This window comes from Phocoena phocoena, chromosome 6 (genome assembly GCF_963924675.1).
Source record: "Phocoena phocoena chromosome 6, mPhoPho1.1, whole genome shotgun sequence".
Lineage (NCBI taxonomy): Eukaryota > Metazoa > Chordata > Mammalia > Artiodactyla > Phocoenidae > Phocoena > Phocoena phocoena.
Genome location: NC_089224.1, coordinates 92,075,304 through 92,636,713, shown reverse-complemented (window position 1 = coordinate 92,636,713; position 561,410 = coordinate 92,075,304). Strand labels below are relative to the sequence as shown.

Sequence of the window (561,410 nt, the reverse complement as noted above, 5' to 3'; positions counted from 1 at the left end):
TTCAGATATATATATATATATATATACACATATATATGTATATATTCTTTTTCCTATTCTTTTCCATTATGGGTTATTACAGGATATTGAATATAGTTCCTTGTGCTATACAGTAGGACCTTGTCGTTTATCCATTCTATATATAATAGTTTGCATCTGTTAACCCAAATTCCCAATCCATCCCTCCCCCACGCCCCCTCCCCTTTGGCAACCACAAGTCTGTTCGCTATGTCAGTGAGTCTGTTTCTGCTCGTTTGTGTCATATTTTAGATTTTGCATGTAAGTGATATGTGATATTTGTCTTTCTTTGTCTGACTTCAATTAGTATGATAAGTATGATAATCTCTAGGTTCATCCATGTTGCTGCAAGGGCATTATTTCATTTTTATGGCTGAGTAGTATTCCATTGTACATATACCACATCTTCTTTATCCATTCATCTGTCGATGGACATTTAGGTTGTTTCCATGTCCTGGCTATTGTAAATAGGCTGCTATGAGCATAGGGGTGCATGTATCTTTTCGAATTGTAGTTTTTTCCAGATATATGCCCAGGAATGGGATTGCTGGATCAGACGGCAACTCTGTTTTTAGTTTTTTGAGGAACCTCCGTACTGTTTTCCATAGTGGCTGTACTAATTTACAGAACAATGTTATTTTTTAAATCTCCAGTACTAAATATATTCATAGTGAATTCTTAAATTTCTTAAAGAAGAAATAAGGGTGTTTGTCCAGCATTACTTAAAGCATATCTGTTTCAAACCAACTATAACCAGTTCTGTAGTGAACCATTAAATGCTTCCCTTTAAACCAGAAATAAAGCAGAAAGGCTATCCCCACTGATCTTGAACATTATTCTGTGAGTTCTAGCCAAAGTAATAATACATAAATTTATAAATAAAGGGTATAAAAATGAGAAAATTAAGAGTCACAATTTTCGTTTTGGCAGAAAACACGAAGATATACCTTCTAAGATAAAAACCAAAGGCATGAAAATCTATTAGAAACACTCAGTCCCGTAAACTGGATGGTTACAAGATAGAAAAATAGTTTTCCTGCTTGTCATTTATAAATAGAAAGTACAGTGAGAAAGATCCTATTCAAAATAAATATACATATATAAGTAAGAAATCTATGTGACCTCAAGGAAGAATATTATAAAATTGTATCTATAAACATTTATAAATGCAAAAATAATGAGAAGCATGCCATCTCCTGGATGAGAGAACAACATGTCTTAAAGATGTTGATTTTTACCAAATAAAATTATAGTCGTAACGTAATTCCAATCACGCTTAATATATTGGATTTTGGGGGGGAACATGACCAAATTATTTACTCTAATGTTCATTAAGAAGAAAAAAATGGAAAATTAAAATATTTTAAAGAAAAATAATGAAAAGGACCATCTTTACTAAAAATCAAAGCATAATAAAAAGCTGCAGTAATTAAAATAGTGCATGCTGGATCAAGAAACAGGAAAGCATCAATATGAAAGTCTGTACCTACTAGTTTAAATATTCTATTTAAAAACTCAGAAGTCATGAAGAAAACATCAACAACCAGTGGAATTTTTGTTGTAAAATATTAGAAAGTAAGAGAGTGACTGGCATTAGACAATGGGTAAAAATTTGAAAATCTTTTAATTTGTATTCTCACCACATAAAAATAAATTCAAGGTGGATTGGGGAGTTAAATATTGATATTAAAACCATAAGATGGTTTTTAGAATTAATTTTTCTCAAAAATTTAAAGGCTTAAAAGAACCTTCTAAGGACTTCCCTGGTGGTGCAGTGGTTGGGAATCTGCCTGCCAATGCAGGGGACACGGGTTTGAGCCCTGGTCTGGGAGGATCCCACATGCCACAGAACAACTGAGCCTGTGCACCACAACTACTGAGCCTCTACTCTAGAGCCCGTGAGCCACAACTGCTGAACCCACGTGCCACAACTGCTAAAGCCCGCCTGCCTAGAGCCCGTGCTCCGCAACAAGAGAGGCCACTGCAATGAGAGGCCCGCACACCTCAACAAAGAGTAGCACGCGCTCGCCGCAACTAGGGAAAGCCCGCGCGCAGCAACAAAGACCCCAATGCAACCATAAATAAATAAATAAATAAATAAATGTATCAAAAAATTATAAAAAGAACCTTCGGAACCTAGAAGTTACAGAAAAATTACAGTAGGAATAATAAACAGATTTGATAGCATAAATAGAAAGTTTGGGCTGTCATTCAGAAGATGATAATCAAAATGGAAAGATGGAATTCCCTGGTGGTCCAGTGGTTAGGACTCTGCACTTTCACTGCCAAGAGTGTGGGTTGGATCAATGAGGAGCTAAGATCCCACAAGCCACGCAGCCAAAAAAAAAAAAAAGATAAAATGGAAAGAAAATTTTTTATGACAGACCAAGTACGAACATTTTATTATAATGTCTTTATTATATAAATTGAAAAAAAAACTTACGGAACTCCAGAACACAGACAGCTCACCAAAGAAATGCCATATATTCATATTTGTGTGAGAAAAAGTACAACCTCACAAATATGGAGAAAACATTTTGTTTACCAGATTAGCAGTGACTTTTTTTTAATGTTAATAAACAATGCTGGCAAATGTGCGGTAAAATAGGAAGTTTTATATATTGTCAGTGAGAGTGTAAATTGGTATAATTTAGAAAGCACTATGATGATCTATATCCCTAAAAGTATTTTTATATGCCTTGAGCTAATATACACAAGTTTTAGACATAATAAATTTCATCACAACGTTATTATTGCTGAAAATGTGGACATGGATAAAAGGCCCAACAATAAAGAACTCTAAACTATGCTACCTCAAGCACATTTCTAAATCATATATTATACCAGCCTTCAAAAAGATAACGCAGTAACATGGAAAATGTATGCGGTGTAAAGTTAAGTGAGGAAAAAAGCAGGATATAAAATTTTCCATACTCATATGATTGAAAACCTACAAAAATAATACAAAGTGAGGATGAGAAGGAAAATGCCCAAGGTCACAGGTTTATGAGTATTGGAACTTAAATTAAAACTCAGATATGCTGGCCCCAAATATCTGTTTTCACTGTATTCAAACACTTATTCTCTACTTTGGAATATCCACGTGGCAAACATAAAATAGTTAATGATAACAGATACAAACAAATTCAACAATCCATGTTTTTTTACCACAAGAATCAAAAAATTGTCCAACTGTAGTAAAGTTACTCCTACTGTATATCATAGGAATGTCAAGTACTAGAAGCCATTTGATCATTTCAGTAGATGTAGGAAAAGCTTTCAGAAAAATTTAATATCTATTCTTAATAAAATCTCTAAAACTCAGACTAGAAGGATACTTCTCTACTGTAGTAAAGCTTTTCCTTTTCAAACAAATACCCATCATGCTTAATGCTCTGCTGTAAGAAGCAGTAGAAGCTGAATGGCAAATTAACTAAAGCCAGTGGGTTAAGGCGTACTATGGCCAAATAGATGTTAAGTTCCTGTGGTTCCTCAAAAAAGACAAAGGATGTAGCAAAACCAAACAGGGTCGAAAGGAGACAAAAAAACAAAGACTGACATGAAGCTTGGGAACCTTGAAAATATTATGCTCAGTGAAAGAAGCCAGACACAAAAAGCCATGTATTATATGCTTCCATCTATGTGAAATGCCCAGAATAGGCAAATCTATAGAGACAGAAGATGAGGGAGGAGAGAATGAAGAGTAATTGCTAATAGGTACAGGACTGATGAAGTATTCTACAATTTGATAGTGGTGATAGTTGCACAACTTTATAAATAGTATGCTAAAAACCACTGACGTATACACTTTAAATTTTTTTAATAAAATTTTAAAGGACCCACAAAAGAAATATATTTAACTACAAAACTGTGGAAGCTTCTCTCACAAGTTGACATTTGACACAGGGCTTCCGTGGTGGCACAGTGTTAAGGATCTGCCTGCCGATGCAGGGGACACGGATTCGAGCCCTGGTCCAGGAAGATCCCACATACCACAGAGCAACTAAGCCCGTGTGCCACAAATACTGAGCCTATGCTCTAGAGCCTGCAAGCCACAACTACTGAGCCCGAGTGCCACAACTACTGAAGCCTGCGCACCTAGAGCCCGTGCTCCACAACAAGAAAAGCCACCCAATGAGAAGCCCGCGCACCGCAACGAAGAGTAGCCCCCGCTCGCAGCAACTAGAGAAAGCCCGCGTGCAGCAACAAAGACCCATAAATAAATAAATTTATTCTAAAAAAAAATTTAAAGCCCGCATGCAGCAACAAAGACCCATAAATAAATTTTAATTTATTTAAAAAATTTTTTAACACAAACTGCATTGTAAAACCAAGCAGAAACATGCATGACAAAATAGTAATATTCTAAAATATCATGATTTAACAGATAGCCATAAGAAAACATTTTGTTTTGGGCAGAGATACGAACAGGCAACTCACTAGAGAAGAAATATGGGTAGAAAATGAGCAGTTTCACTAATGATAAAAGAAATGATGAAAATTTTTCACCTACCCACTTGGCAGGGGTTTTGGTAGTGGTGGTAGCAGTGATGGTAGTGTTTATTTTAATGACTATATGCAGCTGGCTACTAGATAAAACCATTTTCTTGAACATTTGTAGGGAGTACAAACTAGTACAACCTTTCTTCCAAACAACTGGCAACCTGAATCGAAAAAATTTTTAATGTGAACACATGCCTTTTACTTCAGTAATTTCTTGCCCGAAACACAAGCTCATTAAAAAAAAAAAATCTAACCTAGGGACAAATATTTATGCACAAAGATAATTGTCACAGCATTTTTTGTTTTTGTTTTTTTGCAGTACGCGGGCCTCTCACTGTTGCGGCCTGTCCCGTCGCGGAGCAACAGGCTCCGGACGCACAGGCCCAGCGGCCATGGCCCACGGGCCCAGCCGCTCCGCGGCATGTGGGATCCTCCCGGATCCGGGCACGAACCCGTGTCCCCTGCATCGGCAGGCGGACTCCCAACCACTGCGCCACCAGGGAAGCCCATCACAGCATTTTTAATATTAAAAATCAGCAACAAATTATATGATGAAAAATCCTGGAATTCGTTATGGAATTCATGGTATTGGTTATGGAATTCATAGGGTTAAATATTACGAAGCCATTAAATATTACATTTACAGAGTTTTAATAACAGAAAAAATCATGGCATAATGTTCAGTGGAAAACAGTATATAAAATGTATTTATAATGTGCTCTTAATTGCCTAGAAATGCATATGCAATATGCATAGAAAGAGATTTACCTAACTTTGTTAATAATGATTTTCCCTAAGACGTGGAACTATGGGTGATTTTTATCTCATCCAAATTTTCCCTTTATTTCTGACAATTTTCAATGAAAATATATTAGTTTTACATTCATAAATATACTTTCATATTCATACAAAATAATCTTAAACTTGTAAAAATGAGTTGAAGTAAAAGCCCCACATGAATGAGTATATCATCTTTCCGTTTACCCTAATTAATCTGGCATATGCATTGGCATGTATAAGTTTAAAGATTGTGCCTCCATATAATTTTGTTTAAACACTCCTTCAGGAATCTTTAGAGTTCAGATCAAGATGATTAATAGTTTAACATAAAAGTGGAAACTGTTCCCAAGAGGAAATATGAGTCATGAGCTACTTGTATACACCAAAGGAAAATATCTGCTGATGATCAAATTAAGGAACCGAAATTAATTATTGAAACTCTCAGTGTATTTATACAGTATATCTTTGTGCTTTATGCTCCAGTGAACATAAGAGCCGGACACTTAGAATACCTGAAATTTACCAGCCAAGTTACATCAGAATTACTTTGTTATGCTTCCTTAACAACCAACCTAGCAGCAGCAGTATTTTTTGTTTGAAGGGATTATACCTAATTACTCATGATTCTCTCCTAACTCTGACCTAAAAGCAGTGATAGTAACCTCAGACCTTCTTCCCCTAATTATCTTACCAACCAGCCATTAAAGGTCACCTGGGCTCAAAGTGTCGCGTTGGATGGAGCCTGAAAGAAACGCACTGTTTTGAAAATAATAAAAAAGCCGCAAACATATTGTAAGGTCCACATGTCTTCAGCTGGTCTACAGCTACATATTCCAGCCACAGTAATCAGCAGGCAAAATCACTTAAAATATATGATCCTTGGTGGAATACTTCTGGGCTGTTAAATTTTGTGCACGCAGCCAAGCTGCTTTAAAGAGACACACATAGGGCTTCCCTGGTGGCGCAGTGGTTGAGAGTCCGCCTGCCGATTCAGGGCACACGGGTTCGTGCCCCGGTCCGGGAGGTTCCCGCATGCCGCGGAGCGGCTGGGCCCGTGAGCCATGGCCGCTGAGCCTGCGCGTCCGGAGCCTGTGCTCTGCAACGGGAGGGGCCATGGCGGTGAGAGGCCCGCGTACCGCAAAAAAAAAAAAAAAAAAGACACACATAGACCAAGGCTGTTGGGATGTCTGTAAGCGTTGCGGTACAGACTGCTGTCCCCTTCTCTTCAGAGGAAATGCTGATCACACCCACTCCTCATAGAAATCACTTTCTAGTGTGTTCGCTCCACCCGCATGATTCCTGACCGGTCTAATTACACACCTGATCCTCGCCCTCCTAAATCATTAAGATTCTTCCTTTCATTATGTCCACTGAATCTTTTACTTTCCCAGCAGTGTTCAAGATTGTTTATACTTCTCTAAGTCAAAGTGTATTCAGTCAGCAAGGGTAATAAAGACTAACTGACAAACTAGAAAAACCTGAAAGAACGGAGCAAAGTGAGGACCACAAAAAAAGTAGCAAGAACCACCCATATGCATTTCTCAATTACACCACATTCTTCAAAAGAATCTAAATCCTTTATTGAGAACCTATGAAATATACAGTCAAAGGGGAAATATTTCCAAACTGTTTTTGCACACCTTATAGTTTGTATTGTGCTTTGTCATTTAAAATGTATTTTCTCCTACGTTGTCTCATAAAGTTGTGAGAATTGAAAGTCATGTGGATGCCTAGTATTTAGCAATGGCTGGATAAATATCAGTGTCCCTCCTCTTCTCAGCCCCTCCGCAGCCCATCTCAGCTAATTCTGCAAAGCTCCCTCTTTACACTTAAGAAAACTGAGGTAGGGAAGCAGTGCCTACAAGATCTAGAAATTACTGCCCAACACCTAAGTCCAAGGCTAAGGTTCAGAGTAACCAACCACAGCACACTTTCTAGAAAACAAACCTTAGCTAGAATATGGCTGGCATTCTCAACCCTCAGTAAGCTTTATTGACTAGGGTCCTTTATTATTACAGCCTACGTTTCTGAGGTTTGCAAAAGGAAATGTTCCTAATCACAAAGCAGCCTTGGTTTTTGTAAGTGTCCCATCAAGTAACTCCAGGCTGTGTTTGTGTTCCATAAGTCATAATTGCAACATTGAGGGGACCTCATGACGAATGGCTTTCAGCTCTCTGAATATCCACGGGCTCATCTTGAAGCCTTTGCACAAGCCATTTCCTTTATCTGAGTCACTTTCCTCTGCTCCTTGTTCTCCCCTCACCCCACCATCATCACCACTTGTTCTGAGCCCTCAGATGCTGTTGACTTTGTTCTAAACCCCTCTGCCTCCACCCCAAGGTCAACTTATATAGGACATGAGGAGAATGAGCTCTGCCCTTTCTCATTCCAAGATTCCTTCTAGTCAACAATGCCAATGAGTAGAACAGACAGGGTGTTTGTGGGTGTGGTTGTGAAAGAAGTGTTTAAGATTCAGAAGGAGAAGCAACAGGTGAGGTATATCTAGAAGCTGTATTACACACACACATACACACACCCCACAGACCTTTTGATCCCTATCAAAATAGTTCACGATCTTGGTCTCAAGTCACTGCCCAGCTTGCTACACTTGAACTTTGAGCAGACCCCAAACTTCAGAAATGGACCCCAGAAGCCTGTAAGCATGGTGTCACAGGAGCATGCATACACTTTAACAGTGTAGACTCTTGCTTGCTAAGGTGTCTCCTATCAAACTAAAAATAGAACAGGCACAGAGCTCCAGTTGATTCCTCACGGCACAGGCTGCCAAGATGATCAAACTCTGATAACCGCAACAAGTGGATTGAGGGGGGCAACTGGAAGGCCCACCCACTCATCTGTATTCTTGGTCTCATGTACATCATTATATGAATATTTGGCTAGTTTTACAGTAAACTGAAGGAAAACAAATCTAGCCAACTCACAGTCACAATCATCCTGGTCCCTAAGAAACAGAACCAGTCCTTGTGTGTTCTCTCCTCATTTCACCTCTGATATAGAGCACACTTTAATCTACTAACTCAGCTCCTTTTCTGTATACTGCTAAACTTGACGCTTTTTCTCTCTCCTGTGGAGTAGATTCCCCTTCTTATTTTTCCCGTGACCAATAGTTGCCCCCCACTGTGGTTCTGAGGTTAGCCTGTAGCATTTAGTTATCATTTGTCTGTCTCCCTCCCTCTGTGAAGACAGAAGTTATATCTTATTTATCAATATATCCTTGGTGATATTTGCCATATAGTAGGTGCTCAATAAATACTAAGGAAAGAATGCAATAGTAAGTACTTGTGGGGAAGAAACAAAAAAAGTATTTAGGGGGATATAATATTTTAGATAATGTGTGTGTATGTGTCTGTGTGTGTGTATATATATATATAAAATACATATATATCTACATATATATACACACACACACACATATATAATTTTTCCTCAGAGGCAAACAACCAAATTTCTCAATCCTGTTTTCATAATCCGCCTTTCCAAAGTCAAAGACAAAAGAAATCTAAAAGGTGAAAATGATGATAGTTACCTTGAATGCTGGATTGATTCAGAGCATGTTGAGAGGAGCCCAGCATCCTTAACGGTTGGTGTCCTGATGAGGTTTTGGAAGACATTTGATAGTGACAAAAGTTCTTCCATTAAAAGCATGTTTATTAATCAGGAAAAATTAGACATAAACTAGGTATTAGGTGAATATTTGGAATTGTTAATTTCATTGGTTGGCATAATGACATTTTAATTATTTTTTAAGGCTTGGTAGTTTATATAGCCCCACCAAAGTATTTACCAATAAATTATATGCATGCTTGGATTTGCTTTCAAGTACTCCAGAAAAAAAAAAAAAAAGTGGGGAGAGGTAGGTATAGCTAAGGCAAGAACAGCGGAACGTTGCTAATAGCTGAAGCGGAGTTAGGGGTACTTGGGAGTTCATTATACTCATTATACTCCCCTCTCTACTTTTGTGTGTGTTTAAAATTTTCCACAGTCAAAAAATGTGTTTATATCACATTCAATAAATGTGATTCTATTTATTCTATGCTATTATCTATCTATGCTGTTATCTATATATTCTATGCTATTCTCTGATGAATCTTGTGTTTGATATTCAGGAGTCTTGTAGTAAATGCATTGCTGTTCGATCCACAAACAGACAAATGCATGGTATTTTAGAAACCCATGATCTGAAATTACAGAGTAAGATGTGTCCCTTCTTAAAAAAAAAAATGTAGCTGACTAATTCTCAGGCTCAGTTTCCTTATTAATATGTAAGATGCGTGAACTTAATTGCTTCATCCTCTGGGCTGTGTAGCACTTCGTAAACATGTCTATTAAAGCACTTTTATCTTTATATCATGGCTAATTTATGTCTGACTCTCCTTAATGGCAAGATTTAGTTCTTATTTATGGGTACAGTGATTAAAAGCACAAGCTCTGGAATTCAACTGCCCACGTTCAAATGCTCGTCCCTTCCCTTACGAGCCCCGTGAGTTGGACAAGGTGCCTCCTGTCCTCATCTGCATAATGAAAAGGATAAGACCTACTCCAGTTGTTGTGAAGACTGAGTCTCACAAACAAGTAGGTACTCACACAATTTACTGAGTCCATTTTTCTCAATCAAGTACATTTAATCCTTGTGAGTTTCATTACTACGCTTATAGTCCCTGAGACTGTAATCCAGGCTCTTTTATCTCCTAATCCCATATTCTCTCCAGGCAACTGGGCTAGACTAGAGGAAACCTCACAACAATACTGAAAGCCGGGCCCTTCAGAGGGAAGTGCAGGCAACGTTAACCCCAATGCAACATTGCTGATGCTTTAGACAGGTGAATGAGACATTCTGTGGATCTTATGGATTTGATGCCTAGATGGCCCCAAATCTCTCCCACTAAAGAAAGGACAATATTAGGACGTATATATATGTAGATGTGTGTATATATATGTGTGTGTGTGTATGTGTGTGTAACTGAATCACTTTGCTGTACAGCAGAAATTAATACAACGTAAATCAACTATACTTCAGTGAAATAATTTTTTTTAAAAAAAGAAGGGACAGTACTAAGATAAGGGCACTGTCAGCACTTGGAAGTGGAGTTGAAAAGCTTATAAATAAAATAAAATTTAAAACTTAAAAAAAAAAAAAAAAAGCACTGTTATCCTTGGTCTCTTGTGCTATGCTATCAATTTGCCAAGACAATCAGTTTTCCTATTACCACCCGGCACCCCTGCTACCAACATACCACCAGTGACCCTCCCCACTTAATTCTACCAGCTTGGTGTTCAGGATTCTGAGCCAGGTATCATAACAAGGCCCTGAGAACTAATAAACTCTTGGCCAGAGTTGCCTTACCACATCCCCGGATAGTATAACAGTGTTTGGGTAACAGTTAAAGTTAGACTTACATAGAAACCACAGTATTCAAAAGTTAGGATATTAAACATGCTTCATTCATTCAAAATATATATTTTTTAATATCTCCAAAATAGGAATGCCTCTTAACAATGGCATTGCATGATACAGTTGGCAGTTTACTAGTATACCTTGCCATCATCGTATCTTAGATTCATGATCAAATGAAATCTTCAGCTCCTGGCATTGTATCAATATAACGTTTGACATATGGAAACTTACAGGCTTAGGTGAATTAGTGCCCAAAGCTCTAGAGGTATTTTCTGAGTCTATGAAATTTCTTATTGAGTCTCTGTGTTCTCTAAACCCTGGTATTTCTAACAAAAAATAAACATCAAGATAGAAGGAAAACATGTGAGCTCTTTGAAACCCTGAACTTTGGTTTGAGAGAGGCTCTTTCCTAAGCACCATTGTTTGTATGAGTCATGGTGGAAGGTCTCTCTAGGTTCTGACCACTCCCCGCCCTGGCACCCTCCCCCAACAATTTCTGTCGGTTTTCCTAACAGCTGAGTGGAGTCTATGGGGAAAACTAGTTGGCTAAATCCACCATCTTTCCCCCTAAGATGCCACTCACAAAGTCATTCCCTTTCACATACTTGGAGTACCTTCTCCGCCCAGTAACAGCCTTGTCACCAAGTTCCTGGGTGATTCACATAAGCACGCACTGGAGGGCTTGTCTGTTTGGCAGTAGTACCTGGACTACACCCCTCTACCCTGAATAGGAACACTTGGTCTTCCTATTGCTGATACGATCATTTTCCCCTTTTCTCTTGGTGTGCTGACCTTCGACTTCATATTCCTCTTTCCCAGAAAAAGTGCCTTTCCTTAAATCAGCTTCTGCAGTAACAATCACAGCCAATCTGTCCTCTTAACAGCACAACTCCCCACAAGGTTGTTGTCACTGGAAGGGATAAGGACCTTAGTGAAGTTCTTAAGGTCCTTAGGGGATCTCTTTATCTTTAGATTTTAAAAATGAAGCTCAGGGCTTCCCTGGTGGCGCAGTGGTTGAGAGTCTGCCTGCCGATGCAGGGGACACGGGTTCGTGCCCCTGTCCGGGGAGATCCCACATGCCGCAGAGCGGCTGGGCCCGTGAGCCATGGCTGCTGAGCCTGCGCGTCCGGAGCCTGTGCTCCGCAGCGGGAGAGGCCACAGCAGTGAGAGGCCCGCGTACCGCAAAAAAAAAAAAAAAGGAAGCTCAGGGCTGAGGGACTTACCCAGAGTGACATCATCATTGGCAATAGAGTGAAGAATAGAATCTTGGCCACTGCCACTAGGGAATATGTACTTCTGCCCTCTGTTTAGATTCTCTACAACTGCAGTCTTTTTTTTTTTGGCCGTGCCATGCAGCTTGAGGGATCTTACTTCCCCGACCTGGGATTGAACCCTGGCCCTCAGCAGTGAAAACACAGAGTCCTAACCACTGGACAGCCAGGGAATTCCCTCTCCAACTGCAGTCTTTTTGTGTATGTGTGTGTGAAATTAGAAAACTATTTATAGTAGGATTCATACACTTGATATATAAAAATGTTCACATTAGTCAATAAGAAAACCCTAAAACTCTAGTGAACGCAGTGAGACATTCACTGAAGAGTAAATACAACTGGCCAATTAACAAATTAGCCGTACTAAAGTTAATTAAAACAACAAGGTGAGTATTTGTTTAGCCTGTTAAATAAACAGATTAAAGATAAAAATATTAGCCGGAGCCATGAGGCTCCAACTGCAGTCTTAAGAAGAGCAGGTAGATTGCAGAACTCGAGAGCTATCATCCTCTTCATAGTCTATCTGGATTACCGTAAAAGGGTGTGAGAATGCAGTGGACATCACTATTATCACCCAGACTGTGGTGACTTAATAGATGCAGCAATGTGGTTGGAAAATGGAGCTTGGCTTGCGTTTGACTCTATGTAAGACCAAGAACGAATCGATTGTCCACATCAAAGAGTGGAGGGTGTTTGGAAAGGGTTAAAGCAAGTCCCACACTATCGCCTCGGCACCCTTACCTCAACCAGGCAATAGGTCCCTCATCTTTGGCCCCTTAAATGCCTTTGCCATTTGAGGATCTTCCCTGGCTGGATTCGTTCATCAACATTCTTTCATTACAGTAAAATTGTATAACATGAACTTGGGAATGTATTCTCCTCCCCGTGCTGTTGAAGATCTTGGCTACATTCCTTCCTGAGCAAAAATACACAAGAACACACACACGCGCACACACACACACACACACACACACATGCACGCACGCACGCGATCCAAGAAGATTCAGTACTTTTGTCTCAAATACAGGTGATAAAATGAAAACTTAACAGAGTTAGTGATAGGAGATAGGGGTAAAAAGAATCAGGTATTTGTGTCTCTTAGTCTAACTATCTGGTCCCCTTATCTAGAGAAGTGTAAGGCCTCCCCACCCAGACCTTCATGAGCTCCCCTCTTAGATGTTCCCTAACATGGTGGAGAGAGGCCCAATCTAAACCTTCCCTTCTCTCCTTTTATCATTTTTTTCCTCCAGAAGTCCCACCTCTCTGTCCCCATTGCCAGACACTGTCCCTTCTCCAGAAGGTGTAAAGTCCTAAGACCCTTCATGTGTACTGTGAATATTTACAATCGCCAGCTAAGCTGTTTTCTCCTTCATCTTTTGAAAGTGCTGGATATAGCAGTAGGAGCAGTTTTCAGCTTCCAAGTAGGGAAGGAGGACATCTTGACTAAAAGCCTAATTTCTCCAAGCACTGACTTGGAAAAAAGGTGATAAATCTGATCTCACTCTATCCAGCCAACGTAAAAGAACTAATTTAACCTGGTGGCATTCAGCAAGAAAGCCTCCTCTGAGGGTGTGCTGGGTCCAGCTTTTGTTTTTTGGAAGCTCATGAAAACACTCTACTTGTATATTGTAGATGTTTTTTCTACTGAGCATCTATTGCTGTTGTAAAACCTCTAGCTCACCCCTCCCTAATGTGTTCTCAACCATTTCTGGGGGTCCTGAAACTACCTTACAGTTTTTCCAAATTAGTAACATCTGTCATTCTTTTTCTCTTGGGCTCTGATTCCTTAAAATGAGACATCTCTGGAATGTACATTGTGAAATTCCTTTGGAAAGTTGCTGCCTTCTTCCTTCCCATCACGAGGTATCCATGGCCCCCAAGGTTGACCTGCGCCCATCACACTGGCTTGTAATACTCTACTAAAGAGGAAAAGTTCCTTTTCCCACACACCCATTGTTGCAATAATCTAACATGATGATTGCCAGATAGCACTGCTCACATTGCCAACATCTTATGAAAATTGTGTGTGAAATCCCGTTCTTTTGTGACAAAATTCCCCAGGGTAGGTCAGAGGACCATTCTCTGAGACTCTGCCCCCCAAATCCTCCTGTCTCTCTACTCCCAGTTACTCCTAACCTGCTCCCAAGCCTTCCTCCAATTAGCCCAATTACATAAAGCCTTGGGTTCTATTTTGAAACCTTCAATTTATCTAGTTTCAAATTTTTGAAACTGGTACTATAATCTCCTAGGCCTGGCTGCATTGGCTTTTCTCTGTGTCTTGTCTTTATCTCTTGGGGGAGGAGGATGGAGGGAAGAAAGGAAGGCATCCAGGGATAGGGCGATCGGTGTGGATCAAGCACCAAACTGTTTTCAAGTGACAAGGCTGGGTGACTGACTAAATTTTGTAGCAATGGAAGCTTCTTACAAGGTGTTTTTGTCCCAGAATTGTTCATATTGGGCAAGCTAGAAATTGCAGACCATGTGCCTTTCCTAAATCCTGTAGACCGTGTAGCACATTGTGGTAGAGTTCTCAAATTAGATCATGGGCATATGTCAAATAAGCATCAACGAAAAGAATGACAGTGGGAAAGGTCTAAGGAGTCACAGGTGATTGAACTATATACCTGATCATCCAATAGCTTCTAGAAAAATGGACTCACGTACACTGAAATCTACCTCTTCTATGCCTCCCACATACTCCTTTTACTCCCTGTACAAAAGCATGGTTTGAAAGCCAAAACAAACGTGCTTTTTGCCCCAGTATAGGTGCCCAGTAATGTTTGCTCAGTGTTAAATGAATGGCAATAACAATCTCATGGATTTGTGGAGCAATTCATAGCTTTCAAAGCCAGATTCCACATATAATCTCACTGGATCCTCACAACAACTCAGTATGGCAGGCAGACCAAGTTGTCTTAGCCTCATTTTATAGATCGGCAGTTCTCAAACTTGTGTAGGTTTGGAGCAATCAGAGGTCATGGTGCCCTCTGAGGAATCATGTGAGCTACTGACATTTTAAATTACATAGTAACTGATTATAGATTCTGGGCAGCAATGTCCGACTATAGGCCAGGCAGAAGCCATGTGGGCTGTTGGTGGAGTAGGTGCGGGGGTGGGGGGAAGCAGAATGGTTCTGGAAGGCAAAAGCGGGGACTTTTCTACTAAGGTGATCTGAAGGCTTTTTAGGGATAAATTCAAGGAGAAAGATGAGGAACCTAAGCTAGGCAATGCAAGAGGTTCAGAGTTACAGGCATGAAAACGTGGGTTCCTGTTGGTTTCGTGATGTTCAAACAGAGAACCAAAATTAGCCAAAGTCACCTTATACTCTGATGAGATGGGCTGAATCACACTGGAGGGCTCTTCTCTGAGACCTAGATGAAGGGTAAGGGAGGTTTGACCCTTTTCCTCCTTTTACATGAACTGATCTTAGGGACCTCCCATGTGAAGAGCCCCTATTAGAGTTTGTCCTGCACGGAACTTGGGGAGAGTGGAAGGAAGCTAAGACCACCTGTAAGTCAGAGCGCGTGAACGATAGTCACAACTGGACTCCCCATCCGAGGACTGATGGACCAAAAACAACAACAATGCTTGGATTCCCCTTGGGAGTTATCATAGAGAAAAATGATGAGGACAGAGTCTCTTGGGGGTTAGTTATGGTGAGTTGAGCAGAAAAAGGTTATCCTGCAGTCCACACAGTACGAGAAAATGTTCCCATTTTGATCGGTGGTATTACTATTTCTTTTGGTATAAGGCTCACAACGGTAGCATTCTCTTACTCTTTCTTGTCCCTTATAGACCTAGAGTATATGGAAATGACAAATATCTATTGAGCCAGTGCCAGCTTGTCGATTTTACATATGGAGAAACTGTTGCCTTCTGCTCTGTTGCCACTCTTGTAAAACTCCTCATTCTATCATGGATGAATTTCTGCAATTCCCAACATGCTTCTCTGAATCAGTGTCTGCCACTAGCCTGTACAGCGTTTGTTACCAATCCATCCTAAAGCATGTCTTTCCCCCATCACTGTCCCTGCTCAAGAGCCCTTAATGTTTCTTCTAAGTTGCTTATTGACCTCAAACTCCTCTCTTTAAAGTCCCTGCATAATCTGACCACAGTCTACTTATCCAATCTTAGTTTTCTTACACCTCATCTCCAACCTGCTCTACATAGGGGGGGTTCAATGTTCAACATTCAACTTTCATACAACTCACATTTCCACATGTCATATATTAACACTCTATTGTCCTCCATGTGCAAAGGCTATTTTTTTTTGCTTTTTTTTTTTAATTGAAGTAAAATTGATTTACAATATTGTGTTACTTTCAGGTATACAACAAAGTGATTCAGTTATATTTTTTTTCACATTCTTTTCCATTATAGGTTATTATAAGATATTGAGTATAGTTCCCTGTGCTATACACTTGTTGGTTATCTTTTTTTGTTTCCATTTACTCTTTCATTTTTTTTGACATTTTTATTGGAGTATAATTGCTTTACAATGTTCTGTTAGTTTCTGCTGTATAACAAAGTGAATCAGCTATACGTATACATATATCCCATATCCCCCCCCTCTTGAATCTCCCTCCCACCCTCCCTATCCCACCCTCTAGGTGGTCACAAAGCACCAAGCTTATCTCGCTGTGCTATGCGGCTGCTTCCCACTAGCTGTTTTACATTTGGTAGTGTATATATGTCCATGCCACTCTCTCACTTCATCCCAGCTTACTCTTCCCCCTCCCTGTGTCCTCAAGTCCATTCTCTATGTCTGCATCTTTATTCCTGTCCTGGCCCTAGGTTCGTCAGAAACGTTTTTTTTTTTTTAGATTCCATATATATGTGTTAGCATAGGGTATTTGTTTTTCTCTTTCTGACTTACTTCACTCTGTATGACAGACTCTAGGTCCATCCACCTCACTACAAATAACTCAATTTCGTTTCTTTTTATGGCTGAGTAATATTCCATTGTATATATGTGCCACATCTTCTTTATCCATTCATCGGTCGATGGACACTTAGGTTGCTTCCATGACCTGGCTATTGTAAATAGAGCTGCAATGAACATTGTGGTACATGACTCTTTTTGAATTATGGTTTTCTCAGGGTATATGCCCAGTAGTGGGATTGCTGGGTCATATGGTGGTTCTATTTTTGGTTTTTAAGAAACCTCCATACTGTTCTCCATAGTGGCTCTATCAGTTTACACTCCCGCCAACAGTGCAAGAGGGTTCCCTTTTGTCCACACCTGCTCCAGTATTTATCGTTTGTAGATATTTTGATGATGGCCATTCTGACCGGTGTGAGGTGATACCTCATGGTAGTTTTGATTTGCATTTCTCTAATGATTAGCGATGCTGAGCATCCTTTCATGTGTTTGTTGGCAATCTGTATGTCTACTTTGGAGAAATGTCTATTTAGGTCTTCCGCCCATTTGTGGATTGGGTTGTTTGTTTTTTTGTTATTGAGCTGCATGAGCTGCTTATAAATTTTGGAGATTAATCCTTTGTCAGTTGCTTCATTTGCAAATATTTTCTCCCATTCTGAGGGTTGTCTTTTGGTCTTGTTTATGGTTTCCTTTGCTGTGCAAAAGCTTTGAAGTTTCATTAGGTCCCATTTGTTTATTTTTGGTTTTATTTCCATTTCTCTAGGAGGTGGGTCAAAAAGGATCCTGCTGTGATTTATGTCGTTATTGTAGGTCTTTCCTTCTCTTCTGTTTCCTGCCTAGAGAAGTTCCTTTAGCATTTGTTGTAAAGCTGGTTTGGTGGTACTGAATTCTCTTAGCTTTTGCTTGTCTGTAAAGGTGTTAATTTCTCCGCTAAATCTGAATGAGATCCTTGCTGGGTAGAGTAGTCTTGGTTGCAGGCTATTCTCCTTCATCACTTTCAGTATGTCCTGCCACTCCCTTCTGGCTTGTAGGGTTTCTGCTGAGAGATCAGCTGTTAACCTTATGGGGATTCCCTTGTGTGTTATTTGTTGTTTTTCCCTTGCTGCTTTTAATATGCTTTCTTTGTATTTAATTTTTGACAGTTTGATTAATATGTGTCTTGGCGTGCTTCTCCTTGGATTTATCCTGTATGTGACTCTGTGCTTCCTGGACTTGATTAACTATTTCCTTTCCCATATTAGGGAAGTTTTCAACTATAATCTCTTCAAATATTTTCTCAATCCCTTTCTTTTTCTCTTCTTCTTCTGGGACCCCTATAATTCAAATATTGGTGCATTTAATGTTGTCCCAGAGGTCTCTGAGACTGTCCTCAATTCTTTTCATTCTTTTTTCTTTATTCTGCTCCCTAGCAGTTATTTCTACCATTTTATCTTCCAGCTCACTTCATTCTTCTGCCTCAGTTATTCTGTTATTGATTCCTTCTATAGTATTTTTAATTTCAGTTATTGTGTTGTTCATCACTGTTAGTTTGCTCTTTAGTTCTTCTAGATCCTTGTTAAATCTTTCTTGGGTTTTCTCCATTCTTTTTCAAGATTTTGGGTCATCTTTACTCTCATTACTCTGAATTCTTTTTCAGGTAGGTTGCCTATTTCGTCTCCATTTATTTTGGTCTGTTAGGTTTGTACCTTGCTTCTTCGTCTATAACATTTTTTTTGTCGTTTCTTTTTTTTTTTTTTTTTTTTTTTTGATGGGTTGGGCTGTATTGCTGTCTTACTGGTTGTTGGCCTTTGACATCCAGCACTGGAGTTTGCAAGCAGTTGGATAGAGCTGGGTCTTGGTGCTGAGATTAGGACCTCCAGGAGGCCTCACTCTGATTAATATTCCCTGAGGTCTGAGGTTCTCTGTTATCTGTTTTATATATAGTAGTGTGTTTATGTTAATCCCGAACTCCTAATTTATCTCTCTCCCACCCCTTTCCCCTTTGGTAACCAAAATTTGTTATGTTTGTGGGTCTATTTCTCTTTTGTATATGAGTTCATTTATATCATTTTTGGTTTATAGGTCACATATAAGTGATATCATATTGTAACAGGGAAGAGCCAAATCTGACTACATGTTAGACCTGTTTCTTTTACTTTAACATTTGCTTTCCACTGCTTTTGTTCACTCAGAGGATACTGTCTATACATAATGGCCTACTTTGGGGAACCCTGCCCCTCTGCCTGAATGTTAAACCAGAGTGCCTTTGTTCAGGGAAACATCCAGACCCTGTCCACCTGTGGATGGCTACAAGAAAGAAGAAATTAACCCATCCCCTCCCCGAGGCTGGCCATTCCAGGTGATATTTGCCAAACTTACGGCCTTTTTACTTCACTTCCTCATCTCCTCCCCATCTCTGTGCTATAAAAGAAACTGGCATCCAAACCCCGATAAGATGGTTATTTTGAGACTTCAGTGTGCCTTCGTCTCAGTCTGCTGGCTTTCCAAATACAGTCGTATTCCTTGCTCGACACCTCGTCTCCAGTTTATTGGCCTGTCGTGCAGCAGGCAGAGTGAGCTTGTACTCCATAACAATATGATATTTCTCTTCCTCTGTCTGGGTAACTTCACTAAGTATGATAATCTTGGACTTCCCTGGGGGCACAGTGGTTAAGAATCTGCCTGCCAGTGCAGGGGACACGGGTTCAACCCCTGGTCTGGAAAGATCCCACATGCCACGGAGCAACAAAGCCTGTGCACCACAACTACTGAGCCTGCGCTCTAGAGCCCATGAGCCACAAGTACTGAGCCCGCGTGCCACAACTACTGAAGACCACGTGCCTAGAGCCCATGCTCTGCAGCAAGAGAAGCCACCTAATGAGAAGCCTGCACACTATAACAAAGAGTAGCACCCACTCACTGCTACTAGAGAAAGCCCGCGCACAGCAACGAAGACCCAATGCAGCCAAAAGTAAATATATAAATTTATTTTTTAGAAGTCTTAAAAAAAAGAGTATGATAATCTCTAGATCCATCCATGTTGCTACAGATGGCATTATTTCATTCTTTTTATGGCTGAGTAATATTCTGTCGTATATATATGTACCACATCTTCTTTATCCATTCATCTGTTGATGGACATTTAGGTTGCTTCCATGTCTTGGCTGTGGTAAATAGTGCTGCAGTGAACATTGGGATGGATGTATCCTTTCAAATTATGGTTTTCTCTGGATATATGCCCAGGAGTGGGATTGCTGGGTCATATGGTAGCTCTATTTTTAGTTTTTTAAGGAGCTGTTTTTTATATAACTTAACAGCAATGATTTTTTTCCAGACTTTTTTTTTCTTTTTCTTATTGAAGTATAGTTGATTTACAATGTTGTGTTAGTTTCAAGTGAACAGCAAAGTGATTCATTGATATATATGTGTATATATGTATGTATATATATATATATTCTTTTTCAGATTCTTTTCCATTATAGGTTATTATAAGATATTGAATATAGTTCCCTGTTCTATACGGTAAGTCCTTTATCTATTTCATATATAGTAGTATGTATCTGTTAATCCCAAATTCCTAATCTATCCCTGCCCCCCCTTTTTTTCATACCTAAGAAAAGCTTCCAGTGGACAAGTAATATTAGCTTTTATATTTTAATTAAATGTGTAATAAACAAAAGTGGGTCTGGTGCAAGAATAAAAACACAAATCACTGGGTGAAAAACAGAAATGCTTAAACATTGCCATGCCAGATATTATCTCAACAGGTTGTATAGGAAACATCACAAAGCAACAGAGGTAGATTGATGTCCCATAAACTGAATCGAGGAAAATGTACGTATATCCTCATCTCTTCCCTCAACAACAAAATAAATAGTGAAAATATTAAAGAGTAAAATGTTCATGGATAAAATGGGGGAAGAATATATGTAATATTTTATTTGTGTGGGGGGGTACATCCTTTATCCTTTCTGTATTTTGATTGTCCTAGGTTTTTATAATGTGTTTTGATCATTACAGAAAAGGTTTAAAAAGTAAAGTTACTTTTTGTTATTAGGAAAAATATGACTATACATTAATAACCATAAAAGGAGAGGATCTTTTCAAGTATGCAATCAATGGAAAAATGACAAAAGACATGATCAACAGATTTGGCTAAAAAAATTAATTTCTGTGACTAAAAATTTATTAATTACCAAAAAACTTAAAATATAAAGAGACTCTCACAAATTGAAAATCAGACCTCCTGGGCTTCCCTGGTGGCGCAGTGGTTCAGAGTCCGCCTGCCGATGCAGGGGACGCGGGTTCGTGCCCCGGTCCGGGAGGATCCCACATGCCGCGGAGCAGCTGGGCCCGTGAGCCATGGCCGCTGAGCCTGCGCGTCCGGAGCCTGTGCTCCGCAACGGGAGAGGCCACAGCAGTGAGAGGCCCGCGTATCGCAAAAAAAAAAAAAAAAAAAAAATCAGACCTCCTAATAAAAAATTAAATACTAAGTAATTTTATAAAAAATAGAAATATGTTCAACCATATTAGTAATCAAGGAAATACAAATTAAAACTATAATAATATAACAGCTTTCCTATCAATTTAACAAAGAATAATTAAAGTCATAAAAATCAATGCTAACGCTGGTGATGGTATGGCAAGGTGAGCAAGTTCAAGGATGTGCTGGTGTCTGTAAATCGGCGCAAGCACTCAAGAAGGAAGTTTGCATCAAGATCACTAAAAATAGTAAATTCCTAGGAAGTTACTCTCAGAAAATAAGAGTTTCCACAATTACTTATTGGAGAGACACGCATCACAGTTTTCTGTGATGTTGTTTTGTGATTAAGTTTGTAAAGAGCATGAGAAAAAAGCCAGTTAAAACACAATGCACCCAAATGATAGAATGGTATGCAACAATTACGAATCAAGTGGGTCTGAGTTCATTAGATAATGGGAAAATGCCCCTGTCATAACATTAAGGGAGGGAGCAAAATGCAAATTCATGTAATAATAAAATGGTGATTTGCTTAAACTAAGTAACATCTCTGTGTGTATAACATCAAAATATAAACAGTGGTGATAATACAGTCTTGGAAATAGTATCTCAGTTAATTATTTTTCTACTTTCCTGTTCTCAGTATTTTGAAATGTTTTTATAATAAAAGCAATCAGGAAGACACAATTAACTATAGATTTTTTACAAGAAGCCTTGGAGGCTGTGGGGGGACTGTAAGCCACCTGTGGCCATGAGAGAAGTAAATGAAGACTCAAGTGTTTTCTAATATAAAGAAAACAAAGGGACCTTTCAGTAGGAAAGAAGCAATGACGCAGCTTTAGTCAATTCTCGTCCTTGGTGCTTCCCTGAGCCTCGGTTTATCCGAGGGCACGCTGAGGTCCTTTTCCTGTGTTTACAGAATGTTTGCTGATTCAAGCAGATCGTTTTCTAAACTGACTCACATGTAACATCTCCCTCACTCCAAGTGACAGGCATTTCCCTGACCTCAGTCTGTGTTCCAGCTCTTTCCATGCCTGAAGGAAAATCCAAGGACTTTTAGGATCCGAATCTAAGAAGTTTGGGGTAACGATGTACGTACTTTTCCTTACTGTTACCACAGTGCATACGTATCTCACAGCCGTGCACTGCAGCCACAGCCCACAAAAGCCAGAGGCATGAGTTTGCCCCAGGCTGGCAGAAATTGCCCCATGGCACAGTTTCATTCACTTCCCTGAAGGTGCGTTGTAGGGATTGGGTGGTGCTTGAGGATGGCCCTTTTCTGTTTTGGTCTTTCTGTGAGTCCTTGGCCTCTTGCCTTTCTTTTTCTCCCCACTATCTGAGCTGTGTACTATTCATACTACACGCCATTGTGACTCCTCCCCCATAACCTTGAGCCAGTGCCAAGTGCCTTTCAAATAATAGAGCTCCTTCCTGCTCTGTCCCATAGACTAGCCGTCGACCCAGGGACCTAGCGGAGTTTTGCTTCCTACTAGTAAAGGGATCACTGAAGGTTATATTCCCATCTCAATGCTGAAATGCCAAGCAAATGTGCTTGTTTATTTTGAATAAGCATTTTTCCTGGTAAATGACTCACTTCTGAATGTTGCAGTTGCCCTTGATGTCTGGGAAGAGCAGTTTTTGCATTTTTCATCAATATCACAAGGCTGATCTTCAGCCGATACGTGCAGGTATGGCCAGTTGAACCAGCTGTTAAATTATGGGAATGTATAATGGCTGATAAGTAGCCTCTGCCCTCATGTCCCACCTCACTGAGGCTGTCCCAGTCCTTCCCCTCGGACGCTCTGGACCTCCCCCAATCTAGCAACTGAAAGGGTTAATACCGGGCCAGGCACGCAGCTGATCTGATGCACAGCTGCTGTCCATTTGGACTGATCAGTGCTGGAGTCACTCAGGGTGTGAGTTGGTTTTGGTTTTTTTTGGTGTTTTGTTTTTGGCCGCACCACACGGCTTGTGGGATGTTAGTTCCCCGACCAGGGATTGAACCAGGACCCTCAGCAGTGAAAGCGCAGAGTCCTAACTACTGGACCGCCAGGGAATTCCCAGTGTGGGAGATATTTTGACTGATGCTCCTGCATCATTATGGTGTTGAAGGCGTGATACACCAGACTGACATAAATCAATCCAGTTGTTAGCAAAAAACGTCTTGCCTCGCTGGTTCTCTAACGTGAACGCCCAGCAGAATCACCTGGAGGGCTAGTTTAAACGCGCACATCTGGGTCCCGCCCTCAGAGATTCTGATTCAGTAGGTCCAGGATGGGGCCTGAGAATTTGCGTTTCTCACAATTCCCAGGCAAGGCTGAAGCTGAAGCTCCCAGTCCTCTGTTCCACAGGCAGCTCCCTGATAGAAACGGATCTCTAGAGCAGCACTTCTCCAACACCAGTATGCATAAGAATCACCTGGGGAATCTTGTAATACAGATTCTTATTCAGTGCATCTGGGATAGAGCCTGAAATTCTGGGATAAAGCCTGAAATTCTGCTTTTCTCTCAAGCCCCCAGGTGATTCCACTATCTATGACCTTGAATAACAAGGTCTTCTAAAGGGAATTCATGCTTCTCATCCACATAATGAAAGTCTTCCTTATAAATCCTTTATTCTCTCTGTATACAATTCCCTTCTCGGCCTCCTTCTTTCATTTCTTATTCTTTGCTGTTGTTGTAGTTCCTGTAGCTGCTTTCATTTTTTTCTTTTAACAAATTCGCAGGTGATGCTGATACTGTTAGTCTGTGAGCATACTAAGTAGTAACACCTCAAAAGTGGCTGTAATTCTAGACCTCGGTTGCAGAGCACTTCAGAACAGCCCCTTCTTCCTCTCATACGAATTCTCGAACTTCCCCCTCTCACCACTCAACTAAAGCCTAAACGGACACGAAGAGGAAGATATCACCCACCGGAGTCTTTGGTAAGAGAGAATAAACTGGCTTTTTTTCTTTAGGGTAAGACTAATAGTGATCTGCGTTTTGTACTAAATCGTTCTCTAGCTGCTTCTATGGTCCTTCACATTTTGGCGCGTCTCTGTAAGTTCTGAGGTGGATTACAAGTCATGTGTGTGAATGATTTATCTCTTTATTCTTATTTTTTAGTTATTCTTTTAAAAATTGTTTTCACTTGGCCTCTTTTGCTCGTCCTCTCTCCCGCTTTGTTTTCTCCCATTCTCTCTTTACTTTTCTTCCCACTCTCTGTTTTTTTCTTGCCAATGTCTTCAAGATTTCAAATTCCCAACCGACTCTCCGGATTCCACCCCTGAATAATTTTTTTTTTTTTTAATGCAACCCTGACTTCTCAAAAAGAGACTCCACCCAGACTGTTCTGGAGCTTCATGATTCCAACGATGAGATCAGAAATGAGTCTAGGAAAATTACGTGTGAGTGCGTGTCGGAGAAACAAAGAAAGCAGTCAAGTGTAAAAGGAAAGGCTCAAGTGCCCTTTTCTAGAAAATACTTGACTAGGAGCTTTTTATCCAGGACTAGAAATTGCCCTGCTTACCAACTAAGCACTTTCTCTGCAAAACATAAAAAAGATGTCTGTTTTTATGAACTTGGTCATTTCCTGGACTTTAATGGCGCTTTTCCTGGACTTTAATAGCACTTGATTCCAGTTGGATATAAACAGACTTCTGTGATCCATCGGCTTGTACCCTCCCTGCCCGTGGGCTGGGCACGCTGCTGAGCAGCTAATTCTGTGGAAAAGTCTACAAGCCCTAGTGCCGGAAGGCAGAAATCCTGGCCCAGGCTTGCTCCACTTCTGGGAACCCAGGGACATGGCAGGAGTTTGTTGGTTAAGTAGCTGTGCCTGAGAGTTAATTCTGTACCATCTCCTTTCCAAATGCAGTGGAGAGAAGTTCAAGAAGATCTATATTCCATAAGGAAAAGAATAGTAGAGATGATGGATAGCTTCTGATGCAAAGGAAAAAAAGGAATGCACTGCATTCGGTTCATCCAGTACTAAGTAGCTTTCCAAGGGACCTGCAGATTCCAGCTGACCCTGTGTTCCTCCCTATCTGACAGGTGACCCAGACTTGAATTCTAAATTGATTCCGGCTAGGATAAGTTATCTAAGCTGGCTGCACCTCGATTATCTCATCTGTAGAGTGAACACAATCACCTTAACTAACAGGGTATTTGCAAAATAACATAAATGACATTGATGCCAAGAATGGAGCCCACACTTCAAAACAATGGTTCTCAACCTAGGGCTTGGAAGATGTTCAATATGCATCAACATCTACCTTTCCTTCTTGAATGAAAAAGACAGAAAAGAAGAAGGAGAGGCAATGATAGGATCTTCAGTGGATAACCATGAATAAAATTCCTGGCTGTGATGGTAGAAGCATCAAAATGAGCAGTCTCAAACTCAAATGCCAGTAGAAGCCGGGCAAGTAATATTAATAAGCAAAGCACCCCAGGGACAAAGAAAAAAGAATACAGCAGACAGTGGCAAGACAATAGCAATGCTTCAAATATCTGTTATCGTGGTAGAAGACAAATAGCTGCACACCCACAAGAAAAAGGGCTTCTTGCCACTCCACCTTGGGTTCTTGAAGCAATGGAAGATGATGGGGACGGGACTCAGCTGGAAAGGGCAATGCCCCCTCCAGAGGGGCAGCCACTGCTCTCCACCTGACAGTTATCATGTGACACAAAATGAAAGGCCCAGCATTGCCAGATCTTAGGACTCTTTGCAAGATAAGTAAGAGGCTCTGTTGATTCCTAAAATATTCCATTTGACCAGTGTTGGCCAACCCTATGGTATGATCAACATAGTGGGCCCTCAGAGGCTTGTGGACATTAGGTTACAACCTATGTTGCTTCTCCTTTTTAGAGCTCTGTCAGCTCAGAAGGGAGCACATTGGGTTGCGGTTTGCTTTCCGTTCGCTAAGAGGTAAGAAAACCCTTTCAGAAGTAGAAACTTGGAAAGCCAGAATGGTGCATGCCTTTACTGGCTTCAGCTAGGAGCTGTACCCACTTCACTAGACTTCTTTATATCTGCTAATTATCATCATATCCCTAAGAGGTGAGCGCTATCTCCATTTCACAGATGAGGAAATAGAAGATTAGATAAGCAGTAATTTGCTCAAGAGCTCACAGTAGCAGCACTCAGGTCTGACACCAAGTTGTTTTATCCAAGTTTAGTGCCTCTCATATACCGTAAAGTGGAATAATAACATTTGTCTGAGTCTAAAGCTCATTTTCCTTCCACCTTCTCCCTTGATAAATATTAAGCAGTTAGGGAGGCTCAGATAGGAACTTAAATGACTGGAATGCCAGTTGGTAAATAGTTATTTCAGAGCATTAATGACTATTTTGAGTCTGGACACATTGCAGGCCAGAAATTAGATTCCTCAATCCTGAAGTTAGATTTTGCTCTACTATTGGCGTGCCTTGTTTGAGAGATTTTTAAACACCAGTGACAATGTTGAGTCATAGTTCTTGCGGTTTGACCCAAGTGGAGAAATTTCTGTAATACTGTATCTGAGTGTTTACCAGGTAAGTATTAGAAATTCCAGCTTAATTCAGTTTCAACTGTAAAGGAATTTGCTGTCTGTGGAAACAAACGTCAGGCTTAGATAGCACTTCCAGCAACATTTCATCCAGTGGACCAAACCAAAAACCCAGGTTTCCTCTCTGTCACCTCACTGCTTTCTGAAACATTGGTCTTAAAAACTGGGTTCCTGTGTGTTTTATAACAGCTGCCAGCCAGCATCTTGTTTACATCCAGATGAAGAAAGAGGAAATTTCAGTAACTGTCACAAGGGCTAGGAATTGCTTTCTTGTTCTCTCGTGATTAACCCTTGGCCTAAAGATAGAATTGTTGGTTGGATTAAGATCATCAGGGTGGAACCCTGGACTTAGATGAATCCCATACAAACCACATAGCTGCTGTAAAATGGAGGAGGGATAAATTCACCCACAGAAAAATCCGTGTATTTTTGGTAGAAAGTGGAAGAAATGGGTGCTGGGAAACAACAAAAAACAACTTGGCCGAGGCTGTACGAGAAATATTCATAGCTCTTCATCTAACACACACTAAAAAGAAAGGCAGCTAATTCGTTCCTGAGAGACCTGAATGGAGGAGTGGAAAAAACCGAAAGAATGATTTTGCTGGTTTTGTTTTATTGTAGAATTCTGCAGTTTCTTACTTTGTGGTGATGGCTGGTGTTGTTGCTCTGAGGAAGGTCTGAGGAACATTGGTTCTGGCCATGTTTGGGTTTTCTTCTGACATTAAATTCTGAAAAATAACAAATCCTCATGTGCAGAGTTTGGCAAGCTGCTGCTATCTTTGTAAGGCCCAGCAGCTAAAAATGTTTACTTTTTTAAAAGATTTAAAAACAAAGAATATGAACCAAAGACTGCATGTGGTCCATAAAGCCCCCAAATATTATCTGGTTCTTGACAGAAAAAGTTGGCCAAACCCTGGTCCAGTCCATGAAAGTGAAGTTTCATTACTTCCTAAATAATTAGAGCAAAAATAACAAAGTTTAGGGAATCTGTGACTCATAAAACCAAATGTACAAGAAACATTATTATAGGATTAGGCTTTAGTATCTTTCTCAACTGCAAACTAATCCCTTCAAAATCCTAAATGAAAATAACTTTCATCTATTTAATATTACTTTGCTTATTTCTCATTTGGTGGTTGCCAGGGCTGGGGAAGGGAGGGGGTGCATGGAAATAGGTAGTAGAAGATTAACAAGAGACAGACACGTTTTTGACTCTGCCCACAAGGCCAGCAGTTGGCTGATTTTTGGCTGACCACACACTGACTAACTAGTCATAGCATCAAAATGAAATTAGCTCCATGTCTGCCAAAGTTCCAGATTCTAAGATGTCATGTTCAATGATGTCATAGAGAAGGTACCCTTATATTCTGGCTAGGATCCTGTAGTTGATAGGAGACAGCTACAGTCAGCCAACTGAACCAACAGGAGAGTTTTGTCAGCAATTCCCAGGTGTAAATCATGGTGCAGAATATTAGAGACATGGCAAGTATTTATTTGGCTTCAAGGAGTATTTCAAAAGAGACATCTTGAGAGCAGATCTGATAAATTTTAAGGAATATTTCCTCCATCCAGTACTCCTTCATTGCTCTGCAGCAAGAGGAGATTTTTATTTTTTAATGCTTGTTCTTCATGTTGTTTCTTGAGGGATGGCACTCTCTAGAGAGTAGCCAAGAGTAAAATTGATCAAAAAGAGTTTTATCCCTTCCTCCATCTCATTTCTTGCTCTGACTCTAGCTGGATCCAGGCCAGCTCCTAACATAGCCCATCCTGTACCTGATCCCACCAATTTTACCGTAGTTGTACCTGGAAAATTTTATGGAAGTAAAATAGTCCACATATTTCTCTTATCCCAGGAAAGAGAACAGAACCCCTAGACATGCCTATAGAATGGACCAGGGGCATTAACAAGTGTTTAGGTGGTATTTCATAAAATCACTTTCCATCCATTGTCCAATGGTACTGCCACAACAAATCTCAATGCATATATGGGCCAGGGATAATTCTTTATGTAAAGAAAATTGCCTCTAAAAGAGTGGTTAACAGCCTACATCCTTTAGGGGTAGAGCAGGCATTTAGCATCCAGACATTCTGATGTGACCACATTACAGGAGGACCAGGAGCTGGAGGGAAGGGGGACATGTAGGGACGGGGTCGTCCCTCCACTAGCACCCTCAGAATTAGACTTTTGACACTTTTGCCAAATGTGCCTGTATGTAAGATCACAAATATGAGAGCGACCAGATTGAAAGAAGGCATTGCCATGTACCTTTGACATAAAAAAATGTTTTAAAAATAGCACACACTTGCTGATGATTTTGGTAATTATTCTTTTTTTGGTTTTTCTGGGAGTCTCATAGAGTAGCTTGGAGTCTCACTCATCCTCTGAGAAGCCCTCTCCATCTCCTCCTCAGAGACCTATTCTGAGGGCCTACTGTCTCCTTTATGTCTTTATTCAAATGTCACATCGAGGTGGACCTTGGCCACCCCGACTGTGATTGTAATCCAGCACGCATCCTTCCCTCCTGTTTCTTTATTCTCCTTTTTTCTTTATTAGCACTGATCACAAATTTACTATATATTTTACTTATTAATCTTACCATTGGCTTCCCCACCAAATGTAAGCTCCATGAAGGCAGTGGGTAGAATGTTTTGGTTTTTGTCTGATGCTGTATCCTAGCAGCGTGTCCAGTAGCTGGCATAGAGTGGGCCTCAATAGGTACATGTGGGATCACTATGCATACCATGGGAGTATTACCTTCAGAGAACTTAGCCAAGTCAGATTCATTGGACCAGGTAATCCATTTTACAGCCTAACAACTACTGAGAAGTGAAGACATGTATGCTTTTGAGGATGGCATCTACCTTATAACTTCAGAAGCAAGTGAGAAGTGGAGGCTTGGCATGGCTTTTTGAAAAGTTAGTCACCCCTCTCTTGGAGGAATATTGGTAAAGGAAGAGCATGTCTTCTTTGAGTCATCCGTTTCACTTCTTGAAAGTAAATCAAATGGCAATGTAATTGTCAAGACTCCCCTATTATAAAGTATATGCCATCTGTATGGAATAAACCCCATCCCTATTTCCAGTGCTAGGCCCTGATTGATTTAACTCAATTAGTGATCCCATCCCTCCATATTAATTAGTGGTCCAGGTATAAGCACATGATGGCATTTGGGCCAGAGAGAGGAAGAGTGAGCCCCGTTACTATAAAGAACTCAGGAGACGATTTTGTATAGTGGTTAAGGAAATGGACTCTGGGGTCAAGCTTACTAGGTTAGCAATCCCAACTACACCACTCACCAGCTGGTTGACCATGAGAAAGTTAATCAATGTTAGTTTTTCCATTTGTGAAATTGGGATAATAATAATATCCACTGCATAGGGTGGTTGTAGAGATTAAGGAAGAGAATACCAAGCACAGAGTAAATTAGATACTCTTGGTAGAATTCCAGTGAGAAAAGGAAAAATAAATCTTGAACAGAACGCTGTGTATTAGCAGATCATTCATTAATCAACTAAATGCTCTATGAGCACTTACCATGTGCCAGTTAGGGGCCATGGAGGCACAGAAGTGAGTCAGGATTGAGTTCTGTAGGGACTTGTTGGAAAGACAAGCCGTGCATGAAATAACTAGTGTAGGACATTGTTCACAAAGCAATAAAGCATAGATACCATGATCTGAGGTCCCAGGAGGGAAAATCTTACTTTACTTAGATGATACAGACAGTTGGTAGAAAAAATTCACTTAAGACCTTCAGCAAGAAGCATGTCTAATCCTTAAATGTATGGTTTTAACTATATCTTTAATAATGATCAGCCCACCCCCCACAAAACCAAACCAAACAAAAACAAGAAATGATTCAAGTTATTAGATTAGCTCTCCTTTAGATTTCTCTGTTAATGCATGTTTACATCCTTGTTTAAAAAATCAAATATAGGTGTCCACCTTGAACACCCATTCATCCCCACCTTCCACCCCTCATCTCTCACTATCCAATCTCAGTCTCTCCCCAGAGGTATCCAACCATTACCAACCACCATTACCAACCCATCTGGTAAATAGAATCCTAACCTTTTTGTGTGGGTTTATCATCACTTATGTATACTTAGAAAGATAAATATATATATATATATATATATGCCCTCAGGGACATTTAGGAAAGGTTGGGTCCCCTGGAGAACAATGGGGTGGGGCCCCATAACTAAGCTGTCATTTTATTCTCTGAGAGACATTATGAGATGTAGTGATTGTGCACATTTCCTCATTTATGCTCTGGTCTCAGGATGAATTAAAAGCACTTTTGAAATCTGCCGAAAACAAACTTGTAGTAATTGAATTTTCAGCAAAGTGGTGTGGTCCTTGCAAAAGAATGTATCCTCTTTTTCATGTAAGTATCATCAGTGTCTATTTCACAATTTTAGAAGGAATTTAAAGTTCTCAAATAGTTTTCCCAATAAATCTTAAAAGTTTTGCCTTTACGAGCCATTATGGAATCATAGCTTCCCCCCCACTTGGTGCCTACTTCTTTTTTTATTATTATTTAAAATTTTTTTCAATTTTATTTAAGTATAGTTGATTTACAGTGTTGTGTTAGTTTCAGGCACACAGCACAATGATTTGGACAGATAGATAGATAGATAGATTGGTAGGGATAGAGATATTCTTTTTCAGATTCTTTTCCCTTACAAGTTACAAAATATTGAGTATAGATCCCTGTGCTACACAGTAGGTCCTTGTTTGTTAACTATTTTATGTATAGCAGTGTGTATGTGTTAATAGCAACCTCCTAATTTATCCCTACCCCCCTTTCCCCTTTAGTAACCATAAGTTTGTTTTAAAATGACTGTACTACCCAAGGCAATCTATAGATTCAGTGCAATCCTCATCAAATTACTAATGGCTTTTTTCACAGAACCAGAACAAAATTTTTTTTTTAATTTCTATGGAAACACAACTAGCCAATAGCAATCTTGAGAAAGAAAAACAGAGTTGGAGGAATCAGGCTCCCTGACTTCAGACTTCACTAACAAAGCCATAGTAATCAAAGCAGTATGGTACTGGCAGAAAAACAGACATATGTAGATCAATCGAATAAGATAGAAAGCCCAGAAATAAATCTACGCCCCTATGGTCAGTTAATCTATGACAAAGGAGGCAAGAATATACAACGGACAAAAGACCGTCCTTTTAGTAAATGGTGCTGGGAAAACTGGACAGCCACATGTAAAAGAATGAAATTAGAACAGTCATTAGCACCATATACAAAAATAAACTCAAAATGGATTAAAGACCTAAATGTAAGACCAGATACTATAAAACTTCTAGAGGAAAACGTAGGCAGAACACTCTTTGACGTAAATCACAGCAGTATCTTTTTAGATCTGTCTCCTAAAGTAATGGAAATAAAAACAAAAAGAAACAAATGGGACCTAATTAAACTTAAAATCTTTTGCACAGAATCGTAGTTTTTTGAAGCATCCTGATTAACCTGAATATAATACAGTGAGATCTAATTAGATCATTAGTATACACACCAGAAAATTAATATTACTTGTCTATGGATAATTCTGCAAGGATCATCAAAAGGTGCGAAAGAGTACAATTGTACAAAGGAATGGATTATTCATAATAATGACATCTTACCTAAGTTCCAGAATTCAGAACTTCCAAATATTGGAATAGATACAGATGAACATGATACTTGTTTTTAACTATAATATAAAAGAATAAACTGCTCCCAATCCTTCAACCCTATTATCAGAACAAATCCTATGTCTCACATATTCCTTTCATATCTGATCTCCTTTATAAAATATCTTAGTAAAATATTCCACTTAGTTGTAATCGTGTACTTATATTCAGATCTTTTTCCATATACACATTTGTTCATGTTTTTATCAAGTTTTTAGATTATAATTTTCATGTCTATACAATGTTTCATCTAGTTAATTTTCCTATTACCCCATTTAAGAGTTTTCACCATTGAGGGATGGGGAGGGAGGTGTGTAACATGCAGCGGAAAGAAACTCAGGGCATTTTCTTTTCATTTCTCCTTATTGCACAGATGTTTCACATTTATGGTCCATCTTATGAAATCTATTCCTTCAAATATAAAATTTGGACTTCTCTACACAACTGAAAATACTCTGGTTTATTTTCAGCAAGATTTCTAACATTTCAACTTTTTTGACTTAAACTCTTCAATCTACCTGAATTCATTCTAACCACAATCACAACCTTTGATATTTAATTTAAAAGAAACATATTCAGGGCTTCCCTGGTGGCGCAGTGGTTGAGAGTCCGCCTGCCGATGCAGGGGACACGGGTTCGTGCCCCGGTCTGGGAAGATCCCACATGCCGCGGAGCGGCTGGGCCCGTGAGCCATGGCCGCTGAGCCTGCGCGTCCGGAGCCTGTGCTCCGCAATGGGAGAGGCCACAACAGTGAGAGGCATATTCAAATAGAGAAATTGGCTACATGACATCTCAACATCTATTCTCTGCCGAAAATTCTTAGAATATTTTCATATCTGGCAGGCCCCTCTATTCAGACACTTAAACTTAGAGTCTCCAAAGTTTAGCTTCAGGAGTATAACTACCTCACCTGCCACAAAGTCAAAGCTGATCAAATTTCAATGGCCAATGAGGCATTTTAATCTCGGGCTTGGTAGCCCCTTTCTCCCTTCATACTTTCGGGCCCTGAAGGTGGTAAGGGCTCTGCCACTGTTGTGTCTAGACTCTCACAGCTCCTCAACACCCATCTCTAACTTTACAGTTATTTATAGTTGGCCCTTTGGTGATAAATGTCCCCAAGTTATCCTAATTTGAATGTGCCATCTGTTTTCTGTTGGGATCCAGACTAATGCACACACAGTTTTTAAATTTGGGTGTATCCACACTGTGAAATACTATTCAGATGATAAAAACAATCAAGTAGACCCACACATAATGAAGGAATTACCTCCAAGACAACAATAGAATTAAGTAAAAAGAGAACAATATAGGAAAATTTATACAGTATGGTCCCATTTATGTAAAACAGATACATATACATATGTGTGTATGTATATATCAACATATATACATATATATTATATGTAGACAAAGGGGAGCAGAAGATGCATATCAAACAAGTTTTTTTTTTTTTTTCTGTGAGAGGGAGTGAAAACTGGGGGAGGATTGAAAATGGGAAAAGTTCATGCTTTGCTTTATTTTTCTTGTAATGTTTGAACTTTTTCAAGAGAAGGTATTCATCATGTGTCATTTATTAAAAACTCATTGTACATAATGGAGTTGGAGGAAATGCTTTTCTTACTCTAGGGCACTTTATCGGAGATCAGAGTAGAAACAGAAACCAAATTAGACTGAAAAGGATTTTAATACGAGGAGTTAAATGCTCATAAAATCATTACAAGACTGGATGAATGGGCTCCAGAGTGGAACCCCATGAATGACTCAAAAGCACAGCAGACCCACCTGAGGGGATCCTAACTTTACCAATATCAGATGTGAGAAGAGATGGGAAGCCACTACTGGGAGAAAACAAACAAACAAAAAACAAACAGAAAAACAGCAGTCGGGGAGTCAGAATCAGAATCTGGAAGCTGATGTCGGGGCACTGGATCCCTCAGCATAGCTGCCGCCTCCAGCACGATTACCCTCCCACACCCCAGTCGTGCTTTCCAGCAGCACATCCAAAGATGAAAAGAAAGTAGCTCTGTCTCACTTCTGCCTTCCAAGTCTTGCCTTCATGCATCTCACTGGTGAAACCAATTTGCGTCCAGAACTCTAGCTGCAAGGGAATCCAAGGAAACTTTACCTTTTCCCTTTTCCAGGCTCTGCAGGAAGGTGGAATGGAAGTGAGCTGGCTATACCATTACTCTAGGTGGGGAAGAGTTCAAGACATTTTCAGGGGCTTCCCTGGTGGCACAGTGGTTAAGAATCCACCTGCCAATGCAGGGGACAGGGGTTCGAGCCCTGGTCTGGGAAGATCCCACATGCTGCAGAGCAACTAAGCCAGTGCACCACAACTACTGAGCCTGTGCTCTAGAGCCCGTGAGCCACAACTACTGAGCCTGTGCCACAACTACTGAAGCCTGTGTGCCTAGAGCCTGTGCTCTGCAACAAGAGAAGCCACCGCAATGAGAAGCCAGCGCACCGCAACGAAGACCCAACACAGCCATAAATAAATAAAATTTAGTTAATTAATTTTTTTTAAAAAGACCTTTTCAGACACACAAAAACTAAAAGTTGACAACCCAGAGTCTCTGCTAAAGGATGTATGGCAAGAAGAAAAAAAGTAAATCATAAGCAAATGTGGATTTTAAGAAGTGATTTAAAACTTTAAGTCTTGAGTAAATTCCACAGTCCCATTTGATCTGGGCCTTGATGATTAAGAGCAGGGGTCAGGAACCTTTTCTGTAAAGGTTAAAGACAGTATTTTCAGGTTTGCAGGTTATATGGTCTATGTCATATATACTCAGCTTTGATCTTGTAGCACAAAAGCAGGCAATGGCAATACACGAATGGGCAAACATGTTCCAATAAAACTTTATTTATGAGACCATGTGGAGATCTGGATTTGGTCTATAGGGCAAAGTTTGATGACTCTGGGCTAAGAGGATCACCTGGCATAGAACCCCAAAAAGGACATTTCTGGAAAAGGGGAGGTTATAAATTTGTTGAGAAATTGCATGGTGTGATCGTGGGAAGGCAAGTACTCTGTGAGGCTAACTTACAGTGTTTGCAGCGGAAGTAGCAACACACGAGCCTTGAAAAGGAAGCTGAGCCCAGATGGAGAAGGCCCTTGTGTTATAACTTAATGAGTTGCTGTAGAGTCAAAATAGAAGAACGTTTAAAAAGGTTTTGCCATGATCAAATGTGGGTTTTTGGAAAATACTTTTGGCAATGTTGTATAAGAATGGGTTGGAAAGACTGAGGCAGGTAACCCAAGGTGAACAACAATGTTAATGATGAGTTTACCAAAACTAGGGCAGTGGTTTGGGGAGAAAAAAGGAAAGGTCAAATTCAGGAGACAGTTTAGAGTTAAGAGCAAACAGAACAGGTGACCAGATGGTAACATTATATGGGAGGAAGAACAGAGCAGAAGGAAGAATTTTTGTTGAGGGCAGAGGAGGGTCCTAGGTAGATGGAGTGGGATAGTGAGGGAAGGCAGTGTTCACAAGGGAACCCCAGTCTAGCAAGGAACCTGTACGATGTCTTCCGACTACTACTCAATACAAAACTACTATAACCCTGTCCATTTCCTGTCAGACTTGGGAGACTCTGAAAACTTCCTAAATAGAACCTGACCCTGAAATCAGATGTCCACGTAAGTCAAACCCATTGCCCCGCCTGACTGCTACTGGAGAACACCCATGTATCTTGAAACTTGAAAAGTGCAAGTCAATTTCCCCAGAATTCTTGGGCAACACCATCTTCCTGCCAGGCGTGGAGATGCTGCCAGTCAAAATCAGCATCTTTTTTTATCTGCAAAGTACTCCAAGATACCAAAGACCTTCGTGTTTATTATCCAAGAGTTTTCCCCCAATTTCATCATCTTGATGAGCCACTGAAGAAAGAACTCCCACTTGGGGCACATTTCATGGACAAACAACCAGAGAGAATCCCTACAACAGAACTCTGCACCTAATGTCCACCTAATCAGTCCATGTCATGCTGCTTCCTGCTTGTCCACGGGAGCAGCCACCAGTGACAGCTCCATCCGTTGTTGTCTCCACTTGGCCAAACTCTGGACACTTCACACCACCATTGAAGAGAGGTTTCATTTGAAACAGGTCAATGGAAATGCTTGAGATATGATGTTAATGCAAACAAATCAGTATGCTATTAAGTGCCCTTAAAGAATGAACATAGCTGTTGGGAAAAAAGAAAATCCGAGGAGCTGACATTTACAGGCTGCTTCTGCATCCACTACCCCATACCCATTACCAACACCACTGTCACCACCGCTGTCAAAGATGCTTTGGAACATCTGGAACAGAAGCAGGAGAGTTGTTTTTCCCTCCTCCCATTTTCCATTTTCTTGCAAATGCTTCCCACTGGCAGAACCTAACAGGAAGACAGCTGGCAGAGGATTCTGCAAAATCTAGTTTTGATACATAGCAGAACACAGACTTTAGACTCTGGTTCTGCCGTTGATCTTTGCTTGACCTTGGCAGCATCCAACTTTGACTTTGGTGCTTGAGGTTCTAGGCAGTAGTGCAATGCCAGAATGATGCTTAGCTCTCTTGATCAACCTTTTTGTTCGGTTTTGTTTTTGCTAAAAGACATTGCTAGTGTGTGATTTAATATTAACATTAAGCTAATGAGGAATTTTTTACTCTTTTACTTCGAAGGAAATGTCTGTGCAATACCGAAACGTCATGTTTGCTAGTGTGGATGTGGACAATGCTCGGGTAAGAATCTTAAATCCTTCCTTGTAGATATGTAAAATCCAACGCGATGTCATTGAGAGTGCTGTCTCAGTGATTATATAAGCAATTTAAAGTGTGATGAGTGGGCTTCCCTGGTGGCGCAGTGGTTGAGAGTCCGCCTGCCGATGCAGGGGACACGGGTTCGTGCCCGGGAACGGGAAGATCCCACGTGCCACGGAGCGGCTGGGCCCGTGAGCCATGGCCGCTGGGCCTGCATGTCCGGACCCTGTGCTCCGCAACGGGAGAGGCCACAACAGAGAGAGGCCCGCGTACCGCAAAAACAAACAAACAAACAAATATATATATAAGTGTGAGGAACTGTAGTAAACTCCCCCATAACGTTCTTGTATATTTCGTATTTTTTTTTTAAAAGACAATAAACATGTGGCTCTCCTGCTGCCCCCCGCCTTCCCATACTATGGCAGAATTCACTAATCAAGCCTAATATTCTTCACCACTTGCTCTGGACTCTGCCCCACAATCCTGCTCAGTAGAGTTGCTCTAGACAGACAATACCAGTTGGTTGAAGTTGAGCTCAAAGTGAAAACTGATTTTCACCCCTATAATAGATTATTATTCAATTTCTAAAACCTAACTCAATGCATTACAGACATTTTAACATAACTTGCTTTCCCCTTGCTATACCGTATGCTTTTTGTGGGTTTTTTCAAACACCACAAGGAATTCCAGGAAATCCTTCCTCACCCCCCCACAAATATAATGTCCTCAATCAAAATGTGCTTACTGATACACACAATTACAAAATTATTCTTCCTAACATTTGTTCACTTATAATGAGGAAAAGTACCAATAACAAGTGGCCTGTGCATACATTGGATTGAATTTGAGCTTTAGAATTTAAAAAATCTACTATTCACCCATCCTGCCCTTTAATAGTTTTGTGACCTCTTACCAGTTAACCTCTATAAACTTCACTTTCTCTGTATGTAAAACAAGGTAATAATTAACGGAATATGATAAGATAGAAGGCACAAAATATATGACATACTACCCAGAACATAATAAATGTTCCATTTTTCCATTTCCTTCAACTTTCATTAAAGTGTGACCGTGTGTGATTCTCCTTTAAGATGAATCATGTACTATGCATTCAGAATACACAGCTAGGGTTATTATCTCTTTGTCTTCTTCATATTCAGAGTTGTGCACCTATCACTACAGTCAATTTTAGAAAGTGTTCACAACTCCAGAAAGAAACACTGTTCCCTTCAGCAGTCACCTCCCTGCCCCGATCCCTCCATCCACCACCTCAACCCTAAGCAACCATAAGTCTGCATTGTCTCTAGATTTGCTTATTCTAGCCATTTCATATAAATGGAATTATAGAATATGTGTTCTTTTGTGATGGGCTTCTTTCACTTAACATAAGCTTGCAGGATTCATCCATGATGTGGCATGTATCCATACAATATATTACCTTTTTTTTAATCCATTCATCCTACGATAGACATTCGGGTTGTTTGCAACTTTTCGCTATTATGTCTAATACTGGCATAAACATTTATGTATACATTTTCATTTCTTTTGACTATATATCTAGAAGTGGAATTGTTGGGTCATATGGTAACTCTTTATTTAACTTATTGAAGCACTGACAAATTGTCTTTGAAACAGCTGCACTATTTTACATTCCCACCAGCAATGTATGAGGGTTCTGATCTCTCCATACCCTCAGCAACATGTGTTATTATTTTCTTTTTTGATTACAGCTGTTTGTCTCTTAAGGTGAAACAAAATGCACAGTTTTCTTTTCTAATAGTAATGTGTTCATTGTTGTCATTGCTGTGGTCATGAAAATGATAATGTAGTGGGGGTGGCAGGGGAGAGGTTTTGATCCTGTGGGTGGCTAATTTTCTTTTGACTCAAACAAAATAAACAGAAAGTGGTATTTGAAATCAGATTGTAATGGATTAGAGCAATTGGAATGCTAACATATTTTCTTGTCTCTTGGCTCCAAATCTTTCACAAAGATGGGCAGTGAAGAGGCATAAGGCTTAAAAGAAAGAAATATGCAAGCCTTACTTAAAATGCAAGACATTATATCACCCCATGTCTCAAGTGTGAGTTATAAAGAGACCTTTACCCGTTCTTATTTTTTACAATATGCTCTTTCCATATTGGATTCCACTGGCTCCCTTCTGCCGTCTTTCACAAGCTCTTTTAAATAGAGCTCATTTTGTCCTTCAGTCCATTCTGTTTTGGCCCCCATCTCTCACCCGTCTCCTAGAGCTCTTGAAGGAGAAAGCTCAGGAAGGCTGGAAACAGTCATTTTTTTCTACTGTAACATTCCTGGAAGCTTTGAGGATATATTAGAAAAGTTCTTGGCAAGAGAATCTGTAATGTATCAGCTGTCCCTGGGCTCTCAGACATGCCTCCTGAGACGTCACTAAGTACCACTGTTGGTCCAGAGAGAGGATACCAAAACTGTGACTTCATGCTACTTCTTTCATTTTCCAGGAGTTGGCCCAAATTTATCACATCAAAGCAATACCCACATTTCAGATGTTCAAGCAAGCCCAGAAGGTATGTTTCTATGGTAACTGGCAGATTGAAATAGATTATACAGCCATCAGAGTCTTAAAAAAAAAAAGGCCTGGGGTGTCCTGGATGGACGAAACAACTGTATTTATTTTCAATCTTAGCAATGTAATTCTTAGTTTCTGAACTTTACATATTGGCAAGGGGTAAAAAAAAAAGCATGAATCGTGATAAATCTCCCCATTCAGACCATTTGAGGTGTCCCAATCCATATGAAATACCCCACTATTATCCCTCTCTGGGGCCGAACCATCAAAAAAGAACCTTATAACAAGGGGCATGATGAAATTCTCTCACAAATATATACACGTTTTTCACACTTGGGCAAACATCAATCAAAAGCTATTACAAGGTTAAATAGCCTAGTGGTTGACCAGGCAGGTTCTGGGCTCCGATTTCTTTGGTTCAAAAACCAGTTCTTCCACTTCCCAACAGTTTACTTAATAACCTCTTGGTACCTTAGTTTGCCTATCTGTAAAAACATGGATGGTAAAAAGTTTCCCCCTCCGTAGTGAAAATGAAATGAATTAACATGACTAAACTTTTTAGACCCATCCTGACACACGAGTATGTTGTGTTAATTACCTCGAAGATATTAATGGAATGGAATGCCTCAAATACTTGGTGTGTGATGAAACTAGTAATTACATATATGGCTGGGAGCACGGACACTTGTGTGTACCTTTTGAAAGGTGATTTTGCAACACACTTAAGACGAACACACTGTTCATTCCCTTTCACACATTATCCCATTCTTGGGAATTTTTGCTAATGAAATACCTCATGGAAAAATAAATGGCTAAGTGCATAGTAATTGTAGCATTATTTCTAACAAAATATGGAAGCAAGGTAAATGTTTTTTTTTAGTAGAGTGGCTAAGTGATTTATGATACATCTAGTCTATGAAACAGTATGCAATTAAAAAGGGTTATGGACAGAAAAGAAGCAGATTCACAGATAAAGAAAACAAACTACTGGTGGCGGGGGAAGCAGTATAGGGGTGGGGGAGTGGGAGGTACAAACTATTGGTTGTGACAGGCTCAAGGATGTATTGTACAACATGGGGAATATAGCCAATATTGTGTAATAATTATAAATGGAAAGTAACCTTTCAAAATTGTAAAAAATGTTTTTAATTGTTTTAAATGATTGAGCTAAAAGATTAAATAAATAAATAAAAAGAGTTATGAAGAATATATGTAAAGTAAAAAACATTCATACTTAAACTTTGTAAAGATTATATCTGCAGTACAGAGAATGAGAGCATTTGATATGCTAGCTGTAGAATTTTATCTTCGTTTTCTATTTGTGTGTATTTGCTGTAACATAATTGAAGCAATAGATTTTTTTTTTTTTTTTTTTGGCTGCGTTGGGTCTTTGTTGCTGCACGCGGGCTTTCTCTAGTTGCCGTGAGCAGGGGCTACTCTGTTGCGTTGTGTGGCCTCTCATCGCGGTGGTTTCTCTTGTTGCAGAGCACGGGCTCTAGGCACGCGGACTTCAGTAGTTGTGGCATGTGGGCTCAGTAGCATGTGGCTCGTGGGCTCTAGAGCGCAGTCTCAGTAGTTGTGGCACACGGGCTTAATTGCTCTGTGACATGTGGCATCTTCCTGGACCAGGAATCAAACCCGTGTCCCCTGCATTGACAGGTGGATTCTTAACCACTGTGCCACCATGGAAGTCCCAAAGCAATAGATTTAAATAATTTTTCCCCAAAAAAATGACACTACCTATTTCCTCTCTTGAGGTTTTACTTGAAAATTGAAACCGTTTCATGTGGGCATTCTTTTTTTTTTAACAACTTTATTGCAGTATAATTGCTTTACAATGCTGTGTTATTTTCTGCTTTATAACAAAGTGAATCAGCTATACATATACATATATCCCCATATCTCCACCCTCTTACATCTCCTTCCCACCCTCCCTATCCCACCCCTCTAGGTGGTCACAAAGCACCCAGCTGATCCCCCTGTGCTATGCAGCTGCTTCCCACTGGCGATCTACTTTACATTTGGTAGTATATATAAGTCCACGCCACTCTCTCACTTTGTCCCAGCATACGCTTTCTCGTCCCCGTGTCCTCAAGTCCATTCTCTCTCTCTTTTTTTTTTCTTTTTTTTTTTTTAGGATCCATGTATATGTGTTAGCATACGGTATTTGTTATTCTCTTTCTGACTTACTTCATTCTGTATGACAGACTCTAGGTCCATCCACCTCACTACAAATAACTCAATTTCGTTTCTTTTTATGGCTGAGTAATATTCCATTGTATATATGTGCCACATCTTCTTTATCCATTCATCTGTCGACGGACACTTAGGCTGTTTCCATGTGCTGGTTATTGTAAATAGAGCTGCAGAGAACATTGTGGTACATGACTCTTTTTGAATTATGGTTTTCTCAGGGTATATGCCCAGTAGTGGGATTGCTGGGTCGTATGGTAGTTCTATTTTTCATTTTTTAAGGAACCTCCATACTGTTCTCCATAGCGGCTCTATCAATTTACTTTCCCACCAACAGTGCAAGAGGCTTCCCTTTTCTCCATACCCTCTCCAGCATTTATTGTTTGTAGATTTTTTGATGATGGCCATTCTGACTGGTGTGAGGTGATACCTCATTTTTGTTTTGATTTGCATTTCTCTAATGATTAGTGATGTTGACCATTCTTTCATGTGTTTGTTGGCAATCTGTATATCTTCTTTGGAGAAATGTCTGTTTAGATCTTCTGCCCATTTTTGGATTGGGTTGTTTGTTTTTTTGAATATCGAGCTGCATGACCTGCTTATAAATTTTGGAGATTAATCCTTTGTCAGTTGCTTCATTTGCAAATATTTTCTCCCATTCTGAGCATTGTCCTTTCATCTTGTGTATGGTTTCCTTTGCTGTGCACAAGCTTTTAAGTTTCATTAGGTCCCATTTGTTTATTTTTGTTTTTATTTCCATTTCTCTAGGAGGTGGATCAAAAAGGATCATGCTGCGTTTTATGTCATAGAGTGTTCTGCATATGTTTTCCTCTAAGAATTTTATAGTGTCTGGCCCTACATTTAGGTCTTTAATCTATTTTGAGTTTACTTTTGTGTATGGTGTTAGGGAGTGTTCTAATTTCATTCTTTTACATGTAGCTGTCCAGTTTTCCCAGCACCACTTATTGAAGAGGCTGTCATATTTCCATTGTATATTCTTGCCTCCTTTATCAAAGATAAGGTGACGATATGTGTGTGGGTTATCTCTGTGCTATCTATCCTGTTCCATTGATCTATATTTCTGTTTTTGTGCCAGTACCATACTGTCTTGATTACTGTAGCTTTGTAGTACAGTCTGAAGTCAGGAGCCTGTTTCCTCCAGCTCCATTTTTCTTGCTCAAGATTACTTTGGCTATTTGGGGTCTTTTGTGTTTCCATACAAATTGTGAAATTTTTTGTTCTTGTTCTGTGAAAAATGCCATTGGTAGTTTGATAGGGATTGCATTGAATCTGTAGATTGCTTTGGGTAGTATAGTCATTTTCACAATGTTGATTCTTCCAATCCAAGAACATGGTATATCTCTCCATCTGTTGGTATCATCTTTAATTTCTTTCATCAGTGTCTTATCGATTTTTGCATACAGGTCTTTTGTCTCCTTAGGTAGGTTTATTCCTAGGTCTTTTATTCTTTTTGTTGCAATGGTAAATGGGAGTGTTTCCTTAATTTCTCTTTCAGATTTTTTATCATTAATGTATAGGAATGTAAGAGATTTCTGTGCATTCATTTTGTATCCTGCTACTTTACCAAATTCATTGATTAGGTCTAGTAGTTTTCTGGTAACGTCTTTAGGATTCCCTATGTATAGTATCATGTCATCTGCAAACAGTGACAGCTTTACTTCTTTTCCGATTTGGATTCCTTTTATTTCTTTTCCTTCTCTGATTGCTGTGGCTAAAACTTCCAAAACTATGTTGAATAAGAGTGGTGAGAGTGGGCAACCTTGTCTTGTTGCTGATCTTAGTGGAAGTGGTTTCAGTTTTTCACCATTGAGAATGATGTTGGCTGTGGGTTTGTCATATATGGCCTTTATTATGTTGAGGTAATTTCCCTCTATGCCTACTTTCTGGAGGGTTTTATCATAAATGGGTGTTGAATTCTGTCAAAAGTTTTTTCTGCATCTATTGAGATGATCATATGGCTTTTATCCTTCAGTTTCTTAATATGGTGTATCACATTGATTGATATGCATTTATTGAAGAATCTTTGCATTCCTGGGACAAACCCCACTTGATCATGGTGTATGATCCTTTTAATGTGCTGTTGGATTCTGTTGGCTAGTATTTTGTTGAGGATTTTTGCATCTATGTTCATCAGTGATATTGACCTATAGTTTTCTTCCTTTGTGACGTGTTTGTCTGGTTTTGGTATCAGGGTGATGGTGGCCTCATAGAACGAGTTTGGGAGTGTTCCTCCTTCTGCTATAGTTTGGAAGAGTTTGAGAAGTATAGGTGTTAGCTCCTCTCTGAATGTTTGATAGAAATCTCCAATGAAGACATCTGGCCCTGGGCTTTTGTTTGTTGGAAGATTTTTAATCACAGTCTCAATTTCAGTGCGTGTGCTTGGTTTGTTTATATTTTCTATTTCTTCCTGGTTCAGTCTCGGAAGGTTGTGCTTTGCAGAGAATTTGTCCATTTCTTCCAGGTTGTGCATTTTATTGGCATGTAGTTGCTTCTAGTAATCATTCATGATCCTTTGTATTTCTGCAGTGTCAGTTGTTACTTCTCCTTTTCCATTTCTAATTCTGTTGATTTGAGTCTTTTCCCTTTTTTTCTTGATGAGTCTGGCTAATCGTTTATTAATTTTGTTTATCTTCTCAAAGAACCAGATTTTACTTTTATTGATCTTTGTTATCATTTCCTTCATTTCATTTTCATTTGTTTCTGATCTGATCTTTATGATTTCTTTCCTTCTGCTAACTTTGGGGTTTTTTGTTCTTTCTCTAATTGTTAGGTGTAAGGTTAGGTTGTTTATTAGAGATGTTTCTTGTTTCTTAAGGTAGGATTGTATTGCTGTAAACTTCCCCCTTAGAACTGCTTTTGCTGCAACCCATAGGTTTTGGGTCGTTGTGTTTTCGTTGTCATTTGTTTCTAGGAACTTTTTGATTTCTTCAGTGATCTCTTGGTTATTCAGTAGCATATTGTTTAGCCTCCATGTGCTTGTAATTTTTTTCCTGTAATTTGTATCTAGTCTCATAGCATTGTGGTCAGAAAAGATACTTGATATGATTTCAATTCTTGTAAACTTCCCAAGGCTTGATTTGTGACCCAAGATACGATCTATCCTGGAGAATGTACCATGAGCACTTGAGAAGAAAGTGTATTCTGTTGTTTTTAGGTGGAATGTCCTATAAATATCAATTAAGTCTATCTTATTGTCATTTAAAGCTTGTGTTTCCTTATTTATTTTCATTATGGATGATCTGTCCATTGGTGAAAGTGGGGTGTTAAAGTCCCCTACTATGATTGTGTCACTGTCGATTTCCCCCTTTATGGCTGTTAGCATTTGCCTTATGTATTGAGGTGCTCCTTTTTTGGGTGCATAAATGTTTACCATTGTTATATTTTCTTCTTGGATTGATCCCTTGATTATTATGTAGTGTCCTTCTTTACCTCTTGTAATAGTCTTTATTTAAAATCTATTTTCTCTTGTATGAGAATTGCTACTCCAGCTTTCTTTCGATTTCCATTTGCATGGAATATCTTTTTCCATCCCCTCAGTTTCTGTCTGTATGTGTCCCTAGGTCTGAGATGGGTCTCTTGTAGACAGCATATATACGGGTCTTGTTTTTGCATCCATTCAGCCAGTCTGTGTCTCTTGGTTGGAGCATTTAAGCCATTTACATTTAAGGTAGTTATCGATATGTATGTTCCTATTACCATTTTCTTAATTGTTTGGGGTTTGTTATTGTAGGTCTTTTCCTTCTCTTGTGTTTCCTGCCTAGTAAAGTTCCTTTAGCATTTGTTGTAAAGCTGGTTTGCTGGTGCTGAATTCTCTTAGCTTTTGCTTGTCTGTAAAGGTTTTAATTTCTCTGTCAAATCTGAATGAGATCCTTGCTGAGTAGAGTAATCTTGGTTGTAGGCTTTTCCCTTTCATCACTTTAAATATGTCCCGCCACTCCCTTGTGGCTTGCAGAGTTTCTGCTGAAAGATCAGCTGTTAACCTTATGGGGATTCCCTTGTGTGTTATTTGTTGTTTTTCCCTTGCTGCTTTTAATATTTTCTCTTTGTATTTAATTTTTGATAGTTTGATTAATACGTGTCTTGGAGTGCTTCTCCTTGGGTTTATCCTGTATCAGACTCTCTGCACTTCCTGGACTTGATTAACTATTTCCTTTCCGATATTAGGGAAGTTTTGAACTGAAATCTCTTCAAATATTTTCTCAGTCCCTTTTTTTTCTCTTCTTCTTCTGGGACCCCTATAATTTGCATGTTGATGCATTTAATGTTGTCCCAGAGGTCTCTGAGAGTGTCCTCAATTCTTTTCATTCTTTTTTCTTTATTCTCCTCTGCAGTAGTTATTTCCACTATTTTATCTTCCGGGTCACTTGTCTGTTCTCTGCCTCAGTTATTCCACTATCGATTCCTTCTAGAGAACTTTTAATTTCATTTATTGTGTTGTTCATCATTGTTTGTTTGCTCGTTAGTTCTTCTAGGTCCTTGTTAAACGTTTCTTGTATTTTTTCCATTCTATTTCCAAGATTATGGATCATCTTTACTGTCATTCCTCTGAATTCTTTTTCAGGTAGACTGCCTATTTCCTCTTCATTTGTTAGGTCTGGTGGGTTTTTACCTTGCTCCTTCATCTGCTGTGTGTTTCTCTGTCTTCTCATTTTGCTTACCTTACTGTGTTTGGGGTCTCCTTTTCGTAGGCTGCAGGTTCATATTTCCTTTGTTTTTGGTGTCTGCCCCCAGTGGCTAAGGTTGTTTCAGTGGGTTGTGTAGGCTTCCTGGTAGAGGGGACTAGTGCCTGTGTTCTGGTGGATGAGGCTGGATCTTGTCTTTCTGGTTGGCAGGTCCATGTCTGGTGGTGTGTTTTGGGGTGCCTGTGACCTTATCATGATTTTAGGCAGTCTCTCTGCTAATGGGTGGGGTTGTGTTCCTGTCTTGCTAGTTGTTTGGCATGGGTGTCCAACACTGTAGCTTGCTGGTCGTTGAGTGGAGCTGGGTCTTAGCATTGAGATAGAGATCTCTGGGAGAGCTTTCGCCACTTGATATTACGTGGAACTGGGAGGTCTCTGGTGCATCAGTGTCCTGAACTCAGCTCTCCCACCTCAGAGGCACAGGCCTGACACCCGGCTGGAGCACCAAGGCCCTGTCGGCCACAGGGTTCAGAAGAAAGGGGAAAAAACGAAAGAAAGAAAATAATAAAATAAAATAAAGTTATTAAAATAAAAAATAATTATTAAAAATAAATAGTTAAAAAGTAATAAAAAAAGAAGAAAAAAAAAAAGGAAAGAGAGAGCAACCAAACCAAAAACAAATCCACCAATGATAACAAGCGCTAAAAACTATACTAAAGAAAAACAAAAAACTGACAGACAGAACCCTAGGACAAATGGTAAAAGCAAAGCTATACAGGCAAAATCACACAAAGAAGCATACACATACACCCTCACAAAAAGAGAAAAAGGAAAAATATATCTATATCATTGCTCCCAAAGTCCACTGCATCAATTTGGGATGATTCGTTGTCTATTCAGATATTCCAGAGATGCAGGGTACATCACGTTGATTGTGGAGATTTAATCCGCTGCTCCTGAGGCTGCTGGGAGAGATTTCCCTTTCTCCTCTGTTTGCACAGCTCCTGGGGTCCAGCACTGGATTTGACCCCGCCTCTGCGTATAGGTCCCCTGAGTGCGTCTGTTCTTTGCTCAGACAGGACGGGGTTAAAGGAGCAGCTGATTCGGGGGCTCTGGCTCACTCAGGCCGGGGTGGAGGGAGGGGTACGGAGTGTGGGGCGAGCCTGTGGCGGCAGAGGCCGGCGTGACGTTGCACCAGCCTGAGGCGCCGTGTGTTCTCCCGGGGAAGTTGTCCCTGGATCCCGGGACCCTGGCAGTGGTGGGCTGCACAGGCTCCCGGGAGCGGAGGTGTGGATAGTGACCTGTGCTCGCACACAGGCTTCTTGGTGGCTGCTGCAGCAGCCTTAGTGTCTCATGCCCGTCTCTGGGGTCTGTGCTGATAGCCGTGGCTCACACCCGTCTCTGGAGCTCCTTTAAGCGGTGCTCTGAATCCCCTCTCCTCAGGCACACTGAAACAATGGTCTCTTGCCTCTTAGGCAGCTCCGGACTTTTTCCTGGACTCCCTCCCGGCTAGCCATTGTGCACTAGCCCTTTCAGGCAGTGTTCACACAGCCAACCCCAGTCCTCTCCCCGCGGTCTGACCTCCGAAGCCGGAGCCTCAGCTCCCAGCCCCCGCCCACCCCGGCAGGTGAGCAGACAAGCCCCTCGGGCTGGTGAGTGCTGGTCGGCACTGATCCTCTGTGCGGGAATCTCTCCACTTTGCCCTCTGTACCCCGGTTGCTGCGCTCTCCTCCGTGGCTCCGAAGCTTCCCCCCTGCCACCCCCATCTCCTCCAGTGAAGGGGCTTCCTAGTGTGTGGAAATTTTTCCTCCTTCACAGCTCCCTCCCCGAGGTGCAGGTCCCGTCCCTATTCTTTTGTCTCTGTTTTTTCTTTTTTCTTTTGCCCTACCCATGTATGTGGGGAGTTTCTTGCATTTTGGGAAGTCTGAGGTCTTCTGCCAGCCTTCAGTAGGTGTTCTGTAGGAGTTGTTCCACATGTAGATGTATTTCTGATGTATTTGTGGGGAGGAAGGTGCTCTCCACATCTTACTCTTCCGCCATCTTGAAGGTCTCCAACATATGTATTTTTAACTACCTCCACCTACATGGTCAAATGGTTTGTGTGTCATCTTTTATTATCTTCTCCTTCTCTTCCATCAGAGAAATGAAGATGCTTCCTCGTTTGAAGTCAATTCCATCCATCTCTTGATTGCATCCCTCCCTTCTGTGCCAGGCCTATATTCCTCATTGATCCTTTTTCAAACCTGGTGTTTGGACCCTTGTTGTTTTTGCCACCCAGCTACCATTCCCTATTAGTAGTTCTCTGATTTTCCTCCAGGGAACCAAGCCCTTTCTAGTTCTTAGTCCACGTACTTCCTAGGGCTCTATCTCTAGGTCTAGACAAATCAGTGAACTCCATCCCCATCAAGAATGGACCCTTCATTCCATTCAAGCCAATCCAAGCCCAACCAGAGCTAATTCCAGAGCTTTGCTTAAGCAGCTAGGTAAAAGCCTCTTCTTTTGATTGTACTAAACTTGAACTTGGAAAGATATGATGCTGAAGCTATTACATAGCTGGCTTGCCACCATAGGGAACCTAAAAATGAAAGCTCCATATAGAGGAAAGCAGAGTCAGGCCAACAGGTGCCCATGGCATTGATTGAACCCTGAATCTATCCATGCCTGAAACCTGAACTACCCCCCATAAATTCTGCAGTTATGTAAACCTTGGGTTGCTTTTTCTGTCTTTTGCAACCAAAACATTTCTTTTTTTTTCTTAAAATCAGAAAGATGATTTTAATCTTATTTCTCAATAAAATAATAACATACATTTGTAAAGCAAACAATTTTAAGAATATTTCTCTAAAAGCTTTCTGGAATTCCTAAAGGAAATTCATCTATTTTAGAAAGAAAATTCCAAGGAATTATGGAAAACAACATAAAATTATCAAGTAGCCTCCTCCCCCTACAACACACAGTAATCATTCTGGTACAAAGCACTTTTTTTTTTTTTTATACAGCAGTTTCTTATTAGTCATCAATTTTATACACATCAGTGTATACATGTCAACCCCAATCGCCCAATTCATCACACCACCACCACGACCCCCCCGCAGCTTCCCCCCCCTTGGTGTCCACACATTTGTTCTCTACATCTGTGTCTCAATTTCTACCCTGAAATCCGGTTCATTTGTACCATGTCTCTAGGTTCCACATATATGCATTAATATACGATATTTGTTTTTCTCTTTCTGACTTACTTCACTCTGTATGACAGTCTCTAGACCCATCTACGTCTCTACAAATGACCAACTTTCATTCCTTTTTATGGCTGAGTAATATTCCATTGTAATATGAGCCACATCTTCTTTATCCATTCATCTGTCGATGGGCATTTAGGTTGCTTCCATGACATGCCTACTGCAAATAGAGCTGCAGTGAACACTGGAGTGCATGTGTCTTTCTGAATTATGGTTTTCTCTGGGTATATGCCCAGTAGTGGGATTGCTGGATCATATGGTAATTCTATTTTTAGTTTTTTAAGGAACCTCCATACTGTTCTCCATAGTGGCTGTATCAGTTTACATTCCCACCAACGGTGCAAGAGGGTTCCCTTTTCTCCACACCCTCTCCAGCATTTGTTGTTTATAGATTTTCTGATGAAGCCCATTCTAACCGGTGTGAGGTGATACCATATTGTAGTTTTGATTTGCATTTCTCTAATAATTAGTGATGTTGAGCAGCTTTTCATGTGCTTCTTGGCCATCTGTATATCTTCTTTGGAGAAATGTCTACTTAGGTCTTCTGCCCGTTTTTGGATTGGGTTGTTTGTTCTTTGAATATCGAGCTGCATGAGCTGTTTATAAATTTTGGAGATTAATCCTTTGTCCGTTGATTCGTTTGCAGATTTTTCACCCATTCTGAGGGTTGTCTTTTCGTCTTGTTTATGGTTTCCTTTGCTGTGCAAAAGCTTTTAAGTTTCATTAGGTCCCCTTTGTTGATTTTTGTTTTTATTTCCATTTCTCTAGGAGGTGGATCAAAAAAGATTTTGCTGTGATTTATGTCAAACAGTGTTCTTCCTATGTTTTCTGCTAAGAGTTTTATAGTGCCCAGTCTTACATTTACGTCTCAAATCCATTTTGATTTTATTTTAGTGTATGGTGTTAGGGAGTATTCTAATTTCATTCTTTTATATGTAGCTGTCCAGTTTTCCCAGCACCACTTATTGAAGAGGCTGTCTTTTCTCCATTGTATATCCTTGCCTTCTTTGTCAAGATTAGTTTACCGTAGGTGCGTGAGTTTACCTCTGGGCTTTCTATCTTGTTCCATTGACCTTTGTTTCTCTTTTTGTGCCAGTACCATATTATCTTGATTACTGTAGCTTTGTAGTATAGTCTGAAGTCAGAGAGTCTGATTCCTCCAGCTCCGGTTTTTTCCCTCAATACTGCTTTGGCTATCCGGGGTCTTCTGTGTCTCCATATAAATTTTTAGATTTTTTGTCCTAGTTCCATAAAAAATACCATTGGTAATTTGATAGAGATTGCATTCAATCTGTAGATTGCTTTGGGTAGTATAGTCATTTTCACAGTATTGATTCTTCCAATCCAAGAACATGGTATATCTCTCCATCTGTTGGTATCATCTTTAATTTCTTTCATCAGTGTCTTATAGTTTTCTGCATACAGGTCTTTTGTCTCCCTAGGTAGGTTTATTCCTAGGTATTTTATTCTTTTTGTTGCAATGGTAATTGGGAGTGTTTCCTTAATTTTTCTTTCAGATATTTCATCATTAGTGTATAGGAATGCAAGAGATTGCTGCGCATTAATTTTGTATCCTGCTCCTTTACCAAATTCATTGATTAGCTCTAGTAGTTTTCTGGTAGCATCTTTAGGATTCTCTGTGTATAGTATCATGTCATCTGCAAACAGTGACAGCTTTACTTCTTCCCTTCTGGTTTGGATTCCTTTTACTTCTTTTCCTTCTCTGATTGCTGTGGCTAAAACTTCCAAAACTATGTTGAATAATAGTGGTGAGAGTGGACATCCTTGTGTTGTTCCTGATCTTAGAGGAAGTGTTTTCAGTTTTTCACCATTGAGAATGATGTTTGCTGTGGGTTTGTCATATATGGCCTTTATTATGTTGAGGTAATTTCCCTCTATGCCCACTTTCTGGAGAGTTTTTATCATAAATGGGTGTTGAATTCTGTCAAAAGCTTTTTCTGCATCTATTGAGATGATCATATGGTTTTTCTTCTTGAGTTTGTTAATATAGTGTATCAAATTGATTGATTTACATATATTAAAGAATCCTTGCATCCCTGGGATAAATCCCACTTGATCATGGTGTATGATCCTTTTAATGTGTTGTTGGATTCTGTTTGCCAGTATTTTGTTGAAGATTTTTGCATCTACATTCATCAGTGATATTGGTCTGTAATTTTCTTTTTTTGTAGTGTCTTTGTCTGGTTTTGGTATCAGGGTGATGATGGCCTCATAGAATGAGTTTGGGAGTGTTCCTTCCTCCGCAATTTTTTGGAAGAGTTTGAGAAGGATGGGTGTTAGCTCTTCTCTAAATATTTGATAGAATTCACCTGTGAAGCCATCTGGTCCTGGACTTCTGTTTGTTGGAAGATTTTTATTCATAGTTTCAATTCCATTACTTGTGATTTGTCTGTTCATATTTTCTATTTCTTTCTGTTTCAGTCTTGGAAGATTATACCTTTCTAAGAATTTGTCCATTTCTTCCAGGTTGTCCATTTTATTGGCATAGAGTTCCTTTTGGTAGTCTCTTAGGATGCTTTGTATATCTGTGGTGTCTGATGTAACTTCTCCTTTTTCTTTTCTAATTTTATTGATTTGAGTCTTCTCCCTCTTTTTCTTGATGAGTCTGGCTAATTGTTTATCTTCTAAGAATAAAATTCTTCTTCTAAGAATTTTGTTTATCTTCTCAAAGAACCAGCTTTTAGTTTTATTGATCTTTGCTATTGTTCTCTTTGTTTCTATTTCATTTATTTCTGCTCTGATCTTTATGTTTTCTTTCCTTCTGCTAACTTAGGGTTCTGTTTGTTCTTCTTTCTCTAGTTCCTTTAGGTGTAAGGTTAGATTACTTATTTGAGATTTTTCTTGTTTCTTGATGTAGGCTTGTATAGCTATAAACTTTCCTCTTAAAACTGCTTTTGCTGCATCCCACAGGGTTTGGATTGTCATGTTTTCATTGTCATTTGTCTCTAGGTATTTTTTTATTTCCTCTTTGATTTCTTCAGTGGTCTGTTGGTTATTTAGTAACGTAGCGTTTAGCCTCCATGTGTTTGTGTTTTTTACTTTTTTCCCCCTGTAATTCATTTCTTTTTTTTTTTTTTTTTTTTTATGCGTTACGCGGGCCTCTCACTGTTGTGGCCTCTCCCGTTGCGGAGGACAGGCTCCGGACGCGCAGGCTCAGCGGCCATGGCTCACGGGCCCAGCCGCTCCGCGGCATGTGGGATCTTCCCAGACCGGGGCACGAACCCGTGTCCCCTGCATCGGCAGGCGGACTCTCAACCACTGCGCCACCAGGGAAGCCCTGTAATTCATTTCTAATCTCATAGTGTTGTGGTCAGCAAAGGTGCTTGATATGATTTCAGTTTTCTTAAATTTACTGAGGCTTGATTTGTGACCCAAGATGTGATCTGTCCTGGAGAATATTCCATGCGCACTTGAGAAGAAAGTGTAATCTGCTGGTTTTGGATGAAATGTCCTATAAATATAATTAAATCTATCTGGTCTACTGTGTCATTTAAAGCTTCTGTTTCCTTATTTATTTTCATTTGGGGTGATCAGTCCATTGCTGTATATGAGGTGTTAAAGTCCTCCACTATTATTGTGTTACTGTCGATTTCCTCTTTTACAGCTGTTAGCAGTTGCCTTATGTATTGAGGTGCTCCTATGTTGGGTGCATATATATTTATAATTGTTATATCTTCTTCTTGGTTTGATCCCTTGATCATTATGTAGTGTCCTTGTCTCTTATAACATTCTTTGTTTTAAAGTCTATTTTATGTGTTATGAGTATAGCTACTCCAGCTTTCTTTTGATGTCCATTTGCATGGAATATCTTTTTCTATCCCCTCACTTTCAGTCTGTATGTGTCCCTAGGTCTGAAGTGGGCTCTTGTAGACAGCATATATACGGGTCTTGTTTTCGTATCCATTCAGCAGGCCTGTGTCTTTTGGTTGGAGCATTTAATCCGTTCACGTTTAAGGTAGTTCTCGATATGTATGTTTCTAAGACCATTTTCTTAATTGTTTTGGGTTGGTTTTTGTAGGTCCTTTTCTTCTCTTGTGTTTCCCACTTAGAGAAGTGCCTTTAGCATTTGTTGTAGAGCTGGTTTGGTGGTGCTGAATTCTCTTAGCTTTTGCCTGTCTGTAAAGCTTTTGATTTCTCCATAGAATCTGAATGAGATCCTTGCCAGGTTGAGTAATCTTGGTTGTAGATTCTTCCCTTTCACTCTTTAAGTGTATCATGCCACTCCCTTCTGGCTTGTAGAGTTTCTGCTGAGAAATCAACTGTTAACCTTATGGGAGTTCCCTTGTATGTTATTTGTCATTTTCCCCTTGCTGCTTTCAATAATTTTTCTTTGTCTTTAATCGTTGCTAATTTGATTACTATGTGTCTTGGCGTGTTTCTCCTTGGGTTTATCCTGTACGGGACTTGCTGTGCTTCCTCGACTTGGGTGGCTATTTCCTTTCCCATGTTAAGGAAGTTTTCTGCTATAATCTCTTCAAATATTTTCTCTGGTCCTCTCTCTCTCTCATCTCCTTCTGGGACCCCTATAATGTGAATGTTGTTGCATTTAATGTTGTCCCAGAGGTCTCTTAGGCTGTCTTCATTTCTTTTCATTCTTTTTTCTTTATTCTGTTCTGCAGCAGTGAATTCCACCATTCTGTCTTCCAGATCACTTATTCGTTCTTCTGCCTCAGTTATTCTGCTATTGATTCCTTCTAGTGTAGTTTTCATTTCAGTTATTGTATTGTTCATCTCTGTTTGTTCTTTAATTCGTCTAGGTCTTTGTTAAACATTTCTTGCATCTTCTCCATCTTTGCCTCCATTGTTTTTCTGAGGTCCTGGATCTTCTTCACTATCATTATTCTGAATTCTTTTTCTGGAAGGTTGCCTATCTCCACTTCATTTTGTTGTTTTTCTGGGGTTTTATCTTGTTCCTTCATATGGTACATAGCCCTCTGCCTTTTCATCTTGTCTGTTTTTCTGTGAATGTGGTTTTTGTTCCACAGGCTGCAGGACTGTAGTTCTTCTTGCTTCTGCTGTCTGTCCTCTGGTGGATGAGGCTGTCTAAGAGGCTTGTTGCAACCAAAACATTTCTAATGAATATATCTGATGTTCTCTCAGACTGCTCTCTTTTATTTATTTTTTTTTACTTTTTTTCGGTACACAGGCCTCTCACTGTTGTGGCCTCTCCCATTGCGGAGCACAGGCTCTGGACGTGCAGGCTCAGCGGCCATGGCTCACGGGCCCAGCTGCTCCGTGGCATGTGGGATCTTCCCGGACCAGGGCACGAACCCGTGTCCCCTGCATCGGCAGGCAGACTCTCAACCACTGCGCCACCAGGGAAGCCCTGCTCTCTTTTATTTTGTGGTCTAATTCGTGAAATTGGATATATTTACTGCTTCCAATTCTCATTTTCTACTCATTCCCTCACCCACTCTTGAAAGTCACCAAGAACCTTCCAGCACCTAGTTTAAAAAGCCATTTCTCAATCCTGCTCTTCCTTGATTACACAAGTGTCATTAACTAATCAGCTTCTATATTCTAGAAACTTCCTCCTTTTTTGGCTTCTATTGCTGATTCATCCCCAAGTTCTTCTGGCTTCTTTGTCTCCTGCCGTTCTCAAATATAAGTGTTTCCCAAGGCTCTGTCTTTTTTCCATTTTACCTCTCTCCCTTAGTAATTTCACCCCCACTTCTAGTTCTAGCTGTGAATACCTTTAACTTAAACAGTAGCCCTCCTCACCCCCAAGTTCACGCCAAAGCTTTGTTCTCTTTTCCAAATAAATCCTTGCTCCATGTATGTCATTCCCTTATTTAAAAGTTGATACCTGTCCCCCTCCATTGCCTTCAGAATCAAGACTAGACCCTTGTATTCAAGTCTGACTTTAAAATTTCTCCCTAATTTTGATCCAATCTACCTTTCCAAGCCCATTTTTGTTTGACTCAGATCTTAACTTCATGTAGTTTTCTCATATTCTTCTAAGCACTTGGAGTTGTTCATGTCTGATTTGAAACCCCAGGGCCTAGGAGAATCCCCCATCAATAGAAAATATTTATTTTGTGTTTGACTAATGAGGGAGTGAACAAATGAATGAATGAGCAAACAAGTGAAGCCTTCTGTCTTTCCCCTGCATCCCCCCGCAGCTTTGCCTCCCCTTCCGATTTTGTCCTCATATTAATCTGACTCAGAAGAAGTTTCTGTCCAGCTCAGAATAGCTTTCTGGTTTCATCCTTTCTGCAGAAGATATTGCTTAATGGCTCAAAGGTTGTTCTCTGTCTTATGAAACAAAATTTTGTGTTCTCAGTTGATTATGTGTCTAGGCTCTCGAGCAAATCCATAGCTATGCTTTTGATATAAGGCTTGGCCCTGCTTAGTCTCAGTTCTCTCTGGAGGTGTAAGAGCCCTCACTTGTAGGTGGAGAGACCTCCTATAATCAAGTATTTCTTAACTTGTGTCTACAGGGTATGGATCCTTTTGAATTAATGGAATACAATGCCTGTATTCTAGGGATCATGAAGGATCTCAAATTTGAATTTTATGCCAACTAGCTAATGGAAAATAAAATCAACTGAATTGATGACAATGGCCATTAAACTGATCTACCTCCCTGTAGTCTAATTCCAGAGTCATCCAGCAAGCCTCTTAGTATAACATGGATATCCATGTCCCAAGAAATTTTCTTGAGAATGGAATTTTTCGTTGAATAGCGTTAACTTAGCATGGCGGTTATAGAGTTATTTTTTTTTAAAAAGAAAACTTGAGATTATTTATGTCATAATATCAAATGAGTCTACTTCTAAATTTCATTTGTAGTTATATGTAATCATATCTCCAGAAGGATTCATACCTGGATCAATTTAGATATCATTTGAAAACCTGTGGAAAAGATTTGTAATGGTTGTTCCATTTGACAAAGAATATCAATCTTCAGTGCAAAAGACAAAGGCACAAAAAAAGGAGGTGGGAGAGGTAATAAAGACACAGTATTACAAATCTTTTACCTCTTTGGACTCCACCCCCAGAATTGGGTAACTGAACAGCCCTGTAGGGCTTCTGCAAGGTCCCCATTTCTAACCATTACATCCAGAGCTGCAGGCAAACTTTGAGACCTCTGAAATTCCCCTCAGGCTCTACCTGTTAGTGGTTTGCTCTGGAAAATCATTGGAACCAGAGGAAGTTTGGGGTGGCCAAGCCAAAAGACTAGTCCCTGTGAATTTCCCTCCTCTCTCAATAGAATTGACTATGAAGGCTGCCAGTGACGTTCACTGTTTCCCTGGGAATAGAGAAAAGTTAAATACACTTCTTTGAGAGCACTTCTATAAATGTGCTCCTCTCTTTCTTCTGGGATGGCACAACTGAAAATTGGCGTATTGAAGCAGTTAAATACTATTTATCTAGTATTAAAAAAAACCCTAGAATCTAGCTTCGATGGAGTAATGTTATAAGAAATGTCTACACTTATGGTAAAACATCTGGCAACAAGCCACTGTCCATTAATGCCTTTTAAAATGTACACTGTCTAAAAAGCCTTGTGATAGTTCCTTATAGAACATAGAGTTAGGAGAACGTAGAGTTAGGAGAATGTTTGCCTCCCTTGAAAATATGATCAGCTTCCTCTCATTAGATCAGAAGACTTAGGGAATCCCTTGGGTTTCTGTTTCCATCACTGCCAAAAATCTCAGGATTACCTCCTCTACTCAAATACAATAGCCCCCTTACCTGCAGTTTCCTGGCATTTCCTAACTGCCGTCTCCACACTGGATCATCCTTTAATGGTTCTGTTATTTTATCTTGGCCTTGAGTCTAGCTCATTTCAAATATTCGCAAAATGCATAGACTATAAACAAAATAAAACATTAAACACCTAAAACAAATAAAGCTACATAATCATGACCTAGGGTCATGGTGGATGATGGGCCTTCCCTGGTGCTGGAAGTTTTCATGCAGAGGTTAGATGAACATCTGGCTGGGATGCGCTATAAACAACAGCTATAATTATTTCACAGTTTTAGGGCAAAGGACAGCCAAAACAAATTCTAGGTAATAAATAAGGTGAGTTTGTTCCTTCCTGCTGTATTCCTTAGTGTTTTCATCTAGGACATCACAACATGTTCCAGTAAGATTCATTGTGGTTAAAAAAAGAAAACAAAAGAAAAAGAAAACAAAATGTGCATTCCTGTGGTGTCTGTCAGATGGGGCATCCAAAACCTTGGCTGATTTTTGTAACCAGAATAATACACTATATGCTATTATGAGTAGTTCATAAATTTGGTTTATAGGCCCTCTTAAAATCTGTAGACCCTCTTAAAATCCAGTGGAGACTATAAACTCTCTCTCTCTCTAGAAAAATATACGTATAAACTGAAATGTGTATGTAATGCCTAGGGTATTCAATGAGCCTCTGAAGCCCATCAGTAGATTCTCTATGTGCATTACGTTACTTCTAGCTAAAGTTGGTATGTCTATGTAGAGGAAAGGAAGACTAAAAAAGATTTAGCAAGTCTTGGCCAACTGCTTAAATATGGGCCAACTCTCAAAAGTTGCCTCCCTCTTTTCATTTTTTGATATGAGCGTAAGATGGTTTCCTAAAGCAGTTAGGAAAGATGGCAGTGATGGGATATGAGTACATAGATGCTAATACATGAGTTATTCAAAAATGAATAATTCGGAAGAACTGAGCTCTCATATGGAGTGAGAAGAAGCTCTTGCCCTTTTATGTGTATAAATCGCAGGGCTCCAGCTGAGGTCATGGAAGTCATTTCCAACAAGCACCCTCCTTGAAGTTGGTACAGCGATAAAAAGAATCCAAAGTAGGTGACACCATCAAGTGCTAGAAAGAGGACAGGCTTGGAAGCAGAGGTCCCGTATGCAGTGTCTTCAAGGGCCAGGCGGGGACAATAGGTGACACAGTAGGAAGTGAGGAGGATGGTGGTCCCTGGAGAATCACCCTCCCAAGTGCTCACTGTTCAAGTGCATTAAAAAACAGTGTTTGACACACACACACACACACACACACCCGCAAAAGAGTGTCTGCGGCTGGCTTTTGCCATCTCTGGAGCCAGATGATTGTAGGTTGAATTCCAGGTCTGCTTCTTATTAGTGGGGTCCTTGGGAATGTGTCTTAACCACCTTAAGGCTCAGTTTCATTCTTTGTGAAATAGAGACAGTATCATGTGTCTTTGAACTATTGTCATAAAAATTTGTGATGATGTAAATAAAGTGCCCAGCACTAGTCTTTGTACATACTATAAAATGTAGCTATTATTAGAGCCCCAGGATCTAACTGTGCACCTATCTTCCTGAAAATGTATGGGTAAATAGAAATTTAGAAATGAAGGTTGCCAGAGACCTCTAAAGCTCTTTTGAGTAACCATAGTATGCATTTAAGCTAAGTTATCTTAGCATTCAGGAGTTACCTACCAATGGTATTCAACCTTAATGGATTGTTTTAGTTACAGAGGGCTTCTGCATGAGGAGGAAAAGAAAAGAATTCTCATATAGTCTTCAGGGCTCTGAGGGGTGCAGATCCCCAAGAGGGGTTACATATCAGCCCCATAAGCAGCTGATACATTATCAGAGATTAATTGACTGGAGGAGGCAAGAACTAAGTGACATGAAGGGAAAGTCAGAGAAGTACAGCAACTATTTATCACCATTTAGCAACCTTTAGCACCATAGCTAAAGATGCAGCTCTCAGCTTTAGCAACGTACAGGCAGTAATTACTTGTGTACCTCTTTTCTCCAGGGCAGGGATTTGGGTGAGGCAAGTGAGGCAAGATATTGCAGGTGTAGGGTGGAAACCTGTCTTTATTTGAATTTTTTTTTTTTTTTTTTCTGTACATGGGCCTCTCACCGCTGTGGCCTCTCCCGCCGTGGAGCACAGGCTCCGGACGCACAGGCCCAGTGACCATGGCTCATGGTCCCAGCCGCTCCGCAGCATGTGGGATCTTCCCGGACCAGGGCACGAACCCGCGTCCCCCGCATCGGCAGGCGGACTCCCAACCACTGCGCCACCAGGGAAGCCCTATTTGAATTTTTGATGTTTCGTTTATCATGGGTTTTTTGCATTAAATGTTAATACTTTTAAAAATATTTATTAAGATATTATTTATCGTAATTATTAAGTTTTTGGCATCCCTTAAATTTTCCACCCTAGTCCCAGCCCTGTTCTTCTCTGAATTTTAAATTGTTGAACTAAAGGAGTGTTTCATTCAGTGATTCACAGAAGGATTAACAAGACTCAGCAGCATGTTATATTCATAGCTAAGATTTATTACAGCAGTAAACACAGAGTTAAAGCAGCAGGGAAGAAAGAAGGGTGTTGTTGGAGTCTAGAAAGGTCCAGCACAGAATTCTGATGTCCTTCCTTGTCCAGGGATACTTAGGAGAGTGTTCTCCCTGGCAGTGAACTTCAGGGACATGTGAGGAATGTCTCTGCCTAGGGATGCCTTTTTGATTCTCTGGGTCTGAGTTTTTTTATGTGGGGACTGGTCACATAGATACATCTTGCTGAGCAACCATAGCTACACAACCAGCCATGACAATGGAAACTCAGGACCCCAACAATAAAACTAGGTGCACATCATCATTATTGACGTTTATGCAAAACAACTTGGCAAGCCAGCAATGGCATAGTCCATTGCTCCAGATACATGTCACCAAATCATCCATCACTAACACGAGGAACACTTGGAGGACCACATTACCCACGGGTTGGTGAAGGATCAATTGTGGTTCTCTTGGAGACACGCCAGGAGTGAGCAACCACACCTGCTACATTAACTTTTTTCTCACATGAATTCATGTGGAAAATCAAAATGTCACCTTTATTAAAAGTAGCAGTAGGGCTTCCCTGGTGGCACAGTGGTTGAGAGTCCGCCTGCCAATGCAGGGGACATGGGTTCGTGCCCAGGTCCGGGAAGATCCCACATGCCACGGAGCAGCTGGGCCCGTGAGCCATGGCCGCTGAGCCTGCACATCCAGAGCCTGTGCTCTGCAACGGGAAAGGCCACAACAGTGAGAGGCCCGCGAACTGCAAAAAAAAAAAAAAAAATGTAGCAGTAGTGCTAAATTGTGGTAATTGAAGAACATGGCTTGGATCCATGTCAAAAGATTTCCCACTTGTAGCCTAGACCTTGAGATGACCGCCCCCGCTACGGTAGAATCTGGGGCTGCAGAGGACAAACTTCCCCACCCAGGTGGAGGAGATACTGCTGCTTTTCATAACTATTTAGCCCCAAAAAGGGAGGACAGAGGGTCATAGCTTTCCAGAGCTATCTTTAGAAGGCAGATGTTAGACTCACTTCAAATGTGCTTTGCAGAAGGACAGACCTGTCCCTTGAGCAAACACTCCCAAAAAGGGAGAGGAGGATAGGCATGAGCTCATGCCTTTGTCTAGGCTCAGCTGATAAGCTCACCTTTGAACTTGGGGAGAAGTGAAGGGATATAGGAAACAGGTATATTTTCCCAATAATAGACAGTTAAGCAGATGATCTAATGGAGGCATGAGAACTAGAGTATATGCCATTGAAAGGAATGGCTCCAAAAGTATTTTTATCCCGAAGAACAAAATTCCATCCCACACTTCCAGTTATGGGCAGGATGACATCTAACCTGGCCAGAGTCCAAAATCACTTGTCCTATTCTCAGTGTAGCTTGAGATGAATTCCCACAACATCAGACTCATGCCTCTTATTCCCTTCAACAGAAAACCACATGGTCCTGAGTGACTAACTCTCAGGCAGCTTCAGTTGATGGCATAGAATAAGGGTTGGCAAACTATGGCCCCGGGGCCAAATCTGACTCTCAGTTTTACTGGGACACAGCCGTGCCCATTTGTTTAACTACTTACCTGCAGCTGCCTTCGAACTACAATAGCTGGTTTTGTCGCAGGAAGGGGGACCCCTTCCAGGGCCCGAGAGTGGGCTCTTGTCTAACGCTCGGAAATGAATTGTCCAAGGAGACACACGCGCTGACAAAGCCAGAGACTTTATTGGGAACGGGAACCCGGGTGGACAGCGGCAGGGTAAGGGTACCCAGGAGAACTGCTCTGCCACGTGGCTCACGGTCTCAGGCTTTATGGTAATGGGGTTAGTTTCCGGGTTGTCTCTGGCCAATCATTCTGACTCAGGGTCCTTCCTGGTGATGTGCACATCGCTCAGCCAAGATGGATTCCAGTGAGAAGGATTCTGGAAGGTTGGTGGCACATATAGACTGGCGTCTCCTCTCTCCTTTCGACCTTCTCGAATTCTTCCAGTTGGTGGTAGCTTGTTAGTTCCACGTTCCTTACCAGGACCTCCTGTTGTAAGATAACTCATGCAAGTGGTTACTGTCGTGCCTGGCCAGGACGGACGGTTTTGGTCAGTGGGTCCCCTAACAACTTGGGTAGACTTTTTTTTCTTTTTATAAAAGGAAGTTTATGGCTGCATTATCATTATAAAAAGTGGACTATATTTTTAATGTTATTATATAATTTATAGATTTATATAGAAAAAACTTAGATTTACGTAAAAGTTGCAGATAGTATAGAGAGTTGATTTGAGTAGTTTTGACAGAAACGATATGGCCTACAAAACCTAAAGTGGGTATTATCAGGCCCCTTACAAAAAAAGTTTGTCAACTCCTAACATATAAGAAAAAAGCACTTTAGTCCTTATTTATGCTACCAGTGTGCCAAGAAACAGATGCATAGGCAGTTTCTAAATCTGCTACAGGAAAATGAAAGTGAATTAGTATGTTACTGAAGTCTCACAACTGGAACAAGTTGAGAAAAAGGCCAGCATAGATTAGGGAAAAGTGAGTGAACAGATTGCTTTATATGCTCTTTTCTTGAATGCAAGTACATACAAATTCAAGCTGTTTGAAACAGACTATTTCGAAGGGACTGTGTCATCTTGGTTGGATTTTGCTCAACTCCAAAAACCTTAACTGACCCCCTTGCATTTGCAGAGTCTGCCCTGGGTGTTGTGAAAGTCAAAGAGGAGGTGTACAAATACCTGCAATGTGATGCAGGTGGTTCTAGGGACGGAACGGGTGTGGATGGAGTCAGAGAAGGAAGCCAAGATAGGAACAAACGGTGATTAACACTGTCCACCTCTCAACAGAAGGTTGAGGTACTTTTAAACGTTCTCCTGTTGGACATATCCTTTTCATCTTATTCATCAGTTTTAATGTCTTAATAGACCCTTCCTAAAGAAAAAGAACATCATACTATTTCAAATTATAAACTTGTACATACGTATACTTCCACAGCCATCCTCCAAGAAGTATCTTGTGTGGCTTGGTTTTTGGGCTTTTTGGTTCGTGTTGTGATGGTTGCTATAGCTTGGAGAATTTTGCTGCTGCTGTTGTTGTTTTTAACTCACTACAGAGGTCTGAAAATTGTTGAGCTCTCAAACAGCCGGTCCAAACATAACTTCAGTGTTGACTCAACTAAAATGCATGTCAACTGGCCAACGCATTTTATAGTTATTCTATGAGGACATCACTAGCCAGACTCCTTAATTTATGTTCTCAGAAGTCACTGTCTCTCCAGCCCCTTTGCATTTTCCCAGCGGCAGGAATAAACTCTTTGTAGGTGATTTGAATGTCTTTGGCATACAGAACTGCCTCTGGTTGCCCCTGGGTGGTGGGTAATCAGAGGATGGGGTTCACTTTATTATTCTGTTTTTGTGTATGTTTGAAAATGTCCATGATAAAACTTCAGGGTTGTTTTTTTTTTTTAACTGACTGTTGGCTATAGTTGGTTCTCTAATGCTGGAACAGCCACTCCATATTCCACTGGTCTTTGCAAACTGGAGCTTGTAATTTTCATTAGCAGTCATTGCTAGGGTGGCAGCCATACATGAAAAATGAAGGCATTGAGAAGAACAAGGTAAACACTGCTTCCTAATGCTTCAGAGTGGAGCATGCGCTTGAGAGGTACAGCCAGACATTCAGGTTAAAATGAGAAAATATTTTGAGCAGAAATTGTATGTTAACGGCCTTGCATATATATCCTTTCAGAAGAAAGTTACTTATAAAATAAGCTCTTATCAGTAAGCTGCTCCTTATTTATTAACTACTTTTATTAAACTCCTATATGCAAAGGCCCATGCTAGACAGGGAGACACAATTTGTCTTTGGCAAATTGGACAAAGAAAGAATAAAATAGATAACACCTAATCCCCGAAACTTAACACAGAGTCTTGGACCCGGACCTCAGTGACCAGAAATCAGCATAGTTCAACTCATTTCAGGCCTAACACCATTAATAGAGCACCTACTCTGGGTAAGGTTCTGGGCTAGATACTAAAACTATGGGCGGGGAAATAAAGTACAGTCCCCATCCTTGGTCTAGTGGGGAAGACAGATAACAAAATCAACTCTTTAATCGTGGAATGCACTAGAATAGTGGATACTATGAGATGACAGAGAAGGACTTCAGGGAAGTCTTCAGGAGTTAAATCTTAAAGGATGCTTAAGATTAGCAAGTGATTTAAAGCTGGGAAGAAACAGAGAGTTAAAAAATGTCACAGGTACGGGTCAGGAATTATTTGATAATCATATACACCAGTAGTATAAAATTGTAAAATTATCACTAGAATGTGAGCTCCGTGAGGGGCTTTTGTCTTGTTTTGTTCACCTATGTCTGGCTCATGGTAGGCACTAAGTATTTATTAAATGAATAAATAAATCCAACTATAAAGTGTTGCTAGAGTCCAGAGTTTACGGTAGAGAGTGACAGCGGAGCTAGAAAGGACAAGGTTTAGGAATTCTGGTAAAAAGCTTGGATTTTGGGCTTCCCTGGTGGCGCAGTGGTTGAGAGTCTGCCTGCTGATGCAGGGCACGTGGGTTCGTGCCCCGGTCCGGGAGGATCCCACATGCCGCGGAGCGGCTGGGCCCGTGAGCTATGGCCGCTGAGCCTGCGCGTCCGGAGCCTGTGGAGCTCCGCAACGGGAGAGGCCACAACAGTGAGAGGCCTGCGTACTGCAAAAAAAAAAAAAAAAAAAAGCTTGGATTTTATGATGATGGAGAAACACTCAAGAATTTCACAAAGAAAGCATGATGGGATGTGTGTTTTTGAGCTTCAAGGGGGAGAAGAGACCTCAGGAGCACAGACTGGAGAAAGAGAAACCAATTTGTAAGCTGTCACTAAAACCCAGAGGGAAGTTGATGGGGTAAAAATCCATGGAATTCAGAGACAAGTTTAATGTCACCTAAAGCCACCCGAATGCCTAGCATGAAAAAGACTGGCAATACCAAGTGTTGTCAAGCATGTGGAACAACCAGAACCCTCATCCCCTGCTGGTGGAGTGTACATTGATGCAATCACTTCGAAAAACTGTTGGGTATCTCCTACCAAAGCTGAACTCAGTAATCCCCCTTTCAGGTAGACAGCAGAACCCAACAAGAATGGGTGCTCATTTGCCCCCAGAGATGTCCCCACAAAGTTGTGGAAAAGGATGTTCCTAGCAGCACTCTTGGTCATAGCCAAAATGGATAAACTGTGTTATAGTCGTGCAACAGAATACTAAAAAACGACACTGAAAAATGAATGTATGGCCATTACACAGGTAACTCTCAGAAACATCACATCGAGTGAAAGAAGCCAGACACGGAAGAATACGCACAACATACTGTAGAATTCCATTTATAAAAGTTCAGAAACAGACTAAGCTCAGTGATGGTGAAAAATCCAGAACAGCGTTTGGCTTTGGGCACAGGGTGATGACTGGGAGCGAGGGACTAAAGCTCTATCTGCATCTCGATCTGGACGTGGTTACGCAAGTGGGCTCTCTTTTGTAATAACTCCCCAAACTGTATGCTGACATGTGTGCGATGTTCTGAATATATATGAATGTTTTAAGTGACCTCAGTTTCCTGGCTCAGGTACGAGGGTGGGTGATGGTGCCCTGTACTAGGCTCAATGTATCTAAAAGGAAGAGGAGTCACATTCAACAGTAGCCAAGGCTCTTAGTGCACGTGTGGCTTCTGGCTGCCCAAGTCACAGCACAGGCATGCCACAACCCCGTGGTCATGGAAATCACCCCTCCCTGGAAATCTCCCTTCAGGCCTGTGCCTTCCTATTTCTAATACACTTATAGATTGTGCCACCCCTCTGTGCAGGGCAGTGTCCTCCAAGGAGAGATGCCCATCTTTAGGGGCCCCCAAACTCTCTTTGGCTCCACAATGCTTTTTGGCAGTGGGGGAGATCCTAAGATAAGGAGTCATAATCAGATCCACTAGAGTTATTGCCATAAGAATGACAAAAATATCATCTTCTAGACCACTGGGGGTGTGGAGGACTGTCTAGAATTACATGGTGGTGGTCGTGGGGAAAGACACACCTTGGGAACTTCTCATCCCTTCTTTGCCAGTGCCTTTCTTCTGCTCACCTAGTACGTGTGCCCTTCACAGGAGTCAAGCCACTCCTGAAGCAGAGGAGTAGAGGATAGAGGCTCAGGAGGAATCTTGGACAGAGGGCACAAGGAAGGATAAACGGGAGCCACTGCAAACATAGTACCTTTCCAGCTCCCATGGAGAAAGACAGACTGAGACTGGGGTGAACCCCAAGCCTCTCCCACCCTGTATTCCACCCCAGCATTGGTTAGAGACAAGGGACAAAGTTCCTTTCCAACCAGACTGAGCTGTCTAGAAAGTCCTAATACCCCCAAGCGAAAAAAGTATGCCCAAGCTCCCAACCTCCAGCCTCATGGAGGATGATGCCAAGTCTTCCTTTGCCTCACCTTGGTCAGGAGTTTCCTGGCAATGGGTTCAGTACTTTGGTCAGTTGGCTAAGCTTAGCATCCTTTTCCTGTCCCCAGCCAAGTCTGGTCATTCAGGTGGCCAAGCCCTGCCTATGTTATTGCCAGGACTTCTTGTCTTGGTACCTGCTCTAGCCTGAGAGGAGTATGAAACTCCCTTCATGCCCTAGAGGCGCCAGCCAGCTGCCACTGACTCTTAAGAAAGAGCCTTTTGCAGATCCTTTCTGACACCCTCCTCCGCTGGTGGCCAAGGCCAAGAGAACTATTTATAGAGGAGATGGCTACAAACCAGACAACCCAGATAAATCATGAAATTCTGCACCCACACTTAGGTAACCCTATTCTCAAGAATGAAAAGAACAATTTGCTGTTATAGAAGTGGATCCCTGAGCGAGCCGGTAAGTGAAACGGGATCAAGACAGACGCACAAGAGTGGGGTTTACTTTCAAGGAATAGAACGAACCGTGATGCCCACAGGCACCATGCAGCTATAAGGGGAAGCAGAATCATTAGATGTGGGCGTGGTTTCTTCTCTGTTGCACACTGAGCACTGAAGTTAGTTCTAGACTTTTCTAACCCCTGCCCCCAATGTCCTAACACCATTTCTGGCTGCTGAAACCTCCCTCACTGGAAACTCAAGTCTTCACCCAATCTCAGCCTCATTTTACCCACACTCTTCCTTCTCTCCACCCACCTCATACAACTGGTACTAAACTGACCGTGAATAGTTAAGGGTCTCTAACGTCCATATTTCATCAAACATAAGATGTGCATTGACAGAGGCACGCTTATTTTATCTCCTACTGAAAAGTGTTCCAAATAAAATATACCATCCCCTGCGAAATGCATCCTGATTCAGAGATGTGAGAATTTGAAAAGAAAATGTGCTTCTGTGAATCAATGAACTAAACTACTATTACCTGGGCTAAAGTCAGGGCATGGGAAATCACAAGCCATTTGATTTCGGGGGATCATGTATATGAATTAACAAGCCCTCAAGATCAGTGTATAAACGCTCTGAGAAGTTTCAGTGATGGGGTTTCCTCATTTCCAACAACGTGATATGTTTTAGATCTTAGTTTAGAGGAACATCGTGGAGAATTATATAAATCTGGCAAAAGATTAGCATAAACAATTTTGAAAAGGTGCCAAATAATGAAAACATCAGAAATTTAATGTGTTTAATGTGCGTTTAAAGTATCTTGCAGATGATGGAAATGAGTAGAGGATAAGTTTATAAACAGGAACAAAATTCCTCAAAGCTTCATCTTTGCCGTATTTGAACCGATCAATATTTCACCTTTGTGTATCTGTGAACAGATTTTTGAACTTTGTGGAACTGATGCTAAAAAACTGGAAGAAAAGATTCGAGAACTAATGTAAGCTGATCTCCAAGACAAAACATACTTGCAACGTTTTCAAAGGCCACCGTGAATGCGTTTGTGTTTTTATTTCCAGCAAACATTGTAGTGTTCTGTTGATCTCTCTCCTAATGCTTTACAGGTTGAATTCCATATTGCAATCTCACTGCAAAAATTGTTGGAACTCTTGTGCTATCAGAGATTGTGTCATTTGCATTCTCTCGCTTGGCCTTTCCACTTACTCTGAGCACATTCCTTAGGCAGCGTCCTTCACAGCAGAGGCCCTGCACAGCTAAGTAATACCAGCTCATTGAGAAAGTTTTCCAGAGATTGTGGAAGATGGGATCCACCTCGGCAATCAAGAAACAAATGAATGTCTTATTGGCCTGGTGCACTCCAAATACATAGAGGCCTCTTCCCAACTGAGTCATTGTTTGTAGTACAAAATTCTCCAGTATATCACCTTATATTAGAAATGTGTCATTGGATAAAAGCACCTATAAACAGCTATGCTTACATATATAAAAACTTATTACATGCTAGGCAATATGCCAAGCCTGTAGCCGAAATTCAGCCTCTGTACACTGATACTGAATGGAATCTTGGAGACAGTTTTGGATGAAGTAGAAAAGAATTGCTTTACTGCTTTGCTGGGCAGAGGGGGCCACAGTGGGCTAATGCCCTCAAAACTGTGTGTCCTGACCTGGAGGGGGTAGTGAGGAGTTTTATAGTAAATGGTTCAAAGAGGAGGGCGCGATCAGCTCGTGGACATTCTTCTGACTGCTTGGTGGTGAGGTGACTGGGAGCCAGTATCATCAACCTTCTGATTCCAGCTGCTCTGGGGTCTGCATGCTTGTGGGCACGCAGTAAACTTCTTCCACCTGGTGGCGGTTTCAGTACAGTAAGTCCCTTACATACGAACCTTCAAGTTGTGAACTTTCAAAGACGCAAACGTGAGTTCGCATGTGCAATCACGTAAGTTAGTTCACGTGTCTGGCGTACGTTGTCACGTGCGTGCATCCTCTACAAGTGGTTGTGCTTTTGTGTACTTTACAGAACTGTATAGAGGACAGTAGTACGGTATCTTTATTTCAAGCCCAGGATGACCAGAAGCAAGCGTAAAAGCAGTGGTGATGTAGCTGGTACTACTTTAATTTTCAAGGTACTGTACTGTAAGATTAAACGTTTTCTTTATTTTTGTGTTTGTTATGTATTATTTGTGTGAAAAGCATTATAAACCTATTACAGTACAGTATTCTAAAGCCAGTTGTGTTAGTTGGGCACCAAGGCTAACTTTGTCGGACTTATGAACAAAAGTGGACTTAGGAACACACTTTCGGAACGGAACTCGTTCGTATGTAAGGGACTTATTGTATCTGCAAAACAGCTCATAGATATTGTTATATATATCCCTTGAGCGGGAACCGGGACCTCGTCCCAAGGCCACACTACTGTTTTTTGTTTGTTTGTTTGTTTTTGTTTTTTGCGGTACGCGGGTCTCTCACTGTTGTGGCCTCTCCCGTTGCGGAGCACAGACGCGCAGGCTCAGCGGCCATGGCTCACGGGCCCAACCGCTCCGCAGCATGTGGGATCTGCACGGACGGGGGCATGAACCCGCGTCCCCCGCATCGGCAGGCGGACTCTCAACCACTGCACCACCAGGGAAGCCTCGCACTATTGTTTCTTGACTCCTCCTCCCTTGTCTCCGCATCCCCTCCCTTCCCTGATTAGCAACTATTTGAACCTGCCCCTCGGAACTCAGGGAAGGTCATGGAGGCTGAATGAAGTGTATTTCCTACAAACAAGAAACGGGACACAGAAAGGCTTTTGTGCCCAGGAGGCTCACAGGATCCTGCTCAGTTTCAAGCCTTTTGCATCCATCACCCCGTTTAACCTTTGCAACAATCCTGTAAGTAGCCATGTACTAATAAATGTTTAATTGGCTCTCTGGGAAGAAAAAAGTTCCAGTTTGTAGTGATTGCCAATTTCATTGGTGTAAATACTTGGTAGATTTCAAGCTACCAAATGATGTCACTAAACATGGAGCTGGGAAAAGATGGGCCTAATAGGCTCCTGTGAGCTGCCTAAGATTTAGATCCAGGACACCAGTACCTACAAATGAGGTACTACTTTTATCCCTCTCTTCTTACAGAGAATAGAAGACACGATCTAGTTAAATTGAAACCATGCAACTCAGATTGGGAATTGAACCCACGGGCCGGGACTCAAACCCAGCCAAAACCCAGATTAGGACTTAAACCCATGTTCTTTTAACTGAGACCACACACCTAGCCTCAGAACTTAATGAATTTCAGGTTCTTGATGTCTCATTGGAGAAATAATTCAGTGAGAGACAAAGTGATAGGTAAGAAGTGGATTTATTTAGAGAGAAACACACTCCCCAGACAGAGTGTGGGCCATCTCAGAAGGCAAGAGGCCTTGGGAGAAACACCCTCCACAGACAGAGTGTAGGCCATCTCAGAAGGCCAGAGTGGCACCAGGGTATGGGGTTGTCAGTTTTTATAGGGGTGGATAATTTCATAGGCTAATGAGTGGGAGGAGTATTCCAACTATTTTGGAGAAGGGATTGGGATTTTCAGGAATTGGGTACCGCCCACTTTTTGACCCTTATGGTTGGCCTTGGAACTGTCATGGCGCCTGTGGGTATGTCATTTAGCTTGCTGATGTGTTACAATATGCATATACTGAGGCTGAAGGTCTAGTGGAAATCGACTCGTCTGCCATCTTGGACCCATTTGGTTCTAATCAGTTTATGTCATGTCCTCGGGCTATGTCATTCTTTTAAAGGTTGTGCCCTGCCCCCTTCCATCCTGTTTCAAAATGACTTGCCCAAATTTTCCCAGAAGAATCCAGTGCTTTGAGATTTCCTTCATCTCTTCTCGGGGATTTATAGGAATTTCTTCTCCCTTCAGGAGCGCTGCCCTGGCATGTGGTGAAATGTCTCATTTACATATATCTCAGTAACACAATGTAATACAACTTCCTTTCCTGGGTCCTGTAAAGCACTGGGTTGCTGCATTCCAAGAAAACAGGGATTTGCAGTCTTGCCTCCAACAATGACTAGTCCCTTTACCGGGTCCCAAATGTATATCCTCCTGCTGTGTGTTCAGGCCTTTCTGCATCCACAGTAACTTTTCATTTCAATACTGACAGTGTATTCTTTTAAAAGACATTTTAAACTCAACCTATAGGGCATCAACAAGGCTCCTAAATTGATTCAGGTGACCGCATATGAATAGCTTCGGCCGAGTCTGTGCACACACAGACAGTGACAACCAAGTCAAACCTGCCACCTGGTCCACTGTGATTGTGAGATGCCACTCCTTGTCAGGGGCATCTCAATTTCAAAGATGTTAAAATGTGAAATAATGTGCACCTGGAGTATTCAAGCTCCTTGATCTCACAATTAAATGTTAGCTCAAGAGCAGAAGGTTGGGGGCTTCCCTGGTGGCTAAGTGGCTGAGAGTCCGCCTGCCGATGCAGGAGGCGCGGGTTCGTGCCCCGGTCCAGGAGGATCCCACATGCTGTGGAGCGGCTGGGCCCGTGAGCCATGGCCGCTGAGCCTGCGCGTCCGGAGCCTGTACTCCGCAACGGGAGAGGCCACAACAGTGAGAGGCCCGCGTACCGAAAAAAAAAAAAGAAGTGTCCATACTTTGATAATGGCCTTTCTATTTTGAGAGGAATAGAGAATGGGACATCACTTAATTTCTGCCACCTTGTCTAATGCTGCATTGTGCATTTTTACCAGTGCCATATTTATTTATCAAGCACTAACAGTGTTTTCTAGCTGAGATAGGACCCAATGATGGTTCATAAAATGCAATGTAGTAGGCATTTTCTTAAAACCAAACAAAAAATATCGGAGTATATTTACTGCATTAATGATGAGTATTATTTCGTGAAACACGTTTAGTTATATGTATGTTTATGCTAGGGTCACAATGTAAAATATATTTCTCACCATGGGTTCTGGCGAGTCATGACTGAAAGCCATTGCTATAAGGGTTTCATCTTTGTCAGGGATGACTAGGTATAGGGTTTCTCAACGTGAGGCTCTGGGACCAGGAGCATCACCTGGGAACTTGGTAGAAATGCACATTCTCAGACACCCCCCACTCGCCTCTAGGTACCCTGAATCAAAAGCTGGGTGAGGTTAGGGGGCGATCATGGGAGGAACCCAGCTGATTCTTTTTTTTTTTTTTTTTTTGCGGTACGCAGGCCTCTCACTGTTGTGGCCTCTCCCGTTGCAGAGCACAGGCTCCAGACGCGCAGGCTCAGCGGCCATGGCTCACGGGCCCAGCCGCTCCGCGGCATGTGGGATCTTCCCGGACCGGGTCACGAACCCGTGTACCCCGCATCGGCAAGCGGACTCTCAACCCCTGCGCCACCAGAGAAGCCCCAGATTGTTCTTTTTATTTTTTACTTTGTATTTAATTAAGTAGCTGTTGCAAGAAGGTGTACACGTACTAAATACACCACATTTAGCTAACCTCATTGACCATGGAGACCAGCACTAATCTGTAGTCTTGTTCTTAGCCCAGAAGGCACATCCCCACCGTGAAGCAGCACCCTTGAAATGACACTGAGTTACTTACGTTGACTCCTCTGCATCTTGCCTAGGCCTTCCCACCTTGTTGGTAGACTGAGGAATCCAGTCTGCCGACTGGGTGTACACTCACATTTGAGCCCCACTGATAAAGTCCATCAAAGGATTGTTTTACAAACATGAGTGAGGCCCAACTCTACAGTGAGGGTAATAATCAAACTTTGTACAGCACAGTAACGGTTTTGTGCAGCCGTTCACAGCATTACTTCATTTCTTTCCAAAAATAACCTTGTGAGGCAGAGAAGGCTGATGTTTTTATCCTCATTTTTCTCTCTGAAAAACCTAGGATTGTCCCTGCTTGGATAATAATTTGGTTTTAATTGATTCTTAATATTGAGCTACGCAAAACCATGCAGTACCAAGTGGGCAACAACATCTTGTTAGCTAGAATTCTTATCACTTCACAAACATTCATGGGAAGCTTTAAAACTTCTTTTATAAATGCAAATTAAGCCTTAAAGCAAGCTTGTAAGATAACTGTGAAATTCTGTTTTAACCTGATGGACACCAAAATGACTTTGCTAAATTTAAACTGCATTTCAGTGGAAACCCATGGTCACTGTAGAACCAAAGGGTATCGAGCCTGTTGTTTGTTTGCTGTGATCGTTTTTTGGTTTGTTTTTTTTTAATATTTATTTGGCTGCGTCAGATCTTAGTTGCAGTGCGCAGGCTTCTCTCTAGTCGTGGTGTGGGGGCTCTCTAGTTGTGGAGCGCGAGCACGCAGTTATCCCATGGCATGTGGGATCTTAGTTCCCCGACCAGGGATCAAACCTGCGTCCCTTGCATTGGAAGGTAGATTCTTAACCGCTGGACCACAAGGGAAGTTCCTGCTATGATGGTTGTTAAATAAAGCAAGGAAACACTAAAAACAAACAAACCATCAGGGAGGCATTAGAACCAAAGAGGAATGACAAAAACAATTTGCAACTCTTAGGATCAGTAATGAGGCTTATTAATTTCACACACTATCTCATTTAATCCTCAAGCAAACCTATGATATCAGTAACAGCCCCCTTGGTACCCATGGAAGATTAATTCCAACACCTCCCTCAGATACCAAAATCCATGGATGCTCAAGTCCCTTATATAAAATGGCATGGACTTTGTATATAACCTGCAGACATTCTACTGATACTTTAGATCATGTCTAGATTACTTACATTACCTAAAACAATGTAAATTATATAAATAGATATAAATACAATATAAGTGCTGTGTAAATTGTTGCTTTCATGCAGCAAATTCAAGTTTTGCTGTTTGGAACTTTCTGGAATTTTTAAAAAATATTTTCTACATGTATCTGGTTATATCTGTGGATGCAAGACCCATGAATATGAAGGGCAGACTGTACTGGATTTCTATAAAGCCACTGCTCCCCCAGATGAGCCTTATTCATTTTTCTAAAAACAATGGGGCTTTTCTCCAGAAAACTCCTCCCTCAATGTTGAAAAGCCTGGGTGGGAACTTGTCACCAGGTAAGAATGCAACCTCAGCCAGGATTCCTTAGCCCTAAATTTTCCAAGCTTTTGTCGTTTGCCTGCCAATTTAATTTTCATTTACTTCTCCTATTCACTAGTTGTATATGAATACATTTATTTTGCAACAAATCTTTTTATAAACACACCTTTTTCTAAAATTATTATTGAAAAATAGTTGATTTATATTAGTTTCAGGTATACAGCACAGTGATTCAGATATATACACACACACACACACACACACACACACACATATATATATATATTCGTTTTTAGATTCTTTTCCATTATACGTTATTTATTACAAGATATTGAGTATAGCTCCCTGTGCTATACAGTAGGTCCTTGTTGGTTATCTATTATATATCTGTATATATATATATATATATATGTGTGTGTGTGTGTGTGTGTATATTTTAATCCCAAACTCCTAATTTATCCCTCCCCCGCCCTTTTCCCTTTGGTAACCATAAGTTTGTTTTCTATGTCTGTGAGTCTATTTCCATTTTGTAAATAACTTCGTTTGTATCATTTTTTTAGATTCCACATATAAGTGATATCATATGGTATTTGTCTTTCTCTGTCTGATTTACTTAGTATGATAATCTCTAGGTCCATCCATGTTGCTGCAAATGGCAATATTTCCTTCTTTTTTATGGCTGAGTAGTATTCCATTGTGTATTACATACCACATCTTCTTTATCCATTATCCATTTTTTATCCATCTGTCAACATACCATAAATAGAAGACCAGTATTGTTCTCAGAAGTAAAAAAAAAAAAAACAACAAAAAACTTAATAAGCAAATACATTGAAACAAAATCATTCAATGATGAAATTTGGTATGTGGCCAAAGACTCAAAGGCTGAGTGCTTACTCTCCCCTCCCCTCTCCTCCTCTCTTTTCTTTCTCTCTTCCAACAGGATGAACAAACTATTAGAGAGGTGTTAAAGATAGAATAGCACCAAATTAAGACTTTCTTCTTGAGTGATCAGTATTGAAAGAGAATAAAAAAGGTATCAAGAGGGGGTATATGGAAACTCCCTGTACTTTCTGCTCAATATCTCTTAAACCTAAAACTCTTAAGAAAAAAAGCCTATTAATTTTTTAAGTGTACTCATAAAAATAAAATTAAGAGTTTTAAATTGAACAACAACAAAAAGAACTAACATTCTCCCTGAATGAGTCAAGGCTATTTAATGCTGCATTCCGCATACTACCCCAAATCATCAGAAATTACTACCTGAAATGACCTCTCATGGTCACATGGGTCCATGGCTTCCATTTTGTGAAAATGTAGCCAACGTCTGATTATATGAAAAAATAAGAAGAAAAAGTAGAGACGGGATGGTTTCCTATTGATGGCAGAATGAAATTGTGAATTACTCATCTTTCTGCCAAAGCCCTTCGTGATCTGGCCCTCATGTTCATGTTTGCCCTCCTGCCATTGCCCACAGACCCCAGGCATTATCATTATGTCCAACTCTGTACTCTTCCCTGCATCTGGAATTTCCTCCCCACGTCTCTGCCTGTCAAATCTTCTTCAGGATCACCCAGCACATACACCATTCCTTCAAAATACATGGTGCCTAGTAAAATTTGACTTTCAGGTAAACAAAGGATAATTTTTAGTGTGAGTATGTCCCATGTAGTATTTAACTGGGTGTCCTATATTTTTTATTTGCTAAACCTAGCAGCCCTGTGTTTGTCTCCCGTGAGACTTAGCTTCCTAGGAAAAGGGTGGTAGCTTTCCATCCCTGTGCATGCGGTACCAAGGACATTACCAAGCACTTAGTAGAAGCTTGGTAACTATTAGATGGAGAAATGGCGACATGAATGACTTCTGCCCAAACTCACACAGGAAACCCTAAGATTGCAAATAAGGCTAGGAATACATTTCTATTCCTGCCTAGAAATGCAGGTTTGGAAGAGGGAAAGATAATGTGCTCAAATCTAATACATTCATAATCTACAAACTCGAAGGAGCGAAGCTGTCTACATTGTTCTCTAGCTTGTCTTCAACACATATAATAACAAGTCACAGACTGCTTGGTTTCTGTAGACTTTACAAGTCTATAGTCGGCTCCCACACAGATCACATTATGAGGGTGAGAACTTGGTCTACTGAATCCAAAGCCAGGCATGATAAATAGTAGCCAGAGCCAAGAACAAATCTACTCCATGTTAGGGCCAGTTCTGTCCCTATTATTCAGGTAGGCAATGGATCACCGTGTTTTGCTTTCAAGCCTTCCTGTGAGGGCAGTGTGTGGTGATGGAAGAAATCACAGGCTCTAAAGTCAGATAAACCTGGATTTGCAGTTATGACTCAGCCACTGCCAGGCCAGAGGCCTCTCTGGGGCTCAGTTATCTCATCTGTAAACTGGGCTATCATGGATACCTCCCAAAGGTCAAGGTGAGTACTAAGTGGAATAACGTACATGAGGCGATTGTATGGGACCTGTTCACAGCAAGTGTTCCAGTGAGGATGGGGATAACGATGATGATGTTTTTATTTCTACTGTTCCAGCCAGAATGGAATCTCTTTGAACATATTGAACTGATTTCTTTATTTTCACTTTTTTTTGTATGGTCCAACAGCCTCTAGTACCATATGCAATAAAGATTTTTCATCCTAGAGACGTCAAAAGAGACCAAAGTTTTTTAAATGTTCAGTGTTTTAGGGCCTTTCAAAAATCTGACAGTATTTAACCACAGTAGGGTAGGGAAGGGCCAAAAATTAACCTTTGTAGGTAACTCGTGGACTGCATATCGTCTTTCATAAATCCTTGGTAGACTAAGTCTGGGCAGATAAGAAATACTAGAGAAATAAAGAAGTAGGCACATCCTTCTTAAAATAGTAAACAACAGTTTTGGCATAAAAACTGCCATTCTCACATTTCCTGCCAAGATGTTCTATTGGATGTGTGCCCTAATCACAGGTACCCACCATCCGGAACATACCTCCATGAGGTGATGGTTGCCCTTCTCACCAGCTGCTCAGGAAAATGAGTTCAGAATGATTGATAATCTACTCTCAGCAAATGAATACTTACCATTTAGAAGGACTTCTCCAATCTTTTTTGTTTTCTTTTTTTTTTAACGTCTTTATTGGAGTATAATTGCTTTACAATGTTGTGTTAGTTTCTGCTGTATAACAAAGTGAATCAGCTACACGTATACATATATCCCCATATCCCCTCCCTCTTGTGTGTCCCTCCCACCCTCCCTATCCCACCCCTCTAGGTGGTCACAAAGCACCGAGCTGATCTCCCTGTGCTATGCAGCTGCTTCCCACTAGCTAGCTGTTTTACATTTGGTAGTGTATATATGTCCATGCCACTCTCTCACTTCGTCCCAGCTTCCCCTTCCCCCTCCCCGTGTCCTCAAGTCCATTCTCTAGTAGGTCTGTGTCTTTATTCCCGTCTTACCCCTAGGTTCTTCATCACCTTTTTTTCCCTTAGATTCCATATATATGTGTTAGCATTCGGTATTTGTCTTTCTCTTTCTGACTTATTTCACTCTGTATGACAGACTCTAGGTCCATCCACCTCAGTACAAATAACTCAATTTCGTTTCTTTTTATGGCTGAGTAATATTCTATTGTATATATGTGCCACATCTTCTTTATCCATTCATCTTTCGATGGACACTTAGGTTGCTTCCATGACCTGGCTATTGTAAATAGTGCTGCAGTGAACATTGTGGTACATGACTCTTTCATTTTTCTTCTTTCTTTTTTTGTTTCAATTTTCTTTAGTTTTATTTCCTTTGAATTTTATTTTTTTTATACAGCAGGTTCCTATTAGTTATCTATTTTATACATATTAGTGTATATATGTCAATCTTGATCTCCCAATTCATCACACCACCACCACCACCCCTGCCACTTCACCCCCCTTGGTGTCCATATGTTTGTTCTCTACATCTGTGTCTGTATTTCTGCCCTGCAAACCAGTTCATCTATACCATTTTTCTAGGTTCCACATATGTGCGTTAACATACGGTATTTGTTTTTCTCTTTCTGACTTACTTCACTCTGTATAACAGTCTCTAGATCCATCCACGTCTCTACAAATGACCCAGTTTCATTCCTTTTTATGGCTGAGTAATATTCCATTGTATATATGTGCCACATCTTCTTTATCCATTCATCTGTCAGTGAACATTTAGGTTGCTTCCATGACCTGGCTATTGTAAATAGTGCTGCAATGAACATTGGGGTGCATGTGTCTTTTTTTTTTTAATTTTTATTTTTGGCTGTGTTGGGTCTTCGTTCCTGTGCAAGGGCTTTCTCTAGTTGTGGCAAGTGGGGGCCACTCTTCATCTCGATGTGCGGGCCTCTCACTGTCGTGACCTCTCTTGTTGCGGAGCACAGGCTCCAGACGCGCAGGCTCAGTAGTTGTGGCTCACGGGCCTAGTTGCTCTGCGGCATGTGGGATCTTCCCAGACCAGGGCTCGAACCCATGTCCCCTGCATTAGCAGGCAGATTCTCAACCACTGCACCACCAGGGAAGCCTGCATGTGTCTTTTTGAATTATGGTTTTCTCAGGGTATATGCCCAGTAGTGGGATTGCTAGATCATATGGTAGTTCTATTTTTAGTTTTTTAAGAAACCTCCATACTTTTCTCCATGCCTTCTCCAATCTTAATTCTTATTCATTCCTAGCTTCATTTAACTACAGCTATCATTAAATTTGTATTTCCATATTAAGATACCTTCACTTAAACCTGGCAAATTCCTCATTGACACCTGCCTTTATAACCATGTCTCTCTCTCTCTCTCTCTCTCTCTCTCTCTCTCTCTCACACACACACACACACACACACACAATCATCTTCTTGGAACTCTGTGGCTTTGAACAGTTTACCTGGGATGGAATTTTTTCACCTGTACAATGAGAAGGTTGGAATGGTGTGGTCTCTAAGCTCCCTTTTAGCTCTGTATCCTTAGGATCCTAGCCTTCTGTTTTGTCACTGCATCTCCCTTAGTTGATCCGGAGTCCCACCAACCCCCCGCCCCCCATGCTGAGTCTAAGTCTATGAAAGAATGCATTGGACAAATTCTTTTTTTCTCATCATTTTCACATTCATTTCTAGATCAGCTCTAATGTGTACTCAAGCTGATCCAGGTAACAAAGGATCCCAAGATTGAGGTTTACCTCTTATTAACCAGGAAGTCCACTGACAACTTCTTTCACAAGGCTTGGAGATTGAAAGGGGCCTGACACCTAGGAAACATACAGTAGTTGTTGATTGTGTCATTGCTGTTACTGTTGTTATAACTGCAATGGGCAAAATTAATGTATTGGAATTATTCCAGCCTTGTCTATGCCCTTGATTGAGCATGGCAATGCCCACCCAGCTGCTCTTTTGTGCAGAGAAAGCCAAGATACAGGAAAGGAGAGGAAGAATCAGCTAAGAGTAACAGCCTAGACTGATGAGAGCAGAATTCGATATTTCCCAACTTTTCTCTGTTTTCTTATTCAGTCACCCCATGTGTGTAGTTTGTATGAGGAGCTTGTCCATACTGAATGATTTAAAGGACTCCAGATGCCTTCAGTTACACCAATAGTTATTCATTTCCTTATGGTAAACAGTATCCTCTCCCAGTGGTCTTTAAAATGTGGATATACCCAGGTGGTAAGACATCAAATTCCTAACACTTTTTTTAAGGTAAGTTCTTTGGGGGGAAAAAAGAAAGAAATATCCTGAGAACAGTTTAAAGTTAGAGGTCAGCTAGAGGAAGAGTGTTGGTGAAGTGGGTAAGAGGAAAGGATGCTAAGATGGGGGGACAAGATTCTAGAAAGGTGGGGCAGGGGACAGAGAAGATATGCCCCACTTCATGGTTTCACCTCTGGGCTACTGCCCCTCGTCCACCCCAGATAGTAACAGTTTGTGGAGTCCCTTGGGAGCTGGGTCTGTCACACCTACATCAGAAGAGCTCTGTGCCTGTGGCATGTGTGGCTTCTGACAGCCTCTGGTTGCCCTGTCCTCAGGAGACCCGGCAGAAACAGCCCTAGGACCTTTGGTGAGGAGTCTACTCTGAGGAGATTATTGAGGACCTAGGAAATCACACTGTAACAGGAGAATGATTCTTCTTCTTGAGAGAAGCTGATTTTTACTCTCTGGGCCCTGTGAACCATGAATCTGAGCAGGAGTCCTATAGCAGATGCTGTAATGTCCCCCCAGACCCCCTACACCAAGTGGAGGTCCCCAAACCCCAGTTGTTGTGGTTATTGGCTGATAATGGCTACCAGCTGCCCCACTTCTCCTGAGAATTATCCTTGGCTGATGGGAGCCCTTTGCCCAGGTGGTTATGACCCCTCTAAAGGCAACCCATAGTCAATAAGTAATTTGGGAGTAAAACTATGGTGGGGCTTGCACTCCGGAGCCCACTTCCTATGGATCAGCCAGAGGCTAGCCCTGACCTAAGATTTTGTTTGGCTCCGTCCCTGTCCCTCTCATGCTTGATTCCCTCCCTTACAGGATTTTTTGAATAGAGCACCCTCAATAAATTGTATAAACCCCAATACCTGTCTAGGAACTTGTGCCCTTTACTTCACTGATTCTGAGACACTACCAATAGTAAGGTTATTATGTATCACCAAGAAAGAAAAAATGGTGACACTTAGTATGGGATATGCTTCAGTTCTAAGACATACCGTAATTTCAGTGAAAAAAATATGCATCTTTGAGTTAATTAAGGTATGTTTAATATGTATGATCTCGCTTCATCGCATACATCTCTCTATGCCACATGTTTATATAAAGGCAAATAAACTTTGTTTCAACTATCTTTCTTTACATAATAATTTACAAATCTAGAGAACCATTGCTGTGGTCTGAATGTCTGCTCCACCTCCCCCACCCCCGTCCCCCACCCCCGTCCCCAGTTCATATGTTGAAATCCTAACCCCCAAAGGTAATGCTATTAGGAGATAGGGCTTTTGGGGGGTGATTGTGTCCTGATGGTGGGGCCCTCATCAAAGGGATTAACGGTCTAATAAAAAGAGATCCCACAGAGCTTTCTTCTGCCACATGAGGACACAAAGAAGTCTGCAGCCCAGAAGAGGTCCCTCACCCGACTGTGTCTGCACCCTGATCTTGGACTTCCAGCCTCCAGAACTATGAGAAAGAAATTTCTGTTGTTTACAAGGGCCTCTCACTGTTGTGGCCTCTCCCGTTGCGGAGCACAGGCTCCAGACGCGCAGGCTCAGTGGCCATGGCTCACGGGCCCAGGCGCTCCGCGGCATGTGGGATCTTCCCGGACCGGGGCACGAACCCGTGTCCCCTGCATCGGCAGGGGGACTCTCAACCACTGCGCCACCAGGGAAGCCCTGTGGAATTCTTTTTAATTTAATTTTTATTTTATATTGGAGTATAGTTGATTTACAATGTTGTGTTAGTTTCAGGTGTACAGCTAAGTGATTCAGTTATGCATATACATATATCCATTCTTTTTCAGATTCTTTTCCATATAGGTTATTATTATTAATAACCATATAGGTTATTATAGAATATTGAGTAGAGTTCCCTGTGCTATACAGTTGGTCCTTGTTGATTACCTATTTTATATATAGTAGTGTGTATATGTTATTCCCAAACTCCTAATTTATCCCTCTTCCCCCACCATGTTTCCCCTTTGGTAAGCACAAGTTTGTTTTCAAAGTCTATGTGTCTGTTTCTGTTTTGTAAATAAGTTCATTTGTATCATTTTTCTTTAGATTCCACCTATAAGTGATATCATATTGATATTTGTCTTTCTCTGTCTGACTTACTTCACTTAGTATGATAATCTCCAGGTCCATCCATGTTGCTGCAAAGGGCATTATTTCGTTCTTTTCTACGGCTGAGTGACATTCCAGCACCCTTTAGAGCCAGTTTCTTCCTCTAGCTCCCGAAGAGCAACTGCTTCTGGGCTCTCATTACCATCTGCGACACCTGCAGAGAATTCTAGGCATTAGCCTCCCATTGGTGGTCCGAACTGCTTCCTTCGCCAGGACGATGCACTTATAATGAAGACTTCTTTGCGGCTCAGGGAAAACTGCCACTGTCCTTTCCTGGTTGTCTGCTTCACAGTCTCCCAAGTGCCTATTTTACCAGTAGGATCCATGTAAGTTTTTTCAAGCTTGATCTGTTGTCCTTCTGAAATTAACTCCTCTGAAATAACAGACTGTTTTGGTATTTGGGAAGAATCTGTTGGTTCTTGGTTTTCTGTTTTCAAACGAGTTAGTCTTCACAGTACTCAGGCAGGAAGTTCCCGTCCAAGATGTGGGGTGAAGGGAAGGGGGCCAAAAGAAGAGAGTGTGAGCCCAAGACAGCGGTCTAAATGCTACTGCGTTCAGATCTTAGGTTGTTGTGAGAATTGTGTTCAAAAATTCAAAGTGCATGGTTTATTCATCTAAAATCCTGGGCGCACAATAATGAAGCATCATCATCTCCTGGCAGGTATGACCACCTCTGCCAGGCAGCCTTTAGCCTCAGTGTCCTTCCTTGGACACCTCTGGAAGGACCAGGCCAGCTGGCGTTGCACAGACTAGGCACAGCCCTCAGATGAACTCATTCTTTCATTCATTATAGTAATGGAAACAATCAGGAGCTGGGAGAAATTCAAGCTTTTTCAACTGTGCAACTGGGAAATTACAACTCCCACTAGAACACCAGTACCATGAGGGCAAGGATTTTCATCTGCTTGCTCACCACCATCATCCCAGTGCCTGGGACAGTGCTGGGCACCTAGCAGGTACTCAACACACTTAGTTGAATGATTGTGTGAATAACTCTGCAGATATTTACAAGAGTTAATAATAGGGAGGTGAGAGAATTCACACTGGGGAGGAGATGACTCACAGCTGAGTCAAATGTGAAACAGGCTTTAATCCTATAGTCTCCCCTTTTCTATAACAGCCTTTAAAATGTCCCAGTTTTATGGGGCATTTTAATGGAGATAAACTTAATAAGTTAAAGTTATGTAATTAGTTATACTCAGCTTCTGTTATAATTACTTATTGATCCAAGGCTGCTTATGGAGCACCTGGCAACAATGAAAGAAAAACAGTAGCAGGTGTTTGGACTTAGTTTGTGCTCGCTAACTAATTAGATGAGGAATGTTTTCCCTGGAAACCCTAAGCAGTTCTCATTTGGCTCCAAAATTGAGAGTCGGAACCCAGGGGCTTCAGCCAACTCTGTTTCTCTCTCTCGCTTCTGGACTGGAAGACATTCTAGCATTAAGATGCTTTTGCATATTACTAATGTTATTCATTAGAGGTTGATTCTGTAGTTAAAGTCTCAGCATTCTATTGATGCCAGAGTTTGCACAGTGGAGGGACTGGAGTCAGACTGTTAGAGTTTGAATTGCAGTTCTACATTTACTAGCTGCGTGACCTTGAGCACATTACTTAAATTTTCTGTGCTCCAGTTTCAAAATCTATAAAATGGGGATAATGATGGTATTTACATTACTGGATTATAATGATGATTAAACAAATAAACAACACCTTGGACACAGTAAGTGCTATAAATATTCCTTTAATCATAAAACTACTTGAATTTCTAACACTTTAGTTCCCAGTAAAGATTTTGTTAATAATTGATTATCTGATAATTTAGGCATATGATCGAGGTTGTTATAAACAGGCTTATATTTACACATGCCTAGTAAAAATTAAAAGTGTAACTCCTAAACGAAGGCTGGGTTGTGTTCAAGGATTGATTGGGTGGAGAGGGTCAGCCTGCCAGAGAGATTCACACTGGCTACCTTAAGCAAATGGGGAGGCCTCCAGAATCAAGCCTCAAGAAGGACAGGAATCAGGCATTTCCAGGGATCTCAGGAGGAGGGACCCAAGGGGAATCCCTTTAGGGATGACTCCAATGATTTTCCCTCTTGCATCACTCCCCTTGAGAGCTGAGCTCTTCTAAGAGAGTTTGATTGGCCTGAAGTCAGCTGCCCACCCTTGGGCCTAGTGGTGGGGCAGGTCCTAACAGGATTACAGGGAATGGAGGAGAGAGAGTTACCCAGAGGAAGAGCAGGGTGTCATTACCCAAAGGAATGGGGAGGGTTGCTAGACAGGCCAAAGCAGCAGCTGTCTCCTCCATGAAGAAAGAAGGAGGGAGGGTAATGTTTTCTAAAATACTATTTATGTTTGTCCCGGAGGCCTTTCCAGGAATTTAAATGTATCTCTCTCCCTGAGAGGCTGGCTCATCCTCTCGGGGCATTCATGCAAAAAGAGCAAGAGTCTGGTGATAATCATAAACTACTTCTTTCCCTGGCCTAATGAAGCAGATCTCTAGTTGTTTATGTTGCATTCATTTAAATCTCATCTTTGCCTCACAATTTCATAAGAGCAACAATTCCTAGTTCAATCAAAACACATTATACTAAAAAAAAAAAAAACACATTATACTAAACTCTCAGAATTCAGCAGATGATAAGCTTACAAAAGTGGCTCACGTATTCATGAATCTTTTCCCCAGTCAGGTTGTTTTTGGCTATAAGTGCTAGAACATCCAACTTGAAGTTGCTTAAGCCAGACAAAAATGTATTGATGCACATGGCTGAGTGTCCAGATGTAGGAGAGGTGTCGGTGGTGGGGAGGGATTTCATCCAGTAGTTCTAGCCCTCTCCTCTGCAGTTACCATGATGCCTTCTGCCCTGTTTTCTCCCCATGTTCTTCATCTCAGGCTGGAAGCAAGATGGCTCAGAATTTCCAGGCCTCAAGACTACAAAAAGCAGGGCTTCCCTGGTGGCGCAGTGGTTGAGAGTCCGCCTGCCGATGCAGGGGACACGGGTTCATGCCCCGGTCTGGGAGGATCCCACATGCCGCGGAGCGGCTGGGCCCGTGAGCCATGGCCGCTGGGCCTGCGCGTCCGGAGCCTGTCCTCCGCAACGGGGGAGGCCACAGCAGTGAGAGGCCTGCGTAACGCATAAAAAAAAAAAAAAAAAAAAAAAAAAAAAGACTACAAAAAGCAGTATCTGGAGGGAAAATGAGATCATTGCTTAACGCAGATCTCAGGAATAATGTAACTTTCCCCAGAATCTTCTAGCAAACTTTCCTCTCGTCTCCTTAGCCCAGATTGGGTCACATTCCCAATCCTGAAACGACCCTGGTGGTCAAGCAGATTCCGTCTGCTAACTGGCTTAGACCTGGGTTCTTGAACCAATCAAACTGGCAAAGGGAATTATATTATCATGCCTGGTTCCCAACTCACAGGCCACTAGATGAGAAAAAGAAGGAACGTATGTTAAAAAGAAAATAGGGTAGGCATTTATCTTTTTTTTTCCTCCCCCAATATCTGAGCCTCACTGCTGCCTCACCCCTATGTCTGAGAAATTTAAGGTTTAATGGAGGGCTTCCCTGGTGGCCCAGTGGTTGAGAGTCTGCCTGCCAATGCAGGGGACACGGGTTCGAGCCCTGGTCCAGGAAGATCCCACATGCCACAGTGCAACTGAGCCTGCATGCCACAACTACTGAGCCCACGTGCCACAACTACTGAGCCCATGAGCCACAATTACTGAAGCCCACACGCCTAAAGCCCATCCTCTGCCACAAGAGAAGCCACCGCAATGAGAAGCCTGCACACCGCAACGAAGTGTAGCCCCTGCTCGCTGCAACTAGAGGAAACCTGCACGCAGCAACGAAGACCCAACACAGCCAAAAATAAGTATAAATAAAATGACACCTTCTAAAAAAAGAAAAACAAGATTTAACAGAAGACAGAGGCCACTTTGTGTTAATGTTGGAGACACCATCAGCTTTCTGACTCTCTCTCGGCAAGAGCAGGGACATGTAACTGAGGCTCCACTGATCACACAGAACTGTCTCAGGTTCTTTTCAGAACCTTGTGGCAGAGAGCCAGGCACCTCCTAGAAAATCCATTTGAATGGCAGGTGGTAGCAGGCTTCAGGGACATCAGTGGCCCCAGCAATGGTACATCCAGTGTAGGGTTGCCAGGTTTAGCAAATGAAAATACAAGAGACCCAGTTAAATTCAAATTTCAGATTTCAAAAAAACAGTTTTTCGTATAATTTTTTTTTAGTGTGTGTCCCAAATATTGCATAGGACATACTTATACATAAAAAATTATGCACTGTTTGTTTAAAATTCAACTTTAGCATCCTACGTTTATCCCACAGCCCTAATCCAATGGCATCCAGTTTCCAGGGGCAACCACGTGTTCAGTGGCAATGGCGGAAGGGTCCTCACCAGAGTGGTTTTTGTGGCTTCTTTGGGGTTGTGGTCCAGCCTGCTTATCTCCCTCCCTGGCTCCTGCTCAGTTTCCAAGCCTAGTTCTGCTTCATGACCAGAAATTCTGTGCAAATAAATCATAGCGTGTAAGCTTTGGTTGCTCGCAACTCTGAACCCTGGTAATGCAAACCTCGACATCCACTACAAAAATGTGAACCTGTCCTTTGGCGTTGATGTCAGTACGAAACACAAAGGAAGAATGGAACATTTTTAAGGCAGAAGTAGCATGATACTGCCTTTTTTTTTTTAACATCTTTATTGGAGTATAATTGCTTTACAATGGTGTGTTAGTTTCTGCTTTATAACAAAGTGAAGCAGTTATACATATACATATGTTCCCATATCTCTTCCCTCTTGCGTCTCCCTCCCTCCCACCCTCCCTATCCCACCCCTCTAGGTGGTCACAAAGCACCGAGCTGATCTCCCTGTGCTATGCGGCTGCTTCCCACTAGCTATCTATTTTACGTTTGGTAGTGTATATATGTCCATGCCACTCTCTCACTTTGTCACAGCTTACCCTTCCCCCTCCCCATATCCTCAAGTCCATTCTGCCTTTTGAAGTCTGGGTCTTAGAACACAAGCTTGGCAAGCTTCTTCTTTGTCAGTGGCTTAAGGAATTTCCCAACAATGCCCCCTGCTTCAACTAACCTAAGGGTAAAATAGAAACAATTCTGGAATGTTCAATGACTTTAAAATTAAGGATAACAAAATTCTGGCATAAACAGACAAAAGTCCCTTACTAGAACTTTTCCAATCTTTTAGCCTATCCTGACTAATAAAACAAAACTATTTTCATATATCATAATCTCACTACTACTACGTTTAGCAATAAGAATACAATGAAAACCTGTAGCATGAAAAACGTTATTAATACTTTCTGGCTCCTAAGTTAAACTGTATTCCTATTAACCTTCTTATGTCCCCAGAATAGGACATATTCATGGTCTGGATTCTGTTTGGATTGGGGGCTGATGCTAATTTACCAGCTGTCATTGGGTAGTATAATAAAGCAATTTAATTACACTAATAGTTATAGACTGGAAACACTGCCCTCCTTCCTTCTCTAGATCATGAAAGAAGCATCTTGGTTCCAGGTGGTGACATTTGCTACCCTGCATACATGCCAGGGGACACTGGGGTGCTTGGGCTACTGGCTTATTAAGTGATGATATAGGTCGTTTGCTGAGGTTGAACATGGTGCTTATAAGCTGGGCACAGCCTCTCCAGCCTTTTTCAGCTTCACTCCCTCACAACTGGGACAGCTGGCAAGGCTCTGGAAGCCAAATATGAAGCAAACAGTCTCTTAACAATTGACAATTCCAAACATGAACAGGCTCCCAAAACATAGGGGTGGTGGATTTTTTTTCACATCCAGCAGCCATTCCTTTTTTCTGACATCCCCTGATTCCTACATAGAAAAGTATTGCTCCCACATGATGTGAAATCTAAGAGACACAGTGAAACCAAAGGCTGCCATTCTACTGAAGAAACTGAGGGGGTCCCTGAAGCCTCCTTCTATAGGATTCTACTCCCTCCTGTCCCAGCCTAGCCAAAGGCATAGAGGATGTGACCTCAGCCCGGCCCAATACGTGGCCATGTTGACTGGTCCACTCAATCAGAGCCGACCGGACACAACAAAACCTGGATTGGGACTCCTGAGAAAAAAACATTTTCGCTCTTTTTCACTGAATTTGAAGTGCTAGAAAGTTAGGTTTAGAACTGTAGCAACCAAACTGCTACCACAGTGAAGAGGCTTTTCTGAAAATAGGGCCAATCAGAGGCCAGAAGATCAAAGAGAAACTAGGTCCTGGTAACATCACTTAACCTTCAACAAGTCATAACTGAAGCCAGACCTACCCCTGGAATTGCCGAATTCCCTTTTCTAAGGTCAGAGTGTTCCTGTCACTCGGGACAGAGCTGAAGTGGTATCATTGGTTTTCCCTCCACATGCAAGTGTGAGACTGTCCAGCATGAAGAATAGTCACAGCCAGGCCTCGGACCGAGGCCCTGGATTTCTGGATCACTGTTGGGTGGAGTCTCATCCAGGGTCTCCTGCTGTAACTTCAGGGAAATCACCTCACCTGTCTCTGTCTCCTCCCCATCAAAGGAATGTTCCTACTTGCCCTAGAGACTCATGTGGCCATTGTGGGAAGAGCATTATGGAAGCAACCAATATGGAAAGGCTACAATATTATTTTGTTCTAATATTATAATATTGTATTTGCTTTCCAAGCAATCTGGGAAGCTTTACCAAAAGAAGCAACTCTAGAACCACACTTCTTTGTGTTTTTGTTTTTCCTGAGGGGCATAATTTCTTCCAAAATCATAGAATTTACAAGACCAACTGCCTTTTAGTTTTTAATTTTTAAAATTTTTTTAGTTTTGGGTGCACTGCACAGCTTGCGGGATCTTAGTTCCCTGATCAGGGATTGAACCCGTACCCCTGCAGTGGAAGTGGGGACTCCTAACCACTGGAGTGGCAGGGAAGTCCCTCAAGTGCTTTTTAATTCAGTCATCTTGCTGTTCATTTTTTGCTTCATATTTAAGTGTTTGGTGGTCAGACCACATTTCTGCTAAGAGTTCATGACTTGTTTTCAGGTGGGAATGATTAAAAGTTAAATATAATTGTTATCTGTTTGAGATCTATGAATAATTTTGAGAAAATGTTCAGAAAGTGTTATTTCACAAAACCCTGCCCTGAACTCAAGATCAAATGGTATTGAATTATGGTTTTCTCAGGGTATATGCTGAGTAGTGGGGTTGCTGGGTCATGTGGTAGTTCTATTTTCATTGCAGCACTATTTACAATAGCCAGGACGTGGAAGCAACCTAAATGTCCATCAACAGATGAATGGATAAAGAAGATGTGGCACATGTATACAATGGAATGTTACTCAACCATAAAAAGGAATGAAATTGAGTTATTTGTAGTGATGTGGATGGACCTAGAGTCTGTCATACAGAGTGAAGTAAGTCAGAAAGAGAAAAACAAATACCGTATGCTAACACATATATGTGGAATTTTAAAAAGCAGTACTGATGAACCTAGTGGCAGGGCAGGAATAAAGATGCAGACGTATAGAACGGACTTGAGGGCACAGGGAGGGAAGGGGAAGCTGGGATGAAGTGGGAGAGTAGCATTGACATATATACACTACCAAATGTAAAATGGTTGGCTAGTGGGAAGCAGCCGCATAGCACAGGGAGATCAGCTTGGTGCTTTGTGACCACCTAGAGGGATGGGGTAGGGAGGGTGGGAGGGAGGCTCAAGAGGGAGGGGATATGGGGATATATGTATATATGTAGCTGATTCACTTTGTTGTATAGCAGAAGCTAACAAAACATTTATTCTCCAATAAAGGTGTGAAAAAAAAAGATTAAATGGTATTGAACACTGGTTTGTTTGGTTTGGGGTCAGCAGATGGGGCTGTGCTAGACTATATGTTTAAGTTATCAGATTTCACTAGAAAAACGAATGATTTTCTAAATGTGTTTCCAGAAAAAATGACTAAGTGTGAGTAACACTAAAATAAACTTCCTGTAAATTGCGAGAGGGATACATTGAAGGGGAGAAAAGGCTCAGTGTTTCTACCACTGTTTCTGAATTGTGTTACCATGGAAACTGGTACCATAAAACAGGTCACTTTGTTATTCGACAAAGTATTTATTCGTTTCTGCAATCAAAATAGAAAACAAAAGGGGGTTTGAAGTAAGTACAGATAAAACCCCTATTCCTCAGTCCTTGTATTTCTACAAGGAATTTTGGCTCCTGACAAGGTCTGATCAGAGCTGCACGTCTAAGTCTGTTTTCCATTCTTGTGACCGTAGGCAGTGTTTGCGTTCTATTCAGGGAGCAATGAAAAGATCATTGAAGGGTTGGTTTCAAGCAGAGGTGCGACGTGTACATCAGATGCACATACTGATGTGTAAAGAATGGATCATAGTGGAGCAAGCATGGTAGAAGGGGGATGAGTCACGAGGGTATGGCTGTGGTCCAGGTAAGAGATGAAGTGGTCTGAACCAGGACAGTAGCAGTGAAGTAGAATTGAGGAAGTGCCAAGTGCTTTATTGGAGTAAAGATATCCTTTATGAGCAAAACAAAGGTGACCTCACGTGAATCCAGTAAAAGTTACTACAGTGATTCTTTGGGGTTTTTCATAAGTTTATTTTTGGCTGCGTTGGGTCTTCATTGCTGCCCGTGGCATTTTCTCTGGTTGTGGCGAGCGGGGTCTACTCTTTGCTGCAGTGCGCAAGCTTCTCATTGCGGTGGCTTCTCTTATTGTGGAGCACAGGCTCTAGGCGCGGGGGCTTCAGTAGTTGTGGCGCAGGGGCTCAGTAGTTGTGGCCCACGGGCTTAGTCACGCTGCGGCACGTGGGATCTTCCCGGACCAGGGCTTGAACCCGTGTCCCCTGCATTGGCAGGAGGATTCTTAACCACTGCGTCACCAGGGAAGCCCTGATTCATTTTTAAATATTGTTGTCTCTTCAATTCCCTTTGTTGATAAAGATTCTAATTAAAGACTAACACTATTTTTCTAAGAGGAGAATCATGAGAGAACACAGGCCTCACAAACATAGGCCAAGTGACAAAGATAAACAAAAGGTAAAGGCCGATATAACAGAAAAATCCAACCAATAATGTGTTTACATCTTTGCTTGTGACACCTTGACTGTACCCTCAAAGTTGCCAGCATCGGGAATAATCTTGAATGCACATGTTGGACCACTGAATTACTTCTTTGTAAAGTGATTTCTAAATAGTTCTAGGATTAGACATCCTAGACAATCATGTATTTCAAATGAAGTCTTACTTCTTTTACGTCTTAAGGCTCCAGCCAAGTAAAATTCTTTTATGGCATCAGCCTCTTTCCCTTAAAGGTTATCTGCTGGTAAGGATACTTGTGCATAGTTAGATTGTTAATAGAGTTCCAATGAACGGTGTAGCACACCAGCAGCCATGTAGGTAAGGAGCAGATAATTGAAAATATGTACTCCTGATTGACTGGGGGTTATAGATAAGCAAGTCGTCCTCCCCACAAGAGTCAGGGTCACTTTTACCTCTAGACCAGTTGTTAATGGCACCGGGCAAAGATAATCTACCCACATTTTATCTCTCTACCTCCTGGAGAAACAAAATTTCCAAAGTACAATTAGAGGAACTGGACTCAGCCAGCTTCTGTAGGAAGGGTTTTCATTTCTTTTTCTATAATCTGAAGAGCATATTTATTTATATTAGATGATTTGGTGAAGGCAAAATAGATATCTTTATCCCATTTTTGTTTTATAGTTAAATGGTTTTTAACATATTCACAAAGTTGTATAATCATCACCATTATCTAACTTCAGAACATTTTCAAGACCTCAGAAAGGAACTCCAGGACTTCCCTGGTGACACAGTGGTTGGGAGTCCTCCTGCCAGTGCGGGGGACACGGGTTAGAGCCCCGTTCCAGGAGGATCCCACATGCCGCAGAGCAACTAAGCCTGCGAGCCACAACTACTGAGCCCGTGTGCTGCAGCTGCTGAGGCCCGCACGCCTGGAGCCAGTGCTCCTCAGCGGGAGAGGCCACTGCAGTGACAGGCCTGTGCACCGTGGTGAAGAGTGGCCCCTGCTCGCCACAGCTGGGGAGGGCCTGCACGCAGCAACGAAGACCCAATGCAGCAAAAAATAAATTAATTAAATTTAAAAAAAGAAATGAACTCCATATCCATTAGTAGTCACTCCCCATCTCCTACTCCCCCCACTCCCTGGAACCACTAATGAACTCTATGGATTTGCCTGTTCTGGTCATTTTAGATAAATGGAATCATATACTACATGGCCTTTTCTGTCTGGCTTCTTTCACTTAGCATGTTTTCAAGGTTCAATTTTATTGTGGCATGTATCATAACTTCATTCCATTTTATGGCCAAAAAATATTCTGTTGTGTGGCTATCCCACATTTTATTATTCATTCAAGGTTTTTTGTGTGTATGTATATATTATCAATTTTTTGGGCATATACCTAGGAGCAGAATTGCTAGATTATATAGTAACTCTATGTTTAATTTATTGAAGAACTGCCAAACTGTTTTTCACAGCAGCTGCACCATTTTTCATTTCTACCAGCAGTGTATCAGCATTCCAATTTCTCCACATCCTCACCAACACTTGTTTTAATCTTATTATAGCCATCTTGGTGGGTGTGAAGTAGTATCTCATTGTGGTTTTGATTTGCATATCTGTAATGATTAACAGTGTTGAACATATTTTCATGTGCTTCTTGGCCATTTGTCTATCTTCTTTGGAGAAATGTCTATTCAAATCATTTGCCAATTTTTTTTTTAATGAGCTGTCTTTTTACTGTTGAGTTGTAAGAGTTCTTTATGTATTCTAGATACAAGTCTCATATCAAATACATAATTTACAAATATTTTCTCCCACTGTATGTCTTTTCACTTTCTTGATGGTGTGCTTTGGAGAAAAAAAATTTTAATTTTGAAGAAGTCCAATTTGTCTATTTTTTACATGGTTGCTTGTTCTTTTAGTGTCATCTCTAAGAAATCATTGCCTAATCCAAGGTCACAGAAATGTATACCTATGTTTTCCTCTAAGAGTTTAATAGTTTTAGCTCTTACATTTAGGTCTCTGATCCATTTTGAGTTCATTTTTGTCAATGGTATAAGGTATGGGTCCAATCTCATTCTTTTGCATGTGGATATCCAATTGTCCCAGCACCATTTGCTGAAAATACTGTCCTTCCCCCATAATGGTCTTGCACCCTTGTTGAAAGTCAGTTGACCATAGATTTATGGGTTTATTTCTGGACTCTCAATTTTGTCCTACTGATCTATATGTCTGTCCTTATGCTAGTATGACACTGTTTTGAATACTGTAGCTTTTGTAGTAAGTTTTGAAATTAGAAAGTGTGAGTCCTCCCACTTTGCTCTTGTTTTTCAAGATTCTTTTAGCTATTCTGTGTTTCCTTTGCATTTCCGTATCAATTTTAGGATCAGCTTGTCAACTTCAGCCAAAAAGCACAGTTGGGCTTTTGATAGGGATTGTACTGAATCTATAGATCAATTGGGAAGTATTGACATCTTAATAATATTGTCTTCCAATCCATGAACATGGGATGTCTTTTCATTTGTTTAACTCTTTAATTTCTTTCAATGAGGTTTTGCAGTTTTCACTGTACAGGTGTCACACTTATTATGAAATTATGTCCAAGTAATTCATTCTTTTTGAATTTTATATACTGAGCCTATATCCTGAATCCTTGCTGAACTTACTTGTTCTAATAGTTTTTAGGATCTTTAGGATTTTCTGTATACAAGATCATGTCATTTGCAAATAGAGATAGCTTTAGTTCTTCTTTTCCAATCTGGATGCTTTTTTTTTTCTTGCCTAATTGCTCTGGCTAGAACCTGCAGTACAATGGTGACTAGATGTGGTGAGAGTGGACATCCTTGTTTTTTACCTCATTTGGGGGTGTGAGGAGTCTTACCCTACCTTTCTTCACTGTGGATGGCTCAGACTCTCCCAAGGTGGCCCTTTATAAAGAGTCCACCAGGTTTTACTTGTATTTTTCCCTCAGTGGTTCTCCATGTCTCTGGATTTAGAGTAAGTAGGGTGTGTCACACCAATTAGATTGTACATGTTTAACATCTTATATCCTATATGAAGCCTACTTCATATAAAAGGATATCTACTTTTGCATGCACTGTCTTGGTTAGCCATGCTTACAACTTACATGGTCCAAATTAGAGCACTGCCTAAATGCTTCAATTTATCCCATCTCTGTTGCTTTGTGAGTATTTTAATGTCTTAAGGATGGCTTCTGTGACCAGAAAGGATTATTCAGAGACTACAGTTTAGCTGTTTAAATCAACTTTATTGCGGATAGAGTTTGCACCCATAATAAATAAAATGTACCCATCTTTAGTGCATGGTTCCATGAATTGTAAAAAATGTGTAGATCTATATAATCACCAAAAAGTTTCCCTATGCCTCTCGGCAATCCCCCCACCCCAGCATCATGAAACTGCTAATTTGCTTTCTGTCGCTATAGATTAGTCTTACCTGTTCTAGAACTTCATATGAATAGATTTTTTCACTATGTAGTCTCTTCTGTCTGGTTTCTTCCAACTCAGCATAGTATTTTTGATATTTATCCATTTTATTGTATATATAGTAGTTCTCTTTGCTGCTCAGAAGTATTCTATCATCTGGATATATCACTTCCATTAGTGGTATTAGTAATAGTTTTCACCTGTTGATGAACATTTGGGTTTAGTTTGGGGCTACTGTGAATAAAGTTGCTATGAACATTCATATGCAAGTTTTTGTGTGGATTTGTGTTTTAATTTCCTTTGGGTAAATATCTAGAAGTGGAATTACTGGACCATATGTTAAATGTATGTTTAACTTTACTTTAAAAAGGAAAACAAAACAAATTTACCAAACTGTTTTCCAGTTTTACACTCCTATCAGTAATGTATCAAAATTACTTCCAGTTAATCTACAATCTCACCACCATTTGGTGTTACCAGTCTTTTTAATTTTACCAGTCTAGTGGGTCCAAAGTGGTATCTCACTGTGGTTTTGAAATTCCCTGATGCCTAATGATGTTGAGCATTTTTCTGTTTGCATACTTATTGGTCACTCAGATACCTTCTTTTGAGAAGTGTGTGTTCCAGTTATTGCCATGTTTTTACCAGCTGTTTAACATTGTTTTTCAAAGAGTAGAGGTTTCAAATTTTAATGAAGTGAAATTTATTAGGTTTTTCTTTTATGGTTAGCGATTTCAGTGTCCTAAGAAATATTTGCCCCAAGCTTGCAAAGATTTATTTCCAACATCTTCTAGAAGTTGTATAGTAAATTTTGAGTTATTTTGTTGTATGGTGTGAGGTGAGGGTCAAGTTTCTTCCTTCTTTCCTTTTTTTTTTTTTTTTTTAAATAGAGCCATCCATGGGCTTCTTGGAAAAGGAGAAGGAATCTGGAAGCAGCAAGAGGAGGGGTTTTCCTGACTTCCTGGACCCTGGTGTACATGGAGCCCACACTTGAGAAGAGCAGAAGTTTCAGATAAGGTAAAAGAAACATCTGAGAAGAGGCTAACAATATATCAGTGCTGCTGAATCCAGCTAGTTTCAGCAAGGTACACAGTGAAAGGGTTTGAGAGGGCAGGGAGCGGGGGCGATTGCACCAGATGAAGGGATGTAAAGAGCAGTGGTGTGCAGGCTACTCACAGGGGTTATTATACTGAAGTTTACATTAAAATACTTAGGATTGAAATTGTGGAATGTATTTATATGTATATTAGTTTTTAAAATCTAAACAGTTAACAGTTTAAGTACCTAATCAGGAGTCTACTCCTGGGGTGTTTAAATCAGTATCTGAAAATCCCCAAATAGGAACTGATGTTCTAGAGGGAGTTTCTGCAAACTATTCAAATATCCTTATAGTTAGAGTTCATAAATTAGTATAAGGAATGTTAGATATCTGTCACTGGTGGCATGAGGAAATTCAAGACATGTAGATGGGCTGGCTTGAAAACTGTGCTGATACTTTCTCCCCTTCATTCTGTCTGTAGAATGGGAAGAATTAGATCTATCTCCTAGGGGATGTTGAGAAGAATGATGCAATATACCCAGCTCCAGGCCTGGCACTGAATGACTGTTCGACACTTGTATTTGTTCCTTTTCCTTCTTTACCATTGTATTTTGAGCTCCATCTTCTTTACCATTGTATTTTGAGCTCCCAATTTCATATCACTTACATGTTCACTGTTGTGTCTTCATCTCAACTCTCTTGCTAGACAATTTTTAAGCTTCACTAATTGTTGGCCTCCCTTTGGAGATCCCAAGGCCAAGTTTATCAAATCTTAGTGTACCTAATCACCTGGGACGCTGCTTTAAAATGTAGAGTCCAGGGATATACCTCAAAAGATTGTGATCCTGGGTGTGGTCCAGGAGTCTGTGGTATCATCACATACCTTCAGCTACGCTGAATGAGGCGGTCAGGGTTCATACTTAGAGAAATGGGTGATCTGAGAGAAGCTTGCTCAGAAGCCCTAGAGCTGCATCTTCTTCAAATTCGAGCCTGAACAAAGACAGCAAACCTAGTTTTCCGGTCCCTCAGGGAGCCTCAGACTGAGCTGACCCAGAAACTTGAAGCAAGCTCACCACCCAAGCTCCTCATTTCTGCTTTTCTTGACAACATAGAAATACCGTTTTAGTCTGTCCAAAATGCATTTTCCCTTTCTCTGGTAACCCCCTGGAATTTGCTCACTCCTAGTTGAAATAAATGGTTCAAGCAAGGCTGATTCCCTCCTCTACCCCCAACTCGAGTCAATGAAGGTCAGCCTCCAGGGCACTTACTAGAGCAGGGGAGAAGAGTGCCCTTTCTTCGGGGATACTAAAATGGTAGGGACCTAAGCCTGGAGGGGCTAGTCTTGCATTAGGTGGAGAACCCACTGAGAATGAAACAAGAACTATGGTGCTCCTGTGACAGCTTTAGGCCCCTGGAGTTCCTACTTGTATGAGTTACTAATTCTTTTTGGTTTAAGTCCATTTGAGCTGGAATTTCTCCTTACGACTGAGAGTTCTGACTAATACACAGAACCAACCCCCCAAAGAAAGGCCTTTATATCACCCCCTCTCTATTGCTCTTCTCACCCCTACCTTTCTGCACAAACAGATCCTCCCTCACTGGGCTGTCCCAGCGATTCCCCTGCATTTCACTCTTCCCACAGGATGTTACCTCCTTGCCCCAACTGAAATCCTAAGGACTTGAGTTTCCCATGTCCCTGTAAGCAGGGGACTGTCCTCTTTGAGTAGGGCCAAGTCTAGCCCACTTTTCTTTCACCCTCTGAGGGGGAAAAAAATCCTTTTCCTTTGAGATTCATGTAACCGAGCTCACTGTTCATTGCGAATTTCCTGATAACTTGATTCACTTAGGACTTTGACACCTGTTTTACAGTCTCCCCTTCCACCTCTGCCATCATTCCAGAGGAATGTCACCATCCTATTAATAGCCTGTAAACATAGTTTATATAGCACTTACTGTGTACCAGGCATGGTTCTAAGCACTTTACATATATTTTAGCTCACTTGACCCTTCTAGTAGCACAGGGTATTATTATCCCCATTTTATAGGTGAGGAAACTGAGGCACTGGAAGGCTGTTTAGACTTGTCTAGAGCTACCCAGACACTAAGTGGTAGAGTGGGTATGAGGACAGGGAATCTAATTGCAGAGTCCAGGCTCTTAAAACACATGCTCGCCTGCCAGTTCCCTGTAATTGTAGCATCCCCCATAATCCCCTCTCTACATTGGTCCTGGACATTTGGAAGGTCCTTGAAGAGGAGGTGTCAGCTGAGGGTGGTTTGGATGGCCAATGGAGATCTGTACCTCCGCTTCCTACAGCTCAGATATTTATTGTCATCTCCCATGTAAATGTACCAAGTAATAGGCCCAGAAGCTGGGATGTAAGTTGGGCTGAAGACACAGCAGAAGCAAAGCAAATTTTGTATTGTGCTCCTGGTACCCCGTAAGGCCTCTTCTCTGCCCCACTATTCTTATTCTCTACGGGAAGGTGCTGCATTCAAGCCAGCCCATCCTCCCTCTGTCTAGGACTGTCTTTAGAATGTGTCCCTTGTCTATATCCTTACCCATGGACTGTGTTCCTCAACCTTGTAGAAACTTTGCACAAGAGGTTCAAAACCTGTTTTCCTTCCCTCCTCTCTGTTTGAAAGAGCAGACAGAAGGAAGCCAGGGAGCAGTTTCACCGTCCCAGCCAATCACACCTAGATGAGCTGCATCCAGAGTGCCTCCACCTGAAAACTCATGCCCCGCCCTCTTACCCCAACAGCATTCCACGACTTTCCAGCCTCCTGGCTCTCATTCCAGCTCAACAACTTGCCCATTTCCACTTCCAGCTTCCCTCCTGGCTTCACAATGCCAGCTAACAACCCCCAATCGCCTTCCCCAATCCCCAGTCCTGCCAACACATGACACCAAGCACGACTAATTAGTGCTCACAACAGCTTTAATTATAACTACTTTCTGAGTGCCTGCCATGTGCCAAGCACTCTCCTAATCACTTTACAAGCACTTTACTTAATCCTCAAAACACCACCGCCAGGAGTTAGGGACCATTACGATTCTCATTTTACAGAAAGGAAAACTGAGGCACCGGGAGGTCAACGCCTGCTCAGGGTCACAACTGCGTCACTCTGGCGGGACTTTCAACCCGCATTAGCTGTCTGCTTCGCAGGATCCCAGCCACTTCCCAGCCGTCACTACCGCACTAAAATGCTGTGTCACGCTGGAGCAGCAGGTTCCCCGTTAAAGTGAAAAAAACAGGAAGGAGGGAAGAGAAGAGAACCTTCGCGATAAACTCCGGTAAGGAGGTGGAGGTGCACAAGCAGAAACACTTCCTGGTGATCGTTACTCAGCATTTTGTGGGGTTCGCGGGGCTGGCGGGCAGGGGTGCGACGGGCCTTTCCGAGAAATCGTAGGTGGCCTCTTCTCGAGCCTGGGCGCGTCCGATTAAGGCCTGGCTGGCCCCTTCCCAGGTGACCCTGTAGCTCATTGGGTGGCCTCCGCCCGCCATGCATAGTGCAGGCGCCCTTTACGTCACGCATCCCCACTCCCAGGTGGGGTACAGGTGGGAGGCGCCGAAGGTCTCCAGTCCAGAGGACTCCCAGGAGCTCCGCCCCGCGCCCGCCCCAGCCCTGCCCCTCCGACCCCGCCCCTGCCGGCGGTCCCGCCCCCGTCCGGCCGCATCCGGGAGGCGGGGCGTAGCCCAGACTCCTAGGCGGGCCCTGGAGGCCCCAGCGGGCGCGCCCCCGCCACACTTACGCCGCGCGCGCCCGCCCGCCCCGCCCACCGTTGCTATAAAGGGAAAGCGGGCTGCGCGCTCTCCACGCTTCGTCCGGCGCCTTGGGTCCGCTTCCGTGTATTCCAGTGTAAGGTCGCTAGTCAGACCGCAGCAGCCAAGATGGTGAAGCAGATTGAGAGCAAGGTAAGCTTTCCGGGGCCGGCCAGGGCGCGGCGCGCAGCGCCGGCAGGTGGGGTAGGCGGTGGGCCGGAGGTGGGCAGGCCGCCCCTTCGCATCCCTGGAGGAAGGGGACGCGGCGACTCGGCCTGGGACTGCGAGGAGCCCGGACCTGGGCGCTCCCGGGGCGGTGGAGCGTGCCCTGGAGGGCTAGGTCCGGGTAACCTATGCGCCCGGGGGATGCACGCGCGTGGGGAGCGCCCTGGAGTCCTCTGTTGCGCCTCCGCCCCCTCCCCACCCCAGCCGGGAAACCGCGATTGGGTGAAGGATGGAGGGAGTCTGCCTTTGGCCCCCATTTGTATCCGGACACGGGCCCGGGCAAGGAGGTGGAGGGCTCCTTGGAGAAAGCCGGGGCTTGCTGGCTGCCACTTTCCCCGGGGAGCGGCGTGATCCACCCGCGCTGGGTGCAGTAAGCTCCCTGGGGAGTGGATTTAGGCCGGACACCCCCGGCTGCCTCCAGCACTGCTCGGCCGCAGAGCTGACGCGTGTTGCATCCGCGCGAAGGGAGCGGTTCCGGGCTGGAGACACCCCCCGAACCCTTTCGCTTGTACAAGTCCGGCCCTAGAGGCCCAGGTGGCGTCAAGGAGGTGAAGTCCGGGCCGCGCCCTCGGGACTCCTCCTCCTGCGGCGCAGGGCGTGTTTCCGGCAGCTCTGGCTTTGGAATGACTCAGTCCGCAAGGCTGGGCCCAGGGACCTTCACTGCCCTACCCATCTGTGATTCACCCACGGTGAATTTCGTGGTCGGTGGGTTTCGCTAGAGCCAGGAGTGCCCCTGAGAGCGGCCGCGCCCCGTTGTGTGCTCGTCGGCTTTCTGGTTCTGTCCTTTTAGGAATGCCCAAGACAAAAAGTGTTCCATGTCGAGAGTTATTGCAAACTTAATACCCTCCTGCTTGGAAAACTCAGAGCCTAACAGTGTCTGGTGTACTGTGGCCCCTCAAGGAGTGGATGTTAAATGCTGAGGCACAAAACTGAGTGGGAGAAAACTGATGTTGTTCAAACAGTGGGACGAAACCGTTTACCCTGCGATACCGCCCACCCCAGTAAAGCAGGGGAAAGGCGGGTCGAGTGCCCCGACCTGGTTTAGGTGCTGGGGTTAGCTTTGGAAATGGAAGTTTGTCTGTTAATGGTTCCTTATCTTTTTGTTCCTTTTACAACCAGAAAACATAAAGATCATTGTAGAAAGTTTGGGAAGAGAGATCTTCTATTTCCTAGACGCAACCACAAAATAGTTGAGGTTGTTTTTATTTCCGAGCTGTGTGTTTGTCGTCTAATTTAGCCTGAACACTTTCCGTGTAACTAGAAGCTTTTTGCGATCATTTCAATATCTGAAGACATTGCTGGACATTTGGGCAGTTTTCCACGCTTCAGTGAATGTTTCTGTTCATAAGGCTTTATACAGAGTTCAGGCTGTTTCCTCAGGTTAGGGTCTTGAGTGCAGGGTCAAGGGATGTGAACCTTTTATGACTTATTAACAATCTTTTCATTGGTTGAAAAGAGAGTGCCTTGGGCTTCCCTGGTGGCGCAGTGGTTGAGAATCCGCCTGCCAGTGCAGGAGACATGGGTTCGAGCCCTGGTCCGAGAAGATCCCACATGCCACAGAGCAACTAAGCCCGTGTGCCTCAACTACTGAAGCCAGCACGCCTAGAGCCCATGCTCTGCAACAAGAGAAGCCACCGCAGTGAGAAGCCTGTGCACCACAACGAAGAGGTGCCCCCGCTCGCTGCAACTAGAGAGAAGCCCATGTGCAGCAACGAAGACCCAATGCAGCCAAAAATAAATAAATTTATTTAAAAAAAGAAGAAAAGAAAAGAGAGAGCCTTAATATTGAGTTTTTTCCACATATTTTTATTCAGTGTCTACTGAGTGACAAACAACAGTCTATGAGGGGAGGAGCGGGTGGTCTTCTGCAGAGTCTGGTGACCTCATCAGTAGAACATCTGAAAACCTATGAAAGGAGTGAGAAATCTTTGGTCTATATGAATTGTTTCAGAATCCAAACACTACAAGCAGAAAGTTGGTTCCTGGAGCACATTTCAGTCTTTCCCTATTTTAGTTCTCGTAATTGTGACACCCTCCTCCCCTCATCAATACCAAGAGGTATAAGGGTAACAGGAAATTCATTACCCAGAAAAGCACTATGGCCTGGGGCCCAAAGTCCCTGATAATTAGTTGATGTTCAAAACTATGATCCAGAGTCAATCAAAAGCTAAACTAATGTTTCTTGTAAATTTTGAGTACACTTTAGCTTTTCATCCTGATGGACTTCGTGCCGTGGGCCATCCAAGACAACTCTGAGGTTTTGGTAGTTTAGAGCCACTGGGATCCATTTCAGCTCCAAGTGTGTAAATGGACTATAAAAGTGAGGAGGAAGAAATCAAGTTTTTTGAAGAATGGCCACTGCCATTTCTTTTCTTCTTTTTTTCTAATAGTATTTTATTCATTTAAAAAAATTTTTTAGATTTAATTTTATTTATTTTTTTATACAGCAGGTTCTTTTTTTTTTTGCGGTACGCGGGCCTCTCACTGCCGTGGCCTCTCCCATTGCGGAGCACGGACTCCGGACACGCAGGCCCAGCGGCCATGGCTCACGGGCCCAGCCGCCCTGCGGCACGTTGGATCCTCCCGGACTGGGGCACAAACCTGTGTCCCCTGCATCGGCAGGCGGACTCTCAACCACTGCGCCACCCAGGAAGCCCCAACAGGTTCTTATTAGTCATCAGTTTTATACACATCAGTGTGTACGTGGCAATTCCAGTCGCCCAATTCAGCACACCACAATCCCCATCCCCGTGCCATTTCCCCCCCTTGGTGTCCATACATTTGTTCCCTACATCTGTGTCTCAACTTCTGCCCTGCAAACCGGTTCATCTGTACCATTTTTCTAGGTTCCACATACATGCATTAATGTACAATATTTGTTTTTCTCTTTCTGACTTACTTCACTCTGTATGACAGTCTCTAGATCCATCCATGTCTCAACAAATGACTCAATTTCGATGGGCATTTAGGTTGCTTCCATGACCTGGCTATTGTAAATAGTGCTGCAATGAACATTGGGGTGCATGTGTCTTTCTGAATTATGGTTTTCTCTGGGTATATGCCCAGTAGTGGGATTGCTGGATCCTATGGTAATTCTATTTTTAGTTTCTTAGGAACCTCCATACTGTTCTCCATAGTGGCTGTATCAGTTTACATTCCCACCAACAGTGCAAGGGGTTCCCTTTTCTCCACACCCTCTCCAGCATTTGTTGTTTGTAGATTTTCTGATGATGCCCATTCTAACTGGTGTGAGGTGAAACCTCATTGTAGTTTTGATTTGCATTTCTCTAATAATTAGTGATGTTGAGCAGCTTTTTATGTGCTTCTTGGCCGTCTGTATGTCTTCTTTGGAGAAATGTCTGTTTACGTCTTTTGTCCATTTTTGGATTGGGTTGTTTGTTTCTTTAATATTGAGCTGCATGAGCTGTTTATATATTTTGGAGATTAATCCTTTGTCCATTGATTCGTTTGCAAATACTTTCTCCCATTCTGAGGGTTGTCTTTTCGTCTTGTTTATGGTTTCCTTTGCTGTGCAAAAGCTTTGAAATTTCATTAGGTCCCATTTGTTGATTTTTGTTTTTATTTCCATTACTCTAGGAGGTGGATCAAAAAACATCTTGCTGTGATTTATGTCAAAGAGTGTTCTTCCTATGTTTTCCTCTAAGAGTTTTCTAGTGTCCAGTCTTACATTTAGGTCTCGAATCCATTTTGAGTTTATTTTTGTGTATGGTATTAGGGAGTGTTCTAATTTCCTTCTTTTACATGTAGCTGTCCAGTTTTCCCAGCACCACTTATTGAAGAGACTGTCTTTTCTCCATTGTATATCCTTGCCTCCTTTGTCATAGATTAGTTGACCATAGGTGCATGGGTTTATCGCTGGGCTTTCTATCTTGTTCCATTGATCTATGTTCCTGTTTTTGTGTCAGTACCATATTGTCTTGATTACTGTAGCTTTGTAGTATAGTCTGAAGTCAGGAGTCTGATTCCTTCAGCTCCGTTTTTTTCCCTCAAGACTGCTTTGGCTATTCGGGGTCTTTTGTGTCTCCATACAAATTTTAAGATTTTTTGTTCTAGTTCCGTAAAAAATGCCATTGGTAATTTGATAGGGATTGCATTCAATCTGTAGATTGCTTTGGGCAGTATCGTCATTTTCACAATGTTGATTCTTCCAATCCAAGAACATGGTATATCTCTCCATCTCTTGGTATCATTTTTAATTTCTTTCATCAGTGTCTTATAGTTTTCTGCATACAGGTCTTTTGTCTCCTTAGCTAGGTTTATTCCTAGGTATTTTATTCTTTTTGTTGCAGTGGGAAATGGGAGTGTTTCCTTAATTTCTCTTTTAGATTTTTCATCATTAGTGTATAGGAATGCAAGGGATTTCTGTGCATTAATTTTGTATCCTGCAACTTTACCAAATTCATTGATTAGCTCTAGTAGTTTTCTGGTGGCATTTTTAGAATTCTCTCTATATATAGTATCATGTCATCTGCAAATAGTGACAGTTTTACTTCTTCTTTTCCAATTTGTATTCCTTTTATTTCTTTTCTCTGATGGCTGTGGCTAAAACTTCCAAAACTATGTTGAATAATAGTGGTGAGAGTGGACATCCTTGTGTTGTTCCTGATCTTAGAGGAAATGTTTTCAGTTTTTCACCATTGAGAATGATGTTTGCTGTGGGTTTGTCGTATATGGCCTTTATTATGTTGAGGTAGGTTCCCTCTATGCCCACTTTCTGGAGAGTTTTTATCATAAATGGGTGTTGAATTTTGTCAAAAGCTTTTTCTGCATCTATTGAGATGATCATATGGTTTTTCTTCTTCAATTTGTTAATATGGTGTATTGAATTGATTGATTTACATATATTGAAGAATCCTTGCATCCCTGGGATAAATCTCACTTGATCATGGTGTATGATCCTTTTAATGTGTTGTTGGATTCTGTTTGCTAGTATTTTGTTGAGGATTTTTGCATCTATATTCATCAGTGATATTGGTCTGTAATTTTCTTTTTTTGTAGTGTCTTTGTCTGGTTTTGGTATCAGGGTGATGATGGCCTCATAGAATAAGTTTGGGAGTGTTCCTTCCTCTGCAATTTTTGGAAGAGTTTGAGAAGGATGGGTGTTAGCTCTTCTCTAAATGTTTGATAGAATTCACCCGTGAAGCCATCTGGTCGTGGACTTTTGTTTGTTGGAAGATTTTTAATCACAGTTTCAATTTCATTACTTGTGATTGGTTTGTTCATATTTTCTGTTTCTTCCTGGTTCAGTCTTGGAAGGTTATACCTTTCTAAGAATTTGTCCATTTCTTCCAGGTTGGCCATTTTATTGGCATAGAGTTGCTCGTAGTAGTCTCTTAGGATGCTTTGTATTTCTGCGGTGTCTGTTGTAACTTCTTTTTCGTTTCTAAATTTATTGATTTGAGTCCTCTCCCTCTTTTTCTTGATGAGTCTGGCTAATGGTTTGTCAATTTTGTTTATCTTCTCAAAGAACCAGCTTTTAGTTTTATTGATCCTTGCTATTGTTTTCTTTATTTCTATTTCATTTTTTTCTGCTCTGATCTTTATGATTTCTTTCCTTCTGCTAACTTTGGGTTTTGTTTGTTCTTCTTTCTCTAGTTCCTTCAGGTGTAAGGTTAGATTGTTTGAGATGTTTCTTGTTTCTTGAGTAGGCTTGTATAGCTATAAACTTCCCTCTTAGAACTGCTCTTGCTGCATCCCATAGGTTTTGGATCGTCGTGTTTTCATTGTCATTTGTCTCTAGGTATTTTTAAATTTCCTCTTTGATTTCTTCAGTGATCTCTTGGTTATTTAGTAACGTAGTGTTTAGCCTCCACGTGTTTGTGTTTTTTTACATTTTTTTCCCCTGTAATTCATTTCTAATCTCATAGTGTTGTGGTCAGAAAAGATGCTTGATATGATTTCAGTTTTCTTAAATTTACTGAGGCTTGATTTGTGGCCCAAGGTGTGATCTGTCCTGGAGAATGTTCCATGCGCACTTGAGAAAAAAGTGTAATCTGCTGTTTTTGGATGGAATGTCCTATAAATATCAGTTAAATCTATCTGGTCTATTGTGTCATTTAAAGCTTCTGTTTCCTTATTTATTTTCATTTTGGATGATCAGTCCATTGGTGTAAGTGAGGTGTTAAAGTCCCCCACTATTATTGTGTTAATGTTGATTTCCCCTTTTATGGCTGTTAGCAGTTGCCTTATATATTGAGGTGCTCCTATGTTGGGTGCATATATATTTGTAATTTTTATATCTTCTTTTTGGATTGATCCTTTGATCATTATGTAGTGTCCTTCCTTGTCTCTTGTAACATTCCTTACTTTAAAGTCTATTTTATCTGATATGAGTATAGCTACTCCAGCTTTCTTTTGATTTCCATTTGCATGGAATATCTTTTTCCATCCCCTCACTTTCAGTCTCTGTATGTGTCCCTAGGTCTGAAGTGGGTCTCTTGTAGACAGCATATATATGGGTCTTGTTTTTGTATCCATTCAGCAAGCCTATGTCTTTTGGTTGGAGCATTTAATCCATTCACGTTTAAGGTAATTATTGATATATATGTTCCTATGACCATTTTCTTAATTGTTTTGGGTTTTTTTTGTAGGTCCTTTTCTTCTCCTGTGTTTCCCACTTAGAGAAGTTCCTTTAGCATTTGCTGTAGAGCTGGTTTGGTGGTGCTGAATTCTCTTAGCTTTTGCTTGTCTGTAAAGCTTTTGATTTCTCCATCGAATCTGAATGAGATCCTTGCTGGGTAGAGTAATCTTGGTTGAAGGTTCTTCCCTTTCATCTCTTTAAGTATATCATGCCACTCCCTTCTGGCTTGTAGAGTTCCTGCTGAGAAATCAGCTGTTAACCTTATGGGAGTTCCCTTGTATGTTATTTATCGTTTTTCCCTTGCTGCTTTCAATAAGTTTTCTTTGTCTTTAATTTTTGCCCATTTGATTACTATGTGTCTTGGCGTGTTTCTCCTTGGGTTTATCCTATATGGGACTTGCTGCGCTTCCTGGACTTGGGTGGCTATTTCCTTTCCCATGTTAGGGAAGTTTTTGACTATAATCTCTTCAAATATTTTCTCTGGTCCTTTCTCTCTCTCTTCTCCTTCTGGGACCCCTATAATGTGAATGTTGTTTTGTTTAATGTTGTCCCAGAGGTCTCTTATGCTGTCTTCATTTCTTTTCATTCTTTTTTCTTTGTTCTGCAGCAGTGAATTCCACCATTCTCTCTTCCAGATCACTTATTCGTTTTTCTGCCTCAGTTATTCTGCTATTGACTCCTTCTAGTGTAGTTTTCATTTCAGTTATTGTATTGTTCATCTCTGTTTGTTCTTTAATTTGTCTAGGTCTTTGTTAAACATTTCTTGCATCTTCTTGATCTTTGCCTCCATTCTTTTTCCGAGGTCCTGGATCATCTTCACTATCATTCTGAATTCTTTTTCTGGAAGGTTGCCTATCTCCACTTCATTTAGTTGTTGTTCTGGGGTGTTATCTTGTTCCTTCATATGGTACATAGCCCTCTGCCTTTTCATTTTGTCTGTCTTTCTGTGAATGTGGTTTTTGTTCCACAGGCTGCAGGATTGTTACTCATTTTATATATACGTATTTTAAATTTATTTATTAGTTTTGTCTGTTGGGTCTTTGTTGCTGTGCACAGGCTTTCTCTAGTTGTGTTGAGCAGTGGCTACTCTTCGTTGTGGTGCATGGGCTTCTCATTGCAGTGGCTTCTCTTGTTGCGGAGCACGGGCTCTAGGCGCACAGGCTTCAGTAGTTGTGGCACTTGGGCTCAGTAGTTGTGGCTCACGGGCTCTAGAGTGCAAGCTCAGTAGTTGTGGCGCGCGGGCTTATTTGCTCCTCGGCACATGGGATTTTCCCGGACCAGGGCTTGAACCCATGTACCCTACGTTGGCAGGTGGATTCCTAACCACTGCGCCACCAGGGACGTCCCTGCTGCCTTTTCTTGAACTCCCAACTTTAACACACAGGCACTTTGCTGAATGCTTTTTTACAAACCACTCTTATGCCTGTTGATTACCTTTGGAATGGGTGTGTTTAAGAAAAGAGATGCTAGGTGCTGCTCTTATTTATCTGCCCCAAATACATTGTTTTGTTTTCAGAATGTTTGTGTTAGTGATGGGGACCTTTATCAATCCTCACTGGTAGTTTCTGGGAGCTAGAGATTATGGTTGGCTTCTTAGTCACATAGTATTCAATCATTTTCACACTGATGTCTGTTGTAGGCAAACTTTAGTATCCAGAGGATAGAACTTGTCATGAAGTTCTACATATACCTGGCTCTGTGACTCATGTTCAGTGAAGCCAAAAGTTATTGCTGAAAAATATTCCAGGTTGAGAGTAACCTCACCTGTATTTACTGAGGGCCAACCATGTTTACAAAACCATGGATTCATCTGACCAGACGTTGTCAATCTTTATTTCCCTGTCTTACCTGGATCTTGCAGTAAAGAATGGCTGGTTTGACCTAAAAAAATCACATTAGGGAAGGCTTTGAAGGAAATTCATCTGGAAAAAAATCGGTGATGCTTTGGGAAAACAATTTCTGTACTTCTTACTCTCTGTGTGCACCCTCCACTACACACACACACCTCCCCAGGCCCAAAGGTGTGGTGTGTTTATTTGTATGCAGGTTTGTACCTGCATAACTGAAACGAGTACAGAAGTCATGACCTACCCATTCCAGGAAACACCATTTGTGAATTGTTTTCCCCAATAAACAGGCAGAAATTAGAAATCTAGAGCAGTAACTTCAGAGGAATTCACTTTAGTTTTTTTTTCGTTAACGGTGCATTATTTACTTTCTTCTTTACTTGGACCAAATCTGATCTGATTCTTAGCTTTCAAAGGAGGGGGGGTGGTGGTGCTGGTTTTTAATTAAACCAGTGTGAGTGGCATTTTTCCCCGTGAAGAAAACCGAGACTTCAGATATAGACGTTTGTGTTTTGATTTCTCTTCATGGCCTTGCTTTGGGTCAGCACCAGCTGACTGACTGTGGTTAAAAAAGAGTCGTCCCTTGTTAATTAGAAGGTTAGGTTGCTAGGGTTACAGTATCAAAACCATTGGTAAATTATTCAGGGAGGTTGGTGGTAAGGGATTTCTTGATCATTTCTACTGGTGGAATTTTATTCAACAAGCATGGCTTACGAAAAATAACAAAGAAAATTCCCTTCATAAGGGACTAAAACTTTCATTTGGTCAACAATGAAGGCAGAAATCAACGATAGTATGTATGATCTCAATTCTGGAAACTCCACTAAAAAGAGTATAGGGACATATGCTTAATGTCAACAGTGGGTGTAAGGGTGTGGAGAAGGTTCTTTTCCTTGATATTTATTTTTTTGACCTTTTGGATGTTCTACCATAGACAATATTAGCTTAATCAAAAAGTTTTAGTTTTTAAAATAACTTGTGGTGTTTTAGTTGCAAGATTCTGTGCCTTTGTGACTTATTCAATTGAAGTGTGATTCGTTGGGTCAGTCAATGAGCATTTAGTGAATGTCTACCATATGTTATGCCTAGATTTGATATGGAAACTTTTTTTTATAAATTTATGTTTTTATATTTTTTTGGCTGCGTTGCGTCTTCATTGCTGCTCGCCGGCTTTCTCTAGTTGTGGCCAGCGGGGGCTACTCTTCATTGCGGTGTGCGGGCTTCTCATTGCGGTGGCTTCTCTTGTTGCAGAGCATGGGCTCTGGGCACATGGGCTTCAGTAGTTGTGGCATGCAGGCTCAGTAGTTGTGGCGCACAGGCTTAGTTGCTCCACAGCACGTGGGATCTTCCCAGACCAGGGCTCGAACCCGTGTCCCCTGCATTGGCAGGTGGATTCTTAACCACTGCGCCACCAGGGAAGTCCAGATGTGGAAACATTTTTAGTACAAATGTTTTTATTTTCCTTTCATTTAGCTTGACAATATTTTATATTTATGAAGACATGAATATGGATACCCTGTATACATCATACTTGTTTCATCTCATCAAATAACATCACGCCACAGTAGGATTTCTTCAGACAATTTATTTGCTTTGTTTTCCTTTTTTTATTAAAAAAATAGGCCCTGAAAGCAGAACCTCCAAATTGTTTTGTGTCGCATTTTATCAGGGCTTTTGGAAATAAACGTAACTTAACATCTGCTTTTCTCTTTCCCTTAGTATGCTTTTCAGGAAGCCTTGAACAGTGCAGGAGAGAAACTCGTAGTAGTCGACTTCTCAGCCACGTGGTGTGGGCCTTGCAAAATGATCAAGCCTTTCTTTCATGTAAGTATTCATTAGCCAACTTCTGCTTTTGTAAACTATTTGTGTGTCTGGGGTTGGTGGTCACAAAGCTAGGAAAGCAGGACAGTTAGAGGTTTTGTTGTTGTCGGATCTTTGGTCTAAAAAATCATAGCATAACAGTTTAGGTTTGACACATACAGCCTATTGAAGACAACTTTCAGAAGTTAATTTGGTTGGCTTAAGTGGTTTTGTTTTTCTTCACAGTGAAACATGGGCCCTATTTGAAGTTCAGGAATCAGAGTTGATGTTTCAAGTTATTTTATACCAAGGAGAATTTGATTCAGGGAAAATGTCTTTTATGCTTACCTGTCCCTAAATATTGGGATCTTTAGTCCCTACTTTTAAGTTTCCATTTAAGAATCTTGAGTGTGTTGGCTGCCATTACCCACTGCTAAATCTTTGTGGATTTTTTTTCTACTTTTCTAGTCTCTCTCTGAAAAGTATTCCAACGTAGTGTTCCTCGAAGTAGATGTGGATGACTGTCAGGTATGTGGCTGGAAATGTGGAATAATGTTGAGCTCTTTGCATTGGCCTTTTTCTCTGAATTACACATTGCTTGTTCTCACAAATAAGTAAAACACTAGAATTACAACACTGGAACTACAACCCTAGTTAAAAAGTTTATTTCAAAAGCACGGGTAATTGTGCCAATTATGAGCTTAATCCTAGATGTCAGGAGCTAAGTACATCACATCCTAAAATAAAATGGTTAAGGCATCTGTTACCCATCTTTACTAGTCACCTGTCATTCTAAAAGCCCAAGTAATCTACCTAACATTCTGAGATGCTCAACAAACAGAAATTGAAGAGACCGAACACCAAGATGCCTGATTAGAGAGCTGAGAGAAGAATTGGGAGGAACATTTCAAGATTGGTTTAATTTAACAAATGCTCGTTTAGCACTTGGGACCAGGCGCACTGTTCTTTGTGCATAACAAGTATGGATTCATTTAATCCTTTGTCCTGTCATCATGCCCAGGTTGACCGTGGAGTTACAGTTAGTAAGTAGCAGAGCAGGGATTTAAACGTGTGTGGGCAGGTTTGCTTAGCCCCAGCAGGGCAGGAGTGGGTTAGGGTATGAAGTGGCAACAAAGGTGCTAGACCTGGCTTCCGGTCCTGGCCCAGTGACTTCTGCTCTAGGCTCATTCTCGTATCCCTTGAACCTTGGTTCTTCTATGACCAGATCTTAATACCTGCCCCCACCAACCTTGTAAGGTTGATTACTCACTGAGCAAACATGGAAATCCTGCAAAAGGTCCAGAAGGGTCTATAAAAAGGGTGGGGCCGGGCGTGGGGGAACATATGGCAGTATTTTCTAAGCCTGTGGGCACCTCCCAGTACCACATTGTTTATTCCCAGCACATTTCTCATCTTTCTTTCTTGCCGGACAAGCTCCTTGACTTAAGCTTCACATCCTCTCCAGGAATTCTCCTCTAGTTTACTCCCTTTTATGCCCAGACTAGGTTTGTTCCCTTCCTCTGTGTCCCCCTGGTGTCCTCTGCTCCTCTTTTTCGTGGATTGATGGTTGTCCAGTGGGAGGATCGTGTCCCTTATTAGCTCTGTGGGCTTGGTGAAGTTATCTGTTCTGTGCCTCAGGTTGAGCCTCTGTTAAATGGCAGTTAATCCAGCATCTTAAGGCACTTGTCAGGATCACGTGAGATAAGACCTGTGAAGTGCTTAGAGCAGTGCCTGGCGCACGATAAGCATTCAGTAAGCTTAGTGATTACTGTAATGATCTTTGTGTCTGTCCTTCATTAGTCTGTCAGTTTCTTGGGATCAGGGACCCTGTCTTATTCGCCTTTGTTTCCTCTTTATCAGCACACCTGTCTGACCTGTGGTAGGTGAAGAATCAATGAATTGGTATGGTTGTCAAGTTATTCTGATGTGTCCTGGGTTTTTGGTTTTTTCCAGTACGCGGGCCTCTCACTGTTGTGGCCCCTCCCGTTGCGGAGCACAGGCTCCGGACGCGCAGGCTCAGCGGCCATGGCTCACGGGCCCAGCCACTCCGCAGCATGTGGGATCTTCCCAGACTGGGGCACGAACCCACGTGCCCTGCATCGGCAGGCGGACTCCCAACCACTGCACCACCAGGGAAGCCCTGGGTTTTTGTTTTAAGTAAGAGTAGACAGCATGTGTTTGTGAAAAAACTCTTGCTCCCTATTTTAACCTAACTTATTTTTTTAAATCTCGTCACCTTAGCCAGGTGAAAATGGCACCTGGAAGGGACTAAAGAAACTGGTACTGACCCTATCAGACAACAAGTGAATACATTTTTATTTGGAAGTACTAACATATGCTAGAGGCTGCACTAAGCCCTCTGCCTACATTGTATCATTTCATCCAGGCAGTAACCATGAGAGCTATTTTTTATCAGCATCCCCCCGAACAGATAATGGGACTGCAACACAGAAGGGTAAAAGGCCGATTGAGGGCTTCCCTGGTGGCGCAGTGGTTGAGAGTCCGCCTGCCCATGCAGGGGACACGGGTTCGTGCCCCGATCCAGGAAGATCCCACATGCCACGGAGCCTGCGCGTCCGGAGCCTGTGCTCTGCAACAGGAGAGGCCACAACAGTGAGAGGCCCGCGTACAGCCAAAAAAAAAAAAAAAAGGTCAATTGAGGCAGAGCCTGTGGATTTGGCCCCTGTACGGTGCTGGGTCCAAGACCAATGCTTTCTGCCTCAATCCAAAACCTTTGGGAAGTAGGTGTGCAGAGCAGGCCCAGACTTCAATATGACAGCCCCTCCTTTAGACATGGTTGTCATCCTCATCATCACCCTGAAAGTATGTAGACCTCTAGACCTTGAAGTGACCTTCTTATAAGTTGGGGACCTTTCACTTTCAGCAACGTATGATTTTGTGTGTCGGGGGTGGGTTTTAATACTCTTAATGACAACTATTACACCACCTAAATAGCCTTATCAACCTTTTGCAGCATTAAAAATTGAATTCCAGAACCCTTTGGTCACCCCATACTCATAGCAATAGTCTGTCAGTTCCTACTTACCTGGCCATTCAGCAGAGTTAGCAAGGCAGGTGATTGAAACAATAAGGAGTTCATTATCAATCCATGAGTTGTTTTTCCCCCATGGAATTTATGAATTACATGACTGGATCTTCTTTTTGTTGCTTTGGAACGCTGTAGGTAAAACCATCCCCTGATTTTGGCTCGAAAAGAATCAGATGAGGGGTAAAAATGACATCAGTTCATTATTTTGAGTATTAGATCATATCATTAAAATAGATGGAATAGTTTAGGACTGAATTTGTTTTTATATTTTTAATGCAGATAATTCCTGTCCATGCAGACTCAGGGTACTTAATGTTTATAGTATCTTTGGGGCAAACAACACCTAGTTTTAATAGAAAAATCGCTGAACACTTGGGCTGGAATAGATTATCTTTTAGGTGTAATAGATTCAAATGGACAGTTAGGAGGCATGGACATATAATGTGGTACACACACAAAACAACTGTGTGTGCATAGCGAAGTGTGAATACTACTTTTGAAAATGATAGACTGATCTTATTTCCTTAACAGCAGACTCTACTCCCAGCTCTACAGAGTGTGATACTTATAAGCTCAAAAGAAACAAAGTAACTTAGGCCTGATAGTTTTGCAACCTTTTAGGATGCCATGTGTTTCCATTATGAGAACAGCCAGGAATGAGTTAATAACAGGTGACAACAGCAGATTTTAAAGTTATTTTGGCTATACAGAGTGCTGAGCTAGAAACCAATGAAACAAAAGTTAATAAGGTAAAATGTAGCCTAGTTACAGTTACTAATAAAAACTAATAAAAATCTGAGATGGGCTAAAACTATAGGGATGGAGAACGGAGTGTGGGGGTGGGCTAAGGGGGAGTGTTTGACCACAGAGAAGCTACTGAGGAAGTTTTATGGGAGTGCGGGAAGACTTCTGTATCCTGATTATGGCAGTGTTTATATGACTACACAAGTTCCAGATTGTTTATTTTTTAAAAAATGGCAGGACCTGGGTCTGTCATTAGAGAGTGGCTAGCTTTCTGTTTTTAAATGAGGGAAGTGATAAACTTGAGATCAAGAATGTTTTTAAAACCTCAAAGGTAACTTACTTAATTTTTAAGTGTTCATGCCTTTCAAATCACTACAGGAGTGGGCAAATTGGTCCATAGAACAATAGAAAACAAAAGAAAAAAAGTAACAGAGGCAGTAGAGATCAAATATTAGTTATAGAACTAACCTTTACTGAGGTCCATAAAAGATTTTACTAGATGGGTATATACTGTCTTCCAGGATGTTGACTCGGTATTAAAATTCTAGTTGGTACTCTTAGATTCATCCAACATTTTTGGGAAATTGTTCATAACATTCTGAAATAATGTAGTCAGGAAAATCCTGGAAAGTATTTTGAAAAACTAATTAGGAGGGAAGTCATAGAGGATGGGAAAGAGCAGGCCCCATAAAGTACATTAGCAGCAATAATTAAAACCGTGTGGTGTTGTAACCAGAGTAGGTATGTAGATCCATGGACAAGACTAAAAAGTCCAAAAAAGTAGAATCGAATCTATTAAACCATGTCTTAACAATTAACCATTTGGGGTTAAGATGTTGCATCTCTACCTCATTCTTTACCCCCAGATACAATCTAGAAGAAGTCCAAACATAAAAATTCTAGAAAACACTGGACACGTAGAAGTGATACACTGTCAATCACATTAACTGCCCCAGTTCTTATATTCTCAAGAATTTGATTAACTGTTTTTCTCTGTGGCCATGGCAGAAATGAGCCTGAACAGTTCACTCACAGAACTGGAGTCTCTTTCTAAATCCAACAGAGTACATGCTTTCAGTGACTGGCGTAGGGAAGGGCAGATGGATCCTGTTACATGCAAAGTCTTAAACTGGATGTCAAAAATCATGATACATACTGATAAACTGACACATTCAAATTGGGACGTGGTTTAATCATGTGTATCTAGAGCCCGTAAAGTGAATATTTTCATTCCCTTAGCAATGCTTACTTTCATGGGTGGGGATTGAACCATAGTGTAGAGATGCTTAGGCAAAATCTGAGCCTTTTACATTATCGACCAGCAGATGAGTTAAAATGATCCATCCAATACAGTGACAGCTTTCGGATCATAAAAAGGTGAGATTATACTTACCTAAATAATTAAAATTGAAAATGATCTTCTTAAACCGAGCAACTTTAAGGTTTTTTGCCCTGGGACGCATCTGAATTTATTCACAAGAATGTGCGTAACCTAAAAGCCCAGTGCGGTGGATTCAATTATGGTACAGAATCCTGCGTCACCTTTAAAAAAAAAATCCCTTTCTTACCCAATGAGAGAGAATTCTTAATGCTTTAAAATTTTACCATGTAAAGACTTGACTGCAATTTTTTTCTTTTTTTTGGCTGTGCTGGGTCTTCGTTGCTGCGCGTGGGCTTTCTCTAGTTGCGGCAAGCGGGGGCTACTCTTCATTGTGGTGCGCGGGCTTCTCATTGCAGTGGCTTCTCGTTGCGGAGCACGGGCTCTAGGCGCTCCACAGCATGTGGGATCTTCCCGGACCAGGGCTCAAACCCGTGTCCCCTGCATTGGCAGGCAGATTCTTAACCACTGCACCACCAGGGAATCCCTTGACTGCAATTTTAAGACGTAAAACGTATGAACATGACTTACAAAACACTTCAAGTCTTTCTCAAAGCATTGACACCACTTCTGAGCATTTATCTTGTTTCTAGTTTTTTGTCTTATTTTATTGTAAGTTAGGCAGTTGTACCAATGCAGGAATGCTAAGCTCTGGCTAGGAGAGGTATAAGGCATCCAGAATCTGAGAACGGCAATTAGACTATCATTTCCATTGATTGGGACCCTGTATTTTCTGCTGATAAGGCTTTGGGATTAGCGTTTTCATCTGAAGGTTGTGATCAGTATCCAGGTCCTGTTGTCTTTGGATGTGGAGTATCTTTTTTGGTAGGTTCCAGTCTTTGTCGATGGTTGTTTAACAATGAGTTGTGATGTTGGTGTGCTCGAGAGAGGAGGTGAGCTCAAGGTCCTTGTACTCCTTCTTCCTTACTTATCTCCAGGTCCTGTTTTGCATGCTTTTTATATGTGATGCAGGTCAGTTGCACCCCCAGTACGTTTCTATGATTAGAAGTGGCGGAAAGGGTGGCTCACACTTTCCAGACCACAGCCCTTCCACTGTGGGTACTATAAAAACAAAACTAACACCCACCTCTTTTGAGGCTTCTGCCAGCTGCTTGCATGAAAGATGGTATCCAACTGGTGGCTTCCAAGTGTCAGGAAGAGACAGGGAAGGGACTGCAGTAAACTGCTGCTCTCCAAGTGCTGGGAGGGGCCGGCCCAGTGTTCCCAAATCTTCAAACAATTCAGAGATTTTTTTTTTAAGCATTTACATGAACCAAGTAACATATCTAGACCAGCTTCAGCCCCCTAGACAACCAGTTTCCAACCTTTTAGCTAAACCAGTCCTTCGACCCTTCTAACGTGTCATCTTCTGGTTTCCCGATTACTCCTCCTCGAGGTCCAGAACCTTGACACATGCAGCTCATCATCTTCCTGTCAACGCTCCGCCCGATTTTCCATCCTGGATTCTCAGACTACAAGGGAATTTCTGGAATTGTAAATGGGTACAATTAAAATGTTATGATCTTCATTTGGATGGTCTTATCACAGGTCCTTGGGAATTTCCTTATGACTGTTGCTTTCAGTGAGTACTTAGTGCCTGGAATATGGTAGACATTCAGTACATACTAGCCGTTTTATTGCAGCCATTACTGCCCTTGTGCTTCTTGTTGCCCAGCATTTAAAGAAAAAGTAAAGGTTATCTGGAAACAGCAGTGTCCACCACCCTTCCTGCCCAAACTGGCAACAGGAAACGTGCAATTTCATAAAGATGTAAAACCACACTTTTCTGCTCGTCAGAGGAACAGGTGAAGTTAGTCTGGTGTGCTACCATTGACTGGTGGCTCAATCTAGGAACCGCTCTTTTTTTTTTGGCGGGGGGGGGCAGGCATGCAGCCTGGCATATGGGATCTTAGTTCCCCAACCAGGGATCGAACCCATGCCCCCTACAGTGGAAGCTCGAAGTCTTAACCACCGGACTGCCAGGGAAGTCCTAGGACCACTCCATTTTTAATTCCCATGCCCCTTACTCCCAAATCCCCAACTGGAAGTCACCACAGTGTTTTTAGCTGACCTTCCTTCCTTTCCTGTGAAAGTTCTTTGGTTTCCGTGGTCTGCTTCTCAGAGTTCTGCCTCCGTGGTTGGTGTCCTCCACAGCTTTTGCTGCTTAGTTAGGGCTGTGTGGTTCTTTCTTCACTTCTCTCCTGATCCTCTTTGCAGTGCCAAGCTGATGTATTTGATCCCTAATGTACCTGTTCACTTGAAACTCTTGTCCAAACCAAATCCTTTTCATGGCATTCCCCCCACCAAACCTGGTGTGAACAGGTGTTGAGAGGTAGGGGTTATAAGACAATAACAGAAATACCAGTGTGGAGCTGTCCCTGTAGATCACCATGACTTTATTCTTGAACAAGTCCTTTGTAAATAAGTTTTTCTTCTCCCTAACTCTTGCCTTTATGATCATCATCTATGTACCTCACTCCAGTACAACTGGGAATAATTCGATTAAACAATTTGAGTCACTGTGTAGTATCTGATTCTAGTATCTCTCAAAGGTGAGAGTACGTATTAGTTAGAACTTTAATTGAGAATATAACCAATTTGGCTTTTGTGCTGCCATTGTAGTCCTTGTTTAAGCATATAAAAATTGGCACTGAGTTCTGGGTATATAACAAGAAAAAGAATCTGGTTTTAGATCACAGGTACCAGAGCTCAGCACTCCTCATGGTCTTATTTTTAATCTTCTTTCTACACCTCCTTCCCCCCAGGATGTTGCTTCAGAGTGTGAAGTCAAATGCATGCCAACCTTCCAGTTTTTTAAAAAGGGACAGAAGGTAGGTACATCTGACCTTGAAGAAAACCAGCTGGGTAATTAATAAGAAAGCATGATATATAAAAGAAGAAACTGAAGTGACTTACTCTTCACATTGGGAAGCACATCCCTGTTTTTTCCTTTTAAGAATATTTAAATATGTCATTCTTCAGTAAGTACATAATGTGACATCTCATTGATAATTGATCTTTGCTAAAACTAAAATCACAGGGATTTGGTGATTAATCCCTGTGATTGGTGCTTCATGTTTATATCACAGTGCATTTATCTTTGTTCAGAGGTATTTGTGTAAAAAAAACTGAGTCTTGACTTTTGAGGGGTTTTTGTTTTTGTTTGTTTTTAACTTTAAAGTTAAAGTTAAAAATGTAAATGGATGTAAATTTTAAATACGCTTATACTTCCTCTCCTCCCCAGGCCCGTTCTGTGGTCATATCTGATATACAAAATAGGGATGCAATGCTACATCTAATGGCAATTCAATATTCTCTCAACAGGTGGGTGAATTTTCTGGAGCTAATAAGGAAAAACTTGAAGCCACCATTAATGAATTAATCTAATCATGTTTTCTGAAGACATGACCAGCCTTTGGCTGTTTAAAACTTGTAATTTTTTTTATTTACAAAAAGGAAGGATCAAGTATGAAGACTGTATACCTAACTGCCATCTGATAAGTGATGATAATAAAATATTAACTGTACCCTTTTTAAAACTGTCTGGTGTCTTTGCATAGTTTTCAAAATAAATGAAAACTGGCCATTTGATGATATTTAATGTCCTAGTTATTTTCATATGTTCTTGATCACCTTTTTTTTTTTTTTTTTAACCTTGTAGGCCACTGATGATTGAAGATTTTTCATGTACTTCTAGGAAAATCTTGTTGGAGGCAATGCACAGATAATAGAGTAATATGTTAAAATTCTGTTATTATTTTTGACCTTATGCACAGAGAAAGTATTATTTTTTGTTCTAGCAAGCAGATCTCCTATGCTCTCTGAATGGTCCTCATGACCAAAATTGATGTCTGCCCATGAAGGAATTGTTTAGCCCATGAAGGAATTGTTTATCTCTGGTTTCAGATTCCTGTCCCAAAGGTTACAGTGAGGTGCCAATTTTGCTAATGGTAAAGGAGTTCTATTATCTGTTAGGAATTCTTCGTAGGTGGCTCACAAGGGAGTTCCCGCAAGCATTATTGTGGGAATTTAATTCTCTCAAGTATCTAAGAAACTGGTTTTATAGGCCAGATAGAAGTTCCATTCCAACCTAAGCAGTAAAGAGTGTGGACGTTACTGTTAATTTCATTCAAAGAACACTGTTTCTTGTGTTCTAGACCCAAAGGGCTGGAGGAATGCTTGCAGAAATAGTTTTTAAATTTGTACAGTAAAAAATCAGAATTAAATCATATGCTCCTCGCCATCCTTACATTAATTTAATCTTTGCAACAATCCTATGAAGTAGGCACTGTAATCCCCACTTCCCAGTGAGGAAACCGGCAAAGAGGTTAAGTGACAGCCCCAGCATCACACTAGTCAGTGGAGGATACGAGATTCAAACCAAGTGAGTCTGGAGCCTGAGTGCATGCTCAGCTATTACACTGCTGCTCAGTGTAACAATGTAATAACTAGGTAAAATGATGGGCCCTTAGCTGGGTTTCTTTCCTCATCTGAAAATCAGGATACTGAACTTAGATGAACTTTCAAAATATTAATTGAATGCTTATTATATGCCAGGCACTGTGCTAGGCTAGGGATATAGCTGTGAATAGGACACCCTTCTCATAGAGCTTACATTCTAGAAAGGGGGCAAACTAATGAATAACAGACTGTGGAATATAATATGAGGCCAAAACAAATGGACACAGTAATTGAGACTAATAGGGGCACCTGCTTGGGATGGAACGGTTCTGACAGGAGACTGAGACCTGATGGTGAAAAAAGACTGGCCAGCAAAGAGCCAGGCACTCTACTTCCCAGCAGAGAGAACAGCATGCAGCAAGACCCTGAGTCAGAGAACTTGGTACATTATAGACCCAGCAGAGATGCATGAAATAGAGGCAGACGGTGGCAGCACCCAGTCATCCAAGGCTTGTTCTAGGTGCAAAGGGAAGACATTGAAAGGTAAGCCTGAGGTAACATGCTTGGATATTAAGAGTTCATTTTGGCAGCTGTATTGAAAATGGGTTGGGGAAGGAGGCAAAGAACTAGAAAATCATTTAAGCTTTGGCATTTATCTAGGCCAGAGATGATGATGCCTGTGATTGGTTGATGGTGGGAGAGAGGGAACAAAGTGAGTATGGACTCAACATTTAGGAAAGACAATCCGAGGGACCTCTAGGAGTGGGATTCTAGAGTAAGTACCAGGTTTTTGACTTGAGCAAATGGGTAGTTGGGGTGCCATGTAATGAGTAAGCTAAGGAATTGGGGGGGAGGGGGCAGGTTCTCTTGGGACATATTAAGACATGCTTTGGTGGTGTACATTTAAGATGATGTTATGCAGGCTGTTGGGTACTAGCCTGGACTGGAATAGGAATTTGAAAGATGTAATGTAGATGGCTCTTAAATGTGTGAGATCACCCAGGAAGAGAATCCAGAGTAAAGAGGGCTCAAGACAGCTTGATGAGCTCCCAACATTTAGAGACCAAGTAGATCGGGAACCAACAAAAGAGACATAATGGAAGCCAGAGGGGAAGGAGGAAAACCAAGAGGGTTTTATCCCAAAAGCAAAAAAAAACATTTCAAAAAGGAAGGTGTGTCAACTATCAAATGCTGTTTTGAGACTAAGAAAGATGACAGGAAAACAAAATGGAGAGAGATTGTGACAAAATTCTTATGGAAGGATAGGGATGGAAGCCAGGTTGGTGAGAACTGAAGAGTCAGTGATCAGAAATGACCCAGAAATCACACTTTTCATATCCATCCTAAACAAAGTATCATTTGGAAAGAAAAATGTCCAAGGATGATTGTTGCAGCATTGTTTATAGCAGCACGAAATTGGATCCCCATCAATAGAGAAATAGTTGAATCCAATATGATAAATCCTTTCTAGGTAATTTGAAAGAATTTGAAATAAAATTCCTATTTATGGCAAGACAAGAAAAATCTAAACATAAAAGTTCTCTGCCCGTTGGCCTCCCTCTCTCCTCACTGTGCATTGTGTATCCACATGATGCATTGACCAAACCTCCCCCATCAGCAGGAATACCTGCTCAACCGTAAACAGCAACATTCACCTAGCATCAATAAGACAACTTCTTAAAAGATAATATTTCTTCTTGATCTTGTAAAGGGTCACATGACCTACCACAATGGCACTTAAATCTGGATTATGTAAACTGTCATTAATGCACCAGTTAATGTACAGCCCTCTGTCTCAAAAAACATATAAACTGTCTTGACTTGTAACAGGTGGAAGAGTTCTCAGAGCTTTCTGAGATGCTCTTCCCAGGTTATAATCCTCAAATTTAGCTGGAATAAAATTTTCCAATTTTTCTTAAATTGATTAATTTTTCGTCAACAAGAATAAAGAGTTATTAATACTGAAATAGGAAAATTTCAAAGTCACTGAGTGAAAAAAGTTACAGAATGTGAACAATACAGAACAGTACAATTTTATTTGTGTAAAACACAAGACATGCTAGATACCTCAGTAGGTAAATCTGCGTGTAAATTAACATGAGAAGATCTTGAAGGAAACATTTCTAACCAGAGCAGTGACTTCTGGAGAGGAGGGTAGGTAGAGATTGATGAGTTTTAGTTTTATCCATAAATGTTTGGATTTTTCATAACAAGAATGTACTCATGCATTACTACAAGTTAAAAAAAATAATAGATTGTAAAGACGGGTGTCTGTAAAACTCATGCAAAATTTTCTCTAAAGTACAGCTGAGAGATAATAAACATTTTCTGTATAAGACAGTGGGTTTGCTAGCATGCAAATGGAAATGATACAGAAATAGGGATCAATTTTGTGGGAAAAAGGATTCCTGAAAAGGAATTCTTTGTGTAGTCAAGAAAGAATGGGTGGGGGGAGCTTTCCGGAGACAAGATGGAGGAATAGGAGGACCTTGCGCTCACCTCCTCTCATGGGCACACCAAAATCACAACTGCTGGACAACCATTGATTAAAAAGACTGGAATCGGGGCTTCCGTGGTGGCACAGTGGTTGAGAATCTGCCTGCTAATTCAGGGGACACGGGTTCGAGCCCTGGTCTGGGAGGATCCCACATGCCACAGAGCAGCTAGGTCCGTGAGCCACAACTACTGAGCCTGCGCATCTGGAGCCTGTGCTCCGCAACAAGAGAGCCCACGATAGTGAGAGGCCCGTGCACCGCAATGAAGAGTGGCCCCCGCTTGCCACAACTAGAGAAAGCCCTCGCACAGAAACGAAGACCCAACACAGCCAAGAATTAGTTAATTAATTAATAAACTACCCCCAACATCTTCTTAAAAAAAAAAAAAGACTGGAATCTACCTATAAAAGATATTCTACATCCAAAGACATAAAGAAGAAACCATGAGACAGTAGGAGGGGCGCACTTGCAATATAATCAAATCCCTTACCACCTGGGTGAGCAACCCATGAACTGGAGAATAATTATATCACAGAAGTTCTCCCACAGAAGTGAGAGCTCTGAGTCCCATGCCAGGCTCCCCAGCCTAGGAGTCTGGCAGCAGGAGAAGGAGCCCCTAGAGCATTTGACTTTGAAGGCCAGTGGGGCTTAATTGCAGGAGCTCCACAGGACTGGGGGAAACAGAGATTCCACTCTTGGAGGGTGCACACAGAGTCTCGCACACACTGGGTCCTGGGGCAAAAGCAGTGCTTCCATATGAGCCTGGGCCAGACCTACTTGCTGGTCTTGGAGGGTCTCCTGGGGAGGCAGGGGGCAGCTGTGGCTTCCCTGGGGTCATAAAGGCTGGTGGCAGACATACCAGGGGCCTATGTGAACTCTGGCTGGAGGCAGATTTTGGGTCCTTGGCACCAAGACTTGGCCCCACCTAACAGCCTGTAAACTCCAGTGCTGAGACGCCTCAGGCCAAGCAACCAACTGGGCAGGAATACAGCCCCAGCCATTGGCAGACAGGCTGCCTAAAGACTTCCTGAGCCCACAGCCACCTCTAGACATGCCCCTTGACACAGCCCTGCCCACCAGAGGGTCAAAACCCAGATCTACCCATCAGTGGACAGGCACCAGAAGCAAGGAAACTGAGTCTGCAAACAGGTCAGAACCTACCCTGGTCCCTGCCCCTTGGGTGACCAGAGGGGATTGTACTGCTGGGACACATAGGACATCCCCTATGGAGGGCCACTTCTCCAAGGTTGAGAAATGTAACTAAGCTACTACGTCCATAAGAATCCAAATAGAAATTTATACAAAATGAGAGAGGGCTTCCCTGGTGGCACAGTGGTTGAGAGTCCGCCTGCCGATGCAGGGGACGCGGGTTCGTGCCCCAGTCCAGGAAGATCCCACATGCCATGGAGCGGCTGGGCCCGTAAGCCATGGCTGCTGAGCCTACACGTTGGGAGCCTGTGTTCCGCAGCGGGAGAGGCCACAACAGTGAGAGGCCCACGTACCACAAAAAAAAAAAAAAAAAAAGGAATACATTCTAGATGAAAGAACAGATAAAACCCCAGAAGAACAACTAAGTGAAGTGGAGATAGCCAATCTTTCCGAGAAAGAGTTCAGAGTGATGATTGTAAAGATGATCCAAGAACTTGGGAAAAGAATGGATGCAGAGAGTGAGAAGTAGCAAGAAGTTTTTAGCAAAGAGTTAGAAAATGTAAAGAACCACCAGAGTTGAAAATATAACTGAAATAAATGCACTAGAAGGAATCAATAGCAGAGTAACTGAGGCAGAAGAACAAATCAGTGAGCTGGAAGAGAGTGTTGGAAATCACTATCACAGAACAGAATAAAGAAATAAAGAATGAAAAGGAATGAGAACAGTTTAAGAGACTTATGGGACAATGTCAGACAAACATTCGCGTTATAGGGGTCCCAGAAGAAGAGGGAAAGGGCCTGAGAAAATATATAAAGAGATAACAGCTGAAAACTGCCCTAACACAGGAAAGGAAACAGTCACTTCCACTCAAGTCCAGGAAGCACAGAGAGTCCCATACAGGATAAACCCAAGGAGGAACATGCCAATATACATACTAATCAAGCTGACAAAAATTAAAGACAAAAGAAATACTAAAAGCAACAAAGGAAAAGCAATAACATACAAGGGAATCCCCATAAGAATATCAGCTGATTTTTCAGCAGAAACTCTGCAGGCCAGAAGGGAGTGGCATGGTATATTTAAAGTGATAAAAAGGAAAAACTACAACCAAGAATACTCTACCTAGCAAGGGTCTCATTCAGATTTGACAGAAAATAAAAAGCTTTACAGACAAGCAAAAGCAAAAAGCATTCAGCACCACCAAACCAGCTTCACAACAAATGCTAAAGGAACTTCTCTAAGTGGAAAAGGCCACAACTAGAAACGAAATTACAAAATGGGAAAGCTCCCCAGTAAAGGCAAATGTACAGTAAAGGTAGGAAATCATCCACACACAAATATGATATCAAAACCAGTAATCATGAGAAGAGGAGAGTACAAGTGCAGGATATTTGAAATTCATTTCAAATTAAGACATCCGCAACTTAAAACAATCATGTATTATACATAGACTGCTATTTCAAAACCTCATGGTAACTACAAACAAAAAGTCTATAATAGACATACACATGAAAAAGAAAAAAGAATCCAAACACAACACTAAAAATAGTCATCAAATCACAAAAGAACAAAAGAGAAAAGGAAGAAAGAAGACCTACAAAAACAAATGCAAAACAACAAAATAGCAGTAAGAACATACATATCGATAATTACCTTAAATGTAAATGGATTAAATGCTCCAACCAAAATACATAGACTGGCTGAATGGATACAAAAACAAGACCAGTATATATCAATATGTTGTCTACAAGAGACCCACTTCAGATCTAGAGACACATACAGACTGAAAGTGAGGAGAGGGAAAAAGACATTCCAAGCAAAGGGAAATCAAAAGAAAGCTGAAGTAGCAATACTCATATCCAAAAAAATAGACTTTAAAATGAAGAGTGTGGGGCTTCCCTGGTTGCGCAGTGGTTGAGAGTCTGCCTGCTGATGCAGGGGACACGGGTTCGTGCCCCGGTCCAGGAAGATCCCACGTGCTGTGGAGCAGCTGGGCCCATGAGCCATGGCCGCTGAGCCTGCATGTCCAGAGCCTGTGCTCCACGACGGGAGAGGCCACAACAGTGAGAAGCCCGTGTACCGCAAAAAAAAAAAAAAAAATGAAGAGTGAAGAGACAAAGACTACATAATGATCAAGGGATCAATCCGAGAAGAAGATATAACAATTGTGAATATATATGCACTCAACACAGGAGCACCTCAATATATAAGGCAAATGTTAAAAGACATAAAAGGAGAAATTGACAGTCACACAATCATAGTGGGGGACATTAACACCCCAATTATCAATGGAAAGATAATCCAGGCAGAAAATCAATAAGGAAACACAGACTTTAAATGACAAGTTAGACCAGATGTACTTAATTGACATTTATACATTCCATCTGAAAGCAGAATACACATTCTTTTCAATTGCACACGGAACATTCTCCAGGATAGATCAATGCTGGGCAACAAAGTAAGCCTCGGTAAGTTTAAGAAAATTGAAATCAGATCAAGCATCTTTTCTGACCACAAAGCTATGAGATTAGAAATCAACTAGAAGAAAAAGACTGCAAAAAACAAAAACATGGAGCCTAAACAACATGTTATGAAACAACCAGTGGTTCACTAAAGAAATCAAAAGAGGAAATCAAAAAATACCTAGAGACAAATGAAAATAAAAACATGATGATCCAAAACCTATGGGACACAGCGAAAGCAGTTCTAAGAGGGAAGTTTATAGTGGTACAAGCTTACCTCAGGAAGCAAGAAGAATCTCAAACAACCTAATCTTCACCTAAAACAACTAGAGAAAGAAGAACAAACAAAACCCAAAGTTAGCAGAAGGAAAGAAATCATAAAGATAAGAGCAGAAATAAATGGCATAGAGACCAAGAAAACAATAGAAAAGATCAATGAAACTAAAAGCTGGTTCTTTGAAAAGATAAACAAAATTGATAAAACTTTAGCCAGACTCATCAAGAAAAAAAGGGAGAGGGCTTAAAAAAATAAAATTAGAAACGAAGGAGAAGTTACAACTGACACAACAGAAATAAAAGGACCATAAGAGCCTACTACAAGCAATGATATGCCAGTAAAATGGACAACCTAGAAGAAATGGGCAAATTCTTAAAAAGGTACAATCTTCCAAGACTGAACCAGGAAGAAATAGAAAATATGAACAGACTAATTACAAGTTCTGAAATTGAATCTGTGATTTAAAAACTCCCAAACAAAAGTCCAGGATCAGATGGCTTCACAGGCAAATTCTAACATTTAGAGAGGAGTTATTCCAAAAAAATTGCAGAGGAAAAAACCCTTCTGAACTCATTCTTTGAGGCCACCATAACCATACTGAAACCAGACAAAGATACCACAAAAAAAAAAACAAAAGAAAATTACAGGCCAATATCACTGGTGAACATGGTTATAAAAATCCTCAACAAAACACTAGCAAACTGAATCCAACAATGCATTAAAAGGATGTTACACCATGATCAAGTGGGATTTATCCCAGGGATGCAAGGATTTTTCAATATCCCCAAATCAATCAGTGTGATATACCACATTAACAAACTGAAGAATAAAAACCGTATGGTCCCCTCCACAGATGCAGAAAAAGCATTTGACAAAATTCCACACCCATTTATGATAAAAGCTCTCCAGAAAGTGGGCATAGAGGGAACTTACCCCAACATAATAAATGCCATATATGACAAACCCACAACTAACATCATACTCAGCAGTGAAAAGCTGAAAGCATTTCCTCTAAGATCAAGACAAGGATGTCCACTCTTCCCCCTTTTATTCAAAATAGTTTTGGAAGTCCTAACCACGGCAATCAGAGAAGAAAAAGAAATAAAAGTCATCCAAATTAGATAAGTAGTAGTAAAACTGTCACTGTTTGCAGATGACATGATACTACACATAGAAAATCCTAAAGATGCCACCAGAAAACTACTAATGTTCATCAATGAATTTGGTAAAGTTGCAGGTTACAAAATTAATATACAGAAATCTGTTGCATTGCTATACACTAACAACCAAAGATCAGAAAGAGAAATTAAGGAAACAATCCCATTTACCATAGCATCAAAAAGAATAGAATACCTAGGAATAAACCTATGCAAGAAAGCAAAAGACTTTTCTCTGTAAACTATAAGACACTGATGAAAGAAACTGAAGACAACACAAACAGATGGAAAGATATACTGTGTTCTTGGATTGGATGAATCAATATTGTCAAAATGACGATATTACCCAAGGCAATCTACAGATTCAATGCAATCCCCATCAAATTACCAATGGCATTTTTCACAGAAATGAACAAAAAAAAATTTAATTTGTATGGAAACACAAATAGCCAATAGCAATCTTGAGAAAGAAAAATGGAGCTGGAGGAATCAGGCTCCCTGACTTCAGACTATACTACAAGGCTACAGTCATCAAAACAGTATGATACTGGTACAAAAACAGAAATATAGATCAGTGGAACAGTATAGAAAGCCTAGAAGTAAACCCACACACTTATGGTCAATTAATGTATGACAAAGGAGGCATCTATACAATGGAGGAAAGACAGTCTCTTGTATAAATTGTGCTGGGAAAATTGGACAGCTACATGTAAAAAAAATGAAATTAGAACACTCTTTAACACCACATACAAAAATAAACTCAAAATGGATTAAAGACCTAAATATAAGACAGCTACTATAAAACTCTTAGAGGAAAACATAGGCAGAACACTCTCTGATATAAATCGCAGCAATATCTTTTTTGATCCATCTCCCAGAGTAATGGAAATAAAAACAAACAAATGGGACCTAATTAAACTCAAAAGATTTGCACAGCAAAGGAAACCATAAACAAAATGAAAAGACAACCTACAGAATGGGAGAAAATACTAGCAAATGATGCAACCGACAAAGGATTAGTCTCCAAAATTTACAAACAGCTTATGCAGCTCAATATCAAAAAAACAAACAACCCAATCAATAAAATGGGCAGGGCTTCTCTGGTGGCGCAGTGGTTGAGAGTCCGCCTGCCGATGCAGGGGACACGGGTTCGTGCCCCGGTCCGGGAAGATCCCACATGCCGCGGAGTGGCTGGGCCCATGAGCCATGGCCGCTGAGCCTGCGCGTCCAGAGCCTGTGCTCCACAATGGGAGAGGCCACAGCAGTGAGAGGCCCGCATACCGCAAAAAAAAAAAAAAAAAAATGGGCAGAAGACCTAAATAGACATTTCTCCAAAGAAGACATACAGATGGCCAAGAGGCACATGAAGATATTCAACATCGCCAATTATTAGAGAACTGCAAATCAAAACTACAGTGAGTTATCACTTCACACCAGTCAGAATGGCCATCAACAAAAAATCTATAAACAATAAATGCTGGAGAGGGTGTGGAGAAAAGGGAACTCTCCTACACGGTTGGTGGGAATGTAAGTTGGTGCAGCCACTATGGAAAACAGTATGGAGGTTCCTCAGAAAACTAAAAATAGAATTAACATATGATCCAGCAATCCCACTCTTGGGCATATATCCAGAGAAAAACTTGGTTCAAAAGTACACATGCACCCCAATGTTCATTGCAGCACTGTTTACAATAGCTAAGACATGGAAGTAACCTAAATGTCCATCGACAGATGAATGGATAAAGAAGATGTGATATATATACAATGGAATGTTACTCAGCCATAAAAAAGAATGAAAAATGCCATTTGCAGCAACATGGATGGACCTGGAGATTATCATACTAAGTGAAGTAAGTCAGACAGAGAAAGACAAATATATGATATCACTTATATGCAGAATCTAAAAAAAAATGATACAAATGAATTTTATCTACAAAACAGAAACAGACTCACAGACTTAGAGAATGAACTTATGGTTACCAGGGGGGAAAGCAGGGGGAGGGGTAGACTGGGAGTTTGTGATTGACATGAACACACTGCTATATTTAAAACAGGTAACCAACAAGGATCTACTGTAAAAAAAAAAAAAAAAAAATGCCATCACATGTACTCTTATGAGAAAAAGGCAGAGAGATATGGCACATACACAGAAGAGGAGGCCAGGTGAAGGTAGAGTCAGAAGAAGGAGTGATATGACCAGAGGCAAAAGAATGCTGGCAGCACTGGAAGTTAGCAAGGAACTGAATCTCTCCTGGAACCTTTGTGGGGAGCATGGTGGCCATGCTGATGCCTTGATTTCAGCCCAATTAAACGGATGTTGAACTCCTGGCCTCCAGAACCATGCGAGAATAAATTTCTGTTGTTTTAAGCCAGAAAAATAAACAAACTTAAAAGCTTTTGGACAGCAAAGGAAACCATAAATAAAATGAAAAGACAACCCACAGAATTGGAGTAGATATTTGCAAACAAAGCAACCAACAACGGATTAATCTCTAAAATATACAAACAGTTCATGCAGCTGTATGTCAAAAAAACAAACAACCCAATCAGAAAATTGGCAGAAGATCTAAGAAGACATTTCTCCAAAGAAGACATACAGATGGCCAAAAAGCACATGAAAAGATACTCAACATCACTAATTATCAGAGAAACGCAAATCAAAACTACAGTGAGGTATCACCTCATGCTGGTCAGAATGGCCATCATCAGAAAGTCTGCAAACAATAAATGCTGAAGAGGATGTGGAGAAAAGGGAACCCTCCTACACTGTTGGTGGGTATGTTAATTGGTACAACCACTATGGAGAACAGTATGAAGGTTCCTTAAAAAACTAAAAATAGAGCTACCATATGATCCAGGAATCCCACTCCTGGGCATATATCCATAGAAAACCATAGTTTGAACATATACATGCATCCTAATGTTCACTGCAGCACTATTTACAATAGCCAAGACATGGAAGAAACCTAAATGTCCATTGAAAGATGAATGGATAAAAAGATGTGGTACATATATACAATGGAATATCATTCAGCCATTAAAAATATGAAATAATGCCATTTGCAGCAACATGGAAGGACCTAGAGATTATCATACTAAGTGAAGGCAGACAGGGAAAGACAAATATCATATTACTCATATGTGGAATCTAATTTTTAAAAATGATATAAATGAACTTATTTGCAAAACAGAAACAGACTCACAGACTTTGAAAACAAACTTATCGTTACTAAAGGGGAAATGTGGGGGTTGGAGAGGGATAAATTAGGAGCTTGGGATTAACATACACACACTACTATATATAAAATAGATAACCAGCAAGGACCTACTGCATAGCACAGGGAACTCTACTCAATGTTCTGTAATAACCTTTATGGAAAAAGAATCTGAAAAAGAATGAATATATGTATATATATAACTGAATCACTTTTCTGTACACCTGAAATTAACACAACATAGTAAACCAACTATACTCCAATAAAATTTTTAAAAAAGAAAGTCATGAGGACCTAAATATATGAAGCAAATATAATATATATTTGGGAGAAATAGACAGTAATGCAATAATAGTAGGGAACTTTAATGCCCCACTTATGTCAATGGGTAGAACAGACAGAAAATAAGTTAACGACCTTTAATGACATGTTAGACCAGATAGACCTGACATATAGTAACATTCTATCCACAACAGAATACACATTCTTAAAGGGCACATGGAACATTCTCCAGGATAGATAACATGCTAGGCCACAAACCAAACCTTGTTAAGTTTAAGATTGAAATTATATCAAGCATCTTTTCTGAGCACAATGGTATGAATCCAGAAATCAAATAGCAGAAGAAAACTGGAAAATTTACAAATACATAGAGATTAAATGACATGCTACTGAACACCAGTGGAACAAAGAAAGAGAAATCAAAAACTATCATGAGACAAATGAAAATGGAAATACAACATACCAAAACTTAGGGGACGCAGCAAAAGTAGTTCTAAGATGGAAGTTCATAGTGATAAGGGCCTACCTCAAGAAACAAGAAAAATCGCAAATAACTACACCTCAAATAAAGAATAAATGAAGCCCAGCACTAGTAGAGGGAAGGAAATAAAGAGCAGAAATAAATGAAATAGAGACTGAAATGAAAAAAAGACAATAAGAAAAAAAGAAAAGGAAACCAAGAGCTGGTTCTTTGAAAAGGTAAACTGACAAAACTTTAGGTAAACTCACCAAGAAAAAGAGAACTCAAAATCAGAAATGAAAGAAGAGGCATAACAACTGATGCCACAGAAATATAGAGGATCATAAGAGACTACTTTGAACAATTATACATAAATTGGACAACCTAAGGGAAATGGATAAATTATCAGAAACAAAAAACTTTCCAAGAATTTATCCCAAAAATGGATAAATTCTCAGAAACAAAAAACTTTCCAAAAAACTTTCCAACTTTCCATAGAAAATCTGAACAGACCAATTACTGATAAGGAGATTGAATTATAAATCAAAAACCCCTAACAAGAGTCCAGGACCAGATGGCTTCCCTAGTGAAATCTATGAAACATTCAAAAAAGAAATAATACCAATCCTTCTCAAACTCTTCCAAAAAAGTAGACGAAAACTAATTTTACCCTGATTAGGCCAGCATTACCCTGATACCAAAACCAGAAAAAGACACTACAAGAAAATTACAGACCAACATCCCTGATGAATATAGATGCAAAAATCCTTAACAAAATATTTGCAAACCAAATTCAACAGTGCATAAAAGGATTATACACCATGATCAAGTGGGATTTATTCCAGGGATGCAAGAATGGTTCAACATATGCAAAATCAATGTGATATACCACATTAACAAAATGAAGGATAAAAACATATGATCATCAACAGATGAAGAAAAAGCATTTGACAATATTCAAGATCCATCTATGATAAAAAATTTTCCTAGAAGTGGGTGCAAAGGGAACGTACCTCAATATAATAAAGGCCATATATGACAAGCCCACAGCTAACATTATACTCAGTAGTGAAAAGCTGATCAGGAACAAAACAGAATGCCCACTCTCACCACTTTTATTCAACAGAGTACTGGAAGACCTAGCCAGAGCAATTAGGAAAAAAAAAAAAAAAGTAAAGGGCATCCAAATTGGAAAGGAAGAGGTAAAACTGTCACTATTTGCAGATGACATATTATATAGAGAAAACCCTTAAGACTGGACTAAAAAAACTGTTAGAATAAGTGAATTTAGTAAATTTACAGGATACTAAAACATATGGATCTGTTGCATTTCTGTACACTAAAAAATTATAAGAGAAATTAACAATCCCATTTACATCAAATAGAATAGAATACATAGAAATAAATTTAACCAAGGAAGTAAAAGACCTGTACACTGAGAACTATAAGACACTGATGAAGAAAACTGAAGGCACAAATCAATGAAAAGATATTCTGTGCTAATGGACTGGAAGAATGTTGTTAAATGGAATACTGTACATTTTAACACTACCCAAAGCAATCTACAGATTCAAAGCAATCCCTATCAAAATTCCAATGCCATTTTTCACAGAAATAGAACAGACAATTCTAAAATTTATATGGAAGTACAAAAGACCCCAAAGAGCCAAAACAATCTTGAGAAAGAAGAACAAATCTGGAGGTATCACACTCCCTGATTTCAAACTGTATTACAAAACTATATTAATCAAAACAGTACGGTATTGGCATAAAAATAGACATATAGGGCTTCCCTGGTGGCGCAGTGGTTAAGAATCCTCCTGCCAATGCAGGGGACATGGGTTTGAGCCCTGGTCCAGGAAGATCCCACATGCTGTGGAGCAACTAAGCTCGTGTGCCACAACTACTGAGCCTGTGCTCTAGAGCCCACGAGCCACAACTACTGAAGCCCATGCACCTGGAGCCTGTGCTCCACAACAAGAGAAGCCACCGCAATGAGAATCCTGTGCACCGCAACAAAGAGTAGCCCGCGATTGCCACAACAAGAGAAAGCCCGTGTGCAGCAACGAAGACCCAATGCAGCCAAATTAATTAATTAATTAATTTTTTAAAATCGACATATAGATCAACAGACCATAATAGAAAACCCAGAAATAAACCCATGTGTAAAGATGCATGCAAATTTAAACCAGATTGTGGGTTTGGGAATAGGACGGTGGAATTTCCATCAGATAGTTTCTATTTTCTAAGATGGAAATGGGATGAGAGCAAGTAGGCAATTTTAAGGAAAATGTATGAATTAGTAGTCTTCAAAATGAGGAAGCAGAGCGCAGTTTCTGGGCAGGGTTGAGTGCCCTATGAGAAGTTTGTTAGCATTTCAAAGCCCTGCTCTGTGCCTCTCCAGTCATATTCAGCTGCTTCAGTGCAGGCAATCAAAGGTGGAGAGTCAAGGTACAAGCAGGAATGCGTCTTAGGTGAGTTCAGTAGAGGGAGGATACAAAGGAGTTGGTAGCATTTTCAAAGCATTGATTATACTGGTACAGTACAGAATCAAGCTTAGATGAGTAGAGAAGAGAAACCAGAAAGAAGAGGGTGAAGATGGTGAAAAAGTGATGGGTTTGGGGATGGAAAGGTGGCAGTGGGAGTGACTGAGTAAGCAAACTAAAAAGAAGATGGTGGGCTGAGTGGGACTTAAAAAACAGATTTTAGAGGTAATACATTTTCTAAGGAAGACAAGGGTTAAGGTGACCATCAGAGGGTAGTGAGATGAGAGTAGAGGAAGATGGTCAGAACTCAGTGGGTTAGGGATCTGACACCAGGATATTAGATGCGTTGCTGAGAAGAATATGGGAATAGGAACAGAAAGCATCTTTGTGGTAAACCATCTTCAGTGAATGAAGGGGTGTGATAAGGAGGGTAAGAATGGCATGAATAAGTCTCAAAGGAGTGGGATATTTTGCAAGAAAAAGTGGTTTGTATGGGGGTATTGGGGACAAGTGAAATCCCCAGTCACCTCCTTATCTGAGGTATGTGGGGTATAAAAGGCTGGGAAGGGAGAACCTTTAGGTGATTCCTGTTAAGGAAGGAGGTGATGTTCCAAGAACACACTGAAGATACTGAGAGGGGTCTTGATGTAGATTCCAGGAGGTACCATAAAAGGGACTGGGAGGCAAGGAGAAAGGTTGGGGCAGTCTTTGGTCAGATAGGGGCGTGGCTCTCAATCTAGACAGCACATTGGAATCAACTAGAGAGCTTTAAAGAAAATACGCTGGGTTCAACACCCAGAGATTTTAACTGGTCTTGGGTGTTGCCTGGACACCAGATGATCGGCTGTGCAGCCAAGGTTGAGAATCACCAGTTGAGGAGATGTACGATACAGCCAGGAGACGAAGGGGGACTGGCTGAAGCTCAGACTTCTGGCAGTGATTGTGGTCAATGGGTTTCGTTCTGATAGTCTCTTAGAGTGAGACAGGCAAACACCCAAATTGTTTCAGAAGATCATTAACAGATAGCCTTTTAACTTCAGAAGCATTTTAGGAGATGAACATAAATATCGTGGTCTTTCTTCCTCCCCTTCATAGAGTTTTATAGCTCTTTCCTGCCAACCTCGAGACAAAATCTCATAGTTACTAAGCTTCATTGCTTTACTGCGGACCAGTGGTTAGGATGCTTCATAACTGGATGTATACATTGTTAGCTATTTAAAATATTAAAGATGTTAGTCCTCACTAAAGATTCTATAAAAATCTCAGTAATTGGACAGTACAATTGTCACATAAGATGTTTTCTCCAAAGTGGATAACTAATAAATCTAGAGATAATAGTAAGCACTTTACATTTGTTACCAAACTCATGTAATAATGAAGGTGAATACAAGATTTACACTTCCACAGGATATAGAGTAACTAGAGTCATGAAAAGACGGCAAATAGAGTATTCCATTATGTGGATATCCTGTAACTTATAGTATAGCACACTGGTCTAGAGTTGTTCATGGTCTAGCAGGGGAAAAAGATCAAAACAACTAACCATCTGACTTATCAGGTCATTAAGGGCTCTGGAAAAGAAAGAGTTATTCTGTCTAGGAATTGAGAAAACCCTTAACAAAGGTGGTGGTGTTTGACTAAAGCCCAAGGGAAAGAAAAAGGGCACCCAGGGCATCCCAGAAGTAGCATGGGCTTAGTGGCATGGTGGTAGCTTTGGAGAAGGGCAAGGAATCCAGCTTGAATTTGGAGCAAAGCAACAGATGAAGCCACAAGGGAAGGCTGGGACCTTAAAGGCCTTTGAAATAATTTGGCTTCAAGGTCCTTGCTTCCCAATGTATTTTATGTCACAGTACATGCAAAAACAATACTTGAACAGCCCACTGGGTTAAAGAACAAAGGTTTTGGGGACATCTACGTGTGTCTTAGTTAAATACTAATATTTTTATTTTAAATAATTTTAATACAAAAACCAAACTATTAGGAAGGATATTAAATATCGAATTTGTATAAAACTTCCACAAAAACCATCCTAGTTTAATGTGGAACTTCAAGCTTGTTTTCACGAACTTCTTAAAGGTTCACAGGTGAAATACAAGACACACGTGCAAATATAAATAGAATTATTCTAAATGTATTATTCTGAGATCTGCTCCTTGCACTCAGTTTAATGCTTCTGAGTATCACCCATGTTAATATGCAAAACTGTAGATCATTTGTTTTCCTGACTGTATAGGATTCCATTATACGGCTACACCATAATTTGTCCATTTCACTGTTATGGAACTAGGCTTAGTCTCAGTTTTTATTTATACACAGTGCTGCCATGAACAAAGTTCTTTAAGGTATACGTGTGAAGTGGAATCGCTGGGACATGGAGTGGCGCTTCTCAAACATTTGTGTGCACATGAAATCACCTGGAGATCCTAAGATGCTAATTGCTTCAAGTAGGTCTGAGGCAGGGTCTGGGATTCTGCAGTTCTAACAAGCTCTCAGGTGATGCCAATGCTGTTGACCCATGGACCACACTTTGAGCATGAATTTGCTCAATCTTATTAGATAATGCCAGTTTTACCAGGTACTTACAGGAATAAGAGTTCTTGTTACCCCACATACTCACCAATACTTAGTATTCTCAGATTTTTAAATTTAAATGAGAGTAAATCCAATTTAGTGGCTGTGCAATCACATTTTCTGGTTTTCTTTTGCATTTCCGTGATCTCTAATAATGTTGAGCTCTTTTATTATTATTATTTATGTTTGCCTGCGTTGGTTCTTTGTTGCTGCGTAAAGGCTTTCTCTAGTTGCAGCAAGAGGGGGCTACTCTTCCTTGCCGTGCATGGCCTTCTCATTGCGGTGGCTTCTCATTGCAGAACACGGACTCTAGGTGGGCAGGTTTCAGTAGTTGTGGCTTGCGGGCTCTAGAGCGCAGGCTCAGTAGTTGTGGCACACGGGCTTAGTTGCTCCGCGGCACGTGGGATCTCCCCGAACCAGGGCTCGAACCCGTGTCCCCTGCATTGGCAGGCAGACTCTTAACCACTGCACCACCAGGGAAGTCCCATGTTGAGCGTTTTTAATATGCTTAACGGCTACTCAGATTTTCTCTTTTGTGAAGCACCTGTTAAAGTCTTTTCCCTCTTTTCCCCTCTTTTTCTACTGTTTATTCTTTTTGTTGATTTTTCAGCATTCTTTTTCCATTCTAGATACCAGCTCTTTATTGATTTTATACTGCAAATATGCTCTCAGCTTGTGAATTTTCACCTACTTTGTAGACTTTTTGAGTCAACAGAAGTTCCTAACTGTAATACTGTTGAAAACTTGAGGTCAAGTAGATAATTGCCTTCAATATTGGGGAACTTTTTTTTTGATAGGTTATACTACACATAACAATTCCTATCACGCTTTTTAAAGTTTTCTCTTCATATTATAGCTAGTAACCGTCAACCAGAAACCAAACAAAAAACACTTTAATCACACAAGTAGGCGATAAAACTTTAAACAGTGGAACAACCAACATCTGAAATATTATTTAAAAGAAACACGTCTTCTTCCTCTTTCATTGCACAACACAGTGTTAAAACTTACTGGGATACGCCAAGAGATTTCAAACCCATTTTCATGTCTTCAAGCCGTATCTTTCAAAATGGCAGTGCAACTTATTTCTAGAACACACACGCACAGCTGGAGTAGTCACCCTGTAGCCATGTGGAGGGCGCATCAACCACTATCGTGCAAAAGCATCAAACGCATGTGAAGACAGAGATCTGGGGGCTACTGCTGGCAGCTGGTCCTGCCACCTGCCCCACCCCCACCCCGAGCCTGCATCACACCCCCTTCCCAACTAGCCATACCTTGGGGTTGAGCTTACTGGGCACCTGGGCCATGTTCTCCTTCTGCATCTCAATGGCTACCTCTCTGCAGTGGGCAGTGGCGAACACAGAGTGGAGGAGAAGACAAACGTGACTCAACTCGGGCTACCATCCAAGGAGCCACGGAGACACTACTTATACTGGAGCTCATGGGCCCTCGAGCAGCCTGATTACTGGTGGATCAACGTTTTGTGCCACACCTGTAGCCTGTTTGCCTTCTCTGGGATACAGGCTGGGAAGCTCTGCTTGAGGAAAGAACTCTTAGAAGACTTTAAGGCAGGGCAAAAGGGCCATGGGAGGTAGTGGATGGACTGGAACAGTCATTCTCAACCCCGGCTGCACAGTCAGATTTACTGGGTTGGCTTTCCTGTTATTCTGGAATCTGAGGCCCCACTCCCAGAGAGTCTGATATAATTGCTGTGGGGGAGGCACAGGCATCAGTAAATTTTTAAAAGTTCTCCAGGTGATTTAAATGTGTAGCCGCTAATGAGGATCACGTTAGTATGCCTCAGGGTGGGGATGTTAGTGGGGAATCTACGCTGTGAGAAGCTGGAGGACCCGAAATGCTCCCGTGCATGGAGTTGAGGAGGAGATGCTGGTGTAGACCAGTATTTTCTTAGAGTGTGGTCCTGGGAACTTCTAACAAACACAGATTCCTGGGCTTTACTGATATAATTAGAATTTCTGGGGGTGGGACCCAGTGATTCTGCGTTTTAAATAAGCTCTTTCTAGGCGATTCTTAGAACACTGAAGTTTGAGAAGTGATAGATATTCTGGAGGTAGAACCTACAGGATTCTATCATTACCTACAGGTATGAATATAAAGATGAAAAAACTGACTTTAAGAATTCACCAGAGGGACTTCCCTGGCGGACCAGTGGTTAAGACTTCGCCTTCCAGTGCAGAGGCTGTGGGTTCGATCCCTGGTCAGGAAGCTAAGATCCCACATGCCTCGTGGCCAAAAAATGAAAACATGAAACAGAAGCAATATTGTAACAAATTCAATAAAGACTTTTAAAATGGTCCACATCAAAAAATTTAAAAAAAAAAAAAAAAGGAATTCACCAGAGAGTTAAACACCCCTAAAGAGATATGTGCATGTATTCACCAAAAGGCATGCATTGGAATGAGTCTCAGGGAAACCAGTGAAGAATGTATCTGGCCCCCTTCGGAGAATTAATATACCACTGCTCTTGTAAGCCTCAGATCTCAGTTTGTTTGTGTTGCCACAACCTAAGTGGAGCTGTGACATATTCGGGTCACTGCTCATGGAGGAACTGGGTGTTATTTTAGAGCGCAGGAAGGAGTTGGGTGGAGAAAGCAATAGGTAGGAAAAAACAATAATACGTATAGACTCTTTTTTTTTTTTAACTTGAAGTATAGTTCATTTACAATGTGCTAGTTTCAGGTGTACAGTACAGCTATATATATATATATATATATATATATATATATATATACATATTTTTTCAGGTTCTTTCCCATTATAGGTTATTACAAGATAGTGAATATAGTTCCCTTTGCTATACAGTAGGTCCTTGTTGTTTATCTATTTTATATATAGTAGTGTGTATCTCTTATTAACCCATCAACCCTTCTCAGCCTTGAGGTGGTTGATTCTTCCATTACAAAGTATCATTTACCTGTAAAGCTAGAGATTTCTTCTTCTTGCTCCCCTTTATGTTTCAGTTCTCAGTTCCTGAGGTACTCACAAAATAGTGTAGTGTTTGCCACAGTCGCACATTGTACCCCAGGAACATCTGCAGTATTACAGAATTCATACTGCTCTTGAATGTGTATATAAATATACAGGCTTACAGGTAACATAAGAACTGTGACATTAATGATTGAATCTTTACATTGGCAAGTAGATGGACCTTGACTACTAGGATTGAGCAGTTTTACTTTTTACAAAAATATTTGACAAGATTTAATTACAAATTCAGTAAAAATTTTGCCTTTATTGGATATATTTTTGTCCCTCACTTTTTGGGGCAATTGTGAATATTTAAAGAAAAAAATAATTTTTGAAAACATGAGACCATTCTAATGTTTTACATTTTTTCTTACTCTTAATTTACACTTTTAGATTAAAATATATTCAAATTTTGAATATTTGAGAACTACACATCATTTTAAAATACTTTAGATCATTGAAATCAATACAAGTCAAGGTCATACTAAGGACTTCCCTGGTGGTCCAGAGGTTAAGACTCTGAGCTCCCAATGCAGGGGGCCCGGGTTTGATCCCTGGTCAGGGAACTAGATCCCGCATGCCACAACTAAGAGCCCGCATGCCTCAACTAAGACCTGGAGCAGCCAAATAAATAAATAATTATTTTTTTAAAAAGATCATACTAGAAATAGATAATTAAACAAAAGAAAAAAACTGAAAGGGATAAATAGAAAATTTCTAAATGAGAAGGCTGCTTACATTAAAAACAAACTGGCAACAATAAAGATTAGCAGATTTTATTGAGTATAATCCTGTAAAATTTAGAAATAAGGCATTATAAATTATTTATTAATAAAGATTTAATTATTCATGATAATGAAAATGAATAAGATAATTATTCTTAACAAATCTACACCTTGAACTTCAAGTCAGATTAAATCCTTACAACTTCATGTTATTTGCTAAATGATTCTTTGGCTACTAATTAAAACATTGAGATGGAAAAGAGAATTATTCATGTCAAATGCGTAATTCAGAAGTAGCAAATGTAACCCTGGGCTGCTCCTTGCAAGATAAAATATATCCATGAAACAAGCAAATTGATCAAAAAAGGACAAAACATCTGGAATGTTACTATGTTTGTTGGATAATGATGCTGGAAAGTAACTCCAATGCTTTTGATAGCATAAGATTATTTCTAGCAAAACACAAATGTGCTTCAAATTAATGGTATTGATTTTCCACTGGATAAATATGGTAGAAAATATAGTATTTCATTTAACACCAAGTCTTTCAAACAGAGTGTATTAAGCATGTCTTTTTATTCTGATGTTTTAACATCTGAGGGCTTACTCACCCTGGAGGGATTGCCCCTTCCAAGGCTAGCCAATTCCTAGAGCTAGTACAGGATTTACATCTGAGCATGTAGGACTCACCAGAGCCCACACAACCCGCAGCTTCCTCTATCAGGCTCTCACACTCAGAGTCACTATCCACCTGCCCTCATTATCCCAGCACACACACACAGAAAACGATCATATTAAAAATCTGTAGTGTGTATTCTCATCATGTGTCGCAAGCATGGAAGATTAAGTTTTCCCTGCAACTTCCTCAGCTATGTCTCCCATCAGTACGATATTTGCTCCCACTGGCTGAGAACTGAATACAGGTGTCTTTCTAAAAGTTGGAACAAAGGGGCCTTGCTACCCAGCTGAACCGAGCCCAGAGCTAGGATTCTGGAAAATCCAAACCAAAGGCCTGCCTGTGATGCCAGGTACCAGGCAGTGAGGGACAGCTCCTTTGCCCCAGAACCCGCTGAAATTATTCAAACTAGCCACCCCTAAGCCTATTCACCCTGCCTCTCCGGTTCTTTCCTGTGGAAACCACAATAATGGCTCTCATCTACATTTTCCTCTCACTCTTTATGCCTCCTGACCCTCGTGCTTCCCTGTGTGGCCCTTACATGGCATGGTATGTTCCCTTTTCTTGCAAACTGTGAGTAACAAACTATCTTTCCAACGGTAGACATCTGATATTTTGGCCTCACCATATCCTACTGTAGGAATAATAAAACCTACATTTTTTTTTGGCCACACAGCATGTGGGATCTCAGTTCCCTGAACAGGGATCGAACTGCACTCCCTGCAGGGGAAGCACAGAGTCTTAACCACTGGACCTCCAGGGAAGTCCCAAAACCTACATTTATAAAAAACAGTAAGACAAATGATTACTAGCCAAGATGGAGAATTCAAAATGGAATTTGCAGGTAGAAGAAATGATCATACTTTCAAACAAGAAATTTATATTCAGTTCAATTAGACTATGGCAGGGACAAATGTCATTTCAACTAACAGTTATTAAATGTATTGTTGAACTACTGGAAGAAAACAAGAAAGTTGGGGTGACTATCTCATTCACTTTACACCTATTGTAAAAAGCACAGCTATTGACTACAGTGATGTGGAGATTGAACATTTTCTATATGCTTATTGGCCCCTTTTTTGAAGTACCTGTTTAAGTCTTTTGACTATTTCTGTATTGGATCTCTTTTTCTTACTGATTTATAGTTCTTTATATTTTCTAGATATGTACTTACTGACTGACATTTGTATATCCACTCTATGCTTTGCATTTTTACTTTTAACAGTATCTCCAATAAGAAATCAAGAATTTCTCAATTTTCATACAGTCCATTTTATCAGTAATATCCTTTATTAACAGTAGTTTTCCTGTCCTGATTAAACAATCTTTGTCTTCCCCAAGTAAATAAATATTATTTTATGATGTCTTCTAGAAAATTGATTTTTTTTTTTGTTTTTTTACAGTTGGACCTACAGTTCTTCTAGAATTGAGTTTTTGGTATAATCTGAGGCAGAGGTCAAGATTTATTTGTTTCCCGTAGGATATCCATTTGACCAGACATTGTGTATTAAAAGGATCAACTCTTCTGCTCCCACTGCTCTGCAGTGCCACCTTTGTCATAAACATCTTAAGCTGTTTTATTTCAAGGGAGTTTTCTCTTTTCATATGTTTGTAGGTGGCTTGAAATCTCTTTAATTTAGGTCTACCTTCTGCTTGGACCCCTAAGTGAATTCATATAAGAACTTTTGGGGGGATGTAATTGTTGTCAATAAACAATTACGGGGTGTCTTCAGGTAGTATGTCAATTAGCCTTCAAGCAAAGTACATATTCCAGTTTCTGGATGGACCAAAACTTTTCTCCAGTTTCTTACTCCATGGCTTTTTGCTTCTACAGATGGCAGGTAGGGAGAAGTCAGAGCTATAGATACCTGGTTCTCTCTCTTTCATGGTCACAAACTTCCTAAAGGCCCAAGGGATCTACATTTTAAATCAGAGACCATTTCATTGCTACTCTCATTATCCTTTGACCATTCAATGGAATGTCCACTCTCCCAAGAGATCTGGGCTAAATCTGGGGGCACAGAAGCTAAGTTGAGACTCATGAAAGGCTTATTCCTTCAGGATTCATCAGTGAAGAAGTAAGGAGTCTGCCCAGGTCCATCTCCACCCAGAGCTTCTGAGGAAAAAGAACTAAGCAGCCCAGGACGAACGGAAAAAGAACTTCCCAGGAGGTTGAAGGTTCAGCCAATGTTTAACCTGACTCCAATCCTCAAATGCCCTTGTGTTCTTGGACTCATCCCATTTCCAAATCCACCAAAACACAAAAAGAGCCCATTAGAATATCAAAAAATCAAATTAAATATAAAAAATATCAACAGGAAAATTATGCCAAATTGAGCAACTCTCACCTGGCCAGTTCATGTTGGGTGATTTCCATAAGCCCAGGGGCTGTTAACAAAGCCTCCTGGGATTCAAAAAACAAAACAAAACAAAAAACAGATGCAGTTGAACTGTTTGGTAAAAACAGAAGCAGAGAATGGTAGGACTTTCAGTGACCTTCCTTGGTGTTTAGTGCACACATCTGGATCTGTGCACAAATTAACATGCTATCCAGACACCCAGAGTGTGGGTGAACAACAGCGGAGGCCTGCAACTTGGATAACACAGCCTAAACAGAAACTCATAGTCGGGGTAACAAGAAAGGGCAAAATTTACAGGTGGGACAGCTGTGGGTAAAGTCCCGACTGTAAGTCTGTGAAGTTAGATTTGCTATTTTTCCCTGAATATGTAACAGATCAAGAGTCCAGGCGGCAGTGTAGAGGGCCCAGGCCACACCTGTGTTAAGATCGGGCCAAGGGTGGGATAGGGAGGGTGGGAGGGAGGGAGATGCAAGAGGGAAGAGATATGGGAACATAGGTATATGTATAACTGCTTCACTTTGTTATAAAGCAGAAACTAACACACCATTGTAAAGCAATTATACCCCAATAAAGTTGTTAAAAAAAAAAAAAAGATCGGGTCAAGACCTCAGGCCTACAGTGGATCCCTTCTTTCATGCCCCGCCTCCCCACGCCCCCCTCACTCCCATAGAAATGCACCTCTGCAAACAGACGTGCCAGGAGTGTGAACAATAAAAAGTTTCTCCAAAACTAGGTAGCTCGACAAACAGCCATTTAAATAGTTCCGTCTCATAACTACTGTTGTTTTGAATAGAAAGCAGCGCAATCTCTACGTGGCATTTTGTTAAAATTCAGCAAAGCTATTAACTGCATACGCCTTTTAAAGTAACAATTCTACTTCTAGGTACATGGCCTAGTTATTTTTGCACACACGTGAAATTGTATGCTTTGGGGGGGGGGTGTGTGTGTGCATATCAGCACAAATGTCAATAGAGGATTGTTTTTTAAAGAAATGTACTACATTTTATAAAATAGAATATCAAGCAGCCGAGAACACCCTTTATGTCCTAACATGGAATGAGATCCATGCAATATTGTTAACTGAAATAAGCAAGGTCTTGAGAGAGAGCAGAGAATGTATTTATGTGTATTTGCTACCAAAGTCCTAGTCATGAGAAGTACCAGTTGCCTCTGGGGAGGAGGATGCCTGGAGGATAGGGGTGGGAGGGAAATTTCACTGTTGAAAAGTTTTTTGGATATTGCGTTATGCACAGTATTACTTATTAAATAAATAAATAAAATGTAAATGTAAAAAAAAGTAGTTTATTGGTTCTTGGCCTCGGCTGTACCCCAGCAAGTTGTTTTGGGTTTTTTTTTTTTAATATTTATTTATTTACTTATTTTTGGCTGCATTGGGTCTTCATTGCTGCGCGTGGGTTTTCTCTAGTTGCGGCGAGCGGGGGCTACTCATCATTGCGGTGCGCGGGCTTCTCAATGCGGTGGCTTCTCTTGTTGTGGAGCACGGGCTCTAGGCACACAGGCTTCAGTAGTTGTGGCACGTAGGCTCAGTAGTTGTGGCTCATGGGCTCTAGAGCACAGGCTCAGTAGTTGTGGTGCACAGGCTTAGTTGCTCTGCGGCATGTGGGATCTTCCTGGACCAGGGCTCAAACCCGTGTCCCCTGCATTGGCAGGAGAATTCTTAACCACTGAGCCACCAGGGAAGCCCTAACCTAGTTATTTTTAAAGGAGACTTTTGCTAAAATCAAATGTGGGAGAACATCTAATCTCATATCTCCATTTAAGTCAGGTTTCAATACCATGGATATGGGTTATGGAGTAGTGGAATGAACATGAACTTTGATAGCAAGGTGTGAATTCTGTGCTGCTAGTTATTAGCTGTTTGACTTTGGGTAAGTAACTCAACTTCTCTGAGCCCCGGGGGGATGATAATACCGGTTTCTCAAGAGGTTGCAAAGATGAAATGGGATGGATATTTAAAGCTTCTTTGGGACTTCCCTAGTGGTCCAGTGGTTAAGACTCCGTGCTCCTAATGCAGGGGGCCCGGGTTCGATCCCTGGTCAGGGAACTAGATCCCACATGCCACAACTAAAGACCCCTGTGCCCCAACTTGGATCCAGTGCAGCCAAATAAATACTTTTTTTATTTTAAGCGTCTTTGTTAGGTTCTTTAACACTGGAACTACCTGGGTTAACTCAGGGTTACAGTAAAGATGTTCAGGGAAGATAGGAAAAAGGCAACAGTCACAGCCTCACCTGGACTTGCCTGGGGCTACTGCAATATCTTCGGGATGGGAGGCAGCCCTGGCTGGTCAATAGCAGGAATTCTTCCCTCTGATACTGTCATCCTCAGGGTTCAAATACTTCCCATCTCTTTTCTTTGACTGCAGATTAATTGGCTCTGTCTTGATCTGCTTTGAGGCTGATTAGCTGGACCTATCGCCCTCCTATATGGGGAGGCTTATTCAGTAGAGCTTTTACCCCAGGCCACTTCACAGGCCACTGACTATTTATAGATGGTGTCCAGGGAGGATGGTGAGGTCACATGGCACCAAGCATGCACAAGGAGGCCCTCTGAAGGAAGTTATGGGCATGCGGGGCCCTGTGGCCGGCAAGCGTCTTGCATGGCTTATAGAGCACAGTGCTGGGCATCCCAACCAGCAGGAGAGCTCATTAAACAGCTGCTGAAACATTAAAAACACTTAACCTGAGATTCTCAGTTGCTTGTGTGGCTATGACTCAAAGTCCCCACTAGAGGGCAGGAAACTTCAATTTAAGATGATGGATTTTTTTTAAACAGGTGAATAAACTGGATAAATTATAATAATTATTAGAATAATGAATAATCACAGATAACTTTTATTGTATGCATCCTAAGGACCAGAAACTCCCCTAAACACTTTATACGCATTACGTAATTTATTTGTAGTATTCTTTTCACCTGGTTCTTCTCAGAAATTGTAATAACACAATTGTTAGTTAACTTGTTTTTCATTTCTGTCTCTACCACTGGATTGGAAATTCCATGAAGATAAGGTGTCCTTAGTTTACTGTGCTATACTGATTAGTGAGTCTGAAACATTGTAGTTGGTAAGTACTTTTTTTTTTTTTTTTTTTTTTTTTGCGGTACGTGGGTCTCATCACTGTTGTGGCCTCTCCCGTTGCGGAACACAGGCTCCGAACGCGCAGGCTCAGCGGCCATGGCTCACGGGCCCAGCCGCTCCGCGGCATGTGGGATCTTCCCGGACCGAGGCACGAACCCGTGTCCCCTGCATCGGCAGGCAGACTCTCAACCACTGCGCCACCAGGGAAGCCCGATAAGTAAAGTACTTTTTGAAGGAATAAATATTGAATGAACTGAATCTTGCCCTCAAAAGCAAAGGTGGGGGCTATTATTATAGTACATGGTGTTTTGTCATTAGTAAAATTTTTTAATTTTATAATATCTCTTTTAAGGTATTTAAGGTTAATTATTAAGCGATTGTCCCACAGTGTTCCTTCAATAGCCTTTGTATGTTATATTTTGGGGGAATAATGTTCTTTTATAGGGAGTGATAGGTATTGTCAAAATTAAAATGCATAACATCCTCCTTTAGAAGAACTTGTACTATTCATTTATTATCTTGATTAAAGGTGTTGTAATTATCTGGACCAATTTCTGAATCTGCATTCAACAAGCTTTTACAGTAAAGACTTCATGCCAGGTACTGGTCCAAGGACTTTACATCTTTACAAAGGTGCTGTTATTAGCCCCATGTACAGATGGGAAAACTGAGCACAGAATGAGATTTCACAACTATTAAGTGGCAGAGTCAGGATTCAAACCCAGGTACTCTGGCTGTAGACTCCAGGCACATAATCACTACACTGCATCTACAATTCACTTAATGATTTTATACAACCATTACACTAAGTGGTAATTGCATAGGTAATGTTGGGGCCCAGAGTGGACCACCCCAAAAGTTGCTACAGTGGCATAATGATTATTTTTAATTAAAGTTATTTAAGAAATGGCCAATGCAAGAGGGACACTCTGACCCTCCTCTCTGTCACCCTGAAAGCAGGAAATAAATCTCTCATGTGAAAGGTATACTCCCTGCAGCTGGAGGTAGAAAGATACCTTTATCACCAGAGACAGGAATTCAGGCCAAGAAGCCTGTATAAACAAACCCTGTTACTTCCTTAATTTAGTACCTGAAGCCCAAACTCTGTTTAGTTTATTCACTAGTTGAGCACCCCAAACCTAAATTTCTTTGTCCTGTCAATTCCTCACAAATTTATTGTTTCTTTGTCTAAAAAGTAGAAAAGGTGCCTGCTTTGCCACTTCTTAGGTCCCATTTCTATGAGACCTCTGTCCACACTAACTTCTTCCTTTTTCTCCTGGTAATCTGTCTAGTGTCAGTTTTATTATTAATACAGCCACAAGAGCTCAAGAGGTGTAGAGCGAGGAATGCACCCCCAGCAACAGTAATAATCCTGACAGGCCACATCAAAACAAATTTAGGAAAACTTATGTGCATTTTTCACAATGAACTTTCAATCCATTTGAAGTAACAGTGTTGGGAAAAGAAGGACAAAGACGTCAGAAAATGTCCTTGCCTCCCAAAATCATTTTCTAGACAGGTAGTTATTTTGTCATTACGTGATGAAGAATTATAAACTATAGTCTGCTTTCCAAAAAACCAAACACACAAACCAACTAACATGCAAAGATCAGCCTGCTGTAGGGCAGAGCTCCTGACATATCAACAGAAAAGCCAAATGCAGCACAGGCAGGCGAGGTGCAAACCTTGACTTGTGAACGCGCATGGCCGGCCTTTCCCGGTGTTCCCCAGACCCCCAGGAGCAAAAGGCCCGCCCCAAACGCCGGCACACGCCCGCCCCCCCCCCCCAAGCCTGCGGGGCGAGGCAGGGATTCCAGTGCCGGGAGCCCAGTTAGAAGAAGTGACACATTTCCTCACGGCCCTCCTGTTCTCTTTGTGAACAACAAAATGCGTTTTCTAAGAAGTTAAATGAAACTAAGGATCCAGTTGGTGGCCACTGAACAGAGAAAAGACGGAACAGCAAGTGCACAGTCTCTAAAGTGGAAAAGAATTAAATGTGGTTGAGGACCTGAAAGATGTCAGGTGTAGCTGAAGTACAGTGAACTGGAGGGACTAAGGGGTCAGCAGAGGCCATGCCGCATGGCTGACAGGGTCTTGGTGCTCCGGCCTGAGCCTCTGAGGTGGGAGAGCCGAGTTCAGGACGTTGGACCACCAGAGACCTCCCAGCTCCACGTAATATCAATCGGCAAGAGCTCTCCCAGAGAGCTCCATCTCAATGCTAAGACCCAGCTCCACCCAACAGCCAGCAAGCTCCAGTGCTGGATGCCCCATGCCAAACAACTAGGAGGCCGCCTAAAATCATACTAAGTTCACAGACACCCCAAAACACACCACCAGATGTGGCCCTGTCCACCAGAAAGACAAGATCCAGCCCCACAAATCAGAACACAGGCACTAGACCCCTCCACCAGGAAGCCTACACAACCCACTGAACCAACCTCACCCACTGAGAGCAGACACAAAAAACAACGGGAACTATGAACCTGCAGCCTGCAAAGAGGAAACCCCAAACACAGTAAATAAAACAAAATGAGAAGACAGAGAAATATGCAACAGATAAAGGAACAAAGTAAAAACCCACCAGGCCTAACAAATGAAGAGGATATAGGCAGTCTACCTGAAAAAGAATTCAGAGTAATGATAGTAAAGATGATCCAAAATCTTGGAAATAGAAAGGAGAAAATACAAGAAACGTTTAACAAGGACCTAGAAGAACTAAAGAGCAAACAATGATGAGCAACACAATAAATGAAATTAAAAATTCTCTATGGCTTCCCTGGTGGCGCAGTGGTTGAGAGTCCACCTGCTGATGCAGGGGACACGGGTTCGTGCCCCAGTCTGGGAAGATCCCACATGCCGTGGAGCGGCTGGGCCCCTGAGCCATGGCCGCTGAGCCTGCGCATCCGGAGCCTGTGCTCCACAACGGGAGAGGCCACAACAGTGAGAGGCCCGTGTACCGCAAAAAAAAAAAAATCTCTAGAAGAAATCAATACCAGAATAACTGAGGCAGAAGAATGGATAAGTGACCTAGAAGATAAAATAGTGGAAATAACTACTGCAGAGCAGAAAAGAAAAAAGAGTGAAAAGAATTGAGGGCACTCTCAGAGACTTCTGGGACAAGATTAAATGCACCAGCATTCGAATTATAGGGGTCCAGAAGAAGAAGAGAAAAAGAAAGGTTCTGAGAAAATATATGAAGAGATTATAGTTGAAAACTTCCCTAATATGGGAAAGGAAATAGTCAATCAAGTCCAGAAAGTGCAGAGAGTCCCATACAGGATAAATCCAAGGAGAAATGCACCAAGACACACATTAATCAAACTATCAAAAATTAAATACAAAGAAAAAATATTAAAGGCAGCAAGGGAAAAACAACAAATAACATGCAAGGGAATCCCCATACGGTTAACAGCTGATCTTTCAGCAGAAACTCTGCAAGCCAGAAGCGTGTAGCAGGACATATTTAAAGTGATGAAAGGGAAAACCCTACAACCAAGATTACTCTACCCAGCAAGGATCACATTCAGATTCAATGGAAAAATTAAAACATTTACAGACAAGCAAAAGTTAAGAGAATTCAGCACTACCAAACCAGCTTTAAAACAAATGCTAAAGGAACTTCTCTAGGCAGGAAACACAAGAGAAGGAAAAAACCTACAAAAACAACCCAAAACAATTAAGAAAATGGTAATAGGAACATACATATCAATAATTACCTTAAATGTAAATGGATTACCAAGAGACACATTGGCTGAATGGATGCAAAAACAAGACCCATATATATACTGTCTACAAGAGACCCACTTCAGATCTAGGGACATACAGACTGAAAGTGAGGGGATGGAAAAAGATATTCCATGCAAATGGAAATCAAAAGAAAGCTGGAGTATCAATTCTCACATCAGACAAAATAGACTTTAAAATAAAGACTATTACAAGAGACAAAGAAGGACACTACATAATGATCAAGGGATCAATCCAAGAAGAAGATATAACAATGGTAAATATTTATGTACCCAACATAAGAGCACCTCAATACATAAGGCAAATGTTAACAGCCATAAAAGGGGAAATCGACAGTAATGCAATAATAGGAGGGGACTTTAACACCCCACTTTCACCAATGGACAGGCCATCAAAAATGAAAATAAATAAGGGAACACAAGCTTTAAATGACACATTAAATAAGATGGACTTAATTGATTTTTATAGGGCATTCCATCCAAAAACAACAGAATACACTTTCTTCTCAAGTGCTCATGGAACATTCTCCAGAATAGACCATATCTTCGGTCACAAATCAAGCCTTGGTAAATTTAAGAAAACTGAAATCATATCAAGTATGTTTTCCGACCACAACACTATGAGACGAGATGTCAACTACAGGAAAAAAAACTGTAAAAAATACAAACACATGGAGGCTAAACAATACGCTACTAAATAACCAAGAGATCACTGAAGAAATCAAAGAGGAAATCAAAAAATACCTAGAAACAAATGACAATGAAAACATGATGACACAAAACCTATGGGATGCAGCAAAAGCAGTTCTAAGAGGGAAGTTTATAGCAATACACTCTTACCTCAAGAAACAAGAAAAATCTCAAATAAACAACCTAACCTTACACCTAAAGCAACTAGAGAAAGAAGAACCAAAAAAACTCAAAGTTAGCAGAAGGAAAGAAATCATAAAGATCAGATCAGAAATAAGTGAAAAAGAAATGAAGGAAACGATAGCAAAGATCAATAAAACTAAAAGCTGGTTCTTTGAGAAGATAAACAAAATTGATAAACCATTAGCCAGACTCATCAAGAAAAAAAAGGAGAAGACTCAAATCAATAGAATTAGAAATGATAAAGAAGTAACAACTGGGCTTCCCTGGTGGCGCAGTGGTTGAGAGTCCGCCTGCCGATGCAGGGGACACAGGTTCGTGCCCCGGTCTGGGAGGATCCTACATGCCGCGGAGCGGCTGGGCCCGTGAGCCATGGCCGCTGAGCCTGCGCGTCCGGAGCCTGTCCTCCGCAGCGGGAGAGGCCACAGCAGTGAGAGGCCCGCGTAACGCATAAAAAAAAAAAAAAAAAAAAAAAAAAAGAAACAACTGACACTGCAGAAATACAAAGGATCATGAGTGATTAACAGAAGCAACTACATGCCAATGAAATGTACAACCTGGAAGAAATGGACAAAGTCTTAGAAAAGCACAACCTTCCAAGACTGAATCAGGAAGAAATAGAAACTATAAACAGACCAATCACAAGCACTGAAATTGAAACTGTGATTAAAAATCTTCCAACAAACAGAAGCCGAGGACCAGATGGCTTCATAGGTGAATTCTATCAAACGTTTAGAGAAGATCTAACACCTATCCTTCTCAAACTCTTCCAAAATATAGCAGAGGGAGGAACACTCCCAAACTCATTCTACGAGGTCACCATCACCCAGATACCAAAACCAGACAAAGATGTCACAAAAAAAGAAAACTACAAGCCAGTATCACTGATGAACATAGATGCAAAAATCCTCAACAAAATACTAGCCAACAGAATCCAATAGCACATTAAAAGGATCATACACCATGATCAAGTGGGGTTTATCCCAGGAATGCAAGTATTCTTCAATATACGCAAATCAATTAATGTGATACACCATGTTAACAAATTGAAGGATAAAAACCATATGATAATCTCAGTAGATGTAGAAAAAGCTTTTGAAAAAATTCAACACCCATTTATGATAAAAATCCTCCAGAAGGTAGGCATAGAGGGAACCTACCTCAACATAATAATGGCCATATATGACAAACCCACAGCCAACATCGTTCTCAGTGGTGAAAAACTGAAACCATTTCCTCTAACAAGGTTGCCCACTCTCACCACTATTATTCAACATAGTTTTGGAAGTTTTAGCCACAGCAATCAGAGGAGAAAAAGAAATAAAAGGAATCCAAATCAGAAAAGAAGAAGTAAAACTGTCACTGTTTGCACATGACATGATAATATATGTAGAGAATCCTAAAGATGCTACCAGATAACTACTAGAGCTAATCAATGAATTTGGTAGAGTAGCAGGATACAAAATTAATGCACAGAAATCTCTTGCATTCCTATACACTAACAACGAAAAATCTGAAAGAGAAATTAAGGAAACACTCCCATTTACCATTGCAACAAAAGGAATAAAATATCTAGGAATAAACCTACCTAAGGAGACAAAAGACCTGTATGCAGAAAACTATAAGACACTGATGAAGGAAATTAAAGACGATACAAACAGGTGGAGAGATATACCATGTTCTTGGATTGGAACAATCAACATTGTGAAAATGACTATACTACCCCAAAACAATCTACAGATTCAATGCAATCCCTATCAAGCTACCAATGGCATTTTTCACAGAACTATAACAAAAAAATTCACAGTATGTATGGAAACACAAAAGACCCCGAAGAACCAAAGCAGTCTTGAGAAAGAAAAACGGAGCTGGAGGAATCAGGCTCCTGACTTCAGACTATACTACAAAGCTACAGTAATCAAGACAGTATGGTACTGGCACAAAAACAGAAATAGATAACAATGGAACAGGATAGAAAGCCCAGAGATAAACCCACACACATATTGTCACCTTATCTTTGATAAAGGAGGCAAGAATATACAATGGAGAAAAGATAGCCTCTTCAATAAGTGTTGCTGGGAAAACTGGACAGCTACATGTATAAGAATGAAATTAGAACACTTCCAACACCATACACAAAAATAAACTGAAAATAGATATAAGATCTAAATGTAAGGGCAGACACTATAAAACTCTTAGAGGAAAACATAGGCAGAACATGCTATGACATAAATCACAGCCAGCCCAGGGATAGCTTGTGTTGTTTTAAAAGTTCACCTTAAGGGGCCTTCCCTGGTGGCGCAGTGGTTGAGAGTCTGCCTGCCGATGCAGGGGACACGGGTTCGTGCCCCGGTCCGGGAGGATCCCACATGCCGCGGAGCGGCTGGGCCCGTGAGCCATGGCCGCTGAGCCTGCGCGTCCGGAGCCTGTGCTCCGCAACGGGAGAGGCCCGCGTACCGCAAAAATAAACAAATAAAAAAAAAAAAAAAAAAAAAAAAAAAAAGTTCACCTTAAAATGCTTCCTTCAGAGCCTGTACTTCTAGAAGAATTGACAAAGTTGCCATCACAGCTGGAAGAAAACTGGATCCATTCACAGTCACTCTTCATCAAAGCATGTGTGTCTTAAATTACATTAAAAGTGCTTTGTTGTAAAAATAAACTTAGGTGACTAAATAAAGACTTTTATAATAAAGAGGCTGAGTTTAACTTATAACCTTGTTTTCCAAGTTTCAATGTGAAAAGAAAATAAATACCAGCACTACCAATTAGTCATTCTCCACTTTAAATGCTAAATACTTTCTTGAAATAAAATTATACCTATTTTTTGTTTTAAAGGCATAAAGAATATTCTCAAATGATTTATCTTCCGAGTCTCTTCACATCAGTTACTTGGATATGACTTCTTTTGAATTGTCATCACCAAGCTCATGTTTTTTGAATATTTGTAACATATGAGGTGCACTGGGTGTTTCACGTAGAATACTGCTGAACTAAACTGAAGATCAAACCAATACATAAAATAGTTATAAAAATGCCTTCATGTTATGAGGTAAAAAGGCATGTTTCCTTCCTTGGTGGCCTTTGATGAAAACACAGAGCCGGAAGTTGTGTCAGACAGTGCAGACCTCTTGCATTGCAGAAGAGGAAGTTGCTGAGGTCTGCTCAGGATCTCGGGGACAGATGCAGATTTTCTAACACTGGCCTAGTTAGTCCTCTCTCCATTGTAGCCTTTCTAAAGGAACTTATTCTTTTATATGAAAGGTGCTTTCACAAGGCAACTTGCTATAGGAGGCAGTTGCTAAGATAGGTGAGGGAAGTTCCAAATTCCACTGAAGATACCCTTCAAAGGTTTTTCTTCCCCACTGATGACCTTTTCATTTGGGAAGAAACTGCTGACTATACTTTTCTGTCATAACCATTGTGAAGCCAGATAGCTCTGGCACGTTTTTTTTCTCATCATCATTGTTTCTGTGGTTCAAGATTTCAATATGTGAATTAAAAATAAGTAATACTCAAAAGCACACTGTTCTAAACACTTGTCAGTACACTCAAAAGTAGTGTCGGGGGACTTCCCTGGTGGCGCAGTGGTTAAGAATCCACCTGCCAATGCAGGGGACACGGGTTCGAGCCCTGGTCCGGGAAGATCCCACATGCAGCGGAGCAACTAAGCCTGTGCGCCACAACTACTGAAGCCTGCATGCCTAGAGCCCGTGCTCCGCAACAAGAGAAGCCACTGCAATGAGAAGCCCGCGCACTGAAACGAAGAATAGCCCCCACTTGCTGTAATTAGAGAAAGCCTGCACGCAGCAAAGAAGACCCAACGCAGGAAAAAAAAAAAAAGTAGTGTCGGGCTTCCCTGGTGGTGCAGTGGTTGGGAGCCCACCTGCTAATGCAGGGGATGCAGGTTCGAGCCCTGGTCTGGGAGGATCCCACATGCCGCAGAGCACTGGGCACGTGCACCACGGCTGCCGAGCCTGTGTGCCACAACTACTGAAGCCTTCACACCCGGAGCCCATGCTCTGCAACAAGAGAAGCCCGCACGCAGCAGCGAAGACCCAACGCAGCCAAAAATAAATAAATTTATCTAAAAAAAGAGGTGCTCAATAAATATTTTTTTAAAAAGTAGTGTCATTCATAAAATTCAGCTGGTTGTATTTGAATGCCAATACCATTCTAATTAGGATGTAGTTTTACAGAATAATCTTCAGAAGGAATAGTCCTCACAAGCAGTTGATCAACGGTAACTTTAACTATCAAAGTGTTTCTGTTTAATGGTGAAAGGTAGAATTAGTAAACTGCTGAAGAAATAAGCCGATCTGGTTTTGTACTTTGTTCTTTTAGAAATGCATATAAACTTAATAAAGCCATTGACTTAAATGTTAACAATGACTTAGGTTCTAACTTTAGAAACTGTATTTCCCCTTGCCCCAAATACTATATTCTAAAGATATGGCAAAATTTCAGTATACAATTATGTACTTTGTGAAGGTTGTAAATATCTAAAACAATAAGAGTTCTAAACTGAAAGTGTATTGCTGTGACAAATCTTGAACTGAGCTTTCTCTTTCAGGAGAGAATACAGGAGTTGAGTGTATTGTTTTTATTGGAGATAGTTTTAGACAGTATTAAAGCATCATTTCAACAGGTTAAAAAAAAAATGCAACAGTTTCAGCCAAGGAAGTTTTGCAATGAAAACAACATGCTACAACCATATGACTCAGCGATTCTACTCCTAGGTAGAGTACCCAAAGGGACTGAAAAGAGCTATTCAAAGAAAAACCTGTTCACTGATATTCATAGCAATACTATTCAAAACAGTGCTATTCACAATAGCCAAAATGTCCATCAACAGATGAATGGATAAACAAAAGTGATATATTCATACAACGGAATATTGTTCAAACGTAAAAGGAATGAAGTGCTGATACAGGTTATAGCATGGATGAACTTTGAAAACATTATGCTGAATTGAAAGAAGCCAGGCACCATACATATTGTACGGTTCCATTTTCATGAAATATCCAGAAGAGGAGAATCCTTAGAGACAGAAAGCCGTTTAGTGATCGGGAGGAAATAGGGATATAGGGGAAGGGAGAGTAACTCAGTGGGTATGGGGTTTCTGTTTGGGGTGATGAAATGTTTTGTAACTATCTAGATAGAGGTAATGGTTGTACAACATTGTGAATGTACTAAATGCCACTGAATTGTTCTTTTTTTTTGCGGTACGCAGGCCTTTCACTGTTGTGGCCTCTCCCGTTGCGGAGCACAGGCTCCGGACACACAGGCTCAGCGGCCATGGCTCAAAGGCCTAGCCGCTCCGCGGCATGTGGGATCTTCCTGGACCGGGGCACGAACCCGTGTCCCCTGCATCGGCAGGCAGACTCTCAACCACCGCGCCACCAGGGAAGCCCCTGAATTGTTCATTTATAAAAAGTTTAAAATATGAGTTTTATGCTATGTGAGTTTTACCTCAATAAAAAATACAAATTAAAAAATAAATTTTACCAGTACTTGAAGACTGTAAAATATTCCAGTGAATATTTTGGCGAACCCTACCAAGACGTCTACATTCTTTTGGTTAAAATAAAACCTAGCATCAAAGCACTATCATTTGTTTCAACTGCTCTTCGTATTTACTAAAAAGACAGCAAAGATTTTAAAAAAACTCCCAGAGGGATATAAATACTCAGATACTGATAAGATTTCTTTGAACACTGTAATAGCCCCAGTGGTCTATGGAATAATGAATGCAAAAGATATCTCGGGTGAAAAGAGAGTCTGAATTATGCAACATACATTTAAAAAGCATTCTTTTTATTTTCTTGAGTCTTGAAATTGCTTAGTCATTTAGGAATAACGATGGGTGCCTCATACTATGGATTGCTTTTCTCAACATCCATTTCAGTCCTCTGCTATCTTACAAAGCCTGGGAAGCTTTGAAACAACTACATTTCCCAGACCTCCTTGCAGCTAGGATTCTCTTCACCTAGTATAGGTGCTTTGGGTTCCACCCATCAGATGCATTTTCGAGAATTTTTATTGGCAGAGAGGCAGAATGCATGCATCCATTTTGTAAGTGTGGTTCATGGAAGAGATGGTGTGACTTGAAGTCTAGAAGTTGTCCTGGCAGCTTCCTAATTTAGCAGGTGTTTTCGCAGTTCAGTAGTTTGAGCAACAGTGATATCATATTCAGAGTCAGGATTGTTCTGGTTATCTACTGCTGTGTAATGAACCACCCCCAAACTTAGTGAATTAAAACAACTACTTAGTATTATTACTCGTGCATTTACTGGGCTCAGGTAAGCAATTCTCCATTGGGGTCTCTCATGAAATTACATTTAGATGTTGGCTGGGCTGCAGTTATCTGAAGGCTCGACTCGGCTGGATGTCCAGGGGGCTCACTCACATGGCCGGCAGTTGATACTGGCTACTGGCTGGGAGTTCACCTGGCAATGTTGACTGAAGCACCTACATGCAGCTTATGCAGCTTCTCCATGTTGCTCGGGATGCTCACAGCATGGTCTTTGGGCTTAAAAAGGAGCACCCAAGGGCAAGCATTCCAAAAAGCAGGAAGCCAAAGTCACCAGAAGCTAAGGGTTATGACGAGAACAGGCATCGCATCACTTCTACCACACTCTGTTGGTCAAATGATGTCACACAACCAATCCAGGTTCATGAGGGTGAAAATAAAGACTCCATCTCTTGATGAGGGAGTGGCAAACTCAATTGCAAAAAAGCACGTAGGATGGAAGATATTGTTTATGCCGTCCTTGGAAAACATAATTTGTTACAAGGGTAGAGTGGCTTGCACATAGTCTGGCTCCATAGTCTATGCTCCTAACTCTTAAGCCTTCTCTTAAACTGAAAATTGAAGTTGATTGCAAGTTATCTAGGTGAGAAGCAGGTGCTGCAAATGGTGATCATGCCATGAAAATGGGGACGGAGATGAGGGTAAGCAAAGGAGTATCTTAGAAGATGGAGAGAACAGCACATAGCAAAGCTCCAAGGAGGAACAGACGTGGGGGGCATTCAAGAAAATGAGAGGAAGGCTAACGTGGCAAGAGAACTTTCTCCCCTTGTTCACACTGTGGCCCACCTAGGAGATGATACTCTTTGTATGGGCCATTGGAGTAAGTGGATGAGCTCTTTGTGGTTGGAGGCACCTGCCCTGGGGTCTGTGGGGCTCAATCTTGGGCACACCTGTAATGTATTTGTAGGAAATCTGGTCTAGAATGTAGGGAGCAAGAGGAAAGTCAACCAGGAGACTGGTGTGGTGAGACAGACCCAGGACATGCACAACCTCATAGGCCATGAGAAAGACTTGAATGTTAGTTCGAGGGCGTTGGGAAGCCACTGAAGGATTTTAACTAGGGGGAAGGCGTAAGTCAATTTGCCTTGGGCCTTCAGGAGAACACTGATCACTGAGAAGAGAATAGATGGGAGAGCACGGTATAGAAGCAGGGAGCCAGTTAGGAGGCTGTTGCAGGGGTCTTGGCAAAAGAAACGAGGACAACTGAGACTAAGATGGTGCTGGGGGAGGTGCAGACAAGAGTACGGGTTTGGGATATATTTCAGAGTTGGAACTACCTGGGCTAGAGATGAATTCAATATAAAAGGTGAAGGAGAAAGGATAATAATGTTGCCTCTCTCACATTGTTCTCAAGGGGGATTAAATTTGATTACATACAAGTTCTTCAAAAAGTTAAACATAGATTTACCATATGATCTAGCAATTCCTCTCCTAGATATATATCCAAAAGAACTGAAAGCAAGGATTCACACAAATACTTGTGTATCCATTCTCATAGCAGTATTATTTACAATAGCCAAAATATGGAAACAAGCGAAATGTCTATCAATGGACAAACGGATAAACAAAATGTGTTATATTCATACCACAGAATATTATTCATCCATAAAAAGGAATGACGTACTGATACATGCTCCAACATGGATGAACCTTGAAAACGTCATGCTAAGAGAAATAATCCAGACACAAAGGGAAAAATATTGTACGATTCCACTTACATGAAGTACCAAAAGTAGGCAAATCCATAGAGACAATGCAGAATAGAGGTTACCAGGAACTGGGGGTTGGGGGGTGGAAAGGAATGAAGGGTCATTACTGTTTAAGGGGTAAGGAGTTTCTGTTTGGGACAATGAAGGGTTCTGAAAATACAGAGTGGTGATGGTTGTACAACACTGTGAATCTCCTCAATGCCACTGAATTGTTCAAGTGGTAAATTTCATGTTATGTGTATTTTACCACACAAAAGAATTGATTATGTACATGGAGTAGTTAGCACATACGTGGCCCACAGTTGTCTGGGCTCAGTGAATGAAACTATTGTTTTCACAGGTCTGGCACACACCTGCCTTTTTCAGAGAGGAATCTCTCTCATTCCATAAGGCCGAGAACCTTGAACTTAGGAGTCTGTCTGCCCTGGAGCACTCTTCGACATCCTGAGTCCTTTCCCATCACACCTGGGTCTCCTGTGGACACTGTCCACATGGAACCCCAAGTCACAGTCTACTTAACAGGATGAGGCCGCTCCTCACTGGAACCAGCAAGAAGACATCCCAGGAAGGCCTCCCATCCCTCACCATCTTGCCCTTTTGGTCTTTCTAAGGCTACATCACTAAGCGGTAGAGGTGGGATAATTTCAGAGTGAAATCATTACAGAGAAGAGGAGAAGGTAAAGATCAGGCTATCTTAAGCCTTCCCTGGAGTCTCCAGTGGAAAGAACTCAAAACCTAAGTCCTTCACCATGACAGGATCCACTCGTGTTGCTCACCCACCCCCACATATACCTGGCTCTCCTGGCCTTTGGCTCGCCAACCATCTCCCGTATGGGCTTCTTCAAGTCTCTGAATCTCCGCCCACAAATGATTGGCCTTTATAGTGCCTCCGGTCTGAGTGATTCTCTCTGGAATAGTGCCCTAGTGATTAAGTGACACCTTTGTCACCCAAGTCTTATAGAAGAGCAGGGTCCTTTGAACAGGAGTGGACTTGGATCCTCTAGGCCTAATTTCCTTAAGTTCCCATGAGAGCTGCAGGGAACGTGGTTCCTTTCTTGACTGACCCTGTTAGATTAAACACATGCTTACCTCTCAACACAGACTTTCATTTTCAGGTTCAGTACAGTTTAAACCATACAGAAAAAAGAAAATATTTCTTCAAATAACAGGGCATCTCATCCCTTTCTGGTGTCTGGAACCCCGAGCAAGGTTATTTCTTGCTCCCCTGGTGAGTCCTCCCGAAGCATAAAGCATGTCCTTTCAGTGGTAGCCGTCATCATTTTTCAGGAAGGGCTCCAGCTCAATAACATTTTTCATTTATTTCAGAAGACTCTCTGGAATGGGATACCATTGCCAATGTTTTCTTACGCTATTATTACTGTAATTGCAACATAAGGAAAGGGAAGTTTATTCAATAAGTGCTACTGTACAACTGGACAATTATTTGGAGGAAAAATAGCTAGATTCATGCTTTATCTGAAACTTTCACACTAAAATCAATTCCAAATAGATTAAAGATTTGGGTATTAAAAGAGAGAGAGGAACCATATGAATTAAAGAAGGAATTTAAGCTTCCAAAAGTCAGGCAACCAGCAGTTGGTAGCCTCTCCTGATTCTCATCAGAATACCTACAGAGATACAACCATAGAGCGGGATAACTATCAATATTAAAAGATGAAGACTGATAAAGAAATGCCAAATATAGTAGAAATTGAGTCCAATTTGATGGCAGATGCAACTGGACTAGAATGGAGGGGTCCCTATTGCCTTCAGCTCATGCTAGAGAGGCTCCCTGATTTAAAAAAAAAAAGGATGAAGAAGCTCGGGCTATTTCCCACCATTTATCTCTCAACCAGAGACCCAGGGACTCAGAAATCTGGGCAGCTGGCTCTCTAGAGCAGTGGAGAACGTTAGACACATACCAATCTCCAGATACCACCCCAGACTACGTGACTCAGAATATTTAGGGGAGGCACTCAAGCATGAGTGTTTCTTTTAAAACTCCCAAGGTGGGACTTCCCTGGTGGTGCAGTGGTTAAGAATCCACGTGCCAATGCAGGGGACACGGGTTCGAGCTCTGGTCTGGGAAGATCCCACAGGTCACAGAGCAACTAAGCCTGTGCACCACAACTACTGAGCCTGCGCTCTTGAGCCCGCGAGCCACAACTACTGAGCCTGCATGCCACAACTACTGAAGCCTACGCGCCTAGAGCCCATGCGCTACAACAAGAGAAGCCACCGCAATGAGAAGCCCATGCACTGCAACGAAGAGTAGCCCCCACTTGCCGCAAGTAGAGAAAGTCCACACCGAGCAACGAAAACCCAACACAGCCCCAAAATAAATTAATTAATTAAAAAATAATAAATAAAACTCCCAAGGTGGTCTGAATGTGTGGCCAGATTGAGAACCAGTCTTTTGTGTATATTTCTCAGATACCATTCTATAGGGCAGGAAGGTAATCAAGAGATTCTGTCTCCCCCTTTTGGCCAGTCTGGCTCTTTTGCGACATTTCTTTCCTTCCTTACAGTCTGGGATGCCTCTCTTCACTGTTTCTCCTCCTATCATTTTGATTTCACTTCTTCTGTTTTCAACATTACCTTCTTACTTCTGCCTGCCCCTTAAATATTGGTCTTCCTAGAGCTTGGTATCTTGAAATATCCTCCTAAATTAGAAATTTCATTCAATTCTAAGACTTCAGCTGACACATATGGACTGAAGACTTCAATTCTTATACAGTAGGGTGAACATTTTCACCTTCATAACCCTCTTCCTGGAGTATATACCCTCCCACTGATGGAGCCCTACCCAACCCAAGCCAGGATAACTGCAGAGGTCTTGAGGAGGTGGGGGAAAGAGAGTCTTTTTTTTTTAAATAGTGGCACAGAAGTTATGTTAAAAAGTAGTCTTGTAGAATCCCCACTAGCCTAGACCATTCATCCCCTTTCTCAGTAGTTAGAACATAACGATGGACCAGATGCCAAGAGGAAGAAGTTAGATGCTGGGACAAGAAAGGAGAAAGAAGAAAGTAGAAGTGCATGGAGGAGACCACTCTTCTGCCCATTAAACATGAACTTGAACAAGCTAGTGGGGACTGAAAAGGGAAAAGAAAGCAACTTTGGACCATCTCTCAATTCTCTATATGCGGGACTATCTAATGATAAAACTTTTCCAATAATGAACTGTATCATTTTCACAAACAATGACATCTGCCTCTCTCTACCAAGCTTCTAACTCCCTCCTGATGACCCAACAATCATAGGTACCTCAAACATAACATCTAAAATAAATCCCTCCTCCTCTCCCTTGCCCCAATCTTCTCCTCCCCTGTGCCATCTCTGTGACTGGAACTACCATTTCTCTACCTGATGTGGGTTAAATTGTGTCCCCCCCCCAAATCCATATGTTGAAGTCCTAACCCTAGTACCTCATATGTGACCTTGTTTGGAAATAGGATCATTGCAGATATAAATAGTTGACTTAAGATGAGGTCATTGGAGTGGATCCTAATCCAATATGACTAGTGTCCTTATAAAAAGGGGAAATTTGGGCACAGAGGACATGCACGCAGGGAGAACACCATGTGAATATAAAGGCAAAGATCAGGTGATGCTTTTACAAACCAGGGAAAGCCAAAGGTTGCTAGCAAACCACAAGAAACAAAGTGAGAGGCACGGAACAGATTCCTTCTGCAATGCCCAGAAGGGACCAACCTTGCTGACACCTTGACCTTGGACTTGCAGCCTTCAGAACTCTAAGACAACGAATTTCTGTTGTTTAAGCCAACCAATTTGCGGTACCTTATTACAGCAGTACATACCACCCAACAAAGTATATAGCATATATGTATACGGCGTAAAACACCCAACAGACTTTCACCCTCCATCTCTCATCCAATGTCCTACGGCTAAATACCATCCAGTTATTCTCCAAGATGTCTCCTAAATTCAGCTACTACTGTTTCCACTGCCTCTGTAGATATTTTGGGTAATTGGGTAATTATGTTAGGAGAAGACAGAAAACTTAATCCGCCAGATGGAGCCAGGATAGGCTGAAGCTGGTGTTAAGAGAGAGGGTTTAGGATTCAAAGCGGTTACAGACATGGTGGGGCTAGCAAGCAGAGGGGGAGAGCGCACGTAGCTGTGGGTAAGATAAACACCAACTTAACTGGTTGGGAAATGCTGAGACCACAGAGCCTACGTCAAATGTCAAAGAGGTGGGGCTGGCTAGAGGCCAGGGCTCCCCTGGCTCTGTCCCCGCAGTGACTTTGGGGCTGGGCTTTCTCCTGAGTTACACACTGGGCGGTGAGTGGAGGTCTCAGGGGTACCTTTGCTACTGGGTCTCCCTCTGCCCGGATGCTGGTGCATATTCCTGAGGCTCCAGCTCCTTTTCCAACTGCCAACCGAACAGGCAGGTTTGCTGACAAACATCCTGTTCCAGTTCCAAGGGGTGTGAACCAAGGCGGGCACTTGGCCTCCCCCAGCACTAGCTCCAAGGGGTGTGAACCAAGGCGGGCACTTGGCATCCCCCAACACTAGCTCCAAGGGGTGTGAACCAAGGCGGGCACTTGGCATCCCCCAGCACTAGCTCCAGCTCTGCCAGGAAACAGGAGGCTTCACTGTAGCTCCTGGAATCGTATTCTACACTTTCGGATCAAGCAGTGAAGGACCTGGAATAGGATACTCCTTGGACCCCAAAAGGCTCCGAGCAGCTCTGCTTGTCCTTCTCTCTGTCCCCGGCTCCTCCCCTCACTCCCTGCCCATCAATTTCTCACTTTCACTCCCTCCCTGCCCCCTCCCTCCTCCTGCTGCTCCCCACCCCGTGCTCACTCTTCTCTCCCCCCATTCATCCCCCGCGGCTATCACCTCCTTCCTCCATTCTTAATCCCCTCTTTGCACCCCTTCCTTCCCTCCTCCCCCTCCAACTTTTCCTTCTCTTTCCCGCCCGCTCCCACCCTTCTCCTTCCCCCAATTTCTCCCTCTCCCTCCCTTGCTCTTCTCCTGATCTTTCCACCTTTCTCCGCACTTCCCTCTCCCCCCTCCTCTCCCTGAGCCCTACCACCTCCCCCGCCAGCCCTGCCCATCAGTGTTTGCTTTGCTCCCGGAACCGGATGAAGGGGTTGCCCTGCCCATGCCCTGCCCTGCCCCACTTCTGGCAGCTGGGGTCTCCCTTCATGGCCGACGGCTCTGGGACTCAGGCCCCAGGGAAAGGGCCCCTGCTCAGCATGCAGCTCCTGCGAGCGCAGTACGCAGGCCTGAGACGGCAAAAGAAGGCCCAGGCCCACGTGGTGGTGCTCCCGAAAGGTAAGGCTGGGCAGGTGCTGGGGGCAGAAGGGAAGGGCACGAGGGCCTGGCTGAGCCGTGGGCAGCGCAGGGCCAGGGCTCTGCTGGCCTCCTGGTGGGGAAGGGCAGGGAGGCGGGCTGGCCTGTGCAGGGCCGTTCCGCTGGGGCCTCAAGCCGTGATGTTCCCAACAGCTTGGGCGCTGGCCATAGGAAGCGCAGGGCTCAGGGACCCAGGAAGCACCCAGGCTCCCGGAGCGAGCTCTGCACCCCCTCAAACAGCAGCTGGGGAGGGGCGCTGAGACACAGAAGCCCCACCTCCAGGGGAGCAGCCTCCTTCCTCTGGGAACTCAGACTTATTCCAGGAGGAAGTTAGGAGCACAGGGCTCAGAAAGCAAGCGATGGTCAAATCCCGGCCCTTCATCCTCTAACCGAGAGGGCAAGTCAAGAGAGGTAGGAAGACGCCCTGAAAGGTCAGGGCTGTGCTCTGGGAACTTCTGTGGCTGTTTATACAGTTCAGGACTCACTGAGCAGCCCACCCCACTCTCGGCAAGTCTGGGAAGGAACCAGGGGCCAGAGGGTCCTCACTGTCTGGGACAGGAAGGGCGCTGCCTTGGGCTAAAGGCACCCACCTCTCACAATTTGGGCTGTTGCCAGTGAGTGGGGTCCATTTGAACTGAACTGGCACAGCCGAATAGCCCCCTCTCTCTGCAGGGCAGAAGCTGGGAGTTTCCTAAAGCCCTATTCCATCCTCAAGGGTATTCACTCATTCAGTTACTCAGCAAGCATTAATTAAACTTGTATGGAATGAACGCAGATTTAACACACCTGTGGTTCAGACTCACCCATCCATGTGATGGGTATGCCCCCAGAGACATCTCAAACTCAGCACGCCCCGTAGAATTGACCACCCCCGCCCCACCCCTCCCTGCTGCCCCTTTCTCCTGCATCCTAGAACTCAAGCCTCCCTCCTCCGTGGTCACCCCTTGATGAGTTACGTCATGAGTTACAACAGGGTAATGCGAGGGGGAGTGCTCAGGCTCTGCTTCCCCAGGGAAGACCGCTCACCCGCAGGCTCAGTCAGTCTTTCAGGGCATTTCTAGCAGTTTGCCAGCCCACATTGTTGCTCTAACTGTGAGAAGTAGTGTGCTCTCTGATGGAGTGTTCCTGTACTTGGTCTCTGGAGAAGGGCCTGAACCTGAGTCCCAGCTCTGCCACTGAGCTGCTCTGTGCAGATTTGAACGAGTCATGTACGTTACTGTCACTCAGCTTTCTCGCCTTTCAGCTGGGAATAACTGTAGCCCCCAAAGTAGAGAGAGGGTTGTGGTGGGAACTAAATAAATTCACACGTATAAAGCTCCTTAGGGCTTTCTGTGCTAATTGGCTGAGGACCAGATCCTTACGTCACACGAGTCTGAGTTAGAAGGACACTTGAAGCACTTGGACTGGGTGTGAGGAGTAAGGTGGTTCTCCAGGGAGAAATCAGAGTAAGATGACAAAAATGAGGTGAAAATGATGCTGGGGGAGGGGGCAAAAAAGCAATTTTGCCTGCACATCGGCCACAGGCTGGATGGTGGTGCCGTTCACTGAGACAGAGAATATAGGAGAAAAAGATTTCTGATTAGGAAGAGATGAATTTGTTGGTGAATATGCTGTATTTGAGGGAGTTGTCTGTAAAACTTCCAACCAGCCTGGATCTCAGGAGAGAAGTGTGGGCTGGAGATATAGATTGGGGGCTCATCAACATACTGGTAGTAGTTGAAGCCATGGGCACGGATAAAATTGTGGAGGACCAATGTGTAAATTGATAAGAGGCTAGGATGACAATTAGAGTTCTCCAATACTCAAATACTGAAGGGACAAGCAGAGGAATAGTCAGGGAAGATAGCAGTCAAAATGGTAGCAGACAGATATTAGCCCGAAAAAGGGAATTCACACACGCTGAATCTTGGATGAACCTACGTGAACCTTGAGGACATTATGCTAAGTGAAATAAGCCAGTTACAAAAAGACAAGTGCTGTAATGATCTACTCACATGAGGTACTTGGAGTAGTCAGATTCACAGAGACAGAAAGTAGAATGGTGCTTGCCAGGGTGGGGGAGGTGAAGAGTTGTTGTTTAACGGGTACAGTGTCAGTCTGGGAAAGATGAAAAAGTTCTGGAGATCGGTTGTGCAACAATGTGAATGGACTTAACACTATTGAACTGTACACTTCAAAATGGCTAAGACGGTAAGTTGTATGTTGTGTGTCTTACATTTTTCTTAAACGATAGGAGAAAACCAGGAGATATTAATGCCACGAAGCCAAGCAAGTAGAGGGAGTTTAGGGATCCTCCGTGTCCAGCATAGCAGAGACTCCGGAAGACAGAGTGGCCATCGAGATTGGCTCCCACTAAAACTAGATCTCAGTGTCTTAAGGCACGGGGTTGTATCTGGAAGGGCACGTACTCTGGGAGCTGATTAATGGAAGGAAGCCCTCTGGAATTAGCTTTCTTCCTCCTTAGTGTTATGGAATGAATTTAGGTTCTAGAGATGCAGTGGCAGGTGTTCCGGATTCCTAGCTCTAGAGTTCAAGGGCTTCCTTCTGGCTTTATTGCTTCAACACCATCTCTCCACTCACAGCATGTACTCTGTCACCTAGGGGCCTCCAGCAGGGACAAATGTCAGAATGCTCAAGGGAGCTTCACTGCATTTCAGAGGGAATTCCAGGCTGGCCACAGGTCTCCTTTCTATAGGAAAATGCCTTTCGGTCATTTCTCCAACCCTCAATGCCACCAAGAGTTGACAAGAAACTGTCATGTTCCACAAGGTGGTAAAAAGATGTCCCTGAATATTAGCTCGGGGCTTTGGGACAGCCTGGAGGGGTGGGATGGGGAGAGTGGGAGGGAGGGAGACGCAAGAGGGAAGACGTGTGGGATCATATGTATATGTATGGCTGATTCACTTTGTTATAGGGCAGAGACTAACACACCATTGTAAAGCAATTATACCCCAATAAAGATGATTAAAAAAATAAAAAATAAATAAAAAAAAAAGATGTCCCTGAGAAGGAAGAAAGACATCGGTCTGCCTTCTCATCCCTGAAGCCAGTTCAGGGAAGCAGTAGGTGCTGCATACATGTTCCCAGAACAGTGGCTATGGTTCAGAAAGATAAAGACCAGTCCTCCAAAAGGAACTGCCTCAAAACACAGTTCCCCTCTCCTCTGCCTTGGGTGCTAAACCCATTATCAGAATCCCACAACACAAAACCCTTTCCACCGGTCAGTGTATGTGAATCACACATGTGGGTGAACACATGTTGTGCCCTTGTCCCCATTATTCTTTTAGTCTGAAATGCGAGTTCCCTAGTTCTTCCTAGGGTTCACTCCCTCACTGCAGTCAAAAACTGAAGTCTCCTATTAAATTCTATCACACTCGAATGTTTTTTTCCATAGCATTGATTACCACCAGAAACTTTATTATAGTATGTTTATTTGCTTATTCTTTTTCTCCTCCACTAGACCACATCATGAAGAGGTAGATTTTGTCTCAGTGTTCATTACTGTATTCCCAAGACCTAGAATAAATAATGCCTGGCACATTATCAGGGCCTAATAAATATTTGTTGAATAAATGAATAATTTTGCATGAATATGTGTGTGTGTGTGTGTGTGTGTGTATGTGTGTGTGTTAGAGAGAGATAATGCAGTGTGTTGGGTACCTGGCCTCCTTGATATATTTGGCATGTCCTTCCTTCATCTTGAAAGCTCTGAGACCCCCAAAATGAGAGCCACCCATGTACTTTGCAGTGGTGACCCTGCTGGTACCTTGCTTTCTCAGGAGGGAACATGCCTGCTCCTGCTGAGGCCATGGTCAGTGCTGTTTGGATTAACAAGGAGAGAAGGCATTCACTGTCCCTAGAAGAGGCGGATCTGGAGGCAGAGGAGATGCTGGAGGAGGCTGACAGAGGCTGTCTCCAGGCCCCCGACTCTCCATGGCACACGCACCTAGAGATGCACCGCTCGGTCCAAACCTTCCACCAGGAAACCAGTCATCAAGTAAAGCACAAGGACAAGTTCATGGGGTCTGAGCAAAGGCTCCCAGGCTTGTTTGAAGACACTCAGACGACTCAGCAAGGAGGCACGATCCCAGAGGCAGCCCAGCATGAGTGTCAAGTGGGCGACACCCAAACAAAGGCAGTGGGATCTGGCTTAAACATTGGCGCTCAGGGCCCTCCTCCCATAAAGAAGCCACACAGGTCTGGAAGACCAGCTAACTATCCATTTCCCCAGAGGAAAACTCCCAGGATCTCCCAGGCGGCCCGGAACCTGGGCTTATATGGCCCAGCCTGAAGGTTTCCACCCAAAGGTCTCAACCTTGAGACCATCTATGGCCTCACCTAAGAACTTAGGAGGCAGAAGCACAGCTAGGGCCTCTAGCTGGGAGCAGAACTGGACTACATCAATCGTCGGGATGGTGGGACATGAACTTTGCAGTGGGCACGTAGACTTGTCCTTCAAAAAAAAAAAAAAAGAGAGGTTGCCCAGACCAGACTGCTCACAGCTCAGGATGAAAGAGTGCTGTCTCACCAGTGCAGCCCCATTCTGTTTATATAAGAAGACATTGCTGTGGACATCGACTCAGTCCTTAGAACTAGAGAATTTTAAACGTTAGACAGAGACCCTAGCCAGGGGATGCCTTTGCAGTGCCCTAGAGTCGACAGGCGTGGGCCATCTTGTTTTCAGTAACTTCTGAGGATTTCTCACGTTCTGGAGAAGAGAGGGGCTCTGAGAATTTCCTTTTTCTGGTCGCTATGCCTGGAGGCCAGCTCACTTACAAGTCTCTACATGCATTGGTAGTGACCACACCATTTTAGCTTGAGCCTCCCAAAGTATGGTCACCCTGGGTAAAAAGGGTCAAAACAATCCCACCTACTGTTCTGTGTGTTTAAGTGTCTTTAGGAAGGGTTGGTCATCTCTCCCCTCTCATTGAGACTGCACATTCCGGTCTCATTATAGATTTATTTCCTTTCATCCTTCTCTCTCCGTCCTTTCCTTCCTTCCTTCCTCCCTCCCTCCCTCCCTCCCTCACTTCCTTTTTTCCTATTTGCTCTCTTCTTCCCTTCTTCAATCTCTCTGTGTCTCTCTCTCTCCAAATTAAACACTGCCCATCATTGAAGATGTATAGTAATAGAAGCCTGAAAGAAGAAGATAAAGAAATGTTCCTGCTTGGAAAGTATGTGTTCCTCAAAAGTTGCTGCCTTTTCAGCCAAATTTGTATCATTCAGGTCCTTCCTGGTATATTTTAAACCAAAGACAAAGTGAAGCAGGTATTACTTGGGTGGTGGGGAAGAAATTATCTTACCTGGTTAATGTTTAACTTTAATAAACACACCTAAAGTGACTTTTCCTCATGCCAGATTCTCTCTCTGTAAAGTTTTACCCACATCTTCCTTTTGTTCCCATGGTGATCCAGTCTTGCCCACCCACATCGAGAGATGTTACCTAGGAGTGTCATTTCCTGTCAAAATACGTATGTGCCTTCTCCTTGGGCCATCCCCGAAATTCCCTCCAATTTGGGGATTGTGATTCCTTTTGTGAACAATTAATAAGAGCCAGTTGTTAATTTTTTTTAATAGTCTAATGAAAAACAAGGAAATTTTCTGAAAAAAACTTTTCCTTTGCTTTTGTTTTAAAGAGGCTTCCCAGAAGTAACTCCTCTTTCTACAGTGTATCAATTAGGATAGGCTATGTTTTGCTGAGTAATAAACAACTCCCAAACCTCACACAGAAGCTTTTTTTTTTCCCCACTCATGAAAATTCCACTGTGGATTTGGGCCAACTTCCAGGGCAGCTCTCCTACATTGTTACTAACAATTCAAGCCACTTCAATCTTGTGGCACCACCATATCAATACTGGTTTCCCTAATCACTGTAGCCGAAGAAAGTGCATTAAAAGTCACATACTGGCTCTCACATCACTTTGCTTATGTTTCATTGTCCAAAGCAAGTAACACAGGCGTATCTCCACTTCAAGGGTATGAGGAAGTGCATTCATTTCATGTGCCCACAAGGAGAGAAGGAATGGAAATATGGTATGAGCAGAACTAATGGCTAACACAGGTAGAGAGGGGACAGGTCATAGTACAATATTAGATTTTATTGTGAATACAATAAGTAGCCATTAAGGGATTCACATATGAGACCAAAATGATTGGATTTGCAGTTCAACCAGATGACTCTGGTTGTTCTACGGAGAATGAGTGGATGGTCATGTTAAGAGGCAATGTCAGGGGAAATTACGGCCAGGGGAAGTTCAGTGGGAAAGATGTTGTTAGCTCAAGCAAAAGTGGGAGCAGAATGGTGCTTTGTGAACACCTAGAGGGGTGGGATAGGGAGGGTGGGAGGGAGACGCAAGAGGGAGGAGATATTGGGATATATGTATATGTATAGCTGATTCACTTTGTTATAAAACAGAAACACACCATTGCAAAGCAATTATACTCCAATAAAGATGTTTAAAAAAAAAAGAGTGGGAACAGAAGAAGGGGAAAAAAGTAGACACATTGGAGATAGAAACAATAGGATTTACTGAAGGAAAATTACAAGTTCAGTTTGAAGGATACTGAGTTTGAGGTACTCAGAGACACACCAACAAAGATATCAAATAGGCAAGTGGATAAATGAGACTAGAGTTCTGGGCTAGACATAAGAATTGAAGTGTCATGAGTATGTAGAGGTACTTAGAATGAGAAAGGATGGATTCACCTATGCAGAGAATAGAGAGAAGACCAGGTCCAGAATGAGTCCTGAAAACTCCCAATTTACATAGTTGAAAAATCTCTAAGGATTTTTCCAATTCTTACTGAGAAGAGGTGGGGTCAGGGAGGAGGAGACAGTGAGGGACACTGAAGAAGAGTGACCAGGAGAGAAGGGGAGCCCGGGATGTGGGGTCTCAGACCTCAGAGGCAAGAGACAGTGCAAGACTTTGCCCAGGTCACTCCCCTAACTGCAAACCTTCTACAAATCCCCATTTTCTAGAGTCCACATTCTTCTGTCTGGAGTTGCTTTTCCTGAAGCACTGGCCAGAGTCCAAGAGGCAATGCCGGATATGGGAAAACTTTTCAGCCAAGGGCAGGCCAGTTCAAGTCAGAGCCAGCTGACAGCTACCAAGGCTGAGGGTGTGTTTGCCCCAGAGACAAAGCCTTCTCCTGTGATGGGGTCATTCTCGTGCCTGGGGTGGAGCTGAGGATTAAGTGTTCCCTGTGGTAGAGCTTGAAGGGAGAGGGGCAAGAGGAAGGCTGCTTTTGGATCCTCCCATTCCCTTCCCACAAGGCTGCTTCTGCCAGGAGCATTAGACCAGAGCAATCTATGTTTCTCAATGACACTCACATGCTTCTCCCAACCCATGGGTGGTCAAACCGGTGGGGCAAAGGGCTCAGATTACGTCTGCACCATCACGCCACCCACTCTGATCGTCTCCCCCGACAGGACTGGAGCTAACCACCTTTTCCCACACTCTCCCCAGGGTTGGCAGAAGGTTTTCCTAAACTAGAGAATAACCAGATCACATTGTAAATCCTGCCTCTGGCAGCTTACCTCAGGGTCACCCAGCCTTCCAGCCCACAGTGAGGACCTGCCCCTAGGGCTGCCGTCTTGCTGGGCTTGAAGATAGGTGTACCTGGGCTCCAATCTCAGCACTGCCATTGGTAAACCTGACCCGAGCTGAGTTACTTAACTCTCAGAGCCACAGATTCCCCAGCTGTAAAATGAGGCGATAATAGCCCCTGGGGTGTGGGGCTGAGGAAGGGAGGATCCTTCTCATTAGCTGTCCTTTTTCCTTTTTGTGTTACGCGGTCCTCTCACTACCGTGGCCTCTCCCGTTGCGGAGCACAGGCTCCGGACGCGCAGGCTCAACGGCCACGGCTCACGGGCCCAGCCGCTCCGCGGCATGTGGGATCTTCCCGGACCGGGGCACGAACCGGTGTCCCCTGCATCGGCAGGTGAACTCTCAACCACTGCGCCACCAGGGAAGCCTGACAAATGCTATTTCGACGGAATGGGCATGACCCTTTTTCTTTAGGGATATGAGGCTGGCAGGAGGCTGCCCTTGGGACTGATATTCTCTCCTTGACCAAACTCTAGCTAGGCGCCTCTGAGTCCTTTCTCTCTGACTAGCCCTCAACCTAGAAGACTAGAGCCAACATGAACATGGTTTCTAATAGGTCAAGGCAGCATCCCCAGGATGACCCAAGCCCCCCCTTAAAGAAATCACAACAATGCCAAAAGAATTTGCTATTTTGTTCCAGCCAGCACCTGAAGGAAGATAGGCTCCCTGTCCCCTAGTCTCTGTTGGAGGGTAGGAACCTAATTTTGATAGGTACCAGTTAGCAAACCCGGATGGGTTTCACATGGACCAATCCCACCTTTCCTAGTTTCTGTAATTTTCATCTCCCTGACTTGAGTCCCTACGTGCCTCCCTCCCTACTCCCGCATTCTCCCTTTAAAACACACAGCCACCTCTGTACCAATGGAAGTTTTCAGCTACCTATTGCAATATGCCAGTGATGAAAATCTGTGCTTACCACTTTAAGTAGTGTCCCGCTTCGTTGACCTTTGACCGGACATATTTGTGTAGAGGCGATTCCCTCTTCCCCTATCCACCGAGTGAACACCAGAAGGAGAGGCAGGAAAGTCAAAGAGGTTTTGTTTTTTTTTTAAAGTTGGTAGTATTTGCAAGAAAGGGGGCGGGGCAACACATTATCCCCCAAGTTGGATGATTGTTTGGCAAGTAGGCTTGCCCCAAGAGATGAAGAGAGACCTCGGTGGGAAAATGTCAGTATAGAACCACCAGGAAGATAAGGTGTTAAGGGTAATCACGGCACATAGGTGCAGAAAATGCCGCCCCCCCCACCCCACCCCCGTCCCTGTCCACAGGTCTAAGTTGGGCCAGCAGAGGGCAGATAAGACGGTGGCCACAGACGAAGAGAGATGGACCTCTATGGCAGAGTTTCTCGTCTGCAGGAGCCCGTGGGGGGGCGCCACCTGTCCACACCGAGCCTACAGACCCTCAGCGAGGTCGGTGTAAACGGTCAAGACCAAAGAGACCAAAACTACGCCACAGCCAGTCCACACAAGCTCTCTGTGTCCTTCTAGCCTAAAGCCAAAAAGGTGTGGCGCACAGAAGGGGTAGGGTTGTGTGAGCGAGAAGACCACGCCCCTCTCTCTAACCTTAAAGGTATAAATCAAGGCTGTGCTTGGGGGTGGGGAGGTTGGTGGGATCTGACTTGAATATGCGAGACACTTTTAAATTCGAGTCGTTTCAAGTCTTAAGAACTGGGATGAAAGAGCTTTAATGATGGGGAGTACCTGATAAGTTAGGGAATCAGGCTGCGCTGGCATGAGGGGAGCCTGCCCCCTAGCGGGGATAGATTAGAATTGACAGCCAGGGACTTCCCTGGTGGTCCAGTGGTTAAGACTCCTCGCTCCCAACGCAGGAGGCCCCGGTTCCAAACCTGGTCAGGGAACTGGATTCACATGATGCAGCTAAGAGCCCCCATGCGCAATTAAAGGGCCCGCGTGCCACAACTAAGACCCGGTGCAGCCAAATAAATAAATATTAAAAAAAGGATCCCGCATGCCGCAGAGCGGCTGGGCCCGTGAGCCATGGCCGCTGAGCCTGCGCGTCCGGAGCCTGTGCTCCGCAACGGGAGAGGCCACAGCAGTGGGAGGCCCGCGTGGCGCAAAAAAAAAAAAAAAAAAAAAAAAATAGCATTTGTCTCCCAGCCATCTCCAGCTTCTCAAATGTGGGCGGACATCAGAATCACCTGGAGGGCTTGTTAAACCACTGATGGCTGATCCCCATCCGCTTAGCTTCCCACTCAACAGTTGTGAAGGGGCGGGGCAAGAATTTGCATTTCTAACAGGGTCCCGGGTGATGCCGATGCTGCTGGTCTGGGGAACACACTTTGAGAACCACGGCTCTTGGGACATATGGCTGACCTACAGACCTGGCAGTTCTTAAAATGTGGGGTTCTTTGTGCCTTTGGTTTTCAGCTGTGGATTACCGATTACCATTTGGGGGAAAAGAAGGATTCCATGGGCACCACACCTCTCCTATTGTAGTAGCTATTCAATAATCTACACCCCCCGTCCCTACCTCACCTCCAGGCTGTACTAGACTGAGGGGGGCTGTAGGCAGAGACAGGAGACTATCACCATCCTCAGTATGTCTCAGCTAAGTGAGAGGACTCTGCTTCTGCTTTTCAGTAGGAAATTAATCTTAGAGTAGACCCGCAGTGGGGAGGGAGAATTCCCCTCCAGAAGCTGAGCTGTTGATTGGGTGCAAATACCAAAATCCCCAGCCACTTTTTAATCCAGAGCTTCTCAACATCTGGATTCCAGACAAACACAGGAAATGCGGCATCCTGCCCGAGGGTCCCTCCGGCCCCCTCCGTAAGCATTCAGGCTGCTCGGAAAGCGCCTCCAACACTCCTGCTGCACCAGCTGACCCCAATTTAAGCCACTGGCTAGGAAGAGGGTTTCTTCCACGGTCGCTTGCTCTCCAATAAATTAGGGCTTTGTTAGCACCTCTGTGTGTATATGGAGAGGGGCTCCGCCACCGTGGCCGATGGAGGAGGTTGGTGGAGGGAAGGGCGCTAAGAGTCTAGTTCCTCCCCTCCTTGGGGAGCTAGAGTCAAGTTCTGCCTCTGAATATCACACCGATCCACCGTGTGAGAAACAGTGCCTCACAGGGGCATTGCCATGACCACTACCTAAGATGTCTGGTCTCTTTTTTGACCTTATATATTATTTTGAAAAAAAATTTTTTTTAACTGGGTTTTCTTGGGTTTTGAGAGAGGCGTCGGAAAATTCTTTCAGCTTCTGGACAAATCTGAAATATTTCCTGGTGGTACCTCTAGGATTAGGTCCTTCCTGAGGGGATCCTTCTTCTTTGGGGTGACTGTCCTATTTAAGAACTCTGCATCTCAACTTGTGAGTGGGGTACCCCAGATTGAAGGCCAATAGTTCTAACACGGTTATATAACTTGCTCAAGGTGACACAGCTAGCAAATTGCAAAAGGAGAAGCAAACTCAGGCAGCCACACTCTAAACTCTTAACTCCTATTCAATTAAACAGGGAAGCCATTAGTCGGAGCTGGCTCTAATGCCTGGTTGGCCTGCGGTAGCAAACCAAAATCTATGCCCATAAATGCCTCAAGGTTACAGAATGAAAGCTAAGGGCAACCAGTCACAAGCAGCCAACTAGGCTTTAAGCTACAGCCAATTTCCTTGCTTTGCTTTGGAGTCTTTGCTATAAAAGTCTCTCCCCAGCTCCTGTGGATGGAGTGTGCCTACCATTTCCGGTTTGGTGCAGCTTGATTGGAATCGATTTTTGCTCAAATAAACGAAGGCACATTAAACATTTTAAGAGTTTATCTTTTAACACTACTATGTTAGACCACCTCCTTCTGACTCCTTCCCCTTCATTTATTTCTGTAAGCATCATAGCTGGGAAATCCCCTTCCAGTGCTGATGGTGAAACTGGTGCTTCCATCTGGAGGCCAGAGAGAACTGTTTGACTTTTTCCAAATACTCTTCCTAAAACTAACCTTTCCCCAGCCTTTGAGGCATTGGTTATCCCTACTCTGCAAAAACAGCCCTTTAGGTCACTTCCTTATTGTTGAGAAAGACCCAGTTCACCACCTTCAATTTTTTCCATCTGCATATAAATTCCTAAAGTCTTTTACCGGCTGCAATTGTGTTTCTCCCACACCTAATGAATAATACGCTTCCTAGAAACAGTGTTCAAGGGACTGAACTTTTAATATTATGTCTTGGCCTTGGATTTGTGGCAATTACATTGTTTTCCCCTCAACTTCCATCCAGAAAGATGATGCACCCACTATGTATTAGTAATCCTTTTGTCTCTCCTTTGTTCACTGATGAATCCACCCCCTGAATTCCCAAGTCCAGGACGATAATCAAGACTTGATAGCATGTCAACCCCTTTGTCCTGGTCGAGAAATACTGGGTTGGCCAAAAAGATTCGTTTGGGTTTTTCTATAAGATGTTACAGAAAACCCAAACTTTTTTTCGCCAGCCCAATAGATGCAGGAAAAAGCTGGTGGTGGCAAAACTGCATCTTCTGCCAACCCAAACTCCAAGTGTTTGTAAGATGAGCCTAAGCCAGCCCTCAAAATCAATATCAAGTCCAGATCCAGGTTAGCAAGTCTCCCAGGGCAGGAGCTGCTTCCCTTCCTAAGAAATGCAGGTACTTTTGTTGTTGGTGGGTCCTGAGTGTCAACCAAAAAAAAATTAATAATTATGATAATAATGCAGGAGCCTGCAAATAAGAAAAGGGTTTATATGGGGTCTTAAGAATTGCAGTTTGGGGGCTTCCCTGGTGGCACAGTGGTTGAGAGTCCGCCTGCCGATGCAGGGGACACGGGTTCGTGCCCCGGTCCGGGAAGAAGATTCCACATGCCGTGGAGCGGCTGGGCCTGTGAGCCATGGCCGCTGAGCCTGCGCACCTGGAGCCTGTGCTCCGCAACGGGAGAGGCCACAACAGTGAGAGGCCCGCGTACCACCCAAAAAAATAAATAAATAAAAAGAATTGCAGTTTGGGAGACTGATTCGGGTAACCCCAAAAGAGTGTTCCAAGGTAGAGAAAGAGGCAGGGGCTTATAAAGACCAAAAGCCACAAGGTTAAAAGTTGCCTGGCAACACATGAAAAGATGCTCAACGTTGCTAATTATTAGAAAAATGCAAATCTAAACTACAATGAGGTACCACCTCACACCGTTCAGAATGGCCATCATTTAAAAGTCTACAAATAACAAATGCTGGAGAGAGTGTGGAGAAAATGGAACCCTCCTACACTGTTGGTGGGAGTGTAAATTTGTGCAGCCACTATGGAAAACAGTATGGAGTTTCCTCAGAAAACTAAAAATAGAATTGCCAGTATGACCCAGCAATCCCACTCCTGGGCATATATCTGGAGAAAACTATAATTCGAAAAGATACATGCAACCCAGTGTTCACAGCAGCAGTATTCACAATAGCCAAGACATGAAACAACCTAAATGTCCATCGACAGGTGAATGGATAAAGATGTGGTACATATATACAATGGAATGTTACTCAGCCATAAAAAAGGATGAAATAACGCCATTTGCAGCAACATGGATGGACCTAGAGATCATCATACCAAGTGAAGTAAGTCAGACAAAGACAAATACCATATAATATCGCTTATATGTGGCATCTAAAACATGACACAAATGAACCTATCTATGAAACAGAAACTCACGGATATAGAGAACAGATGTGTGGTTGCTAAGGGGTGTGGGTGTGGGAGGGATGGACCGGGAGTTTGGGATTAGCAGGTGCAAACTATTACATATAGAATGGATAAACAACAAGGTCCTACTGTATAGCATAGGGAACTATATTCAATATCCTGTGATAAGCCATAATGGAAAAGAATATAAAAAATAATTTATACATATGTGTAACAATCACTTTGCTGTACAGCAGAAACTAACACAACATTGTAAATCAACTATACATCCCCCTCCCCCGCCAAAAAAAAAGTTGCCTGGTGAGAATTGTGATTGACTCTGACACAAGTCAGAAAACATTTGTCCTTAAGGAATCACAAGTTGTTTTAGGGTAGGAGTCCTATAAGTAGATAGACTGCCAGGAGTTATTTTAGGGTAAGGGTCTGACATGTACTCTGAGTTTCTGGCAGGTGTTTTGGATAACTTCATCAGGTCAAAAGGTCAGATTCCATACAGGCTGAGCCATGCAACAGTCACACACCTTTCATGGCCTCCCAGCTCCATTTTACAGAGCTCTCTTAGCAATACCGACCCCATTTTGATTTTCTTTTTGCATGAGAGAGCCCGACCTCACTCCCTTCCCAGCCATGGGTTCCTGCCCCTGCCTCAGACTCCACCTGCCCGATTCTCCAGAGCCTTGCTCGCCTCTTAAGGGGCTGCCCACAACATGTGTGGCCACACTCACAACCTGAGGTAGGAGGGAGATTGCCCACCAAATCCCAGACTCCTCTCTGCTGTCCCCTACCACAGCCTGGCAAGATCCATGGGAAGACCCCTGACCAGCCAACTGCCAAGGAGGTGCATGCCAAGGGCGTGCCCAGTCCCCAAAGGGTGTGTGTACCATGGAGCCTCAAGTGCCAAACCCCAGTGAGTTGGACCTTCCACGAGCTGCGAGGCCCCTTTGGCCTCTCTAGCCTGAGGCACATGCCAAGGTCGGCCCTGTTCTCCAAGACAGTCTTCTCAACCCTGCACAAGAGAATCATCAGGAACCTTGGAGAACATTCCATTAAATTACAATCTCTGGAGTAGGGCCTGAGCATTGGTATTCTGTATTTTGCTTTTCGATCAAGGCATAAAATATGAAAAGTACGGGAAGTGCACTAATCTTGTATTTATTTTCATGTATATATATGCTTATTTTCACAAATACAGATATACACACTTACATAATGTAGACCGATATACATTTCCAGCATTCTAGAAAGTTCACTTTAGCCTCTTCCCAGTAATTACAATTTACTTTTTCCTAGCCCTATTTCTTTCCATTTTTTGCCATTGTGAATAAAGCTACTCTCATTATTTTTACAGGTCCTTTGGTGGACATTTGTTTTCATTTCTTTGTTCATTTCCTGCCCTCTTCTTTTTACATTTGCCTGTCTAGGTGGGCTTGTCTTGAGGATGACCATGAAAGCTTCCTCTGGATATGTGAGGTCAGCATTCAGACCCACTGCCTTAGGACCACTCAGACTGCAGATGGGAGGCACTGACTAAGTTGCTCAAGGGGCAGAGTCTGTCCCGAGCACAAGCGGCGCCCATCAGAGTCTTCACGGCCTTTCTCCTTTGGGTCCCACTGTTATTCTACCTGACTTTCCAAGGACAGGGAGCAGGGCCGGGGCACAGTCCCATGTAAGAGGCAGCCGATGCCTATTTGAATCTCACCAGCTCTGCGGGTGGAAAGATGAGGAATGATCTGGTCTCTCAGAAAAAGAAAGTTGACCAGAAGGGCCGTGGTTTCTCTTAACAACACGCAGGCTCAACTGTATCCTCTTGTGCGGTCGAGTTATGGGGAAAGAGAAACCCTTGAACTTCCTCACTAGGAGCTAGCTGTCTGCCTTTCATTGTACCTGAACCAGAAACACTGGTCACCTCCTGTTGGAAGGCTCGCTACTCAGGATTCTTCTAGAGAAGAACTAGATACCACTGCGGATGAGGGCGTGCTCAGGCATTACAATGAGGAACGCTTGCAAGGCAAGGGGGGCTGTAATAGTTTGGGCAAGAAGTTCCTATATTACTCAACCATCAAAAAGAATGAAATAATGCCATTTGCGGCAACATGGATGGACCTAGAGATTATTATACTAAGTGAAGTAAGTCAAAGAGAAAGACAAATATCATATAATATCACTTATATGTGGAATCTAAAAAGTGATACAAATGAACTGATTTACAAGACATAAACAGACTCGCAGACATAGAAAACGAACTTATGGTTACCAAAGGGGAAAGGGGGAAGGAATAAATTAGGAGTCCACGATTAACAGATACACACCACTGTATATAGAACAAACAACAGGGACCTACTGTATAGCACAGGGAACTATATTCAATACCTTGTAATAACCTATAATGGAAAAGAATCTGAAAGAGAATATATAGATATGAATCACTTCGCTGTACACCTGAAAATAACACAAAATTGTAAATCAACTATACTTCAAGAAAAAAAGATTTTTTAAAGCATTAAAAAAAAAAAAAAAAGAAAGAAGTTCCTGAAACCCTCACAGTGGTATTTAGCCAGAAGTGAGGAGGGAGGGCAAAACGTTATTTTCAGAGTGTTTTTCAAGACACTTAAAACAAATTTCAAGATGATTAATTTCAGAGTGGTTTGAGGTCGCCAGTGGCAACCCAGCCAGTCTCCCGTAATCTAGCTCAGCGGTTCCGGAGTGTGTTCTGGGGATCAGAATGTGTCAGAAATGCAACTTCTCAGGCCCCGCCCTTAAACCACTGACTCAGGAAGCCTGCGGGCGAGGCCAGCAGTCTGTTTTAATGAGTCCTCCAGGTGATTCTGATGCAGGCTCACGTGAGAGACCCACTAGTCATGATACAGGTTGTCCCCTGCCTCCATGTATGATCAGTATGGATGGGTCACACTTGGTAGATTTCCTCTTGTAGATTTTTTTTAAGCAAAAATCATCCCTATTAGTGTCCTAAGTATGCGCACAGAGATGAGGAGAATTGCTCACTGGTTCTGGAGAGACTATGCCATTTTGACAAGTTCACTTAGGAACTTTCAGCCCCACTTTCCTATTCTGGTCTAAAGAATGGCAGTCCTATTAGCCTCTGCTGAAGAGGGCAAGGGGTGACGGGGGAGAACAGTTGCCCCCGACAAGCCCCACAGGAAGAGCCTAGAGCCCCCCACCCTGCGTTACAAGAGCCCCCGGGCTGATGGCTGTGAGATGCTGCAGCCTGTTCCCTTGCTGAGTCCAGGCTGGTGTGGTGTGATTAGCAAGCAAGCAGTTACAGAGAGAGCACACCTTTTCCAGGCTCTGAACGCCTCCCGCAAGCGAGACTTACAGGAAAGTCACATGCTTTGTTCTCAAGGAACGTTAAGTAACAACATCGAAACGCACTGAACCGCACAACTCATGGGAAATTGTCACACACAACTTTGTTTGCCTTCTGCAGCCATGGATGAAATTTATGGCTGGGCCTGTTTCTGTTCTGACCCCTCAGAGAAATGGAAAGCGCTCCTGGCCATTCTATGTCACAAAACACGGAATACACCGGCTCAGGTGTAATTTACAAAACAAACAAAAAGTCTGACTTTGTTCAAAAGTAACACGTCTTCCTCAGCAGCCCTGGGCTGGATGTACACAATGGGAGCCGGTGGGAAGCTCCTTGAGTTGCTCTCCCACCTGGGGCTCTAGCTCCTGTCCCAAAATTCCTTCGAAAGTGTCTGTCCTCTCCAGGGTTGGCAGTGGGTAGGGGCTGGGAGGGAGGGAGGGAGGGAGGGAGGGAGGTGAGGAAGGACCTTACTTGATTAATACTGTCATGAGACAGGCAGGGACGGAATTAACCGCCAACACTTTCTCTTTCTTGGTTTTGGAGACTCACCTTCTCATCCCCGGGATCTTCCTTTGACCTGGAGGATGCATCTCTGCTCCAATGGTTGCTTAGGACCAGTCTTCAGCTCCTCGGCAGGCACGGGTAAACCTCCAGCTTCTTTCTGCCGTTTTTCCCTCCCCGCTCCAGGCAGCCCTTGTGTACGGGATCCAAGAAAACCTCACGCCATCCCTCTTGAATGGGAGGCCCATCTCTGCTCCTGGGGAAACAGGCACCATGCTTTGTGCCCACAGTTCAGGAGGGAGGCCAAACTCACACTGCAACCTCTCTTTGCTGTGCTCTTAGGGAAGCTGCCTGCTATAACCTGGAGCCCTTCATAGTTCTCAGGTGTGCTGCATCCCAGTTCCCGTTTCCCCTGCTCTCCAGAGAATGTTTAACAAGCTGTTTGAGGGCTTCTTTAAATCCCTTTTCCCTCAGCTTAAGGAGAAGCAGCCTCCCCTACTCTCTCCTCTTCCAATTGCCAACTCTGGATGTGGGTACCATTAAAAGTTAGGTATGAATACAATGGAATACTACTCAGCCATAAAAAAAGAATGAAATAATGCCATTTGAAGCAACATGGATGGACCTAGAGATTATACTAAGTGCAGTAAGTCAAAGACAAATATCATATGATATAGTTTATATTTGGAATCTTAAAAAAATGATACAAATGAACTTATCTACAGAACAGAAATAGACCCACACAGAAAACAAACTTACAGTTACCAAAGGGGAAAGAGGGGGGAGGAATAAATTAGGAGTTTGGGGTTAACATATACACACTAAAATGTATAAAATATATAATCAAAAAGGACCTACCATATAGCACAGGGAACTATACTCAATATTTTGTAATAACCTATAAGGGATGGGACTTGAAAAGTTCTGACATTAGATAACTTGTACTTGCCTCCACCTGCCCAGTCCTCACTTTCCTCTGCTTGGAGCGGGCTTTGTGCTTTTACCTCTCACTTGCAAGTAAAGAAGATCACCTGAATCCTTTTTGCTAACATTTACAAAACCCAGAGCGTTACTGTTGAGAGCCCTCCTCATTTCCCTCATAACAAGCCTTGCCTTTCCAAGTCGCAGGACTGATTGCCAAGGACCAAGTGCACCTGGCAAGCAGGTCGTTTAGGTGCCATTAAGATTAGGAGCATGAAGGTGCATCAAGAAGATATGTGTTAATTACACATTAATTACCTTAAATGTTCTATTGCTGAAAGGACTCACAGTTCTATTTATACTCAGACCACCTTGTTAAAGGTCAAGGGCGCAATACAGCCACTACAGGAGAGAGAGATGCATCCGAAGGGGTCTGGCGCTCCCAGGCACAGGCTTCTTTGTTCTCCCAGCGCTGAGTGGTACAGGTCTCATGTCACCACCGTCAGCATACAGAAGAAGCACCTGAGAACCAGAAGCCCCAAGTCTACTTGTGGTGGGGGATTTTTATAGTGAGAGCTGGTCCTCTAAGCACATTCCAGATACGTTGCCAGCCTTAAATGTCAAAAGCCCCCGAGTCCACCAATACCAGGTGCATATCATAAACCCACGTATTATTACTAAGCACTGCTGGCAGGCTAGGCTGGCCCATCCCTCCCTGAAACAACTCGTGAACCTACGGGAAAAGAACATCATTTATCTTGAGTTAATGCATTCTACAGTGTCAGCTAAGGGTCACTGGCATGCTCCAGCAGCTCTGGAGATAGGCATGAGGTCATTCCAGACTCGCTGAGATTAACCCAGACTAAGCAACATGGCAGCCAGCAGAATCTTCTTCAGGTCAATCCGTATGGCTCGCAACCAAAGTCAGAGAAACCAGTACAAGTAGAAGCAGCTGCATGACCCTGAGAGGCTCCGAAAAGCCCTCCTCAGCTGCCCTTGAGTGAGATGCAGGTCATGTGACTGAGGGATGTCTGAACACTGTCAGCTTATTTGTATCCGTGAGTGACCATCCTTGTGGCTTCATAGCCCAGGATAAACTCCCCGTTAGTCCCCATTAAGCATGCCAACTCTGCTCCCGTGATGTGCAGGATTTGTGGAACGTGGGTATTCAAGTGATATTTGGGTAGCAAGAGAAGACATGCGTTATCCTTTATGCTAAGATACAGGGGATATCTCGATCCATCCAGAGGACTTTTCAGGACTAATGGACAGTTATTCTATGTTCATCTGTCCTGATAACTATTCTTCTTCCCACAGTTTGTGCAATTGTAAATATGGGAAGAGATAAACCAGACGTGGACTGTGTCATGAGGGAAGATGTGCAAACTTAGTCAAGTTTTAACAGCTTATTCCTTTGGACTTATTGGGTATGGTCACAGTGGAATCGCTAAACTTACTGGGGGTTTTAGAATTATTTTTATTTATTTATTTTGGGGCTGTGTTGGGTTGTCATTGCTGGGTGCAGGCTTTCTCTAGTTGCAGCAAGCAGGGGCTACTCTTTGTTGCTGTGCGCGAGGTTCTCGTTGCGGGGGCTTCTCTTGTTGCAGAGCACAGGCTCTAGGCGTGCGGGCTCAGTAGTTGTGGCACATGGGCTTAGTTGCTCCACGGCATGTGGGATCCTCCCAGACCAGGGCTCAAACCCATGTCTCTTGCGTTGGCAGGCAGATTCCCAACCACTGCGCCACCAGGGAAGCCCCTAGAATTACTATTAATTAATCTCTAGAAGCTGGTCAGCTGTCTGTCCTAATTGATGCAGGGAAGCCACAGCTACTGAGGATCCAGGGAATGGGCACACCTGGGTTTTCAGTAAATGGCTTTACTGCATCTTACCATTTCCTAAGGCTGGACCATGCCCATGACAACAGGTCCTGAGGGTGACAAGGAACAGGATGGAAAGAGTTTGACTCGAAATGAGGCTTAAAACAAACTGCCCCCGGATTTCAAATGCTTCCCCCTTGGGCTGTACTGTGAGAGAGGAATAAACTTCTTCTTTTCAGCCGGTGAATTAATTATTGGCTCACTTCGTTGACATCTACCTGTACCCTACCCGATACAGAAACAGACACCTGGAATTGGGGTGATTCCATAAAATGTGTGAACAGTGAGAGCCAAGGAAAGCAGATGCTTCAGGCTGGAGATTATTTCTATGATGCTCCAGAGCGTTTACATAACTCAGTAGGTATTTGGGAAAACTCAGAGGGCAGACCACATGCCTATGTGCTCAGGGAAGCAGTTGGGAAGAGCCAAAATTGTAGGGTGTGTTGGCTTTTAGTGACAGTGGCTACTTTTAACAGAGACTGTCCACATCCCACTCATATCCCCACACCTTTGCCACTTCAGCATACAAGCCCAATTTTCAGCTGTCATAGTACCATTTCCCTCTTGATGCTGGTCTGTGCTAAAGATGGGCTCTACTAAGAGAACGCAGAGCTGGCCCAGGACAACGACTGGAGGTTTGTTTGCTATTGAATCAAGTTGATGAGAAGTAAAGTTTGGGAGGTCAGAGTACAGGCTTCGGCGCAGAATCCTGCCTGGCTTTGAATCCTCCCCTCACCCCTGATCATGTCACCCAGAGCCAGTTATTCAAACACCCTGAGTGCGAGTTTCCCCATTTGTAAAATGGAGCAGATACTAATAGTAGGTGCCTCAAAAGAGTGTTGTAAAAACTGAAAGAAAGGCCTTCCCTGGTGGCGCAGCGGTTGAGAGTCCGCCTGCCGATGCAGGGGACGCAGGTTCGTGCCCCGGTCCGGGAAGATCCCACATGCCGCGGAGCGGCTGGGCCCGTGAGCCATGGCCGCTGGGCCTGCGTGTCCGGAGCCTGTGCTCCGCGGCGGGAGGGGCCACAGCAGTGAGGGGCCCGCATACAGCCAAAAAAAAAAAAAAAGGAAGGAAATAATCCATGTCAAGTGCTCAGCACAGTACCTGATGCAGAGCTAGCCCTTAAGAACTATGGGCCATGCAGTTCTCTGAAAGATTAAACAGTTACCACATGACCCAGAAATTCCACTCCTAGGTTTAAAGAGAATTGACAACATATGCCAACACAAAAGCTTGCCCATTCAAAGGTCAACTGATGAATGGATAAACAAAATATGGTATATCCATAAAATTGGATATCTTTCGGCAAAAATAAAGCAATGAAACACTAATACATCCTACAAATGGAGGAATCTCAAAAATCTTATGCTAAGTACAAAAGAAGACATATTGTATATGATTATTTATTTGAAATGTCCAGAACCGGCAAATCCATAGAGGCAGAAAGCAGAGCCGTCATTGCCTAGTACTGGGGAGAGGAGGGCTGGGGGAGGGCGAGGGATTGGCAGTGATGGCTAAAAGGGTACAATATTTATTTTGAGGGTGATGAAAGTATTCTAAAATTGGTTGTGGTGATGGTTGCACAACTCTTCAAATATAGTAAGAACCTTTGAATTGTACACTTTAAATGGGAGAACTTTATGGTATATAAATTACATCGTAATAAAACTTTCAAAACAAAAAACTATGGGCCATGAATGGAGGAAGCCTGCAGGTGTATGCTGCCACCTGGTGGCAACCGTCAGTTTTCCACTGAAGTGTAAACGTAAATGAAGAGCCACATTTGACCTCCACGTCTAATCGTGCAAGTGGTGTTTTCATTGTGGGTTTTTTGGAGTAGCTATATGTAGGTCTCAGCAGATTCCTGGCTTGTGTGAAGAGTGGGAAACCTCCTGACGCCCTAGGAAGGTTCTTGGCTGGGGAAGCTGCTTTTACTTTAGAACCACTGCCACCTAGTGGCCACATTCCATACTTGCAGGCAAAGGTGAGCATCTTGAAGTCAACGGAAAACATTGAAAACAGTGAGATGAACTCCACCTGCCCCGTGATCAATGAGGTGATTCTGTACCCTTCGTGTTCATCTTGGGAAGTTCCTTCCTAAATGTCCCCTCGCAAGCTTCTAGCACCCTCTGACTCTCCACTGATGCGAGTCAGTCTTTCTGGCATTTACTAAACATTTAATCACTTGGATATTTTCTCTTGCCCAGAAGAATACAAGTATATGGGTTCCCCAGTGAGAAGGAAAATTAAAAGCATCTAAGACAGTACAGGTGATCACTGGGTGGCCCTATTTAGTAGGCAGATGTGGAAACATTACGTGACCTTGGAAGAGGTTTGTCCCCACAAGCCCAATGTTAAGGAAGAGCTCCCCCAATTCCAGCTGAAACCATCCTAACAAACCCCATTTTAATTTGTTCTCATACACAGAGCTTGACACATAGTCGGCACTCAGTAAGTGCTGACTGAATGCAGGGCTTTAGAGGAAGTGAAGTCTGGAGGTGTGCAGAAGAGGAGTAAATAAGTACTAGGGATGTAAGGTACAAATGATGCATGGAATTTACAAGCTAGGGACAAATGATACGCGGAATTAACAAGCTAGGGATGTAACGAACAAATGATACATGAAATCAACAAGCTAAGAGTAGCTCCTGAGTTCTCATCACAAGGAAAAAATAGATTTTCTCTTTTATCTTGTTTCTATAGGAGATGATGGATGTTCAGTAAACTTACTGTGATAAACATTTCACGATGTATGTAAATCAAATCATTACGCTGTACACCTTAAACTTATACAGTGCTATATGTCAGTTATATCTCAATAACACTGGAAGAAAATAAATAAAATAAAAAAATAAAGGGAGGAAACTGAGCACATCTATACCAACCATTCACCAAGCACTTTACACCTAACATTTAATTCTCATAGCAACTCCGTAAGTCAGGAATCTGACCTTGAGAATGCAAATAATCAAATGTTCCACTGAAAGAGTGGTGGGCCCAAACCTGAGTCCCCTGCCTGATCCCAATGGCTGAACGCTTGTCAGACACTCACACTAAAAATGGAATTGTTCAGAGATACTGGGAAATTGTCTGCAACACAAACTGTACTGTATCACACATTTGGTCTTCCCAGCATCTCTTCTTCCCTTTCCTCTGTCACAGACCTTGGCAACATGGGCGGGCACATGACTTAGGTTGGGTTTTTGTTTTTTGGGGTTTTTTTTTTTTTTTTTTTTTTTTGCTATCTAGGAGGAATCACGATCATCAGAAGAGATGGTCAGAAAGAATCCTGTTATCTCTGATGGCTACCTGCTGTGACAGGTTCATAAGAGCCATTCCAAGCTAAGAAGTATCTTATTAATTAGGCTCTAGCTCCACACTTCTAGGTCCTGTGCATCTTCTAGTCACAGTAGTTTTGTTCTCCACCAATTATTAAATATTCAGGAATTCTGAGAACCGGTTGTTAAACTGTTGGTATCTTGAAAGCAGCCATCACAGGAATATTTACACCACGGAAATTGACAAACACTTATCAGGACAAATGGGGGAAATGCTCATGGCTTCACCTGCCAGAAATAATTTTGTGGTGTGTTTGGCCTTTTGTCCATTCCGGCTCTTGCTCCGTGTGCACCTGTTACAGGTTAGAGCACGCCTCTGGCACCCCCTTGTGGCTTTTCGTCCCTCACTTAACCTAAAAGGTTTACCACCTGGACACGCCATCAGCCTGAGCGTGCAGGCTTCCTCTAGGGCAGAGAGCTAGAGTTCCACAGAAGTAGCAACAAAGCCCCTTTGCAAAGCCCCTCCCTCAGTCACCAACACTGTGCTCTGTCTCCTGGGACCAATGAGATGGGTCAGTTCATCCCCTCAAGGACCTTTACTCATTTCACTTTGATGTTACCCCTAAGAGTTTTCTGAAGGGGATCAGGTCATGAAGCAAGCACATTCCTCCCCTAGTCTACCCCCTATTCTCAACCCTGGCTACACATGAGAAACACCTGAGGAGCTTCTAAAACCAACCCATGTTCTGACCCCCTTTTAGGTAAAATGACCAGAATATCTAGGGGTGAGGTCCAAGCACCAATATCTTTTAAAAAACCCACCCTGGATGACCCTGATGTGCACTGCGGCCAGGGTTCAGAACCACTGGACAGTGGATGCTCAAACCTTGCTCTGTATTAGAGTCCTCTGGGGTGCTTTTAATTTCTATTAATGCCTGGGCTCCAGCCCAGACGAATTGAATCCAAAACGTAAAGCTCTCCAGGTGATGCAGATGGAGTCAGAACTGAGAAGTGCTGCTCTAGACCCAAATCAGAATGACCTCTCCCTTTGCTTCTCATCTTAAATTATGCAACCACGTTATTCAAACATTTGCCGTTGAGTCCTGACACTGTTATCAGCCTACACGATAAGACCTTCTTCCAATACTCTAAAGAAGCCTTTGATCTCACCCTGAAATTAAAAGCCTGAACATACATACTTTCTTCCTTATCTGCTCAGCCCTGGTCAGAGGGTCCTCACTCAAGAGTCTGAGTGAAACCCTGGTCCTGCTTCACCAAGACCCACAAAGTAGTGAGTTGCTGTGCTGGGCAAACACTGCCCCCAAGAAATATTCAAAACCAGCCCCAAACCACATGTGACTGTACCTGCAGCTTATAAATCCTGCATCAATTCCCCAAGTTTTCAAACATAAATGGTATGCTCAGACCCTATTCATTACTTACACTCCAGACCAGTGAGTCTCAAAGCAAGGTCCTTTGGACCAGAAGCAGCATCTCCAGGAAACTAGTTAGAAAATTCTTGGGCTGCGCCCCAGCCCTTATGCATCAGAAACTCGGTATGGGTCCAATTCTGTGTTTAACAAGCCCTCCAAGTGATGCAGGGGTCCTCTCAAATGTTTGACAACAGCTCTCCTCACAGGCAAATCACTGTTACTAGCTGAAGACCACAGCAGAGGCCGAGGCCGAGGTTGTCTAAATGAGAGGGCAGAGAAAAACCAAAGAAGGGGAAGAAAGATTTGTGATTGTACGTCTCTAGGGGACCAACAGATCCACTCCACTTGTTGCAAGCCCACCACCTGTGGACTTGGAGCAAGTCCTCTGGGTAAGTCTACCATCAAGATGAACTGACAGTGAGATTACTGTATCTTGGTGGAATTTTTTTAAAAGTCTATCCGGCAAATGTTCTCTGAGAGAAGGCATCTGAACGCTTGGGTAACGCTTAGAAATTGCTGGTGTGGTACCTCTAGGTATTTCCTGAGGCCCCATTCTTTGCCTTAATGTCATCTTGTACACTTCAAACCTTTTGAATTCTTCCTTTTAATTCCCCATTTGTTTTCTGTCCCGTAGCAGCCCAGTTCTGAATTTTGTGTGGGTTGTGTGCAGGGAGGGCTACAGTCACCACCCTCTTGTGACCCAAGGAGCCCATGATTAAAAGGAGCAACATTCCAAAGGAACCTCATTATTAGTTTCTTTGCCACCAATAAAACCAGGGGAGTTGGTGTGGAATCTAAAAAAAAAAAAAGCTACAAATGAATTCATATACAAAACAGAAACAGACCCACAGACATAGAAAACATGGCTATGGTTACCAAAGGGGAAAGGGGGGAGGGATAAATTAGGAGTTTGAGATTAATATATACACACGACTATATAAAAAATAAACAACAAGGACCTACTGTATAGCACAGGGAATGCTACTCAATATTTTGTAATAACCTATGAGGGAAAAGAATCTGAAAAAAATAGAAATTATGTATAACTGAATCACTCTGCTGTATACCTGAAACTAACACAACACTGTAAATCAACTATACTTCAATTTAAAAAAAAAAGGAAAAAAACCACAGGGCAGTTGAACTAGGGGGTAGTGGCCACAGGCCCCCTCCAGCGCCCCACTGATACTTGACATCGCAGAGCAAAAGGCCTGCATACCTGTCCTCTGCTCAGAGTTTTAAGGCCTCGCATTGGTGGGTTTTCGGGGAGAGCCTCCTCAGTAAGAATCACCCCTAAATTCTTTCTACTCTGACCATATTAGACTCTGCGTACCGCTCTCTTGCGTTTCCAAAGCCCGAGTGCCCACCAAATCTCGGTCCTTTGTATCCTGACTCACCTAGCGCTGCCTGATGTCCCCCAGGTGTTAGCAGTGACTGATGGAAAGAGGACCAGGACGCTGAATCCACAGCCAATCACAGCTCTACTGCTCCTGGCTCCTGGGGGGCACCCCTGGGACAGCAAGATTTCTTCCTGATTAGCTGGTGAGCTGGTGGCCAAATATTGGACTGAATGACTCCTCTCATTCCTTTCAGCCTGAGGCTGTGTGGCCTCCTCGATTCCTTTCCCTGGACTCCGCTTCTGGTTCCTTGATTCCCTCATCCCTGTTTTTTGCTACAGCTTTCATTGTGGTGTGATTTACATACCATAAAATGTACTCGTTTCCAAGTGTACAATTCAGTGATTTTCAGTAAATGTCAAGTTGTGCAATTGTCATCATAATTCAATTTTAGCACATTTTCATCACCCCATTTGCAGTCGCTTCTGGTTCCTTTTTGGCAACAGGGATGCCTCGGTCATCTTCTCCCACCATCTCCTGGGAGAACTGATCCCAAAGGAAAGAGCCCAGAGGGAGTTCATTCAAATAAAGACACTTCTTTGCTGCTGCCACCAAAACCCAGCTCTCCCCCAAGATCTGAGCCCCTGTCACGACCTCGGCCTCGGTCCATGAGAGCCCCTCCTCCTGGAGAGCATAGTGGGAGGAGGTCACCCAGACCCACACACATCATCAGATCTACTGGACCTTGTATGTGAAGTTGCCGACGTGCATTTTTACAGGAAGAGTGGGTAAGAGTAACAGTTGAATCAGAGTGCCCAGGTTCAACTTCAAGCGCTACTGTTTACCAGCCCCATGGCAACCGTTCCCTGACACGTCAAATGGAAATCAACATAGTACACCCCAGGGAATTCCCCAGCAGTCCAGTGGTTAGGACTCAGCGCTCTCACTGCCAGGGGCCCGGGTTTCATCCCTGGTTGCTGGACTTAGGTCTCGCAAGCCACGTGGTACAGCCAAAAATACCCCAACCCCCCAAAAAAACCAGAAGAGTACACCCCATGGAGTCGTAAGAAAGAGATTACATTTGTGGAAATCACGGCAAGTGCCTGTCACATTCTCAGTGCTTCATAAATGTTACCCGTTATCGTTAGAGTTTGATCCAGTTTTCAAAGGGGCCTGTCACCCAACCTAACCCCTTCCCATCAAAATTCAGAACTCTCACCAGAGAGAGACTGCAAGGTGATGCCACACGGAAGAACAGGAGAATACAGTTGGAAAGCCTGGGAGGTTTGGGGTGAGGGAAGATTGGAAGAAGTCCTGTAAGTGGGGATAGAGAAAGAGGCAGCTGGAAAGGAGACCCTAGGAAGAGAGATGGGCCAGCGGGTGGTAAGGAAGGGCAGGAGACTGAAGGTCTGGGTGCAAGTTAGCTCCGGGATGGAGCGGCTGGAGACTGTGGGGCTGGGGGGAGGAAGCTTCCTGATTCACCTGTGGTCTCAGATGCTCTGTGAAGTCCGAAATTCTCTGTTCCTCAGAGGAGAGCCAAATACAGGTGCTGGGAATGGAATGAATAATAAAAATTAGAGCCTAAGAGCCACGTGCAAAGCTTGACCTTTACTGTTTGTCCTACCGTTTGCCCCACCATCTCTTTGACCTTGGAGTCTACCTACCTCAAGAGGCATGTGTATCATTTCTGTGGGTCCTGTCGGAGTTTCCAGGTCTAGCCACGGCAGCTGGAGACAACACGGCCAAAGGAGGCATTGGGAACAGCCTGTCAAAGGTCTGCCCCGCCAGCTAGTACTGCTTTCTTGGTTCCAAATATGCAAGGAGCAGACGTGGCCCCATGGAATTAGAGGCAAGAGCGCTGGCATGCTACCCTCGGGCTGCTCGGTCCTCCAACCTCCCCCGACAGTCAAACAAGTGGCCCTCGTTTACAAAAGCACAACACACACTGGATTTTAATGAGAAAATAATTGTATACTTGCATTGAATGCCTCACAATCACTATAAAACTGAAGCAGGATAGTAACATTGAAGTGGTAACATACACAGGAGAGCCAGATACAGAGTATTATTTTCAAACGCAGTATTGCTGCTTCGTGCCCCCTCCTCCAAAAAAGGAAAAAAAAAAAGTCATTTGGGTAAAGAGGAACACAAAATCAAAATTGGCAGCTCACTCACTGAATGCTTAAAATTCAGGAAATTGGTTCTGTTACTACAACTGGATATAGTCACCATCTCTAAACACTTAGGCTATTTTTTTTTCAATACATAGTTTAATTACATCCATTCCTTAGTTGGAAAAAATGTTTAATTATTTGTCTTCTGAGACGAGTCAACACTGTCTTAGTGTTCCTTGTTATGCCTTGTGTGTGTGTGTGTGTGTGTGTGTGTGTGTGTGTGTGTGTGTTGTGTATATATGTGGGCACTGATCTATATACTGCTTATATGTCACTGTCTAGGGTGGGCAGCATGCATGGGTGTAAAGAGGCAAGGAAACTGCATGTGTCATGCACGTAGGACACAGCCCAGCCTCCTGCCACTGACAGACCCTGTTTCCATAATTTCTGGATGAGAAGGCCAAGGAATGTCAGTCATCAGTTCCAGAGGAAAGTGAACATCTATCAACACTGCGGAACGGAATACTTTCAGGAAAGCTTTTAACATCTACAGAATCTAAGCATCTGTTCAAGCTGAGATTAACAAGCTTGTGTGCTATCTGGGGGCAGGGATGAGCATCGGAGGCCGGGTTTTGGACAAGCCTCTTCTTCTCGATGGATTAGGCACGGATGACGTTCCGCCAGGGGTCTGCTGCATCTTCACAAAGTTAAAGGGGTTCATTTGGGATCCCAGAGCCTAGCACAGTGCTCTGTACAAAGCCATGGCCCAATGTTTCTTAAATGAGTAAAAAACTCAAGAGCACAGAGAAAACCTGGCTCTGCTAAGGGAACTTTAATTTACATTTTAACAGGATGATACGTGAGTGGAACAAGGAAATGGGCAGCAGTCTTCAGAAGGCAGCAGAAGGGAACAAGCAAAGGATGGAGATGCAGGGGCCACAGTTAAACGGTTTTGTGACTGTGAGAGAGTCACGGAAACGCCGCCATTTGTTGCCTATCCAAAGTGCGAACCAAAGGATCCCGGCTCTATAACTCTACATAGTAAGTGTGTCTGGGTCAATCAACGGCAGTCAAAGACCAACTTATCTGCCTCTAAAGCGATTCCAGGAATTGTGTGGCCTCCTAAGCTTTCTTTTCAGCTGCCCATTCTCTTCTCAAATGTAGTTTTAAGGTGGGTACACAGTTTCCTTCAAAACAGAACCAAAAACTTCAGGGAAGTCCTGAGCACTGTTTCCTCTTGCAAAAGATGGGGAGTTCATCTGTATCAAGTCTTTGGTCACTACCAGATCCAGAGTTAGTCCAGAAATCATGAAGCATGTTTCACTTTTTGCGCAACCCACAGAACCGTTCTGTTCTCCAGGCATCCTAGCAGCTCCTGCATCCCTGGGCCACACGACGCTGCTGCCCCGACTGTTTTCATTCCCGTGCCTGTCTTGGGAACGCTGGAAATCCTCAGACAAAGCATCCTTCTTTCCTGGGTGCCCCCATTTCACCTGTCAGGACTCCTCATCTCATTTTCCTGGGAATGTCCGTCTCCATGCCAGCCTCTCCCACCTGAAAATAAATTCCTAACGGCAGGGATCTTATTTGTTTCCTATCCCCAGCGTCCAGCACATTTTGTTGACTATTCGTTCAGAATGTTCAGGAGCACGAACCATATAAAGATGGCGCCAATTATCCATCTGTAGAATTTGGCTTCAAATTGCAAGTTCCCTTGGCAGCTCCAAAGGATCCTTGTAAGTTATCAGAGAGTTCCATTTTTTACTTTGTGTCTACCACTTGCTTACGAATAAACTTTCCCCTAACGTTGACACTAGTCTAATAAAAGAAGATAATGTGCATGGATCTACATACAAATCTGGTGGAACTGCTACTTGTCGGGACAACACATTAGCGCTTATGACATAAAGACATAAAAACAAAAATGAATTTTAGTGAGGTCTGACTTACTTATTGCTTTTTTAAAAACCACAGTTTTAAAACAAAGGGGACGGAAAAAAAGAAGGCTGGTCAGTTTTTTTCTCATGGCCAGAACTAAAAAATTTCTCATCCAGAAATTGAGGGCATTCAATGATTGAATACCCTTATCATATTGCTTTAAATGACAGAAAGAGTAGAGCTGGTGTCCTTTAGCGTATACTAAGCATGGATACAAAGCATGAGAATAAATATGGTACTTTCCTAAATGTCAAATTACAAAACTGCTCAAAACTTTGCCATTGTGACTCATGCAAATACCATGTTAGGTCAACTTAATATTACAAATACTGCATCAGCTCGGAGCCTCTATATCCTTTTCATAAAAAAGAAATTCTCACTCACTCCTGACGCTGGCAAACAGCTTTGGAGGAAGTAAGTGAACACCCTTGTCCCATGATCATCCTGGAATTTTAATCCCCCCACACACACATACACCCTTACTCATGAGCACACATGCGCTTTGCACACATACACAAAGGCATGTGTACACACACACGCACACGCACGCACGCACACCACCTTTAGGATTTGTAGCTGAACCTAAGCCTGCACTTAAGTTCCTATTCTATATTTTTCTCTGTATCATCCTGAAAAATACTGGTTGCTCAGAAAAAATAATCTCTCTAACTTCCTTACTTGCCCACTCTTTCCCCCTCCCTTCTTCTCTGTCTACCTTTCGTGAGCTTTCTTTACTGTCTCTTTCTGATTGATCCAAAGTATCATTCTTCCTACTCCCCTGAAGGTCCACTTTACATATAAAATATAGTTATAAACACCTCTTTATTTCTCAACGTCTACCTCTCTAAGGCAGTTCGCCCTTTTTTCAATTATTACCACTCTAAAAATACCCCTCCCCTCTTGAACCAAGCTGTTCAATGTGTATAGGTTTTATACATGGATATATTCCCCCATCCCATCATAAAAATAGTTGTTGCCCACTAAATATAGTTTTCATATAAAGAAACAGAATTGTGAAAATGTGTTCTCATAAACTGCAGCCCAGTCAATATCATAAGCAGACAAGATCCTAAAGCTAAAATAATCCATTTGGTTTGGCTTTCTCCCCCCTTCCTAAACCTCCTAATGCAGAACAGGTTGTGTTTGCAACATGAAGAAATGTTGTCTTCAAAATATGGACTGCGATCCTTAATTGCTCCCAATTCAAGACAATTAAACGGAATAGACATGGAACCATAGATGCCTCTTCTGGGCAAATAGAGAGAGAAGCATTATTTTATAGCTGCTGGAGTAAATGGGGTTAGTCCAACACCTCTGATGCTATGATGGGTGGAAACCGGTGCAGGTACAGGGAAATATCCTCTGCTGGGTGGATGGCACCAGCTCTGTGGCTTCTCCAAATGGCCACATTACCATTGTTTTCCTCATCACCCAGAGAGGCTAGTCTTGGTTCTGCCTGTAGCAACCATGTCAATTTGCTTGTCACTTCTTTGTCCTTTTGGATCAACTGTGGTCCAAACCCAGGGGATTCTTTGAGTTACAAAAAAAAAAAAAAAATCCTTTCTCTTCTGACTCCCGGGAGTTCGTGTTTGATGGGTGGACTTCTTTTTTCACTTGATTTTTCATCATTGTACATTGCAACTTCTTCTGGTCTGCATAAGGATTGCCGAGTTTGTTTGCACTTTAATAAATATTCTATTAAAATGCTTTGATGTGTTGATTTCTTGGTTTCTTGGGAACCCAAGCACCAAAGAAGCTTCCTGGGTGGAAGGATGTTGACTATTCATTGTCCTCTTCCTCTTGGTTGGCATAGATCCCCGCCTCCCAGCGCAAGGCCAATGCGCTCTTTCTTCGATTAACCCGTGTGGCCTCAAGGACCTGAAGAGAGAGGGAAAAAAATTACGCAGAGTTCATGATTGTTCATTATGAACACAAACCAACTTCCCTGTTTCCTTCCTCCTTTCCCTCTCTCAACAGCATCTAATGAGGGGGAAAGTGGTAAAGCGTCTGGTACAGCTGGGAGGTAGGAGAGACGTGAAAGTAAAGGTGGCGGGGTGGGAGGTTCTGGGTAGCATTCACTTCAGAGCCAAAGTTCACTTTTGACCCATCGTTTTCAGTATAGAGAGACTGAATTTTCCTGAAATGTTCTGCAAGTTTCGTTGAACTAGACCTGACTCTGCACCAAGTTTTTAGATAACGAAGTGGATTGCTACATGCTATATAGATCAGTGCAATCTGATTTCAGTGATCTGTATCTGCACCATCCAATACGGCAGCCATGAGCCACACGTGGCTACTGAGCATTTGAAATATGCCTAGTGTGGCTGAGAAACTAAATATCTGATTTTAACTAATTTTAATTTCAATAGCCTCATGGAAATAGTGACTACCATACTGGACAGCACAGCTATGGACAGTCTTGGTCTCTTCATAAACAAGCAGACGGGAAAGTAATTCCAAACAACTGAACCAGTGTGAATTCATTCCACCAAGCTTTGTGGACCTACATAAGCTGTGATCATATTTGTGCCACAAAAATCTACTTTGGTATAATTACGCTTGAAAGAAGAATTAAGTGAAAAGAAAAAGAGCTTCTCAGGCCACTAAAAAACGGAATCTGAGCATTTTGATGTGACTTCAGGGCCACAGGTGCTGGTAAAGGAAGTGAAAGGTGACAACATCAAGGACAAATAGGCTCACCACCATCGGGGTGAGGCCACCCTCCCTCCAGCTCCCCAGAAGAGTCTGTGGACCCCAGGGGGTATCCTTCGCCAGTCTGCTCCAGCTTGAGTTTGGTCCAGATGACATCCAGATGAATGACATTTAGGTTGCCAACGCAGGAGAAACGGCTCAATTTCATGATACTGCACCGAAAGGAAGCCCCTGCACGCCAACCAGTTAAATGACTGTGACATCAGCTTAGGATGTGCAGTTTCTGAATTTAAGGTCTAGCAGAGCCAACACTAGTTGGTTATCCAACCAACAGGCGATGAAGTCTTTGCTTATTCTGAGAACAATCATTCTGGCAAGGGACAGAGATGCTGGCAACTCCAGAAAAGCAAGGAGAGGCAGGTTTACCGGCAGTGATGGGAGCCCAGACATAAGCAAATTCTGGTCAGATTAAAGGTCTGGGCAGGGAGCGGGCATCTCAACTTGCTTCTCTGCACCTCTGACAAATGCATGGACTTCCCAGAGCAGCAGTGTCTTTCCTCCAGGAAGGCTTCCCCAGTCCTCCTAGCAGGGACGGCTTTGACCGGATGTATAGGACACGACTCAATCATGTCTCCTGAAGGAATGTTCACCAGGAAGCACGTAAGCCATGCCCTAAAGTGTTGGTGTGTAAACATATCATGGTCACCTAGTCAACATCTAAGAATAACAAATCAGTAGGAGGAAAGCATGTTTCCAAGTCTGGTAGAGTTAAACAGTAGAATCTTCTGGTCAAGGCCTGGTAACATGGTACTGGAAGGCAGTAAGGAACTGGAATTGCAAGTCCTGAGCTTTGTTTCCAGCTCTGTGCCTGTCGTTCATGGCATCTTGAGTCTCAACTTCCTTCATCTGTAAAACGGACACAACACCTGCCCTATTTCACAGGCTCTCTCAGGAAGCAATGCAGCCTCTGAAGTCCAGGCAGGTCTCAGTTTAAATCCTAGTAACTATGTGACCTTGGGAAAGTTTATTACCCTGTGCCTCAGTTTCCTTATATGTAAAAAGAGAATAATAAAAACCATAGTACCGAGGTGTCTGAGGAATAAATGAGGCAAATAAATGAGGCAAAGAATCTACCAAAGTTTCCAGGGCATAGCAAATTCTTAAACAATAACTACGTATTTCTCTCATCATGTGAAAGGGCTTTATAAGCAATCAAGTGGTATTCAAACATAAGACGTTTTGACAAGGAGCTCTACATTGTGGTTTGCCTTGCAGACTGTACATACAAACTGAAAGGTTTACATAAGAGCTAAAAATAAATCTAAGGTTCTGAAAAAAATAGTCCCCATCAATTTCAGATGTCCCTTGTCTTGTATTTGGGCCCTATTTTAATTCTCAATCATCCTGAAAATTTTAATTTACTCTGTTCTTTGGGAACCCATTTCAATCCATCTATCCATCCATCTTATAGCTATTTATTGGGTTCCTACCAAGTGTTGGGCACAGGGCTTCATGTTCAGGATAGAACAGTCTCTTCCCTCCTCCAACAGACCTTTTGAAGATTCAAAAAGCCAAGCCCTGGGCTTCCCTGGTGGCGCTGTGGTTGAGAGTCCGCCTGCAGATGCAGGGGACACGGGTTCGTGACCTGGTCCGGGAAGATCCCACATGCCGCGGAGCGGCTGGGCCCGTGAGCCATGGCTGCTGAGCCTGGGCATCCGGAGCCTGTGCTCTGCAACGGGAGAGGCCGCAGCAGTGAGAGGCCCACGTACCGCAAAAAAAAAAAGCCAAGCCCTTGGGGAAGGTATGTGAATGAGCATTTATTCCACAATTAATTCAGAGTACTGTGTGTGAGTGAGTGAGTGTATGTGTGTGTGTGTGTGTGTGTGTGTGTGTGTGAATAAAGGTCTAGCAAATCTAGAACTTTTGTTCTAGATTTCTACATATTAACTTTATTTCCTAAAGTCCATTCCTTTCCTTTCTGGGTTAAAAAAAGCACTTGCCTCTGGGGCTCCGGTAATAGTGAACACTTACATCACAGGTATCACGCATGAACCAGCTACGGGTTTTAATCCTCGCCTCTGTTCTATGGGATTCATACTATGAATTTCACATATGAAGAAGCTGAAGCACAGAGAGTTTTAAAATAATCTAACATCAGTTAGTAGGAGGAAGAGCTAACATTTGAACCCAGAACTCTGGGTGCAGAGTCGATGCTCTGGGCCAGCATGTTCCACGGCTGCTCAGTGGCTGGGGGGAGTATGGAGGAAGCAGCATCAGAAAGGGCAGTAAATACTCTCCATAAGAGTGGAGAGAGAAAACATAAAAAATAATAATAATACAAAGACCTGATTTAAGGTTTTATCGTTTTCACAAATTAAATCAGATTTAGGTCTGGTGGGAGAAAAAGAAAATCAATTCTCTTTGAACAATCCTCTAGTATTAATTTTTCTCTCCAGTGCTTAGGGAATTCAAGTGAATCACTTCAGTTTGAGCAGCAATCAACCTAGATAATTTTATTCTGGGATATAAAACAGAAGACAGATACGTTAAATAACATTTATATTAATATTTTATCCCTCATATCTTCCACTGAAGGCAGACAGAGCCTAGTGTTATCTTCCTTGGATGTATTTGACCAGATTTTCATCAATCTTACATTGACTCCAAGGGGATGTGGGCTCCTAGGGTCTAATTCTTAAACCAGCATTTCCTCACTGAGACCCACAATTAGACACTGAAGAAGGTCCATGTAATGGTATTTTCAATATTCATTTTACAGTTTGTGAAAAAAACCTACTAATAAGCATCAGCTCACGTCTACAGTTAACCATAATTATTTTGCTAAATATGGAGATGTGAAATATATACTGTGCTATAGGTAGCACAGCCAGTTTGAAGAGTAGTTTGCAATAGGTAGTGAATGTGAGGATGGGTAAGCCCTATAACCAGTACTTTTACCCCTAGATATATTTAGAGACTTTCTTCCATAGGTCACACAAAGAGCTGTGTAAAATAACATTCATTGACTCATTGTTTGTAATGGCAAAGAAAAGGTACAACCTACATTTCCATCACTAGAAGAATGAATAAATAGATATGTATTCATTCAATGGAATCCTATATACGGCAATTATAATGAGTGAACTAGAGCCATAAGTATCAACACGGACACATCTAAAAATGATGCAGACAGAATAAAGAGTACAGGATACTACAATATGATATATTTATATAAAGTTCTAAAACATGCAAAACCATTAGATATAATTTATGTACATAGACATACGTAGTACAAGGATAAAAACATGCATGGAAACAATCAACACCAAACTCCAGAAAAATTCCCTCTCAAGAGGGAAAGAAATGGGAGCTGGGAGAAGTAACAAGAGGGCTTGAATGGTATTTGCAATATTAATTTCTTTTTAAAATAGTAAGCAAATATTATGAAATGATAAGAAGGCACAAAGCTGGCTAGGGGGCTTTATTATTTTACTTTGCCATATCCTTGACACATTGGCATGCCAGCTCCATGGCATCAGGGACACTGTTCAGGTGACTGCTGTCTTCTCAGAACCCAGAAAGTGCCTGATGTGTAGTGGCATCTCAATAAATTGTCAACAGGTTAATGAATAAATGATTCTCTACAATTCTGTATATTTACAATAATTCTTTTAAAATAAAAATAATACAATGCTCTAGAAATAAAAAATATAAAAGCCAGTATGCTTTCTCATAGCATATAAATAAGTCAATATATATGTGGAAAAGTAAAAAATATTGTGCTTTTTCTTAGCACAGGTTTGTGAAATCTGTGTGAAGGGAAGTTGTAGGGGAAAGGTGGAGGCTTGGGGGAAATTCAATGCTTAAAGAAGCTTCCAAACCAAAAATACAGGTTTAAAGATGGAGTGGGGGGGGAGAACTGCTTTGGTTCACAGTAGGAATAAGTTATCCCTAAAGTGATGGCATGGAGCTCTCTGGGTTTGTGTTAAGGTAAACAAAGGACTGATCCCAACCGACAGCCCAGTCCTCTTGAGCTGCATGGTTTTCTAACCAGACCAGAGTAGATTTGCTGTCAGCGGCTGAAGAAACAAACAAACAAAAATCCGAACAGCCCATTGGCCGTACCCTCTAGTGCAAACATCTTCCAGATCCATGAGCAAGACAGAATCTTCTCCAACCCAGAGCACAGCACAGCAAAGCACAGCCGCGTGTACCACTGTTGCATGGACGCTAACATTTCAAGGCAATCACCCCATTCAGAAAAGGCAGGGAGAAAACCCCATGAGGAAATGGCAAACCACGACAGCATGCACCTGGGTCAGGCATGCAAGAAGACCAAGACAAACAAGTGGAAAAGTACCTCGGAAGTCACCTTGCAAGACAGTAACTTAGAGGTGTACTGGCAGAGAGGGAAAAACCAGGGTTAGTACATGGCAGAGACACACTCACAAAACGCCCCCCAGCTGGGAACTGGCACCACGCCGGTGAGGGGGGGAGGGGACACAAGAGGGGAGGTAACATCAGGAGACCAGGACACACCCACACGAAGACTTGCTTCATCTGATATTCGTTTATTTAAAAGTCTGTATCTTTTGCAGCAAGTAGATACCCTATTATTCCTCCATAAAAATATCAGATAAGCCATACTTTGTTAATTCAAGATTTGTTGCTTCCATCTTCTGTGCTTTGAATTAACAAGATTCTTTCCCCCCGGGGTTGTATGCAACCAACTGCCCACGAGCAAGATCCTTAAGGGCATTCTGGATTTGTGAGAATCTATGGACAAACAGCCCTTCCCCTACCTGTAGGCGTCTCTGAACCCCAAAGTAGTCTCGTAGTCTGTTGTCCCATGAAAAGAAGGCCCTAACCACAGACAGGGGACGGTTTGGATGCGAGGTTTGCAGAGGCAGATTCTCTGGAGCTGATCTAAGGATGGCACTGCCAAGGGAGACCAAGCAGCCTCCCTCATCACGACCTTGCGGGTCCTAAATAAGTTCCTGAAAGTGTAGTGATTAAGTAGGAACTAAAAGGGTCCTTTAGTTCCTATAAAAGGAAACTAAAAGTCACTACAAGAAAAGCTCAGAGAAAAAATGTCCCGGCTGTGGGTAATGAGTTAGAAGGACTGACTCTGGACAGCCTCCTCCAGAATAGTGGTCATGACCTTGCATTTACACTCACGACTTTAGAGGCACTGATTGGTTTCTGGCATGGTGACCATGCCAAAGAGCCCACTGGACTGGATAGGAGGGATCGTATGTCTGTGATCACTGACTGCTTCTTAGGTACTGCACTTAAAAATCACAGCTCTGGAGCTTCCCTGGTGGCACAGTGGTCGAGAGTCCGCCTGCCGACGCAGGGGACATGGGTTCGTGCCCCGGTCCGGGAAGATCCCACATGCCGCGGAGCGGCTGGGCCCGTGAGCCGTGGCCACTGAGCCTGCGCGTCCGGAGCCTGTGCTCCACAACGGGAGAGGCCACAACAGTGAGAGGCCCGCGTACCGCAAAAAAAAAAAAAAAAAAAAAAAAAAAAAAATCACAGCTCTGTAATGATCAGACAGATGACTGAGGGCTGATAAATGTGGAGTGCTCGTCTCCTTTGCACCTTCCCAGGGCATGTGTGAGAACCCGAGAGAGCTGGGGGCACAAAGCATCACTGATGTTGGCTGAGCTTCCCATACAGCCTGCGGTGGCGGGGGTGGGCACTGGAGCCAGACGGGCTTCCTCCATCCACCCAGTGAGAGTTTGGCTAGAACTCCCAAAGGGTGTCCTGGTCTAGAAGGAAGTGTGTGCCAGGAATTCTTGGAAAAGCAGTGACTGCCAGCCCCCAGCTTGGACTTAGCCCAGGAATCAAAGAGGCCTTCTTTTATTCCAAGACAGGCAGGGAAGGCTGAACGCCCTCCCAGTAACTATTATGGGGGCAAAAGAGAAAGAAAGAGAACACAGGAAAAACCCACCTAGATTGTGTGCTAGGAGGAGGGATGGGGCTCAATGTCCAGGAGGCTGTAATCTGGACTCAGCCCAGCACCCCCTTGACTGAGAAAGGGAAAGCAAATCTACCAAACAAGTTCAAGAGCACCCCTGACTCAAGAACTCATTGTCTTCTGAGGCTCAGGTCAGACTGTGGGGGAGAACTGGCCAGAACAACAGTGGTGCCTCAGTATCCTTCCTTTGCAAGGTACCAAAAAGCCTTACAGGAAACTATGGTTCATCAGGCCATTATGAGCTACATGACTGACCAGAGATGGCATCAGGCCCAGATAAGGGGACATTTCCACTTAAGATAACATTTCCAAATAAAAGAAACCTCCACTAAGAGCAGGACGGTTGCATCTGGGTGGGCAGCGTGTGTGTTGCACAAAAACACCAGGCTGGGGGATGGATGGGGTTGAAGCTCAGACCCCCGACTCCCCTCACCAACCGTGTAGCTGGTGCAGGACTGCATCCACACAGAGTTTTGAAAAACGGTGCCTTTTGCTAATTCTCACAAAGGCCCTGCATAGGCTGGAAAACAGCCCAGGGTAAGGCGTGTGGGTGGAGGTTAGCAATCCTCCTACCCCCAGGTTAGCCAAGGGGCCCCTTAAGAGGTGGAGCCTGGCTCAGCCTTGAGCATGGAGACACTCATCAGGGACCACACCATGCAGAACAAGGAAGCCAGCCCCGGCGGATGAAGACTGTCGCTACTCAAGGGTTATCTCAAGGCCTGAGCTGGGAACAAGGATGGCCGTTTGGGGGTAACCTTTTCAGAAAAGGGGCTTTTTCTGGTTCCTTGTCATTGACTTTGTCACCAACTGCAAAAGGAAGCGAAACATCCACAGGTGACTTCATACGACAGGTGACTTCATACGACTACTATAGTGACTCCTGGGCAGACATTCCCAGAGAGAGATTCATGATTTAATGTTCCATCTTCCATCATTCTCTGAGCCCTCACTGGGCTTCCAGCAGGAGAGAGGCCAGCTAAGAACATGAAAAAGACCACTAAATACTGCACGGTTGTCCCCACCCCACCCCCTGGCAGGGATCCCATGAGCCAGAGGCCTCCCTCCTGTCCTGCAGGTGATATTTTATCAAATGGGAGAGTGGAAGGGCCCTGAACTGGGGACAGGACTCCAGACACCATCGCTGCTCTGGGGCGGAGGGATGCTGTACCTGTTCTGCTGGTGAGGATGAGGTTTTTTTCCCCAGATAGGTTGGTGAAAGCTACTCATGGAAACGGCGGGCACAGTTTCATTTGCCTTCCCTCTCTTTCTCTTTCTCTCCTTCACGCTCACTGACATCATTGTACCCAGTGCATCACTCTGCATACATCCCAATTACCCCACTTTGTCTTTAAGTCTACCTTCTCCTTGGGAAGTACAGCAGATAAGAACGCTTCTCATTCAATTCAGAAAGAGCTTGTTGCTTCCTATGGGTGAACAGGTGGTTAGGTCCTGATCACGCGTGAGGGACTCATAAATGCTGCCCACTGACTTTTTGGAAGGAATATTGGCAGGTGGAAGTGCCGGGTGACACGGGACCCAGGTGAGCCAAGTGAGGTTCATAGAGGGTGGAGGATCTAAGAAGCCACAGCTTGCCCTGGGGACAGTCTACGTGGATGAAGCCAGGAGAGCAGAACTACCAACCTCTGGAGCAGGGAAGCCAGTTACAACACAACTCAAGCTTCAAGCCATCCAGCTGCCCGCTATGACTATCCTTCTGGTATGAGAGACCATTAAAGAAGGGGCCACAGATCAACTAGGAAAAGAGATGAACTCCAACATATTCTCCAGTGATGGATGACGACACAACAGAAAGATCCCCTGAATCAAAAGAACTAAGACAGGTTAACAGGCGGCTCTGAAATGAAGTCTTACTGATGAGCATATATTTGCTTTAGATATATATGGGGGGGGGCGTGTTTTTTCCAGATTTGGGTCTCTTAAAAGAGGATACAGTGGGTTGGATAGAATTTTTTTTTCTGTTCCTAAGAATTTTCAACAGCAACAAACTTGGTTCTCTTGTAATATCAACAACAGTGCAAAACACTTGGCCTTGAATTTGAGATCTGGGGATATTAACAGCTTGATTAGTTAGCAGGTTTCTTTCTTTCCCGAAATGTTAATTTACTTGAGAAAAATAGAGACAGGAGGCTATCACTTCACTGTGTAAGTGAAGGGCAATCAGTATGTTAAAAGGCTGATTCTAGGGCTACCCTGGTGGCGCAGTGGTTGAGAGTCCGCCTGCAGATGCAGGGGACACGGGTTCGTGCCCCGGTCCGGGGAGATCCCACATGCCGTGGAGCGGCTGGGCCCGTGAGCCACGGCCGCTGAGCCTGCGCGTCTGGAGCCTGTGCTCCGCAACGGGAAAGGCCACAACAGTGAGAGGCCTGCGTACCAAAAAAAAAAAGGCTGATTCTAAGCAGCTTCCTTCATGAAAAGGGAAAATCCAACCTGATTGACATTCATCAGGTGGCTGCCTGAGTGTTAGTGTGTCAGCCTCTGCCTATAAAATGAGTAACTTCACTTCTGGGTGTGGTGTTTTCCCCTAACACCTGCACTTCAACACAAAGGGCATGCACAAGAGATACAGAGAGCGTGCTTCCAAATCACTCAGCTGGGTCACAGGCAAGTGGTCCATTGGTTCTTCCCCATCTACACATCCCAGCTAACTTCCACCAAAGCTGCTGATGTATGGTGTGGAATCACTGAAGAAAAGCCCCTTATAGCCCTAAGCTTCAAGGTGGTCACAGACTCCAGAAAATACCTTAAAAGGGCTGAAAAGAAGAGCCAGATAAAGTGACTTCGTGGACAGAAAAGGTCCTACAGGCTCAGAGAAGGAGCCCCGGCAGTTGAAACCCGAGCAGCAGCCATCAAGGGCCAGGCCCATCCCACTGTACAATACAGGGAAAAGCCCAGAAATATGCCAGCCCAACAGAGGAGCTGGGCCAGTATTCCAAGCAATTTAGGCCTCAAACCCAAGTGAGAGGAGACTGAGACACACCAAGTGGGTCATTCAGCTGCCACAGGCGTGTTTGCTTGCTTTCTTTACCACTAAGTGTTCAGTATCTGGCTTCAACTCCAGAAAACCTTTAACTCAGCCAACTTGGATACGAGAGGCAGTGAACCAGCATGGAATTCCTACTGTGCGCCCCATCGCATTCAAGTTTAAGGTGACCAAGTAATTTAGCATCCAAACTGGGGCACTTTTAAGAGGGAAAGGAGATGATGCTATGAATAATTACTCCAGGACAACAGGCATAAACCAGGACTGTCCTGGGTCAACTGGGGAGTATCCTCAACCGAACCAAGCTATTTGGGGGGAGGAGGCAGTTACCTCAATAAATGCTAATGGATTCCAAGGAGGTTGGCACGGACCCCTGAGGCTGATCCCCAGGCTCCTGGCTGTGCAGGCTGTGGACAGCACTGGCTCTTAAGCCGCTTACTGGAGAAAGAAACCGCAGAGTAGACGACTTCCTTTGTGGTTGGCGGGAATGTCACGTGCAAAGTTCTCGGGGTTGAGGGTAGCAGGGTAACTATGTGGTTTTTAACTGTCATTTTAAGTGGCTCTCTCCTGCCAGACTGTACACACCGGCTTGGTAACAGCCCAAAACATACCGTCTTCCGAGCACTGTGTACCATTTATAGGGATCGCCCAGAGCAGACACTGAAGGAATAGCATCGTCATAGTTCTCTAGAGAAATAACATTTCTACAGAACAGGCGAGCGATGGCTGAGATCAGCTCCCCGGTGCCTGCGGGTGATTTCAGGGAGCTTGTGTCCTTCCTCCCGCATTGCCCCTGCGCGGTGTCTTTCTACACACACACCCCACACCTCACGCACTAGCCGTACCAGTAGACTCAAACTAGAACTTGGCAGCCAAAAGACCCACTCTTTGCATGATCAAAGTTTTTGAGAACAAGGCAAAACCCCCAACCCAACTGCAGGCATGTTAAACCACACATTTGAAAATTGGTGCTGGAACCACGGTGCTGGCCAGACAACCGCACACACATCCGTGCCTGAACCGGAGTACCGTACGCCGTACTGAAAGTCACCCTTGGACACGGGAAAGAGGAAAGGAGGCGAAACTTACACTACTATCATCCATTCTCTCGCGCCTTTTAGATTTGTGTGTCTCATAGTCTTCCATGAGGGTCTGCATCAGATTCTTGGGCCGCTGTGATCCGGCAGCCTCTTCGGGGGCTAAGTCAGGCTGCAAGCTGGGACCTTCAGGTGTGGGGGATGGAGGAGGTTGGACTTTCTCTATTTTCCCTGAAACAACATGAAGAGAACACCCTTTCTAAGCTTGTCTGGTCACGACTGCTTTTGAAAAGAAGAGAAGAACACTGGCAAAAAAAGCAACCTCTGACATACTGAGTGGTACCAGAATGATGGTTAAGTGCAGGTCATTTTATTACAGGGATCAACATGCTTAAGGATTAATGTCACAAACCCATCCAACGAAGACCTCAAGGAAACCGGTTTTAAAGTCAGTCAGACCAAAGAGGGCTCTCAGGCACTTTGCAGATATATGCCAGACAGACAGACAGACAGACAGACAGATGCTGGCTCCAGTCGTTTTGGGGACAAGTATTCTATCACAGATCATACAATCAGACTGTCAGAGGTGGCGGTGCCTTTGAACCTTAAAGACCCATTTCTTACAGATAAGGAAAACTTAGGCTCGACAAAGGGAAGGCTGTGTTGGGCTACCAGGAGCTGGCGATGGTATCCAGGTCTCCTGGTCTCCTTCCCTCTTTCTTCTCTATCAAAGGTCACCAATGGTCAGATGACCAGCCTGGGTTTTTTTTATGGACAACACATGTTGTAAAACCTCTGAACGAGAACTAAGCTGTTCTTCCCAGGTCATTCCAGTCTTACACTGGCCAGCTTCATTCTTTACCTTACCTGCCACGGTCCTGAAAGCACTTAGGTTTGAGATCCCGGATCTTAAGGAATGAATGCCAACAACAGCAGCTTCAGTGTTGTAGAAAAGGGGTGCGTCAGACTTGGGAAAGGTGAGGTTTTCATTTTTGAGATGCCATACAGGTATTCTCAGCATGAGAAGATTGGGTCCACAGTCATCCACAGTGGTGTGGTGATGCCAGGCACTGTCACTAAGACCGCCTGCATCCCACCCTCTTGGGAAATGCCTTCTGGCCAATGAAGGAGTGGGTTATATTGCCAGAGCCCCAAACGCACCTCTGAGAAGTACCTTCAGGTGCAACAGTCATGATTTTTCCAACTATGCCCCTTATGGGAGACACAGCTAGGGTCTGCAAACAAGGAATGTGGAGGAAACACACAAAATAAATGGATATTTCAAGCACAAAAGTTCAGAAACCACCAGGGGAGGGTAAAGACCCATTTGACCTCCTCCAGACCCAAGATGAAGACAGCTCATCTTTCTTTGCCTCACTCCCCCCAAGACTGCCTGATGGAGCTGGAATCACAAGTGAAGCCTGGGGTCCATGTCTCTGTGTGGGTGGCTACAGGACTTTACTGGACATAGGTCCTTTGATGGGAGTTGGGAAGCCCCCCGGAGTTCAGGAAGCCCGAGTTTTAATTTCTGCTCTTCCATGAACCAGCCATGAGGTTGGCTGTAGACAATCATGTAATGTTCCCCCTTTAATCTTGAGCTGATCACTTAAGTTCTCCAAGTTTCAACTTCCCTAGCTAGAAAATGAGAATTTGGGGAGAAGTTGTCTTGGAAGTCCATTCTAACTCAAACATTTTGCTATTCTATCAAATACATTTGGCAAGAAGATCAACCTTTATTGATTAAAAAAAAAAAAAGTATATGGCCAGCACATTTGGCAGTTAGGTGGGGAAGTGGTTTTTAATACACAGACACTCCATCTGTAGACCCACCATTACATTAGTGAACTTAGTGAAACTCATTGCTTTGACCTCAATTACCCAGATCATCGATAAAAAGTCTTTTGATATTAACAGTAAGGTTACAAATATTTTAAGGTCTTCAATCTTCAAATTCTCTAGAAACGGTTTCTATTTTTTATTATGGAAATCAGGGAATGCTATCATGACACCTATGGACCCATCAACTATATTAAACATTCATCAAGATTTTACCACCCTTGCTCCATCTGTCCTGCCTGCCTGCCTTCCTCCCAGCCTCCTGTACTAAAATATTTAAAGCAATCTCAGACCTCAGGCAATATTACCCCTGAATACGTAGTGTGTATCTCTAAAAGTTCTGATTGACTTTTATTTTTAACTTTTATTTATTTATTTATTGGTTGCGTTGGGTCTTCATTGCTGCACATGGGCTTTCTCTAGTTGTGGTGAGCGGGGGTTACTCTTCGCTGAGGTGTGCTTGGGCTTCTCGTTGCGGAACAGGGGCTCTAGAGCGCAGGCTCAGTAGCTGTGGCGCACAGGCTGAGTTGCTCTGCGGCATGTGGGATCTTCCCAGACCAGGGCTCGAACCTGTGTCCCCTGCATTGGCAGGTGAATTCTTAACCACTGTGCCACCAGGGAAGTCCCTGATTGACTTTTAAAATGAAGCTTTGAGAAACAATACAGCCCAGTGGTGAGCATGCAGTTCTAGAGCCAGCCTGCTTGGGTTTGAGCTCATTAGTTAGCAGCCAGATACCCTTAGGGCAAGTTACTTGCTTTTTTTTTTTTTTTTTTTTTTTGAAGTTTTTCTATCTCAGTTTCCTAATCTGTAAAATTGGTATGCTGATAGAAGTACCTACCTCATACGGTTGGTACAAGAACTAAATTAATATTTATAAAGTTAATATTTAGAATGGCAAGCATCCAATGAGTCTAGTTAGTATTTCTTTGGAATCTCAAAGAATAATATGTCTACGGAGTAAGAACAAGCAATTTCATGGGAAATTCTGCATAAAAATTTCACAACTCTTCTAAAACTAGAAATAGATACCACATGACCAGGTTGGTCACTTTCTAATTGACCTCTCAAGTGTCCAAATCATCTCTCACCAGCCAATCCTCCAGCATTAAACTTCTAGAAAGCATAGTACATATTCACTGCCTCTAACTTCACCCTTTCACATATACCACCCCTGCCTCATAATACTTTGTTTATACTTCTGGGAAAGCCTTTTTCACATACTGACTGTATCGATCTGGTTGTTTAAGCTTTTCTTCTCAATAAAGCTGTAAAGTCACCTGAAGATAGGGACCATTTCAATCGGCTATGAATCCCCCTAACTCACTCCTAGAGGAGGACCTTGTCTGTCCCGGTCAATGCTGAATCCCACAAGGCAGGAGTTCAGGCTGTTGAATGAATCAGCAAGTCCATTATGAAATATACAGAGCAGCCACTTATTAAATGCTTGTGGACTGGGACAGAATTCCCAGTACAGAATCTGAGGAAAGTGTTTAAATGTCTTCACCAAAGCACATGAAACAAAACAATCTTGGTCTACAGAACCACAGACGCGATAGCTTTGGAGTAATAACAAACACATTTATATGGCATTTCATTGATAGGCTTCATGTCATTTGATCCTTACAACCACCCTAGGATGTAGTCAGGGTGAATGTCATGACATCTCTGAACAATTTAGACCATGGAGGCTCAGACTTAACATCAATCCAAATTACATTAGTTAGTAACAATCAGAGTCAGGTCTGGAACCCAAATTGTGTTGACTGTTGCTAAATTATATAATTGGGTGTGTGCTGAAAGAGAATCGTAAAGAGGGTGAAAAGTTACTATAAAGAAGTGGACATTTCCCGCTCATTTCTTAGTATGCCATTAAAATGAAACCCATCCCCGGAGCAAGTTTTGCCGGTTACAGCCACTAGAGGTCACATGAGTAACAGGAACCAAAGACTAGCTTAGCGGGTCTGGAGCAGTGTCTTCCAAAGAGAAGGTGGCTGAGAGGTCTTGGAGAGAACAGAGGGGTTCAGATAACCAAGGCCACATCAGAGCCTCAGGAGAAGCTGTCACAGGTCTCCAGAGAAAGGGACCCCCAACCCCGGACTTCTGGGCTGGTTGACATCTGGGGAAGTCGGCTTGGCTGGGCTTCTCTACCGTGATCTCCAAGCACCCTGCCTCCAGTACGGTTCCAACCATGACTGGAATTCTCACGCAATCTTAGGAACCACACAGGCCATCAAAAAGCTGGAGAGGGACCTAGCTTGCAGCCTAATCAAGTTTTCCCTTTGATTAGGATGGTGAAAAAACTTCTCGTGCTCTTCCATCAGTAATAGACACTGCAGACACCACCACTGTTTGGGCCATGGGGATCATGACATAAATGTGATGCAAAGCTTGGGAAGTCTGTCTCATCTTTTATGGCCTTGGAAAGCACTTTGAAGTTCCTTGGCCCTGAGGACAAATCTCATTAGAATCCCCAAACAATGATGGTTATCTTTGGTGTTCATTAGCGTGCAACCAGCACTTCCCCAGTACCCCCAGGTCCCATTCCCACTTGTCCCATCAAAACTTGTTCTCATATAAGTCTATTCACCTGGTGAATGACTGAATAGCTGACGGTAGCTGAAAGTGGCCTCTATTTTCAATGATAAACATCCTGCTATCTAGTTTCTCACCTGGGCTGAACACTCTACAAAATAGCTCTCTTGAAGGATCCCAGAAACAACATGAACAGTCAGTGTCATGCAGACCTCAAGGCAGACCTGTGGTGGTCTTGGCCAAGGCCTGGTCCCTGACATTTACAGAGCAGGGAGCAGGGGCAACGTGAGCTTAACTGACATAGGAACCAACAGAAGAAAGCTAGACTGGAATTCAAAGTGGACGGTAGAAAACATACTCGAGTTTACTTCATACATATGATTTTGTACAAACTATTCCATCTAGAGTAATTTTAGACTTAAGCATTTAAAGATGTTTGAGGATAAGCAGCTTCACTTGGCTGGGATGATTCCAAAGCCATGTTTCTAAAATCACGTCCTATTACCTTAGCTTTGTAAGAATACTACTCAATACTGCAAACGGTCAAAAGGTCATTGGTCAAATAAGTTTGAGAAACACTCGACTAAAGAAAGCTTTAACGATAAAACGAGATAGATTTCCTTACCAGGGGACTTCTCTAAGGTTTTAGTGCTAATATGACTGTGAATCTCTAGTTTAGGAATGGGGGTGCAGCGTTTCTCAAATTTATTTAACCACAGAACCTCATTTCATAGAATCCCTATTAATATCTTGAGGAAAACAATTTGGAAAATACTATTCTCTAGTGTATACTAGTTAACCACTAACTACTAACTTATGGGCACAAGTTCAACTAATAAGTATGGGCACAAAGCTTATGTACAAGAACTTTCACAAACTTGTTCGTTTGTTTGCTTATAATTACATATGTGGAAACAACAAAGGCATCTGACTATAAGAGAATGGTCAAATTAGTTGTGGCTTATTCAGATGATGGAGTATTATTTAGCCATTATAAGTCATGTTTTAGTCTCTCAAATTTAGAGGAATAGTTATGGACATGGGAAAATATTCAAAATACATTAAGAGAAAAAGCAGGTTACAAAAGCAGAAATACTGCAGGGGTTTAGGAGTGCAGGCTCCGGAGTTGGACTGCTTGGGTTCAAATCCTAACTCACTACTTATTAGCTGTGTAAAAGAAAACAAAAGTGCACACATGACACGTGGTAAAACTTAGTCAGGATAAGATGAACAGTCTTGTGGTTGGCAGAATAATGGCTTCCACAAAGATGTCCAAACCCTAATCCCCCAAACCTGTGAATATTTACCTTACATGGCAAAAGGACTTTGCGGGTATGATTAAGTTAAAGACTGTGAGATGGGAACACTATCCAAGATTATCCAGTTGGGCTTGGTGTAATCACAAGGGTCCTCATAAAAGAGATGCAGGAGGGTCAGAGAGAGAGAGAGAGAGAGAGAGAGAGAGAAAGAGAGAGAGAGAGATTTGAAGATACTATACTGTTGGCTTTGGATATGGAGGAAGGGGCCACAAGCCAAGGAACGTAGATGGCCTCTAGAACTGGAAAAGGGAGGGAAATGGATTCTCCCCAAGAGCCTCTAGAAGAAACACAGCCCTGCCAAGATCTTGATTTTAGCACAGAACGACACTATTTTAGTCTGTTTGAACTGTCATAACAAAATACCATGGATTGGGTGGCTTAAAAAACAGAAATTATTTTCTCACACTTCTGGAGGCTGGAAGTGTCAGATCAGCATGGGTACCAGCATGGTCAGGTTCTGGTGAGAGCTTTCTTCCTATCATGCAGATGGCTACCTTCCAGCTGTGTCCACACATCACAGAGAGAGAATGAGGTCTCTGGTGCCTTTTCTTATAAGGGCACTAATCCCATCATGAGGGCCCCACTCTCATGACCTCATCTAACCCTTACTATCTCCCAAAGGCCTCATCTCCAAATACCATCACATTGGGGGTTAGGCGTTCAACAACATACTGAATTTGGGAGGGGACACAATTCAGTCCATAGCTGACACATTTCAGATTTCTGACCTCAAGAACTATAAGATAATAAATTTGTGTTGTTTTGAGCCACTATATTTGTGGTGATTTGTTACAGCAGCAATATGAAACTAATATACATGTAGACCCAATGTTATCTTCCAGGCACATGTGTGCATGAGAAAAACTAGGCAGGGAGTAGTTAGGATTATGAATCACTTTGCCTTTTATCTTTATTCTTTACTTTCCAAGTTTTTTTTCTACAATAAGCATGAATTAATTTTAAATTATAAAACAAACCAGAATTTTTTTCTTTTAAGTATTACCACACATGCTAATAAAAGCAGATAAAGCTGGGGCTTTAACCTTCATGGACCAGGCAGATCCAGAAGCCTTTCTGTCTCACCAGGCAGCACACACAGGCCCAGGGGAGCTACTGAGCTGACACCTCCTGGGGGCCTTAGAGAAGCACTGGTCACATTCACTGGTGACTCTCACAGGCAGACTAAGGAGAAGAGTGGGGGAAGCAGAATTTCACTCCAAATTAGTAAATGCTGTCTCCCATGATTAGTGGAAGAAAAAACTAGGAAACATGAATTTGTGTTTCCTGTTTGTTTAAGTAGTTAAGCCACACCTTGTCCAGAGAGAAAAAGCCACGCCTTGACTGCGTTTCTGGATTCTCCAAACAAGATGGATTTCCCTGTGCTGATGGGGGCAGAGAGAAAAACCCGCAATTCTTCCCACCCAAGGGAAACTAGAGCTAGGGCTGCATGTCCTCAGTACACAGCTGCTGCCATCCATGACAGCCCACACCCTCCCTCTATAAGAAGAGGACTAACTTCTAAAAAGCCAAGAGGGTGGATTCCCAGAGTTAAGAAAATTATTTTGGTCAAACATTAGGATTTTGGAGATTATTATATTCTATACACATAGCATCTGACGTCTTAAAAATAAAAGATCCTTTGTTTCTACATTTCTCAAAAGAAAGGAAAAAGCTATCACCCACTCTTATTTAAAAACCAAACCGAACAAAGACGCCCACCAGATAACATGCTTTGGCCCAAGCCCCCTCAATGATCTCCTTTCTTCACGGAGCCTTGGGGTGAGCTTGCAAACATCTAAACGACTCGCAGATCACCAGAAAGAAAGGGGCTCAGACTTGCATTTTAAATTCCATTTCCTCCCAATACAAGGGAATATCCTGCCTGTCAGATCCGGAATCCATGGGCTTGTATGGCTCCAGCTATGACCCACACACCAAGAGCTAGTCCCTGGTCCTTTCATCTCCTCCTTTGAAGGCCCCAGGGGTGGGAGAATGCAATGATACGAATCTTCAGATTATAAGCCTAGCTCAGAAATGAGAAACACCCCTGCCTGGTGACACAAGTCTGAGAAACTTCCAAATATTATTACATCAAGGTACGGTGGGATGTTGGATGAGTTGTCGATATTGGATCATTCCTCTGAACAGAACTGGAAAATGAAAACTGGAGAAGGAAAGAGTTTTGCATCTGCAGGGGAAGCATAGCTTAAGACCAAAAAAAGAAAAAAATTTAATTAAAACAGTAAGGATAAAAATCATGATAAGTAGCAACTGCTCCGCCAAGATCTTTTGGTTAAACACATTTCTACCAACAGTGAGCTCAGCTCTATGAACATTATCACCCCCCTCCCCAAAAAAGAAAATATTTTCACGGTAGTTTGTAATTTCACTGTCACCCTACATGCTTAATAATGGCCTTTGTTTTTTGAAATCACAGCTGACTACTGAAAGCTAATTCTTGAACTCTGATTTTATATGAGAAACTTTAATTCTAAAGAAGTAACTATGAATAAATCTCAGCTAGGACTAGAAAGCAATTTTATAAAAGCATGTTGTATCATTTACATCAGGGCTCCAGTGGCTGCAGAAGAATAACTCATAAGTAACTCTGCTAAGGTTTTCTAGGTCTTTTCTTAGAACAAAAACTGCAGTAACGGGACTTCCCTGGTGGCGCAGTGGTTAAGAATCTGCCTGCTAATGCAAGGGACATAGGTTCTAGCCCTGGTCCGGGAAGATCCCACATGCTGCGGAGCAACTAAGCCCGGGCACCACAACTACTAAGCCTGTGCTCTACAGCCTGTGAGGCACAACTAGTGAGCCCTCGTGCCACAACTACTGAAGCCCGCGCGCCTAGAGCCCGTGCTCCACAACAAAGAGACACCACCGCAATGAGAAGCCCGCACACCGGTCAAGGAAGAGTAGGCCCCACTCGCCGCAACTTAGAGAAAGCCCGTGCAAAGCAACAAAGACCCAATGCAGCCAAAAATAAATGAATTAATTTTTTAAAAACCTGCAATAAAAACAACTCTTATTGGAAGCCTTTTGTGCACCAGGCACTGACTGTACTAACTTACTGATGAGGTTGGTACTATTTTATTCCCGTTTTACTGATGAAGAAACTGAGGTTTAGAGAGGTGAAGTCAGTTAGTTACACAGCTAACAAGCAGTGGAGTCAGGATTCGAACTTCAGATATGAATCCAGAAAAATGACTGCCACATTTAAGCACATGTTTAATTCTCCTTGACCAGCTTTGGTATGAATTTATATTTGAGTAATGAGAAATAAAGACAGAGAGACTTGAGAATACCTGTGATGTCAGATGCATACGACTTTTGGGGAAACCTTTGACCTTTACATTCAAGGTCATGAGAAATAAAATACCATTACATGTAACATGAATGTGTTCTTTGGTGCTCTAATGGCCTGTCCTGTACCCTCTCCCCACCACCACCCCTAGTCCTCCCCCCGTAAGTAGCAAGTAGCTTATTTACAAAGATGAAATGGCTCTGAAACACCAATCTCCCTAGGGAAGCTCACGGCGAGTTGCCATGGTTAGTAAGAGACTGTCATATCCTGCCCTAAACTCCAGCAGTCTCGGGGGCCATCCTGCTCCCAGGCCTGGTTTAGATTAGCTCACATTTCTTACCAGGCGCAGAGCAGGGATCTTACAAGAATTAGGCCCTTTGATCACCTTTTCGTTCTCAGCTCAAGACTGCATGTTACTTTGTATGTAGGTTCACACAGCTGGGCAGTTGAGTCTGAATTTTTGGAAGCAGCTCTCCTAACTTGGAGCATGGGGTAACCAGGCATCGGTAAAGGGCAAGTAACCAGGCCACCATGTGATGTCCCCAGCAAAGCAAGGGACAACCCAGACGCTGTGTGTACCAGAAGACCCAGCGCAATCAGCAGTGACAGCAGACGCTGTTACAACACGGAATGGTAGGAAGTGTTGTTCTTCTCCAAAGTTCTACGTCCCAGAAGCCATGACCATAGGCTTGTCACAGAAGAAAGAGCACAGTCTGTATCTTCTCAGGAGTGAAGGTGATGGGTTTAACCATGACAGTTGCCCTTTTCAAACCACTGAAGGCAATGTCCAGAAAGAACTTTGAATTCTGGAACTTGAGAAGTTCTGACCTCACCGAACACCTTCAACCTTCACCCCTTGCCGAACCCTACTTCGACCTAACCTTTTCTTACCAATTCCTTCCCAAATGGCATGTGTTTTTAAAAATGAACATATTCGCTGGGTTCAGATAAATAAAAATACAGGGAGTTTCTGATCCAAGGCAGAAGGAACAGTCTTAAAGAGCAAAGGAGAACAGCAGAGAGCAGACATGGTGTTCAATGACCACCAGTAGATGCATTTGGCCAGCGTTGGCCCTACTCCACCAAACCTGGTCAGGTAGTGGAGTGAACACTTATCCCCGCGCATCCTCAAATTAAGAAATGGATTCCTTGCTTGAGCTCCCAGTCCTTTCAACGTTTTCAGGCAATGAGCTGTCTCCAGAGTGAATGACTGAGCTTCCTCCTGGGGCATGAACTTTCAGAAAGAATTCACAAAAGCATCCAGGCTAGATGGCTGACGTGGACGATGCCAGTCCCTCGCCATCTGCCCAGATCTTTGGACAGCACCAGCAATTTGACTGTTGTAGTTTGGAGCACTGAAATTAAGTTCTGAAAGCACAGAGGAACCATTAAAACTAAGTTTTATCATAACTTATTTGGCAGCAAAACCCGAGGTGAACCAGCATGAGGTTCTTCTTGGTCTTTATTGATCCCATTTAATAGAACAAACTCTAAGTTTCACAGCAGAAATCGAATTTGATGACAGGTGCAGCCCCAGACTCCACTGGGTGTGTTCAACAATAGTACATGCGTTGCATTGCTTTTCTAAATAATGGTATGGACACTTTACGGCCTTTCTAAAATCAGAAAAATGTGGAATATATCTGGTCTCAAGAGTTTGGGTAATTTGGATTCTATCCTAGATAGCTGTTGGGAGGGTTACATGAGAAAATGAGAAAACTGTGTGTGAATTATAGTACTGGGCTTTAAGGTCTTGGTGAGTTGCAGCTACTGTGATTATACTTCGGTCACCAGAGAATGTTCAAGGAACTTGGCGGTATACATAATCATCTGTAGGATACTCCACGTTCAGCTTTAGAACCTTCACACAGCCAGCTGTGCTCCTATAAGATACGCAATTTGTACCTGCCTGCAGCAAAGGGAAACACTGTACACTCCTGAAGAAGCGCTCTCTCTTACCTGGGCCTGGGAGGGAATCCTTCTGTCAGTCACCCTCACCAACGTCTTCTACTGTGGAGGACTGAGGGCATCTCAAGTGAGACTTGGCCTCATTCAGCTCTAATTCACGTGGAACAAAGGCACCAAGCTCTGAATACTGTGCTGATATAAACATTTTTTTTTTTAATCTAGGAGTTTTCTTTGTGATATTGGGAGATAATGAAGGGAAAATAGACCCAGTCAATAAGCTTTATACTAATGTAATGAACATCACATGTGCAATCAATTCAAACTGACCACAGAAGTCAAAACACCTTGGAAATCTTATTTTTATAAGATGTATAACTAACATATCTTTCCACATATTAAAAGACCTAAACAGACAGGTTATGGGACTCAAGACCCACATGTTTTCCTTGACCGCTGTCCAGAATGTCCCACTGGGCAAATTGTCTGACTTGGTAAATCAACTTGACACCTGGCATGAAAATGCAAACTAGTTCCAAAACCTAAGCTAATCATCACCTAACTAACTGGGTTTCTCCGGCCTGCCTAGAACTTGGAAGTGAAACCAGGATATCTAATAATAGACACAGGCACTAAAGAGAGAACTGTCTGCTGATACCCCTCCTATGAAAAGGCATTTTAACAGGTCTAAAGTGTAACTTCGGTAAAATGTTCGGGTTTTCCTCCCAAACTCATTCCTCAAGGGCGTTTTACAAAAGTGCGTGGGTTACACCTTCAAATCAGGCTTGTGCACCTGCCTAAGTGCTTCTTTTATTCTCTACTTCTAAGTACCATCCAGAGGAGGCCCACGTGTGTTCATTCTTGGGAGCAGGGCCTCTCCCATCACCCAGGGCACTCGTCAAGATGGCGGCCGGCCTTTAGACGTACATAGAAAAAAAGCCGGTGGAATGGACTCAGGAAAGCAGGAAGACTTTTAATTCATCAATTCATGCATGAAGGCAGGACAGCTCGGAGATTTGTGGAGATAATTGCCCCTTGGAAAATCCTCACTGGCTTCCCACTGACCGCAGGATAAAGTCTAAACTCTAAAACCTTTGACATGATTTACATAGCTCTTCACTGTCTGGCTCCAAATCAACTGTCTTTTGTTTTGTTTTAAATCTCTTCCTTTAACCCACCCTAACTTTATTTAGGCACCTCAAACATGCCAAGTTCTCTTCCTCTGTAGGTGCCCTTCCTTCTAACTGGAACGATCTCCCCCACCGCCTGAACCCAACCCAACTCCTTCAACTCAAAACTTAATGATAGTTTCCCAAGAAAGTAAGACTTTCCTTATCCCCCAGTGAGGCGGTCTTCCTTGCTCTGATCTTCCACAGGTCTCCACGCTTCTCTGTTATGAAACTGCCACCTTTCTTTGATGTTTCTGTTACTGAACTATAAGCTCCCTGAGGGCGGGGACTTTATCTGCCTTGTCCACTTCTGTATGAACAAATGCCACACGAACCCTATTTAAGTGGACCTTCTTCTGTTAAAAGTCATGCAAGAACCAACAAGATTCAATTTCCATATAATTTTTCCTAATAAACGGTCTTTGAAAATGATTACATCCTTTTAAAAATAGAAATCTCAGCATCTTCCATCTCGAAAGGCAAGGGAACCAAAAGCAAAAAACAAGTATCTTTTCAACACCTGGGAAATGGTTGGAAAGCACTTCTCTTTCCTTATCACACCTTGGCTCTCAGTGGATTTTATTTGCCTTAAGATTTCAGGATTCCATCATGTCACCAGCATAATTTCTACCAGAGGAGATGTTAAAAATTATATTTTTCACCACCTAATATCAAATTGTCACTCTGTGTCATGCAGTGAGCCAGCTGAGTCACCTCTACTGGCATGAAATGAAGAGTAGTACAATAGGAACTCAGCAACATCTCCATTCACAAAACCAGAGTTGGAGCCAGCAGTTCTGACCCCGGCCATGAAAGGTCCGGTTTGGCTGCTAAGAGTGATATGTCAGCCTCCTTCCTGATCACGAACTTGGAAGCTGGCTGGCTAAGCATTACTCTAAACGTTTCCAGGCATGGATAGAAAAAAATTACCTTTTGCATTCAGCTTCTTTCAATCCAGGTTGTAATTCTGGGAAGCCCTGCCACCTACTTTCAATGTTCTAGAGGTAAATGTGAAGTGAGCCGCACACACGTTATCTATCATGACTGTGGTCAATGTGACAACCAGACCCAAGCAGGGTTCAGACTTGCATGGATGAACTACCATCTTACTAAAGGAGCAGAAAACAAACAAGCCTATGCGGATGGGATATGGGGGAGGAGATCAGCATTAGCATAGGAGGAAGTATGGGAGAAATCGGTATGGGGCTACTGGGATGCTGAAAGCAGACATTAGGACTCTGTCCTGTTTTAAGCCTGGCGGGAAGCATGACGGATCACAGCAGGTCAGGGAACTAGAGGAAACTGTGGAGATGTCTTCATTTTTGTTTGTGTGCTAGAAGTAAAGTATGGAGCAATAAGGTAAGGGGTTTAATTAGAGATGGAGTGAAGAAAACTGAAAATACCACTGAGCATATGCAGTGTAGAGAGGGTTCTATAATGAAATAATATAAAGGGAGGGCTAGGTAAGTGGAGCCAGCTGTAACTGATAAGAGAGCCATGGAATCCTGCCTGCCACGTGAGCAGAAGTTGCTGAGATGCCTGCAGAAACTTCCTCCACCAGTGAGGCTGCAGGTTCTCATGAAGGCCCTTTACAATCACTTACTTGTGAAGCAGGCTCCCCAGACTGGGCTGAATTCAAGTGGTACCAAAACATTTTTTAGGATACCATATGGAAAGCCCAGCTGGCATCTCTGTGCCAAGCCGTCCCACAACAAGACTTTAGAGTGAACTCGACAAGTAAGGATCTTTGGGAAAAGCCAACCAGTCACTGTTCAGCACAGACAAAGAGCCTCTTCTGAAAGTTTTCTTTGCCTCAAACACTCAGCTGGCCATTGCTCCATGACCTGAAGGCATTAAAAAACATATCGAGAGGGGCTGCCCTGGTGGCGCAGTGGTTGAGAGTCCGCCTGCCGATGCAGGGGACACGGGTTCGTGCCCCGGTCCGGGAAGATCCCACATACCGCGGAGCGGCTGGGCCCGTGAGCCATGGCCGCTGAGCCTGCGCGTCCGGAGCCTGTGCTCTGCGACGGGAGAGGCCACAACAGTGAGAGGCCCGCGTACCGCAAAAAAAAAAAAAAAAAAAAGCATATCAAGAAAGTCACCATGCTCTGCCTCTTCCTGCTCCCTTCCCTTTCCTTCCTGAATAATTTAGTCCAAAAGCTATTAGGTGGGGCTGAACAAGATGAGTGTCTGCAGGGAGGGTGGGAGGAACCCCAGTGGTCCAGAGTGGTGTGCTGGAGCCAGAGCAGGGTGGGAAGGGACACGGGTGACCCAGCACAGGATGTTGGAGCCCAAGCTGGGTGAAGAGGGTGTTGGTGACAGGAAACAGCAGTTGCCACCCAGAAAGTGACACTTGAACCCATGTTTGGTGAGGAAAATAGTAGATTGGTTCTATAAGGGGGGAGGGGTTTGATCAAATAATAAATATATCGAGGGTAATAGGAACGAGGTACCTTGTTGTCAAGGAGGAGGTTACAAATACGGAAAGAGAGAAGATGAACCGAGTGGTATTGGAGTAGAATTAAAGGTATCAGGGTGAGCTCATGGTTTTCAAGATAGGTAGGTAGATAGATTGATTAATCAATCAACTGACAGATAGAATGTGTATAGATTCTCTAATTCTGACCATTGAGAGTGCCTGAGAGCAGTGCCTATCCAACAGCAACGAGCACATCAAACACTCAGACTTTGGTTTCTAAATACCACTCTCCACTAAAAGGAACTAAATGCTCTTTGTTGAAAAGGCTGATTTCAGGGTTAGGAAAGTATAAGACGAGATTGGAACATCTTGTGGCACCAGAAAGTAAAGATGTGCCCAAAGAAAAATGGGGACATGTCAAAAGGACACTGAAGTTAGCCTGAAAGGGCTCCTGTGAACTATATTTGAACAATTCAGGATAAAAATAACAACAGAAATGGATTATAACCCACTAAATATAAGAGGAATCCATGAGACCATCTGTCATAGATAGATAGATAGATAGACAGATAGATTTAAAGTCTGAAGAGGAGTGAGATAAAGATTACGTGGTACCAAAGCATCTCACCACAAAATATTTGTTAATTACAAAGGGGAAAAGTAACTATTGTACAGAAACCCTCAATCAAGCGATCAAAATTAGCATCATGTGAAAAAAGTTAACATCTGTCCCCGTAATGGGACAAGCTGACACCACGTACTACCTGACTGGATGCTGTAAGAAGAACAAGCATGAGTTCTGTGGTATTCCTACCAAACACGCATAACCTGAACACAATCATGTGAAGACATCAGGCAAACCCAAACTGAGGGACATTCTACAAAATTGGGGGTGTTCAAGCACCATGTTGGCAATTTACTCTTAATTCAGAATAAAAAAGATATTTGTATTTAACTAGGGAACTTTCCTTTAGCTTTGAGATTATTTCAAATTTAAAAGTTAATAATGGGAAGAGTTAACTTGTGTTATTATACATTTGATGGAAGCCAAGTGTCAATGGGCTTAAGATCTGGATGGACCAAGAGAAATGCCAGTAATTATATGTTAAGGCAAGACTTCTTAAATTATCTCTAGTGAAGGAACAGTTTTTCTGCCCAATCTATTATGGACCATCCATTAAAAAAATACAAAATCCCACACTTTCATTTGAGGACACTATCAAATTGCTCCAAGAGTTTTCAAATGCTTACTCCCTAGGTCTGTACTTCGCATGGATCAGGAATAGTCATGAACTAGCTTGGACCACACCTTGAGCAGCTCTTCTCTTTGGTAGGATGTGTGGTTCCCCAAGTGCCATCATGTCCAAATGAGAAACAAAAATTACTCGTCACGGTGTTATCCCTAATAGTAGCAACAATAATTACCACTGTAATTAACATCAACCATCTATACAAAGTATTCAAGATAGGGACGGTCCAGGCAATGGGAGAAGATTAGAGGACTGTCTTTACATATAGTAACTCAACTTCTCCAAAAGGGTCACAGGACACAAATAGATGCGACCGCCTTGATTCCAAAGTAATTGTTTTATGGTGACTTAAAGAAAGATGTAAGGAAAGACAAATCCATAAAGATCAATTATACAGAAGATGGACCAAAACATCTTCTATGGGTCCATCTGCAACACCAAGCCATTCCTGTCACTGCTGGGAAGACACTCAGCGTTCAGAAGGGGTTAGGAGAAGACATCCCCAAATCAGATAGGTTTGATTTAACTACAGATACTGACATCAATACAGTCCACCCAAGGGCCGACTCTGGGCCACACACAGCCTCTCCCTCAACCAAGAGAGAACAAGTCTCCACAGTAAACCAAGACCACAGCAGAAGGACAAGAAAGGAGCAATCACATCCTTTGGGAAATGGCAAACACCATCTAGGCTCAGGGTTCTTCCAGAGGACACTCTGACACTCCCAATGTGTGTCTCCGAACACTGAAATCCCCGTTCCAGTGTGCCCCTGACACCGATTCCAGCCACACACAGAGGAGGGTCCACATATATACAACCCTGAAAGCTGGAATCAGCAACACCGATTTCTGCAGCATCTGTCTCTGGTCCGTGGCACTCCACTTACCTGGAGCAGTTTTGTAGCACGATGTTCGGGAGGGCAGTGATGGAGCATTCTTTGCCTTGGGGCTCTGGGTACTCTGCAAGACCTGTCTCTGCCTCTTCAGCTCCTCTTCCCTTTCTTGGGCTGCTCGGATCTCTTCTTCGATCATGGACAAAGTCCGCTGCTTCCTGGACCTCAGCTTGAAGGGCCCAACCATCACATCGGACTCTTGAGTGGCCAGGAGTGAGGCTGTGCTTCTCAACTCAGCTGCCTCTGAGTACTTGCTGAAGTAGCTCCCTTCCAGTCTGGTCTCCTCCATGTTTATTGGGCCACTGGTCTGCACTGCCGGCAGTGGCTGGGAGGGCCCCCTTTCCCTGAGCGCCCTGTCTTCAGTAGGCAGAATCTTTGGCAATACATCCCTTTTCTCTTGAACAGGGGAGGACACCTGAGGTGGTTCAAACATGCTCTGAGGCTTCTCTGAGCTGGAAGCCCCAGTTCCAGCTTCCTCCAGACTTGCTTGAGGTCCCTGCTGTTCTGCTCCACCCTTGTTGGTTTCAGACACAGCTCTGTCCACTTGCTCGGCTATGGCTTGTTGAATGGCATTCTGCACCAGGAGACCAGCCTGATATTCCAAGGGGTCATCAACCGATGGAGAGTCTCCCAGCGTGGACGAAGGGGAATAGAAACCATGATCACTGAATGACTTGGAGACACCTTCTCCTCGGCCCTCTGAGGGGTTGTCAGTTTGGGGAGTCTGGGGCAGAGAAAAATCAGCCAGCAAATTTTCCTGGAGGGCATTGGTTGTCTCATTGGAGGCCCCACTGTCACTGATGTTGTCCATGCTGAAGTCATTGGACAGGGTCTCCAGGACGGTGGTATCCTGGGACCTCACCGACAGCTCATCCAAGCCGGAGTCAAGTTCCTCTGGAGTCAAAGAGACATTGACTGACCTTGAAAACTGATCCAAAATCCCAGGTTCGTCATCTTTGACCACGGTGAGGACAGCCCGGGCACTTGTAAACTCGCCATCCTCTGCCCACAGTTTGGATAAGGGCCCGCGTTTGGAGGGCTCACTGTATGGCCCTTCCTTCCCCTGAGGAGCTGTGCTGCCCTGGCCCCCTCCTCCAGCAGACTGGCTCTCCAGGGCACAGGGGGCTTTCTGTGCCTTAGCGGCTGAGGAGTCTTCGGGAGGTCCCCCGACAGAAGCTGGTCTCGAGATGGTCAGTGTCTTGTCTGAGTTGACTGGCCCCAGAGGTCTGTAGAAGGGCTTGATGGAGAAGAGCCTGGGTGTACTCTGGCCCTTGGCCACTGTTTGCCTGGAACTCTCCATCAGCTGGAACTGTTTGCGAGCCGCGGAGAAGTCTATCTGCTCCGTGACGATGTCCTCCTTTGCGCTGTCAGTCACGCTGGAACGTTCTCGGGAGGAGGCAGGGGCCGTGCCGAGCTGCGGCGCGGCCGGCTGCCGCCGTATCAGCAGCTGCTCTTGCTGCGCCCTCCTCTCCTTGCGCTCCTTGTACTTCTTGTGCGACTCCAGATGTTCCTCGTTCAGCTGCTCCTCGATGGTCTTTTCCTGCGGAGGGTTCCACCATTTGGCGGCGATGCCAGGATTCTTTTTCACGGCCTGACTCCGGATGAGTTCTCGCCTCTCCTTTTCCAGCTCCAGCATCTCTTCTGAAGGCCTCACTTTCCTGACGCAGTACTGTTCTTTTTCACTCTCGTCGTCCTCAAAGAGCTTGGAGGGCTTCTTGTCCTCGTGGAAGGCACGCAGCTCGAACTTGGCTTCCTTCTTCAGCGTGGTGAGCGTGAACTCTCCGTCTCGGGAGGAACACCGCGAGCTGGTGGAGGAGCTGGGGCTCACGGGCACCTGCAGGCTGTTCCCCAGCAGGTCTCTGGGCTGGTCGGGGGGGCGGTCGTTGGCTCTTTCACCCTCTGCCATGGTGTCAGAGGTGCTCTGATGGAGCTCCAGGGGAGGGGGAGCCTGCCTGCCAGCCACTCTCTCGGTGGGTTCCGGCTGGACGGCCGTGTGGGCAGGTGGGCTTGGGCTGCCCACCAAGATGGCTGCTCCAGGCTCTGGGGAAGACGTGCCGTTGTAGGTTCCGTCCACAGCAGAATCACAGCAGCTGGCCTCCAGCACCTCGTCTAGATATCGGATCTCTCTGGCCACATCATTATCCAGAGATTCATGGTGATCAGCGAGGAGGCCATTGTGGGGGGGTGAGTAGAAGGGGGAGGGGTGGTCCATGGAATGTGGAGTCGAGGTGATTCCGGGAACACTCTTACATTCTGCAACAGAGACCTCAATTTCCATGTTTTTGCGATCTGGGGGAAGAGGGCTGGTGGCAGGCTCCAGGGGATTGCCACTACAGTTGTCTCTCTCGTTTTTTAGCCGGATATCATCCTCGGAAAGCTCGGGAGCCTTCTGGGAAAAAGAGAAAAAACAGAAGTCAGGGTTAGAGACCACATCGCTTATGGATATGAACTTCAGACATTAACTGATAACTAACTGGAAGGAAAACTGAAACCACAATGACAGGGTCTTTTGAATACAAGTTTCTCTTCTAAAAAATCCTTTATATATTCATTTTGTTGCAGTAATGGGTACCTAAACCTTCTCAATTTTACAGGTTCCGTTTTGTTTACCTGGTGTCCAGAGAACTTTCAATAAATGCTAGTCCCGTTTTTACATTTAAAATTAAATTAGGGGGACTTCCCTGGTGGTCCAGTGGGGAAGACTCTGCGCTCCCAATGAAGGGGGCCTGGGTTCTATCCCTGGTTGTGGAACTATATCACACATACATGCTGCAACTAAGAAGCCTGCATGCCGCAACTAAAAATCCCACATGCTGCAACTAAACATGCCGTAACAAAGATCCCGAGTGCCGTGACTAAGACCCAGTGCAGCCTAAATAAATAATAAAATAAATATTTTTTTAAAGTAAATTAGGATTTGGATCATCTGATGATATTGCTCAAATAATTTCTAAAGTGGGGCGTCCCTGGTGGCACAGTGGTTGAGAGTCCGCCTGCCGATGCAGGGGACACGAGTTCGTGCCCCGGTCCGGGAAGATCCCACACGCCGCAGAGCAGCTGGGCCCGTGAGCCATGGCCGCTGAGCCTGCGCGTCCAGAGCCTGTGCTCTGCAACAGGAGAGGCCACAACAGTGAGAGGCCCGTGTACTGCCAAAAAAATAATAATAATAATTTCTTAAGTGGAAGAGATTATATAGCAATTGTATCAGAATTTTTCAAAAAATTTCATAGCAAATTTCTGCAGAAATGTAAGAGAACTATTTGTATGTCCCCAACTATAAAAAGAAGGTCGTTTGGCAGGAACAAATCTTGAAAACATGATTCTCAGCCAGATGTAATGCAATTATTCTGTAGACAGGAAACTTTTTGAAAATTTTTTCCAAAATAAAATATTGGAAAACAGTAGATCTCTTCATCGGCCCCTTAAGAGCTCCAGTGCCACACTGCCATGGCTGTAATTGACCACGTGCATTACAAACACAGAACCAAAGCCACTGACCACACAGTTCTGTTCTCAAAACAATGCTCCTTGGTTAAGGAGTGAAAAGCTAGCGGATGGGGGCCCCTCCCATCTAGTTCCTAAAATGCTTTGTATGTGACAGCTCCAATTTTGTGTTTAAATAAAAAAACTGTACCTTCTTAATGTTTTCAAATGCATCATATTTTTCATCAGTTATCAATCCCATGTCACTTTACTTGGCATTAGTTAAGATTAATTTTCAAACTCTCGGATTTTTTTTTTTTTTTCATACCAAAGGACTCCGGTTTGTCTCAGATAATTCAGCGGTAAGTTGTGAGCTTAATTTGAGTTCCCCTCAAGGATTTCACTAACACTTTTATCAGCTTTGTTTCAAGTCTCAGGTCTATAGGGTGCCTGGTATTACTGACTTAACACAATGCAAAACTGCAATACGGTATAATTTCCCTTTATTTAAATTTAAACATTGTTAAAGGCTTAGAATTAATATTAAAACACCACCTTAGGATGACTCTCAGGGGGTTAATTTAAAAATCCTTTCAAGGAAAGTGAACAGTTATGGATCTGTTCATAATATCTAGAAAAATGTGGAAGTTCATGCTATGTGCTCTGCATTGCTGTCAGAATGTTGAAAAACTCTCATGGTCGTCCATGAACTGGAAGGTTACCCATGAACTGGGGGTTTCCTTCACTGTGTTTCCCACATTCCTCTTTGACTTAAATCAATCAAGTAATATAAATTCCTTCCTTAGAAATAGGCAACAATAATGAATATTACTTCTTTGTCAGCACCTTCTGGTCTCAAAGGATCTCCCAGCCTTGATCTGGCCTTTGTCAAAGTCTGGTACTTAATATTTATAACTTCCACTCTCTTTATTTTGTTTTTACTTCATTTTTGACCACTGTTAACTAGTGGCTCTTTTGTCTTTAGAATGAACTAAAGAGGCATGGCAAAAATGTTGCTACTGTCCTTCAAAAAAAGTTAACTAAACTTCATTTCGTAGGAGATTCAGTAACTTCAGTAACTTCTATATCATTCAAGAATTACAGGAGGGCTTCCCTGGTGGCGCAGTGGTTGAGAGTCCGCCTGCCGATGCAGGGGACATGCACGGGTTCGTGCCCTGGTCCGGGAAGATCCCACATGCCGCAGAGCGGCTGGGCCCATGAGCCATGGCCGCTGAGCCTGCGCGTCCGGAGCCTGTGCTCCGCAACAGGAGAGGCCACAACAGTGAGAGGCCCCCGTACCGCAAAAAAAAAAAAAAGAATTACAGGAAATTTGAATGCCTAAAACTTACTTTCAGTCTTCAAGAAAACCTAGGTCAAAATTAGCCTACTCCATGGAAAGTTATTAATGGAATAAGCTGACCAACAAAAAGAGACACGGTATTGCTATGGTGAAGTCAGACTACTGAACCACTCCCCAACCCCCGGCCTCATTTGGCCAATGATTCTCTGCTAATATTCTTCATGGGAATAATAGAGCTTTCCTTCTATCTCTTTTGGCTTTTTTTGGGGGGGGGTGGGGGTGGAACAGGAAAATAGTAGGAAGTTGCTGAATTGAAATATGGTTAAAAATCATTGCTCTACTGAAATGGAGAACACTTTTCAATAGTTGACATGAGAGGAAAGAGGGCAATGTAAGGTTAAAAGAAGCTAAAAGGCAAATAATTAATTCTATAGATCATTTAGTCATTGATTCATTCATTAAAAATGCAGGAGGCTTGTTCTGTAGGGCATGGGCATGGCGCAATTAACGGCAACAATAAATTCCAGGAGACAACACCCTTTTTCTTAACAAAAACTGGATTTCCCATACTTCCTAGGAAGCTGTAAGTCTATTTTGGGGTTTACTTAGTCTGGTCAGGTGAAGCGAAAAACTTGCCTATGTTAATGTCTTGTTGCTGATCACAGAGATTGGAGTAACTGACCCTATCTCCACAGCATCCCGGAGAACACTTTGTCAGCACTGTCCCTTTCTCCTGGATGCTTCACAGTCCCAGTGTTGGACGCTGGAGGAGCTGATGCCCTACGGCTTTTTTTTTAAGAACTGAAAAAACGGTATCAACTTTTTCCAAGGATATTTTCTGAACTAGCAACAACTGTCCCAATTCAAAAGTTTAAATATCTGAGAACAGCATTTGATGGTGCATTTTTGCAGTGTCAAGAAAACTAACTTTATCCCTGAGTCAGAAATGATGAGTTGTGTGTGCGATGTGTCAAATATTTAAAAAATGCTAATTACAGGCAAAGTTTGGAGTCCCAGTGTAATCTGAGGTGATTCCTTTCCAATACCTTAAAAAAAAAAATCTAGACACTGGAGGGTATAAACAGGAAAGAGGCTCTCCTTCCTGTTAGTTACGTGGGGCCCCAGCTCCTTTCCACTAATTCAGAAAATTCTTACTGACTCTCGGTTCCATCCACCTCAGGAAGCAGCAGCTCTGAACCCTCATCAGGGTAGAAGTCCTTACAGAGGTAAACAACTCCGCATTGCTGACTTACAGTCCTGCCTCAGAGTTCCTGAGTTTTTGTAAAGTTAGGGAACAATTATAACCAACGAGCAAATTCCTGAGTTCTGTCTCAGCAGGAAGAATTTACCTTCGTGCAGGATGACCTGATGTGATCAAAGCCGCTGTAACTATACCAGGCGAATGAAAGTGGGCTGGGATCCCCACCGTGCGAGGATCTGGCAAGAGTCTGCGTTTGACGTCATTAAATGATGTCATGTTTAAACCAACAAATACTTATTGCTCCCTTTGAAGAGAAGAAAGACCAGAATTTTCTCTGTGTTTCAGATAAGGTAAGCTTGATTCCAGATTCAGACAAAACGCATTCGTTAAATGGATTTTTAAGTCTTTTCTGAAAAAGACTAGGCCCCAATGCAAAAAGCAGGAAGATAATGAAAGAACCAGCAAACTGGGTTTTCGAAGGTCAGAGAAAAACCAGGGTGCTAAGGGGCGGGTGGGAGATCCTTGGATGGCCCCAGCTAACCCTCCAGGTGGAGCCCTAACAATCTGGCACGTAATACCTGCCGGCCTCCTGGCTTCCCAGAATAGCTAACAGCTGGTCAGGATGTCTACCATTTACTTTAAAATACTCAAGCAGACACAATGTAAGATAGCTGTGTGTGTCTGAAATTAGTTTAAATTACATTCCAGGAGCAGACAGCCATCTAATCCGGAGTATATACGCCAAGAGTGTTCATCCAGGATCTAATCAGAAATCCCACCTTCCACAGGTGCCCGCCTTCCTCCCGGAGTTTAGCTCTAACTCCCAAGGGCCCCTGAGGCTTTTATAATGGGCATAATTAAGGTGAGAATAAAAGGTTCAGAGAACTCGAGAGACTTCCCAGGGTCCCCTGGCTAGTAAGTGGCACAGCCAGGACTTGAAGGCCAGTTCTTCCTAATTCTATCCCAGTATCTCAAAAGGTATTCTCAATGACTGGAAGCTTCCAGAACGACAAGGGACATCTTAAGAAGGTGGATGGATCTGAAGAGCATTTACTCGGCTTTCTGGCTGATGGTCTGCACACTTCAACCTCCAGAAATCACGTTAAGATTCACCATTTGGCTTCAGAAGTCAAGGACCCCTTTCCCCTCCTTATTCAGAACGGACAAGAGACAGACTCCCTGGAGACATAGTTTCAGTTCCTACCTTCTGCTCCACCTGCAGGACCCTCCAGCTAGAAATGGAGGTGCTGGCCTCTTGCTCGTTCTGGGAATTTGGCCTCTGAAGGGGGGTCCTCTTCTTCCTCTGATGACACCCCAGAGGCAAAATACTAAATCTCACATCCCAGTCATGGCAATGGACAAGGCTGCAACTCCTCCCCGGCACCAGAGTCGGCAGCACAGGTGGGATTCTAGAAGTCTGTTTGATTTGCCCAGAAAACACATCAGGGCCCTGACGCCTGCCCGGCTTAGGTCATGGATGGCAGTGTGCGGTACCTGGGCCTGCAGCTAGGTGCATCATGCATAGAAAGAACTGGAAGGAAATGCATTCTCCTTAGCAGGTCTGGCTGGGCCCAGGGAAACTCCAGAAAGGTGTCCTTCGCGACAAGGTCAAGCGAGAAGCAGAAGCTTCTGCTCACTTCACGTGTCTGCCGTTTGCCTCTTCCCAACCTCCCTACCCTGCTCTTGACAATGTCTGTCACCAACTTCCCAGTCTCCTAGCCTAAATGCACCGTGTGACCCAAATGATTCAAACGTCAGGCGCCCGCTGCACGAGCAGGTTCCTCTGCTCTGATTAACCCAGATGACTTCCTACTAAAGCCACAATATTTAAATTAGAAATGCGTCTCCCTAGGTAATAGGTGACCTGACCCTTTAATCCAGTTATTTTTAAGTTCCACCAAAAATACAAACTCATCCTTGGCCTACGAACAGGGGCACGGCTATGAAAGAAAACGTCCTTGTAGCTGTTAAACTAAAGCTCTGTTTTTCTTTCTTGTTCTCCCTCTCTTTCCTAACTCGAGTTTTTAGGGCACAACTGCTGTGTTCCACAGGCCACGCATGGCTGTCTCTAGGAAGGTTCGTGCAGGACTCTACTTTCTGGCTGAAGTTTCCATCATGAAGGCAGATGGGAGGACAGGGTGCAACCTGGCAGGGGGATGATGCCTAGACACCTGCAAGATGCCCGCACGGGTCTGCTGAATTTCACCAGCCTTGGAGGGACGGGGTAAAGCCACAGTCGGGAGGTCTGGGCGAGACGGACTCCCCAGACCAAGGGAACCCGAGGAGTGTGGAAAGGGAGCACAGAGGCTGAAAAGGTCAAAGTGCATTCCTGCAAGGAGAGGCGTGTCCTGAGAACCTGTAGAGTGACAAGCCCTGTGCCGGGGCCATGGGAGGTCCCTAGGACTCTGGGGTGGGCCCCACACTGCAGCGAGGGACTTACAGCCTTGGAAGGAGAGAAGACAGATTCACATAAAGATAGCATAGAGCACAGGCAGACGGACTAATACAACATAACTGGAAAGAAATTTCCCACCCTGTTCAGGGTGGCAGATGGTGTAGGCTGAAAAAACTGTATGAAGGAGGCTGGGAGCGCCAGCGTTCCTCAGCAGCTGGCCTGTGGCTCCCCCCCCACCCCCCACCCCTACTAGAGAAGCCGCTGGGACTCTGAGTGGTCCCTTCCACCCACCCCTGTGAAGGCACAGAGAGAGTGGGAATGTCTGAGGATGGCTTGCTTCCTTTGTTGGGCTTTGGGCCTCTGGGCCAGGAAGTGGAGGGGAGTGACCCCAGTGATAACCTGGGCCACATTCCAGTCCCAGGCAGAATTTCCTTCCCACTCCCCAGCAGAGCTTCTTCCGGCCTGTAGAACCAAAGGCTGGTGTTGATCGTGGGAAGCCGGGAGGTGGGCCACTCCCCAAGGAGGCCAGAGACCCTTCCTGGCTGATGAGAGGCAGACCTAAAACCCCCAGCACTCTGGGGCAGTTAAAGCTAAAATTAGACCAGACGGGCTCAGGGATAATGACATGACCCTCAATAAAGGGGGATAACACTAACAACATCTCTGGGGTTTCCTTCCTCCTGCCATGAAGCCATTACCACTAAATGTGACTCAGACGGTTCTAAAAAGAGCTTCCTGGGCTTCCCTGGTGGTGCAGTGGCTGGGAGTCCGCCTGCCAATGCAGGGGACACAGGTTCGCGCCCTGGTCCGGGAAGATCCCACATGCCACGGAGCAACTAAGCCCGTGCGCCACAACTACTGAGCCCGTGAGCCACGACTACTGAAGCCCACACACCTAGAGCCCGTGGTTCACAACAAAAGAAGCCACCGCAATGAGAAGCCCGCGCACCGCAGTGAAGAGTAGCCACCGCTCGCCTCAACTAGAGACACCCCGTGAGCAGCAACGAAGACCCAACACAGCCAAAAATAAAATAAATTTTAAAAAAAGATTATTAAAAAAGTTTAAAAAGACCTTCCTGTTCTTCTTACAGGCCCAGCCCTTCTTTCTGAGAGCTTCTATGGTATTGGTCAACACAGCAATCACCCTCCTGCCATTCTCTCTGGCTTAGGCCTCAGGTACAGGCTTGCTGACGATGGGGTGAAAACACTTCTGGAAACCCCTTCCACTGCAAACAAGGCTGGCCTATGTCTTGACTCACTCACGATCCTGCTGAAGAAGTGGTCCCTTTGTAACATAAGGGAGACTCCCCAGCACCACAGCCTGCCCTACTAAAAGCACCCACTGAAAAGTCAGTGGCTCAGATGTGAGGCCGCACATGTGGAAACTGTTAAGGTGTGGTCTGATGAACACGTTTACCGCTTAGGCTCTCTCTGAAAGAAACTAAAGAGGGTGTGTGTGATGGAGGTGTGATGGGAGGAGGTGAGGAAGGAAGCTGCTGCCTTTTCTGCAGCCGCTGGTGAAAAGCTTGTTTCTTTCAGTCACTTGGAGATCCGTTCCCTACCAAAGGGACTGAGAACCACTGGGAGATTTCAGGGTTTCCCCTAGATGAGGGGAGATGCCTCATTTCAGCTCCAAGAAAGGCAAGTTTCACTTCTTCCTCGATGCAGTACACCCCAGGCTCTGTCAAGGAGTCCTAAGATGCTCTTCCCACCAAAGGCCCTTTTCACTGTGAAGCTATTTTACGGGACAGTCCCCACCTCCAGAATAAACCAAGGTCAAGGCCACAGAGGGAACTCTGGCTCCCGCAGCCTGAAATTTCTGGGGTAACTGATTCTGCTGAAAGCAAAAGCAAGCCTGGCTTCAGTTCTTTATAACTTAGCTGTGTCCTTCTTGGTTTTAAAATAGTTCAGGATCTTGGATTCATGCCCGGACAACCAGTAATGGCAGAGAGCAAAAGCTGGGCTCCACCGTGGACCCGGGAAAAATCCACTATGTGGAGGCAGAGCCAGGAGAAAAGAGAAAACCGTGCCAGAGGCTTTTGAGATTAACTCTTCATCCACAGATGAGTCTGTACTTAGGAACAGAGCTGACGAGCTTCTCTTCCTATGGCCCTGGGTCCCACAGGAGACAGGCACACACGTTCCCCCAGAAGCCCCAGGCTACTCCGTGAACGTGGCAACTTCTACAACAAGGGCTTGTAGATTAACTACATACAAGGTGATAACAAGAAAACCCGTCACCAGAACAGCTACGTCACTTGGTTCTGCTGCGGAAAAGGACACACACACACACACACACACACACACACACACACACACTCATGCACCATCTTCAAAGCATTATCTGGCAAAGATGATGTGTGCGGGCTTCCCTGGTGGCGCAGTGGTTGAGAGTCCGCCTGCCGATGCAGGGGACACGGGTTCGTGCCCTGGTCCGGGAAGATCTCACATGCCGCGGAGCGGCTGGGCCCGTGAGCCATGGCCACTGGGCCTGCGCGTCCGGAGCCTGCATCTTTGCATCTTTGCCTGCACTGTATGTGTGGTGGGGAGCTCCCGCTCTGCCCATTAGCATGAAAGCTGGGAGTCTGACAAGATTAGCCAGAAGAGAAGCAAGTCTCCAGTCTGAGCCCAGCTGCCCACACTCTCTCCAGCAGGAAAGGCATCCACAGCGTAGCCCCTAAGTCCCCACTCTGAGTCCCTCCTCCACAAAGACTCTGGCCTCACAAGGGAACCCTCTCCTTCCAGATTAGAAAGCAAAGGACCATAAGCTAGGTCAGCAGACTCGGCTTACCCTGCCCGGAGTGCCCACTTCACATGTCCCCGGTCAGAATCGCCTCTTTTTCCAGGCAGTATCCTGCACCCCGGCTCAAGCTGGACAAATTCCTTCTGAGCCTCCTGACAGAAGACTGGAGTCACAGCTGGCCCTCCTTCTGCTCCCTCAAAGGCCATTCGCACAGAGAAGGACTTTAACCCCCTTCAAAGAGACCTGGCCCCTCCCTAGCTGGCCCGAGCCTGGAGGGCAGCAGCCGGCCAGCCAGAAACAGCTCTCGTTCACGCCTGGCGCCCAGGGCTGCGTGGGCAGGTGGGAGCTTAGTGGTGCTGAGATGAACCAGTTACGGCTGTCTTCTTGGAAAGTCAGAGATGGGCCTTGGGCAGGTAGGGAATTAATATCCTGGTGATGCTAAAAGCAGCAAGAAAAACCTGACGGATCCCGAAGATCCAGTTAAACGGACTTCATCCAGTTAAATGAACTTTTTAGGACAGCTTCTGTATGTGTGTGTAAATAAACGCTCACTGTAGAAAATTTCGAAAATAAAAGTTACTCATCCTCACTCCACACAGAGGAAAGCAGTTAATGGTTTACTGCATTCATGCAGTCTCCTTTTTGGAAACATGTATTTAACTATATGCAATTTGTAGCCAACTTTTTTTCACTTCACATTATCTCACAAGCACTTTTTATGTCCTTTGATGGTGGTGGTCCGGTATATTTTAAATGGTTACATTGTGTCCCACGCTGAAGTGGGACAGAATTTGAAGACAGGGATGAGTGCTCTAATTTCAAGGAATCTCTGGGGGAAGTGGTTTTTCCTTTCTCAGGGCTAACTAGTATTTTCTGCCACAAAGAAAACAGACCCACATGTGCCCTGGGGAGACATAAATGCCACAAATATATCCCTCACTCTTTCGTCATAGAATCAGACCCCCAGCACCACACACTAAGGGTCACGGCGTGTTAATGACTGGTTCCCAGAGCTGCCCCAGGGTGGACGAGGCTCCACCCACCTGATCCCCCGGAACTCTGGGTTGACCTGGAAAGTCTCGGGCATCATTTAGGATTTTGGCTGAATGGAAAGCCAATCAGAATTCCAGGGCCATGCAGAACTCATTTTCTTCAGTAAGATTTTAGAAAGGACAAAGAGAACTGAGATTCACAGTAAACTGAATAGAAAGAGGAGGACAAATGCCAACCATGGTCCTGTGGGCCAATCTATCTGGGGTCAGTTTGGGACCAGTTTATCCTGGTGAAGCAGGCGAGCAGCTCAAAGACAGTGGCAGCCCAGCGTCGCAGACCCCCTGTGACTCTCCCGGAAACACAAGTCTGGGAAGGAGTCATCAGAGTGGATGGAGCCCAGGCAGGCTCTTTTGAAAAGGAAGTTAAATGTATACTATACTTTACAACTATTTACAACATCCAAGCGACATTTTTAATGAGCTGAAATTTATTTAGAAATATCCAGGAGTTTCTCAGTGACTGGGTGATACCAAGTCACCAGGGAGCGTTACGCTACGGAAACTCTGAAGTTACGCCGCCCTCTGGAATAATTGGAATGTTCTGCTGTAGGGCCAAAGGCATTTCAAGATACTACTTAACGGTCTAAAGTAAAATGAGGAGGGGAAATCACACACCCAGGGTGGCATTGCTCTGCTCAGGAATGATAAAGTGAGCAGGGGCCTCCACGAAGAGGTGCTTTCAAGCCAAGAGGCAAGAGTGGTACCCAGGACCTGCTACATAATCATACCTGCCCCTCTGCCCCCATGAGGAGGTGTGTAAAAACTTGTTTTAGATCTGCCCTGTTCGCAAAAGAGGAAATTGTATGTGCTCTTAAAGTACTATTATCTAAGCAACAGGCACACTTCTGACTGGAGTCTGAGGTGTCACGGTTTACTACACATACACGCACACACACACCTATACATACGTGCACATTGTTATGAGGTGAGTTGGGTCCCCCCGACCCAACTTCATAAGTTGAAGTCCTAACACACAGTACCTCAAAAGGTGACCTTGTTTGGAGATAAGGTCTCTACAGAGGAGAGGTCATCAAGTCAAGTGATGTCACTCAGGTGGGTCCTAATCCAATGTGACTAATGTCCTTATAAAAAGAGGAGATTTAGACACAGAGGCGTACCTAGAAGGAACGTGAAAAGGCCGAGAGAGAAGTCAGGGGTCCATCAGCCAAGAAGAGGGGCTGGAACGTCCCTTCCTACGGCCCTCGGATGGAGCCAGCTCCACCGACGACACCTTGGTTTGACATGTCTTGCTTCCAAACCGTGCGACAATAAAGTTCTGTTGCTTAAGCCACCCAATTTGTGGGACGCTGCCACGGCAGGCCTAGCAAACCAATACACACGCTCACACACACACACGGACACACACGTGCACACACACACATGCATACTCATCACTCATATTCATACACACACGCCCCCCTCCCTCCGGCTGCAAAAATATGATGGAATTAGGAAAAACGCTCTGTGGCAAAGTCACAGTGACTTGCCCCAGAACAGCGGTTTATCCTCAGAGGCAGAGGGAGAAATTCAACTGGTAAGCTAGACGGAGGCTGCAAAAGCATGAACTGAGCCACCCGCATTGGCTGGCGGCGGGGGGGTCTCCCTACGGTCAGGAGCAGAGCGGAATGCAGCAGCACCTGTACGTCGAGGCTGCGCATCCATCCTCCTCCCTCTTGGCTCTGAGCTTGGGGTGGTTTTTCGGAGTTTACGAAAACAACTGTGTACTGCCAGTTTAACTCTCAGGCTGCTGTAGCCTGATCTGCTTTAGTTTCTGAGGGTGCCTTGCACTGGGAGAAAGGAAGTCATTGGGAAACTTGCTTGGCTGGGAAGCAAAGTGCAGTCTGTGAGGACCTAGCAGCTGGGGTGGGAAGGTCATCAGTGCTACTATGATCACCCCACTGCCCGCCTCCTGGGGGCCAGTCTGGGTCACACACCCTCACATACCTTCTCTCTGTGCTCCCTTCACCAGCTGCCACCGAGGGGTGGGCCCCAGCCTAAGGAGCCTCCTCAGGGTCACACAGATGGTCAGGAACAGAGGTCTGGCTGGAAGCCAGGAATCCCACCCACAGGGCAGGGCTCTGCCCCTGGAAGGCATCCTGGGCAGTTTAGGACAGAGCAGATCCAGGAAGTATGCGAAGGATCAAAAGGGGAAAATTAAAAAGCAAATGCCAGGCAGTGACAGCCTGTCTGTGAAACCACGTGCCTGTTTCTCCATGACCCTGGGAAGGCCAGGCTTTTTTGGGGGGGTCTTAGTTTTCTGGTCTGTAAAATAAGAGAGCCAAACTAGGTGAACCCCCCAAATGCACCTGCTTTCTGCTCCTGACCTCTGTCTTTCCGTGATGTTAGCATGAACCTTGGGCAGAGGGGAAGCCCAGGGTAGTTCTGAGTCTGGTAACGACGCGGGCAGAGTTGAGAAAAAGCCAGCCAGCAAATGGGGACAGCCGCTTCCTTTGAAACTGCTTGATGCTTTTGCCAAGAGACATTTCAAGGGTTCCGGGAAGGAACTCCACTCCGTCTTAGACATTCCCCTTGTCAGAACTTTATCTCTTTAGTGGAAGGAGTTTATTGTGCTAAATGGAGCCATCCCATTTATGTACCATTAGCGTGATAGAACGTTCCAAAATGGATCTGCTGAGATTACAAGGAACTAAATGCAAGCAGGCACAGTGGAGGGACTGCCTTCTAAAATGGTCCTACCCAGGGCTTCCCTGGTGGCGCAGTGATTGAGAGTCCGCCTGCCGATGCAGGGGACGCGGGTTTGTGCCCTGGTCCGGGAAGATCCCACATGCCGCGGAGCGGCTGGGCCCATGAGCCATGGTCGCTGAGCCTGCGCGTCCGGAGCCTGTGCTCCGCAATGGGAGACGCCACAGCAGTGAGAGGCCTGCGTACCACACACACACAAAAAAAGATAAAATAAAATAAGAGCTTGTTTACCTGAAAGAATCTCCAATTGGAGTGAAGTGTGGGAAACTAAGACATAACCAGCCCTTAATTTATTGAGGGAAAATGGATGAGAAGGGAAGAGAATAGTGACTTCCCTTGAAAGACTGCAGGAAATCTAGACTCCGCAGCACCTCCCAGGTGCTCAGGACCCTGAAAGCCAAAGAGCAGGGATGGGAAGAACACACGAGGACGTTTGGACCCCCCAGCTATGTCACACACCACGATCGCATTTATTCCTGTAAGAAACATTATTCTACAGAAAAAGAAATTGTTCACCAACTTCCAAGCCCTTCCCTTCCCATTGTACCCTGCAGTCTCCCAGTGTACCCTCTGCCTCTGATACTGCTCAAAAAGAAGGCTTTAGAAGCGAGGAGAATCTGGAATCGTAGTATGTGGTATGCTTCATTCCAGAACCAGATGAAGCTGGTGGTGACCTTGTAAGGGAAAGGGTCTGATTGCCAATACAGGGCCCCGAGGCAGGGCCTGACACGCACCCCATTTCCACTCTGAGTCTGTTGTGGGTCCCTCCATCAAGGATCATAGACTCAAAAGGTCCCTCTGCTTGCTACCTCAGACACTATACCCTTATCTTCTGCAGGAATATTGGTGCCATTATGGTGCTTCATGGACACAAAGCTTTAAGAAATGCACTGATTGCAATCTTGTCTAGAGCAGTAAAAACCTGCAGCCAGTGAAAATGTGTAGTCATAAAAATCAGCACCTGAAAACTGCAATTGGCTGAACTGATGGAATGCTATGGAACCTTTAGAAAGCATATTTTCAAAATTGCATGGCAACCTGGAATGATGCTATATTAATATATTGTGTATACAGGGGTACAGAGTTCTGGTTAAGAATGGGCTTTGGTATCCAACAGACCTGGACCTCTCCCTCTCTGTAAAAAGGATATAAAACTACTACTGCCTTAGGGAGCTGACGTGAAGTCCAATGACCAGTAGGGGGATTTGTCCTACAGTAAAAGGACTCAGTGAATGGTGGCTAAAATAGAAATAAACAGAATATATTTGTAACTCATATCACAAAGGTTAATATTCATGGTATATATAGAACTCTTACAAACCGGTAGGAAAAAGACCAACAAACCAAACACAAAAATGGACAAAAGACATGGAAAACAGTTGACACACACAAAATATATAAATTATTCTTAGACATACAAAAAGATTCCCAATCCCACTCATATAAAAGAAAAGCAAAACTAAATTATGAGATAAGTTTTCCACCAAGAAAATTAGTTATCAGAATGGGAGGAAAGAGGTACCCTTATCCAACTCCATGAAGTTGCATGGCAATTAGGCATATTGTATCCAACTTCAAAATATGCAATGTCTTTGACCCAGTAATTCTACTTCCAAGAATTTATTCTCAGGTATAGTGGCATGTGTATAAAATGACCTATATCGAAAGGTCTCTAATGCCACATTGCTTGCAATAATAAAAGACTACAAATAACCTATTAGTAGACTGGACTATTCATAAAATGCAATCGTATATGCAACCTTTAAGAAGATAGTACAGCTCCCAGCTCTATGAGAACTGGTATAGGACAATCTCAAAGATCTACTGTTAAGTGACAAGTGGTACAGGACAGTATATACACCATGCTACTTTAGTTGTTAACAAAAAAAAGAATGTGAATATCTAGTCTTATATACATAATTTTTTATTAGTTTCTAGGTGTGTATAATGTGTATGTAATATATATTGTATATATGTGTGTATATGTGTGTATATATATACACACACATATACACACACATATATACAATATATATTTTACACACACACACACACACACACACAATATCCATAGACTATGCCTGAAAGGATAAATGTGAAACTGATAACAATGGTTTTCTCTGGAATGGGGTGGACTGGACATATGAGGTACTAAACTTCTCTTCACTGTGTTCCTTTCTACACCTTTTGAATTTTCAACCATGTGCATGTATTAACTTGTGAAAAAAAATCAAGTACATAAAAATATAAAAAGTGAGATGGGCAAGAACTAAAAGGAAATATGGCACCATGAGAGATTAGAGAAGATTAAATCACTGTCTCAAAGCCAAGGATCACATTAATATATTAACGGGTTAACCCTAGAGAATGGGGGAATTCAATGCTGAAGGCAGAATGAAAAGCTGACGTGGAACGTATCACTTTTATTTTACAGAGGTATGTATTATTGAGCATGTATTACTTTTATAATTGGAAAAGTAATCTTTGAAAGTAATCATGCATCAGTAAATGTTACAAATTTGAGCTTTAAATACACAGACAAAAAAGACCATCTTGCCTACTTGTTACGTATCGCAACACCTCTCAATCTCCAATTTCCGTCTCCATGGTGAGTAGGGAATCCTTTACTCAGCCATGATGAACAAGTGTTTCAAATATGACCTTCCCTCAAGGAAGTTGTGCTTTCTTGCTGTAATATCATACTTTTAGGAGCCGACCATACTACACAATTGTGAGATGACACAATCTTCCTTTTTCATCAAAGATATGTAATTGACTCACTGTTATAGATGAATATTTTCCTTCCATGAGCTGCCTATTCCCAGAAATGTCGTGAAACACTCTGTGAGTAACCAAATTCCTCTTTGGGAGTCAAATGTCACAGAATTTCATGAACTATGTCACAGACAGGATATGTCACAGGAAAACCCCATGAAAACGTTTTCCAAGCTCTGATTAGTTAAGCAGAGAACAAGAATTGGAGGCTGACTTGATTTATTAGTCTAAACAAGTCTTTTTTTTTTTGCTCCATTCAATATAATTGTGCAGTGGAGTCAACCTAGATGCCTCCCCATCCACCTATAAGACAGACAGACAGGTGGACACATACACAAACAGGGACTCAGTGAATTTTAATCAATTTTTTATTCTAGTAGTTATTTTAAAGCTCTGAGTCGAGTTTTAAAGACAGTATTTGGGGTTTGCTAAATCTAGTCCTCTGTAAGCAGAAGCACACATCTCATTAATGTTTCAACTGAGCGCTGGGAGGGTGGGGACGCATGATAACTCTGGGAGGCAATCCTAAACCCTGGGCCCAAGTGCCATTTCTGCCTTGGGATCCTCCCTACCTCACTCCCCGTCAGCCAGTTCCCAGCCCTCAGGCCGGGCCTGAGCATCTGAGATCCGCACGAGGACTTAGCATGGAGCCAGGTCCTCTTACAGTTCACCCACCAAGCTCTTCTCTGCTCAAAGGCAAGAGGTGTTATACAGCCAGGCTTCGCTTCCCCAAGACAACACTCACAATTCTGAAGTGGAAAGGAAAACCCAACAATCAAAGGTTCTCTTTCCATGAAATACCTGGTTAGCTCTAAGAAAACTCAACAAAAGGATCTACCACTTACCAACAGGAAAGAGGTCTGATCCTATTGAATCAGTACCTATGGACTGCAGGGGAACCAGTGGAAGGCTCGAGAAGGTTTAGACTTCCATCCACACAACAGGTCTCATCATATCATGCACATCAGTGTCACTATGAACTGCCGGTCACTCTGAAAACTCACGAACAGCCTTTCTTACATTTCTTCAAAAGCACAAAGTCCCATGTGAAGGCAGACCGTACAGCAAACAGACCTCATCCAATTCACTCTGACTTGCACGGGCAGGAAGAGAGGACCCCAGGCAAGTCCAGATGATTGACCAGAGTGTCCTGCTCTGCCAGGACTAAGTGGAGATCCGGGATCAGGACATGGGCTGGGGACACTGGCCTGATGAAGAGCAGGGCGCGGCGGGCAGCCAAGAAGCACTTTGAAAAGCTCAAGCCACACCCACTCAAATCTTCTGACCCGCACCTCATGCAGCAAACTGATAACCACTGACTACCTGGGATTCTGAGCCTGGTTGCAGACAGCGTCGCGTTTGAGGTTTAAACCAAGAGAAACTTGCCCTTGACACGGAGGACCTGACCCTGACCTGGTTCTGATTCTGCTCTAGTCTTGTGCTTTAGCAAGAGCACATGATATGACCCCTCTTTTGCCCACAGCTCTGTGCTTTCCCAGTCTGGCCCCAGGCCAGCTCTGCTGGACCACAACTTTGGGCGGCCTGGATATGAGGGCAGCTAAGGGCCGGTCACCTGCTTCTGGCCACCGCTTTTGTGGCTCTGAATGCCAGGAAGGAACCTCTGCAAGGGGATGCATGATAAACAGCCAGCAGTAAGACAGGCCACGGGGAGTCACGGAGGGTACTTGGCTTTGCACAAAGCAATGTGCTCCTTCCCTTTGCTTAATAAGCCAAGGGAACCCGACCACCACTTCAGATCTCATTTCTGAGGAATCTCTCTGCTGGGTTGCGGAATCCCAGGAGCAAGCACTGTGGTTGAAAACCAACAAGTTATACTGATTATGGAAACAGGATAAAGTCTGAGAACCAGCAACAAAAGAAGAAGGGGGAGGGGGGTCCACCATTCACTTGCATAGCCTCTGTTCATCCTGTTTACCCTCCCGAGGCCCCCTTTGATCTGGTGGCTGACTGCTGCTCACCAGTTTGCTGCCATGGTTTTTAGACCCTTCTTTTATTCTCCGTTTATTTATGAGTGGTAAGGTGATCCAATGGGAAGAACTCGAGTCTAGAGAAAAGAAGGTCAGGGTTTGAATCCTCTGGTGTCACAAAGTGACCGTGTGATGCTACGTAAGGGATTTTCTCCTCTCTGAAACTCAGGTCACTCATATGTTAAAGGGATATAATAATTATCATAGTGGGCTGAAGAGCCTCGCCTCCAGAATCCACATCCACCGGGAACCTCAGAAGATGACCTTTTCTGGAAATCGGGTCTTTGTAGATATAATTGTTAAGATGAGATCATATCGGATGAGGGTGAGCCCTCAGTCCAGTGACAGGTGTGGTGTCATGATAAGAAGAAAGGTCACACAGAGATGCATACGAAGGAGAACTCCGCGTGAAGACACAGACGGAAATTGGAGTGATTCATCTACAAGCCAAGAGGTGCCAAGGATTGCTGGCAACACCAGAAGCTAGGAGGAGACATGAAACAGATTGTCGCTCAGGGCCTCCAGAAGGAATCAACCCTGCCATCCCTGATTTTGGATTTCTGGCCTCCTGAACTGTGAGAGAATAAATTTCTACTGTTTTAAGCCATTAAATTCATGGTAATTTGTGACGGCAGCAAAGGGAAACAAACACACCTCCCTTCTAAGGCTGTTATGAAGATTCCCTAAGAGACAACACGTGAAAGCAGCTAGTTTCCTGCCCGGGGCAGGGGAGACCCTCAACACAAGGCAGGTCATTCTTGCTCTGTCCTCTGGCAACAGGCTAATAATAGGATTTTCAAGCTTTATCAAGTAGGTGGCCACATGGTATTTGCGCTTTTGAAAACTCATGGACAAACCGGGGAGAACAAAGGGATACGTGTGGAATCAGGGCATGTCCAGGCAGCACGGCTGCAAGGCAGAAGCACACGTGGATGCTGGTGACCAGTGAAGCCAGTTTGCAAAGACTGAAGCTGCAGAGTCCTGGAGCTGGCAATGCGCATGCACCTGTCAAACAGGGGAAGGCACGTGGGGGCCCAGAGACCTCAGGTGTCGGCTGAGGTTGATGATCAAATGATCACAGCCCTATACTGAGCATTTATGATATGCCAGGCATGGGACTGAGCAATTTGAATGCACAGTCAGATTTATTCCTCAAAACCCACCTAAGAGGCCAGGGCTCTTGACAGCTCTATTATACTGCTCAGAAAAGTGAGACTCAAGAGACTTTTAAGTGACTTGCCCCAAGACATGCAGCAGTAAATAGTGAAGCTGCCTGTCTCAGGGCCTTTAACTACCATCTTGCCTCTTGTAGAAGCTGGAAAAATTGGACTTATCGAACAAGAAATATTAGCCCCTTGGGGCTTCCCTGGTGGCGCAGTGGTTAAGAATCCACCTGCCAATGCGGGAGACATGGGTTCGAGCCCTGGTCCGGGAAGATCCTACATGCCGTGGAACAACTAAGCCCATGCGCCACAACTACTGAGCCTGAGCTCTAGAGCCCTCAAGTCACAACTACTGAGCCCGCGAGCCACAACTACTGAAGCCCGTGGTCCTAGAGCCTGTGCTCTGCGACAAGAGAAGCCACCGCAGTGAGAAGCCCGTGCACCGCAACAAAGAGTAGCCCCCGCTCGCCACGACTAGAGAAAGCCCACGGGCAGCAACGAAGGCCCAATGCAGCCAAAAATAAATAAATTAATAAATAATTTTTTTTTTTAATCTTAAAAAAAAAAAAAAGAAAGATTAGCCCCGAGATTCTTTTTCTACCTTACCACATACTCTAAATGAATCCTAGAACCTTCCCATGAGCTCTCTGACTTAGCTGTGTGTCAGTTTCCTTTACAGGAAATAGAGATGATATGGATGACAATGTCACAATTATTCACTGAACATTACAATGTCTAGGCATTCCACTACGCTCTCTATATACATTATCTCAATAGATCCACACAGCAATACCTTGAAGCAGGGTATAATCCCTATTTTTCAGATAAAGACATTGAGGCTCAGAGCTTAAATAATTTGCCCAAGGACACAAAGCAAGTAAGTAACAGAGCTGAGATCTAAGAGCTGGCTTGTCAGCCTCTCCTAAGTCCACTATAAAGAAGCAAATATTGACATCCTTTTTGCTTTCCCAAGATATAGGATGTGCCACAGCTCACTGAATCTAAGAATTCACTTTGGGTTCTTAGGTATGCCTCAGATATAGCCTTTTTTTAAGATTTTTTTTATAAATTTATTTATTTATAAATGTATTTATTTATTTATTTTTGGCTGCGTTGGGTCTTCGTTGCTGCGCGTCGGCTCTCTCTAGTTGCAGCGAGCAGGGGCTACTCTTCGTGGTCATACGCAGGCTTCTTATTGCGGTGACTTCTCTTGTTGCGGAGCATGGGCTCTAGGCACGTGGGCTTCTGCAGTTGTGGCTTGCAAGCTCTAGAGCGCAGGCTCAGTAGTTGTGGCACACGGGCTTAGATGCTCCGCGGCATGTGGGATCTTCCGAGACCAGGACTCGAACCCATGTCCCCTGCATTGGCAGGTGGATTCTTAACCACGGGGCCACCAGGGAAGCCCCTCAGATACAGTCTTAACAAGCTGTGACTGCCCTCTGCCCCTACTTCAGAGGCCTGGGTTTCTCCTCTAAAGGCTCAAGGTGAGTGACTTTCTCTTCAGCAGAGTGGTTGGAATTCTCCAGATAATGTCTGGCTACTCCCAAGAATGTCTCTTTGTCTTGTACACAGTTTGGACAACAATAGCAGGGATCTGAGAGCAGCCAGTCCACTCCGGACGTGGACCCCTCCCCAAGCAAGCAGGGCAGAAGGTGGGGATCCAAAAACAGGAAATAACAGGGGCTGGGTTTGGGGTCGCGGGGAGGTTCAACGCGGAGGGAACACAACCAACAAACATCTCAAGCCGTGAGGCGCTAGAAAGCTCCTGGAACAAAAAGGTTGCCTTGAGCCAAGATGTTACTTTGTTGTATTCTAAAACACTCAATCTCCCATTTTTTCCCCTTAGTTTTTCTGAGTATATCCTATGCAAAGTGAAAAAATGTAACGCCAAGCCATGCTCCCATGCTGGTGATTTCAGGCTGAACCTCAGAATCGGTGCAGGGGTTAAAACTCCTGTATCTCATCTCGGCAAGGCACGTGGCCATTAAGGGGATTGGGAAGGGAGAGGGGGCAAGGTTTTACTTGCAAAAACTGCGGTGGCACCAAGGGTTCCCCAACAAGTCAGCCTCCCTCAATGTGACCATGTAATGCTGAAATCCGTAAGTGAGCATGTATTCCTTTCAGGAACCTGGTTGAGCCTGTGTTGTGAAAAGTATTCTTTAAAATCACTTCTTGGGGCTTCCCCGGTGGCACAGTGGTTAAGAATCCGCCTGCCAATGCAGGGGACATAGGTTTGAGCCCTGGTCTGGGAAGATCCCACATGCCGCAGAGCAACCTAGGCCTATGCGCCACAACTACTGAGCCTGCGCTCTAGAGCCTGCAAGCCACAACTACTGAAGCCTGTGCACCTAGAGCCCGTGCTCCGCAACAAGAGAGGCCACCGCAATGAGAAGCCTATGCACCGCGACGAAGAACAGCCCCTGCTCGCCGCAACTAGAGAAAGCCCGTGCACAGCAACAAAGACCCAACACAGCCAAAAATAAATAAAATAAATTAATTTAAAAAATGAACGCTTTAAAAGAAAAAATAAAAAAATAAAATCACTTCTTGATTTCACGCTCTAATTCATGTTTAACAAATCATGTATTAGGCCAATTAATTTCAGAGGTGGGATATGAACACAAAAGAATAACCTGAGAGAATATGAGATGTTTAAAACATTGAGCCCAGTTAGGTTCACACATCCAGCTTGCCTTCCTCTTTGTAAGCCTGGATCTATCTTTGCAATATTTAAGGATTCAGGAATATAAATGCACCACAACAACCACTACTGGGAACGTAGGTCCCAGGGGCAGAGGAAGTCAGGTGTGTGGGCCAGAAAGATGTCCCCAGTCTGTGATCTGAACCCCACCCAATGGGTGCTCGAGATCAGGGGTGCCACTATGGTTTGCTCTGGGTCTCCCTTCCTCCACCAAAGCTCAGCACAACTAGGCCTTCAATAAATGTTGCTTGGGGCTTCCCTGGTGGCGCAGTGGTTGGGAGTCCACCTGCCGATGCTGGGGGGGTCCCACGTGCCGCAGAGCGGCTGGGCCCGTGGGCCGTGGCCGCTGGGCCTGCGCGTCCGGAGCCTGTGCCCCGCGGCGGGAGAGGCCACAGCGGTGAGAGGCCCGCGTACCGCCAAAAAAAAAAAAAAAGTATCTTGTACGATTTTCTAATAGACACTCATGAATCCGGAATTAAGGATCTGCCACCCTGCCCAGGCTTGACCTACTTTCCTAAGTCTATCTCCTCGCTGGCCACTCCTCCCTGGCCCTTCCCTTCCTCCTTCAGCTTCCCCCAAAGCCCAGGTCCAACCTGCTCCCCACTCCATGCCAAGTCTCCGGGTGAGAGAAACAGCCCAGCAGAATGAACTGCTCTGTCACATCTCCACATCCTTCTAGAGGACTTGCCCTGTCATCGTTGGAGCTCCCTGAGGGCAGGGCTCCCCTCACCTGAGTCTGTGAACCTCACACTCAGTCCGTGTCAATCAAGGGCTGTCAGCACTGCCCTCAGAGGCTTTGTGTCCCTGGGAGGGCTTTAACTACCTCAGCCTGAAACAAGACCTCTCAACCTCCAAGATTTCTGGTGTTATAATAACGTGCCACCTCACTGCTGAAAATTTTCCTCAAAATTACAGGCTTATGGCAAACCCTAAGTAGTACTGAAAAGTTATAGTTTTTGACGTCTGTGAAAAATAAACTCCACACTAAAATTTTCTCCCAGCATTATAAACTCTGAAATCTGTCAATGCTTTAGTTCTCAAAAAAGAAAATAAAAAAGCAATCGGGGCGTATCTTTCATATACTTTTTTTTTTTATTGTGGTGAAATACATATAACATAAAAGTTGCCATTTTTTACCATTTTAAGGGTACAAGGCAGTGGCCGTTAATTACATTCACAATGTCACGCAACCATCACCACAATCTATTTCTAAAATTTTTTCATCACCTCAAACAGAAACTCTGTACCCACTAAGCAGTAGGGGGTATAATTTTTGAAACATTCTGTGAGGCTAATGAAGTTGAAAGCAGATTCTAGGTAGATGGATTATATCTTTGTAGCAAACATACGGGGAAAAAAGACTAGCAGAGAATAAAATAATTATTGATTGCATCAGGATAGTGGCCATGACTGCCCTATTTTACTTTCTAAAGGTTTGATAATTAATTTTTTATAGCCCCTTTTTGGTCTCATAAGCATGCTAGAAAACTAAAGTCACAATGAAAAATAACAGTGAAATAGATTAATTTTATTCAATTGATACTTTCCTGAAAAGCTGTATGTAAATTAACACCAGAGTTTGTCAGAATTTGAAAGTATCTGGGGGAGAAAAAAAAAAAAAAAGCCTTGTAAATCCCAAGCACAATTACAGACGTGCTTCATCTGCATTACGTTTAAATTCACAATATTGCTAATATTATTATAAAAATAGATGGTTCTACTGCTATTTTGTAAAAAAGAAAACAAACAAAAGAACAAAAAGAAAAAGCCCTAGCAATTTAATGGTATCAGGACCAATTCTTGAAGGAATTAAAATGGTAACTTCTTTGGAAAGGAAAATATGGTCACCTCTACCCCAGCCTCAGTGATCTAAGACCCAATTTCTAGAGTGACTTTAAAAACAAACCGAATAACTAGAATACTTTTGCACCTTTGTTATATAGGTGGAGATTAAGCCTCGGTATAAGAATATATCCCAGACAGATAACGTCAATCAGTGGTTAACAGCTCAGAGATAATCCCCTCTTTGAAAAGTCTGTTTTCAGTTGAACCTTCTAGTTGGGTTAATTGATGACTTATCTTCCATTAGGAGCACCATGCACATCAAAGCATTGTTTGGGGACAGAGCAAAGCGGACAGGAAGGAAGGGGGCTCTTTAACCCTCAGGGCTAATAGCTGGAATTGAATATTTCCTAACAGAGATAGCAGTTTGCAGCTTGATAAACTAGCCATTTGTTTGAGAACTGAATGGCAACCAATTTCTGGGCTGTTGATGGACGTCTAGGAGCACACACGCTTGTGCTCACATACAAAGCAACACAAGCCTTTGTCCTCCCAACCTCTCAAATCCACTCCTGGCCAGCATTCTCCCCTTCCCTAGCCTCCTATCTTGCCGCACCTGTGACCAGCACAGTGGTCCTTGGCACACCTGCTCTGAGACAGAAAAATCACTGAGCACCCATCACCTCTCTCTTCGCAGTAACACCCTTCTTCAGCACATGCCCACCAAGGGAGGCTTCTCTTCTCCCCACCTAAGAGAGGCTGCAGCCTTACATGTCCCCCAGCAATGATGCTAGCAGGAGCCTTGAGGCAGTTAGATGTGTGGTCCCTCCCCTTTAAGCCAGTACCTCACTTCGCACTCCCAGAAGCTGCTTTTCTGGGTTAGAATCTTCTTCCTGCCAGCCACCTCTGGACCCAGCTCTCAGGTCTTCTGGCCTCCTTCGTGGTCAACTCTCTCAGACCTCAGTCACAAAGTCTCATCATCTGGGGGTCAGAGCTGCGAGCCTGCTGAGACCCAGAGGATTCTACCCGCATCTCCACCACAGAAAAAACCAACCTGATGCACCTGAGGTTTTCTTCTTCAAAAAATCTCAACCATGTTTGCCAAAGAAGCACACTTATGAATGCAAAAATATGCAATGTAGCCACATGTTCATTTCTAAAATCACTAAGGCTGCTGGTGACAAGTAATAATTTGTGTATTTACATTGTGCATAAGAAGGGGAGGGAGTCTGAAAGAATCTGGAGAGGAAAATAAGAGCATTAGACTAGAGGGGGATATACGTAAGTAAAACAACCTGGACTACTCTGCTTCATCAAGCAGCGCCTTCTCACAGCATTACGCAAAAAGCTTTGGAATGAAAACCACATATACGATGTGCAAAGTTAATTAACTAGCTGAGGGACCTTTCAAGTCTAAAAGGATACTTGTAATAAAGTTAGTTCCTCGCGGATTTGCCTGCTGATAAATTTTATGTCCACCCACGTTTTGAAAAAAAAAAAAAAAGTGAGACCAACTCCCCTAGAGTAACGAGCTGTGAAACACAGCAGTACTTAGGCATCTCATTCGCTCTGCTGGTCAACACCACCAATGAACAGCAGGATATGATGAACAGGGGTCAAATCACAGGGGTTTTAAAACATGCTAATTTGTAGCCACCAAACGGACATTATTAAAAATTAACTCCTAATTATTTTTTAAATGACCTATACAGTATGTGTGACGAAGAGTCCTTTAAAACAGCTACCACCTATGTGGTTAATGTTAATAACAAAACTGCAGAAAAAGAAGCAGCTTTGGTCAAGTGCGTTGAAGTTAATTCAACTCCCATGTAGGAGCTACGAAGCAACCAAATTTTAAGTTGCAATGGTATAAACATTTATATGCTATGATGGAACCACAGGCATAGACTTTCGCTATTGCATGGGAACGACAATGTGAGCATTTACATCACACATTCATTCTGTGTGCCTTTTTCTGGTATAAGTAACCCAAGGGCTTTACTGCAAGCCAATCTCAAAAGAAGCCACTGGATACATGCATATTTAAGCTTCTGATTTATCATCCTTCAAGGTGAAGCTCTTCAGAAAACTAACCATTAAGAGGTATACAGACCCCTGCCTGAATTCACAGTGCAGAAGGAAGGGGTTCTAGCCTTGCTCCCTCTGCCGTCTTTACTTCTCCTCCTGTAAAATGGGGATGCTGTGTAGGATGACACAGTACATCACCTAAGAGATAATATCACTAACTTGAGCAAGTTGATCAATCTGTCAACTAAGATCTCAAAAGATATTAGAGCAATGCAAATCAAAATTACAAGGAGGCACCACCTCACACCGGTCAGAAAGGCCATCATTAAAAGTCTACAAATAACAAATGCTGGAGAGGGTGTGGAGAAAAGGGAACCCCCCTACACTGTTGGTGGGAAGGTAAGTTGGTACGGCCACTATGGAGAACGGTATGGAGGTCCCTCAGAAAACTAAAAATAGAATTGCCATATGATCCAGCAATCTCACCCCTGGGAATATATCAGACGAAACTATAATTCAAAAAGATACATGCACCCCTATGTTCATAGCAGCACTGTTCACAATAGTCAAAACATGGAAACAACCTAAATGTCCATCAACAGATGAATGGATAAAGAGGATGTGGTACATATATACAATGGAATACTACTCAGCCATAAAAAAGAACGAAATAATGCCATTTGCAGCAACATGGATGCAACTTGAGATTATCATACTAAGTGAAGTAAGTCAGAAAGAGAAAGACAAAAACCTTCTGATAGCACTTATATGTGGAATCTAAAATACGGCACAAATGAACCTATCTACAAAACAGAAACAGACTCATAGGCATAGAGAACAGACTTGTAGTTGCCAAGGGGACAGAGGGGAGGGAGAGGGATGGACTGGGAGTTTGGGGTTGGTAGATGCCAACTATTACATTTAGAATGGCTAAACAACAAGGTCGTTTAATGGATAGCACAGGGAACTATACTCAATATCCTGTGATAAACCATAATGGAAAAGAATATAAAAAAAGAATGTATATATGTGTATAACTGAGTCACTGCTGTAAGCAGAAACTAATACAACATTGTAAATCAACTATACTTGAATAAAAAATAAACAAAAAAACAAATCTCAGTAGAGAGAAAGGGCCCAGATAGTCTCAGGACACATACCACACGCCTGCTACCATTTCACACTTCTGAGGCACCAGGAAGATAGAATCAACACTCTGAAGATCTCAACGGCAGCCTTATGAGATAGCTTGGAACTATGATTGCCATGTTTCCCAGATAAATCCACAAAGAAGCATCATTCCAAGGTTTAAAACATTCTAACCAGGTACAAAAATCTCAAGGGAGTCCAAGTTATAAACATTACAACTGAGCAGAAGAATCAGGTTTAGAAACTGGGTTCGTTCCACACCTGGGAGCCTCGGCCACTCTCTATCTCGATTCTGCCTTCTTGGAATTCCTAAGCTGAGTCCACTCTGCCCATGCCAAATATTCAGGTCTAAGGCGTTTCCAGGCCATTGGAGCTGATAAACGAAGGCCTAACAACCGCTATGAAAACCAGCCTTCAGAACTTGATAAAATGAGGCCTCAAAAGACTTGATGCTTATTTTTCAAGTCACTGGAACACAAGCAGATTGTTAACGGCTTCTTCCATGAGTGTTTACTAGGAACAGAGAGATTGAAGATTCAAGAACTGCTTAGGGGAGCTTCAAGTAAGGGACCGTTTGTGCTCTGGGAAGAATCTCAAACATTACCAGATCTGGACCTGTTTCAATTTAAATCTCAATTTGTTTGGGGCTAAACATATGAAACCCAAACAAAAGGTCTGGACAGAATACAGTTTGAGACTGAACGGAACTCAAGACATGACACCTTGCTCTTAAAAAAAAAAAGAAAAGAAGGTAGAACTCTTGTAAATTTCCTAGGGTGCATTTAGATCACAGGCAAGGAGGAAAAAGGAGAACTGTGTCCAAGTGACAAACACCCAGTAACATGGGAGCTTCGGGGGGGGGCGGGCGCAATTCAAGAGGTTCTACTGATTCAGGATGGAGACCCTTGAGTAATCCTACAAGATGGCACTCCTTCAGATGTTTGAGGGATCACGACACAGCCAGAAAGGAGAGGGGAACAGATGGATCTAAGTTCATGAGGCCAAAAGAGAAATATGAGCAAGAAAGAAATAAAAATTAAAAGTGCATCTTTTGCCAAAAAGGCAAATAATTTCTCTCAGTTCAAAGGGGCTCTGGGAACAAGGGCCCAGCTGTAACCCCAGAGGTCTCGGTTCCAGTACCTCTATAGATAGCAGACCAAATCTCAAATAAAAATAAACCGGTTAGGGCAACTTACGTACACCACATGAATTCATAAGGGACATCTGCCCTCAAGATAAAAATTCAAGAAAAAGTGGAAAAATAAACTAGAGGGAAAACTGCAAAGAAGATTCTCTGCAGCAGCCATACTCCAGGTTCTAATTCCTAAGCAGAATTTGCAAGAGGTCAAAGATCAAGCTTTATCAAAAGCTGCATCTTTGGAATTCCGTCCTCCCCTCGAAGAGATATTTAAACTAAGAATGGTTTACAAGTGTGGAAACTTGAAGTGAGAAGTGGCTCGCTCTCCTTTTACATTCTTTTCCATTATGATTTATCACAGGATATTGAATACTGTTCCTTGCGCTATACAGTAGGACCTTGTCGTTTATCTATTTTATACATAATAGTTTTGTATCTGCTAATCTTCAACTCCTAATTTGTCCCTCCGCTGCCCCCTTTCCTCTTTGGAAACCATAAGTTTGTTTTCCACGTCTGTGAGTCTGTTTCTGTTTTGTAAATTACTTCATTTGTATCATTTTTTTAAGATATCATATAATTGATATCATACGGTATTTGTCTTTCTCTGTCTCACTGACTTCATTTAGTAGGATAATCTCTAGGTCCATCCATCTTGCTGCAAATGGGATTATTTCACTCTTTTTTATGGCTGAAGCTCTCTTTCTAAATTTAACACCACCATTAAGACATGAGAGCTGTTCACTTGCTTCGTGTCTCCCTGGTTGCAACTTGAGCACAGACTATCCAGTGGCTGTGAGCAGGAGATCTGGATACTGGGCTGGGCTTAGCTGCATCCATTCATTTGCTTTGGCAAGTGGGTACCTCCTGCGTCTCAGGCACTGGTCTGGGCGCTGTGACACATGGGGAGAACCAGGCACGGAGCTGCCCTCTGGAAATTTATGGGAGTGGGAAAACAAGACGTTTTTCGATCACAAACACATGTGAAGTTGCACCTGTAATAAGTGCTTGGGAAGAAAGGCACTGGGTCCGTTGACACCCTCTAACAGGGGAATGTGAGCTAGTCAGGGAGGTCAGGGGAGGCTTCTGTGAGGAAGTGACAGTTGGGCTGCCATCTGAAAGCTGAGGAGTTAAATAAGCCATGGTGGGGACAGAAGACTGTTCCAGGCTGGTGTGAAAGGCCCTGGGGTACGGGTGAGAGAAGCAAGGGGACAAGAAATGGCAGATAGCTTCGGTAGCTGGTGAAAGGTATCAGGACTGCCACCCCTAAGTATGCCCCTTTGGCATAGGACTATTTTGAGCTGAATGCAACTGCGAAGAAGTAGATGCAAGAAAAGCTCTCTGCCTTCCCCTTATTTGTCTAGAAGCATGACATAGATTCATAAAGGTGTGCCCCCTTCCTCTCTCTACCAGAAAGCACAGAAGGTAATCACCAGTGACAACTCCAGACCCTCATCAGCCCAGAGATGGCCCCAGGAGTCTACGTAACAATCCTCACTAAAAGTAGCCTTATCTATCATTAGTCTCCCCATATATTTGCATTCCCACAATTTGCCAACCCTAGAAGCTCAAAGTCTTTTTCCTTTGTCTTGTCACTTCTCTACAAAATTATTGTTCTTTGCTAAGATGCTACAGAAATTCAAGTTCTAACCACCCCTTTGAGGTACTCATAACTGAGTACTCCCGTGTGTATGCACATGGAATGGATGCATTAAAAAACTTGTTTTGGGGGCTTCCCTGGTGGCGCGGTGGTTGGGAGTCCGCCTGCCGATGCAGGGGACGCGGGTTCGTGCCCTGGGCCGGGAGGATCCCACGTGCTGCGGAGCGGCTGGGGCTGTGAGCCATGGCCGCTGGGCCTGCGCATCCGGAGCCTGTGCTCCACAGCGGGAGAGGCCACGGCGGTGAGAGGGCCCGCGTACCGCAAAACAAAACAAAACAAAACAAACAAAAAAAACTTGTTTGCTTTTCTCTTGTTACTCTGTCTTTTCTCAGTCTAATTTGCAAGGCCCCAGCCAAGAAACCTAAGTTAGGTAGAGGAAAAAGGGCTGTTTTTCCCCTTCCCAACGTTGGGATGGAATAAAGGGGTCATGATGGAAAAGATGTCTGGAGAGGTGGATTGGTCAGACCATACAGGATTTGGGTCTTAATTTCAGGTGCCATCGAAAGGATAAATGCACGAAGGGTAGGAGTGGGGAATGACATACCATTTGCTTTGCCAGTCTCAGTCTTCTGTCCTGATAATGGCCTGCTTTCTGGCTAATGCCCAACAAAGCTAGGAGTCTGGTCAGGGAATGGAATCACAGCAGTGGCCATGCTGCTCTGGGCTTCCTAGCGGCTGTGGTCCAAGGACTTTGGGATTTCAATTCAATAGCCCCATAAACCCAGTGAATTTGAAGCCAGGCCTGAAGTAATGTATTTACTGTTGAATGTCTGATCTTTTTTTCTTAACTTAATCTTTCTGATCCAGCCCTGGAGATAACACAAACAAAAAATATGTGATGCCAGTAACACCGGATGGCAAATTTACTCTCCGTTTGATAAAGTTTATACTCTAATACATAATAATAAATGTCTGTATTATTTCCAAACACGCTGCGTGTTCCTAACAGTTCAGTAGACATTGGCTAGATTATAGAAGCAAGCCTGATCCCTTTAGGCACTACCCTGCTAATAAGGATATTCCTGCTCTCAGATGGAGCTAGTTAGCAGTTGAGGCTGAAAGTGCCCATATGAAGCAAACTGCACTGCAGAGGTAGAAAGAGTGTGGGGTTCAGCATCAAACAAAGTCTTTTGGATCCTGGCTCTGTACCAGCTTGCTGGAGGACAAGCCAGTGGACCTCTCTGAGCCTTGGTTTCCTTATCTGAAAATGGGATATGGTCCTTAGAGTGCTGTTGTATCAGAGGAGATCCTATATCTAACATGCAGAGGGGGCGCCCCGCGCACAGGGACTGTCACTGTGGTAGGTAGGGTGGTAGCAGTAGGAGTAACCTGGAGGAGACAGCCACAGCTCCCTGTGGGCCAGTGGCTCACCGGGCTGCCTAGTAAGTGGCTTGTACATTACATCCCAAAGGGAACCGTGAAAGGAAAATAGTTCATACAGAGGACTTCCCAGCTTAACCTCTGCCTAAACCCCTTCATTCTCATCTTGAAATCATGCAAGCAGCTGCAGATGATTTCAGGCAGGCCTGCAGAAGCCAGCCATGTTCCCTCTCTGGGGAGGCCAGTGGGAATGATAACAGCAGCTGCCTGGGGTTTCATCTGGAGAGAGGCAGTAGCCATTCACATCCAAAAGCGGCCAAGTGCAAGTGTGGCTGCCTCAGTCTGCCTTGCCCTGGCCCATAACCTTGAAAGGCACTGGTAGATTTTTCTACCCCCCCCATCCCCCGCCGATTTATCTTTCAATCAGATCTAGAAAATGACAGTGAGAGAGGATTCGCTCCAGCAAATATTCGAGATTCAGTGAGATGGGGAGAAGACTCCATTTCTGCACATAGAGCCTTGTCCCTTGGGGTGCTTAGGGAGTGGGGCGTCGGGTGCAGGACTGTGAACTTGCTGATAAGACTCCCAGGGGCAACCCTGCAACCTGCGTGCCTGGTTTTTAAGATCTCTGCTTTAGCAAGGTGTGATCCCTAATTTGATAGAAAAGCCTGGAAAGCCACCCAGTCTACATTAAGGACCTCAGCTGCATGACAAGAGTCTTGTAGGCTTTCAAAAGCTTCAACTCCTTTAAGATGTTCTTCATAACCTCTACTTCTATTTTTTCTATTCTAGATTTCGGGAAAAGGTCTGACAGAGCATCACTTTGACGTTAGGAGGCTTCATGACCCGGTTTCCGGGCACAGTCTCCAGGCACTCGCCTCCCCAGAAGCTACCCTGGGCTCACTCAGCAGAGGCCTCCAGCCTCGTGGAAAATCCTCAGACCAGAATCTTCAAGTCACCTGTGAGAATCCACTCCTTTTCTAGGCTGAGGAGGGCCTGGGCCAGCCTCACATATTCTGGTTGAGTGTCCAGTATAAGAACATTGCAGGAATCCTTAGTTATTCAGAAGGATTTCCAAAAAAGCTCCTTGAGACAAATCCTAAAAACCATACCTCTTTTGCAAGAGTGCCAGGTGGCCTTCAAGGGGCCAGGGAGCAACGTGGGCTGTCTACATATCAGGGGCTAGGGGACATGGTCTTCTGCGTGTCTTTGGCACAAGGAGCTTCATATGTGGGACACAGTAAAAGAGTGACAATTAAGGCCACCCATTTCCGATGGCCTTTCTCAGGCCGCCACCCCCACCCATGTAAACAGAGGTCTTGAGGGGAATCACCCTAGTATCTGAACCAAGACCTCAATCCATTTCTTATTTAATGATTCTGCAGAATCTTATGATAAGCTGCCTCAGTTTCCTCCTTGTGACTGAGAAGAGACAGATCCAGAGACAAACACAGGAGCAAGTGGACAATTACCAGCTTCCTTCTGGATGGGCAGTGGGGTGCTGCCCGGCCTTGTCCACCACCGTCTCATCTTTCCAAAATAGCAGGAAGGCAACCTCTGCCTCCCTCTGGGCCCAATGATACGGAACCTGCTCTTTCAAACTTCAGCTTGCGTCAAGGTCAAATGTCTAACCCTTCGAAAGTCAGATTTGTAAAAGGCCTGAGGTTGTTGGCTGAGGAAACTCAGTTCTTAGTACCTTTCTTGATAAAGTGCTTAAGATTAAAAAAAAAAAAAAAAAAGGCGTGCTTTGTGTGTTATTTGTATGATTCTCAGCTACCATCCCCTCCCCCTCCACTCTTTTCCTCCAGCTGTCTGCTTTCAGAGCGAAATTATATGCCTCAGAGGCTACAGTCCTAGAAAAAAAAGAGAAGGGAGAGGGGAAGGTGAAAGGTGTTTACAACTGGTTTTGCTCCTTCCCACAAGAAATGGAATTCAATTAAAAGCCCTCTCCATCACAAAAGTGCAAAATTACTATGCTCATCACCCGCCAAGTCAGAGCGGTTTCAGGGCAAACCTGATTTAGATGGGTAGCTCTAAGTGACAGGCCTCTTTTCCCAGTTTTCATTTTTCAGATTTTGTTTTCTCGGGACTCCTGAACTGATTCATGCAAAGCAAATGAGATTTCATAATAGACTCTGGGACAATTCCACCCCCTGGGGGCAAACCTATTCATTAAATGTGGGGTGAGGTAATGCCGCCCATCTGCTAGGGAAAGCTGGGTGCCCTCTAAGCCACTAAAGGAAAAAGTGCTTCAAGACCTTCCCGGGGAAATGGAGGGGCTGAAGGCTTGTACCTTCTTAGGTTTCCTTCCTCAAGATAGTTGCTCGGGACTCTCAGAAAAACATCTCATTCACAGCTGCCTGGAAACTTGAGCCATTTTTCCCTGGAAGTCATTTCATTAGTTCAGGGGAAGTGGCTTTCCCTTATCCTGAAAACCACATGTCAGGAGAAGGAAGAAATCCCAGAACAAAGCATATGGCAGAAAAAGCAGGAGGCTGACGGGAGCCGAAGCTGTGAGGCAATTCTGGATCTAAAATGGTTTCTATTACTATATAAATGGATTCTGAAGGAAAAAACAAAACCATTTTATTTCTAAAACACTCTTTTTCTTCTTATACATTAGTGGGGAAATCTCAAGAATGAGTAAAATTTTCTTCACCATGGGGACAAAATCTGTTATTAGTTTTTGGTAGTGGTGATAAGGGGGTTGATTTTTAAATGCTGTCCCTGTCTTGCAATAGGAAACATTCTCTTTTCTTTCTTCCTTCCTCCCTCCCTCCCTTCCTTCCTTCCTCTCTTTTTTCTCTTTCTTCTTTTTTTTTTTAAAAGAAGGTCTAATTCTTAAATGTCAAAAATTGGTTATGAAAGAAAGCAATAGCTCACTGAAAAACCTAACTGAAAAGTCTCCATTCTATGTCCAGAGCTCGGGTGGGGAGAATTGTTGACACCTTTCCCATAGTATATTTGTATAGGAATTTATATTTGGCTGAAGTCTTGGAAAGTACAGAGGTATGCAGCGGGTGAGGGGAATTGCTGGAAAGAGCTGGTGACTGTAGAGGGTCTAAGGTCACACTACTCTTCTTTCTTCTTTTTTAATGAAAGTACAGTTGATTTACGATGTGTTAATTTCTGCTGTACAGCAAAGTGATTCAGATATACATACATATATATATATATATATATATATATATATACATTTTTCAAAATATTTTTTGTTTCTTAACTGAAGGTCTGGTTCTGCATCTGGACAGAAATTCAGCTTTCAATCTGAATTGTGATCTTCATTTCATCCCTGACAGTTTGCAAAAGAGCTTGGCTTGTGTGCCGGGAACTTGGGCTCTAGAACCATCTCTGCTGCTCACCTTCAGCAAGTCACTGACCTGCTCAGTTTTAAAAGGCAGTGCCTGCACATAATAGGTACTCAATTAATTTTCTTTTTATAACAGCTTCATTGAGATACAATTCACATACCATAAAATTCACTCTTTTAAAGTCTACAATTCAGGGGGCTTTAGTATAGTCACAGACTTATGCAACCATCACTACTATTCATTTTTTGATCAATGAATGAATCAGAAGTTTAAAGGTAACGTGGCTTTAAGTGCCAGGCTGTATTCTGAGCACATTTTGTAAAATAATTTACCTAATCTCCCCACCCAATCTATGAAACTCGCCCTACTATGACCCCCACTTTATAGTAAAGTCATCTGAGATCTGTGCCCAGGCAGTCCAGCTGCAGAGCCAGCATTCTTAACCAGTTTGAAAATTCTGTGATTCTATTAAGAGTCTGACATAGTGAAGTTCTTCATTTATTACATCATTAATGCTATAAATTAAAATAACAGCCTTTCTTTTCATGTCCATGACAAATCTGCTGTCCTGAACCAAAAAATGTCTCTTTCCCAGGAAGAAGCAGGAAGATGGCTAGACTGTACACCCCTTGATACAGGGATGCATCTGACTCATTTTGAGGTCCCTAGCACCTGGCACTTAGTGGAATCTCAGTAAATGACTGACAGGTAAAGAACTGTGCCTGCCATGCATTATACATGGACCACCTAGAAATCTCCATTTAGACTAGCCTGAAGGAAGGGCCAGGTGCCTATGGCAGGCTTAATAACCAGATGCAGATCACATCACCAGCTGGTGCCAGAGTCCCTTGGTCCTGAAATGTGCATTAATGCTGCAGGGATTTTTTGTTTTGTTTTTGTGGGTTTTGGGGAGCAGTAAGGATGAATCGGTCTGGATAAACCAAGGAGAAAACGCATCACCCTTCATACACAGAAGAAGCAGCATGAAACTGCCCAGCCCTCTCCACTCTCATTGAAAATCAGATTTGAGCATGTGATTTCGGACTCACAGGCTCACTGATATGTGGGGCTTGTTTGAATAATCTTGTACATTTAAGCTGGCTGGGGGGAGGGGAAGACTCAGAGATGTGCTAGTTCAATGCCATGCCCAGCCCATGGTGGTCCTACTCCAGGAGCTCAATTCTCCTTCCTCCTAAGACTAACCGCCATCACTTTGCCATTGCTATGGGCCAATGTTGTGATTCAGCCTTAGGAAAAAAGGAAAAGTCCTGATGCCAGTAAACAGCACAAAATGGGGAGGGGGCAATGGAGGGGAGGAATTTCAGTAATGTATTTCCATGCTTAAAAAAAGGTTTTCTTCCCCCTCTCCCACTTGCTTTGCGAAGCTCCCCAAGAAGAAAAGGCTATTCTTGTGGGGAACGGCTGGCCATATGTGATCTGCTTTCAGAGCTCAGGGTCCGTAAGAAATCCCGGGGTTAAAAGGAAACTCAGCCGGAAGCCTGGGTGGCTGACGGGACAGCTGACCCCTTTCTGTTTCTAAGGCAAGCCACCAACCCAAACACAGCAGCTGGAGTTAAAAGCAGCCCTCCCCGCAGGATTCTCCCCAATGACGGAACTCACAGCTAGCAAGATTGTGCAAAGAAAGACAGTCAGCGTCCTCTAGGTCTGTTTCCGTCTGCATCATCTATTCAGGATGACCCACTCAGACAATGTCCCCCATTTACATGGTTTTCAGTGAGGTCTCCAGGAAAATTTTCTGAGGCTTCCTGACAGTCCCTTGCCCCAGGCATAAGTTCCAGGGAAAAGGGGAGCTGCTACCTTACAATGATGCTTGGCACAAGAAGAAAAAAGCCAGCAGCCAGAACACAGAAGATTCACTATTTTCTGTTCTCAGAATTGTTACTTTCTGATTTCTCTTCTTTCCCATTGATTTTCACCAATCCAGATCCCCACACATACGGAAGCGAAAAGTGTCATGGTCAGAAGTGAGGGTGACCATCAGTAGAAATCTTGGCCAGAAGTAGCTAAAGGATTTGGCCAGGCAAGATGAAAAACTGGTTACTCAAAAGGATTGAAAGGGAAGACCCAAACAGATATTTGTACATGAATGTTCATAGCAGTACTATTCAGAGTAGCCAAAAGGCAGAAAAATCCCAAGTGTCCATCAACGGATGAATGGATAAACAAAATGTGGTATACACACACACGAATATTATTCAGCCATGAAAAGTTATGAAATTCCAATACCTGCTACAATATGGCAAATTTGAAAACATTATGCTATATGGAAGAAGCCAGGCAGAAAAGAACAAATATTGTTTGATTCTGTTTGGGATGATGAGAAAGGTTTGGAAATAGATAGTGGCAATGGCTGCATAACACTGTGAGTGGTTTAAAATGATAAAATTTTATGTTTATATATTTTGCCACAATTTAAAAAAAAAATTAGACAGTAAGACTCTCAGAAGCCGAGATCCTGTCTTAGCCATCTTTGTATCTCCAGCACCTAGTACACTCCAGCTCAGAGGGGGCAACTTCACAGATATCTGCCAAACTGACCACGTATGCAGTAGAATGGTTGTTAAGTTAATGCCGTATCAGTTTACAACGCACACCCCACCAGGCATCTGATGCCTCAGGATCCAAACCACATCTGAGTTATCACTCCAAGAATTCACAAAATGATCTCATCTGCAGAAGTAAAAATTCACCCAGTTTTATTTCTCCAAAAGGTTTATGTTCATGTAGATTTTATATAGAGTCACATAGATTTTATTTCTTGTGCTACAGGAGCTGAACACTGGCATTATAACCTAGGTCATTAACAACAACATTAAAATGGCCCCAGACACACATCTAGTTGGCACAAGAAGATAGACACATCTCTCATTAAGACTTCAAAGTCAGTATTACTTTATAGACAATGTACAGATTTGGAAGGGGTCTTTGGAGTAATTTTCTACAACCCTCAACTAAAGCATAAGGATTACATTTATTCAACACATTTAGTGAGCATCTAATCTATGCTAGGTGCCCACCATTCCGGGTTGTGGTGTTCTGTGGATTTCTCAGATTCTAAATCTGTGAAAATCTATCTGAACAGCTTGTTCATTTCTAAATCATTCCTCACCAGAAGACATATTACTTTAATAAAAAGTTCTGCTCACCAATTCCAATGTGTGTGTGTTTGGTGGGAGTAGGGAGGTCCCTCCACCCACCACCCCCCCAGCCACACACACCAACAAGCAATTCTCAGACACCAGCTGGAAATCCTGCAATTCAACTCAGTTCTGACACTATCTACCTGGAGACAGCATCAGATCCCACAGGCTAAAGACTCAGTCCTACAAGACTGCCCTTGCCCCATTTCAGATGCCAATTGCAAGCCCAGGTTGTTATATGTGTTTTTTACCAATCAGCTACAGATCGGTGGTTCCCATGACCCCTGCCTTGGGCTCCATTAACTTGCCAAAGCAGCTCACAGAACTCAGGAAACCTGTTTACTCAGTAGGTTACTGGTTTATTATAAAAGGATATAACTCAGGAACAGGCAGATGGAAGGGATGCAGAGGGCAAGGTACGGGGAAAAAGCATGGCGCTTCCATGCGCTCTCCCAGTGAGTTACTCCCCCTAAATCTCCACACGTTCACCAACCCAGAAACTCTGTGAACCCTGTCTTTTTGGGTTTTTATGGAGGCTTCATTACATATAAGTGTTGTCTTGATTTGTTTGCCTCTGGACTCTCCTTAAAGAACTATTCCTTCTGCCACTACCTCCTTCTGCCCTATGGTCCAGGGGAGCTGATACCCCTTCAGTTCCAAGAGTGAGCATGTGACCCAAGCCTGGCCAATCAGAACACTGCACCTTCCCCACCACGTTTTCTCTCTCTCTCTCTCTCTCTCTCTGGAGCCATGATGGGTAAGAGAACCAATCACAGCCAATGAGACTCCATTCTGAGACTCTGGTTGGAACTGAGAGGAACTGAGAAAATGGGATAAAAGCCTAGAGCTGCTGTCATCTTGACACCGTAAGGAAAAGAGCCTACCAAGAATAGAGCCGGTGCAGAGGAAAGCACAGCTGAATGGGGATGGAGGGACACTGATGATGTCATCTGAACCCGTGGATTCCACCATGCCCAAAACCCATCCTTGTACTTTTCAGTGATCTGAGCTTTTAATCCTCTTCAGTTTAAGTTATGCAGTCCTTTGCTTCTAGCAGCATTTCCCTTCCCTTAAAAATCGCACAGAACTCAATTTACATTAAAGCAACCTAAACTGCAAAAACATCAACTTTTTTCATTTTTAGTGTATTACTTTTACTAATTACAGTACTGATTATAAATTTCTTCGGTTATTTTTAATATATTGTACAATACCTTATGCCAGTCTAATCCGCTCATGATAATAGGAAGAAACAACTAATCGGATAGTGCAATTTTCCTATTATAACTCTTTGAGGAAAGAATCAGCAAATGAGACCTTGCTTCTAACATCTCACTCAATCCTAAACCTGGAAAGCGTCAGACACCTGCTGTGTTATTCGTTACAAAATGGTTTGGCTCCATCTTCAGAAGTTAAGAGTAAACTCAATACCAAAACATGCAAATAGAAATTCGAAACAAAATATACTGAGATAATTGAACCGTTCTGTCCCTTGTCTGCAACTGTATGCATTTGTCCAAGTTCACAGAATTATACAGCAAAAAGAGTGAGTTTTACTGCGCGTAAATAAAAAGTGAATAAATCTTAAACGATCTATTTCAGCATATCTCAACAACACAAAACTGTCTGGGATCAGAAAAGCAACAAAGATCACACACATTACTTTATAAATCAGCACACACAAATTTCAAAGAGTTCTGAAAGTGAAGTCACCTCTCTTGAGCTAAGAGGATGATTTTTCACAGTCTGTATTGATCACGGACAATACCTGATCTTTGTGAACTTGAAAAAGTTCAAGTGTGTAATCCACACTTCTTTTCTCTACTTCACTCTCACTAGAGGGAACATAGACTATCTCCCTCCACTCTTTGACTTGGGCTAGGAGAAGCACACAAATACGAAAACTGCCCCCCCAAGCCCTGCTGGGGACAGGATGCCTGGCCAGAAGTGGGTCTGAAAAGGAGTTCCTGTAATAGTTTTCAAACCCTAAGAAGGATATTCTTTAGCTCGACCCCCACGTTGACCTACTTTGCCAACAGGTTCAAGGTCAGTGGCAAACAATTTGATCAGATTTGAAATCAGGGCCTGTATAGCTTTCATGTATTTGCAGTTCATGGGCTGTATGCCCAGCTTTCCGACAATGCATCCACAATCATTACTAACTAGTTTAGAAATAATTATAGCATTAAATCACCAGGTAAAAAGCCCAGAGAACATTCCCACTTAAGCTGTGCCTCCCTGAGAAGAAAAGTGCTATATAAATGGAAGGTCCTAAGGTATTACAGTAACTACTAGGGAAAGAGAAATAATTTACAGCAAAATCGGAACTTGACACCGAAGAGCATTTTTGCGGACTCAGAGCTGTTCTGCTTTGGCTTTCTTACAGAAGAGTCACCCAGAGAAACACACCTTTAGCTATTTAGAACTTTCCAGTGTCTGAAACGTCAGGGATGTGATCTTTCTTTCTGGACGACTACAGTACCTTGAGTTCAGAAAGTAAGTTCCCTAAAGAATAACTGGAAAAGTCCATTCATGAGTTTGAGGCACTAAAGGTGCACTAAAGTTCCCTGGGCGGCACCCGGCAGAACTCCAGAGTAAAAAGAAGAAACCCAGGAGACCTACCGTAAAGAGAGAGAAGAACATCCAGGTGGCAATCATGACCTTGACTCTCCCTCAGTCACAACCTGATCTTGGGAAGCAGCTGCTCCTAAAGCTTCGCCCGGGTTTCCCTGTCCTCGGTCAGATGTCCGACGTAAGGACACAGCCCTCTGCCAGGTCACCACGTTTCAGGTGAAGCGGGACGGAGCTGGCATCCTGTGCGCACACGTACCTGGTGGACACTGCCCCAGACGAAGCACACACACTGCAATGTGAACCGGCCCGACTTCTCCGATTCAAAGGTACAGTTTGGAACCATGTTAGAGCCTTCAAGGGCAAATGAAACAGGAGTCGAGTGTATTTATTTGTACACAGCTACTAATTATCGGATTACATTTTATCAGATCAATTATGATTCGACAAATGCTAGCTGTGAGTTGAATTCAAAGGTAATGGGATAACGGAGCCCTGGGGAGGCAGTGGGCAGTTCCTGTTTTGTTTTTTAAAGTTCGGATGATTTACTTTATAATAAACACCAGAAAGTGACCTTCAAGACGCTTTCCCTCCTGCAAAGCCACTGGCTCTCCACAGTAAGGAGAGTCACTGGACACTGTGTTTACAGTAAAGACAAGTAACTCTATTGGTTCAGACAAAGGCACCTTTACAAAGAGAGGAAGAAAACCTGTTTAGCAAAGAGGCAGGTGCAAAAAGGGACAAGCCCTTCATGAAAAGTGATACTAAATGAAGTCACAGACGCTCCTGTTAATGGAACAGGATTATAATTCTAGCCTCCTAAGGCACAGAGTCCAAATCCTACTTTTACCGAGAACTATTATTGGGTTGGCCAAAAAGTTCGTTCGGTTTTAAGTAAAAATAAAAGACACATTTTTCAATTTCACCAAGAATTTTATTGAACAATGTATTCGCTGACCGAACAAACTTTTTGGCCAACCCAATATTAAGGAGAATTAAAACAAACAAAACAAAAACTGTTGTCCTGTTTTTAAGAGATTTGGGGGAAAGATACAGGAAGCTATGCTCTTGGCCTCAGTTAGGATGGCTGGCTCCCACCTTCTAAGGCCGAGGGGCAGCGCCATGACCTCACCCACTGGCCACTGGTGTCAACCAGTATTATCTCTCCAAGTCATGACTTACTGGATCCATGCTGTACTCTTCAATACTGTAGAGGTCTTTTCTCAATTGGTTTTTACATGCGCTATATCATCTCTGGAGATCATTTTCATTCTATTTTTAAAAATTCTATCAGATACATCTAGTCTTGACTTCAGCCCCAATTCCTGCATGTGAAATTAAAAGAGGCAGTTCTTTGAAGTAGATACACCTGCTCTTCTGCAATCTCATTTTCCTTTCTCCCCCGCTTTTCCCATCAGCCTAACCAATGCCCTCTCTCTGCCACTGCTCACGACACTCTGACCACAATGGCCCCTCCAACCCCAATCTGTTCCTGCCCCATGGCCTTTGTACTTGCTGTTCCCTCTCCCCTGAACGTTTTTTCTCTAGCTCATCTCTGCCCAATAGAATGTTTCTGCGGTGACGGAAATGTGCTATATCCGCACTGTCCAGTATGGATACGCTGGCTACTGACTACTTGAAATGTGGCCGGTGTGACTGAGGAACTGATTTTTAAATGTCATTTCATTAATTTAAATGCATATTTAAATAGCTACAGGTGGCCAGTGGCAACCAGATAAGACAGTGCCTCTACAGCTCTTCATTTGAGCGGCTTCTTTTCCGGGTTCAGACCTCAGCCCAAAGGCTGAGGGACCCTCCCCTGATCACCACATCTAAGTAGCCTCCTTACCCCACACTCCCTTTTCTTCTCTTCTCGGCACTTAGCACCACCTGAAATGACTCTGCCTGTGTTTGCTTTGTATTGTTTGCGTCCCTCCTTTAGAATGTAAGGTCGCTGAGGACAGAAACCTTGCCTCTCTAATTCACTGCTGCCTCTCCAGAACTACCCAGAACAGTGCCTGGCATAGAGCAGACACTCTAAATATTTGCTGAGTCGATCAATGAGTCAATCAATGCACCTGGCCCAAGAGTTTCCTTGCTGGAATGGAAAAAAAAGGAAGTCCACCCAAGCTGGCGAGTGAACTGTGAATTGCTTTATCAAAACTCTGACCCATGGAACCACGTTCCACAGCTCATCCAGAGCATGCAGCTGTGCATTCAAGTGGTAAGGAGGTAAAGAAGCCTCCAACCAGGATCACAAGGTTGGAGACTTGGAGACCATGGTCTTGGGATCCCCCAAGAACAGACATGAAGCTCCTCTCATGGAGGGTAAGAGTCACTTCTGAAGAAACGGCTGCAACCCTGAGGACCCACACAATTAGTGCCAGTCCTCGTGGGAATGAGCTGTGTCAGGTACTGGACACAGGGCAGTGATCAAGACAGACAGGACACCCCACCCTGTGGGTGCTCACCTCCTCTGGAAGAGATGGACACATTAGCACTACTAAGATGATGCATTACTTCAGAGATTCTGTGAGGAGGATTGTACCAGTGCTATGAAAGCACAAAAGGGGACACTTCACTTAGCATGGGGTAGTCAGGGAAAGCTTCCTGGAGGAAGAGCTGATTAGCCTACATCTTGAAGGGGGATAGAGTTAGGGCTGTCATAGTGGTATGCGTTGGGGGTTAGAAGTGGTAAGGTGCCAGGGAATGGCTATTCCTGGCAGGAAGGATAGCAAGAGCAAAGATACTTAGGCATGAAATGGCAAACTATTCACAGAGGACTGCCAGTACTTTGGTTTCACTGGTGTGTAAAGGGTGAGGTCTGGAGTGGCAAGAAATAAGCCTAGAGAAATGGGTGCAGGGTGGAATCATAGCTCATACAGGCCTTGAATGCCAAGGATTGGGGATTTTATTCTTAGGGCAATGGGCAAGAGGCTTTAAGAATAAGGATGACATGACTATTGGCTCTTTAATGATCTTCATGATCCTAGAGATGTATTGGTGGTGAAGGAATTGGAAAGGAGCGTAACACTTGAGACAATTATACTATGTAGGACAGGGATGGAAAATACTGCCAGTGTGTCCAGAAGCCTGATGGTGTCAAGTGGGCTAGAAGCGATATGGCTGCCAAGACAGGCTGACGCAGTCACATCCTTTGGACTGATTTTACAATCTAATGCATGTGCGCGCACACACACACACACACACACACACAAACACAAACACACACACCTGTGGGGTCATGAGCCCAATGCCCATGGTCCAACAGTGATAATCCACCGCAGCAAGAAACGCCATCTTGGAAGGTCAGGAAATGGTGGCCAAGTGACTCTCTGCAGCTTTTCAAGGGACTGTCTCTAAGGGGGACTGGTCAAGCATGCTTGCTTCAGATGCAAATCCATCTATTTAGATAAATAAATCCATTTAGGTTTACGGATTTATCTTATTTAGAGCCAACTGGTATGCTAGGTGCTCTTACAAACATGATCTCCTTCAATAACCACAATAATAAACCATCTCTCAACAAGATTAGAGATCCTTTATACTGCCCACACAGCTGTATTTTCCTTTTTGATATTTTAAATTACTTTTAATCTTCATTAGATAAAAATGCACAGAGGGCTTCCCTGGTGGCGCAGTGGTTGGGAGTCCGCCTGCCGATGCAGGGGGCGCGGGTTCGTGCCCCGGTTCAGGAGGATCCCGCGTGCCGTGGAGCGGCTGGGCCCGTGAGCCATGGCCGCTGGGCCTGCGTGTCTGGAGCCTGTGCTCCGTAGCGGGAGAGGCCGCAGCAGTGAGAGGCCCGCGTACCGTAAAAAAAAAAAAAAATGCACATGGTTTTTAAAATCAAATGGCAATAAAAGGGTTAAAGTGTCAAAACCGTTGTCCCACTTCTTCCCATCCCTTAGCCTCACACCACTTTCAACTCTTTATAGTTCTTTCTTACGTTACCCGCCAAACTTTTTTTTTTTTAAAGTCAGACTTTTAAATAAGATGTTTATGGGCTTCCCTGGTGGTGCAGTGGTTGAGAATCTGCCTGCTAATGCAGGGGACACGGGTTCGAGCCTTGGTCTGGGAGGATCCCACGTGCCGCAGAGCAACTAGGCCCGTGAGCCACAACTACTGAGCCTGCGCGTCTGGAGCCTCTGCTCCGCAACAAGAGAGGCCGCGACAGTGGGAGGCCCGCGCACTGCGATGAAGAGCGGCCCCCGCTTGCCACAACTAGAGATAGCCCTCGCACAGGAACGAAGACCCAACACAGCAAAAATTAATAAATAAGATATTTATGTCATGTTGCTTTTTATTTTTCAGTTTTAAACATTATCCATTGACTCCCCCTGTGCTTGTTATCCCGACATTTTTATGTATTTCACAAATTTTGTTTTTATATTTATTTATTTATTTTTGGCTGCATCAGGTCTTAGTTGTGGCACACAGGATCTTTTCGTTGTAGCACGCAGGCTCTTTGTTGCGGTGCGCGGGCTCCAGAGTACGTGGGCTCAGTAGTTGCAGCGCTTGGGCTTAGTTGCCCTGCAGCACGTGGGATCTTAGTTCCCTGACCGGGGATCGAACCGGAGTCCTCTGCATTGGAAAGTGGATTCTTAACCAGTGGATCACCAGGGAAGTCTCTGTACTTCACAAATTTTGGTTAATTCTTCAGTTTTCACATTATTAGGATCATGTAAATTTTGTATACTGCTGACCTAAGAAGTATAATTACATTTTCTTGTCTAACGTTATGGGGTTTTTCTCTAGAGTAAAGAAGTACCTCATTTTCCCCAATTCTTAGCTTTCTATGTTTATTACTAACTCTTCCCACAATTCTAGAAGGTCTGCAAAACCTCCTGATAGCATTTTCTGAATAGTTCAGTTGATCAGAAAATTTATGAGCTCCACTCTGTCCCACAGCCCTTTGTCCTCCTGCTCCTGTCTTGCCTGGTTGATCACTAGACTTCACTTTGTGGGATCCCTTGTTTTCTGCATGCTGCCCACTTTTTTTATTTGCTCTTTCATTTTGCTGGAGCATATCCTCCAGTACCTTTCTTTTTCCTTTCCTCACATCTGCTTTAATTTTAATTACTATTTTATGAAGGTTATATAGGCACATAATTTAAAGTGCCTAAGAGTTCTATGGATTTTGTAGAACACAATCCCTTAACTCCATCCCCTCACTCCCCTCCCCATCAATTCTTCCTCCCAAGAAGAAAGTACTTTAACCTCTTTTAGATAATTTTTAGTAACAATTTTATATTGTTTCTTTGCGATTTCTCAGTTGTTGGCACTAGTTTTTGACTTCCCAGTATGGAAAATGAGGATTTCATGATTTTTTTCTATGTCCTCACTACACAATTGCCCCTATCCTCACAATATAATTATATTAAAACTTCTAAAGATCAGTATTATTATGATTACATAACACTACTTTCAGGTGAGCCATGAGCCATGTGGTAAACTATGATAACTTTTCCGAATATCTTACTGTTTTCTCCAGTACTTTGCCCCCTTTACTCAGTATTTTATATATTTCTCACTAATTCAAGCCCTAAATTTTAACCATATCTTTAAATCTCTTCTCATGACACTGAAATGCATCAAATATCCTATTAATTCCACCTTGGGAAAGAAATCACTTCCTGAGCCTTCTGACACACTGTGGGAGCAGAGCTGGGATTTCCCACTGTCAGCACCTGGAAACTTCCTTTGCTTCTTCCATGCTGGATCTCCTATTTCCTGTATCACTTGTAGTTTTCTCTCCTGGTTTACTCTCTCATTTCAGTGAACAACCTCCCTGCAGTTGCTTCCTGAAAAGCTTGTATGTCTGAAAATGTCATTGTTCTACCCTCATACTTTATTAAGAGTTTGGCCGGATAGAAAGTTCTAGCTTTAAAATCATTTTCCTCCAGACTATTGAGGGCACTGCTCGACTGCCTTCTTTTTATTTTTATTTTTATTTTTTTTTTGCAGTATGCGGGCTTCTCACTGCTGTGGCCTCTCCCGTTGCGGAGCACAGGCTCCAGACGCACAGGCTCAGCGGCCACGGCTCATGGGCCCAGCCGCTCCGCGGCATGTGGGATCCTCCCGGACCGGGGCATGAACCCGTGTCCCCTGCATCGGCAGGTGGGACTCTCAACTACTGCGCCACCAGGGAAGTCCTGCTCGACTGCCTTCTAACTGCTAGTGTTGCTATTGAGATGAAGACCCATTTTGATTCCTGATCTTTGCCTGTGATAAACTTTTTTTTTTGTTTTTAAACCCTGGAAGCTTATAGGATCTTCTCTTCGCCACCAATGAATTATTTTAAAAATAACATCTTTATTGGGATACAAATTTTTTTTTATTAATTTATTTATTTATTTTTGGCTGCGTTGCGTCTTTGTTGCTGTGTGCGGACTTTCTCTAGTTGTGGCGAGTGAGAGCTACTCTTCGTTGCGGTGCGCGGGCTTCTCATTGTCGTGGCTTCTCTTGTTGCAGAGCACAGGCTCTGGGCGCGAGGGCTTCAGTAGTTGTGGCGCACGGGCTTAGTTGCTCCGCGGCATGTGGGATCCTCCCGGGCCGGGGCTCGAACCCGTATCCCCTGCATTGGCAGGCGGAGTCTTAACCACTGCGCCACCAGGGAAGCCCTACTGGGAGACAATTTGCATACCATACAATTCAGCCATTTACAGAGCTGGACAACCACCATCATAATCAGTTTCAGAATATTCTCATCACCCCCAAAACAAATGCATACCCATTAGCAGTCACTTTCCATCCCTCCCTTCTCTCTTCCTCCCCTCCCCTCCCCTCCAGACCTAGACAACCAGTATGCCACCAATGAAATTTTAAAATAAAACTGGAAGACAGAAAGCAGACACATAAGTAGTAAAAAAACCAAACAAGGGCTTCCCTGGTGGCGCACTGGTTGAGAGTTCGCCTGCCGATGCAGGGCACACGGGTTCGTGCCCCAGTCCGGGAAGATCCCACATGCCGCGGAGCAGCTGGGCCCGTGAGCCATGGCCGCTGAGCCTCTGTGTCCCGGAGCCTATGCTCCGCCATGGGAGAGGCCACAACAGTGAGAGGCCTGCGTACCGCAAAACAAACAAACAAAAAACACAAAACTCTTAGGACCTGAATGACGGGGACGGGGATGCTGGGGCTGGACTAGCTGACCTTTAAGAGCCCTTCCAGTCCTGGGATTGTCTGTGAAAATGCTCATGTCCACAGAACATAAGCCCAAACAGTAAACAAAATGCTGTGTCCCACCAAGCCAGGTGGTAAGTGTGGTGTGCTCTATTTTCAGAACATAATCCCCTAAGAAAAATAGGTTCCTAAGAAAAGGAATACAGGATTACAGGCAACATACAAGCCACAATTCTAGTCCACCCCTGCCTTTCCAAAATTCCTCTTTTTAACGATGTGAATTTCCAAACCCAAACGACAGTAATTCTCTATGAAATGCTCTCATGCAAGTTGTAAATTTTTCCCCCTGGAAAAAAAATATCATTGGTTTCATTACTTTTCATCAAGAGGAAAACCTTCAACTTGAGCTAGTTTGGTTGACATTCCAAAATAGACATCTTCTAGAAGGCTTTGGAAAATTAAGCAAATAGAGTGTCAGAAGAATCACCTTCTCTTATTTATTAAAAGGTACAGTCTTTCTGCAGCACGCCCAAAGCAATTTCTGCAACGTTACCAGGTTGAAGCAGCGTTTCTTTCTACTTACTGCATTCACTTTATTTACTTTTTATATATTTTAAAATTTTTGTCCTTTTTTAAAATTGAAGTATAGTTGATTTACAATGTGGTGTTAGGGGAATTCCCTGGCAGTCCAGTGGTTAGGACCCCGCACTTTCACTACAATGTCGTGTTAGTTTCAGGTATACAGCAGAGTGATTCATATAAATATAAAACTTTTCAGATTCTTTTCCCTTATAGGTTATTACAAAATATTGAGTATAGTTCCTTGTGCTATACAGTAGGTTGCATTCACTTTATTTATTTTTTAAAATATTTATTTATTTGGCTGTGCCCACCAGGAAAGTCCCGGTTGCATTCACTTTAAATATGTACCTTTCATTCCATCTCTGGAAAGATACAAAATACTTTAACACAAACCACAGATTCTTGAACTTGCTGTTTATTAGTTTCCTGAGCTCAAAACACTTTAAATATTCAGCTTATCCAGTTCTTTCTAAATTACCAGTGGGCACAGCTTTTATAGACGGAGGCATCAGAAAAATGGCCAGGGATGACGGTGCTCTAAGTACACGCTTCCCACGTCTAATCATAACCACTATGTGTGCTAAGCATGCTTTGCTTCCCCCATCTCTTACCCTAGCTGACATCACACCTCAACAGTTTTGACTATCTAGAGCTGTCAATATTCTTGGCAACTTCTATTGAATCTTTCCTAGTGACATAAAACACAGGGTTGAAAACTGATGGAATATATGACTTTTTTTTCCCTCCCAAGTTTTTTTTCTTTTAGAAAAACAGAAGACACTGAAGACCTTGCCTGCCAGTTTGCCAGTGACTACCATTGGTCTCCCTTCTGGGATGCAGCCTTCAAATTGCCTTCAAATCCCTTCTGGGATACAGTAGGTTAACAGTAGCGATGAATTACATGCTTATATCCCCAGGGTTACCTAGCACAGTGCCTTGCACTTAGTAGCTGCCAAATGTTAGGTTCACGAAACTGAATGATGAAGAGACAGAGAAGAAAGATACTTTTTGAGACAGGGAACCTCAACCGTCCAACCCAAGTCTCTATCTCTCCCAGCTGGCAACAAGTACAGAGAGACAAATGCACGGTGCAATGCTGTGCATCCCCTAGAATGGAACTGGACGGTACTGCTCCGTTTACTGGCTGGATCACAATGATTGTATCGAAGTCTGTTCCATACGATTCTTTGTGGAAAAACCAAGGGAAACCGATGATTAACCTAATATCTCAGCTTGAAGATTAAAATAAGCTACATACGGGAATTCCCTGGCAGTCCAGTGGTTAAGACTCCGTGCTTCCACTGCAGGGGGCACGGGTTCCAACCCTGGTCGGGGAACTAAGATCCCACAAGTTACGTGGCGCAGCCCAAAAGAAAAAGCTACATGTTTTCACTCCCTGCTGTACAACAGAAAGGTATATTTGCTGCCTTTCAGATGAAATGTTGACCACAGCCAGGAGATTCTGAGGGACCTCATCAGATTCTACAAATGGGAAATAATAGTTCTTGGCAGACTGATACAGAATAATCATTGAAGGCAACAAAGTACTGATTTTAAAAGAAAACATCTTTATTCAGCCAAGGTTGGACTGCCCAGGGCAATATTTCAAATTAACTACACAAATCTCCTAAAATTAGTTGTCATATGGGGTCGCTCTCATGGTCGAAGTACAACTAAATGTATTTTGGCCTGAGGGTCAAGAGGCCACCACTGCCATTTCCCACACCACGAGAAATATTCTTGGAGCAAAACCCCATGCATGCATAGCCACAGGCTGGCTTTTATCTAGGTTACAAAGAGTAGTTGTTTAATTTGAAAGAACAAATGTGTCCTCAGCCCTTATTTTTTAAATTATTTGAGTCAACAGTAGTCTAAGAGCACAAAATGAGATATCTTTCTAATTAAAACAAACACTGTCTAAATCCCCAAAGAGAGTTTTTATTAAAAATTACCCTCACTGCAAGAGAATGAAAATCAAATAAACTGATGTATAATAAAAACTAAAAATATCTGAAAAAATTTTTTTCATACACATTTGGGGATAAGAGCTCTTTTCCCAATGTGCTTTTAATGTCATTTCAGAATGACATGCTACAAAAACAAAAGTTGAAAATTCATAAATGCTAAATAAACCACGATCTTTTTTAAAATCTAGGAATATGTAACTTTAGAAAAATTCTCCATAGGAAAATACAGACTGATAGAAGAAATTCTCATGTATTTGACGAGCAGTGACCAAGTACCTACTAAGTGCCCGGGCCTAAGCTACTGGCTCATTTATCACTATGTCTAAGGATTCAAAAGAAGGTTCTTGAGTGGCCGACATAATGAAATGTACATGCTCCCCCCACCAGAAGTGCACCAACTGTCTAAATCAGGGTTTGATAAAACACAGCCCATGCAGGAACCAAATCTGGTTGCCACAGGTTCTTGTAAATATGGTTTTATTGGAACACACCCACGCCCACTTATTTACATACTGTCTAAGGCAGTTTTCAAGTTCCAAAGACAGAGCAGAGTAATTCCAACACGCACCACACCGCCGGCAGAGCCTGAAATATTGACTGCCTGCTCTTTACAGAAATGTTTGCTGATGCCTGGTCTATATCAACACATATCCTGGTGTTTATTTAACATTTGCCCAGATAGCTTTGGACTTCCAGGTACAGAGTTATGAAAGAGGCAGCGGATCTCAGGAACAAGAGCCCTGACTTATGAGTCACAGAACAGGGATGAACGCCTGGCCTTGCCGTGTACTAGCCCCACAGCCTTGGCAGCAGACAGCTTCTCTCTGAACCTGGGTTTCCCACCTGTCAAAGGGAAGAACTAACACCTGCCTTACCCACCTCACAAGATGCAAAAGTGATTTTGCCACTGTAAAGCACAACCTCAAAAGCACAACCTCAAAGTGAATGGACAGTCACTATAATCATGAAAGCTCACACTGAATGTGGGTTTAGAATGTGCCACGTTAGGACTTTCTATGTGTCATCTCACCTAGTCCTCACAACTACCCTATTAGATGGGTACCATTATGATCCCCCTTTTACAGATAAAGGAACCAAGGCTCAGAGAGGTTAAGGGATTTGCCCATTGTCACACAGCAAGTAAGTGGTAAGCTGAGACTCAAACCCAAGAGTCAGACTCCAGAGCTTATGCTGTTAACTACCAAGAGCACCGATTCCCCAAACTGACTCACTGAGAGCTCTCCACCAAATCTATCCATTTCATTGAACAAAGGCCTACTAGTATCATTTCTGAGACAAGTGCTGTGCTTGGGCCTGGCACTGGAGGGGTACAATCTGTGTGACAGCCTCACTCATGCGCTAGATGTTAAAAATTGCCCATAAAATAAATATTAAAGCTTTATCTATATGGGTAGTGAAAAGAAGCCCCAAGCAAAGATACAGTAATCTTACCTCAATGGGTGCCAGGATCAATTTCAAATGAATAAACAACCCAGAACAACTGGCTTGCCTACACAACTCAGAGGCCGCTTTGGCAACTCTGTCTTCTCCACACTTCTAAACATGAAGTGTGCATAATTTTGGACCCTGCATTTTTACTTAACACAGCACATCTAACAAAAATATGAGAGAAAACTTAAAAACAGTAACAACATAAAATATATTCCATAGGTCTTTCTTTTAGATTCCTGGGTTTCAAAAATGGAGGTTCATTTGGCAACCTGTGAGATTTTATTACTGCCCTTTTCGCTCTTCTGAAAAGCAATTTGGAAATATATTGTCATACCCAGGCTAATTTACCCAGCATTTTCATTTCCAGGATTTTTTTAGACAAAAATAATCAGGGATGCTTACAAAAACATAAGTATAAGGCTGTTCACTGCAATATTATTTATAAAGGCAAACATCTGGAAGCCACCTAACTGCCCAACAGAAACCATTATCTAAATATATTTCAATGGAATGTCTAATAGCTATTACCACCGTGTGTAGAAAACCGAGTAATCTACATGGAGGGACATTTCCTGTACTCTTCATAAACGTCAACATCAAGAAAAGGGCTGGGACTTCCCTGGTGGTGCAGCGGTTAAGCTGGGATAAAGTGAGAGAGTGGCATGGATATATATACACTACCAAATGTAAAATAGATAGCAAGTGGGAAGCAACCGCATAGCACAGGGAGATCAGCTCGGTGCTTTGTGACCACCTAGAGGGGTGGGATAGGGAGGGTGGGAGGGAGGTGCAAGAGGGACAGGATATATGTATACGTATAGCTGATTCACTTTGTTATAAAGCAGAAACTAACACACCATTGCAAAGCAATTATACTCCAATAAAGATCTATAAAAAATTAATTAATTAAAAAAAAAGAATCCTCCTGCCAATGCAGGGGACACAGGTTCAATCCCTGGTCTGGGAAGATCCCACATGCCACAAAGCAACTAAGTCCATGTGCCACAACAACTGAGCTCGCGAGCCACAACTACTGAGCCTGTGTGCCACAACTACTGAAGCCCACATGCCTAGAGCTCATGCTCTGCAACGAGAAGCCACTGCAATGAGAAGCCCATGCACCGCAACGAAGAGTAGCCCCCGCTCACCACAACTAGAGAAAGCCTGAGCACAGCAACGAAAACCCAAAGCAGCCAAAAAAAGAAAAGAAAAATTAAAAGAAAAAAAAAAGAAAAGAAAAGGGCTGAAGAATTTTTCCAGAAGAAAAGAGGTTAAGGAGACATGACATCTAAATGATCCTGAATTGGATCCTGGTTTGGGGGTTAAAAAAATATTGCTATAAAGAGCATTTTGGAGAAAACTGGTAATATATGAAAATGCAGTTTATATTAGATATTAGTACTGTATCAATATCAAATTTCTTGAATTTTCAAACTTTATTATGACTATAAAATAACATAAAAGGGCATGATATCTGCAACTTATTTTTAAATGGTTCAGAAAAAAGCTGCATTAAAAATAATATCTAAATATATGTAATACACGTACATTATATATGTAAATTCACATATACATGAATATGAAGAGAGAGAGGGAAAGCAACTATGAGAAATGTTAGCAGTTGGTTAAAGCAACACAAAAATTCTTTGTACTATTCCTTCAACTCTTTTCTAAGTTGAAAATTATGTGAAAATGAAAAGCTTAAAAAATATCTGAAATTTCTTTACTGGGAAAATGCTTATGCTAAAATGAATAAAAACATTAGGATACAAAACAAATGTTTTTTGATATTTAATATTTTTTGAGCTTATAGGAAAAACTATATATTCAGCATGCTGTCTCAAGAATGGGGACAGTTTATGGGCTTCCCTGGTGGCGCAGTGGTTGAGAGTCCGCCTGCCGATGCAGGGGACATGGGTTTGTGCCCCGGTCCGGGAAGATCCCACATGCCGCGGAGCGGCTGGGCCCGTGAGCCATGGCCACTGAGCCTGCGCGTCCGGAGCCTGTGCTCCGCAACGGGAAAGGCCACAACGGTGAGAGGCCCACACACCGCAAAAAAAAAAAAAAAAAAAAAAAAGAATGGGGACAGTTTAAAAAATATATATTAGAAAGAAGCTTAAATATTACCAGTGGCCTGTGGTTTCTGAGTGGTGAGATTCTATTTGAACTTTATTTTCTTTTTATTGTTTTTATACTTTGTGCATCTACAGTTTTTATAGTATTTTCATAACCAGGAAAAATAAATATTATAGGTAAATTATACACTTATATGAATCACATACACATCTGATTCAGTCTTCAAACACTTTTATGTAGTGCTAGCTCAATACTTCATGTCAGAGGAATTTGAAGATAAGGTGTCTAAGCCCTAAACAGATTAAATCCTGTTCACAGCAGCAATTTTACACTGGTAAATTTCACAACATATTTGAAATTACTTTCCACTCAAATCTCAGAAGAGCAGGGGCAGACTACAGGACTGGTGTATGAAAACAGTGGCACTCCAAGCATCAGCTAGAGTTTTCTCAAGATTGTCAAACTGACAGCAAAAATAACTGTCCCCGCATGAAAGAGCATATCCTTCTAATTCGTCTCTTATATTAACGTCTTTTACCTTAAAACCTTATTAGAATATGTGTGTATATAATTCTTTTCTAAACCATTGGAGTCAGTTGCAAATGTAAGGCTCATTATTCCTAATACTTCAATGTACATTTCCTAAAAATAAGGACCTTTTTTTACCTAGCCACAGTACAGCCTCCAAATCACGCAATTAACATTGACAGAATCCCACCATCTAAACTACAGACCCCATTCAAATTTCAACGGTTATCCCAATGATGTTCTTATCAAAAAATGGTTCAATCCAGGGTCCCATGTGGCATCTATTCTCACGTCTCTTTAGTCTCCTTCAATTTGGGGCACTTTCTTGGTCTTTCATAATCTCGATGCTTTAAAAAATTACAAACCAGTTGGTCTGCTGAATGCTCTTCCATTTGGGGCTATCTGATATTTTCTCATGATTAGATCCAAGTTACAAGTTTTTGTAGGAATATCACAGAAGTGATGCTGTGTTTTTCTCTTGCTCATCTCATCAGATGGTGATCAACGTCAATTTGTCCAATTACTGATGGTGGTAGTTTTTAATTTCAGACTAGGGTGGTGTCTGCCAGGTTCCTCCACTGCAAATTTACTCTGTTCCCTCGGCAATTAATATGTATTTTGTGGAGAGATACATGAAGCTATATAAACATCCTGACGGAACAAAAGAACAGTTAAAAGTTTATGCCAAGTAGCAATCAAGTCAGCCTTTAGAAAATAACTAACACATCTTCATAATATATTTGCTAGTTACATTTAAGAAATATAGTACACCCCAAATTTTTTTCAGAACCTGCACAGAGAAAAGACTTTTGGGTAGAATCTTCCATATAGAAGTGATGACGTTGGATGTAAACCTGAGTCCCTGGAGAAACTGAAAACTTAGTATCATTTGCCCTCTAGTTACATCCTTAGAGCTGGCATCTAAAATACATTCTTTTCTTTTTATAATTTTATTGAAGTATAGTTGATTTACAATGTTGTGTTAATTTCTGCTGTACCGCAAAGTAACTCAGTTATACAGCCAGTTATATCAGCCCAGGCAAATACATTCTTTTTCATATTCTTTTCCATTATGGTTTATCACAGGATATTGAATATAGTTCCCTGTGCTATACAGTAGGACTTTGTTGTTTATCCATCCTATACATACTAGTTTTCATCTGCTAATCCCAAACTCCCAATCCTTCCCTCCCCCACCTGCCTCCCCCTTGGCAACCACAAGTCTGTTCTCAACATCTGTGAGTCTGTTTCGTAGATATGTTCATTTGTGTCATATTTTAGATTCCACACTAAGTGATATCACATGGTATTTGTCTTTCTGACTTAGTTTGCTTGGATTCCACATATAAGTGATATCATATGATATTTGTTTTTCTCTTTCTGACTTACTTCACTTAGTATGATAATCTCTAGGTCCATCCATGTAGCTGCAAATGGCATTATTTCATTCTTTTTTATGGCTGAGTAATATTCCATTGTATATCTCTACCACATCTTCTTTATTAAAATACATTCTTGACTCATCTGAACTTTCTTGTTTATTCTTTTAATAAAAGTCTTGTAACTGAGATAAAACAACATACTAGGCTAACCATGGCCCAAGTCTGTGGATCACAAAAACAGGTCCTTGTAGAACATCCTATAAAAGCATGTCGGCTGTGGCAATTCTCAGGTCAGGTCATGAGGCTTGCTTCAAATGTCCCAGTTGAGAAGTTTCCAGGAACTCCCATGGAAGAACAACCCTTAGTCTTTTTACTACAGCATTTTTTCCCCCAAAGCTTTGTGTCAATCTGAAAACACAAGGCCAACGATGACACATTCTTGCTTAGAACAGGGAATCTGTCCTTCAGATGGACTTGCAGATAGAAGCTTCAGGGCTTTACAAAAAGGCTCAGTCTGTGCTTGAAAATCTATGATGAGGTTATTCCAAGAGTAATGCAGAAAACAATTATAATTTTCCTTTCTTGTACCTGGCAAGCACAGTTGTAGAAACCTTTCCTAAGGCAATAATTAACTGTTTGGGTTTGTTGCTGCGTGAATTCTTAGGCCTAAAAATAAACAGTGATGTATTTCTACTCTTCCTCATTGTCTCAGATTTCCATTTTTTTAATAATATGTTCTCTTTAGAGAATCACATTGAAGTTGACATACAAAGTTAAGTAAGGAAGGAAAGAGGAATGCCAGCTGGGTGAGCCCAAGAAATAGGGTCATTTGGGGTGTCGACCAAGGTGGAACTGGGGCCGAACTCAAGAGACAGGGGAAATGAATTGAGTAGCCCACAAAGTGAGAGCAAGGTACAGGGAAGAGAGTCATTTAATTAGAGAGTAAAAAGCTGGCTGCTCTCTGCAGTGGGTTATCTGGGCAGGCTGACTGCCTTTGTAGGGCAGGCATCATATGGATAGATTATGCCTCCTGGTGGTCCATATACTTCCAGAGCATTTATGCTATATAAACACTGCTCCCCTAAACAAGACATGACTCCTGCACGTAAGGATGCCTGTGTCCTAACTACCAATCTCTCGCAACCAACGTCTTCCCCATCCCTTCCTTCAAACCCTTTCTCAGAACAGGGAGGACCCAGGACAAATCATTTCTCTCAGGTCCACCTTCAGTTTTTCTTCCTTTTCCACAACTGACACCACAGGCAAATTCTGTCATCTACATGATTCTAGAAAGATCCAAGGTTAGCAGCAGGCAGTTTCTGGAGACCTCTGATCAATCAGGGACCGCCCCATTCTGCTTGGCCACCTGCCAGGCAAGCCGTGGAGCTGGTCCAGAGTGAGTCCATCATCCCATCCATCCCAGCATGGCTGCAGGGTATTTTGAGAGGCTACTTTTACCCTCATGATTCAAGCTCAGCATTCCTCCATCCTTCACACACAGGCAGAAAGTGCTATGTTGCAATGAGCCCCGCGTTAGCGCTGGCAACCTGGTCCATGGCTGGACATCCCATCCTGTTTCTCCTACATGCTACCCAGGCTGGTGGATTACTATTTACGAGAAGCAAGAATTCACTTGGTAAATTCTCAGAGCATAAGCTAAGTGCCAGATCTTCAAAGGCTGCCGTGGAATCCTGCCCTTACAGAGGAGAAAAAGACAAAAGGAGGAAGCCTGGGAAGGGAGCCAAGGAGGGGTCACATGAAAGGTCAGGTCTTCCTTGTTATCCCGGCCACTGCCCTCAAAAGCCCTCACTGGCCTTGGACCACTGCAAGCTCCTCCAAATCCATTCTCTAGTGGCCACCCGGGAAATCTAACTGAATGATAAAACTTTTTAAAAAGTTTGAATGTTACTACCTTAGATCTGCTTTCTTCATAGGGCATCTAAATGCACGGTACCTGATCCTTTCATATTTCATTACTAACAATCACCGCCACACTGGAGGTGGTGGAATTTATTCTTCCAACTTTCCCATTTCTTCTCTTTCCTGTTTTTACCTAGACTGCAAGACTACGAAGTCGCCTGGTAATAAAACTATGTAGACAAGTAAAACATGACATAACATCTGCAGTTTTAATGAAACAAGATAAATCTTGAAAATGTGTGCTGAGTGGTTACCACCAGGCATCTGAAGTTGTTGAGTGAGTTAAGTTTTACATGAATGTCAGCTTCCTTTTCCTTAATCGTTCAAAAGACAACAAATAAAAAGGCTTAGCCTGTCACTTTGGGGAGTAGAAAACTGGATTGAAGCCTATGGAAAGTGATGAAGATTTAGGATTTTCTCATTATTTTCTTCTATTTCTTTCTCCCCTCTCCCCCCACCTCTGCCCATGTCAGTGGTTTGTTTTATAGCGAAACATGGTTAAATTTCTTTTACCAACAAGCTTAAGTAGCACATTTCCCTGGATGTAGTGTTATACAGGTTCAGAGAAAATCTGAGAAGAAAAAATTCAAAAATCCAATAAAATGAAATAATAATATGAACTGAAAATAACTCACCCCTCAACTGTTTCCTTAACGCTCAATGTCTGCACTATCTATGAATATATAATGCTGAGAAAAACCATAAATAACCAAATTTTTTACTTAGAATGACCTTATAAATCTTGTATATTTATAAACTAGTCATATAAAGCCCAAGACAAAACATTTAGGTAATTACACAGTGACGTCCAGAACACAGGAATCCCCAAAATCATCCTCAGGTTCTTAGAACTCAATACTATTACTTCAGTCTAGGTGAATTTTATAGAGTTTTAGCCAAAATTTATCTGAAGAGAAACTATAACAGTGCTAAAAATCCTGAAAGGATATCCATTTTCTATGCATTAGTGAGGCAGGGCAGTTACTGTGCAGAAAAGTTTCTAACCTAAAAATAACTGATCTTCGGGGGCTTCCCTGGTGGCGCAGCGGTTGAGAATCTGCCTGCCAACGCAGGGGACACGGGTTCGAGTCCCGGTCTGGGAAGATCCCACATGCCGTGGAGCAACTGGGCCCGTGAGCCACAACTACTGAGCCTGCGCGTCTGGAGCTTGTGCTCTGCAACAAGAGAGGCCGCGACAGTGAGAGGCCCGCGCACCGCGATGAAGAGCGGCCCCCGCTTGCCACAGCTAGAGAAAGCCCTCGCACAGAAACGAAGACCCAACACAGCCAAAAATAAATAAAATTTAAAAATAAAAAATAAAGAAAAGAAAAATAACTAATCTTCAATGAAAGAAAACCGGAGGGAGGGGTTACAGAGGACCTGTCCCCAAGAGCAATGGAAGAAAGTTAACTGAGCCATGAACCGTCAAAGACATCAAAAGAATGATCACATCCTGAAGGGCCATGGGGGGAGGGCGGGCACTCAAGTAAGAAGCTTTCCAAAGTCAGAGATCACCTGTAAAAAAATTTAAGAAAACGCAGAGCCATTTTGGTCTTCCCCGTTTCCTTGAAAAAAGAAAACAGACATTTGGGACCTCACTATAATATCCATAAAAATTCTACTGTATCCCCTATTATGACGTGAACAGTTACTATTTACTGAGCATCTATCAGACTCTTTATATTTTAGGTTAAACTATACAACATTCCCAATACTTGACCATCTTAATCTATAAACACGGTGATTTCAGATGGATTCTACCTAATTCATTACCTCTAATTTCTAATTCTAACTTTGCAAGATGGGAATTATTATTCCCATTTGCAGATGAAGAAATAGATATAAGTAAGAAGCGTCACATGCCCCGAGGTCATACAAGTACCAGGAAGCACCAAGTTCTCACCCCAAGTCTCACAGACCCCAAAGCCAAGGGTCAGGAGTCTTTCTTTCAAGAGTATAGCTCAGGGCTTCCCTGGTGGCGCAGTGGTTGAGAGTCCACCTGCCGATGCAGGGGACACGGGTTCGTGCCCCGGTCCGGGAAGATCCCACAGGCCGCGGAGCGGCTGGGCCCGTGAGCCATGGCCGCTGAGCCTGCGCGTGCGGAGCCTGTGCTCCACAACGGGAGAGGCCACAGCAGTGAGAGGCCCGCGTATCGCAAAAAAAAAAAAAAAACAGTACAGCTCAGAGTCATCTGGGGTAGTTCAGGCAGCTAGCAGCTAAAGGTGTATTTAGTGGAATACAGAGCTTTAATAACCACAGGTAGTCTATAAAGTTTTTGAAATATATTTTATACCACTTGCCAGCTTATGTATCACCTTGACCAAATTACTTAATGGCACTTGTCTTAGTCTTCTGATATGTAAAAATGAGGACTGAACTAGAGGATTGATTAGCTCCTTTTTCATTTCTTTGAATTTGAATAATAATCACAAATATAATACATTTTTAGTTTTTTTAAAAATGATTTAAAAAAAAATTATCATCACTCTTTGGAAGCTACCCAACCAACACAGGGAAGTTTAAAGTAGAAGGAGAAAGTCTTTCTAGACTTTCCTTTCTCCTCTGACTTTGGTGGTCTGTATCCACCTGGAATTTTACCAGATCTAAGGGTGGGACTCTAAGCCATTCCCTTAGCCTCTCTGAGACTCAGTTTCTTGGTGTGCAATATGGGATAGGGTGAAGTCAGCTCAGCCTCCTTTCAGGAGAAGATGAATGTATTAGCGTCGATGAAAGGGTTTCCACAATGGGTTGTGTTGCAAGGTTTGAGTAAGGCTTTGCTGGGAGTCATGATCACATGCTTCCCTCCCTGGAATTTGCCAGGATACCCACCAGGGGGGAATGCCTGCCAACCCTCTTCCTCCCCAGGGTCTCCCCATTCGTGACCAAGCGGCGTCCCTCAGTGAGTCAGGACAATAAAGGTTGGGCATCCCTGAGCTAATCAGATAACATTAGGAAAATGGAAATAGCCACCAGATATGATTCAACCAGAATAAAAATACTTATAAGACCATCTCTGAATCATGTTCCCATCACTCCTGATAAATCAGACCAGGCGGAAACCAGTGAGTGTGAGGGGCCTCTGGGAGTCACTTAACTGCAGTTCTAGCTCTGCCTCACTTGTCTCCCCAAAGACACAGGTCCTGGAAAGCCGATGGACCATCTGGAAGCTGTCATTTCCTCAGTGCCTCCCAGTCATCCTATGGCTTTTGAGTTAAGTCAGTAAGAAAACTCACGCGTGTCATTTAATTTTGGAGCCGACAGAGACCCACCCACAGGATCATCTGGTAACTTACGACCCAAGAACATACTTGATGAAAACAGCTGAAGATTCTGTGCCAGGAATACTGAAGGGTTGAAATCGACCATGTTAATGAGCCACAAGAAAGATAAGCAGTGGAAAGTGCCATACAGAGTGAAGTAAGTCAGAAAGAGAAATGCAAATATTGTATAATAATGCATATATGTGGAATCTAGAAAAATGGTATAGATGATCTTACTTGCAAAGCAGCAATGAAGACACAGATGTAGAGAACAAATATATGGATACCAAGGGGGAGAGGGGTAGGGTGGGAGGAATGGACAACTGATGGGAACATGCTGGGAATACAGAACAGGGAGCTCTACCTAATGCACTGTTGTAACCTAACGGGAAGGAAGTCCAAAAGGGAAGAGATATCTGTGTGTGTGTGGCTGATTCCTTTTGCTGTGCAGTGGAGGCTAACACAACATTGTAAAGCAACCATACTCCAATAAAAATTAATAAATAAATAAATTTTAAAAAAGAAAAGAAAGATAGGCAGTGGACTTAACATACTAAAAATGCACCTGTCTCACAATCAAGGGATATTTTTCTTCTGTTCCTGGGACAAACAAATGTTTTAAAGTCAACTATGAGGCAAACACAAATAATAATTAATATCCGCAGTTTTCAAAACACTTTTACATGGCAACTTACTTGATCCTGAATGGTCGAGGAAGGGAAATTTACATTTATTAAAAATATATTATTGAGCGCTTCCCTGGTGATGCAGTGGTTAAGAATCCACCCGCAATGCAGGGGACACGGGTTCGAGCCCTGGTCCGGGAAGATCCCACACGCCGCGGAGCAACTAAGCCCATGCGCCACAACTACTAAGCCTGCGTTCTAGAGCCCGCAAGCCACAGCTACTGAGCCTACGTGCCACAACTACCGAAGCCCATGCGCCTAGAGCCCGTGCTCCACAACAAGAGAAGCCACCGCAATGAGAAGCCCGCACACCGCAATGAAGAGTAGCCCCGCTGGCTGCAACTAGAAAAAGCCCATGTGCAGCAACGAAGACCCAATGCAGCCAAAAATAAATAAATTAATTATTATTATTAATTATTTATTTTTTAAAATATATATATTATTGAAAATACACCAGCCACTCTGGATCGGTTACGGCACGGCAACAACTAATCATAGGTATTATTAGCCCATTTTGCAGTTTACAAAACCAAGGCTTTGGGAGGTAGAATAACTTGATCAAGTCGTTCTGGACTCCCCAATTCTACAGGATTCTTTCCCTACAACCTAGCCCTTTGATTTGATGAGTCTGTGGATTACTTGATGGCTTTCGAAAATATAACATTTTGCAAATTAGGTAGAGCTGACCCTGAAAAATGTCAACTTCCTTCCTACATTATGCTCTTGCTTCCGTACTGTAAGATCCCTCCTTGGTGGGCAGTTCTACACTCTGCCAACCACGGGCTAATTATTTCTGGTACCCAGAAGTGAGAAAACCAAGAGAGGAGTTACTCTCCATCACTGGAGAGCTCCCCAGACCCACCACTGGAGCAGATGGAGTGGGGGGTTCCCATATCACTTCACTATTAGTGTCAAGTGAGACTAAACCCACAACATCCCTCAGTAACTTAACTGTACCACCACCTAAAACCCTTATTTTCACGCTACTCAGCTGCCCTCTTTAAAGGGGGCTGGACCGAAGTCTGATCAGGAAAACAGGAAAAGAACAAAAAGAGTCAAGTGAAGTCTGCGGGAGACTTTGTCCTATTTAACCAACCCGTCATGAAAGTTTATTTGAGTAAAATGTACAACCCCAAAGGATTACACACATTCCATGAAATACCATCTGCCCCAAGTTCTGCTGATACTCAAAACTGTGGTATTACAGGAAAAAAAAAAAAAAAAGTTTGGAACATAAACAAATATGAATCTAAACCCAATCTGGGAAACTCTCACTTGCTAAATCCTCCCTTGCTAAAAGCCGCAGAAGTATTTCAACCACCGCTACCTTATCATTCTCCAGAGATTTTGGCAAAAAGAAAAGTCTCCAAATTTAAATAGAGAAAAGAAATCTCCAAGTTTGGTTTTCACTTTTGATGACAAATAGACAAATATATTTAAAGGCACCACAGCATTCCTTTACCCACCCCAGCAGACTGAGTAATCGGCACCATAAATACTTGATCAGAAAAGCTGATTGAAAGATACCACCAGAATAATAGGGAAGGTGTAAAAAGAACTCCAAGAGGAGTGGAAGAAGCCTGGGCACCTTGAGTTAATCTAAGCAAAGCTCCCTAATCTACAAACTAAAGGACAAACCATTCAGCTTTCACCAGCATTTGGGGGAAAACCGTCGTTAATGCTAGTAAAAAATACAAAGCGGTATGGCAAAGAAAGTTGAGAACTTGATATTTTTTCTCTCTCACAATATTAGCTTACAGCTTAGCAACAGCTAGGGTGGAGGAGGAGGTTCCTGTTTGCACTCGCTCCTCTCAAATGCCTTTATTATTTTTTTTATTTTTATTTTTTTAGAGAGAAACCTACTGTTGGGGCAAGGGAGACTCAGACTTTTTTTCTCCTGGGTAATAATGGATTCAATTGCCTTGAAGTCGGTGGGCTCCTGGGTTGGAAATACCAAGCAGACAAACAGGAATAGAATAAAGTAATGCACCAGCCAGATGATGTGCCTTAGACCTACATTCTAGAATGCCTTAGGGCACCCTTGAAGAGAAAAATATTTCATTCAGTGAAACTGTCAATTTAATTTTTTAAAGTTTTCTTAAGCATTACTAGAAAAAATGAGAGCATTTCCATCTTTGAGATTAAAATAATCTAAATATGAAATTTTTAATTGAGAGAACAGCCACTTAGGCAATGTTATCAGACCTATGTTACCAAGAGATGGAACCCGGCCTCCCCCTCTCTCTAAGGGGCCCAGAGAAAGCTAACTCCCTCGCCAGTTAGATAAAGGTTATCTACTAACGGTCATTCCCTTCCTCATTTTATATCCTCCCATGGATAAGAAAGCCAGGCCATATTCACTTTTATTATCAATTATCTGATAAAAACAGTTTATTCTTACTGAATAATCTGAGAATCTCCAAAATCGATTACCATGCAAACTACCATAATCTTAAAGGGAGATGAAGAGGAAAGAAAGAATAGGAACCACAAATATTTGCGAAATTGTGGCAAATGCAGATACCAATGTTTACAGTCAGATTAAGAGAACAAGAACAATATATTAAAAAGAACTGACTGGCATTTAGTGGCTAATAGGTTGCTTCCTCTATATGTTAGTCTTGAATGCTAACCACATGCCAGGCTCTCTGTTAAACTCTTTATCAATGTTTTCTCATTTAAACCTCTCAACAACTCTATGGGGAAAGTACTATTACCCCCATTCTACAGACTGAAGGAAACTGAAGCTTAGAAAGATTCAATAATTCCCCCAAAGTGACATGGATACTAAAGACAAAGCCAGGATTGGGGCTTGGGCTACCTACCTCTGGAATCCACACTATAGAGTGTACTCTCTCTAAGCCATGCATTTTGCAAATCCACATCCTCTTGTGACATGTCCTGACAGATGTCTCAGAATATACGATGATTTACTGTGATTTAGTTTTTCCTGTATTAGTACCTTGGCACTTGCTAGAGAAGTGAACTCCTTGAAAGTAGGGACTGGGGAATTCTTTTGATCTCCGGAGGACTTCACAGATGGCTCATGCCTCTCAACAACAAGGGTGGGACAAATGGTGGAAGCAGCCCAAGTGTCCATCGATGGATGATGGACAAACAAAATATGGTATAGACATATTCTGGAATATAATTCACCAATATTAAAAAGGATGGAAACTCTAACAGCTGCTAAAACACGGGGGAACCTTGAGGGCATTACGCCAGTCACAAAAGGAGAGCTACTATGTAATTCCACTTAGATGAGTTACCTAGAGTAGCCAAACTAACAGAGACCAGAAGTAGACGGTGGTTACCAGGGGCTAGAAGGGGAGAGGGGAAGGGGGAGTTGGTACTTAATGGGTAAAGCGTTTCAATTTTACAAGATGAAAAGTTTCGTGGACGGATGCATGGTGATGGTATCACAACAATGTGAATGTACTTAACGTGACTGAAAATGGTCCAGATGGTCAATTTTATGTTATGTGTATTTTACCACAATTAAAATGACAAACAAGCAAGCAAGTGGAAGAACTAGCAGTGCCATCACAGAACTGCCCCGGCATGCCTCTCAGGGCCGGCAGGCAGAAGGGACCCCGCTGTCATGGGTGTCAGGGAGCTGGCCCTCTGCCTGGAAGTCACCCTGCTGGGGTGACACCAAAGCCCACAGAGGGGAAGAGCCATCCAGGGCTGCCCCCACTGTGTTTCCACGGCCTCGCGACCCCCAGGTCACTCTCATGCCCTTTCTGACAGCCGGGGAAGCATGAGAAGACAGCAAACTCTAAGAAAGTGTGTCTTTGAGACCTCGACAGGCACCTCTTCCTGTTTCAGAGCTTGGGCCCCTGCAGGGCCCAGATATGCAGTGCCCTGGATGCTGGAAGACAAGTCCAGGCATCCATCATTTCCCTTATCATGGAGCTACAGTGGGGGGAAAAAAAAAGCGAGGAGAGGTAGTTTCCACCTTGGAAATATGACAAACCAGAATTAATTTGCAAAGGAAACAATACTGAGAAATGTGACAACTCGGGATTCCTTTGATGACAGAGGTGTCGTAATTATGGAGCTGCCCTCATCCCAGGGCCAGAGAGCAGCCTAGACAGTAGGAGAACACAGCTCAACACATGTTCTCCTCTTCGAATCAGTCCTGTGGGCTCCAAAGAGGGTACCATGAACCACACAGGCCCATCTTGCTGAGTGTTCTTCAAGGGAATGGACCAGCTGGACCTCAAACACTTTCTGAGGCCACTTTACCATCGGGTGTTCGGGGCCCACTGTCTTCAAGACCAAGGATGGGCTCAGAGGTCAGACAAGACCAGCGCTTCCCTTGAAGGAAGTGAACACACCCACCACTGGAGGATTCAAATCTACTGCTCTCCTTTAGCTTTCAAAAGATAGTTTTTCATGAACTTTTTTTTTTTTGATGGTGATGTTTATTTTCTATTTCTGTCATTTGGATTTATCTTTTGACTGTTTTTAGTAAAAGTCAAAATTGGTACCAATGAAATAAAATTTCTGTGTGGATGACTCTGCTTTATAGTGGTAAAATATACAAACATAAAATTCAGCATTTTAACCATTTTCAAGTGTACAGTTCAGGGGCATTAAGTATACTCACATTGTTCTGCTACCATCACCACCACCCATCCAGAGAACTCTTTTCATTTTGCAAAACTGAAACTGTACCCATTTAACACTAACTCTCCATTCCTCCCTCCCCCCAGCCCCTGGCAACCACCACTCTAGTCCATGAATATTTCTGAGATCTTAATGAATGTCTTCTCCTTTTACGTTCTCTCCTCCTTCCTCCCCCTTAGGCAGGCAGGCAGCCAGCAGGATGCTTGCTTTGGAGATCTGGTGTCAAGGTTCTTCCTAGCTTTTGTAAAAATCTAAGCTATAGACAAGATCATGCAAGGCATTCTAGAAAGCACCCTTCCATCTTCTACCTCTGGGTGTTTTGCTCTGTTCCCTGGAAGCTCCCAGTAGTGCTGGCAAGACTTCAGAGAGGAAAGGCTCCAGGTTCCCAGATTTGCCAAGGATTCCCGGGCTCTACCCCATGCCTGTGTGGAACAGCCGAGAGCCCCAAACTTGCCCATGTGGACAGAAACAGTCAAAGCAATATAGACACGTGACTGGAAATCACAACTAAAACCGGTGTCGGGAGGTGTCTAGATGGTCCTTTTCCTAAAACCTTAGACCTTGGATACAATCATAAGGTGGGCGTTTTCCCAAGATAACTGAGGTTAAATTTTCTATTAGCCGGACAGACTGAAGGCTTGGAGACAAAATTAAGTTAATTTACATAAGTTATAAAATGCTATGTTTTTTTCAAGCCTTTGCTTGTGGACTGAGATCCATACCCTCAACTGCAGTAGGAGACGGCAAGTTTAGTTTGTCTTAAGTACAAAGAAGGCAGAATAAGTTTGGTAAAGATTAAGAGACTGTGTATAAAAGCCAGACTACAAGGATTCAAATTCTGACTGTGCTACTAGATACATGCCCTTGTCTTAAACCACTGTGCTCACTTTCTTCATCTGTAACAAAAATTTCTAATACTGGTATCTTCCCAACAGGAGGACGTTACGAGGGTTAAAGATGGCAATATAGGGCTCCCCTGGTGGCGCAGTGGTTGAGAGTCCGCCTGCCGATGCAGGGGACACGGGTTCGTGCCCCAGTCCGGGAAGATCCCACATGCCGCGGAGCGGCTGGGCCCGTGAGCCAAGGCCGCTGAGCCTGCGCGTCCGGAGCCTGTGCTCCGCAACGGGAGAGGCCGCAACAGTGAGTGGCCTGCGTACCGCAAAAAAAAAAGAAAGAAAGAAAGAAAGATGGTGATTCATATGTGGCACTTGGAAGAGGGTCTGATTTTCAATGAAGATTCATTATCAGAAGCATCTTAAATCCCCTTTAATCTCCCAGTATCTGCACTTATGGAAGATTCAACTCACTGAAGAAATATGAAAATCTGAGCTTTTTCAAAGTTACGCTCTTTTGAAAGAAGCTTCATCCCAATTTGTGTATGAAAATGGGCCCATGTTAAAGGTTCAAGGTTTTATTCAATTGTACACATATTGAATTATTTCCTCTGTTCATGTAAACTCTGTCCTTGGTTTGGACCCATTCTTCAAAAAGCCCCAGTAATTGTTACTCTGTATGTGTCCAAGGATTTGCAGTAGGTAATTGTGTAATGATTCTTACTAGCATTCTTCCAGGACAATTTTGAAAGGCATAATTTGTGGCCCAAAGAATTTAGTGGATCTTCCAAACGATGGCATACATTATCAAGCCCAAGAGGACCCTTGAGGCGTTCATGAGATGTGACAACACACTTAGAGGGTGTGGGCTGAAGACAGGAGGGGTACCTCGGGGGACAAAGTCCTCTAAGGTTTTCTTCCTCTCATTTATTTATTTATTTATTTATTTTGGCCACAATGCACAGCATGTGGGATCTTAGTTCCCCCACCAGGGATTGAATCTGCGCCCCCTGCAGTGGGAGTGCAGAGTTTTAACCACTGGACCACCAGGAAAGTCCAAGATCTTCTTCTCATTTATACACCTTTAGGACTCATATTAAAGACAAAATTGTTTCTAATACTGATTTCCCAATTATTTTCTCAAAACAATGACTAGGAATCAGTTACCAGATGTCAAATCTCCCCCTTTTTGTGACATAACCAATAACCCTCCATAGCAATTGATCTCCTGTTCTCTGATTTCCACTACTCCCCAGAACTCCCCATTTCCCAATTTAAATCCCTCTGGAGTAGATCAGCTGGTCTGCTGGAAAAACACAGGCTTCCCAGTGCTGGGAAGATTCATTCCACTCTGGCCAGAAGCCCAGCACTCCAGCTTCATCTGCCCCGGCCTCTGGTTCCAAATGCTGGAGCTGGACGTTCAGTGTAGCCTGCCGTCACTCCCCAAGGCGTCCCCTTTCATTTGCAAAGGATCACGAGAGTTATGAAAAGAAGGTACACAGAAGTTGCGAAGAGATTTTCTTCTCCTTGGGATGCCTCGGTGATAAATCTAAAACTTGTTGAGAACAATCTACTTCAATGACAATGTTCATTTAAAAGTATAGGAAAATGATCGTTATAATATCGACAGTGAAAGAAAGCTGGAAAACACACTAGAACCAAGAAAGAATTCTGTTTTCCAACTCTAGAGCTCGAGAAAAAGCAAGTTTTAATCAGAGTAGAACAAGAAAGTAGGTAGAGGTGTTTGTAGCCATTCTGAAGGAGATAAATGCCAAGCGTTCTTTATCGGATAGAATTTCAGTTCAAAACTTTCCCCTCCCTTAATATACACTGGGCATCCTGGTTTCACTTCCCAGTCGTGATTCAGGTTGATTTTCAGCTCACAAACGGAAGACAGAGAGAAAAGGAGGGAGGGAGGCAGAGGGGATGGAGGGGAGAGAGTTCCAGACGTTCTGGGCCAGAACCTAGAGAGAGAAGGGGCAGGGAGAGAGGAGAGGAGAGGTGTTTGTCAGTGGAGGTGCTGGAATTAGAGGAGCTGAGTGAGAAAAGGGGGAGATGAGTAGATCCCAGGGGCAGGCAGGGAGGCAAGGTGGTAGGAAAGAGGCTTTGCTTCCCTTCACCAGTCTTGCGTTTATTCCCTTTCCTCCCCCAGCCTCCAGGTATCACAGCTGACCCAACACAGCTTGCTTGGAGGCTGAGAAATAGAACAGAGGCCTGGGCAAGTTTGGGGGGTAAAACAAACAAAAGGTACTGTTGCCAGGCAGGACTGGAGGGGGCGGAGTGACCCCCAGTGGGGGGCACTCAGTACACGCTCAGAAACATTTCTGCAACATCCTGGGTACCAGAGCCAGACACTCTCATAACCCTAACGGAAATCTATCATGCTGCAATTTCAGCTCTTTTACTCCTTCCAAGTCCCAGTAAAGAGAATCACATTTGCATAGCAAAATGCAATCAGTATCATCTAAGTGACACTTGCTAGAGAGCTGCAGGCATCGGAAGCTATGGAAACATACCTACAGGATGGGAATTCCAGATATGGACGACTAGATCTGGGTTTCTCAGCATCAGCACTGTGGACATTCAGGGCAAGATAATCCGTTGTTGCGAGGGGAGGGGGGCATCCTGTGCATTTTAAGATGCTTGCTGCATCCTGCTAGATTCTCTTCATAGTTGCACCCATCCCCGCTCCCAGATAGACCAGTCCCTCAAGTCAGTCTGCTGATCGCAGTCCTGAGGTTTGGCTAGTTTTCTCGGTGGTAGCTGCCCGACCTTCGCCCTCCAAGTCCGGGGTAGTAGAGCTTCTCACACCATACTGTGCATACAGGTCCCTAGGGATTTTGTCACAAATGCAGATTCCAACTCCGCAGGTCTGGAACGGGGCTCAGGATCCTCTAGTTTCAACAAAGCCCCTGGGTAATGGTGCTGCGAATGCCGCAGGTCCTCAGACCACACTCTGAGCACCAGGGCCCTTTAGCACTGGTTTAGTAACAAAAGGGAAAACTGCTTAAGAAAACTGGCTGGCGTCTGCACAGCTTGGCTGGTTACCTGATAACCTCCCAGTGCCTCCGCATCCTCATTTGAAAAATGGTGGTGATTGCTAGCATTAGGTAAGACATTGAAGATAAAGCAACCAGTTTGGTGTCTGGCGCTCAGAAAATGTTAATTCCCTCCCCTTTTCCTCTTAGCTCCTCCCAGCACCAAGCCTAGAAACCTCAAGGTCAAGCCATCCCTGGGGATTACAGGGAAGTCCCTAGAAGAAAAAACTCAATTCCATTCTGACTGGTGGTTGGAGAAGGAGGGATTTCTTCCCTTTCCTTTCCTCTAGTTTATACTCTCCCTGTTGCTTACACCGTAACATCTGTCGTCCTCTGGAGGCTGTGAATTGTTTTGGTAATGAAGCATACGATGAAAAGAATATTTTTAAACAATGTACACATTGTGATTTCATGCAAAAGCAATGCCTCCCACTCTCTGGGTCCACCTCCATGCTGCATTTACCACCGATTTCAACTTTTCTCAAAAGGGAAAATGATCTCACACAGGAATAATCGCAAGTGCTGTGGGTTGGATCTCAATTTCCAAAACAGTTTCTTCATATTCCTCCCCAAATGAATGAATTCTACTCATCTGGAATTGTGTACGGGGAGAATCCTTGCTATCCTTTGCGAGGATAAAATGTTCTAATGCAAAAGTACTAATCTGCCAGGCTAAATACAGCCTTGGGATCACACAGCACATGACACGTAGACCCTGATTTTAACATACGTACAGAGAGATCTTTTGAATTCAGGGTTGTGTAGTACTTGATTTTTCTAGAATATTAAGTAAGATGTATTCCTTTGGGAAAATCACTCTCTCACCATCCCCACCCCCCCACGAAAAGTGCTCAACAATGGTGTCTTTCTCCATTTGTAGGCTGTATCAGAAAAAATGTATGTGAGGCATTGCTCCAAACAAAGTAAGTTTCTGCATGATTCCACTGTGCAAATGTCGTCATGAGAATAGAAGCCGAGACAGTCAGCTGCAGCGGGAGAGGGGCAGCAAGCCGGCAGTTAATCGCCTACTGGAAAGTGTGGTTTGGCCTTCCTCCACCTACACCCAGGTGCGGGGCTCAGGCGGCCCTGGCAGAGCTCTGCATTTGAGGCTGCTCAGGTTGGGTGGGAAGAAAGGCATCTGAGGGTCGGGGCTTCCCCCAGAGTCTGCAGGGCTGGTCTCTGCTGCAGGAAGCGCTAGCTCAGTCCAAGGCCCACAGGATCATCACAAACACCCTGGGAAAAGCCATGGTGATGGACAGGATGGCCACCTAAGGAACCCCTCTCTCTTCACAGAACTTAGAGTGGTGTGGGTACCAGTTCCACGCACACACTCTTCCTTCTACCGACAAAACACAATAACCCTGGAAGGTCTGGCAAAATTCTCCTCTAAACACCTCACCAACCCAGGGCGCTCTAAGGCCTGTGCGGTAACGTCCAGTCCAGCACCCTTTGACAACCCAGGAAAAACTGCTCTAGCATCACTGTTTATCCTTGCTCTGCACAGTAATAATCCTTTTCAAGGCTTCCTCGCTAAAGCATACACAGAGCAAGAAAAAACATCCTTAGGTAGTTCAAAGAGAGGTTAATAGTTCTGGACTGCCACTGATATACACTGACTCGACTGCTCGCCAATCACACACAGCAGATAAGGACTCTGGGTGCTCCACAGGGCAGAACGTGCAGGTAGAATTCACGGACCTGTTGACAGAGCACCAGGATTGCCATCATCACCTGGTCTTGGCATCACCAGCAAAACCAGTTTAAAAGGCAGTATCCAGGCTCCTCCCACATGGGTGACGCTGACAGTCTGTACCATATGGACACTCTATGGACACCGGGGTGATGCATCACATGTCCAGATATGCTGCTCAAGTGAACAGGCAAATTCCCAGGAAACTGGGTCTTCATGCAGGGCTGAGGCCCTTAAACGGAGTACATATACACTGGAGAGTCACTGGCCCTGAGCTGGACAGTTTCCCATGCGGAGACCTTCTGAGGGGGACTTCCCTCCAGCAGACAGTGATCAAAAATAAAACTTCACAGGGGCATCACAAACTGGGTTAGGTGCTACAGTGTTCTGCTTTTTCAGTCATGCTGTTTGTGAATCCCCAACTGCTTTTCCTAACCGACTCACTTCCTTAAACGCACAGGCTCATCCTAACACAGGCGTGGCACCATGAAATTGGTGGCATCCTAACACAGGCGTGGCACCACGAAATTGGTGGCGAGGTCTGGACCAAGGGTGGAGGTCACCTTTGATATGTGTTTGTTAAGAAGACTGATTTGTAGCACTTAAGAATTAACTCAAAATAATGTTTCTGGTGTGCCCACCTCATCTGGCTGCTACGTAAGTCATCCATCCAAGCGGCCAACTCTACTGCCAATCTATGAGAAGTTCAGTGATACGAAAAAAAGCACTGAATTCACTACGCTTCTCAGGCTCTTCTGAAAACCTCTTTTATTTTAACCCTCGTGGCAAATCTTTACGTAATACATTCATCCACGTTCCTGTCTTATGACAGAGTAAACTCATGAAAGCTGGCAAAGAAGCTTGCGGTAGTTCGTGAAGGGGAATCCCAGTGACCCCCATCCTACTGCCAGTCATTGAGTGAGCTTAAAGCCCAGGATTAGGGTCCTGAAAATTTGGGTCCATTTTCCCATTGAGAAGCAATTTCTGACCTACTCGAAGCATCAGGAGAGAGCAAGTAAAGAAGACTGGGAGAAGCCTCGATACAACAGTGCAAGTGTTCAGGGGTAAAGGGGACGAGAAGGATGTCAGCCAGGTTCCCCAAGTCAAAAGGGGGCTGTGGGGTGGGTGTGGAGGTCAGGCCTGGAGAACCTCTGTGCCCAAAGCTTCTGGATCTGATCAGTGTAAAGCATGAACAACTGATGTGCTACAAAACTGCTAGAATTTTTTAAAATTAACTTTAGGGCTTCCCTGGTGGCGCAGTGGTTGAGAGTCCACCTGCCGATGTAGGGGGCACGGGTTCGTGCCCCGGTCCGGGAAGATCCCACATGCCGCGGAGCGGCTGGGCCCAAGAGCCATGGCCGCTGAGCCTGCGCCTCTGGAGCCTGTGCTCCGCGACGGGAGAGGCCACAACAGTGAGAGGCCCGCGTACCGCAAAAAAAAAAATTAAATTAAATTAACTTTAAAAACTGTTTACTTATTTGCATCTGCCATAAAGATGAAAGAAGATGTTGGTTAATTAAAGAAAACAACCAATTTGGGGAAGAATACATGTTCAAGGTGCTTCCATACCTATCTCATTTAAGTTCTTAAGTAGGTAAGTTTTGGTATCCCCATTTTTTTTTATTTATTTATTATTTTTAAAAAGTTTTTATTGGAGTATAGTTGATTTAAAGTGCTGCATTTCCGCTGTACAGCAAAGTGAATCAGCTATACATATACATATATCCACTTCTTTAGGTTCTTTTCCCATATAGGTCATTGCAGGGTATCGAGTCGAGTTCCCTGTGATATACAGTAGGTCCCTATTAGTTATCTATTTTATATATAGTAGTATGTATAAAAAATATGGAACATTTCATGAATTTGCATGTCATCCTTGCGCAGGGGCCACGCTAATCTTCTCCGTATCCCATTTTTTATAGATGAAGGAACTAAGACTCAGTTTATGTGACATGCTGTAGATCTTATAGAGAATTTGGCCAATGCACTAATGAGTTTGGGCCCTGCTGGGGCTCTGGATAACTGGGGCGTTAGATATAGTATCTGTGTATTTGGCTGTGCTCACCCCATCTGCTCCAATCAAGCAACCAACCGACCACAAAGTCCCTGAAAAGGGGGCTTCAGAGGACAGTGTCACCCCCACCAAGTTCTACAGCTCTCTCCCCTTCCTTGGCATTCACACCATGACTCCCCCAACTCGGACATGTATCCTCCAAGACAAACAGACAAACAAACCCACTTGAGGGAAGCTCCATCATTTCATCCCCATCCCTATCCTCTTCCTGAATAAGGAAACCTTCAGCATTCTACCTCCAAAGGGTACCTTTTCCAGTTGCAGGGCCCATGCAGTCTTTCTGAGACTCCAACCAAGAAAGGAACAAATGCCACTTACATGTTCCTTGATCCTACTCAAACATGTCCCCCCAAGGCCTGATAGCACTGGTGCTCCTAGATTTGAGAGAGAAGTACCAAAGGGTGGGCTTCCCTGGTGATGCAGTGGTTAAGAGTCCGCCTGCCGATGCAGGGGATACGGGTTCGTGCCCAGGTCTGGGAAGATCCCACATGCCGCGGAGCGGCTGGGCCCGTGAGCCATGGCCGCTGAGCCTGCGCTCCGCAGCGGGAGAGGCCACAACAGTGAGAGGCCCGCGTACCGCAAAAAAAAAAAAAAAAAAAAGTACCAAAGGGAAAAGGAGGTCAATGGGCCCAAGGATGCTCTCAGTCCCTCCGCCCATGCTGTCTGTCCTCTTCTGCACCTCCTCAATCTCTGAATTCACTTCAAAAGGAATAAACAACCTCTGGCTGAACCCTGGAGAAAGCGCATCCTGTTGTACTGTAGGAAGAAGGCAAGGTCTTGATTAACTTGTTTTTCTGGCGCTCATCTTTCAGAGACTGGGGCAAAGAACAGAAATAACATTTATATTGGGATTTTAGTTTTCTCAAAAGCCAGCCTCCAGGGTCTGTACTGGACTAGTTTTGGCGATTACACTTCTACACTTCTAAAAATTATAATTTGTATCTACGCTAACATCACGTGGAAGGACAACAGTACGTTTACCACGGTAAACTCACTAAGGCAAGAAGTAGTCGAGGCGGGGTAGTCATTTATGACATCTTAGAAACATCTTCATCAACAACAGTTGAAATAAATGTTTCAGACAAGTTTAAATTTCAGTTACTGAAATTATTAGAGCACTCTAGTTCTTAAGTATTCTAATTAAGTCCTACTTAAATCACACAAACATACTCTATAGTTTTCTTTTTGAGCAAAATACAGGTTTGTCCCACTATCTGAAAGTAGACCACTCCTATGAAACCTTTGGTAAGCTGAACTAGCATGAAGCAAAGAGTATTCCCACTTCATGTTACAGCAGGCACTTCAATTTTACCAAAGACTACACTAGTTCGATAACAGCTTTTTCATAGAAGGGAAAATCTTCTTGGGATTTCTTTTGGTTAGCGAAATGTAGATCTTGAGTAAAAGCTAAGTGGTACTAATGTGAACTTTCAGAAAGTGGGGGAAACCTGTAGTGGATTTTCCTGTTACAACAGAGATAATTTCAACTTTTCTATAATAATATCTTCCTGGAAAATGTGTTTGAAGGGCATATGTCCGAAACTTAACAGCAGTCATATATCCTTAGAAAGTGATTATCTAATAAACATATTTCTCTCTCTCTCTCTCTCCCTCCCTCCCTCCCTCCCTCCCTCTCTATCTATCTCCCCTGATGGCTGATGGACGCACTGCTTCCCTCAGGCCCAAGCCACCCTAAGTGCTACTGGATGAGGCTGGTGCTAGTGCAAGGCCCTGAAGCTTAAGTTTTTTTAGCATCACAGCAAATCTGCCTCCGGGTGTCAAGTTTGCACAGTACCAAAAAAATGATGCAATCTTCTAGCAAAACTTACTAACATTGTTGAACCTGATAAGTATATTAATCAATTTGAAATTTCCAATAGCTTACACAGGATGCCTGACCAATCATCTAAGCAAATGGTGACTCCCATGTCTCTCAGGATCAAAGGACAGCCATTCCAGAGGCTAATTCATAACAGATCATACCAGTGCTGAGAAATGTATAAAATTTAAAAATGAAACTGGTTTTCAGAAGTCAATTTTCAACATGCTCCTGTTTTAATCATTAAAATCCCTCAACACAACCCCCGTCCAAATTCAATTGCATTTTTATTTGAAACATTTCCTAATATGTAGAGACTTGTGATGACAACCTTGATAGAAATCTAGGACACGGGTGTTTTAAGAGTCCACCAAATCTATAAAGACAGCAGAATCTAGCCCATAATTATCATAATTAATTAGAAAGTCCAGGGTGTTAACATTTTAGAAGCAACAGTTAGTATGTAATTTCTACATTGAAATGCTGAAACGTTTAGAAATAAAACAACCAGTGGATCATTTTCCCCTCACTTGATAACTAAATTAAGACAACCTCTTCCACTTTATCAGCCAGAGATCCTGAGGCTGGTGAGGCAGAAGGAGCCACTTATGAAAGTGAAATAAATTCTGACAACACTGCCCTGAACTCCGCAGGCAGGAAACTGTTTCAACTGTCATGCCAGAACTATGAGATAATGGGTATTTCAAAATGTTTGTCCCATCTCAAAGCCCAGTCTCACACTAGCATCTTAGCATCCCAGAAAGAAGTTGAAAATGAACTCCACTGCCAGAGAAGCATCTCAACACTTAACTGCCCAGTCTATTAGGTAAGGTATCTGGAGACCCAAGGTATATTACTTTCATTTCTTCTGGCTCATGACTAATTTTATTGCTGCAGCTCAAAATAACTGCAGGGCCTACAAGACCCATGGTGTGCCCCCTCAAAGGAGAAGGTGCCCTTTAAGCAAAGAGCCTATATCAAAACTGGAGCGGAGAGCATCGGACAGCCGTTTAGAAGTGCTTTAGGGCAAGTTTCAATTCTTAAAAGGCTTTATGTTTAAAGAAGCAGTGAACTCCTTACTAAATATGCCTCATTTCTAGACCTGTTACTCTGAAATTTTATTGATCAAAGTTGAGGAGGCTGCCAGCAGGAAGAGAGTGTTTAATTAAATTGTGAACATTTCCAGGAAGAAAAGTGTGATGCTTAAATTAACTCTCTTCAATTAGAACAAAGCCAAGGAAACACATCCCCTGGGATTACACTGGTGAGTGGTGGGTTTGTCCTAATTCAGCCTCCAGGTGCCTGTGACGGGTGATAAGACGGAAGACCGCTTCCTCTGAGAAGCTGTTTTCAGACTGAGGGATATACTATGTAGAGACACGTACGTGTGTGTGTGTGTGTGTGCGTGCGTGCTTTTCAAAGGTAAATACGTGGCGGGGGGGGGGTTACGTGCTGCGCCTAAAACTGCTACAGGGAAGGGCAGACATCTGCCAAACCACTACTGCCCCACGCGGGAAACCGGGTCTGGAGAAATAATCCACCATCTCTCTACACGAGTCACTTCCCTCCCAGACGCCCCCTTCTGCGGATCAGGGAGAGATACCCAATGCTGGCCGTCTCGCATCCGTCCAGGGAAACTCAGAAACCAGCTTGCGGGACCCGCTCCCGCGGGCCCACCCTCCGCCTCCAGCCGCGGCTTCGCCTTCCGCCCTCACCGGCCACTAACCCCACCGCTCCCCAGCCCGTCTCGCCTCCCTCAGCGGGCTCCCGGACAGCCCGCTCTCCCGGACGTCCATTCAGTCCCCTGTTCTCCGCTACGATTCTCTAGAATTTCTCAGGGCCGCCAGTATCTCCTAGCTCCTATCCCGGGAAGCGCGTCGCCTCCACCGCGATTTCAGAACACTTGCCCCAGCGCTCACCACCACGATCCGCGCCCTCGACTCCCCACAGTGTCCCCCACAAAGGGGGCCAAAGAGTCCTACCCTCCGGCTTTATCCAGGATAAAACACCAGATCCTAATAGCTGGGGTCCCAGCCTCAGGCCGAACTTCCAGGCTCAGCTCGGACCCGGTTCCCCCTCCCTCCGCGCGCAGAAGGGCTGCTCCCTCCTCCTGCAGCAGCTCCCCGGACCCCATTCCAAAAGGTTCCAGCTGGCTGAGAACCCGGCCCTCCTCGGCCTCAGTTTCCCTGCAAAGCTCCTGATTTCTGAAAACGCCCCCAGCGCTACCATCAAAGGAGTCAGGACGCGCGCCTTCTTCTCCAGCTGGAACCGCTGGCTCCATCTACCGCGGCTCCCAGGCCTGGAGAGGCGGCTACCGACCTTTGATTTTTCTCTGCTTTTCCTGTACAGCCCGACTCTGTGTGTGTTTGGCGGAGGGGGTGGGAGGGAGGTGGTATTCCTAAGTTTAGTTTTTAAAGCATATATAAGTGAGTAAGTATTGAATAAAGCAGCCAAAAGCTGGCCCTCCCCCAAACCTAGGAATTCAAAGCCACAGGGTCACAGCCCTTTCCAGCCAGGCCCCCGCCCCGCACACGCTCCACTAGGCAAGGACCATAAAAGCCCTTCAAAGTCCGCGGTGCATCAGAGGGCCTCCCAAGGGACCAATCCCTCTCAAGCCACCCTCTCCCCGCGCGCCCGAGGCCCCAACACCAGGAGGGGGCCCCAGGGACTTGGTTTCCTGGGTCGCCGCGCCTGAGCTTGGACACCCACCTCTGGGCGCCGGACGGAGGCGCTGTCCTCGGCCTCCGATCTAGCGCGGCGCGGCCGCTATCTCCTCCTCGGGGCGTCGGGGAGACTCCGCGGAAAGGCGTTCGGCAGGCCCCGGCTGGGGCGAGCGCATCTGCCGAGAGCCGCGGCCGCTCTGCGCGCTGGAGGGCCGGGAGCGCCGCCCGCCTGCTCCCGGAGCCCGCCCCTTCCCCGCCCCCTTCCCAGCGCCTGGGGCAGAGGTCTGCCCTCCGCTTCCATATCCCCTCCCCAACCACTCGCACCTTCTGTCTGTGGCTTTGGCGAAATCTTGGCACACACTGAGAAACCAAGAAATGAGTGAATGGATAGATTGGAGGGATGGAGGGATGGGGCAAATGAAGCCGAGTATTTCCTAACTGGGGAGAGGGCACTGTGTCTGGGTACGTGGACCTGTGTTAGCGCACGTGTGGCCGTGTCGGCGTGCGTGCATCTGGACGTGTGCGTTGGTGTATACATACGTGCGTATGAGTGTATATGGAAGTGTGTGGCTGCGTGCGCGCCCTCACAAGGCCGGCACCGCTGAGTTCCTATCCGAGGGGTCGAGCTCCCCATCCCTTACCAGCACCAAGGCTGTGTCCGGGTAAGCAGGACCGCTGGGAGCCGGTGGGAGACGCGTCTTTGTGTGTTTTGGGCCTCTCCGTGACGTGGTCCAGAGGCTGAGGGACAGGGATGCTTCTGGTTCACTGGCTCTCCAGAGCCTTCATGCTGCCCTCCCTGTTGTGGCAGCTGGTGGCTTGGTGTCAGAGCTCGTGTGTTAACAAAGCCAGCGGTGGGGAAGGAGGCAGCTGATACACCGCGTGGGGCTGGATCCGGCGGGTGGCCAGCCATCCCCCACTCCCAAGCTGTCTGAAATTTCAGCTTGTAATCCCCTCCCCCACCATGAATATTTAAATAATGTTAATGACCCTCTGAAGATGGACCTTCTAGAAATCCTGGGAGGACACACACAGAAACACCTCACACAGAAAAGAGTATTTTTAAAACCAAGGTGTTCTATGCGGAGGAAATATAACCATGATATGCAGTCAGATTTCTTGAATTCAACTTTCCACTAGGCATGATCAAGGTTTTCATTTCCCAGTGATTCTCCCTCTCCACCTCTGCAAGTCAGAGCCCCTTACTCCCCTAGTTTCCATCCTCTGTTGGCCTGCTTTTTTTCTGAACCGCTGGCCAAAATCCCGGGGTCCTCTTCTGAGAATCAGTTCTGCCTACCACACACAGCAGGGAAAGACAACTGCCAGGGACCTTGATTTCCCATACAAGAAACGGTAACACGGGGACCTGTCCAGAAAGCCTGTCCAGCTAAAGACATTAAAAATAGCATCAACCCCGGAAAAGGCTTCTTTACTGTCTGAAGGCTTATTCACACCTTCACCAAAGGGGAGGTGGGGATGCAGTGAAGGCTACAATGGAGACCTCAGCGGTTCTCCTCAGGGTTCCTGAAAATCTATAGGCTTCTTTTTCTTGGCATTTAGGAATCGTTTCACCAGCCTTTTTGCATGTTTGTCTCTTACACTATTGAATTTCAACAGAATTTACTGACCAGTGGTTGGAGATTACAGAGTTTTAGCCTCAGTCAATCCCTTTCTTTCCTTTTCTTTTCTTTCTTCCTTTCCTCCTTCCTTCCTTCCTTTCTCTCTTTCTTTCAGCTCTTCGTGGCACTAACCTGAGTTAAATATTTGGGTGCCCTACATTGTGATCTATTTTTAACATTTTAATAGCATGTGAAAACTCACATTGAAATGAGCATGTCTGGGGACACTTATTTATTTATATGGACCATAGACTCTTCAAGGAAAAATTCTACACTTACAGCAGAGGTGAGATTTTTATAAACAGTATTAGGGCAAGTGCATCCTCATTTTCTTCCTACATTCCTAAATTAGAATGTGTCATTTACCAGTCAAATTTGTTTCCTTATTAGAAATAGTACAGCAATTCTGAATTCTTTCCGAAAGCAATGTCAGTGTTAATATTACTGTAATATTATTTTTAAATATGAATTAATTAATGCTAATTTTCTGTTAATTTTAAAGTTCTGGCATATTCTACAGAAAACTACTGGGAATATTAATTTAGGAAAAGTACATGTTCAATAGATATTAATTTACAAGAACATTTCCTTTTCTTTCATCTTATAAGATATTAAAGAGGAAGCCATGATTAAGCTACACTTTTTTAAAATGAAAGGCTTGGTACATACCAGGGATCAGAAATATTTGTTTAATTTGTTCAATGAAATCAATGCAAGGGTATGAACATCTGCATGTGAAAGTAAAAACTGTTTTCAATTAACATTTATTTCCCCCTAGGTCAGCGGTTCTCAACCAAGGGTGATTTGATGCCTCCCTCCCACCGCCCCCACCCACCCACCCAGACATTTTGGAAATGTCTGAAGACATTTTTGATTGTCATATTGTCATAATAGGGGTGGGGTGCTACTGACGTCTAACGGTTAGAGGCCAGGGACGTTGCTAAATATACTGAAGGGTATGGTACAGTCCCACAACAACAAAGGATCGTTGTATCCCAAATGTCAAGAGTGCCGACGTTGAGATATCTTGCCCTGGACCCAAAGCCAGGACTATGGACCACAGATATCAGGACCATGTCTGCATTTATTAAAAATGCAAATTCCTAGGCTCCACCTTTACCTACTAAGTCAGAATCTCTGGGGGCAGGACCAGGGAAACTGTTTTAACAGCTCCTAGGTGATTCGTAAGAACATGAAAGTATAAGAAACACTGGAGGGCTTCCCTGGTGGCACAGTGGTTAAGAATCCGCCTGCCAATGCAGGGGACACGGGTTTGAGCCCTGGACCGGGAAGATCCCACATGCCGCGGAGCAACTAAGCCCGTGTGCCGCAGCTACTGAGCCTGCACTCCAGAACCTGCGAGCCACAACTCCTGAAGACCAGGCGCCTAGAGCCCGTGCTCTGCAACAAGAGAAGGCACCACAGTGAGAAGCCCGCGAACCACAACAAAGAGTAGCCCATTGCTCACCGCAACTAGAGAAAGCCTGCGCACAGCAACAAAGACCCAATAAATAATAAAATAAATAAAATAAATTAAAAAAAAAACACTGGAGATGGGAAAGGCTGGCTTCTTACCCAGTGCATGCTTATGGGCTCATCACACTGTATGTGTCTTAACATGATAATGGTTATTAGAGCTGAGAATATTTTATGAAATATATAGGCTCCTTGATCCATGTAAGAAGCACTTATGAAGCAAATAAAGGGCTACTGATTCTGCGAAGACAAACAAACATAGCTGGGATATGAAAATGCTAAACACTCCCTACACCATTTAGGACACAACGCCTTCTATGGAAATGTTGCTTGGCAAGAGGGGAGGTCATGATTTTTTTTTCCCCTATGGCCTAAGTATACATTTTTGCTTATGTTGCCTGCCCATTTTAAATGGTGCCCCTGAGCAAGAGTGGCCTCCAGGGGACACAAGAAATAGAATGTACTTACTAGAGAAACACCAAAAGTAAAGGTTGAGTTTCTGGGAAAGAAGTCAGCCTAGACACAGATTGACAGAGCCTCTTCTTCCTCCCCAAGCTTAGAGAAGAATAGAAGCTGAAAGAAAGACCCATGAGTTGCTCAGAGAGCTGATCTGAAAACCCAAAGAAGGGGCCAAGACTGGTCAATCATAAAGAATTTGCCATTTCTTCCTTCTGGCAAGGAGAAAGACCAAAAAGCATCAGCTGGGTATACTCCTCAAGTACTAAATGTGTCCTACAGAAAATAAAGGCTTGCTAGAAAAAAAAGAGTAAGAATAAGATGGAAAAGCAAAGAAAACCAGCACCAGGAAGGCTGGCCCCCATCAAACCAATAGCCTTAGATCTGTTGGGCTTTCCCAGCAAGTGCCAGGTAGAGTCATTGGAAAGTTAGGAACAATCCCAATCCCAAGGGCATCCCCATGGGACCAGATGCACCACTGAAAATCTAAGAGAAGAAACAAACGAGGAAATATTTGCAACATATATAACAACGGGTTACTATCTCTAATATGCAAAGAGTTCTTACAAATCAATATGAAAATTGAAGAAAATTACCAACTATCTGATTGAAAAAAACAAACCAGTCATTTACAGATAAGTACTTATAACTGGCCATTGAACTTAGGAAAAGATGCCGAAACTCTTTCTCATTAAAAATAAAAAATGCAGGGCTTCCCTGGTGGCACAGTGGTTGAGAGTCCACCTGCCGATGCAGGGGACACGGGTTCGTGCTCCGGTCCGGGAAGATCCCACATGCCGCGGAGCGGCTGGGCCCGTGAGCCATGGCTGCTGAGCCTGCACGTCCGGAGCCTGTGCTCCGCAACGGGAGAGGCCACAGCAGTGAGAGGCCCGCGTACCGCAAAAAAAAAAAAAAAAAAAAAGGCAATGAGAATACTGGAATAACATATTTTGCCTATATCAGTAAATACATAAAATACAAATATTATCTATCATTGGTGAGAGAATGATGAAAATTAAGTATTGAACACTGTTGAAGGGAATATAAACTGATGTTAATAAACTGGTAAATTTGTTATACAATTTGGTGATATCTCTTAAAATTAAAAAAAATGCTTATACACTTGAATTTGCAATTCACTTTTGGAATTCAGAAGGTTATAAGATCTGCGAGTCAGAAGAAGACTGAAGTGGTAGGGAGGAGTCAGTGAATAAGAAATTCCTGATCACAGAATGGCCAAAATAAAGAGACTGTTTAATATAAACTTTTAAAATTGCTTGCTGTGCAATGTTGTGATGTAAGTACTTCAGGTAACCCCTAGACCTCTGATAACAGTATTTGTTCGGAGAACCAAAGGCAAGGGGCTAATATATGGCTTGGTGCAGGCTGGATATCACACAAGAAGGATGTGAGATTAATAATTCAGACAAGATGGGAAATCAGAACAAGAAGTGACCAGGAGAACTAATTCCATCCCACCGGAGTTAACCACTCGAGTTAAAAGTCCATAAAAATGGGCTTCCCTGGTGGCGCAGTGGTTGAGAGTCCACCTGCCGACGCAGGGGACACGGGTTCGTGCCCTGGTCCGGGAAGATCCCACATGCCGCTCCTGGCCGCTGAGCCTGCGCGTCCGGAGCCTGTGCTCTGCAACGGGAGAGGCCACAACAGTGAGAGGCCTGTGTACCGCAAAAAAACACACAAAAAAACAACATTAAAAAATCCATAAAAATAGCGGGGTGGGCACTGGACTACCTCTAACACTTTGTGGGTATGGGTCCAAGTAATTTTAATTTAAATATAAAAGGAGTAATTTTCCCCTGAAGGCTCTGGGACTTGGGATAGCCAGCCAACAAACTCCTAGGACGCACACAGATCTTTGGCTTATTTTCTGATTCTGGTAGTGGTTTTACCCTATTCATCTTGGATGTTTTGTTTGTTTATGGATTTCCCACTTAAGACATTTCTCCACTGATCTCTGATTTTTATAAAAGGGCAAAAACGTCATCTCTAGATAATTGTAAGGAATGATGCTTACATCCTTGGCTTTTCCATAGAAGAGATATTTCATCCATAGACTGTTTTAACCATCAACTTTCTGAATGAATGCACAACATATAAGACAGGATATGGACTGTTTGTTCTGACTCATAGTTGTTTTATCAAATTAAAAACACTCTTCTCAAAACCATCTCTTCTCTGGTATCAAGTCTGGTTTCTGAGTAATGGTCAGCTCTTAAAATTTTGAGTATCAGTGTTTCCCAAGCTAGCCCACGTTGAGAGTAGCTGGAAAACTGGGGGAAAAAAAAAAAAAAAAAGCCTGGGTTAATTTCCCTAGAAGATCTGGGGCTCAGGAATCTATATTTGTTTAAGCCTCTCACATGATTCTATGACATAGCCTGGTCTGGGACCCACTTGGGGTGGACACAATTATCTTTAGGCAGGGGAAGGAGAGAGCAAGTGAACACAGAGACAGGGATGGCTGTCACATGAGAACACTTGGCTCTGGGACCATGTTTACTCCCGTTCTTGGCCTAGTTTGTGGCTGCCTGCCTTTCCTTCATTTCCTCTCCAGGATCTCCAGCTTCCTGTGCCCGAGTAAGTTCCTTTCCAGCCTGTTCCACATATATTTCCTTTCCCTGCATCCTCACACTTGGCCTCTCCTTTGCCAAATCCTCTAACACAAGGAAATGGTGACCTGATGACATTCACCCCAATGCTTGAGACTCTTTGTTCAAAAGACTTTTAAAAACACTCTAAAGAAAGATTCCAAAACCCAAGCAACTTTTGCCCATCTAACTGCTTTCATTTTGTCCCACATTATAGCTGGACTGTGCCTTCTCTACATGGACAAAGGGACAGTGTGCATCCAGATTGCCCCTTGTAATATACATTTAAAGGTACCACTATAAAGTGCAAGTCATACAGTGTTCCAGACTAAAATCATCAATGAAATGCAGCAACATGGAAGCTGCTTGTTGGAAAGGATGCAGAAAAAAAGCTACATGTGCAGGGGAAAGGCAGGGTGGGGAAGGGAGAGAGAGCACAGACGACAGAGTCCCGCTGTGAGGGAAGCAAGAAGGCACAGGAAGGCCACGTGGGACCACTATGGCTCCACCTTCCTCTTTACAGAGGCCTCAAAGCTTAAGTGTTAATGAAAAGAATGTACTCGTGTAATACTTTGGTAATTAACAACAAAGCCCGGAGGCTCAAGTTCTTTGTTTCCTGGCTGGGAATTTTATCTCATTTAACAACTGAAGCATTTAAAAAATCTAGTAAACACTCTGGAGTTCATGCCCTAATGGAGACACAGCGTGGAACAAGGTGCTTTTAAGGCACTGCATCACAAACACAAAGTCTGCTAAATATACTTGGAATGTACGGGAAGGGACCCAGCCTGTTCACAGACGCCACGCCACGATGGGAGCAGTGCCCCCAGTGCGGAAGGCAGTTTCTGTTGAGTAAATCCAGTGTTTGCTTCTCATTAGCGATCCGTGTTTTATTTTATTTATTTTTGGCTGTACCACCAGGCTTGCGGGATCTTAGTTCCCCAGACCAGGGATGGAACCTGGGGCCCCAGCAGTGAAAGCGCTGAGTTCTAACCACTGGACGGCCAGGGAATTCCCAGCGATCTGTGTTCTAAATACAAAACTACCTTTCTTTCTGGTGGTACTTAATTCCTTTTCAGCTTAGGTAACGTGAGAATGATTTTTTAGTTTTTAAAAAATGGGACCGTAACATTTTCCCAGTCATGCTCAAGTGTTTTCCTCAGAACTCTTAATTACAGGCTGTTAATTTATGGAAAGAACCATAAGGATATTCAGTACTATTAAGGGAAACTTGACATTTTAAACTTTAATAATTCTGATCATCAGAGAGGGGTGGCCTTTGCAGTAAGTAGTCCCTGACTTACTGGTAAAGTATTTTAATATTGAGAACAACCCAACAAGACAGTAGGCTTTTTCCTTCTACGATACTGAATATATTAAATTACTTATCCAGGCGTGAAGGTAAGTTCACTGAATATGATGGGGGAATACTCTGAAGGCAGTCTGAGTTTATCTACACAGAGTAAGTTAATTACTTACTTAACAATGAAGATTATAAAATGTTAAAGACCATTTAGATATGGAGAATAAGAATGGCTTCTTCTACAGCATATTAAAAGCTTGTTGGGAGGGGACCATGACCTATGTAAAATCACTTTAGAAACCATAACAGCTTATGATAAAGTCAACTAAAGCATAAAAACCCACATAATCTGTGAAGAGCCTCCGACTCCTCAAGTAAAGGCCTTTGCCTTCTCTCCTGCTTCTTTTCCTTCTCCCTCTTCTCCTTTCTCTCTTCTTTTTCTTTTTTTTTAATTGTTTTTTTGGCATATAGTTGATTTACAATGTTGTGTTAGTTTCTGCTGTACAACGAAGTGAATCAGCCATATGTATACATACATCCACTCTCTTCTAGACTCCATTCCAGTATAGGTCATTACAGAGCACCGAATCGAGTTCCCTGTATACAGTAGGTTCTTATTAGTTATCTTTTATATATCGTAATGTGTATATGTCAATCCCAATCTCCCTCCTTTGTCTTCTTTTCCCCTTCCTTCCTTCCTTCCCTCCCTCCCTGCTTTCCTTCCTCCCTTCCTTCCTAGTTCCTTTTCTTTTTAGACCACAGCCTAGTAAATTTTAGGAGCAGGCACTGCAAACTCAAATAACTTCCAAAGCCAGACTATAGAAATAGTTTGTGACTCCTGTGAAGGACTGCTAATTAATTTATAGACTGACCGAGATAAGATAGGCCAGCACGAACAGAGAACTGTGCGTTTAGACAGATGGCTGCCACCGCTTCTGTTTTATATCAGGCATTTTCTTAACTTGCTTGGGATGAGTGAGGGTATATCCAAATGTCAGACAAATGAGAATGAGAGCTAGGAGGCACATTACGTCACCCCAGCCACGTTCCTCATTTTACAGTATAGTGAAGTGTCAGTGAAATCCAGGGTCTCTGGAGCTAAAGACCAGGGTTCGAATCCTGGTCTGTCATTTATCAGCTGTGTGACCTTGGGAAAGTTGCTCAGCATCTCCATCTCTCCGAATCCTCACCTAGAAAAGGCAGATCATGAGAACATCAACCTGCAGTGTCACGTCTACAATATGACTGTTGTGAGTGTAAAATGAGACCATCCTTGTAAAGCTGTAAGCCCAAGGCCAGCTACAATGTTAGTTGTTATCAGTGAAAGCAACTGAATCCTGGAAGGGGGATGGGACTTACACAAAACCACCAGGCAAAACTGGGTCAAGGTCAGGACTCGGACTCAGGCCTGCTCACTCTTAGGTCAGGGCTAATTTCTTTGCTATAAGCTTGCTTTCTTTGGTATTTTTGTCATTTCTAAAGAAAACAATAAACAACAATTACATGGGCATGATGAGTGAAAGCTCTGGTTAATTTGGTTTTAAGGCCAGAGTCATATCTATGACCCACCTCTGGCCAGACAAGTGCAGAAGCAGTGGTTACCGTCTGTATAGGCAGGATGGTTGCGCTGTCAGTATGGTTACGTGCCCACCATCTCTATCACAATATCCTAGAAATATTTCCCTCTCAAGCTTTTGCCTTGGAGTTTTGCTTTGAGTTCTGTTAAAGTCTCCAGCCCGTTCTCAATATTCTGGAATATTCTGCAGACAGAGGATGCTGCCACAGACCTGAATATCAGAGAGGGGAAGTGAAGCCTTCATGCCGACATGCATGTGTGCTGTGGTTTGCGGCCACTCTCTGGAGGGGTCCCTGCTAGGCACTGTGTCCAGAGTGCTTGGTTCCTACAAGATGGGGGGACCATCTTACCCCAGGGCAGGGCCCTGCCAGGGAGAAATGAGCCCTCACTGCACCCCTCCCCTTCCAGCCTTAGCTCTACCTTCTGCTTTCATTTACTCTGGGTCGGTATCACTCGGTCGGCCCTGGATCCACCAGTTATTTCGCCCATTCTAGTCACATTCTGCTCTTTACCTAGAAAGCCCTTCTTACCAGTCAAGGCCTATTTGACTCCCCGGCTTCAAGCCTGCCCCCAAGGCTGCTGTTTCCAGGGGCTCCGTCCACAACCTTCTTCCCCACTGCCATTATCCTGACCCTCCCCTTGACAGAGGCACTCTATCCAGGGCAGCCTAGAGTCTTACCTCGGGTTCAGCATCTTCCCTTGAACACCCATCAAACACACACGCTCCAACCCAACTGCTTACTAACCTCCCCTCACTCATCTGCCCTGTATTTCCTGACTCAAGGGTCCCACAGTCCCCGTGGTCACTCGCCCTCTTCCTCACTGTGGTCAAGCTATTCTGGCCCCTGTTACTGTCCCCACTGCCCCTTCACAGGTCACTCCTCCTTTCCCACCTGGACTATTCAGTGGCCTCTTAGCAGATCTCCCTGCCCTTGGCCTCTCCCCATTTCCTGACCACCTTTCACAATGCATCTGAGTTAGCTTCCCAAACCAGTCTCCAATGACTCCTCTTGCCAAAATGGAGATTCCCTGTCACTCATCCACTCAACAGATATTTATTAAGATTCTCCCATGTGTGAGGCCCCATTGTAGGTGCCAGGGATGTGGCAGTGAACAGTCAAGTGCTTTCCCTCATCCTCAAGCCACTGGGCCTGGAGGTGGGATGGGTGTTCTTGTTCTTTACTGCTTCTTCCAGACTACTGTCCTCCTTTCTCAATATAAAATCCCCCTCCCTCATTACCTGAAGATCTTAGCATCTCTCACTCTCTCCAACATTCTCATTATAAGTCTTAATGATTATAACACCCATGTGGATAAGTCTTTGAATATCCTGGCCTCTTAGTTTTTTAGTTTTTAAAAAATAACTATTATTGGGACTTCCCTGGTGGTCCAGTGGTTAAGACTCCAAGCTTCCATTGCCGGGGCATGGGTTCGATCCCTGGTGGGGGAACTAAGATCCTGCATGCCGCGAGGTGCAACCAAAAAAATCCATAAATAAATAAATAATAAATTTTTAAAAATAACTGTTATTGTCTTCCTACTTCAGCCATCCAGTTCCATGGTCCCATCCTAGACCTTGTAATTACCAATAACCGTGCACCCTTCATAATCTCAGTTTCAAACATCCTATTCTCTAACCACCACTCTTTCTTTTTTAAAAAAAAATGCATTTATTTATTTTTGGCTGCACTGGGTCTTCGTTGCTGCGTGGGGGCTTTCTGTAGTTGCGGCGAGCAGGGGCCACTCTTCCTTGCAGTGTGTGGGCTTCTCATTGTGGTGGCTTCTCTTGTTGCGGAGCATGGCATCTAGGCATGTGGGCTTCAGTAGCTGCGGCTCGCAGGATCAGTAGTTGTGGTGTACGGGCTTCGCTGCTCTGAGGCATGTGATATCTTCCCAGGCCAGGGCTCAAAATCATGTCCCTTGCATTGGCAGGCGGATTCTTAACCACTGTGCCACCAGGGAAGTCCCACACTCTTTCTACTACTATGCCAACTCCAATAATTCTCCAACCCCATGACCAAGGCTAATCCAATGATTCCATTATGCATCATTGTTCCTCATCCCTCCTGGTCTCATTCTTTCTGGAGCTTAGATTCCACGGTCCATCCCTTGTGTATGCTCTCTACTCCTTTCTCTGTCTCTCCCTTTGCCATATTCACCCTGTAATCAGTAACCCCAGATCAATCCAACTTTTTGTCCGTTCCACATCTGCATTCAACACTGACATGATTAGACAAATACATACAACCACCTGGCCAGTCTCACTTTAAATTGATGACTGCTTCCTTTAAGTGGTGCCTGGAGATGCTATTTACATTTCCCCAGTCCATTCATTCCCCTACTCTGGCAATGACTAGGTACACCTTCTCCTTTTCCCTTATACACTTCTTGCTCCATGTCACTGTCATCTGATGTCCTGGCTTCCCATCTCACTGAGTAAGAAGAGGCAATGAGAAGATGGCCTTCCCTCTTGTGACTATGAGCACATGCCCCTGACCCTAGCTAAGGCCATCTCCTCCATTTGCAATGGATCCCGTCCCTTCTTACCCCTTCCAGGACATTACTCCCCCAACTGTATCCTCTCCTGCAACATAAATTTTCTCTCACCTCATAAGGTCTACTGTGATCTCTCCCACTTTAAAAACAAACAAACAAACAAACAAGAAAACCAAAAAAAAAAAAAAACTTCTCTTAACTCTAAAGCCTTCTGCAGCTACCACCTCAATTTTCTATTCCCCCTTAGATCAGACGTATTTAAAAGAGAGAGTTCTACTTATTGTCTCCATTTCCTGCCCCCATCACCCCCATTCTTTCTTTTGTCCTCGTTGCCCCACTGACAGAGCATTGGTCACAGACAACATGACCTCTCCAGGCTGCCAAACCCAATGATCATTTCTCAGAACTCATCTTACTCTACCTTTCAGCAGGATTTGACACAGATGTTCGGTCACCCCTTTTTGAACTACTTCCTTCATTTGGCTTCCCAAATACTCCTCTCTCCTGGTTCCTCACAGACCTCACTAGCCATTCTTTCTTGGTCTCCTTTTTTTCCTCATCTTCCAAATCTTTAATATAGGCTGATCCAGGACTAGGGCCTCAACTCCTTCTTTCCTTCTGTCCCTCTGTGATCTCATCCTGTCTTGTGGCTATGTACTGATGAGTCCCAGATTTCTATCTCAGCCTGCCCTCTGCCTGAACTCCAGACTCACAACTGACCTCTCCACTTGGATGACTAGACATCATCTTAAACTTAACAAGTGCCCAGAAAATTCTTAATTTCCTCCCCAAATCTGCTCCTCCCATAGTCTTGCCCACCTGGTTAAAGACAGACTCCATTCTTCCAGCCACAACCATGTCACTCCCATCTGATAATATTCTGATTTATTTTTCTCCAAAGCACTTATCATCATCTTTCATATAATATACCTGCTTGTTTGTTTCTTGTCTATCTCCCCTTACTAAAAAGTAACCTACATGCATACAGGATTATAGTCTCTTTAGTTAATTTCTAGATGCCCACAGCTTGGCATAGAGTAGGTGCTAATTAAAATTTGTTGAATAAATGAAAAAAATGTGTTCATGGAGCTTACATCCTAATACAGTGTGAAGAATGGGGAAAGATCAAAAAAAAACAACAAGGGAAAAGAATGCCAGATAATGTGAAATAAGATAACAGGATAGAAAATCAAAGGTCAGTTGAATTAACACATGTAGCTATTAGAAATATGTTATTGTCAGGAGGTGGTAACTGTTATAAAGAAAAATAAGGCAGGGGAAAGGGATGACATTGATGGCCCACTGGGAGTGGGTACTATTTTATACAGTATGGTCAAAAAGAGACTCCTTAATGAGGTGACATTTGAGCAGAGAACTGGAAAAAGGAGTGAGCCATGAGATATTGAAGGGAAAAGCATTTCAGCACAGGAAACAGCAGCTGTGGCAACACTGACCAACCATGTGTAGAGCAGCCAGGAGGCCTTCACAGCTGAGGAGGGGTAGATGAGGGGAGGGTGGCAGTGAGTGAGCTCAGAAAGAAAACAGGCCAGGCCAAATCATGAGGACCCCACAAGCCCTGATAAGGATTTGGGATTATTTTTGTCTTGAATAAGATGTAAAGCCACTCATTTATTTTAAGCAGGTAAATGACAAGTTGTTTTAAAGATCACTGTGGCTGCTACTATATAAGGTCTGTACTACAGGCGGGAAAAGGAGTAGCCAGGAGACCACTTAGAAGCTATTGTAGTAATCTTGGCAAGAGGTGACAATAGCTTAAACTAGGATGGTCATGGTACAGTGGTGATAGTAATGGTGGAATCAGATTCTAGACATAATTGGGAGAAGAAGATGCACCAGGCACATGGCAGGAAGCGTCGCACTTACAAGACATTCAATAGCTATTTATCAGCTGCATGCGCATATACTTCTTATTCTCATTACAATAAAATGTTCTTTTTAAATTCAAAAAATCCCCATTTGATTATTTTTCTAAGAAATTTCTTTTCAACAAAATACCAACTCACCAAAACAGACTTCTGAAGTACATTGGGTAAAGTAGATCCTGAACTTTAGGTAAAAAAATTGCACTTTTGAAATACTAAACAAACTAGATTGTCCCATAAGATGATTTCCAAGAAGAATTTAGTGTTTCATATGCAAGGACCACACTGACCCTTAAATTTCTAACATTTATCATGGGTGAGTTCAACTGGCCTTTCTTTTTTTTCTGCTATTATCTGTAAAAATAGCTCTTTTCAGATACGTCACTTGCACAAAGAATGTGTGGCTTGAAAGTTATTGACTGGGAAAGCAGACCCATGCCTTTTCTTTGCTATGGACCTGAACTCCAAGGAAATGGCTGGTTGTGAAGTTAACTGGCTCAGCATCACCTGAGAAAAGGACAAGCATGTGTGGATGACAGGCAGGAGGTGGTCCGGAGTCATGGGTAGGAGGATGTGCTCTGGGGGCCAAACCCTTATTCCTCCACTGATTCTGGGTGGGACCTTTCACAGGTGACTTTACCTCCCTGTGTCTCAGTTTCAGCTTCCTAGCCTTTAAAATGGAGACAATTACATAGTATCTATATCATGGGTTTGTGGTGAGCACTGGTTGAGTTAATGCTTACAGAGACCAAAGAACCCACCATTTAGATTCTCAGTAGATGGTAGCTGTTATTATTCATCTATGCTGGTCTGCTGCTCTGTAACTGCCCTGGGGCCAGTCCAAAGAGCCAGATCAGTCTTAGCTCAGAAGGGTTCTTGACTAATGCCTTCTCCTGGGGGATTACAGCTATTTAGCTATTTTCCTATCATTAATTTTTTTTTATTGAAGTAGAGTTGATTTACAATGATTCAGGTATATAACAAAGTGATTCAGTTATATATATATATATAATTTTTTAAAGAGTTTTTTCCATTATAGGCTATTATGAGATATTGAGGGCTTCCCTGGTGGCTCAGTGGTTAAGAATCCGCCTGCCAATGCAGGGGACATGGGTTCGAGTCCTGGTCCGGGAAGATCCCACATGCCGCAGAGCAACTAAGCCCGTGCGCCATGACTACTGAGTCTGCACTCTAGAGCCCGCGAGCCACAATTACTGAAGCCCACGCGCCTAGAGCCCGTTCTCCGCAACTATAAGACACCGCAATGAGAAGCCCACGCGCTGCAACGAAGAGTAGCCCCTGCTCGCTGCAACTACAGAAAAGCCCGAGTGCAGCAACAAAGACCCAACGCAGCCAAAAATAAAATAAATAAAAAATTTAAAAAGGTATTGAATATAGTTCCCTGTGCTATACAGTAGGTCCTTGTTGTTTATCTATTTTATATACAGTAGTGTGTATCTGTTAATCTCAGATTCCCAATTTATCCCTCCCCCCTTTCCACTTTGGTAACCATAAGTTTGTTTTCTGTGCCTGTGAATTTATTTCTGTTTTGTAAATAAGTTCATTTGTATTATTTTTTAGGTTCCACATATAAGCAATATCATATGTCTTTGTCAGTCCTGTCATTAAATTTTAATTAAAATAACCTCCCATTTATTAAAGAAATACTCATTGTATGGAAAGCAATAAACTGTGGGCTGTGGAATATTACAGACCTAGGACTGATTCCTGTCTCCACTCCTACAGATTTTGTGACCTTGGGAACATCACCTTTTCAGAGCATGGAGCTCTTCAAATAAACGAAACAAGGGTCCCTCTTTCACGGTACAGTTGTGAGTGTTAAGTGAAATAACATAGTGTCTGACCCTTAGTGAATGCTGGGAAAAAGAAAGGGAGTGAATGGGGAGGGAAGGAATGAGGAAGGAAGTAAGGAAGGAAGGGAAGGAGGAAGGAAAAAGAGAAGAGAGGGAAGAAGAGAAGAAACAAGGGTGAGAAAAGAAAATAGGAAGGGTGGGTCAAAGACTATTATAGGATAAGAAAGTTTGATAAAATCCGTATGGAGGAAAAAGGTTTATTTTAATAAACTGTTAAATACTATGAAGAATGCTTAGAAACAGGATGCATATTTTTGTTTGAAAAAGAAAAATAGGGCTTCCCTGGTGGCGCAGTGGTTGAGAGTCCGCCTGCCGATGCAGGGGACTCGGGTTCGTGCCCCGGTCTGGGAGGATCCCACGTGCCGCGGAGCGGCTGGGCCCGTGAGCCATGGCCGCTGAGCCTGCGCGTCCGGAGCCTGTGCTCCGTAAGTGGGAGAGGCCACAACAGTGAGAGGCCTGTGTACCGCAAAAAAAAAAAAAAAAAAAAAAAAAAAAGAAAAATATTCTTTGCCTCTTTTGCAATGCCTTTTCTCTTAAGAGGGATTTTCCTATGTCATTCATGGGATAAACTTGGAAATTTTTCTCATATTTGGGTTTTCTTCATCTTTTCTTTGTAGGAACCAACATATATAAAACACATTAAGAATAATAAGAATAATAATTCTTCCTGGATGTTTGTCTATTTCTCAACTTAAGCTTTTCATTTTCAAAATTTCCAAAGGATTTACTGCCATAAATTTGAAAAATCACCCTCAGAATTTGAACGTGTTTAGATACAGTACACCACAGGTAAGAACATGCAACATAACACTCAATACGTTTTTTTTTTTAAACCTAGAAGTTAAGAAATGCTGTATAACAGAAATACACGTATCTTAGGAAAAACTAAGAGAAACAGCTCCAAGCTCAGGCATGGTGGGTATAGTGGTCTCCTAATAAATATTGCAGGACATCCGTAGGCTGAATTTCTCCAGATTCAAAGAAAGGTCTATTTATTCACTGTCAGCCCAGCTTCCCTTATTTATTGAAGAGCCAGTCTGTTTTTATCAAATTCATGAATCACTGCAGTCGAATGATAATGAAATGTAATCAGAATGTTGATAGGATGTAAACCCAAGGGCAAGCCTGAAAAACAACCACATCTCCGGGATGAAAATCTGATCTTATCCCACCAGTTAAACTCCAGTTTTGCACTTGAAGAACAAATACAAACAGAACTACATAAAAGCTCTCTTATTGATCAGGGGCTGTGAGACCTACTTTATCTGCCTGCATAAGAGCATCACCATTTTGTTCTACCAGGGGAAGCAGTACGACATAGTTAAGAACAAGGGCTGGGAAAAAAAAAAAAAGATCAAGGGCTGCCTGGTTAGATCTGGGCTCTGAGACTCTGCTGTGTGTTTTTGGACAAGTTACTTTGTGTCTCTGTACCTTTTCTTCCTCTGTAAGTTGGAGATGCTCATGGTACCCATCTCATACGGTTGTGTAAGAAATAAATAATACCCTAAGCAGTGGGCAATGCCTGACACATGGAAAGTTCTCGATAAATGTTAGCTATTATTCTCATTCATTTTTCTAAACTGAAATTCACTAGAAAATTCATCACATTAGAGATCAAAGCTCACAGTCTCTGAGCATATGGAGAATATGATGACTGATCCATTACCTTACCTTCTAGCCCAGATCCCTTTGGAGAGGGAGTGGGGATTGTGGCTACCGGTACCTTTTTCTTTTTAGGAATATACATGATAATGTTGAGCTAAAATAAATGTCACATTTCCACTGTCTCATTTCTGAGGAAGAAGCAATTGTTGCAACAGTAATAAGCTCAGGTGACATCAAAACAGCCCGACTCCTGGCATGTAAATCTCTCAGCACTTTGAAGCCTGTTCTCCTAGCCAGTGGAGCAATCACCTTGCCTGAGCACGTATCCTCCTTTTATATACAACTTACATGTGTGTCAGATTTTCTCTGTTAACTACTAGTTTTCACTGCTACAGAAAAAAGCAAGGAGGAAGGTCATTGAGGATGGGTAGAAGAAAGACACAGGAAAGGAAGGCATTGATAATTTATGAAGGGGAGTGCTAGATGCTCACTTAAACTATCTTAAGTGCTTGTATAATGAAGCAAGATCTTTCTGTGGATGAATCCAACAGATAGTTTCGGAGGATGATGCTAAAGATTTATGAGACCTCTGTGATACCGGACTTGTTTCAGGACAAAGCCTTTTGGAAACAGCCACGTGAATAATTTGTTTTTCAGGAATAACCTGTGACCATTCCAAACCCTCCCAGACATTAAGGATAATTTATTCATAAATAAACTAGATAGGCAAACTCTCGCCTAATGGGACCCAGTTGGCAACCTTTCAAGAGCACCAAAGACCGATGGTTCCCGCCGGTGGGTTCTGCGTTTGGATTGCTTGCCTTAGTTTTATGAGAAGTCAGACTTTGGTAACTGCAGATACGCCCTGCTTCAAAGCTAATTAGATTGGGCAGATCATTCATAAGAAGACAGGCTTATCTGCAAAATGGCTCTGACATACAGGACAGAGACTATTCTAGAGCTTTGGCATCATTAGTCGCTCCCACCCCTGGAATGCTAGAAATATGCATTGGAGGAAATGCACTGATGTACTCAGGAAATATTTGTGAATGTGTCAGAACTTTTGCTGGGAATATGCAGGCCACTGTCATCTGTTTCAGGAGGTGACCACCCAGAGAGAGGGGAACTTTACTAAGCCATAGACTAGGTAAAAGCACAAGAATATTTCATCGACGTTTTAAAACCTGGGATGATGACACTCTCTGCAGGAAATGAAATCACTGATTGATAGCCCAGCTAAAAATGAAACCCCTAGAACAGGCTTCAGAAAAATAATAACGTGCCCAGATTGAGGAAAAGTCGTGTTTTTTGTTTTAAGTCAAGAGAAACAAACAAAGTGGGGGCAGAATTTCCCATGGTTTCACTTCATAGAGAAACCAGTGAGGTACATATCTTGGCATGGGTCAGGTTTGGAAGGCTTTATTTCTAGGAAAAAAAAAAAAAAAAGTGGATCAGGAGAGATTCATTGATAGGTTATTAGTTTACTGTATAAACTGAACCTGTATATCTGTCTGATTTAAAGCTTAATATAATGAACTTACTATGTGGTCATCCTGAAATGAATAAAGTCATAGTCATGGAAGAAATACAAAACCACAAATAATCTCAGAGCACAGCAATCAGATGCATTAAGCTGTTTCCTTTACCTCCTTTGCAATACCCCTCCCTGCCTGGGACTGCCAGACTTAGCAAATTAAAATATAGGATGGCCAGTTAAATTTAAATTTTGGTAACAAATAAACAATTTCTTAGTATGTCCCATGCAATGTTTGGCACATACTGATACTAAACAATTACTCGTTGCTTATGTAAAATTCAAATCTAACTGGGTGTCCAGTGTGTTATCTGGCAAAACTACTTTTGCCCCATCCTAGGACCTACTCTGCTTTAGCTGATAGTAAAATCAATTTGCATTCATCAACCCCTACGTAGAGAGGTTATAAAGTGTCTTTTCACCTGAGTTCCAACACTCACTCTGAGATCTTGGATAATTCATTTCACTTTGCTGAGCCCCAGTCACCACATCTGTAAAATGGGGGTGAATAAGAGTTCCTCCTTTGCAGGGCCATTTCGAGGACTATATGAAATGGTACATGTAAGGGCCGAGCATAGTACCCAGCTCATAGCAAATGCTCAGTCAATGTTAGCTATTATTGTCAGCAAGAGGACATGATGAATAAATAAAACAGCAGAGGAGAAGGTACCTGAGATCTTTCATTTGCCAGAATATTCCTTATCTCTACATATATAATGAGAGTTATCAATTGTGACTTCATTTATTTGACCTTCACTTTATTTGACACATAGGGAGCAACGCATAGGACTAACGATAACCAATACTGATGCACCATATTATAGCGTACACCAGGGCATTTCACATCTGATTCCTTGTAATAATTCAAAATGCATATTTAAAAAAAAATCAAGACAGTGATTCTCCAAGAGAGGGTATGGTGAACATTTAGCCAATAGCTAGTCCTGGAGTGACTCTTAACCCCCACTGTCATCCCCCTTTGAGATCCACCACTCTAAATAGTTTCAAGGACTAAAACAGTCTGCCATAAAAGAGTTCCTTCGGCAAGGAAGCAAATTTGGAACAATCTTTATGTATGTACCCAATGTAGAAAGGACTTCTGGTCCCAAATGTGTCTTTTTGTCCAGAGCCCCTGCACAAACAATCCTCTATGTCGTCATTGGCAAATACAAAGGACAACTGGTCAGCACTGCTGGCAACAGGAGGTCCTCAGCAGAACGGCTTTCTAAAGGCAGCTCGCAAAGAAAGCTGTAACCTGTGGCCTCTATTCACCACCGGAAGAGTCTAAATGCTTTTCCCTTTTTGTAACAGAGAACATCTGCCATTCCAGGAGAACAATCCCCCTCCCAGCAGTAAGTTGTACACACAGAGGCAACATCCTCTTTTTATGTGGCTCTCTCATGTCCTTGGTTAGGAAATGTGCCCCTTTCAAACGGTTTTACAGCCAGAACCCCCAACTTGCCTAACTGGTACCCACCTGCCTCTTGCCTAAGCACGACTGAAAAATATTGTATATGTGGTTAAATTAATTAAACAAGGAGGTCATTAGACAGAGGTGGCTCTACTGCCATGGAGACCCCCGACAGCAAACCAAAATTTACGCTGTTATTGCCTCAAGGTTACAAAATCAAAACACTAAGGAGAAACAATACAAACGGCCAGTGAGGCTTTAAGTTACAGCCATTGCTTACTTTCCTTTCATTGCTTCCACCTTTTCTCTATAAAAGTCTCTCCCCAGCTCCTGTGGGCAGAGCGCTGCTAACCACTTCCGGTTTGGTGCTGCCTAATTTGAATGCGTTTTTGTTCAAATACACTCTTAAAATCCTCACTATGGCTCAGTTTATCTTTTTTTTTCGGTACGCGGGCCTCCCACGGCTGTGGCCTCTCCCGTTGCGGAACACGGGCTCCGGACGCACAGGCTCAGCGGCCGTGGCTCACGGGCCCAGCCGCTCCGCGGCATGTGGGATCTTCCCAGACCGGAGCACGAACCCTCGTCCCCTGCATCGGCAGGCGGACTCTCAACCGCTGGGCCACCAGGGAAGCCCCTCAGTTTATCTTTTAACAATGTAAATAAGTACAAGACTTCTTTCTGAGAAAAAAGTCCAAGGTGTGTACTAGAATGTCCTGTGCTCTTTTTTGCAAATACTTAGTTTTTAGTCTCTGTATATAAAACAAGAGGGTAAGGTAAAGACAGCATTTGGGACTTAGCTGGTATATTTGATTAAGATGGCAGCCAAATCACATTATTTCAGCCCAAGAGATATTTCTGTTAACATGGATCTTTGTACTTTTAACACGGATTGATGTAGTTCTGTACAGTCATGAAATAAACACAATTCAAGAAAACAATGCAGATCCAAACAGGTGCAGTTGGTGGCTCCAGCTGAATAAAGGCAAGACACTTCCAGGATGTCAGCACTGGGCAGTTTACTCCTCAGGAGAAAGGACGCTCTGTGGCCAGCAAATTCCTTTAAGATCTAGTATGTAGCAGCTTCCTAGGAACTTTATTTTGGAAATATAAAGTTCTTAAATGCATGTAACATGACTGCCTTTCTAGCTTGCCCTGTCCAGAGGTTATTAAAATGCTAGGTTGAGGTTTAGCCATCTTACTTGCTTTTTACTCTTAAGAGGATATATTTAAAATCCCCTTGAGAAGACAGCTAGATATTATTACATATAAACTGTGACACTGAAGTGGTTGCCAGGAGCTGAAGGCAGGAGGGGAATGGAGAGTTAGTATTTCATCGGGACAGAGTTACAGTTTGGGATAATGAAGAAGTCCTGCAGATGGATGGTGGTGATGGCTGCAGAACAATAAGAATGACATAATGCTAGTTAAAAATGGTTAAAAGTGTGATTTTTGTTATGTATCTTTTACCACAATAAAAAATATAACACTGATAGGTTAATAACAATGATAAAAACAAAAAAGCTGAGATGTGAGGGGAAAATAATCAGACAGAAGAGAGAGAGAGAAAGAAAAGAAAGGGAAAGAAATGGAAAGAAAAGAGATTGATGAGACACTCCTACCCCCTCCCAGGGCAGTGGTGGGAGAATGGCAGTGATCCTAAAAGGGAAAAGTGAACTGAGCCCCCTTCCCCCATCATCAAGAAGAGGGCCCCTCACTCAGAAAACATTGACTACACATCTGCAATAAAAGAATAACAGAATATACCCTGTACCCTCTTGCACATAAAGGAAACCAAGCCATTGAAAAATTAACTGCATACAAATGGCCAATAAGCAGATGAAAAGATACTCAGCATCACTAGCTAACAGGGAAACGCACATCTAAAGCACAATGAAATGCCACTTGACACCCACTAGGATGGTTATAATCAAAACACAGACAATAGCAAGCATTGGTAAGATGTGGAAAAATCAGAACCCCCATCCACGGCTGGTGGGAGTGTAACATGGTGTAGCTACTCTGGAAAACAATCTGACAGTTCTTCAAACAGTTAAACACAGATTTACCACATGACCCAGCAATTCCACTCCTAGGTTCATATCCACGACAAAAGAAAACATGCGTCCACACAAAGACTTGTGCGTGAGTATTCGTAACAGAATTATTCATAACAGCCCAAACGGGGAAACAACCTAAAAGTCCATCAACTTGTGAATGGATTAGAAAACAAAGCAAAACTCTGGTATATCCATGAAATGAAATACTACTCGGCATTAAAAGAAATGAAATACTACTAGAGGTTACAACATGGATGAATCTCGAAAACACCATGCTAAGCAAAAGAAGCCAGACACAAAAGACCACACATTGTATGATTCCATTTACATTAAATGTCCGTAACAGGCAAACCTATAGAGACAGAAAGTAGTGCTTGGGATCGGGGGTGAAGTGGAGACAAACTAATAGGACATAATAGGGATCTTATTGGAGTGATGAAAATGTTATTAAACTGGATTATGATGATGGTAGGTAAATTTACTAGAAATTATTGTACACTTAAATGTGTGCTTTATGTTAGGTAAATTATGTACCTCAATTATGTTTAGAAAAAAAGGAATGGTGAAAAAAAGAACTGTGATTTAGGGATATCGGCTCGGTGCTTTGTGACCGCCTGGAGGGGTGGGATAGGGAGGGTGGGAGGGCAGGAGACGCAAGAGGGAAGAGATATGGGAACATATGTATATGTATAACTGATTCACTTTGTTATACAGCAGAAACTAACACACCACTGTAAGGCAATTATACCCCAATAAAGATGTTAAAAAAAAAAAAAAGAACTGTGATTTAGAGGTACTAACAAGTGAGAAACAAAACACGGAGGAAAGTAGCATAAGAATAGATAAACAGATACACGTATATGTATAGCTATAGCTGATTCACTTTGCTTCAGGGGGATGTAGGCGATGGATTCTCTCGCTGTGATGAAAACATGTAAACTAAAGATTCTATGACAGAGAAAAAAAGAATAGATAAACAACAGGATCTACTCCATAGCACAGGGAACTATACTCAATATCTTGTAATAACCTATAATGGAAGAGAATCTGAAAAGGAACATAGATATAGATACAGGCACCCGAATCACTGTACTGTACACGCGAAACTAACACAACACTGTAAATCAACTACATTTCAAGAAAAAGAAAGAAAAAAGAAAAGAAAGCATAAAGAGAGGCACAAGAGACAGACCCCTCCAGTGAGAACACAGGAAGTAGGTTTGAGGAAAGGCCAGTGGTCCCCCTTAACTGCAGTCTAGGCAGACACTGTCTTCATTTCTTCCTTCATATATTCGTTCATGCAAAAACAACTGACAATTGCACATGACAGGCTACACACTCGGTCAGGAGCTGGGATGCAGGTCCTCACAGAGACGACATTCCCGCAGGGGAGACTGGATCTCATGCGAGGACGCTGATGGTTATTTACGTGCCTGGCTCTGCAGGAGAAGCACTAGGGCCTTCAAGAGCACGTGACGATACTGGTCAGAAAGGCCTAATATTTGAGCCAAAGACTTGAATATAAATAGGGGTTGGCTGGGCTGGGAGAGAGAGGGAGGAAGAGGAAGGAAGCCTTGAATAAAAGCCATGGGGTTTTAAAAGACACAGCACCTGCCTAAGACAATCTCTGTCTAGACTGCAGTTAAGGGGGAACACTGGCCTTTCCTCAAACCTACTTACTCCCTGTGTTCTCATATGAGGGTCTGTCTCTTCTGCTTCTCTCTTATGCCACTTTCTTTTCTCTTTTATATATATATATATATATATATATATATTTATTTATTTATTTATTTATTTATTTATGTATGGCTGTGTTGGGTCTTTGTTGCTTTGCGGCGAGCAGGGGCTACTCCTTGTTACGGTGCGCGGGCTTCTCAGTGCGGTGGCTTCTCTTGTGGAGCACGGGCTGTAGGTGCGCGGGCTTCAGTAGTTGTGGCTCGCGGGCTCTAGAGCACAGGCTCAGTAGTTGTGGCGCACGGGCTTAGTTGCTCCGCGGCATGTGGGATCTTCCCGGACCTGGGATCGAACCCGTGTCCCCCGCATTGTCAGACGGATTCTTAACCACTGCGCCACCAGGGAAGCCCTGGCTTGCCCTTTTTAAAAGATCATTCTGGTTACAAGTAGGCTGGGTGCAGAGGGCAAAAATAGGTCCAGAGACAGACATGATGGAAGATGGGGCCAGAAATGAAATTGCAGTTCTGAGCCTTAGTCGGTGTGCAAAAGAAATGGAACCAAAGGGTTTTGAACAGGGAGTCCCCAAGTCCTTTCTCAGACCAGATGGACAACCAGAGAGCCAAGGGCAGCGGTAGGGCTCCTGTGGCCACACCCCTTACTGCTTTAGTGGTACGCTAGACAACGTTTTCCCAAACTGACCCCCAAAATCACCAGCACTTGTTAAAAATGCTAATTCTCAAACCTGGATCTTCTGGATCTGCATTTTGAAAGGAGAAGCCTGGGAAGCTGTTTTTTTTTTTTTTTTTTTTTTTTTTTTTTTTTTTTTTTGCAGTACGCGGGCCTCTCACCGTTGTGGCCTCTCCCATTGAGGAGCACAGGCTCTGGATGCACAGGCTCAGCGGCCATGGCTCACGGGCCCAGCCGCTCCGCGGCATGTGGGATCTTCCCAGACCGGGGCACGAACCCGTGTCGCCTGCATCGGCAGGCGGACTCTCAACCGCTGTGCCACCAGGGAAGCCCTGTTTTTTTAAAATACTGCTCATCATTCTCATGGTCAGGCAAGTTTTAGAAAATATTGATCCATGCTTTAAAAAAAAATCAATATCTAGCTAGACAAGCAGCAAAACAGATTAAAATATAATCTAGACGCTATCCCCAAATACGACTACCCTTTCCTTCTAGTGAATCGGGATTCAGGCTGAAAAAGGTTAATGGTTCTTTCAAAACAAGAAAAGGTGAAAACAACTTGTAAAGGCTGAGCATAGTATAATAAGAAAATAGTGATGAATGTGTGTAATATTGGCTTTCAGCCTCTATGGTATTGGCACTGTAGGTATAATTCTTGGGTAGATCCGAGTATATTGGTTTCCTAGGGCTACTGTAACAAATTACCACAAACTTGGTGGCTTACAACAACAAAAACTTATTCTCTCACAATTCTAGAGGCCAGAAATCCAAAATCAAGGTACTGGCAGGGCACTGCTTCCTCTGAAGTCTCTAGGGAAGAATACTTCCTTGCCTCTTCCAGCTTCTGGTGTTCTTTGGCTTGGGCTATATGGAACTCCAACCTCTGCCTCTGTCTCCTCTTGTGGCCTTCGTCTCTGTGTTACCTCTTCTTATGTCTCTTATAAGGACACGTGTCATTGGACTTAGGTTCTACCTGGTTAGTCCAGGATGATCTCACCTCAAGATTCTTAATTACATCTGCAAAGACCTCTTTTCCAAATAAGGTCATAGTCACAGGTACCAGGGTTTAGGACTTGGACATGTGGTTTTGCGGGGAAGGAAAGGATTCACAATTCAACCTACTACATGGTGATTTTAAATTGTTCAGCAGGCCTACATGATACTCTTACCTGTATCAGTATTTAGAGGGTGTTTTTAACATAAATGCTCTTAGTTCAACATTCCTCAGAATGACAAAAGTCCGTTTATAAATGAATTCGTTCATCTGAGTCATGTATATTTTTAGAAGCATGACTCTGTCATTTCAAAATAAGACATGGTATTAAAAAGCCTCATATAGTAGACAAAACCATATTCAGACAACTGACATCACCAAAAAAGTGCCTTTTTCAGAAAGAGAATTTCTAAGCATGAGGAAAGGTACATCTATCTCAAGAAGAGTAACAGGGAGGAAATCAAGGTATTTTAGTGGTTTCTGCTGACATTCCCCTTAGGAAATGTCAGTGAATCAAGTTTTACTGTAATTAATGTTTTAACAGAACATTTTGCTTTCCCAGGGCAAAAAACAGGAGTGGCTGATATTACAAGGATGTATGGAGTAGCCATTAGAAACAGGAATAGCTGTAGAGGCATGAATATATGATGAGAAATCTGTAGTTAATTTATGAACATCAGGCACTTATAGACACAGAAAAAAATAATACTTTAAGATAAACACAGGGGGCTCCCCTGGTGGCGCAGTGGTTGAGAGTCTGCCTGCCGATGCAGGGAATGAGGGTTCGTGCCCCGGTCCGGGAAGATCCCACATGCTGCGGAGCGGCTGGGCCCGTGAGCCGTGGCCGCTGAGCCGTGGCCGCTGAGCCATGGCCGCTGAGCCTGTGCGTCCGGAGCCTGTGCTCCGCAACGGGAGAGGCCACAATGGTGAGAGGCCCGCATACCGCAAAAAAAAAAAAAAAAAAAAAAAGACACAGGGCAGGATGGATACATAAAGCAGTGTGGGGTGGGAAATAGCATGGTACCAAAGGAAAACAATTGATAATTGCTGCATAATTGGGAAACCTAACAGAAAAGATCTAAACAGAAGTGCTTCCCTAAATTACATCCACCTAGAGGTTTCAAAAATCATTTATTGAGAAGAGACTAGCATTAATAGAGTAACTTAATAATATTTGTAGGAATTTATTGGAGGAGTAAATATATTTGTATTTTGCTTAACTTTTTAAAGTATATAGTGTTCTTTCTTCTGAGTGGGTTCAGTTCTTACGAACAAAAAATCCTCTGTTCTTATAAAACATTCCCAGGTATTCAATAAAAGAAGACAGAAAGAGAGGTTGAGAATGACATCGAAATTGAATAGACCCAAATAAAACTTTAGTCAAGATCCTGGTGCCAAAGAGGTGCACATTGATTAAATAGTAACCTTATAAAATGGGACTTAAGCAAAACTTGTGTGTATCAGAATACACCATTTGCTTTTATATAACAAACTCTGCAGGTACACTAGCAACACATCTCAGAAACTAATTCTTAAAATGATGACAGATTGCAAAATAGCACATCAAAATCCATCAAATTCTATCAGCATCCACCCCTCTCTATCCAACATGGCCAAAGATTTCTCAAACTTTGCACGAGTAGCCAGCAACACACCAATACATCATTGCAATATATATCATTGTCTTGCAAATTCTCCTAACATAATTACAAGCAAACTTGCAGCATGTGATAATTATTATTTAGATTAGTTGACTCTTTTAACCAATCAAGCTACTTTCCCATCTTATAATACATTTCACTGTGGTATGTTTCTTTGCTTTCTCTAACATCTTTAATACAGATAACACAAGTTCAGCCATCACATTACAAAGGAAAGCTTGAATAAATTCATCCTGTATATTCTTTTGTACAGCCTCTAATTAAAAACCCAGGAGGGAAATCACTCTAGTGATATCTCAATATAAAAAAGGACAATACTTTTTGTTTTTCCAAGAAAATTTCATAAGTGGCATTTATTTAAATTCTAATCATTCAAGCAAAAATGTTAGAAAGCCCTCCCACCCCCAGCCTATGTTAAGTGAAACATAAACAGAATTCCAAGAGAGGAGGACCATTCCCTTGTGTCTATTCCAGTAATATAAGGGAAGTAGTTATGTCTGATATATTTTGCTACCGATTCCTTAATCTAGGCAATGATTACTAATTCATGCATTTAATTTGAACAATGATAATTAGGTTGATTTCCAGATGACTCATTTTGTAAACCTTTGGCCATTAGCATTCCAGGCAGAGTGGGCCATGTGCTGCCTTCCTGCTGACATCAGTGGAAATCTTGAGTCAAGATCAAAGCTACTTTATGCCTCTCTGACCTTTCTTCACAATGCACAGTGGGGCCTGGGTTTCTCAGCTCAGAATGTTCATATTTGCTTCACTGTCCCCACAGGGTCACCACTTACAGACAATCTACATGTAGATATTCACTGAAGATCCTACAACCGGTCCATTGGAAATCACAAGTCTTAGATTCTAGTTTTCAGGTGGCTTCCTAATCTGGATCCAAATTTCAGCAAATCTTATTCTGGTTGGCTCACCGAGGCTTCAGCGAACAGAGAGAGAACCCCAGTTGGGTGAGGGGCAGTGCTCATTTTGCCCCCAGACATCAGCCATACACTTACTTTCCTCTAGAGATGCACTTTGAGAATCACACTGGAGAAAGGATGCCTTACCTTGACAGTCATGTCTGCGCTGGACGTGTCTGTGGCTTTCGAGGTTATCGCATCTCCTGTTAGCACCACACTCTCCCACCCAACTCCTGAAAAAGAAAAATCAAAATGGTGCCATTTGAGCCAAGTGCGTTCAGCTGGTGTAGAGAGATCACTGTTTCGCAGCTTCCACGCCCATGTGACTTGAAAGGAAACCAATGATTACCCATAGTTTAACCGCCCGGCAGTTACCAGGAGAGCTTCCTTTCAGAGGTGTGGTCAGTCAGCACCTCCTGTTTTTATCTAATCTCCAAGTCTGGACTCATTATCTAAATCCTGTATTTTCTAAATAGTATTATTCCTAGTCCAGAGTGGAGAAGAGGTTAAAACGAACTCCTCCAGAATCCAGGCCTCATACTGAGGTCTTATTTGGAGCTTAAAGTGACCCCCCTAACACAGAAATCTGCACATCTGAATCCAATTCAACATCCAATAGCAATGACCTCAGATTATTCACTGTCCTAGATTCTACACAGCTGCTGGAAATAACTGAGACTTTACACTCACTTTTAAAATCTATATATATTTCTCCCCAAGTCTTAATGCCTGTTAGCTCCTTTTCTCTTAAGCTGTCAGACAGGCTCCAAGTGTGGACATCTGGCAAGATACAAGGTTTTGCTCTCTCCAACCTCAACAACAGAGATCAGCGGCTGGTGTTTGGAAATACCCATGATCACAGTACAGTAAAACGACACTAATTTAGATGCAATTATGTGTGTGAATGGAGGTGGAATGGTCTACAATAGTGAAAAGTTTGAAGTAATGACAAGTATATTTTTAAAAAACAATATTGAAAGTAAAGTCCTCTTCTTACAAGCTAAGAAGGCAATACTTAGCAGAGCTTCTCAGGGTCCACTTTAATACGCAGATAGAAATTTTATAATTGGTATAATAACTGCCTACTGGGATATAAGCGCTCATAGCTTAAAGTATTGAAAAGATTGTTTCCTTAAACAGACTAAAATTGTGTAATATTAATTTACATTATTGATTTTCTTGAATAATTTTCTCTAAGGGTAACTTGAGGGCAATATTCATGCCGGATCTGTGTGTATCACCCAAATTCCAAATTTCAACTGTCTAGCATTATGTTAAATGAGGACCGGCACATTTTCCTGTTTGCCACAGAGTAAATATTTTAGGCTCTGAGGTCAGACCACTTCTGTTGCAGCTTCTCAAGCTGCCATTATAGAGGAAAGCAGCCAAGATAACATAAAAACAAATGGACACAGCTGGGTTCCAATAAAACTTTACTTACAAAAACAGGCGCTGGGCTGTTTTGGCTCATGAGACGTGCTTTACCAGCCTCTGTGCTAAATCAAGAAACCAGAGATGTGTCCAGGAAAGACTGTGATACTTCAGCATTTTTCTAAGGATCAACTGGACAAATCAGGTGGTGAAACTATAACAACTGTTTGCAATTACATGGCACTTTAAATAAACTAATAGGAGATTAATTAAATGTTAATACATTAGCACTGGTTGCATTGCCTTGTTTTATATTCTGAATGCTTGAGAGCCTCATTTCACAGGAAATACGCACAATGGATTACTCAAGATCCATGGGCTATAATTTATTGCAAAGTACAAATAATTGTCTCTCACTGGGTTGTAAAAATTGGGTCAGAGAAGTTTGATGACTTGCCCTACAATTTCCTCTCAGGGAGGTTGTGGGCTTTGTCTTAAATGCACGTTTCTGGGAAAGAAATCTTTGCTCCCACATGAATAGATTATTTCCCAGACACATCTTGCATTTAACTAAAGCCCCTCCTGGTTTAAGCCACTGTTGGTGCCTGTTGGATCTGGCTGGCAGAGACATACAGATGTTGGGCATGATGGACAAATATATGATATTTAATTACGGAATCATTTGAATTATTGTTCAGCAAATACTCGGTCCCCTTCTCTCCCACTGTGGGAGAAACTGTCTTCCCTGTCCTACTGATGTTTGCTTTGACCAATGGGATTTTAGTGGATATCATGCAAGCAAAGGTTTGAAATGGGTTTGTGTGGTGATGTTTGTCCTCTTGCACTTCTGCTCTAGCATGAGAAGGACATGTCCCAGTTGGCCTGCAAGGAAATGAGAGTCATGGGGACCAGACTTGGACCCAATCCACACCTTGCAGCTAAGCCAAGTGTAGATCAGCCAACCCCTAGCCCAATTGCATATGCATGACAATAAAAGTGACTGAGTTTGGGGATGATTTGTCAAGCAACGTTATTGTAACAATAGCTAATAGATGCAATCTATAACGAAAATCATAGATGAAAATCATTTTGGATAAAGTATTTCATTTTTAACTATGCAAATATAATTCCCTTTGTTGCATAAAATTCATTTACAAGTATTAATTCCCATCTCTCTCTATATATTATATCTCACTTTGGGAAGAATCTTTTCTCTGCTATAATCATTCCTTTCATAAGCAGTACTATCTTTATGAAAGGATATATGGCCACAAGAAAGAGCTACGAGACAAAAATATATGTGTATTCTCAGAATTTTAGCCTGCAGTCAAGAAACCACTTCAGAATTCATGGCAAGCGTGAGAGAAAACAGATATAACATTTCAACTTAAAAATGTTATTAATCCTGATAATAAGTTGTGACGACAGAAAAATGTTACTTTAAAAGAGAGAAGCAAAATTCCTTCCAGGTAGAAAGCTGTTTTTGGAGAACAAAGCAACTTTACGAGCCATTTGAGTATGAAAAGGTGGAAGGAAAAGAAAAATGGAAGAGGTCCATTTAGAAGAAGGAGAGTAGCTGAAAAATGCTGGAACAAGAGTTGGCAGTAAGAAATTCCCAGGGGGTGATAAAAAGGACTTTTGAGAACAGTGGTGTTTTAAAAATCAATCTTAAATTATTCATCATGCTGTGTCAGGATGTAATTCTCCTCTTACTCTCATACCTTCAGAGAAGATCTGTCTTTCACCATTGTGTTCTATTGGTGTTGTTGACTGGAAATTAATAAGGTCCCACATTTGGACCTCAGGGTAGAGAGAAGAGAGCAGCCATCTGTACATGGGAGCTCCCTGCAAAAGTGGAGTCTGAGAAGGACATGATAATAAGACTCTTGGAGAGGGTACTAGACCCGCACACTACACCTGATAGGGCTACGGGTCAATTTTCTTTCATAACCAATGTACAAGAGATCCTCCCATTTTGCAGACTTGAAGATGCAAGATGACTGACATGTCTTTATTGAATGATGCTTAAACATGTAAAAAAGCCACTTCTATTTCCAAAATAGTGATTGTACCACACGTGGGTAGGGGGGTAGCTTAGATTGTTTGTTTGAGATTCCTTCAGTGCTAGGATATTATCAACAACTTTCAATGTTGATTTTTATCAACATACATATATAATTTGATACATAATATAGAACATATATATTTCACATATATTTCTACCTACTGTACTTTCAAATAACCACTTTTATATCCCCCCTTCTCCCTTTGCTCAACCCCTTATTTATAACTTTTTTGAGAAAATATATTTTATATTATTTCTACAATCCCTAGCAATACTACTACTATCTTAATTACATTTTTAAAAGACTGGATCAAACCTTCAGGAAAAAAATAACTTCTCTCTCCCAGAAGAAAATAAGTTTGCATTTCCCTGTAGTGGAAAAATTGAGACCCGTCTACTTGTAGCTGAGGGATGCTTATGAATACTCCATCAGGGACAGTTTTATGAAGATCTTGCAGGAATAAATCAAATCCACCATGAATTTGTCGCTGTTCCTTTTTATACACCTCCTTACTTAGCTACACAGTCAGATAAATACATCCCTTTGCCCAAGCTTCCCGTTCCCTGGCGTCCACATCCCTGGGTCTCTGTTCCCAGGGCACACTCTACTGATTGGCTTGGCCACTCTCTCTATCGATTTCTGTTGGGAATAATATGTGTGCGGTTGACAGGGCAGTGCAAGCAAAAGGAAGGAGGCTGGGCTCAACCCTGGCTGGAGAAGCCAGGGGCATACCTGAGGACCAGCAAGGAGAGGGTTTGAGCTGGTAGCAGGTAGCCACGAGGTCTTGAGCAGGGTAAACTATAGGCAAGCTGATTCTGTGCGTTTGAACAAAGGGACTAGACTGAACAGTGGAGAGGGCGAGCAAACTAAGGAGGCAGGCTTGGTGGGGAAGCAACTGATGGCATCCCAGGAAACACTGGGTGACTTCCTTAGTTCTGATCCTGGCTAGTACTAAAAATAAATAAAAATTAAGGGTCCAAGGCTTAGAGGGAGAGGGTAGAACTGCACGGGAGGATGCTAATTGTACCCAGACGCCCTGGAATCACCATGTGTCACGAGGTGAAAGCAGATTAAGAAAGAGAGGAAGACAGGTCAGCATGGACTCTTATGTGCAAGAGAATGGACCTTTGCTCTAGCCCATCTGTCCACACAGATTCTAGACAGATCGTTGGACAAAGTGGGTGGCCAAGGTGGTCATTAGTGCTGTTCACCAAAGGCTCCTGGTTCCTTCCTCTCATGGACACGTAACAGGATTTCACTTCCTGGCCCCCTTAGAGTTGGGGAGGTCATGTGACTAGCTCTGGCTGATAAGTGTGGGCAGCAGTAGCATGGATCACTTCCGGCCGGAGCATTTAACTGCTGATGGACGACCCTCCAGGGTACCCTTCCCCTCCACCACGGTGAATGGCAATGTTCTAGACAGTGGCGATTCTACTGGCCTAAGGCCCAGCCGAGAGGGTAACACAAAGCACAGACACAGCCAGCCCACAATAGCCATGTAACATGAATGAGAACTAAACCTTTATTATTTTAAGCCAAAGGATTGGGGCTGTTTATTACAGTAGCATAACATAGCCCAGCCTTAGGAAAGGAAGGAGCCCTTCCAGACCCGCCATCCCCATCGACCTCCAGTTCCCATTACAGAGAGTTCTTCGGACAAATCTGTATCTATCCTCTAAATACATTCTACCATTTAAATATCGTCTCCTCAACCAGGTTCTAATCGCCCATACTTTCTACTTCCTTGGGGGTCACTCTCTGATTCCACGGTGCCCCCGTGCTTATTGCACAGGTCGGTTGCATCTCACGAAGGATGTAGGTTCTAAAGACAAAAGGCACAAACCTGCAAGATCAAAACTGCCCTTGAGATATTCCAGCTCTGTCATATCATGTACTTACGGGAATCAAGATTCTCAGTGTAGAAGAAGATACAGATGTAATACAGAAAAAGTTCAGTAAAGCCATGTATTTGAATTGGAAATACCAGAATAAACACATGAGATGAGTTACATTTAAAAATTAGGGACTTCCCTGGTGGCGCAGTGGTTACGAATCTGTCTGCCAATACAGGGGACACGGGTTCGAGCCCTGGTCTGGGAAGATCCCACATGATGCGGAGCAACTAAGCCCATGCGCCACAACTACTGAGCCTGTGCTCTACAGCCCACGAGCCACAACTACTGAAGCCTGTGTGCCGCAACTACTGAAGTCCATGCGCCTAGAGTCCGTGCTTCACAACAAGAGAAGCCACCACAACGAGAAGCCCACATGCAGCAACGAAGACCCAACACAGCCACAAATAAACAAATAAATAATAAAAATTAAAATTAGGGCTTCCCTGGTGGCACAGTGGTTGAGAGTCCACCTGCCGATGCAGGGGACACGGGTTCGTGCCCTGGTCCAGGAGGATCCCACATGCTGCGGAGCGGCTGGGCCTGTGAACCATGGCCGCTGAGCCTGCACGTCCGGAGCCTGTGCTCCGCAATGGGAGAGGCCACAGCGGTGAGAGGCCCGCGTACAGCAAAAATAAATAAATAAATAAAAAATTAAAATTAAATGTGTGTATGGATACATGTAAAAAAAAAACCAAAAAACTGCCCTTGAAAATTCCTCAAATCTCCCATACTGTCCAATTAGCACCGTACTTCAGAAAGCCCAACAGAGCCACTTTTGCTCCAGCTTTGGAACAGACCATTTCTCCTGTTAAGTACCAGATGATGCTGTTGGCTTGTACTAAGGATCACGTTGTACAAAACAATACAGATCTTGAAACCAGGATTTCTCTGTGTTTGAAGATGCTCAGAATATGAGAGATAGAAGGAGCTAAGACTGACAGCTGGAACAGCAGAAGAATACCTCCCTTGTCATCCTCTTACTGGGGTGTATGATTGACAGTGCTTTTAGCCAAAGGTAATCAAAAGCCTATTTAATAAAGGCTTAAACAACAGAGGATAGACTGGCTCATGTCACAAGAAGTCCCAAGGTAGTTTGGTTGCAGAGGTAGTTAATTCAATGGCTCCATGGCCTCACGGCCTTAGTTTGACCTCTCTGCAATGCTCTTGACTCTCCTCTGGGGTCCCAAGATGGACACAGCAGTTCCATGTGTCACAAAAACATCCAGTAGCACAAGAAGGGAGGAGTTAATACGCCTTCCACAGAAGCACCCTCCTCTCACACCCAAGCCGACCCCCAAAGTCTCACTGGTCAGAAACAGAGCATAAGTCTATTCCTAACCCAACCATGGAAAAAGGGAATGGAATTATCAAAACTGGCTTGGAGCTAATGAATCAAGATTTACCCTCTGGGTCGGTGAGGGTCTCAGCCTTCTCTGAGCACATGGCCACCTGGAGGATAAACAGAGGGACAAAACAAGATCTCGGCAGGCAAAAAAGAAGGGGACAGGTTGGTGGCTGTCAGACAAGCACCAGTAGGGTCTGTCACAAGAGGACGGGCACATAGATTGGAATAGCAGGCAGGATCCCTGACAGTTTTAAAATTTCTATTTTTCTTCTTCCTCTCATTACTTTAGTTAAAAATACACAGTCGAATTCGTGTAAGTACAATACACAGATGATGCCGGGACTCAGCCCTGCCTTCCAGCGCCAGCTCCTCAGGGTGACGGTGTCTTAGCCCTAGGGTGACGTTTCCACCTGCTCCCTCCGCTGTGAACTCAGCCCTGAGCATTAGCCCCGCCTATTGGGCCTGAGCAGGGAAAGCCCTTCAGTGTGTCTGTCTGACGGCATTTGCTCATCCATGCTGCCTTAGAGGGCCCTTATCAACTAGCTTTTAAGCACCTGTGGGCAGGGAGTGGGCCTGATACCCAGTTAGTCTCCCCCCAGTGGCTGTTAAATGAGCAGCGTTAGCTCGAGGCAGCCAGGTTTGAGGGGTAGAAGCTTCAGAGTGGGGCCTGGGTAAGAGCAGACAGTGCACAAAGGAGAAAAGAGAAACACAAAGGCGCTGGTAATGAGATAGGCTGGGACCCGGGACCCTAACCAGAGTGCTCGCACCTGGACAGACATCTCCTCCTGCAACAGAATACACAGAAACGATAAGCAACGAAAAATGACTGCACGCATGTGCAGTTGGGGCGATTACGGACAATAAGATACAGAAAGGCCACGAACCAACAGCCATTTCTGAGGTGCCTGGAGCAAACACAGGGTACTGTGCGTGATCCCTGCACACAGCACCACCAAGGGCGGGGGCAGACCACCTAAGCCTTGCCTCCTGCCCAACCCACGGACCTGCCCCTGTTGTTACCCTGTTTAAGGACCCAAGCACCTCCTCTCAGGGAGCGAGCAAAGGCACCTGTTCCTTGTTTTCGCTCCCTCGTGCAGCATGAGTCCCGATAACGCCTTGCCTGCGATTCTCATCTGGCCTCTAATCAATTTCTATCGATGAAAGAGTCCAAGGGCCTGGGTTGGTAACAGCAACAGTCCCACTTGTGAGCTGATTCACTCTAGATGCTGAAGAAACAGACTGTGATTGGTCCTTTCCCCCAGAGCCAGGCAAGACCAGGTGGCTCTGGACACTTGCCATCAAACCACTGGAGGTGCAGTCAGCGGACATAAAACATCTGGGTGGTGAGACCCTGTGTACCTTGAAGACGGGGCTGTCCCTTCACCGGCCACACCCCTATGCCCACCTCAGTCCTCAGTCAGCACAGTGAGGGCTGGCACATCATGGGGGATCCTTAAATATTTCCCTAACTGAATTGGAGTTGGAAGGGGCCTTAAGGCTGCCTGTGCTTCTTATCAGGACAAAAGGCTCTGTCATCTGAGGAGTACTCCTCAGCCTTCACATGGCCGTTTCCTGGTCACCTTCCTCACCACTTCACAAGGTCATGCTGCTGGGGCAGCTGGAATGGACCATCTTAAGAAGAGCTGAGCCACAAACAGGTTGGGGAGAAAAGATCCCAGATGATGCCCTACATAGCCCGGTTAAGGCAAGAACAGAGGACACAGTGGAGGGGCCATGGCTGGGAGTGGACCTTTTGTTTACTGGCACCTTGGTGGAGATTCTCAGGCGCTTCCAACCTTATTGCCTATCGTGGCTATTCTCTTCTTCGTCACGTCTCTGCCTCAGCCTTCATCGGTGCATTGACCTAGAAACAGCCACAGAACTACAAAGAAGTCTGGAGCCCAGGCTTTCATGTTTCAATGAGAAAACCAAGGGCCTGAGATGCAAAAGCATGTGTCAAGGCCCACAGAAAGTAGCTGCTAAGCTGGGTCTGACAGAGACAAGATTGCCTCATTTCCTAGACGAGGGTTCTTCCTGGGGCCCAAATTATATCAACCCCATTCTACAGACAAAAGATAGACCCATTGTGAAAATTTCATTGATCACAATGAAAAGAAAGGGGTTAGGGCCTGGGTCCCCCTGCGTCTAAACTCTCCTCCTCATCCAAGTCTTGGAATTGAGACTTGGCTAGATACTTCTCTTCCTTTTAATCGCCTTTCGCTCCCTTTGGGTTTGAACAATCTCACTTTGTTCTTGGAGGAGTTCTCAGCACGGTGGTCATTAAAACCTAGCGGAATTTCAGAACAATGATTTGCCTCTCAACACTTGGCTTTGGGAAACTCCACCCAAGGACTAGCTGATGGGACTTGCGTCCTCTGTATGGGAAGCCCCACCCAGGCGCTTGGAGGTGTAGGGCAGGATGTGACCCCACCCCGCTCACCCCACTCCAGGTGGTGGCTCATCCTTGCCTCTGAGCCCCAGCTTTCTCTTCCCTGGGTGGATGTAAAGACCAGGTCTTGGGGCCTCGAGAAGCAATGGTGGCAGGGGCACTTCTCCCTCTCTTGACTCCTGTTCCTGAGGAGAGCTCATCGGGGAAAAAGAAAAGTCCACCATTTGGATGAGTTATTGGAAATAACTTGAAATAATCCATTATTTCCATAACTGGAGATAATCCATTTCCTCAACCCTCAGGCCGTTGGACCCCCTCCCCCACCTACACTTCCTTGAATAAGGGAAGTCTGTCTGGGTGCCTCTCAGGGCAGATGTTTAGGGAGCTCAAAGATGCACAAAAATAAAACCTCAAGGTCTTGCCCAGTGTGCCCATGTCCTCTCCACTCCATTGCTCTCTCCACCAACATGGCCATGACCACACCAATCATGACAGCTAAACTGTACTGAGGATGTGCTATGGATCAAGGACTAGGTCTTCATGGGTATCATCTCATTCAATCCTCACACAATACAGGTACATGAGGCAGGTACAATATTACCCCCACTTTTCAGAGGAGAAAACTGAGGCTTAGAAAACTTAAAACTGAACTAGCAAGTGATGGAACCAAGATTTAATCCAAGCACTCTGACTTCAGAGGCTATCTGTCTAACCAGTACAATTTACTGCCACCCAGAAGAGCTTACTACCATCCCAAAGATTGTATTTCTTTTGTTTTCAGAGATAGGGGGACAGGAAGCTTGAGGACATATTGAAAAAAAACAAGATTTGCTGAGGAGAAGTTTTTCTTCCTGGAGGTTCCCATTCAAGATGGTTTCTGAGCTCACAAAGAGCAGATCAAATAAAGGCTTTGTGGTGGGGTCCCCGGAGAGATACAGAGCCACGGCTGGCACTGAACCCAACCCAGTGCAATTCAGCAAACGTTTACTAGGGGTTTACAGGGCCTCTCTGTGGCAGCGAGGATGGGGCAGTTGACCTTTCACACAGGAAGAGCTCCAAGGCACAGCCCTGTGGAATCCCACGACACTCTAGCTCTGCAGAGGCTGACCTGTGTGGCAGAACCTTAGAAAGATGGATGAGGATTAAGACGATGAAAGCACCTAGGACCCGTGAGCTCCACCTTGGGTTTAGACACCGCACAAAAACCCTGCGACAAACTCTGGGTGCTCTCAGAGGCAAGCGTGCAGAGAAGTGGAAACTTACAGCACCCTGGGCTGGAAAATAGTTTGCTGACTTTCTCCCTGTAAGCATGGGGTAGGAAGGTGTAACAGTAACAACAATGATGATAGCAGCTATTATTTCTTAAGTTCTTGTTATGTGCTCTTCGTTGTGCTATATTTAACATACATTATCTCACCAACACTCAAAAACCCCACACGAAGTAGGCCCTATTTTTTTTTCTATGTATACATACATTTATCTTTACTTACAAATGTCCATAATATAAATACACATGTACATACATACATATACATTTTTTTGGAGTATAGTTGCTTTACAATGGTGTGTTAGTTTCTGCTTTATAACAAAGTGAATCAGTTATACATACACATATGTTCCCATAGCTCTTCCCTCTTGCGTCTCCCGCCCTCCCACCCTCCCTATCCCACCCCTCAAGTAGGCCCTATTTTTTTTTTTTTTTGCATTACACGGGCCTCTCACCGTTGTGGCCTCTCCCGTTGCGGAGCACAGGCTACGGATGCGCAGGCTCAGCGGCCATGGCTCACGAGCCCAGCCACTCCACGGCATGTGGGATCTTCCCGGACCGGGGCACGAACCCGTGTCCCCTGCATCGGCAGGTGGACTCTCAACCACTGTGCCACCAGGGAAGCCCCTAAGCCAATTTTGAAAATGGTTTGTTTTGGCCTGCCCGAGCCAGTCCTCAGAAATTAAATCCTTTTTAGGCAACCATGCCCCTTGCAGCAAACTCAAGGGCCCCTACTCAGAGGTTAGAGAACTAACAGCTTAAAGCCTGGTTTACTCTCAAGTTAATCTGCAGATATTACCATTCGGGGGGCTCCGCCTCCATGTCCAATAAAGCATTCTGTTATAGTCTCCACAGCATCCCAACTATTAGATTTGCCGGCCTGATTTTACTAGGCTGGAAAGATATTTGATATTTAGCCCCTAAACATGTGATCTAAAATTAAATAATTAAATAACACAACACTGTAAATCAACTATACGTCAATAAAATTAAAAAATAAATAAATAAAACGGGCAAGAGAGTGAAAAAAATTAAATAAAAATCCAAGCCACCATCTTGGGTCCAGTTCCCATGCAAGGGAGATGCATTGACCTATTAATGATTAAAACAGCAGGTAGTGACATGGACATATTCAGGGTCGTTGGGCTCTTTGGAGGGTCAATCACCCAGCTGGCATGCTGTGACTTTCCCTCTCTTGGCTGTGAAAAGGGTGCCATGGACCGAAGGCACAGTGGAGAGCGTGGCCCTTGGGGACAGGAAGAAGCTGGGCTCTGCCAAGCTCCCCCACCTGACGCCCCCTCCCCAGCCTCACTGCCACTGCACCAGTTCAGGCTTCCAGAGGTCTCCCAACTCAGATGTGTCTTCTGTATCATCACCACTATTATTTTTCAGAAATGTAACTGTGGTTCCATCGCTCCCAGCCTTGACCTCCTTCCTTACATTTCCACTCTGTGCCAAGCACTGTGCTTGGGCTGGGGAGACCCAGTCCAGGCCCTCAGGAAGCTGGTCGTCTGCGAGGAGGTTTTCTCTGGGCAATCTGATTTCCAGCATCACTCTGTTCCCTCACTGTATGGGGCCTCCTCTGGCTGTGAGGCCAGGATGTTGTATTTCCGCCCTGAGTTCTAGGCGTCCTGCCAGTGCCTCCTCTCCTTCCCTTGGGGCGGGGGTGGGGAGCTGTGGTGGTGTCAGGTGACCCCTGGGAGCTCACTCAGCCATTCAGAAAACCCACCTGAATCAAGTAGAAGTATATAGGGGAGAATATTTTTAGAAAAGCCTCTGGAAAGTTCAGAAGGGTTCTTAGGGTCATCATTAGTCCAGAAGTTACAAATGGTGGCCCTTCTAGCTCGTAGGCATGCTTTGTCGAGTCTGCAAGGCTCTGTTGTTGCTTTAAATGATTTAGTTGCCAAGATTTAAAATTCATGACAATTTACGTGAACATCCAAACAAATATCTAGTTTCTCTTGAAAAAAATGAGAAGATTTGGCAAAACTAGGCCCAGTAGCCACCACGCTACATGGTAGCAACTGTCAAGATCTATGTATTGATAACTACCTTTATACATGAGATTTACCTGCTCTGAGGCCTCAGTCTCCATCACTCTCTATTGTTTTATTTGTGGGTTGACATCACTCACTAATGTTACCTGTCTGGCCCTTAATGGCATCTGAGTTTGCCATCCAGTCTGGTTTAATTCCCACAGTATCCCTCACGAGGAGGCTGAGTAAAGTTGTGAACTAATCCCATTTCAAATTCTTTTTTTTTTAAATTGATGTCTAGTTGATTTACAATGTTGTGTTAGTTTCAGGTATACAGCAAAGTGATTCAGTTACGCTCGGGAGTGCACACACACACACACACACACACACACACAGAGTTATTCTTTTTCAGATTATTTTCCATTACAGGTTATTACAAGATTTTGAATATAGTTCCCTGTGCTACACAGTGGGTCCTTCAGATTTTTTTCGAAGAAGATTTTTTTTTTTTTTTGTGGTACGCGGGCCTCTCACTGTTGTGGCCTCTCCCGTCGTGGAGCACAGGCTCCGGACGCGCAGGCTCAGCATCCATGGCTCACAGGCCCAGCCGCTCCGCGGCATGTGGGATCTTCCCGGACCGGGGCACGAACCCGTGTCCCCTGCATCGGCAGGCGGACTGTCAACCACTGCGCCACCAGGGGAGACCCTCGAAGAAGATTTTTTTGAAGTAGATTGAATTTAAACCATCAGTTGAAAAAATTGACTTGGCCAAAGCTGGTTAGTAACTCATTACTGAACTCAGGAGAACCACAGGACCATGGCAAGTTATCGCACCACTCTAAGCCTTAGTTCTCTTTACCTCACGGGTTTTTTTGTTGTTGTTGTTGTTGTATATTTTTTTGTTGTTGCTTTTTGGCTGCACAGCATGTGGGATCTTAGTTCCCCGACCAGGGATCAAACCCATGCTCCTTGTGTTGGAAGTGCAGAGTCCTAACCACTGGACCGCCAGGGAATTCCCGAAACCTCATAGGGTCTTGCTGTGGTTTAAATGAGCTAATACATGGCATTCCTCAGCTCACTGCCAGGAAGAGAGCAAGCACTCAATATATGTTAGTTATTACTATCATTGTTTTTATTCTGTGATGCCATAATGGCTTCCCTTTTACATAAATGGCTTCTAGGAATACGCAGCAGTGCAGACTGTGGCTAAGAAAAGTGTTGCCAGGAGAAATAGCAGATACCCAGATCTAAATCAAGGCTTCCAAAGTCTTTATATGGCTGCGGTCATAATTATCACTCCTGCTGGCTTGCTCAGTTAACTTTATCTTTTTCTACAAATACCAGTGATGATTTGGTCCCTTTCTTGCCCCCCAGATTATCATAGCTCTTAACTAGAAATTACTTTACCTACATGGGAATTTCTGTAGAAATGGGATTTTAGCAGATCTGTGGGCCTGCAGGTGGGGAGTCAGCTAGTCTGGTGTTATGGGCTGAACTGTGTTCCCCCAAATTCACTATTTTGAAGCCCTAAGCCCTAGTTCCTTAGAATGTGATTGTATTAGGAGTTAGGGTCTTTAAAGAGATTAAGTGAAAATGAGGCTGTCTGAGTGGGCCCTAATCCAATCTGACTGGTGTTCTTCTAAGAAGAGGGTATTTGGACACACAGAGAGACACCATGGGCGCACACAGAGAAGACAGTCCCCGCGAGCCAAGCAGAGAGGTCTCAGAATAAACCCAACCTGCTGACACCTTGATCGTGGACTTTAGCTTCCAGAACTGTGAGAGAATACCTTTCCGCTGTGTGGGCAGCCCTGGCAAATGAACCCACGTGGGTAACAGAGGGTCAGGGCACGAACCAGGAGAGCCCCTGATTCGCAGCTGATGGGTGTGGAGCAGCGGGCAACTCCCAGAAACGGGTCCACGGCAGGGCTTGGGATCAGAGAGGAGGAACAAGACCTGTGACGAAGGATGGGAATCAGGAGGCGGTCAGGATGGATCCCCGAGACACGGCCAGAGCCCTTGGCTAGGACGTTAAACGCTCTCAGCAGGCTGTTTGTGCATGTGTGTGTGAGGGCGGTGGTTTGTTTAAAGAGTTTTGAGTCTGAACTGCCACAGGGCTGAACGTGCTAAAGGCAGAAGAAAGAGCTCTCGATTAATTTTTTTTTTGTTTTTTGCGGTACGCGGGCCTCTCACTGTTGTGGCCTCTCCCGTTGCGGAGCACAGGCTCCGGACGCGCAGGCCCAGCGGCCATGGCTCATGGGCCCAGCCGCTCCGCGGCATGTGGGATCTTCCCAGACAGGGGCACGAACCCGTGTCCCCTGCATCGGCAGGCGGACTCTCAACCACTGCGCCACCAGGGAAGCCCTCAATTAATTTTTATATATTTTTTATAAGCCTGTGTTGTTTTCAATTCAAGAGTGCTTATGTGGCTGGAAACAAACAAGCCTGATGTTTCTCAAGTTTAAAAACCCATTTGGGAGTTTGGCTTGATCCACTACAGAAGTCTGGAAGCTAAAACTCAGATAACTGTTTGACCAGACTTTTGGGAGGCATCCATAACGCCACATCAGAGTATTTATATCCCGAAGTCTCCTTTCACTATCATGGGCAAATTTATCTACTGCTTTCCTGGACACAGATGAACATTTTTAAAGTATCCACAACTCAAAATGACACAGGCTCACTCTGGTGATTTGATATACGGTGGGGACAAAATTATTAGTGTGAGTTCCTCCCTTCTCCCCTCCCCTCCGCTGCTACAAGGAATCCAGTGTAGGCCGGCTCCATTTCTCTTCCTTTCTTGCCCTTAAAGGAGAGATCAGTATTTGCCAGCTCAGTAGCTGGGCATTTATAATTCGGAATTGGGGAAATAAGTAGGAAGAGACAAGCTGGAGAGGCATGAGGAAAAGGGAAAGGAAAACCAAAAGACAGATGTTAAGCTGTCTAGATTTTAGATAGGTAGGTAGGGGGATAGATAGATAGATTAATAGATAGATGGAGGAATGAACAGATGGATAGATAGGTAGGTAGGTAGATAGATAGAAAAATGGATGGATGGATGAATGATGGATAGATAGGCAGATGAATAAATAGATGGATGGATGGATAGATGGATGGATAGATGGATGGACAGGTAAAATCTAGGCAGCTTAGCATGTCTTTTGGTTTTTGCTTCTCTTTTTTTGCTGCCTCTCCAGCTTGTCTCTTCCTACTTATTTTCCCAATATCTATCTATCTACCTATCTATCATCTATCAAAAGATACCAGTGGTTTGAGGGAGGGAATGAAGGAATCATAGTGGACATCGCTGCTTTGTCCTCTCCAACACTGATTCCCTCTTATTATGCCAATGGCACCCCAATTTCCCTTTGGGGATGCTATCGTCCTCCATTCCTAGGCTGTGTGACTCCAGTGGGGCTACCTCCATTCCTCAGCTTCCTTCTTCAGGAGGTGAGCAGAGTCCTGACGATGAGTTTAGGATGAGCGTGTGACAAATGCAAGGGGACAGGGTCGGCCCAATGAGAGACAGCCCTGGGATTCCCCTTAGAACGCTGGAAAGGAGCACCTTTCCCAATGAATTTGCTAAACTGCTATGATCCAGCTTGGGGTTATGGGTGGCCATATAAGGAAAAAGCTTTCCAGAAGACGAAGCCAGCAGAGAGGAAAGCAAAGCTGAGAAATGGAGTCCAAGTCAAAAAAACGACTCCTGGGGCTTCCCTGGTGGCGCAGTGGTTGAGAGTCCGCCTGCCGATGCGGGGGACGTGGGTTCATGCCCCGGTCCGGGAATATCCCACATGCCGCGGAGCGGCTGGGCCCGTCAGCCATGGCCGCTGTTCCTGCGCGTCCGGAGCCTGTGCTCCGCAATGGGAGAGGCCACAACAGTGAGAGGCCCGCATACTGCAAAAAAAAAAAAGAGCGACTCCTGGATTTTGTGATTTTTGAGAAAATAGAATCTTTTCTTGGAACATTTACGTAGGATTCTATCATGTACAACTCAAAGAGTGCTGACTAAAACAGAGACTCAGAGAGAAGCAGCTGCAGGGGATGGAAAAAGGGATCGCTACTGATGTTCTTCGAGAATTAAAAGTAAAGACTGGAATCCTTTTGAACGATATTTGGAAGCTGGACTGGGTCTCTGTACATGTGACCTTTCACCAAGACCAGACCAAGGTGGTCTCCGGACTTAGTACAGCCCTTTACGACAGGACTGGTAGAATTAGGAAATGTCAGGGTTGGAAGAAGATACTAGAAGCCATCTAGTCCTGTTCTCTATTCAGTGCTGAAAACTCCCTAAGCATCTTGAAAAACAACTCGCTCTGATTCTATTTGCACACTTCCAGGGATAAAGAACTTACTCCCACCGAGATGGCTTGTTATGGGTTGTATTGTGCTCTCTCCAAAATATGTTGAAGTCTTAACCCCCAGCATGTCCCAATATGACCTTATATATGAAATAGGGCCTTTGAAGACATAACCAAGCTAGGATGAGTCACTGGCCTGGGCCCTAATCCAATGTGACTGATGTCCTTACAAGAAAAGAGACGTGGGCTTCCCTGGTGGCGCGGTGGTTAAGAATCCGCCTGCCAGTGCAGGGGACACGGGTTCGAGCCCTGGTCCGGGAAGATCCCACATGCTGCAGAGCAACTAAGCCTGTGTGCCACAACTACTGAGCCTGAGCTCTAGAGCCCGCAAGCCAGAACTACTGAGCTGTCTGCCACAACTACTGAAGCCCACGTGCCTAGAGCCTGTGCTCTGCAACAAGAGAAGCCACTGCAATGAGAAGCCTGCGCACCACAACGAAGAATAGTCAAAGCTTGCTGCAACTAGAGAAAAGCCCGTGCGTAGCGACGAAGACCCAACGCAGCCAAAATAAATAAATAAATTAATTAAATTTTTAAAAAAGAAAGAAAAGAGACACAGACGCAGAGCAGAAGGCCACGTGAAGATGGAGACAGAGACTAGAGTGATGCAGCCACAAACTCAGGAATGCCTGGGGCCACCAGAAGCTGGGAGAGGCTGGGAAGGATCTACCCCTAAAGACATCAGGGAGAGCAAAGCCTTGACAACACCTTGATTTTGGACTTCTAGCCTCCAGCACCATGAGAGAATACATTTCAACCCAGGAAAAAAACAGGGTTGTTTTAAGCCACCCAGTTTGTGGTATTTTGTTATAGCAGCCTTAGGAAACGAATACACAGCTCATTCCATTTTTAGCAAGTTTCATGTCAGAATGTACTTCTTGATATTGAGCTAAAATTTAACTCTACGCAACTACTGGCCACAGTTCAGCTTTCTGGAGTCAAACACGTGTCTGTTTTTTCCTCTACGAAACAAGGTATATTCTAGGCTGCAATTAGGTCCCGACTGAGACGTCTCTTCATTTTTGTTTCTAGGCCATTCACAACCTGGTGGCTCTCAGAGCCTGGTATGGGTAAAGCTTCCAGTCACATGCTGCTTTTCAGTGGTCACCACCTATATGATTCAAGCCAACCTCAGTGTCTTCTTCGAGATGTGAGCTAAAAAGGCTTTGGGTTGGACCACAAACCACTACTAGGGGTGGTAGTGGCTACTTCTGAGAATCCTACAAAGTGACACCTTTTCATTCATAATTTTAAATAAATATGGTGATGGTTAGCACTATAATGAAAATCTGTTAGAGGAGAAAGCAAAATCATGAAACATAGAGAGAAGGTTATGAAAAGGCAGCATTGAAAATATATCCTGGCTTACAAAAAAAAAGAATGAAACAATGCCATCTGCAGCAACACGGATGGATCTAGAGATTATCATACTAAGTGAAGTCAGTCAGACCGAGAAAGATGAGTATCATTTGATATCACTGAATATAAAAAGATATACAAACAAACTTATTTACAAAACAGAAACAGACTCACAGACACAGAGAACAAACTTACGGTTACCGAAAGAAAAAGGACGGGGAGGGGAGAGAAGAATAAATTAGAAGTTTGGGACTAACATATATACACTACTATGTATAAAATAGGTAAACAACAAGGACCTACTCTATAGCACAGGGAACTCTACTCAATATCTTGTAATAACCGATAATGGAAAAGAACATGAAAAAGAATAGCTATATACATGTATAACTGAATCACTGCTGTACCCTTGAAACTAATACATCATAAATTAAATTCATCAAAAAGAGTCATGTACCAAAATGTTCACTGCAGCTACAATAGCCAGGAGATGGAAGCAACTTAAGTGTCCATCATCAGATGAATGGATAAAGAAGATGTGGCACATATATACAATGGAATATTACTCAGGCATAAAAAGAAACAAAATTGAGCTATTTGTAGTGAGGTGGATGGACCCAGAGTCTGTCATACAGAGTGAAGTAAGTCAGAAAGAGAAAAACAAATACCATATGCTAACACATATATATGGAATCTAAGGAAAAAAAAAAAAGGTCATAAAGAACCTAGGGGTAAGACAGGAATAAAGACACAGACCTACTAGAGAATGGACTTGAGGATACGGGGAGGGGGAAGGGTAAGCTGGGACAAAGTGAGAGAGTGGCATGGACATATATACACTACCAAACGTAAAATACATAGCTAGTGGGAAGCAGCCGCATAGCACAGGGAGATCAGCTCGGTGCTTTGTGACCACCTAGAGGGGTGGGATAGGGAGGGTGGGAGGGAGGGAGACACAGAGGGAAGAGATATGGGAACACAGGTATATGTATAACTGATTCACTTTGTTATAAAGCAGAAACTAACATGCCATTGCAAAGCAATTATACTCCAATAGAGATGGTAAAAAAAACCCCAAAAAACCAAAAAACTATTTTGCAATCAAAAAACAGAAGAAATAAAATGAACTATACTTCAATTTAAAACATTTTTTTAAAAATGCTGGCTTTTTTCTCAACCAGGGATGCAGGGATGTTTCCCTCCGAGCCCGGTACTCCTCCCTCCCCCACTGCAGTTAGAACGGTACAGAAGGAGGAACTGCCCTCAGGTAGCCCGTACCCCTGGGCCTTAATCTAGAGGAAGTTCCCACTAGACAAGATAAAGGCCTACATTCATGGAAAACAGGTTACTCAGCCCTGAGAAGAAATTTGGAAAACAGAAAGCCTCTCAACATCATCTTCTTATTTTTTCTCCAAGAGTAAAAATACTACCGCAGAATTACAGGATTCTAGGCACCTGATCACACATGAACAAAAACGCAAGGTGTTCTGACAAATGGGCCAGTTTCTGGCAATGTCACTGGCTCTGTGTCTCTGACATAGTCCTGGCAATGTCCCACACCCAAATGACATGTAGCCTTGCTGACGCCTCTTGGGGTAAAGGGAAGCTGCCTTTGTCCTAAGTCACCAGCTTTCTTTACTTTTGCTTCGATGGAGGGTTACATTTGGAGGGCCATTTTTTTTTTTTTTTTTTTTTTTGCGGTACGCGGGCCTCTCACTGCTGTGGCCTCTCCCGTTGCGGAGTACAGGCTCCAGACACGCAGGCTCAGCGGCCATGGCTCACGGGCCCAGCCGCTCCGCGGTATGTGGGATCTTCCGGGACCGGGGCACGAACCCGCGTCCCCTGCATCGGCAGGCAGACTCTCAACCACTGTGCCACCAGGGAAGCCCATGGAGGGCCATTTTAAAGGTAGCTCTTGCAGTTTGGACGACTAAAGATCTGAAGAACCGGTTCTGGACTTTCCGCGCGGCCCATCTTTAGATCGGGGTCACTGTGGGGTCGCTTATGAGAAGTGCTTTAACGACACCACATAGAAATAAGTCTGTGCACCGGGCCATCCACTGGTGGCCACACACAGAGGGGCGACCTGCTGCATCTCTGAAAGAACTTCTTTCAGCCAAACCATAAGGAAACCAGTTCAGCAGCAGTGAGCATGAGAAGTTTGTTTCTCCCTAAATTCTTGTACCATCCTGGTATAAGAAGAATTTAGGAAGCGACCAAATATTCCCCCTTCGGTGGATGTGTAGGCAAACAATTCTTAATGGAAGTGGCAGTTCAGCATTTAGATTAGGATGGGGATCTTTGGAGACAGATTAAAATATGATCTATGCTGGGGCTTCCCTGGTGGCTCAGTGGTTGAGAGTCTGCCCGCCGATGTAGGGGACACGGGTTCGTGGCCTGGTCTGGGAGGGTCCCACATGCCGCGGAGCGGCTGGGCCCGTGAGCCATGGCCGCTGGGCCTGCGCATCCAGAGTCTGTGCTCCACAACGGGAGAGGCCCGCGTACCATACACACACACACAAAAGATCTATGCACCCACATGGCCAGGGGTGAAGGAGGCTGCCAGCTCTGGCAACTTACAACTTAGATGGAACAAGAAAAGATGGACCGAATCTAGCTAGGAGAAGCTTGCAGGGTTTCTCTGGGCGAACGTCCATACAGCAGCTGAGATCGGGGCAGGATAGAGCTCTCTGTCTTCTCATCTGTCATCTCTGATAGGAGTAAGCACCCCTGCAAAGGGTCTCTTACTTGAATAACGTATTGAAAATAACCTATTTGGAGTGGTAAATACTAGAGAAAAAGCTGTTGTTTTGGTTAGGGTCCTCCGCTCTGAAGGATGTGAGTATTCAAGGCAAATGCAACTGCAGGGACAGAATTACAAAGAGTAATGACGTGAAACAAGACTTACTTACCAGCTGGCCCACAAGCGAGAGGGACTTCTGAATAGCACTGAGTGCAACTAGAGAGGAAAAGCGAGAAACTGACTGCAGCAACCCTCTGGGGTTGGAGAATATTTATGACAAGCTGCAGTAGATGGTCCCTGCTGCTTGCCTTTCCATCACTGTGGGCCAGGATGACAGGATGGCACGACTTGAGGTTTGGATAAAGGGAGAGTCCGCTAAGAGAGAGCCACCTGGCACTTTGCAAAGAGATGTCCTTTTCGCTCCAGACTCATCTATCCTTCAATCCCAAAGTACCTAGCTTTGGCAATGAAACGCCCCCCAACACACTTTCTCATCCTTTTCTTTTTCCTACTTTTTTCTTTTTCCTTCTTTTAAACTTTAACACCTTACAAGGAAGACTTTAGCAATATAGGGTTACTTAGTAGATATGGTCTCTGACTCAAAAATCATATAGGGATCATGAGTGGTGACAAATGCCCTTGAGCAATTACTATATAAAATGATTGGTACCTTTTTTTTTTTTAGATTCCATATATATGTGTTTGCATATGGTATTTGTTTTTCTCTTTCTGACTTACTTCACTCTGTATGACAGACTCTAGGTCTATCCACTTCCTTACAAATAACTCAATTTTGTTCCTTTTTATGGCTGAGTAATATTCCATTGTATATATGTGTCACATCTTCTTTATCCATTCATCTGGCTGATTCACTTTGGAGTATAACAGAAACTAACACAGTATTGTGAAGCAATTATACTCCAATAAAGATCTATTTTAGGGCTTCCCTGCTAGCACAGTGGTTGAGAGTCTGCCTGCCAAGGCAGGGGACACGGGTTCGTGCCCCAGTCTGGGAGGATCCCATGTGCCGCGGAGTGGCTGGGCCCGTGAGCCATGGCCGCTGAGCCTGCACGTCCGGAGCCTGTGCTCCGCAACAGGAGAGGCCACGACAGTGAGAGGCCCGCATACTGCAAAAAAAAAAAAAAAAAAAAAAAAAAAATCTATTTTACAAAAAAGGAAAAGAAAAAGAACGTTTAGAAATAAAAATACATAAAAAGAAAAAAAATTGATTGGGTTGGGGTTTTCAAATTCAATCGACATGAAACACTGAAGAAAATGAAAACAGACCAACTCATCCCGGAGACTGCATATCCCTTGGTTATCATTCAAGAAACAGACATTAAAACTATATTTATTATATAACTACCTTTCAGATCTATGATAATAAGTGAAAGTGATAGAAACTTAGCTTTATCCAGGAATGAGCACACTTAGACTTTGCAGGTTGCTGTTGTAAAGTGGTATTCTAATCTAAAATATGCATAAGGGAAGTATAACAGAAACTATCCTTCCCCTGTAGAACAGAGTGTATCCAGTCCAGGTAAACTGCTGTCCTCCCCGTGCCCCTGTGTTTCACTAAATCAATCATAGACATCCTATGCTCCTTGCCAGTGACTGGTGTAGGAAAGGCACTTGCCAAAAAAATATGGAATGAACAATGAAACAGAAGCCTGATAGGGATCTTTGGGAAATATTTCCTTGCTCTTTAAAAGAGACACAGTTGAAAGAAACTTCCTTCTCTTCTTCCATTGAATACTGTCAGATGTATGAGGGCTGGTGATGCCTAGACTGTGGCAGCCATTTTGTGACCATGAGAACAGCAGGTAGATGACAGAGATGACCCCCTCAGAATGGAAGAACAGAAACATGGAAGTAAGCTGAGCCCTTGAGGATGTCATCGTGCTGTGAAATTAAATCACTCCAGGCAGGCCCACAACAGGAGTTCTTACTGTGGGCAATTATATTGTTTCCCTGTTATTTAAGCCAACTGAGATAAAATTTTCTGTTACTTGTAGCAAAAGCACTCCAGGAAGCTATCAGATTGTTTGTATTCTTTGCATAATAATTCATTTTGGAGAAGATATATCAAAGTTCTGACCAAAAGATTAAATATTGTTTATCCCAAGCTAGAAAATGCAGTGACACGTGTACATGAAAAGTCACATTATGAAAAAGAAAAGCAGATATAAAAGGATACGTGCACAACCCTACCAATGTAAATATGCACACGGCTTCTACCAAAGAGCAGAAGAAAATCCAGCTTCCTAGTGAGAGCTTATCGGTAAGTGTTCACTAGATTCTGTTTCTATAAATTAGTACTCCAGTTGAAATCTTTATTTTAAGGTCTGTGAGAAAGGAGACTGCATCAGATCCCAAATAGGAACTTTTGCACAAAGTAAATGGCAAAGAAAGGTCTATTAAGGGAGAGTGGCATGTGTTTTAGGAAATGTTTCTACAACAAGTCATTCCATGTCAGTGATTTGGAGCTTTCTCCCTTGATGTAATTATACATTAAAATAACCCAAATGTATGAAAGATCTTTTCAAAAAATGTCAAACACACAGACTTCAAAGAAGAGAAAGGGTAGGATTATAAAGCAGTGAGGAAAGAAGACAGGAAAAACAGTGTGGGAGACGGTCACCGTCTCTTACACAATGAATTTCTGAAAATATGTCATAAGCACAGCCTGAGGCATGCTTTAACTGGCACAAACACAAGGGAACTAGAAAATCTAAGTCGGAGAGGCTGTCGCAGTGAGAAAACTGTCTGCATCTGCCTGAACAACAGAGAAAACGTTGGGTAGGGAAAAACCGGACGTAAAGGAAACCTATCAAATTCATATCAGATGGAAAGGCTATTGGAATATTTTTGTAGTGGGCAGTTACAGAGCTTTATTTTTGGAATTCCTCCTCTTAGGAACCACCACTGAAACTGAGTTCGGTTATTCATAGTACTGACAACTAAATTAAGACAGAGCAGAAAATCAAGGCCAAGCAAATTACTGTCATATTGGGAAGTTCGCCATGAACTGCAGAAATGTAATTCAAGAAAACACAAGTACATTTCATCGAATGCACTTCCCTCCCCCGCAGCCCCCCACAAGCTTTCACACAGCAGCCTGTCATTCAGTCTCTCAAACATTGACTCAAGGAACACATTATGTCAAGGCCTTATTAAACATTAGCTTTCTTTTTATTTTGAACTGTACCTTAAGATTAATTGCTTTCAGATCTGGGTCTTGGTGCGGGGAACAGATTTCTTTTGAATCTGATGATGTATTACCAGTTGAAGCCAGTTTAATGGGTAAAAGAAATGTCAGGTTGTGCAGTTAGAATAATAATTTTTAAAAACTCAGAGTTTAAAAGACAATTAAGCATATTTTACATACAGGAGAAAAAGCATACATACATTTCACCTCATTATAGATAGCAAATGTTAAGTGTAGGAACAGTCTACCGTTGTGCTCTGTTTTCTAAAAAGTTAATATACTACATATCCAAAGTTGCAAAGCATGCATGTTTTTAATTCTAAAAGGAGCCATCTTGTATTGTCTTTAAAAGGTCAGTTTTCTATGGAAATAGACCTTTGATTTGCCATAATTACACATATAAGGAGATTTTCAGGAATATATTTGTGACTTAAAGACCCAATTAAGGGACCAACATACTTCACTACACTAATTTCTTTTAGCCACCCCAAATAGTATGATTAAAAATAGAGGATTAGGGGCTTCCCTGGTGGCGCAGTGGTTGAGAGTGCGCCTGCCGATGCAGGGGACGTGGGTTCGTGCCCCGTCCGGGAAGATCCCACATGCCGCGGAGCGGCGGGGCCCGTGAGCCATGGCCGCTGAGCCTGCGCGTCCGGAGCCTGTGCTCCGCGGCGGGAGAAGCCACTACAGTGAGAGGCCCGCGTACCGCAAAAAAAAAAAAAAAAAGAGGATTAAGGATCTCAGAGTGAACAGAGAATTTAGCTCCAAAAAATGGTCAAGACTGACAAGAAGGATGAAGTCTTATAAATACTAGATGAGCTTTTAGTGTCCCATCAGGACTATTTCTTCTTAAAAGATTCTTCACATTGACACTGAAAGAAGATATAAATTAGGGTGATTTATGCAATAAATTCATATCTCAATACTCGTTTTCTGAATAAACAATTTCCTAGATGCCACCAGCCACTCTCACAGTTTTAAACTGAAATACCTTGTGGAAGATACATCCAGAGAGCCTGGCCTCAGACCAAACCGTAAGTCTCCCAGTAGCAAGGGTGTTTCCTGGTCTCTGGTCTCTGACCGTCACACCACAGGGTTCTGATTGGTCCCTAGATGCATTGTAAGGCACAGGTGAGGCCCATAAGAAGATCAGAGCCCACAGTATGCTCTCAGCAAACTGGGCAGAGTTGTAAGTTGAAATAAAGGTATCCATAAAATGGAATATTATGCGGGTGTGTGTGTGTGTGTGTGTGTGTGTGTGTGAGTTCACATGTACTGACATGGAAAACTCTCCAGAATATGTTAAGTGAAAGAAAAAAAGGTGCAAAATACTGTATGTAGTATCATACTTTTGCTGTAAAAAAGGGAAGGGAGTGGAAATATGATTTTGAATTTTATTATATTTGCATATAGGAACACGTTGATAAAAATCTACTAAAAGTGGTTCCTTTTTGGGGGTGACAGAGGAAGGAATAGGAAACATGCATTCAAAATAAGACATCCCAAGGGGTACCTTTGTAGAATGTTTTGATTTTGAAACACGTGAATTTTTCGGGTAGTAAAAAACAATTCATTCGATAAGAAACAAACTCAGCAACACTCTTCCCATATTGCAGTCTGCGGTGATAAATCGTTAAAATATTCTAAGCCTGATTTTCTTAGTTTGTAAGCTATTTCAAATGCTGTTTTATACATGGGTTACTTTGAGGGCCACTGAATTAGATTCGAGAATGTTCTCAGAATCAAAATGGCCGTTCCCTACTCACGCTGGCGCTGGCCTTGGGCATTTTAACAGCCACTTGCTTACATGCCTGCTCTAACAGAATTGACGCTTAATAGATGATCAGTTAAGGCAAAAGGACCTCACTGAAGCACAGCAAGCCAGCTGTGAATATCTGCCACTGAGTGTAAAAAACAAATCCAGGCAGCCATGGAAGAACCTTCTAAGCTGCATTTACATCATGTGGATCTTGTATTTTGCCATCTCACTTACATTTTGCGATGTTGGTTTCCATTTCTGCAAGTCACCCGAAATTTTTTGTGGAATTCGGGCATTAAGAAAACAAGAACAGACAGACGGAGCGAAGAGGAAGGGAGAGAAGGAAGGAGGGAGAAAAAGATGAGAAAACATGAAGAGCGAGAATGGTGAAAGAGGGGAGAGATGGCACAGAAAAAGAAGGGTCAGTGGAGGAGAATCGAGAGGGAAAGGGCTTCTATTTTGTATTATCTATTAACAAAAGCCAGTTCATTCACCAGGTGTTCGAATCATGAACATATTTTGTCAAAGAAACAAATTTAGGTTTCCAGGCTAGCCCACAAAAGCCTGCTGAAGTTGAACGTGGCTGGCCTGAGAACAGGGGTTTCGTAGAAGAGTGCCCACTCTCATCCATAGGAGAGATCCCTTTTTCTCGTGCATTCCTGCGGGCTTGAAGGGTTGTAGGGAAACTTTTGAAGTAGACAAGCCCATTTCTAGTTCTGTGCCTTTCTTCCATGTCTTGCCTCCCCTTCCCTCGAATGAATGGGGTCTGGTTTCATGAGGCTTGAAAACCCTCATGGGGCCAATAGCTGACTGCTTCTTCCTTGTATAAAACCAAACCAAACCAAAAAAATCCCCTCCTCCATTCACCTTCCTTGTCTCAGACGTCAGGGAGAAGTTTGCTAAGTTATATTCGTGTATTAATGATTGATTAACCTGTTCAGAAGCACTTCTCCGATCGGAACATCTTTATGAAAGCTTTGTGGCTGGTGGAGCCAGGCGGGCAGTTCAGCCAGGCCTCGGCCGGTCCCATCTGCCCAGACCAGCTCCTACCGTTCAAGGCTGCTCTCCCTCTGCCACCCCTCTGCCCTCCGCACCCTTCAAGCTCATCCCAGCAGCTTAGAGGCAAGTTCAGCTGTGGTTAGTAACATCCGTTTGCAACCTCCCACGACATCCTGCACTCGCCAGTCAACAGTCAACAGTCAATAAATACTTGCTATTTGACTGGGTTCCAGGTACTTTTACTGCTTTACATTCAAAGTGGCTTTGAAAAGTAAGCAAAGGTTAAATGCGTGACAGTTTGGAAGTGAAGGCAGAAAACCTGCGTTAGGATTGTGTGCTGGTCATTGACTGTGAGACCCTGCACAAGTCTACCTGCAGTTTCCTCGTTTGCAAATAGATAAAGATTTACTAAGCACCTACTCCACGCCTGGCACCCTTCTACGTACTTGATGTACACTGAAGTCTTCACTCTTTATAACAAAGCTATGGGGTGGGATACGACGCTTATATTCCTTCTAGCTTCAGATCTAGGTTCTTAAAGGCTATAAGGCCCTGCCTGTCAGGTAAATGAAATAATGCTCGGGAAAGTGCCTTATGCATTATAGAAATGGGTATAGATGCTACTGAAATGGCAGAGATGAAAGTAACGGATATGGGAGTCAGAAGCAGGTGTGACGGGGACATGAGCATGTGTGGTGAGGCCTTTCCACACTTTTAGGAGCAACCCATGGATACCTGTTTCTCATCTCTGTCTTTCAAAGAGCAGCCTGCTCCCAGGGGAGGCTTTTGGTTGTCCAGACCTGTCTGAGACCCGCTAGGAGAGTTGAATTCAGGTGAGGAATGTATTCAGCGCACAGATCTAAACCATATTCCCTAATCAGCTTCACCAGGAAAAGCTCACTGTGCCTTATCTTTCAATCAATTCTGAATTTAAAGGGGACTTATGTCCTTAATTATCATTCCCCAAATGCAGCAGTATCACGGAAAACTGGCAAAATAAATGTTGTTCCTCTTGTACCCCTTTCCTTTACATGAAGAATTGAGTTGGTTTGCCCATTAGTTCCATTTGTGGGGTAGTTCATGTACTGCACCCTTGTTGTGTCCAAGCACATGCTGGGCATTGAGGAAACATAACAAAAGTGGTGACCAAAAGGAAGCTCCTGGGAAGACAGACAGAGAGAATGGTAATGCCAGTGTGGAAAGCACAAAGATGGCGCTAGACAACTTGAAACCTGCTTTGCTATATTTCTGCAAAGGTTGGCTGCGGGAGGGATTCCCTGGTGGCACAGTGGTTAAGAATCTGCCTGCCAGTGCAGGAGACACAGGTTTGAGCCCTGGTCCGGGAAGATCCCACATGCCGCAGAGCAACTAAGCCTGTGCGCCACAACTACTGAGCCCGTGCTCTAGAGCCTGCAAGCCACAACTACTGAAGTCTGCGCGCCTAGAGCCCGTGCTCCGCAACAAGAGAAGCCACCGCAATGAGAAGCCCGCGCACCGCAATGAAGAGTAGTCCCCGCTCGCCGCAACTAGAGAAAGCCCACGCGCAGCAACAAAGACCCAACGCGGCCAAAAAAAAAAAGTTGGCTGGGGGAGCACTATTGGCATTCCTACTGCAAGACAAGAAATGGGTGATGTGTATTCCCACACTGACACACAAAGTTCCTGAAGCCACAGTGCCCCTCAGATTCTTCCTTTGCCCTCATGGCCAGACTCTTAAAATAGGAGACCTGGGGCAGAGAGGCACGTGGAGAAGATAGAAAGGGAAACAAGGAACCCGATGACACCTGCCTCCCGTCTTCAGTTTCACCATCCACCACTCAGAGAAACGGAGTCAAGTGTGTTCACAGCGACACAGTCAAATAAATGGCCTGGAGGATTTGCAATGATTGCATCCTTTCTTTAAAAAGCTCTAGAAGCCACAGCTTAGGATAGCAAGGAGTCCCAGGGAGAATGCCAAGGAAGTCAAAGGGAAGGACGTGAAGGGATGGAAAAGTTAACTCTGCTCCAGGATCCAGAGTGAGCAAACAGAAGGCCACAGGGCAGATTAATCGTTTTCCATGAGATTCCCCTGCATGGACGATGAAAGACTTGGACCACAAAAGCCTGAGGTACTGGAGGAAGAAAGTCCTCACGTGGCATCCTAGGGAGGATGGGGACAGCCAGCAGCCAAGGTGCAGATGCTTCTCAGGGAGTTTTACAAACAGCTTTTCTTTCTTTCTTTTTTTTTCTTTCCTTTTGGCTGTGCCCCATCGGCTTGTGGGATCTTAGTTCCCCCAAACAGGGACTGAACCTGGGCCATGGCAGTGAAAAATGTCAAGTCCTAACCACTGGACCACCAGGGAACTCCCCACAAACAGCTTTCCGAGTGACTGGCTGAGGGGGGATAAGGCTGAATGCCACCTTAAGTCATTCCAGTAAGTTCATTGTGTGCAGGCATGTTATTCAACACACGGTGGATGCTCAAAATTGGCTGGTGGCTGAAGAAATAAGCCCAGCCAGAAGATCCCAGGTTTTCTCAATGCATCTGTGATACCCCCTGCAATGCCTCCTGCTGTGACCCACAGAACGTCCCGCCCAGCTTCGCCGACTTCCACAGCATGCCTGGGCCTGCTTTCTAGACTGTGAGCTCTGGGAAGGCTGGGGCTTTCCTTATTTTCCTCTCTCAGTCTGCTACAGCCGCCAACTCAGTGCCTGATATTGAGAAGGTGTGCACCCTTCCATCCACCCACTCACTTACCTGTGTGGTTTTATTTTTTTCCCAGTATCTCCTCCACTGACTTCTGGGAAATGCTCCTTCACTCATTCCAACATTACGGTTTGAGGGGGAATCTAACCTCCTCTAGAACACCTGTCCCATCTCATCCCAGATTGGACATGGGTAGACATTCCAAAATGGTCCAGGGATGGACAACTATCCAAGCTGGGCCACTGAGTGCCCTTCCCAGAAGCCAGGAGCTATGTCTCCTTGTCCTCGAGGTGGGGCTGAAAACAGAGGGCCGGAGAGTGAATGGCCGCCAGCTATGTGAAGAGAGCCTGCCTGGAACGATGCTGCTGACACTCAGAAAGAAGCGGAGGCAGGGAATGCAGCGCAGAGGCCAGTGGCATTTGGAGCCCTCGATGGGCACGCCTGCAGCCCAGCTGCACCCTCCCCCTTCCTGTGACCAGGCTCTCTGAGTGTGTAAGTGCCCAATTTTCCCAGACCATCTGGGCAGATTGGGTTTTGCCACTTGCCACCCCAAGACTCCTGACTAACACATGGAAGGAATTACTATTCGGTATAATTAGGCCCCTGTGGAGCCTCAAGAACCACCGGTAAGCACGTGATCGTTGTGTTCCTCCCCCCTCACGCTGATGGCTGGAATCTGCATCAATCCAAGAAACACATCAGACTTGCAACAGAGGTGGAGGGACACAGGGCTGCCTAATTCTGCAGAAGCACCAGCATGTGGGTAGAGGATTAAGGTTCACAGGAAAAGGTCTTCCCTGGTGGCACAGTGGTTGAGAGTCCGCCTGCCGATGCAGGGGATACGGGTTTGTGCCCCGGTCCGGGAAGATCCCACATGCCGCCGAGTGGCTGGGCCCGTGAGCCATGGCCGCTGAGCCTGCGCGTCCGGAGCCTGTGCTCCGCGAGGCTACAACAGTGAGAGGCCCGCGTACCGCAAAAAAAAAAAAAAAAGTTCATAGGAAGAGAAAGAAATACTAAGAGTCGGGATAATTAAGAAGCTCCATGCAAGTACCAAAGAAAAGAAAGGTAAATGGAATAAAAAAAAAAAGAGAGAGAGGTTGAAAGCTCATCAGAGGGTTGCTTCTGATCTAGGTACCAAGAGGGAAGAAACATTTTCTCCCACCTACCTAAGTGTCTGTGTTGCCCAGGGCAGCCCAGGACAGCAGCACTATTTTATTGTTGCTAAAGGTCAATGTAGTGCAGCGGTTCTCAAAGTCTGGTTCCAGGACCAGAGCAGCAGCAGCACCAGGAGCTTGTTAGAAATGCAGACGATCAGCTCAGCCTCAGACCTGGCAAATTACATTCCCTGGGGGGGAAGCCCAGCCATTTGTTTTAAGGAGCTCTCCACGTGCCTCTGATGCACAGTGAAGTTTGAGGAACACAGGCCAGTGTTTTGGCTAAGCGTGCAGCTCTGGTGCCGGGTTCTTAGGTTTCACAGGGCCCTGCAGCTGCGCATTGTGGTGTTCCCTGGGTTTACGGTCTGGCTCGGCCACTTATTACCCATGCAGCCTCGGGCAAACTGCTTAACCTCTTTGAGTCCCAGACGCTACATGTGTAAAACAGAAATAAGAGTAGTAGCCACTAAATAGTTGATTTGAGGATTTCATGAGATAATATTCATGAAGTACTTAGTTCAGTACCTAGCACATAGGATAAGCCATCCATAAATGTTGGTTATTTGTATTATTTTGCTGCTATTCTGATTGCAGGGCAGGGCCTGGGTGCGGGAAAGCCAGGGAGGACCCCTCCAGAGGGTTTGCTCTTCTAAAACACTCATTACCACCTGTATTTATTTTTTCTGTCTAGCAAACTCCTACTTATCCTTCAACACCCTGCTCAAGATCACCTCCTCTGTGATGGCTTCCCAGAGCTCATACTTTCTTCCTCAGGGCATCCTTCCTCAAAGCCCTCAGGCTGCCTGGAGATGACCCCTGGCTCTTCCCCTTTCTAGCTGTTTGATCTTGGGAAAGCTTCTTTGCTTTTCTAAGCCTCAGTTTACTCATCTGGGGAATGGGATGAATTAATTGTATTCACCTATAGGATTGCCAGAGGGGATTAAATGAGGCAAAAGGTGTAATGGTACAATAGTACCGGGCATACAGTAAATGCTCAATAACTGTTAGCTGTGTCTCCTGGTGCCTGTCCCTCTGTAGGTACAGGATGGATGAGGGAATGATGAGTGAGTGCATATGGGGCATGGCCAGGTCTAGGGTGTGGTGAGGGAGGGCTTGCCTCAGGTATAAAACTTCAGGGGACACAAGACACTCAGTGCCAATAAAAGTTGGAATCGTTCCAATAAAAAAAAGGTTTCAGTAAAACTTTATCTACAAACACTGACAGATGGTCCATGGCCATACTTTGCTAATTTTATTTTTTTCAAATATTGCATTAAAATATGATTTGTCTTGAGTACTGAGGCAATAGGGCATGGGTCACCAGGGTTGACTCTGCTCTTTCTCCCCTGGCGGACCCTGAAAACACAGGCCGTGCTAGAGAGCCGCATCCAGCAACCAGCAACGTGGAGCTCTTCCTGCTACCACATCAGTCTTAAGGTCAGCGAAGAGGCCGGGGTGCACTTTCTGCTCCCTGCCCGTGGCCTGGGGCTGAGTCAGTCTGCTCAGAATGGGCTCCCTCCTAAACTCAAGACAGAGTTTTTAAAGCGAGTATAAACTCAAAGCACACTGGCGTTCAGCTGCAGTTTTTAGATCAAATCAGAAGAGTATTTATACATATTCAAACACATATCCACATCCATCCATATATCTATATAGGTTTGGCATCGGTATGTTCTAAAATTTTCAAGGATGTACATGTCCATAACAAAGCTGAAAACAGAGTCACCTCTTTCCAAAACACAAGTGTTCCCACTTCCGATGCCTTTCTCATCCCGAGGGGGACAGTCCGAGGCCGTGCCAGCTTTTTGCGGGGGGTTTTGCCTCATTAAGGAGCAGCCTGTTTCCTAGCACCCATGCCATCTCTGCTGGAGGGGCAACCACTACCTGATAGCTTGTGCTGACAGACAGGCCTAATTCTGGGGTCCATGTTTCTGTACAGCAGCAGCTGTGAGAAGAAAGGGGTTTTTTTCTTACCGTGATGGTACACTTTGCAAACCGTGGCAGGGGATTTCTTTCCTTCTCCTTTTCATTAACGCACCTTGAAAATGGAAGCCATTTACGGAAGTGAGAGCTGTGTGCTTTGGTTGCTTGGGCCAGGTAAACAACATGTGTCACTCTGCTGATTCAAGATCAGACCAAATCTGGGTTTCCCTTTCTGTCTCTGGCTGACTTGGAAGTCACCGGGTCTTTGTTCTTTGTGGCAAGCATGGTTCTGAGTGTGTCCGAGGCGAGACAAAGCCCCCGGGAGAGGCTGATAGGGTTTGGATCAGACACGATCGCAGCATCCCGCCACACAGCCATTGCCTTGGCAAGGCCTGTTAGCAACACGTCGGGCACATTTCCATCGCTATAGAGCTCCTGGGCGTGCCCTTCAGGGTTCTGAACCTGAAACTGTCCTTGGCACTCCTCCTGCCAGGCATGGCCTTGACAAGAGCCACGTCCCACAATGCTCTAGCTCTCAGCTTCCGAACTGTCATCAGAGACGTGCCTCCACCCTGGGTTCTCACTGTGCCCTGATCTCTCTCTTGGTTGCTTTGGCCACTCATGCCTTACATCCTTCTTGTTTGCCTCTCTCCTCCGCTGGAATCTAGACTCCAGGAGGGCAGAAATAGCCTCTGTCTTGCACATCACCATCACAGTGCCAGGCACATAGCAGGTGCTTAATAAGTGTTTATTGAATGACAACGTCTATATGAAAATGAGTCTTCAAGAAGCTTGCCCAGGCCAAGGCTGGTTACACACCACTGGAACCAGCTTCGAGTCAGGCAACCCTGTTCATTGCTGGCTTCATCCTGGGCAAGTTAGTTAGCCATACCAAGCCTTAATTTTCCACTTTGTAAAATGGGGATAATAATAACTACCTCATAAAGTTATTGTGAGACTAAAATTAGATACACAGACCATATTTTATTTTGACAGACTGTTATTATTCCCAATTATTTTCTGCTTTCCCAATAAGAGGATGATATGGCCCCACCCATTACCAAGAGACTTGGCAGTACTGCCCTATGGGAGGAATATACTTCCCTACGCTTTTGATGCAAAGCTTGGTCACATGATTTGCCTTGGCCAGTGGAATACAAGCTACACATGCCACATCCAAACATGAACTTTAAGACCTATTGATGGTTCTGTTATTTCTTTTTCCTTCTGTCATGAGAATAGCATGTGCTGTACAGAGGCGGGTCCTTCTCCCTGCGTCCTGGCATGAAGATGAAGAGCTGCAGCCACCCCACATCCAATATGAAGCATAAGCAAGAAAGAAACCTTTGCTGGGGCTGTTTGTTACAGCAGAATGACCTAGAGAAGAAGCTGACTGATACACAGTGCCTGGCACAAAGCAGGGGGTTAGTAAACCTCTGTGGTATAAACGAACACACTGGGATACCTCTACCAGATCAACTGCTCCAGCACTTTGGGTTTGTTTGGGTGTGACAATCACTAGAATAAATTCAAGGTGGCATTTTGTGGCATAAAAGGAAAGTAGACTTTTTTTTTAATGGGATGCAAAGCTGAACCATTCTATTAGGGCACAGCAGTGCCTGCAGCCTAGAAACCTCATCCAGAGCCTCCTTCGTGGACTATTCATTCCAACTAACAGTAGTTTACATTTATTAAGTCTTTTTGCTGAAGTTTATCAAGCCGTTCTTGGACAGCAGTGTGCCAAGTCTGGTCTTACACCCTGTAAACATGTTACCTTGTTTAATCCTCACCCCTGTGCTGTGAGATACAGGAGTATAGGAAGGGCACGTGGTACCTGCGGTGATGCAGTGTCTGCGACCCTCCCCACAACACCTTTTGCCAGAATTTGCAACAATTAGCATCTTTGTGGCACTCCCTAGACCGGCAGTGGTCACATGTCCCCTCTCAGCTTCCTCTTCACTATGCCCCTAGCAGGGGAGGTACCAACATTACCTACCTTATACAGATGAGAAAACTGAGGCTTTGGAAAGTGAAAAACATGCCAAAGGTCATCCAGCCACGCAGCAACGGAGCTCGGAAAGCAAAAGTACCTGCCTTCCGAGTACTAAGCCCTGGGCTGGGCCATCTCCTCTGTTCACCTGCAAACCACGGTCCCTGCTCCTAAGCTGGCACAGTCCTTCAGATGCGGGCCACTGTTGCTCCTACACCATCAGCTTGTTCAAAAACTACCCAGAACGAAGAAGGAAAGAGAAACGTGGTGTTGGGACACTTGGCGCGGGTTTTGTTCCCTCTTCTGATCTACAACCTACATTTGGCTGAAATGAAGCCTGCTGACCTCATGCTTGCAGGTGGGAACCCACCAACGACTTCGACCCTGTGAAGATTTATTTATATGCCAGGCCATCCGTTAAGCACTGATGCTATTCGGAGGTGCTCCAGACGTGGCCCTTTGTCCTTAGAAAAGGAACAGGTGTGCAAACAATTTGTCAGCTCACAAGGCTTTCTGAAGAAGGAGTACAGCAGAGAGAATGATCAGATGCAGAGGAGAGATGAACGCTGGTTGAACATCAGGGGCGGCTTCAAGGAGTAGGGCGCGTGGAAGCCTGGCTTGGCAGAATAAGTGATCTTTCAACAGGCAGGCTGAGAAGGGCCTCTGGGAGGACCACCACGCTCAGGGTAGCACTGCTGGGGCAGGAAAGCACATAGTGGATCCTTTGCCTAGAAACGCAGGTTGGAACTAGATTTGGAGTCTAAACCCCAGGCCAAGAAGATCTGATTTTACACTCTAAAAATGTATCTTGAGGGCTTCCCTGGTGGCGCAGTGGTTGAGAGTCCGCCTGCCGATGCAGGGGACACGGGTTCGTGCCCCGGTCCGGGAAGATCCCACGTGCCGTGGAGTGGCTGGGCCGTGAGCCGTGGCCGCTGAGCCTGCGCGTCTGGAGCCTGTGCTCCGCAACGGGAGAGGCCACAACAGTGAGAGGCCTGCGTACCGCAAAAAAAGAAAAAGAAAAAAATGTATCTTGAGTCCAGTCTTAAACACCTTGCCCAGGAAGGGCTCACAATTCAAGTGTTTCTTGAATGTGTGGGGCTTTCAAGACAAAAGCGTCCAATGGCCTGAGGCTTGAAAACACTATGGGGGCAAATCAGCACAGAGGACAAACAGACATCCCCTTTCTGTAATGAAGAGTTAAGGATGGATACGCGTGACTGTCAGAAGCTCAGCATGGGTTAGAAGATTGATTCATTCACTGGACAGATATTTATCGAGCACCTACTGTGTGTGTGCCAGGCATGGTTCTAGGCATTTGGGAAATGTCAGAGAATAAAAATCCCTGCCCCCTGAAGCTTTCATTTAAAGGGAGCTTAAAAACAAATTATTTTTGAAGTGTAGTTAATTTACATTGTTGTGTTAGTTTCAGGTATGTAGCAAAATGATTCAGTTATATATATACAGGCATGTATATATATATTCTTTTTCAGATTCTTTCCATTATTATAATATATTGAATGTACTTATTACAAGATATTGAATATACTTCCCTGTGGTATACAGTAGGTCCTTGTTTATGGAGGGAACTTTTTTTTTAATTTATTTTTTACATCTTTATTGGAGTATAATTGCTTTACAATGGTGTGTTAGTTTCTGCTTTATAACAAAGTGAATCAGGTATACATATACATATGTTCCCTTATCTCTTCCCTCTTGCGTCTCCCTCCCGCCCACCCTCCCTATCTCACCCCTCTAGGTGGTCACAAAGCACCAAGCTGATCTCCCTGTGCTATGCGGCTGCTTTCCCCTAGCTACCTATTTTACGTTTGGTAGTGTATATGTGTCCATGCCACTCCCTCACTTTGTCGCAGCTTACCCTTCCCCCTCCCCATATCCTCAAGTCCATTCTCTAGTAGGTCTGTGTCTTTATTCCTGTCTTACCTCTAGGTTCTTCATGACATTTTTTTTGTTCTTAAATTCCATATATATGTGTTAGCATACGGTATTTGTCTTTCTCTTTCTGACTTACTTCACTCTGTGTAAGACTCTAGGTCCATCCACCTCATTACAAATAGCTCAATTTCATTTCTTTTTATGGCTGAGTAATATTCCACTGTATATATGTGCCACATCTTCTTTATCCATTCATCTGATGATGGACACTTAAGTTGTTTCCATGTCCTGGCTATTGTAAATAGAGCTGCAATGACCATTGTGGTACATGACTCTTTTTGAATTATGGTTTTCTCAGGGTATATGCCCAGTAGTGGGATTGCTGGGTTGTATGGTAGTTCTATTTGTAGTTTTTTAAGGAACCTCCATACTGTTCTCCATAGTGGCTGTACCAATTCACATTCCCACCAGCAGTGCAAGAGGGTTCCCTTTTCTCCACACCCTCTCCAGCATTTATTGTTTGTAGATTTTTTGATGATGGCCCTTCTGACCGGTGTGAGATGATATCTCACTGTAGTTTTGATTTGCATTTCTCTAATGATTAAGGATGTTGAGCATTCTTTCCTGTGTTTGTTGGCAGTCTGTGTATCTTCTTTTTAATAATAGCAGGCATTACTATTTGCCAGGCATGACTCTATGTGATCACCCACTTATTAACCCATCCAACAACCCTATGAGATAGTACTGTTATCTGAATTGTCCAGGTAACTGAGGCTCAGAGCTGCTAACTCCTCCTGGGTCAAGGTAGCCAGTGGCAGGGCCTGAGCACATGACCCGGCAGGGTGAGCCAGAGGCTGGCCCCAGACCCCTGCACTGCCTGCCCATCTGCAGTATAGGCAGTTGTAAAGGAGGCTGAATTTTAGTCTCTTGGCTCAGTGGTGAATGGCTGTCCCTGCTTCCAGCTTCTACTTTCACCCCTTAAAGAGTCTACATTTGACAAAGCTCCACATTTTTCGGGGTGAGGAGACCCTATTCCCCCTCCTAACCCCTCTAAGGCAGTGTTCCTCAAAGTGTGTGTGACCCACTAATTTCTGCCCGTCCACAGGTGGTTATCCCTCTGTGATGAGGTCAGTCTAGAAATGAAGAGAAGATATTTAGAAGCTTCTAGCAGTTTGTTGAATCTAAGAAGAAAAAAATTGGTACCTGTATTCTCACTAATATTTTTTCCCATTTCATTTTTCTAATAAAAATAATTTACAAAAGTATTGTTCTGGGATGAATTGGAACTTTAAAAAGAAGAAAATACAATCTGATCCATCACCACAGATGGTTAGAGAAGCATTGTTCTCGGGAGTTCAAGTAGTCAGGGCTGGGTGGATTGCATCCTCGAGAACAGAGAGACTCTATTGGCATGGTCCAGGAAACATCTGGGTGGGTGTTTCCTATGTGTCACCCTCCTTTCCAGTTCTAGCAGCTGGGTGGGTTTTGGGTTCTTGCTGGTGCAGAGGAGGGATTGTGAGAGAAGCTGCTTTTTGGTCAATGGTCCTTCAGGTCTTTTGCAAAAGCCAAAATTCATGAAGGAAATTATACCAGGCCTGAGCTGGAGCCAGAGGAGAGGTCAGTTTGGCTGCAGCTGGGGAGGGAGGAGAGATACAGGACAGGATACTGATGCTACATGTATGCAGGGAAGCTGGATGCCGAGTCCAAGGGCTCCCAGCCTCTGCCACAGCTCTTGTCCCCAAGCATGGCTCAGGAGCTGTGTACTTTAGCCCTAAAGGCATTGTGAGGGCCACAGTACCACACAGACGTGAGGACCAGGGATGGTGGGCCTATCCCCCGGTGAGCGTGGCACCTCGGCAGGAATCTGGGTCCAAGGGACTCCCAAGAATGCCTGGGATGGAATGCCTGCCAGACCAGCAGCACTGGAACTCAGAGTTCACCATAATTTGATTAAAAGAAAATAAGTGTTCTTTCTTTTTTTTTTTTTTTTTTTTTGTAGTACGCGGGCCTCTCACCATTGCAGCCTCTCCCGTTGCGGAGCACAGGCTCCGGACGCGCAGGCTCAGTGGCCATGGCTCACGGGCCCAGCCGCTCCGCGGCATGTGGGATCTTCCCGGACCAGGGCACGAACCTGTGTCCCCTGCATCGGCAGGCGGACTCTCAACCACTGCGCCACCAGGGAAGCCCAAGTGTTATTTCTTGCACAGGAGTTTGTGGACTAATATTTCTACCTGCTGCCCTTTGGGAATGAACTTAGGAGCGGCGGTGAATGAGGAAGACACTGGCAGGTTAGGACGGGGGTGGTGCGTTAGGTGAGAGCAGGCTCAGGGGCCCAGACGTGGGAAAGCAGAGGGTGTGGAAGGAGCCACAGGCTGTCCTCTCCGGCCCAGACCACAGCGGTGGAGCTGCCCGGCCTTTGCAATTATTGTCCCTTCTGCCTGGAATAATTCTCAGCATGGCCGCTCTTCTAGTTTTTCAGGTGTCAGCTGAAAGGTCCCATCTTCACAGAGCTTTTCTGGGAGCGGTGTGTGTGTGTGTGTGTGTGTTCGTGCGTGTGCACGTGCGTGTGTGTGTGTGTATGGTGGGGTGTGTGCAGGGAAGAACTGTCAGATCACAGGACCTTTCAACTTGCAATCCTACCACTGTTCAGTTACTTCTCTGTCACTGTTTTCTCTTAGCCCCTAATTCCGCAAGTGTCCTTCAGGCTCTGTCAAGCTCCAGAGTTTTGTAGCCAGGACAGGAATTGGGTCTAGAACCACTTTCGGAAAACCTGGGCATCTTGTTTCCTCTCCGGAGGAAATCCTGAGATTCCTCCCATGAAGACAGATGGCTGGCCACAGACAGCCTTTCCTCCTGGGCATTTGAAAGTGAAACATAGCTCCCCAGCAGCCCGGAGAATCACATCTGCACTCCCTGGGGCCTCCCTCCCCAATGGCTTTGCACTGGCTGACATCACAGGGTTCGGGGGATGGGGATCTGGGTAGCAGCAGGAGATGCTGAAGGCTGGATGCAGAACTGGAGGGTTCTCTTTCTGAGACCTGCATCACCCACCGCGGCCACCTGCCAGGTTGGCTGAAAGACAGACATCTGTCTTGGCGGAGTCCTGATCGTTTCCTGTTGCCGATCTGGCTAGAAATCCCCAGAGAAAACCTTCCCCTCAGAGGTTTGGTCCCTTTGGCTCTGTTGAGGCTATAAACAGGAAGTGGAGAGAGCGGCTTAGAAAGGAGATAGCATGAGAATCATAATAGCCACTGCTGATCTTCATTTTCTCCTGAAATTCCTGTTTCAGTTTCCCTTTAGTGTAAGTCAAGAGGGAGGTTTCCCAGTAAATCCAGGCCTCCCACAGTCCCCTGGCTCCCAAGCTTCAGCACAGACCACACCCCCAGGGCCACAGGGGTCCCTGAGTAGACAGAGGAGTCCCTCCCTCCTTGGGAGCAGTGCCCGAAAGGCCAATCCTGGGAAAGGTTTCCAGAATCCCAGACCTCAGAGCCTAGGTCCTAACCCTTTTCCCGTTCCTTCCTTCCTTCATTCATTTGTTCATCCAGTAAATATCTATCGGGTCCTTTCTGGGTGCCAAGCGCTGTGCTGGACCATTGCACTAGGACTATTACAGAGAAAGGGGACAAGTCCCTGCTTTCAGGAAACTTACAGTCAAGTGATGGAGATAGACACCCACATATCCACACGCCCTCCTGCCTGCTGCAGGAAGGGCCCCATTTGACCCACACATCACCTCAAACCCATGGATTTAAACACAACCATGTCAGCTTTCCCTGGGACACTTGTCCTCAGCTTTCTGTTCCTGCCAGAACTTCCTTACGCAAGTCCCTGGGGAGATTTTCAGACATATCTGCAAATCCTTTGATATTTCTCCCTCCAAGACACAGAGCCTGACTGCCCTCCCCTATATACGGGCTAGCCTTTTTGTTTCTTTTTGATCCTTGTATATACCGTACTTTAATGTCTAGGCATCCAGTCATTTGACCTAATCACTCAAGACAGTTATTGGTCGCCTGCACTATGTTCTGGGTCGGTGATGACTACATGCTCCTCTCTCTGATGTGAAGTGTGCCTGTCCCTTCCCTGGATTTCCTGTTCAACCGCAAATAACCAACAATCATTGAGCTGCAGGCATTTTGCTGGGCTCATTCACGTACTCGATCACATTTACCTTTCAGATCTCCAAAGAAGAAAAACCTTTTACAAGATGTAGAAACGGAGGCTCAAAGTAAAATGATATGCATGGGAGTTCCTGTCCAGTAAATGGCAGGGTTGTGATTGCAATCCTGGCATTTTAAATGTAAGACCAGCGCGGCCCTCAGGCACACAGCCTCTTTTCATTTAAAAGTACATATTGGGTCACTTTTTCTCTCATTTCTGTTTTGTGAGAACATTTAAGATCTAGTCTCTGAGCAACTTTCAGGCATATCACTCTTCCTGGATTGTGTACTATATATATTGATATGTAATATTTAAGTGTCATCTACTACAATCACCATGCTGTGCGTTACAGCCCAACCTGCTTCTAATGAATAGAAAATGGCGGAAATGACGCTGGGTGACTTTGGAGGCTGGGCTAGGAAAGGTGACACAGCTTCTGCCTGGCTCCCTCTCTGGGGACACTTGTTCTTGGAACCCAGCTGCTGGACTCCGAAGAGCCCCTTGTCACCTGGAGAGGCCACAGGTAATGCTCTGGCTGACAGCCCCAGCTGAGGTCCCAGGGCACGGCAGAACCAACTTTCAGACACGAGCGTGAGGGAGCTTCGAGGTGACTCAAGCCCCAGCTACCATCTGACGACCGCTCCATGAGATCCTGGGCAAGAACTGCACAGCTGAACTGTGCGAGACAATAGTAACAATAACAACGACGAGAATAACAGTAATAATAAATACTTGTTTTAGTTTTAAGCTACTAGCTTTGGGTGATTTGTAATGCAGCAATGGATAACCAGAACAGTACTCTGTCCTGGAAACATTGGTGGACGTTGATTCCTCTACAGCCTTGCTGCTCGCAGAGTGGCCAGTAGACCAGCAACATTGGACCACCTGGGAGCTTGTTAGAAATGCAGACCCCTGGGCCCCACCCCCTACCTCCTGAACCCAAGATGGCCAAATGTTTCACAGGCATGTGGAAGTTTAAGAAGCACGGCTCTGCAATATCTTTTTGTAAAAGACATTATTTTAAAGCAATGCTTTAAAAAATTCAAATACAAAATATAATGTAACCAACCCCGACATACCTACCACCCAGATTTAACAGATAATAATAGTAAACATATATTTTGTACTGAACACTATTTTAATTACTTTAACTTAACCTTCATGACAGCCTTGTGAGAGAGGTGCTACTAGATCATTCATCCCCGTGTTATAGATGAGGAAACCAAGGACGGAAAGATTAGGTGATTGACTCAGGGTCATACAACTCATAAGCAACAGTGCTGGTATCTGAAGACAGGGGGCCTGGCTCCAGGGCTAAGCTATGTTTTCTAGACATTGAACACTTTGCCACCTCCTCCCTAATCCCCTGTATCTTAAGTCTATCAAGTCTCCTTTGAAATGTGTCTCCAATTCATCCCTTCCTTTTTTGCGTGGATGCCATCCTACTTTATGTAGGACTCCTGCAACACCACCCCATCCATTTTATACTTCGCCCCAGATTAATCTTTCTGTAAATACTGCTCCTGCCATCCTTCCTGCCCAAACATCTTCAGTGCCTTGGCTCTGCCTGGTGTCTAACCAGGCTGACGTGGACTCCAAGGCCCTTGGAACCCGGTCCCACCTCTAGTCACCAACAGAGAACAGAACACAACAGCATCACCCGGCCTCCATCACAACAGACCGACCTTCCAGGTTTGCTGAACCGTCTCCTCCTGCCTGGCTTTGCCTTTGCCTCCCTCCTCGCCTGGTCTCCTCGTCCTACAAACCCCGTTTCAAATCCCACCTCCTGGGCAAATTCTTCTTTGACTGCTTTTATAGTATGAACTCCCACCCCTTAAGTCAATCAACACTAAGTAGCATCTTAATGTTTCCTTCTAGCTCTTTCTCTCTCTCTCTTCTTTTGGAGTATCTTCAGTGACCAGGTACTGCATGAGGCATTTACTTTTTATTTGGCTACAACAGACACAACATAAAATGTGTTATTTTAACCCTGTTAGGTATACAGTTCAGGGGCATTAAGAACATCCACAGTGGGGTGCAACCCTCTACACCCTATTCCTGTCTTCCCCACAGCCCCTGGTAACCTCTATTCTACTTTCTGTCTCTGTGAATTTGACCAGTCTAGGTACCTCATATAAGTCGAATCATACAGTATTTGTCCTTCTCTGACTGGTTTATTTAACTTAGCATAATGTTTTCTATGTCCATCCACGTTGTAGCATGTGTCAGAATTTCATTTTTTATGCCTGAATAATATTCCATTGTATGAATATATCACACTTTGTTTATCCATTCACCTGTTGATGGACACTTGGGTTCTTTCCACCCTTGTCTAGGGGTGGCTGTTGGGAATAATGCTGCTCTGAACGCTGGGGCACAAATATCTGTTCAAGTCTCTTTCAATTCTTTTGTGCATAAGCATTTACAGTTTTATTCTCAAAACAAATCTGCGGTAGGGATTGTTCATTTCACTTCACAGATGAAGTAAATGAGGGTTCAGAGACGTTATGTCATTTGTTGGAGGCCACGTGTCTGGGGCTTAAATATGATTTTCCCGAGGATTCTGATTTCAATACGATTTTCCTGAGGATTCTGAGTTCACTTACACTTTTCCTGGAACAGATCAGGATCTAACTTAGTAAGGATTCTATAAGTCAAGGTTCAATGTGTGATCTCTGTTAATGCTGATGGTAGTGACAGTGGCCAGAAACAGGTAGAGAAATGACATCCCACGTCCATCAAAGGTGGGCTGGTAGCTTCTCTTCCAACATGAATCTGGACTCTAAGCCTCTTGATGCATTAATTAGGCCTGAGCACACTCTTGCCTTGAAGAACTAAATCTGCAGCACCTGGGGAGACCTCTGTGGCCTGAGAGTTATCTGCCTAATTAGGAGGAGTTTGGCGTATAGAGGTAAGGAATAGAAACAGCTACAGTTTGCTTCCAGAACACAGTGGTGCTCAGACCCACAACCCCTGGATCTGAGCCAGCTGAGGTGCAATGAGATCTCAGTATGAGGGGGGCAGATGTTTAGGTAATAGACAGGGGGACTAGCCTTCTCAGTGTCACCAGGGATGAGGTGTTTCCTGGGATGTGAGGTTTCAGAACTAAAACCAAGAAAGTTCCAGGCAAACGAGGATAAGTTGTCCACCCTAACCTAAAGATCATAGGGCGGGAAAAATTACTCTTGTATCTGTCCCTTCTTTTCTTATTTCCATTGGTTTAGACCTATAACCTCCTAGCTGGACCCTCCTCCTAGCAGTAACCCCTAACTGGCCTTCCAGGCTCACTCTCTGTCTACATTTGTCCCTTTGGAAAACTGTGGCTCTGATTAAAAATCTTCAACGTTTTTCCCCATGAATTATTCAGAGCAAGGGCCATAACAACCAGATAGGTCAGGTCAATGAGGGACACAACCATAGTGTAAGACATTAGGAACTGGTGGGGATTGCAGCCAGGCTCACCCCAGACATTTCTGAGCCTGGGAGCAAGTATACAAATGGAGGACCACACACAGTATGTCTCAATATTTAAAAGTTGGAAATCAAGCTCAAATGAAAGAAACTGCATTCTCTCCTCCTAAGTTGGCAAATACACTTCATACTGACTCTGAAGGCCAAGTTCAAATTGTGTTCTTGGATTCCTAGGAGTCTTGAGACTTGGTGGTTCCCAGTGAGGTCCTCTGGCCTGTTACCCATATCTGTTCTCGTCTCTCTCCTGCCTCTGTCCTGCAACTCCAGGGGCCTTGCAGCCAATGCTGGATACCCCAGCCTGAACTTCAAAGCTCCATCCACACACACTGTACCCCCAACACAATCTGCTTTCCCTCGGTACACCCCTCAGCCATATTGAAGAGGTCCATGGAAGTGAGCTTGGCCCATTTGGGCAGAGAATTCTGAGTCCTGACATCTGAAGCACGGCCTGGATCAAGGGAGGGGTACAGGCAATTCCCCTTGCTCCAGACATGCCTCACCCCATGGGAAAGGGTGTGACCAGACCAAGACCATATTAAAGCCCAGGGCCCAGGATAGGGGCTCCTCTTCCTTGAGTCTAAGGTGGTACTGATCACGCCTCATCTAAAGGGAGCAGCTGACCTCAACGCCAGCTGATTCCTGCGTCCTGGGAATGTCCAGTGTTGGCTAGACCTTCTGCTTTTTCAAGAGAAGATAAAATTGTGGAATTTCTTGGTTGTAAATTCAAATTAAAACCAAACCAAACCAAATACCCTTGTATGAGTCAATACAATAAAGGCCAAACACAATACAGCCACAGGCCTGCCCTTGAACTCTGTTGCAACTTCTTCCTTGAGGAACACCCCGTCCCTCCACACACTGACCTCAAGCCACTTCTTCTACTGCCTGTCCTCCCACCCTTTGGGTTCCTGTGTTCTACCAAATCAGAGGAGCAGACAGCCCCTGCTTCCCACCTCAGGCCTTTTGATCAAGGAGTTCCTTCTGCCTCGAATACCCTCCTCGGCTCTCACAGTTGCGTACTGACGACCACACTCACCCTTCAAGGGCAAGTGCAAACCCAACTCCTTCAAGATGCCTGCCCTGATGACTCCTGAAATTCTGGACCAGGACACCACAGTGTGAATCCTGGCTCTGCAATTTTATGCAAGCCACAAGTGCTCTGAACCTCCTGTGTAAAACGGGGGGACATTTCTATCGACCTTGAAGAGCTACTTCTTGTGAAAGCTAAATAAGATAATATGTAGTAAATTCCTGGCAGTCCAGTGGTTAGGATTCGGCGTTCTCACTGCAGGGGCCCGGGTTCAGCCCCTGGTTGGGGGACTAGGATCCCACAAGCCACACGGCACAGCCAAAAAAAAAAAAAGGAAAAAGATAGCATGTGTTAAAATATTTAGTATAGTTCAGGGCATTTTATCAGTGCTCAGTAAATGCTAGGAGAATAGGAAAGCAAATTGGAGCATCTGCAAACCTTTTTGTAAAGTACTAGACAATTTTTTAGGCTTCATGGGTCATATGGCTTCCTTCCCTAGACAATATGTAAACATGTGGGCATAGCTGTGTTCCAATAAAACTTTATTTACAGAAAGGGGCAGAGGGGCGGATTTGCCCCAAGGGTCATAGTTCCTGACCCTGTTTCATACCATTCTTAGGGCCTGTTCTCTGCCTCTCAAAGCTGTGGTTACTACTCATACTAACAGTTAATACTTTAATTCTGCCCATGATTACCAGGCAGTGTAGAAAACACTCTACAAGAGATTTAACGTTCATCACCATTTTGTGTATAAAGAAACAGAGGCACAAAGAAGTGGCAGGTGGACTTGAGAATCAGAACTTGGAGCCGCTGTTCAGCATGGGTTCAGGCCTTGGGCAGCACCTACACCATCTTGTGTGTGTGTTTTTTGTTTTTAATTAATTAAATTTTTGGCTGCATTGGGTCTTTGTTGCTGTGCGTGGGTTTTTTATCTAGTTGCTGAGAGTGGGGGCTACTCTTTTTGTTGTGGAGCACAGGCTCTAGGCATGCGGGCTTCAGTAGTTGGGGCACGTGGGCTCAGTAGTTGTAGCTCACAGGCTCTAGAGCACAGGCTCAGTAGTTGTGGCGCACGGGCTTAGGTGCTCCGCAGCATGTGGGATCTTCCCGGACCAGGGCTCGAACCCATGTCCCCTGCATTGGCAGGTGGATTCTTAACCACCGCGCCACCAGGGAAGTCCTTGTGTGAGTTTCTTGATTGTTGGTGGATGAACGTGCAGCTGCAAAGGACTTTAAGCCACCCTCCTCCCTCTCGCGTGCTGTCAGTTGTAATTATAACTACTGAACACACCCAACGGTGAATCTCCTCCAGCGACAGCTGTGAGCAGCAGGCAAGTGGCACAAGCCAGCGACCAACGTCCTCTGCTGAGTCTCTAGTGGCTGATAAGTACTGGGTCTGAGAGTGTTCTGCTTTCTGTCTTTAATTCCTCCTCTTCATTGAGTGCCCATAGGAATATGGAACTAATTATAAATGGCAAAGAAAAAAAGGAAATGATTTTATGTGATGGCTGACTGTCCCACAGCGCTCTGACTGATCCTTCATATCAGTCTATCTGGGTAAAGGGCTCTTGCTGTGCCCTGAGCGCCGTGTCTACATCACTGTGTCTACATCACTGCCAAAGGATCAATGCAAGGAAAGCCCAGTCTCAGGTGTGGGGATGGCTGACCAAGCAGAGACGCCTGACTACACGCTGGAGGTATCACGGCCATATGCTTTACCATCCAAACTGGAACACTACCAAGAATTAGGCTGGGAAAACATGTGCAAAGTGGGATGCATTGTCACTCTGGTCAGAGAAACCTTTCTAAGTGGCCACTGGTGAATGTTTCACGCCTGGGGAGCACTTCTCTGTCCTAGAAAGAAGAGCAACTGGCCCTCCCCTTTTCATTCTGGTCCATGATCTCAGCTATGACACCATGAAACATTCAACCATACCATGTATTTTATACTGTGCTATATGTAACTGGAGAAAATCAAGGAAGAATAGGCCTGGTTCCTGGGAGTATGTCTTGGTTACTGGTTCTAAAGAGTTAGTCTATAGTCCTTAGAGTTAAAATTGGCTCTTGTAATTTGACATACTACAGCAAGTTTACTATGGGTTTAATGCTTTGTTTGTGATGTAAGTTTCTGGTTGATTTTCACCTATGTGTTTCAAGGAATCTCCATACTACCTAAGCATGTCCATGTCTGAGCATGGACAGTGGGCATGTTGTGCACTGCACAACTCTAAGGGCACCATTCACACCATACTCCATGTGAATGGAGCCCTCTAGGATTATGCAGTGAGCAACCTGAACAACAGGACACTGGCCCTGCTGGCAAACTCTAGTCCCATCTCCCATCAGCCAGAACTGGTGTACTTCAGCAGCCTAATCCTTTTTTTTTTTTTTTTTACATCTTTATTGGAGTATAATTGCTTTACAATGGCGTGTTAGTTTCTGCTTTATAACAAAGTGAAACAGTTATACATATGTTCCCATATCTTTTCCCTCTTGCGTCTCCCTCCCTCCCACCCTCCCTATCCCACCCCTCTAGGTGGTCACACACCACCTAGCTGATCTCCCTGTGCTATGCGGCTGCTTCCCACTAGCTATCTATTTTAAGTTTGGTAGTGTATATATGTCCACGCCATTCTCTCACTTTGTCACAGCTTACCCTTCCCGCTCCCCGTATCCTCAAGTCCATTCTCTAGTAGGTCTGTGTCTTTATTCCCGTCTTACCCCTAGGTTCTTCATGACCTTTTCTTTTTCTTAGATTCCATATATATGTGTTAGCATACCGTATTTGTTTTTCTCTTTCTGACTTACTTCACTCTGTATGACAGACTCTGGGTCCATCCACCTCACTACAAATAATTCAATTTCATTTCTTTTTATGGCTGAGTAATATTCCATTGTATATATGTGCCACATCTTCTTTATCCATTCATCTGTCGATCGACACTTAGGTTGCTTCCATGTCCTGGCTATTGTAAATAGAGCTGCAATGACCATTGTGGTACATGACTCTTTTTGAATTATGGTTTTCTCAGGGTATATTCCCAGTAGTGGGATTGCTGGGTCGTATGGTGGTTCTATGTGTAGTTTTTAAAGGAACCTCCATACTGTTCTCCATAGTGGCTGTACCAATTCACATTCCCACCAGCAGTGCAGGAGGGTTCCTTTTGTCCACACCCTCTCCAGCATTTATTGTTTCTAGATTTTTTGATGATGAGCAGCCTAATCCTTACACAGCTGGACACCCTCAGGGTGATCTGGCTGTCTGCTGTCTGCTTGCCTAGTCACTGTTAAAAAGTACTAAGCCTCCACCCACCTAAATACCCTTGTCCTGTGCCTCACAGGACAACTATTTTGTCTGTGCTCTGCTGTTAAACTTGCCTCGAATCTGCTGATAGAAGTTCAGTCTCTCCACTTGCCTGACAAGAGAAGACCCACGGCTGTCAGCACAATACCAAGCCCCTTTTTTTCTGACAAGAGGAGAGAAACTAAAATGAAACCCCGACTCGCCTCTTTTTTTTTGCGGTACGCGGGCCTCTCACTGTTGTGGCCTCTCCCGTTGCGGAGCACAGGCTCCAGAGGCGCAGGCTCAGCGGTCATGGCTCACGGGCCCAGCCGCTCCACAGCATGTGGGATCTTCCCGGACCGGGGCACGAACCCGTGTCCCCTGCATTGGCAGGCGGACTCTCAACCACTGCGCCACCAGGGAAGCCCCTCCCCCATTTTTTAAACAAGGACTCCTGCCCCATCCTTCCCACTGAGTCTCAGGAGCCAAGAGCTGGCATTAAATCTTGATTGTATTTTCAACACATAGTCTCTAAGTCTGTGTCTCAGGATGAAATCAACGAATTGAGAGAGAAAAGATGCTGCTTCTGATCCATTTCTGGAACGAGAAAGTGAGTCTTTCACTATATGAATGCAGAAGTCCCAAGTAAAGGCTCAACCACATATAAGGACAGTAGGAGTTCAGAGGACAGAGGAAGGCTGATAACAATGGGTCAGAGGCAGGTGCAGGGGGCAGAAAGAGACAAAGGCACTCAGCTGGGCTGAGTTGATGACTGAGACTTCCCAAAATGTGGGGAGGAAAGGGCCTATGCTAGGTGTGTCCAAAACAGCATGAGTAAAGCTGGGTGAATGTGGCCAGGGGAGGGTGGGCGTGGGCTCCTTAATTAAAAGTGCGCATTTATGTTAGGAATCGGGGGACCTGAAGTATAGTGAAGAAGGGAGATGGAGGAGGAGATGTTCCATTTTAGCAAACTTCGAATTTCAGAGAGAAGGGTTTGATCTTGATTCTGGAAGGAAAGAATAAAAAAGCAATTCTCTGTTTTATTAAGTAGGGAGGGGGCTGGTCTTGGTGATGATGAATGCTTCTACACTTGCAATGAAGGATTTCATCACCCAGCACTGGCTTCAGAAAATCATGAGAATTCTCACTTCTTCCAACGTTCAGAGAGGAATTTTCTCCTGAGACGTGAAAAGACCTGAAACCAAACTACCCTCAGCCAACCTCAGACAACTAACCCCATTCAGCTGGAACGTCCATGACGAGCTTTTTATGTACTGCTTCTGACGTTCTTTGCATCAATGTCAATACGCCCATGCTTAGTTAACTGTCCGTGGCATTCTGCAGAGCACAGACGCTAAGTGCCTGGCCCAAAGACACAGAGCTATCAAGGAGCAGAACTGGTTTATTGATTTCAAATCCCGTTACATTGGACACCCAGCTTTGGGGCAGAAGAGAAGGACTTAGGGATGAGAAGCACGGTCATTCTGTTGCTCCATTCCTCAAGGTTCCTTTGGAGAAACCATCTAGAATAGACGGCGGCGGTGTGTGTCTGCCACACTCACCTCCCAGGAGACTCGAGATGCATATTTACCAACCCTCCAGGATTCTCTGGGTCAGGAGAGAGTGGGGCACACAGATGTCAGGCATTAGCTCCTACTAAGGTCGGTCTGTTTATATTTTTTAAAGGGAATCCAAATTCTGATTTTTAAGTCTTGGTGAGTCACTTGTTCGCCCACTGAATATCATACACAGGAAAATGGCCACTGGTTTTCCATTTTCCATCGGGCTTGGAAAGACCCCAGAGCAAAGGCAGTGATGGGGGATTTGCCCAGGGACTCCTCAGGGCCAGGCCAGGGCCGCGGTGAATTGTTGGCTTTTATGTGTTGGCTTTTAAAGGCCAGGGATTTCAGGATTTTAGGAAAAACACTCCTCAGCTTGATGTATTTCTTTCTTTTCTTTTTTAACTGTAGAGAAATACCTTTGATATTGACATCCATGTAGTAGGTCGCTCAGAATCATCTTAATGGTCATCTAGTAAAATTACTCATTTTATAGATGAGAAAGTTGGGGCCAGAAGAGGAAACAGGACTTCAAGTCACACATGAATGACATACCTGGGACAGAGCCCAGGCCTGGGTCCCCTCACACTCTGAACGCCAATTCTATCATCTCATGTTTTTGTTGTTTTCAAAACAAATCCAAGAACTTAGAACTTAGAAAGAGAAATCAACATTCAGAAATCTATGCTAGACTGAGTCCTCTAGTTTCATCTCATTTTTCTCTTGACTTCTCTATTTCGTTTGGCTGCATTTTTTCCTACAAACTTCCTCAAATACTTTTCTTTTGTAATGGGAGAGAAAGGAGAAAGGAAAAGCAGAAAGAAAAGTCTTTAAAACATTCCTAATAGAAGCCCTACAAGGTAGGTATTATTCTCATTTTACAGAAGAGGAAACCGAGGCTTGTTGAATTGAAATAAATTGCCAAAGATTACCAAGCTGACCAAGGACAGACATGGGACTAGACTTCGATCCAGACACCAAAGCCTACATTTTTTTCTTGGTTTGCAGAGTTGAGACAAGGATTCCAGCCTGGACCCCTCCTGCCTGCTCTGGGTCCTTCTGTGCTGCGGTTTCCAGCCCTAACTGCTCATGAGAATCACTTGGAGCCATTTAATAAATGCTCCAGGCCTCACCCATACCAATTAGATCAGGATCTCTGGGGTGGAGCCCTAGTATAATTATATTTTTAAGGAAATGTTCCAGATTCTAATGTGCAGCAAGCAAGAAATGAGAACCAGAGAGGATGGTGCTTTCTGGGAGAATTCATGAACTTTTTGAGAAGATCAACTCATCCTACAGGTGGAAGTGCACCTTGTGTCAAAAACAGGCTCGTTCAGTAAAGAAGAGAAAAGAGAAGAAAGAAGGGAAAAGGGAAGGGAAGGGAAGGGTAGGGAAGGGACGGGAAAGGAAGGGAAAAGAAAAGTTGAGATTCCCTGAGTGGTTCTTTTTCCATTAAGTTCTGCTTATTCTCTAGTGCTGAGCCAGTTTTACAGCCTGCATTGACTAAGTCCCCGACTCTACAAGAGCTAACCAAGAGCTCTGCTGAGCAGGGGTCAGCTTACTAGAGCTCAGAAGAGGTGCTGAAGCTGAGGGCTGGACTGCCTTTCAGTAGAGGCAGCCATTGGGCCCCTGTGCTTGTCTACTGCGTCACTTGTCTACTGCGTCACTTTCCCACTCTATTTGGAAACTCACATCTGATTGTATAACTTTGCTCAAGTAGAGCAGGCGGAGCCCAGTTAGATCTGATCCCCATCAGTGAAAAACTGCTTATGCCAAAGACAGCTCTAGCGGGAACAGATGTTACTTTTGTTTGCTTAAATGATGGAGATCTTTACTGGAGAGTTCTAAGTTTGCTGCTGATGTATTCAATTCATTCCTGGTAAAAGGAATGGCTTGTTGGGTACCTTGTATAACAGAAGAAATCTGAAGTCACCCTGACCTGGGTTTGAATCCTAGCACTGTGTTTCTGCTCTTACTTCCTGTTGCTTTGAGCAACTTTGCATTTCTCATCCTAACTTCAAAATGAGGAGCTGGGATTTGTTAAGGGAATGCAATGAAGTAAGGCAGTGCTTCCAAAATTTTCGGGGTAGATGAACATGGCATTAAATAACACAGAACCACACAGTCAGAAAATTATTATTGTTTTGATTTTCTTTCATGCCATCTGATTATATCGAAGAGATGGGGGTAAATTTTTGAGATGTCTCTAACCTGGCTATTCCTTCCTTTAACAATGAAAGAGTTGGTCTCAGGTAAACTGTATGTATTACTAGGCAACCATATGCAGCTGAAAATTAATTAATAATATTAAATAATTTAAATAATTAAAAAAATTAATAATGCTGATTTACATTTATTTCAACAGTTACTTCTATGGCATGTGCTGCCTGCTTAAGGTAGGGCAATAAAGTTACCTTTTAGGTCAAAGAAGTGGATAAAAGAGTAAATGAGGGTCCACAGGTGGTACACACGTAGGACACAAATAATGAAGGTGATACCAAAAGTCTAAGTTTATGTAAAACTGAGTTAAAGTATGAGACAGAATCTCACATCAAGCCTCTGAGCAGAGTGAGGATTTAGTCAGTCTCCCAGAGAAAAAAGAAATGACTGAATCGGTCCTTGCACTCTGAAATAAGTTCTTTAAGAGACAGAATATGTAGACTCATATGAGTCTACATATTCTGATGGGTGGACGATGCACACTGACTGTAGGATTTATGTCACCTCCAGGTTGTCCTCAGGTTGACCTAAGAACCCTGGCCTTAAAAGGGTAGGTCTGCTGCTCGTACTTTCTATACTCAGTGACTTGGAAATAGAAAAAAAAAAGTTGGAAAATATAATTATCACCTTAAATTTTTTTAGCCTTTAGTTAAAATTTTTTAAAAAGGAAAGAAAATACTAGATCACAGTGATTTTTGATGACAAGCCATGGGAGGAAAGATCCCTATTTCATCGGTTCTTTGAAATGTCAAACTTTCTGATTATTATTCTTAGCAAGATAAGGAAGTGAACGTTAGAGAATATTACTATTCTGTGAACACATGACCTCAGGAGCACGATAAGAGACTAAGGATTAGGAGGGAAAAGAAAATCACATTTAAATTTAAATACATATGGCCTTTGCCTCTTGTTATTTTTCCTAAGAAGGGATATGAAGCACCAGAACTAGTCAACAGTTGCCTACAAAAGTTTTTGTTTATTTTTCCAGGAATGCAACTTTCAACCATGAAACATGATGCCACAAAGTTCTTAAAACATGACATGGTTCATTTAACCTAAGAAATAGAGAGTAGCTGAATCTAAATACTCTAAGTTGTTGTAGGAAATGAATTTTCTCTCGAGTTGTAAATGAGCTCACCAGCCTTAGGATAATCTATCATTATAAAGTCATGTAAGTCTTTCTGCTAAAAAGCTCAAGTATCAAATTCTGATATTGGCTTTCTGCTTATGGGCTGTTCAGAATTTTTAAATGCTTCCATCAGATTTAAGTCCAAACCCAGTGCAAAGCCTTATTATTCCGAAGGAGTTCAGGAGACTTCATCTCTGGTTCCGGCTCTGCCATTATCTCGCTATGGGTAAGTCTCATCTCGGACCCAGCCATATAATGAGTAGATTATGGTAGATTAGGGGTAACCCACAAATGCCAACAGGTGCGAGGCAGGTAATATAAACAAAGGGAGCTGGCCAAGAGTAAGGTAATAGGAAGTGGGGGTGAGGGCAGTGAGTAAGAGAGTATGATTCCCCCAAAGGGGGGCAGCCACCATCAGCTCTAGGCACCTGTCAGCCAGGAAAACAGGCCCATTGTTGACAAAGCCTCTGAAATGTCAAGAGAAGCTGGAAATCCATCTTTTAAATGGCAGTGAATTAAAAATGATTTTAAAACACGATGCAGGCAAAACCAACATAACCACAGGCCAGATGCAGCCGGTGGATAACCATTCTGTGACTTCCGCATTAGATGATCTCTTTGAGCTCCTATAGCGTTAACTTCTAAATGGCAAATTTTGGCTTTTGTGTGATGCCCATATAGTGGAGGATTTGACACTGTTTGAGAAAAGCAGGAGAGGAGCTGGGTTGTTGGAGACACAGTGTGTTCTACTGGTGGTTGCAGAAGGGTGACAGAGCCTAGATCAAGAGGCACTGGCACAGTGCCATAGAACACTGTTCCTCTTAGCTCTTATGACGGGGCAAAATAATAATGATAACAATAGTAACAACAACAAAACCTCCTGTGCTTATTCCGGGATGGACGCACCACTGCTATACGAATGGGGAAGGAAAAACTGTCAGGCAGAACAACAGGACTCCAATGAACAGATAAGAGAACAGATATGGGTGATCAGCCCTCTGCTTCCCCTTTGGGAAGGAAGTGCTGCAGAGACACCTCCCATCCTCCAGAGGGCAGTGTTATTACAGAGCGTTTGCTTGGGTAGATAAAGGTACAAGATAAGAACTGGTACCATTTTGTCTTTTTTGGGCACAGATGGCTCTGTTATCCAAATCTTTCTGTATCCAGTCTCAGCTGCATCCCCATACCACTTTCATAACAAGAGCTTCGGTGTGGAAGAAAGTAAAGAGAGCTGAGCTTGAAACTTGTTCCCCAAGCCCCATCCCAATTTTTAGCTCTGCTATATTGAGCAAGGTACTTACTGTCTCCCTAACTCAGTTTCTGCATGTATGAAGGAGAATATTAGCAATGTCTACCTCATAGGGTTGATGTAATATTAAAGGAAATCCTACCTATCCAGGGGAAGTGCCTAGTTTTAAGTATGGAACTATGTTCCCTTCCAAAGTTACTTTCTCATCTAAATTCCTCTTGTTATAATTAGGGTTTATCTGCTAATCTTTTGCCCTCCATGATGGGAAATTACCCCTGGAATAGAATCATTAGATTGAACTATAGGGAACTGTCAATATTTAACATTACTGATTTACTAAATGGCGATTTCATATGGTTCAACATAATACAAAAGCAGTCACAAACCCAACGCAGGAGAAAGCAGCTTCCCTTTGACACTGGTTCTGAAACACATCTGAACAGCTTATTATGATTACATTTGGGAAAAGTAAGACCTTTAGTAGAGGAACAAACACTTTTTCATCACAAGTAAACTAACATTTGTTATCTACTTCCAGCTTACAGAGTGCTTTGTGTAAATATAATTTCCCTTAACTCACAACAACACTGGGGATGGATGTCAGCACACAGCTTTTCACACACTATTCGGAGCGTCACTGCGCGTATGCCCTAGAGTTGTGGGGTGTATAATGGTCTACCATGGTTCCAATCTGCATGTCCACACGCTAAAGAGTATTTCAATTAACAAAAAGAATAATGTCAAGAAAGCCCTGCCACTCACTGTGTAGGATGGATCAGATAAGATGGAGTTCCACAAACACTAGGATGAAGTGCATAGATGCCCAGGTACAACCCAGGTTTCAAGTGTCCAGCACTTCTGACAAGGACAAGAGGTCCTTGCACTTCCTCAGCTTTCTATTGGTTGAAACTATTGTTAATTTCAGCGTGGCAGTCTGAGGCACCATTCAAGTTTCAGTCTTGAGTTATCTTCCATGCATAAAGACACCAGAAAAAAAAAATCTACTACAGAACCCAAACAGATGGGAACTCCCCAACTGATTTATTTCATATCCTCAAAGAAAACAACTGTGACAGTTCTGCAGGTGTCATCATACCTGCCCTTTGTTCATTCTCTCTTGCAATAACTTTTTTTTTTTTTTTTTTTGCGGTACGCGGGCCTCTCACTGTTGTGACCTCTCCCGTTGCGGAGCACAGGCTCCGGACGCGCAGGCTCAGCGGCCATGGCTCATGGGCCCAGCCGCTCCGCGGCATGTAGGATCTTCCGGGAGCAAGAACCGGCGTCCCCTGCATCGGCAGGCAGACTCTCAACCACTGCGCCACCTGGGAAGCCCCGCAATAACTTTTTTATGTTTCATTGAGTACCTACTATGTGCCAGGCTCTGTTTGAGGACAAGGGTCAGCAAACTACAAGCCCGAGGGCCAAATCTGGCCCCCACTCTGTTTCAGTAACTAAAGTTTATGGAACCTAGCCACACTCATTCATTTACATGTTGTGTATGGCTGCTTTCTGGCAGAGCTGAGTAGCTGTGACAGAAATCATGTGACCCACACAAAGCCAAAAATATTTACTCTCTGGCCATTGAGAGGAAAAGTTTGCTGACTCTATTTTAGAGAAAGAGTATACAGCATTAGAAAAGAGAAACAAAGTCCCCATGTGTCTTGAGAGGCTCCTGTTTAGAAGATCGCACTGGACAAACTCTTATTACTTAAACTAAGGGGCAGACCGAGTTTGACCCGTGGGATCAAAGTCAATGCCACTGCTGAGGGCTTATAAGGAACAAGAAAAGGGATGACAGGTGTGGAGACAGATGTGCAAGAGGGGGTTAGAGAAAGGATTAGTTAATGTGGAAACCAGCTGGAACAGGCAGGCCACAGGGATTCCCACCGAGGGGCACCCAAACCTTTGGCTGGGTTAGGTGGCATATGTATCAGAATCACCTGGAGATATCAGTAGACATGCAGGCTACTGGGCCCCACTCAGGAATCTGAATTTGAGTTCCAGAGGTGTGGTCGAGCTTCCACATTCTGAGCGGGTGCCCCCAGGTGATGCTGAAGCAGGCTCAGGTTTGAAAAGCACTGGATTAGCGTTGAGTTTTAGTGAGCAGTCGGAGGTGCTCCCCACGAGGTCTGGCCTGAAGTCCACTCATGGCAGGTGAGAAGGGGAAAGAACCGGGGCACAGACACACAGAGGTAGATGCAGTGAAAAGGCAGTTTATTGTCTATTAATACTGTACAGAGGAACAGAGAGAAGCCACAAGTACAGCATCGGCTGTCGCTGGCAGTGTTATTTCTGAAGTCGGTTTTTGTTTTGTTTTTCATCTGAAGGAGACAGAACAGTCAAAGTACACTTCAGGTTACAAAGTACAGCAGCTATAGCCCAGCAAGTCTAATTCAGAGTAAGCACAACAGGCTCCCAACCCGCCCGCAATCAACCACCAAATGGATATATTTACAGTGATGTCACTCACCCCGAGTGAGCTGCTAAAGCCAAACATTCCAATCAACAACCTACATTCACTGAAAGCTGCATCAGACACAACATTTTCTGGAACCCCTGTATGATGTTGACTCTTTTAAGTCAGGAGTTTGAGAGGAGGAAAGAATGTTCCAGAACCCCACAAAGGATAGGACTCTTTTCACTTGCCAGAATGGGATATGACAGAACTGGAGTTGGAGCCACACACAGACCAGTTGAGATCAGGCATTGCCCGGTGGTCTCTTTGTACATAAAGACTTGTTGCAAAACCAGGTGACTGGATGTCTGCCTGACCACCTCATCTTGAAACCGAGAGGTTCCCATAGTAACAAGGGGCTAGGGCACACGGCCTCTCCCTACCACCCTCAGGCAATTGCATAGTTCTTCCATTTCTGGAGTTGTTGCCATGACACTACAGTTGACAGTTGGGCCTGAATTGGGCCTGTTGGAGGGATTCTGATGATGAGAAAACTAAAATGATTTGCCTGGGAACCAGAGAGGTTATTTTTCCTGAAATGGAGAGTGTGTTTAAGACCTTGCCTTGTTGGAAAAAGGCTCTTGGTCTTTTAGGGTAGTAGAAAAAGATCCCATCCTAGGAAAAGATGCTGCTTGGAAGGAGAGCCTAACAGGAAGAGGGAGCAGATTCTTAGGCTTGACCTCTGACCTCTGGTGTCAGCCAGACAGATGAACAGGTGTGGGTGAAGATCTTCACGAACCTGAGTGTGACTGTGATGGGAACTCAAGAATTTGGCAGAAAATTGAGGAAAAAAAATCCAAGAACTCTTAAAAATTCAGTATCTCCTTTATGGGTGGATAAGGATAATTCTTTCCAGTCTCTACTTAACTCTGAAAATAGGATGCAGCCTCACTGATATTTACAAGGTCAAGAACTCCTGGTAGCTTTTATATTGTTGGTTTATACATTTATGCATATTGTGTACATTATGTAGATGGTCAGATGCTTCTGACTCACCATTTTGCATGTGTTACTCAAATGTACCATAGTGAGTGGTCCCTTAACTTCAAATGTAGCAATTACTCCTTGAATATGTGAAAGAGTTGAACTTAGATAACTGCTGGGCTTAGCTTTCGTTTAAAACAGCTCGTTTAAAACAGCTATCTCCTTCCAAAAGATCGTTCTGTATTATTAAAGGTGTGGCTCAGAGAGCTATCAAGCCATATAACAGGTTGTCTAATGACAGGTATAGAAAGCTGGATCGTACAACCTAGGACTATTGGGAAACACTGGATTTCATGCAGTGCTGGTGCCAGGGCAGGTCATGGGACCTTTGTTCATGCCCCCCAAGGTCTGGGCTAGTGCTATAGAACTCGCCAGAAAGTTACCTTAATGGAATGGAGAAATAATCAATCAAGGGTGCTCTCAAACTCAAGCTTCATAATGCATCTAAATTTCATTACAAAAATATTTTTCCTTAAAAAAATACATAAATGTAAACGATTCCATTTCTATAATCACTCCCTACTCCCATGTATATCATGCCACTCGTCTTACACTAGAATGAATGGGCACACCCCTCAGGTAAGGCTCCATCACACCATTTGAGTCCATCTCTCTCGCTTTTTCAAGCTATGCCAATTGTGCTTAAAAATATGCTCCCAGACCCAGGTAGGGGGGTCCACAAGTTCACCTCCCTTACAGTGGGAAGGACTGCAGGAGGTCACACATTGCATGAAGCCCACCCCAGGAATGTCAGAATGCGATAGTGCAGGCTCAGAAGGGAATACAAGGAAGTATTTGGTTGGTAAACATGCAGAGGCAATGCCCAAGCTCTGCCTACTTTATTCCACCTGGGCCAGACCTGCAAGGTTCTGCCTCAGGCTCCTGGGATGAAATTCACAGCTCTGAAGAGGGCTGGGTAGGGGTGGGGAAGAGAATGTTGTGTTCATACAGCTTTGGAATACAAACTGTGATTCTGAAAGGATAGAAAAGAACATAAACAGTGATGCTAAGGCAAACTTTCAAATGGCACATCAGAACTCTTTTTTTTTTTTTTTTTTTTTTTGTCATTCGTTTTGTTAACATCACAAGGCAGATACATTCTGTAAACATATATACCATACAGTACGTTAACCATAGGGGGGGAAAGAAAAAGCCACCCTGTCATTCTTTTCTTTCTGTATTTTCTGTTCTTTTACTCCAGAAGGACTGCCTGAAGTCTAGAGGGAATTTTGTGGTTCATAAGATGTACTTTTCTTTTAATAAAAATGCAATGACTTGCAAAAAAATAGCCCCAGGTGACTAGTAAGAGGCAATATGGGGAGAAGGTGAACCTGTAGAAACTTAGAAAATAGTCACAAAATATTAAAAAGTCATTAATTTCAGGAAACATTTTGTTTCCCTGCTTAGTAAAAGAGAGCACTGAAAAATTTTTACAAAAGTTAAGGCTGTCCAGATCTTTGATGCAGAAAGTTTGTGGTTCCCCAAAGATATATATTATATTTTCACATTGAAAGCAAGTTTTTTTGTGCTACAGTTCCGACCTTTTTATTTTAGACTGGAGAGGAGAGGGGACACAGAGGCCTATTTAAGTCATATAAAAATTAAGGGGTAGGGGATGAGGTTGGTCTAAGGATCCCCAGGGAAACTGCTCTTTGAAACATTCAGGATGTAATCTTTATTCTAGCCTTTTCTACATTCAAATAATAAGTATTTTGGTTTTAAAATGGAGATTTTGTCATGTGGTTTGCTGAAGCTATGAAAATAGAGACACATAACAGCATCGCGCTCCTCATAAGAGATGGATTTTTCTTTTTCCCTAGAAAATGCAGGGAAGTTTTCCTGATTAGACCAGAAGAGGTCTACACAATGAAGGCGAACTGGCAGCAGGAATCCCAGATGCCATCTTGTGCATTACTTGGAGATGTTTTGCGATATATACCATCACTCCGTGTACCTACTGGGTTGTACTATCCAATAAGACAAAAGATACCTTCTGGCTCTATCCTAATCAGTGGAGCTACATATACCTTGATTGAGGAGCTTCTAAAAGATTGCATATTTACACAGTTTCTGAAACTTTTAACTATGCTGAGAACTCATGGTTTCAATAATGAAGGTACATGTCGCGAAAGTACAACATAAAACTGCTCTCGCCTTGGAATGGTTTTTGTTGTAAACAAAATAACACTGCAGGAGATGAGAATATTCCCACAAGGAATGGGCCCTTTGGTGGGTTAAACTCCACAGGTGGGTTAAACTCCACAGTTGGGTCTGGTGACAAACAGAGATGGCTGAGCTTCTAGATTTTAAGTAAGAACAAAAGAAATCCTCCGTGCATATTCTGTCTATGTTCATCTGTGTTTTACATTGACAGGGTTAGTTTCTTAAAAAGGAAGAACTTGTTTAGTGGTTCAGTTTTTGCCTCTATCGCCATATTCCCGCCACCTCTTTTGCTACCCACTGGTTCACTGGCATTAAATAAATGGTGTTTGTCAAGGATGTTCTGTGGTCCCTTGAAATGATGTTCTGCAGCAAGTGAAAAGAAATAAGCTGTTTTCAGACTTGGCCTCAACATTTTGCTCCAGAGACGATATCGTAACTCTAGGAAATTATATAGAGATGGTTTCCCCCTTTTATAAAAACTCGCCCCTAACCAAAATAAAAAGCCTCCTTGCATGTAGGAAAAACATTTATCACCAGAAAGTAAAAAGGACTAGGTGGGAATCTGAAGCAGATAACGCATCATTAACATTTCAGAAAGAGTCAAAGCAAATGAACTCTAGAATTTGAGTTTTCTGAAAGCCTTTGAATAATTTTAGGAAACCATGTTTGGGATTTAGCCAGAAAAGAATTCCCTAGCTCCTCGTCCTCTCTACTGCCAATATTGAGTGATGTCGCTGGACACTGTCAAATCACTTTTAGAGGCAAATGATTTTGCTTATATGAGGAACATAATATAATTGTGGGTAAACGAGGCACAAGGTAAAAAAAGAAAACCCCTTAATTTTGTCCTAGTGCACATTGAAGAGAAAAAAAAAAGTCAAGGGTATACAAGTCATCAAGATTTTTCAGGATATCTAAGGTTTATCATTTTAACTCTTAAAGGATCTTTAACTCCATGCCATTGAGAACCTGTTTTAAGCAAATGCAATGACCCTCTTTTCCCTCTTTCTCCTCTTTCCATTTAAAGGGTTCTGAGTATATGATTTGAAAAGGAAGTCCAACTAACCATGAGCTCAAAAATGATCAGGGTTTTGCAGCTTTATTACTGATTCTCTAATTAGTCTGGTGATGTAAGTCAATACCCTGTATTTCTGAAGGGCGTGATACCATACATAATAAAGTGTTTACAGAGACAATGCCAGTACCAGCAGGGAAGGCAGAATCTTCACAGTCACAACTCTGTTTATATTTTCACTATGAAGGGTAGTTCCTTTTCTTTGTAGATGGGATTATAGGTCTCATCCCGTAAAAGCACTGGCTGAAGCTGAACCTCCCACTGCAATAGGAAAATGAGGCAAGCTATACAAATACATACGCCATATTCAAACACACCTTCGTTTACTGTGGCCACACATCATTTTAATAAACGTAACACATCTTACTTGAAAAACCATTTAAATGATAAGCTTTACCAGTAAAAGTAGAGAGAGAACTCTCATATAATTTGCTAATCCCTATACTAATTATTGATAAATGAGAGCGCATATTATCATTGGTCTTTTAAATCTCACGTGTGGTTTTGTAGTGAGAGGTAAAGACCATTTTATTCATGAGAAACTAACTCACTGATGGAAGTGTAAGTCAGGGAATGATCTGTCCTGAAAGACTCTGGTTCTGTTTATCAAAAGTACACCCAAGGCTAAATTCTATCATTCCACTCACTAACTGTGCTTTTAAAAACTCAAACTGAATAGTCTTTTCATCCCCAAATGAGTAAAAATAGGATAAGCTATGGGAAACTTTTAGATTGTTTCTTTCTAAATAAATTATTAAAATCAGAGATTGTCCAAAACATTGAAGCTGCTTTCTTTTTCGCTGTAAATAGGTATCTCTGGAATGTCTTCTTCTTTTTTTTTTTAACCTTTAAATTATGCTAAAATGACCATTTGCTGAGGAGCATGAAGCTGAAAGTTTATAGGCAGCAAAACCAGATATTATTTCTAGATAATAGAACAGTTTTATTCAAAAAAAGCTTCTTTGCTGAACCTGAGATTTAGAGATAATTCCCTCAGCTGTTCAAAACCAAGCCATGGATGGAATCATCTTAGAAAGTAGAACTTAGCTCGTTATTTTTTTCCTTCTTTAACTTTTTTTGGTTTATATATTGGTGATAAAATGACTTACTTTGTGCTCGTTAAAAATGTAATTATTTGGGAAAGATTAACTTTGAAAATTAAAAAATATTGGTTTTCCCCCTTTTAATTGGAATAAATATAAAGCTAAAAAATTAAAAATAATAATAGATTTAGCACTAAGATAGCTATTTAGGACAAATTGAGTTGGTTCTGTAATAAAACTCTCTCAAGGTCGCCTTACTTTTCCCTCATCTACTTTCCACAGAAGTTAAACCTGATGTAGTACATCTTACCATATGTTTTTTGAAACTAGGTTCTATGGAACGTAGATAATTTTGTGAATTATCTGCAATAATGCTATGAACATTCGGGCAAAAAACTTAAAAGATATCTCTGTTTTAAAATCAATTCAGGGCTTCCCTGGTGGCGCAGTGGTTGAGAGTCCGCCTGCTGATGTAAGGGACACGGGTTCGTGCCCCGGTCCGGGAAGATCCCACATGCCGCGGAGCGGCTGGGCCCGTGAGCCATGGCCGCTGAGCCTGTGCGTCCGGAGCCTGTGCTCCGCGACGGGAGAGGCCACAACAGTGAGAGGCCCGTGTACCACAAAAAATTTAAAAAATCAATTCAAATGTTACGGCTTTATTTCACTACTCTATTATTATTTTACTATATTGCTTCCCTTTGGTTTTATTATACCTGTGGCTCTTAGCTTTGGGGGAATGCTAAGAATTTAAAGAACTGTTCATTGTGTTCTAGATAAAAACCATCCTTTGATGTTCTGGAATCTTCAGAAGTTGAAGAAACAATGCTTGAAGAAGCTCAGCTATGTGCCACTCACTTAATCAGTATTTGTGGAATGAATTAGAATACTTAAGGTGAGAAGATAGGTCTTTCTTCATCTTTTAAACATTTTTTACATTTTAAAGTTTAATTCTGTGGGGCGGGTAAACCTACACGGTACGCGAAATATTCTCTTTCTCATGGGGACACAAAGAAAAGAGTCCAGATGGAAGGCTCTGGAATCAATGGGGCGGGTGAGATGAAGAGTTAATTCAGGAACAGCACCATCCACAATGGAGCGGAAGCATCACAGCAACCACTGTAGGTCAGAAGGACTGTTTTAGAAATATGGTCACTATAGAGAAACTCCTCAAAATGACCCCTTCGTTGAAAACAGGTGAACATGATCAGAAAATATCCGTGAAAAAGAAAACAATATAAAAATTTACACTCTTTTTTTTTAAGAGAATAGAAGCAAGGCTCATGGGTTCACCTAACTTTGGAGATCACAGCTGATGCTCAAAACAATGCTTGTTTCATGTCCTTAGAAAGTTAAAAATGGTGCTTCTTATATAAAGGGTCCATCAGTTATGTCATAGAAAGAGAGACAGCTGCTGATGGGCAGGTTATGGAATCAGTCCCTACAATTCAGTTATGACAAGCACTGGGTTCTTTTCTTTTACATCAATTTCATTTGTTTTAACAGAAAGCCAGAGATGCACAATACTGTAACCTGGAAGCTTATATAAGGCAGCAGAAAGCATCACCCTAGATTGGACAGACTAAGTAAGGTCTACTTTTGGCTACGCTAGCAACTGGCTAGAGCCCATAGCATTTTGCCACATGAGATATAAAAGCAAGGATCCACAGCAAGGGAGGCAAGTGAGAAATCAGTGACGTGGTGATGTGTGACTACATGATAGGAACACACGACAAAATGAAACCCCCGATGCCCATGGATTCAATTCCAGTCAAGTGAATTAAGGCTACTAGATCACTGGCTGCTAGGAAGAGTCCATTCCAATCGAGCAGTAAGGAACCGATTCCCTCTTGAAGACACAAGGAAAGGTTTAGAGGAAAAGCAAGTTCTTGGAAAGAGTGAAGCACACACATGCACGTTGTCTCTGAGCTGAGGAAACTGGAGAAAAAAAAACGAAAGGGAAAAAAATAAGAGGGATCAAAGCAATCCAACTGCAAGGCAAGGCAGGTGTTTGCTTCCAGTTCACAGTATCGCAGTTAGTGGTACAGGGAGGTCTACGTAAGTGGTGGAGAGCACAAAGGCTGCCCAGAAGAAAAGGGAAGAAAGAAGTGGTCACATGACAACACAGCATTGACAGCGCTTTTTCTTTTGGGTACCTGGGGCTGGCTCCGTGGCCAGGCTTTCTTCCTTCCCTTCGGGGGATGAGGGCTCTGTGGTGTCTGAGACGGGTCTCCCGGACACCAGCTCAGCTGCGTTCCCATCAATAGTGGACACATCTGTCACCGTCTTCTCCCTCAATGACTTCTCATCGTCTTCATCAATGAGGACCAACTCAGCCTTGATGGTTTCATCATAGCCTAGCACCTTCTTCGTCTCTTCTTCATCCTCGATATTTTGGTAGCCCATGAAAATCATGGTGACGGGCTGATCCAAGTTTGCCTCCGGCCCTTCAGTGCTGGGGGCTGGAGCCTGCTGCCCTGGGTTCCCAGAAGTATGATCTTTCCTAGACTTATGGACCATTTCTAACTTGGCTTCTTTGCAGAGCATATGTTCCTTAGGGTGGCTGAGGCTCCCATCTGCAACCACAGTCCTTTCTGACACGTACCCTCCTCTTAAGCTTGATTGTCCAGCCTTCTGAATAAGCTCTTCTACATCCTTTGAGCTTAATTTGTGCACTCCGTTTTCTACTATGGTGCCTCCTGAGTGCACCTCATACACTACTTTGGTACCATCATCAAAGACTTTGACTCCTCTCTGATGGACCCCCTCTGGGCCAATGGTGGATGTAGAGAGAATCTTGGTCTCTCCTGTTTGTTTGTCTTTCTCCACATTAATTTCCATGGCGTACACAGCTTGAATGAAAACAAGAGAAAGGAAGTGCATGTTACAACAAAAAAAGCCAGTGAATGGTTAATTGCCAAACAGACAAAAAAAAGGTGCTGTGCCCTTTCTAGTCTAACTGCCAAGCATCTTGAGTGTTAGAGTGAGTGCATTGTGGACAGAGGTGGTTATATATGTGTTTTAACACAGCAGCTAAATGCACTGGGAAGACACATGTACAGAGTTATCATATCTCAATGGCGCTCACACTTCCCAGGAAGATGAGCTAAAATAAGGCCACGAGCGACTGCTGAGATCCAGTGTGACACATTACAGGGAGGCTGACAACATGCAAGTTTACCTTGATCATGAGCATACCTTAGGCTTACAGACAATTTTAAAGCCCTTGGTTAAAATGTAACCTAGTTCCAAAATCTTAAATCCCTTTAAAAAATTCTTTTACAGAGTATTCTACTGTTCTTTAGACATTTCCCTTTTCTGTAATGAAGATTACATAAAGGGTTTTGCAGGTGGCACATGGCCATCCTCTACTGTACTCTAAAAGGGGATATTTATAAAAATTGAAAGCTATGAAAGGAGTCAGATTATATGCTCTGTAAGCTTCAGTCACTTTGTTAGGTTTCTAAGATAAGAACTAGAAAAAGAACAGACTAGAGGTGGCGTCAACCCACGACACTGCAATTTGAGGACTATGCTCACAGAAAGCCTCTTTCTTCCCCCATGCACGCACTGCCAAGTCCTCGAGATTCTGCCCCATACTTCCTTCCCATCTGCCGCCTTCTTTCTGTTCTACTGCCACCACTCAATCTGAGACACTACTTCCTCTTCCCTAGATATCACAAGAGCTTCCTACATGGAAGCTTCCTACATTGGACCTTCCCAGGTCCAATCTTGGCCTCTCCAACTCATCTCAAATCCTGCTGCTGGTCTGAGCTTCCTAAGAACCAGCTCTTTCCTGTCCTGTAGACTTACATGACACTCCATAATTTCAAATCTATTACCTCAGAGACTCCCTGTGAGGCACATGGCCTGGATGGGAGGGAACTGGGCCTCAGACCCACTGAGCCACCTGTCCCCAGACACCCTTTCCCTGAATGACCCACAGATACATCAAACTCTGCAGCTGCAAAACTGAATCCATCTTCTCTCAAAACTCCCCCGTAGTCTTGGTATGAAGTAACACCAGCTCCACTACCTACCCTTTCAAGCGAGAAGCCTCAGAATCATACCTGATTTTTCCTTTTCTTCCTAATTACCCAGAGTCAAACAACTGCTGAGACTAGTTCTATTTCAGATCCATCCCCATGCATCTCCTTACCACTATCTCTATCACTACTGCCTTAGACCAGGCCCTCTTCGGCACAATTACCTGTGTTCGATTTTTAACTGCTACTTCTGTCTTTTCATCGCCAGTGGGCCAAAGACAGCTGAGGCCCCGTTTTGCATGGCCAGAGGAGCAAAGAATGGTCTTGACATTAAAAAAAAAAAAAAAAAAAAAAAAAGTTAAAAAAAAAAAGGAAGGAGGGAAAGAACTTAAGAAAGAGAAAAGGAAAGAAAGAATTTAAGAGAAAAGGAAAAAAAAAAAGATATGCAACAGAGACCATACGTGGTCCACAAAGTCTAAAATATTTATGATCTGGCCCTTCACAGAAAAAGTCAGCTGATCCCTGCTAGCCTAGGCTCCACCCTGCCCACAGAGCTACCTTACTTACAAACCTTCTGTTGGCTCCTGTGTCTGCAGAGGGTAAACACCAAACTCCTTAGCTTGGCATGTGATTACCTTTGGCATTTATCTGCAATCTTCCTTTCTTGTCTTGTCTTGCGGTCCCTCTCATTCCACAAACACCCCGGCCATAACAAAGTTCTCACTATTCCCAAGACATCCCCCCATGACTCATCCCTGTGCCTGCTGTCCCTCTGCCCAGACTGCCTTTTGTCCCTCCTCCACTGGCAGACCCTAGAGTCCTATGTCACACCTCTGCTCATCATGGCCGTTGAGCCCCTACCTCTATCTGAAGAACTACAAGTTCCCCAACTGTGTTAAAAAGATCCAAACTATCTTTCCAATCACATATTTCATTGCTTCCTTTCCCTCTAGAGCGACCAAAAAACACCATCTCACACCTAACATTTCCTGCTTTTAAGATTCCCTTCTCTTGAAAAGTCTTTCTTTTGAGTTTCTTTATATCCAAATATGACTCATCCATCGATGCCCAGGTCAACAGCGCCCTCTTCCATGAGCTTTCTTTGATCGTCCCATCTCTAAGGCATCCCTCTCTTCTCAAGATTCGCTGAACACTTCTTCTAAACCTCTCTGAAGGCACTTAACACTTTCCACGCAGTAATATAATTATCTGTGGGAATGTTTTATTAGCTCCATAGATTCTTAGGATCCTTGAAGGCTAGTTTTTTGCCTGACATCTTTCTATGATTCCCCCTCCCTCCCAACACCTACCTTAGAACCTTTTGTAGAAAAGGTACCTGCTATACGTACCTGTGAAACAGTTGCTACTAACTGAAAAGTCTAACCTGTTGTTTTAATCTAGTCACAAATACTTTATATAATTTGACACCAATGAAAAGGTACACACAGTGATTAATGTTTGTACTGGTTAAAAAAAATAGCCAACAGTATTATTCCATCTGCTTGTGTAATAAGATACAATCTGATCACGGTTAACACTTAACTAAAAAGATTTGAAGCAAAATCCAATGCTCGATTTTTCATTGTGTCTGTTTTGAAACTTTCACTTGCTCAGCACAAAGATGTTGAGTTTCCTTAAGTGACACAATGGGAGGCCAATCAATATTTGTCATAGAGGTACATGAGATCACACAATGACGGTGATATCAAGAGAAATATCTGTTTCTGTTATTTCCTGATTTTCCACAAAATGTGTTATCAAAGAAATAGAATAGGTATTTAAAATTTTGCATGGGCTCCAAAAGCCCGTTCTTTAAATATTACATTTATATTAAAAAGCACAATTTGGGGTTAAAATCTTATGTCCTATCACTATTAACACACTCATGGGACATATTTATAAATAAGAAAGGTAATAACGATTGTCAGTTATAGATACAACACCGCAGACATCCAGTAATATATGAACCAAATGACACATTGAGCTGCAATCAATACAGAGTATGGAATAAAATATTTCTATTTTTATGTCCATATCTAATAGGATACAAATTATGAACATAGGAATCTTTAGGGATGTCCCTCTCTCACTCTGCCCACCAATGAGAATGCTGTCATTTTTGGTCCAATTTTCCCTTTTCTGTCATTATAATCCCCAACCTCATCTGGTCCTTGCCTGTTCCTAGAATCAGAGACTGGATTGAAAGGAGGGATGACGAGAAGGTCTTTGCTAGAACGGTTAAGTAGATCCATACAATAAAGAGTTGAGAAAGAAGGAGTTGAATGGAAGAGACAGTGAAAGCTGTGTGGGAGAAAGATAGGGAAGGAACATTCTGTGGCCGTGGATAATGCTTTGGAGAATTATATGTGGATGGAAGTAAAGGGAACATAAGTGCTTCTGGGTGGAGAGATGAATTGGATCCCTTTTAATATCCTTCAGGAAATATAGGTAAAGAACAGAGTTTCTTTTTAGTGGGTTTTCTTTTTTTTGTCTGTGATTTTAAGCTGTATTTTGTTAAGTGTGACATGGCTCTGGAACTGAACCACAAGTGACATGGATTCATTAGGGTTACAGATTAATAGTTATATTTATATGTTATACACTGTTCTTTCAGTATTTCTAGAATCTGAGAGCAGAACACTTTAAGACATTTTTATAATAAAAGAAACCTAGATATGGTATGCCATAAAAGACAACATCCATGTGTATTTTTTTTCCCCAGATAAGATGTTGGGCTTCAAAGGAACCACAGATTTTTAGCAGGTTTCTTCAGGTTTGGTCTCACATACCTTGTCTGCCTTCACTCTCTTCTCTAGTAAGGGGGAGCCAGGCAAACACTTCGAGAAGCTCTGGTTCACACAAAGGCAATATTTTTGTTTGTTTCCAGATTTATTGAGATATTGTTGACATATAACATATGTAAGTTTAAGATGTACAATGTGATGATTCAATATACATATATACTGCAAAATGATTACCAAAATAAGGTTAGTTAACCCCTTCACCTCCTCACATAATTGCCATTTTTAGGGCTGATAACTTTAAACTTCTACTCTCTTAAGACAATACTTAGACTTTATGGATACATATATGAGAATGTTATTAGACATTCAGAAAACCACACAGGAAGTGTGAACATTTATCTTAAATGTGTTGTTTATGAATAAGTATTTCTATTTTGCTCCAGTTCTCAACCAATAATATCCCAAATGTGAACGAGGGTGGATATGAACCAGTAGGAAAATAAGACTTACATTTTAAATTCAATGTTTTGTTTACGAGGCATGCACACAATTTTTAAAACTCTTCTGCTTTTTACTCCTGCCAAGTAGCGTATACCAAAGACCTCTCCTCTCCCTTACATCATGCCCTCATCTCTAACCACAAAGAACACTCTGGAATCTGCCCTTTTCTTTCCTCAAGGCTCCCCATGCCACAGGTACACAGTGATGAGGATCGTTAAGGGCTTGTTATCTAAGCTCATCTTATTGAAAAAAAATGAGGAGGGTGGTACTGCTCAGGGGAGGAAACTTTCTGGGGAGCCCTTGAAAGAGATTTTGAAAGAGCCCCATGAACAAAAAGAAAAGTATTTGAGGAAGGACCAGGAGACAGAGAAAAAAGAAAGGAGACAGTCCAATGGACATTGCAATGATGGGATGACTGAAATTTGGAAGTACGTCTTTATAAAATGATATATTTAATTATCGCACCTGACACAAGTAAGGAGAGGGGGGCACCAACTGGCATGATTCCATTTCAGGATCGAGACAAGAGCACACAAGACAGGACTCTGCGCTCTGTAAGGACAGAACCATTCAATCACTGTTAAATTTGTCAACCCAGGCTGCTCCCAGCTCACTTCCTTTGACTCACTGTGACCAGTGCGCAGAAGAATAAGGCTGAGGGTCCACGTGTAAAGTATAAAAAGACACGCCCCACTGTCGTCAGTCAGTAAGATGGGAGGTGTTGGGGGAGGGAGAAAGACAGTAAGTCTGAATTCCTATTCAAGTCACATCCCAAGTTGGGGCCTCATTTTTCCCATTTGTACAATGAAGGGTATTTTTTTTTTTTAATTGAAGTATAGTTGATTTACAATGTTGTGTTAGTTTCGGGGGAACAGCAAAGTGATTCAGTTATACAAATACATATATATACATATATACACATATATGTGTGTGTGTGTGTATAAATATATATATATATGGTATCCAGCTTTGCTATTCCATGGTGCCATGAACAGCCTGTGTGGCTTGTGAGTCAGTGATGTGTCAACTACTAGACGAGGGTGATAGACAGCCAGACCAGGACCACCACCCAGCGGTGAGATCACCCCCAATATAATGATCGTCAAGTAGCTGGCATTACACATGGAATGTGGAAGAGAAACAATACATATGCTTGGCTTACTAAGTGAACATACACATGTACAGTCTTACCCCTTTGAGTATATGATTATACATATACATTTGTGTTCACTCCTTCTCTTGAGGTTGGAGATATAAAATTGGCATTGTGATGTCAATAACAATGAAAATGAGGACATTGATTCAGAGTGGACCCTCCTTCTCATCCCAGAGGGCAATCTCTAACTTCAAAAACCAGTAATCAAACATTTCTTCGAATCAACTGCCTTCCCAAGACACTGTGGTTTCAACAAAAATAAGTCAGCAAGGGCGTGATGCTGAAGGACAACAAAGGCCAAAGCCAATTCTCATATCGATTTTGCTTCAGTCTTTTTGGTCAAGAAGGGCAGTTTTCAGCCTGAAAAGTGCCAGAAAGAAATTGCTAAGAGGTCATTGAAACCCAGATGAGTAGAGAAGATTGGAAAATGACAAAGCACCCAGGGATACAAATGCTGTCAGTGCTTTCGGCCCTGGGCCCCAGTTCCCATATCAATGAATTTGTCTCAAGGGTTTTATATACCAGGAAAGGCGCTGGAGGCAGTGACTCAAAGTTCTGATTTTCAAAAATGAGAAGGAAGGAATTCCATAAACTACATAGAAACAGCTTGACATCAGGGCTGGCTGAATTCTAGAGTTAATTTTCCAAGAGCAGAAGCTAGGCACATTAATCTCATTTTCTTTTTTCTTCAAGGTCTCTAGGCAGATTAGGCAAATGCCAGAGATACAGCATATCTGGATCATCAGAAAGTCCCTATGTCCTTAAGTTGTCAAGGCAGAAACACGTGCCTTGAATATCAGGACGATTGCCAGAACTTGTCACTGGTTGAAGGGCCATGCCCCATAGGTGCCGAGTGACGATTCCCAAGGGCCAGGGGATCCCTAACAGCGAGCTGCAGGCCTCTGACTTTGGTTCCAACTGTTCAACGTCTTTATCAGGGAAATGATGATAAATAATGCAAGTGTGCTTTTCAGATCTGAGACGATAATTAACTGAGAGGAAAAGTTAGTGTCTTCGCAGCCACAATCGCAAGCTGTAAAAACCCGGACAACAGAGAAGACAGTTTTCTCCTTTCAGAACTGTTAAACCCTTTATTCAAATGAAATCTAATGCAGAAATACAATATGGAAACACAAGCGCCGGGGAGCTGCTGTGCTTGAAATGGGAGAGAACACCAGGGACCTGACTGCCAAGTCCCCTCACCTCAAGCCCTCCCCACCTTCCGGAGGCTCCTCAGTGACCCCAGGCCCCCCGACACTCCCGAGGGACACTTTAACAAGAAGAAATTTAATAGTCATATGAAATCTCCTAAGGCCGACAGGTGCATAGCTCATCCTTACTTTTGCCTCTCGAGATTAGAAATAAAGGATTTTGTGGGTTCTTCTGCACGTGATAAGGTGAAGCAGTATGTGTGCAGTTGTGGGGAACAGACCGCTCGTCGCCACTGAAATGATTCTGGAGTGATGAGTCCACTGGACAAAGGAAAGGAGGCCCAGTAGTGGCACGTGTCACATACCTCTGAGGCTTTACCTTAGAGCCCGAAGCTGGAAGGCTATGATGGCAACCAAGTGAGTCGCATGGTCTGTGGCATCAAGCCCCGCTCTGTGGGGTGACAGGCTCAGCCCAGAGTGCGCACGCTCGGCACCTCTGAGCCTCGTACTTCAGAGACAAAGCGGGGAGCGTTCAGAGGGGAGGGACACGCATGGCAGAGGGTGTCAAAGCAACCTCATCATCTCAGGACCCACTGAAGAAACCGGGGCTGTGGGTATTAAGGGGACGGAAAGTGAGGACCTGGGAAAGACAGGACCTGACTGCCATTTTCAACTACTTACAGGGAAATCAGAACTTAGGTTTGTTCTGAGGGGCTCCAGAGGGCAGGATAAGGACCAATGGGTAGAAGATGAAGGCAGCAGACTAATGAGAGTTCCATCAGAGGAAGCACTTCCCAATTGTCAGAACCACTTATAGACAGGATGGGCCACCTGGAGGGAGACCCAGTCTCGTGGTGGGTGACTGTGGTTTTTGAGGGCCTCTTTGCAGGGCTTCTATCCCCCGGATTCCATGTTTGAATGAGGGATTGGAATAGATGCTTCCTGAATCTGCAAAGCAATGATTCTAAATAAATTCCCATTTATACAGAGTCTAAAACCTCCCAAACTCCAAACAATCGGATATTTGTCATAATACTGAGTAATGACCGGTGACATTTACTAAAATGGCCCTAAGATTGCACAAATTTCCAAAAGGACGTTCCTAAAGCAAGATGGATTATATCTAGGAGAAAGAATTCCATTAATGGTGAGTGCCATTCACGCTCTGAGTAGTCACTGTTAGCCATAACTGACAATTAATCTGGATGTTCTACTTCAAAAACAGCCTGGGCAACGCAGTTAACCACATCAAAGGCAATTCCTTTCAAGACTCTGCGCCTGTGTATTTCCACAGGAGATACATTTATGCAAATTAGTTCTTAACTAATAAACAAAAGTACATGTAAGCTTATTTTTTAGAAGATTTTGAGCACATAATACTTCTTAAAAAATGCCTTTGCTACTGGGATCTTTATGTTTTTACAGTATCTCTGAAGACGAAGGATGCTAGCTGGTAACAGTATGTGTATTCTTATGCACACAGCACTACAATCCCAGCACCAGAACACTCTTGAACTTTACATTGCTTGTCTACCAATCCTTTTCATATCTCTTAAAAATCAGTCCCCACACACTGCCCCTCCCCCACCTCCATGAGCCGATCCATTAGCTGGGTCATACTGCATGTCCTGTGAGGTGCAGAAACACGTGGAAAGGGGCTGCAAAGCTGTTTACGCACAGCTATTGGGAACTACCAATACTAATAACAAGCAGGGAGGTATGTGACTTTTTAAGAGTTATTATCCCCAGCTGGTCTCAGAAGTGCATTTTGGAGCATTTAAAAGAATCCACAGCTTAAGTCACTGCCAATGGTTCCTTTGTAGCATGACTGTAGGCTGCAAGTCTGGCTTATCCTTGAACTATCCGGGGATCTGTTGGCCTGGCCTGGGTTTGACCAGACACAATTTACAGTCCTCCCCGCCTCCCCCCACCCCAACTCTAGAACCTCGTGAGTCTGTATGTAAAAGTAACACGATGCTAGGATGTTTACAGAGACACTCGGTAGACACTGAAATTTAGCCAGTGCGCGTGACAATTATGTCAATACCTGCTTGCCCTTTTATTTTACTTTTATATTAAAATAAGGAGGGACTATTTGCTTCATAAAATATTCAGGTTGGCCTGTACAAAGGATTTCCTCTGACTCAACGGTCCATGATTATTTTGTCTTATAAAAGGTGTCCTTAGGTGACTTATTTTAAACATAAATTTACCTAGGTTATGTAAAGCATAATCTGATGTTCAGATTCAAGTTCACCTACATTGCCACGAACTGTACAACCTTGGCAGTTCATTTTTCCATTCAACCCCGGCCCTCAGTGCAATTCTGTGAAGAGCAAAAAGATCGGTATAGAGATTTATTGTTCACGGCTGTCCAGTTCTGATTTCCGAGGCACGTTCGCATTGAACAGAGGAAAGCAGAGCTCTCTATATGCTTTACGCTCACAAGTGTATTATTTTCTAAAATCCACAATTGTGAGAAACATTAGCAAGAAACATATATTCTTTAAGTTGCTCCTTTTATTTCCCAAACATACCATAGTAGTTAAATAACTCCAGAAATGGGAAGACTTTGAGAATATATATGTTCACAATATACACACAGCTCGACTCCCAAAGGATTCCAGCAACATACTCATACGCTTTGAAAATACTTTCCCTCCAGCTTCCTGGCATAGCTCCTTTGATCTTGTACTATTCCAATATGGAAAATAAAATTCCCTGGAGGCAGAGTGCAAATGAACTTTAAGAATGAGGACAGCTATAAAGACCACAAACACAAGACAGACTCCTCTGAAGTGGGAAGAAAAATGCTTTCTGATTTTCTCAATACTCCCTCCCCTTTGGTCCTCAGACACCCAGCAGGGCCCAGTGCCTGCCCTGTGTGGCCACTCTACATCTGAAGCTGTGCTGAGGACAGGGTCCCCCCTATGTAAGGATATCTGGGCAACCCTCATTATTAAAGCTCAGAGAAACGCAAGCCCCACGGTCAGTCCTGGCATCAAAACCAAACAGCTCCCCAGGACTTACCAGCTGCCCTGCTGGTTCCGTCCTGCCCAGGTGACGGTTGTGCTGTTCGTGAACAGAGGATTGGCAGGTCGGGGAGCTGGGAGGAAATGTAATTTACTGCATCTGGTAGCAGAGAACAGGGAATACAATTAGGCACAGTGTTGGGAGGCCCAATGGGTTCACTGCCGAGACAGCAGCTTGTCTGCCCTACATAATGGACCACAGAGGCGGCCACTGCAAGAGAGGATCAGGGTAAACAAAGACCAGCATTTGCCCAGTGACTGGTATTCAGTAGAGTAGCTGAGGTAGGAGAGATCCTGGCCAGAGAGCGCAAGCCCCAGGACAGCTCTATGTATTAAAAGATTCATCAGAAAGCTCTAGATTCTAAGAGTACAATGAGTTCGGGGGGGGGGGGGAAAGAGAGAGACAGAGAGATGGACTAGTGAGAGCCATTATACATTTGGTGGAATTGGCCAAATGTGGGACCTCAAACTAGAAACGTGCCTTAAGCAGAACTGGAAAAATAGCTTTATGTGCCTGATTCATGCAGAAGACTAATTCTGTAGGCATTAAAAAAAATATTCCAGAATTTATCCCACAATTTCAGTACTTCTGGCTGGTGTTTCAGCTAGAAAATCCTGAGATTCCAAATAACAGCACCCAGTGAACTCACCATGAGCTCAGTTGCAAGAAATAAGGCCGTGCGACAGAGGGAGACCAGCTCTGCTCAGGAAAATACCTTGCAAGCCCACTTAGGGAGATGGAGGACACGGAAGTCAACAGGCATGCCAAAGTATTAGAGGAGAGGAGGAAACCACTGATGTGAAACAAGGAGAAGAATCTGTGTATCCCCCAGAGAGAAGTGGGAAAGCGAAGGAACATTCTAGAAAGCTGGGCTCTAGGTGATGTGATTCCTTCCTTGTGTCACGGCCACATCCCAAAATCCTGGAATGTCAATCACTCATCAACGATCACATGTATCTGCTTACCGCATACTTCCACTGAACGGCCCATAGTCACCTCATGCTCAACATGTCCAAAATGGAACTCCCATCTCCACTCATCTGCTGCTTCTCCTGTACAATGTACCTCAGCTCATTGGCACCATAATTCACCCAGGATCCTGGGTGGTGTCCTTAACTCCCCCTCCCAGTGGCCAGTTAGTCCCTAGCCTCTACCCACTTCCCACATCTGTCCCGTCCTGTGTATCCCCATCGATACGGCCTTAGTTCTGGCAGGTTTCTTTTTTCTCTTTTAAATTTCATGAGGAGAGGACTGCAAACAGACACCAGATTAGGATTAGTTCAGTTATATGCCGATTAGACCACTGCTGACTCACGTGCGTCTGAATAACCCAGGATATACTGACATTGGACCATGATGTTCTGTGGGAGTGGATGGGGTGGAGTTTCTCTAAGAGAATGGGTTCGTCTATATCAACTCTTTGGGGAGACAGAACAGGAAGTCAGGAGTCAGCAGGCAGGCAGGCCCTGAGTTGGAGTGAGGCTCTGGTTACTGTCTCTCCCTGGGGCCTCATGTGTGCTGGAGTTGGGCCCTGGGTTGGGCAGACATGGTTGAAGGTCCTTCACTGCAAGGAAGGAAGATGGCCCTTTGAGATGATGGTGGGCTGGGAGATGGCCATGAAGCAGCCTGTAGGGACCCTCTGAAAGGGGCCTGGATTGGAGCCAGAGCCTCTGAGTGTGGCCACATGTCCAAAGTTGCCCATTATTCTCCATGTTGAGCTGCCCTGCCAGCATTCCTCAAGTTAGGTTGCAGCCTCTGCTCTCACTCTGGGGAGCTGTGGGAAGGGTCTGGGCCCCAAGGTAGCACAAGGCAGGACCAGAGATAGCAGCAGCTGGGGGTAAGTGGGGCTTGAGCGGGTAGAGAGAGATTGCTAACAGTGGCCCATGGGAAGGAGGGAGCAGCAATGTGGGGTTAGAGAGACAGTTTAGGGGACAAGAGATGACCAGAGCAAATGTGCAGAACTTCTGAGCTTCCCTGAGGATTTCCAGAAATCCGTGGAATGGCAATCACAGTAAATCTGACTTCCTGCATTCACATGAGATGGAGACTCAAGCCGTTAGACTTGAGTAAGACTCTGTGGACTGGTCACACATGTCTAGTACATCCTATGCTACATATAGAATTTCCAGGACATCTTTGCATTCTGAAAGTTTTAGCAGCTAGAAATAAAAGCCACTCACAGGTGGGGAATTCTGCATGTGATTCCTACTGCTTACGTTTCAGGCTCCCCGAGAGGCTGCTCCCTGCCAGATGTGAGTGGGTGATGGAGTTACCTTTGCCCAGTGGTCACTGGCTACAGGCTTGAGGACAGCAGCTCTTGTGGGGCTGGGGAGCCATGGCTTCTGCTAAGAGATAAGGGGGTGGCGAGGAGTGGGGCGTGAGGAAAAGGACAGGGCAGCCCCTCAAAATATCATTAAGTAGTAAACCCTAAGGTTCTGTAGCAGGGAGGGTGTCTGATAGACCAACACAAGGAATAAGAAACAGGGCCTCCGAAGCTTCCACAGGGAGATGTCTTCATGTGGCCTCAGTCAGTAAACTGCCCTCTTCCTGCCAAAGTCAGGGTGGGCTATCATGCTTCTTCCCACCGTCCGAGAAGGCAGAGAACAGTCACTTACAGAGCAGAGATGTAACATGAGTGCTTCTCATTAGTTCTGGCACTGATGAAATCTTTATGAAGAACATAAACAGCTAAAGCTAGAGGAAGAAAACAGATGAAAACTCTCCTGAAATCGTGGCTTCTGGGCAACTGAAGACACACTGAGCTGTCCCAACAATTGGTATGAAGGTGTTTTTTTGTTTTGGGGTTTTTTTTGACCACACCCTGTGGCACGCGGGATCTTAGTTCCCCAACCAGGGACTGAATCCGTGCCCCCTGCAAAGGAATTGCAGAGTCTTAATTACTGGACTGCCAGGGAAGTCCCTGGTATGAGGGTTTTGATGTGGGAAAGATCCCAGGCCACCCCAGCAAGGACAAGATGGGCCCAAACAGCAAGGATGAGATGGGCCCAGGACAGACATTTTCCTTTGCCAGTTCTGGCCAAGGGTTTCACACCAGCTCCTCGGTGGGTAAAGAACAGAGGTAGCTCTAGGTACATACCACATGCAGTTTATACTTACACAAAACACTGTGCCTATTTAGGGCAGTAAAAACAACCCACCCAATCGATGAGGACTCTGCCATATAACAAGTGTGTATGTGGGGTGAGGTGGGGAGGAAGTGAGGGGGGGTCAGAATGTATGTTGCCAAGAAATTCTACTCCAGATTGGAATACATTGCTCTTGATTGCCAAGGCTACCATGTAGTTAAAAACCATTGGTGATCCAGCAGTCCAGTACCTTTGTTTTCTCTGAAAAGCACAGGGAGACATGCACAGGGTACCTGAACAGTGGTCGTTACACATGCCCACGCTAGCTGCCGACTCCTTGGCAACTCATTAAACTGGAGACGCTTCTGCTGATTATCTGCAGCCTCTTGTCCAGTTATATAATTTCAGTTGGGCCTGGATTCTGTAATCATCGTGTTTCGGAAGTTGGGTATTTGTCCTAAGCATCATTATTCTACAATCATTTTTTTGTTAGGTCTTAGTAACAACAATTGGTTGATTCTAAGAGGGTCTTGGCACTTTGAAATCAAAGAAAGAGAAAAGATTTAGACATCCCAAAGTCCCTCAGCTGGATGTGCTTCATGATGAGTTTTTACCCTCAGACCACAGAGTGGCCTATAAACACTGACTGCGTTCTTGGAAGGACGTGCTCCCTCCTTCAAACTTTTCTTTGCCAGCAGATGTGGTGTAATGGAAAGGTCTCCCCAGACTTAGTTATAACCAGACACAGTAGGAATCATCATCCAGGGTGACAAGGCCATGGAAATTTTTCCCTGGCCACTTCTTGGGATCCCTGAGACTTCTGCATCCTTTTAAGCCTGAGCTCACCCATCCTGTCAAAAAGTGATGAAGGATGGAATCATGAAGGTGATTTTCCTCTGTAGGTTCCCTTCTCAGTCACAATCGTGTTTCTTACCATCTTTATGAACTACTTAGGTGAACAGATGAAAATAGTGGGAAGTACACAGTACAGGTGGAAATGAGAGAAGTTCAGGGTGAAAGCGAAAGAGAGAGCAGTGAGAGTTTATAACATGGCTTCATGGATGCTTGTTAACAAGTCATAGACTACATGGGTCTCCATGGCCCACACAGCTTTCCCTGGGACATGACATGCAGGCTCCATCCTTTCCCTAATTAGAGAGAGAAGTCTAGGAAAGGCCCTGGTTTGAGAGAAAAAGAAGTGAAAGCATAAAAAGTTGATGTGGGGCTTCCCTGGTGGTGCAGTGGTTGAGAGTCCGCCTGCTGATGCAGGGGATGCGGGTTCGTGCCTCGGTCCGGGAGGATCCCACATGCTGTGGAGTGGCTGGCCCCATGAGCCATGGCCGCTGAGCCTGCGCATCCAGAGCCTGTGCTCCGCAACGGGAGAGGCCGCAGCAGTGAGAGGCCGCAAAAAAAAAAAAAAAAGTTGATGTGGACGCTTCCGATATGTGGGTATCTGTGGGTCGATGTCTGACACTGTTACTGCTGGTCACTTACACGGCCTCTGGGCAGCCCTAGCATGAGGGAAGCCCGCTATCCTTCCCATGCTGCCACCCTCAACTCCCCATAATAGGCAAGGCCACCTCTTCAGTCCATGCTCCACCCCCAAAGCACAGAACAAATGTCCTGATTTGGCCACACCCTAGAAAAGGTTCTAGAACTACTGAAAGTCTTCCTCCTGGAGTCCCTGCTTGCTCGACCCTGACTTGCCTCTGAGCATATGCGCTGGACACGTGAATTTAATTTAATACCTTCCCAAAGATCACCCAAGGAGCCAAAATCCAGATCCCCTGCCTTTTACTTGCTAGAGGGTGGCGGGGAGAACCCAGACAAACCAGTTTATTTGTTTGTTTTCTTTTTTGCTGAAGTTAGAATTATCGTGATTGCAAGGATCTTTGCTAATCCAGAAGAATGCATTATCCGTCTCTGCATTTTAAAATCTTTAACCATACATTTCCAAAAGACATTGGGAAAACACTGATGCCAACACTTATTCTGGCTCCTGATCATCTTCCTAATTTAGAGGTTGACCTCATGAGAATCAGGTGAGCAGATGGTATCTGATCTTCCGACAAGCCCCGGCATTTTAAGACAGGTCTAGCTGAGGGCCAGAGGGAAAGAGGGAATCAAGTGGTTTGCATGAGTTTGTAGCTAACAGAGGAGCAAGGTGAAGGCTGAGAAGCACATAATCCAAGTTCATCACATGGCCCCAGTGAAGGAGAGCGGAGGGGAGGGGACGGGAGGGGAGAGCAGAGGAAGGCCCACTCCTGCCAGGGTGGGGTTCAGGAAGCCAGGGCCCTGCTCCCACCCTTCACGTGCTCCTGGCCAACCATGCGCCACAGGGAGGGAGGTTCTGCCCAGCCCTGTTTCCCTGGAAGGCTGGAGAAACTGCAGTTTTGATTCAAAGTAAAACCAGAGGCCTTAGGAAGGTTTCCTAAACATCAGATGATGGGCTCCTGCCGCATACTGTAACCTGGAGACCTAACCACCAGCACCAGTGGCCTCATCCCTACCAGGGAACTGGTCCTGAGGCTGGCACTCTTGGCTGAACATATTTCAAGAGAGATCAAAGCAGTGAACCTTGGGGACCAAATGGGAAGGAGAAGAGCCAGGCCAACTGTGTAAGCCTGGAAAGAGTTGGTCAAGAAGCAGACCTTGAAGAGGAGAGGCTGAGGAGACGGGGGGCGTGGCCCTCCTGAGCACCCACAAACGGCACTTCCCTTCTTTCTGATGCCCTTACAAACCAACACATCACGTCTCCTGGTGAGCCTGTGTTAATGAAACCCACTAAGCTGATGGATGAAAACATTCAGGTACAGATGGGGAGAGAGCGCTTACACTTACCTCCATCCGTACTGGAGAAGCTCTGTGGAAACAAAAGCAGGGCAGAGCGTCACTACACACGTGGGGAGATGACCCCTCACTCATTTAACCCATCTTTCTCCCCCAGAACTTGACTGTGGTGGGCAAACCCCATGCTTTCTTTCCTTCTGGGAAATTTGTTTGGGATCCTGAAATTTAAGGGAAAGGTTTACCCTTCCCACTTTACCCCGAATTTCTCCTACAAGAGATATATTTCAATTATTCAGCAAATACCCTGGGTTGTGTTGGAGAAGTGACATCAGAAAATCCCGCCTTAAAATGAATGTGATTAGACTGCTTTCCTATCAACTGTTGGGTACCTGGGGAAACATGTGTTATAAAATGGAGGGAGGGTCCTGAGTTACTCACAGCCTGCTGGCTTTATGGATTCTCCCTTTGCTACACAGTACCGTCTGTTTTCACAGACAGGCATACCTCATTTTACTGGGCCTCAATATTGCATTTTTTACAAACTGAAGGTTTTTGACAACCCCCAGTTAAGCAGATCTGTCAGCACCATTGTTCCAACAGCATTAGTTTTAATTAAGGCATGCACATTTTTTTTTACACATAATGCTATTGCATACTTAATAGACTACAGTATAGTATAAACATAACTTTTATATGCACTGGGAAACCAAAAAATTCATGACATGCACTTTATTGCAATATTTGATTAATTTCAGTGGTCTGGAACCAAACCTGCAATACCTCCGAGGCATGCCTGTACGGTAAAATTTCATGTTTCACTGATGCTTTGTTTTTGGAGTTCACGCCCATTTGATATGGTTTTGTCTTTGGCCTTTTTATAAAGGAAAGACTTCAAGCCACAGGGAGTCTGTTTAATCTGCTTCATAAGAATTGGTTTTAGAATTCTAGGGTCTAATGGGAGATGACTTTTCAGGCATTAGGCATATAAAGGGTTTGGACCGTAGGGAGATGGGGTTAATTTCATGACTCTTCTCTGTGCTTCTGGTGGGCCAGGTGGACCCACCCCTGAAGACAGGCCACTCTCAGCTTCAGAGATGGCACTGGTCCTCACGCATCTGCCCCTCAGAGTGTGTGGCTTAGTCTTCTCATCAATACCAACCGGCCTTTTCTCCAATTGGCACCATTCTACGAGCGCTTACTTCCTCAGGGATATAACTGAGAAGTCACATTTGTTTCCTTCACCTTCTGAAAGTCCTTGAAGGATTTTTCTGTCTCCTTTAGTTTCTCTAGGATGATTTGCTCTTTGGCAGATATCTGGGACTCTTCACTTTCCAGTGCTTGTATTTCCTGTTCCAGCCTGGAAAACACACAAACAGAGGGCAGGTTACTCTACTGTCCTGCCACCCCTGGACCAGAGAGCAGCTTCTTCCTGCTGGGTGACTTCCTGGCGGTCTGCATTTTACATGATGCTGCGGTACCTGGCCAAGGCTTTACCTCACAGAGCATCCTGTGTTTCCAGCTTTGCCACTAAGCAGACACTGATCAAAGGAAACCAACCCAGAGGTGCTGCCACCAGGTCACTGCCACCACTTTGCAGTTTGCTTTGGGGCCTCCCCTTCTCTTCACGTGTACATTCTTAACTTGGAGGTAGATGGTTTTGCATAGCATAGGACACACTCTCTCCTATCTCAGAATAACTGCTCTTCTGTCAGCTTGGCCACGGGTGAAGAGCCAGTCTTGCTCAAAGGGAATATGTTGCCGAGAAATGGCTGATGGCCAGTACCCTTGGGAACCTGCTGTCACCTTCCTCAGTGGCCTAACCTCTACTACCAAGAAGACAGGAGATGGAAGGGACTGATATGACTGCCCCCACTCTTCTGAAACTTTCCTCAGTTTTTACAACCCTCTTATCTATTTCCTGGAAAGGAAATTTCAGCACAGCCAGGAGACTCTGGGAATATTCCAGAACAGCAGCTACAGTGATGATTTGGGGGAAGTCTTGGCAGCTCTATTCTTGCAATGAAATGATAGTAACAACCATTTAACTTTTCTTGAGCACTAAATCTGTGCCAAGAGCTGAGCTAAGAATTCATATGGATTATTGTATTTAACCTTCCCAATGACCCTATGACCCTATGAGCCGGGAATTCTCATTTTACAGATGAGATCATGAAGGCTTGGCTTGGTTAAGGAACTAGTTTACTGGTACAGAGCCTTGAGGCTAGGGTTCAAGCCAGGAAGTGTAACTCTAGACCCTGTTCCTAACCGGTGCTAAACTCTAGCCACATGGGCTCTACAGTACTTCACATATGCCCTGCCTTGTTACACACTGAGTGTGCTGGTATACTAGGGTGGTGCTGGAATGCACCAATGCCTTTGGAGGTTATGAAGGGATGGATGTTCCGCTGCCTACAGGACTCCAGATCATTGTGCTTCCAAATCGTTTGGTCTGAATTTATTCGTTCATTCATTCAGTTCTGCTTTTGGTCTCCTTCCCTGTGTCGGGCTGGAAGCTTTTCTGCAGAGTCTATGCCTGCCTTCCCCTGCTCCTCTTCCATCTTCTAATCTGCTGTTGGGAACTGGCTAGTGAGATCTTCTGAGGGGTAAGGAACACCAAGATACAGCCATGGGATTTTTGCACTGTATCCCTCAGAGGCCTTTTCTGTTTCCTTACTAGGCATCAGAAAAATGACCTCTGGATGGATAAGACTTTGCAGCAATTACTTTGGGTTATGAAGACAAACACTGTGTGTAATGGTGTCTCCTCCAAATGAACACAGCTTCAGATATACTGATCATTTCCCTCACAGTAAAAGTGGCAGTCCTTCTGATGACAGCATCTAGCCTCCTAATACCTACAGAGCCTCCACTCTTACCAATAAGTCTACTTCATTTTATGCTTTAGACAGAGCTACTCCTTATTTGTCCATTTGTGCCCCATGATTTTCCCTCCTTCAAGAAACTCATTTCTAAACCCTAACCATTTTTGAAGTCTTAACGCAGATATCATCCACCCCATGAGGCTTTCACAGATTCACCACCAGGAAATAATAAGACCAGAGGTCTTATCAAGTCTACTATATGTTAGTGCAATGGTTCTCAACCAAGGTGCTTTTGTCCCCCAGGGCATATTTGGCAATGTCTGGGGATATTGTGGCTATCCATCACTCAAGGAGAGTAGAGTTGGTGCTACTGGCATCTAGTGGGTAGAAACTGATAAACATGCTACAAAGCACGGGACACCCCCCCACAATAAGGAATGATTTGCGCCCCCCCAAAATCAACATTGCCAAGGTTTAATAGTTCTAAACCCTGTGTTAGAGTATACACACATTGTTAATTTCCCCTACTAGAGTATAAATTCATCATGGTGAGGGCACAAATGCTCAATACAAGTATGTTGAATGAATGAAAAAGCTGAACCAAGTTGCAAAAAAGTCATAGCTCAGCCAAGATGAGATCTTCAGGATTTCTGAGACCCAGGTAATTCTTCAGCAAGCTTTGACTTGAGAGGCTGTGTGTGGGCTGAAATGCAAACAGAATCTAGAGACGGGCCAAGCAACACCAATATATAAACAAAGAGATATCAACCTTTGCTGTTCCAAATGTTCAGCAAACCTTTTACACACATCTGTGTAAATTACTTTGGGAGGAATCAAGGAAAGGAATATAAGCAGCACGGAATAGGGACAACTCAGATGATCTGTAAATGGAACTAATTCACTGGGTAGAGGAGCTCTGGGCTAGAGGTTTCCTGGAGAGATTGGATGATAGCACTGGCCAGGTGAATTCTGAGCAGATTTCATCTGAATCTCAAAAAACCGAGTATCTCAGCAGATATTTAGGATGTGGGTAGATTCCATTATTCTAAAACAAATTCCCTCCCTTCCCCCTTCACCTCCATGGGAAGAGTATATACGCCCCTGACCCACTGATTTGGGTCACATGATTTGCTTTGGCTTCATGGTGGGCGGGATGTACTTCCCTGACCCTTTGGGTGCAGCCATGTGACCTGATTTAGCCAATAGGATGTTAGCAGACATGACACAAACAGAGGTTTGGAATGTGTTTGCTCCATTGGGCTTGTCCTCTTGTGCCTCTGCTGGCACCAAGAGAACAGCTTCTCTGGGCAGCTGCTGTCCCTTCAGCCTGCACCCCAGAAAGAACACATGGGGAGTGGACAGGAGCCCAACCCAGAGTCAGAAGCCATGCCCAGTCAGACCTGCACCTTCAATTAGAGCCACTCAGCTAAGTCCAGCCTAGATCAGCCAACACCCAGCCTACTCCTCACAGAAGTGTAAGTACAAATGATTTTTGTTTTAAACCACTGAGTTTGAGAGTAGTTTGTCAAAGAGCACTATTGTGACAACAGCTAACTGACACAGTTCAAACATGTACCATAATGTTCACTGTAGCACTATTTACAATAGCCAGGACATGGAAGCAACCTAAGTTTCCATCGACAGATGAATGGATAAAGAAGATGTGACCCATATATACAGTGGAATATTAGCCATAAAAAGAAATGAAATTGAGTTATTTGTACTGAGGTGGATGGACCCAGAATCTGTCATACAGAGTGAAGTAAGTCAGAAAGAGAAAAACAAATACCATATGCTAACACATACATATGGAATTTAAAAAAAAAAAAAAAAGGTTCTGAAGAACCTAGGGGCAGGACAGGAATAAAGACACAGATGTAGAGAATGGACTTGAGGACATGGGGAGGGCGAAGGGTAAGCTGGGACAAAGTGAGAGAGTGGCATGGACATATACACACTACCAAATGTAAAACAGACAGCTAGTGGGAAGCAGCCGCACAGCACAGGGAGATCAGCTCGGTGCTTTGTGACTACCTAGAGGGGTGGGAGGGAGACACAAGATGGAGGGGATATGGGGATATATGTACACATATAGCTGATTCACTTTGCTATACAGCAGAAACTAAAACAACACTGTAAAGCAATTATACTCCAATAAAGATGTTAATAAAATATACATATGTGTATGTTAGAGAGATATATATTATATATGTGTGTATTATATATATTATATCCTAATGATATATTTCCTAATAATATATATCTATATAAATATATGTATATATGTATGTGTACGTATATCCCAATAATACCTGAAGCTAAAAGATTAGAAAGACTATAATCTACCCCTCTCCCCATTTCCCCCAATCCTTAGAGAAATCAGGATGGATACAGAGTACCCCTTCATGAGCGTTAAGTTCGAGAAAACAGGAAAATATCCATGGTAGTTGTCTCTGGGTAATGAGCTATTGGGTGATTTTTATTTTCTTCTTTATAATTTTCAATATTTCCCCAATTAAAAAAAACCTCATGTATTCCTTATCTAATCAGAATAAAAACAGTAAATCACTTAAAAAAAAAAAATGCCTCCTCTGGCCTAGCGCTGAGAAGGCTGCCTTTCACAGGCTGTGGCACTGGAAAGGAGCCGGGGTCCCAGCTTCTCCTAGGTCGAGTGAGGGGTTAAAATGGGCACAGTATCGATTTACATTCAATTCAACCAACACTGACGGAGCTTGTCTGGCTGGACTCAGAGTCAGGCACTACAAGGGATTCTGGAAAAAAGTTGGGTTAAAAATATCTGACTTGGGGGCTTCCCTGGTGGCACAGTGGTTGAGAATCTGCCTGCCAATGCAGGGGACACGGGGTCGAGCCCTGGTCTGGGAGGATCCCACATGCCGCGGAGCAACTAGGCACGTGAGCCACAACTACTGAGCCTGCGCGTCTGGAGCTTGTGCTCCGCAACAAGAGAGGCCGTGATAGTGAGAGGCCTGCGCACCGCGATGAAGAGTGGCCGCCACTCGCCGCAATTAGAGAAAGCCCTCACACAGAAATGAAGACCTAACACAGCCAAAAATAAATAAATAAATAAAAAATATCTGACTTAACAAAAAAAAGGCTGACTCTAAGTAACTCATTTCTTCCGATGAAGCAGGCTCAAGTGATTAAGAATTCTCTGTGACCTGATGCCCACTGGCTGGCCCAATTGTGTCCACTGCCCGGGCCCTATGGGTTTCAGGGCTCTTGGCTATATAGATCAAGTGCTAAAGATTTGGGTCGTGATACTGTGTAACTGAGAAGGAACGGAGAGAGAGAGAGAGGAAAAAAAAGCAACAAAACTAGACTTTCACGATAACACCACCTGAGTTTCATCCAAAGGGAATGAACTCAGGATATCGACAGTTTATATAAGTCTGAGTGAGTCAGATCCAAGCAGCAGCTTTCTCCACACATGCACATGTGGGCACTGGACGGCCCAGACTGACAACTTTTCGTGGAAAACCTGAGTCCCAGGGCTGAGGAGCTTCCCAAGAAACTGAGTGTCATGGGGTTAATAAGAGTCATCCCAGTTGGGCTAGAAATGTCAATGTTTTGTAGTTTCATGACCCAAATCTAATGCAGTCTTCCCTGGAGGAGCCAAGCTAAAAATAAAGAATTGGCAGGAAGTGTAATTTACACTCAAGGTTAACCAAGGCTCCTTAGGCTGAGACAGGTGCATGTAACAGCCTCTGACTGGCTTGCTCAGTTTCTCCTGAGCAAGCAGCAGACTGTAATAGACAGTAAAGAAAGGTGACACACTGCAGCTATGCACGTTCAATCTACTGGCGATGAGGTTGCAATCCTGGCCAAATGGTCTCATAAAATCGACCTAACCCCAACAGACCTTCCTAATGGGAAAATACAAAGGACCTATGGCGCTATAAGGTGCATCGATCATTCTCTCATTTCAAAGTCCATGTATATATCCATCCATCCAACTTAATGCAAGCACCTTCCTTCCATCAGGCACTGCGCTGAACATCAGGGACAGAGAGCTAAATCAGCCACGGTGTCTGCTCGGGCGAGCTCTTGGTAAAGTAATGAGAAGAGCCAAGTAAACACATAAATTTCAAGAGAGCCCAAAAAGAGCTGGAGGAAAGAACAACGATTTGGAAAAGTGTCAGTTCCTCAGGGGACTCCAAGTTGCCTGCCCAAGATCTGTTCTCCCCTACTCCCATGCTAAGAGAATCTTTATTTTGTGGGGGATATGTGGCAATGTACCCAGCTGAAAATTTACGCATCCAGCTTCCTATGCATAGAACGGTGGCCACAGGACAGTTCTGGCCAATGAGATGTATGTAAACATTATTGGGCGAGACTTCTGGGAAAGCTGGCATATGCCCTCGGCCTTTCCCTTCTTCCTGCCTGGTACAGGGACCTGGTGCTAGAGAGATGTATTAGCTTCCAACTGCTGCTCTAACAAATGACCACAAACATAGTAGCTTACAACAATATCAACTTACTATGTTACACTTCTGTGGGTCAGAAGTTTGACATGGGTATCAACAGGCTATAATCAAGAGGGGGCTGAGTTGTGTTCCCTTCTGGAGGCTTTAGGGAGGAATCGTTTCCTTGCTTTTTCCAGCTCCCTGAGGCCACCCACAGTCCTTGCCTCATGGCTCCCTCCTCCATCGTCAAAGTCAGCAATGCTGTAGCTCTCTGACCATCCTTCCCCAGTCACATCTCCCTCTGACTCTCTTCTTCTGCCTCCTCTCCACTTTTAGGGATCCTTATGATTAGATTGAGCCCACCCAGATAATCCAGGGTAATCGCCCTATGTTAAAGTCAGCTGTTTGGAGAACTTAATTCCGTCTATAACTTTAATTCCCCTTTGCCATGTAACCTAACATACTCACAGGTTCTGAAGGTTAGGACGGAGACATCTTTGGTCGGGGGGGGGGGGGGCGTCCATTACTCTGCCTACCATAAGGCATATGATGCTGTAGGTGGAATAGTCATCTTGTGTCCGGAAGGGCAAGAGTCTGCTAAGGATGGCTGAGTGTGCAGAAAGAGAGAAATTGCCTGGGTTCTAGTTAGCACCCTGGAGTGACTACACCAACTCTGGACAGTTCACTCCAGATTTCTTGCTGTGAGTTTAAGCCACTATTGTGATCACAGCTGAATGCAATTTCCAACAGATACAAAGGGGTGAAAAAAACTTGACTTGAGTAGGTATTATGTTAGCTGGGTCTTGAAGGATGCCTTCATCGGGTAGCATCGTGCCAGGCAGAGGAGACAGCACAGACCGAGGCCCAGAATATAATACATCCCTCCCTCACCCAGGAACATGTGTCCTTGCATGGCCTTTTCAATCATTGCACACTCTGCCCTCCAATGGACATAGCTCAGCAAGATGCCTCAGAGAGGTCCCCAATATTCCTGTCCCTCGTCCCCATTGCTCACTTTGTGCTCTCATTCTGCTGGGCCTGGACTGGGCCAGAAATACCTGGCCTTCCAAGCCCTGCTGGGACCCTACCTTCCCTCATCTGCAGTGGGAGAAAACAAGGCTCAAGCAAAGAGAGATGAGAACAAGAGAGGCTGAGTGAGAGGGACCCTGGCCCATTGATTCTCTAGCTCCTGCTTCCCATGATTCTCTGCGGCACCTCTGTCCTTCTTACTTATAGGAGCCAATCAATGTTCCCTTTGCATGGTATTTCTCCGTGGAATCCAAAAGAGTACAGACTAATACAAACTGGGTTTCCAACAGTCTTACTGTTTGGAAAAGGCTTTGCCTATAAACTCAGGTGTATTTCATTTTTTTCTTTCTCCATCAGTGATGGTTAGAAAAATTGTTATGATACTAACAATTCTAATATTGTTTTTGTTATGTCTATACTGCTTATATGTAACAACAGTAATAATGAGGAGGATTTCTGAGTGCTTACTATGTGCTAGGCACTGTTCTAAGTGCTTTACATGCGTTATGATACTTAATCTTCACAACGTCCTATGAAATAGGAATTCTTTCACTCCCATTACACAGATGAAAGACTGAGATACAGAAAGCTACTGACTTGCCCAGGGTCACACAGATAATGGGGCCAGGATTTGGACCCTGGTACTGGAGAACCAGGACTCTTTACCACTGCTTTCGACTATCTCCCTAGGACCAATTTCTCCTTTTCCCTCACTTCCTCAAGAATGCATAGGGCAACACAATGGATTTTTCACGCTCACAGAACCACAGAAGGTCAGGCTGTAAGCGGAAGCCATTTAATCGCATGGATTTCCAGAAACATGAAGCCCCTGAACTGTTCTCCAACCAGCAGTTATCCTACCTCTGCTTGAAATCCTCTGCACACGGGGAATTCACCACCTCCCAAGGCAGCCCTTCCCTCTTGGAACACGCTCACCGTCAGCACTGGTCAGCGACAGCTAACCAGCTTTCACTCATGGTCTGAGTTCCATCCCTTGGAAGTGCAGAGGTCAAGTTTAGCTAACACCCTGACTTGTAGGCATTCCATTTGGGAAACGGGAAGACTCAAGGCAAATGGAACTCACTACTCAGTGGGGAGCATGCATGATACGAACTGGGGCCCAGAAGTGGGTGGGGGGCGGTGGAAAGAGCAGAAGAGGAAAGGGGAGAGTGACCAAGAGGAAGGGGGACTTCTGGGCTTCTTCACGGAGCCAACTCAGCACCAACGAAAAGCTGAGGCAAGGGGAGCAGTAAAGGAACTTCACAAAATCCTGGGGACCCTAAGGACATTTCTGAACAAGCCCTGAGCAAGACCAGTCTATTCTTCACAATGGACCCATTACAGCTTTCCTCACTGTCGAGGGACGTGGGCCCAGGTCACACACATAAACTGTGAACAGGTCAACCATGGCCGCTCAGGCGACATGCATTAGAGTCTTAGTAAATACTTCCAGAACGAAAAGGAGATGCTGACAGACCGGCCCAAGGTGCTGAATTCAGGCCTGTTCTCTCCCCTAGAACTGCAATTTCATAGTTGAGCAGTCAGGTGGGGTGCCTGTCTGACCAACCTGCCAAAACAAGAACCTCAGGGAGAATGTTTGCTCCTCAGAGGATAGGAAAGCTGCCCGCCTCTTTATGCATCCAGCACAAGCCTGTAAAAGAGGCTGTGAGTTGGTCACCAATTCCCATCCTCCCCTTCTTTCAATGCGACGTAACCCCTACAGTTAAGCTGGGCACAGGGCACACAGAATAATGTGCACACTCCCTAGCATCTTTTGTAACCATGGGTAGCATATTCTGGCCAAAGGGATGTAAGTCAAAGTGTTGTAGGGCAGCTTCTAGAACCTTCTTTAGCTCTTTTTTTCTTTCAGCCCTTCCTTCATCCTTCTGCCTGAAATGCACAGGTGTGCAGGTGAAGCTCTCACTGTCATCTTGGACTCTGAGAACAAAGACAGGAGAGGGCTAAGCTGGAAGAAGGCTGGGTCTCTGCGGGATTCCCAGCACACAGCCACCAGACAGCTCTTGACTGCCTACCTGTGGATTTCTCCTGGAGGGAGAAATAAACATCTTGTTTAAAGCCACTGTTACTGTGGGTCTCTGTTACTCGCATCCACCTTTAATCCTAAGTGATGCAAGACATTTACCACGTATTGTTGACTTTTGAAGGAATGCTCCTTGAAGCACACTGCGGATGTGGGGCCATAGATAATCAGAGCCTAGAGCCTCATTAATGTCTCAGCAGCAAGAGAAGGGGAAAATGAGCAATCGCGAGGTATGCGATTCATTCCTGCTAATCAACCCTTATAAAATGGGGCTCTGCTGGGTCTGTGCTTCATCCCACCTCACCCCACATCCCTGCCCCATCCAAAGTCTCAGCAGGGAAGGTCCTACTCTTTGCACGATAATAATCATCCATGTCTTAGCATCTCTGGTATGTTGCTACTGTGATGCTTGTGTCAGTCTGATGCTCACAGCTTTTGCCAGCTGAATCATCCCAGGAAGAGAGCCAAGACTAGGCTGTCCATACACTTGAAAGACCTTCCCAGCTTTGCAGTACAGTGAGCTAATCACCACTACACATAAGGCTCAACAACGTGGAGCTCACCCATGACCCTGGAGTTCTGGTTGCAGAGTGGGAGCAGAATACACATTATTCGTAGTCCAGAAGTGAGTCTGGTGACAGATGCTAAGGTGGTGGGCATTATTAATTTTGCCTGCCCAGGATCCCTGCTCTTTTCCTTTGGGGAACAGCATCTAGCTCCTCCACTGGGAAACAATCTCTCCTGGAGTACCTTGTGGATTTGGTGAAACTGTTGATCAGACAGCCTCATATCCCTGGCCAAGGAGTGGAAATATTAACTAGGTCAACTGGACTCTAGGTCAACTGGACTCTTGCCCAGAAATCTGCATCTTGGAAGGAGTAGCCCAAGAATGGAGAAAAATTGGGAGGGGGTGGTCAATCATTCTTACAGCAGGATTCTGAAGGGTGTCCCATTAGTTCCTGCTGCCTGGATCCTCAATTCTGCCCGGGACCTGATTATCTAACCCCTCCATTCTAAGACTATCTATCTATCTATCTTAATAGCTTTCTGTTTCCATATTCCAGGTAGGACACCGTACAGAATACTGTTTCCTTTCACACACATAGATGCTACAAAATTCATTTTCCATATTTCAGGAAAACAGTGCATTTGTTTCTATGGCACTCCCCAAATATTTTTCATTTGTGACTCAATTTGTAAGGAAACAGTTTCCTTTTACTTAGATGAGTATATCTGGAATCACCATAGATCATTTGGTATTTTACTGTGAAAAAGGTTAATGGCCTTTAAATAAACAGAGGATTTCCACTTCTCCTTGTGAAAGAACAGGACCTTCCTTGACTGCAAGGTGTCAGTGGAAACTCAAGCCCATTTCATTTTTTTCCCCCCTACGTCATCACCGAGACAGAAATATGGCCAAGAAGAGAATGGTGCGTTTAAGAATTCCTGAAGCATAGCTCATATCCTTCCCCTTGTTGAAAAGTTGACTTGATGGTTCTCCATCATCGGATTGACTTTCTTAGGTGGAATTCCTGTCACACCCTCCACCCTCTGCTCTCACGCCTTCCCAGCCTTACACCTTCCTCTGTGTCCCAGCCAGAACCAACAGCAGGCTGCTCTGTGAAAAAGGCTGGAATGACTCTCCTCTCCCAACTCTATCTACTGGATACACCTAATAATCAAAGCCCAAAGTGTTTCCGTAGTAATGTTTTCCTTCAATCCCCTCAACCTAACGTGTTCACTCCTTCCAAATCCCCATAGCATCCTTAGACCTCTTAGGTACTTGTTGCACCCCACCTGGTCGTAGAGCATTAAAAATGTATTTATCCTCCCCAACCCTACCTGTATTATCCCTCTCCTCAGTACAGGCTTATTGAGAAATAGGACGATATTTTATTATTTTTATTATCATATCCTATTATTTTATTTTATTACTGTACCTTATACTCTTTCCTGTATACACAGATGCTCAATAAATATTTGTTGAGTGAATGAAAAGCAAAGCAAAGCAAGAACACACTTTTAAAGGATTCTATAGTGAAACTAACTTGGAAATGGTGCTATTCAATATAATTTAAAAATCTTGGCTTGGTTTTGCTACTTTCCCCACCCCCCCAAATGTATTAAAATTTGTATATTCATTGAAAAAAATCAATATTGGATTACTTTCTATTTTTATCTGAGTGAACAGCTGGTACATATTAGCACTTTTCATTACTGATGTTGGTGCAATCAAATTTAATCCCAAGTAAATATGAATGAAAATTTCTCTCTCCATCAGTTTTCCTAAGCCCCTGGAAACCAGCCTATTCTTTTCTTGTGTATTTATCTTATCTGGAGTCACATGGCTCATACTGTCAGAATCTGTGCAAGTTGATTTCTTCTATAGAAAATCATTTCCAAGCCAGCGCCGAGCATTGATTTCTTGGGTGTGATTCTTGTTTGGGTCTGTTTCATCAGAAATAAAGAGCTTTGATTACATGAAAGTGAAATGATCTCCTTTCAAAGCAATACATTTCTCAGTAGCTTAAATCCTTTCTTCCCAAGAAATATCCCTTTCTGCAGGAAGAGAAAAAGTCTCATCCAGCCTTTCACCTCCAGCCTCTGACTCAGAGACTCTCCTGCTGAAGGCCAAGGCCTCCACCTGTGCACCTGACCTTGTGCCGATTCCTCTGGGATGGCGTTTATCCATGACCCCCTCCCCACCATAGCTTCAACTGCTCTCCAAGATGCCTCCTTCCGTTTGGCCCCTTTAGAATAAATTCGCTCACATCAAAAATAGGTGGGGCTTCCCTGGTGGCGCAGTGGTTGAGAGTCCGCCTGCCAATGCAGGGGACATGGGTTCGTGCCCCGGTCCGGGAAGATCCCACATGCCGTGGAGAGGCTAGGCCCGTGAGCCATGGCTGCTGAGCCTGCACATCCGGAGCCTGTGCTCCACAACGAGAGAGGCCACAACAGTGAGAGGCCTGCGTACCGCAAAAAAAAAAAAAAAAAAATAGGTGAACTTCTCTTGACCCTGCGTTCTGATCCAATTACCGCTGAATCTCTCTCCCAGATTTCCCCAATAGCACTCGCCCCTTGCTGCCTCAACTTCCTCACATCCCGTCACCCCTCGACTTACTCCACTCTGCTGTGGCACCCGCCACGCTGTTGTATCTGATCTTGTTAAAGTCCGTGACATCCTAACTGCCACGTCTAACGGATACTCTTCAGTGGGAATCTACTGACTTCTTCCCTTTATAAAACGCTGTGGACCACTCCTTCTCCCCTTCAGAGGCCAGGATACCACATTCTCAATATGCGTGCCTCTTCTACTTCTCTGTTAAATGTTCACTTGGCTCTCCATTTTATCCCCCACTAAACATGTCCACGCTCGTACACACTGACTTATATGTACCCAACCTATATCTTCAGCCTCTCTCGTAACTCCAGTCTCTACATACAATTGCATTTTCAGTGTCTCCACCTGGATGGTCCATAAGTATCTCAAACCCAACATATGCAAGACCAAACTCATCTTCTCCATAAAGCTGTTCCTCCTTCCGGCATTCTTTAGTTCAGCTGCTGGTACCGCCACTAATCCATTCTATTTAAGATGGAGACCTGGATGTTATCTTTTGTTGTTGTTTTTTTGTTTGTTTGTTTGATTTATTGATTTTATTTTTTCTTAATTTTATTGAAGTATAGATTTACAATGTTAATTTCTGCTGTACAGCAAAGTGATTCAGTTATATATATACATATATTCTTTTTCATATTCTTTTCCATTATGGTTTATCACAGCATACTGAATATAGTTCTCTGTGCTATACAGTAGGACCTCATTATTTATCCATCCTGTATATAACAGTTTGCGTCTGCTAACCTCCAACTCCAATCCATCCCTCCCTCCCCCTTGGCAACCACAAGTCTATTTTCTATGTCTGTGAGCCTCTGGATGTTACCTTGATCTCTGACTTGCTCCTCTCTGGTAAACACCACACACGTATATTAGCTACTAAGTTCTGTCAGTTTGCTCCCTGGGTAATTCTACTTATTAATCTGCTCAGGTACCATCTCCTTCTGGAAGTCTTCCCTGACACATTTCCCATGCTTTCTCGCTGCCATATCTTACAGACATATTTCCACCACCAATTTTATGCCACTTGTATTTTAAACACTTCTTTATGGATTTGGGGTTCTGTCCCCAACTCCCATTTGCAAACCTCTTGAGGATAATAACCATCTCTTCTTTATCTTTCTTTGCACATGGCTCCTAGCATCTCGCTAGCTTGTGTCTAACGAGGAACCTGGCTTAGTGAAAGTTCTCAAGAAATGCTGGTTGAGTAAACGAATGCATAAATTGTTTTTCAATTGAAAGTAGCCTCAAGACACACCCTTTGGCTCAACTCCTTCGGTCAAAAAATGATTCTTAAAAAAATTAAAAATAATGGCAACTCTGGACTTAGTACAAGGAGCTGATTAAAAAGAAACTTGTCTTATTTGCTTTCTCCTAAGATAATGTAGAAGGTAGCTGCTGTGTTTTCTAGACTTTTCACTCTTCCCAAATGTCTCAAATATATAATTTTACTTGACTCTGTGTGTGTGTGTGTGTGTGTGTGTGTACATGCACGTGTGGTATAAGTGTAACATACTGCTCTTATTTACTCTGGGGCTCATCTAAATAAAACCACAGGCAGAGGACGCATAGATGTGCAGAAATTGGGTGAGGATGATGGACTGTCTCTGCGTTTACTTCATTTTCCCCTGTGATTCTCTTTGAATTCACCCCCTCACGCAGGAAGCATATGGTCTTTCATATCTGATTGTGAAAATTGTTTATGTGGTGCATTCCTCTCTTCCAAATCCCTGTTTATTCACTGTTTATGCCTAAATCCAGCACTCTGTGATAGCTTTCTTGCTGAGTTAAGAGCTTCCTGTCAGCCTCTGTGTGTATGTGTGTGTGCATCCACGGGGCTTCAGCCACAGCTTTTACAAATGCCCACACTGCGGATGATCGACACGTTTCTGCCTGTTGTCCTCTACTGGAGGTTACTCTGGAGAGACTGACAGTGCTTTCAAGATACCTGAGTTAGTACATTAATGAGTCATTCATGGATAAAAAATTATTTAATGTCCAAGAGGAGTAGTGGTAAAAACAGCTAACACTGGGTGAGCATTTACCATGGGCCAGGCAACGTGCTGCATGGTTTGTAAGCATTATTCAGTTCTCTGTGATCTGCATAGTAGCTACTACTATAATCCACACTTGACAGATGACAGGCCAGAGGTTGAGAGAGGATCAGTAACTTGTGATCTGCCACCAGTCAATGGTAAAGCTGGGATCCAAACCTAGGTTGGCTCGCTGCTGGAGCCTAGGATTTCTTTTGTCTTGTCTTTTTTTTAATTGAAGTATAGTTGATTTACTATATTGTGCTCGTTTCAGGTGTATAGCAAAGCAATTCGGTTATATATATATATATATATATATATATACACACACACACACACATATATATATATATATATTCTTTTTTTTTCAGTTCTTTTCCATTATTGTTTATTACAATATACTGTGAAGCCTAGGCAATTAACTACTGCCCTGTGCCGCCTCCTTCCAAGAGCAAATGAAACCGCTCCCACACCAAAGGTTTCCAGGGTTTCCTCTTTTTGCTGTAGAATTTTCTTTTCCAACATCTTGATCAGGGAGAGCTACCCTGGCTGAGGCTTGAGCTGATGGGGAGCCCCTCCCTCTCCTCCTACCTCCTCCTTGCCTGGGGTGGACCTTTCCACAGAACAGAACGTGGCTTGGCAATCAATGTGCTGCGAGAGTGGAAACAGCTGCTGGTGTATTGCTATGCTCCCCACAGTGCCTACACTGCTTTGTACACAGCCAGCGCTCAATCAGTGTCTCCTGCAGGACTGTGGTTCTGAAAGGGGGCATTGCTGCCTGCGGCCACTGACACCCTGGGCTTCCATGAGCTGCCCAACAGGGCACCTACGGACAAATAGCGCCTCTGGCCTTTGAGCCCTAGAGAGGAGAATGGTCTCCATCTGGAAGGCACAGGTGATGGCTCAACTGTGCCCAAAGAGGAGACTCTGAAGGAGGCTGCCCTGGGGTGCCGTGACAGGAGCTGGGGACTCTGCAAAATCCAAATGGATCTTCCTAAAGGAGTCGTTCTCTCAGGCTTTGTTTTTTTTTTTTCTAATTGTGTTTTCCATGCTTGACATTACCAGGTGACAGCTCCTCCTCTGCGAGAAACTTGTCATCCCATGGGGATAATTGCAAAGTTATTCTAAGAGTTCCTGCTCAGAAGAAATCAAGCCAATCAGGAAGCTCCTCCACTTGGGCTGTGGCTGGCTGATTGTTTCCCACTTGGACACTTCCTGCCATTGTTCCCTGGCCTGTTCTCAGAGGCGCAGCTACAGAACCCTGCCCCTTCCTCTCTGGAGCCCAGGGCCGCACTGGTGGCTTTGGGTCGAGGTATAAACGAGGCTCAGAGATCAGGTACTTGGCTGGAGGAAAACGCCTAAAAGGAAAACAGGAGCAGTTCCTGGCCCGAGTGGTTAAAGCGGACACCAGTGTTTGGGTCTCTCTGGCTTATTACCAAGAGACGCTGAAATATGCTGGGTCTTTCATTAGCTGTTTATCAAGCATGTGTTGAGCTAGTACAGTGATAGTTACCCAGTCTCTATTTTTAAGAAGTTCATCATCTCATGGGGAAGACAGGTGTATAAACATTTACAAAATAATGCTTTGCAGAGCTCTAACGGGAAGTGCCCAATGCCACAGGAATGCAAAGAAGAGAGCTTGACTAACTCTGCTTAGGGAGTGGGCAGGGCAGGATATCAGGAGTTTGGGACATTTCAGTAGGATCTCAAAGGATGAGAAAAAATGATCAAGGCAGAGAGGCGTTTAGAGGGCATTACGGGCCAAGGCGGCAGCGTGGACACAGATGCTCTGGGGCAGAAATGCGCAAGGAGGTTCAAGCATCTCTGTAGGACTGGTCTCTTCCGAGTGTGCTCAGGATGGGAAGAGAGTGATGGGGAGGGGAGGGTCCAGGACGTGATGGATCTTGAATGCCACACTCAGGAGTTTAGATTTGGTCCTGAAGGCAAAAGGAAACCATTTAAGTTTCTTGTCTGTCTGTCTGTCTGTTTTAAGGGCGTGATCGGATCAGCCACGTTCCAGAAAGACCACACTGGCAGCTATGTGGAGAATGGGGGTGGATGTAGGGGAGAGAAGCAGAAGGAAAGCATAAAGATCAATTAAGATTTACCCAGGGGCTTCCCTGGTGGCGCAGTGGTTGAGAGTCCGCCTGCCGATGCAGGGGACATGGGTTCGTGCCCCGGTCCGGGAAGATCCCACATGCCGCGGAGCAGCGGGGCCCGTAAGCCATGGCCGCTGAGCCTGTGTGTCCGGAGCCTGTGCTCCGCAACGGGAGAGACCACAACAGTGAGAGGCCCGCGTACCGCAAAAAAAAAAAAAAAATTTACCCAGGCAAGAGATGAGGAGGCCGTGCTTGACAGAGACTATTATAGGAAGCAAAAAAGGCTTCCACTGATTGACACTGATGCTATAATGACACTGAGGATATCCTAAGTCAACCTTTTTGCATGAATGTGGTGTCACAGGCTGGGCTGAAAAAACTGAGTGACATGTAATTGTGAAACTATGAGCAAAAGTAGCTGAGGCGAGAGTCTGCGAGGGGCTAGATAGACCCTCGGCTTTCCATTCTTGCCCACCTCTCTTTTGGTCACTTCCCTGCAACTGCCTGACTGTTAGAGGTACCAGAGGGCCCCTCTTCTCGGGGCAAGGGAGGCAACACAGCTGCAGCCATCTGTGCCCCCTTTGATGGTCTATGGTAAAGAGTTGGCCAAGACATGAGTTTGAACCTCATGTCTTGAGGCCGTAATTGAAAATGTTCCAAGGACTGAAATGGTCTCGAGTTCTAAAGGAAAACCAGCCTTTGGCCTGAAGAGCTGCATCACTGCCCTCCCATGGCTGCAGCAGGAGAGGGCTTGGAGTTGTAGACTAACCGTCATCATGGAATCTCGGCAGATGCTGAGGCTCCCCTCTCCCCTGCAGCAGAGAGGCTGGGTCAACACCAAACACCATGTCCTCCCTGAGTGTCCTGCGTGGGTTGTAGGCACATCGTGGCCCTGCATTATTGGTTCTTCCTTGGCACGTTCAGAGCCCTTCTAGCAGCTCCCTGTTATTTTTCCATATTACAGATACAACAGAGACATTTTGTCTTTAAGTTGCCAGCGAGAAGGCCCGGCGGGGCCCTTTTCCAGTGGCGCATCTGGTTTTGAGAAGCAGCTACATCCCCCCTGGCCCTGGCTCGTGGGTGCCCTCTGGCAGTCTGGAGGCTGGGCTGGTAGAGAGAGAATGGCCTTGGTGGATGAGCCCGCCTGGTCTGAGCTCTGGGAAACCCTGCTTAATGCAGCTGAGTGGACCAATGTCCCACAGAGGAGCTGCAGAAGTTAAAGAAAGCCACACACACCACATTTATTATGGGGTTTTGAGACAAAAACTTTCAGAACTAAAATAAACTTGTAAGTATTTTCTCTGATAAACTTTATCCTGATACCACTTATCAGCCCTGATTCTGTTTTATAACATCTAGTGTCTTGAGAAGTCAAATGAGAAGGATGTCTATTTCTGGGTTTTCAAATCCCAAAGAAAAACAGAATCTTCCTTATATCAAGAGCCTGCCAATGAGAACCTCCAGATACAAAATGATCCCGTGTAGGAATAAAAGCCTGGGTCACAAAGCATTATGTAAGCCAAAACAGAGAAACTCTTAGAAGCAAGACCTGCATCAGGTCCAAAGAAGGAGAATGCACTTTAAAACCCATCCAGAGACTTGGGCTTTTAATTGAAGCCTTCTGTCAAAGGGATAATCTGATTTGCCATTTGAAATGGAAACTCTTGGATACAGGAAGAGTATTTTGTGTTCCAAAATAATAATTTTTTTTAAAAAAATGATCTGCCTTTTCTTGGTGGTTTGGCTTGTACAGAACTGGCACTGGCTAACTCTCTAGTCAGCTGGGTCCCACCCCTGGAGTTGTCTTCCCATTGCCTATTATTTCTGGATCCTGAGGCTAAGGCAGAATCACCTGCTGAAAGCACAGGAAATCTCACTGCAACATTCAGCTGTAAGAGAGAGCTCAGGGCAAACCAGATTTAGTATTGAAATAGTACAGGCACCTCAGGGTGGGAGATCTTACACAGGAGCAAGGAATGTTTTTTTGTGTGAATGAGTGAAGGATCACAAGCTTCACATATGAGAGTTCTCATATTCCCACAAAAACCCAAATTATCCCCCCAAATAATAATAGCAGACAGCTGATGAAGTTCTTTCACAGCAATTAGGGATTGTTTTGTTCCTATGTTATAGATAAAAGAATTGAGACAAAGGAAAAGAGAGAAAGCAGAATCCAAATACCCTTTACGCCACCGTCTGATTTCTGCAAAGCCTCTCCTGATTGTTTCGACCAGTAGGAGGCAGCAGGATGTACTGCAAAGGAGCCCAGGTCAGGAGTTCCATTAGTCTGCCATTTACTGGCTGAAACAATGGAGAATCTCCCACTTCTCTTAGTGTCTACTTCCTTTTCTATTAGATGTTATCAGATGGTTATAAAGATGTATATGGAAGAGCTCTTTCTAAGCTCTGGAGATTAAATGTGTTAACACTTAAGCACATTTAAGCCATCTCAGAACACTGCCTGCCATGGAAGAAGTATTATTTAATGTTTGTTCTCCCTTTCTCTTCTGGTGTCTTTTAAAAAAATTGAATTTAAAGACTATTTTTTAGTGAGAGAGTGGTAGTGTATATATGGACATATATACACTACCAGATGTAAAACAGATAGCTAGTGGGAAGCAGCCGCATAGCACAGGGAGATCAGCTCGGTGCTTTGTGTCCACCTAGAGAGGTGGGATAGAGAGGGAGGGAGGCTCAAGAGGGAGGGGATATGGGGATATATGTGTATGTATAACTGATTCACTTTGTTATAAAGTAGAAACTAACACACCATCGTAAAGCAATTATACTCCAATAAAAATGTTAAAAAAAAAAAGACAAGGTAGGATTTGAAAAATAATTAAATACCAAGAAAGACATCATTATATTAGTCAAAAATATATATGTTTGCTAGTTAAACTACTGTGTTAAATTTTTGTGATATATTCATCATTTACACTTTAAAATTATAACCTTTTTTAAGAAAAAAATAAAGACTATTTTTAAAATACCGTATGCAGTACTTTACAAGACAAACCAAAACATACTAGTTAATGGAATAAACTCAAATTCAGCCTCTGAATCACACGGTTTGCGGTCCATAAGATTTAAGAACACCCATAGACTCCTATGTTAAGCCAATTTTCCAGAGAATGTGATTAAGCCCATAATTTGAATGCTAAAAGGAAAATTAAAGAATTGATGATTGTCTTCAAGGATGGTGAAAGTCAAGGTGTGTGTGTGTGTGTGTGTGTGTGTGTACCTTTAAAAAAATCCAGAAAATCGAATTCAAGTTCTCAATGTGGAAGAGGCTTATGCGCACATGGGGCGCCATCTAGTGGCGGGTAAAGTCATATTCCACCAACTGAGGTAGTGTGCTTGGAAATTTACATAAAGTACTGATAGCTGGGAGGAAACTGCTGTTGTTTGGATTTGGTATCATGTGGTTACTTGGGAAGAGGAAGCTCAACTTATCAACATTAAAATGTCCACTGCCCTCAATGCTTTGTTCACTTGCTCTCCAAGGAACAGTGCGCTTGCCCCTAGTGGTGTGTGCGGAAATCTCCAGCCAAAACCTGTGAACCTAACTTGTTCCCTGCTCTGTAACAGGGAGAGAAACTGGCTGAGAAGATGCAGATGTGACAATAAGACACCATCAATGGGCTACAGCAGGTGTCCCCAAAGGCCAGTGATTAACAACCCAATCAGTGACCCTGTGGTCCAGTATGGCCAACACATGTCCTCCCTACCACTGAAGGCCGGTCACAGTGTTGACACAGACCCCAAGGCCTCTGGCTCTTCCCACATCTGGAAAGCGGCAGGCAGTGAGGCTCTGCGGGGTGCGTTCCTGCAAAGCCCCCTCCCTTCCTGAGGCTGGCTCAGCATGCTCCAGCACGTGGGTGTCCCTGACCCTCTGCTTAAGGAGCAGCTCTTTCACCCGTACATCTAATAACTCAGCACCCAGGGCCAGGAGCGATATCTGGCTCATGAGTTCAAGCACAAGAGGATGGTGAAGCCTGTGAGGTTCCAAGTGCAGAGGCCACTGTCATCTCAGGAACCCCAGCACCCATCCTAAGGACTTGCACAAAGGAGATGCTGGGTGCCTGTGGCATTGAGTAGCGGCCTGTGACCAAGTGCACACCTCCCCCCACCATGTCCTCCTCTCATCTGGGCCAGGGTAAGGGTTTAGCTGTGCTGCCTCTGGACAGGGAGTTCCTCCCAGGGCAAATCAGTCACGTGCAACCTTGGATCTACAAGTCAGACAGGGCCACATGTGTCTGGAGAGAGACAGGCAGGCTCTGTGATAAGGCCTTGGGGCCCTCTACTCTAAGTGCTAGCTGAGGCACGGCTAAGTAGCTAAATAAGTTCATAGGTAGGCTCCACCTTGAAATGAATTGAACTCAACAGAATCCGCATATAAAAGAATTCAATGATGACACATCTCACTTGACAAAGGACCACAAGCAGGGCTTCTTAGTATATCCAGCTACTCTACTGCAGGGGTCCCCAATCCCCCCCACCCCCGGACGGTGTTAGGAACCAGGCCATACAGCAGGAGGTGAGTGCGAGTGACGCTTCATCCCCCGCTCCCTCATCGCTCCCTCATCGCTCGCTCGCATTACTGCCTGAACCATCAGCCCCCATCCGTGGAAAAACTGTCTTCCACAAAACTGGTCCCTGGTGCCAAAAAGGTTGGGGACCACGGCTCTACTGCATTAACATGATGGCTTACTGTACAGCTTTTTAGGGAACCAGTGCAATGGAAAATAGGGGGATGGCTGAGTTGACTTCATAATGAACAAACACTATTGTTCTGATCACATCCCTCCCATCAAGGTTCTGCTGCTGGCTAGAGAGAAACAAGATCCACAGAGGACAAGCTCTGTGCTATAAGAAGAGAAACACAAGAGGATACTAACAGGAGCTGGGAATATATTCATACATCCTGTGCTAGGCACAGACTAGACGTTTCACATACATTGACTAAGTGAAGCCTCGCAAGAGCCAAAGGAGATACCTATTATCCATCCTCCTTTAGGTTAAATAGCTTGCCCCAAATCCCATGCCATTAATGAGGTGCAGAGCTGAAGTTCGGAGCAAGGTCAGTGAATGCCAAAGAGCATACTCTTTTTTTTTGCAGTATGTGGGCCTCTCACTGTTGTGGCCTCTCCCGCTGCAGAGCACAGGCTCTGGATGCGCAGGCTCAGTGGTCATGGCTCACAGGCCTAGCCGCTCCGCGGCATGTGGGACCCTCCTGGACCGGGTCATGAACCCGTGTCCCCTGCATCGGCAGGCGGACTCTCAACCACTGCGCCACCAGGGAAGCCCCAAAGAGCATACTCTTTTCACTGCATCTTGTAATAAGCCCCTGCTCAGTCTTTCAAAAGCACAGGGGAAGAGGAACTCCTAATTCATGGGAGAACTCTATTCAGGTTCAAGATATTGATGAGATCAATAATAATAATAATGAGGAGGGGGAAGGGGGAGAGGAAAGGAGGGGAGGAGGAGAAGGAAGAGGATGAAGAAGGGGGGAGGAAGAGGGCAATGACAAGGACGATGACTATGACGACACGAGTGAGCGGCTCTAGAACTGGTTCCGAGGTTGGAAATGTTCCTTCGTGGCGCACCAATGCCTCCGCCTGGGAACTCTCCAGAGCCCTGGGCCACCTCTGCCTGATGCTTTCTCTGGCTCCAGCATGAGGATCTCAGGATTACTGAGCGACCTGTTTGATCTGCCCTCTGGTGTCCTGGTCCATCCTTTGTTGGTAGACTGTCTTCCTCGACCCTGCCCAACCTAAACGAGGCGTCTGCCCAGCTGGTTCCCAGTCTACCCTGACTTCTCTGCCTCGCTCCTTCTCTAACTGCAGCACTGAACCAGCATACTAGTTTCACTCCTGGGCTTATTACAACTCCCCTGCTCTGAAATGTTTATCACGCTCCATGGGCTCGAGGATAAATTTCAAGTCCCTCAGGTCAGCACTCAAAGCCTTCTAGGATCTGGTTCCAACCTGTTTTTCCAGTCTTTTCTCCACAGTTGCTTCTATAGTTAGGTCTGTGATTCTCCTGTCTTCAAAGAGATGACAGATCCTGTGTAGAAGGAAGACCTCATGCTAGCCACGGCTGGACCACTGCTCCCCATGAAGAGGGCGATGCCGTGAGAACAGCAACCGCCAGGCAGAGACAACGTGCCAGAGATAGTAAAAGCCTCCAAGTGGAGCCAGGCCCCCTTCAGCTGTTTACAACAGGTGGCTGAGCTGTCACAAGCCAAATGAGCTCGGTCAGCATGGAGCGTCCATGACAACCAGCTGACCTTGCCAGTTAAGCTCCGATCCAACACGCACGTGGTCAAGTGTCCTCATGACTGCATCATCCAGTAAATCAAGTCCAGCTGCAAATCTGGGACCCGACTCGGGGCTAAAAGGGGCCAAGGCCTCACTGAGGTCAAGGAAGGGCCCCCACTTTTCTCTCTGGTTATCTGTGATGATGTCCATGTGTGTTTGCTCCATTTCAGTGACAGCCATTCAGCTCACGTCCCAACTCAGCCTTCATGGTTCATTTCCTACGAGCCTGGAATTTCCTTCCAATGAAGTGAGGCATCTTAAACTTGACTTAGCATCTTTTATTTTTTAGAAGTAAAAACGAAGGAAGTGATGCTATGAACCATCAACGTTTTAAAAGATTCACGTATTAAAAGTTCTGGGTTGGGACCATCACGTGCTGTCTAGGGTCAAAGTTAACTCTTGGTGGTATGAAGTCTTTCCTGGAGGGGGACCTTCTAACATCAAATGATAGGAAACATGAGCAATAGAAACATAAGTCCAGAAGGTTCAGGAGATCTCTGAATACCCACAATTAAGGAACTAGAAGAGTGGTCTTCCATTATAATTGAGTGGATTATAGGTCTCTTGAGGGTAGCAATTATACCATTTCATCTTTATCTCTAACCTAGCTTGGTCTCTATCATAAGCATTTTTTTTTTTTTCGGTACATGGGCCTCTCACTGCTGTGGCCTCTCCCGTTGCAGAGCACAGGCTCCGGACACGCAGGCCCAGCGGCCACGGCTCACGGGCCCAACCGCTCCACAGCATGTGAGATCCTCCCAGACCGGGGCATGAACCTGCGTCCCCTGCATCGGCAGGCGGACTCTCAACCACTGCGCCACCAGGGAAGCCCTCTATCATAAGCATTTTGTTAAATGTTTATTGAATGAATGAATACATCTTAGAAAGATTGATCTCAGCCATATCCCACCAGGGTAAAAGCCCCAATACTAAGGCCCTCAATGATCATTCCTTTTTCTGAACTTCTACTACACTGAGTAGTAGAAGATATGTTCCTGGAACCCGTCATGTGTATATTCCATCCATCGGACACCTAAACTGTTAGATCCTAAGAGCAGGGGAGAACACTTTGACCTCTTTTGTACAATTCCAACATCTTTCCCACTGCTATGTATGATGCTCAATGAATATCTATTTAATAATCTTGCTCCAAATGAATATTATATCAACCATATCAGAGCAATCAGTTGCGAGCATGGCCATTTGCTCATCGCAGTACTTGTCCATACTTCTAGATAAATGAGAGCCATGCCAAGAAAACAATCTCCTTCTTTTAGTTCATGTCATGATTAAATGTCAATCACAGTAACGGAGACAAAGGCCCAATATTCAGTAGGAAATGCCTGTCAGGGAGAAATCTCACAGGCGTTTATACTTAAAGCAACTGCGGGTGTGTCACCTGTGCTACCTTCATTCTGGTCTTCCTCCTTCCAGTAACTATATACGAAAGCCTCTGTGCCAAGCAGTATGCTAGGATCTGGGAATACGAAAGTGAACACGACACTCTCTTACTCTGCAGGAAGCTGATGCTGGAGGGAGAGAGAGAGACAGACACAGAAAACAGCTTCATATGTGCTATGATACAGTAAGTTCTAGGCTAAAAATGCTCTTGTGGACAGCAAACCAGTGTTCAGGGCTTAGGGAAAGCGGTATCTTAACTGAGGCCTGGAGGATCCATACGAGTTAGCCAAGTGAAGAGGGACTGAAGAGTGTTCCTGGCTGAAGGAATAGCAGCGACAAAGCACTTGACCCAGGGAGAGCAGAGAGTGACTGGGGTGGCCGGTGATCGGAGAAGGAGGAAGAGATAAGGCTGGAGAGGCAAGCAGAGGTCATATCATAAACATGAAGGGGTGTGGATTTTATCTTACAGTCCAAAGGGAATGGGGGAAATTTAAGCTGGAAAGCGACATCATCAGACAGAAATTTTGAAAGATACTTCTGGTGGCTGGATAAGGTTTGGGCTAGAAGTCTACAATACTAGAGGAAGGGAGACTGGGTGTTGAAGCAACCCACGTGAAAGGTAATGATGGCCTGGACTAGTGTCATGGCAATGGGGATGGAAAAGAGTGGAAGCATTCTAGAAATATTTGCGATGTAAAATGAGTGAATGGACACGGTGTTGAGACGGGGAGAGGAATCAAGGATGATGCCCTGGTTTCAGACTTGGGCAACTGGGTGCACAGTGGTGCTTTTCAAGAAATTAAGAACCAAAGAGATGGAACCAATTAGAGAGAGTAATGAGTTCAATTTTTAACATGTTGAGGTTTAGGTGTTTAGGTGAGATCCAAATTGAGATGTACAGAAGAAGGCTGGCTGAATGGGTAGCTCTGGAGAAAAAATTGGAATGAGAGAATGTTTTTATTTCAGAAGCCACGGGAGCAAATGATACGACTTAGAATACGAGGCGTAAGAGGAGCACCAGGATAAGAACCCAAAAACCCCAACATCTCAAGGATGGACAGAGGAAGAGGAGACAGAAAATCAAGGATACTGTCATGGCAAGTAAATCAAGGAGGGAGGATGGTTCAAGGAATAGGGAGCATTCAGGAGTCTCACCTGATGTTGAACAGTCAACTAAGGTGAGGATTAAAAAGTCTCCATCGCACTGAGCCACTAGTGGCGTGGCAAGTACAGGGTCAGAAGACACGGAGGAGAGTGGATGGGAGGTGAAGAGGGTGGGTGCTGAGCATGGTTGATGCTCCAAGAAGTTTGGGGCTGAAGGGGAGGAGAGAGAGGATGGATAGTGAAGGCGGGGTATGGAGTTGGTGGAGTTTGAGGATGGGGAGACTGTTTTACAACAAATGGCTGTTCCAAAGTCAGCTACGCATTCCTAGAATCTTCACAAGTATTATCTTATTTTTATCAAGATTACAAATTTTTACTTTCTAGATTGACTTTTAAAAGGGGCGATCCTTCAACAAGCAATGTTGAGCATGTCCTAATAAAGGAAACACCTGTCGGCTTTTATGAATGTGAACATAAACTAGTCCAGGCAGGAGGTATTTCTAACGTATGTAAAAGTGGAACCATGAATTCAGCACTCTGCAAAATGGCTTCAAATGGCTGAGAAAGACAGGACTTTGGAGATCTGTTTCCTCTTCCGTGAAACATTATGGAAAGAAAATTTTGGAGAATGGGAGTGTGTATGCATGTGTATGAGCGAAGGTGACGGACATCTGTACTTGAAGTATTGGGAGCTTGACCTTGGTGTTGCTGTGACCTGGGGCAGGTGTGAAGGGTGCAACTGTGGCAAAGGAAGTAGGGTACCACTGCTTATGTGCCCTTTTCGTTCAAAATCTTTTTAAAGGTGTATCCAACATTGCTTCTCCTTGGAGAACAGAGACAGCCACAAATAGATTTCAAAGGACACTTCAGTAAATTATGTTTTGCCCTAATAAATCATAAATCTTTCTGGTTTGTTAGTGTGATTAACTACAATTTATTTTAATGCAAATTCCCATACTCCAGTGATGAAAGAACATTTAATCTAAACAGTAAGTGAGCCCCTCAACACCCCCTGTCTTACTGAATGAGCTGGAAGCAAACACAGTGTAATTTCAGAGAGACGAGGTGAGCAGAAGAAAGAGCATCTCTCAAAAGGTGATATGGAGTCACTCCCAATCCCCCCTTCCAAAGAAAAAACAACCGTATAACCATACTTATTTATACGGAACAAAGTGAATATGATTTGGAACATAATTCAGAAATAAATGAAACTCCCTTCTAATAAATGGAGAGTGAAAAAACTTGGTCTGAGATTGATTCCATTCGCTTGAAGCAAACCTAGGCTTTGGGTCAAGGTAGAAAAATAGCATCTAGCATCTTAGTCAGATACTATTTTGAGCACTTTATATGTGTTAACTCGTTTCATTCTCTCAACAATCTTCAAAGTATATACTATCAGTATCTCCATTTTACAGATGAGGAAACTGAGGCACGACATATGAAGTAAGCAGTCCAAGGCCATGAGAAGTAGTGAAGTGAAGATTCGAGTTGAGAGAGAATGCCTACTGTTGACCTTAAACCACTCCGCCTTCCACAGAGGATGGCAGGTTGGCCTCAGAGCTCTCTGATAAAAGGTTGAGTGGCAAATATTTAAACCTGTGGAAAATCCACATTTCTTGCTACTAGAGTTCTGTGTGTAGCCTGGGATTCATGCCTAAGGAGTGGCAAAAGAGAACCTGGGGTTAATTACTAAATGAAGCAAAAGATGGCTGGAGAAAATTCCATGTAGGACATGTGAAAGCCAGTGACATTATACCATCTAAAGAGGAGCCCAAGGAGCATCTTAATAATGTTCTTTATCAGAGCTGCATCGGACTCCACAAGACACAGGACACACTTGGAACCTAAGTGCCACCGTCTTCGGGATATGAGGATGTCCCTTCTGACTCTCCCACAGTAGGACTGTGCCCTGAAGATGGCTTCCTCCCTGCCTGGCTCCATTTATATTGTCAAGGCCATGACAGCACTGGCCAAAGGAATAGCCACCCAATTGTAGAATCTCCCTTCCCTTCTTTAAAAATAGGAGACATATGCATCACTTCGAAATGGTGGAAGTTGTAGTCCTAGATGAAGGCAGGGGCTGAACACACCAGTTGCCAAGGGTCTCTTCCAGCCCTCAGATGATTTTTTTTAACCATGGAGAGAGTCTTACAGATGATTTCCCCGGCCAAGTCATCTCTCTGGGCCTCCTCTTACAGCCTGACCAAAATTTTTAGGATGTCCCCAGGGACAGAAAATGTTATTCTTATTCCTATTTACAGATTCAGCTGGGACATTAACTAATCACATAGCAAGACATCTGTGTGGCTAATATTAAAAGGTCAGTGTTTCGAGTCCTGTCCTTTGCTTCACAGAGCAGACCCCAGCAGCAGCACATTACCCGGTATGGAAGGCCTGAGATGCCCCCAAATCCTGTTTATAAAACAGCTGCTCCCAAGAAAACCATATCATCGTTCTGGGGCTTTAATCTGGAATTTGTGATTCCTTGTCAGGGGCTGAGATTTTCTTCTGCATTAGCTACAGGCAAGGATGGCAGCTCTACAAGAGCACTGGGGACCTGGGTTTAGTTGCAGGAAGATCACTGTTGGCTGGGTCATTCTGAGAGTCCTGGCGTCTGCCCTGGCCTCAGGTGTGGGGAGGTGCTCAGTCTAAAGACTCTGTAAGGTTTTTTCTAGATCTAAAGATAAATTGGTGCAAAGAGATGGCGATGACAGTATTTAAACATTTAGGCAAAAACCATATCTTGGGGCATATATTCTTCTCTCTGGTGTTTGCTTTGCAGCAGTGCGGTCAAGGACTAGGGTTTATCCCAACCCATCACAGACACTCAACTCAGCTCATGACACATGCAACTTGCCAAGAAATGCAACAAACTGCAAATTGGTCTATTCAGTGAGACAGAGCCACTGAGCACCCACTTGGTCGTCATGACAATGCCAGATTGCCATTAAGGTTTCCAAACACCTTTCTGGCAACTCCTGTCCTTGTCTTGTCATAGACTGGTAATGACTGGTAATAAACAGTTGGTAATAAACAGTTGCCTGGTCAGAAGTGGTCCATGGACATAGTTTTTTTTTTTTTTTTTTTTTTCTTTGCGGTACGTGGGCCTCTCACCGTTGTGGCCTCTCCCGTTGCGGAGCACAGGCTCCAGACGCGCAGGCTCAGTGGCCATGGCTCATGGGCCCAGCCGCTCTGCAGCATGTGGGATCTTCCCGGACCGGGGCACGAACCCGTGTCCCCTGCATCGGCAGGTGGACTCTCAACCACTGCGTCACCAGGGAAGCCCCATGGACACAGTTTAAATAGCACTGGGTTTAGCCATTTTTCTCTAACAAAGCAAGTCTCCTAAGGACCTGAGCAGGGCATCACTCTAACAACCTAGACAATTTTTAAAAAAATAAGCAACTGGAAAGCACAAGGTTACATTAAAAAAAAAAAAATAACCCACTGAGATAACTCTAGCTTCTCACCCTAGTCAACTGAGTCTGCCCCACAACTGGTCCGAGTTCTTCTCAAATCTATCATATTGTCCTACTTCTTTCGTCCTTGGAGTTGTTCTTTCATCCTCCACTTTACCTGACAGGTCCTGGAAGCCTTAGAATTTCTGCTGAAGGCCTCAGGGTAACAGATAGGAGCTGATCACAGAGCCGGAGGGAACCAGAGGGGGAGCAGCTGCCCTGGGGACAAAAGCTGCTTCCCAGCCCTGCAAGGCAGCAGTTTTCCGCGCTGTGCTCCCAGCCTCCTTTCTTCCTCTGCCCTGGATGTCCTAGGGGTGAGGGCTGGTACTTCCAAGTCACCACTGGACGTGTGTGTCCAGCTGCAGCTGACTTCTAAACAGTGTACTAAGCTTAAGGTGGCGGCGTCCCTCTCAGCTGTTTCTGAGAGTGGAGAGGGAGTCTGGTAAAAATCAAATAATTTGGGGTTATTTATATACTGTACATGGTCACATCACTCTTTTATTTTTATAATAAAAGCTAAAACCGATTGGGCACCAAGTCCTAGGCCGTTCTAAGTACTTTCTAAGCATTCCGTATATATTAATTTAATCATCGCCGCTACCCAATAGTTTGTTTCATTATTTTATTATCTTTTTTTTGTAGTAGAGGAAAGTGAAGCTAAAGAAACTTGCCTAAGATTACACAGACAGCAAGTGGAGACCCTGGAACTGAACCAGCAAGTGGGACGCTGATACTCTTTGCTGTAATCTCAGCCCTATACCATCTCTAGACATAAATGTTTGTTTTCAACCTCATGACAATCTTACAGATGACCTAAAGCTGATACAGATCAATTAAATTAAAAAATATTTATTGAGAGCAACCTAGTAGGCACCATACAGTATTGTAGGCACTCGCACACACACATATAGTGGGTGTAGTAGGTTGAATGGTGGTCTCCCAAAAGATATGTCCACATCTTAACCCCGGAACATGTGAGTATGACCTTATCTGGAAAAGAAAGGGTCTTTGTAGATGTAATGAAAGGATTTTGAGATGTGATCCTCTGGGATTACCTGAATAGGCTTTAAATCCAATGGTAAGTGTCCTTCTAAGAGGCAGAAGAGGAGAAGACACAGGGAGATAAGAAGGCCATACGAAGATGGAGGCAGAGAGGAAAGTGATGCAGCCACAAGCCCAGGGATGCCGGGGGCCACGAGAAGCTAGAAGAGGCAAGGAAGGATCCTCCCCTAGAGCCTCTGGAGTAAGCACAGCCCTGCTGACACCTTGATTTTGGACTTCTGGTCTCTAGAAGTGTGAGAGAATACATTTCTGTTGTTTAAAACCACCTAGTTTTTGGTAATTCGTTACAGTAGCCTCAGGAAACTAATACAGTGAGTAATCCATGAAGTCCTTGTGCTCAGGGAACTTACATCCTAGTCAAGAATGAACATAATGTAATACAATATAATGTAATGCAAGGTAAGGTAATGTAAAAAGACAAAATAATTTGCTGAAAATCAACAGCAGATAAAATCAAGAGCTAAAAAACACATTCTCCTCACACATCACACTAGGAAGTCTTACCTGCACTCCCTCATCTGAGTGTTAAGTACCCCTCCCCTGCATATGTTCCCACAGACTCTTTTTGAACTTCCATGATAGAAGCTTTCCCACCAGCTTATAATTGATGGCTTACTTGTTTGTGTTCCCCAGTGGCCTGTAAAAAGCTTCCTCTCCATCTCCTCTGGCCTTATCTGAGACTATTTAAGAATGGGAGGTAGGGGCTTCCCTGGTGGCGCAGTGGTTGAGAGTCCGCCTGCCGATGTAGGGGACACGGGTTTGTGCCCCAGTCCGGGAAGAGCCCACATGCCGCGGAGTGGCTGGGCCCGTGAGACATGGCCGCTGAGCCTGCGCGTCCGGAGCCTGTGCTCCGCAACGGGAGAGGCCACAACAGTGAGAGGCCCGCGTACTGCAAAAAAAAAGAATGGGAGGTAACTGGGAATACCTTAATGACCGATAGGAAGGAGGCCAGAGGAGACTGAGTAGTGAGCAGGACCAATGCACGTGCTTATACAGCTTGTTTCTGCCCGCGGACACCTGCCGAAGGAGTAGAGGAGGCTAGAATCCAGCCAGTGGTTTTTCCAAATGGTGGCCTCATGTGGAGCTGCATTTTCTAATTTGCACTAAAGAGCCATGTGGTCCAGCAATGGCCGTGAACGTCACTGGCGTTGAGCTGTCTAGTCCTTCCAGGCAGAATCTGGCTAAGGTGGCAACCCTCACGCCACATACCATGGCAGTGCTTAAAATCCTTCCTCCAGGCACCCAGATTGGGGTGACAGTCTGTGCTGGCAGAAATGTCCCTAACCTTACAGATATTCTCTGTGCACTGGCAATATTCAAACATTATTCACTTTTTTCCTCTGCCTTTTCACATGGGAGGGAAAAACGTGAGACTCCGAGATCCCTGGAGTGTGCATTATTCCAACAGAGATTCTGTTTCAAAGGAGATCAAAAGGCTTAGCAGTGGGGGGCTGGGGTGGAGGGAGATTGCTGTCAGACAGAAGGGGGAACTGTGGTCTTGTCACTTCACATGTGGCTTTAGGGCTTCTATTCCTCAATTCTTTTTTGTTTTTTAACTGCATCAAAAAGGATTTTAAGGGACTTCCCTGGTGGTGCGGTGGTTAGGGCTCTGTGCTTCCACTGCAGGGGGCACGGGTTCCATCCCTGGTTGGGGAACTCAGATCCTGAGTGCATGTGGTGCAGTCAAAAAGGAAAAAAAAGAATTTTAAGATTCATAAAAATAAAGAGGAACACAACATAATAATCAATGGAACATTCAAACAAAAACTACGTAATAGTAAAGACTAGGCTTCAAATCTGCACCAAACAACATAGGTTCTGAAGCGGATCGTATTTTCCAAACAGGTCACAAAAATCTCTCCCATCCCACATGCTCTTCTGCAATGTGACCCTGCCACTCCCGTCAAGAGGTAAAGATTCTCATTTCCTTCTGCTTGAATCTGAGTTGGCTTTAGTGGCTCTGTTGAAACCAGCAGGACACAGTGGAAGTGATGCTACCAGAGTTCCAAGGGGGGCAGGGACAGAAGAAGTCTTACAGCTTCCGCTGGCTCCCTTGGAATGTCTGCTCTCTAGACATTCCCCGTGGGGTGCTCCTTCGCAGAACCCAGCTGCCATGCAGGGAGAAGGCCAGCCTGTGGAAGGGCCATGTGGAGGTGCCGAGGAAATTAGTGCCACCCAGCCCTTGAGTCATCCCAGCTGAGGCTCTAGACATGCCATGAAGGTGATTCCAGCACACAGCCTCTTGAGTCACCCCCAGCCATTTGTGTCTTCCCAGCTGAGGTCCCACATAGTGCGAAGCACAGACAAGCCACTACCACTGTTCTCTGCTCAAATTCCTGACTGAGAATCTGTGAGCACAATAAACCTTAATTCTTCATGTTGCAAGTGTAATTGCACATGTGTACCAAATGTGCTCAAAAATCGTTTCTCCACAAAGGGGTGGGAATGAGGATGTAGGCAAATGCCTCCTAATAAACATGGCCTAAACCTAACTCATCTATTGCTGCGCACCCTTTTCCTCTCACGTGGCCTGAAATTCCCACTGTTAAGGTTTACGCCTTGGGTGAGAGATCTAAAGAACGCTTGATGGCAGAAGTTGCTTTTGGGGTAACAGTAAGAAGAGGGGCATTCCTTCTACTGTTTTTGCACGTCAGCTAGGGAACTGGAATCTTAGAACGGGAGAGGGATTGTGAGCTTATCTCCCACTTGCTGCCTTGGAGGGCTCAAGGCTTCGACCTGACGGGAGGAGAAACTGGAAAGTCCAGGAGAGGCAGGCCTTGCAGTGACAGGTCTTAAGCAGGTCCCACAGGACTCTTCTCTGGGCCTAAGCAGTGAAAAGAGAGCATACAAGGTGGGGTTGTGCTCAGGAGATCGACTTGGCTGCAGACTGTGGTGGTGGAGGTGTCGGGTCAGCCTGCCTGCAAGTCTGCTTCCCATCAAAGCCTGCCTGGTCCCCAAGGCCGCTGGACCTCAGCCATCAGACTTGACTGTAAGGCCCCCATGTTGTAAGATCATAGACTGTCCTTGATGGAAAGGACCCAAGAGACCGTCCATTGCCTTCAGAATGCACACTGGTATACAGCTGGTGAAGACCATGGAAGAAAATATCGAAAGGACCCCTGACGTTTTTGATCCATCAAGAATATAGAGGGGTTAGAAGTGACCACATTATAAGCTATTAGGGCAGAAAAATACTATTTTCAAAGCATTTGTAGAGAGGAAACTTGAGTTATGGCAATCATAGGCCAAAAAGCCTGGGACCAGATACCAAGAAAGTTGACTTTGCATAATTCCTTCAATTGTGGCAATTGTTCTAAGGGCCGCAAAATGCAAACTTTCCCCAAGTGTGGCTCTTACGTGGTCTCAGTGTATGGATGGAATTCTCCCACTCTTTTCATCATTCCGGGTACTTTAAACCCAATCTACCTAACCAACAATGAGGCAATTATAATGGAGCCTACAAAACCCGAGTAAGGCAAGATGCTTGGGAAACGTCGGGCGGCAGGCTCTTCCACTATCGGCAACTGGGAAACGCACGTGCGACGCAGATGTGCTTGAATGCAATTTCAGAGTGCTTCCTCCCTTGTCTGACCCAGCTTCCTAAGCTGACCACAACGCAGAAGCATCCAGATTTCAGTCTATAAAGAGGGACTTTTCTGTGCGGTCCCTAGGGGGCAGGGTAGGGACCAGAGAGCCGGGAAAAATTGCAGAGAACATAACTTTCATCCCAAGGGAGGATTCTTTGTGATAATGAGACTTGTTCCAATGTGGACTTGGGTGTTACTCTGTGAGGAAGTAAGCTTCCTGTCAATTTTTAGCCTCTGGGGAGAGCCTGTCTACTGCCTCGCACTCTCCGGGTTCATTGCAAATTGGAGTATCAGATAAAAGTTGATCCAGATAACAGCACCTCAGTTATGCATGTGCTAAGACTCCACAGTTTTATGAACTGTAGAACTGTCATAAACTCACTGCCTTTGCAAAATCAGCACCGCATTGGATGCCAATAAAAAAGGGAACCACTTCTTTTTAACACAGAACTGACTTTCGTGGCTCAGTGCTCGAGCGAAGACTCCTATTTTCAACTAACTGAAAGACTTTACGTCATTCTGCCCCAAGAATCATTAATGTTATCTTCATAAATTTTTTAAGGGTTCTGTATTCTGAAGCTACTTGAGGCGGTGATTTTTATCTTAGTATCAACACCTGTAACTCCAGGCTTTGGAGAAGTGGTTCTCAGTGGGGGGATTTTTAGCCCACAGGAGACATTTAGCCATGCATGAAGACACTTTTGACGGTCATGACTGGGGGTGGGCGTAGGGCTCCTGGCATCTACTAGGTAAAGGGCAGGGACGCTGTGAAATATCCTGCAAAGCCCAGGACAGTTCCCCACAACAAAGAATTATCTGGCCCCGCATGTCAATAGTGTTACTGTTGGAAACCCTCTCCAGAAGGATAGAGATAACAGTAACAGTAGCACTACTCTTACTTCATGACAGCCTACTGTATGTGGCACTTGTACATGCACGTGATCTCTACATGTTGCGACCACTCTTCACAACGGGCATTGTTATCCCCAGTGTACGGGTGAGGAAACTCAAGTCCAGAGAGGTTACAGGGCTTGTCCAAGATCAAACAACTCATAAATGCAGAACTAGGGCTCAAACCAAGGTCAATCAAACTCTAAGGTCTAGGTCCCTAACCAGTGTGCTGTGCTGGGGGCCCTTTACATAACCATACACTGTTTCCAGCAGAGATTAGGCTGTAGACAACCAAGGAAGTGTACTCGGGAGCAAAGGGCTTCAGAGAGAAAAGCAAGGGAACCAAACCTAAAATGGAACCTGTACCTCCTGAAAGAACCTGAAGGGGGCAGCCTCCCCAGTCACGACGATCATGCCCAACGGAGCACATTCAAGGTCCCTGAGGAGGGAGGAGCACATTACTTGTCCATCCACTTATACCACGAGGGAAATTTTGGTGTGATCTCACTGAATATCACAAGTCTCAGAGATTTTTAGCTTAAAATAACCACTTTTGTTGAGATTTTTAAGAATGTGCTTTGGAGTTAGGCAGAGCTGAGTTCAAATACTGTCTCTTTCACTTCTTAAAGGGGTCGTTCTGGGCAGCAAGTTACTTTATCTCCTAAGCCTCGGTTCTCCCAGCTGTATAATGGGTATCATCAACATCACAACTACTTTGTGGGAATGTTCTGGGGATGAAATGAGAATATTAATGAATTCATGGAGGCCCCAAAGCTAAGTCAGTACCCAGAACAGAGTAAGAGACCAATGAATATTAGACAATATAGTGCTACCATTATATCACCATATGGTTTACACTATATAAAGATTTATTTTAGTGAAAGAAAAAGAATGGGAATTTGGCAGGACTAGATTGCCAAATGTGGCCAGGAGTGCACAGATGTGGAGAGCCAACGTGGCATGCTCTGTGCCCTGCCAAGAAACAACAGCACATCACAGACTAAAAAACAGCAAGTAGAAAGAACACGCTGAGTTCCAAGCAAGTGTCCTTTGTGACTCCAATGAACATTTCTGTGGTTGCCTTTTCTAGAACAGCTATTTGTGGGTCACTGTCATCTTCTTGGTTGCCAAAGTCCCATAATATAACACACACATGCTTGTGCCTGGTGTTGCCAGTCTTCTGCTTCGAGTGTCTTAAGAATGTGGAAAGTTAAGTGAATTCTGGTGTCCATCAGAGACCAACAGAGGCACCCAAAGAATCCTGAGTCAGAAGCAGAGCTGAACCAGACCACTTGCATCTTGAATTTTCTTTCTAAAAAGTTGCACGGCCCTCTCTGGGTTAGCAACTGAGGCATCGATATCTTATTCAATGAATACTTCGATGTGACATACTTTAGAACTGACAGCTGTTCAGATGAATTAGTCACCTCTCAGATGAGTCAGTTACACACGGAGCTTTTGTTTCCTGAGAACTTAACCTCTTTCCCCGATTCTGGCCTGTCTCCAAAACTACTTCCTTCCACAATATAGTGATATTTCTCTGCATAGATCTCTTTGTTCAGAAGAGGGATCTCTAGCCAACCTCCCAAATTAGAGGATCTCAGAATACCACATCTGGAAGACCCTGAGAGACCTCTTACTGAAGAGATGAGGAAACTGAGACCAGAGAGGATGAGAGATTTGCCCAAAGTCACACAGCAAATTAGCAGCAGAGCTAGAATCAGCACCTTGCCTCTGCGACAGTTTGTTCCCTTTTCATTTACCACTTCATGAGGTTTCTCATCTTCTCTGGAGTAATTCCAAGGTGGGGGGACAAATTTTCCTCATATTTCTCACTCACCAAAGAAAGTTAAGAACACTATATTTCAAACACTTAAATAAAACCTGGTTAAATAAGAAAGAGAATCTTAGTTGAGAAAACCACAAGGCAAGTGACAAGACTTGTTGATTGGAGCAGATGTGAAACAGATACAGCTAGTGTGAATCTAACTGCCTAAAATCTCCAAAAGCATCAATGGGAAACCCACTTGTGGCCCCCAGGGATGCATCACATCCAGTGATGGCATGGACAATGGTGGATGACGGGCCCAAGCCAGAAACAATCCTTTGGGCTTTCTCAATATAGCACTCCAATGGGAAATAAAGCAGACAGATGTGATATCCAATTTTTTTTTAAAAGAAAAAGAAAAAAGAAATCTGTGTACAGATTTTGCTTTCAACAATTCCAACTTTTTTTCTTAGCCTATTTTGCTCCTGGTTTCTAGTGAGCCGAGAATATAATCAACAGATGGGGCCATCCTGAAATTGCCCTGTGAAAAGTTGTGCAAAAGAATTTGACAATTGATATATCATTTGTCATCACTGAAGTCATCATTTCAAGGCTATCGTGCTCTTAATTTCAGCCAGAAACCTTTGAAAAATGGTAGCATTTTCTGGCCTTTGGGAAAGCAGCCATCTTTCCTGACGGGTATCAATTTTAGTTTGGTAAACCACGGCTGTTTCCAGTCAAGTTCAAATGAAAAGCTTGGTTCCACGGCGGGACCTATGGTAGAGAGACCTCAGCCCAATGCCAGAGAGACAGCTTTATTCCCACTTACAGGAGTCCCAAAGCAGGGTTCAAATTTCCTTGAGTCAAAGTACTAAGGCTTTGACTCAGTTTGAAATCAAGGGTTAGGGTTGTCCTTCTTTATCTGTTTGGGTGAAATCAATTTTCTTCCAAACACTATTTACTTTTCACTTCCCTTGAGGGTTTACAGGTATTATAATGGGATTTCACTTATGATCTATGCTTTTTTCCATTTATAGCAATTGTTCTTGAACCTGACCATGCAAAAGAATTACCTGGAGCACTGTTTGAAAAACATAAATTACAGGGCTCCCTCCTCACCTCGGTCACTGAATCCAAATTTCCTGGAATGAGGCCTGGGAATTCATATTTTTATTCCCAAGTGATTCTAATGCCCAGATTTAATAGTCTAGTTACATTTTTCCCTCCCTCCCTCCCTCCCTCCCTCCCTTCCTTCCTTCCTTCCTTCCTCCCTCCCTCCCTCCTTCCCTCCCTTCCTTCCTTCCCTACTTCCTCCCCTCCTTCCCGTCCTCCTTGTGGGCTGCCCTAAAAACCTAAGCACCACATATAATAGTTTTAAAAACAGACAACATTCTCAGTTCCAAATCACCGCCAATTTACAAATAACATCTCAGAAGAAAACATGTCTGTAAACCTGGAACTTCTTATATGGCTACTGGCACCCTAAAGAATTTTGGAATCAGAATTAGAAAGGTGGTTATGTTCTTTCTTCTTGAAGATATCTAGGGAAACAGACATATGTCTAAGCGCAAATTCTCATGCTTTATTTTAAGTCTTTATCATATTCAGAATGGCCAACACATAAAGAATTCAGATGTGGCCTAAATCCTACATACACTTGAAGTTCTGAGTTAGGTTGCTATCATTATCTTCTCTTGTTCTAAACTAACTGACCCTGATTTCCCTCAATCTTTCCTTGCAGGCATTCTCCCTGCTCTTGGATTGCTATTCTCTGCTGCTCCATCAGGTTCTTCAAGCTACTCCTGATTCACCAAAAGGGAGTAATATACCTTCAGGGCCTAAATGTACTAATATAGTTTAGTACATTTATATTATATACTAATATAGTTTGAAAAGAGTTCATATGTCTCTTCAGGAAAATCTAATTTGTTGCTGGCGGAGGACTTAGACAGGTGGACCCAAATCTTAAGATCTACAAATTAATGTTCCAATTCAAACTCCTTTAGAATTCCTTAATTTAGTGGTTCTGCTGCATTTGACCTGCAGACCGTTTCCAGGATTCCTATTACATAAAGATCAGATCTTATTTCAAAGCCACTCATATTTTCCTTTATTCTTTTCTTCCTTTTCCTCCGAATTCTTGAGTTGTTTTAGTTCATCCTCTTTCTCATCATTGGGCTATTCTGTACTTTCCCTCCTGCTGGTCAGTTTTCCCTAATGCTTGCAGTTTTTCATTGAACAATCATGCTTCTGGAAGATTGAAGGATTAGTACCCATTTTCACCCTTTCCTGTATCTGCACCCTTTGCCCCATAACTCTGAGTTCCTTTCTCTAAAAGGCTGACTGTCTACCACCTCCCCTGGGTTTTGGGATTAGCCATTGACTTGCTTTGGCTAATGGCTCACGGGCAGTTCTGAGCCTACGCCTTTTGCCTGTTCAGCCCCCTTGCACCTCTGCCATTGCCGTAAAAGGAAATGGTCACGATTAGTTCATTAGCGCAGGGAAAATGAGAGCAGGCGCATCCAACCTACAGCTTAGAGTCTCTTAGCCGAGCTCGGCCAAAATTAGCAGAGCCAGGCCAGCCCATCCACAAAGACCTTGTAAGACTGAAGGATGCTTCTGTTTACAATGAACCTTTAAAGCAGTTCAAGTGACTAAGAGTATGAGAAAGAACCAATGCTTGACTTCAGAAAAGTGTCTTAGGTGACTGAGTATCCTTTAAGGAAGGAGCAGGGAGAGCTCCTTTCTTCCCTTGGGACTGAAGCTTAAAGATGCTAAATACTGTAGAAGAGAAGTTGCCAGTAAGATGAAGGGAAGCAGAAACTGACATCTAAGGTAGGAAGAAACTCCTCCCTCAAGAGGCCCTAGGGAGGAAATGATGCCCACTGGCAGCCCTGCTGCTACAGAAAAGCAGCTCCAGGGAACACAGCTCCTTCTCCAACAAATGGCCAATGCCCATTTGGCCGATGTCCAGCAAAGCCGTGGTTATGGCAGAAGGAAATGCCCCCTGAATCCAGGCCTAAGCATCCCACCCCCACCCCTTTAGGCTGTTATGATTTCTTTCCTTCTGACTTGGGAATCTCTCTCTTAAATGGCCTCCAAGAGATTGCCTGCATGCATTGAATGAGCCCTTTCTTCTGTTGACTCAAAGGATAAAAAGAGATTCTCTTTATTTTTCGGAGTATGGTCATGCCCACCTGAACCACAAACCAGCTCCTAACTCTTATATCTCGCTCCAATGATTAATTTAGCCAAAACTGAGTCTTGATTTAAGACTTCTCTCCCACGTGTAATGGCTCATCACAGGTGAGAGTTACCACCTATGGGGCTAGAACAACAATATATTTGTATTCAAGCCAAACTGAAACTGCCAGTGTGGTTGAAGACCACGTTTTCTGATGCCATTTAAGAAAACCAGAAAAGGTCACAGAACTGGTTTTATCCTACTTTCCAAATCCTGTCTGCCTTCCATCTGTAATAATACCTACTACATGAAATGAATGCACATGTCAGGCTCAGTGAGAAAAGATATCCAGGTTTTAAAAAAACAATTTTAAATCAAATTTTCTGCCCATCCATGTGCATACTGTCTCCCTCCATACCAGAGGGGGCCTGAAATTCTCATCCCTGTTTCTTCCTCCTGCCTAGAACTCCTCAGCAGTATAATGCTGCCCCATGTGAACCTGAATCACGGTTCCTGCTGTGAATAGACAGTGCCCAGGCCACTTGGTTCCTAGAATTTTGCCAACTTGGACTGGAGAGTAATTCCCCAGCCTCCCTCTGCCAGGCAGAGGTCCCAGCCCCAATCCTTTCATTCAACAAACAGCTATGGAGCATCTGCTTGGTGCCAGACCCATCTGGAGTGTAGTGTAGTAAGAAAGAGAGAGAAAATGGACTGGAACTTTTAACAAGAGTAAAGATAAAGAGATGCTATACGGTATCAACTGTCACTGTAGCTGAAAGCACCATGGACTTGCCACTTTGAGACTTAAAAACAAACCTATAAAACCATGTCTCAGAGCTACCTTTTCCTCTTCAGTTTACTGTCAATATTTCCCATTATCCTTGGCTCCCTCATCTTGTCTAAGATGCAGCAAGGCGAGCCACTTCTGAGGAGAGGGAATCCCCAAGGCTCAGGACTCTGAGCTACTTCATCCCACCCCCTCCCCTTTCTATCTTCTGGGCTTCTAACATGAAGTCCCTTCTTTTCCTGGGGTTCTGGAGGTACTTGTCCTCACAAGCTTGATGTCAGTATTTACAGGATTAAAATTTCTTCTTCTAATGGAATATATATACACATAAACACACACACTAATATATAATTTAGCCTTTCCAATGTTATATATATATGCATATATATATTATTTAGCCTTTATCCTTTGTATTTTAAGAAAAAGTGCGTGTGTACGTGTATGTGTGTGTATGTATATGTACACATACACACACACACACGCACACACACACACCATATAAACTTTTTCTTAGCCAGTTTCCCCCACAAACAAAGCTTGGGCAAGCTGCTCTGAGAACTCTTTAAGGGGCATAAAGGCTCAAGCAAAGTAGGGACACAGGCCTTTGGGGCTTACAGTCAGTCTGCTTTTCCCTTTGGTGATGCTATTGGGGTCCCCTAGGTACCCTCACCAGCTTCATTCACTCTTGGGTACAAATGACTGGTAGCAAGTTAGCTATTACTCTTTGTATTTTAAAAGAGCTCAAAACCTCAGGAGAAAGAGATGACCCTCTCCAAGGTGAGATTTCCAGCAGAATTTGGTGGGATAAGGTGGCAGGGGAGATTTCGTTCTAAGGCATCTCCACACACCATCTTCCCCCACCATCTCACATCCCTGGCTGGGTGCCCTGGGACCTGGCGTGGCTACAGTTCCCAGGTGGAAACCTACATTTATTTTGCTTCTGTCTGGGCCTGGTCAGCCACTGGCCATAGAAAGATCACTTATCTCCCAGACTGAAATGTTCAGAACCTGGTTGAGGACCATAAAGGAAGCAACTCACCCTCTGAGCATTGAAACTAGACAATACAAAGTTACTTTTTAGAGTCCAGGCACACAGCTCACAGAGGTGCCCTCAGTTTCAATTCCAAGATGCTTGGCTACAGTTTTCCCATTTCAAATTGATCAAATGTAGCAAATTTGACAACAGACCCACTAACAGCTAACAGCCTGAGCTCAAGAAGGAAAAAGACAAAAGCTGACAGAAGAACTCAAAAACGGGACATTTAGTGAAGGGGCAAGCTGCTTACCACACCTAGTTGGTCCATGAAGACATCACTGTACTGTGTGAATCCTAATACAATACTTAGTACACAGGGTCAAAATTCTGGGTTATATGGAAAAGTTTCAGTGGCAACAACGTACCTACTCTGTTTAGGAAGATAATTCTAAAGCCCTGGGAAAAGGGGACGGCATTGAGAAACGCCCCCTAGAGGAGAGAGGTGGTTACTGCACTGTAAAGTCACAGCTTGGGGGCCTGGGCTGGAAACCACCTACCTCTGAATGTTCCCTTCAAGTTGTTTGACTCTTAACTCATCCTCCTCAGACTGCCGCCGCCTGGCTTCCTCCTCTTCCGCAGTTCCAGCAGGTACACCCTGCAGCAGCCATTTTTCCCGAAGCACTTTGGACTGTGGGAATGAGCGAAGAGAACAGACTAGATGATACCTTTCGGTCCACACCCTCCTCTCCCTCCGCGGTGTCTCCATCTTAGCTCCGCCCCTCATCAGCGTCCACCTGAATCGCTTCTCACTACTTGGCCCCCTACTTGCCCCTCTCGCCTAAGGCCCAGAGAGCCGCCAAAAGGATTGATTTCCACTTTTCGATTATTAAAAAATTTGAAAACATACAGAAAAACAGAGGAAACTATATGATGCATGCCTGTGTAATCTCATCTGGATTTCACAACTATAAACATTTTGCCATATTTTCCCATATATTCTTTCCACCAAAGCATTTTAAAGTAAATAACAAACATCATGACATGGCACCCATAAATATTTTAGTACGAGTCTCTAAAAAATAAACACATTTTGCTATGCAACTACAGTTCCATTATAACATTTCCTAAGATCACTGTAATATCCAGTCCATCTTAACGTGCTCTTTTTAAAAGATTAATCTATGTCACGCCTCTTCTTAAAAACTCATTTTTAATGACTCCCAACCAACCTCAGCAGTTGTCTCTTAATGGTACTAAAATTATGCACCCCACCTGTGTCGGTGTCCCAATATAATCATGGAGTAAAATGAAAAGTTTTCGTGTTTTGGGTCAGTGGTTAGGAGGGAGTGACTGATTAGTGCTTTGAGAAGGGAAATGAAAACAGCTCAAGAGAAAGGCATGTTGAAACTCCCTAAAATGAAGAGCAAAGCATGTAAGGCATAGGAGAGGATTTTTGATTTGGGTTACCTAGTTGTCATTTGGTGGTTACTGGATGTTTGCCAGAGGCTGGACACCATGGCTGAGCATCCCTGTGGGCAGGTCGGCGGTCATGGGAATGGGCCACTGTGAGGATGCATCACCAATTCTGCCAGAAGAAGGGCATGCGACAAGTTCTTCCCAGCAAGGACTGGAATAATGGCCTTGAAGCCAGTCAACAGAGTAAGTGCTAGGTTCTCTGGCTCCCTGGCATCCCCTCTATCTGAATCTCATTTGAGCTCATTAGTTAGGGTGAGGAAGTGGAAGAAAGGGAGCTCTCATGATGACTAAGAGCCAGGTCATGCATGGCTTGGAACCAATTAAATATGATTTACGGAAGTAAGAGAATGTGGACTATGTCTCTAACATTGTGGACACACAATTCAGACTACTGGTTTCCTTTCGAAAGCTCTTACAAGCGAAAGATACACAAGTCCACAGACTCTCATTTTACATGGGGTTAAGGGCTGTTTATTATGAACCTATAAAATGAGTCACTAAAAATTACTAATATTTAGTAATAGTAAATTAGAATTCATTAATGGTTCTGATCTGCCATTCTACTGAGAAGTCAGGCCACCATTCAGCAGCATGAAGCAAGATGTACAGGAGCAAGTTCTGGTGGCTGGAATTCCTGCACTTCTGGTTGGACCTTTTGTTAGCAACACACCGTCAGGGTGGTGTCCAGGTGGCCATAGTTTTCACTGGTGTTATTCTTCCTTTTGAATTACAAGTCGTCGGCGAAGATTTGTTTGGTCACTCTTAGAGTGCATAGAGAGGCATAATTATAGCTCCTGACCTGCAGCTTTCCCTTCATTAAAGATGCCAGTTTGTTCACATATGATTCTTAACTGTACTGCTCAAGTGACTGCAGACAGGAGCCACCCTCTCACCCCAACGTGCTTAAACAGTTACACAGCATTGCTAACATGTTGCCAGTAAATGTGTTATAAATAGTTTGCAAGCAGCAGAAACTAACACACCATTGTAAAGCAATTATACTCCAATAAAGATGTAAAAATAAATTAATTAATTAATTTAAAAAATAGTTTGCAAGGACTACTCAGAAAAGTGTAAAAAAAATACTTAAAAATTTATAGGGCATTGTTTAATAATATAAAATCATGTGTGAAAGCTCCTGGTGCAATGTGTGTATGTTGGTGGCTCTCCTGTGGGCTGAATTGTGTCCCCGCCCCCAAATTCATACATTGAAGTCTTAAGCCCCACTACTGCAGAATGTGACTATTTTGGAAATAGGGCTTTTAAAGAGGAAATTAACATTAAATGAGGTCATTGGGATGGGCTCTAATCCAATATGACTGGTGTGCTTATAAAAAGAGATTAGGACACAGTCAAGCACAGAAAGATCATGTAAAGACACCTGAGGAAGACAGCTATCAACAAGCCAAGGAGAGGGCATTAGAAGAAACTAACCCTGCTGATACCTTGATCTTGTACTTCTAGCCTCTAGAATTGTGGCAAAATACATTTCTGTTGTTTAGGACACCCAGTCTGTGGAATTTGTTATGGCAGCCCTAGCAAACTACTACGTTCTCCGAAGCTTTATTACAGAGATTCCCCCCACCCCTCACTGGAAAGTGGGAATGGGTGGGGTAAATTGGTTTCTCTTCCTAAGTGGGCTACAGAAGGAAAAAACAAACAAACAAAGAAAACCCTCAGAACCACCATTCTCCACTCAAGCCACTCAAAATTCTCCAGGGAGATCACACTCGCATATGCCAAGAGACCAGGTTGAACAATGGTTAACAGTCTGGATTCTGGAGCCAGTCTGCCCTTTACTAGCTGTGTGACCTAGGACAGGCCCTTAGCCTCACTGAGCCTCAGTTTCCTCATCCGTAAAATGGACACAACAACTGTGCTCATCTCAGAGGTGTGTTATGAGGATTTAAATGAGTTCATACATTAAAAGTGCTGGGTCTATACTTAGTACCATAGGAATGTTTATTCTTGTCGTTCGTCCTGCTCCCTTGGTCTCTCCTCTTTTCACCTGAGAAAGAGCAGGTAAAATGCCACCTGAGAAGCCCTCCTCCACTTCTGCTGGCAGGATTAGTGTCTCCTACAGTGGAGAACATATTCTAGAGCATTCTTTATTTTTAAATATTTATTTATTTGGCTGCACCACATGGCTTGTGGGATCCTAGTTTCACGACCAGGGATTGAACCCGGGCCACAGCAGTGAAAACGCCAAGTCCTAACCACTGGACCACCAGGGAACTCCTAGAGCATTCTTTAGATTGCCCTCAAATTATTTCTTTTTATATCTGCCCCCCCTGTAGACTCCCAGCTCCTCAATGGCTAAGGCCATTCCTTATTCAGTTTTGCATCTCATTGTCTCACCCGGCTCGGTTCCAGTCAATGAATGAGTGAATGGGTGAATTGGAAAATTCTCGATTGTCTTTCACTCTGATTACTTGGGAGGAAGGGGTCACCCTTTCAGAGAGCTTCCTGTGCTAAAACGTTTGACATTAACCTAGTTCCACCCGTGGAAGGTAAAAACCTCAGGATTTTGGGAGACTGACATGCTGGCAACCTCAGACTTGGTGTGTGGACCCTTCTGGAAAGGCAGCCATGGAGAGTCCCAGTTTTCTATGCCCCAGCAGGACATGCTCTACAAGCCAGGGCTTCTTGAAATGCGAGGAAGTGGCTGATTTTGGGAATGTTCTGTCTGCTCTTCTTCAACCAGTGCCTCCTGCCACCAAGGGAAGGGTTGAATTACCCCACCGCACCCCATTTTCTGGCTGATTTAGCCCCAGCCATTGGTCAGTACCTCTGACAAAAGCAGCCTGGTGACCATGAACACCAAAAGCATATGTGCCCCCAGATCTGTCGCTTCGCTGGATACAGCAGTGACATCACCAAAACATCTGCAACAGCTGGAGCTAGGAAGAGAGGATCTAACAGAACAAGACAGTGGGCCTGGTCTCAGGGAAGGTGTTTCACAAAGGTGTTTTGACATTACAAAAACAAAAAAGCTTAGTTGAGTTTTCACTTGGCCCCAAAGTAATTGCTGTCAGGGAAAACCACCAATTCAAATCTATTTGCCTCCAGAGGCTTCCTTAACCTACTCCAGATCCCCTCGTCTTGTACCCTAGAGCTGACTGTGTTAGGGCCTCGGATGTAAGGCACCTGTGCGTACTGATCACGCACGTCCGCCAAAAGCACCACCTTCCCTGTATCGCTCTGGCTCTCATTGGCCGCCTGAGTGTTTCAGAATTTAGTGACAAGTAGAGCTCAGCAGAAGTGAAAACTAAAACCAAAAAGTTTTCTTTTCTTATGCTCTTATTGTCCAAGTAACAAACATCAAAAAAAAAAAAAGTCTATCAAAGCGTGCAGGTACTAAGAACTGTCAAAACTTCGCATTTGTCAAGTGGAGGCAACTGTGAAGAGTCAAGACAAAGAAGCAGCAGACGGGGAGCTGCCAGCTGACACACGGAGTCTTGACAGGGCTCCTGAAAGGCCGATGGAGAGACCTCCTGAAGTAAATCTGGTTCTTGCTCTGTGGGCCGGTCCAGCCTCGGAAAACAAAATTAGAACAGAGCCTCTCAAACTTACAGTCTGTATGAGGATTCCCAGGAGGGCCTGCTATAACACAGATTCCAGGGCCCTGTCCCCAGAGATGTTGACTCTGTGAATTGGGGATAGGGCCTGGGAGTCTGAATTTTAACAAGCTCCCAGGTGATACTGTCACTGATGTCGCCAGACCGAGGACCGCAGTCTGAGTAGCACTGCATAAGGACTACCCAAATGGCTGAGGAATGCAATAAGCTTTCCCGCTGGCTAGCCAAAAGGAACTACTCATCCTCTTGCAAACCTGTCTCTCCTGCATTCCCCATCTCAGGAACAGCAGGGTCCCCATCCATCCCCTACATGCCAGGCACTCCGCCAGGTCTGAAGACACCTCTCAGGAAGACAGGCAAGTCCCCACTCTCACCAAGTCTTCATTCTAATAAACATGGATGCAAGATTATTTCAGACTATGATACATGCCTGGCAGGAGGTCGGCAGGATGATGTGACAAACAGGGACTGAGGGAGGACACTTTAGGTGGGAAAGATCTCTCTGAGTACTTAAACGTTTGAGCTGAGATCTGAGATGACAAGAAGGGCATTCAAGGTGGAGGGATGACAAATGTCATAGCTGGGAAGTGGGACAGAGTTTGGTGACCTTCAAGATTGTCTAATCAAACTTTTTTAATCTACAGATAAGGTAACTAAGCTAAAGCAACAAGGTGATCCAGCTAAGCAGTGAGGAGTGTCCGGTGTGAGTGGGGGACAGTGGAAAGTGGGAGATGAATCAGTAAGTTTTGAAATCTTTTTCTGTTCATTTGTCATTTTTATAAAGTCATTATCTAGCAATCTTTTTTTTTTTTTTTTTTTTTTTGCGGTACGCAGGCCTCTCACTGTTATGGCCTCTCCCATTGCGGAGCACAGGCTCCGGACGCGCAGGCTCAGCGGCCATGGCTCACGGGCCCAGCCGCTCCGCGGCATGTGGGATCTTCCCGGACCGGGGCACGAACCCGTGTTCCCTGCATTGGCAGGTGGACTCTCAACCACTGCGCCACCAGGGAAGCCCTCTAGCAATCCTTTTTACCTTATAGTTCTGGCTTTGGTGTAAAAATTAGCCAAGACTTTCTCATTCTAAGACTTTTATCTGTGATTTCTTCTTATATTGTTGTGATTTTACTTTTTACTCCAAATCATTCATCCACCTGTAATCGGGCTAAAGCTGACATTGGCTGCGTTAGTGGGTGATGTTGGGAATCTGGCTAAATTCCATCTCCTAATAAAAAATGGCTTAAACATAGGGTGCCACAATGGTTGTGATGTGTTCTCATGCACTTGTGTCCCCTTCTCTATTCTCCTTCCCCTCCCCCGATCACATCCCTTCCCCCACATTGACTCCCAATAAGATCTTTGGTTTTGTTACATGATTCAGGCCACACAAAAGCCGATCCAAGACTTCCGATAGAAGAAACCAAGTTTTAACTTCCACTCAAGCTCTGTTTACGGGGCCTGGGGGAGACGTGATGGGGAAAAGGATGAGACATAAAGTTCCTTTACATCTTGTCCCCTGCCTGCCTGGTCAATATTTTCAAATTTGAACTTGGCCTTTTGCACAGACTAACAACCAAGAAAAGTCTAAAATTAGTTTGAACGGTTCACAATAGTGAGAAACACTGTAATGTCTTTGCAAGCAAGGCTCCTGATACCTTTGGGCTATTCAGCAAATGACCTTGGTGGGTTGACAATAAATATCTCGCAGGGTCACAATTCATTCCTTGATTTTTTTTTTTTTTCCATTCAGTCTTCTGGAGAGAAAAGGCTGTGGTTTTTAAAATATAATGACAATTTTCATGGCTTGGATTAGGAAAAAACTCTAGTCAGGGTTCCTGCTCATGAATAAATAATTCAAAGACAGCTTATGTATTGAAGATGTGGTTATTAGCAACTGGATTCTGACCATGCTGACTATGTTATACAAACCTTTATAAATGTGACAGTCCCAAAGGGATTCATGTGGCAATATGTACTGAGTGCCTTTTCTTGCTGGGACCTTGAAATGACCAATGAAAGAGACAGATCTCTGGCAATTCAACCAAGGGGCAAAAGGGAATATTAAATTCAGTCTGTCTGGTATAATCCAATAGTTGATTTATTGTTTTAAACTCACATGATCACAAGTCACATAATAAAAACAATAAAAATAAGTAATTGTTTCCATGGAATTAAAAGCCAAGACAATTTTTCAGAAGAAGAATAATGATGGCTCTTGCTTTATGAGATATTATAATATATTAAAAGGCAAGGGGGATTAAAGAGAATGGAGTTGGCCCAGGAATGGCAGATTAATGGAATAAAAAGAACCCACAAATAGCAGACTCGAGTGTAAGTGAGAAATATGTATATAATAAAGAAGACATTTAAATCAGTGGGGAAAAGGATGAATTAATCAACAAATCATGTTGAAGCAACTGTCTCACCATCAGTAAAAAGTAAAGTTATTCCTATCTTATTCCTTACAGGAAAATAAATTCTAGATTTTAATCCTAAAACTACTGAAGTATAAGAAACATCATAGATAAGTGTTCAAGATGAAGGTGTTCTTTCCAAGGACGACATCAAGGTCAGAAATTATAAAGTAAATGAATGTTACATGTGATTTCATAAAAATTATAAAATTTTGTATGAGAATTTAAAAGAACCCATATACAAAAATCAAAAAAGAGATAAAGGCTAATGCATTTTGGAGACTAATGTTAATATAATTTCATTTTACTCACAGGCTGATGAGGCCTGTGGTGAGGGTTCCATATCTTAATCCATAAAAATATATTGGGTTATATCTGGGTGCAGAGCAGACAATTGATATGTTTTTCTTTATATTTTGCTGTACTTTTGAATTTCACTCTTGCAATGATCATACATTCCTTCCTTTTATTATCAGCAAAAGTAATACGGCTATTAAAACTGCCTACTGGTCCCATATGTGAGCATTTCTTGGAAATTCTCGCATCACAAATGTCAGATACTCAATACAGCTAAGGATCTTATAAAAAGAAATCTGAGTTTAATTTGGCTAGGACGTCAAAGTACCTGGAGGTTTCCTAATCACTGGGGTGTAGCAGCTAAAATTTAACATTTTCTTCATCGCCTTATAGAATTTGCTTATCATTCATATAAAAAGTAATGATATTCCATTTTGTGGAGTTACTATATAGCCCTAACTATTGCAATTAGGAAATATATTAGTCAAATATACAAGTATCAAGATGATTGCATTGCAAAATTTATTTGTTTTGACAAGAGACCAGTCAATCTGTCTAAATAATTCGTAGCTCATTGCATGAGAGTACACATCCAAAGACTATTTGATAATGAGAATTATATCTTAATAAATATGAAATCAAATTCTAATGCTTTTCTATTTAACTTTGCACTGAGAATAATTTTTCTTAGAGCACATCTGGAATTTTGAAAAATGCTAAAATAAATAGCAATTCCTGACATATTTCTTAATATTTTCTACTTCAAGGAACTACGAATCATCACTGTGGCACATCTCCACATGGTCCAAACTTTCCAGAGCCCATGAAAATATACTTAGAGTAAAAGAGGCAGTGATGATAGTAATTGACATCTTTCTAGACTAATTATATCATTTGGAGGAAACAGTGTCCTGGAGAAAGCATGGTTATGGAGACAGTGCTGGGGTTCAATCGGGCTCCCCCACTCAGAGTCTCCCTGTTCTTGGGCAGATTACTTGTTCTCACCAGTTTGTTTCCTCACCTGTAGGATGGGGAGAGTAGTATCTACTATGTGGTCATTATTGAGGGGATGTATTTAAAGGCACATATTGGGCACTGAAAGAAAATGATGACTATTACTGAGAATGGACACGGGGATGACATGGCTGCTATGCTGCCATCAGGAAGCTGGCTGAGTCTCTACCAAGAGCTCACGGGGGAACTATAACCTCAATGAATTTACTACCATCCGGGGGTGAGGCTGCTAAGCCCTGAACAATGATCACAGGGAAGACGACTCCCATTATTTAAGGTCAGTCAACAGTTAACTGACTGAAGGTAGAACATACTCATTTCTCGTGCCTGAAGTGATCATCTATCTCTCTCAATCAGGCACCACCCTCCTTATTATTAAAATAACTCTATTTGGGGGAGGATGGACTCAGAACAAAGAGAGGCAGACTCATGAGGGAAGTGTCACCTGCATCACGGTGAGGCCAGTGACTGTCCTCACCTTACCACAGACACCACTTCACCAGAGCAGAGACACTCGGGGCCTCCCAGAGCTGGGGTCCCTCTCCAGGGTAGCACCCAATAAACCACCTTTGCAACCTCTGAGCTTCCCTTTTTCCTTGTTCAAGGCTAGTGGTCCACCCTTACCACAGAGGTCCTCCCTAGTAAGAGAAATTATAATGCACTGGTCTCCACTTATTAAATTTCCATCATTTCCAATCTTTTCTCCCCAGGTATAGCAAGGTAACCTTGGTGAAAGTCCTGGGTGTTCCCTTAAATAGTCAATCTCATCAACTGTGTGAGAATTTTAGCAGGATAACCATAGAGAACTATCTTATTCCCTTGTTTCTAAGTCTTTGAAGGAATCTCACTGCTTCCCCATGCAATACTAAGTCATCTGTACTGTTGTTTCTGTTGATTGGATGGATGAAAAACGGACAGATGGAATATGAAAAGAATATTGTAACACTGGACTGGATCAGCAATGAATGAATCCTTGGTATCTTATCTGACACCCAGAAAGATAAAAGGTAAGACAAAAGAAACTTGATCTGCTGACGTACATTGCCAGACTTTTGATTCAAGGAATGCAGAAGCAAAGAACCGCATTGAGCTGAAAGAGGAGAGAGTCTGTCTAGCCAAAAACAGCCTCTCATTCTTTCATTCTTCTTGTTCAAAAGTTCACCTTTTAAGCAAGAATGATGAGGTTGAATATATTTTGGTCTCTAATAAGGAGTGAGTTGACTATACTCTGAGCCAGAGATCCAGCTCTGTCCAGATTGACCTTGAACAATTCACTCGGTTCTATTAAGTGTGTTTAAGCCCCCCCCTCTCTGTAAGAAGAGGATGCTAACTTTAGCCCTCAATCCTCCCTCAGGAATGTGGTAAGGAAAGAGTAGTGGCATACAGGGTAGATGCAAGCTTCCCACAAAGAAAGGTCCATAAATGGATTTACACGATGAGCAGAAAGAAACAGGCAATATTCTCGGTATCGTGCTGCCATTCTTCCTTTAAAACACCTTTCTCTAGTTAAAGCTAATGGTGAACTGATAAATATGTGAAGCAGATTTAGGTCATGCTGCTATTTATTTTTTTTATTTTAATAGATCTTTATTGGAGTATAATTGCTTCACAGTACTGTGTTAATTTCTGTTGCACAACAAAGCGAATCAGCCATATGCATACACACGTCCCTACATCCCCTCATGCTGCTATTTAAGATCAGGAACTCGCCTGCTGATAATTTTATTCTGAGGATTCATTCAGCACAACCCCGTCTTCTAGAAAAGAATGGGAAACGCAACCATGAAGGTTCATCTTGTTAAAAAATAATCCACACCTAGCATCACCTGGAGAGTCAGCCCTACCTTCCCAACTAGCCCTCTGAGCGATGCAGTTTCTGTACATGTAATGTCACGGCAACTTGGTGTGAGCACGAGAGGGTTTTTCTAAAAAAGCCCAGGAGCGGTGGAAAGCAAGCAGCGACTCCCAGCTGGCCACTGGTCATACTATTCTCTGAGCCTGCAGAAAGCAACATTCTGCAACCAGTGAGGTCCTTGTGACAGTGACAGAGCTTTCTCCTGGGTTGTCATCAATTATGATGCTTAAGTGCATTATGTTTTAAAGAAAAATAAATAAATAAGCATCTCTCTCTCTCTCTCTCTCATGGTGCAATGGAAACCAATCAAGTCAAATCATTTCAATACTGTCTTTGACAGTGTTCTAACAGGACACTTTCAAAATTGTTAAAGTAGAAAGAAAACACGTGAATAACCTGAAGTGCCCAGCACTGCTCATTTATCAGACCACACACTGCTCTTATCTCCCTTTTCTCCAGATCAAGAAAGAAAAGATTAATATTTTTAATTTAGTAAAGAGCATGTTAAATGTATCTTTGGGAACCTCTGTACACACACACACACACACACACACACACACACACACACCATCTATGTTTTGGAGACACAGCCCTGGATCACTGCCTCACCCACCATGTGGAAATTCTCCAATTTCTATATATAACCACCACAGTTCACAGGCACACACACCCCCAACCCATCCACAGGCACCTATCAGCTCATCATGCTTGCAGAAATTGGAATGCTGTAACAATGCCCTGAATTTGAGAAATTCACAAGCCCAGAGATGGTTTCCTGACAATGAAAAAGGGCTGGTGCAGCCCGCGGCGGCACCTTCACACCAGGGCAGGCTCTGCCCAGCTCTCTGGCGTGTGATCTGCATGTCTAATAATGGAACAGGTTTGTGGGATCAGCCGCTTACCTTGGAATGCTGCAGCAGAAGTATCTGCTCGTCCAGCTCTTGGCGCTTGCCTTCTATTTCCGTCTGCCTCTTTCTTTTTTCCTTGAAAATAAAAAGAGAGAGAGAGAGGCTGTAAGAGTGGGTGGGTGTTGGCTCCAGGAATCTGAAGGTAGGAAGCAGCAGCAGCTGTACACATCTGTAGAGACCCTTCCAGAGATGCTGGGCACACACACTGTTGTCACCTGCCCCTTCGTGTCTGGGTGTGTTGTAAGCAGCAGCCTTCTCTTAACATGTCTGCTGTGGGCTCGGTGAGTGGGAGAAATTCTCTTCACTCAGCCAAGCTGCAACAATTTAATCCAGAAGAAAAGGCAGCTTCTACACACACACACACACACACACACACACGCATGCACACATGCACGCACACACACACAGAGTCATGTTCTGTGCAGTGTTAATTCAGAGACAAAGAATAAAAATGTCTCAATTGTGAAGACAGAGGTTGTTTTCAACTGCAAAGATGATAGAATAAACAGTGGGAAATTCTGGGGTTAGATTCCTGTTATCAAAATACTACCTATAAATAATGCAACGCAATTTCAAATTTTATAGGACAAATCATCCAGTTGGACCTACCAAACAATGCAAATTAGATGGGTGATGTTTGTTTAAATTCATCTTGGAGGGAGCACTTCATGTTGGGAGGGCTTGCTGAGGTTATGGTAAATGTGAAGTCTAGACTTGGTCTGCCTGGGTCCACCTGCCAGCTTTTCTATTTGCTACTTGTGTGACCTCTGACGAATCCTTTTACCTCCCTGGGTCTAAGTCTTCTCTCGCATAAAGAGGAGGTAAGAATTGTACCTAAACCATATGGCTGGGGCACGGATTAAGTGAGATGATATATGCAAAGGACCTAGAACAATGACCTAGCACACAGTAAATGCTCAATAAGTATTATTTGCCATTAAACTTACTGTCACATGTTTACTTCTAGGCAATGCCTAGAAACTGGTTTTAAAGGGATGTATTTCCCTTGTATTCAGAGCATAACTGTTCCATTGGAGAGTATGCTTATTATTTTTCTTCTCTATACATCTCCAATATAGACAATAAACATCACATAAAAGTGATTAATTGAAGAATAGAAAGGATTGTCCTTATGATACCTTACTTGTTCAGTGTTTTGTTTCCAAAGTGCATAAGGGGGTGGTTTTTTGAGACATTTACTGCAATGGATTATTTCCCTTACTCACATATGCAGGGGAAACTTGTTGGACAAGACATAATGGCATTTTACACTACAACAGCCAAATCCTGGAGAAGACAATAATGTAAAAGCCTGGTTCTTCTGCTCTGTGTTAAGGGAAACTTTTATTTTATGTAGTTGCTATGTTTCTGGGGATGTGCTTGTACCACTGCTATTCAAATCAACATAGTAATAATTTATGTTATAACCAAGTTTTTCTGTGTAATGCACAGACTTTTAAGAAATAGTAGCTTATAATCTCAAGCCACTGGGACATAATATCCAAGTCAGGGACATAACCTCTCTGGCAAAGTGAGGCCTGAGGACATTTTAGGAACTTACTAGTTACCGAAGAACTCCAATCCATGGTGCATCACTGATGCTGCTAATCCCAGAGGATGTCCAAGAACACACAATATATGGCAACAGATGGGAAAAGTGAGGACCACTGAGGAGAGCCCACCTATCCAGCAACTCAAAGGAATGTAAGTAAGTGCACCCACTATGGAAAACAGTCTGGAGGTTCCTCAGAAAACTAAAAATAGAATTATCATATGAATCCTACTCCTGGGCATGTACCCAGACAAAACTATAATTCAAAAAGATACACACACCCCTAAGTTCATAGCCGCACTATTCACAATAGCCAAAACGTGGAAACAACCTAAATGTCCATCAACAGATGAATGGATAAAGAAGATATGGTACATATATACGATGGAATACTACTCAGAAATTCTAGAATTTCTCAACAGTAGGTTTACTGTCTTTCATTCCCACAGTCTATCAAGGTACGGAGTTGTCCTATATTTAAATCCAGAATCAAGACATAGTATGTCGGGGACTTCCCTGGTGGCACAGTGGTTAAGAATCTGCCTGCCAATGCAGGGCACATGGATTCGAGCCCTGGTCCAGGAAGATCCCACATGCCGGGAAGCAACTAAGCCCGTGTGCCACAACTACTGAGCCTGCACCCTAGAGCCCACGAGCCACAACTACTGGTCCTGCGTGCCACAACTACTGAAGCCTGCACACCTAGAGCCCATGCTCTGCAACAAGAGAAGCCACCGCAATGAGAAGCCCGCACACCGCAACGAAGAGCAGACCCCGCTTGCTGCAACTAGAGAAAGCTCGTGCGCAGCAACGAAGACCCAACGCAGCAATTAATTAATTTTTAAAAAAAGAATCAAAGAAAAACATAGTATGTCACGGGTACAAGATGCTGATGACTCAATAATTCCATCCATGTTAATTGAGTTCTGTGTGTGCTACAGACTGAATGTTTGTGTTCTCCCCAAAATTCGTATTTTGAAACTTAATCCCCAAGGTGATAATGGTATTAGGAGGTGGGACTTTTGGGAGGTGATTAGGTCATGAGGGTGGAGCTCATGAATGAGATCAGTGCTCTCATAAAGAGACCCCAGAGAGCTCTTTCACCCCTTCCACAGTGTGAGGACACAACAGCAAGACAGCTGCCTGTGAACCAGATGCAGGCCCCCACTAGACACCAAATCGGTGGGTGCCTTGATCTTAGACTTCTAAGACTTCTTAGAACTGTGAGAAAAAAAATTCGGTTGTTTATAAGCCACCCAGTCTATGGTATTTCATTAGAGAAGACTGAATGTACAAAGACAATGTTCTAATTACAGATCTGGTCATTTGCAAATCCTTCCTAGGCTTTCCCACCTCTGAGCCTTTGTTCATATAAAGTTCTCACTCTGCACAATGCCCTCCATCATATTGGTGAACAATGCTTTGAACAGAAGAAACATCACCAGATGGTACAAGCGGGGAATCTTTATATGAGTAGACTCATTGGTGGTCACTGTGAACAAATATGATCATGAAAGATGCAGGTTTTAAGTTAGTTCTTTAAGGAACTAACTAAGGTAGGAATTAGGTCAATACAGATTAATGGGCAGCACATTCCAAGGAATGTGTAAGGGCAGAAATACACTGCATATTCCAGGGACAACGAGGAGAGAAATAAAACTCAGGTGCAAGGCTTGCCTTTAGGAATAGAGATCGATGATTCAAAAGACTGGCTAGGACTAGACCTCTGAGGGCCTTGGATGCCAGGCTAAGAAGCTTGGATTTTATTACACGGACAATGTAACCTCATTGTAGGGTGCTAAGCAAGAGGGTAATACGGTGAAATGGCATTTTAGGAACATTATCTGGCACTGGTATATCGGATGGATTAATAGGAATTGGGATACATTTCCTGTAAATGGCCAGATAGTAAACATTCTAGGTTTTGTGGGACATACAGTCTCTGTTGCAACTACTCAGTGCTGCCATTGCAGTACAAAAACAGCTGTAGACAATCTATAAATAAATGAGCGTGTCTGTGTTCTAATGAGCCTTCATTGACAAACACAGGTGGGGGCCAGATTTAGCCCATCTTCATAGTTTGCTGACCTCTGGATGAAAAGATCATTACATGTCTTAGAAAGAAGTCCTACACTGTTCGTGGAAATGTAAATTGGTGCAGCCACTATGGAAAACAGTCTGGAGGTTTCTCAAAAAACTAAAAATAGAGTCACCATATGATCCAGCAATCCCACTCCTGGGCATGTATCCAGACAAAACTATAATTTGAAAAGATACATGCACCCCAGTGTTCACAGCACCACTACTTACAATAGCCAAGACATGGAAACAATCTAAATGTCTACTGACAGATGAATGGATAAAGAAGATGTGCTGTGTCTGTATATATACAATGGAATATATATATATATATATATATATATATATATATATATATATATACACACACAATAGAATACTACTCAGCCATAAAAAAGAATGAAATAATGCCATTTGCAGAAACATGGGTGGACCTAGAGATTATTGTACTAAGTGGTCAGAAAGAGAAAGACAAATACGATGATATCACTTATGTGTGGAATCTAAAATATGACACAAATGCACTTATTTACCAAGCAGAAACAGATGCACAGACATAGAGCAAAGACTTGTGGTTGCCGGGGGGAGGGGTAATGGGGGAGGGATGGATTGCCACGATGGGGGGTGGGGGAGTTTGGGGTTAGCAGATGCAAACTATTCTACATAGAATGGACAGACAACAAGGTCCTACTGTATAGCACAGGGAAATATACTCAATATCCTGTGATAAACCATCATGGAAAAGAATATGAAAAAGAATGGATATATATATCTGAATCACTTTGCTGTACACCAGAAATTAACATTACATTGTAAATCAACTATACCTCAGTAAAAAATACATTTTAAAAATGTCTTAGGAGGATACAACATTCACCCTGTGGTATGGTGGGGATGGATGAACTAACAAGCCCATCCTAGCTCAGAGCTGTTCCACTCAGATTGGGAAGAAAAGGACAAATACAAATAGAGTTGATGAGGCTCAGGTCTAATAAGATCTAGAGGGTGGGGCAATATGGTATCTTGGCTCTAAGCCACACAGAGAGCACTGGTGCAGGAACGGGCAACGGGGGAAAGTGGTGCTTTCCCACTTATTCTGTATTCACATCTTCCCTGAGGAAACTCCATATTGGGTTGAAGGTAGAAATCAAAGAGTTGTTAACATATGCAACCAGGGGCTGCCCTGGTGGCGCAGTGGTTGAGAGTCCGCCTGCTGATGCAGGGGACGCGGGTTCGTGACCCGGTCCGGGAAGATCCCACATGCCGCGGAGCGGCTAGGCCGGTGGGCTGTGGCCGCTGAGCCTGCGTGTCTGGAGCCTGTGCTCCGCAACGGGAGAGGCCACAGCGGTGAGAGGCCCGCGTACTGCAAAAACAAAAACAAAAACATATGCAACCAGGCATCAGTATCAGCATGTTCTCATCTGTGTTCTATCTGATGAAGACTCTGGGCTTAGCCCTGTCACAAGGCTAAGGCTATGGCTACTGTGGGATCCTTTATGTCCCCTTCCACAGTGATGGAGTTAGGTCTTGAAATCACTCCTGACGGGACAAGAGGTAAGATGTGCAATCAGCCTGCGTACAGAGTTAGATACGAGCCATAGTACATACAGCAAGTTCGAGGGGGCCACCATTGGCTTCCTGACGCTTGCTTGCTTGGTCCAGGCCATGCTCCTTACCTGGCGAGCTTGCTGCTTCCCAGACTTCTCCTTCCCTTAATCAAGGCAAAACCACTAGCTCTTAGGTTCTCTTCTCACTCCTTCTCAAATGTCTAAATGTAGACATTCAGCCTACATGATTTTCTTTACTCTCATCAACTATACAACCTATACAATATCAGTACAGATAACTAGCAGATCTATATTTTCAGCCTAGATCTCTCCTTTGAGCTCCAGGTTCCCCTATCCAACTGCCAAATGTTCATGTCCAGTGCCTCAAACCTAACCCTTGAGTCATCCTCTCAGCCATCCCTCCTCCCCTACTCTCACACCTGTTCCTTCTGTATTCCTCATCTCAGAAAATGACATGACCCAAGTTGGAAATCTGATTTATTCTAGACACTCCACTGTCTTAAAAGACCAAGTCCTGATGATACTGCTCGTCATTTTCCACGCCTTCTACTTCCCCACTAGAACCTTTATTACAACCTTAACATTCCCTCCTTTATCTTCCCACCCCACCCCCACGTAGACTACTCTACATCAGTATCTTTCGCATGCTATAGCGCTGAACTGTTCATACTCTCTTTCCACCTGGATTACTGCAGTGGTTTCCTCACTATCCTTCCTGCCTCTGAGGCTTGGCTCTGAGTAAGTCACCCTCTGCTTTAGTGATATTCTAAAATGGAAATCTGACTGCTTCCATCCCTGGCCTAAAATCCCAGAAATGTCTCTCATTGCCTACAGTGCAAATAGTAAGTTCCTTCCCATGGCCAAGAGGGCCCTCTGTATCTCACAGTTTCATCTCAAGCCCTGACCCCCCTAATCATATGCTCCAATATCAACACACGATCTGAAGTGTCCTGATCTGCCAGGTGGGTTCATGCCTTCCTGGTTTTGCTCTTACTGCTTCCTCTAACAATAATGGATTTCCCTCACTCCTTCATCTAATGAAAACCTTTTTCTCTTTGACAACACAGCTTAAATATCCATAAAGCTTGAGCAACCACCTGCCCAGTCTTTCTTCCATCAGGGAACCCACATACCCTCACTATAAATGGTGGTGGAAACGCCAGTTATGATTAGTCACATATAGCCCAGCTCATTCCTGCCACCAGGACTTGTGTGTGATACAGGTTAGGACAATCAAACTACCTTATCTCGTTGCAGTAGGGACTGGTCCAGGGAGCAGCTAAAGGACCAAAGCAGAACCAAGAAGAGACATTTCTAGGAATAGACACATGAATACTGGGAGAGAAAACTCCCTTTTCACTAAGGTTAAGCTGGGATGATGTCTATCTGAGTGGCAATTTTCCCAAGACACATGGAAGAAACACATCCATGCTGGAGAAAGGTTAACCCACAGAGAGAAGCAGAGCTGGAAGACAAGAGAAAGGAGGATCCAAGTGAGATTGTTTGAGTCCCAGATCTAGTTATGCATGAAGCCAGAACCATCCGTGGGCTTCCTAGATTATATACACTCATAACCTCCCTTCTGCTTAAGCTAGTTTGAGTGGTGTTTCTCTCACTTGCAGCTCAAAGAGTTCTGACAAGTACAGAGAACTTTTCTGCTCCCTCCAAAGGGAATTCATCACCCCTTCCTTCTTTCTTCCCTTCATGGGCTGTGGATCTTTCTATATTAGTAGCTCGAGCACTTTAGGACTTTATGCACTTAACTGTTTACACATCTTCTCCCTCTACCAAACTATGGGCATCTTGAGGACAAGGATATTGGCTCATGCATCTCCAAAGTCTAGACTGTTGCATGGTAGAGACACGTAACAGACACTCAGTAAGAATCTTTGAATGAGATATTTGTTCTCCTCCCATCATGTTCCTGTCTGTCCAGATCCCTCATTCAAGTGCATCATGAATTTGCACTCATGATTTCAATGGCAGTAAAACACCTCACTGAAAACACATTAGCCGTCAGTCCACAAAACCAGAAGTATCTTTCTGTTGAAGATGTCAGCCCATATGGAATAAACCTTTATGGCTTTGCACAGAAGACAAGAGTTGAAAAATCTCATTCTGGGAAAGAATCATGGAAAGCTCACTCTGGGGAGAAAGGCTGGGGGAAATAGAAATTCCAGGGAAAGCATAACGAGCTGACAGTAGCAAACTATTCAGGGGGAATGTGCCTCAAGAGACATCTGGAATGAAGTGGCCTCAATCCATTAGGAAGATTTCCAGATCCTTCCACGATCTGGGAGGCCTAGCAAGCCACTTTCATCATCTTTCTGTGAATTACGTATTTTCCTGGCACGTATTTTCTGGAAGTATTGCAACATTATGAAACTGTAAACTCTCAGTGTAGTTAGGAGCCACCATATAGAATGGAGGACACTGTTCGAAGGCAGCTAATAAGTATGATGGGAAGACAGGTATTAGAAGTAGTTAGGAAGCCCATGTCCACCCTGGTGCAGCTTTAGGCAGACTCCCTCTGCTCTCCAGTTTAATGCTGCTGTAGAACCAACGCCATTTATATGTCTGAGGAAACAAAAGGAAGACGGTCAGTCTGAAAACTGAGAACCTGAGTGACCAGGTATAAAACAATAAAGAGGTGCCCACTCAGCTTCGTCCAACTGCCTGTCCAGCTAACTTGAATGCTGAATTTGCTCAGCAAGACACATCCCCATTAGAAATCAGTTAACTGATCTCAATGCCATTAGATATTAAGACCCTCTCTCCTGTCTCTGACTTCGAGGTCACCCATTATGATTTTGATTATATTCAGGCTTTGAAAGTAGTTACCTAAATGGAGAGATAACACTCGTTAAGCTCCCTGCAATGTCATCCACTATAAATAAACGGGCACTTGGGTTTGTAGTTGAGTGTACTAAAAAGTTTTAAGTTCGTATGTAGTTTTCTGATCTTACAAAATTAAGTAATGGAATCTAGAGTCAGTTTAAAAGGCTTTGGTCAACAGGACAAGTAATTAGATTTCCTGTAGTCACACTGTTCTACCCCGCCATGCACCCGCCCAACCCTCAACACCACCACGTGGAGCAGAGAATTCTACAGCTATATTCACCCCTCATTGCTTAGTCTAGATCAGCATCTCCACGTAGGTAAATTCTCTTTTATTCACCTGACTACTTGGCCTTGAGCTTGCCAGCTTTTGGTAAAGGAGGGAAGTGCTTGCTTTGTATTGTTTTTAACAGAAATTATAGAGTCAACAGAAAGAATTTTAAATAGGAAAAGAAGACATTGATTAGTTCAAACTTCATGACTGGTTTTTGAAAGGATAATATCACACCTAAAATCTTAAGAAACACCATATAGAGCTTGGATGTAAAACTGTTACTAATTACACCTAACAGTTAATATTGCTAGTCTGTTACTGCCAAGTCAAATGCATAACACAGGAGAGTTTCAGCTTAAAGTCTTTAGTAGATACTTTATAATCCATATGAATTATATCTTAAGGCTATTTTTATGGTCTGCCCACACTGTTACTCTTTAAATAATTGTTTAAACATATAGTTACATTTTTGCTTTAATGGTCATAATATCAAACTGTTTTTGCTTTAATGGTCATAATATCAAACTGTTTGCTAGGAGTGCTTCCCTTTAGCGGTCTTCTCTGGAGATCAAGAAGGAAAGTAGTCTGATAGAGCTCTCATCAGAAAATAAGATCTGCTTCTTGGTACCATATTGATAAGCCCACTATGGTGAAAAGAATGAGCACTGTCTGTACAAGGAGAATGGTTGAGAGCTCTGAGGAAGTCCCAAATGCCAGAAATTACATAATCAGATTCACCTGCAGAAGGCAGTCTCCCTTTCACCACCCTCAACGAGTTGTGATATTCCCCCCATGAAGCCACATGAGCAATGAACTGGGACTCAGGACACGTGCCTTCATATGGATGCTCTGCCACTAACCCCTCAGTGACTCAGACTAGTCCCTTATCGTTTCTGGGCCTTAGATTCGGCACGTAATACGAGCAAGTTGGACCAGCTTCGCTCTATGGTTCCGCCTATCTCCAGGATTCTGCAGTGCTAAGGAGAGCAACTTCATGTGCTAGACAACCTACAAAATGCGAGAAAATATTTGCAGATGATGTGGCTGACAAGGGGTTAATATCCAAAATATATGAAAAGCTCATACAACTCAATATCAAAAAAACAAGCCAATCAAAAAATGGGCAGAAGACCTAAATAAACATTTCTCCAAATAAGACATACAGATGGCCAACAGACACATGAAAAGATGCTCAACATCACTAATCTTTAGAGAAATGCAAGTCAAAACCACAGTGAGGTATCACCTCGCACTGGTCAGAATGGCCATCATCAAAAATCTACAAACAATAAACGCTAGAGAGGGTGTAGAGAAAAGGGAACCCTCTTGCACTGTTGGTGGGAATGTAAATTGATACAGCCACTATGGAGAATAGTATGGAGGTTCCTTAAAAAACTAAAAACAGAACTACCATATGACCCAGCAATCCCACTACTGGGCATATATCCTGAGAAAACCATAATTCAAAAAGAGTCATGTACCACAATGGTCATTGCAGCAGTATTTACAATAGCCAGGACATGGAAGCAACCTAAGTGTCCATCGACGAATGGATAAAGAAGATGTGGCACATATATATACAATGGAATATTACTCAGCCATAAAAAGGAACGAAACAGTTATATGCAGTGAGGTGGATGGACCTAGAGACTGTCATACAGAGTGAAGTAAGTCAGAAAGAGAAAAACAAATACCGTATGCTAACACATATATATGGAATCTAAAAAAACAGTACTGATGAAACTAGTGGCAGGGCAGGAATAAAGACGCAGATGTAGACAATGAACTTGAGGACACAGTGGGGAAAGGGAAGCTGGGACGAAGTGAGAGAGTAGCATTGACATATATATACTACCAAATGTAAAATAGATAACTAGTGGGAAGTTGCTGCATAGCCCAGGGAGATCATCTCGACGCTTTTTGATGATCTAGAGGGGTGGGGTAGGGAGGGTGGGAGGGAGGCTGAAGAGGGAGGGGATATGGGGATATATGTATACATATAGCTGATTCACTGTGTTGTACAGCAGGAACTAACACAACTTTGTAAAGCAATTATACTCCAATAAAGATATTTAAAAAAAAAAAGAATGAAATATTGCCCTTTGCAGCAACATGGATGGATCTAGAGAATATCATACTAGGTGAAGTAAGTCAGCCAGAGAAAAACAAATACTATATGACTCAATTATATGTGGAATCTAAAAAAATAATACAAACGAATCTATAAAAAACAGAAGCAGACGCACACAGAAAACAAACTTATGGTTACCAAAGGGGGAAGGTGGGGCGAGGAATAAATTAGGAATTTGGAGTTACATATACACACTACTATATATAAAATAGATAAAAAACAAGGACCTACTGTATAGCACAGGGAGCTATACTCAATATTTTGTAATAACCTATAATAGAAAAGAATCTGAAAAAGATGTATATATATATATATCTGGATCACTTTGCCATATACCTGAAACTAACACAATATTGTAAATCAACTATACATCTATAAAAAATAAATTTAAAAAATGATGATAACAATAATAACAATAATAGTAACTAAGTTTACTGACTGCTTCCTATGGGCCAGGCATTGTTCTAAGGATTCCCCTTCAGTTAATCCTCAGAACACTTTGAGGTAGGTACCTTTAATATTCCTGATTTTATGGATAGGAATAGTCAAGGCTAGTCTAGGGTGAGTAAACTTGTTCAAGGTCATGAGCCAAGAAGTAGCCAAGTAGGGGTTGAAACTGAGACAGTCTGACTCCAGAGCACTTTATCATGGACAGAGATGCGTTCTGGCTGTTAAGATTTCTTTAGCTTTGCGTGAACTCCGTACAGGACACACGGAACATTATCTTGCCACCTTCACACTCGAGTGCCAAAACTTCCCAGAACAAATGAGCTGTTGAAAATGCAAAACACTCTGGTGTCAAATCCCTCCACTCTTAAAACAAGAGGCCTCTTTCAAAATCCAGGAGCATTTCCCAATCCCAAAGGAATAGGTCAAGGCTGGGTTGGAACCTTCATCAATGCCTGGAAAACCAATATATTCGTTTACTTCAATTTCCAGGGAAGACATTTCCAGGTGACTAAATGATATGATAAGGAGAGAAAATGCAAAATATTTCTCTCCCATTTGGACTTTTCATTGCAGAGGGACTACTTCCAATGAGGCAGCAGCTGGGAAAGCTCTCAATTTACCATGTTGGGCTCATAAGTGGAGAAACCTCTCTAAATCCAGTCTTCTCGATAACAGAACATATCTCCCTAAAATTAGATGACAGGAAGAGTAAGGAGCAGAGGTGTCCACTAAATTGATGGTCCAATCCTAGGAAAGATGCTGCAAGGCCTAGAGGAAAGGTCCCTCAGCAGGAAGCAGGAACGGGACACTGCCTGGACCTTGCAATAAGCAGCTTTCCCATTGGCTCCTTGCAGGTCTCAGAACAGCAGCCCACAGGACAGTAGAGGGGCTGGGGTGAACCTGAACATGGCCGTGATGGTTGGAAATGAAAAACAAAATAGGGTGCACAAAAATAGAAAGAGAACAGGATGTGCAGCATTTTGCTAACAACAAAGGACCCCGAACTCCAAAAGATTAACATAATTCCAGAGACAGACACACCTTTTAGAACTTTGGCCAATCACGTTTTTGTTTGTTTCTTTAGATGCCAACACCAGGAGAGAATATCTATATTTATATCACCCAGATAAACACAGCATTTAAAAATATAATATAAATCAAACTAATAGATGTGTATGGTAGGAAAATTCAGACAATACACCCCCATCAATTTCTTTTCTTTAGATCTTATATGTATCCTACTTGGGAAAAAATATGAATATACCAACCTATTATCCATATGGATCTTTTATTCTTTACGTAAAAGCAATCATACTATAGACTTCCTGCTTTTCAGCTTACTTTCTTCTTACCTAGTGATGCATCTTTGAGATTTTTCTATGCCATTTTTCACATGGAGTCCCCCTTCACTCTCTGTAACTGTCGCATGGTAGTTCACAGATGACCCTTAACTTATTTTATAAGTCTGCTGCTGATAGATTATTTAGGTGGTTCCCAGTGTTTTACTTGCTATTATAAACAGGGCTACAAAGAATCTTCCTCTACGTACATGTACTTTCGTGACAACATCCATAGGATACATTTCCAGAAGTACAACTGCTGGGTCAAAGGATTTGAGCACTTAAAACTTTAATAGGGCCAAACTGCCCTCCCCCAAACATTTTCTCTGTGTTTTAAATGATATAAATCTGATTTGAAAATAAGATTCAAGAAACTCATAAGAGTTTTGATGGTTTTTCCCCCCTTATTAGCTATATCTTTAGTGACCCTGAAGAATTTTAAGTGAAAGAAAATATTTACCACCTTGTTAATAACTGTAAGCTGTTCTTAAAACATACTCGGGTGATCTGTCCTCACCACAGACTATTACTCTGTGTTTTCAGGTTTAAAAAATGATGATTTTTTACCTTATGAACAGAAGTCTATTATGACTCCATCAGTTTTTTAGAAGTAATCAAATTTGTACCTCTTTTCCTTGCACTATTAATGTTAAGAGTTATCCCATAGCTAAGTTGTGCCCATTTGTCCATAATGAAAGAGGGTCTATTCCTTCTGCTGTTGTTGCCATTCTCCATGGTTTAAAAGTACAAAATTTTCCATCCACCAAGATAACTTCTGGATGGACTCAAGCAATGTAAAAACTGAAAACATGAGAAAATAGAGTGACTCTCTGACTTTAGGATGGGAAAGGACTTCAAAAACATAAAGTATAGAAAGAAACCACAAAGAACAAAACTGATAAATTTCATTACAAAACACTAAAACTTTGGTTTTTATGGTACCAACCATACATAACAACTCAAAGAAAAGTGGCAATCTGGGAAAAAAATATTTGCAACATATATGTCAAAAGGCTAAGACCTGTCATAAATAAAGGGTTCTTATAAATCAATATGATTTATAAAGAAAAATATAAACACTTCAATATAGAAAAAAAGAACAAAATATAGGGGAAAATTTCAACATTATTAATAACCAAATAAATGCTAATTAAGCACTGAGGTGTCACTTCCACCTGTGAAAGGTATTCTACCCCCCACAACAAGTATATTTTAAAATATCACGTGTTCTGTGTTGGGGAGGGTGTGGGAAAAAAAGACCCTCTCCTTAATCTCTGTCAGAATTATAACTAGTAATTATAAAAGTATGACTCTATTGGAATTATAAATTGTCTTTCCAGAAGGCTATTTCAAAAGTTTTGATCGACTTTATCAGAAAGAGTTTATCCAGAGAAAATTACCTTCAATATGTTCAAAGATTTTTGTAAAGAATATTCAGTACAGAGCTATATGCAACATCAAAAAAAAACCAAACAGCAAATAATCAGTTAAATAAGATGGCATCTTATAAACCATCCAATGACTTCCTTTATCACTTGGAATAAAATCAAAGCAAGCCCATCCATGGTCCACTGCCTGCCTTTCTCTTGCCCCTCATCTTGTCCCTTCTCCTCCTCCTCACTTCGTACTCCAGCCACACTGGCCTTAACCAGAGATCTGCCATTAGACAGGCATGGAGGGCAGGCAGGCAGGCAGGTTGGGATTTCACTAAGTCTGGCTCAGAATCAAGTGGAACTTTGCTTTCCTTTGTCAGTATCCTCCAGAGTTATAGCTGCAGTCTGGGGCAACATTCAAGATCTCTGGCTATTAATACCATGTCAGGAGGAGCTTCAAGACGGCAGAAGAGTAAGACATGGAGATCACCTTCCTCCTGGAGATCACCTTCCTCCCCACAAATATATCAGAAATACATCTACACGTGGAACAACTCCTACAGAACACATACTGAACGCTGGCAGAAGACCTCAGACCTCCCAAAAGGCAAGAAACTTCCCACGTACCTGGGTAGGGCAAAAGAAAAAAGGAAAAACAGAGACAAAAGAATAGGGAAGAGACCTGCACCAGTGGGAGGGAGCCGTGAAGTTGGAAAGGTTTCCACCCACTAGAAATCCCCTTCGCGGGTGGAGACTGCTGGTGGCAGAGGGGGGAAGCTTTGGAGACGCAGAGGAGAGCACAGCAACAGGGGTGCAGAGCACAAAGCGGAGGGATTCCCGCACAGAGGATCGGTGCCACCAGCTCTCACCAGCCCGAGAGGCTTGTCTGCTCACCTGCCGGGGCGGGCGGGGTCTGGGAGCTGAGGCTCGGGGTTTGGAGGTCGGATCCCAGGGAGAGGACTGGGTTGGCTGCGTGAACACAGACTGAAGGGGACTAGTGCGCCACGGCTAGCCGGGAGGGAGTCCGGGAAAACTCTGGAGCTGCGGAAGATACAGGAGACTTTTTCTTCCCACTTTGCTTCCTGGTGCACGAGGAGAGGTGATTAAGAGCGCCGCTTAAAGGAGCTCCAGAGACGGGCGCGAGCCTCGGCTATCAGCGAGGACCCCAGAGACAGGCATGGGATGCTAAGGCTGCTGCTGCCACCACCAAGAAACCTGTGTGCAAGCACAGGTCACTATCCCCACCTCCCCTCCTGGGAGCCTGTGCAGCCCGCCACTGCCAAGGTCCCATGATCCAGGGACAACTTCCCCGGGAAAACGCACGGTGTGCCTCAAGACATACCCCTCCCCCCGCCCGGCCTGAGTGAGCCAGAGCCCCCGAAGCAGCTGCTCCTTTAACCCCGTCCTGTCTGAGCGAAGAACAGACGCCCTCAGGCGACCTACACGCAGAGGCGGGGCCAAATCCAAAGCTGAACCCCAGGAGCTGTGCCAACAAAGAAGAGAAAGGGAAATCTCTCCCAGCAGCCTCAGGAGCAGCGGATTAAATCTCCACAATCAACTTGATGTACCCTGGATCTGTGGAATACATGAATAGACAATGAATCATCCTAAACTGAGGAGATGGACTTTGGGAGCAACGATATATATATATTTTTCCCTTTTTCTCTTTTTCTCAGTGTGTATGTGTATGCTTCTGTGTGTGATTTTGTCTGTATAGCTTTGCTTTTACCATTTCTCCTAGGGTTCTGTCTGTCTGGTTTTTTTTTTTTTTTTACTTAAAAATTTTATTTACTTAATAATTATTTTTTACATTAATAACTTTCTTTTTCTTTCTTTCTTTCTCTCTTTCTCTCTTTCTCTCTTTCTCTCTTTCTCTCTTTCTCTCTTTCTCTCTTTCTTTCTTTCTTTCTTTCTTTCTTTTTCTACCTTTTATTCTGAGCCGTGTGGAGGATAGGCTCCTGGTGCTCCAGCCAGGCCTCAGGGCTGTGCCACTGAGGTGGGAGAGCCAACTTCACGACACTGGTCCACAAGAGACCTCCCAGCTCCATGTAATATCAAACGGCGAAAATCTCCCAGAGATCTCCATCTCAACACCAAGACCAAGCTCCGCTCAAGGACCAGCAAGCTACAATGCTGGACACCCTATGCCAAACAAATAGCAAGACAGGAACACAACACCACCCATTAGCAGAGAGGACACCTAAAATAATAATAAGGTCACAGACACCCCAAAACACACCACCAGACGTGGACCTGCCCACAAGAAAGACAAGATCCGCCTCATCCACCAGAACACAGGTACTAGACCCCTCCACCAGGAAACCTACACAACCCACTGAACCAACCTTAGCCACCGGGGAGAGACACCAAAAACAATGGAAACTACGAACTTGCAGCCTGCGAAAAGGAGGCCCCAAACACAGTAAGTTAAGCAAAATGAGAAAACAGACAAACACACAGCAGATGAAGGAGCAAGGTAAAAACCACCAGACCTAACAAATGAAGAGGAAATAGGCAGTCTACCTGAAAAAGAATTCAGAATAATGATAGTAAAGATGATCCAAAATCTTGGAAAGAGAATGGAGACAATGCAAGAAACGTTTAACAAGGACCTAGAAGAATTAAAGAGCAAACAGTGATGAACAACACAATAAATGAAATAAAAAATTCTCTAGAAGGGATCAATAGCAGAATAAATGAGGCAGAAGAACGGATAAGTGACCTGGAAGATAAAATAGCGGAAATAACTACTGCAGAGCAGAATAAAGAAAAAAGAATGAAAAGAATTGAGGACACTCTCAGAGATCTCTGGGACAACAATAAATGCACCAACATTCAAATTATAGGGGTCCCAGAAGAAGAAGAGAAAAAGAAAGGGGCTGAGAAAATATTTGAAGAGATTATAGTTGAAAACTTCCCTAATATGGGAAAGGAAATAGTTAATCAAGTCCAGGAAGCACAGAGAATCCCATACAGGATAAATCCAAGGAGAAATGCACCAAGACACATATTAATCAAGCTATCAAAAATTAAATACAAAGAAAAAATATTAAAAGCAGCAAGGGAAAAACAACAAATAACACACAAGGGAATCCCCATAAGGTTAACACTGATCTTTCAGCAGAAACTCTGCAAGCCAGAAGGGAGTGGCAGGACATATTTAAAGTGATAAAAGAGAAGAAACTACAACCACCATTACTCTACCTAGCAAGGATCTCATTCAGATTTGATGGAGAAATTAAAAGCTTTACAGACAAGCAAAAGCTAAGAGAATTCAGCACCACCAATCCAGCTTTACAACAAATGCTAAAGGAACTTCTCTAGGCAGAAAACACAAGAGAAGGAAAAGACCTACAATAAGAAACCCAAAACAATTAAGAAAATGGTAATAGGAACATACATATCGATAATTACCTTAAATGTAAATGGATTAAATGCTCCAACCAAAAGACACAGACTGGCTAAAAATGGATATAAAAACAAGACCCGTGTATATGCTGTCTACAAGTGACCCACTTCAGACCTAGGGACACATACAGACTGAAAGTGAGGGGATGGAAAAAGATATTCCATGCAAATGGAAATCAAAAGAAAACTGGAGTAGCAATTCTCATATCAGACAAAATAGACTTTAAAACAGACTATTACAAGAGACAAAGAAGGACACTACATAATGATAAAGGGATCAATCCAAGAAGAAGATATAACAATGGTAAATATTTATGCACCCAACATAAGAGCACCTCAATACATAAGGCAAATGTTAACAGCCATAAAAGGGGAAATCGACAGTAACACAATCATAGTAGGGGACTTTAACACCCCACTTTCACCAATGGACAGATCATCCAAAATGAAAATAAATAAGGAAACACAAGCTTTAAATGATATATTAAACAAGATGGACTTAATTGATATTTATAGGACATTCCATCCAAAAACAACAGAATACACATTCTTCTCAAGTGCTCATGGAACATTCTCCAGGATAGATCTTATCGTGGGTCACAAATCAAGCCTTGGTAAATCTAAGAAAATTGAAATCATATCAAGTATCTTTTCCTACCACAAAGCTATGAGACTAGATATCAATTACAGGAAAAAATCTGTAAGAAATACAAACACATGGAGGCTAAACAACACACTACTTAATAACCAAGAGTTCACTGAAGAAATCAAAGAGGAAATCATAAAGTACCTAGAAACAAATGACAGTGAAAACACAATGACCCAAAACCTATGGGATGCAGCAAAAGCAGTTTTAAGAGGGAAGTTTATAGCAATACAATCCTACCTTCAGAAACAAGGAACATCTCAAATAAACAACCTAACCTTACACCTAAAGCAATTAGAGAAAGAAGAACAAAAAACCCCCAAAGTTAGCAGAAGGAAAGAAATCATAAAGATCAGATCAGAAATAAGTGAAAAAGAAATGAATGAAATGATAGCAAAGATCAATAAAACTAAAAACTGGTTCTTGAGAAGATGAACAAGATTGATAAACCATTAGCCAGACTTATCAAGAAAAAAAGGGAGAAGACTCAAATCAATAGAACTAGAAATGAAAAAGGAGAAGTAACAACTGACACTGCAGAAATACAAAGGATCATGAGATATTACTACAAGCAACTATATGCCAATAAAATGGACAACCTGGAAGAAATGGACAAATTCTTAGAAATGCACAACCTTCTGAGACTGAACCAGGAAGAAATACAAAATATGAACAGACCAATCACAAGCACTGAAATTGAAATTGTGATGAAAACTTTTCCAACAGGGGCTTCCCTGGTGGTGCAGTGGTTGAGAGTCCACCTGCCAATGCAGGGGACATGGGTTTGGCCCCAGTCCAGGAAGATCCCCCATGCTGCGGAGCGGCTGGGCCCGTGAGCCATGGCCGCTGAGCCTGAGCGTCTGGAGCCTGTACTCCACAACGGGAGAGGGCACAACAGTGAGAGGCCCGTGTACCACAAAAATACAAAAACAAAAAAAACAACCTTCCAACAAATAAAAGCCCAGGAATTTGCTTCACAGGCAAATTCTATCAAACATTTAGAGAAGAACTAACACCTATCCTTCTCAAACTCTTCCAAAATACAGCAGAGGAAGGAACACTCCCAAACTCATTCTACGAGGCCATCGTCACTCTGATACCAAAACCTGACAAAGATGTCACAAAGAAATAAAACTACAGGCCAGTATCACTGATGAACATAGGTGCAAAAATCCTCAACAAAATACTAGCAAACAGAATCCAACAGTGCATTAAAAGGATCATACATTATGAACAAGTGGGGTTGACCCCAGGAATGCAAGGATTCTTCAATATATGCAAAACAATCAACATGATACAGCATATTAACAAATTGAAGGAGAAAAACCATATGATCACCTCAATAGACGCAGAGAGAGCTTTCGACAAAATTCAACACCCATTTATGATAAAAACCCTCCAGAAAGTAGACATAGAGGGAACTTTCCTCAACATAATAAAGGCCATATATGACAAACCCACAGCCAACATCATCCTCAGTGGTGAAAAACTGAAACCATTTCCACTAAGATCAGGAACAAGAAAAGGTTGCCCACTCTCACCACTATTATTCACCATAGTTTCAGAAGTTTTAGCCACAGCAATCAGAGAAGAAAAAGAAATAAAAGGAATCCAAATTGGAAAAGAAGAAGTAAAGCTGTCACTGTTTGCAGATGACATGATACTATACATAGAGAATCCTAAAGATGCTACCAGAAGACTATTAGAGCTAATCTGTGAATTTGGTAAAGTAGCAGAATACAATATTAATGCACAGAAATCTCTTGCATTCCTATAGACTAATGATGAAAAATATGAAAGTGAAATTAAGAAAACACTCCCATTTACCATTGCAACAAAAAGAATACAATATCAAGGAATAAACCTACCTAAGGAGACAAAAGACCTGTATGCAGAAAGCTATAAGACACTGATGAAAGAAACTAAAGATGATACAAACAGATGGAGAGATATACCATGTTCTTAGACTAGAAGAATCAACATTGTGAAAATGACTCTACTACCCAAAGCAATCTACAGATTCAATGCAATCCCTATCAAACTACCACTGGCATTTTTCACAGAACTAGAACAAAAAAATTCACAATTTGTATGGAAACACAAAAGGCCCCGAATAGCCAAAGCAATCCTGAGAAAGTAAAACAGAGCTGGAGGAATCAGGCGCCCTGACTTCAGACTATACTACAAAGCTACAGTAATCAAGACAGTATGGCACTGGCACAAAAACAGAAATATAGATCAATGGAACAGGATAGAAAGCCCAGAGATAAACCCATGCACATATGCTCATCTTATCTTTGATAAAGGAGGCAAGAATATACAGTGGAGAAAAGACAGCCTCTTCAATAAGTGATGCTGGGAAAACTGGACAGCTACATGTAAAAGAATGAAATTAGAACACTCCCTAACACCATACACAAAAATAAACTCAAAATGGATTAAAGACCTAAATGTAAGGCCAGACCATCATCAAACTCTTAGAGGAAAACATAGGCAGAACACTCTATGACATATATCACAGCAAGATCCTTTTTGACCCACCTCCTAGAGAAATGGAAATAAAATAAACAAATGGGACCTAATGAAACTTAAAAGCTTTTGCACAGCAAAGACAACCATAAACAAGACGAAAAGACAATCCTCAGAATGGGAGAAAATATTTGCAAATGAAGCAACTGACAAAGGATTAATCTCTAAAACATACAAGCAACTCATGCAGCTCAATATCAAAAAAACAAAAAACCCAATCCAAAAATGGGCAGAAGATCTAAATAGACATTTCTCCAAAGAAGATATACAGATTGCTAACAAACACATGAAAGAATGCTCAACATCATTAATCGTTAGAGAAACGCAAATCAAAACTACAATGAGATATCGTCTCACACCAGTCAGAATGGCCATCATCAAAAAATCTACAAACAATAAATGCTGGAGAGGGTGTGGAGAAAAGGGAACTCTCTTGCACTGCTGGTGGGAATGTTTATTGATACCGCCACTATGGAGAACAGTATGGAGGTTCTTTAAAAAACTACAAATAGAGCTACCATACAACCCAGCAATCCCACTACTGGGTATATACCCTGAGAAAACCATAATTCAAAAAGTGTCATGTACCACAATGTTCACTGCAGCTCTATTTACAATAGCCAGGACATGGAAGCAACCTAAGTGTCCTTCAACAGATGAATGGCTAAAGAAGATGTGGCACATATATACAATGGAATATTACTCAGCCATAAAAAGGAACGAAACTGAGTTATTTGTAGTGAGGTGGATGGACCTAGAGACTGTCATACAGAGTGAAGTCAGAAAGAGAAAAACAAATACTATATGCTAACACATATACATGGAATCTAAAAAAAAAAAGAAAAATATTGGTCATAAGAACCTAGGGGCAAGACAGGAATACAGATGCAGACCTACTAGAGAATGGACTTGAGGATACGGGGAGGGGGAAGGGTAAGCTGGGACAAAGTGAAAGAGTGGCATGGACATATATACACTACCAAACGTAAAATAGATAGCTAGTGGGAAGCAGCCGTGTAGCACAGGGAGATCAGCTGGGTGCTTTGTGACCACCTAGAGTGGAGGGAGAGGGAGGGAGATGCAAGAGGGAAGAGATATGGGGACATATGTATATGTATAACTGATTTCCTTTTTATAAAGCAGAAAATAACATACTTTTGTAAAGCTATTATACTCCAATAAAGATGTTAAAAAAAAAAAAAAACCATGTCAGTGGTGTCCTGACCTTATTACTAACATCTGGCTTCCAGTCTCATCCAGTTCTTAACAGGCATGAGCCAGCTGGGTGCCACCACACCTTGACCTTAATTCTCCCCACAGTGCAAAATCCTAGATGACCATTAAGATCACCTGAGGAACATTAACAAGTACCAAGCCCAGGCCCCACCTCCAGAGACTTTGATCTTATTGGTCTAGGCTTTGGAGGCTATAAATGCTCCCAGGTAGTGTTAACATCAGCCTAGGTGGAAAATCATTGCTGGGCGTGTGGCAATCTCATGGTCCAGGCTGATAAGCAGCTCCTATGGCTTAAGCAGATTTGAGCTCTTTCTTCATCAGTCTGAAATAAGCTATTTGGTTAAATTTTGTTAGAAGACAGCTCTTTTCTATTTTTGTAGTTAAGTCCTTCCTTCCTTTGGTCTTCAGAGTCTGGGTTTCAGCCACAGGTAGATGAGGTTTCTGACATAATGGCTTGGAGATCTTATACTGAGCACCTGGCTTTCAAGAGTCAAGCTGTTTTATCACTGTAGGATTTATCATCCTCATCAGCTGATATCTCCTTTCCCTTCCCCTCCCCGAGACTCCTTCTCTTGGGATTAGTTTAGATGAATATTTTCTACCCTAGGACATGAGTGATTAACCAGGTCAGAAGGGATGAAGTGGGAGGTTGGATATAGAACCACAGAAAACATCTTAAATGCAGGTCAAACTGAATCTGGCTAACAAGTTTTGTGCTTTAAAATGCTATACTAAATTTCAAAATTCAGAAAGACGACAGTTAAGAAAAAGATTATCCCTGAGAACAGGTTTGTTCTGTGCAGCCTCCACCTATAACACCTGTGAGTGCCGAGAAAGAGCAGTAAATATGGCCTGGGTAGGTCTTTAATCAGCTTTGAATTACAGGCAATAGATCCCGCACGTACCTCCAAAGCCTCCGAAGTGTCCCTGTTCAGTTTCCTTTGGTGACTGATGACAGTTCGAAACAGGGAGAGGGAATCAGTTCTAGTGAGGGTGTGGGAGGCCCATGGGTCTCTCTGAAATGACTCAGCCTCCCTGGGGGTTCCCTACACATAATGAACAAGGGGGCCTGTCCTATCCTTCTCCTCTGTTCCCACACTTTCCAGGGTCTTATCAGCATTTATTTCAGGTAAGTTCCTGATCAGGGAAAAGAATGAAGAACCCATGCTAATAATGGTAATTTAACAAAAAGTATAAAAAATACTGCAAGAATGGGACAACACAAACTTGGCAAATGACACTCCTATCATTACATAGTCCTACTTCTCATTTGCTTTTTTGACATGTGAAAGCCAACGAACTTGGAAAAGGAAAATGCTATCCAAGAAACAAACAAGATTATATGAAGTGATGCCAAATAGTCATTTCTTGATCTATTTTAATGGGGAAGGTATCTATCTGCAAATCCCCAGCTGGATGCCTTATGTGTAGGCTCATTTTGAGATGTCTACCTCCCTAAAGAGTTACTAACCAATGCCAGCCTGCAGTCCTAGGGCTCCAGGCCCTGCATTTGACCTTTGGAAGATCCCTGCCTTCAAGCAGAGGGCTGAAAGTACCACAGGTGAAAGTTCCATAGGCACTGCATTCGTCAGGGAATAAAGGGCTTTGTGAAAACTCTGAGATAGATTCTCCCTCTGTCTCTCTCTCCCCCATCTTCCTTCCTCTCCCTTTCTCTTTTATAAGGAGTCTATGTTCTATCCTATATTCTAAAACCTCTATCCTCTGGTGTGGGAGTTGGCTAACTTGCTCTGTAAAGAGCTACAGACTAAATATTTTTGGCTTTATGGTCTCTGTCCCAACTGCTTGTGACACCCTGCAGGGCCTTCCTGAGGACAGACGCCACCATGTCCCCCACCTCTTATTTGTAGAAAAGCTTTAGCCTCCTAGACCATCCCCAAGTTCCAAGGGGAAAAATTTAATCAGAGGAGTTAAAAAAAAATACAGAAATAAAAGAAAACAGTCAAGGGAGACAAAATAATAATAGTTCAGCCATGAAACGAAGCCAAGGACCTTTAGTTCCTCCTCAAGGGCTACAGATAATACCCTGAGCCACATCCTTGAGTTGTTTTGCAAATACTAAAACCCCCACCAGGTGGAAGAAGTTAACGGCATGCTGACCACCAGCACGTAGACCCGGATGGGTTGGAACCAGAAGGTTGATGATTGAGATTCCTGAAACGTCACCCTGTTACCTCACCACCAACCAGTCAGAAAGACATACATGAGCTGGTCACACACCCTGAGACCCTCTCCCTCACCCCGCCTTTAAAAACCCTTCCCTGAAAGCCATTGGGGAGTCTGGGTCTTTTGAGCATGAGCTGCCCATTCTTGCTTGGCCCTGAGATAAACGCTATACTTTTCTTCACCATAACCCAGTATCACTAGATTGGCTTTAACGTTCATCGGGTGAATAAACCCAAGTTTGGTTTGGTAACACTCAGCTCTGCCCTTGTAGCACAAAAGCAGCTACAGACGATACATGAACAATTGGGCGTAGCTGTGCTCCATTTGGGCAAAGGCTGTAGTCTGCAGAACCCTGGCTACAAGTACCAAGAACCAACCATCCCTGAGCTCTGCTACTGACACAAGCTCTAGGAGGCTGAAGTCTAATCAACAAGCTGTGTGTGCGTTGGAGGTGGTGGTGGTGCTGAGTGGGCACCTATAAGTAAGCAATAGGGAAAGGAAACATTAGAAAAAAATTGTCTCACAAGTCTTGAACTGGCACACTCCTTACTCCTAGAGGAAAAGAGGAAGCCAAGGACGACGAAGGGAGAGGGATCCCACTGAGTGATACATGCACCTGGAACTGTCAGGTGTTATTTTATTCAAGTCTGACAACACTAAGAAGAAGGTTGCATGGTCCCTACTTTGCAGACGAAGAAGCTAAGGCTCAGATGGGTGAGTGCCCAGAGCACAGGGCGAGGAAGAGGTGGTGCTGGTATTTGCACCCAGCTCTGTCTGACTCTGAGCCTGCTCTGTGTTTTCCCCAAAGCCAAGGCTTCAGTGATAAGGGTAGTCAGGCATGGAGTCTTCTCCCTTCTAACACCAGCATCCTCCCTTACAAAGCTTGGTGAGTGCCGGCCAACGGAGGAGACTCAGGCAAGAAAGAACCACAATGGCCAGAGACTTCTCATATGATGCTGAACCCTCACCAGGGTGGCTGCCCACTCGTGGGGCCTTTTTACAATGGTCGGTGCAGCAGCCAGAACACCAGCCCGCTGCTTACTTCCCTTCCTCTGGAGGCAGGTGCCTATTATTATAGGCCCTAACTTGTGTGCCATGAGCTTCTCTCCTGGCCTGGACCTCTCCTTTTTTTCACTAATGTCCGTTCTCCACTCCAGAATCCAATCTAGGATACCACATTGCATTTAGAGCCTTTCTATTTGACAATTTAGGATGGTATACCCCTTCGGTTCCTCACAAAATGGGCTTTGGAAATGGAGAAAATGGCTCTTGAATAATTCTGGAAAAGTGCTTAGCTGGAGGCTGGGCATATAATGCACCCAGTAAACGTCAGCTACCGAGATCCGCTCTTGACAGTGACACGAGCAACTGTATCCCATGTTCAGATTCACCAACCAATGAATGGTCAGGAGCCAGCTGGAGGAGTAGACCCCAAATCTGAAAAATGTAGTTTCTCTGTACAACCCACTAAAGCACTGGGTGTGTTTGTTGGGATCAGGAACTACAGGTTTGAATCTTGGCTACTGCTTCTTGGCTGTGTCTGGTGGATGGATGCCAGGGCTGTGACAACTGTGCAGTGGTGACAGAAGAGGGCCACTAACAGGCAGCCTGCTGGTCTCGTCCTGGCTCCTACAAATGTCTGGAGCTCGGTGTGACCAGCTGGGATGGGGCCAGGCCTAGGGTAGCACAAGGTTCAGATGCACCTTGTTCTACAAATCAAACCAACCACTCCCCTTTCATCAGCAAGGTCCACTTAAGTGCTATGGACTCCATTCCAGGGAGGAAGAGGATGGAAATCAACACTGAATGAGCTCATGTGATGTGTGCCAGGCCCTGCACATATATTATACATCAGAGTTGTCCTTCAATGTTTTTCACACACCTTTATCTGTAAACTATTTTGAGTACATACCATCTGAATACATACAAATAACAGATAAACATAATCTACACGCACCACGGAACTAATGTGTACATTACAGAACATGCACAAAAAGGGCATTTAAAATGGATAATTTATAGAGGAAATAAGCAATATGTTAAATAAATTAAAAATTCAAGGGACTTCCCATGACAGTAGAGGTAAATGTTTAGTTCAAAAAGTCTTCTTGATAATTTTGAACTTCTTGGAGTCAACTTTTTTTTTTTATACAGCAGGTTCTTATTAGTTATCTCTTTTATACATATTAGTGTGTATATGTCAATCCCAATCTCCCAGTTCATCCCACCACCACCCTTGGGATCAACTTCTTATCAGATATCATAAGCCTATCTTTGCTTTTACATCTTACTGGAGCTGACAAAAAAAAAAACTCCTTCCCAGAGAAGTGTTCGCTCTGCCATTTTTGGTTTGTGTGGACAAACCAAAACTTAATTCCTGGTTTTTGTGCAAAAACCTTTTTAAGCCACATTTTGCAGTTTGCTAAAGTATGTTCAGTTTAAACTAGATAATGTTCTCTGTGAGTCCATGTTACCTGCAGAGATAAACTGCGATAAAACACCATGTGCTGAATGAGGACAGAGCAGCCAAGCCCTTGCAGTTCTGGAACTTTCTCTGTTTTTTAAGGACATGCCTGGAACATGCAACATACTGTGGGTAGCAGGATCAATCCATGTATTAAATATTAGTAAAGCTTAATTTCTTAGTAAGTAAAAAATAAATAGGAATGATAAAAATTTCTACCCTCCTCACTCCCAAGAATTGCCCTGTACACTCCCTGGGGCATTTGACTATCTCTAGATAGTCAACAGCCCTATTAGGTAAGTGGATAACGCCATGCCCATTTCACATGTGAAAGAGAAACTGAGGCCCAGAAAATCTATGCATGCATGATGTCATCCAGCAGATAAATATTTTCTTATTGAAGTATAGCTGATTTACAATATTGTATTAGTTTCAGGTGCACAGAAAAGTGATTCAGTTACATACACACACACATACACATACACACACACACACATTCCTTTTCAGATTCTTTTCCATTATAGGTTATTATAAGATATTGAATATAGTTCCCTGTGCTATACAGTAGGTCCTTGTTAGTTATCTATTTTATATATAGTAGTTTGTATCTGTTAATCCCAAACTCCTAATTTATCCCTTCCCCCACCTTTCCCCTATAGTAACCATAGATTTGTTTTCTGTCTGTGAGTCTGTTTCTGTTTTGTAAATAAGTTCATTTCTTTAATTTTTTTTTGATTCTACATATAAGTGATATCAGATGATATTTGTTTTTCTCTGTCTGACTTACTTCACTTAATATGATAATCTCTAGGTCCATCCGTGTATCCAGCAAGTAAATTTTAAAGAGGGGTTTAAACCCAGGGCTCTTAACGCCAATTCCAGCCCCCTTTTTATTTCACCCTCTCCTTCTATCCCTCCACCTCTGCCAATGTGATTCCCCTCCTATTCTCACCTATCAACCGTTGAAGTTAAATGCCAGCTTCCAAGAGGCCACAGTCTGAGTAGTGGAAGCAGCACAGACACCACAGCATTGAGACAGCCGAGCAATCTAAGCAGAGACCCCTCCTGGCATTAAGTAGGAAGGGTTTCTACTAGAAGTGCTGCTCACCTATGAAAAATCTGAGATTTGGGAGAATCAGGCTGAATCCTAAAATGAATAATAAAAGAGATGAATCTAGCAAAAGATGGGTGACAATAGGGATCGTACAATGGTCCAGGGTCCTAGCTCTGGATGTGGACAGCCTGAATGTGAATGCCAGCTGTACCCCTCCTGGCTGTCTAAACTCCATTGCGAAGCCTCAGTTTCCCCAACTGTAAGATGCTAAAACTTTGGTTGTTTTGAGGATTTAAGAGATCCTTCTCAGCACTCAACCCAGTGCCTGGCACATGGTAATACTCAGTGAATAGAAGTTGTTACTTCTGTTTGATTTGCCAATGTAGTGATCCTGGGCAGAGCTGTGATGCTCTTACAAGTCAGAGCCTTGGGCTGGCCCCTCTGCTAAGACCCCCAGCACCACACACCACAAATGGTCAGCCTCAGACTCTGTACAACTTTCCATCCCTAGAGATGCTGATTATAAATCAGCATATTTACTTACTTAGGTAAGTAACCCTGCTAAGACTCTCATTTGCACATCCCTGGAAAGAAAGAAAACTACTTTCCTTTACAGAAAAAAAATTAAGGGTGATTAAGGTGCTTCTTAAATCCCAACTGGTTTCTCCCTGTTACAAAATGACTCTTCCTTTCCCCTTGATTGGTATTATGTTAACTCATTTGTATGTTAACACAAATAGATTTAAAAAAAAATAAATGTTTTTATTTTTGGCTGCATTGGGTCTTCATTGCTTCATTGCTGCATGTGGGCTTTCTCTAGTTGCAGCGAGCAGGGGCTGCTCTTCGTTGTGGTGCACAGGCTTCTCACCAGTGTGTGGTGACTTCTCTTGTTGCAGAGCACGGGCTCTTGGCATGCAGGCTTCCTTAGCTGTGGTACATGGGCTCAGTAGTTGTGGCTCGCAGGCTCTAGAGCGCAGGCTCAGTAGTTTTGGCGCACGGGCTTAGTTGCTCCTCAGCATGTGGGATCTTCCCGGACCAGGGCTCGATCCCGTGTTGCCTGCATTGGCAGGCGGATTCTTAACCACTGCGCCACCAGGGAAGCCCAAGACAGATAGATTTTTACACTGTCAAATTACAGTTCTAAGAAAGCACACCCCTGGAGGGAAGTGATCTCTCAAGGAGGGAACAGAGCTATAGACGGAGTGAGAAAGGCCTGGACTGGATAGAGGTCCTCAACCAAAGCAGCAGCATCCCACCAGGGATGGGCGTAGAAATGTATGGTGGCTCTTATTTTCCCAGATTGTCACAATGACTGGGGGGCACAGTTGGCATTTAGTGTTGGGAGGGTAGAGGTGCTAAATTTCCTATGATGTGTAGGGCAGTCCCACACAAAGAATGAGTCATGCTTGGAACATTCCTTGATGCTCAAGGGGGTCTTCAAACTAGGTGAGCCCACAGACCAGAATCTGGGACCTGTGGGTGGGCCTGAGGAGGCCAGGGTGGCCTGGGCCAGCTCTGTTCTCACAAGCCTTTGTGAACACCTCCAGGTCAGGACACATGGCAGCCCTTTCCTGCAGGGGATCCTCAGCTAGACTGTGAGATCCACGTCAGCACACGCCATGTTGAATTCATCTTTGTAAACTCCAGGCCCATCGTGGTACCTACCACACAGCAAGTGCTCAAAAAGTTGATTTTAAAAGGTGAGTCGGTTTGCCTTTAGTGGAGTGGGCTGGCTGGGCAACAGCTCTGGCATGAAGACCAGAGGGCACCTGCCCCAAGGACAGCAGATCCTGCAGGGCTGGAAGGAGCCCAAAGGCCTAGAGCAGAATATCTCAAAAAGCCATCTACTCACTGCCTGCATCAAAATGATATTCCCAGGCCCCATCCACCTCTCTAGGGAGGGGGCTCAGGTATAGGAATTCTGAACAAGCTCTTACCATGTGAGAAACACATCAAAATTGTGTCAGGTAATCTGTGACTGTGGAGTGGCTTTGTTGGGATAAAGGAAGTTTGGGGCTTGTGAAAGCTCTTGGTCACCACTGCTGAGGAAGTTTCTGGATCAGAAATCTGTTGTCTATGATATCTGGGTTTTCCCATGAAGCCATGGAAATTAAATGAGAAATTCAATTTCTAGGTATATTTTTCTGAACTTTAAAATAACGTTTCTTTCAAACATGGCAATTGGGCCTCAGATTATTATGCAGGAAAGAGGGACTCCTGTAACCCCTGAGACTTAAGTAAAAAAGTTCCAAAGAGCTACTGACCGACTTCAGTTGAGCACCTTGTGTGAGCCCCCTGTGCTACGTGCCAATGTGGATTTAATCCTCATAACAGAGCATCCTTAGAAAGGGGAAGGGAGCAAGGTTATCGTCATCCCCATTTTACAGACAGTGAAACCAAGGCTTAGAAACATTAAGTAATTTGGCCACGTTTACACACCAGCAGGTGACTGAACTAGGATTCAAACTTAGGCAGTGAGACCTGCCAAACCTCAACCCTGGACCACTTCCAGCACCTTCCACGCAGCCCAAACGGCCCCTTACAAGCACACTCTGCTCTGCGCTCATCCCAAGAGAAGATCAGGGTCTTGCTTTTGCATGCACTGAATCTTTTACACCTGTCCAGCTTTGCCAATTAGTGAGGCTTCCCCATGTCTCTTTGTCTGTGAGTGGAGGTGGGGCACTGGAATTGGAATGAAGTATTTAGAAAGAATCTGTCAGTGTTCCTCCCAAAAGGAAATATTTATACCCTGGATGGTTGGTTGGCTCCCAGTCTGTGACTTTAGAATCTGTACGGCTCTACTGCTTAAAAATAATTAGCTTTTTAAATTTAACTGACAGCTCAAGTCACCCAAAACGAGGTTATTTTAGATCATTTTCTCTACCAAGACAAAAAAAAGACTAATTCAGCAATTAAAAAGTTAGAGCTCTATACTGCCTAAGACAGTTGGCTCATCCGAGACATGGACTGATTACATCAAGCACTATAAAGCTCAAATATTTCCAATAATTATCAAGAAGTACTGGGCATATCAATTATAAACAACTAAAAGGGCTTGCATAACAGAAATCTCTTGCATTCCTATACACTAATGATGAAAATTCTGAAAGAGAAATTAAGGAAACATTCCCACTTACCATTGCAACAGAAAGAATAAAATATCTAGGAATAAACCTACCTAAGGAGACAAAAGACCTGTATGCAGAAGACTATAAGACACTGATGAAAGAAATTAAAGATGATACAAACAGATGGAGAGATATACCATGTTCTTGGACTGGAAGAATCAACATTGTGAAAATGATTATACTACCCAAAGCAGTCTACAGATTCAATGCAATCCCTATCAAACTACCACTGGCATTTTTCACAGAACTAGAACAAAAAATTTCACAATTTGTATGGAAACACAAAAGACCCCGAATAGCCAAAGCAACCTTGAGAAAGAAAAATGGAGCTGGAGGAATCAAGCTTCCTGACTTCAGACTATACTACAAACCTACAGTAATCAAGACAATATGGTACTGGCACAAAAACAGAAGTATAGATCAATGGAACAGGATAGAAAGCCCAGAGATAAACCTACACACATATGGTCACCTTATCTTTGATAAAGGAGGCAAGAATATACAATGGAGAAAAGACAGCCTCTTCAATAAGTGATGCTGGGAAAACTGGACAGCTACATGTAAAAGAATGAAATTAGAACACTCCCTAACACCGTACACAGAAATAAACTCAAAATGGATTCAAGACCCAAATGTAAGGCCAGACACCATCAAACTCTTAGAGGAAAACATAGGCAGAACACTCTATGACGTAAATCACAGCGAGATCCTTTTTGACCCACCTCCTAGAGAAATGGAAATAAAAACAAAAATAAACAAATGGGACCTAATGAAACTTAAAAGCTTTTGCACAGCAAAGGATACCATAAACAAGACAACCCTCAGAATGGGAGAAAATATTTGCAAACAAAGCAACTGACAAAGGATTAATCTCCAAAATTTACAAGCAGCTCATGTAGCTCAATATCAAAAAAACAAACAACCCAATCCAAAAATGGGCAGAAGACCTAAATAGACATTTCTCCAAAGAAGATATACAGATTGCCAACGAACACATGAAAGGATGTTCAACATCACTAATCATTAGAGAAATGCAAATCAAGACTACAATGAGGTATCACCTCAACATCTGTCAGAATGGCCATCATCAAAACAATGTGCAAACAATAAATGCTGGAGAGGGTGTGGAGAAAAGGGAACCCTCTTGCACTGTTGGTGGGAATGTAAATTGGTACAGCCACTATGGAGAACAGTATGGAGGTTCCTTAAAAAACTACAAATAGAACTACCATATGACTCAGCAATCCCACTACTGGGCATATACCCTGAGAAAACCATAATTCAAAAAGAGTCATGTACCACAATGTTCATTGCAGCTCTATTTACAATAGCCAGGACATGGAAGCAACCTTAGTGTCCATCAACAGATGAATGGATAAAGAAGATGTGGCACATATATACAATGGAATATTACTCAGCCATAAAAAGAAACGAAATTGAGTTATTTGTAGTGAGGTGGATGGACTTAGAGACTGTCATACAGAGTTAAGTAAGTCAGAAAGAGAAAAACAAATACCGTATGCTAATACATACATATGGAATCTAAAAAAAAAATGGTTCTGAAGACCCTAGGGGCAGGACAGGAATAAAGACCCAGCTGTAGAAAATGGACTTGAGGACGCGGGAATAGGAAAGGGTAAACTGGGATGAAGTGAGAAGAGTGGCATGGACATATATACACTACCAAATGTAAAACAGGTAGCTAGTGGGAAGCAGCCACATAGCACAGTGAGATCAGCTCGTTGCTTTTTGTCCACCTAGAGGGATGGGATAGGGAGAGTGGGAGGGAGGGAGATGCAAGCGGGTGGAGATATGGGGATATATGTTTATGCATAGCTGATTCAATTTGTTATAAAGCAGAAACTAACACACCATTGTAAAGCAATTATACTCCAATAAAGATGTTAAAAAAAAAAAAAAGGGCTCACATAATTTTAGGCTTCTTTATTGTGTTCCTCTAACTGCATCTGTCGCTAATTTTGAGCTAAGTCCAGAAAGGAGCTCATTATCTAAAGGCCTGCAGACAACTCCCAGATGACTCAATAGCCAGCCAACCTCCTTTGGGGAACTGGCTTTGCTAGGAATGTTTTTATTATGATTTTTAAAAAGTTATCCAGCTTCACTTGATATGTATCCACACAACTGGACAGCCAGTTGAAGGTGTCATGAAGGTGTCAAATGGTGGTTTATATAACTTGTCAAAAATCACCCCAAACCATCAGGCAGCTTCATCACCCTTGTGTCAGGAACCGTGGGGCAGAGGAGGCTTAAAGATGAAGGAGGCACACTCTCCGGACCCTGGGTGGAGAGTTCTTACCTGTGAGCACCATAATACAAGACAAGGTTCAGCCACAGAGAGGTGCCCATGGCTATGTGCTGGAGATGGGGTGGGGAAGGAGCCCTACCTGGGTGAAAACACATGCCCTGTGAGTGTGTCTGTGTATGTGTTGATTTGTGCATGAACACTCCTGCGCATGTATGTGTGTGTGTGTTGGGGGGGGTTACAGTCACCCATGGGAAAGAAATGACTTCATTGGAACCCCTACTCTGAACACCTCCCCTCTAGCTGAACAACTCCTAATTCCATCAGCAGGTTTTCTGTCCAAGGCTCTGGGGACCCAAAGACTCACAATCCACTCATTCTCCTGACACACCACCCCTAAACCTGATGTTCCATCCAAATCTGGAATAGCACCCAGGAGTTTCCATCAGCCTTCACCCTATGCCAATTTTAAGAGTTGCAGTGAGAGAAGTATAGACTTTGGGTTGAGAGAGGCCTGGGCTGTAGTCTAGACTTTGTCAACACTGACTGTGTGACCTTCAGGGGTCCTTGAGATTCAGTTGCAACCTTGGCACAATGGAGAGAGTTGTCCCTTCCACTTAGGACTGTCATGTATTAAACCCAGCAGGCACTTAAAATCAAGCATTCTCTCCTCTCTCCCTCAAAGCCATTCTGTTATTCCAACCCAGGTTTGGAACTATTGGCCGGGACTTTTCCATTCAAATTAAATAAAAACACACTCCATTCCCTTATTAAATGGAACCATTGCTCAGCCGAAACCATTGCTTTTTCTTTCCTTTTCCTTAACAGTTCCTTTTTGCCTCTGCTACAGGAAAGGCAGGCATGAAAAGGCTTTGCTCAACCTCGGCTGGCAGTTGGACCAAAATCAGAGTCCTAGGCCTAGAGGTGTTTTGGTGACCAGACATCAGCACCAGCCCTTGATCTGGTGAATGGACCTGCCCTCTCTTCAGCCCTACACACACACACAATGTGCTCACAAAGCCTGCCAACCCTAAAGTCTATCTGGACAACAAATTTTGTATCTCCGAGAATGTCATATTCTGTTTCTAGTCCGTGTATAAGGTGAAATTCATCAAAATTATCCTTGAGAATCCTTAAAACGTCCATAAAGCAACCAGCAGCCGTGTCTCACGTGGAGTCCAATGAAGTCACCTCTTCTTCCTACTATGAGCTAGATCATCACTTTTTTGTTTGACTACCAGATAAAGAAGTTGGCTTGTGGTTAGGGGCCAAGAAGCATGAAAAACATACCTGCATCTTTAAACGCTAAAATCATAAACGGAGACCAGTAGAGATTTCAGCAAATGTATCAATCTCCCATCTCATACCCAGGGCCCAAGCTCATGAAGAATCATTCACACTATTCAAAGAGGTCATTATTGTTCCTTCTCTCAAACTCATCTTTCTTTCGGTTTTTTATTTGTTTGCCTAACTGAACTCACTTATGTTAAATGTTTGCATGATCAACTTCTAAATCAAGGTTTATTTTGTATTGACTCTTTCCATAAAAAGTTAATGATTGATCGACAGATTGATTTTTATAAGAGAACAGGATAACCAAGCAAAACTGGTTATCTCAGTTCTGAGACCTTTATTTGAAGACTGAAAATTGCATGAACACACTCTAAATGATGCTCTGGCCAGGACAGAGGATATACAGTCCTGATAAAAAAGAGAGGAGGGAGTAGGACAGATGAAAAATTGTGAGATAAGTGACTTTTGCACGTGCACCAATAAACACTTCATACTTTTTCATCCCAGAACTTTGTGGTAGATGGAGCACGTCTAACCTCAGGTTTTATCCTCTCCCCACAGCAGCAGGGCAGGTCCCAAGATTCCTTGAGTTACATTTGGCATAAGCACCTACCTGTGTCATGCTCTTTGCTCCAAGGTGTTGGGGAAACCAAGATAAACAGGTCACTCTCCCAGTCCTCAAGGCACTCACTGTCTAATCGAGGAAATCAGGTGAGGAAACAATAAATACACTAAATGCTATGGATATAACAAGACACACTTGGATGGAATCTTTGGAGAGGAGGGCCATAGGGCCTTATAGGGGAGGTGGTACAACAGAGTATGTGCTCCCCAGGCCAATGGAGAAGTGAGGTGGGCATCCCAGGGAGAGAACTGAGCCTACACAAATAACTAAGTTTAACCATGGCGAGTTTTTCTATCTTAAAAAATTCTTTACATAAGTAAGCACCACTTCCTCTGTATGCTAGTTAGTGGCTGTGAACAAGCAGAAAGCAAACTCCTATGAAATCAATAACTAAAGCATTATAAAACGAATCATATTTCTTCTACCTCACTTGATTATTTGAGATAAAAGAGTCCATTCACAGAAAAAGCTCTACATTCCATCCCCACATCATCACCTTTTAGAACGACTCTTTCAAGATCCTCTTTTTTTTTTTTGGTCTGTGCCGAGCACGATCTTAGTTCCCTGACTAGGGATCGAACCTGTGCCCCCTGCAGTGTGAGCATGGAGTCTTAAACACTGGACCGTCAGGGAAGTCCCAAGATCCATTTTTCTAATTACGATAAATTGAGCTTATTTTAGCTCTGTTTCTCAAAACTTATTTTATTCCCCTTCCATTATTTGATTCACATACTGGCATTATTCTTTCCATAGGATCAGACAACATGAACCCATGAACTCAATGTCACAAGAATCACCATCTCTTGAGAAAACCCAAAGTACAATTTCCCTGTATGAGCTCATCTTCTTTATGAAATGAACTCCCATTTCGTGAAATAATGGTGAAAGACAAAAGAAAAATCTCTGGTTAATGGCACAGCTGCACCAGTAGATAGAGTTATTGTACATCCATCATTTTTACATTATAGAGCAGGCTTGAAATGAGACAGATACTGTGCAGGGGAGCATGCTATAACTCACAAATCATGAACAGATCACTTGTTTGGGTTGTCAATAAATCACTGACTGATATTTGATGAGCAGAACTGGGCTGTACAATATTGCTCTGATTCAAAGAGCTTCATGCACGGATTAATCCTGAGGAAATACACATAGCCACTCCATACCTGTCCTATTCACTCAAAGTATAGGGATAGAGGCATTTCGGTCATGTCACATATGGAAAACTGGAATGAGGGTGAAGAAGCTCCTTATTACTTAGGAGACAGGCTGATAGGCTGCCATGACCAAACAAATCAACAAACAAACACAGATTTTCCAAAAAGAAGAACACAAATTCTAGTTCACCATGTTCTAGATAAGTAATCCAATTCAAATGCCCTGAAATCTCTGAACTTATGGCTTTTTCATCTGTAAAATGCCATTGACACTAATGACCTCATAAGACTGAAGTGAGGATTAATAGAGATGACAAGTATGAAGTACTCGGCACACGGTTAGGTAGGTACTTCACAAAGGTTGGTTCTACTTCTCTTGCCCTGTATCAATTACTTATCCAGTTATTTCCTACAATGTTTGGTCTTCCTAAGTGAACAGTATATGAGCTTTGAAGACAGAGACCTTTTTCTTTTTGTTTTTAAAGTGAATGTTTACACACCATGGTACATTGCATAATGCTGAAACCACAGTGGTGGTGGTTTTCCTAGGTCAGCAAGGCTCCAGCCCCAGGGGATGAATCTTCACAACACTGTCTCCCTTTGCCAGCAACTGGTCTGGGATAGACATGTGGATAAGGTTGTAGCCAAAAGAGATGAAGGCAAAATCTGCTGGGGAGAAGATGGATCCTCACTGAGTAAATCATCATATAGTCCAGCAACTCATAATTCTTAAAAGCACTATAGACAATTCTGATATCCAGCCAGGATTGAGAATAACTTTTCTTTTTTCTTAAATTTAAACTTATTTATTCATTTATAATTCTGAGAACTTTATTTTCCTAATCTAAAGCATTTTTAAGGAAAATGTATTTTGAATGTTGTTTTTTTTTAAATGGAAGTATAGTTGATTTACAATGTTTTGCATGTAGAGCAAAGTGATTCAGTCGTATGTATATCTATCTATCTATCTATGTGTGTATATATATATATATATATATATATATGTATTCTTTTTCAGATTCTCTTCCATTATAGGATAAGATATTGAATATAGTTCCCTGTGATATACAGTAGAACACTGTTGTTTATCTATTTTATAAACAGTAGTGTGTATCTGTTAACCCCAAATTCCAAATTTATGCCCCTCTCCTTTTCCCTTTAGTAACTATAAGTTTGTTTTTTATATCTGTGAGTCTCTTTTTTGTAAATAAGTTCATTTGTATCATTATTTTAGATTCCACATATAAGTGATATCATATGATATTTGTCTTTCTCTGACTTACTTAATAGGTCCATCCATGTTGCTGCAAATGGCAGTATTTCATTCTTTTTATGACTGAGTAATAGAGAATAACTTTTCTGAACCAATGACTCTCGAGCTTCTTTGATCACAGCTCACTTTGGCCATGCTATGCCCCGCCTACACCTTTCCCTTTTGGCAGTTCCCACTATCTACATGCATGCTGCATTACAGGAGTTTTGTTACTGAATAGCAGCTAGACTTTTTAGTAGAACTAATTAGATTCCCTGACTACTTAGAGTCTACGGTAACATGCTAATTTGAGCTCAGAAAGACCCTTGAAAACTCACTCAGTAGGTTACTCTTGTAACCCTCAGTCATATGTAAAAACTGACACTTTATGAGATTAGACTGTTCATCAAGAACTTGTATTTTGATTTTAGTTCCTAATCAATCAAGAGGAGTGTATTTTGAGAATTGCTGTCCTAGAACACAGTCATGTGTTGAATCAATTATGCCCACTTAATAAAAGATGTGAAAAACTCTATGATCTCAACTTCAATCATCCCCAAGAGCAAGTCCTACCAGATACATCTTACCACTCTCCACTCGCCACCCTGTTCACACTCTCAGGTAATCTTTCTCACAGATATTCATATCTTCTCTAGCTTTCTCCCCATTCCCCCTTTTCTTCCAATTCTTACCCAATTAATTCAGAGAAATTTCTTTCCCTAACTTCTTTTTGCAAGGCAAAAAAATACCCAAATAATGTGAACACAAGTAATTATTACCATGCCAAAAGTGTGTTTTCCAGTGCAATTATATATAATAGTATACCAGTGTCATTACTTTCTAAACACTTGAGAGATCCAAGAATCCCTTTGAGAATCTTCATGAGAGATTTTATCTGCTTCCTTTAGTGCCTTGAATTAAACATACTTTTCCTCAATCACCAACATTCATGATAACAAACTGTTTTTTTTAAATTCAAGTTTAGAGTTCTATTTTATTTCACTGCTAGATTTATAAGGCTTCTTTCTTTCCCAAGTTCTTTGGAAATATGTACTAATTTTCCTACATTATGTATTAAAACTGATGACTGTGGACTAGCCTGGGAAGGTAACTATTTTTACACTTAAATACTAAGTCACATATCATCTTGGAGCACAACCCCTCTATAGGTTGGCAACTCCTACAGTAATATCAAAACCTTCTTTCCGTAATTAAAAAATACATCACTAACAGCAATAAAAGAAACATAAAACAATATGCCCAAGAGATCTGACTTTATATATTTTAAAGAAATTATATAGCAGATGTAGCCATTAAATCTCTTTTGACTCTTTAAAATTTTTTTTGAAATATGGTTGATTTACAATGTGTTAATTTCTGCTATAGAGCAAAGTGATTCAGTTATACATATATACATATATTATTCTTTTTCATATTCTTTTCCATTATGGTTTATCACAGGATATTGAATATAGTTCCTTGTGCTATACAGTTAAATCTCTTTATAGGTGACAGCTATATAAATACTTCTAGACTTGTATTATGGCTCAAATATGTACCTATACCTGCTTCTGAATGACCTAACAGTTCCATTTAGTAGGAGTGAAAACCAACCAGAGGTTGGCAAAAACTGAAAGCCATGTAAACATCAAAGCAATTTGAAGAGATCTAACAAAAGACTCCATCTGAAGGGAGTATTTGAGCCCCAAAGATGGAAAGAGCCAAATATGCCACTAGGGCCTCAGAGGGAATCTGGTCAACATGCCCTGTCAAAGCAGAGCTGCCCCCACTGTTTCAGCCCTTCAAACTCCAGTCAAGACTTCAGAAAGAGAAAGTGACAATATCAGAGGTTATGGTGACAGAGGCAGGGATAAGCAGACATCAGCATCAGCAACACAGAGCTGAGAACCAGAAGGAACATCCTATTACTAGACCCTCACACAGGACACAGGGTTAAAGGTTGATTTCAGAAATCTGCTCCCTCTCCTATTCCCACCCCTACCCTGATAGTCCAGCAGGAAGTAGAAAGGATAAAGGAGTGAAGGAGGGGAGAAAGAATTTCAGAAACTACAGTGATGGGGCTAAGAAGAACAACCGGCATTGTTTTCATTAAGATAAGTGCATGTCACTTACATCCCCACCTATTCTTCTTAGGGCTCGTGGCCTTGGAAACTCTTGTGACACAAGCACTAAAAACTGTGCTTCGAAGGTTTTAAAGAATGTACGAAGTAGAGCAAAAATATTGGGCTGGCCAAAAAGTTCGCTCGGTTACTGAATACCTTGTTCAATAAAGTTCTTGGTGAAAATGAAAAACGTGTCTTTTATTTTTACTTAAAACCAAACGAACCTTTTGGCCAACCCAATACTTCTTTTCCCTTGTTAAGACCATAATACAAAAGACATACATTTTTATACAGCACTCAAAACTCCCATACCTCCCCCTACACACACACACACACACACACACACACACACACACACACACACAAATAATTCTTTTAAGAAACAGGTTGGGAGATTATCATACTAAGTGAAGTATGTCAGACAGAGAAGGACAAATATTATATGATACCACTTATATGCAGAATCTAAAAAACATGATACAAATTAACTTATATACAAAACAGAAACAGACTTAGAGAATGAATTTATGGTTAGCGGGGGAAGGGACAGATTGGGAGTTTGGGATTGACATGTACGCACTGCTATATTTAAAACAGATAACCAACAAGGACCTACTGTATAGCACAGGGAGCTCTGCTCAATATTCTGTAATAACCTAAATGGGAAAAAGAATTTGAAAAAGAATAGATACATGCATATGTAAAACTGAAATCACTTTGCTATATACCTGAAACTAACACAATTAATCAATTATGCTCTAATATAAACTAAAAATTAAAAAAAAGAAATAGGCTAGTATCTCCATTTTATAGATCATTTTTGAGCTTCCCTTGGATTTCTAACAGTGACAGGGAGTGCCAGTGCCATAAAGCAGCCAATTCTAGGGTCAGTGCAGCCTGCTGGTGAGAAAGTTCTTTGGGATCTTCAGCCACTGTTACTGCTCTGTAGTTTCCCCTGTCCTTTCACTCTAGAACTACAGAGATAACACGCTTGCTCAGTCTCTACCACTATGGCCCTTCATATCACTGAAAGCTGCCTCTGTGACTCTAAGTGTAACCAGAAAATGAAGGTTCAGCTGGGGTCAGGACTTGTCCAAGTTCCCAGAGTTATTTACTGGTGGATCCATGACTGGACCTCACGTATTCTGGCTCAGGCCCAGGGCTGTTCCCAGAACCTCCACAAGAACCCTGTGAATCCTGCGGCTCATGTCAGAGCCACATCCTCTCACGTGGGTTCAGGGCAGGGCCCATCACACCATCTCTAGTTAAACGTGTAGCCATCATGAAAGGGATTCTGGTGTATGGGCTACAAGTGTGTCTGTGTGTGTAGACCCAGGCATGCTAGATATTTTGGGGCATGTCTGTCCTGCTCAAAATGGGTCCCCTTCTCTAGAAGCTAACCCATACCTAGGAGCGCGACCTCCAGGAGCTACTTAGGGACAATATGACCCTGGCCCCTGGTCACACATGGTTTGGAGGGAGTCTCTGTGATGCGGCTGGACCTGTGACAGGTCAACTTAGAAACTGTGGGGCAGCCAAATTTGATTGCCCACATGCACCAGAAAAGCAGAGGAAGTGAGGTGGAGAAAGAAATATTGAACAGGGGAAAGGAGAGAGAGGAAGAAGGGAAGGGGAAAAGATGGATGGATGAAGAAGATGGACCGACAGATGAAAGGCAGAGAAAGGATTCCAGTGACCTTCTGCTTCCCAGCTCTGATGGCCCAGACACATTTCTGTTTCGGATTCTGTAAGACACCCCTGCATCCCTTATAACAACCCACCCCTTTTTCCTTGAGCTAGCTCTATCTGGTCTCTATTTCTTAGAACCCCAGGCTTCTAACTAATACATTTCTCATGTAACATGCTGAGTCTGGTATTATTTTTACCCTTCAAATCTTAGCAGCCTGGGCAGAGGATGAATAAGAGAAGGACACCCAGGTCTAGAAGGCAAAACATTAGCTTATGAAAAATAATTTTTTCTTTAAAAAAAATGAAATGCCTTTGGTCCCAAAGCGCCTATTCTAAGCAATGGAATCTGAGGCATTTTACTTTTTTACACAAGAAGATGAGTTTACCAAGGTGCCTAAGAGAATGGGCTCCCTACTAAACGGAGTCACGTCAGGGAGGCGACGAAGATGGTAGAGGTCTTGGGCAAGTGCCAACAGTACTCTACTAATTAGCGAACACAGAGGAAGCATCACAATCGATTTGGTCGGGCCATACAACACCCTACTTTTACCCCAGAGTATCTTCTCTGTTCGATTGTGAAGTCCTTGATGGCTGGGACCATGCCTTTTCCACCATCATCTCCCCGTCACTTAGCACAGTAACTGGCTCAGAGTTGGTACTTAACATTTGTTGTTGTATGAACGGATGAATGTACAGCGACCTCAGAGATTCCTGAATGAGGTGGATCCCAGCAGCTCAGTCACAAAGGCTCTGTGGTGGGGGAGGGGACTCATTCATGTTTCCAGATTGTACAAATGCTTGTTCATTCAGCCATTCAAGGAATATTATTTGGCACCTACTCTACAGACCAAGATATCATGCGGCCCCTGCTTTGGGCTGTGCCTGGCCTCACCTAGCAGCTCACAAGGCAGCCACCTCCACTGCCAGTGATAGGAGCTGGAAGTGGTATCGTGTCCGGTACAGTGACGGGGCAGCACTTTAAAAGGATCTGAAATTGAGGAGGCTGAAATAGACTAACTTACTAGACTGAAATCAGGGTGCTGTGTTCAGCTATCCTGAAATCAGGATAGCTAAGAGTTCCCGGGGTAGTTGGGAGCTCAGTTGGGACAAGCTTGGGGCAGCAAACTGAAGTACAGGAGTCCAGCATGCTGCACTAACTGAAATGTCCACGCGGCATCCACAGCAGCCCCCAGACAGAATGTGTCAGTAATGAAAACCAGGTCCACGAGCCACTGGTATACGTTGTGCAGACTGCTGTTCAAAGGAAAGAGTCTGGATCTGCCTTCTCTAGTCACTCCATGGATTCCCCCAAAGATAACGACTGAAAAAGACATGAGGTTTCCTCTGTCTTGGGCATAAGATCTGCTCACAAGCCACAATTCAAATAACAAAGGAGCAGCTAGCATCACCAGCATCTTTGGTGAGTCCCTCCCATTGACTGTCTGGGGCTGGTGGTATCTCAAATAAGAAACATTGGAGTAAGACAGCATCTGCTTTTAGGTTCCCAGGAAATGCTGAAATGGTCTGGCATTTAATGATTTCATCTCCTTGCCCCCCAAGGGCCTTGAGCTAACAGCGGGCAGGAGAGGGATTGCTACTGAGCCCTAAACCATCGCCATCAACCAACATATCAGACTAGGGCGACAGCATCCCACCTCTAGAGCACCCCAGACAGACACACAGGAAGAGATTTCCCCCCTAAGTCCTCCTCTGAAAAAGTCTTTAGATTAAAATGTCCAACAAGACCGAGAATTCAGGTTACCAGAGAAACTTCAACCACACAGGTTTACCCTCAGGTGGTGTAAAATAACTCTTAAAAGGGATACTCCCAATAGGTATAAATTTGACTAACTTCATTTTTAAGAATTACACAAGTAATATGTGAACATAATTTTGATAGTTTAAAAACCCTAATGATACAGAAAAGATCAAGTCCTGTTTTCCCACCCCCTCTAAAATTCTCACCCCCTTCTTTATGTATTTACATAAGGTATGTTTATGTTATAAATTTTTTTCGTGTCCGTACACATACATCTACTTTACTATTTAAGCTGCAGCACAGTATTCCCTACTGTGAACATATCTTTATCCATTTTCTTTTCTTCCTATTAAACTGTTCCCAATTTTTTGTTATTGCCAACAATGCTAAAAAAAACCCCAAAACAAAAACCCAACACCCTTCCTAATCCATGCTTCTCTGGGTACATGCTCTCACTTCAATTTTAATGTTCTTTTGAAAGCTTATTTTTGGGTGGTTGGTGGTCTCACAATACCAAACAAATAAGGACAGTTTATTCCAACTCGAAGTGGTTGATCTCCACATACATAGTGCTATGGAGAAAGAAAAAGGGTACACACATAAACTCCAGGTTAATATATATAATACACACACACACCTAATTCAGTCTTCATTTAAGTGTGTGTGTGTGTCCCAACCACTGTGAGGTTGGCAGAGTTCCATGATGGGTGCAGAAGGAGTTGCCCCTGGAATGTGGGTTATCATTGCACCCTGTTCATCTGAGGGGCCAGATCTGTGTCTGGGATAAGGTAGAAGACATGCATAAAGATACAAGATCAGTTCGACCAGACCAAAATCTCATTTCCTAACCTAGAAAAGAGTCCTCGATCTTCCCAAGTCTCCCTCCCCCATAAACAGCGGATGAGACATTATGGAAACTTGGCAAGTGCTTCTGGAATCAGTTTGGGTCTTTCAACTTCCTCGCTTTTTACTCATTTCTCATCTGGATTATACAAATGTAAAATCCTTTTTGAGATTTCCTTTAAGGGGAAATTTTAAATGCATGATGTCTTGAAAAAATTTAGCTATAACTCAGAATTAAACTAAGTTGGATTTAATATTACAATCCAATGTTGATTTACCACCACTTATATCACTCTTAAATAATTTCTTCTGTAAAATGCTCTGCAGAAGTTTTCACCTTTGGAAGAAGCAGTCAAATACTTCAGCATTACTAATGCATCTATGCACCTCTCACTGTTAAAAGAAAATTAATTTTTAAAAATTTGGGACTCTGCAAAGGATTTTCTAATGGACAGATGTCTTCCTAAGTAATTCTTAGTTTCTCTCTTTGATTTGTCACAGAAATGAACTTGTAGCCTAAATGGTCACTTCCATGGCAACTGGATGTTCCAAGGGCATTACTGAATTTGGACTTCTCTGAAGAGCTGGGAAGGGGAAAATTCGTGCCACAGAGAACATAAAAGCTCATATTCAAATACAAAACAGGACAAAAATACACAGTCTACTATAAAAGCACGATACGTCTATTGAGGTAAAAAAATATAAGTTTGAATGATGCTACAGACCTGTCAATGCAGGTGTTCATTGGTACCTAAACCTTATTCTGAAAGTCTGATGATGTAAAGTGTCAAAACCATACATGCCTTAGCATTTTTGAGGTTTCTCTGAAAAGGTCTATAAATTTAGGAGGTGGTGTGTTTGGTCAAAAATTTCCATAGTTTGACCTTTATACTAAATACAGATACAGAAAACACCATAAAATCAATGTGTAGTTAATGAGTTCTTTCAAGGCAAATACCCTTGTAATCACCACCCAGTTCAAAATAAATAGAATCTGCCAGCCACTTCCAGAAGCTTCTGCATGGGTCCCATCCCAATTTCAACCCCTCTCCCTTCACTCAAAAGTAACTACGATTTTAGTTTCCATGTTATTAATCCGCATAGCCCCCGTAAGTTTAAGATGCTGTGGTTCTAAGTCAGTTTTCCACCATTAAAAGATTGTGTAGTAAATTACGATTTTTGAAAGGCTTATTTACACCCTTCAGTTTCACTGCTGCCCACATTTAATAAATACATTCACTCCTGTATGTTACCATGTTGCCTTATTCCAGAATAAGGCTGAACACACGCCAAGAAACTGCCTGCACTAGGCGGCGCTATATCCTTTTATGTTCCCAGCTGGGAAGACAGTCCTCAAGGAAGCTCAGGAATCGGTGCGTTTCTATGAATGAAGTCGCAGAGGAACAGGTGAGAAATCCACTCAATGACTTCTTTACCTGGCCACACATCACAAACAAGATTCACTGTCTTAAATTCAATACCCGTGGGTCCCCAGAAGTCCTGGTTCAGCAAGACTGAACCTGTATTTCAACAGCTATTGATATTTTTCCACTAACAACCAAGTCCGTGAAATTAAGGGAGGGGGCCAAGAACATGTGGGACAGACAAAAGGGCCCTGTTTCCAAGCATCAGTGAAATACCAGCTGGTTTACAGCTGTACCACCTTCCTCACTGTACGTCACAAAACAGAATGAAACTTTCCGCGGTCACTACTCTGATGTGAAGGAATTCTGAGCGTCCCTAGGGGCTCTGAGGCAACCAACTATTTGCTTTCTGGAGGCCATTTTTCAACCGATAGACACTGCACATAAGAGAGGCAAATTTCCACCGCAAATGTACACAAGCCTGTACCATCTACTTTCACCCCATGTTTGTTTTTTGCTTTTGTTTTTCCAATTAAAAAATCTGAGTAACAGAGCTACGAACTCTTTAATTATAGAGATTTGAGGGGTTTTTTTAAGACTAAATTGGCTGGCTTTGTGACTCACAGCTATTACATTTCTCTGGTCTGATAATTCTCAGCGTAACAGGTAGGTTCAGATGTCAAGCATGTGTTACAAACAGTAGGACATCATGCATATGCATGGGGTATTCCTAGTTCAACACTGGCCTCAAATCAAAAGGCCAGTAACTGTGTCCAAGACATAAAAGTGCCAACTGGAATGTTTTCACATTTTAAGTGTCCATCGCAGTCTAAATTTTAACCAGAGATTTATAAGATTAGCTTGATTGATTTAAGGAGTTTTATGGCACATGTCATTTTATTTCTACCATGTTATGCCCCTAAGATTTATTCCTTATAATATAGACTCGCTCATTTGGTAGACATGAATAGATTCAATAGAGATGAACAGATCTGGCTGAATAAAGCTGAGGATGGACTACTTCCTGTACCTCCAGGTAAACTGGAAGTTATCCTTCAGCTTCAGATTCAATAAACAGTACAGAAAGGGAATAAAGACACAGACCTACTAGAGAATGGACTTGAGGACATGGCGAGGGGGAAGGGTAAGCTGTGACAAAGCGAGAGAGTGGCATGGACATATATACACTACCAAACGTAAAATAGACAGCTAGTGGGAAGCAGCCGCGTAGCACAGGGAGGTGAGCTCAGTACTTTGTGACCACCTAGAGGGGTGGGATAGGGAGGGTGGGAGGGAGGGAGACGCAAGAGGGAAGAGATATGAGAACATATGTATATGTATAACTGATTCACTTTGTTATAAAGCAGAAACTAACACACCATTGTAAAGCAATTATACTCCAATAAAGATGTTAAAAAAAAAAAAAGCAGTACAGAATAGTTTTAAGAATATGGGCTTTTAAACCAGACCATATCAGGATCAGAAAGTCAGTTCGGCAATTTTTTTTACTCCTTAGTGTTGCTTCCAGATCATGACTCCTGTGTCCTCCTAGAAAGTCTTGCTTGTTCCCTCGGTCTCTCCATCCTCATCTCTGTCACCAAGTGATCTTCTGGTCACCTCCTCACATCCCCCAATGACTTCATTCCTTGGCTCACAGTATCCATATCAAATCCCACCATCACCCTGGTGACCTCAGTGTTTGTGTGTGTGACTCATCCAACCGTTATTCCCACAGCTCCTTGACAATCTTATCTCAGATAACCTTGATCTCCCCCTCCTCAACCAACCCTCCCCAGGGCTGACACCTGGTCTCATCACCAAGTATGAAATGTTAGATACAAAGGCCCAGATTCCATCCACAGCTGCTCCATCCTCCCCTCTCTCTCCCTGGCTTGTCCTTGCCACATCTGCTCCGGGATCTTTGCAAGCCCTCTCACCTCCGACTTTATTTTCTTCCCACCCATCATAGCTCTCCTGTCTTTCCCTTCACCTCTTTTCAGCTAAGACCATGTGGACAATCATTTCCAACCACTGTCTTCCTGTATTCTCAATCGCTTGTCTCCTCAACCTTTGGCTATACCCATCTGGCAAAACTGCGAATCAGGGTTAAGTGCCCATCCTGATTTCCCAAGATTAAATACCCATGCGGGGTGCCACAGCCTCTGGAAGAAATCTTAACACTGCAGGAGATCGTCACTACAAATCTGTGGTCTTCAACCTCAGCTGGGCTCTTGACACTGTCCAGGAATCTTTGTATGTGCTATTTGTCAACTCTGTAGCTTCAGTAGAAGATATGTCGTCCCCAGCACAAGCCCATGCTTAACATAAGTAGAAACTCCATATGGTTTTTTTTTTCTGTTTGTATATAAAAGGCTCATTACCAGTGCCTTGAATTCCATCATTTCATCATGTCTCAGAGATGCCATGTCATCAGTAATCCTTCCACTCATCTGTAGTTTTCACCTCTTTCTCTATTTTCCACTATTTCCTCTATCTTTCACCTGAGAATTTAGACTTCATCTTTAAAAAAAAAAAAAAAAAATCCATATAAAGCCTATGGCCTCTCTAGCTAAAGTTCACTTCTTTTCTTTTTTCACAACCATATCACTTGGGGAGCCAAAGGCTTCATTCAGTATCTCCACTTGCTCTCAGCTCAACTCCACACCTCACCACTCTATTTAACCAGTATTTCCATTCTGTCTGGGCCACCAGTGACCGCTCAGTTGGTATATTCAATGGACACTTTCCAGAAACCGTGTTATTGCCTGTCAGCAGCATTCAACATCATGCATCACTCCCTCCTCTTGAAAAGTTCTTTCATTCTCACCTACCACGCTCCTTCTGCCTGCCCTGATTCTCCTCCTACCTCTCTGGCCACCTTCATCCCTAAATATGTAAGTCATTAGGTTGACTTTATATGCTACATTCTCTCCCTGGATAGCTTCAATCATTCCCATGGCCGAAGTTACTATTATTCGCAGCTTTTTTTAAGTCCCCACACCAGAGTTCTAGACCTGTATGTCCATTTGCCTACCAGGCATCTCACATGTATGTCCCAAAGGCACCATGATCTCATCATGTCCAAACTAAACTCATCACCTTCCCCCCAAATATGTCCCTCTCCCTATGTTCCCTACCCTGATGAGTAGCACCATCAACCCATCCACTTAGCTATCTATGCTAGACACCTGGCTATCTCCTTCATTTCTCCATGCCTCTCATATCATAGTCAATCAATTCCAAGATGTATTGATTTACACCATCTTGTAAATCATAACTTATAACTATTGCACCCATGCCTTTTTCAGCATCTCCACAGCTACTCTCCTACTTTGGGCCGTTGCTACTTCATTATGGGATCAGTGGAACCACCTCTGAGTGGTCTTCCTGCTCACCCCCTCTCTCTCCCAACTCAAATTACTTTCTATACTATAGTAGAAAGCTCTCTCAAAAATGCATAAGCAATTAGATCACTCCCCGAGAGCCCTCCATTACCCATAGGACAAAATCCAAGCCCCTTACCTAGCAAAAGCTTAGTCTACCTTCCCACCATCGTTTCTCACTATTCCTCTCTCATACCTTACTATCCAGTTACAGGGAAATGCTTGTGAAGTACTATAGGTTAGTGATTGATAGATGAGTTCTGGTGTCAGATAGACATGTGTTCAAAGTCTAGCCCTGCCACTTACCAGTCTGTGACCATGGACAAGGTACCTATTCCGAGAGCACAACATGCTTCTCTCTTTCAGAACACTCACTGCCAACATGACCTTGTAAATCCTCCTTACTAGTCCGTCTATCCTGCTGGGCTGTCCTTGAATCCCTAGCACACAGTAGGCCATCAATACTTATTCTTTTTTTTTAATTGACATATAGTTGATTGACAAACTTGTGTTAGTTTCAGGTGTACAGCAAAGTGATTCAGATATATATATATATATATATATATATATATATATATATTCTTTTTCAGATTCTTTTCCATTATAGGTTATTACAAAATACTGAGTATAGTTCCCTATGCTATACAGTAGGTCCTTGTTGTCTATTTTATTAGTGTGTATATTTAACTCCCAAATCCCTAATTTATCCCTCCCCCCCACCTTTCTCCTTTGGTAACCATGTTTGTTTTCTATGTCTGTGAGTCTGTTTTGTAAATAAGTTCATTTGTATCACTTTTTTTAGATTCCACATGTAAGTGATATCATATGGTATCTGTCTTTCTCTGTCTGATTTAATTCCCTTAGTATGATAATCTCTAGCAACCATCCATGTTGCTGCAAATGGCATTCATCAGTACTTATTCTGCAGATGAATAAATGAGGAGAATGAATCAATTCTTCCAGTGACGGGAAGCTCACTTCTTCCAAATATCAAATCTTTGCATCTGATTGTTACAAAGTTCTTTAAAAGAGGGCATCCAGAGCCTTACAATCCTCCCACAATCATGTTCTGACTCATACAGGGTTTCTAGGCCTTTACTTTGATATTTCTTGATTTTTCTGCCCTTGAAAACTCCATCATTGACACTTGTACATCATGTGTACATTTAGGGACATATGCATTTACACTTCCACGTGCATACAGGTGAAAAAGCACAGCAGTGATGGTACAAGTGTGTACTGTGTGTCTATCTTCATGTGAACTATGTTCACTTATCATGTCCTAACATGGAACTGGGTGCTTTCTCATGTCATCACCGAAGCCTACATCTCACAATGTGAGTGCCAGGGTTTGTCAATCAGCCCAGTCATCGTATTTACACAAACCCAAAGGGCAAAGGTGGGGTCAAAGTCAGCTGCAGGGCCAGGGATTCAGAATGCGGGAGGGATAAGGTTGACACAAGAGCAGATGGGGAACCAGTGAGGAGGAACCTGGGACCATCACAAACAATCTTGTGCTGACCGTGCCTGACTTTGATCAGTTGGGGTTCAAGGCGTGGTGTGTTACATGCTTTGTAGACCTGACATAAGACAGGAAGATGGCTCTTGGTTCTTCCCAGGAGTTCATGGGCCTCTTGGAAAGTCCAGGATGTCCTGGAATAGCTCCTACATCCCTGGGCCACTCAGATTGGCCTCATACCCTACAGTGCAGACAGAGAACAGCCACCCAAGCCTCTGTTTCAGGACCAGCTCTCTGGGTCTTCCAGGTCACGGCCTATAACAAGCCCTCTCTTTATGCTATTTCTCACCCCTACCTCCCTAAAGGAAGGCAGAAATTAGGGAAAATACTGACTTCGCAGTGTGAGGCATTAAAAAGCAGCAGCTTCAGCAACAAGCCAAGCATTTACTAGCTAAGAGAAGAAAAACGCAACGAGAGGCTGTTATGGATCGCTGGCAACTGGGGTTGAAATCTGGCCATTTTATTCTAGAGATGTGATTTCCACATCTCACTGGCTTTGAATTAAATGCGCCCCCATTCATCAGGGCAAGCTGAGAGAGGGACAATCTTTTAACGCCATGTAGATCTCAGAGCTCTTGACAAATCAAGCCTCGGCAGCCACAGGGTGTTTTTCTTTCACTTCCTGTGGGAAAACTTCTGGGGAAATCTAGGTCATTGATAGCCTACCGCTTGAGTTACAGTAACCATCAATTTCTACCTTGGCTTTATCTGATCCGTTCTGGACAATGTTTTCAGCCACTATGGGCAGTCCTGTTAAATCGTGCCGACCTGCAATCGTGTTTAGAAATCACTCAACCATCAAAGATTTGATTTGGTCTGCTTAATCTGCGCTGACCTCACTTCATTTTGCAAGGCTAGGGTCTCTGTATCCCCACCTACCGCGGAAGCCTTGCAGCTGCATCTCACATTGCACTTTCCCAAGCACTTCCGTATCTCTTCTCTCCAGCTACTGAGAGAACAGGTACTGCCATTTCCTTATCAAGGATAAGGAGCCTCAAACACGGCAAGATCTCGTGACAAGACCAAAGATCTTGTGACAAGACCATGACGCTGCCGGATTAGAATCAGGACTCACGCCTAGCAGAGTCACCCCACTTCATGACACTAACATGCCGTATACACCTGCCCTGGGCAAGAATAAAGTCGGTGTGGCCAAGGGAGGACCGCGGTTTCCCTTTACCCTGTCCTAATTTCTGTTAAATAGGGACAGCAGGGCCATGGGTGAAATAAACATGGATTTTGTCATAGGTGATATAAATGGTGTGCTGACATGGAGGCTTCCATCTGCGCTGGGGAAGAGGGCAGCTGTTCCTTGTCAGCCCCTCCCCGCTTCCTCTGCCCCTGCCTCTTTCCCAGATTCTGCAGCTGGATCATCAGTGACCCCAGCCTCTGGCTCAGTCCTACCCAATGTCTGAGCCAGCGCAGACCGTGGTGGGAAGGGTGTTTGAAGCTAAGAGGCACCCCGCACCCAGGTTCTTCCCTTTCTTCTGAGCTACCTCTGCGGTCAACGTGATTCCAACGACAACCCTCATCTCCAAATCCAGATTTGACAACTCAGGAGGAATGGCTGGAATTCCATGCTGTCCCTCCTCTGTGGTTCTGCCTACCACCCTGCTCCCTTTTCAGATGGGTGTTCCCAGCGCCCGCTGTCCTCAACCCTTAGCAGTTCTCTTTTCCTGGACTGGGTAGATCCTGACTCCAAATAGCCAGCTGCTTTCCCCTATTAGCAGTCTCCACGCCTCTGACTAGACACATCATCGATCACGCGTTCTGTTATGTGACCAAGACTGCTACTCCCTTGGCCAGTGGGGCACAAGCTGCACATTCAAATCCAGGCCTTGGGGCTGGGCCAGTGACCCCTAGTTCACAAGTGGCTTCCACTCAGAGCACTCTCAGTTGGCCAACTGCACTGAGATTTATCCAGAATGCCTTACATCTAGTTTCGTCCAGATATACCATGACTTACTTTAGGAAAATGCAATGTAAACAGCAGCAGCAGCCAATTATTCCTACCATACAGGATGTTTCACATATCAAAACTCACTACGGGGGCTTCCCTGGTGGCGCAGTGGTTGAGAGTCCGCCTGCCGATGCAGGGGACTCAGGTTCGTGCCCCGGTCTGGGAAGATCCCACATGCCACGGAGCGGCTGGGCCCGTGAGCCATGGCCGCTGAGCCTGCGCGTCTGGAGCCTGTGCTCCGCAACGGGAGAGGCCACAACAGCGAGAGGCCCGCGTACCGCAAAAAAAAACAAAAAAAAACCTCACTACAGATTTTTAAATGTCATAATTTTCCATCATGCATTGGAAATATGATTTAATTTATAAAAGACAATCCATATTATAAAACATAATATTCTTTTTATACTGTTTTGATCCTATCACCCTTTCACTGCCCCTTACCTACCTCATGCCCTCACTGCCCTCTTTGGGCAGATTTTAGATTCCACGATCAATAATTATAATCACACTCTTCCAAAAGCCCAACTCAGATGAAATCCAACACTTTGTCTATTTGTACCTGCACATATTCAGTTGAAAATGCTGGAGGAAAACACAGAACCTAGAGAATCCTAAAGATGCTACCAGAAAACTACTGGAGCTAATCAATGAATTTGGTAAAGGAGCAGGATACAAAATTAATGCACAGAAATCTCTTGCATTCCTATATACTAATGATGAAAAATCTGAAGGTGAAATTAAGAAAACACTCCCATTTACCACTGCAACAAAAAGAATACAATATCTAGAAATAAACCTACCTAAGGAGACAAAAGACCTGTATGCAGAAAACTATAAGACACTGATGAAAGAAATTAAAGATGATACAAACAGATGGAGAGATACACCATGTTCTTGGATTGGAAGAATCAACATTGTGAAAATGACTCTACTACCCAAAGCAATCTACAGATTCAATGCAATCCCTATCAAAATACCAATGGGATTTTTCACAGAACTAGAACCAAAAAATTTATGATTTGTATGGAAACACAAAAGACCCCGAATAGCCAAAGCAATCTTGAAGACGAAAAACGGAGCTGGAGGAATCAGGCTCCCTGACTTCAGACTATACTACAAAGCTACAGTAATCAAGACAGTATGGCACTGGCACAAAAACAGAAATATAGATCAATGGAACAGGATAGAAAGCCCAGAGATAAACCTACACACATAGGGTTTCCTTATCTTTGATAAAGGTGGCAAGAATATACAGTGGAGAAAAGACAGCCTCTTCAATAAGTGGTGCTGGGAAAACTGGACAGCTACATGTAAAAGAATGAAATTAGAACACTCCCTAACACCATACACAAAAATAAACTCAAAATGGATTAAAGACCTAAAAGTAAGGCCAGACATCATCAAACTCTTAGAGGAAAACATAGGCAGAACACTCTATGACATAAATCACAGCAAGATCCTTTTTGACCCACCTCCTACAGAAATGGAAATAAAAACAAAAATAAACAAATGGGACCTAAGGAAACTTCAAAACTTTTGTACAGCAAAGGAAACCATAAACAAGACCAAAAGACAACCCTCAGAATGGGAGAATATATTTGCAAATGAAGCAACTGACAAAGGATTAATCTCCAAAATTTACAAGCAGCTCATGTAGCTCAATATCAAAAAAACAAACAACCCAATCCAAAAATGGGCAGAAGATCTAAATAGACATTTCTCCAAAGAAGATATACAGATTGCCAACAAACAAAGAATGCTCAACATCATTAATCGTTAGAGGAACGCAAATCAAAACTACAATGAGGGCTTCCCTGGTGGCGCAGTGGTTGAGAGTCCGCCTGCTGATGCGGGGGACACGGGTTCGTGCCCCGGTCCAGGGGGATCCCACATGCCGCGGAGCGGCTGGGCCTGTGGGCTGTGGCCACTGGGCCTGCGCGTCCGGAGCCTGTGCTCCGCAACGGGAGAGGCCACGGCAGTGAGAGGCCCGCGTAACGCAAAAAAAAAAAAAAAAAAAACTACAATGAGATATCATCTCACACCAGTCAGAATGGCCATCACCAAAAATCTACAAATAATAAATGCTGGAGATGGTGTGGAGAAAAAGGAACCCTCCTGCACTGTTGGTGGGAATGTAAATTGATACAACCACTATGGAGAACAGTGTGGAGGCTCCTTAAAAAACTAAAAATAGAACTACCATACAACACAGCAATCCCACTACTGGGCATATACCCTGAGAAAACCATAATTCAAAAAGAGTCATGTACCACAATGTTCATTGCAGCTCTATTTACAATAGCCAGGACATGGAAGCAACCTACGTGTCCATCAACAGATGAATGGATAAAGAAGATGTGGCACATATATACAATGGCATATTACTCAGCCATAAAAAGGAACAAAACTGAGTTATTTGTTGTGAAGTGGATGGACCTAGAGACTGTCATACAGAGTGAAGTAAGTCACAGAGAGGAAAACAAATACCGTATGCTAGCACATATATATGGAATCTAAAAAACAAACAAACAAAAAATGGTCATGAAGAACCTAGGGGCAAGACAGGAATAGAGACACAGACCTTCTAGAGAATGGACTTGAGGATACAGGGAGGGGGAACGGTAAGCTCTGACAAAGTGAGAGAGTGGCATGAACATATATACACTACCAAATGTAAAATAGACAGCTAGTGGGAAGCAGCCGCGTAGCACAGGGAGATGAGCTCGGTGCTTTGTGACCACCTAGATGGGTGGGAGGGAGGGAGATGCAAGAGGGAGGAGATATGGGGATATATGTATATGTATAACTGATTCACTTTGTTATAAAGCAGAAACTAACACACCATTGTAAAGCAATTATACTGCAATAAAGATGTTTAAAAAAAAAAAAGAAAACAGAGGACCACGTTGTCTGGTTTTGCTTTCAAGTCATGACCTTAAATCGCAGGGAGGCCTTGGAGGTATCTAGAAATCTGTGCTTCTAGACTAATTACTCTTGAACTGTCTAAGAGGATTATATTACACCTTCGGTCTCCTCAAACTTCCACCAATTCTTCTCCTTTCCTCATTGCCAGCAGATGACCTTGCTTCCCATTTCACTGAGAAAACAGAAGCAGTCAGAAAGTCTCCTCCACACCCTCCATCACAGGCTCCAGTCTACTCCTTGGTCCCACAGGCTCTGCCATCACTCTCGTAGGAGGACCATCCTCCATTTGTGCTCTCGATGACATCCTCACTCTCCAACTCAAGGATGTCCTTCAGGCAGTTTCTCTCTCCTGCCTCATCAACTTTTCCCAGTCTCCAGATCATTCTCAACAGCACTCAAACATGCTCTAACATCTCTAAAAGCAGCCTCCTTTGAGCCCACATTCCTATTCATCTACCCCTCCCTTTCTCTTTTTCCCTTTTACAGCAAAACTCCTTAAAAGAATCAACACTCTTGCTGTCTCCAGTTCCTCTCTCCTCTCTCTCCCCAAAATAACCCCCGTCCAGTGCTTGCCTCCACCTCTCCATAAAAATGTCTCCAGTCCAGGGTACCAGTAACCTCTGCACTGATAAATCCAACGGTCAATCCTCAGATGTCGAGTTTCTTGGCACCTCAGCAACATCTGACAAAGATGATCATTCCCTCTTTCTAGAAATACTTTCTTAAATTCCAGGTCACCACTTCTCTCAGGTCTCTTCCTAATTCACTGGCCGCCCTTTCTTAGTTTCATTTGCTGGTTCCTCATCATCTCCCACAACCTCAGACCTCTTCTCTAGCTACTTTCATCCCCTTGGTGATCTCCTCCAACCTCCTGGCTTGAAATACTGTGCAAATGTTGTGGATTCCCATGTTGATGTCACCAGCCCAGACCTCTCTTTTGAACTCCAGACTTGTACATCTACCCACCCACTCAACCTTTCCACTTGGGTGTCAAATAGGCATCTCTAATTTAACATTTCCAAGATTGAACTCCTATTTTCCCTCCAAAACAGGCCTTCCCATTGTTGTCTCCATCACATTAAAGTGAAAGTCCATCCTCCTAGTTGCACAAGCCAAAACCCTTGGAGCATCCTTGACTTCTTTCTTTCTCTCACATTCTACTCAATGAGAAAATCCCTTGAGCTGTACCATCAAAATATATCCATCGTTCACTACCTCCACTGCTCCATCTTGGCCCAAGTAGGTTTCATCTGTCTCTTGAATTACTGCAGTATCCTCCCAACTGGTCTCCCTGCCTTCACCCTTGTCTCCCTCCTCATTAACTAGTCTCAGCACAGCAGCTAGAGTAATCCTTTTTAAAAAAAATAGGTCAGATGGTACTACAAATCCTCCAAGTGATCCTCATTTCACCTAAAGTAAAAGCCAAAGTCTGTACCCCGGTATCTAGATGCCCTTTGTCCTCTAGACTTGGCCACCACCTGTTGGGTCACATCTCCTAACACTTTCCTTCACCACGCTGGCTTTCCTGTTGCTTCTTTTATTATTATTATCATCGTTATTATCATCATCATCATTATCACTATATAAGTTCCAAGTGTACAGAATTATAATTCAACATCTGCATATACTACAAAGTGGTCACCACCACAAGTCTAGTTACCATCTATCACCCACTTCACCCATTTTGCCCACACCCCAACTCCCTTCCCCTCTGGTAACTAATCTGATCTCTGTATCTATGAGCTGTTGCTTCTTGAACACACCAAGTATGCTCTCAACTCAGGGCCAGTGCCCTTGCTGTGCCTTCTGTGCTTCCTCCAGAGGTCCACCTGGCTTACTCTTCTGTTTTATGTCACAGCTCAAACATCATCTTGTTAGTAAGGCCTTCCCTGACCATCCAATAAAGGTATCCCCCTCCAAGCCCTCATACTGTCACAAAGCAACACAGCATATGCTATTCACTTGCCTATTTGTAAATTGCTCCTCTTTTGACATCTATTCACAGTATATGCTACTCACTTGTCTATTTGTAAAGTGTCCCTCCCGCAGAATGCAGGCTCCGTGTTGTATTTACGGTGACATCCTCAACACCCACAAATGTGTCCACCACAAAGGAGATGTTAAAAGAATCTGTGCTGCCTGTTACATAAACTTAGACTCATGTATCGATCACACTTGATTTTATAGCTTTCAGTCGTTCACAGAAAATGAGATTAATTAATGAAACTTTCCATTTTAGCAGGTCCATTTTGCAACTAAATCAAAGGGACAATGGTTTTTATGTTCCTCCTTGTTTTACAATTGAGTAATATCAAAGATAGAGTCCCACACCGTCCTCCCCATGAGGAACACGCACATTTTGTTGGCACAAAAAAGGAAATCCGTGGCCTCTGGAAAAACAATAGAGTTACACTAACAGGCACTGAGGAAAAAGAGATGTGTAACTTTGGATGAGGCCAGTTTATGGGCCAGGCAGTGGCTTGGAAGCCCAAGACAGGGCTTTCCTATGGCACTGGAGCTGGGAGCCTGGGAGGTGAATCCTGCTGTGTGGGGCAATCCCTCTACCCAGCTACACATCAGGTAACTAACAAGCAACGTTGGAACAAGGCTCTACCACACAGCCAATACCCTAGGTGCTTGGGGAAGTATTTTAGCAAATATACCCTAATTTTTAAATCATGGAGATGTACAGATGTTAGGGGTCACCTGGTCCGCTTCACCTGATCCATAAATTACCTCTTCCTCCTACATACCAAGTATCTGTTCAGTCTCTGCATCTTGGGATAGGTTGCTCATGAAGTAGTTAATTCCAAATTGGACCAGCTCTAAACGTTGAGGAATTTTTCCTTATCTTGTGCTGACAGCTGCCTCCCTGAAACCGATATCCACCGGTTTTGGTTTTGGTGCGACTTTCACGACCGGTTGGTTGTGCATTTGTGCTTCCAGTGCCAAATTAGACGGTCGTAAATGGAGCACAGCTTTTAAATCCTGCCACTTGCCAGGTAAGCAATCAAACTGGAATTGTGGGAAAAAAAAAAAAACCATTGCCCTTTGACACAGTAATCCGAATTCTGACTGCTTTATTCTAAGAAACCCACATTCCTTCACTACAGAGCCTGGAAAGTTATCAACTCATCTTCCCAGACTTTTTTTGAGCGAGGGTGATCATGTGACTCAGTCTCCCTGAAGTGGAACTTCCTGCTCTCTCTGGGAAGGCTCCATGCCTGGTGCATGGCAGACCTCCCTAAGGATAGCAGAGCATCGAAAGCTCCTGTGCCCTCAGTGAGAGGTTTCTCTACCCCAAGAGCCTCCTCATTGTCCCAAATTCTTCTTCGAAACTAAAAACTTACGAAGTTATTGTTTCTCAGGCTTTCTGTCACTCTCGGCCAAATGTACTCCTAACTAATGATTATGTAACCAATTAAAATTATATTTATGAAAAGTTTATAATAGCATGAGAAAACGTGCATGTAAATGTTAAGTGAAAAAAGTTCGAAGTAAAATTCGTATGGAGTCTAACTACACCTACATAAAGTCAATGCCAAGAAAATCCCCCAAATTTGTTTGGTGTTTAGATTTAAGGGCATTTTTTTCCTTGTAGAATGTTAAAGTATTTATTGAGTGTCAGGTCCCAGGCCAGGCACTTTTAGATGATTTCATTCTTTTCACTTTTTTGCACATTTCACACTTTGTTTAGAATGAAAAGATGTTATTAAAGATAAGAACTCTTTTGTCCTGGAAAATCTAAAGGAAAAAAGATCAACCAATTACGATCTGGGAAAAAATCTACAGAAGTAAACTTTGCCAGTCCTCTCTCCATTGCCATTATTAGAATTCTGATTTATCAGCTAATCAGGAAAATGTGTACTGGAGGTAATGGAAGACTGGCAGGAAATTGACAAATTAACCTCAACTACAAAAAAGTCAAATGATAACTGCTTGATTTCATTAGTACTGCATAAAAAATAATGGTTGTTGAAAAATGAGGAAGAAACAACCAAGTTCTATGATTTCAGCACTAGAATGGTAGGCTGCTATGGGCCATCTAAATATTATTGTGGAGAAAGAAGCTATTGAAATGCAGATTCATTCAAATCCAGACTGAGATTACAGCTTGGAGTTAATTAACTGAATTCCTATTGTGTATAAACTGAATTTTAAAATATAATCAAAATATGTAGATGATACTATTTCTGACCCACTGTGATGCCATCTGACTGTCTTATTTCCTTGATGTCATGCTCCATTTCATGAAAGAAACTGCAGGAGACCGTAATGCATTTTCTCCAATGATGAGGTGACACAGACATAACAATGCCCGGCCAGGTAAAGATTTCTGCTTAACTGAGGGTAAAGCAGGAAAACTCGGCCACAGCCTTAAGGCCCCTGGGGAAACTATCCAAGTGGTTTTGGCAATAGCAATGCCACAACTCAGCCATCTAATTCAGCTGTCAGAGCTGGGCTGGGAGTTGTCTTTTTCTGGAGCTGCCTGGGAAAAGGTGGGGCTTCCAGGGTGGCCAGATAGTTATATTATGTGACAGTCTTTGATTTTCTTTGGACTCTACGGGCCCGGTCTGGGACACAGCCATGGAGCTTCCAAGCTCCAAGGAGCGTGAGTATGGAAACTGCCTTCATTTAGACATCCGTTAATCTCATCTACCTCTTAATTCTCAAGGTGCACATATCCATCAAATGCAGGCAGGAATTCCAAGCCGCTGTCTCCATCTCCTCTTCACACTGTGTCTACCACGGGAGGGAGTAGCGGAGTGAGGGATGGAGGATTCAGCCTGTGCGCCTGGTCCCTCATGCTGATGATAAATTGCTTTTATGCCTTCTGCATCCTTCCCCCGCATCTCACAGACACACCGTGGTTCCTTCAGCACCGCAGCAAGTTGTTGAGCTGATGAGGACTGGATGGGCTGGGTCTAGCTGTAGAGCTTTGTGAAAGGTTGCCGGTCTCCAATCCCTGCTTGGCAAATCACTAGCATCTCAGGACAGAAAGTAAAACCTCCTCCAAGGTAGCCCTCTTTCTGGCTTGGATCCAAATGACTCTGAGGGTTCCCTGAGCTTGCACAACATACACCCCCAGAAAATAAGTGTCAACAAGATGAAATCAGCAGGGGGAGAGCACTGTTCTCCAGGGGGGGTATCCAGTCTGGGCAGCAGCATTTTGATTCCAGCTCTGCCCTGACCTCCCGCCTCAGTTCTGATAACCAGATTTCAGATGACTCTCACCACACTCTTACCCCTTGCATTCCTGGGGCCTGGAGCCCCAGCCCTAAAGCCAGGACCTACGGCTGAGATCCTGCACCCTGATGACAGGCTTCCAGAGGCTGCTGGCCTAAGCTAGATTTTTCTTTTGTTTTCTTTAAGTAGAGCAAAACGGTTTTAATTTTATTGAACGTACCCTGCGTTGATGATCTATATGTGCTACCTTCCATCTGTTTCAACTGTTCAACCCCATTTCAGCTCAATTTTCTGGAATCTTGAAGAAATCACGGCAGCCTCCAGGCTTCTAAGCAATGCATTTCTATACTTATTTCTGGATGTTCCAGTTTTAGACCTTGACCAAGAACTTCCTCCTGGACACATTATCTCATCCTACTGCATGGCTGAGTCCTTTGCTACCATGCTGGGGATTCTCTTCCCCTTTCTCTTGTCTGAGCTTGCTTTTAAGGAGTTCCTTTCTCCCCATTGGGACCTTGAGCTCCCATTTGTGCTACACTTTTAGGACAACCTGCTTGCCAGCTGAGGTGACATTTTTCACAGCAACTGACGAGGAGCAAGTTTCTCCAGAGTTGGCCCCAGCATCTTGCTGTCTTAGCCTGCCTACCCCATCCGCCCATCCCACCTCACCACCCTGCTGTAATTAATCAGACTGGGTTATTTGAGAGGTTTACTGCTATGAATGGCCTGAGTTCTTAAGGTTCGTTCTCTATCTCCCACTCATCACTGCAGACACCCACACATAAGCCAATTGTCTACTCAAGGCTTGGGGTCCTAAAATGTCATCCTTCCCTCCAAGGCAGTCAGAAGCCCCTTTTAAAGAATACAGAGTCTCCACTGACTGTAAAAGGAAACTGCAGTGAATGCTCCATTGCTTATAAGTGTTTAGGAAATAAAAGGTTATAAATAGATCTGTAGAAATCAACAATAACAAAGTCTCCAGACTTAAAGACTCCATTTTGAGCCAAAACAAAGATAAAACTAAGATGACAGATGGGCTTTACCTCAAGTACTAATGCTGCTCAGTTGGTCACAGTAGCTACCTAGAGCACTGTGTTGAGAAGGATCCTGAGGCCAAATCTGAGCTGAGCAAGCAATGATCCCATGATCAATTAGTGATACGCAGGACCAAAGAGAGGCAGCATTCGAGCCATTTGTTTGCCAAATCTGGAGTGGTCATTTGCATGGCCTTTGGAGCCAGATCTGAGTTCAAACTCAGCTACCTTGTCATAGGATAATGTTTAACCTCCTTAAGTTAACATTTCCTCAACTATTAAAACAGTGACAACAATGCCATACCTCTAACACAGTATCGATGTTCCCATTCAATTTTTGCAAAGCAAAATATGTTGTACATATTAAATGCCCAATAAACAGGAACTCTTATGATATTAATTCTTCAGTTCTGAAGTCGGTTCTCAAAAGTAAATGCCCTGGGGCTTCCCTGGTGGCGCAGTGGTTGGGAGTCCGCCTGCCGATGCAGGGGACACGGGTTCGTGCCCCGGTCCGGGAAGATCCCACACGCCACGGAGCAGCTGGGCCCGTGAGCCATGGCCGCTGAGCCTGCGCGTCCGGAGCCTGTGCTCTGCAACGGGAGAGGCCACAGCGGTGAGAGGCCCGCGTATGGCAAAAAAAAAAAAAAAAAAAAAAAAGTAAATGCCCTGAAATAGGCTCGTCTGACTCAAAGGTTTGTTTACGCTGATTCCCATCTTGTTTTCAAATCAATAAAGCGTATGCTGGAGTGTAGGAGGTGCTGGGTAACAGTTGATGATAAATACAGCATTTCTGCTCAGCAATCTCTCCACTAACAGCACCCCTGCACTGGCAGACACTGAGGACTCTGAGTGGCTCCAGACTGAATTCCCAGCTTTCCCTAAAAATAAGCTCACAGACTGAGTCACCCCTTTATTCCCGGGATCCTCTGAAAGTTTAACAGGATGTCACAGTGTCCAGAAATAGCCTCCACATTCCAACTCTAAATTGGCTTCCATCAGCAATAAGGCTTTCAGTTGAAGTTGGTTAAGACGCTTCTTCTGAGTTTCCATCCAAAGAGAATGATTTAAGCAATTATAAAAGCGAAAGGTGACCCCTGCACCAAAGGAACAGAGAGGCCACCTCAGAAGCCTTCAGCAATTTACCAGCACCGACAGCGATGGAGTGCTGGGCGGGCACCCAGGGAGCAGTTCCCTGCCTCACCTTGCCACGAGAGCAGCCTCTGATAAAACATGGGCTCTGCCAACCATGGGACCACGTCCTGGCCCCCACCCCTGGCACACCTGGCCTTCTGTGACCCAGCACGCCCTGCCCTTCTGGCCTCATTTCTCAGCATGCTCCAGCCACATCCAACTCCTTGTCATCTCCTGCTGCTGCTCTACTCCTTCACAAGCCTCATGACTTTGCCCAAGGTGCCCCTTTAGCCTAGAACTTGGAACAAAGAATACTCTCACCTTGGCCACACTCACCAGGCCTAGGTTACTTTTGGCCTCTTGGGGAGGGTGGGAGGGGTCAGATTGAGCCCTGGGGCAGAGCAAGGGGATCAGCGAGCCTATGAGACTCAGGCTGCCTGGACCACACTGTGGGGACCCAGAGGAGAGATGGAGGATGACAGGGTAGGTGTGCTGGGAAGATCTGGCAGAGAGAAGCAGATGATGTCGCCCTGTATGAGCTTGGACAAATTACTTAGCTGAGCTGTTTTCTCTGAAATGGAATGCAGAAAATAAAACGTGCTACTCTTTATCGATACCCCAACAAGATAATGAAAGTGAGAGAATTCAGCAAACTCTAAATACCCACGAATCCACCAGGCCTGTTTTGGTCATTACCAGTGGTGAGGAGGGGGAAAATCTAGCGTCCCGAACAAAACAGCCCTGATGGTGGCTAAGTGACATTCTGAGCTCTGGGATGTAGTCTATATCTCTGCCCTCTGTTTTTTACTGCCTTTCAGGAGAGGGAATGTTTAAGCTTTCTTCATTACAACTTAGTGTGAAATGCTGTTCTAGGCCTTTCCAGATAAAAGGTCCTGTGTGGGGCTTCCCTGGTGGCGCAGTGGTTGGGGGTCCGCCTGCCAATGCAGGGGACGCGGGTTCGTGTCCCGGTCCGGGAGGATCCCATGTGCCGCGGAGCGGCTGGGCCCGTGAGCCATGGCCACTGAGCCTGTGCGTCCGGAGCCTGTGCTCCACAACGGGAGAGGCCACAACAGTGAGAGGCCAGCGTACCGCAAAAAAAAAAAAAAAAGGTCCTCTGTGCTAAGAGGAAGTCATGAGTGTGACAAAGGGCAGAGGCTTGAGGCATTCATGGCAAATGGCACCCACTACTTATGAGTCCCTGGGCCACTTCCCTTGGGACACGATTTCTACTGCCATAGCCAGAAGCAGACTAGGGTGTGAATGGCCATCACTGTGAGATGCAGATGCCACCTCACAACAGGCAGGGACCCTGGTATGGGTTGAACTGTGTCCCTCCATAAAATACAGAGTGAAGTCCTCACTCTTAGCACCTCAGAATGTGACCTTATTTGCAAATAATAGATTACAAACCTTATTTGTAATCCAGTATAACCGGTATCCTCATGAAATGGGGGAATGTGGACACAGACACACAAACACAGAAGACCATGGGAAGAGCCACAGGGACAAGACGTTCAGCTACACGTCAAGGAGAGAGGCCCAAAGCAGAGCCTGCCTCTCAGCCCTCAGACGAAACCCATCCCGCTGATACCCTGGTCTCGGACTTCCAGCCTCCAGAACTGTGAGACCGTACATTCCGTTATTTAAGCCACTGTCTGTGGCACTTTGTTACGACGGCCCTAAGAAACCAACACAGACTGTTTATAGCAATCCAGGGAGAAAAAGACTTTGGAAGCCGCAATAGTCCAAATTGGGTAGAACACTGACATTCATTTGATGAAAACCACAGGTGCTAACCTCACACAGAACATTCTGGAACCTGCTGACCTTAATGTCAGAGGAAACTAATTAGAGGTGGCTCCTTTTTATTTATTTATTCTGAAATTCCCTTGTAGCCATCGTGAATCCCCAGGCTCCTGGTTCGCAGGCATGTCCCCCACCCTGGTGGTCCACTGCAAGGCATGCAATGAGGATGTTGACGGCTTCTGCCCAGCTGCTCGTGGCACATGCATGTGGTGGGGTCATTGTTGGTCAAGGGTCCTACCACTCACACTGCTCACTGCTGCTTCTGAGGTCACAGTGGGTGCCCAGCCCTCTCTCTTCCCAGAGGAGATCGGCAGACCTCCAGGAATAGGGCAAACCATACTGAAAGCTGCTCCCCACACAGAAGAGAGGCATCAAGAGAGGACTGAGCTCAAACACAGCTGTGGACAAAAAAAAAGTCGTCTGCCGTCTCAGTAAACGAAGAATGCCACCTGCCATGCCAGTAAACAACGGTGCTGCCCGCCATCAAGCCGTCAGCCACTGCAGACACCCCAACGGTGCACCCTGAGGGGAATTCAGGAAGGAGAAAGACAGGAAGCTGGCCTAGACAGTTAAGATGCATATCGAAATAATCACCTCAGTGAGCCCAGACTCTTGCATCTTCCCATACAGAGAAAAGCATCCAGATCATTAACTTGACATGTGTCTTTTTGTGTGATTTAGCAGTAATCTTTCGATGATGGACTACGTTTGTTTGTTTTGTCAGCAAAAACTATATATCCTGGCCCTTCTCTCACCTCTGTGGAACAGTCCTTCAGGGCTGTCTGAGAGGCTGCCAGCCCGGGCTATAGTCCTCAGTAAGGTCACCGAAGAAAACATAATTCTCAACTTTTAGGTTGTGCTTTTTGTTTTTTTTTTTTGGCAACACAGCCCAAGCATCAAATAGCAACCCCAGATAAAAAGGGTAAAGTCGGCAAAGCGACCATTCATCCGAACAAGCATTCACTGGACATCTAGGATGTGTCTGTTTCCCTCTCTCCTCTTAAGCTCGGGAACCCCAAGTGGGGGCTGGATGCTTCCCTTGCCTTGCGAACTTAGATAGGAGACAAAAGACACAACCCAGCCGGGAGGGTTTAGATGGAAAGGCGTGTATTGACAGAAGAAGGAACCTGGAGAAATTTGCTAGGGAAGAGTCCCAAGCAGGTGGCTGGGGTAGCATCACGTGGAGGAACAGAGGGAGCTTTAGAGCAGACGTCTGGTTAAGAAAGAATTCAGGGAGACCAGGGATGAGCCAGAACTCAGGGCAGCCAGTTAAAGGCTGTTTTCACTAACCTCTAGCTGAAATGTAGCATTACCTTCAGTTACGAACAGGAGGACAAGCCTCAGAAATATCTTCAGTACCTATGACTTTGGCGTGAATGGAAATCGCAGGTATTTTCAGATTGCATTATAGTTGTCGGAGATAACTTGAAATATCACTTATGTTCATCAATAATTAGAAATTGGAGTATGTATTAGAATTGCCACTAGATTTTATTTAATACAATAATATAGAATAGATGTTATCTATCGCAATTTTCTAATATCGTGCTGCCTGTATTTCAATGTAATTGGTCATCTTTTTAGTCCTATGTATTTTATTGTGTGCACTGAAGCGTTATTCTGAGTCCACAAGACTGAGAAGGAGTCTGAGACATAAAACACATGAAGAACCCTGCTTAAGGTCACTGAAGAGGCTTTGGTGCTATGTGAAAGGTACCATGAAGGCAGCAAAGGGGTAATGATGAAATTGACATTGCCCTTGCCTTCCAGGAGCTTGTAATCAAGTGAAGGGAGAGAGATAGGAATTAGCCCCTTTGCCCTCTCCTTGTGCTTCCTGCTGCTTATTCCCATCAAGCAGACTACAGCACCTCCGCCAGCCCATACGGTAGCTCTGTGGGATCTAGAAAAGGTACCTCTTCTCCAAGACACCTTTCTGGCACCTGCTAGAAAACTTCCCTAACAAATACACGAAGCTACAGTGACCACGTAAGAACGGTGCCCCCAGGAGCAGTTACAACCCGAGACGAGGGCCTGACTGATAAATCTCTGCAGAGATACCAGGTAAAAAGCCTCTTTACACACAAAGAGCAACTCCCTCATCCCCTGTACTCTACCATGCTGTTCTTTCCCCCAAACCCAAATGCAGCCTCAGACATCTTCCCAAGACAGTCAGGCTTGACACGAGATGAAAAACATTTGTCCTCCCAGGCTTGGGGCTTTACCCCTTGTGAGAAACTTGTATTTTCATGGGACATTCTGGAAACTAAAAAAGCCTTCAAGGCTTCAAGGAATGAATCCCTAAGGGTGAAAGGGAAAGGCATAAAGCAATGAATCTCTAATACTGAAAGTATGGGAAATACATTTGGTCAGGTAACCCTTACATTATACGACATCAGTGGTTCTCAAAGGGCTTATTTTGTCCTCCAGGGAACATTTGGCAATGTCTGGGGACACTTTTGATTGTCACGCTGGGGCACGGGCAAGGCTACTGGCATTTACTGGATAGAACCAGGGATGCTGCTGAACATCATAAAATGCACAGGACAGCCCTCTACAGCAAACAATTATCTGGTCCAAACTGTCGACAGCGCCACAGTTGAGGGAACCCTATGCTAACCCCATGCTTGGCTTCCTATTCTCCCAGCAGCTGCTCAGAAGTTGCCCAGATAGAGAATGTCAGGGTCTGGCGTATATCTGACCAGAAAAGCAAAAGCCAGCCACCAGCCGAGCGAGGAACCACGAGTGTCCACACCACGGCCTGCCCCCCGCACACTCACACGGCCGGCCCAAGTACCGCAGTAATCGCTTTCTAAACCGGATTTCACAATGATGGCTCTACTATCTCCCTTGGGCAATTTGAAAATATTTACTAAGGCACCAAAGTCCCTTTGGAAATTTCCAGGCAGACAAGACTCAAAATTGCAGCTGGCCCTTTTAGACAAGAAAGGGAAGCGGGCAGAAGGGAAACATTTGATGATTCAGGGAGGCTAGAGTGGACTCTGCTACCGCAGGCCATCAGCAGCTTTTACCTGCTGGTCACTTCATTTACAAATGAAGCCATTGGTCCTCTGGCTTCCAGGAGGTAACTGACCCTCAGCAAAGGGCTAATGAATGACAGGGCAGGGGGTCAGAAGCCACTTTCCACTGGCTTCCTGCTCGGACTCAGGGAATGTGGTGGGTGTGTTCTCTGACTCCCATTCTGACACTTCACCCTTAAAATCCCCGGCGAGCACGGAATGAGACTTCTGTCCATTTCTGGGGAGAAAGAAAAACGATATGGAGAATCACCAGTGCTTTTCCTCTACCCTCTTGTCCCCTGTCAATGGGAAAAAATGGTTTTAAATGTAATCACTTATTTTTAGATGGGCCAAACCATTACCTCTAAGACATCAGATTTTCTGGTTTTCAAAAGAAAACACATAGTTGGCTTAGATAGTGAGGATGTAACAAGAAAACCATAGAGTAGCAAAATTCAGTATGGGAGCGCTTCAGTAAATGTAAGCTTCCATCACAGCAGCCCAGAAAAGAGTGAAAAGGGAGTCTGATGCTTTACTGATGTTTTCTCATTCACTGTACCTTCTTTTTTTAAATTTTTATTGAAATATAGTTGCTTTACAATGTTGTGTTAGTTTCGAGTGTACTGCACAGTGATTCAGTTATATACGTATATAATATTTAACTGAATATATATATATATAGATTCTTTTCCATTATAGGCTATTATAAGATATTGAGCATAGTTCCCTGTGCCCTACAGTAGGTCCTTGTTGCTATCTATTTTATATACAGTAGTGTGTATATGTTAATCCCAACCTCCTAATTTATCCTTCCCTCCACCCCCCTTTCCCCTTTGGTAACCATAAGTTTTCTATGTCTGTCTATTTCTGTTTTGTAAATAAGTTCATTGGCATCATATTTTAGATTCCACATATACATAATATCATATGATATTTGTCTTTGTCTGATTTACTTCACTTAGGTATGATAATCTCTAGGTCCATCCATGTTGCTGCAAATGGCATTGTTTCGTTCTTTTTTATGGCTGAGTAATATTCCATTGTGTATATATACCACATCTTCTTTATCCATTCATCTGTCAATGAATGGACATTTAGGTTGCTTCCACGTCTTGGCTATTGTAAATAGTGTTGCTATGAACACTGAGGTGCATGTATCTTTTCGAATTAGAGTTTTCTCTGGATACATGCCTAGGAGGTTTACTGTTCTGAACTGCTAGCAACCAGACAACAGTTACTTCTTTAGCTAAAAGATTCCTAGAACCTTAAAGACAAACACAGCCATACTTCTATGGTTATAGAATAGATATAGAGTCTAGAGTAGGAGTCGGCCAGGTCTTTCTATAAAGGGTCAGAGAATAAATATTTTAGGCTTTGCAGGCTGTGTGGTCTCTGTTGGAACTACTCAGCTCTGCTGCTGTAGTATGAAATCAGCCATAGACCACGCATTAATGAATGGGAATGACTGTGTTCTGATAAAACTTTAGTGTGGACACTGAAATCTGAACTTCATATAATTTTCACGTCATGAAATATTTTTTTAAAAATTCCCAACCATTTACAAACGTAATAACCACGTATTGCTCACAGGCCTTATGAAAAAGAGACTGCAGGCCAGATTTGGCTTGTAGATTGCTGCTTGCTGACTCTGGTCTAGACAGAAAATTGGAATTTCCAATCATTCTTCATTCTGAAGGTACTTTGTAAAATTGATTTTCCTTCTCGTCTCATTATGATTCTGAAATCACACTAGTAAAATTGCTAAATGAAAAAACAAACAAACAAACAAGAGAAATCAATCAACCATCACAGCATTCTCAACCAAAACATCCCGGCTGTGAATGAGCTGGCTATGAGCTCTGCATGACTCATGGACAACAGACCACAAGGCCTCATCTTGCTCAGTGCAAGATATATAGCCTGCTGAAGGCTAGCATTCCAGTGATATTTGCAAAATCACCCAGTGTGAACAATCTCCTTGTTGAGTCTTCGCAATTTTGTATTATTCACAGGTTGGGCCAGGGGAGGGGGGTGAAGGGGGGCTGGAAAATGTCCCAGTTTCTGAAATCCAGTTGTCCTCTGCCCTCCAACACACATTAATCCATTTCTTATTCTCCAGAAAGGATACGTCTAGTGGGTTTCTTGAAAACACATTAATGTATTGATGAGGTCCTCTTGGCCTTCCAGTACATGCCCTATCTTCCTACAAACTTATTACTATTTAAACCCAATGAGTATTGATAGACTGGGAGTTTGGGATTGACATATACACACTGCTATGTTTAAACAGAAACCAAAAAGGACCTACTGTATAGCGCAGGAAACTCTGCTCAATGTTCCATAATAACCTAAACAGGAAAAGAATTTGAAAGATAGATACATGTATATGTATAACTGAATCACGTTGCTGTACACCTGAAACTAATACAACACTGTTAATCAACTATATCCCAATATAAAATTAAAAAAAATTTTTAATAGAAAAAAATGAAATAAGAAAGGGAAAAAAATAAAGTAAAACCAATGAGTATTTTCACACCCATATGGAAGAGTGAAACACAGACCCAGAAAAAGTGGGTTCTAAACTCGGTTGTGAATGCAGCATATATGTGAAGTGGATGAGCTTGCCAGATAAACTACAGGACGCCCAGTTAAATCTGAATTTCAGAAGAACAACAGATCATTTTTTAGTATAAAAGTGTGTCCCATGCAATAACTGGGGATCCTATAATTTTAGTTGCCAAATGTGATAACCCTAGTAGAGGCTAGAGAAAAAAGGAACTAGGCTGGAGTGGTAGGTATTTATTAGGGAAAAGCAAGAATTTGTTATAGGTTTGGGAGGGGCATTCATTATGAAAGAGTTACCCACCAAAGACTGCGAACCGCAGTTTCCTGTTCTGGTTAACCCTCTCACCCCAAGTGGTTTTCAGAATCCTTAAAGTCAGGGTGCAAGGTGGGGCCTTTACATTCCAATGTGTACTGAGTTAAAAAAAACAGTGCTTCCTGGGGGAGTCCTGAGGGCTGACGGACTGTTCTGCATCCTAGGTGTGCTGGCAGTTACACAAATCTACATGTTACAAAATTCAGAGATGTGTACATCAAAAAGGTCATTTTGCTCTATGTTAATTATTACTATTATTATTTTAAGGAGTGATTTCAGTTGTTACTTCTTACAGAGAATTTGCGAGTTGATCCAGCATGCTGGATAAGGAACGGATTTAAGTAGCAATCCTGACTCTAACCTGAGACTATGGTTTTCTTATAGGGTCCCCATCCAGAGGGCCCTGGATGGGCTTTTGGCAAGTCCCCCACCAATTTGCCCAACAGATCTAAACATACCTACATCTGACTTAGCCTCAGGCTGAAACACTACTACCCTATCACCTCCACATACTACTGGCTTTAAAATTAAATAAAAATGCTGTGAAAGGCAGAAATGGGAAACTGGGGGCCCGAGGTGGGTGTAGGGAGTGGGGTCAGGGGTGAGGAATGAATCCAGCCCACACATTGCATTAAAATCTCACTGCGTTTGGTTTGGCCCACACAGTGTTTCAATGGTTATGAACATATCAATATCAACAGACTTCCTTCAAAAGCTGGATTTCTAGATGCCTTGAAGAATAGAAGATCTCAGACTTATATTCCCACAAAGTACCCATCAGCTGGAGTTGAATGCTGCCTGCCCTCTGGGGAACCCACCCTCTACGGTCACCACAGTCCCACAAGCTCAGCCACCACGTCAACCTGACATTTGTGCACAACTGAGCTTTTAACGCCCAGTATAAGGCACTCAGCAGGGTGTCTGGCCCATGGGAAGCTCTCAGGAACTGGGAGACCCTTCCTCCCTCCCCCTAAAAGAAAGCTACAGGATCAAGTTACCATCTTTGACTTGCTTTCTGAGCCCTGGGGTGCCCTGCCTCCCTATAGGGGAGAGGTTCTCCTCCTGTTCCCCCCCACCCCGCCTCCCCAATGCTAAGCCATTCTGCTTCCAGCTTTTCTCTGTGGACCCAGGCTCAGGGCAGATGGAGACCTGGAATCCTCCAGAGGCAGTGATATGTCAAGATTGAGAGCAATGATGGCGGGAAGGGGAGAGAGAGGAGGGTAACTGAGCAATTACTTTTTTTTTTTTAAATGAATATGTGGAAGTCCTGACTCTTAATTAATTAATTTATTTCTGCTGTGTTGGGTCTTCGTTTCTGTGCGAGGGCTTTCTCTAGTTGTGGCAAGTGGGGGCCACTCTTCAACGCGGTGCGCGGGCCTCTCACTATCGCGGCCTCTCTTGTTGCGGAGCACAGGCTCCAGATGCGCAGGCTCAGTAGTTGTGGCTCACGGGCCTAGATGCTCCGCGGCACGTGGGATCCTCCCAGACCAGGGCTCGAACCCGTGTCCCCTGCATTAGCAGGCAGATTCTCAACCACTGCGCCACCAGGGAAGCCCTGAGCAATTACTTTTACCTTCGCCTCCTCTGTGTTGTCAGGGCCAATGCTTTCTCTTCATCGTGGCCATCATATCCAATGCTGGTGGGATGGACGTCTGTCATTCTCACTCCCGTGTGAATAAGGACGGGGAGTGATCAGGCTGCCAAAGTCTCATTTCTAGTAGCTGGTACCATTAGAGAGTACATTCTACAGCCAGCCTCCAGGACCTGCCCTGCCTTCCGACCCATCCCCACAGACCTATCCCAGCTGTTGTTAAATATCCTTTGGGTTTTGCTGCAAGCTTTATTTGATGACCAGCACTAAATTCTGAACATGCTCAGAAATTCTGAAGTATGCTCAGACTTCACTGTTCATGAACAAGGCTGCCTATATACCACCTGGAAAAGAAAAATGGGCACTCAGTTGACGGGCTCATCACTATCTATAGCGTGTTTTTGCTTCCTGGATAAGCAGTATTTCTTTTCAAGGCCATTCACATTAGCTTCAAGCTTTCCAGATCTTTTTTTCAAACTGATCATTTTTTCCCCAGCTTTAAGGTATGATTGACAAATAAAAATTGTATATATTTACAGTGTACAACATGATGTTTTGATATGCATCGTGAAATAATTACCACAATCAGGCTAATTCACATATCCATCACCTCACAGTTACCATTTTTGTGTGTTTAATGACATGTGAGATCTACACTCTTAGCAGATTTCAAGTATATGATACATGATTATTAACCACAGTCACCATGCTGTACATTAGGTTTTCAGAACTTATTCAACTTATAACTGGAAGTTATACCCTTTGATCAACATCGCCCCCTTTCCCCCACTTCCCAGCCTCTAGTACCCATCACTCTCCTGTTACTATAAGTTCAATAGTTTTTTTTTAGATTCCACATATAAGTGAGATTATAGGTATTTATCTTTCTGTGTCTGGCTTTTTTCACTTAGCAGAATACCCTCCAGGGTCCAACCATGTTGTCACAAATGGCAGGACTTCCTTCTTTTTAAAGGCTAAATAATATTCCACTCTGTATGTACCACCTTTTCTTTATCCAATCATTTGTCAATGGACACTTAGGTTGTTTTCATCTCTTGGCTACTGTGAATAGTGATGCTGTAATGAACATGGGAGTGCAGCTATCTCTCCAAGATAGTGATTTTATTTCCTTGGGATGTATACCCAGAAATGGGATTGCTGGATCACATGGCAGTTCTATTTTGAATTTCTTGAGGAACCTCTACACTCTTTTCCACTTTTCAGATCTTATATGTCTCACAGTCCCACTGGGGCAAGGAAATTTTCGAACCATTTCCCGACCCATTAGAGGCAGCAAGTATCATCAACCCAAGCTGACAAGTCAGGCCATAGAAACTCTGTTTAAGATGAACCAGGAGGGACTTCCCTGGCAGTCCAGTGGTTAGGACTCCGTACTTCCAGTGCAGGGGTCACGGGTTTGATCCCTGGTCAGGGAACTAAGATCCCACATGCCGCACGGAACGGCTAAAAATAAATAAATAAATTAATTGATTAAAAAGTAAATAATCTACTACTCACAATAAAGATTATCCTCAACCGTACTGTTTAAAAAAAAGAAAAAGATGAACCAGGAGCCCGGGGGGAGCCTCTGGATTGACCCCATGCCTCTCGGCCAAAAGGTACCTCTCCCAGCTTCTCTATCCATCACATAAGGACATGCATCTATCACAGCTGCCCCAATCCTGAAGCCCCATGTGGTACTTACTGGTCTCAAAAATTGTTTGCACTATTACTCAAACTCGGAGAAAGAGGATCCCCTGGCTACCACCAAGGGGTTAAGTTTTCAAGCATATGTTTTTCTCTTAAGAATAACATTTTTTTAATAACCCTCAAAGTTTTAAGTTTCAGCCCTGAACTAAAAAATAAAGTGAATCCTCAGATGACTGGTTATAATTTAGAAGAGGGGAAAAAAATCCCACCCACCTAGAATAGTAAGTAAATCGGTATAATGTAGCAAAGAAGTAAGGGCAGGTTTTACAAATGCCTTGAAGACATTTTGGAGGGCACAGTCTGTCAAGAGCCTGGAAGCCCGCAGGGTAATGAAGTAGGCTGCCAGAGGGGATATGATGAGGGGTAAGATGTGTTGAGGTCTGGCTCACAGCCTTTGCATCTACAGCTAGGGCTTTTACCTTGGGGGCACACGTGGCTTTTCATTCCCCTTCCATTTTATGCGAGGGGAAGGGACCAGGTTCCCTATTCCTTTCTTCTAGCTAAGCTCAGAGGATGCTATAGGAGCATTGATACTAGAGTCAAAGACTAGCCCCGAAGTATTTTTAATGTAAGTTCAAGCATTATGTAAATAGGCTATAGGCTTGTCTCTGTCTGTCTCTCTGTGTATTTAATAATCTCCTTTTGTGGATTCTAATTCAACATGAGACTAATGGAAAAGACTGACATACCCATTAACCAAGGGCATATGTAGCTCCAACATGCTCCCCCACCCCCCCAAACCTCTGCTTCTGCCGGCATTTCCTGCCAGAAATAGGTCTCAGCTGTGCGGTATTCGCCCAAACCCAGCGCTCAAGTGCAAACTTGCCTCTATGAAGCGCCCATGCTGGGCGGCCATCACCCAACAGTCTGTCCGTGTTCTCTTAGGTCTCATCCTGCACAGTGTGGCCTCTGTGCTTTGTGTTTTAGGACAAATAAGAGCCCGGGTGAGGCTGAATCCATCTGAATATGAAGGGTTGGTTCAAACAATGGATGCTACAATTAGGATGAGGGAAGCCTGGAGGACATCTTGACAAGAATAAACTCCTCTTTGATATGCCAATGACAAGCCTGGCTTGTGCACACAGACTGGCTCAGGAGAATCACTAACCATCATTAAGTAAATGAACCTCACTTGTTGCTCATCCTGACCTCCTACTAGAGTTGCTCACGTGAGAAGCAGCTGCATTGAGAATCAGGCCTGAAGGCAGGAGAGGCTGCCACAAGACTTGATTAGCTGATCTGCTCTGGGACTTCTCCATCTATAGCATCATGATATGTAGCATGTATATTTCTCAAAGGGGCTCCCACTGTACTGCTGGATATCTGCTCTGTTGCATGACTTCTTGTCTCACTGAAGTGCCCCCTAAGGCCCCCCCAACTGAATTTTATAGCCCATGGTTTTGATCAGCCAATCCCAATCCCAAGCATACCCTTGAAACAGGTGTCTTCAATTTTACTTTATTTAAATAGATTAAGACAAGTACCCAAGACAAACAAGATCTCCTCCGGATTAGTCACTTGATGTAAGAGGAACACAACTATACCACTTTCCAACTGAGCTAGGTTCAGGCTCTCACTAATTAAGACTTGAATTTGGTCTTTCATTCCATTTCACCTCTTTAAAATATACACACTTCACAAACTCCTGGGCATGTCACAGTGGGCATGTGCCACTTACGAAGACCCAGACCATCCTCTCCCTTTGCTACTGGTCTTCTACCACATCCCCACGGGTTTTCAACGTGTACTCCCCAGAACAGCAGCTGCAGCTGGGAAGAGCAAACCCTGGGGATGTGTTAGAAATGCAAATTCTCAGGCTCCACCCCAGATCTACTAAATCAAACACTCTGGGAGTGGGACCCAGCAATCTGTGTGTCTAAGGAGCCCTCCAGGGGATGGTCCTAATGCACTGAAGTTTGAGAATCACAGTTCTACACCACTTCTGGCCCAAAGTCTACGCCCAATAGCAGCTGCTGCCACTATTAGAAGTCCTGAGCCCAGCTCGGTCTCCCTACATTGTCTGCTTGAGGCTGACAACAAATCAAAACCGGCTCAAACACCTGGGTAACACGTGATGGCTCAAGGTGCCTACTTTGCTCTTAAAGGTGCTTCTAGGATAACAGGAATTTCCCACATCAAGCTGCTGTCTTTTAAAGTTTTCTGTTAATTTTGAGATAGCAATCTCCTACCTAGATGTGAACCTTGAGTTACAATAATGTCAGTGGTTGCAAGGAGCTCATTTAATATAAAAAAGTATGGGGGGGGACTTCCCTGGTGGTGCAGTGGTTAAGAATCTGCCTGCCAGTGCAGGGGACACAGGTTCGAGCCCTGGTCCAGGAAGATCCCACATACCATGGAGCAACTAGGCCAGTGCACCAAAACTACTGAGCCTGCACTCTAGAGCCCGTGAGCCACAACTACTGAAGCCCACATGCCTAGAGTCCGTGCTCCACCATGACAGAAGCCACCGCAATAAGAAGCCTGCGCACCGCACCGAAGACCCTATGCAGCCAAAAATAAAGAAATAAAAAATATAGGAGGGCTTCCCTGGTGGCACAGTGGTTGAGAATCCGCCTGCCGATGCAGCAGACACGGGTTCGTACACCGGTCCGGGAAGATCCCACATGCCGCGGAGCGGCTGGGCCCGTGAGCCATGGCTGCCGAGCCTGCATGTCCGGAGCCTGTGCCCCGCAACAGGAGAGGCCACAACAGTGAGAGGCCCTTGTACCGCCAAAAAAAAAAAAAAAAGGAAATATGCACTATTTTTCCAATGATCCAAACATTTGTACACCAAACTCATAAAGCCCTATTGAAAATGCACCCTGATTTTGTAACATTTTGAAAGATCTCAGGGGAGCTGGTAGTACCACTTCACAGCATCCTTATGAAATCCAAACAAGTCCATGCATAAGGAAAGCACATGGTAATGTTCAAAGCTCTACCTACATGTGGAGGTCACGAAAGGTCAACCCGTTGGCCAAAAGGAATTTTGTTGTGTCCACGAATTTTTTTAAAGTTTTAAGCTACTTGATGCTATTCTTTTTGAAACGGGAGATCTCACATTTTAAAAAGGAAGATTTCTGGCTTCTCTTGAGAATCAGTTGATGTGACAACATAGGACCCACGTTCTCACCTGGTATAAATTAACTGTACCTTCACTGAGAAGTGATACCTGCTCTCCAGGTCCTTACAATTTCCCACTCAATCCGTGTCAATCATTTATGTTACAGGCTGGCTCCCGGGTCCTTTTGGGTTTGCAACTCCTGTCGACTATAAACAATCCTTTCCATTGTTATTAGTATCCTCCTGCACTGCAAACTCTCAGATGTTACTATACTCATGAAATTTCCCAGTTTGGCAATTCACCAGTTGAGGTGAAAAGAATTCATCTTTCACCCTTTGCGTCCTTTTTCTCCATAAAGATGCATGTGTTATGATTTGTTGATTCACTTACTATAAACAGAAAACTTTTGTTGACTGTTTTCTGTACCCCTGCTCTGAGTATTTCCCACAAAATATCTCAAATAACCTTCACAACAATTCCATGAGGTGGGTATTATAATTACCTCCAACTTACAGATGAGGAAACCGAGGGCCAGCAAGGTCTCACAGATACTAACAGAAAAGCTGGGATGTGAGCCAAGGCTTTCGTACACCTGAATCCACGCTTGTTACTCACCAGACTGTGAGGTACTGACAGCCCCGGGGACCACCGTCTCTGTGCATCAATGCCATTTGCTGCCTCAGTCAACATCACACTACATGATGATCAACTCTTACTGCCAAGGAAGTCGATCAACATCCCCAAAAACGATCAGTAATGAAACGTGGGTGGTTCCAAGGACCAATAGCAGCGGTCCACAAAGCACTGGGTAACCCCAAAGAAATGCAGAGAAGCCTTCACTGAGCCCTGTTTTTCTTCTAAATATTAACAAATCATAACCCACAAGCCCCCCTGCTTGGCTTTTTAAATGATGACTGCTCTATTTCACAGGGGACTTGCCAGAGCAGCTACTCTTTGTCCCAAAAGGCTAAAGCCTGATATACTCAGAGGTACAAATACATGGTCAGAGAGGTGTATGGCCCTTGGGCATATATGTGTAAGGCCTGCCTTGTCACTCCCAGACCTGGCAATGACACTGAATGGGCCCTCAGTGGCACTTACCTGCTGAGCGGCCCTGCAGAGTCAGCTGGGGCAAACTCTTCCTTGGCACCAATGTCCTGAGCAAACCATTTTTTAAGCCTCAACTTGAACCTTTAGAAGCAGGGTATCATTTATGTAGAAGAAGGTAACAAATGACTGGGAGCTTCAATTCTCCAGCCCTTTACCAGCTGCCTGCCAACGACAGAGGTTCATGTACAGGGATGGTCCCTCCAAGAATCACAGGTTTTGTTACTATGGGTCTTGGGCTTGGGTCTCTAGAACCCCTGAGGGATCCCTGACCTGGGAAGCCGGGCTGGATCACACGCAAATGGCAGCCAGGACTTTTGTCCAAGCCATGCAGGCCAACCGAAGCAGCCTGAATCAGCACGGGCTGACTGGCCTCCTTAGCCTTTGGTCCCCACTGCAACCCTGGCACTCAAGGTCTTATTGCTCAGAGGCAAGAAGAACACTGAGAGATGAAGCCAAGGAAATGCCAAGAGTGTTTTTTTGTGGGTAAAAGGCAGAACCAGCCTAAGCCACCCACCTACATCCGGGCCTTCTCAGGACACAGAATGGGGTCAGGTGGGAGCCACAGGCCACTATCTGTACCCTCTGGGGGAGAATTTTAAGAGGCAGAGGGGTCCAAAGTGAAATCCCCCAAAAGGCAGATTCCACAGAGTCATGGCTAGGCCCACATACCCCCCACATACCCCCCTCTCCCCACCGCCAGCTCAGAAGGATCCTAGGTGCAGCTCCAGCCCCTAGCACAGCACCCCTCCAAGGCTAGACGTGCCACTAACACGAGGAGTCAGGAGAGAGATACAACTCTTCCACACCTCACTGTGTGAGCCCAGATGCCTCTGTATACTCGACTGTAAAGTGGAGACAATGAGACCTGCCCACCGCAGCTCAGAATTAAGGTATCAGGTGCAGGTTTTTGTAAAGCGCTGTACAAATGCCAAAGATCGTTTTTATTATTCGACAGAGTCTGAGTTCTCATTAAGTGACAACATCCCCTAAAGAGCCAGTGTAGGTTGGATTGGCACCCCATATCTCAGTAAATATGGACACACTCACATGTGTCTGTATTTTCTATGTCTCTGAGGGCTTTTGCCCACAATGACCACTGAAACGTTCAGTTATCTTCACCAGGGCCCAAGGAAGACTCTCTTCCTCTCGGATGTGCAGACATAACAACATCCTCCCCTCAAACTGGTTTCTATTGAGACACAGTGGTTTGCTCTCCAAGGGAATGTTACTCACTTGGTTAGAACTCCCATTGGGTATTTCCATGCACTGAAACCCAGCTTGGAAGACTCTCAAAAGGATGTGGCCTCCTGGTTTGTCTCAGCCTTTCCTGATGCTACTGAATCAGTCTGCTTCTCCCTCATCCGCTCACACAGAGGCTGCCGAACCACCCAGTGAGCTCGTGGGAAGAGCACGAGGTGCTGCCACCATCTTGTGGGGAGACAATTCTGGCAGTGGTCAATAAAGGGGCTCCAGTGCCCTCCAGTGTGGGTTCTGATTCTGGCCTTGACACTTTCTGTTAAGGTCGGACTCTTTAAAACGTGGACAATATAGATGTTCCTCCCCCATCAGCTTATTAGGATTAAATGGCATCATCTGTGTTCAAATGCACTTGAGTCTCCTTGCTGAGTTGGTGCCTTTGGCTACTGACTTAGCTTCTTCGTGTGTTTCGCTTTCCCTTTCTTATGCTAACTATTTCAAATCAATAATAAACTAACAACAAGCAAGTGAATAAACACTTTCTGCTCACTGGGAAGTCAGTGTGTTATTTTACATTTTTTTTTCAACCTTCAAGACTTGCTCAAACATCTCCTCTCTTGGAAAGTGCTCTATAACTCCTCCAGGTCAGTTTACCTGCTCCAGGTGTGTGCTTATTTGCATAAGTATTCCTGCTACTGAATAGTAATTGTTTATGTTAGACTATTAACAACTTAAGATTTTTTTTTTAAGAACACACATCACAAGAGCCCTGCTGAATAGAAAATGGTCAATAAATGGCAACTGTATTATTATGCCCTGAATGATTACCCGCATTCATTGTGCTAGAGAGGCATCTTGCTGTCTTCTAAAATTACAACTTTGGGAGAGTCCCTACGGATGGAGGGAGCACCTGGGAGTAGAGACACTTGTCAAGATGGATTTGCTCCTCTTTTGGCAGGAAGTAGGCTGAGATTCATCTTTTCTCATTGATTAGTCTCTGGACACAACTGGAAGATTCAATTAAAGCACTATAGTTTCTGAGTATTTCACTCCCTTGGGGGAAAAAAAAATCCCACAGATGATCACGTGGGTAGTAGGTCACAGGACATCTGTCCCTTTTAGAACTTAAGTGTGCGAAGGGTCAAGTCTTCCCTCTGATGGCTGAAACTTGGGGACACTGACTTTTTGGTATTGCCAGTCCCTTCCGAGAGGCAATACTTTGTAAATACCTACTGCATGACTGGATGGATGGATCCTCCAGTCACATCTCTGCACCTGGTCTGAGGAGCTAGCGAAATTGACACTGGGCTGAGCTCTGGCCTTCAGTCGAGTAAAGGAAGGGATAAAGAAGGCTATTTAGACTCTTTCTGTTTCAGAGATGTTGCCTCTCACCCTCACAGGACAAGGCAGCAGTGTAGACAGGAATTGGGGGCTCTAGCTCAAGACCATCTACTGGCCCCTGCATGCCAGGTCCTTCACCTGCACCATATCTAAACCTTACAGCCAGCCCCTGAGGTAGAACTCATGAGCCCCCTTTACAGATGAAGGAACCAAGGTCCGGACTAAAGAGTACCCAAGAGTCTACAGATTAGAATCTCCAACTATCTGCTCTTCCTCTTGGAGAGGAGCCCAAGTTGGTGAAGAGATAAAGAATCATTCTCTTCCTCCTGGGGGGAAGCGGGGTGGGGCGGGGGGATGAATTGGGAGATTGGGATTGGCATATATACACTACTATGTATAAAATAGATAACCAATAACAAAAAACAAACAAACAAAAGAATCATTCTCTTCCTCCTTCACATCTCCAGAGAGATTTCAGGAGGGCTAGGCTCTGGCAGCAGCCTCGTGAGCTCCTGAGGGTCCCCTGAGAACCCCAGGAAGGTGGCAGAAAGAGGCAAGTTTGCAAAATTTGGAGAGTATGCATTAGACCAAAGCACGGCATAGAACGATTTACTGATGTGGTCACAAGCCCCTCTACCCCATCTCTCAATTCTCTCTCTCTTTCTCTGTCTGTCTGTGTCTCTCTCTCTCTCTCTCACACACACACAGTTAATTCGATGTTAGAAAGTCTGCACTAATAACAACAGATATATTCACTGAGGCCGAATCATTCATGAGAATCATCAACACCTTCCCAGGTACAGGACAAACTCAATTCCGCAACTGAACAGGCATGAGAATTCCAGCAGACTGGCTAGATCTTTCTTGAAAGTCCATTTAGCCTCTGCTGGGATTACCCAGCCCCACTCGGAAAAGGGTGGCCCAAGTGTAAGCTGCTACTGGCTCCCCGTTCAGAAAGCAAGTCCTTTCATGAGGCTCAGCTGTTCCTCAGGCATCCAGTAAAGCTGGTCATGCAAAGGCAGAGAATGTGACAACTGTTGGAAACCTTCAGCGGCCTCCGATGGGAGCAACTGAACCTTCTCCGGAGCAGCCACTTCATGGACAGTTAAAGCAGCCTATTATTCAGTTTATATAAAACACCCACCAGCTACATGGCACCAGGAACTGAATATCTCCATTCTTATCAAGTTCATGACATACTGGCCACACTGCTGGGCCACTAACTCTAGAAACCGTAAACAGCCTCACTAACCATCAAAATACACATACTCAGAGGGAAAGGGAAAGAAAAAAAAAAAAGCCTTCCTGAGTTCTGAGTACCAAGTTCAAAGATTGCCCAATAGGCAAAAAAGCCATAGCATTCAACAGTGCCAACAGTCTCTCTTGCTTCAGCTGTAAAGTCTCCAAGACATTTTAAGATTTGAAGACTTTGATAAAGAGGATCTCAGAGCCACAGAGACCACATCAAACGCTTCTGTAAAAAAGAGCCTGTATGCATTTCCCAGTGAAGGATTCGTCCAAAGGGTTTTAAAAACACTTTAATATATTTTGCTTCCAAAACATTACACACCATTTCTCCAACAAATTTACATGTGTTTCCAGGGAACTCCTGGACCAAAAAGAAAAAAAAAAAGTACTTAGGTAAAAGAATGGCGATTCTTTTATGCCAATATGTTAAGAGACCTCTTTTAATTGCTATTATTTCATATAGCAGCAGTAATCATTCCCTCATCTGAAAAGGAAATATATAATCCAGCTGTGGTGGCTCCAGTAAAAATACCACATCTGTGGATCATTGGCAGCACTGTGGCAGGATTGCTCAAATTCAGGCAGCTTTCGAGCTCTTTTATACCCAAGATGCACCTGGGTACACTCTTCTGAGAGTGCACATAAACTTTGCCAAAACTGGTTGCTCCTTTGTATGCTGAAAATAGGTTTTCAGATGATCCACACCTAGAAGAAGGAGGCTCTCTTGGAATATTATTTCCAGGACCCAGTTGTTCTAAGACGTCCCCAGACCACCCGCTCCCCCCCCCACCCCACCCAGGGTGATGGCTTGCGCCAGTGCCCTTGTCAATATCAAACAGAACAGGGAAAATGAACACTCCCGCTTTCAGGGAGGAGGTTCTACCGCGTGGCTGGCAGTGGAGCCGATTGCTGGTTTTCCACTTAGCACACCAACAGCTTCCGCAGAGTGGATGGCAGCCACCGTTCTGGTGACCGTTCCCGCCATTCTCCAGTGTCTTAAGTCAGAGTATTACTGAGCACTGGGTGGTAATATTCCAGGAATCGCCCCCCCACCCCCACCCCCACCCCTCATGCTCCTGTTTAGTCTTTCCCCAAAGCCCAGTAGCAAGCATCTTATTTCTAAGCCAATCTTCCACATTCAAATCCCCGGCCCAAAGCGCGCCCTGGGGCTTTCCATCTACGGACCATAAAGGAAAAAGCAGCGTAGCTGAGCCTTGACAGACTTTTATCCCCAAAACACATGTCCTGCGGCTACTGTGCTGGAATGTCGACGGCCCCGAAGCACTCGGGGTCCTCTTCCATCCCAGACAATAGAGCAAGAAAATAAAATGAAAGTGGACTTACTGCTATGGCTTGCAGCCTTTCCTTGTGCAATTCCGCCTCTGCCATCCTGGAGAAGGGCACACAGGGAGGGAAGGAAGAAAGAAAAACAAAACACACGCTGTAGTCACCCAAGGAAATTGATGGACACCCCGGGGGGACTTTGCTAGAAACCCAGGGAGAGCCGAGGGGCGTCCGGGGATCCGCTTCGGAGGTGGCGGGCAGAGCTGTGTGCGCGGCTGGCTCGCCCGGCTCAGCCTCTGGCCCCCGCCCGCCCGGCCGCCTGGCTGCGCCCCAGCGCCGCCGCTCCCTGCATCTCCCCGCCGCCGGCCGCGCCAGTCGGGGACGTGGGCCACTGGCAGCAGCCCGGAGGGCGCGCTCGCCTAGCGCTCGTCCTCCGCCCTGACGTCTCCGCGCCTCGCTCCGCCCCTGGGGTGTGGGGGACCCGCGGCCGCAGCCCCGGGCTGCTCTAAGCGGGCGGGAGACACCGGGGCTGCAGCCGCGGGGAGTGGGGAGGCCCCCAAGGCACGGCCGGGCAGCGCGCGGGCGGGCTGGCACCCGGGGCGCACCGGGAGCCGCTAGGGCGCACGGTTGGTGCGCCCAGGTGGACACGTGCTCATTGGGGACGTGCAGACGCCAGCCCAGGGGCCTCTGGCAGAAAGCTGGGCCCCAGCACGTCCTGCCTGCCAAACGCTTCGACTCCACATGGGGACATTTCCAACTGCCTCACCCACATGCCTTAAATGGCAGGCTCCTCAGCGGTCAAGTTGGCCAAGGGCAGGGTGTAGCTCAACACAGGCCATCCCTCTGTGAGGCCAAATGTGGGTTAGAAAGACAACCGAGAGTTTGTAGTTATAGGTGCTCGGCTAGGCTGGGCCTGATCACTTATTAGCTGTGAAGCCTTGGGCAAGTCACTTAACCACTCTGAACCTCAGTTTCCTCATCTAAAAAATGGAGCGTCTGTCAGTGCTGAATGAGATAAAGTATGCGTATAAAGGTGCTTTGTAAAGGGCAATCTGTTCTGAACATTATCCTGTGACATTCTGGGCTGAAACTCTGAGAATCTTTACTTCTGTACTCAGTCTCTGCAAGGAAAAGTAGGATCTGGTCACCAAAACACTTCACCTCTTCTTTACTGAAACAGGCGGCAGCTCTAAAGTGCATCTTTTATGCCAGGGCCTGGGCTGGAAATGAGAGATAGATAAGATCCAGTCCAAAAGGAAACAAAAAGCTAAAAACAAAATACGTCTTCACCTCCAGGAGGGGGCTGCTAAAATTCCCAACATTCATAAGCAAACTTTCCTCCATAAAATGAAATAAACATGGGGGAAAAAAACCAATGTGACCTCTTTAGATCCTTGATGACTCTATAAATGCAAAACTTAAGAAGGCATTTTGAAAGGTAGGCACATCAAATTTCTCCAAATCACCTCTTTCCTGGGCAAATTCTTGCAATTTCTACTAAATCACCTTCTCAACATTCAGAGAGGTTTCACCTGTCGCTTGAAGAGCAATTACTACTCTGCCCAAAGACTGAAGCAGTCACCAAAACAGTTTCACTGATTGATTGTTTTCTCTTTCTTTTCATAACAGGCGTAGGTGGAGCTGTTTGGGTCGTAAATCCAAGGCAACACCAGATTTGACATCCCCCTCCAGTATATCCAGAACTTCTGCTTTCTGGCTAAGCCCCATCACTTTCTTCAAACGTTTCATTTTCTCTTCACTTCCAGTGCCAGCTCCAGAGGACAAGTTTTTTGAGGGGTGTTAGCTCACAAATAAACAAAGCTTTTAGTACTTCGGCAGAGTGACTGCGTACCCAACAAGAGTAGAGAATACAAGATGAGCGAAGTGAGACCAGAGAGGTGGAAAGACTCAGCCAGAGTCATGGAGCTAGGATTTCAACATAGATCAGACCCTCCAGAGCTCATGTTTATAACCACCAGGCACCAGGCTTGGCCAGTAATATGAAGGTGGGGCAGCCCCCGGTGATGAATAAGTGGTCCTTTCCCCTCCAGTTACACAGATATTAAAAAGGAATTAGAAGAGCACAGCACTTAGTGTCACTGAACTGCATACTTAAAAGTGGTTAAAATGGTAAATTTTATGTTATGTATATTTTACTATGCTAAATTTTGAAAAGGCATGATGGAAGGTGAGATGGAGTGGAAGACAGGCTTAGGCATCTTTTGGAAGTGACCAGTTGGAAAGCTTTGAATCTCAAGATAGAAGAATCACGATCAGGGACACATACCTGGGTGTCATCTACATTGTGGTTATAGCTAGAGAAAGAATGGCCAGGGTAAGAAAACAGAACGAGAAGAGGAGAAAGCTCAGGAAAGGAGGCTGAGGAAGTATCATCTGAAGATTAGAAGGAAAAATCAAGAGGGATGTTTCTACAAAAAGCCACAACAGGAGGAAAGGGTTTTTCAACAGAGTCAGGTGGTTTGGGGAGGTCAAGAAAGATGCAGACTAAGAGGCTTGGGCAGCCAGGAAGCCCTGGGTGACATTGAGAGAGCTGTGTGTGTGTGTGTGGGTGGGGGGGGGGGGGGGGGCGAAGAGTGAGCCTGTAAGCAATTACAGAGACTTGAATGAGTGAGAGGTGGGGAAGGAACATCCTTGAGTACAAACCACTCCTTTCAGATGTTTGGATGTGAAAGATGAAGGTGGTGGGGGGAACAGGAAGGTGGTCTATGGGAAGCAGAGTCAAGTTGAAGGGTTGTTAGATCAGGTGAGACTTGAATGTTTCAGGGCCAAAGGGAATTAGGCATCAGGGAAGTGAGAACAAAGACACAGTCCAAAGGGAAGGTAAGTATTAGGTCTCAGATTAGACCAGAGGGCATCCAGATGAGCACTAGTGGCCAAGGTAGGCTTGGAAAGATGGGGAAATGAAGTAGGACAGAAGATGGAATGGGTAAAGATGAAGTCATTTTATTTGAAAGAGAGAGAAGTTGAGGGAGCGTATATTGGAAGCCTAGTTTTCCCAGCTGACGGAAGGGCCATTGGTTGGGACTGGTGGGGTGTGGGAGGGGACTTCAGAAAAATAGAAATGGTTTGTAAAGAAACTGTGAGAAATAGGAACAATTAAGACACGTTTCCCAGTCAGTAGTATGCATCAGAATCTCCCGGGTCACATTTGTCTGAATACATGTACAAAATTAAATATCTATGGGGTGAGGTAAGAGTTAGGGATGGATTTAGAACCATCGTACTAACTGGGCTTACTAGGAGTAGACAGAAGACTTATGACCAATTTACTTCCTCAGTGGCTTTTAACCGCCTGAGACAGTGTTGAGGACTGTCAAACCAGGGATGGCCAAAAGTCAAAGGAGAGAAGAAATTCAGAATGCTGGACCCTGGGGATTTGTCCAGGGGGAAATGTAGCAGAATCTTCACTTTTTTTTTTTTTTTTTTTCCTGGCTGCCCCATTTGTGCAGCCCTTTCCATCTTTAGGGAATTCCCATATTACGAGCCATTGTGAGATTCAGAGCTACTTCCCATCATGCAAGCCAGGAAATGCCAGACATTTGTTTCCCAGGTCCTCAGAAGCTATGACATGGCATGCAATCTGGGCTTAGTTAGCCATGTACACTGGCCAAGGACCTTGAAGACATAGCATTAGAGAATTCTTTCAGGCTGGTTGCTCATCTTTGGTCCTGCCCATTGCTCAGGCCTCCTTCTCTAGCCTTCCCAGCTATTCTGCCAGCTACGTAATACACTTTTGATTCATGCCTTCTCTGCTCCTAGCAACTAGAATCAGTTTCTGCTGGTGACTAAGGACCCTAAGTGAAACAGGAAGGCACGTGAAGAGCAGAGAGAAAACATTTTCTCCTATTCCAATACTTCTCCCCTCAAAGCTCTAAATTTTAGCATTTTGAAATCATCTAACCCATTAAAAACACAGACACTTATAACCCAAATTATGCCATTTCTTTCATAAACTTTTATTGTATAGCTATTCTACACTAGACATTAGGCTATGGCTTGGTATTACAAAGAATTCATAGTCTAGTGTTAATATTGGTGACTTTTTGCCCTCCACACATTTGAAATCTCAAAAGATCTAGTACAGTGGGTGCATAATGTGTGTAACAAATCACTAGTCCTTGCTGGGACAGTAAACCGTGTTACATAAGCGTTACCCGCATTGTCTAATGGTTTTTCTGATAGATGCTGTACTGCACAGCATTATATCGAGAGAATACAGAACGCTAGATTTGCGAAATAGATGTTTTGGTAATAAAAACTGCAGAATCTATTTTAGGGTGTGAGTCCTTTGAGAACCACAGATGATCACAGCCTACTCCCCTGTGGGGAAAACGGGAGCTCTGTAAACTGAGAGGGAAATGACTTGCCAAGACCCACTGAGTGAGTAAAAGTTAAAGTCTTGCTGAACAGAACCTAAGGGTGTAAAACTTCAGAGTAACCTAAAGCTTTCCATTAACAAAAGTAATTTTAAAAGAATGCCAGGTCCTCCAAAATGTTTGTATTTGTATCAGCTCTCTTTTGCCTAGGATCTTTTAGAATACATGGTCATTAAAAACATATGTGATGGCTGCCCAGGATCAAAAGGAGGGGAACAGTGCTTGGAGCCCTTTTGGCTCCTGTGGTTGTGAACAATTTGGGAAAGTTGATGGGATTTCAAGTATGTGATGTTTTTCTCAATGGGATTCATATGATAGATCCATAGAGAGAGTCCCCATGGTGCAAGAGAGTGAAAGAAGTTAGAAAACAGGGTGCCAGTGTGGGAAATAAACTAGGCTGGATGTCACTTAAGGTATAGATTGACTAAGCTCTCTACATAGAAGATTCAAAAAGAGCAACTAGAAATCCATCTAAAAATGAATGGTAGAATTTCTATCTGATGGCCTCATTTTCTCTTGGCTAGCCTTGGCAGTGTCAGTTGATCAACACTGTGAATTGCTGGAAGAAACCAGGGGCTATAAGGAGAGCATACAGGAGTTGGATCTGGATGGTTAGGGGTCATTCTACATTCACCTTGCTGGGATATTCAGATGTTGATAAAAATTTTGAAAAGTGGGTATAGGAGGTGGGAGGTGGGCATGGCACAGAGAAAAGGCATGAGCTGTAAAGACAAGTTAGAATCCCAGCCCTTAGACTCACCAACTGCACAAACTTGAATTCCTTTAGCTCAATTTCCTCCTCCTTAATGGGGGATAACAACTCTAACCTCATGAGGATATTGCAAGAAATCAAGATAACAGATGGAAGATGCTTGACAGTGACCATAGTAGGGGCTCCAAAAGTGGCAGGTCCTGATTATACAACCCAACTACTTCTTCATTAAAACTGTCATAGACCAAATCAAGTGAGTGACTTGATTGTATCTATCCTTTTATGTACGCTTTGTTTTTTTTTTTTTTGCAATGTAGGCTTTTTCTTTTAAGAAAAGGGGTGAACTATCAATATTCTTTAAGTTTTCCACATTAGTAGGTACTTCTCTTTTTTCATCTTTTAAAAGGGAGGATTCTGCCCTGTGTCATTTATTGTCTAGAAATTTCATTACCAGACTGCCCCTTGAATGATTCATAGACACCTACAGCCTTATCTTTTGGAGTAAGTCAATTTAATGATTATAAATAAGAAGGAATGAGAGGGGAATGCTTAAGAGGACATAGATTAAGTCCTAGGAAAAGATGGAAAGAAAAGCTTAATTGTGGAGTGTTTTGGAAGAGAGCTACATGCCCACATATTAAAGGTGCTCCTTGGTGGAGTGGATTCAAGGTTTGGGTGTGAATTAGCTACAAAGTGGAAAAGTCTTTGGGAAGGCCAGTCTGGTTATCTGATGCTGGTAGACACAATCAGGTCACTGGCTTCCCAGAGAGCTTAGGGGCCAGTCTAGTTTGCCTTAGTACAATGACCATGAAGTGCCCGGTCAGCTTGGAATCCCTTTTTGCAGTGGGGCCATCAACACTTTCATTGTTAGCCATGATTCAATCATGCCGTACACATCCTGCAAGTCAGCACTGCTAACAAGAGAGAGATTTCCTGTGGGTTTGGCAGTGTAGGGACAGTAGACTATCAGTTAAATCCTGTGTGCCCTCCTGGTTGGGGAATGAATAATGAAACTGGGAAAGCCTAGCTTCAGCTCCGACCACCTATGGATGCTGAGCCCTTCTGATGCCCTTTGGAGTGTTCAGGGTTTCAATCCTGCATACCAACCCATTGCCCACCCTCCATACACTCATACACTGGCAAAATGGATCCAACTTGTGTTTGGCCCCTTGGAGCTGGTCTCACTGAGAGGTAATAGCCAGTCGGTCTCAAAAATTACTCCTTACTAAGAGCAGTACGGAGGTTCCTTAAAAAACTAAAAATAGAGTTACCTTATGATCCAGCAATCCCACTCCTGGGCATATACCCAGAAAAGATGAAAACTTTAATTAGAAAAGATACATGTACCCTAATGTTCACAGCAAAACAATTTACAATAGCCAAGACTTGGAAGCAACTGAAGTATCCATCAACAGGTGAATGGATAAAAAAGATATGGTGTACATATACAATGGAATATTACTCAGCCATAAAAAAGAATGGAATAATACCATTTGCAGCAACATGGATGGACCGAGAGATTATCATACTAAGTGAAGTAAGTCAGACAGATCTATATCATATGATATCACTTATGTGTGCATTCTAAAAAAAAAGATACAATGAACTTACTTACAAAATAGAAACAGACTCACAGACATAGAAAACAAATGTATGGTTACCAAAGGGGAAAGGGGGGAAGGAGGATAAATTAGGAGTTTGGGATTAACAGATACACACTACTATATATAAAGTAGATAAACGACAAGGACCTACTGTATAGCTCAGGGAACTATACTCAATATCTTGTAGTAACCTATAGTGGAAAAGAATCTGAAAAAGAATAAATATATCTGAATCGCTTTGCTGTACCCCTGAAACACAACATTGTAAATGAACTATACTTCAGTAAAAAAAAGAATGGGATGTACAGGTTGTCACTTCTATTTGAACCCATAAAAGCTACTCTCATTCTCCAATGGACTATTACTCAACCGTAAAGAGGAACATCTGACATCTGCTCTGACATCTGCTAAAACGTGGATGAACCCTGAGGACATGATGCCTATTGAGAGAAAACAGTCACAAAGGTCACATTTTCTTGATTCCATTTGTATGAAATGTCCACGGACGGCAAATCCATGGACACAGAAGTAATCTGGTGTTCTCAGGGGAAGAGGAGGGGACATGGAGAGTGACTGATTAGTGGGACAGGGTCTCCTTTGGGGCAATAAGGATGGGCTGGAACCAGACAGAGGTGGTGCTTGCGCAACACTGTGAATGTGATAAATGCCACCGAATTGTTCCCTTCAAAACAAAACAATATTTAACAATAAAAAACCTACACCAAAAAAAATTTCTCCTTACCAAGTGTAACCCTCCCACCTGGGGCCTCGTGGACAGACAGCCTTTCCTCAAAGCAGCTCAAGATAGAGTGGAAAGAGCACCAGACAAAATCTCAACCCTAGGTCCTAATCCTAACTCTGCCAACTTACTGTGTGACCTCAGACAAGCAACTTAACTGCTCTGAGCTGAGGTTTTCTATTTTTACACTGGGCACAGAGATAGCTAACTACCCCCACAAAGTTCTTGTAAGGATGAAAGGAACCCATGAGTGAGAAGGTGTTTTGAGAACTAACTATAAATGCTCTCAGAGTGGGAAGGACTACAGTGAAAGGGATGCCTTCAAGGTTAGGAACTCAGGGACAGAAGGACTGGGCAGTGGGGTGGAGGCAGGGGCTGGGGTGAGGTGATGTTTCTAAGACAGAAATTCTGTAGCAGCCACAGACTCGGCCTAAAAGGAGAAAAGACTCAGCTAGCACATAAGACAGAAGAGGCTTCCAGATGTCTGATGGGTTTCTAAGACAATCAAACCAATAAATGAAAATGCCCAACGCCACCCAGGGCTCTCTCTGCCTCCTCAATGTTCCTCAGTTACTCAAGTGATTTCTGCTTTATCCAGTAAAACCGTTGCACTTCCTGATCTACATATTTAATTAGCTTCGCAAAATGCAGGATAGGGTGTGGGTTCCAAGGATGCAGCGGAAGCAGCAGAGAGAAGCAGGAGAGAAGGAAACAGAGAAACTTGGATCTTTTCTGCCATCTGTGTATGTGTCAAGCTTGGACTGGAAAGCTACCTGGTCCGTGTCTACACGAATGTGCCCTCCTTTCTACATTCATTCAGAGCTAAGTTTATACCACTAGAGGGAAAGGCGTACTTGGGGAGGTGGGGATGGAAAAAGAGTTGACGCAGAGGCGTCTGCTTGACTGGGAGCCAGGAGCGCTGAGGGGGGTGGAGTGTGGGCAGCCCCTCTGGGAGGCCCCAAGGATGGAGCCTGTGCTGACTTGACAAAGGAAGGTGTGTTGTGTTCTGCTGAGGAGGGAGTGAGCATGAACAAGACATTAGATCATGTATTAGAGATAGCAGTTCCCTGACTCCCATGAGCCCCCAAGTCTGGCTCAACCCTTTGGGAAATGGACACTCAGCTGCTCTCCAGGCCTCCACAGTGAGAGCAGTGTCTGTTCCCCTGGGGAAGAGCAGCTGGCAGGGCCACTTCTGAGGCACAGTTGAGCTTGCCTTCTGTACTGATGTCACTCCCGTTGTTTTCTCTCCGGGGACAGCTTTCCTGGGGTGAGCGTGGAGGACAGAGGGGTTGTTGCCTTCTAGGATCTGGGTTGGATTAAGTGCTGTGCACCCACATCTGGATGTCAGATTGTTGATGCCTGCACTGGGACCCAGATGTCTGCCATCAGTCCTTCATGATGTCCCCTCTTCCCACTCAGTTCCTCTCTTTCCTCCTCTCTAGTTCCTCACCTTTCACTCTTCCCTAAGTCAAGCCCTTGTGACACCATCTTTTGCAAGTGGACAAGCCATCACAATAGAGATAGCTTTTCCTGTGATCAGAGAGCTCTCTGCTAGAATTGAAGATCTCCCGCTATAGACAGGCAGTCCATTTCCCTCTGGGGCTCGGTCCCCTTGTCAAACAGAACTCCCCTTTGTTGGGATGAGGGAGGGGAGGCCCCCAGGGTTCTGGGATGGTTCTCCTTTGTTTCAGGCTCAGAAGTCGCCATAGCATCTTGCCAGAGCTTTACCCTGTTTTTAGTCTCCAGTCCCCATACTCCTCCCCAGAGAACTTGACACCTTCATCTGTTTGTCCCATTCCAAATTTGGTGCTTTCTCATGGCATGAGCTATGCCTGGAATGCAGCCTCCCCCTCCCTTTTCTAACTTTCCAAGTCCCCTCTTGTTAACTCTACAGCATTCCAGAAATCCCACCCCCTCAGAGTATGCATGGTGGTCCCTTTGGGAAGGAAAAGTGGTTATCCCTCCCAATTTCTAACATAGTGTGTGACTTACAAATTATTTACTTAACTTGTCGCTCTCTCAATTAACTCAAAAATCATAAAGTCAGAGCCCTGAAGGAGATCTCAGATACATCAGCGTCCCACAAGCCACCATGATGGTTGTTTGCATGTAACAAAGCTACTTAGGTTGGCAGGAAGCATGGATTGGACAAACTGGACCTTAAATCTCAATTCTACCACTTAATGACCTTAAGAAATTTACTTCTCTGAGCTTCAGTTACTCTGTCTGTAAAATGGGAAAGATATCAGTATCCATTTTACAAGATTCTTGTGACAATCAAGTGAAATAATGTATTCATCATGTATGTAACTCCTGACATATTGAAGGTGGTCAATGAATACTCTTTTATAATCATGACCATAATCTCATTTATTCATCAAAATCAGTATCATTCTGGATGTGTTTCTGCCTAGACGTGCAGGCTAGAGTGAAGGCTCCTGAGTCACTTGTTGGCCCATCACTGGGTGCTATGGACTGCATGTTTGTGCCCCTTCCCATTCAAACGTGGAAACCCACCCAGTATGATGGAGATGGGGCCTTAGTAGGCAATTAGGTCATGAGAATGGAGCCCTCATGATGGGAGTAAAGAAGAGGCAGTAGAGAGCTTGCTTTTCTCTCTCCTTCCTCCATGTGAGGACACAGCAAGCAGACAGCCATCTGCAAACCAGGAAGAGGGCCCTCACTAGCAACCCAATCTGTCCATACCCTGATCTTGGACTTCCAGCCTCCAGAACTGTAAGGAAAAATGTTTGTTGTTTAAGCTGCCCAATTTATGGTAATTTGTTACAGCAGCCCGAGCTAAGACCCCAGGTGTGTCAGATATGGTCCTCAGACTAGACCAGCACTTACTCATGAATACTGCTGACTCTTGCTTCTTGCCTCTAGAGTTTGCTCTCCAAGGTCTTTTGATGCTGTGCAAACCTTTTTGTAACATTTTGGCTTTGCCAAATTCTTATCACAAGAGACTGAAGGAGACAAAAGTGCAAAGTGTTCTACGGGGTGATTTATGCTACCACGTAGAACAGTGATCTAAGCTTTGCAGGAGGGCAGATCACAGAGTCCTTTTGAGAATCTGGTAAAAACTATGGACTTAAGGGCGATGCACATGCCTACAACATTTTGTATACAATTCCTGAGCTTTGTGGAACCTCTTGAATTCTTCCATGGACACTCTTAGAAGACCCATGCACCTCTGTTTAAAAAAAAAAAAAAATCTTCTCTGGAACCTAGAGTATCAGAGGAGTTGAGAGAGACAGGAGAGAGATGATTTATGAGCCAGGAAGCTCAACCTGGTTATTAATGCAAGAGACCGGAAGTCTGGGTCTTTCCTGCTCAGCCCTGTCACCTCCTGCCCCCAACAGGGACCTTGCCAATGGCTGCTCAGGCTGCCCCCTCTTCACACTGACAGCTGCCCTACCTTAGTTCTCTTTCATAGTTTCTGGAAGAGAAAAGGCACAGGCGCCAATGAACCCCCTTCCTGGGCATGAGCTACCTCTACAGTGTTTCTCCCAACCCAAAACTTCCTCAGACCAATGCCTATCCAGCAGTTAGTCCTTCTAGAGTGGCCCTCACTGGTCTCCCCCAGAAGGGACCTGTCTTGCATCTGTATACAGTAAGGATCTTATCAATCCATTCTTGCTTCCCAGGATTAGGTTGAAACTGTTTTCTATTCTAGGTGGAAACAATTAAAAAAAACAAAAAAAACCCCCAGATATCAGAACCCAGAGTTTGAACAGAATAATAAAATGGCTTGTCCACATCACCCTCAAACCGTGTGAGGCTCTATCCCATCAGGCATCTTATGAGTAGCCTCCAATATTCAAAATCCACTTTCCAAAGGCCTGCCCCGCATTCCTGCCTCTACCACTGCCGGCTGAAGTCATTTGACTTCCATTTTGGAACCTCCAGTGAGAATTCCAGCTTGATCCCAAACCACTGGCCTCTCCAGCTTCCAAGGAAAACAGACCGTTGCTGAATTATAAAGACTCTGTTAGGTTGCTGGGAGCCAAAACAAATGGAGCTGGCTTTTCCTTAATAAGGGGGAAGCAGCCTTTCCAAGGTGGTGACCTAATGAGGCAACCGACAAAGAGGTGTCAGGTTTCAAACCACCCCCCACCCAACCCCCACCCCCCACCCCCCACCCCCCCCACCCCCCCCCCACCCCCCCCCCCCGTGGAAAGCCAGGAAAAGGATAATGTCTTTCAGGATGAACTTCGACTTTGGAGCAGCCTGGAGATTTCACACTTAACCCTCTGGGTAAATGAAGCCCTAAATTTGATAATCCTAGTATTTAGAAAACATTGTAACAGCCATAGTCCATAGAGAAAACATTTATTTGGTAAGAATATGACCACTGGTGGAAAAAAATGGGCAAAGATACTCTTTTGCCATTTTACTTTCATAGGAGTACAAACTAGTATTTTCCCAAGTTATAATAAAGCAGAAAGAAATTGAGTTAAGAAAAAGCTGAAAGTTTCCAAGTTTCTTTCTCAATTAAATAAAGGTCTGAAGAGTATTGGAGAGAACAGTTTAAGTTTTTTGGGTTTTTATCTTTAATAAACACTGATGTGATGCTTACTCTGTCCCTGGATCCCTTCTAAGTGCTTTGCAAACATTAACGGATGAAATCCTCACAACTGCCCTATGAGGGCAGCATTATTATTATACCCATTTCACAGATGAGGACACTGAGACACAGAGAGCTTCCAGTCACACAGCTCTAAGTGGCAGATGTAATAGTATCAGGTAACCTGCTCATGCTGTTGGAAGCCTGTATCTGTGTGGGACTATTTAAATGTTGGGAGGATTTATCTGCATAAATAAAATGCATTTGAAAGAGGTGAAAGTGATTTCTTTTCTTTTGAATATTATCCTCTCTGAGGGTTAAGACCTTAGATAACAACAATAAAAGGGCCAGAGAGCTAAGTCAACTTCTTCCATCATTCCTTTCTTTATTTCTCTCCCTCCCTTCATCCCTTGTTTCCTTCCATCCTGCCTCCCTCCCTCCCTCTCCTTCCTTCCTTTCTTCCTTCCTTTACACCCTGCATACATACTGGGGACACACTTCACACTAAGCATCATCCCAAGTGCTGGGGATCAGCAGAGAACAGGACAAAGAAGCTGCCTTTTTGCATTTCCATTCCAGGGAAGGGAGAGGGACATTAAAAGTAGGAAAATCTAGGGTTTCCCTGGTGGTGCAGTGGTTGGGAGTCCGCCTGCCGATGCAGGGGACATGGGTTCGTGCCCCGGTCTGGGAGGATCCCACATGCCGCGGGGCGGCTGGGCCCGTGAGCCATGGCCAATGAGTCTGCGCGTTTGGAGCCTGTGCTCTGCAACAGGAGAGGCCACAACAGTGAGAGGCCCACGTACCGCAAAAAAAAAAAAAAAAAAAAAGAAGGAAAATCTACAATATAACTTCAGAAATGTTCTGAAGAAAAGCACCCTAAGGGGAGAGAGTGGCGTGGGGATGAAGGAGCGACACTCCATCAGAGAGACCTGAATACAGAGTGAGTGACAGAGCTATGCAAATATTAAGGGAATCGTGTCCGGGGCCGAGGGAGCAGCACACAGGAAGGCTCTGCACCGTGAGCGTACTCAGCATCCACTGGAGTGGCAGCCAGGAGACCAGTGTGATGGTGGCAGAGGGGGCGAGGGATTGAGTAGTGGGAAAAGAGGCCAAAGAGTGGCCCGGTCAGATCATGGCCTTGGGAGGGTTTGGACAAGCTGTGAAGGGATGTATTTACACCTTCAAAAAATCACTCTGACTGCCCAGATGAGGGAGGGAAGATGTGAGCAGGAGATCAGATGGAGGACCATGCAGGATTCATGTGAGAGAACGATGGAATGGTGTGATCATGGTAGACAGAATAATGGTTTCAAAGATGTCCACGCCCTGATCCCTGGAGCCTGTGAATGTGTTACCTTACATGGCCAAAGGGACTTTGGCAGAGTGGGCACAGGTGGGTACTGATGGAACCAGTGCCTGGCCGGATCCAGGAGACCTTCACTCCAGGGCTGGGGGAGAGGATTGGCGGGGGACAAGAATCCAATATCAGCTAAAGAGAGGGGACACGGACCCCTTGGGCTCAAACCCCAGCTCTAGTGCTTACAAGGTAGAGTGTAAACTTGGGGAAATTACATCATTTCTCTTAGATCAACTCCCTCGATCAGAAAATGAAATTAATAGTGCCTGACCCATATGGGTGTTTTGAGGGCAAAAGGAGACAATCCATGTCGAACCCTGGGCCTGGCAGGTAAGAAGTGCTCTCACAAATGCTGAGTGGCAGCTTTCCTACAAAAGGTGTTGAGTGCCATGGTTAAGAGCATTGGTGCCAGGATGCTTTGGGTTCAAAGACCAGCTCCATATTTTTTAGATAGGGGACCCCGGGTGAGGTACTTAACTTGCGTCAATTTCATCTTAGGTAAACTCAGGTTAATAATATCTACCTTACGGGGTACATGGGGAGGTCTGTGTTGGTTTTTATTATTCTGGTAATGAAGATGATAAATAATGCATGGCTTGTAAAAATGTAATTAGTGTTGACTCCAGGTCTTAGGAATCATAAAATATGAAATGAAAATCTAAAGGATAGTTCTGTCATATAAAATTAAGAGTCTCTGCAATCAGATATTTAAGTGACTCAGAGTTTTGCCTAATCAACATGCAGTGAAAGGATGATGTAACGTTAACTACATGCACCGTAAATGAAGATGCTCTCAGCTTTGCCTTCATCAGCGTGATTTCCCGATGCTGTGAGTCCCACCTCGTACACGCAGGCAGCGAGGGCCTCTGCCTACAACCAAAACCTTCTAGAGGGCTGCTTTGAGGAAATCACAATGAGTCTGCAAGAAGATGCAGACGCAGTCTCGGAGAACGAACATCCTCTGCTTGTTAGCCGGCTCGGATTTTAACCTCCCACCCCCTCCTTCACCTGGTTTGACTGTAGGCCTCTGAGTCATTACACCTGGGCCAGGGACTGAGAGCCAGGGACTTCGGCATTTACCGACAATTGGAAAACCCCTCAAAGACGTCTGTGCCAAAAACAGAGGCCGCAACAGGATCCCCACTCGGCGGGGTAATTGAATCAGCAGTTTAGACACATACAGATGGCCCTTCTATGAGCAAAATGATGACCCTGAACTCCATAATCTGAAGAGCTAAGTGCTAAATGTGCAGCATTTCCTTAAATGCCTCTGAAAGGACTCCTGGGACTATGATGAATGTTCATTTGACACATCTTATCAAGGAAATCAGAGAGAGCCATCCTGCCTCTCCTCCCAGGGTTTGGCTGAGTTAGGGAGGGATGGGGGAGCTTCCGGGAAGAGTGTGGCACTAGGATGTGACAGACCTGGGTATAACCAAGAACCACATGGCCTCCGTCATAATCGGTCCCTGTGTTGGCATCAAACCGCAGACCAAGCTGCGGGTCTTGTCTGCTTGGCCTCAGGTTGTATTCCAAATCCTCGCTACTCCTTGTGTGGTCTGTGGACAGCAACATCCATATCAAGGTTGAAATGCAGCTTCTCGCTGGCCTGAAACCTACTGAATCCAAATCTGCATTTTTATAAGATCCCCCGGTGATCTGTGGGCAGACTGAAGTTTGAGAAGCACCGATCGATCTAGGGCCTGCTGGGTCTCAACTGTGACAGCACATTAGACCTGGGCTGCTTT

General features: G+C 43.5%; 5 protein-coding genes and 1 pseudogene across 12 annotated transcripts; 3 read left to right on the top strand and 3 right to left on the bottom strand.

The window, feature by feature from the left end:
- Positions 1-28,220: 28,220 nt before the first annotated feature.
- On the top strand, positions 28,221-68,068 carry LOC136124369 (thioredoxin domain-containing protein 8-like). 6 transcript variants are annotated; one of them, XM_065879030.1, is made up of 6 exons: positions 28,221-28,332; positions 31,131-31,235; positions 37,204-37,263; positions 39,760-39,825; positions 66,977-67,042; positions 67,965-68,068. In XM_065879030.1, the coding sequence occupies exons 1-6, from the start codon at positions 28,309-28,311 to the stop codon at positions 68,025-68,027; spliced, it is 384 nt and encodes a 127-aa protein (XP_065735102.1). In that variant the 5' UTR covers positions 28,221-28,308; the 3' UTR covers positions 68,028-68,068. The 6 variants fall into 6 exon arrangements, with proteins under 6 accessions (XP_065735102.1, XP_065735103.1, XP_065735105.1 ...); XM_065879031.1 differs by having other exon boundaries at positions 67,843-68,068; XM_065879032.1 differs by having other exon boundaries at positions 28,243-28,332; positions 67,853-68,068.
- A 31,140-nt stretch (positions 68,069-99,208) lies between these two features.
- On the top strand, positions 99,209-118,442 carry TXN (thioredoxin). 2 transcript variants are annotated; one of them, XM_065878741.1, is made up of 5 exons: positions 99,209-99,358; positions 109,598-109,702; positions 110,147-110,206; positions 117,615-117,680; positions 118,174-118,442. In XM_065878741.1, the coding sequence occupies exons 1-5, from the start codon at positions 99,335-99,337 to the stop codon at positions 118,234-118,236; spliced, it is 318 nt and encodes a 105-aa protein (XP_065734813.1). In that variant the 5' UTR covers positions 99,209-99,334; the 3' UTR covers positions 118,237-118,442. The 2 variants fall into 2 exon arrangements, with proteins under 2 accessions (XP_065734813.1, XP_065734814.1); XM_065878742.1 differs by lacking the exon at positions 110,147-110,206 and having other exon boundaries at positions 99,335-99,358; positions 118,174-118,236.
- Positions 118,443-163,397: 44,955 nt separating this feature from the next.
- C6H9orf152 (chromosome 6 C9orf152 homolog) lies at positions 163,398-167,899 on the top strand. The gene is made up of 2 exons (XM_065879775.1): positions 163,398-163,590; positions 167,388-167,899. Exons 1-2 carry the CDS (start codon positions 163,398-163,400, stop codon positions 167,897-167,899), a joined length of 705 nt encoding a protein of 234 aa, XP_065735847.1.
- Positions 167,900-194,440: 26,541 nt separating this feature from the next.
- Positions 194,441-464,345, bottom strand: LOC136124125 (PALM2-AKAP2 fusion protein). Of its 2 annotated transcripts, XM_065878539.1 has the most exons (10): positions 464,271-464,345; positions 453,295-453,425; positions 411,876-411,990; positions 410,685-410,706; positions 404,755-404,856; positions 330,134-330,219; positions 222,870-225,264; positions 206,297-206,475; positions 200,587-200,625; positions 195,354-195,452 (listed from the first exon to the last, which is right to left on the bottom strand). In XM_065878539.1, the coding sequence occupies exons 6-10, from the start codon at positions 330,143-330,145 to the stop codon at positions 195,354-195,356; spliced, it is 2,724 nt and encodes a 907-aa protein (XP_065734611.1). In that variant the 5' UTR covers positions 330,146-330,219; positions 404,755-404,856; positions 410,685-410,706; positions 411,876-411,990; positions 453,295-453,425; positions 464,271-464,345. The 2 variants fall into 2 exon arrangements, with proteins under 2 accessions (XP_065734612.1, XP_065734611.1); XM_065878540.1 differs by lacking the exons at positions 200,587-200,625; positions 206,297-206,475; positions 330,134-330,219; ... (3 more) ...; positions 453,295-453,425; positions 464,271-464,345 and adding an exon at positions 302,204-302,334 and having other exon boundaries at positions 194,441-195,452.
- Positions 297,441-297,541, bottom strand: LOC136125271 (U6 spliceosomal RNA; annotated as a pseudogene).
- LOC136124126 (PALM2-AKAP2 fusion protein-like) lies at positions 393,450-546,633 on the bottom strand. The gene is made up of 7 exons (XM_065878541.1): positions 546,347-546,633; positions 464,271-464,351; positions 453,295-453,425; positions 411,876-411,990; positions 410,685-410,706; positions 404,755-404,856; positions 393,450-395,038 (listed from the first exon to the last, which is right to left on the bottom strand). The coding sequence occupies exons 1-7, from the start codon at positions 546,389-546,391 to the stop codon at positions 394,299-394,301; spliced, it is 1,236 nt and encodes a 411-aa protein (XP_065734613.1). The 5' UTR covers positions 546,392-546,633; the 3' UTR covers positions 393,450-394,298.
- Between the last annotated feature and the right edge of the window lie 14,777 nt (positions 546,634-561,410).

Coding starts and splice junctions, on each gene's coding strand:
- C6H9orf152 (XM_065879775.1), top strand. CDS start 163,398: ATGAAGGGGTTGCCCTGCCCATGCCCTGCCCTGCCCCACTTCTGGCAG. Junction 163,591..167,387: donor CGTGGTGGTGCTCCCGAAAG/GTAAGGCTGGGC, acceptor TTGCTTTCTCAG/GAGGGAACATGCCTGCTCCT.
- LOC136124369 (XM_065879030.1), top strand. CDS start 28,309: ATGGTGCAGAATATTAGAGACATG. Junction 39,826..66,976: donor TGTTCAAGCAAGCCCAGAAG/GTATGTTTCTAT, acceptor ACCCACACTTAG/GTAACCCTATTCTCAAGAAT. Junction 67,043..67,964: donor GTGGATCCCTGAGCGAGCCG/GTAAGTGAAACG, acceptor ATCTGTGAACAG/ATTTTTGAACTTTGTGGAAC.
- LOC136124125 (XM_065878539.1), bottom strand. Junction 200,626..206,296: donor AGAGAATGGATGATAGTAGT/GTAAGTTTCGCC, acceptor CCTCTCTGCCAG/TACACCTCTAAGTTACTGTC. Junction 195,453..200,586: donor CTTGCAAGGTGACTTCCGAG/GTACTTTTCCAC, acceptor CTCTCTCTTCAG/GTCCTTGAGGCCACACGGGT.
- LOC136124126 (XM_065878541.1), bottom strand. CDS start 546,391: ATGGCAGAGGCGGAATTGCACAAGGAAAGGCTGCAAGCCATAGCA. Junction 411,991..453,294: donor CTTGAAGGGAACATTCAGAG/GTAGGTGGTTTC, acceptor TGTGTTTTCCAG/GCTGGAACAGGAAATACAAG. Junction 410,707..411,875: donor CCTTCAAGGACTTTCAGAAG/GTGAAGGAAACA, acceptor TTGTTTCCACAG/AGCTTCTCCAGTACGGATGG.
- TXN (XM_065878741.1), top strand. CDS start 99,335: ATGGTGAAGCAGATTGAGAGCAAG. Junction 109,703..110,146: donor TGATCAAGCCTTTCTTTCAT/GTAAGTATTCAT, acceptor CTACTTTTCTAG/TCTCTCTCTGAAAAGTATTC. Junction 117,681..118,173: donor TTTTTAAAAAGGGACAGAAG/GTAGGTACATCT, acceptor TTCTCTCAACAG/GTGGGTGAATTTTCTGGAGC.